We start from the raw sequence: 576,716 nt of genomic DNA on the forward strand, positions 1-576,716 counted from the left end.
TGCTGACATGAACTAATAATTGCTCTTTGACCGTAGCAAAGTCATCACTTCAAGAGGCATCTTTAGCATCTGTTTTTAGCAGTTCAAGATAAAAAAAGAGCGGTTTGGAAGGCAAGACAGGAAACATGTCATATCTGCACGACATTCCACACTGCTGCACCCCAGCTTCCCACAGAGAGGTGTGACGAGAATAATGAATTTGCTGAAAGGGCTATGATATGCTTACAGCTTCATCCTTGTGTTATTCTGTTGAAAGAGGTGGATAATAGTTTACAGAGACGAATTGAGCCACTTGTAGATGAGACAAGGTTTTGTAGCTTTTATACGGGAGAGATGTCTTAAGGTTGAAGGTGAGACACAGAAGAATACCACAGGTACTACTAAAGTTGGAAACACAACTGCAGCATGCTGAGGAGAAAAGTGTTAGGCGTCAGAAGGATACACTTTTTGAGCTGCATGTGAACTCTCATTCTCTCCAGGACAGATGTCTGTCCTAGAGCTCCATGTTTAAGTACTTCATGTTTAACCTCTTCTTAGGTTAAGCACTTCACAAAACTCACTTGTCTCAGAGTGATAGTGGGAGCCACTGTCTACATAATTGCTGCTAGTCCTTGACCTTGCTCAGGAAATGACATCTCTGGTCTGTAGCTCTCCTTCAGTTCCTTTTACTGCATTTCCTTCTACTCCACAGTAAATGCCTGCATTTACTGGTGTAAGAGTGGTGGAGCACCTTTCACTTCCCATGTTAGAGCTGTGCCAGTGAGCAGCCTAGACTGCCAGAGGCAGTTAGCAAGAGGAAGTCTGACATTGCTTGAATGGTCCACCACTACAGGGTAGGAGGGACAATTATGGATCTCTGCTTTGTGATGAATGGATAGATGCCAGAGTGCCACAAGTACACTGAATACAACAGAAGCACATGGGGAGTTTGTGAGTTTTACTGACTAGGAGCAGAAATGAGGCAGATATTGGTCACTTCCTTGCTCAGGTTGTGAAACTAGCGTGCATGTGCAGAAGTCTAAACATGGATACCTAACACTTCCACTGCCAAAATGTTAACGGGATGCTTCATTTTATGCAAAGATGTTTCTTAGGTAAACTGATTTTTGGGGCTTTTTTTTATTTTTTATAATCACAGCCTTGGCAGAGTAGTGACTTGGAACAAAGACTGCATCAAATTTACAAGTGTGCAGGTGTTTCAGGCACAGTGGGAGGCTGACTACATGGGAGACTTTCAATGTAGCCTTAACTGGTGGAACACAGTGCATCTCAGCGGCTAAGAACAAAACATAACCCAAAAGATTAATCCATGAAAGAAAAACAAACTCATAGCTCTGTGGCTCCAGTTTACAGCAGATCCAAGATCTGTACTGCTCTGACAGTCAGGCTGGCAAATATCAAAGCCAAGAATACCTCTTACAACTTGTACATTTGCACGAGTATGCAGACATCTTTTCAGATAGGTTATAAATGAAAAGGAAGGGAACTATTCATCCTTATCTTACAAACACATACATGTGCTACCATGCAAATCAAAATATATGTGTTTGGGGTTCGAAAAAAAATCATACCTGTATCTGAAGGTCTGATCCTGAATTAGCTGCTTACATTTAACTTTCTCAAGCTCGTTAACAGTTTTTAATGGTCCCAAGGACTTAGCACAAAGGATTTTGCATTGAATTCTTGCTGATTCTTAATTGTTCAGCATAGCTGAAAAATTGAGCACTTTGGGTAGCTGTCTCCTCTCCTCACCCAAAGCCTCAGGCTTATTCTGCTGTTAAAAGTGTGAAAAAGAATGTATCAACGGTTATTTTTAAAATGCTTCCAAGTGGAATTTGTACTCAGTTAATATTTAAGTACTGCCTACAATGCACATAATAAAATGGGAGCATGCTTTGGAAAGCCTTGATTGGATGCGCATGTCTGCTGGTGCTCTGCTAGCCTGATGCAATTTGATTTTGACATAATGTAATGGAGCACAGTGATGAAAAACAACAATTCTAATAAGGCCCCTCTTTTCACACCTTATTTATTTTTAGCCACTGAAGCACTGTGTCTCTCTAAACCTCTCTCTATTTCAGAGCACGTAATCTCAAAATAATTAGCTAAGATGACTTTTCTTTGTGTCATAATTAAATGAAATTTAAGTAACAGACTGTTACATTTATATTGCAAAACCACAGGGCCACATTTTCAACAAGTATGTACTGGAGCACAGAAGTAAGCTGAACAAAGGGAAAACCTATAACAGCAACAACTTTACTCATGGGAATCATTGGACCAATGGATCCTGACTGCCCTGTAGGTGCTCAGAAGAGAGCTGGATGTGTTCCATGCTGATTCAGTTGCCTGCTCTTTAGAAACTAGGCAGATCAGACTGTGCTGTGACTTGTATAAGGTGTGATAATGTTCAAAAGAAAATTGTATCAAGTTACCAAATTAATTTCTGCATGATTCCAGTTTTGAACACAGGTTTCTAGGGTGAAAGGCTAACACATTAATTCATCACATCAAGCACATCTCATTATGCAGAAGTTAATGTTAATACACTCAATTTCCTACATTTTTAAGGATCTGATGCTTTCGGGAACATTTTTTCTCTTCATGCTAATTGTACAATCTGCATCTTTTATCCCACATGTAGTTTGTGTCAAAAAATTCCTTTCAACAAAACGACCATTAGGCATTCATGAAATTACAGAACATCTGGGAAGCAGGGAAAGTAAGTTGTGGCAGAATAGAGGAGGATGCTACTCTCAGTCCCAGTGGGCAGCAAAGCTAAGCAAATGAGAGTTACCCACTGAATTGAGTGCATTCACTCTTGGAAGTAAAATGCTTTTTCACTTTAGATGTGGATGCAATTATCCTCTTTCTCTCCCAGCCACATGTGTACACGTCTGGCGATAATCCTGGCCTTTACAGGATGTTTTTATGTCACTGTGGGGAAAAAAAAAGTAAAGAAGAAAAGCTGTAAATGTTCTGAAAAGGCACTACTGGCATAAAAGTGCAAAGCCACCAGCACAGTGAGTAGCCTGTGACACTCTAGCCTCAAAGATTTTAAAGGATGTGTCCAAGGCCACATCTGAATTATATTGTGCTGAATCAACTAAGAGGGCTGGCAGCAATAACTTTACATCCTTCACAGGCATGTAGGATGAAGTGTTGGGAGCCCTGATGAAATCTGTTACTGATATTTAAATAAATTAATTATGTACTCTGTATACAAACAAGAGAAGCTGATGTTTCAGCAGTGATGGGCCTGATTAGTTTTTAATTATAATGAAGCCAGCACTTTAATGATTTGTGTTGAGATTTTTAAGTCAAACTTCCAGTAAGCCTGTTCATGTGGAAGCATATTGCTTTTACCAATATGTTCAGCTATGTGAAAGTATGTAGATACTGGTTAAATCTAAATTGTTTATCAAACACATACTCCTAATTGTCCCAACAGCAGACTTCATGCAGTTAATCTAGACATAGCCAATGCTATTTTCCTGTCTGCTGCACTTGCAGTGAAGAGTAGTTCCTGTTCTTCTGTGATGGTAGCTACGAGGCAACTGCTATTTTATGAGAGTAATTGTTGCAACATATTAAGAGAGCAATTTTAAGATGGATGTGTTACTGTTATTCTTTTTTGATTTATTGCTTTTATAGGTCTTAATATTGTCAATCTGAAAAAGAGTGGATACTTTTTGTGTATAGAAAAAAAAACTATTTCCATATAATAAAGGGAAAGTGGGAATGTTCAACTCTGTCTGGTAGATTCAAGAAACTCATTGAAATTCATATTATTTTATGATGCTGTGAAGATATGGTATTAGGAAAGCATTAGTCTTGATCAATACTACCAAGAATTGATTCACATGTAATTCCTAAGTGACTATTAAAATGCAGATAATTTGTCTGAGTTGGTGAAGTAATCTCAAGTGCTCAAAGGGAAGATGTTATGCCAAATAAGGGGACAGGTTTTAAGTTGCTCAAAAGCCAACAAAAACAGTAATGTTCTTTTACTTCCCTTGCCTTTCAAGTGTTGCTTGCAGCCCTCAGAGCTGGCACAGATACAAATAAATTAGATGGCCTATCATTAATCAGACAATCAGAAAGTCCTAGAATGGCTGGAAGGGACCTTAAAGATCATCTAGTTCCAAAACCTTGCCATCGGCAGGGGCACCTTCCACTAGACCAGGTAGCTCAGGGCCCCATCCAACTTGGCCTTGAACACTGCCAGGAATGGGGTATCCACAACTTCTCTGGGCAACCTGTTCCAGTGCCTCACAGTAAATAATTTCTTCCTAACGTCTAATGTAAATCTCTCTACTTTTAGTTTAAAACCATTCCACCTTGTCCTATCACTATCTGCCTGTGTAAAAAGTCGCCCTCCCTATTTTGTTTAAGCCCCCTTTAAGTACTGAAAGACTGCAGTGATGTCTCCCTGGAGCCTTCTTGTCTTCATGCTGAACAACCCCAGCTCACTCAGCCTGACAAATAATATTAATATACTATTTGTGTTTATTTTTATTAAACTGCAGGTGATAATGTGGGATTTTAGGGTGTTACTTCTATATTACAGAAAATAAAGGTTCTGTACCAGGAAAATTGCCAATTCACTTTCCTGTCTGGACGTAGGTCATAGATAATTTTTCTCTCCTACTTGAATAACAAAAATCACAAAATTGTTCCCATATCCCCAAAAATACATCTAAACACTCACATTAACACATGGTGATAGGGCAGAGACATGTTACAAGTCCACTCTGATCCACTCTAACTAAAAAGGTATCTATGCTTTTAACATACCTCTTTTCTTAAGCATAACATCCATGAATGCTGATGTAAGTTAAGGATGTGTGTCATACTTGGAGGCCACTCCCATAGGGCATTTTGGTTAGAACCTGAGACAATATGTGTTTTACATCTTGTGGGTAGTGAAATGTCCCCCTATTTCAAAGGCTGTGATAATACATGCCACCTTTAGAATTAGGAACTTGCATTTTGTCCAGCTCAGCCATGGATAGTTTTGTTTTACAAAACTCTAAAGTAGCAAGAGGTATGAAACCTGACTTCCTAAAGCTGTCTCTTGTGGCTGAATTTGCTGACACATAGTGTCAGTTCCAGCTGATGCTCTTTCCATTTGGAGTGCTTATAACATATAGACTCCCCTGAGCCTCGTAAGGGTAGAGCTCCTGTTACAGTGGGCGCTTCTTTTACAGGCTGCTCAAGTGGCCTCTTCTCTGCTCCCTGGAAACTGTGTAGGAGCATAATACACTAGAGTCAACTGCCTCTTCCAAATTTTGAATTGTTCAGACAACTTCTGCTAAAATCATCAGGCACAGATCATATAAACACAGAGAGGAAAAGCTGCTGCCATGCATGGCCCAGTAGGATTCTGACTTGACAGACCCAGTTCCATGTCCCTCCGATGAGCTGCAGGGCACCTCTGGTGCACTGGTACTGACAGTGGTTCCTGACACTACAGCAGTGCCATGAGACAGTTAATTACAGGAGGAGCAAGGCAAAAATGAAAAAAAAAAAAAGGGGGGGGAAAGAAGTATTGCTATATCTGTTTAGTACCCTTCCCCTTTTCCCTGTCTCTACCAGCAGAAGTGTTCACTGCCAGCTGACAGTCACTCGGTCTTGCTCTTAAACCCTGCAGGAGAAAACACTGGTGTTTTGAATGGTGTTAGCACCTTCTGTTCTTTCCCAGTGTATCATGCTACCTACACAGCCAAAAGAAGGATCCCTTTACTTCTTACATTAAGATACTAGGACATATTAATTTTTAAAATTAATATTGCATTTAAAATGCAATATGAATTTGAGTGGTTGCAGATTGCAGTACATTTAGTACATGGAGAGAATAGTACCTGTGCAAGTAAATCACAGATGTGGTGACAGGCACTTTTTAAGAGTATCAGGTAATACTGTATCGAAGTATTCTTCTTTTACAGTGCATTAAAAGAAATCTTACCCTGGAACTGCTGAGAAAATAATTTATCGTGATTTTTTTTAAAGCCTGATTCAGTCCTCTTAGCATAATTTCCTGAGCTTTGAACTCATTGAGTCTTCTAATAAAGTCCTTAAATGAGGGAAGGAGGTAATTTTCTCTCTTACTGCCTTTAGGGGATCATCAATCATGCATCACTCATAAGTGTTAGCATTGCACCATTCTGCCTTCTTTTTTTTTTTTTTTAAAGAAGCCTAATCATGCATGGAGAAAGTGTTGTAGTGTAAAAGTTTCCATTTATAAATTGCACACTCTTTGTGCAGAATTGCTGTACCTCCTGCAAGGCAATTTTTTTATAAACCCTGACAGTGATTCAAATCCCTAGTTACAATAATTTTTTTTATAACCTTTCCTCTGCCTGCTGCCACAACACATTTCTATAACAAGCAAATTTCATGGATGTTATCATGACAGATTTATAAATCAGTAGTACTGTGATAGTGTCACAGAAGAGGTGGTTATTAAGCCCAGGGATGATGCAAGTATTGAGCTATCTGAAAAGCCAAGCTACTTCTATTTAAATCCCTAGAAATAGGCACCAAGATATTAAGAACTGGTTTGACTGAGCACTTTTCCTCAAACATTTGCATATTCAGTTAATTTCAGTATTAAACCACTGTCAAATTAATATACTAGCCTTTTCCACTCAAAAAGTGGATTAGATCGCATAAAATGTGATGGTTTTCATCTGAGCCCTCAAGTGACTTTTCCCACATTACAAAAGTCAGTATTTGTTTGTCCAAAAAGAATTGCATTTGGCAATAGGTGATTAGGAGAACTGAAGTCTGAATACTAACTGTACCCAGTAGCAGTAAGTGTAAAGGAGGAAAACATGAAATAACTTCTGAATCTCACTGTTCTTTGAAAATGAAAAGCATTTCCATACTAGAAATCAGTTATTTCAGGAAAATAAATCAGAGATGGAACAAAATATTCCTGTTCATTTCTGCTTATTTACAAAGTTCTGTTTCCTAAAAACACTGTTGCACAGCAAGAGACATCTCTATTCACCATTCCAAGGCCCCATAGCACAATGTGCTTGTTCAGGATCACCCTCCCAAGGACTCTCCTCTTTCTTCTTCAATTATTTCCACATACATTTCCATTCAAACAACACCCTCTGAACTCCATTCATTACTGCCATAATATACATTTCTAAATGGCCTTACATGAACCTTTGCTGTAGGCAGTTGCATGTCCATCTTTAATCACAGGAGACTTTATTGTTTCAAAAAGATACTTGTTTCCAAGTGCTTGTGGAAAAGGAATACATCTTTTCCACTATGGTTTCATTACACTTTAAACCAGTCTTTCATGGGGTGTATATATAGTAGCAGCAGCAGGGAGCAGCCTACACTTGAAGCTAGCAGTCTCACAGAATTACTGTGCAACAAATACTTACTGCTTTCTCCTCTTTTGTGCAAGACTTGAGTAACTGGCATTGCCTCATGCCTGTCAAAAGACTGCTCTGTGAATCCATTCTGAGCAAAAAAAGGAAAAGTAAAATGCACATGTTCACCAAATCTGTTTTTTCACCTTTTGAACTCTAGAGCAGCTTTTTTAAGTAATCAGCCCTAAGAGGAAAAAATACCCTACTGCCACTTAGCCTCCTTTCCCAAGAAACCCATTTGCAAAGTATTATTTGTTTGTTTCTCTCATGACAGAAATAAGCATTAAACATGGGAACGTTACTACACTTCATACTGATAAACCAAGGGGTTAAATGAGCACAAAAACTTGCTGAGGCAAAGCAAATAATTTTAATACTCTAATAGGATTCCTTGCACGAATTTGAAACATATATGCACACAAAGCGCTGACCAGCACTGACTGCTGTTTCTATTGTCGTTAGGACTTTGCAAGTTGTCTCATTAATGAGCATTCAGTGCAGTGCTTTACCTATTGCTGTATCTTCAACATCCTCCCCTTTTTCTGAGGACCATCCCCTAATTAGTATAAAACTGCTGTGAAATAAGGTAATACTACACATAACAGAAAAAACCCAAAGATCTTCATATTGACAAGACAGTCCATCATAACACAGAGACACTCTGAGCTACCTGAATGGTCAGCAGCAATACAACATGATGACACTAATCTGGGGGGGAGTGTCGATCAGCTGGAAGGCAGAAGGGCTCTGCAGAGGGACCTGGATAGGTTGGAGAGTTGGGTTGATTCCAACAGGATGAGGTTCAACAAGGCCAAGTGCCGGGTCCTGCACTTTGGCCACAACAACTCCCTGCAGCACTACAGGCTGGGGACAGAGTGGCTGGACAGCAGCCAGGCAGAAAAGGACCTGGGAGTTTGGATTGACAGGAAGCTGAACATGAGCCAGCAGTGTGCCCGGGTGGCCAAGAAGATCAATGGCATCCTGGCTTGGATCAGAAACAGTGTGGCCAGCAGGTCCAAGGAAGTGATTCTTCCCCTGTACTCAGCACTGGTGAGGCCTCACCTTGAGTACTGTGTCCAGTTCTGGGCCCCTCAGTTCAGGAAGGATATTGAGGTGCTGGAGCAGGTCCAGAGAAGAGCAACAAGGCTGGTGAAGGGACTCGAGCACAAGTCCTATGAGGAGAGGCTGAGGGAGCTGGGGCTGTTCAGTCTGGAGAAGAGGAGGTTCAGGGGAGACCTCATCACTCTCTACAACTCCCTGAAAGGAGGTTGTAGCCAAGTGGTGGTTGGTCTCTTTTCCCAGGCAACCATCAGCAAGACAAGAGGGCATGGTCTCAAGTTGTGCCAGGGGAGGTTTAGGTTAGATATTACAATGAATTTCTTTACAGAGAGAGTAATCAGACATTGGAATGGGCTGCCCAGGGAAGTAGGGGATTCTCCATCCCTGAAGGTTTTTAAGAAGAGACTGGATGTGCACTTAATGCCTTGGTCTAGCAACCGCAGCGGTAGGGGATCAAGGGTTGGACTTGATGATCTCGGAGGTCCCTTCCAGCCCAGCTGATTCTATGATTCTATGATTCTATGACTCTGTGGGCCAGGCATGGTACCTCCCCAGGCAAAGAAGGGAGAAATTGAATTACCCCTGCCAGGATTACATAAAAAGACTCACTCCAGAGAGACAGAAAACAAAAGAAGTGAAGAATTACTGTTTTTAAGCATGCAAATATTTGGTGTTCTTTTCCTTTGCAGTCAGCCACCCAAATATGCACATGGAGAGCACACATAACAATTTTTCTCTTTGCAGGAGGGAATGGAGAAGATACATCAGTCACTGTACCAGACTAGTGCTGTGAAAGCACTTAGCCTGTCCAAGAGAGGAAGTAAAGAGGAGTCAGCAAACACTTTTTGTTTCTGTAAACAGATGCCACAAAATTAAGTGTACACAGAGTAAACCTAATTTAAAGATTAGATGAAGAAGTGCTGCCGCAGATTTTGCTTCCCACTTAATTCTTGATGATTCAACTTAATTCCTAGGGTCCCTGAGGACAGTACAATTCCCATAGTTGTGTCTTTTCTCATCCCAGAGGCATGTATTATGCAAAACAGTATGCATGAACAGTCAGGGCTGGACTGTGCTTTCAGAGGTCTTTTTATCTCCTGTAGTGCTGTCAACCTCCCACAGGGTGTTCCGTGCCACTGGCACTATTAATGCACTCCTTTGCCCAACTATGTGTCACTTCCATCTGAGAGCACAAGTTAGAGAGCTTTCCTGAAAATGCTGGTGCATCTCAAGGAGACTTGTATGCCTGATCCCATAGAGGGAAGCAACCTACTGCAGCACACAGACACGATGGACTCATTATCATGTATGCCTTCTTAGGCCCACGTGATTTTTTCATGGAACTTTCTCAGTACTTCAAATCAAGACACTGTAATTGACCCCACCAGTCAGAACTGTGATACTTCAGGTTTCTTTCTTGTATCTTCAGCTTTTGTTTGGCTCCAAATTTATCTGTCATGCAAACGAGGATGAAAAGAAAAATAATCTGAGCTGCTTAGCAGGAAACTTTATCCATTTAAATCAAATCTTCAGACAGTTATTAAAATGCAATCTTAGCTTTTCTTTCCTTCTGTTGCAGAGGAGCAGCCTCAGTGAAACAGTCACTATTGCCTATTTACAGAGCAGGTTTTTTCATTCTAATGTTTGTTTGCTGTTTCAAATGCAGCATATAATCACTGAGCAGTCACATTTTGTGCCCTCTGATAGAGAGCTCTTAAGTGTTGAAATCCCACAGCATGTTCACTGCTAAGCAGCATACAGTTTCCAGCCTCTACCCCAACTCTGATAATCTTTGTTTTCCACATCCATATTCTCCATCATACATCTCTTTGAAGTTGTCTATACATATAAATGCTGATTGACAACTGCCTCACCCAAAACTCATGCACAATGTCAATGCAAGGCTTCCACTGACCAAACAGATCAGAACTTTGATGTACAGAAAAGTTCTCATTCACCTGAAGAGAAAAACTCTCCCTGTTTAAGTTAAGTTAAATGAACCTACTAGCTAATTTTACTGAAAAGCTCAAAATGTGAAGGATGATAGGTTTATGGATCTATTTTTTAGCCACTACTTTAACAAGGTGTCAGGCTGAGAGAGGTCATAACTACTCATCTGCCAATCTACAAACCAATTCTCCTAAGAAAATAAAACAATTAAAAAAGGTTGACTGCATACCTAACCAGGTTTTGCAGATAAAGGAACCATAAAAGCATGAATATTTATTATGGGAACCTGAACAATGGGGTACTTTTACCATTGCGTAATGTGATAGAAGAACTATTTTTGCTCTATCTACTAGTTTACAGGCAAACAGAGACTGCTGGCAATAGTAGAAACTATGAAACAGATTTGATTTATTAGTTTTTTGCTTCTGGGAGTTACGAAAAGTTTGCAAATAGAAGTTGTTTTTCTACCTTCCTTCTTGCCACGAGGCCCTAGCATAGGGGAAACCTGCAGTTCTCAGAAACAACACGTGCCAATGGCACAGTTTTATTCTTCTGACTTTTGCATGGGAATCTCCTTTTATTGGAATCAGGAAGACCACTGCTGAAAAATATTCTAATTAATATATGTTACAATAACCCTTCTCTTTTTTATGTGTTCACTGCAATTTAGGAAAAAATACTCCGAAATTCAGTAATAAATGTTTTCTAAATATAAAATTTCAATAACTGTTGAAAAAAAAAAAAGGTTGAAAAAAGTGCTCCAAATGAGATCTTTAAGGACAAAAAAGACAAATTAGGATCAATCTAGGAGTTGTGCTCATGTAGAGCCTCATTCCATTATGAATTAAGGGGTTTTGACTTCCAGAGAGAACATGGCGTAAATGACTTTTTCTCACATGTCTACTTTTGTTTACTGGTAATTGACTGACTGGCTGACTGGTTCTGCTTGACCTCCCTTACTCCATTAAAATTTTAACTACTTATTATTTGAGCTCATTTGGTTTTAACTAGCGGTATCTTTCTGGAAATGTACACAAGTAGCATACACATACTATATTTCAACATTTTATTCAAAGACACAGTACTAACATCCAGAAATAACACACTTCTACAGAAATCTGTTCCAGTCCACATGGCTATGCTAGCAAGAATTTTCTGTTCACTTTTTTTTTCTTTTTAACACAGATCGAGTAATTCTTTTTGAAAAGAATCATAACCTTCTGAGTTAAAGTTTCATAAATACAAAGATAGGTACAAACAGAACATTTTCAAGTAACATTAATTCCTTTAATGCCCTGCAGAAGTCAACATTTGCAAGTATATTAACTGCCTAAAAATACAGTGAATCTCTGCCTTGTTGGATTTGGGGGTGCTGGTGGATGAGAAGCTGGACATGAGTTAGCAATGTGCATTTCCAGCCCAGAAAGCCAATTGTTTCCTGGGCTGCAACAAAAGCAGTGTGACCAGCAGGTTGAGGGAGGTGGTTGAGGGAAGTGATTCTGCCCCTCTACTCCGCTCTCACGAGACCCACCTGGAATACTGCATCCATCTCTGTGATTTCCAGCACAGGAAGGACATTGACCTCTTGGAGTGAGTTCAGAGAAGGAACACCAAATTGTTTAGAGGGATGGAGCATCTCTACTATGAAGAAAGGTGAAGAGAGCTGGGGTTGATCAGCCTGGAGAATAGAAAGCTTCAGGTTGACTTAATTGCAGCCTTCCGGTACCTGAAGAGAGCCTACAAGAAAGATGGTGAGATTTACAAAAGCATGTAGTGACACGACATACAAGGAGGAATGGCTTCAAACTGAAAGAGAGTAGGTTTATATTAGATATAAGGAAGAAATTATTCACTGCAAGAACAATGAGGCATACCCCATCCCTGGAAGTATCCAAGGCCAGGCTTGATGGGGCATTGAGTAACCTGGTCTAGTGGAAGGTGTCCCTGCTCATGACAGGGGGTTTGGAACTAGGTGATCTCTAAGGTCTCTTTCAATCCAAACCATTCTAAAATTCTATGATCATGGCATGACTTGCTGTGGTGTATAACTACCATGCTAACTTGTTGAAGAGAGCTTTCGCTTCCTTAGTGAACGAGCCTGAATCTTGCAATCTACCACCTTCTTCTTCCAGATATCCTGCCTCTGAACTCTAGTCATTTCCTGGGTGACATTCTAAGAGACAAAAAATATATCACTTCACCCATCCAGATGTTCATTCAGGCACTTCACTGCATCAGTGGAGAAGGAGTGTTCCACCGCATGCTACAAGTGCAGCATGAAATGCAAGGAAGGACAGAGCACAATGGGAGAGCAGGGCTCTGCCTACAGCATGGCTGCAAGCTACCTACAGCCTGGTTACTACTGACAGAAAATTTCACTTTAGATACAGTGAATAAGTTATGACTAAGTGAATATGCTGGTCAACTTCCCCTGCCAGGATGTTTCTCAGCAATAAGAATATACTCTACTCAGTTCCTTTCGTGGTTAAAAAGATATTTGAGAGGACAGACTATGCAGCCTTTTGCTGTTGATAAGCAATAGCAAAGCACATGATAGAATTCAATTTCCAGAGAACAAACCTGTGTATCATTGCCCCACAAGCACACTTTTGAATGACAGCTCTTCTGCAATAGCCTCTTTACAGTCTTATCCCCATCTTCTCTTGTTGTCTTCACTACTACTTTGATTCTTCAAGTCTGGCTCAGCTCAGCTTTCAATGCAGCACATGATCCAGCCAGACACTTTCTCTTGCTCTTGCTTTCCAAACCCACGGACTTTCTCTCATTCAACACATTTCTCTTCCCTCTTCTGTTTCTTTTGCAGCTTAGAGCCAGGCTTCTTTCTGTGCCTTCACACTTACTGCGCTTGCTGTAAACACCTTCTCATCTGTAACCTGCCATCTGAAACAGATTGCCTCTTTCTCTCTGCTTCATCAATTCATTCTCTCTTTTCAAATCTCAATCAAAAGCATAGATTTTCTCCTTGTGCTATATCTTTTAATTTTTTTTCTTTGTGTTAGTGGCTTTATGCCTGAATGCCTTAATTAGCTCACTGTAGAACGTCTTTACACAAAGACTTTCTGTAATTCATAGTCTTCTGTATCTGTGAGGGGCATTTCAGGGTGTATTATTTATGACATTTTCTATAAAACAGAGCACAGTAGTAATCCTGTGGTCTGCCAATAAATCACTTACCTACGACACAGTTATGACCCAGAAAGAAAGACTGTATATCATGACTGTCCATAGAATTAATGAATCAGTTGCTTTAAAGCACATGAAACTAGCTTTTCTTTTTTCAAATATTTGGATCATCTGAAGGGTAGAACTAATTTCAGGTAAAAGCGAGGTATTCTGACCAAGTTAAATCAGTAAAACTTGCTTAAGTTATGAGGAGAGCTACTGGTATGCATTGGCAACTGCATGCACCTGCCCCAGCATTTTAAATTTACTGCAGGTGAAACTCCAATTCCTACTGAACACTGACAGCCTCACAAGTGGTGTCTTTGTAGAGACAATCAAAGGACAAAAAGCAAATGACAACCCAATGCTAATATGGAAAAGATCAGCTGTGTCCTTTGGGGACCCACTGGTTCTTGCTGCACACTGACAATTGCATGGTCAGCCCCATTACATCACTAAGATGCACAGACTATGAAAGTATCATCCCAGAAAAAGTATTGTTAACAGATGAGGGATATAGAGATGTTCACACTGCTTTTGCCCACACTCAGCTTGACATGGGAATAGAATTTTACTCACTAGTTTCTGAATTAATTAATCCAATTTAATTTTTTCATAGAAAGCTTCAGAATTACAAAAATTTTGGACAATTGCATTTATATTTTACTGGATTTAATCATGCCTGTAGCATAGTAACTGATAAACTAAGTACTATTCTAGGTCATACTCCCTGGCAATAATCTTTCAAGAACATATTCTCAGGAAGAGAAGCAGGAGAGAGAAGATAAGAAAATCAGAGCAGCAAAAAGAAAGAAACCAGGCCACAGCATTCTTAATGGAGACAATAAGGTCAGGTGGCTGGGAAAAAAATGCAGGGGAAAGAAAAAGTAGACATCAGTGTATGTGCAGTGTGGAGAAAAGATAGTATAGCATGTAGCAGGAGAATAAAACCTATTAGGTCCTGAAGACTACTGTTAATGTTTCTCAAATGGAAAAAAACATAATCCCTACTCATCTTGCTTTAGATAAATGAGATAGATATGTTTTAGATAACGCTTTTAGACAACCTTTTAAGAAATGCTTTAAATAAAAGAGACAAATGTATTTATTTATGTTCTAGGTCTTAGTTTACCACGTCACCCATTTATGTGCTTGACATATGGTTGACATGAGTCTGTGACAGAAAATATCTTCTCTATTAGCACGTGATTGATAACCTGAAAATGTGAGAGGCCCTGCTTTATAAATACATTTCTATACACCTCCTTTCTGTTTACTGGAAAACAATGATGTCTTTCTTATAATGCAAAGATTTTAAAAGAATTTTTAAAAAGTGGTCTGCTCCCCAGTTTACTCAGGTAACAGAGAGTCATAGAATCACAGAATGGGTTGGGCTGGAAGGGACCTTAAAGACCATCTAGTTCCAACTCCCTGCCATGGGTAGGTACACCTTCCACTAGACCAAGCTGCTCAGCAATACATACAATGTTTGAGTTTCTATGAAATATATAACACATATTGCCAGCATGTAAAGTCTGTCTTTACATGTTATGTTCTTTCCAGGTAGACAATAACTAAGCATTTAGCAGTGTTTTGTAATACGTAACTCAAAGCATACAGCAAAGACACCCACAGTGGTGTCTGGGCTGTCAGAAACTGTGCCTATGACTCTGGGGAAAATCTCTTTGGCAACTGACAAAAACTTGTCTTAACTTGTTTTGCTCATTTTATTTTAAAGACAATATTTATTGTCATAGAAACACAGAAGAATTATGTTTCTACAAGCTGCAAGCGAACAAGCCTTGGGGAAAGAGGGAGAGGAGCATGGCTTGCACAGCATGACAAGGCAGCTCCCTGTCTTCAGGAGCTCACAGGAGGAGAGCAAGGCAAGTTTGAAGGCTCCCAAAGAACAGGAGCTGTTCCAGCCAGTGCCTTGCAAGGCAACTGACCTGCTTAGTTAGGAACCACAGCCCTGTCCTTCTCATGAAATTTGAGTACGCTTTTTCCTGCTCATTAGAGAAAAGAACAATGTCCACAGGCATGAATCACTGAACAGTGGTAAATACATAAAAGTGGGGAAACTCTGTTCAGCAAAAAGTGGAACTCTGTCTCTCCATTGTCTTCCTGAGCAGTTAGTTATTCATCAGGATCCAATATCTTCTCTAAAAGGCCTTTTAATTCCTACATTTTCTGTCCTTAAATCAGGTAGCTTCTCTGACCCTTCCTCACAGCTTTCTGTCATGGTGATTCTTGGCCATCAACCTACCTAAAATATGAACTTCAAAAACTGTTTTCCCTGTAGCAATAGCTTGTATTTTGTCTACTCTTGTCTGAATAATTAATCTTCAAGGCTTAACAAACAGCCACTGATGGCTTTCTGCAAGGCACAAAAATTTATCCTGGCATTCCCAGCCTACTTCAGTAAAGGTGAAGCTGTAATATACTCAATTAATGCTTAGAATACAAAATGGAGTTTGTAATTTAATACAGATTCAAATAGCAAAGAAAATTCACATTTGCAGGTTGGGAGTTTCTGAGATGTCACAGAAACTTTGAGGTAAATTTATACAGCTTTGCCACAAAGTCCATATCAAAAATGTACATAGAATCTAAATCATGTGATTTCACTTTCATTTTTTTATTTTCATAGGAATTATGTATATTCACCAGGCCTATCTTTACTCTGAAGTCTTCTCTTTTATGCGGTAATGACTAAGATATTGATAAGAGTTTAACAAGGATCTGTGCATGTTTGCATACATAATTACATTAAGAAAAAGTCTTCTAGATGAGGATTCTGTATTAGCACTTGCAAAATGTCCACACCGTGTTTCAGTGCTTGTGTTTGGTTCTAGTTTAGAGCTGTCTTAATTCAGTCACATCAATTAACATGTGTTCAAAATAATAATTTTTGCTTGCCATTTCCATTCTATGCTCCCATCTACTGCCACCCCCTCTCCCAGAGACACATCCCTGCTGGAGGAGGTGTGGCTCATGGAGAGCATCGACCAGCATGGCATTGTGGACACTGACAAATGAACTGTTTGGAGGCTGGAAGAGCTCAACAGAGAGAGAGAGATTTCACTGTGCAGGATAATATCTACTGCAGACCTAGTAGGTTCACTTTTTATCGTTCACACTATCATGTGTTTTTCCTCTGCTTGCAATTCTACCGTATCATAACACAGTACATCATATGCCAGCAGGCAATTCAGGGTAGCTTGGTTTATTCAGATGAAATACATGTTTATGAAGAGAGCTGGAATTCTTTAGAAAGGAACTTGTTTTTCCTGGCTGTGTTTCCAGGAGACAAAACAATTAAGTGATTGTTGAATTTTCTGCAGGCAGCCAGCTATGTATTGTTGACTTTCCCAGCCTTTGGTACCATAAAAATCCAATGGCCAGAGAGGTTGAAAAATGGTGAGACACTCTTCTCTCACTTTTCATACTTCAGAATGGTTTCAAATATATTTTAGATTAGGGAAAGTTGTTGGTTATGGACTCCTTTTGAAAACACTCTCTTCGCCTTGTCTAATGACCCTTCTGACTTCTATGTTGTGAATGGCAAGTGAGATGTAAGCTTTCTCTCCACCTCCTTATGGCAAGCACTAGAACAGGATATAAGAATAGGAAAGCAAGCATACGAACAGAGATGGTAGGGATTTTCCATGTGGGAAAACAAAACATGCTAGAGGACATCAGCCCTTGGTCCTCCAAATAACCACCCATCAACACAGTCAGGAAGTCAAAAACAGTGAATGCAAACAGTCTCATAATATTCAGACCAGAAGGTACTTTTGAAAAGTGTTGCACTTCTTCAGATCTTTTATTGGCTGAGAATTTCCTACTTCATTATTTCTAACTATTCATACTTGGGTCATGGGAATGAGTGAGTGCAGAACAGATGGATGCATTAAACCACACTCCTAACAGAATGGGGAAGAAAGCGATGAAACAACAGCAAGCAGAAGTAAGAATACCATGATCTTAGTCCTATAACAAGGGGTCATACCAAGTGAATGTATTTATGCATGTTATACAATCACAAGCTCCTAGACACTGGAGAACATTTTGGAGATTCCTTAATACTCTTTCAAAATGGTACAGTATCCCATCTCTTTAGTGCAGACCTTCAGACTATCCATCTCAGCGTGACCGTTCCTCAGAAACAGAGAGGAGGGGTGGAAACAGTCTGCAGCACAAAAGCTAAATTCTGGAAGTAGTACTATTACTGAGATAAAGGGATGGAAATATAACGTAAACAAACAATTTGTAAGAGTTTTTAAAGCAAGTTCCCATCTGTTCTGGGCACACGAAAATGCTACAGAAGGGACTATCATTTACAGCATAAATGTTAACCTCTATTTAACAAGAGAAGGAAAGCTGCTATACATGCCAAACACCATAGCATTATATAAATAATCCTCACAGAGCAGAAAAATCGAGACAGAGAAATAAGCTGGTATGAGTTGTTCCACAAGGAAACCAGGGGCAGAAGCCCATACACAGGTATTCCAGATACATTTTGTCAGACTGAAACATACTCTGCTGTAAATAAACAATAATAATTCCCCAAATTCTTCACATATTCTAGGGGAAAAAAAAATAAGACCTTTCAAATATCTGAAAATGATTCTGTCAATAATCCATAATCACTCCATAGCAGCTGCTGTGATTCACTGAATTTCACTCACACAGAATGGCAAATACAGCTTTTTGGGAACACAGGTCCCCTCTAGCAGGGTTGGGTGAGCAGTATGGTATTTGTAACTGCACTTAGATGATTTGGGAGCACAAGTCCTCCTCAAAGTCATGGCACAGACAAAAGAATTTAATCCACCATCACAGATGCAGGATTCCTTTTCTAAGTGGATTGGTGATGACAGTCGCTGGAATTATAGACATCAGAAAGAATTAGTCTGTTCTGCTAGTTGACAGGAAAGAACATTTTCCAGTTCTTCAGCAGAAACACACTTGCTGAAGTCATTAGGATGAAATAGGTCTTACCCTTAGGAAACTACACTGACTACAAGGATGTGCATTTGGCCTGTCTCATAGAGGCCTATTTTCCTGCAATTACCTGGGAAGGGGAAAGAAAGGGAGGCTTTGATGTACTAGGTAGAACTACAAATATTATAGACTGATTTGCTGAATAAAGGTTCATATTATACCTAAGAAAAGAAAAAATTCTTTCTTTATAAAACAATTATTTTTGTCTTAATGCAATTGTTGCAATTTTCCCTTTCCTTGTGTTACTGTTAAATTTAACAGGTTTGCCCAAAGAATATTCCTTGGCAGGCTACACAAAAACCTTCAGAAAGCATAAAAGGCATTTGTACATTTGCATAAGGGGAAAAATTGGAAACACACTGCAGCTAGAATACAATACTTGCCCATCAATGACAAGCAAAGGTTTTGCAGCAATATGGCTCATCTGGTAGGACTGAGGTTTAAAGTGGTACCCTCTCCACACTGCCAAAAATTACAAGTTAAAGCTACTTTAAAAAGAGAAATTTTCTCCCGTTTCAGGCAAGCATTTGGAAGTGTTTCCACAGAGTTGGGAATGCTTTTGTGTTTAAAAGATTTTTTTTTTCTTACATGATATCCTTCTTGTGACAGTCTCCACCACGTGCTAGAATCTGGCAATATTGTTGACCTGCATCAGCATACAGGGCTCTGCAGCCTGCCTGAGACAGTCTCAAATACATTTTAGATGCCATGAAGAATCATGTAGAAATTCATCCAAAAATTGGGAGCAAAATGTTTGGAGAAAAAAAGATTAATTTACAAATCAGTTTCTTATGTTTGGAGTGTATATTATGAAACAACACAGTTGCTCAGGTCTCCTTTTCCCCCATATCCCTGACCTTACAGGAACATCTTTCTAGCAATGAGAGATCCTGCTCCAAGAGGGTGCTAATCAGTGGAACAAAATACAGCTAGAGGTCACTAATTAGCAGTGTACCCCAGAGGTCGATACTGGGTTCAGCTCTCTTTAACACCATTCATTAATAATCTGGATGATGGGGCAGAGTGTACCCACAGCAAGATTGCCGATGACACCAAACTCGAGAAGTGGGTCATAACAACAGAGGGTCGTGTTGCCATCCAGAGGGACCTCTACAGGCTAGAGGAATGAGCTAAAAGCAATCTCGTGAAGTTCAACAAGGGGAAGTGACAAGACCTGCACCTAGGAAGGAACGACTTTGTGCACCAGTATCTACTGGAGGACAATCAGCTGGAGAGCAGCTTGGCAGAAAAAGATCTGGGGGTCCTGATGGACACCAAGTTGGATGTGAGGCAGCAGCATGCCCTTATGGTAAAGAAGGCTGGTGGTATCCTGGGATGCATTAGGCAAAGTATGGCCAGCAAGTCAAGAAAGGTGATCTTTCCCCTCTCTTTAACACTAGGGAGGCCACATCTGGAATGCTGTGTCAGGTTTCTGGCTCAGCCGTAGAAGATGTGGGAAAAAGTTGAACGAAGAGCCACAAAGACGATTAAGGAACTGGAGCATTTCTCCTATGAGAAAAGGCTGAGAGAGCTGGACTGTTCAGACTGGAGAAGAGGAGGCTCAGTGGGTATCTTATAAAGACATGGTACTGAACTGAAGGGAGGGTGTGAAGAAAACAACCAGGCTCTTTTCAGTGGTGCCCAGTGACAGGACCAGATGTGATGGGCACAAACAGAACTACAGGAGGTTCCCTCTGAACATCAGGAAACACTTTTTCACTGTGAGGGTGAACAAGCACTGGCACAGGTTGCCAAGGAAGTTGTTGAACTCTCCCTCCTTGGAGATGTTCAAAAGCCACATGGACATGGTCCTGGGCAAGCAGCTCTATGTGGCCCTGGTTGAGCGGAGGTGTGGGACCAAATGGACTCCAGATTCCCCTAATCTCAACCATTCTGTGATTCTGTATTTATTGCTTGCCAGAAAAGGTTGGTACTAGCTTTGTTTCCACAGATGATTTTCATTCACACCAGAAGACTCTTAGTCTTACTATGACAGTGCCATATACAAGACTTCCAACTTCTAAATAATTTCAGTTTCCATGTTTACTGTCAGTAAAGAAGAGCACACACAAATCTTTGGCTTTATCAGTAAATTGACAATGTACTTTCAGAACCTTACATATTTTAACACGTGTTGCTTCTAATCCTAATGTGCAAGAATTTTTTGAAAAACAAATGCTGCTGGAGTTTCATCTTAAATTATGTTGCTTTACAGAGACACCTAGCATCCCAATGAACAATAAAAGACGTGGCTGTTTTGGCTAAGTACCAGTCATCCGATAAATACAAATTCCTAGAGGATGTTTTCACCATAACAAACCTTTTGTTGTTTAACAGTAGATTATCACTGACAGTAACAGGCTGCTGATAGCTCCCCATTAAATCTGTTGACATACAGGATATAGACACAGGTGCTGAATGCCGAACAACTTCAAGTGTGACATCTAATTCCTGGAAGTTACTGAAGGAGATGTTTCTGCCACAACATATATACATGCAGACTGTGCTGAGGATAGGAAGATGCCTGAGATAACTCACTATATGAGACCAAACTTCACATCAGGCTTAAAAAGATGCTTGCAAAAGCTTACTGGATGTTTTGTTTCATGGTTTACAGGGGTCAGAGAAAACAGGTGGGGAAACTGGCTTATGAAAACTGGTGATGCATAGGGGAAAGCATTGGGAATGACCAAGGGGTGGTAGTACTGTGGAAGCCAGCTGACTCCTGTTCTGAGCAAGGAGGGTGGGGAAGGGTCCTGGATTAGCTTCCGTTCATAGGACAGATACAGGATGTTGGGAAGAAGAGGTATGAAAAGACATGGCTTCAAGCTCCAATAGAGGTGTCAGCAAAGGAGCCAAAAGCTGCCCAAAGTAACCACTGGCAGCCTTGCAAATGGAAACTGGTGCATTCACAAGGTGCAGCACTTGTCCTAAAGACTACTCCATATTACCAAGAAATGTAGGAGTTTCTGAAAGATATTCCTGTGCTGCAGAAGCTATATCAAGTAATGCAGACCAGATACTCTTTTCCATACAAGATGCCACTTCTGCCAAACATCTTGACAATGATAAATAATCACCTGACTGTGAAATAGCCAGTGCTGTCCTAGTGCTTTCTTATCAGCACCGGGAATCAGCTAGATAAGAAAAAAACTAATTTAGAGAGACAGTGATATCAAGGAGTCCAAACAGTAGTTAGAGAAAAGACCAGTGAAAATTAGGTGCAGATATTTCTATAACATTCCTTTCTTTTAAGAACAAAACAAGCTAAGTTCTTTAGTAGAAGACATGTAAGGCTTTATTTTAATAAGCCACAGTGATGACATCAACAATGTGTATTACTACAACTATTTTATGTGTATAAGAGTCACTACACCTGCACAGACCAGAATTTGAGTCCTCCAATATTTATATGCATCTACATAAACAAAGGCTGAGCCCACTACCATGCAATCCACTTACGGGAGGGAGACAGGCTCACAGATCCTGTCAATGCAATTAAGAAGAGCAATACACATTTTGGTCAAGAAATAGATTTTTTAGATCATTCTCACTGAAAATGTAAAAATTGTTTTATCACAAACAAAAAGTAGAGGTAAAATAAAAACATATGGACATGATTACTCTGCATTGCAGTTCTATCCTAAAACTTCAGCACTTTAGTGCATGATTTACTATATGTCTTTTATGGTTTACGCAACATAAAGCCACAGTATTTGAAAGCAGTGCCTAGCTTCAAGACGTGATTCTCTGCTCTGTGAAATTAGGAGTACTCAGTTGAAAGAAAAATTAGTCACATAAAACCTAAATCTAAATTATATTGAAACCTTGGAGCTATGCTCTTGGCTCCCCTAAAGTGAACATAGAAATGCATGCTCAGATTCCTGAAAGCATATCAGGAATACTATTTAGGTTACATGGCAAACAAATTACACTGAAGATAAGATCCTCAAGATCCTGGAAATTTTATTGTTGCAGAGATTAGCATTTCGGGGAAAAAAAAGAAAAAAAAAAGGAAGAACTCTACTAACACATACTTAAAAAAATAAACACAGTATTTTATGCTGGGTGTGTGGAAAAGGAAGTAAAGCTGATAGTGTGAAAAAATAAGTACAATATCTCATAGCAAGGGAGTTTCTTATTATTACAGCCAGCAGAAATAGGCTACTATGTGTGGATATTTAGGATACAGGCAAGCACAGCATTAGAGGGAGATCATATGGCAAGATTATTGTGATATTACCCTCAAGGAACTTCACAACACAATCTGCCACCATAACAAAAGGATTCAATAAATTGTTTGATCACAGAAAATAATAGAAGAACCTGCGTCTGGACAAAATAATCCATGTCATAATTCAGAAAAACAGCAGCTAGGAATAAATCAAGCAAATTGGAAAAAAAAATGCAGTTAGGTTTTTGCATTCCCTTCAGCCAGTTCATGGGGTTTTTTTGATACAGTTCTACTGGCAATGTAATACTGGGAAGCTCCAGAGTGTGGTATGAAGCGGCTAATACCTGACATATTAGCAAATAGTGAGGTGCAGCAGGAGCAAATGGTGGGTGCTGAGACCTGACACCCTGCAGTAGGGGTATCTGGGGACTACTGCTCTGCTTTCTCTGTAATCTGTTTCCAAGGACCAATGCTCATTGGTGGCTGGAAGGCACTAGGTGCATTCCTAGAGTTTATCTTTGGGCTTCCCTACTTACCATTTATTTCTGGAGTTTCTTCACATAACTGAAATCCCGAACTCCCCATAGAGATACAATTCATCCTTAACAATAAGGGTACCTTCATAAAGTGCAACTTGCTGCCATGGATACTCAAGCTATTTCTGAATTAACTAGCTCAGGTACCAGATACTCAGGCCCTTGTCTGGATATGCAACGAGTAAATAGGAAGGTGTCTTTCATTATCTGATTAATTCTTGCACAGGGTCCAAGGGAAATCTCTTGTCTTAAGAGTGCTGGAAGGATGACAGCTTCTTCCCTCACGACCCACCAAAGCTGTTTACCTTCTTTGATGGGAGAGAGAGCAGGAGAGTGGAAAGGTAAGATTAAGGAAAGTTTGGCATTCAGAAGACACAGGCTAAGATGCAAAGCTGTCTTCTGTTCTGTTTGACTTTACTATAACTATGGGGAATTATTTTTCTTCATTATTTTGTTGTAAAGTATATCATTGGAGCTATTTTTGACATCAGATATCACTAATAATTGGGAAACCTGAAGGAAGTAAGATTCAAAAAGGGGTCTGTTAGGTGGGTTTGGGCAGCTTTTCTGTACCCATGATGAGAATGTTTGAAGTCTGAATAGTGACTTCAGTAATTTGAAAATGAGGCTCTACAGGAAAAGTTGGAGTTGTTCAACTTAGTTCCATTCCACTGAAATTGTAATAAATAGATTTTTAAGTTAAATAATCCCGTTACTAAGAGATCAGTCAGCTAGCAGGATCTACAGTGTGGAACACCTAAAAGTATAAGAACCATAGGCATTCTGAGAACTTGTGATGCCAACACATAATAGTGGTTAATAAAGCTGAAAGAGAAATCTGTGCTGCTCTACTATCACACAGCCTATACCACTGCAAAATAGCTCCCTGCCCACCTATAAATAGCTTGCAATCTTTATGTAGGATCTCAAATTTGACCCAGAAAGCACAGATAGGATTTGGGTTTCATCTCCATTAATCCCAGTCAATATGGAAAAGTTCTGTAGTTCTGCTTCTTTCTTGATAAGGTCAGAAAACGATCAGACCAAATGGAACATCCAAACCACCACAGAGATAATGAAGGAATTATTGTGCATTGCAATATATCTTTGTTCCCAGAGTTTTACCAAACAAGTATACTTGTTTTACCAAACAAGTATACAGAAACAAACATAAACAATTATTGCATAATAACCTCTCAGTCAAACAGGCCAATTTAATGCCATTATCCTCTCTGGAATGAAGAGTGATACTGTGTTATGCTACTTAGTTTAGGAAAATATATACTTAATATCCTTCAGGAAGGCATACAACCTTGTGATGTTTGATCGTGGTAATATGGTGATACTTTGTGATGCTACGAAGATTTTTACTTATGCATTTATGAGATCTCTCTATTCCTGTCAGCAAGGAGATACCAAATACCTTACTTAAAAATTCATTTTCTAGTTGGTGAACGTGCCTCAAGTTGGCCTAATTATCCTTAATTAAATCTTGTCTTGGTTATGCTGTTAAAGAGAGTGGGTATTTGCAGAAACTTTATTTTGTGCCGATTTTAAGGAGAGGGAACAAAAAACATTAGAAAGACTTTAAAATAAGTGTTCCAGCATAGAAACATAATTTCTGGTTATTCTGGGAATTCATCATTTTAGCATCTAATGTTTGATGTTTCACTAAGTAAAGAAGATCTTGTTCAGTCTTTAGGCAAAACTCTACTCTTGTCATTGACACCTAAAGAGAACTTCAGAACTGGGTCATTAATACATTTCCACATTAAGTCATTTCCACAACTGTGGGGAAACCACATACACATTTTCTTCTGCAACACAAAGCCAAACCTGGAAAAAGCTGCCCTAGCAGGCACTTCTGTAAAGGCCTCTATGTGACACTTTGCTTTTCCTTCATTTTTTGGTGGTTCAGAGGGACTGAGACATACAGTGTTTGAAGATGATTATACACCAGGTGGGAAACATTTTCTAGAACCCAAAGCCAGTTTATCGATTTAAAGATATAATTCTTATATACTGAGATTTGTTTGTGTTTTCCAATTATAATGGGCAGAATAAAAAAATCATTCTATCTATAAAATATTAACCACATTAAAGTTCTTCAGGCAAGAACACTGTAATAACTGGGATTTCATTTTTGTAGATTGTTATATTACTAATGTCTTCCAGTCATTTTGCTCTAAGTTGAGACCATCCCCTTGTTATTAACTCACAGTTAGCATTCAAATTACCATTTGCATAAACTTTGCCTGCCTCTGGCAAAAAGGCAGGAGAAATGCCTTTTTTGAAATCATCAAACAAGTACTTTTCCAAAAACAAATTGAAGATTGCAGCCATTTTTTAGTTTCTGAAATAAATGAAGCTTTCAGCCAATGAATCAAATCAGTGTATGTAGGGAAAACCTCAAAGAGAGCAAACTGCATTATAAATACAGTACTTGTTAAATTGTTGTTAAAGGGCATTTGAATTGGCATGTTAAACTGAATTAAAATGCAACAGCATCCGGACATAGGAATAATTCTTGTAAAGGTATTCTCTAAGAACTGATGTAGGAAGTAAGCCAATGAAATTGCTGATCATGATATTGCATTTTATTCTATCTCAATTTTTTGCTTCTTGGTAAATATGTTTTATTACCAGATGGATCTCATTCTTAAAATGATGGCTTTCACTGAGGAAAAAGGAAAGTAAAATTACATTAAAACACTGCTTCAGTGTACATACACTGATAAAAGAACTTCGCAAAATAAATACATAGATGTGACCTCATAATTTCTTCCCCATACTACCCCTATATAATACTTTGTACATTATTCTACACCTCTAAAAAACCAGTGACATTTCTTTCCATTTCTCTTCTTGTTTACCTATTACTTTTTAACAACAAGAAGTGCCTTCCACATAGTAATAATAGTAAAAGCCCTTACTACTGAACTAAAATTAAACATTACAGAGCCTCTAGATTATGGAATATTTTCATAGGCAAGTGTCTAAACTGAAAAAAATATACATTTCTCTGGATTTACACTGATATCATTAAGATAGGAATCAGATGCTGTTCTGCAACTAAAAGCCCAATTATGTCAATCAAATGTATCTTCAGGAAGCTAGAAAGTTACATAAAACTTGATCATCCTGCTACTACTGATATATAATTACTTAATAAGCCCCTACAGAGGGGAAGTAATTTAAAAAATTGTAGTGCTCACTGTATTGCATTTTAAAGACTAGCATAACTTACAAAAAGGTGCACCTAACCGGGGCTTTTTGAATTTACATTTCACTACCACTTTATTTTGTAGCAAACTTAGTAATTAATTTAGGATCTCTAAAAAGACAAGTTCAGAGAGAGAAATCACAAGCCCATTATGTATATGAAGTCATTTGTCATCATGGATATTTTATGAGAATTTTATGAAGCTGTAACAGATGGTGAAACTTTTACTTGGGCTAAAGAGAATTTATGTTTCAAAAAGTATCTCTATTTGATTTCATCAAATACATTTTCCTCACATGAAGAGATTACAAAACATCTTTAGTCTCTTGACTTTTGAAAGCTCTTTGACATGTAATATTTTGTCAGAAAATTTTGACACAAAGCCAGCTAAGTTGAATCAGCTTATGCAGAAAATGATGCATGGACTCTTAGTCTATAAGGAAATCTTGATGATTTTGTAAATTGTAATAAAATAAAAGATGGGGAAAAACCATGGAAATTAGGATTTGTATCTTATTACAACAGAAATTTATTTTTCTTGTAAGAAAGAGAATAACCAGTTCTCAGCGAACACTTTCAAGCTTCAGATGTAGTACAGTATCCCTGGTAATATGGATATTAACATAACATGATTTAGCTCAATCAGTGTAGCTGATATTCTGCAGCGTATTCTTTAAAGATGGTTGTGTGCATTCACGAGCTTCCACCAATAAAAATTCTCTTCTCTAAAGAATCGTTTCAGGAGGTTTGAACCATTTTTTTCCTGTGATGCTGTGTTTGTTTGAAGAACTTTGCCCATACTTTCTCCAGCTGTAATCTCATCACTCTCTACTACTCCCAGAAAGGAGGTTGTAGCCAGGTGGGGGTCGGTCTCTTCTCCCAGGCAACCAGCAGTAGGACAAAAGAGCATGGTCTTAAGGTGTGCCAGGGGAGGTTTAGGTTGAATATTAAGAAGAAATTTTTTACAGAGAGAGTAATCAGACATTGGAATGGGCTGCCCAGGGAGGTTGTGGATTCACCATCCCTGGAGGTTTTTAAGATGAGACTGGATGTGGCACTGAGTGCCATGGTCTAGCAACCACGGCAGTGTTGGATCAAGGGTTGGACTTGATCTTGGAGGTCTTTTCCAACCCGGTTGATTCTATGATTCTATGATTCTAATAGTTGATAGAATGGCTGGTGAAACAGATATTAAACGGGAGACTAAGAAGTACCAAAATCATCTAATATCATTTCCCAAACTGGTTCTACCATGGGCAGACTTCTTCACATTTACTGCTCTCTAAAAGATGTGCTATGATTTTCCTCCTCCTTTTTATGCCAAACACCTTGCAGTTTTGAAGACACACAGAATTTTTCATGTTAAAGGCTTCAGCATTAGGTTTAACAACTGCTCCTAGTGATGAAACCGGGATAAATAAATGCACCTCCTAGAAAGAAATTAATTAAAACTAGGTCAAAATAATTGAAGGAAAAAATTGGATTGAAAACTGAAGTAGGGAGGAAGAGGCAGATAAAATAAAAGGAAAAAACCCCTAATACAGTAGCAACAGCTACTTCTTCTCCTCCAAAGCAGTTATAATATTGATTTGTGGCACAAATAGTCCACTGGTGTGAAGCTACTCAAGGGTCATTTCCTTGGTGCATGACGTACAGAAAAGGTAAAACCTGACCTAGCTCAAAATACTGTTATATATACAAAGTAACCCTGAAACTTCTGAACTTTGCAAATGGGAGAATAACTTTGTGACTATCAAGTTCTAGAAACTTTAGCATGCATATTTTTAGTAGAATGATAAAAAGATGGGGTTTTTTTCCCTAAAACAAGCCTTTGTCCTCACTGTTTTAGCTTCTTGGAATGCAATGTAGCAATTAAATCAAAACACAAACATTGACCTGGAAAACATGAATTAAAATCAACCTGATTGCACATGTTCTTACTACTTGCCCCAACAGAAAAAGCAGTATAGAAAAAGTACTTTCCTTAGGATTTGTGTGCACACAATATAATGTTATGGCAGAGAGAGATAACCAATTTAGAGGTGAAAGTAACCACACTACAGCCTTTTGAATGCCCAGTTCCACCCAGGCCAATGCACAGTAGGAATGTTCCCACTGTTCTCTGCCTGTACTCTGAGGGAACACAGCAGCTGCTCAGAGCCAGGTCAGGTACTTCTGCCTCATGTTGTGCTGTGCAGGATAGGTCTTTCACTATCTTAGAAGTTTGTTTAAAGCTCTTCTTCCTGATTGTTACTGTCACAGCCTCTTTGCAATGGAATTCAGCAGGACATCATATTTCTAATCTCTTTGTGAAACAGTTCAGCATGACGTCATATTTCTAACCCTTCTGTTTTGCAGGGCTAAAAGGTCTAAAGAATTATATTTAGCTCAGCTCAGTTCTCTTATAGCCATGTAAACCTACACAGCTTGGAATTCTGCATTGCAGCTCACATATCCAGTGAAACACAACAAGCATTGAAGCATTTCCATGAACTTTACTTCCTGTTCCTTTTCCAGTAAAAATTGGTAAGAGATAGTGAAAACTTGCAAGAGAAAGAGACCTGATTCCCACCCTGGTAGATTAAAATGCATCCAGATGTCATTTCAAAACTTCTAAAATCACACTTTTTTCAGATATTTTAATTTTTTTTCTTTTTTTCTATTGTTATTAAATAACAGTGTCTTTTTTACAATAGTCTTATAAAACTGTTTTCCTTTACAACTGCTCTAGGGTAGAGCAAAACATTAGTAGCCTAGATTAAACAAGTTGATGGTATCCATGTCTCCACAAACATTTGAAAAAATATTATTGGTCATTGGGAATTGGGAAAATTGAGGAAAGTATGAGTTAGAAAAAACTCCATATTAAAAGGCTAGGATAGAAAAAAAGAATGCATCACTGTCTTGCCTATTCTTGCAAAAATAGACTCGTCGAACTTTCTAAAAGAACATACATGTGGGTAAAATTATTCACCCTGTAAAGTGTTCACAGCTTCTAGGACTTTTTATTTTATGAAATCTGGAGTGTTAAAGGTAAGGTCGTGTTTTCTGTTTACCCTTGGTAGCAGCTCTCTTTCTGTGACTCCAACAAAGCAAGGAGAGAAAAAATACATGATACAGAACATGAGTCTAAAGAGCACTATCTACAGCGAGATATGAAGAAAAGTGAACTAGCCAGACCTGCACACTTTCTTGCAATGCCTAAATTTCAAGTTGGCAAACTCTCTGTGAAGTTTACTCTCTAAGTATAATGGCCAAGATTTTGGAATACTGCCATACTTGCCCTTAAATCATGTTTATTAATGAGTTCAGAAAGGATGCCTCCTGCAAAGAAAAACTAAACATCTATTTAGATGCTCTTCCAATCCCCACATGAAGTTCTTTTTCCGATCTTCTCCTAGTTTAGCAGCATTTATTTTGTCTGTGCCTAGTATTTACTTTATATCTGTGGATTTTCAAGTGTGTCATCCAGGAGTTGGACTTTGATGATCCTTGTGGGTCTCTTCCAACTCAGGATATTCTTTGATTCTAATCAGAGATGCAATCATACTGCAGCCTTTGCCTCTGCATGGCACTAACAGAAAACCATGATAATAACCTTGTGAAATCTTTATGCCTTTGTTAATCTTATCTGAAATAGAAAGTTTTATATTATTTTGCTTCTTATTCCTCTAATTGCTTATGGGACTGAGCCTTTCCTTTTGCTTTGTTTTATGAATGTATTAATGCTTCTGGATCATGCTCATGTTCTCTTTTCTGATCTTATCCTCTCTCACACTCAGCTGTACAAACTCCTCCTCATATACAAATAGGAAACACCCTCAGGAGATGTTGAGGTAAGGAATTCCAAAAGCCATGTTCTTCACTAGAGTTTCTGTTCTGGATATTGTTGTTCCTGTATACTGCTGAATGGTTTGAAGAAGATCTTTTATTTTTAAGATCCTTAATTCACATACTTTATCTTCTTCCCCCCGACTCCTAATCCTGGTCTCACTCTTCACTCTCATCTTCCTTCTTACAACACTCCTAGGATAATCTAACCTGAATGTTTAATTTAAAAATCCCCTCTGTATTTCAAAAATATGATGTCATCTGCAGCCACACCTTGGCTTGTAATAAATGTACTACTTCCTTCTCATCTTTTCTGGTTTCTGTTTAGAGTGTAAAATCATCAGTTAAAAAGTCTACTATGTCACCTTTGTACAATGTCTGACACAGTGTGGCCCTGCTCTGAACTGTCCACACTAATTGATCCTTCAGTATCTACCTGCTAAGCCCACAGGAATAAATAGCCATATTGTTAACATACTTGAAACAGGAAAGTACTTTATCTTGTGCCTTTAGAATGGAGAGAGGCAATGTCCCAGATATTCTCTTCTTTTTCACCAATTCCCGAGTTTGCTCAGTTTGAGGCTGCTTTCTTGAAAATACCTAAGCAATCTTAACTTTAACAGATAGTCACAGATAAAACATGGAAGTGCTTTATATTTCTGTTCTCTCTTATCTGCTACCCTGAGACACAATCTTACCTAGTAGGGTCTGGTGTCATTAACCTTTCCTCAACCTGGGGCTGACAATCTTTCAAAATTCTGCTTATTGAGGAGTCCACTGATTGTGGAGTTTCACATGCTGTGTACTTGGCATCTTCTACTACGTAAGTACAGCCATCTGTTTTAGTTCGTCATCATACCAGTCAGCCCTTCAAAACTCCATGGACAACTTTTTTTAACATTAAAATGCAAAGACCTCCACACAGCAATAAGGAGGAAGAGGGAATAAATTAGGCAATGCTCAGAATAGGAAAGACAGCAACCCTCAGCTAAGCTATAGATACTACATTCTCATTTGAATGTTAGCACGCTGCTAAGGAGATGGGCAGGAAGAGAATTTGCAAGGGGTATTTACCTTAAAGAGCAGGGTGAGAGAAGCAGGTTGTCAGCTTCCCATCAGTTAGACTTCAGTGTAGAACTGAGGACAACTCCTACTATACAAGATGTTGCTCTTTATCCCAATCCTCAGCTCAAAGCATCTGGGACACATTCTGGGAATCCTAAGTGAGAGAGGCTGAAGATCTGTAACAATCTCAATTTTATACACCAAGAAATTAATTCAGATAGAAATGAAAAATTTGTTTCAGGTCACTCACTCAACCAGGAGATGGAGCAATGCCTCTCTTTTCAGAACAAGCCACTATATCGAAACAGTTGCAGGATATTGCCCACAGGTTGCAGCCATGGAAGCAGAGTTGTTCCACAGGTATTCCACAGAGAGTCTCTTTTACTAGATTGTGATACTTCTGCTAGAGACAGAAATTAATACCAAAAATAAGGCAAATAGCAGCTACAATAAAAGCTGCTGAGTATTCCAAACTAATTTAATCTCTCGAAACACAATTCCTTCCAAATAAAGATGTTTAGAAACAACAGTTTAGCAGTTCTAAGCATGCTAGTGCCATCACCAGAGAACTCCATCCTCTGCTGAATTAGAAATACTTATCTATGCTCCCCCATCATAATCAGCCAACCTTGTTATGCCTTCCTGCTTTATAATTATAGAGCTTATTAACAAAGATGAATTTCATGAAAAATAGGCATTACAAATTGCACAGTTTTCAAAAGAAGAGGAAATCACTCAGTTTTGGATGCCAGTGAGAATGTTTCTTCATTTAGTTGGAAAGTTTAGGTATAGTTAATCACCACCTGCCTAGCCTTAAATTCCTTTTCAACTGTTCTTTTTGTGTTAAGCAGGACAAGCAAGATGTCAACTATGACATGAGGATGCCTGGATGACCAGAGCATGTGGCCTATTGGGTGCCACCACTGCAATGGCACATCAAACAGCTCATTTGTGCCCAGAAAGCCCACAGCATTTTCCTGTAACCTGGGAAATTTGGAAGTACATAAACTCCCACTGCATGTACAAAACCAGGATATGATTAGTGTCCAACAGCAAGGTGGGTGGAGGGAACAAGCACAGTTTATCAAGTCTATGAGAAGGAGGTGTTGGTCTGATGTTTTTTTGTTGTCATAGTTCTCGTTGAAGATAGTGACAGCTATGACTGTGACTGTGAAAGTATAATCTCCCTGAACTCCTTAAAGAATTCTCCATTTGAGTCTGTGGGATGGAAAGGGATCATTTACATAGTGACAAATCAGTTGGTATTGAACTTCATAAGGAAATGAACTGGTAGAGCTGGGAACTGACCACAGCTTGTGGTTGGGTTCCATATTTTAATAGGAATCTCATACGAAGTCTTTATCCAAGTGAAAGAGAGAACAGAAACTGGGAATTCTCTTTATGTCAGTTCTGAGTGACTACTTTTAATGGTAAAAATTGAGTCTTGGCAATACCTCGTACAATACTGAGATTATTCTGATACACCGTTACTATGCTTACATACTGTTACAACTATTGGTATTTTAGTATTAGAGGGAAGAAAACAATAAGAAACTGTATTTGGTGTAAATGCAGGGCTTTGGTAGCATGGGGAGTTGCAGGGGTTGTCTCCGTTGGGAGTCAGAGGCTGCCCTGTGCTCGATGCAGCCAGATGGCTCAATAACAGATTCACAAGTCAAAGCTGCACCCATCAGCAAAGTTGTTTGTGGTGCCTCTGTGAAAACACACTTAAGAAAGTGCAAAAAAAAAACCCAAAAAAGCTGGATAGACACAGGAAGGGGGAACAGAAAGAGTGAGAAACAGCAGAAGAAATGCCAAGGTCAGAGAAGGAGGAAGAAGAGGTGCTCCATGGTGCTGGAGCCTGGGGAAAAGCCCATGTCAGAGATTTCCCTGGCAAAAAGTGCAGTCTGTGAAGAACTCATAGCAGGTCAGAAAAAAGGGCAGAAGGAAGGAATTAAGGGGTGTGGCTCTGAGAAGGTGATGTGGTCAACAGCCCAGCTGAAGTACCTCTACACAAATGCACAGAGCATGGGCAACAAACAGGAGGAGCTGGAAGCTGCCATGCTGCTAGCAAGCTACGACCTAGTTGCCATTACCGAAACTTGGTGGGATGAATGGTACATATCTGGTGGAGTGTGGCTATCAATGGCTACAGGTTGTTCAGAAGAGACAGGCAGAAAACGAGGGATGGAGCGGTTGCCCTTTATATGAAGCAATGGATAGTGTGTGAAGAACTGTCTATGAAGAACAGCCCTGTGCAGGTTGAAAGCTTATGGGTAAGAATCAGAGACTGAGGTAATGAAGGCAGTCTTGTGGTCAGTGTCGACTACAGGCCACCTGATCAAGGGGAGCTTTACTGACAAAGCCTTCTTGCTCCATCTAGGAGAAGCATCACGCTCCAGGCTCTTATCCTAGTGGGGAGCTTCGACCACCCTGACATCTGCTGGAAAAGTAGCATGGCAAGCTCTAGGCAATCCAAGAGACTCCTGGAATGTATGGAGGATAAGTTCATAAGCCAGATATTAGACAGCCCTACCAGAGGGGGATGTGATACTGGACCTGATGGTCACCAACATAAGGGAACTAATCAGTGATGTTAAGACTGGAGGCAGCCTGAGCTGCAGTGACTGGTGGAGTTCACAGTCCTGAGGGATACGAGCCAGGCAAAGAGTAAAATCAGGCCCCTGAATTTCAGGAAAGTAAACTTCCAGTTGTTCAAGGACTATTAGTCAATAGGACCCCCTGGGGAACTGCCCTCTGGGACAAGGATGCTTTCCATAGAGCACACAAGAGCCCAGTTGTAAGAAATTGGGTATGGAAGGCAAGAACTGGTACAGCTGAGTCAATACCTGCTGGTCAAAATAAAGGGCAAGAAAGAAATGCACAGGCAGTGGAAGTAGGCACAGATATCCTGTGAAGAGCACAGGGATGCAGTTTGGTAGTGTAGGGATGGGGTCAGGGAGGTGTGGATGAAGTTGAACTTGGAAATGGATGCAAGAAATAACAAGAGGGGCTTCTACACATATATCAGCCAAAAAGAAAAGTCAAAGAAAGTGAGCACACACACACCCTTACCAGTGCCCCTCCAGGACAAGGCAGAGGAGTTGGGTATAAAGGACTGAAAGTGAGCATGGAAAACCAGGGAGAAAAGACGTTGTAACATTTATCCTCGTTTCTCGATGCCCAAATATATTTTAATTGGCAATAAATTAAATCAATTTTCACCAAGCTGAGTCTATTTTGTCCACACCAGTAACTGGTAAGTAATCTTCCTGTCTTTATCTTGACCCATGAACTTTCCTGTGCCTGTTGCTCTTCCTATTTTCTACTTCTGTCCTGCTGAGGAGTGGGGAGTAAGAGAGTGGCTGGGTACGAGTTTGATCCTTAGCTACAGTTATTTCACCACAGAAACACATGATTAAACCTCTTTAATCCCAGAAATCAGCAGGCATCTGTTACTTCAGCTCCAATGTGTCTCTGAAAAGCTTTTGTAATAGTTAGTGCACCTTAAACTCAAGATTGCTTTGATGAAAGCAGTCTTTAGGTAAGACAAAGTATAATTTTCCTACTATCAACAGGGACTCCTGTTTCAGTATACCACAGAAAACTGCTACAGTTTATAGTCAATAAAGTGATTTTGTTGATTTATGAATACTGTTTCTTATATCAAATAACTTTAACAAATAATAAATGGAATTAAGCAAGCTGTAAGCTGCATGAGAAGGAGAAAATGAAAAATTCATTTCTTAAAAGAAGGCACTACAACAAATAAGCAAACCAAGGAATATTAATATTCACCTCCACTCTTTTTCTTGTTTGCAAGAGCTGGCTGGAAAAATTCTTGAAATACATGTTTCAAACGATAAATGCCAATTTGAAAGAATATAATTGATGGAAGAATGCACCTATTCACTGAAATTGCTCAGCAGGAACCTTGTTCACCTGTCAGACTATACTGGCTGATGAATCTCTGTTTGACGGCTCCCATGCTCCAGGGAAGATGTCTGAAGCCTGCGAGCTTTGGACTTCCAAGTCACTGAGGCAGTGAGAAATCCTTCTGCAATGTCTGGAATGTAGCCCCTCAAAATCACTTAACACAGATGCTGCACTGTGAAAATAATAATCATGCCTTAGGGACACAAAGGCATTTTAGATGCAAGCTGGCCTTGTGTACTGTTTTGACATTTCAGGTCTAAATGGCATCCTTAACGAAAAGAATTCTGTTAAGAAAAATGGGACGATCTGCCTTTCGCCTTTATATCAGCAGATCTGACCATCCACCACCTATGTTTTTAACCTCATGAAACTGCAAAGGTCCTTGAAGAGATATAGCTGCCATTTTATAGTTTAAGCATTTTGCTTTGCTGTAGCAAGATTCATCTTTCACTTGATCTGCAAAAGACAGCATAATAGTATTTTAAAATTGTAAAGTATTCCATTAAGTTGCACTCAAGTAACCTCACTAACTTTAATAGGTACCAAAACTAGTGGTTCTCCCATTTCTCTAATGACACTACAAAATTAAAAGACATTCTGTTACCCTGAGTAATTTAAGTTAGATTTAATAGTTCTGATAATTTTATTAACTTTGAGATCCTTTTTTTCTGAGATGTGAGTATTATATGACAGTAACTTTGAACCTGTTTTTCCAAGGAAGTGAAGAAGGAAGCTCACAAGGAGCTATACTGCAAACTTCTGAAAGATACACAGCTCTCAAAGACAGCAAATTCCCATGTATCTTCTGAAAACTCATTGCTAGAGATGGATCAAAATTAGTGCTACCACTAAGGAAAAACCAACTGCAGTTCAGCCAGTTGGCCAATCACCATGGATATAATGAACAAGCAATCGGCACACGCTTATTTCAGCAATGGCATATGTTGCCAGATTCTCAGCCAAACTGGCAAAAGACATGAGAAGGAGCTGGAAGCACTTGAGCACTGAGAATGGGAAGGACTGAGGAATGTGGGAGACAAAATAATTTTAAAAACTTAATCAGTTCCACTGTTCACAGAACAACTTACTTTGGTATTTTAAAACTGCAGATTTTGCCTTGAATAAAGGAATGTATGAATTCTCTTATGGAGAAGATGTATATGTATTTTAACACAAATGATTTCTGTTTTTCAGTCTATATTTCTGTAAGTAATGATTTATTTATAATAAGATGCATTTTACTGGAGTCTATGTTTCATTTGTGTATAGAATGAAAATCAAGTTGTTCTTTATAGTACAAAGAAATGTAAAGTGAGAGCTGTTAAAAGGATTTTCAAACAAGAGAATGAATGGAAGTAGGTGATGCACTCTTATTCTGATAATGACAGAATGGACTATAGGCATCATAAATACATGTATGTAAAACCAATTCATATGAACTCAGTAAATCACTAAATTTTAGTAAATACAGCTAGATTGTTTTTCATTTTTCAATGTCTGTTCTTCAGCCTATCAGACAATTTGAAGAAACTGAATGGTCTATTTAAAATCAAATAACTTTCTGTAATAAATCTGATACAAATCAGATATCTAAGATTTTCCTGTGCTACTGCAAAAATTCAAGTATTACCGCCATTACATTAATTCATACATGCACACACATATACCTACATACATAAATTATTATATATATTACATTATTCTTTTTTTCTTAGTCATATTTAGGCTTGTCATAGTAAAAAAAAAGCATGGAATCTTGTGATGAAATAAATCTCTGGACTAACATAAATATTTAAGGCTGAGAATCTTGATGAGACCTGATTTCTAGTTATACAACAATTACATCAGTAACTGCTGAATATTTAAAACCTTGTATGTTTGTATGTATCTGAATCTTCATTTACTGATATTCAGAAAGCATTTTCAGAACTCTCAGTATCAAACGAGCTAATTTCAGATTACTGAATTACTCCTAAAGACTGATGATTAATTGGAAGCAAAAAAACAGCACTGTCTGATTAAAGCAATACAGTAAAGGTATTACAGCAAGAACCATTTTAGCTCAGTCTTCCACATAAAATCTAGGGCAATCTCTAGTTTTAAAGATCTATGTCTTCAGTATACAGGCTATTTCTAAAAGCCTTATGTATGAGTAAAAAGGAAGTACGAATGAAGCAATAAATGGTCATAAGCTGAGAACTTAATATGTTATTCCAAGAAAATAAGATTATACAGACATCAGTGGATCATAGAAGGGTTGATTTTGGCAGGTACCTTTGGAGTCCATCTGGCCCAACCCCTTTGCCCAAGCAGAGTCACCTAGAGCCAGCTGCCAGGACCAAGGATGGCTCTTGAATATCTCCAAGGAGGGAGAGCTCAACACCTCTTCGGGCAACCTGTGCCAGTTTTTGGTCACTCTCACAGTGAAAAAGTGTCTCAGCTTGTGCCTGTTGTCTGGTCCTGTCACCGGGTACCACTGAAAAGAGCCTGCCTCTTTTCACTTTCCCCTCAGGTATTTGATACCTGATACAATCTTGAAAAGATCTCCCATGAGCCTTACCTTCTCTAGGTGAAACAGTTCCAGCTCTCCCAGCCTTTTTTCACTGGAAAGATTCCCTATTTCCTTTACCATCTCTTTGGCCCTTCACTGGACTCTCTCCACTATGTCCATATCTTCCTCGTACTAGAGAGCCCAGAACTGGACACAGCACTCCAGGGACTATCTTAGAAAAGTATACATACTAGGAAAGTTTTCTAGCTGTGAATAGTATTTAGAACTCTTCGGAGAACACAAATAATATTCTCAAGTGTTACCTAATTCCCTTACTCTGCCACAAATGTTGTTTATCTCTGCTACTGGGAAAAAACAAGGTTTCAGATGCATCTCTAAAGGCAATGTATTTCCTCAGTTTACTACACATATTTATTTTCTCAGTTTACTACACATATTTTGCCAAAGGCTCTTTAATGCTCCTCCCATGCCTCCCCCTCCATGTCAGAGTCTGAAGAACAGTAACCGCACACCCTCATCCTAGAAAATCCATACCATGAAGACTTTCTACAGAAGCAAATACTACATCTTACAGGAGTATACCATCAACAGACAGGTCCAATCCAGTTTTTTCATTTTGTGTGCCAGGATACAGGTCAGAATGATAAAACAGTATCTTAAATTTGGGGCTGAAATGTTTTTCTTTTCAGATGTTGCAGAATGGGCACATCCCACTTCTAGGGATCTCAAAAGCCCATGCCATAACTTCAGGCACCTAAATATTAGCTTTTTACCTCTCTCTCTCAGTCTTTTTCATATGAACAATATTTGTCTATGCAGTGGACCTTGACATTCAGCAATGATAGCTACTTTTCAAATGAAAAACATACCAAAAAAAAAAAAAAAACCAACAAGAAAAAGAAAACTGAAAGAGAGCCAGCAGACAACACTTTAAATCAAAACTCACTTGTGCAATTCTCAGGTCCAGCCTGAAGCTATGTAATTTGAAATATGGAGTACTTTCCAGAAGGATGAGATACTTTTACAGTAGCTAGTAAAGCAACTCCGGGTTGTCACAACAACTGTAAATAGACAGATAAAATAAATCAAACTGACAAAATGTACTGTGATAAAGTTCTGCAGAAGTACAAGAACCATTATGACTTTCATTTCATTTAAACTGAATTATGCTCAATAAATAAAATACATGAAGATAAAAAAAAAAAAAGCTCTGTCTCCAGACTACTTACAGCATAAATGGATTAGATTTGATGCATAATGGACTAGTAAACAGCAGACCCATATAAACTGAGGAAATAGAATTTGATTTCAAATGCTGAAACAGTAAAAAGTTAACAACTGCACAGAGTTATTAGCCAAATGCTAGGCAGTCAGCCAGAAGGCTTCAACAAAAATTGCCTTAAGCAAGAGCAGCAACCAAGGGGAGGAGTTAATGGGAATAAAGAAAAAGAAAAGGAAAAAAATCCATTAAATTCACTCATGGGGTGATATTTGTCACCAGGAAGGCCAGAATGACAGACGATTAAGATCTTGTTGATGGAAAAAAAATCCAAAAATCAAAAGCAGATTTAATGTAAGAGGAAGTTAGTGAAATCAGCAATACATTACCAAATAAAAATCTAGAAAACTCCTCCATTAACAGCAAAGGGACAGCCATTTTATTCTGTTAATCTGTTGTAATTCCCTTTAGAGTTCACTTGGATAATGAGTGATTAATGTCTGTGTGCCTAAAACTAAAACTGTGTCCTAATTGGGTTTGGCCGAGCTAATTGCCTCTGATCAATAAAACTGACACATAGTATGCTTGTCCTTCAAGAATCTCACCCTGGGTACCATTCCACTTTCCTCAAACCATGCTCCTGATATCCAGGGTAGCAGAAATTGATCACGTTAATAGAAAATTGGAAGTAACGCAGAACTTAAACAAAGCAGTAAGCACTGGGGAAGTGTGTATTTTATTTGACTAAAAGCCCCTTGTGCTTCATCCCACCCACTCGCAGCAGTTTCCTATATGTCTGCAGTCCCTTCTCTGCAAACAGCATTTCTGTGCTTCTCTTACACCAGCACAGAGACTTCAGTAGAGCCTCCTAGTGCAGACATAGCACACGGCAGTAGAAGGCAGGGCCCCTTCGGGAACACCTTCACGAGACACAGGCTGTGCTAAAGTTCTCCCACACCCCCGCACCCCTGTAAGTGTAGCTACAGTCACAGCAGCATATTCTGGCACTGCAGAGCCATGGGAAACACACGAGTTTTTCCTCAAACCAACCAATTACACTTTATAGCCTAGGGGAACATCTAATCATGTGATATAATGCCTACTCTAGTAAAATTACACACAAGTACAACAAAAATAGCAGATGCAGACACAACATAACTACTCCAAATATGTATGGCATTCATCCATATGTAATACATCTTTTTAATTTCCTTGAGATCAAGGTTAGTTATGCAAGCTATGCAATCTATACAAGCATGTTTTCTAATTAACAGGCTAATCCTGCCTGGTACCAGCAGCTGCTCTCTGTAAGGCCGTGGGATACTCCTATGGCTTCTTTTGGAACAAGTTGTTAAAAAAGTGCATCTCCTCAGATCATTTAAACAGAGGTAACAAGGTAAGAGTCATTGGAAATGGTGTAACCTAGTATTCTGCCAGGAGGGGGGGACATGACCCTCTTGCCCCTGTTTTTTTCCTGATGATCATCTACATTGTCCATAAAATTACAAATGAAACAGTGTAACACAGATCTCCCCACCCTGCTTAAGTAGCAGAAAGGAGCTTATGAAAGCAACACTGTGACCATTTCAAACACCAGGTGGCCACCACGCACTGAGCTTGATGCCATTCAAACCAGTAAGGGTTTTTAAGGTGTCCTTCTGAGATGAAATAAGCCATGAATTGTACTTAATACATTATCAGCAATATTTTGCTCATTTAAGATACATGCACTTCCAGAGAAACGCATACGAGCACATCTCTATTTCGTTTTTCTATACACAGTCGTGCCCTCTAGTGGAACCGGCTGATTCATTGCGGTTTTTGTCCTTTACTCAAAATCGACACACTCGGAACTACACTCAGTAGCTGGAGTTATGATCCTCACTTTCTTTTAGGAAGCTGATGTAGAAGAATTTAATTGCACAGAAGTTTCAAGATACTGAGAGAATCCAAACTGTAAAGTTCTAAATAATGTCCTCATTTTTGAGGTATCCTTCCTATTAGCTGTTATTTTGATAGGAAAACAAAACAAAACAAACCAAAAACACCCCAACCCAAATCCAACTTTCTCTATTGAGATAAAATGATATTCTATATTCATATAACATAAAAGCTTTGTGTCAGCTGCAGAGACTAAATTCCCAAGAGTTAGTACAGGTAAGAGCACAAATTAACTCTTATTACAAAGCTATAAAGGTTAATTTGGAAAAGGAAGCTCCTAAAAGCTGCCAGAAATGGTAATGGGGCCTCAGGATAAGTGAGACTATGACAAATAGTACTTATGATGTAATGCTTAAATTTAGTTTCCACTTATGTCACCTAACCCTGCTGAACTTTTATAACTCTTTGATAGATAGTAACCTTTATTTTCAGCATGCAATACATTTCCTTCAAGAAATGCTGAATCAGACCTTAATGCACACTTTCATTTTAGCCTTTATCAATTAAAATGGTAGTAGCAGATTTCTAGAATTAAAGTTTATCTCAGGTATTTCTAACAACATTAAGGTTTTATATCAGTACAGAACTAGCTAGATAAACAAGATATATATAGAATCGAAGAGTGATAATGCCCAGTCGTCAACCTTTAATCATATTATTAAAAATAAAAATCTTAAATTTTCACCCAAAATATAAAGATTGTTAAATCATGCTTATCATTTAACCATAAGCCATCCCTCCTATATTTTCAGTTCTCCCCATCTGTCCCACTGCATGTGTGACAACGATGTTACAAGACTGAAGCAAGTACTGGATCTTTTGACACAAATTGTTTCTAGGGAACACCATTGACCAACACTTCAGTAAACTTCCCCTGCCCTGTGTCAGAGACCTGGGGTCATCTAATGGCCCTCTCTAACCTCACTTCAGGCTTCCATCCACAGCTTCTAATTATGGGCCCAGGAACCCACTCCTAGGCTTAGACCTGGGCCTCCAGTCTCTGCTTGAGCTTTGTTTTAGAGGTGCTTCAGCAGTGTGCTCACCTGACACCTGAAGCCATTTACAATTGCAAAACATTGTCATGAGCTTTTGATGTAGGAAGTGAAACTTGGATTCAAATTCCTGACACATATTTCTGAAAAAGAAGCAGTTTCTTGTTTCTGACACAGAAAATCCGAGAGTTTTGCTGCCTGCTTTAACTGAATGGCTATCATGTGTATTTTTCCACCACTTGCATTATTTTGAAAGAAACTGAAATCTGGAGCAAGAATGAGAGTAAAACATTTAATGAGCACAGAAATCTGTTTCACTGGACTTTGGTTTATCTTCCAAGTTAAAGGAGGTCTGATATAGCACCTCTACTTCAAGCATTCCAAAATTATACGAAGGCCAAAACAGTTTCTTACCAGCAAGAGCCCTGAGGAGAAGTGGACAAAATTGCTTCCATAAACCTGAGAAATTCTGAAGGGCTGAGAGTTTTGGTTACTATTTCTAGTCTGTTTGAGAATGTCATATTGCACTCTTAAGCAAAAATCAAGACACAAAACAGATACCTAAACAAACTACATTTCACATCAGATCATCAGAATGGGAAAGTATTTAAAACCGTCTTTCACTGAAGAGCTAAAAGGGGATGAGCCTGGCCTCTTTGCAGTATTACTCTCTCAGAGCAGTCTTAATGTAAAGTCAATCTAATTACAGGTCACTAAAGCCTAGGAAAAGGTGGAATCATGCAAAGTAAGGACAAGGGATGACCTGGGTCAGCTTAAGCTGTTTCAGAAATGTAGCCTAACATGCTTTTAAGGGGTTCTGATCTAGAAAAGAAATCTTCATTTGCCACTAGGGTTATGCAGTCAAGTACATTTCTGTGCTTTTTGCTTTAAATATTGATCACTACGACTGATATCACTGTTCTTTGCAGATGTGCAAAGCACAGAATGTTTGTGCATTTGTTGCAGAGACCAGTATAGCCACTTACAGAACACTTGCACAAGATTTTGTGTGTGCTAGTGTCAGAGAAGCAGAAGAATAAACTAGGAAGTCCTGACTCAAATTCAGGTCATAATTAATATCAAATAACCAGCTGTGAACTACTTAATTACTAAATGAGCAGAACAGGTCATTGATATTAAAAAGGTATTCTGCATTAATTTTATCTCTAGAAAACTTGACCAAAGCCCCTGGCAGAATTTTACATGTCACTCTGTTGAATTAATACCTGAAGGATCTGTTCCTGTCTGTCATGGTTTGAGATAGCCCCAAAATCCAATTCCCTAGCTCCATTCCCCCTCCCACATCTCAACCCAATGTGAGATGGGTTTTTCCAGACAAAATACAACCAGACTCAGAATGGGGGAAAGGGAATATATTACAATGACTGTACAAATAAATACTATAACACATTATACACACGATCACAACTATCTCTACCATGACATAAGTATTTACAATGGATCAGATCTCTTCTCCCCTCCAAATAAAAGTCCAGGAGGGAAGAAGAACAGACCCCTTCCAGTCTCAAAAGCAGGAGTCTCTTCTAAGGCAGCAGGTCTCCTCATCCCATGCATGCAGCAGCTGTGGCTGGATTTCTGCCAACACTCACGAGGGAGGTATCCAAGCTCCCTCGGCCCCCTTGACGCAGGCAAAGGGGTCTTCCTCTGTGGGCTATGTCACCCCAGACAGAGGTCGTTCCACCACGGTCATATCACGAGACGCAGGGGGGGGTCTTTGTGACGGTCTGGTATCTCCAGGAGATTCAAGCTCCTTGCAGGGCCTCTGTGCCCTGTCTCAGGCTGCGAGCTTCTTCGTAGCTTGCAGCAAGGGAGGGCCCCCAAGGCCAACCTCCCACACCGTCCTGGCTCAGCTCTCAGGACGACTGAGCTTCTAGCTCCTCTCTGCAAGTGTTGTAGCACTCCAAGGCTCCTCTCCTTAGTAGGAGTCCATGTCCCTCCTTTCCAAGAGGGGTTTCTAAGGGTTTTTGGGGGGTTTGGTACAGTTCTTACCCCAAAAACTCTGTAGCTCTGCTGATAGCTTCTGCTGCTTCTCCGGTTCAGTTCTTATCTGTCCTGGCTCTTAGCCAGAGTCTCCGGACGCTGTGTCTGCCGCTACTCCTGCCCACGATGGAGAGAAAAACATCTCCCAGCATAACTACAGACACTTAGTCCAGTCTAACACTGTTCCAAGTCTCTGCAGTCCCCAACTGGGGCTGGGGGGGGCAGAGGCCTCCCCCTAGAGGGCTCCTGCCCTCTCCTTGTGGCTCCTACAACATGGCCACTTCTCCTACAACCCAAACTACAACTCTTCCGGTGCTTGTGATATGTTTACATTCTTTGCAGGAGTGCCCATTGGACAGAACTTCAAAACTTCCAGGGGTTTCCACCCCTTGGGGGTTACCACTTTTCTTAGCCTCTGGGGGAAAACAAGATTCAAACCACTACACTGTCTCAGTCCTGTTTGTTAAATTAATTGCTGTCGTACATGAATATTAATTAATTAGTATAAACACATAACTTGTGTAGGGCTCAAAAGGAAGCCATGTAATTCAGCTTCAGTGATGGAAATGCTATGGCTCTGCATTTTCTGGACAAACTGGAGAATGTCTAGATCAGAACAACAAGTATAAGAAGTAAGAAGTTTGGAAAATGACTACAAGGAAAAAAAGAAACTGGGCTTACTCCAGAAACAAAAAGAGAAGATCAAGCTAAACATGCGAACTGATAACTTAAGCAGCTTGGAGAATCTCCTTAATTTCACATTGCTAAGAACCAGTTAAACAAAACTCTACATCATGTATTTATAATGCCCCTAAAGCACAGCATGTGCTTTTAGAAGTCTCTTCCACTCTGGTATTTCTAGAATTACTGTGACTGTTAATACTATCTCAACACATTTCTTTTCCCAAATTCTACACAGAGATGGAAATGAAATTCAAACACAGCAGTCTTTGAGTAGTTTCTTTTTAACCGCAAAAGCCAAAATAAGAGTGTTTATTCTCTAGGAATTATTAGAGCCAGCACTGACAAGAACCATTCATAAGAAAATTGAAAATATGTAACACAGGAGAAAGTCATATGACTTCTCAAAGAAAGGGCAAAAATTTAAGGTTACAAAACAGCTGCCTTATTTTCTGAAAACTTTAATTCCCATAACATATATATTACCTAAGGCCAGATTGCACAGCTTCTGTCAGCATTTGTAATGTATTCCTATGAATACAGCAGAAAAAAACTTGATTCGAGGCCTTCCCCTCCTAGTTTGGAGTGCCAACAATCCAGGGAAGTGAGAAGTCTTTTCAGATATTGTTGTTAGATAAGCAAGAGAAAAATATGGTCTAAATGTCATACATCCTTTTACAGAACTTCATATGCAGTCTGCCATGAAAATTGTCTTTCTGACATCAAGACAAAGTGAGCCACATCAGTTTCAATTCTTGGAAGAATCAACCCCAATCATTATTATTCTTTTAGCAGGAATTTAGCTTTTAACTTGCATTAAGGCCACAGAGCAATGCTGGGTTTTTAAACCACATCAGAAGCAACCTATAGCTCCCATGCTCTTCTAAAAGCACACAAGTTGTGCTGGGATTATGGTATCAGTTTTGCAGTTTACTGAATGTACCTCAAACACTCTTGAGTATAGTTCTGCAGTATTAAGTGACACACCCAAGAGACACCCTCTGCATACATTCTCTTTGTTACAAATTATTTCAGTGCTCGACTTTTTTTTTGAACTTTCAACCAAAATTGAATTGGTTAACAAATAAAATGCTTCGACTTTAAAATCTCAGCTGCTTTTTGTAAAAATTGAAGTCTCAATTAAATGTAAGTCTAAGATTTCCCAGATCCATCTAAATCCTTAGTCCATATTCCTCAGATATGAACTGAAAACGCACAAGGTGTGAGACTGTCTTCCTGCTACTGTGACTGTAAAATACAGCCATCCAGAAAGACTGGCCAATTGTTCTGAAAAGGACTGATTCCCCTTAGAACTGTTTAAAGATTTCCTGACTGACTTATGACAGTTATGATTGGAACAGATTGTACCTAGAAGCTTAATTAAAACTTTTCACTGCATTATTTACTATTTGTAAGAATAGTCTTTTTTTTTTTTTTTTTTTTTTTTTTTAGTTCATTAGGAATCATTAGTACCCATACAAGTCCAGCAGCCTCCAATGAAAACAGTGGTGGGCCACATAGACAAATAAGTCAACTACCTGCTTTGCAAGGATTTTGAAAGGTTGTCATCTATCCCTTACCCCAAGAACCCGGCAACCACAGGGAGTGGTTTCGCTTTCCATACTTTTAAGATTTGATTGCAAAGCCCAATTCCCTGAGTTCACAGAATCACAGAATGGGTCAGGTTGGAAGGTACCACAGTGGGTTGTCTGGTCCAAGCTCCCTGCTCGAACAGGGTCATCCTAGAGCACATGGCACAGGATTGCATCCAGATGTTTCTTGAATATCCCAAGTGAGGACTGCCTCTCTGGACAATCGGTTCCAGTGCACTGTCACCTGTACAGTAAAGAAGTTCTTCCTCATATTCAGATGGAACATCCTGTGCATCAGTTTCTGTCCATTGCCACTTGTCCTATCACTTGGCATCACCAAAAAGAGCCTGGCTCCATCCCCTTGACACCCTCCCTTCAGACACTTATAGATATTGATGAGGTCCCCTCTCAGTTGTCTCGAGGCTGAACAGGCCCTGCTCCCTCAGCTGTTCCTCGTAAGAGAGATGCTCCAGTCCCCGGATCAACTTCGTAGCTCTAAGGAGTTCACTCCTACGCTGCTATAGCTGATGTCAAAATCATTCAGGTCAAGGTCCCAACCTGTCAAGGGACTTGGCTGCGGTCTTTAAAAAAAAACCTCCAGAAAGCTGCAACTTCAGGGATCCATACGCTTCTCAAGGTCAAACCCCCTCGCACAACGGGGGACGCAGAACAAGGGGCTCAGCTCTCCTCAGCAATAACCAACCCCGCTCGCAACTTCGCGAGGAAACACACGAAGTCGGAAAAGGCGGAAGAGAGGGGGCGGCCTGGAGAGGAGGCGGACTCGGAGCCGAGCCCCGCCCGCGCCCCTCCCTCCCGGCGCTGGCCTCCGCAGCCGGGGAAGGCCGGGACGATGCTGGAGACGCTGCGGGAGCGGCTGCTGAGCGTCCAGCAGGACCTCACCGCCGGGTGAGTATCGCCCTCGGCCCCCAGCACCGCGGGGCTGGAGGGGGGGAAACGGGAGAGGGACCCGCGTCCCGCAGCCGGGCGGGGAGGGGGAAGCAGGTGACCGGGGGTCGGGGGAGGCGGGGACTGGCCCAGGGAGGGAGGAAGAGGAGGAGATTGCGCAGGCGGGACCCTCGGCCTGGGCTGGTCTGTCAGCCGGGGTACCCTCTGCGGTGCGGGGACGGGCTGGAAACGCGGCTCCAGGGTCTCATTGCGGGCCGTGTTCCCGCCTGTGTTGAGCGGCTGATGGCGGGCTGGCGAGCCCTGCAGCTGCGGTGGGGACAGGAGGGGAGGAGGTGCCTCTGTGCTCGGGAGGCAGCTGCGGTCAGGGGAAGGAGAGAGAGACAGACAGAGCCTACTGTTCTGAGAGGAGATGTGGCTGGAGTCAATTAACGCGCTTGAATTTTTCATGAAGTGACTGACCTTCAGGGTTTTATGGATCATCGTAATTGTTTAAAGAGCATCACTGCGCGCCGCTCGGCGTATGGGGAAGCTTGTCTTTCCTTGGAGGATGAGTTACTGTCACTTGGGGGGAAAGAAGCGCAGGATAAGTGCATGGAGCAGCCCCTCGCTTGTGTTAAAAAGTAGAAAGATATTCCTCCTACGTTGCCTCGCAAGGTTTATTTAGATAGGCCCTGTGTCGATGTTATTTTTAGTTACAAGCAGGTGGCCCAAATGAGTGTTACTGGAAGTCAGTGAGATCAAGGTCATGTCTGTGCTGCAGAACTGCTGGCTCGTAATGAGTCACAGGAGAATATGGTGTTGTAATCAATTGCTTTTAAAAACTGTGTGATCTTTGGCAACTTAACGGCTGCCTTATGATACCCCTATGGTAAATATTTTCATATAGTGGTGAATGTCTGTATACTCCAGAAACTTATATACTTTATGGTGACATATTTACACCAGTATATGATGGTCAAGAGAAATTGATAGAATAGGCTTCAAATCAACCAGATAAATTGCTTACATGTTATCTCTCCTCTTACCTGATGCTAATAGAATATTAAAATGTCTTAAGAATACAGACAATGGCATGGCATTACTTTATTGCTGTCTGTCTTTCTGTTTTGCTGTTATTTTTACCTTCTCAGAGGGGTTGATACCTTAGTACAGTGTAAGGTTCCTTTGAAAAGGGTGCTTTTCACATAATGAAAGTGGACAACAGAAAGATCATAACATGCTGTATCCAATGATCATTTAATTCTGTATTTCCATGTATTGCAGCAGTTGAGTCAGTATGTTTCCATGTAGTCTCTAATTTGCCTTCTTACTTGTGTTGCAGTGTTCTGTTTTGAGAACAGTCCCCGATTTCATCATTTCCATCTTTGTGTTTTGGCAGCTCCATTAATGTGCCCTTATTCCAGAGTCCCATGTCTAAGTGGTATTTTCATCTGTTGTGTAATCTCTTTTGCAATTGGAGACCTGTATCTCAGAGCCACTGAGGCTTTTTTTTTTTTCTTTAGTGTCCCCACAGAGGCCAGAACACAGTTTGTCCTGTTTTACCCCCTTTCCCTTCCTGGACAATGCAACCTCAACGCCTTAGTGTTCTAGGTTAGCCCATTCTGTACCCCACCGGAGTGATAAGAGAAGTCATTTTGAGCTGTTAAGACTTGACCTTAAAATTGTCAAAACCCAAAGAAAGTATTAGAAAGTATTTCTGGTGTAAAGTTGTTGCCAACTTCTTAACTATGCCTGAGTGCTTTCAAACTGGAACAGTTGGATTTCTTGAAGCGTCACGAGGGGGAAGCTTTTCAGGGCTTCTAACAAAATAGTACCACTTCCAAAGGAATTGTTTATGTATGGCTGGAAAAGATTAAATCTGGGATGTGTGGTCTAAAGTGAGCAGTTTAGAGTTACTAGCCATCTCTGTGAACAAAGAAATGGAGTTACTGAAGTTTAAAGTTATTAGCCATTTCTGTGCCCTCTTGCCCTGCTCAGCTGTGTTTACTGTCTACTTCTGTGTATCCCGTGAGCAAGGTATCTAAATTTTGACCCATTTAGCTGTTAGCAATCTTTTGCAGGAGGAAGAAAAACAACCAAAATGGAACAGTGAGCTGCGTTCGTCTGGGCTCAGGCAGTAATTGTGCTTCTGCCAGCTTGAGTGATGTGGCTCACACTGCCTTACACTTTGTACAGGGAACGCTGCTGAAAGGAAGTCAGTACTTTGCAGTCTAGTGATAAATCCTTTAACCTTTACTTCCAACTGCCTGGCAGATATTCTAGTATGAGAACTGATAGTGGTAACCCAGCATTTCCTTCTATCCCTATATGCAGAGGAGTGCTGCTGTTCCAGGTTGGGGTGCATACTGGGGAATATGACAGAGGAGGAGGACAGAGATGTTCTTCCTCAGTGTGCTGTGGTTGTTTCTACTTGGCTTGGCTATTATAAGCAGCTCTCTAACAGGGAGTGGAGGCATGCCTTAACATGTCTTTTCTCAAATTGTCAACTGCCTATTTTGCTGTAAATTTTGAAGTTTCTTTGAGTTTCTGGAAACTTGGTGGTGGTTAACAGTGCGGGAGTGATTTGACTCACCCTTGAAGCAGCCCAAATATCTGTATATTAGGTTGTTTCTCAATCCCTGGGTCACTCAGGATTACATATCTCTGTCATGTCTGGAGGATATCTTTGGTACTCAAAACTCATTTCCATCTTGCTCATGTCTGTGTCCTATATTTCTTCCTAACTCTTACTGTCCTGGACAGCTGTGACTCCAAAGGGCCTAGTAGAGACTGTGGACAGCCATCATCTTGGTGATCAGAGAATAGCCAGAGGTTTTGGTTCTCACTCTACTTTGTCAACTTTATCATATACAGGTTGACTGAAAAAGAGGAAGGAGTGGAAAGAGTTGGCGGGGTGTGGAGAGGGGGAAGGGGAATTGTTTGTTGTTGGTTGGGATTTTGGTTGTTTGGTTGGTTTAGGGGTTTTTGTGCTTTTTAAGAACAGGGTACCGGTCAGTTTGAAATTGAGCGTGGGTGAAACAAGCCTCAGATATGCTCAGTAGCAAGGCACTGTGGTGATGCTGCTGGAGATTCTCATAATTTAGAAGCACTGTTGGTGGAAATAAATGAAATTTCACTTAATTTTGTGGAGACCATCATATGAATTTATTTGTGAAATAAACTGAAAGAAAATGACTGTAATAAACTGGAATTAACACGTTATGTGCTCCAACAGTTTATTCTCTGGTTTTGGTTTTGGAAATGTCTGATGATTCTGTGTTTTGATTTATAGGTTGAAGACTTTGGGCGACAAATCAAGAGATGCAAAAAAAAGGCAGAGGTACTTCAGAATGTCTTAATGTATAGCATTGATCTAGGATGCTCTTGTTAAAGAAAAATTTGAAATGGCTCATATATATGAGCCAGTTACAAGAACATTTGCATGTAATTTTACAAAATACTGTTCTGACAACAGAAAAGCTTAGCTCTACTATTGAGCAAATGCTTTGCTCCATAGAACATTCATTGATAGGCCTAAATAATTTCTGATGGCTGTTGATCATTTAAATTAAACGAATATTCAGTGTTATTGTAGTACTAAATGGAAGCTTCAGGTTGTACTACACTGAAATGTAATTGATTACAATCTTTGTGAATTTAATGTATTAAAATTATAATTTAGGGGGGGTTTTAACTGTAAAACAGAAATAGGAGCCTTTTTATTGTGGAAAATATATTGGTGATGAATTACTTCAATTATCTGTTTCAAGAAGTTTTGAGATTTGTGGTGGTTTGTGGTTTTGTTTGTTTTGTTGTTTGTTTTTTAATCGCCTGCATTTTAGTACATTGCTCATTCTTTCAACCTGTATAAGCTGTAAGGAAAGACTACTTTATGTCTGTGAGTGTTGCTTCTTCAGATAAGCTCAGATATGCTTTTTTAAAGTATCTTCTTACTAAAACACAGTATGTAGACACAAATTAATTTAAAAACAAGCCCAGCATTAAAAATAAAGCATCTGAAATAAACTGTCTTAAGTTCTGAATCTTGATGTTTTGGATATAAAGTCTTTTTAAGAGAAGACTGGCTGTATTGACAAGGCACAGGGACTAAACTAAGAATGGGTAAAGGCTTGAATGAAACTATTTTAGGCAACTACCTTCTCTGCATGTTTCCAGTCCATAATATTTTGGTTCTTCTAATGTACTGTAAATATCCATCACTTTGAGAAAATACTGGGTGAACCAATTGAATCGTCAGAAACAGGGGAATTCCAGGGTGACTTCAGCTTTGCTAGTAAAGTTCTGGGACAAACAGAGCTTACCTTGACTCAGCTTACCTTGAGGGCATATGGGTGAGGAGCAGAGAAGAGACCAGTAAGGGCGGTGTCGCAGTGGGAGTTTTTCACTGACCATCTGATCAGGGAGAGAATGATGTGTTCTCTAAACAACTTGAGGAATTCTCTGTGTCATTAAAACCCCATTCTTATAAGGGCCTTTAGCTTCCACCTGCTGAAAGGACAACACATCAGTATGCATTCAAGAAGTGTTCTGGAGGGTGTCGGGATAACTTCTTGATGCCTCTTCATAACCTCTTTGGCATGCTGGAATAGACTTAGGAAAGCCAGAGCTCACCTGAAATTGATATTTACAAGAGATATCAAGGACAAGAAGAAGAGCTGCTAGCCCTGCATTGATAATAAAAGGCTGAACAAAGAAAACATGGGATTGTTGATGAATGGAATGAGTGACAGCAAATGTAGATGTTGTTGAGGTATTTAATGCCTTTATTGCTTCAGTCCCTTGTGCTTAGTGAAATAAAGTAGTGAATGAAGATAAATTGGGTGAACTCAATCCATAAAAGGCCGTAAGAATGTATATCCCAAGAGGTACTTCATGAAATTTAAGAGGTACAAATCCAGTGTTTCACTGGAAAGGTAGTATACTCCACAATACAGACTGGGGCTGACAGACCAGCTGGGCAGTAGGTTTGCTGAAAAGACCCTGGGGGCCTTGACAGACAACAGGCTGAATGTGAGCCTGTGAAATTTCTGTCCTCAGAGGTTTTCAAGTTGCAACTGAACAAAGACCTGAGGAAGTTGCTCTGAGTTCCTAGCTGGTCCTGGTTTTAACAGGAGGTTGCAATAGAAACTACCTGAGGTCCCTTTCCACCTCACTGATTCTGCCACTTTTCCCTTGGCTTAAGGAAAAAGGGTTTCATTTGTGGTGTTTTTCCATTCAAATTGTGTGGATGACAGTGCAAAACAGTTTATTCTGGTCATCTTCCAGGAGACAAATCTTGGATGATATCAAAATCTTCACATCCCTTAAAATGCTGCACATTGGTAATTTTCTGTAACTTATAACTTAGATGGACTCCTCAATTCAGGAGGGATGTTGAGGTGCTGGAATAAGTCCAGAGAATGGCAATGAAGCTGGTGAATGGTCTGGAGCACAAGTCTGAGGAAGAGCAGCTGAGGGAGCTGGAGTTGTTTAGCCTAGAAAAAAGGGAGGCTCAGAGGGGACCTTATCACTCTCCACAACTCCCTAAAAGGAGGTTGTAGCCAGGTGGGATCAGCCTCTTCTCCCAGGAAACTAGCAACAGGATGAGAGGGCATACTCTTAAGTTGCACTAGGGAAGGTTTGGACATGAGAAGGAATTTCTTCATAGAAAGGGTGATTAATTACTGGAATGGGCTGCCCAGGGAGGTGGTGGACTCACCGTCTCTGCAGGTGTTTAAAGAAAGACTGGACATGGCGCTCAGTGCTGTGGTCTAGTTGACAAGGTGCTGTTAGGTCATAGATTGGACTTTATGATCTCAGAGGTCTTTTGCAACCTAATTGGTTATGTGATTCTGTTATAATAAGTTTTCTCTATATTTCAAGTTGTTACTAATGGAAATGTACCCATCCAATATGAAATCATTAGAGCATTAAATTGGCAAAGATTCTTTAGCTTAGTGTTTCTTTTTGATGCAGAATATATTAAGTGCAACATCTCTATTGAGGGGCATAAAGAACTTGTGTAGTAGTCCTATTTTCAGGATGTTTCTGTGCCTCGTTTTAAGTTAAAACAATGTCCTTCTTGTCTCTTTCCTTACAGTACTAAGAAATTATTTCATAAAAATTGTTTTCAATGGACATAGTCAAAAAGAAGAAAGAATGGGCTGTCATAAAATAACAAAAGAAAAAAAAGCAATCCTAGCTTTGAAATATTCTTGTAAGATCCACTATGTAATGAATCTTAAACCAGAGTTGGCAAAATGCTTGTGAAACTGAACAGTAGGGAACATTTCTGCTCAGCCTCTGTCAAGTGCAGGTGTGTGTGCACTCATTTTTTATAATAGACTTCTATTCTTTAAAAATTTTGTATATTTACAATTTGTTTTATAGAACTATTCAGTGTTTGCCAGAGTTTTCTGCTGGACTGGAATTACTCAGCAGGTATGACCTTCCTGTTCTTTCTTAGTGTCTGCTTCCTATAGTTTCAGAAATAACTTCATTAGATTAAGATAATTAGAAGAAAACCAAAGTGTTGGTAATAGGTTTTTGAATATTCTGCAGTTAGGAGTGTGAGAGTGGTTACCAAATGACAATTATGTTTAAAGCTTGCCCCGTACTCAAGTGCTGTCGTGCTAATGCAACAGAGGTTCTGGAGGAAAAGCCACGTTTGAGAGATGACTTTAGTTCATGTTCTAATGCACAGATATGAAGGAGACCAGCACTGAGTCCTAGTCTGTGGTTTCGATTTGATGTTTCCTAACTTAGATGTATTTGATATAATTTCCCTCTGTAACAGTAGAGACAATATGCCTGTCATTGCCTTGAAAAGACAGTGTGTTCCATATGTATTTAATCACATCTTTTCTGAATAACAGAAGCTATCTGCATTATAAGTTTTCTTTATATCTTAAAAAATCTATTCTCTTTCTTTTTGGGGGGGGGGGGGGGGGGCGGTGCGTGTGTGATTACAATATTGTTTGTGGTTTTTTTCGTTTTCTTAATGAAATTGTGTTCCAAGTAATGCTTAAGGCAGTGTATAGTCCTGATATTGCTGGGTCCATTTCACTTTTAATGTAAGCTAGCAGGTTAAAAAACATGAATCACTTTTTCTTTAAAAGATATTATTTCTTACTGTATATTTGTCTCAGTAGAACAGTAAATACTGAAAAGAATTGTACAGCTTTTTAAGCTGCAATTTCTGGTAGTGCTTGTAAATATAAGCACAGTAATATCTATAAAATCTTCCTCTGTAAGGGGAGCACAGTAAGAATAGTAATTTATTTTCTCTTCAGATATGAAGATGCATGGGCTGCCCTTCACAAAGGAGCCAAAGATTGTGCAAAAGCTGGAGAGGTGAGAAAAAATAACAATGCCATACTTGAAATCTTTTAAAATGTGTAAATAATTTTAAACTAAAATTTTTGGTACCAGGTAAGCACCCATGCAGCCTTGTTCACTCACACAGTAATGGAAACAGGAGTGTAATGCAAACATGAAATAATGCGATGCAATGTAAACAGTTGCAAAAATGATGTTGCATGTTACTGCTATAGCTCTTTAAAAGCAGTGGGGGGACTGGGAAAGTATAGAATATATTTGAGGTTGAGACATGTTGATGGTTACTATCAGGGTAGGGCTACTGCACTGATAATGTTTGCTGCCCACTCCTGGCGGACAAGAAATGGCAAGATTTGATTGTCTGACTGAAAAGATTAGGGAAGTGTCTGCTTTCTCCTAATTTTGTTCAGTGTTCCTGCCTTGCAAGCAAAATGACAAGTTGTGCGGTTTATTTGTGGAATAAGGGAAAGGAAACTTCCAGTAAGTGTTACCAATGCATTACTCTGCACCAGACTTTCCATTTTGAGCCATGTTTAAGGGGCAGACAGTATAGTCTGAGCAGGACTGAGCTGTAGGGTTCTCTGTCCTGGCTGAAACCTTCACTTTGGCTGGGTGCAACCTCCCTGGCTCTTCTGTTTTATTTACGAGACTTCTGTGTATCTTTGTCCGATGGAAAAATAACTCACTGTGTATTTACAGTAATAAGGAAGATATCTTGTGTTCTTTCTCTTGCCTAATAGTATGGCCCACCTTTTCCACAAGTTCCAGTGAAAACTTCCAGTTATTGGAGATGAAGTTCTCTCTGTCAGTTTTGCATGGTTTACTGCTCACGAGGATCTTTTGTAGATCTCTTAAATGACTTGATCACAATTTTATAATACTTGCTGCTTGCTATAGTTTTGCTTTAAAAATTGTAGTTCTGAAAACGATGTGAGGTTTCATATGTACTAAACCAATATAACCTTAATCTCACATGTTACAGCTGCTTGGGAAAATGAGAATGAAAAACTTCCAAAAAGACTGAAATTTGCAATGAAATTCAAATATTCGCTTTTGGGACAATCATATATATATATATATGTTGCTCATGGGGTTTTGTTTGTTTCTTTTTATATAAAGTAGAAAATAAAATAAAAATTGTGTAAACACACAAGGTTGACTGTACTGTATAACACCTGAAGATCCACTTGTCCAGTATGCCATTTCTTGTACTGGCCAATAGCAGATAAACTGCTCTGCTGCCTTATTTATAAATGTTGAATAGAGAAAGGAAAGTGACAATTTTAAGCTTTAATTGCAACCTACAGTCTTAACAGTCTTACCATGTGAAATGGTTGATGTTAACTACCAATTCCACGTACAAAATTGTTCTAAAGGTACTGCTTTTAGACGATTGTAGTTTAAGCTGCATTGTTATCTCTGGGCTGAAATGTTTGTCTGGTGTTTGACCCCATCTCATGGTGGCTTGTTTGGGGTTTTTTTTTGTTTACTTTACTGTTTAACTGATATAAATCCTACCTCATTCTCAAAAATAGACTTGGCTTTATTTCAATAAGGATGTTGGTATTCTGAGGTGTTCCATTACTTGCTGGGCTTTGGAATAAGTTTTCAAAACTTTTCTAGTAAAACAGGATGTCTTTTTGACAGGGATAGGTAGCTAGAGGAATTTGGAAATGGGAGAAGTTATTCTTTTAATAGAATCAGTCTGAAGTGGGTAGAATTATAAATCTGAGCACTTGTTTGCTCATTGCTTAGATTTTTTCAGTTTCTGCAACTAAATACTATAAAAACTGAGGAATTCAGAATGCAGATACAGGCACAAGCTGCAGTCGTGTGCAAGAGGAAGGATGGATAATGGAGTTAAGAGCAGGAAAACGATAATTGAATCATCTCAATTATATATAAAGGAAACATTTGTTATGTAAGATCTCTTGATCTTGTTGTTTTTCATAGAATATGACCCATATAAGTACATTATACTATTATATAATAAAATGAAGATGCATTAATTCTAAAAATAAGCCAAGATGCTCATAAATACATAAATTTGCAAGTAAATTAAATACCTGTTTGTTTCAGCTGGTCGATAGTGAAGTTGTGATGCTTTCTGCACACTGGGAGAAGAAAAGGAACAGTCTGCTGGAACTACAGGATCAGCTCCAACAAATACCTGGGTTTTTAGCAGATCTGGAATGCCTCACAGCAAGCCTAGGTAAGGTTTTATAGATATAATAAGCATTCAAGTCAGTACAGAGGATTAGACTGAAGTTCAGGTGTTGTGAATGTTGTGATTATAAGATTTAATTTTGTTTTCCAAATACATCCTTTCTATTGTAAAACAGTAGTTCTTATACTGTTGGAGATTTTTGGGGTTTTTTTTAAAGATCAGCAGTTGTAGTGGTTGCTCTCTCAGCAGTTAAAATTTTGTATGTGTTGTTATTTGGAAAATGAAATTGTGATAACTGCACATCTTGTATGAACAGCAGAAAAATACTATTCTTGAAGTCTTATGAAATTTTTAAGATTTGTGAGTAGTGTGAACACTCGTATATAAGTTGCTTCTCTGTGATTGAGTCTATATCATTTTATATAATAATGTTTTAACTCATCATTTGGGTGGGACAGGGGAGAAATTTACCTGGCTAGGGACACTTTCAAGGCAGAAACCTTTGGGGTTGAGTAATTCCAAGGCTGGCTTCAATTATTTACATTAATGTGCAGGGTTAAGGTATTCTGAACTGATGCCCAGCTTTTTTTGTGGGTGAAACTAGCAATGCTACATATTAAGATTACCAAATACTTTATATTTGTTAGACGGGTTTCAATTTTTATAACTTTACCAAATGCTAGCCTGTTGATTTAATTTAAAAGATGATAAATGCTTTAGTGGACTACTTCTGGAAACCTCTCATACAAAGCAGTTGATACACTGTTCAGAATTAAATTAGGAAAAAGGTGTTCTGGCCTCTTACTCTCTGAAAATCTCCAATATTGCTGAGTGAGCCTTGGAATGGGAATGCAGCATTTGACAAGTAGCAAGCCTGTCTTTCCACAGTAAGCCTCCTGCTGGCTCAGTGGAAATCTATACAAGGTGGATGAAATTAAAGTTTCGAAAAACTGCCGTCTGCACATGATTTTAGTAGTTGAGTTCCCCAGGGACTCAGCCTGCATTCCTCTTTCTTACAGCAGCTGGGAAAGAGGCAGAAATTCCTCATGTAATTGCAACTCTTGTTTTTTTGTGGGATGGGCTGGATTTATGTGCTGACATCTGATGTGAAGAAAAGGAGGGTTCGTTTCTGTCTTCAAAGCCTAATTTCTCATTTCTCCTATGGTCAGTGGACATGCACAAATCAACTTTTGTTCCTAGGTAGGCTGGTAATAACTTTGCTATTTATTTCTGAACCAAAGAATGTATTTCATGTTTTATTACCATTTTCTTATACCACCTTATTTAATAAGGCTTTGTCATGTGTGCTAAGCCTTTAATATTGGCTTTTGAAAAAAAATTTTCTGAGGAAATATAAATTCAAATAATGATTTATTAAAATATTGGGTTTAATATCATCATGCACAAAGTGATGCAGCCCACTGGTAGACCAAAGATAAACAATATATTAAAAAGCTAATGGAATTTTCTTCATAGTTCATAACAGCAAATGCTATAAATCCTGATGAATTGGGGTTACTTTCCAATTCCTAATGTAGTTTTATGAACCAGAATTCATCTCACTCTGACTGTAGAATAACTAGGAGAAGGTTTGTCTCTAGAATATTTTTGATTCTGCACAAGTAGGATTTAAGGAAGCATTAAGTGACCTGTTTGGGGAAGCTAATGAATTTTGAAGTATACTGCTAAGATTGTGAGATGTGAACCAAATCTTCTAGCTTCACCTTGTATGTCAGATTTCAAGTAGTTTATCTAGAGTTATTTATTAGTTCCTCTTAACGACTGAGTTTTTTGGAATTTTTTTTTTATGGTAAGTTTTAGGGAGTCTATTTGAAGAGGTAGGTATAATTTATGGCAAATTCAACATCTACCCTTCTAGAAGGGATTTAATAGAAATTTACTATGATATTCTGCTCGCTGTTTTTAGTTTTTATAACTCTGAACTATCTGCTTCTTAGAAATATAAACTGTATTCAATTTTCCAAGAGATGACTATTACTCTGACTATGAATTTTAAATAGAAGTGAAACATTCTGTAAAAAAATATGAAAATAGAATTACAAAGTGCTGTGTCCTGGGTTGTACATTCAAGATGTAATTTGGCTAGTCTTCATCATTTGAACATAGTTCTGACTTGTAATATGATGTGCTTCTAATAAATCTATTAATGCTTTCATTTTGAAAGTAAATAGTGGACCCTGGCTGCTTTTGGTAAAAGAAATTTCGAATAACGGAAGCGAACCTTTTTACTGACCTATTAAGGCTGGTATGAGTCATGTACAGATTCCTCAGCCTTTGCTCTGTATTACAACACACATTTTCATTAGCAATTTTATAGAGTCCTTTAACTTAGGTGTTCATGTTATTAGTCATCCCTCACTTGAAGTAAAAAGTCAAATGTGTCTCCATTTGATAAATTTATTGTATTATGCAATGTCTTGTAACTGCCACTGAGAACTTTGAAGAAAAAATTACTCTCACATAAAAGTGAAAAGGACAGTTATTGTCCTTTCAAAGTTCAAAATTGGAATCATCACTTAAGCTGGTTTTTGTTTGAGATGTTGTAGAAAATATCTGCTTGTTGATATCTGTCATACTTGTCTTAATATGAAATATGCTTCATGTTTGAACCGTGGCATTTTGCTCAGACATCTGTTTTGATTTCAGTAAATCAATACACACAAATCTTGATCCAAATCCAATTTTCTCTCCTCTCTCTCTTTTTTTTTTTAAGATCAAGTGTTAAACATTAACTTGATACTGGTTTCAGAAAGGCTATTCATATACATAAGTGACAGACCCAACATAGGTTGAAAATACTTAGACTGGGACTGAGAATAAAATAAGGCTGGGAATATAGTCAGAGATAAAAGCCATTGCCTCCTAATCTTTAATATTTTTTTCTGAAGTATGAGTTAGCTGAATGTGAAAATCCATTAGGGCAACAGAACTTTTTGCACTGTTTAGGGGGAGTATCATTGTTTATATCCTCAGCAGAAGGTCATGCTTTATTTTCAGATTGTGTATCAAGTTTGAAAGTTGCCATTTGCTAGCTTTGCAAAATTCAATCCAATTTGTTCAGAATTTGCATTTTTAAAGAAATTAATGGCCATGCTCACTTTCTTTAAGCTGTGGGATAATTAATGACTTCTTACGGCTTCTTCAGACATTAAGGAAATATACTAAAACTGAACTAAAAGATTACAGTAATTATAGTATCTCTTTCATTGAATGCAATATTTTGGTTTTGGTAACATTGGAGCTACTTTAAGAATGTAATACCCCATATTTTGGGTATTGTTTTGCACCCAAAAAAAGGGTGTGTTTTAATGAAATATATTTTTTTTTTAATTTCTTGATAAAAATGGCAAAGATTTTTCCAGTTCGAAAAGTGTAGTATACTTCCAGCAACATCTTGTATTTTAAGCTTATAGAATTTTATTTTTGTTCATTTCATCAGTTTGTAGACTACCTCTGCAGCAGTACTTTTAGGAGGAAAAGGTGTAGTGAATAATAGCCCGTAGATTAGTCTCTTTCAGGAAGACATGAGTGTCTTTGGGGAAGACAAGTCATTAGTTCACTATTACCTATTTATTAATTGTGGCTTATGTAGGGATTTAGATATTAGCAGGTATTGGTCGAGTAAAAGTGAATTTAAGACTAGACAATTTATTAATCAAGATTTTTCATAGAGCTGGTATGTGAACTTCTGACTTGTGTTTGGTTACTTAAATGACAGTTTCCTTTTAGTTTAGCATTTAGCAGCAGATAACTCTTGAAAAAGAACTGGATAAAGGTTTTGTGATGCAGAAATTTAGAATATATTTCATTATACTCCAGGTTTTTAGTGATTTCTTTATGATTTTAAAATTATTTTGAAAGTTGGGAGAGCTGTGAAAACTTTTACTGAAAATGAGCAACGACTTGCGGTTGGGAAAATGTCTAAAAAAAATAATAATTTATTGTTAATTAAAACAGTCTATCTAGTTCTTTAAAAACTGCTGTTACTCTTCTTGCTTACATGAGTTGCATTGTCTGAAATAAAACTGTATTTATCTTTTACTGAGAAACCCAGGGAAAATATTGGGAAGATATATGTAAAACCAGGCAGTTTGAATAATACAGTCTAATGATACCTGTGTTCAACAGGGTGTTTTTCTCTTTCATAAGCTCCAGGGCACAACGCTTCAGCAGAGAGGGTTATTGTATTAGGTAGAGATATATATGTATAAAAGACATATAGTTTGGTGCTGTAAACTTGGAAGTGTCTGGGGATTGAATACAGAAGGAAAAGTTTCTAGTGTACTTGATATGTAGTTTCTGCAAAGAAACTGCTTTACCTGCATGTAAATGGTATGATATTAGCTGGGTTTAAGATATTTTCTTTTAAAAAAGATGAAAATTGAGCACTAGTAGAACTGTAATTATGTAAAGTTTTTTCTTTTCTTTTTTTTTTTTTTTCAGTGAATGGAGCTCTTCCTGTTTATGTATGTCTTTCACTGCTTTTAGTAATCACTGTCCCTGAATGGCCTAGAGATAGAGAATATCTTTGATGTAATTGCTTCCATCCATTCTGTTTTCTGGTTTTTTTGCCTTTTATTCAGAAAATGAATGAACTTTATAGAAATGTCTTTAATACTCCTTTGTGGTTTCTGTTGTTTCAGTGGCTAGGAGAGTGCAGGAAAGTGACACTTAAAGTTAGGGTAGGAAAAATGGAAAACTAGTATTTTCTGATATACAGCTGCGGTTTCGCTTTTCTAACAATTTTTGTACTCGCAGGGAACTACAGGTAACATAGGTTTCAATTTAAAAAATTATGTGGTAAATTTAAATTAGGTAAACTAATTGAAATAAAGTGTTTTCAGGTAAAAAAATTTATTTTGTGGTTGTTGAGTTCTAAGTAAATACTTTAATACCTGCTTATCTGGTAAACTAAGAAAAACAGTGTATGATGATGGAAGATAATTCAATCTAATGTCATCTGATCAAACAGTAACATACTTTAAAAATTAAAACTAAGAACTAAAACTTCAAATAGTGTTGTTATACCTGTGGTAGTGTAAGATATATAGGCCAAACTGATATAACTGAAATGATGTGACCTAAAGAACAAGTTATTTTTTCAGCTATCTAATAAAAAGTATTATTTCTGCCAAGTGTGGCATATTTACTATACAGGAAAATTCTTAATCTAAAGGTAGACTGTATTCTTTAAATCTTAAAAAAATTTAAAGGAGATGTTTTTCACCTTCATAGCAATGCCTGTTTAGAGTGAGATGGTGATTGTTGCCTGACACCTTGGTTGTGGGATTTCTTTGAGCTGAACAAGAAGTAGTAACCTTGCAGATGTTCTTTAGAACATAAGCTGGCTTTCTGGGGCATATTTGTTCTAAGCGCCATGTAAACTTGAAAGGAGTTTCTAGATTTCATATTTTTGCTAAATAACATCTTTAAATTATGAGCTTATTATCTGTGAATATAGATAAGAGCTGATCATAGACTAAGGGCTTAAGTTTCAAATTGATTAAATACGTAGTTTTGTTTGGAATCCTCTTTGTCTGCACAGTGCATATATTCTCATTTGGATAAGAGAGAGGTTAATTCACAACTGTAGCTGGTGCTATTGCAATGGAGCTAGTTTTCAGCTTTTTTTGTGAAAATTAAGTTTTCTTTCACTTTAGAAAGAAAACTTCTGAAACCTGTGTTGCAGTAAAGCAGGACTGTTGCCTCCTGAGGAGTTCATTCCTGTTCTTCAGGAGCACAGTGTTTTCTGCAATTCCCACTAGAGGCCGCTCAAATGCTAGTGCTAGGAATCAGTTGCTCTCTAGAATTCACTTCATTCTTTTTTTTTTCCCCTGTTCTTTGTTAGTCTTTTAATATTATTTCAATAGCTAATACAGCAAAGCGGGTGGGGGATGGTATCTGGAAAAAACAGGGGTTGATAGGTACCTTACTAAATTATCTTCAGCCCTGCTGTGTTTGTGAATTTTGCAAATTAATAAGCAAGCAATCATTCTGAAAAGCAAGTTAGCATAATACAGACATTTGGATTTCAATGCACTCAAGAAAATCCTTTTCTTAAGCAAAAAGGGACTACCAATCATAATTGCAATAAATGATATTACTCTTTGAATGCATCTGGATTTTGTGAGAGAAAATTGAGTATGTGGTAAACAACAAATTTCCACATCACAATATGTAGAACTGAAAAATTTTTTTTTCCTCAGAATTGTACCTGCATTAATTGTCAACTGCCTATTTTTATTTTTTTTTTACCATCTCCCTCTCCCCTCAGAGATCTGTATACAGATAAATAATTCAAGGAAATATTAGCTGATTATATAATCCATGTTTCCCTTTCTGACTGTTGTGGAGCTTACTTGTTAGGGACTAAAAAAATCGTTTTAAGTAATTGAAGCTGAACATATGAATATGCATCCTAGGAAATTTGTTTGAGGTCTTAACTTTTGCTTTTCTAGGGTGACCACAAGGATGGCTATAATTGAGTAATGGCTAAGAAAGTTGAAATTACGTATACTGCAAGATAGGCTCCAAGTAGAATGGTCAAACCAAAACTGAAGATTTAACTGATGCATCCAGCTTACTATTTTCTTCTTTTGAGCATCCAAAACACATTAACTTTAAATCACTTTTTTCTACCTTGAACTTAATAATTATTCTCTTGCTTTTTGAAGGTTGCTTCTGTCTGTTACAGGCAAAGGTGAAACACAACCATTTGCCAAAACTCAGTTGCTTTACATTTTTTGCTTTCATTCCATTATCTGTGTAGTTCTTTGCATCAACAGTGAGGTTCATATCCTGCAGCAGATCAGTGTATATGTCTCTGGACCGCAAACTCCCTTCTGTTCTTTGGCTGCTATTTTGTTTGCAAAAGTGTGATTTATCTTTCCTCCTGCAATTTACCTTCCCTCTGGTTATAGGAAAAGTCCTGGCACAAGGATGAATAATAGTCCTGTAATTCACACAGTTCCATCTCAGAGTGGCTCACTGGTTAGAGTTTGGGAAAATAGTTTTTCCATTTTGGGATCCTGAGGAGAGACATGGAGTTTAGCATTAATCACTGGCAGGGAGAGTGATCCTTTGATACAAGATTAACATGGGATAATTGAGGTCAGAAGGGACCTCAGGAATTCTTTGGTCCCGATTTCTAGTCAAAACAGTGTGAGCTATGAGATGATTTTGGAGGACTTTTCATAGGATTGATCTATTTTATGTTGAGACAGAGCAACTGTGGTTAAAGAGGAGATTAAGACATTTCACATGTTTTTAAGTGCATGAGTATGTAAAATAGCTAAATCTAGAGATTTACCTATCAGTAAAGGATCTGTCTTCAGAGACAAAAATATGTGTTCTTTTATATTACCATGAGATCATGTGAAAGTTAAAATTCTCCTAGTATGCTTTGCTTTTGCTTCATTTGAATAAATTAAGATCAGTACTGGTTTTGGTCAGAGCTTTACAACTCACACTGGTACCATATAGGAAGGGCTAAACTGAGAGTCTGCATAAGAAGTAAAATTATGAGTCCTGAATCTTCTTTTCCTGATGTACACACACAAGCCTCTGAGACCAAAGTGCTGGGGCAAATAGAGTAGTTCAACATCTTACTACAAGGGAACCTCAGATAGATCTACGTTAACATGACTCTGCTGCCACTCTTCGCTGTGTGATATGGGCTAAGATTTGTTTATCTTTCTGAGCCATTTATATATGTGTAATGATTACTATGTTAATTGTGTACCTTTAAAAAATCCTATTTCTGTTCAGGTGAGTTGTCCATCTGTTGATGCAATTTGATATTCATGTAAGTATTTCTTATAGCCCAACTAGAGGCAAACTTTGAGGAAATGGAGAATCATCTGTTGTGTCTTGAGGACCTATGTGAACAGTGTGAGTTGGAAAGATACAAGTGTATGCAGACATTGCAGCTGGAAAACTACAAGAAAACAAAAAGGTAAATAAAACAATAATTATAAATTAGCATAAAAGATACACCTTTTGTAATTACCCCCCATATGTAATATGATCCCTTTTATTTTCATCTTTTTAAGAAACAATAATCTTTGACAGGATGTTGCAAATTTGTAGTAGATTCACTGAATGTCTAACTCTTAGTGATAAATAAAAAGTGTGTGTATTCAGAAAAAATTGTCACTACATAGTTGTTAAGATGAAACCATGCTTATTATTTTCTGCAAACAACTGGATTAAGGGCTGTCGTTAACAAGCACTGATATATGGTTGTTTCTTTTAATCCCTTGCCCTGTTTTTTTGATTTCTTCTTTTTCTCCCATGTACCTGTCAAATTAGGAACAGTATTTTCCTCAATCTTCCTTTCAGTTCTGTCATATCCTATCCTATAAGTACCTTTCACTCTGTATGAAAGGTATTAATCTCCTACCATTCTCTTACTTGCAAAAATGGGACATTAGTTCTTGGAATCAAAGTTCAACTTAGACTAAGCAGTATGTGTGAAAATTCAGAACTTCCAAATTATGAGCTTCATGTTTACCTAAGAGATAAAATAGCAAGAGAAAAATATTGAACTTAAATAAACTGTTAACTGTCTTGATTTTGTTACTGACGGTGCCAAAAATAACCCAACAGAAGAAGATAAAAACAGTATTATGTCCATTATATAAATGAGGAAATGAGTTGAAGCAATTTGTCAAAGATAGTGTCTGACAGCCTATGTTAGGGAGTGATGGGTAGATGCAGATGTTGACTAACATGGGGATAACCAAGTTCCTTGGTCTGTCCAGCCAGGTGACCTCCTGTTAGCCAGGGAAAGCACCTTGACACCCTCCTTGCTTCTCTTGATTGTGGAAGCAAGTTTGATTGATGTGATATGGTCAGAACAACTGGTTTGGTTTACAGTTCTAATGGGGCTGTGATGATCAAGGGCAGGACTGCTCCAGACAGCATTGGTCGTATTGTGTACATCTTATCTGGTTTCCTCTTTCTTGACCTTCCTTTTGCCATTCTTGTAGGTTGTCTGTTTTTTGGGTTTTCTTTTGTTTTCTTTTTAATCTCTGTTTCTTCCCAAATAATCAATTCACCCCTGATTACTTTTTTCCCTCTTGGTCCTCATTTATTATGTAGGGAATCTTAGCTTCTATGACATTACAGATCCAGTTACTGAAGTAGTGCTGGTGTTGCAAGTTCTGCATCCCAAAAAGTCTCAGAAACCTTAAAGTTCCCTCTTAAGTTTTCTGTGGAATTTGGCTGTTTCTCACCCAACTCTCCTTTAAACACCTGTGAAATCCAGTCATCCCTCATGGTGCTATTTGTAGCTTTTGTCAGCATCTTGTTATGTTATCTGTCACATCTAGCAACTTCTCATGTCATGTCCTTTAGTTTTTCACATCCTGTTCAGTTAGCTTAACCTAGACCAGGGCCTTGGCAGTGGTCTGTAATTTTCCTGAAGCCTGGATTTTCCCTTTCCCAAGTCAGGGCAACACCATATTCTCTCTCCAGGAAAAGTTTCACGAGCAGTTAGTATGTCTGAATATTCATATTCACTTGTTCAAACCTACTTAAGTAATTAAATATTTAATATTAATAACTTCAAAAATATAAATATATTCTATATAAATTATATATGTGTGTTTCTATAGATATGTATCTATATAAATATCTAAATATTTAATCAAATGACACAAATTTTAAATGCGTGTAAAGCAACAGCTTTGTATCTCTAAAATAATATTTCTGAAGTTTTCTGAGGGTTTTTTGTTTTCTCTGCCATCTTTGCTCCCTCTCCCCCAGCCTCTGCTTTCAACATCAAAATAAAGTGTTAAACTATTGCCTGCTCTGCTTAGCAGCGTCTAATCAGTTTTATAAATAGAATGCTAAACAAGCTACTTACTTAGTGTAATTATAAGCTGATTACATTTGGTCAGATCTAGACAAAACAGGAAAAATACAGGTAATTTCTGGTTGATCATTACCCCTGTATTTATTTAGGTAAGAAATTAACTGCTAGCTCATTACTAGAAGGACACTTGCTAATGTAGATACTTGAAGAACCAACAGCCAGTTAACGTGAGTGTGATGTGTTATTGTGTCTTTGGAACTCATATCCTGTCTTCCTCTCCTTGATGCTTGGGTTTTTACTATGATACCAGCTGAAATAATCAACGAGGTGGGTTCAGGAGTCTATGCTCTTTCTTTAGCACAAGAGTTATTTTCAGGGAGTGAGTGGTTTTGTGCTTTAAAAAAAGTATTTAATGTGTTTTGACAATATAGGGATGAAAACTGTGATGAATATGAACTCTAGAACCTGTGGTTATTTTAAGCATGTAATAGAAAGTAATTTTATTATGAAGTCATTGTAGAGCTTAGACTAAAAGCTTGTGTATTTTAAGTCTTTTGAAAAAATTCTATGTGAAAGGTTTAGAAAAAGGTGCTTTAGGTCGACATTAAACCTATGAAACACAGCTTGTGGTAACTATGGGAACTTATTTTCAGAAACAGGTCTCCCTGTAAAACAGAGCAACTTTATTTCAGTTCAGACAGATCACTTTTTTCCCTTTGTCATTGTGTTGAGTACGAGTTTCAAAGTACATTCATCAATCCAACTTGTATTAAAGCCTGGTGTTTGTGGGCGTTAGTTGTTTCTTGTGTGCTTGTCTCTGGATTTTTAATATTCTCTTTTTTGTGTGTTTAAATCCATTGATCAGGGTACCAGTACTGTTATATGAAGTCTGTATTCCACTCTTGTTTTCTCTGGTTTGTCTTGCAGCAATTCTTTGCATGCATGATAACATTAAACCATGTTGTTTTGTTTCCTGTCTTAAGCACAATTCTTCTTCCTTTTCCTTCATTCTCCTACTGAGGATATTCTGTTTCTGGTTGCAGAAAACTCTCTGTTTCCTTTCAGTCCCCTGTGGCAATTCTTGCTTTCCCAAGTGCACTATTGGAAGCTCACTTCTGTGTCATTTTTTCATGTGCACCTATAATATGCACCTGTAATGCAGCCCATAATGGCAGGCTTATGGTGTAAGATGAAATGTTTCTGTCTTGAAGCTCTTATTAACATTGATATCCATTTCAGAGGGATCACAGTTTTTTTGAAAAGTAGAAACTCCAACTACAGCATTTTGTAGGACTACTTTGGGAATAGCAAGAAGTCCTTGTCACTGGAAACGAGTGAATAAATTTTACTGTGTGTCATTTGGCTTAAAACATAGTTGTCTGAATGTTAATTTCTTTCAGATGTCTTGTTTAAGAAGCCGTTCTTTTCAGTATTTGTCAGCTTTGAGAACTGACGTAGAAGGAAAATAAATGTAGAAATCTAAAATCCAGAGTCTGAAATATACCCTGATACTAGAGCATACTTCAAGAGATGAATGTTTAGTAATATTGCAAACCCTACTGGGACTATTATTTTTTCTTTCTGGTGAGATCTAAAGAAATGCTTTACTTGAAGAGAAAATGTGTTCTTAAAACATGTATTTATTTCTAATTTTTTTATTTTAAAGGCTTATTTGTTGTCAAATAATGTATAACCCCACGCTTTGGTAATTAATGCAGTAGGTGAGGAGTTGGACAGATTGTCATAATTCTTGTAAGGTACCATCACTGCCATGCCATGACGATGCTTTAATGCTTCAGGGGAGAAGAATGTTTGATTTACTTTCTCATTCAGAAGGGTATAAAATTTATGGCACATTAAAGATGTGTGTGAGAAAATGTCTTAGTTACTGTTGTTTTCTTCTATAGATTTTATCCCTCTTTTTAATTGCTTTATAAATAAAAGGGAAATAAAGGTTGTTGGACTGAGATATGATGCCTTGTCTTAGACCTAACTGAAATAAATTTGAAAAATAAATGCCAAAAACTTCTTCAGACACTTTAGACTGCTCTGCTTCCTTGGGACAATTAATGGTTATTTGCTCACTAACACACCAAAATGTATTTTGGTTTTTTAAGAGGGGGTTTTTGCTTTCAGATATTATCTTTACCTCTGTACCTCTGCACAAAGCTATCTTCTGACATTAAATGTACTGTGAATTATTTCTAAGACCCCAGCTACATGTTTCATAGTTCTCATGAAAATTTTCATCCAAGTAAGGTTTCATACCGTATTCTTTTTGATCACTCTTGTACTGGTATAGATTTTCAGCTACGATATCTCTGTGTACCTTGGTACCTAAATAATAATTTTTGCAAGGTTGGGTGCAGAACTTTCGTTATCTTCAGGACAGTTAGTTGTGCATTGGATGACTGGCTTTGAGTTTTCATTAGGCATGCTATAAGTTTCTGTGCTCGAAGCAGAGTTCACATTGCAGAGATCTTTTCCATTCTCCTGTTCATGAGTTTGCATACAGCACAACCAGGAGCAAGTGCTTTCATGGTGATAACTGGCTGGAATTAATTTTATATCCATCAGTTGTTGCATCTATTTAGGCAAACACATGGAATGAGAGTTCTTATTGATCCTGACGAGATAGACTTGCACAAGCTTTAGAAAACTTTCCTGGATAATTTTGCTCCCTTTGTGTAGTTTTAGGGCCGTGAACTTTCTTTTGCTTGCAAGAACTCTTGCATCACAGTATTCTGCATACATCAAATCCAAAGGAGTATGCTGTTTCACTATATAGTGAAATTTGCTCCCATCACTGCTTCAAGTATTTGAAAACATTGGCCAAGACTGAACACGTAGCAGATTTGAAGATTGTAGGGGTTTTGTCAGTTTTTTTATCTTATTTGCCAAGTGTGAATGTACAGTATAATTTCTGTCGCTTTGAAGTTATTTTAATTTTACCCTTCTTCTTTGTTGGTCTTTTCTTGATGCTGAGAGACAATGACATTGTTGCAAAGAGATTTGATGCATAACTTCTCCTTACAGTTTTCTTTTGAATAGGAAGGAATATAAAAGATTTTTTCTTCGGCTTTTGTGACCTGTGATTAAAGACTGAATGTTTGTGTTGGATCCTCTGTATCTTACAGCACCTTTTAATAATGTTATCTAGAAACAGTTAAAACATTATGTCAGTCCTGCATAATTTATCTCTACCTTTATGTAGTGCTTGTTAGTGAGCATAATCTGCAAATCCTGTCAAGCTGTTAATACCAGGCATTCTTTGTCCAGACTTACTGTACCAATAATAGGAACAGATGGTTTAGGACTGCCTTAATCATCATTTTGTACCCTCCCTCACCTCAAAACTGCATTATTTACGTAAGTAATTAATTAATTGTGGCTAGAGGCAGAAGAACAGGGCATAGGTGCTTGTCATTACCACAGTAAAATTCATCCTCTGCTTTTAAGCATGGTGTTATGCCTCCTGATAAATTCTTTCTTTGCTAAGAATTATTTCCTGAGATCTTTAATAATTCCTTTCCACTTACATCAAGAAACAATTTATTTAAAAATTGTTAAAAAATATATTAAATGCATTTATTGACTATGCTTCTATGAGGGAAGTCAAAGTAATGTGTTGAGGATGTCTGAAGAGGTACAAGTTCCAACTTCTTTCTGGAACAGTTGCATTTGTGCTGCGTGGAATCACATCCAGCATTTTAAGTAAAGAGTGCATATGGGGTTACAGGCTCTTTTTAGTTATTTGTTTTTGTGGACTTGTGTTGTATGATATGTCACTTAGTGAATAAAACTTGGCCAGTTTTTAAATACTGTAATTTTTCTTCTTTTTAATGCTTGGAAATTGATGGCCAAGTTAAGAGGTGGTCTGCATTTTGTTGTGTGGATGTTTACCAAAAACAGGTTTTCAGGAACCCTTTTTCTTTCTAGGAAACATAGGTGGAGTTGATGGCAGAGGTAGCTTTTGATGGTGGAATTGTTTGTACCTTCTCTTAAACTTCAGCTTCTCCTACATTCTTTGTAGTTTCTCAGATTTTTTGGTAGCTTGTAGTTGTTTATAGTTTGTCCCAGATGTCTTTTCTCAAATTTCAACTTAAACTTTGATTCCTAAAATTTTGGTTGTATGATAAAAATAAATAAACTGTGTTGATACATTTATCTTTTAGTGATCCAGTGGCATTGCAAACTAAAACATTAAAAAAATTAAATTTAAAAACTGTCCTTTTTTTTTTGATAGCAAGAGGATGAAAGCAAAAACATAAAAACTGGCTCCTCTGCAAAATCTTAGATCTGAAGGTATAAGCTTTTAGAGGGAGCTAAGCATTAATTCCATGGAGTGGTTCCAATGCTAGATGACCTGTATCAGTCTCTTAGCAGAGGATGAAACTTGCATTTAATGATTTCACTTCTACCATTTTCTTCTGGTTTTAATAACATCTCCCTCATTTTTACTGTTCTTTTGAATGATAGTGCCTGAAAGATGACCCCCAATGTTCTTCATCAATATAAATATTTGTTTCTTTTTTCATGAAACATCCAAAGAAAAATGCTTTCAATCTACCCTGAAACTACTGAGTATATTAGAGTACTATTTGGTTTTAGTTGTATTTATTAGCTTGCTTGCCAGCTGCTAATGGTTGCAATTTCTGTTACTAAAATTTGCTGTGATCCATTCTATCTTCTGGATTGAAGTTGATGTGGAAGTTTTGCTGGAAGACCTGGAAAGACTTCAGCTGCATTTGTATCTGTGCAGGGCCAGGAGTTGGACTTGATGCTTGTGGGTTTATCCAACTCAGCATGTTCTGAATACTGTGATTCTGTATCTACATGAATATGGAAGCAAAACAATCTCCACTGCAACATCATTTAAAGCTCTTTACTCTTTTTTACTGGATAAAATTTCACAGTTGATGGTGAAGAATCCTGACCTGTCTTCAGTGTTTCTTCAGATTAATAGAAACCTTTGCCTGCTGGTTAATTCCAACAGTCTTTTAGTAGTAGTTTTAGTTTTTATTGATTTTTCAGTACTTAAAGGCTTTCCATTGCTTCAATCTCAAATGTATTTCAAAGTAGTAGTTGACCTCAATATCTGAAAAGGGTGCTTGAGGAATCTTGTGTGGAAGGAAAACAGTTTTGTATCATTGTCACGAGTGCTAATACGAAATATAAAAAACCCCAGTACTTGAATTATTTCTGTGTACCATGCAAGTGACGTAAGTTTTGAGTTCTGAGGTTTTTGACTTTTACCTCTGCTGACATCCAGAGGAAAGTCCCAGAGGAAAGATCTCATGGCTTTTTAGCTTACTAAAGCTTGAGTCAGGCAGTGGAAGGAATTTATTTTTCTTTGTTATATCATTTTGAAGGCTTAACTGTACCAGACAAGCAGGTGAAATGCAACATTTCTCATGTTTTATTTTGGATCTTGTTAGGTGCCATAAATATTTTTCAATTAATTTGTACACGAGCATCTATACTTTCTTTAAATGTATTTTTTGTAAATAGTATTTACAACTCAACATTTATTAACATGTTTTATTGCAAAATCTTTCAAATTTAGTCCTCAATTTTTACCATTCATATTGAGATTGTCTTTTCTTTATGTATGAGTCTAGTAGTTAGAATTTATTGACTGTTACTTTTAGAGGCAGTGTTATAAAATTGTTCCTGACATTCATTTATTACTTTGTTGCTTTCTTATCTGCCTACTCTCTTCTTGAATATAAAATACAAAACTGTCAATTCTGACTACTGGCATCTGTGTAAAGAATGTGGTGTTTCTGTGGTCTTCTAGGTATTTAACTGAAAACCCTGATGTTTTGTTACATTTAGGAAATTGATCTTAGTGCTACAGCAAGATACAGTAGAACCTGAGAATGTGTTCTTACTTTTGTTGAACAAACTAAATTCCCATTGATTTCAGTAACTAAAAGCAGGATGGTTTTGCCTCTTCTCCTCCCATATTCTTCTTACTGGATTTGTTTTTGTACATCAATGATAACCAGTATAGTCTTCCTAGTGTCCATTTCTTCTGCTCAGGATGAGCAAAGTTGTTCCAACACTGCAATGAAAAGCCTGAGGGGAATGGGAGGGTAACTGGAAATTTGTATTTCCCCTCTAACTTTTCTAACTGGTCATGCCAGTTGCTCTGTGGGACTACTTATATATTGTAAACACTTTGTTTTACCTGTTGTCTCCAAAATTATATTTTCTCACCACAAACCCTGAATCTCAACTTTTTTATAAATGAAGAAGTTGAGACTACTGTCAGCATGATCATCAGAACATTCCAGGTAACTTAAAAACTGGTAACTGAGTTTGAGTGGTATAGAATTTCACGGAGTATGTGTGCTCCCCTCCCCCCTTTATTTTATGAAAACAAGCAACTGGAAAGGCAGAAGATTAAAATTATTACCTATATGTGTAGCCATAGGGTTTTCATGGACAAAAGTTCAGTGTCAGTGGAGCCTGTATTGCCTCTTACCTGACAGGAAAGAAGCTGGAATTCATAAGTTGCACTGCGTACAGAGCAAGATTACTTTTGAAGTGCCTTCATGCCTTTATAGTCTGATTATTTTAGATTTTAGCCAGTTATTTTAGCCTTTTTTCTTGTTCAGAGACACTGAACTTAATCTTTCAATGACAAGAACTACTTAAATTATAATAAGACTATTAATTCAATCCTTTCTTCTCAAAGCTTACTGTTAACTGTAAAAAAGTAAAATGTATTCTTATTTGTGTAACTATCCGGATTTGTTGTCACTAACCTAAAATTTAGTAGCTGAAGTAAAAGAGCATATAGTCAGATGCCAAGTAGTAGGTTGTATTGATTAGTGTTAGACTCAGCATGGGAACTCCTTTAATCCTGGACAGATGCTGAGAAGCCCACACTGGGCTTCAAGAGTCTTCATGTGTAACCAGGCCAGGGGCAAGGCAGGCATGTGTCTTTTTTCTAATAATAATGCAAAGAATTATCTCATCTGTCTCTGAAGTGCCTGAATTTTTATTTTTTTTATTTTTTTTTTTTGGATGAAAATTCTGTAAAATCCAGGAGCATTTCTCTATGGAAAGTTTTCAATTGCCTTAATCTAGTTGACCAGTGGAGTAGAGGGAAAAAGTAGCCTTTTACTGTCGAAAAAATGTATAGAGTAATGCACCTGTGAGCTGAAGCAGTTGACAGAAGTCTTCTGCTGTGATGATTCATTGTTCTGCAGTTTTGTCTTCTAGTACAATGTTGTTAGTAAGCTATCCATCAAAGGTTGAGCTCTGCTGATGTAACTCTTGTATGAAGCTGATGTGAAAAATTATCTCAAAGAATGAACAATTTAAAGTAAAAGAGCAGCAAATACAAAAAAAAATGTGCAGTATATAGCATCAAAACTGGTGATTTAATGTGGCAAGATCTAAAATACTAAGAGACAGCAGTCCTAGCTAATCATCCAGGCTACTTCCAATGCACGTTTTCCCTCCTGCTTGCCTTTTAACCTCACTGAAGGTGACTTTTCCAGAACTGTTTTCAGTTTAATCTTTTTCGTTTTAATTACTCAGATTAACTGCTGTTTCTTTACATTGTCTGTGTTCCAAATATGTAGTTTGCTTCTTAATGTGTTTGATGTATTCTGCAAATGATTTTTTGTCTCTAGACTCTTAGAGAAGACATAGAAGGTATCTTCTTTCTGACAGTTTATCAATAAATTTAAAAAAAATTATTTACTTATAATGGGGAGAAGTGTAATACTTTGTAATACATTTTTTCTGTACATCTGTCTAGAACTTCTTACACATCTAGAAAATGTACTGATATACTATTAAGCCATTTGTTTTTCCAATGTCATTATGAGTCATAGTTTCCTTTGCATTTTTGAGTTTAGTGTCATGTTCTTACCCAAGGTGATGATAAATAAGATTTTAGGATTAAAATTTTAAAACTTCAAGCTTTGGGTAACTCGACTTAATAAATTTAAAAAAGAAATCCTCCATGTTGCTGATTCAGAATATATTTTCAATAAGCGTGTATTTTAGTATATATTTCTAAACGTATGTTTTATTAAAAATATTATGAGAAACTGCAAGATGTGATTGATTCAATTCATACTGCCCAAAATATAGACTTATCAGTCTTTGGGTCTGAATTGGTATGAGGATACTAGGAAACACAGATCCTTAAATTTCAAATATGTGTTTTTACTGCATGCTAATCCATAGATATTTTAAATTTTGCAGAGGTATGTGTTGGAAAAAAAAAATTGCCAGATATTCATTTCCAACTTTCTTAATGAATGGCAGTTATATATATGGATATAGGGACAGCATCTTAATGCATCAACCCTAAAAATATTGATGGATTTTGAAAAGGAAAGTTCTGGGGGTTTAGGCAAAATCAGTAACTGTCACTACCGTCTTGTTTGCTAGCCTATTTGAACACACAGTAATTGTTTTGTCTTCCCTTTTGTAGACAAGTGACATAAGACCTACTGATTTTAAGTGCAAGTAGTGTAGTTTTTTTCCCCTCTTACTTTTACAAGATGTTTCCTCAGTATGGTTTTGTTTCAGTCTGTGGAAAACAACCATTTCCTATGATTGTTGTTTTCTCAACTACTATACCATTACTAAAAAATAAGGAATGCAACTTGTGAGAATATATAGGAATTTTGTAATTGAAGTATACAGGGTAGGAAAAATTCATTAGGGTAATGAATTCACAATGTTAATTGTGAATTCATGTTAATTCATTCAGTGTTAATTCACCTGCAAATCACTAAGTATTGTGAAGTAGGTTTTCTTTTTCTGGTAGAAAAAGGAAAAACTAGCTTGGGAAAGGGATGCAGGAGAAGCAGGAAAGGAAATAGATACCCACAGGAAGTTGCAACTAATAGACTTCTCTACAGTGAATCACACTCTAACTTATTTCCTGGTAGAACATGCATTCTCTCAAAAACCTGTATTTGACATTTGGTGACAAAAGTGGGATGTTCACTGAAAATGTGGAGGTAAATTCATTCTCTTACTTCTTTTAGAATACTTTGTCCTGCTTAGAAAATAAATTGTTTCAGGTTTGAAACAGTTTTGTCTGTTCTTGATGCAAGAATAAATGCAGAATTGCATCATCTGTTAGGGAGGAGAATTTATGGTATAGCATATGTGTTGTCAAATAGTGTCTCTGGTAAGTGACTCAGTAATAACTGAAGCATGCTTTAGTCTTTGGATAGTGAATAGAATCATTTATCAGGGCAACTGTTAGTTCAGTCTTTAATTTATTTTTCTTACAGTCACTTTTGCTTCCAAATTCAGAATTTAACTGGACATTCTGCAAGGCACAGACTGAAAAGGTGTTTGATGTAAATTAGTGTAAGGGAAAGACCAGCATTCTGCCTTAGCTAAGCTATTACCTTGATTCTTCTTCAGCCTCTAGATTCATGATAAATCACTACCTTTTAGCTATGGCAAATGGAACATTTTGCAATTTCTTGAAAGTAAGAGAAAATATTTCTCTTAGTTTTACAGCTTTTGCGTTCAGAATTGCATAACTACTAAAAGTAGTATGAAGGCAAAAAAGATACTGTTATTGTTGACTTCATTTTTTAACTTTCTGGTATGTGTGTACTGTAGGCTATCTGTCATATTCTGTACTTTAAAATCCTCTCCTCTGAGGAATATCACTGTATGTCTCTATTGCCTTTAAAGTGTGTTGTAACTGAGTGAGTGATATTGTCAAATTTTTCTCCTTCATTGTTGCCAAAATGTTTTTGAATAGCATTGATGAAAATGGGACACTAATCATTATTCACTGTGCTTTAAATTGGCAAAGCTCTGCTAAGCAAAGGATGTTTTAATACCTACAACCTTGAAAAGTCTTTGTTATTTTTGAAGCAGTGTATCTAGAAATTATGTGGCTAGATATAAATATGCAATATTTCTATAATTGTGCATGGTTTTAATAGGTGGTAGCCTAATTTCTGAACGGGTTGATTTTATTTGCTTTAGATAAACTCATGTAGTAATAGAACCCTTATATGTAATGATAATCAAATTCTTTGGGTTTCATCTTTTAATGAGTATTAGAGATTGTAAAATAAATTCTGTAGTAGTTCTAATTTTTTAATTACTATTATTCTGCTCTTCTCCATCAGGAAGGAACTGGAGACCTTCAAAGGTAAATTCTGATTTTATTTTCTACTTCAATGTTTGAAAGTTATTACAGTAATTCTTGTATTAAGTGAAACTAGTAAGGAACTGTTGCACTTCTACATCTTACAGTGTTAATTTTATGTGAACCCAACAGGCTGTTTATTTTTCAGTTTATCTGTTCTTATTGCTGTTTTCTTTGGAAGAGTCATAAGTGTAGGAAGAACACAGATAGTTTGCTGCCTTATCTAGGTTTCAGAGATTGTCTGCCTAATTCAAGCCTTTCCTATAGTGTTCAGTTTTGGAAACTAAGGGCCTTGTCTTCAACTAGTTGATGTCTTTTCTAGCATGAATATATTTTTGACACATGCCACAGCCTGTTACTTTTTTGATTTTTATCTGGCTATTTCTAGGGCACTTTCACAGTATTGTGTTATCAGACAAATATAATTTTTGTAGTTCAACATGATGATATATACAAATATTTGTCCAAAATATGATGTAATCGCTGGCAACTGTCATGTATTATTGCTTTGTCTGTGGTACATAGATGGAACATATTACCGTTTGCAGTAAATCTTAAATTCAGGTTTACTCTACCTACTAATGTTAATGTTTGATCAGCTTGAGAATTGCCCTCATCTTTTACTTTGGTTAGGATGTGACTAACTTTGTGACTAATCTTTATGCGAATGAAGTCAGGTACATTGATGTATGTCAATTAGTTGCCTTTTGAAATTGAAAGAAGGAGTGGAAATTTCTTCCAGCTACATCTTTACCTTTTCAGTTCATTACTGTCTCATCTTCGTGATGCTAAAAAAGGAAAATAATAAAGCTACATTAACAGATAAGCAACACAGATTATGAAAAATGTCACTTTATCTGTAGCTTACCATAACAATGCTTTTCTTGATTGGTTTGACAACTTTCAACACCGATTAGCTCAATGTAAAACCAAAGATAATGTGAAGCTCATTCTGTTCCAAAGCAAGACAACTACTTTGTTGCTTGTGAGACCTGATGCTTGTGAGAATAGTGAATCCTGGGAGTTTTGTTTGTATTGATTAGGTGTTCTAAGTGATTTTTTTTTTTGGAAGCCAGGAGAACAGTTTCCAATGTTATTTGTCTCTTGGCTTCTTGTTATTTTAGTGGAGATTTTAACTTTATTTGACAGTAAGTATTTTACAAAGATAAGTCTTTTGATGGAAGAGGAAGGTGTTAGTTATGTGCCGACCTTGAAATTTATACCAAACTAAGCAGCTGGTTCTGTAATGGGTACAGAAGCGTACAGATTTCCAATACTATTATGGAAGACTTGTCTTGGTAGCCAAGGGAAGGCTAGAAAAGCACAGACAGAGTGACAGATGTTTGAAAAGGGGTATTAAACATCTGTCAGCATATTTTCTGTGGGTTTTTGTACAATGGACAAGCTTGTATCTGACAGAAGAGAGAGGAGTAATAGCTAAGAAAATTTGAAGAATGGTCTTGTCGAACAAGTCTAAATTCTTTCTGTAAGATGATAACAAGAAGATTTAAAATAAACAATAGATTTGGTGTTTTGACTTTGGCAACAACTTTCACTGTCTTGCCTGACATTTCCCACAAAATTGAGATTAAACTACTAAAAACCAGGTGCGTGGTTGATTGAAGATGCATACTTGCCGGAGATGGTTTTGTGTTTCTGGCTTAGTAAGTTGTTCCTTCTCAGATCTGATGCTACTTGGAATTTTTGTTACCTGGATTGAACTAGAAGTGTTCATTAGATTGTTTTCAGTCAGGTTTTTTTGGCCTTTTGGACCTTACATCAATGTCTGAGTATCTAGCATCAGCTCATTGGAAACAGAGAGAGTAGGAGATTCTTAATCATGAAGGATTCATGATTACATAGTGACAGATGCTTGGGTTCTACAGCAGCTTTGCCTAATCTAACTGGTGGCTCCTTCTTGTGTTTTCTGTTTTGCGCTTGGGCACTTGATTTGCTTTAGTTTTGGTTGATGAAGCACGCTAGAATAACTTGGTATATGTCTGTAGAAGTCCTGTCACAGAGGAAGGAAAAGGCAGCAGCAAGGTCAGGCAGTGTGTCTAAGTTTAAAATTTAACACAGTAATCTAAAAAGCAAAAGCTTCTGGGGGTATATTACCTAACTCATTTGAAGGTTGTGGTGAGGAAGTTTTAGTGCCATTATATGAAGCTTTTATGGTAAGAACTTATCTTGCTCACAACTCTGGTTTGTTGTATACAGGAAAAGTTGGTTCCAACTGAAATATGTTAAGTAGTTCAGTAGATGGTTCTTTACATTTTTGTATTGCAAGTATAGACTACATCCTCAACTGATTTATCTTTGCACAACTGTCCATAGTGTTGTCTTCATCAACATTCCGTTCATTAAATACCGAGCTAGGAGTCTAGGAAGGAAGAACTGTTTAAAATACCTTTATATACACTTGCATCTTTCAATGCATGTGCACTTGGAAGCACTGTGCATTAAATTATGTTCTAATGGAAAAAACCAGAAATGCCATTTTTTATAATAGTAACTTGTTATTTGGAAATCTGAATACCATATGCTAAAAAGTAATGGCATCCATATTAAGGGTGGTAAATGTCTTGCATAAAAATATACTTCATAAAGATACAAGTTCATTCTATGTGAATATGCAGAAATTAAAATACCACAAAAACATTCCTTAAATATGTTTGCTCTAGAGGTTAAAAGAGGGTTGTATGCACACTTTTCAGTGTCCAGATATAACTCTTCACATTCACCAATGCTGAGTTCTTATGCCTTGCTCAGGGTAGAAAGTGAGTTTTACTGGAATGAAGAAATTGAATGGTCTAGTCTAAGGTTCAAAATAGCACAGCACTAAAAACTTGAATTCAGTGATACATCCCATCAATTGCAGAATGAATACAGAAAAAGTGCTAATTAGATGTCGCGACTGACAATGAAAATACAGATCTGGCTCACAAGACAGGTGGGCAGCTTCACAGGCCTCTCAGATCTGTTTTAAAATCTTATTTCCCTGGAGTTTTGTGTATGTATAAATATAAACAGATATAGATACAGAGGTGTAGTCTGTAAACTTGTGAAGTCTTCAAATGTCTATAACGTTATAAACATTTTCATTACCTTGTATTTACTTATCTTAATATTGAAATAAAATCACCTTTCGCATAACCAAGAAACAGAATTGTTTCTGGTTTCATTTCGAACTTCCCACTCTTGTGTGCTAAGGTACAAAGTGGTAATTCATTGACCTTATGAGTATATTCTTTGGGGATACCAGACGTCATCAAGAAAGGACTCTAGCAAAGGTTGTATATACCTGTTTGCAACACTGAAAAGTATTGGGAATCCTCTAACATGTGTTGGTGTTACTACCTTTAAGGAACATGAAAGAAGTATATAATACTATTCTAAGAAATGATTAATTATTTTTGTATTTGTCAGTGGAGATATTCTTTTAGAATTTGTTCATGTCATTTTCACGTTGGTATTTTAGGTACCAATTGGCTTTCATTGTGAGAAGTAAATTTTACTTTTCTTCCTCTTGCTTTAAGACTTATTTTTTGGAGACGTTCTCCTTTGTTGTTTGCTGTACCCACATTATACAGGGGCAGGACAGACCTCTCCAGTCACTCTTCTTTCAACTGCAGTGGTTTTCTGTTACAATGTAATTGCAGTTGATTATTACTTAGTAATCTGTGATGCTGAGAAAGTGAAGGTTCTTTTTTCTATTTTACTTTCTTTTCCTTTCTTTCTATTGAACATCTCTCTCTTAAGAAGGCGGGGAATGAGTATGTCATATTATTGTTGATGCTGCTTCAGCATTTGTGTACCTGAAGTGTGAGTGTACACCAGGACAGAACATCTGTTTGTGCAGTCCATTTATTTTATTTTTTTTTTTAGTACTTTATCTTTCAGAGATCTTTGCTGTAAAAGATGATGGGTTTATGAATGGGAACATTGGTATGCCATATGGAGTAGCCTGCAAGTCTCTTCCTAGTGCGTATCAGTTTCAGTCTTTGGAGAACTGTTTGCAGGAGCAGGCTTATGCCTGTCCTGTCCTGTCTGAGACTTACAGAGTTGCTAAAAAAAGGGGTTCTGTTGTGGATCTTGTTCTTGCAATATGAATTTTTATTGATATTTTTGTAAGTATGTGTTTGACTTTAGTATTTGATAAATTGTACTCTTGCGTGGTTTAGAAAGGGTGTGTATCACTTTCATTTTACAGCTGAGAAACTAGAAATTAGTTAGCGAATGTGTGGTTATTTTCTCCTGATACTTGAAACCTAGTGCATTTATGACTGCACTGAGATTTGAAATCATTCCACCATCTTTCTAGACACATGGTACCATTTTTTAATTTAATTTTTTTTTTTTAGTTAACCTTACTTTTGTTCCAGTGCAGCCAGGATTGTTTAGGAAATAGTTACATGATACTGTTAATCTCATTAGAAGATGGAAGGGTGAAGCAGATAATGAGGTAGGTAATCAGCAGTGAGATTGTGAGGGGAAAAAAATAAAAGTTATAAAAGTAGTAGAATTACACAGTGGTAATAACATATGCTCTTGAGTTTACTTCAGAAATAGAAGTTTACTTCTAGTTTCTCTAAATGGGAACTGTATACATGATAGATTTAAAAATTGCTTCTAAAAGTCCCTTTTTATTAAAAGTTTAGGATGCAGTGTTTGAATTAATTTCTAGAAAGAAAACTAAAGCACTAGAGGCCGTTTAGAAATCATCAGCACAGCACTTTTGAACAATGAAAGGTGGCAGAAACTTTGTAAGGGCAAATATGCACATGGCTTTGGCTACTGAGTCATGCATATTTCTAAGCTTTAACAGGATTAGTTTCATTCAAGCTCAGGGAAACAGGTCATATGACCATTTTCAGCACTTCTGTTTACAATTCAACAGAATATGTTCTCAGCCTTTTGAATCAGAGATCTCTCCCAAACAAGTCCTGATAAGTTTTAAGAGCTTTATGAAAATACTCTTTGAAAAGGTGACCACTGAAGTAAAGAGATGTTTTTTCTTGCTTTTCCCTTCAAGGTTAAGTCATTGGGTCATATTTGATATACAGAACTTCTGTCATCCCTGTTCATGCATCTAAGAAGCTTCTGTTGAAATTGCAATTTTCCAGTCCTTTTCTCAGGAGCTTAAATGTGTTCATATCTAGACTTTAATTTCCTGACTTTCACTGTTCCCTTTAAGAGCACGCAGTATTTGGAGCAGTCTGTTGGCTCCGTTTCTTTGTTCTCCGTTTTTTGAAACCTATTCGCTTCAACAAATGGTATGTCAAACTGATTTATTTTTTTCTTCCAGTGTAGGGATCCTCTTTATTGTGCTGTATTCTGATGGCTGTCAAAATAAAAAACTTCTTTCTGCTTTTCATATTGCCTTCCAGATGCGTGGGTAATATGCAACGGAGATCTTTACAGCTCGTGGTTGACAAAGCTCATACGTTCAGTGATGGAGCTGTTCTTAAAGTTGAGCTGTAATTTTGAGCACATAATCCTCTATGTTTGTTCTGAGCAAGAGTAAGATGACATTGTGGTAGAAATTTGTAACAGCTACATGGAGTTTGTTTACTTTAACATTTCTAAATATACTATACCCCAGAGCCTGTAACTTAGGAACATCCAAGGAGTTTCATTACTGTGAAGAATTTTTTTTTGGCAAGTTGTGTCCATGATCAAGTTGTTTAACAATTCTAATTTAATTGTCCTATTTTGTGATTTTTGCATTTCAATGGCTCATTTGAATAGGGGAGGGAGGGTGTCTTTGGTTGTTTGGGTGTGTCTTCCAAAACATGCTGTGGGAGGTAGGCAGTGTTTTTGCAAGGAGTGTTTCCTGATAGTTTTAGAATTTATTTAGGTGACCGTGTTCCAAAACTTCAGTGTTTAAACCTATAGCACAAACAACTCTTATTTTGGCATACCAGAAAAAAGTTGGGAAACAATTACTTAATTCTGTTGTAATAAAACTAAGATGGAATTAAAATTTCAGGTTTATATTCTGATTTCAGGGATTTTCATAATTATTTTGCTATGAGCTGCAAATATTCTGATAGATTTTTATTTAATAATGTGTTTTACTAGCTTCTTTCCCATTCAGGCTATGGAAGGAGAACCTCACAGCTTTGGATGTTCTGTACTGTCTGTGCCAAGAATTGACCAAGACTCCATATATGATAACCATTCTCTTGAGAATGGAAAGATTTGAAACTTGGGCACTTCTAGTCAAACTTAGAGTGAAATGCAAATAAGTTTAACTGCTTAAGTCTTCAATTATAGTGTAATAGGATGAGACAGACGGAGAAGGAAACCAAAGTGTCCTTATAGCTACCTTGCTTTTGATTTTGCTTTTTGTACTTTCAAGTTTGTAGACTCTTGCATCTGTTTAACTCTCAGGACACGTTTTTGAAGTTTCTAGATTTATATCTAGCTATTTATAACTTCTCTTTTTCCTCGAAGTAGATATGGCCTTCAAGTCAAACCTTTAAAAAAAAAAAAAATTTTAAATCCTTGAAACAGAGTAATTTAAGAAACGTTCAGTCTTGGCCTTGCTGGTTTCAGTCTTCCACAGTAATTATTGAATCTTTGTAAATCTGGGTGGATATTACCAGCACTGAGATGTATAAACTTTCAAATTTACATTTCTGTAGCCCACAGGTAGATGGTGCTGATTTGAACACATCTGGTTCTATTTGGCAGAGTTATCAGACTTAATTACGAACTTTCAGAACTTGTTCCATGTGTGAATACATACCCAAGAACAGTGTAAGTTTTCAGTTTTCTGTGTAGGCAGAGACTGCACGGGATAAGGCACAAAAGCAATTGCTTGCCTCTTGCTGACTCTGTAAAGAGGACTTCTTTCTCAATTGGCAACACTATTGCATTGAGCACTAGGTGTTGTTGAAAATTTATTAGCTGCCTTTGACAAGACAACAAAACATTTGCTGGATTAAGTATTATGACTGGGAGTGAAACAAACTACAATGGATAGCATCTTGTGTATGCATTTATTTTGCAGATGACTTAAATTTGTTACCTAACTGGTTGATGTTGACAAGCATCAACTCTTCAGGACAGGCTATTTTTTATACAAGAAGTAGAATGTACATTTCAATGGAAGAAGAAAAAAAGGGGGGTTTAAGTGTATCTCAGCTGTAGAAATAAAATTATCTACAATTCTGTCTTAAATCACTTCATCAGAAAGGCATTTTCCATTATGCTTTGCCAAAAGGAGGGCTGCATTGTCAACTAACTTAGTCATAGAATGGTTTGGCTTGGAAGAGATGTTAAGAATCATCTAGTTCCAAACCCCCTGCCACGGTCGGAATGCCACTCACTAGACCAGGTTGCTCAGGGCCGCATCCAACCTGGCCTTGAACACTTCGAGCAATGGGGCATCCTCAACTTCTCTAGGTGGCCTGTTCCAGTACCTCACCACCCTCAGAGTGAAAAAAATCTTCCTAACATCTAAACTAAACCTGCTCTCTTGCAGTGTAAATCCATGCCCTCTTGTTCTGTCACTATGTGCCTGTATAAAAAGTCACTCTCCCTCCATTTTGTAAACCCCTTTAAGGTACTGGAATGCTGCAATGAGGTCTCCCTGTAGCCTTTTCTTCCCCATGCTGAACAACCCCAACTCTTAATAATCTGATATGATGGAGAATTATTTTCCCTTTGCTCATTTTTTATTAGTTTTCAACTGGTGAGGGAAAACCAGCTTTTGTGGTAGTGGCTGTACAGGCTTGGGTGGATCTTAGTGATAAAATGGCATCTGTTACTAAGGTGGTTATATATTGGAAGCAGGTCTGAATTTTCAAAACTGTAAATAAAGGAAGTCTGAAGTTTAGAAAAGGATGCTATAGAGATACCGGTATTTATGGACAAACTAGATAATCAGATTTCCTTGGAATAAATATTGTGTGCCCTTGTAACTCGGCTGATCAAAGATAGGTTTGGCTTTTGTAACATCTCCTACCCCAAACTACTTCTGGTTTAATTATTTAAATGTGCTTTTTTATTATTTTTGTTTGTTGGCTATATGTTACCTTGGCTATAATGTTACTTTGACTATAATGTTACTTTATATGTTACAGATTCAATAGTGCTGTTTGTAATCTCTTTGCTCAACTAGATTTCAGGATATTTTTATGATGGTTATCACCTGAAAGTGCTATTCAGACAATGAGTTATTATAACCCATAGAATGCTGATGTTACTGATACTTCTGAAACCTTGTGTTTGTCAGGTTTTTGTAATACTAGGTCTGACTGTAAAAGTAGAAGGTAGGAACACTTTTTTAATTCTGATTTATCTACATGTATTTTTAGTGTTTTTTTTAGTGTGGCACCCTTATAGTGTTTCATCTTGTCTTATGTTGCTTTGCATTTTGAGGAAGCTAGTTTATCCTCCCAACAAATTTTAATATTCATGCATTTATGTAGTTTTATCTTTTTTTCCTTTAGTCCTACTCTTTCTGCATTCTAGTATGGCACTAAGTCAAAAGACCTTTCAGAGGTCAGATGTACTTAAAATAAGATGCCTGGATATATCTTAAAATAAGATACATGGATGTGCAGGTACAGCTCCTGTTGGCTGTGATGGAAGTTTGCCCTGTGCTGGAGTCAACCTTGCAGAATCCCGGTTTTGTAAGGAGTGGAGGAGGCCAGGGTAACAATAGAGGTTTTCTCTGACCAGGGTGAATAGCAAACTGTGGAGATAATAGGAAACAATTTCATGGGAACATAAGTCCTGTCATACCTAGTTTATGTAGAAAAGAAAACATTTGAAGGTGTAATATTTTAATTGTCTCTAATACTTAAGTGAATGATGTGGAAAAAAATAGAAGCGTATTTTGTCTGCAGCTCTAACTTGAATTCATCCTTTAATTACTGAAGTCCAGACTGAAGGCAGGATTATCTCATGATTATTATTATTCTTTTAATCTTTCACGTGGATATTTTTGGTGTTATTTTCACCAGTTAAATAAAACCAAGTTTTGTAGCCCCATATATTCTTTGTATTTTTACTTTTAATTATGTCGATTGGAGAAGTACTTGTTATATAATTGCCTTTTGTCTGTACTCTCTATTTTGATAACTGTCACAGAGAAGGTTTTCGAAATGTGATTTTCTTTAAGTGAAAGAAAGGAATTGCTATGGCTTCTGGCAGCACTACGCACCCTCCTAAGCTGAAGAGGCAATGTGTGCCAGTGTTCCCAATTCTGAGGAACACCTTACAGTTTTAGAAACATAAATACACTGTTGTGTAACTGCAGCATCACCATAACCAAAGATTCTAAGTCATATGCCCTTTCTGTATTTTTTTTTTTAGCTGCAGAACAGGGTTTTTTTAAGTTTTTGATGAAAATGCAGCCTGGATGTGTAATACAAAAAATTCAGCTTTCAGCAGAGAATAGTGTTCCTAATTTATTTAAAAACCACATCTAAGGCTTTTAATATTTTATGTGTGAAGTAAGAATAATATGTAATCTGGTTTATGGGGTATCTGAGCTAAGCCACGTTAAGGAAAAGCACTTTGAGGGGAGAGCCTTGTGAATATCACCTAATAAAAAAGGAAGAATTCAGAACCCTTCTGTACATTTTCCTTTGCTCCTAAATCATTTTCAGACGCTGCCAGCTCTCAGCCAAATAAACACATGCTGTAACTGCATGTCATCCGATTATATCCTGCTGGGAAGATTTCTCTCTCTCCAGCACCCCTTGATTCAGCAGCATGTGGTACCTTCCTAAATACATGCATGCATTTCTGGTGTAGCCCAGCTGCTGGCAGCTTGTGCTCAGGTTCTGGAAAGGCGCTGAGTTGAAGTATCCATGTGTATTCATCTGCGTGCGAGTGACCCATCGAAAACTGCTTTGAAAAAGCAGCCTTCTGGCATCGGTCTTTGTTCTACATCAGTGAAGATGCACATCAGTGTAGCTGCCTGGTAACTGGAGCTTTCACTTGACCAGTGCTGGGTTTCTTTTTACTTGCTTATTTCTTACTGCCATGTCATCTCCGGGAGGCACTGAGAATACTCAGAAGAATTCATGTAGGTGTAACTTTATTATCATCTTTATTATTTGTCAGCTTAATTTGCTGAGCTCATGTAAAATGCAAAATGCAATTAAAGTTGTCTTAATTAATTTCCTCAGTTACCTACATTGCCTGATTTGCAAAGGGTGTGCTATAAATTGAGAGGTTAATTATCAACTTGATTTAACAAATTTGAAAGAAATAGCGACTTAATGTCTTTTTCGTCAGGGCTTTTGTTTATTGCTTTGCTTTTGTACGTCGCTTTACATTATTGTCAAGGTAATATTAATCGGAATTAGTAAAAGAATACAAATACACAGATATCTTGTTAGCTAAAATTCAAGCAAGCTTGTCAAAGGGTGGGGTGATACCACAGGATGAGAGGAGACAGAGAATTATTATCTGAAGATGAAACCAAGAATAAAAAAAGAGAACAGTGAATATATTAGTGTAGATGCAGTCATGCTAATTCTCAGTGTCCTTTAGATAAATAAAATAATAAGTAAATTTTAAAGTTATATTTTTAAATGAAGCAGTCAATGCTATTTACATCTGTATGAGCCACCTGTATCATATAAAACAATGTTCTTAATGCAATCAATAACAGTTTTATGCTGTTAATTTGTAACTAATGATGTTTAGAACTGTGCATTACTTGAAGTAGAATAAAGTCTGTATTTCTACTCTGCATCTTTTTATGTTTTTTTATATAACCACTGGAAGAGGTTTTTTTTCTGTTACCATTCACGTGGCTTTTTTTTCAGTTGATGTCCAGGACCAAAAGATAAGAGTAGATTGAACAATTTGTTATTTTAATAACCTGTTGGAACATACCTTTACCAAGGTTCTACCTATGAGCTATAATTCTGACCACTAAATTAGGTATTCATATTAAAGACTAATGTAAAGGTGAACATTTTGTTTTAAACAATTCATCTGATATGGGAGAACTCCTTACATTTGTGTTGATTAGGAATACTTCTTTTGTAAATACAGTTGTTTTCAATAAATCTAGTCAGATCAATTGACTGTTTACTTAAAGATGGCAAAATTTATCCTCTGTTATGCTAAATGTGGTGTGACCACTTATCGCTCAAAATTGTCAGTGTTGTAAGCAATATATATACTACTGGTATAATCCATTTTGTATCCTTAACTACTTTGTACATATTGTCAAAAGTTGTCCTTTACTTGTTCTTGTTTCCTGATATTGAAATGGAAGTGTGGAGAATTCAGGGTGCAGCTGCAAATATTTTTTTTTTCCTTATTTACAATCATATCTTGGACAGTAGAACAGCTCTTTTGTGTGTGGGGTGGGGAACAACCTTGAAATTATACTTGTGTAAGGATTAGAATATGAAATTGGAGAATAGTTCTGAAATATGAGCCTTAGCAATATCACTCCAGCTACTGCTAGGAAGAGGTAGCAGTAAGTAGAAGCTTTAGTATGAACATTAATATTGGAAAGATTAACACGTCTATGGTAACCACAATTACTCTAATGTGATTAAAAAAAATTATCTTCTATAACTTGGTGACAGAAAAAAAGCAATGAAAAACTTATGCAAAGAGATTTTATATATATATATATATATATACCACCAATGTAAGATGAGGTTAATGACAAATTAAGAAATACTCATACATCTACTTTTAAAAAGATTGCTTCTCTCTAGCAAGATCAGTTCTAGTAGTACTTTTTGGGGTGCTGAAAGACCAAATGGTATAGACTCTTACTGCCTGTGATTTTATCTTGGTGCAAATGAATTTTTGAACAGTTTTATAATGACAGTATTCTTTTTGTTGTTGTTGTTGCATGCTACTTCTATTTTATGTTAAAAATGTAACTATAAGTGCAGACATTTCATCAGTTTGATTTGTAACCAAATAAATGTACAGTAATGGATTGTACACTTTCTATATTTCTCCACATGGCACTGTTTCTTTCTGTTGTGGGACTCTAGATAATGATGTTATTCTGTTCAGTGTTCAAAAATAGTGGAATTTTTTTAAAAGCTGCAGTAGAAATAATTTATTCCTTCCTTATACCATGTCCTTACATAAATCTCAGCCCCACCTTTCACAGCAGTGAAAGCAGTTATTAAACTGCTTGTTCTGCTCAGGTTTTAATGATGTACATGGCCAAGGTGTGCACGTGAGCATATAAGAATTCTGAATGCTTCTCTACTCCTTGTCACTAAATGGAACAAAAATGTGGATACTCTGGTAAACAATTCTGCCCATTTTATTTAGGAGTGTTACGTATGCCATGTGAAATTGTATCAAGGCATTGGAGCTGAAAGTGTAGAAACACAAGTCTTCAGTATTTTAGCTAGTGTGGCGTCCTTTTTGTGAAATTATATTCCTTTGGAAAATGGCATTGAATAATAATGAAATACTTAAAAAGTGAGCTATTTTAAAAAATCAGTAAAACACTTTTGTATGTATGTAACGTTTCTAAATTGCATATTTCTAATAGAGTATGTGAGTTAAGGCCGAAAGAGGTTAAGAGGCAGTTCTGACTAACTGAGTACGTTGTTTCATTTTTAATCACTTGAGTTACTCTGTGGATTAGGGTGAAATAAGAATCTTGTGGAGATGTCATTCAGCCCTTTTTTCCCTTTTATGTAGAAGGCAGCTAGTGCTATTTTGCTGTTGCATAAATGAGACTTGATCAAAACGTAGTTGGCTGTGTCTCATTTTAAATCAAACAGGAATGGTGCCATTTATAGGAATAAGTTTCTGGCTTAATTAGACGATTATGTAATCACTCCAGACCCTGCGCACCAGCATTTCCACTGGCTCAGGAGGGTTTTCCCTTGATCATAATCTTAAATCCTCATAGATTTATTCTCTCTTCTGTGGTTATTGTACATTAAACTGAAAACCCACGCTTTGTGGAGAAAACACACTGAAAACCATCTGATGTGTTTTCAGTTATCTTGTGCGTTCACATGGGTAGGAAATAAAACTGGTGGTACTTGATAAGCCCGGGTTTTGTGGCTCACCAGTGATGTGGGAATTGCTGTTTTGCAGACAAAACTGTCCTAAGACTTAATCATAGGTGTAATGTAATTTTTTTTTCCACAGTCTGTTTAACCACACAATGGAGTTAGAAGGGTGGGGTTCTTGCCTTTGTCTTAAAGAGCACCAGTTACTTGTCCATGCAGTTATTCTCAGGTGCCAGGGTAGTTTCTGAGCCTTGCTGGAGAGCAGGGTCCTCAGGAGGGGCCTGCAGGTTCAGCTTCTGTCTCCATAAACCTGTGTGACTGGAAGAAGTCTCTCCACATTACAGGTTTGGATGACATATGTATTTTCCCTTTTTGCTTGTTGGAAGCAAGGTCAAGTGACATGGGAAGAATTCAGAGATGCTGCTTGCTGCTATAGGGAGAAAATTTGTGTGGCCAAAGCTCAACTAGAGTTGAAATAAGGGGGACAATAGGAAGAGTTTTTTCAAATACATTAATGGCAATAGGCAACATAGAAATATCATTGGCCTGTTACAGGATGGGGATGGTAACATCACAACCAGAGGTAGAGACAAAGCAGAGGTGTTTAACACTTTCTTTGCCTCTGTTTTCAACACGGATGACCCACCGAGGGTGTCTCAGTGCCCTGAGCTGCAGGACCATGACTGCCAGAATGATCAACTCCCAGGCAACTCTGAAATTGTGCAGGATCTGCTGCTCCAGCTGGATCCCTACAAATCTATGGGGCCTGATGGGATTCATCCAGAATCCTCAAAGAGCTGGCTGATGTCATCACAAAACCTCTCCTGATGATTTTTGAGCGGTCTTGAGAATCTGGAGAGGTCCCAGCTGACTGGAAGATAGAGAATGTTGTCCTGATTTTCAAGAAGGGCAAAAAGGAGGACCCAGGAAACTACAGGCCTGTCAGTCTCACTTCAGTGCCTGTTAAAGTAACAGGGAAGATTATTCTGGGAGGTATTGAAAAACACCTGAAAGACAATGCCGACAGTGTACAGCTTCATGAGGGGAAAGTCCTGCTTGTCAAACCTGATTTCCTTTTATGACAAGGTAACCCACCAAGTTGATCAAGGAGAGCCAGTGGATGTAATCTTTTTGGATTTCAGTAAAACTTTTAACACTGTCTCTCACAGGAGCCTTCTGGACAAAATGTCCAGCACACAACTAGATACACACATCATGTGGTGGGTGAGCAATTGGCTCACGGATTGAGCACAGAGGGTAACAGTGAATGGGGTAACATCAAACTGGCAACCTGTCACTAGTGGGGTTCTGCAGGGCTCCATCTTAGGCCCAGTGCTCTTCAACATCTTCATAAAGATTACAAGATGCTAGGAGAACTTGGCTTGCTTGATGGAGCAGGGGACATGGAGACTTCTACTTGTAAGCATATTGAAGGAATGAGTATCAAGAAAAAAATTTCTGAAAGGCCAGTGTGTGTTGGGCTGGGGTGGCTTGGGGGGGTTGTTTTGTAGTAATTAATATACCTCCAACTAAGTGTTAATTGTGTTAAACTGTCCTAGTATTAATTCAGCAAAGAGGCTTTCTTAAATCCTGTAAGCACAGAAAATACTGGCTGCCTATGTTGTGATGGTGCTCAATTTTTTGTTTTGTCTACCACCAGTTGTTTTCTGCCCTATCGTAGTCATCAAATTACTTGGGAAGAGGAACATAGGAGTATTTGAACAACACATCTGGCGTGCTGGGTCCAGTTCTGGGCTCCTCAGTACAAAAAAGACAAGGAGCTACTGGAGAGGGTTCAGCGGAGGTCGCAAAGATGATGAGGGGTCCGAAGCATCTCTCTTATGAGGAGACACTGCAGGAGCTGGGCCTGTTTAGTCTGGAGAAGAGAGGACTGAGAGGGGATCTCATCAATACATATAAATACCTCCAAGGCAGGTGCCAAGAGGATAGTGCCAGACTCTTTTCAGTGGTGCCCAGTGACAGGACGAAAAACAATGGCCATAAACTAAAACACAAGAAGTTTTGCTTCAATGGGAGGAAGAACTTCCTTACATTGAGGGTGACAGAGCACTGGAACAGGCTGCCCAGGGGGGTCATGGAGTCTTCCTATCTGGAGACATTCCAAACCCATCTGGTTGTATTCCTGCTCTAGGTGACCCTGCCCTGACAATGGAGTTGGACTGGATAATCTCCAGAGGTCTCTTCCAACTGTAACAATTCTGTGATTCTGCTGAAGTCTGTTGGGCAGAAAAGTTTCTTTCATAAGCTGTTGGTTTTCTGATTCTTGGAATCTGCTGCTCTTCTGTCTACAGAGGGTGAGATTTAATAACTCTGTGGTATAAATTTAGTCATCGATGACTAACCTACAACTTCGTTATATAAATGTCAATTTTGCCATATTCCGTTAATTGAATCCCTGTTCCAGTGATGTCCTCACTCATCATTCTTGGTTGCTATTTTGATATAGAAGGCAATATGGCATCTGTCTGCTAGCAAAGGCTTCTGTAAAGAGTTCTGTATAAAGCCACAAGATTGTATGTAATCGTTAACTTTGTTAAAAAGGACAAGTGTGAGAAAAGTGTGGGAAAGGTTTTGATTTTATCATTGCCAGAAGACTTAACCACATCTCAAGTACTAAACCCAATTTAGATTCCTTCACAGAAGACAAAAACTCCACATACCACTTACTAACTTTAAAATGCACTGACCTCAAACTTATCTGGTCATTTCTGTGATGAAGATGCATGATGCCCTTTCATGTTCTAAGCATAGGGAACAGGATAAAATTTATTAAAAATGTGTTTGATTTTTTCTTTTCCTGTAAAACTTCCATTTAAAACATCATTGCTTGCTAGGATTGCCTATTTGCCATGGGCAAAAATATACTGGTTTACCCTTGGTTTTCAGTTCCATGTTGTACATGATACTTTCTCAGTTTTCTGTTTTACTGAGCTCTTTGGAAAGTGGTAGATAACTTGTGTAAACATGAAGTTTCTGTACAAAGCAGCATTGTTTTTAGAAGCACCTTATTTTTTCTTTAAGTACAAGTTACTGACTTCCCTCTGCATTTGTAAATGGAGCATTAGTGGCCATCAGTGTGATCTCTTATGTCATGACCTAAAAAGAAAATTTCAAAAGCTGCATTCCCTTCCTTCCAAAGTCCTGGATGATTGCCAGAACTTTGCATTAAAGCCCACAAGCAGTGGTACTGGGACAGTTTTTGCCTTAAAAGATAGGTGGAGTTACATGCGGATCACCGAGCTAGCATCTCTAGTGGGATGGAGACAGATTTGCTCTGACAATATAATGCGCTTTGCAAGCTTCTATTTTAAGAATTCTTTGCTCTGTGACTTTTTTAAGACTATATTGAACAAGTATTTTGTTTCTCTTAAGAGTCTTACACTTCAGGAGGCTCCAAGTTCATACTGACATTGTTAAATTCTGCAAGTCAAAAAGTGCGTACACCTAGAGAAGTATTTTTGAGTACTCCTAAACATAGTTCTTCCATATTTTATTGCTCAGCTACTTCACAGTGTTCTTTTGCACTGTTACCACTTGGCTAAGTGTAATCCAGTCTCCAAAACCTCTGAGAACTGATTTATGGAAGAACTTCCTGTTTTATCATGCTACAAAAGTCTTGGAGTGATCTGTGAAGTCTTGAGTTCTGCATTCACCTTCAGGATGAGTGCAGGAGGGGCAGTGCAAGTGCAAGTGGCACGTCTCTGTGCTGCCTTACTTGATAAGCCTCGGATCTGACCTCCAGACTTCTTCTTGAATGAGAAGTTAGCTCAGTTTCTGGGCTCTGACAGTTATTCTCCAAGCACTGAGACAAAGATATCATTTGTAATGACTGAGCAGTTGAGCAGTTTGTATTTTGGGAGGCAGGGAAGGAGTGGTATTAATGTGCTGTGTCAGTTTATATAACCTTGGTGACTCAGTGGATGCACATTATGCTTCCAGTATTGCTGATTTAACTAGTTGACTGCTGCCTTTCTCTCAAATCTGTCAAGTCTGTTCCTATAGGTTAACAGAGATGAAGGCTAAAATCTGTTTAACTATCTTGGACTTTTAAAGAATATTTAAAATGAAAGTAAATGTGCAATTTAAATGAAATATTGAAGTCTCACTTGAAATGTGAGCAAAACTCACTATCTCCTGATCTGATCATGAGTGGATTTCCAAATAGAGCATCATCAGATGTGACCTATATTATTATAGGCTACTTCACTGTAAATATACGTTCTTCTTTTTAGCTTGTGGGTTTCAGAAGAACATAGCTTGTTTTAATTTCTAGATACATTACTATACATGCCTATAAAATGAAATCTCTTTCAGGCTTCTTTATTATATTTTTCCCCCTAGGCTGAGTATCATCATTCAATTTACTATTTAGAAAGCATTAGACTGATATTAGAAAAAGCCAGCCATCAGTCTTTAATAGCTGCTGATGTGATTACAGTTTTCACTTTAAAAAATGGATTATGATAGCAGTATGCAAATATATAATTTCTGACCTATTTTGAATGGTAAATGGAAATTGCTACCTTGCAAACTTCTTCAACAAAATGCAATTCATGCTGGCCCTCTAATACTTATGGTGTTCCTATGTGAAATTATTTTGTAATACAACAAGTACAATGTATTTGTAATGAACTGTGCACTTATGCATTTATCTTTATTAAAATTTAATTGAGGAGTTGCATGTCTATAAAGGTTTTAATATCTCAAATTAATACCTAGTAATAAGCTAATGATATGTATATACATGTATATTTTAGTTAAACCAGATAAATGCTGTAAAAAATCCTTTGTTTTAAATTTATACAGACAAATGAGCATTTTACAGGGAACCTGATAGTTTGAATTTTTGATCGAAAGACCAAAATTAATGCATGTTTCATGAAAATCTATAACCTTATATATATTTTATGATTGGTTGTGAAGAACTTATTACTTTCCTGGATAATGCACCATGTTCACAAGCAGTGCATATAACACACTATCAGAAATAAAGGACCAGAGAAGTGATTGTCCCTTGGCACTGGTAAGGCTACTCCTTGAATTCTGTGTTCAGTTCTGAGCCTCTCACTACAACAAAGACAGCAAGGTGCTGGAGCGTGTCCAGAGAAGGGAAACAGCTGGTGAAGGGTCTGGAGTACAAGTCCTGTAAGGAGCAGCTGAGGAAGCTGGGAGTGTTTAGTCTGGAGAAAAGGAGGCTCACGGGAGACCTTATTGCTCTCTACAACTACCTGAAAGGAGGTTGTGGTGAGTTGGGGGTCAGTCTGTACTCTCAGGTAACAAGTGATAGGACAAGAGGAAATGGCCTCAAGTTACCCCAGAGATGGTTTAGGTTGGTTATTAGGAAAAATTTCTTCATGGAATGGGTTACCAAGCATTGGGACAGATAGCCCAGGCAAGTGGTGGAGTCATCATCCACACATTTATGAATGAATCCCTCAAAGTGTTCAAAAATGTGTGGACAAGGATGGGTTTTAGTGGTGAACATGGTGGTGGTGCTGGGTTGATGGTTGGGCTTGATGACCTTAGAGGTCTTTTTCAACCTTAATGATTTTATGATTCTATATTTACCAATTTTATTTTGAAAATACAGTATTGGCATATTATCAAATCTCAGTGCTTTTTTTCCTTCCTTCTTGACGAAGATTTTAGGCACTTTGTGGTTAGATCTGTCTTGGTGTGATGCAGCCACTGTTTGATGTTGATACTCTATTTACTGCATATATAAACACATGTATTGTCAAGGGAACTTGTTTAATAAATAAGGCACAGATGAAAAATATTTTAAAAGGAATAATATCAGCAAGCATGTTTCAAAATAGGAGGCTTGTTGACCAAATGTCTACAGTTTTCTAGAGCATGAAATTATAATAATGATGTTACTTTGATTCCTTATGCATGCTTCAGTTCTCATTAGCCTTGGATAGTCACTATTATAAACAGATTTAATAGTTTATAAGAGAATCACAATAGGTTGAAGTTCAGCACTTGCTGAACACCTTGGTATAGCATTCACTCAAGCCTGGAGAGAAAATACTTGTACCAACAGAACAGGAACGTTCCCACAGTTTCTTAGTTGATTCCCACCCCCACCTCAAGCTTTGTTCATAATTTCAAGTACGTTCAGGAACTGATATTGAGGATGATGCATTTACCAGATGCTGTCCCTGGTATGTTTGTCTTGGAAGACCTTATGTCGTAATGTTTGTCATATTCCACAGGTTGTGTTGTTGCCAAAGCCCCAGGATAGATTAGATTGTTTGTGTTAGTCTTGCGAGGACTTTTTTGGTTAAATGCTCTTTGCTTATCCCACTTTGCCTGTCTCCTTTCTGTTTTGAAAGGCATCATGAAGTCTGAACATCAAATGTTTAGATCCTTTAATATCGTTTGTAACCCACTTCCATTAAATTTAATCTTTTATTTAAAAACAAATTTTGGTCTTCATGATTATGAACGACATCTTCCCTTACATGAAACCAGTGAAATCAAATAGGTATCCTCTGTTAGAGTCTACAGCAGCCGCAAAGAGATGAGAAATATTCTACCTAAATATCTGCTGAAAGCTTAAATCTTAAACATCATAATTTTATTTCTGTGTTAGTAACAAATAAAAATACTTTTGGTTGCTCTAAAAGGAGGCAACAAATCTCTTTGCCCACGGAAACTGGATGCTGTTGGAGCTGACGAAGCAGATGTATGATGATGGGAAGAAAGAGAAGGAAACAGGGCAGATATAATGGTGGCCTGAAGGCAATGTTTTCCCACTGTCATGCCAAATGTGTTGTGAACAAATAATTCATATTTAATAAAGGTCATATTGTATTCTAATGATATTTTCCTCTAAAATTAGTTGATGCTCAGGTTTTGAGAGGCATGTTATTCAAGTTTAGATATGAAAGAAGAAAAATGGGACACTGAGTAGGATCAGTACACTTCTGCTTATAGTTTATCTTAATGATTCAAAACTTAGCAGTTCCACTTTCTTTTTCAGAATCACTATGCAGTTCTGTAGGGCTCTTTGAATTGGTCCAAGTGCAGGTGGCTATACCTGTTCTAGAGATACAGTACATGATTTTCATTGCTATAGTAAGTAATATCTAGTACAGAGAGGTGCTATTTCAAGAAATAGAGTAATAGTTAGGAAATTTAATTTTTTCAGAGATTAACCGTGTGTTTACCCTATTCAGGCAATGTGCATGCATTTTATGAGGTTTAAACTACTCATTACTAATTACTGCTAAAATATTCTGAAGAATAAAATTAAAAATTAGGTTAACAAGGCCTTATACATATTCAGGAGTTAAGGACAATACTATAAATTAAGTATTCTATATTTTTAGTTGGCCTAAAGGTGAATGGTTTTTAAAGTGCATACAAATGGCAGAAGTTGATTGATACAGATGTTGGGGGAATTAATTCCTCATTTTATACTGTGTTGTAGCACAGGCACAAGTAAGTGCTTGCTGTCCTAAGATGTGTCAGGAGATATTGAAGATTTGCGTGGCATCCGTGCACTGAAAAAAAGAAGGTGGGGGGAAAGGGTGAGAGAGGCATTTCATATAGCTGTGTATGTTGAAAGGAATGATCTCATAGGAAGTGTTTTTTTGGGTTTCATAGTCCTAATTATAGTGACTTCCCTCTTCAGCCAGCCCCCTTCTTTGTTCTCTTCCCCCTTGTAAATGCTTTTATCAGCTTCCTGAATTTCTGCTTCTTATTCACTCCTCACTGTCACTTTGATGTCTGTGCATCCTTTAGGTGGATTTTCTTTGTTTGCTGGAATAAGATACTGTATCCTAGGTGTCATCTGTCAGTTTGTTTTTACAGTAAGCACAGTGTTTAGTCATTGATGGTCACGCAGTATGTGCTTTCTCACTCAAATGCAATTGTTCCTTCAGGCTCTTGGGGTCTTGTCTGTCAGAGTAGCTTCAGTAGGGCCTATTTCTTTTGTAACAGACAATTTTATTGTTGTGGCTTTGTTCTTGGAGTTTGGTTCCAATATTGCAATGCATTCTCTGCCTCTCTTTTAAATTTCTTTCTCCCGATTGGTATTATTTTTCTCCCCACAACTTGTTTAATCTCTACCAGACTGGAGAAATCCAGAATGAAGGGTCATAGCTCATTTATTATTTCTTTTTGGCACTCTGAGTGTCAGTTGCCCTTCCCCTCTGCCCCTGCCCCATATTAATTTCTCTTCCTTTGTATCTCCTTTCCTTTCATATTTCTCTCTTGTTTAGTGTTCCTCTGATGCATTAGTAACATCACACATCTGCTCCACCCTCTCCCTAGTTTGCTGCATGGGTGCCTCTCCTTTTTTTATATATACTCATTGAGAACATCAAATAAGGAAAATGTCTTAGCTATTAATTACACTCTTTTTATAAAGACATAGGTGAGCTCGTTAGTTATGTTAACCAGTGAAACTTGTCTAGTTGTATTTAATCCCAATAAATTAATCTATTAATATCAACTATTTAAAGTAATCTATTAATCTAAAGATAATAGAATCTTAGATCTTGCACGCATGAGAAGGTCTGCTAGTTTTTATACAATATCTTTAAACCAGGCTACTGCAGTATTTGAAAAATGTGGTCACTTAAATCAGTTTGATTTGAATAGTGAACTTTAGAAATCAGTTTACCTGTTATTGCAAGCTAAACCAATACGAGCACATGCTTAAAATTACACTATTTCACGCCTAATGCTGACATTGATTAATTAATGGCTAAATAGCAAAAATAGTTTTGAGTGAACACAGTTGCCGTTATGACTTTAGCTGGACCTGACAGTATGGTGGCTGTTGGTTTTACACCTGATGTCAATTCTGTGCCAGCTTCAGGAGGACAGGTGATCCTCTGTAAAAATAAAATAAAATAAAAAAAAAAAAAACAAAAAACAAAAAACAAAAAACAAAAACAAAAAACAAAAACAAAAAAACAAACAAAAAACACAAAAAACAAACAAAAAAAACAACAACAAAAAAACCCCAACCAAACAAACAAAAAAACCCAACAAAACAAACAAACAAATAAACAAAAACTTCAGAAGGGGTTCTTCTTCAGAACTGTTTGGTCTAGAAAAATTATTTTTCTTCCCAGCCACCAGTGCTTCTTTGGTGTGGCAATGCCAGTTTGATCTAGTACAGTAATATCAGGTTTATTATTGCGTTGAGTGAGTTGTCTTTGCCAACAGTGATGCATAGTTTATTCTGGTTGTCTTTAAAGACAAAGCATGGTAAAACTTGCATGTTAGAGGAAAAATTGGCAAACTACTGATATGTTGTGATCTGTTAGCTTCCCTTCTTATTAGTAGCAAATATTGGCTACTGTATGAAAACCTTGAAAATGTAAAGCATGAGACTTCCCTCAGGGTTGAACTAAACAAGAAAGTGAACTCAGCCACACACACTCCTGTCATAGTTTACAAAAGACTGTAAGGAAGGTAGGGGTTTGGTTTTCTTCCTATCTGCCTGTGTTGTGTGGATTGCTCCTCAAGGTCTGCCCTTAAATCCTTTAAAAACCAGACATGTCAAAGTTGTAGAAACTGTTCTGAATTAGCAGTACAATTATGGACACTATATGTAAAGATGACCTTTATTCTACCTTCAGTGTTGCATGTTCGAACAGTTCAGAACAATTCTGCTAGAAGACAGCACGGAAATAAGTCAGCAAACCAGTGGGAGCAGATCATCTTTCAAGGCTCTTTTTTTCTTCAAGAAGATTTATCTCAAATATTTTTCTAGTTTATCAAAAGAATTTTATTCTTACAATTGAGCTATTGAAAGACAGCTAGTATTTTGCAAATTGGAAGTTCTGTCAGGGCTGCTTTTTTTGTTACGGTCTGTTATTTCTGAGCTATAGAGCATTTAATATTCTATTGAAATATAAAGAAGCAAGTGGAATGGCATTGAGTATATGAAAACTAGATGCATGGAACAAAGCTTAAAAGGTTTCATTAAAAATTTAAAACTGAATATCCTTTCATTAAAACTGACATACTGAATATTGCCCTACCTCTGAATCACAATCCGTGTCCTAACTAAACTGTTTTTCACATAAGCCATTTTATTTTTAAAAATAAAAATGTTCAGTGGAAAAAACACACTCTTTTATATTTCTGCACTTTTCAGATGTCCTGTTTCTTGCTATACAATGCCTTTCCATAATAAAAAATGAGGAATTTTAACTGTAAAAGTATAATCATGTATTCTGAAAATATTGCTTTAGTTCAGCTACATTGTTCTGTTTGAAATATAGTAGAATTTTTATTTTGGTTGTCTTCCTTTTATTGTGTCTGTATAGTTGTTACTGTCCAATTGGCTGAATTTAAAAGCAACTCATTAATTGAAAACCACTATTTTATAAGAGACTATTATAATGTAACTTGAAAAGATCTGTCTTACGGTATTGTAGAAAGTATGGAAAAAGCATGCTATTGCTAGTGTTGCAAATTAGCTTTACTAGCAAATAGCACTGGTACACATTCCTTTTTTAAAAAAGAATGATAGCATCTTCGTTTTGCATTTGAGAATAAATATGGATTTTAAAAATAGGCTGGTCTGTCATAACTGATACTCCGTGTGTAATGAATGTGCAGGGCTGCATGTATTTTAAAATTCCTCAGCTGATAACACATCTCTAATAGCTGTCTGTTAGCAAATCAGTCCCCTCATGTTTGGATGCTCCTGGAGGCTGGTTTGTTAGAGTGAATGGTATTACAGATCTTGTCTCGCTAATCATATCAAACAAAAGTGTTTACTCATGACTAGGATTTCTAAAGATTGTCTGTAGAGTGATTCATCTGGGACATTAACTGAGCAGTGTTAAACTGGACTAGATTTGTAATTTAATGGTTCTTTTTCTTAAATTCTAAGAAATAAACCCAGCAGTAATAGAATGAATGAAAAGCAATTTTTTTTTGCTTGCATCAGAGAAGTTGTTTTGACAGAAATGAAAGAGGAAATAGACTAAGTTGTCAAGAAAAAAAGAAATACTTCAAGTGTTCTGTGTGTACTACTGATATAATGATTTGCTTATGGTCTTTTAAAAATATTGCTACGTATGAAATTTTGATGTTGTAGATGAAGAAAGCTTCCACTTGAGGAGGAGTTATTTCGCTGGCAGTGCTGCAGTTCTGACTATGTGAATATTAAGTTTTCATTTGTACAATTTCTCGTGTGTTATAATTAGCTAAAAATAGAAAGAAATTGCAAGTTGCAAGACCTCTTGGAGCAAGTCCAGAGGAGGACCACCAAGATTAGAGGCATGGAACACCTCCCCTATGATGGAAGGCAGAGAAAATTGCGCTTGTTCAGCCTGGATAAGAGAAGGCTTTAGTGTAACCTAATTGCAGCCTTCCAGTACCTGAAGGTAGCCTACAAGAAAGATGAGAGGGCACATAGTGACAGGACAAGGGAGAATAGCTTCAAACTGAGAGTAGGTTTAGATTAGATATTAGGAAAAAATTCTTTACTGTGAGGATGGTGAGGCACTGGAACGGGTTGCCCAGGGAAGTTGTGGAATCCCCATTCCTGGAAGTGTTCAATGCCTGGTTGGATGGGACTCTGAGCAACCTGGTCTAGTGGAAGGTCATGGGCCGGGGGTTAGAATTAGATGATTTTTAAGGTCTCCTCCGGCTCAATCATTCTATCTAAAATCATTCTGTGATTCTGTGATACGATTCTATGATCTGTTACCAAATATAGTTTGCTTAATAAATACTGAATGCTTTACCAAGCATGTGAAAAAATCAAATTCTCTTTTAACTGGTTGCACGATTGTTCTCTGAAATGTAGGGGTTTTTCTTTCTTTCTTTTGTGTGTGTGTGTTCTGAGCAATCACAGGTTATGTTAACCCAAGATTTGTATTAAAGTATGTCTTCCAAATAAACCAAAACCCTCCTCAGGTCTAAAATATGTCACTATCAATGTAAAGTAAGTCAGATTAGACTGAACTGTACTGAGACTGTGAATCTGTGGCTCATTCCTTTTGGCTCTGAAGCCTGTAGGACTGTTTGACAGGCTCTACCCCTCCCTCCCTCTGAAGAGAGAGGTGTAAACTGCATGTTCAGTCAGAAAACTGGTTATTCTGAAAACATGTATATGGCGTAAACCTCTCGTTTTGTTTTAATTATTAGGTAAGAAGACAATAATTTGTTCACCTTCATTTTTTGAGGCAAGATGTAGTTAAGCATTCAGTGGTATTGTTCTTTGTATCTGAAGATGGTTATACTATGGGTGAAGAACAGTTTCACTGCAGCAAGAGTTCAAAGCTCAGTGTTATTCTTAGGGGCAAGTAAAAGCTGATGCGTGCCAACTGATTTGCCATGTTGTGGAACCCATGTTTTCAACATGTGCAGAATGCGTTGTGACAGCAAAACAGTATCTCATAATTAATTTACATGTTTACACATGCACATAATTTGATCTAGAAGGCAAATAGCTCAGAGTTGTGCAAAGATTAGCACTATTCTTGTAGTAACAGAAGCCGTTTGCCTGTCTTTGAAAGCCTTCTAATTCCAAAGCAAAAGCGGTTATCTTTTTGGAATGGAAAATAGTCATTAAATTGTTCGATAGACCGATTTGTACTCAGATGATGGGATGTTATTAATCTTATTTGGGACAGTTTCATGGACCTTTGGAGACCTGAATAGAATACTGCAGTGCTGTGGTTTCTATTTTAAGTACTTTGGGTTTAGATTTGCTATTGACTAGTTTTTCCATTTAAAAATTAGTATTTTTGAAGTAGGACAGAAAAAACAGTAGTTGGAGCACTTATGCACCAAGTACTGCATTTCATGAGAGTAGAATACTGCTGAGTCATTTGAACTGTTTTCAGGTACAACTTCTGTAACAGTGGGATTTTTCAATAGTGTGTGGCTAAATTTTAAAGCCAGATTTTCTTCAAAAATGGACTTATATGTACTGAAGATTATACGTGACATTGTCAGGTTTATTTATAGTGGAAATACATACTTTGCATCTCACTAACTGAATTATTGTTCTTACATACTGTAAGTGGTGGATTTATAGGGAGACAGGAAACAAGCATGTGAGCAAGGTGCTTGACATTTTGGGTTTGACTTTCTATGCTAGGGAGGTTCAGCTTAATGTTACCCTTCCCTTGTCACCTTTTATTCTGTTTCAGTTGGATAGAAATCTGACTAAATGAGGAACTGGGGAGTTAGAAGACCCTTTTCCTAACTGAGCCTGTCCTGGTGCAAGTCAAGGACAGTTTGTGATATTCACATCCAACTGAAGTCACGTTGCTAAATCCTGTCTTCTAGAAAGATAGATATTGTCATTAGTGGTTTTGGGACCATAAATTGAACCAGAGAAATGTAAAATGGTGGATCGTAGATTTGTTAAACCAGAAGGTATGGGCCTGAAGGAGATAATTCACCCCCAAAGTTTTTGCTGTAATGTTACCATGATTTACAAGGCATGCATTTGCACAGCTGAAGGTAGGGAAATAGTGAAGCAAGTATGGAAAAAAACCCACCCCTAAAGTACTGTAGAACAGTATCTCCATGGTGATTTTGATGATAGCTAAAACCAGCTAAAATTATTCTAAAGTTGTTCCTGTTTCCCACATTTGCAGGCATGAAAATGTCTGCTCTTAATTTAAAAAGAATTGAGAAATGGGCAAATACACTCAGTTTTGGTAAGTTTTTAATGAGAAATAAAACGGCCAAAAGCGTTGTTACTGTTTCTGAACCACAAGTATACGTAGTTCTAAAACAGAACTCCATTATGGTGCTGTGCACCACCCTCCAGAGCTGTCCCTCAGCCTGGTGATTTTAAGCTTGCAGAGAACAGAGAAAGGTGAAAGCAATTTGAAGATTATAATGTGCTGTAGAGCTGCTATGCAGGATGCTTGCTTTGTTCTCTTGCAAGAAAGTGCAGTTGGGCAAGGCAGGGTTTAAGCTTTTATATGTAACTTTGGATGCTCTGGGCTTGTCTGAACTCCTAAAATTAGTTACAATGTGGGCTGTACTAAACTGTTAAAAAATTCAATTAAACCCAAACTGGGTCCAGTCTGTCTGTAGCTCAGGTGTATTTTCATCTGCAGTGGCAAGCCAGTGATCTGCCTTAGAATGGTCGTCATACTTTGCAGGGCTTTAAAAAGTAGAAGATAGCTGAAGAAAACTGTGAAAGTAAAATCAGTGTAAACGCAGTAACCTTTTGTTACCCAACCTATAAGATCCTAATTCTGTCAGGCTCTACCAGTTTTTTCATACACTGTGAAGCATATGATTAGTTGTGTAATTTTATTTATTTTTTTTTAATTCTAGATATATTTACATTTTTAGAACTCCATTTATGCATTTGCTCTTTGGTGGAGCGTATTTTTAGTATCTGTTAATTATGATGATTTCCTGGTAGCCAGATAAAGTTTGGAGTTATGAAAAAACCTTTTCCCAAGCTATGTTTCCTGTCACATTGGTCGGAAGCTGCCTCTTCCTCCAGGTGCTGCTTTAGTAACTGGAATCTTGGAGTACACAGACAGCTATTGTCTGTGGTTTATTCTGATATTTATTTAAGCTTATTCTTTACTTTCCAAGGATATCAAGTAAGCAATTTGTTTGTTTAGAGAGAATTTCCAAGGTAAGCCAACTTGTTGAAACTGCTTATTGGGCAACTTTAAAAATAATTTCTCTACATTGGTGAAATTTCTGCTTTTCCTCTTGACTAGATTATTTTTGGGCTAATTAAAGTTTTCATATTCTGATAAAATCTATGAAAACACTAGTTAGATATAAAGAAATACATACATTTTTAATGACTGTTAATCTTAATTTTAGTAAAATATACCTTCATGAAAATGCAGGCTTTTGAGAGTTGTCAGACAGTAAATTTCATTTGGAACAGTGTATATTTTTTACAACAAAGGTGATCCTTCTGTCACTGAGTGAAATCCTGACTTTCCATTCTAGTAAATCAGGACTTAATTTTATTGTTTGTAATTATTCGAATATACCTTTAGTAAAAACAAATTGCTTTGTAAAGAAACTCTTATTTAAAAGTTTTAAACCAGCTAGGTCTTGTGGCTCTTACTTGTTTTCTTTTCACTCTAATGTGGAAGAAAGACTGTGTGCACCTAGGTTGCTTATTCTACTTCTTGTTTTCACGTTTTGCCAACACTCTCTCACAACTTGTCTGCACAGTGTAGTGCAGGAGTGCTCTGAACTTCATCCCTCGTCATATGAAAATGTACTCTAAATTCTGTCAAGTACAATTTAAACATTTTTGAGGAAAACTGCATTCCTTGAAGCACACTCTGGCATCTTGTCTTGCTTTGATATTTTTGCTTGAAAGGGTCTATAATGAGGCAGTTGCAAGTATAAGTTGCTAAGTCATAATGCACTTGAAAAGCTGTCTTCCATTGCCTGTTTTTATGATATTGTTTTTCTGATTTTGAAGGGTTTTGGTTGTTTAGTGAATAGCCATGTTACTGATACGTTTTGCCAACCTCACACAGTATTGTTGTAGCCAAGTTATGATGGTACAGTCTAGATGGATGGGCAATAGGATGGATAAATAACCAGTTGTGTTGGAGAGTGGTAGTTTATGGGTCATGCCCTTTGTAGAGGCTGGTGACAAGCAAACACGCTGCTCTGTCCTGGAGGAAGTGATGGACACCTGGCAGCAAGGAAGGCCACAGCACCCTGGGCTGTGTGAATGGGAACAGGGCCAGGAGATGAAGGGAAGGGATTATCCTCCCCTGCTCAACATGTCTTTGTGTCTTGTCCAGTTTCAAGTCCCTCAGCACAGAAGGAACATCAAAAACCAGGAGTGAGTTCAGTGAAGGGCTGCTTGAAACTTTGATATCTGTAGCAAAAGCAAAAAAAGGCCGCAAAGAATGCTTGCGTGCATTTTATGGTCTGATCGGATGAGTCTAGAAAAAGCAAATGAACTACAGAGGGAGGGAGACAAAGGGCATTTTTTGCATTACTCTGTGTCTTTCTCTCTTTAGAACAGATATAGGTTCTACTTCACATGAGAACTATAAAGTTATGTAATAAGTTAATTGAAGGGAAGTAAACCGATTGCGTAACAGTATGGAAGCACTAAAAAGCAATCCATTTGGACAACTTGACATCTTTCATATTAGGCCTAAAGGTTGTGTTAGCCATGTAAACAACCAGTGTTTTCAGTTGCTGATTTTTTTTTTTTTGGTAGTCATTCTTCTAATTTGTTTTATTTGTAGCCACACTTTTCTCAGGAAAATTGTGCATAGCTGGAAAATTTTTTATATTAAAGTATAAAATGGTAATTTTGTTGGTTGGATAGAAACTTTATTTACTGTGGCAGAATTTTAATTTGTAAAAAGTGTCAGCCAGGCCTAGGAATGATATCAGAAAATGGTGTCCCCTATACTTGATTTATATGGTAATAAACTATTTTAATTTATTCCTTTGGAGTTTGGATTTTTCTGGTGTCTAGTTCAAACATTTCAGATACAAGGCGGGGGAGTTTTACCCAGAAATGGAGTTAATTTATAAATCACAATATTTTATAAAGTCATTAAGAAATAACTTGTCCTGAGGTCCTGGCTTTAATAAATTAATCTTGTCATAGGAATACAGCGTCTGGTTAGCACAGCTCCTGTCTGCAGAAAGATATCAAAAATGCAAATTGAGATGTGGAAACATGGACCAAATAATATTGTGCTTGCAGTCTTGCCTTGATTCCTAAGTCTTTGACCTATTTGTACATCTGTATGGTGATTTTTTTTTCCCAGGAAAAAAGCTGAGGGGAGGAAGCGCCTATAGGGAAAATCAGTCCTTTAAGAACTACACTCTAGACTCTGTTTTTGGTTTGTTTTTGTTTTTTTTTCATTGACCTCTGAGAGCACAGGGCAGTCCTTTTAATGGCTGGAATTAACTGGTACAGCTTTCCAGCCTCATTAGGTGGTACTAGGCACGATCCACAGGGACAGAAGCAGATGATGACTATAACTTTTTCTCATGCTGAGGTGTTTGGAGAAGTAGGGTCATGCCCTGACACTTCCTGATAAATCCTCACCTGGCCAGAGGAGGCGAGGGCAGTGCAGCATCTCAGTAGGGGTGCACACGCCCAGGGGCAACTTCAGACTGGGATGACTCATCCCAGGGTCAAGAGACTTCTGTGCTCCAGCACCTGCACAGGGAGGGTGAGGAAGAGCTGTGTTGGAGGAAATGAGGTTTTGTAGCACATGAAGCTCTGTGGGTGAGTGCCGCCTCTGCATGGGGGAGTTGGGCTGTGGGTTGTACCTTGACTGCAAGGGAGAGGAGCCAGGGATTGGCCATGGGGCTGTTCCTGAGGATAGTACAGAAGGCTGTATGTCAGCCTTGAATTTTCAATTTTTAAGAAATGTTTTACCTGCTTTTAGTTTCTGTTCTGTTAAAGATCATCTGGTGGAGAATTAAAGTCACCTTTTATTTGGGTTATCGTGACAATTCCTGCATGTCTGCATCTAATTGTGCATTTTCTGTGTAGTTTGTCTTTTTTTTCTTTTCTGTGCACAGCAGTGTGATTGAGACATAGGTGCAGTTAGTAATTGAAAGGTACAATTTTATGGCAAAAGGAAAAATGCAATAGTATTTTAAGTGTGACAGGTCTCAGTTTGCATCCTGGGAAGAATTCATATGAGCAGGGTGTGATGGTATATGGATGATTCTCTTTCTTAGAACTCCTTTGGTACTGTCTCTATTCAGTGTTTTATAAACTACACTTGGCTTATGGAAAACGTAATTCTGAATAGCTTTGTAAAAGAAGCAATACATCCGTTTTCCATGGTTTCACGTTTGACTGTTGGCTTTGTCTAGCCATCCTTAGCATTTCTGATAACAAACAGAAACTCCGAATGCAGCAGTTGGATTCTGCTTAGCCAAGCAACTATTATTACACCCAGCAGAGCATGAAATCGTGCAGCAAGGTTCTTGATGTTAACTCTGTAACAGACTTTGGAGAACAAACCTGTGACAACTCTTCAAGATTGTGTATCTAGAGTTTCTGTGGAACACATCAGCACTGCAGGCAGCTGTTGCCATTTAGCTTTGGCTGGGGACAACTTCAGTTTAACAGAACATTTTAGGCAGAAGTTAAAAACAGAGTACTCAATGTTAAGAAAGAGATTGCATTAGTCTCATATCTTACTTGGATGCCATCTCTGTTTTGGGGTTAAAAATATCCTGAACTACCAATATAGAGTGCAAAACTGTCAGAATGTATCATGAGAAAGACAGGAAATTTCTGTTGTCAGTGAGAGCCTCTGGCTTTTATTATTACAATTGAATAGCATTTCTGCATCATAGACAATGTTATTAATAATTGCTCATCATTCAGGCCTGTATTAAAGGAATTGCTCCAGGGGACACAAAGTCATCATACACCACAGTGTAATTGATAATAAAGACATGTTGCCTTCAGGGAAAATGCTTTCCTTTTTATACACTGATGTTTTACTTCTGAAATCTGCTTTAAGAAAAAGATTTCAGCTTATTTACTGATGTTTTAATGAATATTTGGTGTGGCAGACAGCCCAGTTTTCTGGCTTCTTTTGGAATCTCTCACAGCTCAGTTGCTTCTGTGTATGATCTGTGACCTTGATGCAGGCAACAGAGTGAAGTACTGCTCTCTGATGCTTTTGCCTGGTTTAATAAAACATGCTCTGAATTTGGGTAATAATCTCTATAATGGTAAATGCATTTGATGAGTGTCCGTGTTGTAAAATACTATTAACATAACATTTTTCCTGGAAGACTGACACAATGTTTGTCCTAAAAAGCCTTAACTCTCTTCCAGCATTTATCCATATGGATGTCATATTCTAGCTGTGTCTTTCTGGTGTGTGAAAGCTTGGACATTTTTCACCCAGTGGTATTTGTTGGACCTTCTTCTAATGGGTAGAACAGAACAGACCAGCAGCTCTTCATGCTGCCTCCATCCCTTCCATCAGCAGCTCAGCTGTAGAAAAGTCTTGTTTTATTGTAAGCAGAGTGCTCATGAGACTGGTTCAGGAAAGTGAGCAGAGAACTCTGGGAGGAAGAGTTCCCATTTACATATTCCTTCTAATAAGCAATTTTTCTGAAGCATAGTCTAATAGTGGTCTGGCTGCAGTTGGAATTTCAATAGCAGCCACATCTTTTTATTTTGAAGATGTTATTCTTCACTAAACAGCACGATTCTTTTCTTTGTATATCCTCTGGCCAGTCACTGACTCCTGTAGAGCAAAACAAGGGAAGGAGTTCTAATGATATTCCACCTAATGCTTCCTTTGCTGCAGGAGGAAAGAGGAGCTGCCAGAGACCCGGCATAGCTACGTCTAAGCAAATTCAGTTGTCACTGTGTGTCTGTACAAGCTATACGAGGTGGCCCTTTCTGTTTGGTGTTGTATTAGTAATTCATGGTAGTTGGCTTTGCGTTTATGGTGTTGGTATCATCATGGTCCTCTCTGCTGCTGTATATTTATTAATGCCTGTGTGGTGATGTTTTAAAAACAGCACTGATTACCTACCTCCTGTCAACTCAGGCTACCTTCACAGTTTCTGTGAATACATTCCTGTGCTACATGTAGGATATCCTTTAAAGGATTTTTCCATTGTGTCTGAAGGCTGACAAAGCCAGAATCTCAGACACATGTGCACACACACACACATATGTATGTATGTGTATTTATGTGTATGTACACATAGGTATATATGTATCTTTCCAGTTGCTTTGTAGTGGAAATGTGCTGCAATGTTCAAATTAAAGGCGTTACTCTGTGTGCATGAGGTACATATGACTGCAGAAGCATCATTATCTGAGCTTTTTTTGACGGGCTTCTAAAATCCCTGTTGTTGATGGACTGGGGCTTTCAGGTATTCCTGTTTATACAGCTCAGGAAATTTGCATCTTGCCTCAAGATAAATAGTTATGACATCACTTTAATGTGAAGGTTATGCTGCCTAATATAGTATTCTTATCCTGTTCTAAAATGTAGTTGCAAAGCCCAGAAGCCTTCTTTCATAACAGCCTGTAGTAACAATCTGCCAGTATTGAACTGGTTCCGTAGCTTTTAAATTCTGAAAGTCAGGGGGATATACATGCAATATTTTCCTTATTTGTTTGTTTTATGCTCAGCTGAACTAGATGCTGAACATGCACAGAAGGTTTTGGACATGGAGCACACCCAGCAGATGAAGCTAAAGGAACGTCAGAAGTTCTTTGAAGAAGCCTTCCAGCAAGACATGGAGCAATACCTTTCCACAGGATATCTGCAGATAGCAGAGAGGCGAGGCAAGTTTTAAAATACATTCCGTGTAATACACAAACAACTTGGAGAACATTGTTGAGGGGTCAGAGTCAGCAGCGGTTTTAACACATTGCAGTGTCCAAATTCTTCCTCAGAGGAACTGGAACTTCAGATAGGCCAATGAAACAAACTTCGTGTCCCAGGGGAGCTAGATACCTTAGGAGATTAGTCAGACTCTGTTCCTTGTCTGAGGAAATGCAAAGCGCAGAAGTGCATCTGGAACAGCACTTTTCTCTGCAGCTGAAGAGTGCATCTATGTCTATAAAGATATGGATGGAGGCAGCTGCTTCTGTCCACTGGAGTTCCAAAGCCTGGGATTGTCACCTGGCAAGGAGGTGCCTCAGAAAAAATTGAAAAGTGCAGAGGAAAGCTCAGGGTTGCGTTTCAAAACACTTCCCAGGTGGTAGCTATTTCCATTGTGTGTGTAACATGCAGGGTGTGTGATTAGCACAGGGGAGGTCAGATAAAGTGCTCTCCTTATTATGAGATGACACAAGTCTGGCATCTCTGGACTAGTTAAAGCACAAGAAAGGCATAGACTACAGGTACTTCTGTGTGGGAGGTTTCCATCTGTTGGGCCAAAATGCAGGGATTGTTGGACCAGTAAGGAAGCAAGTGGGAAATTATGCATTCGTGCAGCAGGAAAAAACGTAGAGATTCTGTCCCTGTTCCAAGACCAGTTCTGCTATCATTTGTAATGTCAGAGCAGTGAATGCAATCCAAGATTTCCATTTCTCTGCTTCAGTGCTATAAATACTCATCTGCAAGATGCTCTAGATGGGTAGCTAGGGAGAGGTGGGATATGTAAGTCTAAATTTGTGGTCCAGTAAGGAACTGAGTTTGGGTCTTCTGCTTTCTGTAATATACAGTCCATTAGACTAAAAGTGGATGTTGTCATGGGCTAGTACTGGACACAGCTAGGTTTGAGTGTTAGGCTACCTAACATTTGAAACTACAGCTTTTTAGTATAATGTGGAACACATGTGTATCAAAGAAACTGTTTTAATGAAAGATTTGGTCTTGCAGTATATGTAAAACTACGGAGCTGTAGTATATTTGGAAAAAAACCAATCAAATAGAAGGATTTCATCTCAGTTCACCTATGAATGCTTTTAAGAGTGTAATTTTAAGTTTACATAAACCAATAAACTGCTCATTTTAATATTTGATGTTACACATGCAGCAACTAGACTTAAATCTGGACACCCCTGAACTTAGTTGTTTTGTGTTTGCATGTCTTGTTGTTCAAGGAAGAAGATGCTTATCCAAGTATTTGATTCCCTTGCAAATTGTCAGTATTATATTGACAGTAATAAGTGATTTGCTTGAGTAATTAATAATGTGCAATCCCCATGCTGGGCATGAGCCTAGGTTTTGCATACTACTACCATTTCTTAGATTAGCTGAGAGGAAGAATGGCTGCTCTCTGTTAACATTAATCCTTATTTCTGAATTTCCACATCCCTTGTGTATTGACATTTAGCGACTGTGTGCTTAAATGTGTTTGTTTTTCTCTAAAAAGACTTTTGGTTGAGAGAATTGGAGTGTTCCAAAATGGAAAGTTTCAATCTTTGCCCCTGAGCCCCATCCTATCATATTTCTGACAATGCTATTGCTATAAATACTGTTTCTAAAAATGTTTGGGTTTACAAAAACAGTAATGGATGTTAGTTTCACAACAAAGTTCCACAGAGTGCTCTTGGATTTGGGCTGAAATTGGTGCTGAGCAGCTTCTCTGGATGTGTTCCTCCCTTTCCTAGTTTAATTATTGCTAATGCACACAATAATAGCAGCTATTGAAGCCTGGGTATGTGATAACATCATGTAACTGATTGTCCGTTTGCTGATTGCACTGTTTTTACTGCAGAACCGATTGGAAGTATGTCTTCCATGGAAGTGAATGTGGACATGCTGGAACAGATGGACCTAATGGACATGTCTGACCAAGAAGCACTTGATGTCTTTTTAAACTCAGGAGGCGAAGACAATAATGTGCTTTCTCCCATGCTGGGTATGGTATTAGTAATGACAGCGTACTTTGAGACACAGTGATAAATCACCAGAATTGCTCTCATTTGTAATGGATGATGTTATCTCATAAAACATTTTGCTTTATGTAGATGGAATATTCTTTATCAGTGCTTTTCAAAACATTAACATTTAGTTTCTGTACAAGGGAACTTGATGCAAAAGTATGTGATATTTCTGGACTGTCTGTTTTTTCATCTAGTTACTTCAGCTTCCTGCTGTATTCATCACAGTATGGATGGGTGATATGTTACACATGGTTTTAAGGTGCATTTTTCTCAGTATAGGATTAACAGAGGACTTTTTAACAAACATCAGCGGAAAGTCCAGAATGTTGCTTGGTAAATTTGGACCAGTTGTATACTGTAAGATCTTCAGTGAGAGATACTCAGAGAAGTGGCTCAACCCAGCAGTTCACACACGCACACACACACAGACACACACATATAAAACATAACAGGGTACTAGAAGCTTCTGAATAGTGATTCTGATAGCGCAACTCCTTCATATAGCCTTCCTTCTGCTAGTAATGTCAGTTAAATTGGATTATGTTAATTCAAAATTTTGTTTATATGTTCTGATGGACAAAACCATATTTGAATTCTGCCAAGCTGCAGCACGATGAGGGATCTGCATAAAGGTAGGGAATTAGTGTCTGGGTACTGGATCTTTTAACTACCAGGGAAGTATGTTTTCTCAATTAAAAACTTCTGTACTAAAATACCTTTTCTCAGAAGAGCTGAAACGATTTTTGTTGGGGGAGATGATGAAGCTCCTTTAAAGGTACTTTTGATTTCTTCGGAAAATACAGATTGAAATATTTTTATAAAAGTACTTATAGTACTCCCTATGTACAGGTGATAAACACCTACTGTGAATGTGAAAAAAAACTTACAATAAGTAGTCAAGGCACAATTGACTACTGAAGGTTTTTGTGTTTCATTGCAAAAACTGAATTCAGGTTGCTGGTTTTGGATAGGCATCCAATTCATGCATTATTAAAGTTGATCATCCTTTGAGCATGCCAGTAATTACACAGAATCTAGGACTGTTTTCTGTTTGCTGGGTCTTTGGCAGATGTTGGACCAAGAAGCTTTATGTCTTAACAGCAAACAATCTAACTGGATGATCTAAGGAAGTGCAGAAACTACTAGGTGGTTTTGGTTATGGAGGGTTTTTTTTTCTCCTAAATAGATGTAAAATTTATTAACCTTTGAAAAAAACTTGTGTGATTTATTTTGTGCTGTAATGTGTTACAGTGTGTATGTATAGATAGTATATATATATGCACATACACTAATATAATGTACCCGTGCTTTGATGTTCCAGCACTGCAGCTTTACTGCAGAGTTTGGCTGGACTTGCAGCAAGATTTACTCCTTGACAGCTATTCCTACTGCAGTGTAACAGTCTTGTGAACCTTGCTGTTGTGGTTCCAGATGATTCATTTCCCTCTGAATAAGGGATTTTTGTGCTTGGAACCTGGTCCCCTAGTATCAAACTAAATATGCAATAGTCTTAATTCTCAGAAAGATGAGATGACTTAAAGGTAACTCTTCATTTTGCTGTCAGTGGAGAAATGGGTGGTCAGGGCAAGCAATATATTTCACAATTGTGCTGAACACCACAGAATGCAGGTAAGTTATTTCAGTAACAGGTAAAAATGAGAATCAGCTCAAGACATTAACATTTTTTCAAATATTTCTTACTATAAAAATTGCCAGCTTATGGGCATTGGTTTTGCAACATTTCATGATAGTAAATTGAACTGAAAAATTTACTTAACTCTGTCCCTTCTGAAAATTCCTCCTCATACTAGTGTACACAACATAAAAGCAGGTGTCTCTAAAATTTCTAGTGATGCCTCATGATTCCTAATATCATTTGCAGTCAATATAAATTCATGTACTGCCTCAAGAAGCAACTCAGTGGAGACCTACCAGACATCCTGGGGTGACACAGCCAGGATGTTCTCTGCCCAGGCAGGTTGGTCAGCTGTCAAAATTGTGAATGTACCAGTTGTTTATCAACTCGTGTTGGAATTGGAGTCCTGCCAAGGACTCGCTTCCCCATAGAGTTCCTGGGTCCCAGAGAAGCTACTACAATGTCACATAAAGTTGTTGTCCAAGTTTAGGACCAGAATTTAAGATTGCAACTAGTTAGGGAAAGAAATGTGCCAGAGCAACAGTATTTAGTACAAGAAGCTTCTCTTACCTCCAGATGCTGTTGTGACTTTTTCCTTATTAAAATTTAACTTGGTAAGACTATGGGGACCAGTCATAGGGCAGTGTAGTTTGAACTGCTCTGCCAATAGCCTGAGCTGAGCTAAGGTGTAACGATCAGCTCATATCCATCTGACCCTTCTGAAACAATTTTAAAACAAAATCCCACAGGATTTTTAAGAGTATTTTCTCACTAAAGTTACTCAGTGCTGAAGGCAGGTGAGCTGACTATGGAGAAACACTTGTATAGTAGAGAAGGAAAAAAGGGCTTTATTTGGCAGAGCACATAGACAGTGTTTACATGTCGCCTCATTTTAACTTCTGACTGTCAGGAACTGTCCAGGGAAGAGGATCTAATTTTGAAACTTGAACTCTCAAACTGCAAGCAAACACTGTTAAACTGAACTTGCTTAGAAGTCTTTTTTGCACAGGGTATCGAGGAAGCATAGTCTTAAAATCCCATTCCTGTGGACTTGAGCTATGGTACAGCTGCACCAGAGGAATGTTTTTGTGCCGAGGGCAAGAATTTGTTTTGCTTTTGCATCTTCATTTTTAGTCAAAACTGGAGATGACTATTAGTGCCTGTCTTCTAGTTGGTTTGGTTTGGGTTTTTTATTTCCTCAGGGTTTGTGTTGGACAGTTTTGTTGGGAGGATTTTCCTCTTGGTGACGATTCTCAGCACATGCTGACGTCTGAGTGGACGTTTATTAAAGTCAGTTAGGAGGATTAAGTGGTCTTTGCTAACAGGCAAACAGGGCATCAGCTATGTCTCTTAACAGTCAGGACTTAATGCTCCTGCCATCTTACCTTATTTATCTCAAGCATTAGCGATTCCAGAATGAACGAGAGCCATACGCACCATCAGAAACAGATTAAATCCAGCCTGTGGCTTGTATGAGAGATCTGTTTCAGAAAAGCCAAAAGCAGCTTTGTGTTTTGTAGGGATTTTTAATGGTGTTTTGTAAAAGGAGGAAAACAGCCTGAATGTGACTCACTAACCAATGCTAAGCTAATGTTAATGTACTGACTTACCAATTCCCTTGACAAGCCAATGCTTGATTTTTTTTGTTGTTCTTTTTCCAACTATAAGGGCCTGACACCAACACCTGCGTGAATGAGATAAGTCTTCAGGTCCCGAGCCAGTCTGAGTTACGACAAAAACTGTCTTCACTGTCATCAACCTGCACTGATTCTGCCAGCCAAGATGCAAGTGAAGGAGAGTCTCCAGTTGTTCAGTCTGACGAAGAGGAAGTTCAAGTGGACACTGCCCTTGCTGCTGTAACTGAAAGAAAGTGTGCTTCAGATGCTAGTGATGAAAGTGACTCTCAAACTATTTGAATCTTAAAACCATATCCTTTAAGAATGACTTCTGAATGAATGAACAAGTGAATGAAGAGCTTGCCTGTGTAACAATTTGCTAACCAAGCATAACAGCCAGATCTTTTTACTTAAATACTGCCTTTTTACAAATTGCCAGTCATATGGAGGTTGGTTTTTAAAGAAAAAAAATATGCCTAAAGCACACACACTTTAACAGTAGTCTTGGGGCTCAGGGGAGCAGTAAAACTGTTGTATATACTATGTATAAGAGAATTAAAGGGGAAAGATAGAAGTTACTTTGACCACTAACCTTTAAACGGCTGATTGGAAATACTTAAGAGTTGATGTGTAATACTGAACCCAAATTGTTCCTTGCATGTTTTCAGCTGCTGCAACTGAAGATTTAGGATCCAAACCAAAATGAAAAGTTATTTTCTACTCTTTACTACCTACTGTCTGCCTCCTGCCTTTGTCTACGAATGCAGCAGTGTTTACTGTTCTCACACTTCCTATTCAGGACCAACTTAGTTATTGTAGGTGTTAAGGAAAAAATAAGAACCTGAAAAGGAGGAGAGATGCGTATTGAAATGTTACACTCCTTGTGGAGCAGGTATCTTAGCATTGTGTAAACTCCTCTTTCAAGATAAAATAAAGTATTTCTATCCCAACCCTGTCTTTTACTTGACTACCCAAGTATTTTATCCATGACAGTGAACAGAGGAGCCTAATTCAGAAAAAAAAAATGGTTATTAGGAGCACCAGGGTAATGTGCTTTTCCATGGTAACATCTGTTTGACTACACTGATGCAGGCCAGCAGTGCAAGGGAAATAAACCTGAATTAATTATAAATTAAGTGCATATATTTTATAAACCTTAGGACCTATAGGCATCATCTTATTGCCATTTTTTCTGCAGTCATTTTTCTCTCTAAACTCGAGGTCTGAACATGTCTAACACCTGTTGCTTGTCAAGTCTCATGCTCTATTTGCAGGGATCTGCTCTCCTTTGAGAAGGCTCCTGGCTCCTGCTCTTCATGCACGGAGGGAAGGAATGTAATCAGAAACAGCGTAAGTAAAAAGGATGAGCTGTGATGTAGATCCCTTCCAAAGACTTGCCCTGACAAACCAAGGGAACGAGGCATCTCCTGCTGCTCGCCAGCTGGGAAGTGGCCAGTTTCCTTAAGGATTCACTGTTAGCTGACAAAGTGTTTCCTGACTCCTGTCTGGGAAATGAAGGCTAGAAGCTCAGTCTTTACAATAAGAGATTTACTATTCAACAAGGCATCTGTTGAAAGAAACTTTTCTTGAAGGAGCTTCCTTTACTCTCTCGCTTTCCAGAAGACAGACAAAATGTCCAAAAAAGTTTTGTTTTTTTTATTAAACCTTGTAGTACAAACCTGGAAAGTAAACAAAAAACTGGCAATAAACAACATGAAGTCTTTCCTTACAAGGAAAGAGAGCAGAGCAGCGCTAATAAATTAAATGTCAAACTGTAAGCCATAGTCAGAAGTTTACTGTCAAGAGGGAAAAGTACACAGCAAGGCCATAAAAACCAGACAACCACATTTGAAAACACTTGACTCTGTTTATGTTATTGTTAAATATTCCAAAACAGTTCAGTCTTCTGCAACAACAACCAACAAATTGTATTATAGGACTTTCCTGACAGTCACCACTGGCAAGCTCAGTGCAATATGGGTAGCTACGGTATTGTTGAATTCAATTACGAAACAAAACAGTTTGTGAAAACATTTTCCCTTTTTTATTCCACACATACTGTACACACAACCAGAAAAGGGCAACAGCTACTCCATTATTATTTTTTGTTGTTGTTCAGTGATGTAAGCAGCACTTATAAATGTTACAAGAAAAACCCTGTAAGCATCCAATCCAACCGATGAAGAAAGTGAAACGTAAGGCTTTTCTTCATCTTGTCTCTTTGCCATCCCTCCCCCCACCCCAAGAAAAGGCTCAAGTATTTAAAAAAATTTACAGGCATATGTACAAAAGGTGTGATTTTTTTTTTTGTTACAACATGAAGAGAAAAAATAGACAAGATGAAAGCAAATGCATTTTCACATTCAAAAGAAATATGCAGACCTGCTAGTGGCTCTAAATGTGAATCATATAATGAAACAAATTCAAAACAAAAATTAATGCTTGACTGTGTAAAGGTGTGAAAAACAGCAGTGGAATGGAAATGGAATGTTAGAAAGATTGCACGTCTATGACAAAAGAAGCACTTATGGCTTCAATCACTTTTTTTCTTTTTTTTTCTTTTTTTTTTCTTTTTAAAGGATGCTATTGAAGGGTTTTTGATAAAGTAGCCAACAGCACCAAAAAATAACAGAATGGATTTCCTAATGAAATCAGGCACAGTTTTCCCTCACATGACTCCTCAAGGCAGGCAGTCTTTTTTTCCTCTTTATTTTTTTTTTTTTAATTTTTTATTTTTTCCCCTCAAAACAGATGCATAGTGATGTGCTGGTAAAAGAGAACATACTCCAAATCTCCTCCTTTTGCCTACAGTTAGGAAACAAAGTCCATCTTCAGCTGCCATAACCTCCCAAAGAAAGTGTGTATTCACCAATTTAAAAAATTACAAAACTCATCTTGCTGTGACAGAATAAAAGACAGCCAAAGTAAAGCAATTTCTTTCAAGTTTTTGTCTCCTATCCCTTTTCTCTCTAGAAAAATCTGCTCACATGACTGGAGAACAAATTATAAAACACATCAAACTTTAACCTATCCAAAAAATGGGTTAAAAGCCTTTTTTCACAGTTACCAAAAAGGCTTTTTATTTTTTTCAGCCATAGGGACAATACAAATTAATATTTTATCAGCCCCTTGCCGGTTTTAAAACAGTGAACATACGGCAGTTTAAAAAAATCAGACTGCTGTATCTATCTATTCTAAGTACAAAAAAAAAAAAAAATTCAACAGTTTAATGCTAAAACAAAATTAGTTCTCTAAAACCAGAAGAAAATCTTCTTTAGAGCTAGTGCAAAGACAGCTTGTATTCTACAGCAAGTACTCCAAACTATGGTATAATAATTACAAAAAATATATATAAATTGACAAAATGAGAGTGTTGGCATCTTCAGGATTAACTTGAAGCACTTTTGGATGAACTGGAGGATGAAAGCCTAGATGATGGCACGTCAACTGTCGCTCTCTTACGAGGTCCTCTTTTTGGTGTAGGCTTGCTGATACAGTTCTCAATGCTGCCATTTTTACCAGATACTTTTCCACAGATTTGATTGACAAGACTGATTATTTGTTCCTGTTCGGGAAGTAGGAAAAACAAAACACAAATTAGCAACTGCTCTTCAGTCACTTAAAAAGAACAGAGATACAGAGCTCAGAAACTGCTGAGTAGCCTATCTCAAAAAGGTGCTTGTACCAAGTGCTGCTCCCCAAAAGCTGATTTTGTAATTTTTCCCACTGCTTCGATATTTACCTTTCAGGCTAATGGTAAATTGTGCCCCACTCTCTATTCTGCCCCCATCTTCTCACACCCAAGGGAGAAATGGAGCCAGCTGGACAGGTGGAGACATGTAGCATTAGCCCAGAAACCAGGCACAGTCCTAAATCACCAACTTGAGTTCTGTGATTATCCATCATCACATGTGCTTGGAGCAATTAACTGGACCTCTCATCTACATGTGCTCTGCAAGTCTGCCTTAAAGAATGTTCAGCTGGACTGGAATAAGTCACCTGAACTTACAGTTACCAACAGAGAGAAGGTATCCTAAAGTACAGAAGTTACCAGTTAAAGCAAAGCCTCAGGTTTGACAGCATACCAAAGCATTAAATGGCTCCTCTCTTCTGTAACACATATTCATGCAGTTTATGCTTCAGGTTTCCCTTTGATCATTGTGTTTCCCTCTATTTCTTTACTTAGATCATAATAAAGTGCCTTTTTTGCACACCCAAAAAACCCAAAATAACAACAAACCCAAGACCAGTTTCCTGAGGTCCTGGTAGGACAGAGTTAAGCCTACCCCTAAGTTTTGGGTATCAAAGCCCCCCAGCATCACACAGCTGTGTCAGTACAGACCTCATCGTAACGGTACATCATTTTCAGTCCCCGACACGACTTCTGTTTTTCCACGTGCCGCAGGGCACACTCCAAGCAGAAGACAACATTTTCGTTCTCCTGTACAACCTGTATAAAAGAGCAGAGGTGGGGGTAAGAAGTGCAGTAAGCTCCAAATTGTAGCCGTGTTATGCACAGAGTATTGAACTACTGTCTGAATGACTAAACCTGGATTTTACTGCAAGCTAGTGGAAGGAGCCATAAACATTACACATTGTGAAATGATTCAGAATGTGTAGTAAGAAGAAAGAACATATCCCTTTTTAAGTGCTAATGTTGGCAAGTAGATGTAATTTGGAAAAAAAACAAAACAAAACACCAACAGTAATGAAGGCTAAATCCAAATGGTATATGCATTTATTGGCATCTTCTATGTCGTCTAAAGATCTGAAAGGAGTAGTTTCCCATTACTTAAAATGCTGTATTGAATAAGGATAAAATCAGCTTAACCACAGGATTCCTCAGCTACTGTCTTGTTCGGCAGAGGTCATATTTGCTTGGCTGGCTGCCTGCCAAGCCTGCACACTCAGCTTGGAATTTAACAACCAACTTGATTTTTTGTCCCCAGCTACTGTTAAAGAGTGGCAAAGAAAAATCCCTCCCACAATTACACTTACTCCAGAGCAAATTGCCCAGAATTAAGAGGTTCTGGTTGGTGTTTTGTTTTGTTTGTTTTCTTTTTTAACAAACTCATTTTAAAGTTACTTCAAACTAGTGCTGCTTCAACAGTGGTATAAAGGCATGTATAAAGACAGCATATTCTATCCTAGGGAAGGAAATGGCTACATCTGATCATTTACAGTTATATTTCATTTCCATTAAAAGCCTAACATCTATAACCAAAAAAACTGCCGAAAGATGGGAGGGGAGGGGAAGGGCCTAAATATGGGCTCCAATGCACTGTATTATGTTTATTTAAATATCTGTTCTTGGAATTAAATGGTACATAAGGTTGTGGGAGGGGCTTTTGGTATTTTTAATGAAATTGCTGTATTTGTAGGTGTTCTGCATACAGCTAAAAACATTGAAATGTCACCATAGTGGTTAGCACACCTTCAAAAGCCAGTAGGCAATTACTTCTAAAAAGAGAGAGAAAGTTTATGGGCGTGACTGCTGGTTTTGAACAGACAGTTTGGCAAACAGCTTGACAGATGGGATACATCTACCCTGCAATTTGGCTTGCAGGGAAATTGTCGCAGCATGGGCTGTAGCTGCATGCCTGAGACTCGGGGCATGTATTTGAGCTGCCAGCTCATCCTGAGACCTGTTCTGCCATGACTTACTACTACTGGCAACCTGCAGGTATCTCTGTTACCCCCTCCTAGTGCAATGCAAACACGCTCACAGGTGTCCAGGAGTGGCTGAGTGACTGGTTTATCCCTTCCTGACAGGGGAGAGAAGTTAGCTGACACTAACTCTTGTCTTCTGTCACCATTGGCCAAGGTGATAAATGTTCTGGCACAACTAAATCAACATCTCTGTGTCTTGCAAGGAGTGCATGAGATGACTCTGTGGTCATGTGCTGCCTCTCAAATACTTATAGTTCAACAGAATTTTAGAACAGGGGGACAGGACCCCAGCGGCAGCAGAGGACTTTACCCACCATGGAAAGATAGCACAGGTGCTGACAAATCTGGCATCTCCTCTCTGACGTTTCTAACTGCAACCACTTTCGAGGCTTTTTCTTTCCATCCATCCCTGTGCTGCTGCTGTCATGGCTGCCGTAGCGTGCTGAAGAGTGGAGACCCGCCTCGTACAGCTGCCGCCGCTGCCTCAGCTCCGTGTCCCTGTGAATGGTGTGTGCAATTAGACGCTGGCATCACCTCATGCCACCAACAAAGCCACATATGATCACCCTTTTACCACCATCATCACTGAAACCTTAGCTCCACACAGCACAGCCCTGAGTGTTGTCGGAGGTTGGTGCCATTCCCTAAGCATGGCGAGAGACAGCCAGCACCACAGAAGCGCTGCCTGATTTTAACAGCGACCACCGTATCAAGCCAATGGTTCTCAAACTGCTCCACAGAGAACTGGGGACTGCCGAGTACTTCCTGGAGGTTGATGGTTGCTCAGGGCCATGTGGAGAGTCGGGAGCTGTGGCTAACATGACTGTCATTCCTGAAGTTGCCAAAAGCCACCTTGAGGAAGAGGAGCCGTTGCTGTCAGGAGTAACAGCCACGTTCATCAGGAGGCAGAGATGAACCAAGGACCTGCTGCCATGAGGTGCTTCAGGCAGGAAAGGGGGAGCAGGGCAAGTGATTGTGCCAAAAGACGAAGATCTTGCTGTACACCCAGGGGAAAAAGAAGGAGATGTCAATCAAGAATAACAACCAAGCCCTCCAGCCGCCCTTCACCCACAGCGTCTGTAAGGCGGACAATATCTCCTATGCTGAACTCTAAAGCAGTAGGAGAGCAGGTTGGGTTGGAGCTGACTGGAAGACAGCAAGTGTGGAGTGAGCTGAGCAGATGGAAGGGGAGAATAAAAAAGAGCACCACCAGACACAGCTGAATATGGGTGGAGAGCCAAGCTAAGCAAATGGCACGGGCAAACTGAGCAACCAAGGCAGATCAGGAGAGAGGCAGCAAAAGACACATAACAAACAAGCAAAACAAAGGAGAGGAAAAAAATATGGTACAGTGTTCCACTTAGCATGGGGTTGGTTTTTTTCAGATTTTGTTTGGGATTTTGTTTCATATAAGGAGCCACAGGAAAGACTGATATCCTCCAGTGAATTCCAACCTATGCATTAGAACAAGTTTGAGAACCACTCTGATAGAGGTCGATGTGATGGTCTAGGAGCAAGCACCAACATTTCTCTTTCGCCTTTTGCACTTGCAGACTTTTTCTCTTCAAGGGGGAAAAAAGAAAGGCACTTGAGCGTGATTATTCCCACAGGGAAACCAGCTGAAGGTAAAGCAGTCAGCACACCTCTTTGCATTTCTTTCTGAACACTAAAACAACACATGTGCTGTTTTCCCCTTCAATATGTCACTGGAAATTTTCCAAATGAACATGCTATTTAGTTAAATACAGTTTGTAGACTCCATTCATCAAAACTTTCTTGACATCTCGAGTATCAGTTGTCACAAACTTGAAAGATAGGTAGCAACTACATGGTAGGGAACAAAAGAGAAGATCATTATACAGGAAGCCAGGCAACATTATATTTTCTTTTCTCGCCTATCTTAAGAGAAACCCTAAATATGTTTCCTTAATACTGGAGAGAAAAAGGAGCGTGAATTTTTTATTTAAAATGTTCAAGTTCTAATGCAAGATGCGTTAGCATGCATGCATAAGCTGCTCACTTATTCACTTTTAAATCAAGACAACTTTCTGTATACAAAGTACCTTCTACAACTGTAATATAACAATCTTGATGCTGAAGACAAGGGTTCCTGGTGCAAAACCCACTACAGACATGCATTGACAGTGGCTACTGATGCCAAGAGGTTGAAAAACTCAAGAAAGATGTTTAACCACTTGGCACCAAGTCATTCACATAATGCATCGGGAAATCTTGACTCTCAGCACCAAGAATTAGCAAAATAAAAACCTAATGTAAACTGTAGCTTTAATTCTTTGATGGTGCCCGAAATAGGGAATTCTTAGAGTAAGACATCGCAACCACGGGCAATCTCACATCAGCTACAGCCAAGGAAACTGCTCCTTCCATGTGTGGCTGTCTTCAAATATGTTTGCTGGGCTTTTGCTTGGTTAAGTAGGGGCAAGACATGTCAGAAAGGGTTACTTACGTCATCCACCTCTGGAGTCTGTCAAGGAAAACAAATAGGTACAATAGGCCCCCAATTCGTTACCTGAGCTCTCCAAGAAGTGATGATATTGTACTCAGAGTCGGTCCGTTTTCTTTTTTTGCTTCTGCCGTTGCAATCTGATAAAGCAACTTTTCCATTGAAAATGGTTTGGCTATACGTCGTCTCTTCATTTCCTGGGACAGGAAATGAAAGAAATTGACAGATGAGTTCCTGAGCAAATCTGAAAGTAAAATCTTATCAAGAATTTAATTCAAAATTATTAATTTTATTAATATTTAAAAGACAATAATTAAAGCAAAACGTAGCCTTTTAAAACAACCAAGAGTTAAATTTTTCCAAGTATTTATGTTCCGGCTTACATCCAGCACTAAGTACACACTGAAATGAATGCTAGCTAGAAATTGGTCCTTTCAAGTGGAAATGCTTTGCTGAATTGGGTCTTCCTGTTGCAAGATTTTCTGCACATGCTTTACGTGAACCAGTGCCACACAAAAACATGTCAAAACCCCAAACAAAACACGTGCTACCCAGTCATAATCAACTGCTTCCTCAGAGAACAAACACCCTAATGCCTGTTACATCTAACACTGTGTTTTCAGTCACCAGTAGAGAGCAAAAAAGCATGTGTCTGCAATGCATGATGCCATATATGCTAAGAAATCAATCAGTATGCTGGGGTTTTTTAATATGCTTTACTGTGAAATTTAATGCAAAGATAGGCAAATTCTGCATATACAAAGAGAATGAAGTAAAATGCAAGTACACTGGTGTCACCACATTTCAGGTGTACCTTTTTTTTTTAAAGAAGAAATTTAAACTTCATTAGTGGAAAAGACAAGAATAGGAGAGATGTCACGAAAAGGAGAAAAATAGAAAGAAGGATGCCCAGGCATAGACTCATGCAGTTCACTGAAGTGGAGGAACCAACAAACACCTCAAAATTCTCTCCCTAAACATTAATTTTTCCTGTGGAGGAGCAATGCAATCACTTACGCTGAATAATATTGGATGGCTCAGACTCCAAATAGTGTAAGATCTACACATATGACCTGCTTGAAGGCCAGGACTGGTCTTATTTTGCATCTTTTAAAACATAAAAAAGGACAAACTAGCAAAACTAGCAAAAAACAGGCAGATGCCAGGGAAAGAGACAAGAGGCAAAAGAAGGAGGGTTCAGTTCTGTTCAGTTCTGCCTTTTGCTGGTTCCTGTCTGTGAAAGCTTTTGAAGTTACATCTTTCTGGTCAATACAAACTGAGTGATTTTGGTAGCTGAAACCCTTTCAAGAATTCTTGTGTAGGCAAATTCCTTATTTACTATGCAGTTGGAAAAAGTGCAGTGTTTTCTCAGTATCTGAAGAGGTTTATGTTTTTGTTTATGTAGAGTCAGAGCATTCAAATGACGCTAACACTGGAGTGTAATGTGAAGGAGACATTTTTGGTTAGTGGTTAAGCCTGCCAAATACCTACTCAGCACACACAAATCCAAGGATTAATTTTTAATCTTAATTTTTTTCACTCTCTTTTGTAACCCTAATTACATGCTCTGGTTATTTCTTTTATCAGAACCAATTATATGCACCAGTTGCATGTGTTAACTAATATATCTATCACATAAAATGGAATTTGCTGAGCAAAAAAGAGTTCAAAAGATGTTCACAGGTAAAAAGAGTGTTCTTCAGAAGCTATTTGCTCTGCTAGCCCCTGCATGGTGTTGGAAGAGCTGCACTGTTAGGAGTGTTATGGGAAGGCTTTTCCATGTTAGAGTGTCTGTTCTTATGCAGCCTCAGACAATATGTGAAGCAAATCTAAGTCCTGACAAAAGCCCACATGGGCAATACACACAGCCAGGATAAAAGCCCACAGTGAGTGGCTGGAGGAAAAAAAGCAAGGTCTGCTCCTGCTGGGTGATAGCTCAGGGAAATTCCGAGCCCAAGTCTGTACTGGGCTTAGCACAACTTGCTCGATCTCTGCATTTATCTGAATTTCTGAATCTATTCCATACTGTACTGAAATACACAGGTAAGTATTTTAAAACTGACTTTTGTCTGCTTTCGTACTGCTGCCTATTTGTTTTAATGACACATTTTTCAATGTCATGGAAGTTACCCAACATTCATAACTGTCATCACCCTGGCACTTGTGATTTGGTCTTGCTATCATACACATCTCTTGGTCATTCATTTTCCAGACTGAGTAGTTCTCTTGTATTTAATACAGAAGATAACTCATAACTTTAACCATATATCTCTGCTGTGCCTTTTCTAGTTCCTCTATAATCCTTTTGCAATTAGGGACTCAGAACTGCACAAGCCACCAGGACCCTCACAGTGCCACATAGTGGTGTTTCTGCTTTGCTATCTATTGTGTATTCTGTCTATTTGGTATCTATTGTTATTCTTAACATTCAATATATTTTTGTTAAGCCTCTCCAAAGCACTTCGCTGACAGCTCCATAGGAATCCAAAGACCTCTTTTCTCAGTAGCAAGAGCTCATCAGAGCCTATTTCTCTGTCAAATTAGGATTATTTTTTTAAATTCAAATTTAGCATTTATCAACACTGAATTTCATCTACCATTTACTCACTTGGATCACTCAGTATCATGAAATCTTTCTGTAACACCTCATAGGTTTAATTTTTGCTGTTGTTACCATTAACATCCTCAGTGTAAAGGATTAGTTTTGCTATTCACTTCCCTTTCTAGGTTATTTATGGATACATTAAACTGTACTGAGTAATGCACAGAGACCTCTGCCCCTCAGTGACAAAAACTGACCATTTGTTCCCATCCTCTGCTTCTCTTTAAATCAGTTATTTTTTTTGGTGTGTGAAGTTCATCTCTCAGTCCATGGCAGATTAATTTCTTTAAGAGCCTTTTCTGAGGAACCTTGCCAAAAGTCTTCCTGAAATATTCACAGACTCTGTCAACTGCAACTCTTGTCCATACATACTTCCAAAAGTTTTGAGGCCTGGAGACCATGACCTTGCTGCAAAAGCCCTGTTCTCATTCTTTTGTACATTTATTTTTTTCCTTTTGGCCTTGAGGAAGTTGTTCTTTGAAATCTCTTTTTGGTCTTCATTTTTACGTATTTACATGTCTTGCTACAGAGGTTATTTTACTTGCATTTTCATCTTCTGGACACCAAAGGAGTTTTTTGGTCTCATTTCAAACAGACTCCTTTCTCCTGGTGTTTAGCCATGCTATATTTAGTGGAGGTTTGCCTTCTGAAATTGTTCTCTTCTTTTGCTAAGCAATGTGCATGTGTTGTGAGCCTCTGACACATCTTTAAGCAATTTCTATGTTGCATGCAAACACTTAACCCTTCTTTTTGCATTCTGAATTTAACAAGCTTCCCTGGTTTTATGCGAGGTTTTTGAAATGAAACACCACAGTAGTGGATATTTTGCATTTTACTGTGTTCCAAGGTTCTTGATCTCTGCTCTCCATCACAGCACAGCTCTTGCTAGTGGGGACATCAGGTGCACTTCTGGAGGGCCTCCTCCCCTTTGGTTTCATCTGAAAGCAACCCAGTGGGCTCAGGCTAGGACAGCTCTGTGACAGGAACCAAGGAGTGGTAATTGTGTGGCGTTTTAAAGGCACAGTCCTTGCCCAAAATAAAACCAGGGGTGGAAGGAAATACGTGTACAGCCCCTGCCAGCATCTTGGCTAGACAGTCAGGAATACAGTACTAATGCCATGCTTTTCCTATTTAGGGCAAGAAGATCGGCACATAGGGATTCTGTCACTGGTGACAGAGTTAAACCTGGCTTATTGGACCGTAAGTTCTCTTCTGTGTGCAGCAATGGTGCTCCAACCAGAAGACTAACTCCATCTTTCTTATGTACTTCTTCCTCTTGTATTACATTACCAGCTGAGCCTCTTTCCACCAAATTTCTGGTAGGCCCTATACCACCAAAGGCCCTCCTTCAAAACCAGACATTCCTTCTCATTTCCAAACCTCTAGCCCAGAGTGCATGAATTTCATTCAGTATTCTGTATTCCTAAATTTCTATTTCCTAAATGAGTTTTACTGACTTTGCCCAATGCTTTATTGTCACTCCAAACACATGTTCTTCCACCACAACTCGAAATTTTAAACTAAGGATGAGAAGAAAGTTTAAAGAGCTCTTAGGGTGTTTTTTAAAAGCCCCCCAGTCTGATTCCATGTGTGGTCTAGGTGAACCTGACTGTCCCTTTACACAGGCTTTATACAAATTCTTTTATTCCAACCATTATCCCCAACTCCTTGTAAACTGAAATCAATGCAATTTCAGATGCAGAATTTCATTTTTCTGTGTATTACAGGAGGCTGAGCAGTTATTCAATACAGAAATGAAACAACATCATTTAGTAATATAAAGAGAGTCACTATAAAAAAATCAGGTCACAGTATCACAGAATGAAAACAAAGTTAATGTATCAAAGGGCTAAAAACTGTCAGTATTGCTGTGGAGAACAGACAGGTGGGAAGGTACAGTTGTTTATCGAGAGTTCATTTAACAGTCCAAAAGGGGAATCTTGCTCATCACACAGAGCATCTCACCACCTCTGAAAAGCACAATCCCAACCAGCCTTTGAAGATGGCAAAGAGCCTTGTCAAAGTGAAGAAACCATAGAATAATTATCAAAATTTAAGGGATTTAAGAACATAAGACAGTTTGAGGAGAGAAGGAGAAGGGGGGGGGGGGAATGAAAAGAAGGAAAAGAACAATGCAGTAGGTGTTTCCAGAGGTTTTTTGATATAAACATGTTATCTGTGGTTCTTGTAAAGTTTGTGAGAGCTGTGACTTCAATATCCAAGGTAGGTTATCATAGATTGGAATCTGCTGGATTTTCAGTCAGCTTGTATTTACCCAGTGCAAAGCTCTTAAAAATTAATCAAAAGAAACTGTTCTTCAAAATTTGAGGCACCAAGAGCTTTTTAATTGCTGCATAGTGATTTCTGTCTCTTACAGGAGTAGCATTTCCACGATATCAAACAAGTGTTCAGTAGAGCAATAAATACAGCATTTGGAATTAATATAATTGTGTATGTTCAGACAGAAAAGGTTAGCTCAGGATTCTTATGCCTTACTTTATATATATACACAATTCCCACCTTCCCCCAAAATAAATATGTAATAAAATAACCTTTTATTTCAAACTAAGTTAATATACAATTAGTATAACCAGGATGGAAGAATTCCATTAACCCTAAAGAACCAAACCTTACTGTGGACATATCACCTTTAATTACTTAGTAACCACTTGGTCTGCAGCTGTAAATGATCATTAACTGGTGACTTAGCTATAAAACACTACCAAAATAGTGTCTGTAACCCATAGTGTATTTGAGTAGGTTGGGAACCCAATTAGTGACATATATTCTTTGTCCAAGAACACAGAAATATTGTCAGAATCAGGATGACTGGACAATTCACCTGTTTCTGCAGGCATCTTGCCCCTGTTAGTTATGTGAACAGGGAATGGGAAGGTTATTTATTTACATCTAGTATTGGATGGGCTGGTCAGTGAACCTAAGGATTTTCAAGTCGATTGAAATTGAAATTGCCCTGATCAACAGCTTTTCCTGAATGAAGGGGCAGAGAAAAACAAGCAATAAAGCTGTGAGTATTAACTGACTCTGCCTATCATAGGAGCTAACAAGCACAGTTATTCAGATATTTGCACCTGAGATTCTAAAGGTTCTAGAAAACATCATGTAAAAAAAATTAGTAAGCATATTACAGTGTAACATCATTAGCTCTGAAGGGATTTTTGAAAAGCTTGCTTGCAAACTGGTCTGCAGGCATAACAATCTTCTGAATTTTTTCATACATACAGAAGTCTGTAGCTGTCAGTTAACAACTCACTTTTTTGAAAACATTGGATCGTCTTATGCCTTGCAGAATTTTTTTTTTTTCATTTTTTTATTTATTTAATAGTCCAGAAAAATAGACGTAGTTGTACTAGTCTCACAATGCTATCAATCCTGGAATGTCTGCTTTGCTGTCCTTTTAGATGGTAGGGCCGTGAATCCATTTTAACTCCTTTGCTCAACTTACCTTGGCTGTTTTAAAGCCCATACTTGTCCACTGGGTGGTAGCAAAGTGCACCGATTCGGAAACACTATAGCCACAACACACTTTGGACACAAAGGATCCAGGAAAACAGACAACAAACTGCCCGCTCTGCTGTACAGTACGGTGCACCCTGATCCCCTCTTTACACAAGATTTCCGGGGAGATCTAGAAAGACATTAAAAAAAAAAAAAAAAAAAGGAAAGAAAAACAATCAATCAGAACTTTATTTTGTAGTTAGATCCCCTTCCTTTCTGGGTACTGCCACATGCTACTGCTTGTGGAGCAAACTGCTCTGTTCACTTTCTCTCATCCCTTCTGCACATACCAAAGCTCAGCAGTGAGGATTGAGGATTACAGAAGTGGCTCTTCTGGAACTAACATTTTAAACTTATACTTGCCAAATGATCTCAAACACGAAGCCTCAAAAAACCACTGTCTACTACTACAGAAAGTAATGCAGGCCATTCAGTTTTCCATCTAGGTCTTTTCCAACTTGGCACTGAATCCACCTTGCTACAACACTTCTGTTAGATGTTAACACAGATAGCTGAGGGAGGGTTTTTTTTTCTTATGGGCTCCCAAATTTATACTTAAATACACTACATGGAAATCGTTATCCACAAAATAAAGAAAGGAGTTAAAAATACTTGAAGTATTAGGCTTCTCCTATCCATGCTGGCATCATAAAATGTCAATCACAGATTAATTGATTAAAAACCACTCCCTTTGTGAGGTTAAATACATTATGGATAGTATTAAAAATAGACATTTTGCACTGTCACATTTATTTTTATGTGAGCCTTGTTAGAAAAATGCCATGTTGGTAAACATTGCAAATAGGAAGTAGCCAAATTTTAACAACACCCTCTGCATCACCGTAGTGTAATAAAAAACCTAAAAAAAAAATCCCCAACCAACCAGCTTCATGATTAGCCTTGGGTTCTTAAGTGGGAACACCTCTCCCAGTGTTAACTTACCATTACATTACTTTCAAGCATTTCCAGCCCTGGAGTGCCATTGGCTTGCAGCAGGGTATGTACCACATCATCAAGTTTGTTCTCCTCCGCAGCAGGAATGCAATACCTGTTGTTTTGTCAGAGGAAAAGAGAAAGATTTACTGTGGAGTAAATAATGGTCCACAGCTATACAGTAACAGGCAATTCAGACCAGGACATTGATTAAAAAAAAGAAATTAAACAGAGGCTTTCCCACACAGTTCTTTTTGGTAAAACACTGAGGACTGAAGGAAAGCTGTTTATTTAGACTCAGTCTGATGGTGTTCACTAGGTATCAAAGGACACAAAATCCCCAAAACAGAAATGTGAAAACTCAGTGCTCTGTAGAATCAGAGGATAGAAACCAACAAGAAACCGACATTCATCTTGACAGCACCAAACCAGGTAACTACAGGCAGAATTTTGCATCTCATGAGCACCAATATATATTCTGCTATCTTTATAATAAATGGTTGTATTTATTACCTGTGCATCAACCAAAAAGATCTTCACATTTAATAACGTTTTCTGTTTGTAACAGTCAAGAAACCGCAAATCCTTTCTACTCTTAGGACACAAACTTACCGAAGACCTTCTTGCCTTGCCTACTAAAAAAATCTCACATCCCTCCTCTCCCTTGCAACAAAAGACCTGACTAAGAGCAGCCAAAGCATCAAGAGAGATTTAAAACTCTGCTGGGTATATGCCAAGTTGCACATCCTCCTCTCCTTCAGAAGCCAAGGAAGCAGCTGTCCTCTCTCTACTCACTGCCAGCAGTGCTCCCTAAGCAGAAGTGACAAGAAATAACATAGGAGTCATGGGTCTTGGTTTCATCACATCCAGAGAACTGCTATTTTTCTGGCTGCAGGGAGGTGATATGGCGACAATTAGTCACTGCTCTTGCCTGCACCCAGTCAGAGTGGTAATGGTTTATGTCCACCCTGAAGATACCTGTTTCCAAGATCTGGTAGTTGGTACTTGATGACTGTGAACTGCGTAGCACAGCTTGGTGGGAAACAGTGCAAATCCTGGGATTCCCAAACCTGCCTTGAGTTGCTGCCATGCTATGCTTTATCTCTGTGACATTATTTTATTTGGGTTTGTTATGCTAAGGCAAGTAAAAGGCATCTCCAGCTTTATCATGACTTATGAGTTCACTTTAAGGAACGAGACCTCAACCTGGAGTCCATTTCCCGCATACCAGATACACACACGGAGCCATTTTCCCAAACTTGAAACAAGAGAATAAAGGTGGAAAGATTTGGAGGAAAGCGTGCAGTTTTCATGCCATTCATCTGGTCTCTCCAGCAACTTCATAAAGTGTTCTGCTGGCCTTACAGACTTTATTAGGATATTTGCTTATAACATGCACTAACATTAACTCCATGTGTGCCATACAGAATTATCCTGACTGATGAGTGTGTAGGAGGCTGTACTTCCTATGATTTGAACTTCCTGTTACTGTTCACTGTACTGATGATGACTTTGATTTGTCCTTGTTGATTTTCAAGCCAAGAGCCAGAAGATATGACATTATCTACTCCTACAGTTAATTGTAACCACAGTAAGAGCTCAAATGAGCTGTACACAGATTGCCCAACTGTTCACAGATTGACTCCTTATATATATTTTGAAAATGATCAGGATCTAGCTAAGAAATCCTAGGGTTAGAGAGAGGTGAAGTGGAAGAACTTCATCTTAATAAGGATCAAGTTCCAACAGCAATTTTAAATGCATGCCATGTATCAAGTACTATGCAGTACCTGTGTTGCTAACACTACAGCTTTAAAACACCTCCACACGTATAGTGTATTACTCTAGTTACACTACAATAACAGATTTGAAACAGTGATGAAATTTAAATTTGAACCCAGAATGTGGCAGAACGCAATCCTTTCTTTTAGAGTCAGAAAACATGGCTGGAATAGACAAAAGATTCAAGCATGCAGTCCCTCATAATGTGGGGCAAGAAAAAGGCATGGAAAGGATGTGTGAAGAGGAGGGGCAGTACACAAGTGCATGGAACTAGCTGAGTCCTAGGGCAGGACTGAGAGGAATGAAGATCCTTTGCAACTGGTCTATGCTGCAATTTCACTCATTTACAATTCCTGATGTACCTATAAAAATGGGAAGTGAGCCACCGGTATAGACTTTGGAATGTCTTGGGCAGAACAAGATTTTCTTCTCTCTTTTAATGGGCACTGAGGATCCCTCCAGTATAAAAAGCTTAGGTCACTGACCTCTGCCCTGCATGCAAATTGAGTTCTCCCCCGTTTACTCTCCAGGAGGTAAAACCTGAGAGATTAGAGTGAGGTGAGCAATCTGAAGGTAAATGAAGCACCACAGGTTTTAGTACCACAGGGGTCTGTCCTCAGAAGGTAAGATTCCTAGATGGTGGGTGGACTTTGCAAGACAGAGGAGAGCTTTGGTGCCCAGTGGCCTGCTTTGTTATCCCTGAAGCAGCCATTGAAAGCAATGCTGTCAGGGTACTCCAAATATTATGCCAGACCTAGAGTTATTAAATTAATCTTTTCCTCAATAAAGCTGGGTACTTTATTGCACTGTTAAAAGTTGTAATGAGCTAATGAATATTAGCCTGACACTTCAATCTGGCAGCCTTGCTGAAGAATAGCCTTTACAAAGGAGTTTCTCTTCCTTCTTATGAGTTATTTGTGCTTATTATCCCTGTTTCATCAAGGCAATCATCATAAACACACCTTAAAGTATGTACTTGTGTATAAATAAGTCCATCAAGAGAAAGCAAATGGCTTCTTTACTTCTATTCCTCCTGGCTTGGAAAACCAGAAAAAGTAGCCTTTCCTAAAATTTGGACTGTCTGCATTCAAGTCTATTCAATCCCAAAAGGCAAATGTTTTGACACACACAGTATGAAGCGTGGCCTCAGAACTCAATTAGGGGATTCTTGAATGCCTTCTGTTTGGAATTTGCTGTCATTTAATACTAGATTAATGTTACAGAGAAAAACAGACTCACCTAAGTTTCAGGACAACATAGCTTGTTCAGCAATTTGTCCTGATAGTATATTATTATAAAAGATTACAGATTCATGATTCACAGAAGAGGGAGAGGAGCCATGAAATGCCTGTGACAGAAAGCGACAAACTCCCACGTCTGCAGCATAATCCAGCATTTACCTTTACCCTTTCATATGATTGCATACAGAACATTTATTCAACTTAAAATATTTAGAGAGAGGAGATTCCCGCCTTAATAGTTTTCTCCAGATTTCAAATCCTTTTTTCTGGGCCATGTGCTGTCCCCGTGACAGCTGGATCAGCACATCAGCAGCATCTGAGAAATGTGGGAGTTCACACTTTGCAGGTGAATAAATAGCAGTTGACAGTGATGCCACTGCCACTATGGGGACTTCTGGATGCAAAGGGGACCCTGCAGACCTCCTTCTGTCACACCACATGAGGAGTTCGAAGGCTCTCAGAGTTCCAAGTTCCAGAGGGGAACCACTGGAACTGCTGAAATGGAACCAGCTTCTCACCTTTGCAAGGAGGCACCACTGAAATAACTTCTCTGTTTATTGCATTTTCTCTAATTAAGAAACACAGTCACATAACTTATCGTTCATTGTTTTCACTGATGATGCTCTTGGGTAATAACACCAATATCACAGAAGCCTGGCTGAAAGGCACATGACATGACAGCAGCACCTGCTTTCTCCATCATGCCTCCATCATCTTTCATTGCAAACTGAATCATCATGATCTGCAGTACTACACATGCACTGAATTCAGGAAGGGATGTTTCATCTCAGTAAGTTTATACCACATTTTCCCATTAAAACTGGACCTTCTAGGTGAGATTCACTCATGCAAAAGATACTACACAAACTCCTGTTAATACAAGCCTACAGAGAGTGACTGCATTCAATATGAAGAAAACAAAACACAGGAATACCTACCAAATGCAATCAGCACCAGTGTGTAAGTAGTCAATGTATGGAAGGTGATTTTGGTCTCGAGACCAGCATGAGGTAGAAAAGACCATGCCAATATTTAGCCAAGGAATTGTCACTCCTAAAACAGAGATTGAAAAATGAGTTTTGAGTAACGGCAGTTTGTAATTAAAAGACAGTTTGAGGGGGTATTTAAGTTGAAAATCTTATTCTACCTGTGAGCTGACCCTTGAAGTTTTAAGAGTTCCTATCAGAGCAAATAATTCACAGGGAATAATTTAACAAACTCAGCATTTTCCACTAAGAAAATATCTACTGACCAATTACAGTGCCCTTGAACATACTTGTTTTCTAACAGTTGTATAAAATTTTTATTTTTTTGAGAATTTACAAATACCCATAGTTCAAGCTCAATGCCATTGATCAGAGGAGGTTGCTTCATGTTGTCAAGCATCCATGTAACTGTTAAACAGGTATCCTGTTTCCCAAGTGATTTATTCAGGCTCAACACCTGCACAAGAGATTCTATTTTACTCTCAGCTAATGTTTCTACCAGTAAATTACAATGGTGTATATGCAGCTGGAGCACTCATGACAATTCATTTAGAAAATGTGTGTGCTGCTTTGCCCAGTGCTACAGGCTGCATTTTGCAAGCCAGGAAGTTGCATGGCTCTGTCCTTCATCACCCTGACACAAAAGAACAACACTGATACACTGGCAACAAGGGATACTGCAAGTACAACAAGTTCCTCGCAGGAATGCGGTCTCAACTATTCATCAATTCTTTATCTGCACGCCTGCCTTCATTCCTTTACATACCACCTGCTACATACAACTGGATGTCTACTCAACCAGCTGGTGAACAGAGGGGCCAGAAAGAGGGAGAAGCCTTTGGTGACTACATCACCACATTCAGAGGACAGTTCCACCAGCTGAAAACATAAGAAAGAAACTTGCTTACCAGGCACAGCACCAAGATGTCGCAGGATGGATCCTGTATTATTAGGAAGGACTGTGAGGTTCCACCCATGCCTGTTTGAGGGGTGATACAGAGGCAGACATGTCAGTGCACATTCCCAGTGCCAACACCCCCAGTGCCAAGCTGCCCTGGTGGCCTCGTGCCCCCACTTCCGCTCAGCACTACAGGGCAACTGGAATAAGTGGACAAAACAGATGGATTTGGTGATCGTACCTTGAAAATGGTTCAGACTTTCCCACAGGAAAACCACTCCCATGGGTGTTGGTATCTACTTTTCCACAATGCACTGCTACATGGCAATCTTTCTGTTCCACTATCCGCCAGTATTCTTGCTGTGGTAAGAGAAAGCAGTAATGCATTTTTAATTCACTGAACAAGATATCTCTCACTAAAATATAAGCCCCAGAAATTTACAGGGCTTTCGTGACCTCAATGTAATTCAACATAAAACACTGCTTAAAAATAAGAATATAAATTATTAAAAGTAACGATGAATTGAGAAGACAGAATTTATATCCTCTTGGCTCCTGTGCTTCAGTACATGTCAGATTAAGAATTCTTTCTCTTCCTCAGTTCATCAACACCTTTATTAAAAATGTTCAAAAAATTAAAAAGGAAGAATCAGCACCATGTCTACCTAACCACTTCTTTTTCTCCCAAACTAGACAGCCTTACACTGATTACGGTAATGCTTGATGGTCAAATATACTGAGTTCCCATACTCAATGCCCTGAAATAAAAACTTTTACCATCCCTTGAGATGGCCTCACCTCTACTTCAGCTACTGTAGGCTCCTTCGTGAAACACATGTTCATGATGTTTCTTGCTGTTCGGTAGAAGGTTGTTAAAGAAACAGACCTACCCTGTGGAAAAACAAAATTAAAAGTGAAAATAAAAAAAAGTCTCCATTCCCCTTGTCCTCATTCTTTTCCTTACAGGCTCAGTCCCAGGTGACAACAAAGGGAAAAAGGACAATGTCTCCAGAAGAGATGTAGGTCTAAAGCTCATTTTATATCTGAGGGAAAATACATCAGAAGATAGAGAAATTTAATGACATCAACTCACCAAACCAATCACCCAAAAGGCCAACTGAATGTTCCCAGAAGGAACACTGCTTTTGTCCAGCACAACGTTCAGTATTTGATAATACAGAAGATGGACACAGCCCAGCTTCCTATGACAGGTTGCAAAAGACCCAATAGGCAGTCAACCTGCACTTTACAATCAAATTAAATACGTGATCCAAGGACCATGTGGCTACACACTTTATATAGAGAAACAGTTGAAAAAGACTTCGAAAATTCACAGAAATGTTCAGCATTAAACTAGTATTGTATCTAGTGGAAAGTGGTCACAAAAAGTAGAGTTTACCAAGATGATTGTAATCACCTGCTTAAAAAAAACTAATTATGCTTAATTCAATAAAAGCAGTTCCAATGCAAGGAACCAGGACCTGTTATTACAAGGCTGAGAAAAGGAAAACACAGTAAAATTGCTGAATGAGTGCACTCTTTGTTGGCACTGCTGCTCTATGAGAAGAGGATCCGATTTGGTTTTCTGCTTGAGCTATAACAAAGTTTCCAGACACCTGCTTTCATGCATACCTACAACACCAGATGCTCTAGGAAGCATTGTCTGACAGCTTTGAAGGCAAGAGCACCAGAAGCCACTTGCTCCTTTCAGCCCAGACATACTGGTGTGCCCAGACAGTAACACCTCTAGTGTCTTCTCTGCCCCAGGGCAGAAGAAATACCCTGGGAAGCCATGAGAGGTGGCAAGCACCACAACAGGTGCTGTGGCCATACTGGTTTGAGGGCATCCCTGCAGGCACAGACCAGAATTGCTCTGCAAATGTGGAGTAGAATATATCTTTGCCAGATCTACTGCTCCTTCCTCTAACTCCCATTGTACCCACCAGCTGCCCATCTGAGCAACCACAGACTTAAAAACTCTGCATAAATGAACACTTTATTACTCGGACTATTACCTTTCTAGGTTTTCAATTATGTAACAGATCTGCCAAACCACCTCATTCTTTTCTTGTGTTTAATTTATTTAATAACTATATCCAAGAGTAAACTAGAAAGAACTATACAAGCAGCTTTTCCCCCAGGGGCCAAATCTATCACTCTGCCATACTCATATGGTTGTAACATTGTCATTTTTTTTAATTGAATGCAGCATAATTAGGTTTAACAAAAAAGTCTGTGAAATGCCCAGGGCCTGGGGCACTCTGATTCCCATAAACTTCAGAGCTGGATTCTCTGTGATCCAATAAGCAATTTCCTTCTTCTTTTAATGCCCTCATGAATCGTTTATTGAGGCAGCCTTTTACAACAAAACTGCTTGTAAAATGCAGGGCCCGCACCGAGTCATCACACGTGGACACAGACTTCACCACTCGCAAACCAACACATGCTCTGCAGCAGCTTCCTCATTTCACTAACTTGCCCTTCTCTCATCTTATACAGAAAAGTAAACAAACAAAAAAGACTGATCTTCCAAGACTAACCATGTTCATTTTTTTAGATATACAGCAAGCAAGAAAAAAGTGGAAAAACTAAACACTTCAAATGTTTAAAATTGCATATATCGATTTTTTCCCTATCAAGAATTTGATATCTTTTTAGTCTCCTAAAAACTGTAACATAAATTAAATGGTTGAGGGGGTTTTGTTGTCTGTTTATGTTTTTTGGTTGTTTTTTTTTTTTAATCTGAGGGATCTTGTAAAATTTTCTAATGCCAATTCAGAAAATGATTTAAAATGCAGTAATGGAGCATTTTAACCAGAACAGGAAATGAATTGCTGAAAATACCCTTTCCAACACCCTGAAAGATATCTCAGCAGTTCAACAACTGTCCTGGAAGCTTCAAGCTACAGAGCAGAGTCTCTGTTGCTGTGACAATAAGACAGAGGAAGAAACTCCTGTTTCCCCTCCTGATTCTTCTCATATCTGTTGCAGAGGCTGTGAAAGCCAACCCAGGAAGAGCATCACCACCACCAAGCCTGGAGCCTGGAGGCACAGAGAAGGACACTGCAACACTATGAATGTTAAAGACATTAAAGCAAGCATAGATACGAGCAGAAACCAGAGATTTCACAACAATCACAGGTGGAAAGGAATGACTCCTGGAGTCTGAAAATGCTGAGTCCCTCTTGAAGAGACCTCAGCATAGGATTTCCAGGACAGTTTGGGGTGAGGGGTGGCAAAACTTGTGCTGGTGATTTCTTCTGTGTCCCCCTCTAACGGGTCTGCTAATAAGCCTTCATATTGCTCTGTATGGAAACAACTGCTGCTTTCAGTCGGCTCCAGTACAGATTTTCAAAATATTTTCAGAGCTAAAATTGGGGAAAGAAGAGAAGAGTGAAAAATCTTGCATCATATCCTTCTTTGATGTCGGCTTACTTCACACACTTAGAAATTATGGCATTTTATTAGTCAGGCAGAAAAGCCATATATTTAGGAGTAAAGCGAGCAAGTGCAGCAGCCTGCAGCACACACCTAAAAGCACAGCAGGTCTTACAGCCTGGAAAGGAGAGACACTGAAAATAATTTGGAAGCCCTGGCAGAAAGTCAGCCAAACACAGAGATTTACTCTAACCTTGACATGTGATATGGTGGTAACTGCTCCTGGAAGACTGGATGTCTCTTTCTAAAAACAGCTCAAGCACGTGCTGAGTGCAGAAATCACTGTGTGAAATCTCTTCATAGTCTGAAGCATAGACTTTATGGCCTAAACTGGACTACAGCCATATGATTATGATGTTCTCCTCCAGTCCTCAAACTATTGGTCTAGGTATTTATCAAAGGCATGGGATTTATTTTTTGGGTTTGTGTGTGGTTTTCACTTTTAAATAGAATTAGCAATGTGCTTTAGAAAGGAACCATTACAATCCCATCATTTCTGGAAACTGTAACATCAGGGCATGGTCTGTTAATCAAATTTAAAATTTTCTCAGAAACATGTTAATAGGTAAAAAACACTCTCCCCCTCACAGACACGGGATTAAAAGGTTTGTTTCATTAAATGCCATGAAACATCCTCTGCTTACATCTGGTGCCAGCACCACCTTTCCTCAGTCTTACTAAAAAGCCTAGTAGTGAACTATAGTAACTTTACGTCTTGTGGGTTGCTCTGGTACATCAAGACTGCTGCATAATTTCTATGTCTTAAGGTTTTAAGTGACATAACCAATCCTTCCACAGTGCTTTCCCTTGAGTGCTGTTAAAATGAAAATCCATTCCTCTCTCTGCACTGAGGTCCCGCAGGGTGCTTCACAACAGGGCTCTCTCCAGAAAACCACCTGCTTCCTCCTGTTTTCTCCCCAGTCCATCACCTATGACAGCAGTCCCCAGCCTCTGCACTGCAGATGAACGTGGGATAGGATCAAAACAGGCAAGCCTCAGTGTCTGGGAAGCCACTGGTACCACAGTGGACAACTCAAGGTGTTTTTCGAGCATGCAGCAGCTGCTTTGGTGGGTGGGGAGAGCGCTGGCCCACAGGCACAGCGATGGTCTTCTCTAACACCTTCTATACTCAGAACAAAAGTACTTCTATCAGGTATTGTCAGACTTATACAGCGTTTGCTGCTGTCAGTACTGCCCGTGCTTTTTGGGTGGCAGCAGCAATTCTGGGAGCTCTCAGCCTTTTGGGATAAACGCCTGGTGCTCAGCAGACTCAGGCTGCTTATACCAGCTGCATTTTGCTCACTTGCTTTTTTTATATGTTCTAAGTCCGATCAGGACGCTTCTCAGAAATCCCAATCTTGCTTTTTGATTGACTTTGTATCTTCTAAACTTTAAAATGGGACTTGCACTGGAAACGAAGAAGGAGGCATTTCCCTAGGAAGTTTGAGGTTGTTCATACAGCAGTCAGGGTAAGTTGTATCACATTTTTCATTTAACTGTCATTAAGCACAGGATATTAAGCACAGAAATGCCACTTCATTATTCACAAAAGCTGCTGTCATTAGATAAGCTTCTCTCCAAGGGCAGCATGGCAAAGAGATTGCTTTTTAAAGGTGGGATTGAGACCAGAGTCCCCAAGTAAAATAATTTTTGTGCTGACAAATCCTAACAGGCTGCAAAAGAAACCCGAAGCAAGCTCTTAAAGCTCAAGTCATGAGCTCATGCAGTCCCTAAATAGCTTAACAATAAGTCATTTTGGGCTATCTGGCTTCATTTCCTGGTGATGGAAGCAAGATTGGAAGGGGAAGAACAGTGTATTCCTTTACTGGGCACAGACACTCAATGCTATATTTCTCTCAGAGCACGGCTACACAATTCAACTTAACTCAAAATTGCACTGCGAGTTGCAGTGCCAAGTCCTGCTCCAGAGTAGCAGACTGCCAAATAAAATACAGTGAAAGAGTCAGCATTCCTTTGTAAATGGATGTACTTGATATGTGGAGGACTAAGTGTCCATGTGACTGTTAGTGCTGAGCAAAATCTGGCACTGTGGATGAAAATATTGTTTGTATTTCAACTTGCCCTTTCTAAATGTAGTAGTATTTCTAGTGATGTTAGTTTTGATGTGGAGCACTACTTCACTCAACAAGAGATTTGCAAGAAGCAGGAATGAGAAAGCAGAACGTTACTTTAAATGTCACTAGAAAATGAAAATAAAATCTGTGTTTGGAAGGGTAATTGGGCAGAGATATTCAGGGAACCTCTTACAAGGAGATGAAGGGGGGCAGAGCCCAGTGTATCTTGTTATGACAATAATGCCTCTGAGCTTTCCCAGACATCCTGGAAGAGGCCAGGCAGATCAGGATAAAGCCACCAGACCACCTGGTCGTGATAACCGTGATAACAACTGCCTTTGAGGTGGCACTGCAACCCATTAGCTCCTCTGAGCCAGCAGGTTTGCACCCAGATGACAGCACCATGGGTTCTACAAAACAAAACAGGCAGAGCCTGCCCCATTACCTTGTATATACACTTGTGTAAGTCGCTAAGAACTCCCTCCTCATCCTCCTCGTCCTCCTTCGTGGTCTCCTTTTCCTGAGCGAAGAGCCGCCGCCTGCCCGTCTTCAGTGGGACGTCGACCTCTTTTAACTTGTTGCGGAAGCCATTTTTGTGAACCACGCCATTGATGAGTCCGTTTTTGGGCTCAAACCGGGGCAAGGAATGGAACTTGTAGGCATTCTCCGAATGTCCCTCCAAAGGTCCTTTCCTCTTCTCCAGGATTTCCTTTTCCAGCAAGACCTCCTTCTCCAGTTTCTTGTGCTCCTCAGGGGAGAGGGAGTCATAGGAGAGCAAGTACTGGCAGTAGGCTTCTTGCAGCTTGGCCAGCCTGTCCTGTGCAGTTTTGGGGATGCGCAGCATGTCTGCCAGCTTGTTCCATTTCTTGAGGTCAGTCACTTGCTGCATCCCCCCCATCTCATTGATCAGCTGGACAAAGCAGGCCAGGTCGAGCTCACAGCCTCCTGGGGTCCACATGTGCCAGGCAGCAGAGGAAGGGAAAGGGAAACACAGGAGTAGATTAGAAAAGCTGTGGGCAGCTCGCTTCATGTGTGCTACCAGGCTGGGCACACGTGGGACACGCCCCCCATACAGCTCCAGTCACCTAGGCACCGGAGCAGAATTGTCCCTATCCTGCTAAAGCCAGGCATATGCTCCTGTTGTGCTAAATTAATTCATTTGGCAGGCCATATTTTGCTACTTGCAACAGCCCTGCCTACGATTAAATTTGCATTTCTCCTTGATTTTCCTTCCCTTCTCTTCTCAGAGAACCCCAAGCTATTTCCTGACTTGCATCTTTCCCCTGGTCATTACCCAGCAGCGGGGGAGATGAGAGTTGCCTAGCTCTTTAAAAGCCCACACGCCCACCATGCCATCACCCACCACCAGTCCCACAACTGGTTTATACCAGGAAGAAACAAAACAAGTGTCAAGCTGGGTACTGGCCATCAAAAAAGATAGTGCCTACCCTTTCTGGAAGCAGAACATCAATTATCTACTGTTTGCATCACACCCTGAATAAAATTATTATTTAAAAGGAGTACAGTAACATCATTAATTTCAGTATGGGTAGAAAATTCCTTATAAAAACCCAAGGGAGGCAGCAGGTTGTTTGGGGCTGGAGCCTGCAACTGCTTAAAAAAGTTCCAGACACATTATTCTTCCAGTCTGAGGCCATCCATATTTTATAGTCCATTCTGGTTTTGTATGTTTTAAGATGACTAGCACATTTCACACTGTAGTCAAAAAATAAAAATGGAGGATTATACAAACTGCAGCATAAAAAGCAGCCAAATGGACAAAGAACAATAAAAGAAACATCATAAATACTCTCAAAGCACAGAAATAAATCATCACTGGAAAGAGTGAAGAAATGGACCACCTACAATTCAGTAAGGAAAAAAGAGAATTAATACAAAATTCACGTCAACATCTCTGCTGCCACATTGTCTCTCCTTTGCCTTTTTCTTCCAGAAAAGTAAAAAACCATCATGCCATAGCCTTTTCAGAGCACTCAAATGCTATTGCACAATAGAGAAGGGCAAGAAGCAGCATTATGGTAAATATTTACTGATGGATGCACAGCTACAGCATCTTCAGGGCCAGTCATATCATCTTACTTGCTAGTGCAAGCAGCACTACTTTTTTCAAACTACCTTGAGCTGCACCACAGATGCTTCATTGCTGATTCCAGTTTTCCTTCTTCCCTCTGCTTTCCCCTCTTCCACCACTTGTGCCAATCCAGTGAGAAAGCAGGCTCAGCAGTGGAAATCCACGTGCAATGCTCTGGGATGGCAATGTTTGAGATGGAGGCAGAGCAGCACCAAAGGCTGCTCACATTAATGCTGCCCACACAGCACTAGGCAAAGGTGTGAAGAGGGAGGAAAGGATTTTGGCTGCAGCCAAAACCAAGGATAAGGCTTTCAGTAGCATTATGATAAGGGTAGAGGCAGGGCCATGAGGCAGCAGATTTATCCTATTCAGTAAATTTGGGGGTGGTGCTAAAGAGGTTTAAGTCTTGAAGCTGAGAAAAGGTAAACACCATTGTAGAAAAAAAAAAAACCAAAATGGGTTTGAAAAGTTTTCTTTGTTTCCTCTTTAATCTTCCAAACATAACATAAGCATAACTTTCAAGCTGGCCTCTACGTTTTTGGTCTAGTGTTTTATATGTGCAGGTCACAAATAAGATGAAGGCATAATTCAAGAGAGCTTTCCATCCCAAAAGATTCAGCAACATACATAAAGTTGAATAACATATTCCTAACTCGGAAAGAAGTGTGGTCCAGATTTAACATTATATGCACTCTCCAGTGGGACAAACAGCACACACCCATCTTAAGGTCCTAGTTTCAACACTGTTTATGACCTATTTAAGAAATTCGATTTTCTCCTGCATCATGGAACGATCACTCATAATCACTCTGCAGTATTAGAGCTCGAGTAGCACATTATTCAACCAGAGCCTACAGCTAAGGTTTACAAAATGGCCTCAATTATAATTCCATTTCACATAGTCATAACTTTTGGAAGCATTTATATCTCACACTGATGTTTTCCAGGACTGACCTAAGCATGCTGCTTAAACTTTCCTTGAAAGACCGAAGCAGGGAAAAAAGAGAAGGGAAAAAATCCCAACAACAACAAAAAAGGAGGTCTAACTTCATTTGCACCTATAGCAAAATGGCTTAAATAGGAGATCTGGCATATGTTATGCAGAAATAGTGTCTGACATTATTTTGTTTTTAATGACCTTAATTTATTTAAGTTAGGACTATTTTTAAATTGCTTAGTGAGCAAGCTCATTTTAAAAATCTTAGATCTTCAGGTATGCATTTAATACCAAATGCTGGCGCTACACAAGCCGTTGGCAAAACTCCCACTTACTTCAAGGGAAATGTGATTTGGCCCTACAAGAATGGATATGTATGCGTGTCTACTTAAGTAAGAGTGCATTTATCACCACAGATTATTTTATATGTTTCCTGCTGGAACCAACACACTTTTTCCTCTGTACACCGATGATCTCCAGCTTCTTTTCTCCATTTTGCTTTTGATTTTAAACACAGGATAGGTAGAAAATTAACTACAGAAAGGATACACAGAATGAAAATTTTAAAAGACACCACTATTTGCTGTGGTTATATGGCACCCAGCAGAATAGAATCCTTGCCTATTCATTAGGCTCTTAGGTGCTTAAATAATACAAATAATTAACAGTAATGCCATGTTAATGCCAAGTTAAGGTATTTCATTAAAAAGTTAACATTGTTCCAGGAGCGTTAATCGAGCTGTCTTGCACATTTTCTTCTCTCTCTTGCCAATGTAAATTTAATTCATTATTCTTTGCTATTAGCATACAACTATTGCATACGTTAGGCATATAAAATGTTCGCTTATTGCTGCTTGAGTGATTTTAATTTTCAGATTTCTGTGAATGTTTTTGCACGGCTATTGCAACAAAGTGCTAACTGTTGTTCCTCCCTCTTAAATTCTGTTATTTCTCTGTTGTTCCTTGTCTTGGTTCCCATAAGGTCTGCAATCTCTTTGTGTGCTTTCATGCATTTTCACTCACTTACCATATGTGATATAAAATAAAGTTTGAAAACCGGGGCAGGGGGAGGAAGTGTTGTGAATAGTTTAAACAGAAAAGTGTGTTCTTTAACTCAACTAGTGTTGATAGCTGCCTCTGATCAGATAATGCCTCAAAGGCAAAACTCTAGCCTCAAATTGCAACATGCAGATCCTGTGAGCTCTGACTCAAAACACTTCAAAAACAAAGGGAAGAGCTAACAAAAATTGAAAACACAAGTTTCTTACTATGTCATGGCTGCAAAGGCATTAGAGATGGAGGTAGCAAATTCAATAGTTCATTTGTATGCTGCTGTTGTCATGTTTTTACAAACTATTGTCACATTTTTGTCACGTGTCATATCTGACAGCAGACCATAAACCAAGAATTCTGTTAAATAAGTGATTCTCACTCAGGCATTAGCCCTGGCAGACACCTGCTGGGAGAAATAATGAAACCTCCATTTTGCAATCAACTACATTTTACTGCCTATTCTTGACACTTAATGGTTGTTAAATGTCAGCAGGTCACTGCAAATTTGTGATTTTAAGTGTCTGAGTACCCAAACAGAAGTCAGTTCTGAGATATTTTCTTTCCCCTTTGGTTAAATGCTTTTAAAGGAGGAGGGGGAGAAAAATGTATTAGAGCTTGGCAGCACTGCAACCTGTTTGGAAAACATGTTTGGAAAGGTCCAAAAAATATTCTGAGGTAATGTTTAAAACAAAGCTATCAATATCCATAGTTGTACTACCTATAAAAATAACCAGCACGGAAAGGAAAGATCCTGAAATCTGGAGAACAAAATAATACCACGCAGCATTTTTTTTTCCCCGGGTTAGACAGGAGGAAAATGGCAATATAAAGTCTCCCCAGAAAGCTCTCCGACAACCTACCTGCATCATGCCTGACCAATGGATAAAGAGAGAGATCTAGAGCTCTGCAGTGTGAATTGAACAGAGGTTTGGTTAAGCATAAAGGCAAACAGAGCATAAAGCTGCATACGGACATTAACAAGCAGCGGCAAAAGGCCAAGGAAACCACAGCCCTTACCTATGAGTGGGAGTTCATCCATGGTAATGCCCTGAGATTTGAGGTGCTTCTTGATACAGGCCAGCCGCTGCACGTTGGGTCCCCAGCGCCTGCCTAGCTTGTGTATGTGCTGAATCTGTGTCACAAACCGCATTTCATCGTTTAGCTTGCACTCAGGTCTCCAGTCTGGAGGAGGAATCACCCTGCACATCCCATACTTCTCTACCTGAGCTCGGACTGACTCAATGTATATCAGTGGGTCATGAAATTCCTTGGTGGAGGGCCTAAGGATGGGAATCTCCCCCAGCATCCCCCACCCAGACTTACTACTACCCTTTTCGTGCTTTCCCATTGAGTCTTGTGGCTTGTGCAAGGACTCCGCTTGAGAGGTAGAACGATTTTCACAGGAGGCATTTTCAGTTTTGCCATGTGCTTGTTTCCCTGGCGTACTCTTTCCAGCAGTGGCTCTTTTCGGCCTATTTCTTTCCAAACTCTTCTCTGGCACTTCCTTTTTAAGGTGTCCATTCAGCAAAGGCTTTTCTCCTGCTGCCTTTTTGCTGGCAGCTTCTGCCAAGTTGACGGCCCCTTTCATTCTCTTGGTGGGCGACTGTATCTTGTCTATGTGATTCGTCTCTTCCAGCCTCCTCTTTGAATTGCGCAGCCCCTCCCTTAACTGTCTCCCCACCTCCTTAGTGCATGTCTTTTGGTTCAACTTGCCATTGACTTTTACACCATTAACAGCGGTATTGTTAGACTTGGATGCTCCAAGGGATAGCACCTGTTTGCGGGTTTTTGCATTGCTACTTTCTATTTTCCCTGAGATTGTGTGGTTGACAGGTGAACTGGGTTTGTGGTGATTTAGTTTGGTTTCCTTGACCAGTTCTTTCTTGGCTTTGGTGTATGTGACAGTTCCCTTTGTCACTGTTGCAGTGTACTTCACAGTTTTGGACGGTGAAGGTCTGACTTCTCTCATCTTTTTGGCACTGGCTGCATTTGCACTCGGAGATGACATTCGAGTGATCCCGTTGACTTTAGAAACCTGCAATGCCAGAAGTGTTGCAGGAGGAGCAGAAGGAAGGAAACAGAAAACAGAAAAGTAAATTAATAATGTTTCCACTCAACCCCAGTGTCCCATATTCTGCAGTCCTGACTCCTGGCCCTTTTGTACAATCTTCATATAATGGTTTTCATGCAGGCAAGACAGGGCACTAGGCATTTATAATAACTAAATAAAATAGAATCCTTTTTTTAAAATTAACAAAAAAGCCTTTGGCAGTAATAAGGGTGAGGTCCCTTGCTTGCACCACTCTCTTTCTTGCCTACCAGAATGCCTATTATCATATTACAAAACACAGTCAGCATGATCTACAAACTAACACCGTCATTATCTCCTTTTCTGGCCCTCAGACACCCTCTCTCTCTCCCTCTCCCACCCAACTTCCTTTAAGTGCACACACATTTCACTGCTTCTTAGCAGACAAAGCAGCCACTGTATACTCTCTACTCTAACTGGAATGCACACATTTTGCAAAAAACACACACTGAGATTCAAACCAACCTCCTGTCTATACATGCATACATATAAAGAGAGATATGGAACACATTATTGCATCCAACAGATCAGGATGGCCATGAAGGATCCAGTCTGTCATACACATTAAATCTTGACAGGCATGTCATTGCCAAAGTTGATAATTTGAAATGAAAATGTATACAGCAGTCCAATGAATTTTTTTTATTTTTAAGTTTGATATCTGGGCAATTTTGATGATACACATTCTATTAGATCATATTGTGTCAATGCAACTTAAAATTGCTGGACTCCACTGTTTTCTGTTAGACAGTTAAGCCCAGTTATGAAACTAAAATTTATATTTTAACTATAAGATGTGTTAAGCACCGAAAGCAAACCTCAACTATGAAGGGAATTGACACAGCTCAACACTGCCAAAGCTAAACCCCACTACTAAGACAACAAAGTTCAAGTTCAAACCTCAAACAAATTTTGGCATTTAAACAACTTTAAACATTGTCTTCTCATCTCCTTAAACAACTGTTAGTGCAGAAAAACACATCCAAAAATCAAGAAAAACTGACAAAACTGCTCAAAGTGAAAGCACAGAATACAATCACCGTTCATCAGCACTCAGGTGAGTAACACCATTCCTGCAGAGTTATAATACTTTCTCCTGCAGGATTTCAAAATCCTTGCCGAATCAGTAAGCATGGCAGCTTCTCTCAAATAAATGCAAGAACTGTAGTCACTTACAAAAAGTAGGGATGCTATAAAATAGGGATCAAATAGAGACTATGTGACTTATGAAAAAGGAATTGGAACCTGGAGATTATGCACACACAGACACACGTCTCTCTGTGTGTGTATTTACTGTGTGTATTTTATCCTCTGTGTTCCAGAAGCTGCAGCAGGAGTAATGCCCTTTTAAAAACCATCCATATTCTTGTCCTTCCGGTGCTTGTGAGGTAGAAACACTTAAGGAAAATCCAGTTAACTGATGATACACATTTTTACCTTGAGTTTTTCAAAGATACATGAGATATCATCTGGAAAGCAAACACTTGCAAACAGAAAGGCATTTACCCATCTCCCTTGAAATTTAGGCAGTACACTGTATTTGAAATGGAAGCCTGGCTTTAACTTTCACAGCACTTTTTCATGCTGCAGAACACTCATGGGTAGAGAGCTGGTGAGAGACTGCAAGACTGCCTTTTGCCTGCAGCAGTCACAACAAGCGTTGAACACCTCTGGCTTTATAAACAGCCGGGAACATTGATTACAGATTTCATCTAGACTAATAGAGAAGAATTGATTGAGAACTAGAAGGGGAAGGTAATCTGGGTGACAGTGATCATGAAATGAGTTTTTATTTCTAAGATGTAACAACAGTAAAGAAAGGACAACAGAGTTAAAAAGAATCCACACAAAACCAAAACAAAACAAAAGAAAAATCCACCTGCAAAAAATCCAAACCAAACAAAGCACAGGCCATTATGGTAGTTCACAAGTTCTCTAACGACTGGAAAATCAGAAAATAATCACAGTAAAAAGTGGAAACACAATTATGTTACTAAGGGCAATTATATAGAAACAGCAAAAGCATGCTTTAAAATCAGAAAGGCCACAGAGCTAAAGAAACTTTACTTAGCAAGAGATATAAAACAAAACAGAAAACAAAATTAAAAATACTTTAAAAACAGAAGACAACAAACAATGGAAGAGATCAAGTACCACAAAACAAGTGGAAATAAGTTGGTGGCAAACAGAGAGTCTCCCTAACTTCAAATCCTAAAATAATTCAAGAACAAATCATCAAACAGCTACTTTGTAAACACACAAATGATAACAAAATAATGTTAAACTCAAAACGAAATGACTAGCACACAACAACAAAAACAAACCCAGACTCACCCATAGTTTTGCCAAAATAGCACATCAAGCAAATATAATCATCTTCTGACAGACACCTGCCTGAGCAGGTAAAGACACACCTCTGCTTCAGCAGGACTCCAGTCACTGTCCCATGGGACATTCCATCAAACTCCTGAGATTCATCCTAGACATAATTACTCTAACGTAGCTACACAAGGGATTAAAGTCATTCTTAAGAGAAGTTTTTGTTGCTACAGTTCACTCCTACAGTGGGAGAGCATTTCATGTGTCATTCTGCAGGGACTTGTTGTAGCTTTGGTTCTATCAAGTGTTTCCAGTATCGTAAAATTTGACAGTGAAACACACCTGGAAGGGGCTGTAACCACTCTGGAGACAAGATCAAAATCAAAGGCAATCTTTAAGAACTTATTTCAGAACATTTCTACAATAAGAGGAAGTGTTCCTTTTAGGAATGACATGTAGGGTAGGAATAACATTTGGAGACCACAGTGAGCTGCAAAATGCAATGGTAGAACGAAGCATGCAAATCACTTTGAGACAGGGATGGGAGCACAGGCTTCCTTCAGTAGAGCTGGACCCAGAATTGGACTCACATCGTGAGAAAAATTCGGACAGAGGAGCAAATCTGTAAGAGCACAAAGTGCTTGGGTATTTGGAAAACAAGATTGCTGTTGAAAAGCCAAGGGAGCTGGGCTTAATTACTCTGGAAGAGATCACTATGGGACAACTCTGTAACAGTCTTCTGATGCATAAGGAGCCCCTCTGAAAAGAGACAGTAAATGCTCTTTCCATGTTCACTGAGAGAAGTGAGAGGTCAAAAAAGCCCTTTAATTGTCTACAACAATGATCTGAGGCACAACTAGAAAAGCTTGTTTATTAGTAGAAAAGGAAAACACAGGAAAAAGCTGTCAATGGATGTTGTGGAGCCTCCTCTACAGGAGGTTTTCAGAAGGTTTCAGGAGGCTATAGCTATATTACTGTGCTGTCAGGTACATTCAAGACAACACCCCAATTCAGACTGTGTGGAGGCACCTTGTCACTCCAGCCTGCCTATGATCTTTCCTGAAGAAGTCTGAAGGGCCACCCAGTGCACCCCTTCAGAAAAGGGTGGTGACACCGGGCCTGAGAACAAAACAAGTGTTCATGGAGAAAGGCAAGATTCTCACAGCTTCTCCTATTCAAAGGAAAACATGCCATCAGCATCATAAGCTTTAGGCAAGAACTAAAACTGCCAAGATACAAACCAAATTCAACAAAAAACCAGCAACTGTTTAGTGGTTAGAATATCTCCACACAACAAACGCTTATATCTCTAAAGGCCAAATCTTGAACTGAACAGGTACATAAGCTTCAGCTATCTAACCTCCAATCCTAGATGGTAAGCTCAATATTTTGAGTTTTTATTCAAACTTGGTGAAGTTATCAATGATGAGCAGGTCCTGAAATAGAGAACACTTGGTTTTGAGAGTACCATATGGAATGCGCTTAATACTTTCTCGTTGCTAATCAAGGAGACCCCACAAGGATGAAACACTGCTGGAAACTTCCTCAGAACTATAATCTTTCTACAGCAGACACAACACAATGGTTTTCAAACGCTTCTCCCTCCTCCCTCACCAAATACCCAGAGGCATTTTTGACTTTTTTTTCAGAGAGGAAGACATAATGCTTAAGATACAGTCGTACTGTATAGACCAGAACAGAAAACACTTCAAAGTGGAACTAGCTACAACAAATGTCTTCCAGTTGGAAAAAAAAAAGTGGAAAAAACAACATGGCCATAGCCCATCATTGAAGCAACAGGTGGATTTAGGATTTCACATTGACCAATATGAAATTCTGGCTGGTCAGTTATTATTCTGGCTAGTATGCTGTGGGAGATGGTGTCAATAGCTTTACTGAAGTTCAGGTAGACATCATCCACAGCCCTTCCTTCACTCACTAGCTGTGTCACCTTGTAGTAATAAAGTGATTGATGTTAGGCTCACATGACTCAAAGTCTTGAGCTAAAGGTGAAATTAGGGATATGAATAATGTTATCTTTGCTTTCAGTTGTGTTTTCAGTTTTGATGACATATATTTGTCTTCAGACCACTCTTTTCTCTGCTTTACTGAACACTTGCCCTGCAGTAAAACATGGATTTTAAATTTTGTTGTCTTTTAAAAGACAAAGGGGACCAGCACATAGTCTTGCAGCAATTGGTTTGTTGGGTTTAAACTAGTCTACGTACACACCTCTGCATTGCACCCAGGATTCAGCCTCCAAAAGCATACACAAAAAAATAAAACCAACAAACAATCTGCTAGATAAAATCCACAGTGATAAGAGTAACTTTAGCAACACTAACAACAGTTTTGGTCCCAAAGAAATTCAAGTTATGCAACCAATCTCAAATTCATTCATAAAAATAGTTCTGTGCTGATAAGTTTTGCAGAGCTAAATTACCATATTAGGCCAAGAGAGGGCCCCATTGAACTACATTTCCTTTGCCCACAACCCTTTTGAAGTACAGGATTTGGAAAGATGGCAAAGGATGAAGAAAGAGAGATAAGGAACACGTGACAACTGCAAGGGTTCACCAGGAAAAGAAAGGCAGAAAAACAGAAAAAGAGAGGGGTAAATAAATAAAATCTCTGGTAATTTCTAGTATTCTGCCTTTATTTTCTATAAGACCAAACACACACAAAACAAACACACACACAGATAAATCATGTAAAAGTAGCCATCAAAGAGCAAAAGCATAGTGGAAGAAGGAGGAACATGTGACTGGCACCCCAGGCAAACAAGTCTCCTTTGGGAAAATACTGAAAAAGTCAAAGTTTCAGGACAACAGCAGGAAATTTACCAACATCACATAACGGGTAAATCTAAGGTTTTGGACAAAACTAAGTCTTTCTGTCAGGCAAAATGTATATTCCACCTTTAATTAGTTAGAGCCACATTTTCATTTAAATTGGTAAGAAAGTACTTATGCTACTGTGGGTTACAGCAGAAAAATTAGCTGCCTAACCTTCTTTTAGGAAAAAAAAGAAAAAAAATCATCATCTCAGCTTACAACCCTCTTATTTTCTGAAGCTTGAGGACCGCCCTTTGCGAGGTGTGTGTGTGGTGTGACTGTTGGTTGTACTGCATTGCTTTAAAATTTTTCTCCGTTTTGCGTAGCACAATTGAAAACATCTAATACTCTACAAAGCAAAACCACTTGGATGGTGGACAAATTGTGCTACATCTGTCTTTTTCCTTTCAGAACTACCTTCACAAGTGACAGCAGTTGACTTTCACAACAATCTTAACCATTCGGACTTTGATGATACGACTTTAAAGTATTTCACACAAGTGTTCCAGTAAGTTAAAAGAATTAAGATGTGCATCTTTACATTTTGGGAAACTTGTTCAACACAAAGACCTCATGACAGAGCATGTCACAGCAAGGACTATACGATGCTGGCAAACACAAAAAAGAAATCCAAAAGGATGCAAAAGAAGACAGACATTCAAGCTGATGACTAGATAAGGGAAAATTGCCATGGTGCATAAAGAACCAGGCAAGGTCAGCCTACTTAGAAAAAAACCTTTAGATGCCAGCAAATAAAGGCTGTCTCTAATTGGCCCACTGAGAATTAACCAAATAAACCAAAAAAACTTAAAAGGAGTAAGTGCAGCAAGCTTTCTGTACTGCATCGCAGTAGAGCAGGTATTCTGCTAACCCAGCCCCAGACTGAATAAGGACACTAACTGGGGATTTTGAAAGTCTTTTTGTAAAACCTTATTTGACAGCTGCTATTTTAGGAGCCCTTTGACCCAATCATCAAAAATAGATGAAGACAAATCCTGTCCAAATGCCAGTCACAAGCGCTGAAAGACTGGTCTGCTGAACTTCCAGACCAGAATTCAAGTTGGGCTGAAACAAATCTCTTGCTGATTTTTTTTTGCTAGCTTTCAACCTAGGAACATGAACCAAAAAATTTCTCCCACCTGGTATATCCACTGTGAAAGAGGCAATATTCTGGAGCAACTTCTTTATGCATTGGGCAAAATGTTTTTTCCCAGACTCCAACGTTTGTGCTGCCCATATGCAAGACAAAGCACCCAAGTGCAATATGAGGTTCTCTTACAATGCCGGTGAGCCTCCGAGATAACCCAAGCAGACCAGCTGTACACAAAAGCAGTTTGCTCTCCCACGTGCTGCCAGCCTTGGCACTGTCAGCATGGAGGCCAGCAAGAGTACCAGTCAGAGAGATTTCATAAATAATGATGTGAACTTTACTCTTTCATATGTATATAGTGGATAACGTAAAGACAGGGTTGTAAAGCATGCTTTATAATACTGACTTCCCACATACGTATACTTTTCTTTTTTCCTTCTTTCTCTCTCTTTCACTGAAAACTAACTCTCTGATGTCTCCAGAGCATGCTTTTAAGGATTCCCATGCTCAATCTAGACAAAGCAGTGGAAAAAGGAGTTTAGAACCTTAAAAGCCTGTGTTTCCCATGTGTTCACAGTAGAGTACAATTCATTACCTGTTTCCTTAAGTCCTGAGCCGATCTATGAAGAGTGTGGTGGTTGTTAGCAGTGAGCCCTTTCGTAGAGGAGCCAGTGTTTGTAGTAGGATGGTGATTAGCAGCAGCCTGGTCTTTTCGACTCTCAGCCTTATGTTCACTGTTCCTCTCCTTCCCTGGTGTGGCCTCTTTGCTTTTGTGTTTCTGAGCAGGTTCTTTCTCCTTCGATGATTTGCTGGACCCATTGAAAACTGAGAAGAGAGAAAATCAGGTTACTGGGGAAAAAAAAGAAAACAAAAAAATACACAAGACCAAACACCTCATTCAAAACATCCCAACTTTCTCTGCTCTCAGTGTTGGATATTTAGTAAATGTCTTCTTATATTTAAAGTTAAATCAGTAATCTAAGCACTATTTTGCATATTTCTTTACATGAACAGATTTACTAAATAATTTCCCTTGCTTGTTAACACACATTATCTTCAATAGCCAAATTAAAACATACAACGTATATTATTGTTTTGATTGACCTAAATTTAGAATTATGAGTTTTATTTTTATTTATGACAGTTTTATCTTTTTTTGCTATCGCAGTGAGTGAATTCTAAATATAACCTAAACAGAAAAAAGATTTATTTTTACACCAGTGTAGAGGAAAGGAAACGTTCCATGAAAAAGCATGTTTTGTTTTCATCAATATCCAAACTGCTGAATCAAACTGACAGCAGTTTGCCTATAGCAGAAAACTGCAAATAGGAAAAGGTACTTCTGCAAAGAAAGGAGAATACTAAAACCATTTTGGAATGTGTCATATTAAGTAATGCTGGGACCTAAGCTGAGCACTGTAGCATTCTAATGAAGTGAAGAGATAAGAAAGCACGGAACAGAAACCATTATTTTTTGTACCATAAATATTATGTGAATGTATACAAGCAAGTTTTTTTCCTGTCCCTCTGTTGAATTTATTTAAGAATAGTCACTGCTCTTTTGTTGTCAGGGAAGATGAAACACTGAGGTTAAAAAACCCCCACATCACATTTATCTGTTTGTTAATCAAAAATGTGAGAAATTCATGTGAGTGATGCCCCCTCTCAGTGAAGCACTTGACAGACGTCCACAAGGCTTATGATCCAACACCCACAATGGCAGGTGCCCTCCTGTCTTCTACTCATCTACTCTTGATTTCTGCCTCTGCTTTTTTTTTTTTGCCATGGTTTAGGAAAGGATGTAAATAAGATTCATAAATACTTAACAGCACAAGTATGTAAAAATCTTTTTTATTACACGCAACACGCACCATCTGTTTGGGAATAGTAAATAAATGAATTAAGTTACTGTTTTCCTGTGAAACAAAAGCCTTCTTTTGTCACTAAACATGACAATAATATACCTTCTTATCTCATTTTGTAAATGAGTAGTAGCAGCAGTAACAGTAGTAATAAAACAACTGTCCTGATGGACAGAAGAGGGGCAGCTAAGCTGCTTCTAAGTAGACACCTACCTCCAAATCCTCCCAACCAGCTATCTAGCTTCCCACAGCACCTCCAAAAGCTGAAACTCCAGCAAACTATTGACAAATTCGATTTTCAGGTCGCTTATTCAGTCAGTCACAAGTGTTGAAGCAGATTATGTAAAAAAGAAAAAAATTGCAATTGCTTTTCTTCCTCTCTTCCTTCCCCACTGCATAAACAGAGTAAGAATGAGAAAAAAGCTGTCGGCAGTGAAGTCACTATAAATTTCCCCATGGCTCTGTCACTCATGAGCTCAGGAACAACTGGCGCTGCCCCAGCCAGGCAAGGATTTCTCGGGGATTTCAATGAAAGTCGCGTAACCCTTCGTGTCTCATTTCTAGTGATGGAACTGATAATAATTGCCAACTCCTATCAGGAAGTACATGACAATACATTTATCCTCCTTTGTAAGGAGTTCTCACATCAGATGGAAGGCACGACAGATGCACAAAGCACAACTATTTATTTTTAATAAGACATAGCACAAACAACCAATGGCAGCTTTGTTAATATGTATTTTATCATTGCGAGTGATATCTTCCTTTGGAGGGAACACATTGTATATACTGATCTGCTCCTACGGAAACATTAAGTCAGAGAGATTAGTTTTCTGTAATCAGTTGCCACTTTATAAACCTGAGATTACTAAAACAGAAAACGCAGCCAAAAAGCCAAATTATGCACTTCTATGGTTCACACACACACAAAAAAGTGAACATGAGACAAGGTATATTTTATATGCAACAGCTCATTAATTTTAAGTGTCGTGGGAACCCTGCCAGTTTTACCCTCTGAGTAATTATCTTTTGTCTTAATTTGTAAGATTCTTGAAAGGGAGAAGAGAGAAACAGGAGAGAAAAAATGTTCAGTCTCACAAGAAAAGCTCAAAAAAGCTTAAAGTCTGAAAACACAATAAAAGGAGATGTAGATGCAAAACAGTTCTAGCCCAGCTGTCTCTAGTTAAACAGTAGATGGTATCAGTTTCTATAAAAATCAGTGTTTGTTTCTTCCAACACCTACATAACCGCTATATCCAGATAGATGGGTATAAAACCTTTCTGCAATAGTAAGTTCTGAAAAATTCACAAACATATTATGTGAACAAGTATCAAAATGTTCACTTGGGTAATTACAAAACACTACCACAAGCCAAGCATTTAAGGGAGGGGGAACCCCCAAGACTATGATTTTGTTCTCATCTGACTAAAAATGTTGAAGCAAGTTATTTTGACGATAAGATATTTAGTACAATACAGAAAGTAAGATGGTTCAGTGAAAAGATGAAACCATCACGAAAGCCCAAAAATCCCCCCCAAGAAATCTCATTGTTGAAGAGTAACTGATGATAAAACAAACACACACTTCTCAAGAGAAACAGTAAACCCCCAAGCCTCTGCAATAAATAAAATAAAACTCTGAGACCAAATCTGATTAAACAATGAAATTATTACTAATTCTTTTGTGTCTTCTTATGCATCAAATTGCATTCTCCTTCACATCTGACAGCTTTTAAATATTTCTGAAGCACTCTGAAAATTAGAAAATATGTAACCTTATGCTTTACTAACCCCAGATGCATGTATGTCCCAGCTACAATCTCCCATGTTAGTGATAACTCTGACAGGCGCAATATCCAATGTTCTGCTCCCTTTATTTCCTTGCTAGAGTGCAGTTGACAAAGGTTTCATCCTTGAAGCAATAATTTCATTAAAAAATAAACAGAAAAAAAAGTCTAACCCACATGAGTGGTGAAACTAACATTCCTGAAGCAGAAATCCTTTGTACTCTTGAATTATGATTGTTTTATGCTACCTTAACCAACTCTATATTTCCAGAACAGCTTTTAGTTAAAGGTAAGAGCACTACTAACACATAATTAAAAGCGCAAGTAAATTATTAGTGTTCTGACACTCCAAATAGAATAAATCCATCTGAAAGCTTATTCTCAAAATGCTCCTCCTCCAAAGCAATTACTATTATTATTAAGCTGAAACAGTAAGAGTCCCGGAGTGAAATATTTGTGGACCTTTTGGTTAGCAGTGATGATCAAACGCAAAGAAACTGAACCACTACATTCACAACTCACAAGCACTGGGGGTTTTTAAACCACTGATATAATTTATGGTAGCACAGGAAAACCTTATGGCAGGCGTGATCCCCATGGATGCATCACAGTGCTCTCTGCATCAGGGGAACTAGACCCCTGGCACCAATATTCACGCAGGATCCTATACAGGGACTTCGGGGTATCTCATTTGAAACCGTGATAAAGAATCTCTACAAAAACCAATGCAAACTGCAAATCTTGTGTGGACTAGGTGCAGCTATAACAATGTCTAAAAAAATTTTTGGTCCAGGAAAGCCACAGATGTGCTCAATTACTACAGATTAACTAAGCATTTACTACAGGAATTGACACTGTAGCGAGCGATAAACATAACATGTTTTCAGCAATTTTCAGAAGTATTCCTACAAATTAATTTGCACACAAACATTTTACAGGATACAGCCAGCCAGCCTTTCAGAAGCTAATTTATAATACGTGCAGTAATCAGGCTTTCACTGTGTAAGCAGCAGAATTACTTACTGGACTAGGTTCAGACAACTGTTGACTCCATGGGCAAAGCTTTCTTTCCCAAGCCCTCCTGGAGATTATTCCTGCACTTGATATGCTTTATACTTACGATAACTGGGGAAGTTTAACATGGACAGAAGAGTACTGAACCCTTCTGCTGTATGCCAGTGTCTGGAAGACAAAGGCATGTGAACCACCCATGTACACATACGCTGCATGTTGCAGATCTAGTGCTCCATAAAGCAAGTGATTGCGCATTCATAAAACCATCCAAAACAGAGAGGGAAGATAAGAGTGAAAGGGAGAAGTTTTGTTTTTAGAAGGCGAAAAGGGAGCCTTGCCAATATTGTGAACCCGAGCCAGCTATTCCAATGCAAACCTCATGTTGTTACATAGATCGTGTTTGGGAAAGAGATGTAATATTAATCAACTTTCTGGCATTAAGTATCCGTTACTGTACAAAAACATTCTTGCTCTGGCTTTAATTCAGTTTTAAGTCACTGTGAAAACATTTATGTGGCTCTCAAACTGAGTTAAAGGACCCAGGCAATAATTCTTTTCCCCTCCCAAAGGAACTAAAACAATCATCTACTTCCATAAAACACAGTATTTTAATACTGCCAACTGTTTTCCTTAAATGTTGGGTATGTTCGGACTTCTATACACCATTTCCAGAGAAAGAAGCTGTCTTCTGGAGCCCCTCAACCCACTCAGAGTCAGGAGCAAAGGCATACTTCAGAAGAAAAGGCCAACACAACATCATATGAGAACATGTGGTACTGCTCCTTCTGCACTTCTCCGGAAGTCCTAATGCAACACAATGCAATTTCTCAGCGGACAACACCGCGACAAAATTTCCATAGCTGCATGCTAACAGAAGGCAAACAGGAGAACCATGGTAGGCAGGTAACACTGAATTTCTTTTTGACACCATCAATAACACAGTTGAAACCCTACACTCACAGGAATACATTAGGCCAGTGGGAGCAGAGCTATTGGTATGAGACACCACGCCACTGTTTGCAAAAATTCAATACCAAGTGTCTCGTCTCAGCACAAATTCATTACTCTCACCTAACCATTACGACACAAACAACATCAAAAGGGTCACTCACTAAGCAGCAAGTCCATACAAGAAGTGTCTGTCTGTTACCACGAGTCTCACACCAGGATAACAATTCAATTTTTTTCTGAGCAACTTCCAGCTCCCCTATTCTTCTCCACAGGTCATACATCTAGCTACTGAAAATCCACAAATCCCCAAATGTGTTGTGCCTGATTTGCATATTTAAATATGTAAATTACAGCAAACTGGGTAATTTTCGTGTTACATATTTTTGCAGAAAAATTAAATGTGAAAAAATGTTTATTGCAACAATTACTGGTTCCATGGTATTTCAACAAAAGGCTGTAAATCATCAAAATAATTGCCTACCCATTAACTATTGTAGCATTCTGCCTGAAATTTTCTCATTCTGCATTTTAGCTGGATGCAAAAAATATTTTTCTTATAAATGTTTACCTCTTCAGGATTTATTTCACTAAAAAATATGTGTAAGCCTAAGCCTCTGCCTTATGTACCCACCCACAAATACCAAATTTAGTTAAAAACAAAACTAAATAAAGAATTGCAACCACAAATTAAAATTTTCTCACAACACACTCAAACAGTAATGTATGTAAAATATATGCCATTTAAGCCCAAAAAATACAAACACTGCATTGAACTCTATCTTGAAATAAGAAAAATGCTATCCTGCATCTTCTTTGTACTACTACACATGTAAGGAAATTACTCTGCTAAATTATCCATTGCAAATTGAGAAGTGAAACATTCTTCTGTGTTTCTAGTGAGTAAGACAGCGCTAAAGCAGAGTATAGTATTTCTAGCAATGCCTGCTTACTATGTGCTACTGCCAGATCTTGTTTTGAAATTTGAGCCCCAAGAGGGAAAATAAAAAAGGCCTATACAATTTTCTCCCCTGCTCATTTCAGCCAAAAGTCATGCAGAGAAGTTTTTATCTCACCATGTTCACAAAACACAGCATGAACCAGTAACCATTTCTGACCCATAGGTTTTCTGGCACACTGGAGTTGGTTTGTTCCAGTTAAGGAGACCAGATTTGCCCTCATGCAGAAGTCTGGTTACAAATGACGATGGCTAATTGTGTTTTCCTAGATGTAAATTAGAACTTAATTGTCTGTGTCAGGCATCCAAAGACAAACAGGACTTTCCCAGGTATGCTGGCCCAGATGCGCCTTCTCTCCACCTTTGAGCTGCTGTGCTGGTGTGAGAAACATCTAATTCTGCAATCATTCTTCTTGAGAGAATTAGCCAACCATTATAGAGGAACTGTAGCCTCCTGCATGCAATTTCAAAGTTGTCTATGCAACTGTATCTGTGTACACTGCTCCTCCTGAGGCACTTTTCCGATCCACAACCCTTTTAAGAGTAATGCCCATCCTCTTTTGCTCTTGTGATGGGACCGATAACCCACCAACTCCCTAACTGCATCTTCCAGCTCTCTAACGCAGCCTGCCTAGAAAAACATTTGGCACCTGCAAATATTTTTCTTCAGGAGCCTGAAGAGAAAACCTTCCATTGTGCCACAGAATGAAATCAAACTAGGATTTATTTAGTTGTGAGGAATTCAAAGAATTAGTTTTAAAGGAACAGAGATCCAAGCCTACCCTCTTACCTACAACTTGGAATTTCCTCTGAGCAGCAGGGATATGTAATTTAGACTTAGTACCTCCCTGGAAAGACTTGCACATTGTTACATATCCTTTTACACACTCCCATGAATGCAGGGGAAAACACTTCTCCTGCCAAACATTTTACTTTGCTCTTTAACAGCTGGATATGTGTGCAGCAAATCAGAAGTACTATGAAAAGAGGATGAAAAGGCACAGGTAACAATTCAGTGCTTTAAATATATCTATGTAAGCAGTAAGGTTGGAAGGCAACAAGTCAGTTGAGCTAATTACATCTTGTGCAGCAAGCTATGCCACGTGTTATACGTGCTTCCCATTCATACTTGGGCGTTCTCGATTGAGTTAGCTGCCCAAAAGGTGTCTCAACAGGCTTGGTTATAACAAACAGTTTGGTGTGCAACCTTAATAATGCCCTATATTGGGATCAGAAGAGGATATTGACAAATGACTTCGCCCAGAAAAGTTGTTCTGGCCCCCATTTAGTAGAAAGCAATCATCTGACACTGTCTAATAACATTAATCAAACTCTGGACCTTTGTTGTTGTATGTCATAGCAAATGCTTAGCATTTTCAGGTCCAAAGTGCTTGACTACACATTGTATATTAAAAACAAAAGACTTTAATTCATTAAAAATAGACTCTCACGCTAGATTAAGTTCATTTGCTGCACCCGTCCCTGGTCTGCCTTTGTGTGTGGTCTCATTTAAAACAGACACACATGAACCAGAACCTACTTTATTCACATGAAACAAAAAATACTATTGGCTGTCAACCAACATAACAGACACTGAAAAATGGGAACACCCCTGGGTAAGGAAATTTTAATTAAAAAAAAAAGAGAGAGAAGAAGAAAAAAAGAAATTACAATGATGAAGAAGCAGCAGCTGCCTTCTCTGGGAATTCCTGTTTCGTCACCTTTGTCAAAACATCTCACATTGTCTCCTATGTATTTTATAAAGGTCTTTTGCAGCTCTATTAAAGTAGCAGCTTCATTCACTCTCACTCTGATCTATATTGATAAAGATTATGAAGCCATTAGATGGCTCATTATGTTTGCCTTTACTTACCCCCAATTAAGATTTCAGGTGTCTCCAGTTTTGAGCTAATTTCAAAGTGTCTGCCATCTGGGACATTCTCAAGGAACATGATGAGCTCCTTTTGTAATGATATATCACATTTAAAACTCTAAGGGAGCAGTTCTGTTACATGCAATCTCATTTTCCATATGTAGAGTTTCGTGCCTGTTATTCTGGGGGGCTTATTTAGAAATCAATCCTAAGTGCCAAGTTTTGATCTATGGCTAGTACAGCATTAAAGCTCCTGGTCACAGCTGACAGCTGAAATGCTATTAGACATAACATCCGCACGCAATTCTCCAAAAATTGTTCACAAAAAGTGAGTTTTTGAGCTTGGGTGTGCAATAAAACCAGATTCAGACACAGTCATGAAAAAAAATTCTGCCGTATGTAACAAAGGCACCCTTTAATAGAAAACTCCCTTTTGAAAAGTGGAGATGAGGATTAGCACAGTGAAGTAATTGGGATCTACTAATCTCTTCTTCAGAGCAGAGTAGCATGAACGAACAAAAAAAAAGCAAGCACAGGTCACAATCATCCCTCAAAAAGTGCACTGTAGAGAGACCTTCCTCTCAGTCCTCCTACTAAAAGGGGATGAGCTGAAGGGGCAATCCCTAGAAAGAAAGATTTTCATGGTAAACTAATACCAAAAAAGGGAACAGAGAGCGCAGGCTACATTTTGAAATTATGTCAAGCAGAGATGGCAAAGAGTTATTATAATACAAGACCTCTTGCTGGAGAGAGAACCACAACACACGGGACGTTGGCATTACAGTGGAGCATTACAGCATGCTTAAAATTTTCAGCATGGTTTTTAGGTCTTCCATTCTATGCTAGGTGATGTTGCAATACACACAGATCCATTTTTCAAGGTATGGCACAAGGACATGACACACTGTGTAATGAATGCAGCTGTTACTGATTTGCAAAGAAATAACTGACTTGAAAAAGTTTTTTCCATAAAATCTTTCAGTCAAGAACATGAATGTAATATCTTAACTGAGTGCAACTGTGGTCTCAATACTGCATGGGAAAAATTAAGTGTTGCCAGTGACATGCATTTTGATATCACTTATGGAGGCTTGTATTTTATTTAGCTTTGATAAAATAAAATTATTTGAAATTAAATGGTGGACACAAAAAAGCCAGAGAGGGTGACTGTGTGTCTATACATATATGTGGATGTGTGTATAACTCCAGTATATGTCTATGTATGCATATATATCTATCTGTCTATCTAACTATCTCACAGAATCACAGGATTGCTTAGGCTGGAAAACACCTTTAAGATCCTCGAGTCCAACTGTAAACCTAACACAGCCAAGTTCACCACTAAACCATGTCCCCAGGTGTCATATCTACATGACTTTTAAATACCTCCAGGGACAGTGACTCAACCACTTCCTTGGGCAGCCTTGACAACCCTTTCAGTGAAGAAATTCTTCCTAATATCCAGTCTAAACCCTGCCTGGCACAACTTGAGGCCATTTCCTCTGGTCCTATCGCTTGTTACACGGACAAGAGACCCCCACATTTACATATGTGTGTGTGTGTGTGTGTGTGTGTGTAAAATTCCAGCCCTGCAGTTATAGTTCTGCTATAGAGTTCAGACTGTCAGAAGAAACAGGTTAAGGCACACGATGCTAACACTACATCTCACTCCATCACTTTCTCACTCAGATACAGAGGAACAGAGAAGGATTGAGCACATTCAGCTCATGTATGTCTTTACTAGGGGTGTAGGAGAACAGCACTATTTAGGACCTACCTTGCCCATTTGGTACTTGTTTATGCGTTTTTCCTTTCCTAGGGGTTGACTGGCATGATGATGAAGCATTGTTTGTGGCTGTTTTTGTGTCTTCTGTCTCCTCCTCCTCCTCTTCTTCATCCTCATCATCCTGAGAGCTTCCAAAATATACCATGTTGCTGGGCAGGGCTGGAGAACCTGATCATTATAAAGAAATGGCCCATCAGCATCATTACATTCACTTACTGATCTAACCATATTGATCATAACCTACTTTAGTGTCATGCATAGCAAGGGAAGAGAGGGACTCAGAGATGGAAGGTCAAACTAGTGCATGACTAACTAGAGGGTTTTTATTTATTAGTTTTTACCAACAGGATACGCATGTGAAAAGCGGGGTTCTCCCCCCCTCAAGCACATTCTATTCATACTTCAGACAATCAAACAGTCTTGCTATAAGCCCTAATTAATAGCTTTGTGTATTCAGGAAAAGGACTAATGCACATGCTTAATTTCAAATGCGTGCTCAAGTGCCTTACTGAAGTCTTAACACACAACTAGAAGCTTACAGCTTTTCCAAAAAAGAAGAAAAAGGAAAAAAAAAAAATCTGCACCATGGCAATATTTTTAGGTTATCATTACAATAAAGCATTAGCATTTAAACTTCACAATGCTTTGAAGACCTCTACAGCACTGCACACAATATTTTGCAGCATTCTGCAGTGTGAAACAAAGAGAAAAACCAAGACACTGAGATGCTTATTTGCCTAGCAGATTCCTGGCAAAGGAGAAAAAAGAGCAAAGGGCTCCTGATTCCCTGTGTGCTCCTCTTGAGGATGTTGCTTCTCTTGATTACTTCCCATGATACTCCCATGATTTTTAAATGTACAAATACTGCTGACAACTAATGGACACTTTCCCTTGTGCCCAATATCATTCTATTGAAAATGAGTCTCTGTCTATCCCCTGGAGGGACACGTGTCCTAGGAGCCTTCTACTTACTCCCAAGGAAAGAATTTTTGGTAAAGAAAGGGAAAAAATAGAGTCAACAGATGTGGATAATGGCAACTCATCGCTTCAGTTAGTTATTTTCCTGTAGTTAAATAAAACAAAAAGACAAAGAGAACTGGGTTACAGACCAACAACACAAGGTAGTGGCTATTTGGCTGGTGCTTCCTTAGGAAGCACTTCTGGCTTCAAGCTCTTCAGAACTGCAATTCTGTGTTTTGTTTGGTTTTGAGCTGTTGGTGTTGCCATTGCCAACAACTAACTAAAGCTTTTTTGGAGGGTGCGTATTTTTTGCTCCCACCAGCTTTGTACAAAATACTTGTAACTATAAAAATTACATTTTAATGAATGGATACCTAAATATGGCACAAAAACTGGGATGGGTTGTTTCTGTGATGAATCATCCTTTCCTAACTATACTGGTTTTGATAGGGATGGAGTTAATTTTCCTCACAGTAGCTGGAATGGGGCTATGTTTTGGATTTGTGCTGGAAACAGGGTTGATAACAATGGGATGTTTTTGCCCATTGCTGAGCAGTGCTTGCACAGCGTCGAGGCACTTTTTGCCCCTATTTTTCATGCTGCTCTGCCAGCAAGCAGCTGGGGTGCGCAAGAATTTGGGAGGGGACACAGCCAGGACATCTGAGCCCAACCGGCCAAACAGATATTCCAAAGCATATGACATCACTCTCAGCAATAAAAGCTGGGGAAAGAAGGATGAAGGAGGGGGGGACATTCAGAGTAACAGCGTTTGTCTTTCCAAGCAACCATTAATATGTGATGGAGCCCCGCTTTCCTGGGCATGGTTGAACACCTGCCTGCCAATGGTAAGTAGCGAATTCCTTGTTGGGCTTTGCTTGCAGCTTTTGCTTTATGTATTAAACTGTTTTTATCTCAACCCATGAGTTTTCTTAGATTTGTCCTTCCAACTCTCTCCTCCATCCTGCTGAGGGGGAAGTGAATGAGTGGCTCCGTGGGGCTTAACCCCCACCTGTAAAGACCTTTGCTCTTGGCCTCTATAAGAGCCCCTTTGGAACTGTGGCTGCCTCTGGGAAAAGCAGAGAGAAACTCCTCACCAGAATCCTGTGCTGTGCATGAGTGGTGGCCCTTGGACAGCTACGAGAAACACTACAGCAGCACCGAGGGTATGATGATTCTTCCCCCCCAAAACAGTGTACATATTAATCCATCCAACCTAGTCATAAACGTATGGACACATATGGCTATCCTAGGGGGAAAGGCTTTTGCATGCCACAACCTACATATTTATATAGACTAATGACCAAATTAAGAATGCTGACATATTTCATGGCATGGAAGCTGTAGCAACTTACAGAAACAAAAAATCTTTCACATTTTTTATGCAAGTGTAGAACTTTTTGGCACACTCAGAGCAATTAACCATAGCAGGTAAAAGGTGGTGAAAGGCACAGGCACATTAATTCTTCTGCTCAGAGGGGAGTTTTAAGTCTCAACAGCAACTAACTAGAAGACTCTAAAACAGTTACTCTAAGATAGTGCTACCTAAAAAATAAATTGGTTTTTTCTTCCATCTAGGTACCCTATGTGTAGTACGGATTCAGAAGCTGGACACAAGAGCATCAGTTCTTAGCAGAATCTGAAGTCTGACATCATCAGTGCATTGACAAATGATGGCATAAAAGAAACTCCCTGTTAGGAACCCTCAAAATTAGATTCAAACACAGACTGAAATCTCCCTATTATAATTAGAGAAACAGTCAGAAAATTTATCCTTCTGAGACACTAAAATAGGAGACTAGATACAGTGTCTGATCTCTAAGCTTCATCTTCCCTACAATCTAAAGCTTTTTTGGCAGTAGCTTTCAACAGCTACCAGCAAAAAAAGTATCATCTGCAATGCAAATGTTGTTATTACAATAGCAATCTTTTTTTTTCCTTCCTTTTTATTAAAGCACAGAATAAAATATAGTGCTCTGCCATTCTGCTTAGAAAGGAGGGAAAGTCCTACCAAGTCTGAGAGCAGGCACAAAGTTCACCTAACTCCTGGTATTCAATTGTTGTAATCCCAGTGCATAAATCTTCTGTCAGAATGACATTTTTTAATTCTTTCCCATCAAGAACTATGAACAACAATGGTTAAACTGAATTCCTGGGACAGCTGGGACTGCTCGGGAAGTATATTTCCAGAGAAATTAGACTAGCAACATCCAATAACACAGGAGAGTCCTGCTAACCCTCTTTTTATTGATCTAAGTGCTCTGCAATATGAGACCTTGGAGAAAAGCTGGCGTTTAGTCTGGGTCTCCTCCCCTCCTTCTCATCAGCTTTTCCTACATATTTATTAAACTTGACTTGCCAAACAGAAGGAAAGAAAAAAAGTCTGGACTTGCACATTTTTGTTCTATTTAAGCATTGTTATGGATGGAAGACGCTGAAAAAAATCTAAAAGCTCTGAGTTTTCTTGCTTATATTTTATATTAAAACTATTTTTATCATCATCTTTTATAATATGATTTCAGTTCTGGAACAGCCTCAAATAATTTGTTCACAGCTATGTGTTAAACTGGTTAAAACCATTTTCACTTTAAGGCTATGTATCTAAACATGTCCAAAAGGCTGAGAAAACACTGATTTAAAATATTGAAACAGGCTGTTCAAGCTCAAGATACTACAAATTCCCTTTATGAGTAAACTGAAGGGAAGACAAGGCTGTAAGTATACTGTGATTTCATTCAAACTAAAAGAAAGACAATTATGTTTATTAGACAACACCTAACTTGTGGGTGGTTTATGTGCATTGCTGCTTTACACCAAGATAAGAGCTAAGAACCCTCACTCAAAACTCCTCTTATGGAAATAATACTCTGACCTAATGACTGAAGAACTAATGAAACTCATACGAGCAAAGCTGCACTGTAAAGAACGTAAACTATGTGATCACTCACCTTCTTTATTATAATAATGATTCTGTCCTAAATATGCCTCATCCTCTCTGAGACCAGACAGGATGTGCATATGATGCCACAGCCTATCTCTACAGGGGACCCTATTTGCTACTCAAAACTAATATAAACAATACTAAGTACTGTTACTGTAGTCATGAACGGTCAAGACCACTGGAGATGCGAAGAATGTGTGCTCAAGAGTTGGTTTGTTTTTTCCAACTGTATCAGTTGGTCAAATAAAATATATTGCCCTTCCTCGTAAATCTTGTCTATCTTCATCACAAGTTAAGAACATAGTGGTTTTCCTTACAGTTCAGAGTTGTTGCTCTCAGGTTTCTCCATGTATAACAGATATTTATCATGAAAATGATGTATGTTTTACAATGAAAATTATGTATGACAGCCCTCCAAAATGGTATGAGAATAAGGAAAAATGCAGGTTCGCCAGATGCATACATACACACACATGAACAGAACATACAGTTGTAGGCATTTCCTTGATATTTTAACTTTACAGAACACTATTCTGCATGGTTTTGTCTTTGCCTGGATGCACTCAGCAATAGAAACCCACAGGGCAGCTATGCTGGGTCCTTCTTGCACATATTTGCCAGCCAGGCAGTAAAAGTGAAGTATTATTCCTCCTCTTCTTCTTGCCCTCACTAGCACCAAAGTATGATTCTCAAAGCCTACCGAGGGCAACCTAAAGAGTGACATTAGAATTTAATCAATAACCAACAGCAAAAGAGAAGAGCTGCAGTGCTCCAGACAGAGGGCAACATCTGGGCCTGGGAGGTGGTGCCTGCCAGGTCTCAGTACTCTAGGTATATAATTCCCCATTTCCTCGCTTTCCATCCCCAAGAAAACAGCAGAAAAATCTGTGAAAGGGTTATGAGAGCCTGTGGCTGTATTGGATTTTATAAGTCTCCTTCTGTGCTGGGAGCCCCCAAGTTGTGCAGGCAGCTGCTACCATGGGCATTGCAGTGGATGAAGGGGGAGAGCAGAGGAGGAGCCCTGCAGCACCTAGGGAAAGCACATGAGCAACCCTCCACATAGAGGAACCCACCCTGCCATGTACCCGATCAGCAGGTGCCTGAAAAGCCCGCTCACTCAGCAAATCTGATGGCAACTAGAAATTATATTTGACTTCTCACCACTTATTTAGGAGACATTTCATACAAGGAACCATCTAGACTGTTAGTAGCTGTGTGGACATTTTTCTTGGCATCAGAAACAGTCTGCAGAACATCTACCTCCATCTGGCCTCTTGTTCTTATTCCGGTGCCACCACCTCAACTGTGGCAGTATAATTTTTTTGTGAGGCCATGTGGTGAATTGGATCAGGGAACTGATTCAGATTAAAATCCCAGACTAAGGAAATTAAAGTCCATTAATAAAGCTGTAACTGTAATGTAATGTTACAAGCTCTCAAGAATAGATTTGGAAAATTTCTATGCACACTTTTTCTTATTGAATGTGTAGCATAATATATCACTTTATGTTATGAAACAAAACATTAAATGCAGTATGTTTCCACTCGTGTAGAAGCTGCACGTTTTACATTCTGTCCTGATGATGTCTAGGCACACAATTCCTAAATGCTTTTCTTTTCCCCTCAAGACAGCTGATTTGTTTTGCATCAGTATTTGCACAAAAGCATGTGCCATCAGCAAAGATCTGGATAGGCAATTGAAAAATGTTGGGAAGGAAGGAGAAGCCATGGCAGAAGCAGTAAGCTGTAAGAAAGAGCATACAGCAGCAGCAGAGCAGAAGAAGGGAGGGGCTCAGATGGGCTGGGGCTGCAGAAAGAGGCAAGTGGTAAGAAGTACATAGCAGATGGACACAAGATGCAGGAGCAAAGGGAGAAGGAAGATACTGAAAGAATTACTGACATTCAATAGTAACAAATACAGCAAAGCAGGAAGGACAGTCCTGTTAAAGCTGCTCAATACAAGGTATCTATCTGACAGTGCTGTCGACCTGCTGCCCTCATCTGGACATGTGCCACTCACCCTTTCTTGTTCAACAAGTCTCACAGTAGAGAGCAGAAAAGCTATGCCAAAGCCAGGTAGAAACCTGGAGGGAACTTCCCAGCCCTCTTCCCCTCCTCCCAGTCACTGGGGAAAGGCCAAATTACCAAAGCTGGCCCTCATAGTGCTATTTTGAACAATTTTTTATGGCTTTTTGAACAATTTTTAAACAAAGTTCCATGGCTGACTAAGGGATTGCAAGCCATACAGAAAGCCTGGACAGCTGACAGAACCCCAGCTACCCTCTCCTCACTAGAGAGCAGGAATTACTGCTCCTATGATAAGATACCACTGTGTGTGGTAAATATTGAGAAAATCATTAATGGTGAGTTGTCCTTTTTAGAATCACTCATCATGGTTACAATGAGCTATGAATTATTACAAAAAGGGAGGACAGTTGGCTCTTTAAAAAAATTAGATTTTAAGTATGTTTGGCAACTGTTTCCATCAGAATCTACAGTTTCATTATTGAAATTCTCTCTTGAGTATTTTTGTCTTCCCTCCTATTGTGAGACCACACAAAAGAAAACCTAACTATGTAGGAAAAATGATTACCACAACTACACACAAAGTGTGGTATAATGCATATGAAAGGATGACAAATGTATTTCATGTCCTCCGTTATAATAATTTGATGCTTATAGAACAGTAAGTACAAAGTAAAATACTTTTTTTTAAGTCATGGTGCTGCTTTTAGCAGTTTTCCTGGAAATATACTACCCTTTCCATATGAAAAATTCAGGCTTTCTACTACCAGTAGGCAGAACTGATGCTTACACAGCCTGTACACACAGATGCATTGACCTCAGCAGCAAGTGCCTGATTAACAGAATAAACTATACTCTTTTTCAGCCATTTTATTTGACTAATGATGTTATTAAGGGGTTTTTTTATTATTGTTTGATGAATGTGTAGTTTTCCCTCCTAAATTACGATATGTTTTGTTTCTCATTAAATTACATTAACTTTTGTCTTGGACTAGCTAAACGCATTAAAAAAACCTCTGAATTTGGATCTGAAGAGTGGAATCAGAAGTATGGAACGTGCATGTGCTTTGCCAAAAATACTATTTCATTACTCTTCAGAATTAGCTGGCAGTGTTTCTGCAATATTTACTGAAGTACAAACCAAATGTTTTCATCTGGACAGGATTCAAGCCCTGGTATGTTACAAACACAACAAAAATCATCTCAATCCAAGAGCCTTCTCTGTAATTTGGGCTGTGGTTTCTGCAAAATTGGAGGATTCTTCTCCATGAATTATTTACGCCAACTCCCCCTCTAGCTCCTCTCTTTTTTTTCCTCCTAACAATTAAACATAACCCAGATGTGCTTTGGAAAAATCCTAAAACAATTTAAGACATCAGAATGATTTAAGCACAAGGTAGGTCAAGGTATGTGGGACTTAAGCCTGCCCCAATAAATACATGGCATGCCAAGCCCTACAACAAGCCACGTCCAGAGGTTTGGCTTCTCCAACACGCAGCCTCATTTTGTGGCTGTATGCAGGTGGAAAAACCTTGCCTCTCAAATGCTCCTGACTGTGCTGGCATCTCAACGCTTAAAATTTAGGGGTCTGCTTCTCATTTGTTGTATGTCCTACTTATTACATTTTGGCAGGACAACGCCAAGTCCCTGAAGTGTAAACAAATGTCATTTATGCCCACACTTTGTGGTTGTTTTACCAAGCAAGGCTAAAGGAGAACAAACTGCATAAACTCTAAAGGAAAGAGCAATTGTACTTCACTTGTGAGGAACAACCCCAGAGGGAGCTCCCTGGTGCCTGAGCGAGTGGGAGGAAAAGGCCATCCCAAATACAGAAACAAAACAGAGCTCAAACACAGTGATGCCCAAACTCTTCCCTCCCCTGTCATTGCACGAATCACAAGGTGCCTAGTGTTATGGCTAACTTATCAACTAGTGTAGCAACATAAAGCCCATTTTCTTCTCGGTCTGTTCTTTGAAGAGTAGTAGAGCTAAAACCAAAAAGCCAAAGAAAATTTTTCCTTTTCAAGGGAAATGGAGTAAGGGTGGGGAAATGCATGAAACTCTGGTCGGAAAAAAAAAAGGTTCACTTTTATAAATTTAACAAAACACACACACCAGACTAATAGAGTACTCAATATTTAAAAAATCAGGAGTGCTTCTCAGATCTACGATTCATATCCAACAATCTCAAGGCAATTTACCTCCACTAACCTGACTAGATTTTACAGTGTACCTCAAAACCAACCCCTTCCACATACACTTCAATCCCCAACTTTACATTCCCCTCCAGCGTTCCCAAAAAGCTACTGTTTTATATCTAAGAGATCCTGGGCCCCATTCCTAGCACAAAATAAGTCTTTTGGAGAAACAGTGAACCTATGGTATATTCACAGGTTACAGAAGGAGGCTTACAGTTTTCTGGTTGGCATGAAGAGCAGGAATTGCCTTTGCCAGAATACTTTACACTGCCTACCTGGGCAGCGAGGTTTTGAACTGCTGCTGCCATTGCAGCACTCAGATTTTATGCCAGTAGCTCATCCATAATCACCATCCCGCTAGGTTGATTTTACACAGACTTAAATATTTATCCTCATTTTACAAAAAACTAAGCAGCTTGCTGAGGGACTCAGAGTGAGTCTGTGGCAAATACAAAGACTAAACCTCAAGATTAGTCTCCCATTTCAGTCAGTTAACTTCATCCTGTGGCTTTTTGCAGAGGTAGATATTGGAATCATTAACATCAGAAAGGCACCCAAAAACTGGAAGAGCAAGAAAAAACTTCGATTCAGCTGTAGTACTACACACAGGATACTCTATCTTGCTTCAGCACCTCTTAAATATCCCAGTGGACACACAGTGATATGAAGTAACATTTTCATGTGCCTAGAGGTCTGGCCCTCCAGCAGCACTCTATTCCCCTGGGAAGGAATAATGCCGTGGTGGTGGTCACTAGGCTCTCTCTGTGTACTTTACACATCTTGCTCACTGTGAACCTGCATAATCACTTCTTCCTGCCAACAGTGATTAAATTACTCTTGTCCTAAACCACCATGAGAGTTACTTACTAGTTCAGAGCAGGATATTCCACAGGTGGCCTAAATGGTTGCACATGAGAAATATCCTATATTCTATACTTCGATATTACTCCTAACTTTAAAAAATAACTTAAAAATTGTGAGATTACAGTTACAAAATGCAAAGTTATTTTTATTAAATGGTTTGTGCAATTCAGATTTAACAACCTGAAGTTTATTCTTCTCTTTTCAATCCATTCTAAAATTTTAATTTCAAATACTAAATGATTGAACAGCAAAATCAATAAAAACTCTTCTTCCAACAAACTATTGTACATCTGCATGTTGTAATACTATTTTTGAGTTACAGAAACTAACCCAGACTGCAAAAAAGCTCTTTTTTTTTTTTTTGGACAGCATCAGCATTTCATTGCTTTGCTTCCAGCTGAATAAACTTCTTGAGCTATTGAATCTGCTTACTCTGATGTGGTGAGCATGTCTCCACGGTGGCAATGTGCTCCCTGGGAAGGCTGGTGCTTCAAGAATGTGACTGATGCAGTCAGCAGCTCTCAAAGTACAGTGTACCTATTGACAATGAACTAGCAGGCAAACATATCTTCTGCCTTGTTAAAAGATACAGTTGTTTTCTAACATGCCCAAACTCAAGAGCCTGCAAGTTTTGGTTTTGGGGTCTCTCCAGTTGTAAAGGAAAATCTTTGCAGGTATCAACTGACATCTATTCAACCTCTCCTATCAAGACTCCAAGAAGAAGACTGGGATCAAAGCTCCTTGAGCCTACCACCCAAACACAGGTGTTTAAAAGAATAAAATGTCTATTTAAAAGCAAACTGTGAGAAGACTGGAGCACTGGGAGTTAAAAGTTACTGAAGTTCAGACAAACATGCTATAGTGAAATTTTTTATTTTGATTTTGCCCTATTGTAATAAATCATCAGATCATTAACTCAGCACAGTACTCAAATAAAAAGAACAATCACACTTTTTGCAGAATAGAAGAACCTGAAAACTCAATTTCTGAGATCTCAATTAAACCATCTTTATTTAGGAATCCCTGAAATTCTCTAGCATGTAAGTCCCAGAGGCTCAGTTTAATTAGAAAATTGATCATGGGAAAACTTCTTAAAATGTAGTCTCCTAATCACAGCCTTCCTGTTATCAACTTTTGCCAAAGATCTATTGCTCCCAGGGAGTTGTTTCTCCTTCCTCCTTTAACCCGTTATTATTTGACTCGCGATATTTTAACCCGTAAATAATTACAGAGTGCAAAGGTAGCTTAAATGCACTGTAACAGAAGCTATTAAGAAAAATATGATCAGAGGCAGAAAATACAGTAAAAGTGAAAGCTGTTGTACAACCACACAGAGATGACACACTTGTATCTACACGTTGCTGAAAGATACTAATTATGCCTCTGGTAAAGGGCATCCGGGCTCCTTCAAAGAAGCTATTTAAAGATAAGAACACTGCAGACAAACACTTCAGAGATATCTGTGCTATTCCCTTCCTTCTTCTGGAAATTCTAGGTCACAATTTAATAAAATAAAAAAACTCCACACTTTTTAAAAAGAAGGATTTTAAAATAATAGAAGGCAGGGCAGCCTTGCCAAGTCTGGTCAATTAGATGTGTTCCAGGGTGCTCAGGTATCCATCAACTGTTACAGCTTTTTCACTCTGCTCCAATTACCTTTCAAGAAGTAATTAGTACATTGTATTATCGAATCAAGAGTTTAAAAAACAAACTAATTAAAAATATGTCTACAGCCTAAGTATTCTGAATAATGAAACCAAGCAGGTCATCTTGGTTAAATTATTTCCCTTTGAAATTAGGGGGGCAGGTACATAAAAATTATTTGAATCATTAGATTTTCTTACATGTAGCAGGACAGCTAAATGGGACTTCTTCTCCTTAGTATGGGACCTTACACATGTCAAGGGCCTTTCTTCCACACTGTTGCATGATAATATTGCTCCATCACTGATCGAATGCAGCCGCTCCCACTTAAAATAAACCCCACAAGAACAATGAAGACTGAACTTGTAGTGGTGATGGGATTTTTAAATTTCTCTATTTAAAAACAGAAAATGAAAGTACATGCTGACATGGTGGTATTTAGTCAAAGGTTGGACTTGGCTATCGTGAGGGTCTTTTCTAACTTTAAGGATTCATGATTCTGTGAATCAGTGTAAATTCTGACAAGTTTACACTGTGCTTCTGACACTGCTGCTGGGTGTGATGGGACAAGGAGAGAGACATGACCACAGAGCTGCTTTACCACCAGTCTTGGAGAAGACCCCCCTGCTGGAAAAAAGCTTTCATTGTGAATGCAGTGACTATATCACCCGAACATTTTGAAGGACTAGGACCTAAGATAGTTCTAACTTAATGGGTTTTTTCCTTAAATTAAGCAAATACAGGGATTTACTGTCCTGGATCTTATCACTTCAACCCTGTCATTGAGCTCATATTTCCATGCAATTGCATGTCACATTCCATTGTGAAAGTGCCAGGGCTGGACAGACGCATCTGGACAGAAGTCAAAACAACCACATGTCCCACCATGCAAAGAATTCTGAATCCCTCGACACTTCAATAAATAATAGCACAGAGGTTCCATATCAAAACAAACCCCTTCCAAAAACATCACAAGTCTTCCCCGTGCAGGGTTTAAATAAGCTGCTGTCCTTTCCCTCTCCAAGCTCACTAGGTACCACCAGAAGAACAGCACCAAACTAAGCCTGCCAGTGCCCTGGAAAACCATTTGTGGGACCTTTATGGAGCTGGATGTACCATCTTCCACTTCCTTTTTTTTTTCACAGGGCACATCAAAAGAGAGAACCACCTGGAGCTAAACCTCTCAAGAGGCCAAATGGGCACAACCTCACACAACCAGGACCTTCTGAAGGACACAGCATTCCAGGCACAGAAGCCAGAACCATGTTAATACCAGTCGGAACAACCCCACTCCTACTTCCTCCAAGCCACAGCACTTTCCTGCTCCTCCACAGAGGAGCATCTATGTAGCAGATGTCCAAGAAGATTCCCCAATCTCTTTTTAGGCTTTTTACCGGGGTGATGGAGCAATAAGCTTGTGGCGGTGCTGAAACAAAGCCAACAGCTTCCCTTTTCTGCTTTTCTTCAGGCTGTTTAAGCAGACCATGTACGTGCCATGTGTGGCACTCAGAGCAGATTTTCTCTTGTGGCTTTTAATATAATAGTAATTGTGATCTTGCTATCTGAATGCATGTGCTGTCTGAAACATGCGAGTACTCCTGCATACTGAAGAAATTAGGAATGAATTGTAAGTTCTTAATTGACAGTACAAAACATCAATTATGCCACAGATGAATAACAAAGAAGAAAATTACAGGTGCAAGAGCCAAACAGCCATTGACTATAATAAAAAAAAAATAAAAACAACAACATGAAGCATTGGAATAGGACAAAAGTACTCGTGCTTCCCATTTGCGTTGTTAAACCAGAATGCTAAGAGACTAGGAAATAAAAATGGAGATAAGTGACACCCCCATACAGGTTTCCTTTCTATAAGTGCAAGTGCCTTCAGAGCTATAAATAACTCGTGCTTAGTTAGCAAGCAGTAGAAACAAGTGTGTGAATGCAGCCATGTGTGCTCACACACACACACACACACACACACACACAACCCCCATCTGAATCTTCCCACCAACAACTGTGGCAGTTGGCCCAGATCACAGCAGTGACATGCTGCTAACAGACTGATCAACCTCACCACACACTAAATTAGAAATACATTTACACAGATTAAATTTCAGAGGACCGTGATGCCGCTTTAAACTCCATTAGATTCTGCTCCTCGCAATCCTCTAAAAAACCACAAAAGCTCGCAAATCACCCCCCTCTATCCCCTCCACCCACCCGCTTTACCAGAAGTCCCAACAGGATGGAGGCTCCGTAACAGATGTGAATCAAGATGGATAAATTATCAAGCAGTCCAAAGGTACCACTAGCGTAAAATCTCACAGAAGACAAGTAAAAAGAAATCAAACCGCACTTCATTAAGGTAAGAAAGCCTCAGCAGGAAGCTATGGGTTGTGTTGATCACTGTTACTCACAGATGAGACAGAGACCTCAGCACCAGAAACTTTCAAACACAAACTTTGAAAGTTTGCTTTCAAACACAAACTTTGAAAGATTTAACCCACTAGGTAAGACTTTGGCAGACAAACCCTATCTGGAACAAATTCACACCCTTTCAGCAGGTAAGGGGACAAAACAACAGCAAGAGGCATCATTCCAGCACATCAAGGATGGAGCAGTGACTAAAAGGAGGGGGCGCACCTGCCAGAAGACAAACATACCACAAGAGCTAATATGACAACTGGGAAATTAAACTGAAAGATGCTATCTTCAGTAGATGACCTGGCACACAGGGCCATGGACAGCACTAACTCAGGTAAGGTCTCCTTCTTTAGCTTAATCCAGACAGTCCACTGTAGCTCATGCTCAGGTCCCCAGGTCTGACGTGCAGGCTTGCAGACACTCACCAGCCAGGCTCAAACACCTGTTACTATGAGCTAATTCAGGCATCTCTCTCTACAATTTCAGATGCCTCGTTTGTACTTGAGTTGCAGTGTGGAGGAGCTCACCTGTTTTAATTATCACCACAGGAACAATCTGGCTCCTGAGGCAGTCAAGAACAATGGCAACCCCTCCACCCATATCACATGAAAAGCCTCGCTCAGAGTGAACAACAAAGGACAGTGAGTAGGTAGAGAAGGGGAATTTCCAACCAGATTTCTCCTCTTGCAGGAACAAGTACTCAGGCAAGTTAAGCACTCATTCAATTTATAGTCAGACAAAACAAGGAGGATGGGGAGGACTTAAGAGAGCTAGACAATAATCCATTCAGGATAACAGAGAGCCAAGCATAAAAGAAATTTCTTTTTGCACTATTACCAGCCTCATTTTACGGATCTTTAGAACCATGAACTCAAATGCTCCTGCTGCAGATACAGTCAAATTGCTGAGAGTTGAAATGCACACAGTGTATTCAAGTGTAGCACCAGTACATTTGTCGAGCTGCTGGTCGGTGTGCGGTGCTATGGCTGGTTCTGTGAATGAGACTGTCCCCCAAGGCTGCTGCGAGACACCTACCTCGAAGACAGAGGAAAGTGAGAAAATCTTCTGTCTTGGGCTTCCTTTTGGAGAGGTCAGAAATCTGAGTGGCAGGAGGGGGTAACAACGGCTCCACTACCTTTATTGGAGTTGTGCTGGGACTGTTTGGCTGGGACTGAGCAAACTTCCTTTGTGCTTGCAGCCTTGGCCTGTGGAAACAAGAGCACATCAAAAGCTTGTTAGGCTCACAGGATGAGTGAAAACATAAAAATTCACCATTAAAAAAAAAAAAAAGAGAGAGAGAGATCTGAATCCATCTCCCACCAATATATCCTAGTTGGGTCAATTATGAAGACAGTATTTTATTTGTTTTACTCTTTGGTATCTTCTGCTACAATTTGGAAAAACAGAAAGGGAACATCTTGACTGTAAAATCTGTGACTACTGTTTCATATGTTCTGAGAGGTTTTTTGCACATGATACAATTACAGTTTACCATTCACTTACCATTTGGAAATTAGATCTGTATTTTGCACCATGAAAATTTCTTTCTTTTTTTGTTAAGTGTTAGGGTTCATTGCTTCTTGTTTTTAATTATTTTACAAACTAGGTTTATATTGGCCTCATTAAGGTTTTAGTTTATCCCAATCTGCTAGAATATTATTTCCATGGTAAAATATATATTAATAGATAAGGTATATATGTTAGCATTCAGCTCTACAAAAAACAAATCAAAACCTGTAGGAAAAAGTATTTTTGACAAGGAAAACATCCAGTCAGAGCCATTAGATTTTCGTTTGCTTGGCCACAGCCTAAAAGGACAGTAAGCAAGAAGGTCTGGAGTGGGGTTAAGTAAATTTTTAAGAATGAAAGACATGCATGGAGTGAATTTCTTCAGTCCTGACTGACACCCTCTGATTAGTTTTAGAGCATGCCTGGGTATGGCTGCAGGAAATGAATGGCTGCAGGTGGTTTTGGCACCCAGGCTACAAATCATTTCAAGCCTTTCTGAAGGCTCTGATTAACTGCTAGGTAGCAATGAATGTGATTTTCTTTAATATGTCTAGAATGCAAATTGGTATGAGGGAAAGCAGTTTGGGGCAGGACAGATACCTGGAGGGGGTCTCGCTGGGAACCTGGCTCAGCTCAGCATTTAAGAACATGCTAATTTCTCACTTAAGCAAGTGGGATTCTAATTATGATCTTTATTACAGCTTCAAAAAAAGAGAGAAGCTACAGAAAGAACTTAAAACCTTGTTGAGAAAGGATGCAATTTTATGTCATTTTCTTCCCTAATAGCAGAGTATTTACATAATGTCAATCTGAAACATATCAAATAATGCTGAAGGAAAACCCAGGTCTTGTCACTCCACCGCAGGCTTGACTGTTGTGACTTAAGGAAAGCACAGTTATTGTTCAGTACAGATGAAACACATAATTGTCAAACCTTTTCTTTTTCATGGCTATTAACCTTGAATAGCTGGGTAAGAAGAGGTTTGTTACTATAGTTTTAAACTTTCACAATTTTGTGGCTAAAGTAGAAAAAAAAAATTGAAAATCCCAGCAGTGTAGGTATGTATATACACACAACCTTTAATGACAACAGAGAAAAAAAGTAACATTCAGCAATTTTCTCCCTGAATTCTGCATAAAATTGTCCATGTTCTCATTATCCAACCCCCACCTCCCAAAACAACAGAACACACCAGCCATTCTTACTGCTTGTTTTCATTTCTTTGATGGCAAAAATAACATACTTTTTATAATTTTTTTTTTATCACGGTGCTTATAAATTGTGAACTGGAACTAAAAGACTATTGAACACATATATTTCCTCGTATCCAGGAACAATTATCTTTCCAGAATGAAGGTCTTGTATAGATCTGCTTGTATCTCCTCAAAATTATTCAGACTGCTTTGCAAAGCCCCATTCTTTCACGCAGACTGAGGAGTCCCATGCAGGATGAATGGGATTTTAATTTCAGTCATATACATTTCTATCACCAAAACTATACATGCAGCCAGAGAAAGACGCTTTGTGTTGGCTTCTGTTCTGCACAAAACATATGCTCTCTCAGCAAAAAACAGACTATAAAGGTTAGGAAGCAACCCTGCTTTCTGCACAGCAATTTTTCTCCATTGGTGTGCTTCATGAGCTGGGCTGTTAAAAACATACACCCACCCACTCTCTGCATCTCTGTACTTGCTCAAATCTCATGTGATTAATGATAAGCAGTGAGGAAGACCACTACCCCAAAAAAGTAAAGGTTAAGCCTGTTTCACAGTTCAAAATTAACCCTTTGCAGCAAGAGTCACCCATGCCGTTTTGCAGAATCCCTATTATCAGTCCCCAGAGCACTGAAAAGGGATTAGGGAATGACTTGTTTCACATAGATGTGAAATGAATAAGTGAACTGAAAGTACTTTTGGTCTATCTGTACTTTGAAAGTACACTCTGCTAGCATTCTTCTCTGGTACAAATAAATGCCTGTGGGGCACAGAGCCTGGCTTGGCAGCATCACCAGCTCTTCATTACTCACCCAGCTCTTCACTACCACTACTCTTCGTTACCCATGGGGGCCCTTTATTTCACCAAGGACAGTGAAAATGCCAGGTCTTTCCTCCACACAACCTCAAGCTATGACCATGAACTTTTGCCACTTCCCCAGAGAGGCTGCAGAGACTTGTTGCTATATGGTCAGATGTGTCCGAGATGCTTCTCCTCTCAAACCAATGATGAAGGTTGCTGTACTTCCACCTGCTTGGTTTGAGATCACCAGAGCCACAAAAACTGGACTCCTTATGAAATATCCATCTTTTATTAAAACCTTGAGCAGTTACAGGGTGTAGGAACCAGTAGTGATTACTGGTTCAATTTATGAACACTAGTAAATGAAGGTGTTCTTTTGTGACTGCAGCATCCTCTAGATTTCTGCACCAACTACTGTTCTTTACATGGATAGGCATGTGCTCCACAGGCTTCTAGTATAATGTCTGAGGGTGTACAGAGAGTGAGCTGTGAGCAAGAAACAAGCTATTCTGTAGCTACAACATATTGGGATGAAGAATCAAGGTTAGTAAACAAAAGACAAGCTCTTAAGCAGCCTTTGCTCCACCTTTGTTTCAAAGGTGTGCCAGCAAAGGAAAACCACACATATTTCAAAACATGGGCAAAAAAATCTGTTTCCTTGTGAGGGCATGTGTACCTCTTAATAAACCCGTATATCCCCATGAAAACCTCTAGCAGCATAAAACCAATTATTTCGGGTATGGTTTCACATTACACTTAATCCAATCTAAGTGTGAAGCTGCTGCCAAAGAAGGATTGTACCCTTCCTCTTCACTACAGTTACATCAGACGAAGGACAGTAACTTGTTGTACTCACACACCAATTCTGATTAGGGAAGAATAGCTAAGTAATAAAAGTGCTCAGAAAGGCAGTTTGCAAGCAGGTTGTTGCCAACTTAAAATTTAGAGAGAAGCAGTGTGGTCTGCAGGAGTAGGGAAATGATCGTCCCCCTGTACTCGGCACTGATGAGGCCACACTCCAAATCCTGTGTTCAGTTTTAAGCCCTCAACACAAGAAAGACATTGAGGTGCTGGAGCATGTCCAGAGAAGGGAAACAGAGCTGGGGAAGGGTCTGGAGCACAAGTCTGATGAGGAGTGGCTGAGGGAGCTCGGTTGTTTAGCCTGGAGAAAAAGAGGCTCAGGGGGACCTTATTGCTCTCTACAACTACCTGAAAGGAGGTGTAGCCAGGTGGGGGTCAGTCTCTTCTCCCAGGTAACAAGCAACAGGATAGGGGGAAATGGCCTGAAGTTGCGCCAGGGGAGGCTTAGATTGGATATTAGGAAAACTTTCTTCACTGAAAGGGTTGTCAAGCATTGAAACAGGCTGCCCAGCAAAGTGGCTGAGTCACCACCCCTGAAGGTATTCAAAAGATGTATGGATGTGGCACTTAAGAACATGGTTAGCAGTGGACTTGGCAGTGCTGGGTTCATGGTTGGACTTAAAGGTCTTTTCCAAACTAAACAATTTCATGATTGTTTAAGCACATACCACCAGCAGCATGGCTTTGCTCTTTGCTTCTTAACGCAATGATTTCTGCTGGAATGACCTATTTAGCATCCATTTGGCAAGAGGAGACAGATTGGCACGAGTGGCAGAAAGAACAACAAAAATCCTGTTTCCATCCTCAAAACAAATTGCTCACTCTGTCCTCATTGAAAGGGCATACACTACGTAAGGCTTGCAAATACGCAAACAGAAAAAACTTTTCAAGAAGGAAAAGGATGAGGAAAGAACTCAATACCACATCTAAACGTCATGCGAACACCCAACATGCAGCCAGAAATATCTAGACTATTTAAAAATAAATAGTAAACCACCTCCTCTTGCCAGAATATTATTTTCCTTCCACTGCTTTTGAGAGATTTTAAACATTTACCTATCACATGGAGTTAAAAAAAGCTTCAGCCCGAGGAAGTCTCACCTCCTTTTGATTCACTTCTCTTCTACCGCTTTTAGGTCTAAGCAAATTACAGCCAGAGACTCCACAACAAGAACACCCTGATTGTAAAAACCCAGACTAGGCTACAAAACATTTCTCTCCCATCACAAAATATACTTTTTGAAGCTTTTCTAGACTAGAATTTATTTTTAGTTGAATATTTTAAGGAAATTGCGTTCTTAAATCAAAACACTACAATTTGTATGGGCTAAAAATACTTCAGAATGTCTTTTAAATATCCTAGCACCATTAGAATATCCTAGAATATCCTTTAGCTTGTAAAAAAGTTCACATTTAGGAAAAAAAGACTTACTATACAAAGGCCATCCTTTCTTTGCAAAGCAAAGCTCAGGCTAGTGGTACCAGTCTGTGTTAAATTTGGTAAACATTAATACTCTACAAAACAGAATCAAGTATTAAACTATCACTATGTAAGATTTAGTTATATATCAGTACAAAACCCTGACTCTTTTCAGTTTATTACCCCCTAACTCCTAAGCAAAAGCAAAGCATAAGGACTATAAAACATACACAAAACCCAATATGCACAATCAGATTTGTAATACATGTGTATTCATACTAACCTATTTACAGAAAATTCTGATGAGAGGCTGTTCTCATTCCTAAGTATCTCAACTGGAAGGAGATTTGCAAAACAAACTTTTTCAAACATTCTCTAAACTCCAGTAATCTGCAGGTTTTCACAAAACTTCCTGCTTAATATGCACGACAATATGTTCTTGCTGCTTGGTCTCATTACCTTCCACTTACTACTTGAACTCCACTGTTGCTTTTGTCTTTTCCTGCTTTTCTGTAGACTGATGTCTATGTCCTTTTTCTTTATAACAGCACCACTAGAGTTAGATTTCCAAATGCTACAGGAACCATAGCTTAAGTAGGTGCTTGAGTGGTAGAGTTTTGTGGCTAATTCCTATTTCACTTTCTGAGCTGCTGGTGAGCAGCTGGCAAGCTAAAAAGAAGGAATCTACACTTCTTGTCTTTCCAAAAGCAGTGTCGTATTTGGGTATTTTGTTTTTTCTGTTTCTCCTCCTGAGAAACTGCAGGGGAAGTATTTGTGGATATTTACTTTACTACTAATGAGCTGAGCTGAGCTGATATTAATTGACACCAAACACTGCATAGCTAGTTAGGAATACAGACTCGCTTACTGCCTGATCTAAGGCTAGCTGTTGAGGGAACATCCTCTATCAAAACACATCTTTGAACAGGGGAAATTTTGGGTTCTTGTTATTGCTAAGGCTTTACAGTTCCCAGATCTCCTTCAGTATTACACCCCACAATATGAACAGCAGAAATTCAGCACACTATGTATCTACTTTTTTCCATTCAAGGGTTTGTCCTCGCATGGACACAGCTGAGCTTACATTCTGTGGGACTATTCCCACACTGCTGTCTCAGCCTGATTGTCCCATACAGCTACACACAGTCACAGTCAAGCATTACAGCTGTCTTTCCATCAGTCATTAGTAACCATTAAGGTTACTGGCACAGACAGGCACTCTTCCTCACAGGTTTTGTCCTGATCATTCTTTGCTAGTACCATTATAGTTCCTTCTCTGCTGTGTACCTGGGTTATTTATTTCCTTGCTGGCTCAGTGAAATACTTATCTCTGATGTTTACTTGGCCCTACACCCCTGATCTAGATCAGGTTTGAAGCACACCATCTTTTGGGCTCATCAGAGCTGACAGAACAAACATGTAAATTGTGTAACTGTGCTGTACAACATGACACTGTCTAAAGCGCACAACATGCCTGTATGCAAAGATTCATTTGTGTGCAGCTTTGTTTATTACGGTAAGCTCACCTGAAAATGACAGGCTGTAGATGTGTTCTGACCTCATTTAAACTAAAAAAAAAATTTAAAAAGTAATTTAGGCTTTAATAGCCAGGTGTCTGCTGGAAATCAGATAATTATCAAGTGTGTAATTTCCACCTCAAACAAAATCTACCCTGTGATGGGCGTTGCTAGGCAAGCCAAGATGAGCATGCAAAACTTGCTGCTGGACATCTCATTCTTCATGGGACAAACAGGAAATATTTATTACTATCACATGTGCCAGCAGGAAGCATGGCTAAGCTACATTTCACCATTTCAATCCTAAGAACAAGTCCAAGACATTCCCTCCAACAGGAACCTTCTAGAGGATCACCAGTTCATGTAAACAGGGCTCCAGACTTCAAACCAACAAATTGTCTACATCAACACCGCCAAAACTTATATGAAACATGTTTTTTCTCCCCCAGTTGTGAGGGTCAACATTACTTGGGAAAGCAAAAAAAGGGGGTGGGGAAAAAAATTCCCTCAGAATACAAGTCTTTGTTGACTCTCCCTGGAGCATACCTGATTGCAAGTGTTGGCTCAGGTAGTACTAGGCACTGCTTCTATCTGTATGCATTCACATACCACTGCAACCACCGTGTCCCACGTCACACTGTCAGGTGGATAAACAGTATCACACCAAGAGCAAGAAAGCAGGCATCTGAAGGAGTCCTTTGAACTGCATTCCCTCTCCCACATGCCCATAAGCTACTGGGATAGTATTTTCTGCTTGCATCAGTGGTATCTGTTGCCCATTTAATAATACACCACTTCTGTCGCTACTGCCAGCAGGTTTGAGGCAGTGGAAACTGAGATTCAGCATCTGTGTCTCCACACCTGTTTGAACCAGGAAAGAATATGGAGTTAAGAGACCTTGTTGCTCCCACCCATGCAGTATCAAGTTCAGGTCTCTGGTGCGAAGCATGTGGTCACTCTTAGATGTGGTTCTTTCACAATAATTTGCAAAGTTATGTAATCCAAGACACAATCCAGACCTGTATTACCAGGTTGGAGTATAATTCTTAATCCTGTCATATGATTAAAATAATCTGGGCTACTTTTCAGTAAATTAACAATTCCAGTAAGGTTGAATGCAACAATTTTCAGAAGTTATTTTTACTAAGACCTTTATTCACTCAATCTTCTTTGCCTTCTGCAGTCCAATAAATCAAAATTGGGCCTAAATTAACAACAGGATTTTAAACCAGCTTTGAATTCTCAAGTGAACAAATGGAAGTAAAATAGTAAGCCCATCTTCATTCAGTCCTTGATTGTTGAACCTAACAGGGCACGTTTTCATAAATAACACTTCTTGCTTTAAAACTTTAGCCACAATGAATGGATGCACATTTTCCTTTGGATTTTTCTGTTGTATTTGTTTCAAATGGTAAACAGTTGGTTTCTGAGACCTCCTCTCCTGCTAACAATGGAAAGGTGCATGGAAATGGCATTTAATGAATGGTAATTGAGCTAACCCATCTGCTTATAGACTAGTTCAAAGTACAGCTGGACACAAAGTTTTTTTGCTAAAAACTGCTCAAATTATCATTAATTCTGGAATCGCCTGTTTTTCCTAACCATTCTCACTGATCACAAAAAGATACTTACAGTCTCCAAACCCACCTCATTTCATGCAGTTCAGCAGAGCCTCTTACACCTACTAAATTAAATATGTGGTAGTTCAAACTACATACAAGATCACGTTGGGCAAAGTGGGAGTTCTTAAATGCCGCTGGACACTGTTTACAACCCACCACCACAGTAACTATGAAGGAACTGTACAACTTCAGCCACCATTCATGAGCCTCATACATATCTCCACATGGCATACACAAGCAGCCACAATGACATAGGTATGGAGACTTTGCCTGCTAGACTAACCCATACTACACAGTTCATGGAAGAAGTTGTAGAAAATTAACACTGTGTTCAGATGTCAGCTATGTATCCTGGAAGTTTGGGTGTCTCAGTGGTCTAGATAACCTTGAGAGGGACGTATCACACTGGGTACTAAATGCTCTGGCTTTTTGTCCTGAAATATCCATGGCAGGCAGGGAATTTTGACACTTTCAGCAGTAGGGTTTCCAAGTGTGAACTTGAGTACCCTCCACAGACTTCAGGACACACAAAAGCAAAGATGAACAGGAACCAATCCAAAAAACCAAAAGCATAAATAGTCAAACTTGCAGCCCTTCTCCAGGAGCATGAGTCTCCTCTTATCCTACTGCTGCAACTGGTTTTAATTGGACTTGATGCAAGAGCAGTCCATGCTTATCGACCTTCAAGTATCCCAACAATGGGATGCTTCCAGCTCAGACTCCAGCAGCTGAAGAAAGATTGATTTAAATTACATTAATGACCATCAAATACTCAAGCACTTCCACCCATCTCACTTGCCAGTGGCTGTGGCAAGTGCAGGAAGGTTTATCAGCTGCTGCCCAGGGAGAAGCAGCAGCAGGAGTGTGACCCAAATGACAATGTGGCATCTGAACGAAGCTCCCAAGAAGCTGTTTTCTTACAGTTGGCTGCTTTTGTCATCAGATCAATCACAACTGTCCTACAGACTGCCCATAAATCCAGGACCAAAGCCTTATTCCTCTATAAGTAAGACTAGGATCTGGACAATCAGGAAGACAATGAGTCTTTCAAAACTACATTCTCCAGGGCTGTACCACCTGAAATTGGATAAGAATTCTTCCTCCTCCGTGCAGGCATGTGGTGAGCTGTACATGGCAATAGATGGCAGAAGAGATCCTTCTGAAGACAGGTGGTGCCACCCTTCCTTTGTCCTGCAACAGTTCTTTAAAATTCCCATTTTTGGAGCAGCTTCATTTCTAGTCTAAGAACATAAGCACTGGTACTTCAACCTTTGACTGCTAAGAGCTCTACTCCAGCTGTGTCTACATTGCAACCACACTGCATGTTGCATAAAGCCACCCAGGCTGAGCCTTCGAATTCATCAGTCCACATGGGAATCTAACAGCAATGCTGCAGACACTTCACTGTGAGTCCTACAAACCCTCCTCCCAAGGTCCTCGTTATTGCTGACACCCTCACCACCACAGCCAACACTATTCAGCTGGGCTAGCTCAGATATGCTCACACAAGCTATAAAGGTACATGGTGATGCAAAAGCAGCTTCACTGAGAAGGAACAACAAACAGGAATGCATTGCAGCAGTCCGTTTTGGAGGGAGCTGTGTCTTGGATATATCTCTTTCCTCGCTGTTCTTTGGGCTATGCATGCTGCAGGGACTGTTCACTAGAGATGGCTTATGATACTAGAAAAGACAAGTTGACTCTTTGGGACTAAGCTACAGTGGGAGTCATTGCATTTGTGTGAATCAGTACAAAGTATTTCAGCAGTACCGTAAAAGGTACAACAGCTTCTGACTCCTCCTCAACGCTCCCCCCTGTGCACAGCTTGATTCTACTCCTGCAGCCATTCTCTGGAGCCATGCTTCTTCTGCAGCTTTTCTCATCTCTGGCTGCTACTTGCTTCTCTTCACCAGAGCGCTCCACAAGCTGCTTTCCAAGCACAGCTGAGCACAGTTACCTACAAAAGCACTTGGCAAATCAACACCTGAGTTACCAGTTCCTGATTCCAGAAACAAGGGCTCCCTCACTTTTATAGCAGCATGACCCAAGACTCCTGAATTTCAGCTTGAGCCAAACCCACCACCCCATACCAGCAAGTATGAAGTAAGGAATCACATCACCAAGGAGTGAGTTTAGGCCAGGCCTGCCATTTTATTCCGTGCTGCTACACAGAGAAGAGCATCACCACATGCCAGAAAGCTAAAGTGCAAAACCACAGCAGCAGAAAAAAGAATTAAGGAACTTATTTACATTTGCTTGTTTTTTAATAATCACTAGCAGATGTCTGAGTGTGTGCTATGTCCACAAACTGTTCTTCAAGGAGAAAACCACAAGAACAAAGTTAGTTTTTCACATTAAACCCTGTCCTGTGTGCTGGAAGGAAATAAGGTTGAACTCCACACTAACAGACACCTTCCCCACTGGAAGGAGGATGCAATTTCCAGTTCACTTGCACGGTCTCCATCTACTGGCAAGGACCTGTCAAGGTCCTGCTGTCAGCACTCGCTGCAAGTGGAAGAGCTATGCAACCCTCATAGTTTTCTGCTATTCAGGTAAAGTCAGTGTGGGGAAGCCTGTGGACACAAAATGGTCTCCCCTTCCACTTCACTGCTCTGCAACACCATTCTTCTGTCTGTGCTGAATTACAGGTAGCTTTGGTAACTTTGTAATCTACTTTTTTTTTTTTTCAAAAGCCTTTTTGGCCCTACAAAAATACTTCCTACTCTGTGGAAGAGAGCCTATAGAATATTAAAACCTGCCCATTTTCAGAAAACTTGAGCACTGCCCCCTTTTTAATTACACAGAGGTCAAACCTATTTCTAGCACAACACACTGTGCAGCTTCAATATTCTTCTCTTATCATTTTCAGTGTTCTCGGACATCTGCAAAACCTGTTTGCTTCCCAGTTCCCACCTACGAGACATTAAACAAAACCAGCACGGTCCAGATGACAGAGCTTCCTACTTCCTTACTCATGCAATGCCCTCTGGCACTACCTGAAACCCCAGTCTTTGATAAATTCAGTGCTGTTCTTTGTTCTCTATTCCTCTTCAAAACAGTTGCAGATTCAGACTGAATGGTTGAATGATATGCCAAATAATACCAAACATATCAGCAGCTCCTCCCCTAGTCAACTGACCAACTGTTAAAAGAGGATGCAAGATCAGAACCATACAACTGAAGGAAAATTCTCTTTTCACTTTGAGTGGCCTTTACTCTGCAATGGTGCTTTAAAAAGAAAAAAAAAACACGGACCATTCATTCTTGTTTTCCAATCTCAGAAAGCCATGTGTACCTCGACTCTTGCAATTGTTCATTTTTGCCCTAAAAGCAACTTGCACTAGCCAGAAAGCCAGAGATTACTTCTGGCAAAAATGTTGGAAGTAACAGTGTATGGATCACTTTAGCCATCATCTGAATGGCTGAAAAACTTCCTGTTCAATTAAGTCCTGCATTAATCCCTACCATTTGAATAAAATTTTCCATCTGCTAGCAGGAAGTGATAAAAGTCACACGGTCATTAGGTTGTGGGCATTTTAACCTCTTGCAGAGGTTGCAGCTTGCAATTTAACCACACCTGAAATGAGATATCTGCACTTCCCATGGGGACAGCCTTTCAAAGGCTCCTCTACCATCTGGCTATTACCAGGGACTCAACATTTCTCCTGTAAAACTACAACATTTAGACACACAATGAGGGAGGGAAGAAATAAAGAAGAGTCACAAGACATCCTGTATCTGCTGCACAGACTTTACTCTGAAAAGCAGCAAAGTGATCACTTTTGCATAAAACACCTATCAATCACATTCACCGTCTTGCCAAAAAGGATTACTAAACAGAAACACACCTATGAGCTGCCAAGGGAAGAAAATAAAATAAAAATCAATATATTCCATTATGTTAAACCTACACTATTCTTATATAATTCTGAAGGCAAAATACAAACTTTAGCAGGTGCTATTTCTATATTTTAGTCTCTTTTCCTACACCATTTTAATTTTTTGCACTGAGTGTCTCCTGGAAGCAAACCACGACCCTCTCCAGGCTTCCTCCCCAGGAGTCAAACAGCCCATTCTTGCAAGTCAATCAGGCAGATGCAGTCAATTGTCCCAGTAACGCTGTTCATGCCTTCTTTCAAGCCATGCCACATCCTGCTACCAGTCAAACTGGCCTGAAAAGGAAAGGGGCCATTCACCTCGAACTTCTTCTTTACAAGCAACACTAAATCCTACGAGAGGGGGCTGGCTGGACTGCCAGAGCACAGTCTTTCTCTTCCTCCTGAATGCCAAAAAAAGTAGTTGGGAACTAATGATATGAATGGAAACTATGGCAACAATTCCTGTGCCACTGCAATCTATAGCTTTCCCTGCAGACTTTCTTTCTTTACCTGTAGTAAAGAAAGTAAAATAGTAAGTATTCAATACTCCTTGTCACATGTGTTGCGTCCCCCTGCTCCTGGAGACTCTAGTAAAAAATATGGTGCATATCTAACTCCTTTTGGTACCAGGTAATCATAGTTAAAAACTCACACAGACACACACTAACTGTGCGTTCCCTAACACCCTCCTTAGTTTTACTTTTAGGATATATGGTGGTATGTGAGCAGCAGGACACCTGATATTTAATGGTACAGCCCAGAAAAACTGAGATCTTGCTAATGGTGGAAGAAGAAAGTCCTGTTCCTTTTAGTTCAGCATCCCATTGCGGACTCTGACCAGGAAGGGATGGGAAGGCACTGTCCAAGCAGAAGTAGAACAAAGGGAGTGGGACCACACCTTTCTGGAGCAGCAACTGCTGCATTGCCTCACCCTCATCTTTCTGCTCTAAATGAGTGGGTTCACTTTGGTTTAAACCAATCTCAGCAAGGGCTGATGCAGGAAAAAGGCATGGTATATGTTCTTCCCTTCACCTCCAGCCACACGTTCCTGCTTATGCCAGCACTAGAGCTCCTGAGACACCATAATCAGCTGGCTAAGGAAGTCAGTCTAGCTGAAAATTAATTTATAGGTTGGGGTTTTTTCTTTGCCGGGTTGGGTTTCATAAGCACAGAAGTGCTGGTGTTGGCACAAAAGAGGTGGCAAGAACTCACAAGAGGGAAGAACAGGTCTGCCTTTTCCAACAGCAACTCACATTAAGATCAACTTAAGCTGACTGAGAAACACATTAGTCACTGAACTGTAAAATTTTAAAGGAAGAAGTGCCCGGTAGCAATGTCAGCGTAGTCCCCTTCGCTGTCAACCCTTTTGCAACAACCAAGGAGCCTGGTCTCCATGAAGACAAGCAAGGAAGACAAAATTGGGTGGGTTGGATTGAGGTTTTTTTGCTTGATAACCTTAGGGCAATGAAAAGATCTGACTTCCTGCACTTCTGCCCCCACGAGCAGATTACCCACTACTTTTCCCTGTACCATGTCAAGCAAAGCCCCAGCTTACAAACGTTTGAAACAGAACGGAGAGGATGGCACTCCAGATGCTGTCTACGCTGACAGTGACACTGCATAGAAGCTGAGCACTTTCTAGGTGCCCCATGGGCGAAGCATCCTACTTGGCAATGGCCAGCCTGCTGACTGGCACTGTGCTCCTCTGAAAGTGTCCCCTGAGGCATGGCTGCAAGGCCGTGCCACTGATCAGCTGTGTCCAGTCAGCACCTCATGCCAGTGCCCAGCCTGAGGAGACATCTAACAGCAAGAGTAGAGGAACGGCCCTGAGAGCAGACCACTTGTAATTTCAAGGAACACATGCTTGCAGCAACCCTAGGGTCATGTTCAGTAGATGTTTCTGTTAGTCTAAACAAGCTCTAATAATTAATTTCACAGTTCAAGAGGAGACCAGCTTCAGCCATTTTAACCTGCTGGTAACGTGCTCTGTGACGGGCAGCAAAGTGCCTTCCTCTTACCGCATTATGTTACAAACCCAACCTGACACTGAAGTACTTTCTGCTTTATATGTAGATACACATCAGCCTGCTCTACACCTTTGACATCCAGTCTCAGATGTGAAACACAACAATGGGCCTCAAATGTGATAGTCCCAGCACACATCTTGCTCCTCGCTGCACTTTTAGTTTAGTTGCAGCCTGATCCTCCATAACAGACTGAATGCCTACGCTTAAACTTCTTTCCAGATCTACATTTTTCACAGTGTCTCCGTGCAAGAGAGAGGTTCCTGTCCATCACTACAGCTGGCTGTATCCATCCCTCAAACCCCCACACTGAAGTCAAAAAGGCCTCTGTCACAGCCCATCAGTAGCATCCACTCAGTCGTGTCACCTGTGGCTCTGGCTCTGGGGGACAGGAGACCAAGGAAACCTCACATCACTAAGCACAGTCTTGTAAATCTGTAAAAAAAATCCCAACTCTGGGATGCTTCTCGACGCTGCCTCTCTTCCTCAAAAGCATTAAGCCAACATTTGGTCACTGATTTACTGGCAGTCCTCAGGCAAATCACTTGTCTGTCACTTTTTCAGGCCGAAATTAGACATTGACCAAAAGAAGGCTAGGTATAAGGATTAAAATCCTATGAAAAACAGTGTGTGCATGCTTGTTTAAATGAGATGAGGCCTGAGGTCAGTTTGTCACATGGCCGTACAATAGGTCATGGCAGAGTGCTCCCACACAGGAGCGGCAAGAAATTGGCAATTACTTCAGCTGGGACCACCGGTGAACATTTGATGAACTTGAAACTGGTTCATTTAATTCTCAAAAGCCATGCATTTGAAAGGCAATTGGTGAAAATGCCAAACTACCTCCCCAGAAAGAATGAAAGAAGTGATATTGGAAAGAACACTTGAGCAGTAAGAGAAAGCAGGCAATAAGGCCAGGAGCAATAAAGGAAGCAAAACATTGTGAGGGAATGCAAAGAGCTGTTGGTATGTTCAGGAAAGTGGAAGTTACCTGAAAATAAAATGGAAAACTTGTGAGGACCAGATGACTAAGGAGAGAATGGCAATGTAGCTGACATGCCTGATTAGAAAACTGCAGAAATCCGACAAAATATGCAATCCTTTTCATACCTAGCCAACCACTGAGCCACAGGTAAAGAAATATGTGGAGGATTTCACAAAGCCCTCGAGTATTTTCTTTGTTTAAAATTGTATTAAATATGGGTTCAAGTAGCTATGGATACTGTTCAAAATAACAAACAAATGCAATCACAACGGGTTGTGTGAGTGACTGCCCTTAGCACTAAAGGAAATCTAAATAGCTTGAAGGTGAGAATTAAGTCAACAAAGTCAACAAATAAAATAAATGCATCTTTTATCACACCATTACCAAGGGAAGACAATGCCAAAAGGCAGAACTAGAGATGCTTCTCCTGAGGCCTTGCTGGCAACACAAGACTGCCCCAATTTAATTTAAGTTTTTTTAAATCAGTTCAAATCCATGTGGACTTTTATGGGTTAAGAGCAGGTTAAACCAGAGCCTTGTTGACAGATAAATCAAAAAGACAGCCTGTCCATACAACCTCTTGTGCCAGTTTAACTTCATTAATTTAAAAGCCACATCTTAATTTAACTTAACATAAGTCATCTCAAAATCTCAGCAAAGCACCACCACTAAGACTTGAATGATTCTGAATCAGTAAATCCAAAATCCCCTCTAAAGGTATAAGCAGACTCCATCCCACCTACCCCATGACCTGCTATTTTCTGTTATGATTTTCTACTGCAGACAGAGGCAGATTTTGTCTTTAGAAGAAATTTAAGCTGCAATTTGATCTCTAAATATTCAAATTCTATTATTTGGAAAAAGGTACTGATTCCAACTTCCCATTTTGAATCTATATGGGCAATATTAAAAACACACCAAATGGTTTCATATATAGGGTTCAAAATCCTAGTAGGAGTTTTGCTGAATGTGCTAATCTATATTTTTGTGCATTCACCAGGGCTCTCCATACCCACAAGGATTCCTCACAGCCAGGCAGCTTTAAAAGTGTTCCAGCTCTTCCATGCATCACTGTTATATAATTCTGCAAGATCAGAAGCTATACTAGAAATAACTGGGTCACTAACAATGTCCCTTTCACAGCCATTGTGTGACCTTAGCCAGCCTGACATGACTGATGTGGTTCACAATGCTTTAAGCTGAATAAAATTAAACTATATAGGTAAGTTTTATTTATTCAATGTTTCATACATGCATATACATGCACACACACATGCGCATATACATATGTATATTACCTGCAATGAAAAGGAATGATTGCAGACAAGGATCAGAAATATGAATAGCTGATTTTTAGATTACTGTAATAAGCTTTGCAGAAGGTACTTCATAATTTAATAAGATAATCAACCATCATAATTAACTGCATTTTACATACCTTTCCCCTTCCCCAGGGGGAAAGAAAAGCTTTTAAAACAATCAAAAACCAAAACTCAACACTCTTTCAGACTTAGTAAGGAACCTATCCTACCAAAATTGGTAATCCAGACACCTTAATACCTGCAAAACATGCCTCTGAGTGAACCGAGAGCTTATGAACATTTCCAGCTCTAGCCCTTTAAAGGTTTTCTAAATCCAAATGAAACCAATGGAGTGCAAACACCCTCGAAGTGCAGATGCAAAGCAAAGCAGCTGTTGTCGCTCACATCTTCACCCAGCACTGTAGTGTCAAATTAATCACTACTCAGTTTTGCTGATTAGTTCCTTTAGAAGGATTTAGCAGCCAATTATTACATATCATCGTTTCCCTGAAGAAAGGATAGTGAGCTATGTCATCTTCTACAAGCCAAAAGAAACTTAGAAGGAGATCTGTGGTGTGAATCCCCATCACAGTGGCTGAGGTTCCCTGCGTCATAGGGGACAAGCAATATGTCAGGGCAGCTCTTCCTCTACACCCCTCTCTCAGCACATAGCAGGGAACTCTCTACAAGTATTTCTTGGCAAGGTTTCCATGCTCCACATTCCATTTAGCGAAGGAAAATCATGCTCAAAGCAGAGTCTTTGGATCAGCTATAGCTGACCCAGAACATCAATCTCCCCCATCTAGACAGACACTATGAAAAGTGAGACATGTCAAAAGTTAGGGTTCATCATTATTTAAATGAATCATTTGAACATTACTATAGAGCAATGTGGTACTCTCCCCTTCCTCAAGTTGTACACTTCTAGACAAGGAATAGAAATAAAAACTATGGCACCCATATACAGAATCTCAGAAACAACTCCCAGGGGGAAAAAAGCCCTATCAGTCTACAAATACTGTATAAGTAGCAGTATAAATTGGAAAATTTAAGTAATCGGCTTCATAACACAGCAGGGTTACAGCAGCTACAGGAAAAACATGTAGCTAAACCCAAGTTTCCTCATGCTAAGTAAGAGCAATTCGATACAGAAGCACAGATACTGAAGTGAATCTGCTCATGAAGCAGAGGACGTTCATAACCTGTGGAAACAAGTCATTACTGCTTGAGGTGGTGGGATGCAGGCACAGAGCAGGGACTCTTCAGAAGCAGAGAGAGTCTACAGCATATGAAATGCTATTCCAGAGCAGTACAGATAAGACTGTAGTTGTTATCAATGAAGACTTTAGAAGGCTAAAATAATCAGCTGTCTGAAAGAAATATCTATGGTTTTTGATACCATCTCCAAGGAAACAGCACCAATTCCCTAATTCTTATTTATATTTTTATCACATTTATCTTATTTATATTTTATTTATATTTCTTATTACATAAGAAATATAAATCTTCAAGGAAAAAATAAAGCCCCTTACAGAGGGTTTACAAACAAATCAAAACCGTTCAAAACCTGAAACTGTCACAATGGGAACTTCAGCAATTTTGCCTAACACATGGCATGGGAGGGCTCTGGGATGCCACCAGTTAAGGGCTGGTTCCTGCAGATGTCAGCAAGCAGTTTGTTTTCATCAATAACACAAGATGCCTGTAGCATCATCAGTTTTACTATGTTCATTGTTTATTAGAAAACACAACTGTCTTATCTTTTATTAGCTGGCATTTCTCAAGGCTCCCTGCCTTTATTTTTCTCTCCCTAGTATAAATGAGTACATTGGCCAATAATACAAATAATACAGTCTAAGGAGAAAATGAAGCTCACACTGTGGGATGTTCATTGTGTGAGGTCAGAATATTTAAGGCAATGATAAATGTGTTAAGTTATGTTTCACGTATCATTAAGTAATGCTGAGTTCTATCCTTAAAACACCCTACTTGATAATGCAGTCCTCCTAACAGAGGGGTGATCTCCCAGCAGACATGGCAAAGTGCCATGCTGCATTATATAACAACATTTTCCAGAGGAATGAGCAGAGCACTTTCTCTGATGCACAGGGAGCGTACAAGCTGTCACTGTGCACTCAGCAGTCTCTTCTACAGGGACTGCATAGCAGAACCAAGTCACTTGTGGGTGTGTGTACTAAAAGGAAGAATAAATGATATTCAAGTAACATCCATGTTTTGAAATGCAAATAGTGCCTAGCATCAGCGCATCACCAAATTAAAAGCCACAGGAACTCAGAGCAACACCCATCCAGAGGTAAAGGACTCTCACATATGCACCTCAGATACTACCTTTGCCTACCTACTGAGCTGGTAGAGTGCAGCTCTGCACTGCGACACCCGCTTTCTGCACCAGCTAAACACCACTGATTTATATGTGCTACCGTACACACAGGGAGAGAAGAGGAGAGGAGAGGAGAGCAGAGGGGGAAAAACAAAGAAACACAAAAAACCGTCTTATATCTCATCCCACTGAAGAACTTTCAAGGGCTTGTCAGCTGATGAGGTGTGCTGCTGGCATTGAGTATTGCCAGGGCTCAGACGTTCTTGCTCTCTGTTTCATATACCCCAGCAAAGTAGCTGAAAATCTTCAAAAATCCTCCCTCTTATATTCAACCTGGAAAATAACCACTGTGACACAATGCTTTGGAGCTTTTCATTTCTACACTCATTAAAATAATTAAGGAACTGAGACTGACATTATTTTTTTTTGTGGGGTTTTCCACGTCCTCATTAAGAGGTTCCATGGCCGACATGACTCAGAAATTTAGAGCTCATTATACAGAACCACTGAAATTAGCATTCCGTTCATGGGCTTAATAGGTATTTAAGCAATGTAAGAGACAGGTTTTGTTTTGTTCTTTTTTAATTGATAGAATAAACTGTATTCAAATGTTCAGAAAGTCTCACTTGTCTGCGAAGAAGAGAGAGCTGAATGAGCCAAGCACAAACAGTCCTAGAGCCCTTTGTTGCCAGTAAGTGGGCTTCCTCCTCCATCTTCAAACCCTTCATAATTAAAGATAGCAGCTCACCTAATGCTCAGGAAATGCCGTAAACATTTGTTTTCATTAAGCCGCGTATTGGGAAACCATGAGGATTCTGTTGAATAAAACCTAGCAGAAAAACACTTCAGTAGAAAAGGTTGGAATGGTCCAAAGAAACAGTAGAGTAAGGAGTAGACAAGGAAGAAAACAAAGCAGAAACGTCAACAACTAATTCATGCATCCTAGACTGACTAACAATCACTACAAAATACAGAGAGAAGCACAAACAGAAGATGGATTTCTGTTTTAAGGACTACAGGATTCAGTGCTTTTCATATAAAATTACAGAAAACCCCCAGAGGAGCAAAATATTCTTTATACCATGTTAAAAAAAAAAAGAACCTGAGTGGAAAAAGCAAAAGAGATTCTGCTACCCTTATTAATTAATGGGGGGGGGGGGGTGTCCAGGAAAGCAAAAGATGACTTTTTTCTTCCTATGTTTTATTTGGGCTCATGAATAACACTATCTTTAACACCTGCCTTCTTGATCTACTTCCTCAAAGCATGTTGCTAGAATGCTTCCCATAATTCCCACTCCCCTCTGCTCAAAAAAAGATGTCTAACTCAACACGATATTCTTAGAAAAAAATATTCCTGAATGTGTGTGCATCCTCCACACTCCACTAAGGAAGTTTTTGTCAGTTTGCTTTTTAAGTTGGGAACGTCAAGCTCTAAAAGACATGTCTCCTGAGCAAGTCTTGGAGAAAAAGAACACCCAGACCAAAGGACAGATCAGAACAAGTGCATAGTATCAGGGTTGGGAAATCTGCCCAGATACTGAAATACTGTTGTCTGTCCTCATGTCAAACACTACTTCAGACCAAAGGGCTTGTAAAAACTGTTATATGAATAAATGGTATATGAAGATTATACTCACACTTCCTTTTAAAAGACAGAGTAACAAAAACTTGTTACAAATTCCCTTTCAACTTGCCTTTTTCATGTTAAAAATTAGAAATAATGATGTGACAGAGTTGCATTTCTAACATCAGAGGTTCGTCTCAGGAAAAGGATCTTCATCTTCAAGAGATGAGAAGAAACAAGAAAGAGCAACAGGCCCAGATCCTGCCTTTCTCACTCCATCCCAGCCCAGAAACCTCCTTCCTCCATGGCAAGTAGACCATGTATTTGGGCAGTGACCTGTCAGTATTTTGTAGAAACTGGGAAATTAGCATACAGCTGCATCCCCAGGCTGACAGAGGGCTTTGAATGGCGTGTAAAAACCTGATGGAGAAGCAAATCAATCTGAAGCCTTGAACTGAAGATAGCAGGTAACATCACAGAACGAGACAGACACAACAAACAGCTAAAGCAGTTAAGTTTCCTGAAACTTGACAGTTTCTAAGTAGGGGGCAGAGAACCAGGGCTCAAGAAGATGCGGCTAAGAAGCTGAAAATAATAACCATAATTTGGAGTAAAGTTCCATATTGGGAAGTTTCTGTGACTGAAATAAAAAGGAACACAGTTATGGGTTAGAATACATGTGGTACTTTCATTATCTGAGCTATTTTCATTGAATTACAACATAACACTGAAAAAAACGTAAAGGAGCAATTAGTCCATTTTTACTTTGAATGGCATACACTCTTTGTAGTCCCACTGGATTAGTAACCCTGCAGATAAACTACAGCTTCAGGGCAAATGATGCAACGTAGAACCTCCAACACATACTCTGCGCAAAAGGCTTTGAACGAAGAATCCTGTGGGTGAAAAGGACATCTTTCTCTGCCACTAAAATAATCAAGTACCCAGCAAGTATGAAACTCAGATCAGCAGCCATCCAGTCAATAAACAATTTCTCAGAGTTCACACTGCTCACCTTGCACGGAGGCAGCAACCTGACACAAGCCAGGTATGAGCCTGGGGAAATACATGGCATCACTTTCTGATGGCTCATTCTGTGGTGTAAAACTCCAGCAGGCATACACAGATTAAGATAATTGAAAAGGAAAATAAACAAGATTCTTTGAAGGGCTACTCCAAGCACAGTCAAAACCAGGGGCACTTAATTTACAGCACTCTTCAGCCTGTAGACATCTTAGGAAAATGTCCAATCCACTGAAATCAATAATAAATAAGCACTGTATTTCAGTGGATTCAGGAATTAACTCTTGCTATTTGAATGCAGTTGTGCTGATAAAGCACTCTCAAAATCCTCCTTCAGGGAGATGATTTGTTTTTTTGTTTATTTATGAATATTTATGTTGATTTAATATCAGAAAAGGGAAGAGATAAAAATAGATAAAGCCAAAAATAGACACATATATAAAAATAAAACAGATACAAATAAATTGTATAATTTACTTATACTTTACCCTTGAAAACAATAAACAACTACCAGTCCAATTTTCAATTGCTCAAATCTCTGGCAAATAATTTTGAAGATGGAAAAGACATACAATGATTAAGTGCCGTGGAAGGCCACACAGTATGGCAAGAATCTGAACACTAGGCTACCTTGTACCTACAGTACTAAGCTACTAGGAGATACTGTTTGTTGTATTGCCTGAAGAGGAACAAGTGTTTGAATTCATGTTTTGGTAGGGTCCTGTAACTGTAAGCTTCAAGGAAAAAAAATAAACTTTTTTCATGTGTTTTTTTTTTTCTGAATTACTCCAATTGATTCTTCTGATAAGAATAGCATGACCTTACTTGAATGCTATCTCCCCTCTTTTTCCATTTCTCATCTGATTCACCTTTAAAGCTTATTTTGCAGTCTGTCTGGAAACTGGAAGCAACTAAATACTCCTAAAGTGGTATGACATATAGCACATGTATCAAGACCGAATTTAAAAACAAGGTTTCTATGTAATAGAAATGAAATAAAACCGATAACAATCAAACCTTCACTGCACAGTAACATTTGCCTAGGTATTGCTCAATACATAAAATCTATTTTCAGGTAATGAGAGGATTTCATAGACCTAAAGACATAAAAGCAAGGTTCTCAGATATTGTGCCACACATAGTTTGCCCTCTTGTTCTGTTACAAATTCACCAGGTGGGACGATCTAGATTTCAAGAAAAATCAATATCAGTCAATTTTTCTAGTGTAAGACAAATACAAAAAGTCCAAGATATTGCAATTAGTGGGCCAGCTTGGTTTCAGGCTTCTGACCTGGATTGGAGGGCTGAAAGATTTCTCAACCTCTGTTAAGAAAAATTTCATGATTTTCAATGTACATGTGTAAACAAGATGACACCAAAAATAGAAGTAATCAAAAAAGTCCCAGCTGCTCACTTTAACAGCAAACTAGACATATGCAAAAGAAAAACACAAGACTCTCTTCTAAAAAAAGAATTTATTAAAATTTTAGAGCTATTTATTTTTAAATGCACATTTTCCTTGACAACTTGCAGAACCAATTGTCACAGGGCCAGGAATAATATAAGGCATAACAGAAGAGCACAGAAGACAAACAGTAAAGGTCTTTGGAGTCTCTTCCTCACCTCACTAGGAAGAGAAACCACCAGAAGAGATGGTGTTGTTTGCTTGCTTAGAATAAAAACGAGAGCAATGTTATCCTGGAAGGCTGAGTTAATCAAGGAAAGCTGCCACCACCTAGAGGGACGGATGTTGCTCCTCTTCATCTTTCTCCCCATGGCCACCTCTGCTGAGCTCACTGTGGTGCCCAGGGGATCTGTGTGAGATCAGTTCCACTAACCCAGCAAAAAAACATCCACCTTTGCTTTGACAAGGTGATAAACCATGCCAGAGCCAGCACAAATGGGGTCAGAGGAAGCACATGCCTCCTTATCGTGCATCACCTCACTCCATAGCGGGCTATAAGGCTGCAAGTTCAACCCAACACTCTCAACAGGAGGCAAAATGATTTGCATTATCTGACCAACAGCCCAAAGTAGGGTATTTATGCAGTTGTAAAACAGAGGGTCTTCTCAGTAGGCTCCTGACTGTGGAAATCCACAGATGACAGTGCACAGTGCTCAGCAGGCCAAAGGAGAACACTGCAATCCACAATCACCTAGGGCAAGATCTCTCTAAGGAAAGAGGGAAAACCTCTCAAGATACAGCTACCATAAGAAGCATATGTTCATCAAAACACCAGTGCAGCTACACTGGCTTTCTGTGTGGGATGTCTCCTCAAACAGGTAGTTGTGGTAGAACTTCTTGGTTGGAGAGCCCATTTCAAATCTCTTTCTAAGCAGTGACATCAAACCACTGGCACCAAGTGAAAAAAACGCTTCCTCAAGACAAGGGGTTTAGAAATACAACAGAACACATGCAAAGGAAAATATCCCGTCTGTTGCAGAATAGCTGACTACCCAAACATCCATGTTTCTTATTAAAGTTGGAATAGACAAAGCTGTATATAAAGAGCTATCAAAATTAGAATGAGGTGCAAAGAAAAGTCTCTCAGACTTAAAAGGCTAATGATGTGTTGTCTCAAGTTTTCATTTCTTCATCCGAGAAATTTTAACTTGCACCAGAATATGTTTATATTGAATTCCAAAAGCTGTCATTTAAAATAAATAAATTCTAAAAGCTGTCCTTGACACTCAGCATACATACACACACGTTACCAGTTAATTAATTTTGCACAACTATTACTTTAATGAACCCCTCTTCAACTGTGAAGAAAGATCAAATCAGATAATAGCTCCAGCAGTGAGCCTTTTAACTAGGAATCTCCTCACTCTTTACCCATACCCCAAATTTTTCATTCAGAAAAATTAATATCTATAGGATTTCACGAAAGTGAAAGCATTACAGGCAAATGACGTGTTGCAATAGAAGAGATATTAGAAACGAGGTCTGTACAAAATCTACTTACTTTATTGAAAAGATAAATAACAGCTGTAAGAGCTCCAGGAAAGGAGGAAGGCAAGGGAGGAGAAGAGGAAGAGTGGACAGTCATCTCCATAGTAACTACAACTATGAAACTCAGGGGAGAACTTGCCTGAAAGCTGAAAGAAGAATGCTACCAGAGGAAATAGACTGTAATATAACTGGAAAAAAGAAGAAACTTGCAAATAATTTGCCACATGGTCGAGGATCCCTTAAGCTTTAGTTTACTTAATCAGAGCCAAGAGCAAATACCGAGAGAAAAGCAAAGGGAAAAAAGGCATAAAATCAAAACATAATGATGACATGGCCATTACTGTACAAATTATTTAACAATAAACATACCGTTAAAATAGTAAAAATACCAATATTCAGGTTAAGAAGAAAAAAAAAACAACTATCTTCCCTCAGGAAATTCTGTGCTACTGGATTTAACAACGGAAGAAGAAAAAGGAAAAGCACTATATCAGCATAAGCTAGGCCATATATCTAAAATTCCTGTGAATTTTAAACCCCAAATTTAGCATCAACACAAGTGATCTGAGAAAATTCTAGAGAAGACACTGACAGTACAGAGATCTATATTTTCAAGTTCAGTTCAGAGCCAGAGAACTCTTAAAATCCCAAACTTTGATGCTGGTGACATAGACTGACCTATTTCTGACCAGTGCTCACACCATCCCAAGCCTCTCTCATCTGTCCGGGAGTCTTAAGACCCACACCCTACTTGGGACAATATCTGCTTTGAGCTGACCCCATAACAACATCAACACCTGCACTGTGGTCAGTTTTGGTGAATCAGTAGCAGCCCACATTCACAGTGCCATTTGCAAGAAACATGTCAAAAATATATTCCCACCACTCACACATTGTCCAGATCAGCCACAGGAATAAATACAGAATAGGATTTTATATAGTTCGGTGTATGTTAAACCAGCATACAATGTGAATACCATCTTCAAATACTTATAAAAATACCAAAAAACAAACCCAAATCCACAATAAAACCCAAATCAAAATAAATAAATAAATAAATAAATAAATAAAAACAAAAAAAACCCTCTAACACTCAATGTTAGGATACACTGACACCCTTCCACTTTAAAATATTGGAATGGCACTCTCTTTTTTTAATATAATTATTTTTGCACAGCATACAGGACAACCCTGGCTGGCTTTTAATTCAGCACACATACAAAACACTCGGGTCAGAATTATAGCAGAAATTATGTTCTATGCAAATAGTCCATGGCAAATCTCCTCTAAATGTCCATACAAAAGAAACTGGATGCTTCCATCACCGCTTCAGTTAAATAATAGTTAAAACACAAACTAGGTCTTACAGCACTTAGCAGCAAGACCTTCGGTGTCTTGTATGGAGACTGGAGAAGCTACAGGAAGTAATGCAGTCTAATAAATCACGTCCACCCTACCACAACAAAATGAAAAATTTCCTCTGGCCAATCAGCCTTACATTACAAATGTTAGACTGAAAAGATTAGGACTCCACTACTACTACGAAGTAGAAAACACCAAGAATCTACAGACTGTACATCTTTTCCCATGTCCTTTGTTTCCTAATCCTTTGAAAGACCACTAAAAAGTGGCCATACTTTATGAAACTGTTACTAAGTTTAGTCCCAGCAAAGTGCATACTGCCAAATATCACAGCATTTTACATCTTTATTTCAGGAACAGGTTTCTGCTTTTTCATTCTTGGCCTTTTATTCTTGCTACAAATATTTTTATCTGTTGACATCTTTTTAAGCTCACATTTTAATTTTATGCAAGAAACGTAAGCTGTTCATTCAATTCTGAAAGCTTACCCATACTTGACTGTGCTGAATATTTTCTCATTATGTAATCTTTTCCAAAAGAGTGAGACCACTGCAAAATGCTAGGATGGCTAACATCTAGGACTCAAAATTTTAAATTAGAATCCCTTCTTTAAAACAACCTAATAGAAAAAAAAAAGTCATGGATTGCCATGATCTTCAAAAGACAATTATATGCCTTTTTTTCCCTCCATGTCTTTGATTTTAAATTCATTTAGGGGGAATTATGAATGGAGGAATAAGTGTAAAGACACTCATTTGTAGTACATGTGAATGTTTGGGTTGTTTCCCTTTTTCCCCCACTTCTATTGCTGTGGGTCATGTAAATTGATTAACACAGGGAGAGTAGACAAAGCTGTGGGATATCTAACATGCCTCAATGTTTCTTTGGTGAGGATGGTTGCATATTTTACCAACAGAGTAATACAACCCAAAGGAAAAACATACCTATTTCAAATTTTCCACATTTCCACTATTCAGGATGAGCTGGCCTGCTTTCGAAATAGCAGCAACAGCCAGAAATACCTAAGGGCACAGCATCAAGTCCACCTCTGCTGACATGACAAAAATCTGGGAATGTCAGCCACATGTAACATTTCTTCTGATACAGCATGGGGCTTTGGGAGGAAAAAAATCCTGGACTACCTGGCTGTCCAGACACAGTCCTTGATGAAAAACGTTTTTAATACCAACCTGCCTTTTTGAAATGCCACCTAAGTAGATTGCCCATAAATGTCTTACTCTCTGGACAAGAGAGTAATAGAAAGATAATTTTCAGAGAAGAACAGAGCCAAGAAGGTTCTAAAAAAGGATCAAATCAGGACCAGACAGGTAGTGCCTCTCCCTTGATCCCAGAGGCAGCAGCCTGGGCACTGGGCTGAGCCATCATTCAGTAGGTGAACTGTAATATAAGGGTATTAGATGACTGAGCATCGATGCACATGGAAAGTTACAGAATAAACCAGAAGTAGCATAGGGCTATGTTAATGCAAACATCAGGCTAGAGTATTATACAGACAATGGCTTGTATGCATTAAAAAAGCCTCTTTCACACTGACAAACAGATTTGCTTGAAAAAAAATGTCTTTCAATATAGAACCAACTATTTCCTACATGAGTTTAGGGCAACTGCTCCCTGGTATCAAAGCAGTCAACATTTGGCCTTTCATAAACAGGGGTGAGACATGAATGATGTGAATCACAGAAGGGATGGGTTATCAAGCAGCTGAAAGAGTGTTTGCCATACACAGGACCACAGAACCAACTGCACTCATCCCATCTGGCTTTAGAAATGTCCTTAGTCCTTCAGATGATGAGCCCAAACTCAAGGTCATGAAGACCCTTCCCTGTAACTCTGACTTCCTTGAAGAGAGAGTGGCAGAAGAGAGCAAGTGAGTTTGAATCGGACACTGCTCAACAATTCTCAGCTTGCTGTAAATCATACCTTTACAGTTATTAAACCACTACTCAAACAAGTTGTTTACATAGCTGTCTATCCACAAAGTTCAAGTGTTCCCAGATTATTGTACGTTATTATATCTTTGCATGTCGGATAGAAGAATCCGTGTCACAACTTCTGTTTGTTCCTTATGAAAATACTGAAAGAACATTAATCACCTGATTTCTTCCTTTTCAAACTACATACAATACTCTTCTTGACTTGCATTACAAAGCAGGTAATCTGTCTTTTTACTATTCCTGTGCAAATCCACTCCAATGGACTATTATTGCTTTGTTTATAAGGCTTGTTATTTAAATATAAATGTGTGGCACTAAAAATATATTCCACTCATATCAGTATTTTCAGAAAGGGGGGGGATTGGGGGCAGAGGGGGCAGGGGGTTAAAAAAAATAAATCAAAATTATTACACATAAATCTTATTGCCATTTTGGTTTTATTGTGGATTAATGTAGTTCTTCATAAGCAAACAACTAGTGCAGATTTGCACAGCCTACTGAAATAAGAAAAAAATAATAGAAGCACCTGGTTGATAAGTGAGCTTACATTGTGTTGTAGTAGGCAACAGCTGAACACAAATACATTATATAGTGTTCCAATTAGTGAAAAGACTATTCACTGAAAAGGTCCTGGAAAAACACTTTGATATTGCGAGCAGTCTCCTGCTTTCACACCCGAGTCATAATACACTGCTCTCTCCATCACCTACAATACCAAGTAGAAATCCCTCACAAATTTACATATGTGGGAACAGGATTGACCTTGTTTTACATCTTGCATGGAAGGTGCTAAGTCTAGTGCTAAATAGACTGTTCATTATTAGCTATAAAAACAATGTGACAAAAAGAGAAGTAAAAAAAAGAAACCAACCCCAAGTCCCCTCAACCTTTTGACAGCTCTACTGCAAGAAAGTCTTTTGCAGCTCAAGTTGAAAAGGATATATCACTAAAAGAAACCACTTAAATTAGCAGCTTGACTAATATGCAAAAGCTTGCCTACCCTTGACTGGCTTTTTTTTGTGCTGAGGGTGCAAAACAGCTCTGCCAGCCTAGCAGCTGTGCAGTCACCAGCCAAAGGAGATCAGCATGCTTATCTCCCTCCCCTTGGCCATATATTCCCACCTTTTCATTTGACAAATCTTAACACTCATCTTGCCCCACAATAAGCCAGTTCAGGGAGCTAAACTGGCATCTAAAAATAAAACTAAAAAAAGAGAAACAGGAAAATGGAGCAGGCAGCAGGGAGCCAGCACAAGGCAAGGAGCAGGAGTACATCCCCTGCGTTGGCCTTGCTGTATCACACAATCACACTTCCGATTGTCACATGCTTGAGACTGTTAGCAGAAAGCTGCTGTATTAATTAAAGGCCCCAGAAGGTTCCTAATAAGCAATTTCTGGCCAGTCTAGCTGTGGCAGCTTAAAACGCTACTGCTCCCCAGTGGGTTGTTCCTTTCTCCTGCAGCCAACAACTTTCCCTGTAGCAGAACTGGACAAAGTGTCCTCTCCAAGGAGCTATGCACACCCTTGACCCAGGGGACAATGTCCATCCACTCTGCTGCTCCTGCAAGGGGTGAAATTCCTCCAACCTTATTTTGCACCTAAACTAAACCAATGTCTTTTTTCTCCCTTAGTGGAGAGAATATTCTAATATTAAATTAAAACCCCACAAATTTAAAGCTTAACAGTTCCTAAAATCAATCAGCCTCCTTCCACTTCTCACAGCCTTCTATTAACACAACTTTACATTAAAAAAATTGTGCATTTGGCAATTCCCTGTGTGCATTTCTGGGAAGGGGCCCATGTAAATAAGTAGCCACCTGATTAGTCACAGGAAGCAAGCAATAGCCTATTATCACCAAAGATCAACATACTGTCACACCAAGTCTGCTCTGCACATGCCCCTTCTTGTGTAGTGTGGGCAACTTGGAGCTAGAAAACATATATCTGTCTCTGCACACGGCTATTAATTGCCAGTGCTTGTAGTTTAAAGAGTTGCCCATAAAAATGCACAAGCATGCAGCAGAGTGACCAAACACATCTGGCCAGTTACCTATTGATCTTCTCAACTGCGAATCACAGCTGGAAACTGGAGATTTGCAACAAAAACATGCAGCTACACGGAAGTTACACTTCTCCTTCAGCAACTACCTTTTTTTTATAAGTTTTGAAAATGTACTGTCTATACATGATGAAGACCACCCAACCTGACAGTTTACCAAGCCTGTATACCAACACTTTTGTTCTTCTCTCCCTAAAGCATTGAAAAAACTAGCGATGGCTCTCACTTACATGGCAACCAGACAACAACCCATTGCACAACAGATTCAGAGTAAGATCTGAATGCTTAGCTTTTGCTAAATGTTACAATAATGCCAACACCTTTCACCTTTACTGGTTGAAAGCTGTACAACTCAGGATTAACCCACTGCTTCCCCTCAGACCTGATCACTAGTAATACACACAGCTCAGATCAAAGCAAGTATTTTTCATCCTTCAAGTGTAAACTCAAACAAATCTAAGTATTTTGAAGTACTGAGCTTGCCACTACTGCCACTGCCAATCCTCCCCAAATCCCACTTACTCTGTAAGTAGGGCTTATATTTCTTGGATTTATCTGGAGACTGTGCAGAGGCAAAGCTATACACATACTCCTTTTCCTCCTTACCACCACCAACAGCTGAAACCTGCAGCACCTCAGAAGGCAGGTTGCATACCTTTAGAACTGTTCCAGATTACTATTGCAACATAAAACAATACACTTCAGAAAATGGAGATGGAACTTTCCACATGGGCTGCAAAACTGGCTGTGTAGGAAACTTCCTCCAGTCCCCAGAGAGCAAAGGTGTTAATTCCTGACTACCCACAAACTAGGTGAAACCACTTGAAGCCTAACAGTGTCAGGCCACTGCATTCAAAAGCCTAGTCCATCAAATAAAGTATCTAAGTGAGTTTCTGAACAAAACCTGCAGTATATATTAAATCTGTATACTTTCACCAAAACAGCAATCTCTTTCCTTCCACCACGATGCCCTCTTTATGGCATGTGTAGCTCTTCAGTCCTGTTACTACAAAAGGCATTGGAACTGGAAAAAAATAGATGTGATAAACCTTAAGCTGTGTTTGGTTGGGGGTTCTACTGTTGTGTTATTCTGTTTGGTATACATATGTGAAATAAGGAATACCTGTCAGTAATCTCTTCACTGGTCAACAGGCGGGCTGGAAGGGATTTACCTCCCCCCACAGATGCCTATCAGCATCTACCTACCTACAGCTAAGTTCTCTGATCAGTAACTCACTGGGAGCGTCCACTGCCTAGTTTTGACCCAAGGAAAATCTACACCAGAGATGGCTGGCACACTGACACCACAAGGCCATGCTAACTGCTAGCAAATTCACTCTCCACTCGGTTTGCTCCAAGAATTGGCACTTGCTGGTCATGCAGGCTCTCATGCAAATTGTCTCTGAAACTGGAGGAGTTTGGATCAACTATAAATGGAAATTAAAAACACACACATGCTGCACACATGCATGAATCTATCTCCCTATTCCCTTTATATAATGTGACCTGCTCTAGGCAGGGGGAGGAAATGCTGCCAGATCAGTCCACTGAACTGACGGACCTGGGGCCAAAAGACTTCCAGACACAACAAATGGGAAGAGGTGGGAAGAAGAAACTGGGAAGAGATTGTTTGCCTCCACAGTACCAGCCCTCCACTACACTGAAGAACTGAAAGGTCAAACCAGAGCCTTAAACTACCAAACAAAATGGAGTCCCTTGAAACAGACTCCCATATTTACTGTGCTTAGTTTCTTAGTTTCTTTCTCTTCTTGTTCCCATCACTAGTGTGAAATATAGGTGACCCGTTCCTCTAGAAAATGACATATTCAAGCATCCAAAAGACTGCCCCTGCCATGCACCAAAAACCCTCAAAAGCCATAAAGAACTAAATAGTAACTTATATATAATGGTCGGTTCAGAGTACATGCTAAAGCTACAGTCTTTAAATGTGTATTTTAGTACAAGAGTGTCATTACTTGTACACACAGCTGAACAGACAATTGAAAAGTCTGATTTTGAGAAAGCCTGGGGAAAAGAGAAGAAGGGCACACTTCTCAAAACTTCATAAGCTGAGACAGTGAACCCATAAATTCCATTTCAGTCCTATTCAGCCCTCCCCGCTGCCCCCCCCCCCCGCCAAGTCTTCCTGCATGTCCTTTGTTCACCCAATATTCCTGACACAACTCTTTCTGGGATCCCAAAATGACATGGACTGAAGAAATATTACATATTCAGATAAACAAAACAAAAAGCCTAAAAGGAAACAAGAAGACGGTATCAAAACACTCAGCGTGCTTCAGTACAGCTTAAGAGAAGGAACCCAGAAAAGGTCTGTCTGCAAAGAGGAAGCTGAGGGAGGAAAAAAGTAGATAAAAGTCTGTGTTGGGTGTAAATAGAAACAAAACAAGAACATTCTCCTTCACAGCAACTGCAGTAACAACTGTAATATTACTTCAACAGATCACAACGCATGAAGTAGTAGTGAAATGATACCTTGCCTTCCACAAAAGCCAGAAAAATAGTTTTCATCTTGAGTTCTGTGTTGGGGCTGATTTTTTCTGGTTTTTTTGGTTTTAAGCTGAAAAGTACCAAAGGCACTGACTTTCCTATTATTATATGCCTGAACCGCCAGGCTGTTTCTCAAGAGTATGAATTCCCTCAGCCCAAACCTAGCAAATACTCCTCCAAAATATTTCATCCAGAATATTCAAATGCAGTTTCTGGAGACTGGTGAAGTAACAATACCACTCATTTCTGAAGCTGGACTGTGCAGCGCACCAGAAGCAGGCACAGCATAAGGGACAAGCCCTCCTGCCCCTTGCCAGTCCCAAGAGAGGAAGGGGATGTTCCCCTGGTTGCACTGGCAGCTGCTCCTACAACCATAACATCAACAAGAGATAAAAGCCTCACGCAGGTTAACAATAAAGAACCCTGGCAAAAAGCCTCAATTCATCTTCTCTTGCTATTATTTTTAATCCTAACCAGTTCCTTGAACCTACTCATGGTATGACCCTGCATGCCATTCTGTCAGCACAGCTGAGGAACAAGGGGACAAAGCAAGCGTAGAGGGCACCAAAAGTTCCCGAAGATAATGTGCAAGCAACAAACAGTGGTCATGAAATAATGACCACTCTCTCCTAGGATCACACCTACAGTCAATGTCACCTAAATAGCTCAGCAGAAATAATTTTCAATCCTCCACTGTATCTCATAAAGCCCAGAATAAACACATAAAATCTTTTGACCTGACCAGCAGCAGGATGCAATAAGCCTTACAAAATTTCTACTGGTGTGGAAGACAACACAAATTTTACTCTGATACACCAAATGAGCTAAGATAAGATGGGCATATTAACTAGATTTTGAGTTTGTTGCTTGGACAGATAGAAAAGGTTGTGTGGACCAGAGGTGGGGAACACTGGAAGAGGAACAGGAGGGTGTCCAGGAAAATACCAGTGTCCTCACCCCCTTGGGCTTTTCAGTGGAATCATAAGGTCATACACAAAGCAGGAATACTTCATTTTTTTGAAATAGAACTTTAGTTGATGACTTGGGCCTAGGATGTGAGGAATGTGGAGGAAAAAGGTTGAGAAAGCATTTCTGTTTCTCTCTTTTAAATGGCATTTTTCAGACAGCCTGTTTTCATTCTTACTTCATCCAGAGGACAACTCTCAGCCTCCTGCATTCTCAGCATATTTTCTATAATAAATTGGCATGATTCCTCTGATTTTAACCCATATTTTACACATTCAGTCACTTCTAGGAAAGAGGAGGCAGTTTGCTGCAGCAGTATCTCAAAGTCGTCCTTTGCAACTGATACCCACCACACCACCTTACTACATAGTTTCTCTTCTCAGAAGCATCTCTTTTATTCTTTTCTTCTTTCTTAACTTTACATGGTTTCATTCACCAAAAATTAAAAATAACAACAGTAACACTTACTACTTTAGCAATGCTTTCCTTGAAATTATACACACATATGTATTGACATGACCCGAGAGGTCAAAGCCAGGGGAGGAGGAGTGAGGGCGGGAGGGGAGAGAGTCCTAAGACATTTAAATTAGCATTCATCTATTCCAAAATAACAACTGCTTTTCCATGCTTTTCAAAACTACAACAAGAACCATCTATACCACTGGGTGAACTAAAGTTTGCTACATCCTCACCGTTACTAGAAGGCATCCACACTGGAAAATCTGTTTATGGAAGGGCAGTATGTGCAACCATACCCTACTAATAACATAATCACAACACTGTAAGACAAAATGGACAAGGCAGAAAAGCTGTACTTTAATCATAATGCACTACTAACCTTTTCCTCGAGGGCCCTTCCTCAAAATCTGAAGAACTAACATCGTTGCTCGTTGAGGACACTTGCGATGCATCGTCCTTCTCATTCTCCAGCTGTTCTGATCCTGGTCCTAATCCTTTAGATTGGCCATTAGTGAGAAGTCCTGCAAATGTGACAAAGTAGTACACAATATTAAAAGCTTGTGCTACCAGTGCCAAATGGATTTTATAAAAATTCAGGCGTGACACTAACAATAAAGAGCTGACGCCCAAAGCAACCGTCTTGCAAAGATATATACAGGTAACATTGACTTTGCACAGAGGTAGTTCAGTAAAAACCTGCCTGATTGCTTGTTTCTGATTTGATTAACTGTAAGACCCCAACCTCAAATAACCATACTGTGGGTGCAGTGGTATTTATAATCTTGTCACATTCAATAAAAGGGACACAGCTTAGTCAAACTTACCCTTGTTTTCCAGAACTCCTATTGATTGGCATAGATAGAGTCTTTTGCATTTATCTGTGGATTTATATAAAATTAAACCATTTGGTCCAAGTTGTCATCATCTTGCTCTTCATTCTGCTGATTCCAACTACTGCAATTTATGATTCTTTAAAAAAATCCTAAATCCAAACGGGAGAACATCAAACATCTGTTTCTTCACTCCAATTCTTCTGGCCAATTGTCACTCATCTACAAGAACTCCAGACTGCCAGAAAAAGTACACAGGGCAGCAAAGGTACACAAGCCACAGCTGCCTCCCCTTTTGCACCTTTTCTCTCCCAAAGCAATATAGATGGAAGACAGCATTGGACCTATACAAGCATAATGTCTAACAAATTTTGAGTATTTTACTCAACCAGGTAACTACAATATAATATGACTCTTACAAATAACAGAAGACAGAAATGAAACCACTTATACTTAGGGAAGAATTAAAATAGCAACATATTCTTCAGCAGGCTTTGGGTTGAGAGAGAGGAAACAATTTTATCAGCTCACTATCTACTAGATGTTTTAAGAGCTTATTACCAGAGGAGCTGCAATTTTATCCAGGAGAATGCTTTCCCACCTCTCCACCCAAATAGTTTTGCAAATGGCATAACAAAGCTTTGTTTCACAGCTTTATTTCCTCAGAGAAATGCTGGTAAGACCTCCCTCCCTCCCTTAGCCATTTCAGTCTCCCTTTCTATAATTGCACCTTAGAAAAGAAAACGGGGGGGGGTGGGCTACCCCTTCCAAGATGAGCCAGGTAGTAAAGCCTGTAATAGTACTAAACTGAAAATGCTTACTAAGTAGTTCAAGAATTTACATCAGCACTACATCAGTGCTATACAATTTCAGACCTCTGTTTTCAGGAAAATCACTGTTCAGCACCATCAGTGCACTTACTCATTGCATAACCAAGCATCCAACCAAGCTCAGCTCCCAGAGACACTGAGCAAGACACCTCCAGTGAGCTGCTGTACCAGAACCTCAGGCACAGCCACAGCCAAATGTTCCTTTCCAGCAAGGCTATTTATTCCCTGTTCACTTGGGCATTACAATTGCAAGTGGTACATCCCCTGCCGGCAGGCTCCAAACCTTTCAGCACTTACCCATTCCAACCCAACAGTTCTGATGACCCATCTTTAAACAGCCTAATTGCAAAGTCTGCATTGTATCACCACATCATATCTCTCTTTTCTTTTTCTAATCAAAGTTTGCTCATATTCATTCTTGAACTACACCGAATTTCTCTTGATTTGGAGTCAGAAGCAGCTATATGGTGACCACATGCTGTAGATTTTGTATGCTGTTTTAAAAATATCACCTACAAAGGAGAAACATGGCTTACTTTTTTTGTGGGGAAGAGTTGGTGAATTAGTAAATCATTTTTTTTCCCTAATATGGAGCCCACAGAGCAAAAGTTGAAACTATGCTCCAATTTTTGGATTGTCTCTTCTTGCCAGCCTAAGACCTTCAGTTAGAAGTCAAATGACCCAATTTACATTTTCTCTCCTCTTTTGTTAAATTCCTTGTGATACTTCATTTCCATTAAAGGGATCTCTAACCATGACCCTACAAATAATACAAATTTCAGTATCAGCACATGACACTACAACAGGGCTTGTAATGTAGCAACACAATTATATGACATGGGGTGACAGCACCCCTTCAAACCATTCCTGAGGAAATGAAGGCGACCTTTTAAAAAACACAGAATAGATTATATTTCTATGCTGAATTCACTCTGTCAAGAAGTCCTAGCATCCAAGTTTGTTCTTAAGAAAGTTTCAACTTTTGATTTGCATTTTTCCATGAAACCACTGCTGATAAAATTTACAATTTTTGAACTCCAGAGAAGGCTAAATCAAGCATATCATTTGAGGCCTGACACTCAGTAACTTAACTCTTATGGCAGAATTTGATTAGGTTTTCCAAAAGCAATATTTGTTCTGGAGACTTGCCATATGTAAAACCCAGCAACCTGAAGTATATGAGTCAAGAAAATCACCTTCCGGGCTGTCAACTTGCACGCACTTGGAAAGCAATTTTTATTCATCCTTTCACCCTGCCAAACCATCAGCTCACTTGGGAGACAAGCATGATTTGTGTCCCTTAAGGAAAAAAAATATCGGTTTGCCTAATATTATTCATCATAACCAGCACCGTTCCAAAACACAGTAATATTGCTGATAACTGATGTTAGCTATCGTCCGCTGGAACGGACTAAAACAAGAGCCCTAAAAGAGAGGCATAAAACTACAAATGAGAGATACTGATAAATACTGGGAATGGGTATCATGTTCTACAGGTTTTCAGGGCTAGCATAATTGCAAAATCTACTCTGAAGTGATGAAAGACATAGACAGCCACACTCCAAAGCCTCCTTTCAAGCACTGGAGAGAAAGCACATGCTGAAGCAGGCTGTTATAAAGTTTATTGCCACTCAATCATTTTTATATCAAATGCGTTCAGTTTGCCCCCAGATATCTTTTCCTTCAAATGCCATTTCTGCTCTCTCTAACTGCAATAAAACTGTGCTCTTTTCTGCTGTGCCTCAGCTGGGAGATAGAAAAGGTCTGAAGGCCCCAAGATGGGATGGGAACCCCACAGTTTTGCCAAGTGACTGACGCTCAGGCACTCCCATCACCACTGGTTGGCACCAGTGTAGTTGATAGGACATACAGGTCTGCTGGTGCACTGCAGGAATAGAGTCTGGTGCACATCCATGTGGGTTTGACTCTCTAAGGTCAACCAAGCTACAAAGAGAAAAGCAACTGAGCAAGAAAACACTCTTTTGCATAGTCCAGAAAGCTGAACCACTCTAATCAGCAAAAGTCAAGGAATCAGGAAGCCCTCAAGAGCCAAATCAAATCAAAGGGACAAACAGTTCCTCTACTGTTTTTCCATGGCTGTGCCCTTCAACCTCTTAAATCATGACGCCAGCAAGCCCTGGCTCATGTCAAAGCCCATGACACTCTCAGCTGCCAGAGAGCTGGCAGCTCTGGCAGAGGCTGCCTGCCCCTTGCCCACTAGGCTCATCTCAGCCCTAGCTCTCACTGCCTTCTCCCCTGGCAGCTGGACTCATGACCAACCACAAGACCTGGATAACTAGGCAGAATAAATCAGGGTTGATAAAAATAAGACTTTATTCCTCTAATAAAAAGTATTTGTTTTGAAAGTCAAATTAGATTTTTTAAAAAACTAAACCTCATTAAAATTAAATTTGGAAGTATAGCAACTTGCATTGTAAGTCAGTGTAGGATTTCATATATTAAAATTACTTACATGAAATCATAATTTATATATACAGAGAAGCAGTGTATATTTGCTGCCAAAGTTTAAATGGAACTGAAACACTGAACGGCTCAAAGTCACTGAATAAACACTTCTTTAATTAAGTCAGTAATAATGAATTATTTAATTAAGTCACAATACAGGAACTTGCATATCAAATGACATCTGTGATCCCTTAAATACACTGTTCTTGCTCTAACTGATCGAGACTAGACACTTTAAGAGAAAGGCCAATTACTAATTCGTAATAATTACAAAGAGTAGTTTAAAACTGAACCACGGAGACCTTAACATCCTCACCAAAATGTATATCAATCACATAAATGTCAACTTTCACAGTTTTGCTGAATTCCTTTTTAAACTTCCATGAACACTGCAATACCAACCTGCAGTTTTAGATACATGCTGCTTAAAAAGGCACACACACACAAAATCCACTTATCAGCATTGAGAAAAAGCAGCAGATGTCACTACTACATCCCCTCTGTTACAAGCAAGAGAAAGCATGAAAGCCATTTCTGCACCCTAGTCATTATTAAAGAGACTTCTATCACCTATTTATTTGCCTTCCACACGGAATGTTTTCAAATCTGTCTGTGGCTACAAGTTTGTTTGGTTTTTCACATGCAGGAAGGGCTCCACTATGAGAGCTGGACTGTACCCTCTAGGACGATCCACACAGAATACAGATATTATGGCTTTACAGCCTTTGCAGAGCATGCTACCTCTTGTCCCACTGCATCTATCCCCTTTGCTTCTTGGCTGTAGTTGTTAACAGAGCAGAGATCTTGCTGAGCCTACTCCAGCAATGGGAATGTCCCTCTCACCAATAAGAGTGTGTGTAAAAACAGTTAAATCTGGTTAAATGAGCTTGCTACAGGGGGCTTGTGCTGACTCAAGTGGATCACTTCTCATAAGAGCCTGGTAAGTAAGACTTAACTATTTCAGTGCAGGCAGGGTTTAATTTATGCTGGTACACATTTGCTAGCCTTACTGGTTTTGGTGATACACACCCACTTTTAGCAACAATCTACAATTCTATTCTCAAGTCATCTTCTGTTCTCAAGACCTAACTTATTTTTGGACATCTGGATAGATGACTGACAGGCACACACAGGACAGGTCTTGGGAGCAGCTAAAGATGTGATGCAAAATCGCAGTATCTGGGAATGCACCATACAATAAAACATGGTGTAACTATAAATACATAAAAGGAAAACTGAGGAGGAAGAGAGAAGAAGAGAGCAGCAACATATGAGAAGACAGAAAAAATGCAATGGAGGGTTTGGGGTTAGCTGTTTTTAAAAATAGATGCGATTACAATCACTGGTATGTTCTTCATTATTAAACTTACTGAATAATCAGGAAACCAAAGGGGAGCATCTGAAAAAATCTCAGCATCATGTGGTTAGTTAACTAAGTGGTTGGGTGAAGGGACTTTCACAATGTTTCCAAAACACTGTTTCTACATCACTTACTCCAATGCCAACAAGGCATCTAAGCACGAACATTTTCATGTTCTTACAATAAAGCAACACCTATTTTAGCTCACTGTTTCCCAGTCCTGAGGCAGCCTAGGGAGAAAATACATTCAATTGTATTTCCAGTCAGTTCTCACAGTCAGAGGCAACCCGCAAAGCCATTATGTTAGAAAAATCAGCAGTCAACACCACACAAACACAAGCCAAAGATATCAAAAGCATTAACTGACCTAAACAAGGACAATTTCAACATGACCACATTCACGGCCTTCTATACAGTATGAACAAATAATGTCAGCAGGTCCACAGTGCAGGGGAGCAATACTGCACATCTCAACAACAGGTGAAATATATAACTCTGCTCCTGAGTGCCTTTTGACTACAGAGGGACACTCTCTTCCTACTGCCAAGAGATACTGGGTTTGTCTCTCCCCTGGCAGCCCTCTCACTTCATTCCTGCCCAATTCCTGCAAGCTGAACCGCTCTGGACTGGTTGAAAAGCCCAGTTTCCAGGGCAATCAGCAAAACAAACACAAGTTACAAGAAGTTAAAAAAAGGGATTTATTCAAGGCAGCATTCTCATCATGCTAGGATGACAATGTTCCTTATGAGAGCATGTCATAAACAGCACAGACTGTAGTTACATAGGCATGGAGCTAAAGCTTTGTTCAATTACAGAGGGAGTAACATGTCTGTCCAAACTTCAGCTATGCAGTTTTGGGAGACGTACAGGAAAGCTTTGTTCAAAAATATTAATGATTTTCTTCTTTTTGCATCATCCCACTTAGGAGAGCTGATACAAATGTTAGAAAGCAAAGGATTTTATTGCAGTGTTAGAAAGTCAGAGGTTAGCCATCCCACACCATGGTCTGAAAGGTTTGTACCACCTGAACATGGACAAACTCCTGGACATAAGCACACTGTGGAAGACCACCAACATGAGTTCTATGCCTAAAATACAGTGGGAAAAATCTGCTACTCTCAGCTCTTTAAATATTTACTCTGGCCCTTAGTTTTACACAGGTAACATTCTGTATGAAAATCAACACCAGTAATAAGCTGGTGGCTCTACACCTCTTGGTCTCCAGCCTTGTAGATATTGTCCACCTAGACTTTAGTAAAGTCTTGGACGCCATTTCTCACAGTTTTCTGCTGGAGAAACTTACTGCTCATAGCTTGGATAGGTACACTGTCAGCAGGGTTAAAAAATGGCTGGATGGCTGGGCCCAGAGAGAGGTGGTAAATGGAGTTAAATCCAGTTAGTAATCTGTCACCAGTGGTGTTCCCCAGGGCTCAGTGTTGGGGGCCAGTCCTGCTCAGTATCTTTATTGACAGCCTGGACATGGTGATCGAGGGCACCCTCAGTAAGTTCACAGGTGACACCAAGTTGGGCAGGAGCACTGATCTACCTGAGCATAGGAAAGCTCTACAGAGGTACCTGGGCAGGCTGGAAAACTGCCCAGTGGAAAAGGACCTGGGGGTGCCGGTCAACACCTGGCTGAACAGGAGTCAGCCGTGTGACCAGGTGGCCAAGGTGGTCAATGGCATCCAGGCCTGCATCAGCAATACTGTGGCCAGCAGGACCAGGGAAGTGACATTCTCCCTGTACTCAGCACTGGTGAGGCTGCACCTCGAATCCTGTGTTCAGTTTTAGGCACCTCACTACAACAAAGACATCAAGGGGCTGGAGTGTGTCCAGAGAAGGGAAACAAAGCTAAGGAAGGGTCTGGAGCACAAGTCTGACGAGTACTAGTTGAGGGAACCGGGGTTGTTTAGCCTGGAGAAAAGGAAGCTCAGTGGGGACCATATCACTCTCTACAACTACCTGAAAGGAGGTTGTAGTGAGGCAGGAGTCAGTCTCTTCTCCAAAGTAACAAGCAATATGACAAGAGGAAACGGACTCAAGTTGCGCCAGGGGAGGTTTAGATTGGATATTAGGAAAATTTTTTCATGGAAAGGGTGGTGAAGTACTAGAACAGGCTGCCCAGGGAGTGGTTGAGTCAGCAGTCCTGTAGGTCTATAAAAGATGTGTAGAAGTAGCATTTTGGGACATGGTTTAGCGGTAGACTTGGCTGTTCTGGGTTAACAGTTCGACTTGATTATCTTAGAGGTCATTTCCAACCTAAACAATTCTATGATTCTTAACTACAGGTCTTTACAGTTTATTATGAGCTATATAGCTTTATATACAAGTTTACTTGCATAGTATCATTAATGAACAGTCCTCATCCATTTTTCGTAAGTAATAGACAAACATCTGCAATGCAATACAAATCTACTTTGCGTTGTCTGTAATCCTAAATTTGTCTTCTACCAAAAATGCCCTTTACATGCTAGACTACATGCTGAAACACTACCAGAATCTTGGTAGGCATGTTTAATAAAACCATTAATCATTTGATGCAAAGTTTAAACACATCAGTATCTCTAAAACATCTGCAGTCTACATTAATCAGCATACTGTACAGAGCTACTGTATTTAGCTGTTGTATAGCTATGCACAAAAGATAATTTAGTTTTATAGTGCAAATGCCATCTGTCACATTGTCACAGCATGACAAGGTATCACATTACATATTAAACAGACAACATGCTTCAAAAATAAGGCCTATTTTCATGCCCTGGTTGTCTTAGAGATTAAAGAACTGGGGTTTCATGATAGTAACATAATTTAAAAACAAAACAAACCACAACCATTTTCTCTGGGATAAGAGATATAAACTCCCTGTCCACTTTTTTAACTATAATTGTCATAAAGGCTATTTTCCTCTCATTTGGTAATGCAAAACCACACAGTTTTCTGTTTCTAAATAAAAAAATCACAGCATGAAACCATCATCATTTATACCACATGATGCTCTGTGTTGCCACCATGATGGTAATTAACAGTACGTGGGCTTTTCAGATGACAAGCCACTGGACATTAGGTTGATTGTGGTACATAACGGAGCATATGCATAAAGCAGTACCATTATGCCAAAAACTGTTAGTGAATAGCTTGTACAATCTTCATAAATGACCAGAAGAGTGCTTTTATATGTAGACATACATCATTATTATGAAAGCCAAGCACAAATGACATTACAGCATAAGATGTGTTTGTCAGCCTGTCAAGAGACAAGATCACCAAAGAGAACTGATTAAATTATATAGGTTGAAAGAAGCTCCTTACTTCCATTACATCTCCATCCAAAACCACTATTAAGCAACCAAAGACATTTTGTGACTTGGTTTCCTGCATTAATCCATTACCCAAACGCAGTGTCAATTAAAATTAGATTGCTCTGGTGTTTCAACACAACACTTCCAAGGCTGTTCTGTTTTCATTTGGGGGAGTTGACATGGGGCTAAGGCGGGGTATTAAACTCATAGAAACAAAACTATAACACTCAAAAATGAACCCAATGTAATTTTACCCCAGGCCATATGACATACTTTAAGCCTCGGTTTGACTTATGAAATATGCATCTGAAAGAAATTTAAAACAAAAGAAACCAAAAAAGCCCCCCCAAAATGTCTGCCAATGCCTGTAGCATATATACACACAGGAAAACCTCACCTGAAGCCTGTTCATACTTCTATTATTTTAGGTTCATTTTTTTTAAAAAAAGTATTCAAAGAGACACGCCTCTCTGCTTAAAGACATTCCTCTGCTTCTAAGGACACAACGAAAACTCCAAACCCTGACTGCCCCAGGGAATCACATGGCACCTTATTCTTCATCAGGCAGAATGGAGGCCATTGGCCAGGCTTCACAATGGTGTGGCCTCGATGAGGCAGGGAACAGGAGAACCCAACAGGATGAGCAGCAAAAGGTAGGTGTTCATCCACAGGTGAAGGAGAGAGCAGCAGTAATACTGACTCAAAAAAAGCTAAGGAAACAAACAGATACCTCTTAAATCCCCTCCCTATAAATGCAGAGAGCTAAGTAGCAGCTTAAAATCATAATTACAAACTCTTGAATTTTTCCAACTTTTTTGGGGGGTAGGGGGAGGAAACCTGAAGAGTGAGTGCCCCAAAACCTAAAAACTAGGGCTGTCCTGAATGAAGCAGCACAGAGAGAAGGAAAGAGAGCTGAGGTACACCATCCAACCAGCTGCTGATTATCTGTTGTACTGTACCATCGTGCTATCGAGCTCCTACCAGTTGCCCCTGAAGCTGTATGACAAGGGGAGAGCAGTAGCTTTTCCAGTAAGTACCAGGCTGTGTAAAGATCATTAAGTTTTGACAAACACAGTCAATTTTATGGTACCGTAAGCATTCCCTTTTAGCACCAGGGAATACAACAACTTGCATCCACCTCTGCCCCCCAACCTCCTTTGACCGCAGTCAGAAAGCTTCAAAGGAACAAGAGGACTCCAAATGCAAGCTATAGACCTTTGCTGATCAGAGAGATGTGGGAGGAAGAGGACATGAAGCCTTTAGCACAAGCATGGGAACACCATCACCAGGAAGAGAACCTAGTTAGGATGCAGGGACCTGGACTCTGTCCAGATGCAGCCACTGCCAAGCAGGTGCCCCCTCCAGGCTCCTCAGCTCACCCACTTATAAAATAAAGGTAGGAAGATCAGTCTCCACAGTGAGGAGCGGGTAGAGGTACAGACAGTAAGTATGACACGAGACACAAGGTTGTTACTATTAAAATCCCTCAGTGGTGTGTGCCTTGTGTTGATTTTGGCATTGGACAGGGTGGCTTTATTTCTTCCTGAAGAGAAAAGTGCCCTTTGATTTGCAGCTATGCCAGGAACATCTGTCCTACAGGACACTTTCTCTGATTTGATAGTAACATATGCAATCTGGAAACAAGAGTTAAACATGCATTTTATTTGAAATTACAGACACAAGCAGGTCCACAAACGTGTAATTTGTCTCCATTTACTTCAAGGCTATCAGTAAATGAAATATCAGCATAACTACTAAGAGAGAAAAGTTTAAGTTCTCAGGTATTAACAAAATTATCGGTGACATACAAATAAATTGCTCTTCTATGCCAAAACCATCATGCCTTGTTTATCCTGCCTTTCCTGGGGAATTTTACAGCTGAATGGAAAACCAGTGGGGTAACATCCCACGGGAGGAGAGAGTAAAGAAAACCTGCAATATGCCTATGAAACAAATAATTTCATTTTAAAATGCTCTGTTCTTTTTCTTTTTGTTCTACCTTTTTTTTTGTTTTATCTCTTTGATAAGTGAAAAGTTACTGACTCTTTGTCACCTATATGTCACCAAGCGAGGGCAATTCCTCCATCTCCTGACGCACTTTTACAGAGGCATCCTAACTGTAATGCAACAGTAGCAGTCCCATTTTTCAGTCAGTTATTTCCCCCACCTCAGCATCACGTACCTCATATCCATGACATACCTCACTCACCCTGTTTCAGAGTTAAGCTTCCACTAGGTACAGACGGACAAAGGAACAATAAATCCACACTTGAAAAATACCCATACCTCAGCACCGAGGGACCAGGCAGATCAGTAAAAATGGAAAAAGAAAATTAAAAAAAGACATTCTGGTATTTTAAGTAACATGAGAAAGAAAGCTATGCCAAGAGCATTTCTCTAGACAACAGCTATTCTACATTAGAAAGTAAAAATTAGCAATTGCGTCTCCACGGAGTATAAACTAAGGAGGAAAAAAGAAGGTGAAGGCAAACAGTCAAGCAAGGAAGAGCCTGCTAATTGGAAGAAAATACAACATATGAATGTGCAAATAAAACAACAAGGGAAAAAAAAACGCCTGCAATGTCTCACGGCTTACAATGAATACTTGTGAGCCTGAAAAGAGAGAAACGTGCAGCTAAAACCCAGAGGCTTAACAAGGCTTGGCCATATTTGTTATGATTTCTAGGAAACCCTTACAGACTGTATGATTTGAAAACTGCCTATCTGCATGAAACCAGATACGATAGCAAAACAGCATCTTGACAAACACTTGCTACATGCTTTTCCTCTAATGCAGCACAGTTCCAAGCGATCTGTGGTGAGGGATCGCACAAACAGGCTGGGTTTATGATCTTGTCAGACAGAGGTGAAGAAAAGCCCATTTCTGGAACCGGTGTCCTTGACAGCCAGCATCAGGAAGCCTGAGTTATTTCTTTCTCAAATAAACCAAATTAAACAAAATTATCAGAGACATAAATGCAGGACTTGCCTTCTACATACACCTCAAAAGTAAGCAAAGCAGTGGACTCAAAGAGAAGGAGCGTTCTAGCACACCAATGTGCTCTAGGAAAAAAGATGGGGAAAACACAAGAGAAGTGCCAGAAAGCCCTTTTGGGGAGGTTATCCTCTGCTTAATTGTCTCTAATTCTGCCCCTCTGTGACAAAAGCTATGAAAGGCAAATGCTGAATGACATTCTTCTAATTGCATAGTCCCATTTGATATTTCAATGCATGTCATTGAGGATTTGCCTTTCATGACTTTTGCCAGGAGCATGGGCAGCCCTCCAGACAGATAGCACAAATTTCCCTCCCCCCCTCCCCCGACGTGACACAAGCGATGAAGATCCTGTTTGCTGCGACACAGCAACAGTGATTGTCCCATGCAGCCAGCAGATATGGGTATGGATTCAGCCCTCTCTTCACTGGAGATGCTCTGAGCTTTCTATCAAAGAAAAGGAGGGGAAAAGTCCTTGTCCTGTCCTGGGAAAAATTAACTGAGCTAAATGCTAGGTGTTCTACAAGAACTCAAGTTACATATGACAGATATTTGAATTAAATCACTTTAATTACTTTCGCTCCACTTTTTCAATAACTTTTAGTGAACATGCCCTCCCTAACTCTGAGATCATCCATCAGCCAGCTCCAGGAGTCAAGCTGTCAACCTCTTTTGCTGACAAGGATTCTTTTTTTTCTCTGGCATGTCACCTCCTTCTACTAAGCACTTGAATTATGATCTCTGAATTTAGAGCAATTAAATATCCATCGATTTGAAAAAAAAATAGATCCCAGTTACTTCTAACTTAACACCCTAGCCTCTTCAGCAACATGCCAAACAGGCCTCCCCTGCCCAGGAGGTCAAGGCAGTCTGGATGGACTGCAGGCAGGGAGGCAGGCTGCCTCCTGCAACACCAGGGATGCACCAGCACTGCCTGAAGCCAGACCCCAAATTCCCTGCCAGCCTGAGCACTCACATATCTGTTGAGAGCCTTAATGCAGGCTTGACAACCAGGCCAGCATTAAGGCCCTGTGACATCCCAAGAAGAGGGAGGGAAGAGAGCTGTCTGAGCAATTCTCAAACACCTCTTTTTAAGCCATTGGTTTCACCGGCTTTTGTCCGTAACCCTAAATTTCATCCATGAAGCTCAGTGCCTCACTGCTAGTCAGGAAAGGCAACTCTCTTCAGGGTAAAACCAGAGCTGCTTTTCCTTGGGGACAGCCCTTCTCCCTGACACCATCTACCCAGCATACCATTTATTTCCTCTCTTTCAGAGAAAGCATCTACAAGGCATCATAAAACAACACAGAAATTCGACCACCTGGAAAGGTCCAAAAACTCAGCCTTTGATCTTTTGGGATGCCTTCCTCCTTGCCACTGTTTTTTCATCAAGCTTGCTAAATTGATTATAAAGACATATTCTTTAAAATACTTGACATGGTTTGAGTGCATGAAACAGCAATGTGGCCATAAAAAGATTTTTTTACCATACAGTAAGCAAACGCATTTCAAACATATTTTCAGAAACAGATTGCTTAAAAAAGCCAATACAAATAAAAAAAAAATCCACCTGTCTTTCTGTGAAATCTGTTGCAGAACTGTATTCTCCCCTTCTCAGGGAACAGACCTTTTTTTGGATGCTTTGAGTTTGTTTGTTTGGTTTGTGGTTGTTTGTTTTTTTTTTTGTAGGGGCAGACAAGTGAGTAGTATCATATCCTCACTTAAATTAAAGGTCAGAGGAGTACACTCCATGCTCAGGATGAAGAACTGCTCTGTTGTTGCGACTCAGCTCCCTCTAATCCATTTGTAGAGTTACGGTCAGAGGAGAGGAGGCTCGTGACAGTGAAGTGTTTAGGCCACGTGCTGCGAACTGAAATCACAAGCGCAATATGAAAGCCCGACGTGAATGAACAATCTGTTCACAAAGGTGTGCACGGGAGCTATGACATTTCACCTCTATTCGAGCACTAAGCCTTTGCCTAAGGTAAGGATTCTAGCCCATCTCCTATGTCACACTGATAGCAGTGACAGAAGCTGGTGGATGTCTCTCAGCCATCTTCCTGCTGTGCATGTGCAAGGGGAAAATAAATCGGTAGCTGGAAGACGCTTAGGAGAAATCTCTGCCCTCCCAGACCAGCTCCAGCACTGCAGCAACTGGAGAGCAGGTGAGGGGGTAAAGCAGGAGGATCTTATGCTCATCCATCAGCTGACCTCTGAGGATCTCGCTGCAGGAATGGTGCACAGGCCAAAGCAAGAGTGACACAACCTCAGAAGCACTGGATAACATAAACTTCAGCCACCTGCCAGACTGTATGCAGTATCTGGTAAGATTCAGTTGTCCCATTTCAACTGAAGGGACAACGGATTCTTGCCAGCATTAATGCAATCCTCTGAAGCATCGACATATGAAATGTCAGTGCTGTAGCAGCCTTTAAAAGGAAACGCTCCTCATAAGCCAAGCAATTTCCATCTCTATTTCTAGCTCTTGAGACCAGCAGCTTAACCTTACTTTCACCTCCCTTTTGTGAGCTCTACAGGCGAACCACAGGGGGAAGAGATGAGAGCTGGGGTAGGGGGCCAGCCACTTGAAAACCTGATGCTGGAGAGAGGGCTTCTGAAATGTTAAGGAGACTTCCTGACACGCCACTCCCCGGAGGAGTTAAAGAAATTCCACCACCATGAAACGTTCTGCTGCTATTAAACAGCTTTTTTTGCTCACGTTTCAGGTCATCAGAAGAGGAAGTGAAACAACATTAGCTGCTTCCTGACTTAATAGAAACCTCAGAACAACCATCCACACACACACAATCAAGACTATACACTGATGTGCATTTAATGATTTCATCTTTCCGAAGAAGCAAATGAGATAAAGTATTATCCTGCAATTTTTAAAGAATACTGGGTTTTACCCCCCCTAAAACAAGAAGTCGTTACACAGAATTTTCCGTTCATGCATTCATGTAATTGAAGGCAAACACCCATTAGCATACTTCTTGTTTTAAGTACAGCATCAAAGAAATGGGAGCAAGGGGGTGGGAGGTATATGCAATGGAACAGCACAGAAATATGATAAAGAAGTAAGTGAGCTTTCAAAATATACCCAAGAGGCTGTGTGTATGCTGAAGTTCACCATTGTATTACTACAGACAACCCCCACCCTCACCCCTTATTTAGGGCCAAAAGTATGCAATGTTTTGACTTTCAATAATATAACTCTATTTCAATATGATGTGACCATACCAGAGGCGGAGGGGAAAGGACAACTGGAATCCCTCTGTACATTCACAGTACCCTATAAAAAGCTGAAGAGACATATTAAACTGAAACAGTTCAGACAATAAAGTCTTCCTGGAGTTGGAACATTCCCTCCCTACACTGTTTCTCAGGCTACAAAGACTATTAAAGTAGTATTAATGTTTAGCACGCATTTAGCACTTTATGTGTTTAGAGTGCTGACAGAGACACATACACCAGTCCCCCAAAAAACACCAAAACACCCCACACTCAACAAATGGTAGAACAATTCTACCTGTTCCCACACAGGGCAAGGCTATATTTTCCAGTGGGAGAAGACAGGACATCCCATGTGGTGGGATGAAGCAGAGAGGATGGCATCAAGCATACCTCCCAACAGGAGAGGATGGACTAATCTAATGGGAAAGCAGCACTGACAAACTTCGCATGTTCAGGCCACCCACATTAAAGTTCAGTTCCCGTGTACAACTATTTATTAGTAACACCAAACAGCTACATAGTAAAGGCCAGAATGAATGTGAAAAAAACCAGAATTTTAAACATAACGCAACCAAACCCCCTCCCCCCAAAAAAAAAAAAAAAAAAAACAAAACACAAAAAACAACACAACAACAAACCATCCCATTTAATCATTAAAAAAAAAGCATATCACTAGCTGCAAGTGGTCAGCAGGATGGAAGAAGAAATCAAAGTCCAGGGTTTTTTTCCTACTGCCTTGTAAAATGAGGAAAGGCTTTGGCAGAACCTAGACTGATAAAAGTGGGCCACTTGTAAAAGAACAGGTTGAACTTTTTACATTCAATTTCTTTCTGAAGCTAAAATCGGCCTCAAAGATATTATGAAAAACACTTTAAAGTATTTAAAACAAAAAAAAAGTCATTGAGGACATGAAGGCCTCATTGTTTTCCCCAAACTTTATATGTCAACACATACACATGCACTAAAAAAACCCTTACCTCCCTTCCGAGACATTAAATCCACACAATGTTTCTTGGAGAGGGTAAAAAGAAAATGTAGGTCAAGATGTTGAGATAGGGATTGCTTCTGAAAGATGAAAGCATAAGAGGACTAAGCTTTCATTCCTTATGTTTCTTTGAGATTTCAAACAGAGTGTTATTTGATAATGGTTCCTTTCAGAAAATTGGAATTTAATATAGCTAATTATAAGTTAGAGAATTAATGTACAGTCAGTACTCCAACAGAGCTAGTATACCATGCTGATGCTTTTTACCAGCATGTCCCCAGTGCTTATTATAGATCTTTTCTCCAAATACTAAGGCCAATCTGTTCTCACATTAGGCTGGATGGCCCAGGAGTTGGGGCGGGGGGAAAGGAAAAAAAGAAATCTATGATCTCTATGGCTGTGACACTGAGCCTGCAGCAAGCAGGCTGGAGTTGTCCTCGCGGCATGGCATGGCACAGGAAAAGACTCTCCCGCTTCAAAGGGAACACATAAAATAAGAGGACAAAGAATAAAAAACCACAAGTAGCTGGAGAGGAAAAGTACACTGAGAAACAGGAAAACACATTTTCCTCCTTCCTATTAAAAGTGAGGAAAAAGGACAACAACAAAGGATGAAGAGCTCAGGCAAACAGAAAGAGGGGGAATACTCCTAATTGCTCAGTATTGTTAGTACTGGAATTATCCGAGAATTATTTGCCCTATGAGCAATCATAAGCTAAAAATCCTGACCTACATTTCACAGAGAGCAAGCAGTACACATAGGAATATCCCTCACGACAGGAATCGGCAGTAGACGCTGCTAGATTTGGACCGGGAACACTTTCTCTGCAATTCCTAAGGAAGCTACCCATCAGTGTTTCAGAGACCCATGCAGACTTGTGATGCTCTGTTTCTAGAGATGGCATAAAATGTGTTCAGCAACATCTGCTGCAAATCGCTGGTTAGTAACTAAAGTAAAACTGTGGCTAGCGTAGTCTGAAACATAGATCGTACTTAAGTGAATTTTGAGGGGAAAATGTGCATTGTGGGAAGCTCTTGCAATCTGAGAGGTTCCAGCAGCTTTCCCTTTGTTTTACACTGTAGTTTCTGACTAAATACTAAGACAGCCTATTTCTTTTAGGTTTTCAGATGTGTGAACTCACTGGTCATTGACCAAGCCACAAGCTCTGTTTTGAGGTCTCAGTCAGAAGGGCCATACCCCATTTTTTCCTCAAAACAGTACCTATAGTCAGTTGAGTTGTAAGTTTCAGGGTCAGGGGGCATGGGGGAATGGGGCATGTTTTTGAAATAAGCAGAAGTTTCTTACATGTTAGCAAATTAATTCCTCTGAAGTCGTATTTTCATTTGGCATGTCCCCGCCTGGGTTAGAGCAGGACCCATGTAAATACTCTTCTGCTCTTGAAAGGCCATGTCAGGACAAAATCTGGCCCCTATAGAAGGAACCTCCCGCCTCTTCATACTGTAAGAATTCCCCAAATCCTGCTATATTGCCACTGCCACCTGCTCCCAAACCTTGGGGTTGAGAACTTCTTCCTTCCAGTTGCAGAACAGCATTCAATTTTAAAGCATACAAACACATCAAACAGTTTAGTGAGGTCCTTCCTATCGTGCTTAGCACTTGAGGGAACTGAAGTCTTCTGGTGACAAGAGGACACCAAACTAGTACTTTTTGTTTTCATTGGCTTCAACCTGAGTAAAAGGAAACAGAGATGGCATGAAAAACATCATCTCCTTCAGTCTACTCTCTGGTCAACAAAGGCCAGGAGGGACAGCAGTCACGAAACAAAAGCTGAAAGCTATTTTCCTAAAACCTTGGTAAAATTTCTGAGTCCTTTGTATGTACTGGTAGAATCTCTCCTGGAAGTAGGAAAGCACAGACTGAAGAGCAGACTCTCTTTCTCTCAAGAGTGTCCCTTTCTAAGTTTCCCTGCTAATTTAGTTTTCATGAGACTATTCCCACTGAGTCCAAAATTATTTGAGAGTCTTTAAATTACCTAGCAGTTACAATTTTGATCCAGCCAGATGGTAATTCAGCAGCATCTCGATATCCAACTATGCCAGGGAAATTGAAAGACTGCAAAACTACCCTCCCCATAAACCCCGACATTCAAGTTCGCAGAAAGCCTTTTAAACTCATTTTTCCAATCAGTCAACTATTTCTAAAAATTCTGCTTTCCAGGCTATTAATGGCAGAAGCCTGGACCCACAACAGAAAGAAAAGTGGTTTTCTGTGCTAAGCAATGCCTTAACTAACGGCCCATTTATTCTATTTTATGAGCAGAGTACTTGTATATAACCCTGTGTTATGCTGTGAACGTTAATCAACCTTCATGACTTTGCATGCCAGTTTTATTGGAGCGCCTTCCACGCTGGCATAAAGGGGACTTTGTACCAGTCTTCCTGCAGCCTAGGAGAGATCAACATCAGCTTGCAGCTCTAAAACCTCTTTTTCACAAAGAACATTTACTCTTCAATTCTGGTCTGTTGCTAATGAGACTTTGAATATTCAAGGATGGAGCCATACTGTGAAAAGGTAATCTATGAAAGAGTGCATTTAAATCTACAATTGCAAATGGGCTGTGTTTATCTACTTAGATAAGACAGCCTTGTTCATTTCAATTAGAGAAGGTCATTTCCAGGCAAATGTAAACTGGCATTTGAAGCTCGTCCCTGCAGGACAATGAGATGAGGTAAAGCTTCTGGGACAGGTTTCCATCTAAATAAAACCTGACAACTACTCCCTAACCACAGACCTCATTGTTGCACAAAAGGCCATCTTCAATTGATTTTGGGGAGGGGGAGAAGTAGCAAAAACTATGTTTCAAGAAGATTTGGAATTCAAGCCACATTCTGGTAACTTCTATCCCTTATTCATGACTTCCATCTAAAGGTAATTGCTGCTGACCTCCTGAGATGTAAAGAGGCAGAACAACTGCTCTAGAAAGCACCAGATTACCTTGGCAAAACAAAGTTATTTGCTTACTGCCCAGTTGAGTATATTGTCACATTAAAGAGAATAGTTGAGACTCTTCTCCTTCGCACAGAAACAGCATGTTTCTAGACAGATGCACCACAGGAACCAAAAGAAGCGAAGGCAAATCAAGCCCTGCATGCAGACTGTAACAGGAAGATGCCTCTCACCAACCCCAGCCCACTCCTGTAAGATGCCTCAGGTTTGTGGCTCTGTGCATCACTTCCTTCTGGCACGTGGAGCCAGAGAGTGAGAGGGAGCCTGGGGCTCTGAAACAAGATCTCAACATTGCAGCAAGGGAGCAGGGGTCAGGAAAAAACAGAAGGGGATGAAATTCTTCTTCCACCCTCTCCATCCAACACACCCACGTCTGTATTGCGCCAGTATAATCCAGATGCCTTTTCTCAATGTTTTATATGAGATGGCATGCTTCTATCATTGCTGTAGCACCCCCTTGCTAACATTGTGACAGCATTTCCACCCAGAATAGAAAGAAAATTCCCACGTTGTGAAGAAGGGAAAAAACTGTACTCCCTCTGTGCCATTTTCACCACTTTTAAGCTTTTTTCACTCTCCGCATACACAGCAGGCATAACATGAAAACACTGAGATGCTCTGCAGAGCATCTTTAAAAACAGTTGGCCATAAAATACTTCCACCTTTCACAGCACCAGAGATGGCAACCACTGTCTGAGGGAGGTATTTTACAAAGAACCTGCTTTTGAGACAACCTAGCTGAAACAGAGCATGTCAAGGTGTGATTTACCTCTAACATGTCTGTTCACACACACACACACATACACACACAGAGACTAGGAAGAGGCTGAACTGAAATATTTTTTAAGGTCAACCACTACTGAAGCTAAGTGAGGGATGAGAGGAGGAGAAAAATAAAATTAAATGATGATGTGGTCGTGGTCTTTGGGCATTACTCGGAAGGGCTGGCTGAGGCTGCCAAACCTTTTGCAGGAAAAGTGGCTTATCTCCTGGCTTCCCAAACTGTACCAGAGGTCAGCTGATGAGGTTTCAGGAGTTTGCCAGCTCTATCCCTCTGTGGGATCTTTGGCAGGTTGCTCCAGCTGGGCTCCTTCCAGCTCTTCCCTTTTTTCCATTTTAGCATATAGCTTGAATAAAGAAAACAAGATGAAGGCTTTCAAAGATAACGCAGTCTTTCACAAACAGATGCAGAACAAAGCACAGGAAATTCTGAGCAAAGTAAAAAATGAATGTTGTCTGTTGAAGGCTTATCTGGAATGAGTTAGCCTCTTTGTGGACACATCTGAAACATCACACGGTCCTGACTGCAATTTCAACGCTCACTAACAGTCTCATAAGGGGAGAAAACAGGATGGATAAGGGTGGAAATTCAGCAATTTTTAGCTCTCAGGAAGGGAAACTCCTTCAGATGTACCAGAAACAGTATCTGTGAGTTACACTTGTCAATGTCATCCCTTGTCACCCTAAGCACAAGGCTTCTATATCTACACCTTAGACTGGACCTTGCCCCTTAACAGTATTAAATTCATTTAAATTAGGAAATAAAGGGCATCAAAGGCAGGTTATTGAAAACATGTATTCAACTGATTCTGAATACAATATCACATTAACTGCATGTAATAAATCTGTGCTGGTCAGACACACAAACAGAAAAGATTAAAAAATGCATGCACATTTATTACTATGCAGAGCAATCTGCTATGACTTAACAGTATACGTGTTAAGCTATATTTATTTTTTACAAAACATACACCCACAAGCTCTGGAAAGTATCTACTATGCGATGAATCTATCAATCATCATCATCAGTAACTTAAAGAATGAAGTTATTTCAGAATGGTTCCTTGGAGATTTTAAATCAAAAATATCCAAATGAAACCAAACTGAAATGTGGAGGCACGAGCCCAGAGCACAGACCAATCTCCCAGACCATTACAAGACATGAACAAATGTGACTAATTCCTGAAGAGTTTTCATTGCTCAAAAAGGTGACTGACTTCCTTGCTTTTCACATCAGAAATTTACATTCAAATGGGGTCGATGACACCTAAAATAATGTGATACCAATCTCCTGAAATTTTCAGTTTACTCCACATCACTGTGAGGATCCCCTAATCCATGTCATTTGGCAACCCATATTCTTAATAAGTCAAAGCCTAAACTCACAGATAATGTAGGGTATTTGAGGTGAAGAGCACAGTATGTTGGCAGCTGTGTCAGGCAACTTGCTGAAGTTGCCACTGTGCCTATCAGCAGTTTCAGAATCTCTGCTTTTTCTTTTAAAACCACTTTACTGCCAGGGTTGACACAATAAGGCTTACAGCACACATGACACCTGCCCCAGTTAAACACAGCCTAATGGCCTTAGAAATGCCCTGCTGAACTAAATAGTTCTCAAACTCTTTCACATAGCAACTTGTTTCTAAAATGTCCCCATGCCAAGGAAAAACTGCTGTGGAGGTTCTAAGACACAAGACAGCCCCTTGAAGACCGAAAACATATTCTAATATTCTGAAAGTACTATACAAATGTAGTCTTGCACTAAGAGCTCAAAGCTGTAAAAATAATTAGCAAAAGCCTTACTCAAAGCCAAGCAGAGACAGTTTCAGAAAATACAGTTCCCTAGGACTGACTACAGTAAACTATTACATAGTCTGTGTGTATGACTGAAACTTCTCTCTTCATTTACTTGTGATACTCATTTTATTTCCCATTACATTCCTATTTTCCTAATAAAACAGAATATGCTATTTCAATGACTGATTTAGGGGTATGTCTTACTCTCATTTCTAAAGTAAGCAAACTAGAATTGCCAAAATGTACAATTTTTGACAGAGCTAGCAATCCTCTGAGGTAAAACCACCATTCTTTTGGCTGTACATACCATGCCCCTCTGCTTCCCCTCGTGAGGATGTTTTAAGACTGCAATGAGGTCTCCCCTCAGTCTCCTCCAGGCTGAAGAAGTCAAGTGACCTCAACCACTCCTCCTATGGCTTCCTCTCCAGACCCTTCATCATCTTCATAGCCCTCCTCTGGACTCTCTCTAATAGATTTATATATTTCTTACATTGTGGAGCCCAAAACTGCACCCAGGGCTCGAGGTGAGGGTGCGGCAGCGCAGAGTGGAGCGGGACAACCACCTCCCTTGACCAGCTGGCAACGGGTTGATTTTTGGTTTGTTTGTTTTTAAGAGAAACGTAAGTCTAAAACCTACAGTTGTGAAGTACTTTTCAGTGAACTTTTAAGCTGCATCTTTTTCTGCTCCTATTCCTGGCAACTGTTGTCCCTTCTAGCATCTGAGGCTGTGGTTAGACAAGATGACTGTGCCAATCCTAAGACTGTGGTTAGACAAGATGACTGTGCCAAACCAAGCAGCTTGCTACTATCAAAAAGGATGAGTCCGGTCTCCTCCTCTTCCAGCTTTCAGTCAAAGTACTCCGGTCTCCCATTTCCAACAAAAGAGCACAAGGTGCTCATTTGACCTCTTCATGAACCTGTGTATTACATTGAACTAGAAGAAAATTATCTCCTTTTTTTAAAATTATTGCCTTTCTGGGCTAGTTTTCTGTCACATTATTACATTGAACTGGCTGCACTGCATAGGCAGACAAATGGCAGAGCCAGCGCACAAGACATGAGGTGAAAGGTTGCTGCCAAAGTCTTTCCCACCTTTCCTCATCTTATTTATTTTAGACTTACAATAACTCAGTCTGCTACAGATTGTGCAGAGCCTCTGCAGACCCTTCATTGCCGTTTTCATTTTCCATTACCTACAATTAGCAATATGCAGGGAAGCAGGAGGCAAGGTTATTTTTAGAATTAGTTTGACTACAAATGCACTCAGGAGCAACAGAAACTCTTTTTTAGATAGTCATGAAGTTTTAAGAAAATTAATTATATAATTCCTCTGTTTCACAGGTTAAAAAAATATCCATCTCTCTTATACTTGAGAGAAAAAGGAATATGGGTGTCCTGTGAGAGAAAATTTTCTGGCAGTCTTGCCAAACACTGAAATTATATTAAGACAGAAGCACCGTTTGGACATCATCAAACTGGGTAACATCAGTGAGGGTGTAATTTGACCTGCAAATTTTATTATAAATGGTGATGATGGAAAATGCAAAAAAGAACCTGTGCCAGTCGATGAACAAGCAAGTCCCTGGCAGGCTCAAAAATTAATTCTATTCTAGCAAACAAAGAAAGGAAAAGAGATTTGGAAATTTTCAATGGAGCCCAACCCCAACATCCTGTTATTTATTTGTTAATCTTTAAATTCACTTGACAGCAAGCACCGAAGTGAAAGTGATGTTGAGTGCCATGACAAATCTGCTCAAATGCATATTTTCTGAACCTTTTAGTTGAAAACATCTATATTTAATCACAGTTTTAAACTAGCCAAAAAGGCTGTTTACTCTGAACGTAAAGGGAAAATATTACAAAGTTGAAAGAGCTATTTCTGTTTCTGTAAATGCATTTTTAAAATCCACTTACAGACAAGGGTCCTTGGCACACTTACAATCTTCTACTAAAGCTTAGGAGACTGACAGACATTACCCACTGTCAACAAACGCAATCTAACATCACTGATGGAGTGAAAAGCTCCCTAGACAAATGTTAGCATAAAACCTTCTTGCAGTATTTAATTGCAGCCTTCAGAAATAAGAGAGATGAAGTTATCAGTATATCTGAACCACCACAGTGAATGAAGAGGGCTGCTTTCTCGTTCAAAATAAAGCCTGAGTAGTGGTCCAGCCTACGCGTCTGCACCAGGAAGGAAGGAGACGCACGTTGCTCTGGGCACAGAGAGGCACAGCTGAAACAACAGCACTTCCCCAAGGGCTGCTGTGTTTTCATCTGCGTGAGTGGGAAGAGAAGAGACATGGTCTAAGTCCAGAGAAGACATGGCTGCCCCACTGGCAGCTGCTGCCACCCCCTGCCTTTTGGCAGATAACGCATGGGCACTGAGCTGAAGCACCCGGCTTAGGGGTCTTTAGGCATTTCTAGCACATCTGTTGCTATTTTCATGCCATGTCTGGAGTGCCATCTACATGGCCAGGGGAAAGTTTAAGTCAGATGAAGCCAGCTCCATGCCACCCTATCACTGGGCACCTTCATTTCAATATAGCTCACTGGGGAGCATCAACAGAAAACCTCATGCAATGAGCAGAAAATACTTGAAAATCTGTGCAACAATGACAAAACCAGCTATTTTCAGATAGCACTGCTGCCTGCCCCAGCTTGCCTGAACAGCCAGCGTGGAAGCCAAGGGATGGGCAGATCCAGGCATCAGAGGAGGCTGCTGCCACTAGGTCTGGCATCATGGTCCCACCAGGAGCTCTCAGAGGCTCCTGCCTCTCACTCAGTGCAGAGTTATTTAATCTGTGGAAAAAGCAACTCTCCAACAAAAGTCACATTAGTTTTTGTGTGGGAATGGCTGAGGGCAGAAGCAGACCAGCACAAGGGTGGAGTCATCATCCCTGAAGGTGTTCAAGGAACAACTGGACATGTCATTTAGTGCCATGGTCTAACTGACAAGGTGGTGCTTGGTCATAGGTTGGACTCAATGATCTTGGAGGTCTTTTCCAATTGAAACAATTCTGTGAAGGGGGGAAGGGGCACCACAGTCATGTATGGTCCAACCACCACCTCCATCAAAGTGCTGACACCGTTCCTTCTCTGTTTAAACAATATACATAATGACTTCAACAAGCCTAAATGTAAGGTGAAATCTCTCAGGATAGCAAAATTACTTATTTTTACTCATCTCTTTATTTACTTAATGAACAAGACTTCCAACTTCTGCCTTGAACCAAAGCATTCCCTCATGCACATTTGATTTCTCAACCAGAAAGCCTGCCATGAGCTTAACCAGGCTGACATGTTTGGAAACTGCCATGACACCTTTCTAGGACAAAGTATAGCTGGTGAAAATACACTATCTGCTTGAATAATTCTAACGTCTGCTTTGTCATCTCTGTAGATTACCCAACCACCTCAAACAAATAAGCCAACTTAGTCACTTTTTCCATTTAAGAAACGTACTTCCATATAACAAATTTCTTCTTTATCGCAAGTTTTGAAAAACAGAATTTAAAATCTTAGGTCATAAAAGTTTGCTTTATGATATACTCTTTTGAGGGTACTGGATATACTCTCATCAACAGAATGCAAGCAATAATTACATCTTTCATTGCCTTTTTAATAGCCTTATCTCACATTCTAAGCTACACAAGAAGAAAACAATTTCCTAAGAGAATTAGTTTTCCTTTTAGACGAGGATCTCTGAAAATTGGTATCACTATTCCAAACACCAATCCCTATTCTGCAAATCCTAATGCAAATGACAGGCAGCAGTAATCAAAGTCACTAAAGGGATCCCTCTGGGTTTTTCCAGCACACGACCTTGTTTCCATAATCAGAGTTCCAGTATCCCATTTAGGGCTGCAGAGGGTTTCTTCACAACCACCAGAAGCACCTCCTTCAGATTTTATATTCCCACATAATGGAGAGGAACATGTAGGAAACAAAGGGATACTGTAGGGTGTCATTCTATACTCTGCAAATACCCAGAGTCAACATAAACACCCATGCAATATAACCACTGATACGACAACCATAATATACCCACTTGCCTTTCTCTTTAATTGCAACCACTTAAGTAACACGGTTTCAGACACAAATTGAAAATGGCAGGATTATTGTCAGGATAACAAGTATCTTTAATAGTGAGGCAGAGACAGCCAAGGTATTATAACCCATATAATCACCAAAACTAATTTGAATTTTTATTTATTTCAAATTTTATTTTTATTATTCAGAGAGGCATCGAAGTTAATTGTCTCTGTGCCACGATCAGCACATCTCAGAGCTTGCAGAAACTTTAGTACTGAAAAGACTCCGGTTAATAGGTTCATCTCTCACATTTAAAATTAATTTGCTTTTCACACTATCAGTCAAAGAGGCACCATTATTCCAGCTACCAAATCATTAATGATAGTATTGTACTCACCAGATGAAACACCATTGACAATCATTTTCATACAAGTTTAGTTGTAGCTTCACAAACATTGGCAAAGCAACTTTTGTAGTGTGTCTGTCTATGAAACTTCAACCACTGCAAATCCCTACAAGCTTCTTAAAGACACCTTCACCTTCTTGCAAGGCACTGGTGCATCTTTTACCTTCCTCTATTGCTACAAATAAGTACTTTCTACTAAAACAAATTACAGGTTGCAAGTCTATGAATAAATAAATTTAAGGGATGACAGTTATAAAACCAGAACAAATAAATTCTCTCTGCATGACAGATGGTGGCACCAAGATCAAATCCTGCTACCTAGTTGTTTGTGGTCCCTTCGGCTATGAGAAGGACACAGGACCAAAAAACAAGGGTGGTGGCCTGAATGTTGGAATGACAGACACATACAAGGAAACATTTTTTGTTCCCAAAAGCATGAAATCACGGATCTAAGACTCACCCTTAAAACATTCGATTTCTCTGAAATCAAAATAGCTCAGTAGTTTCTTAGGATGACCTGCTTTTTTTCTCAGTCCATAGAGACACATGGATTTGAAAATACATGACTACATTTTTTTTAATGAAATGAGCAAATTACATGTTTAAATTGATTTTCTTGATGTCACAGCACAATATCAACCCTCCTCCCTTTTGCAAATCTTTCTTCTCTGCATAACAAAACATTTCAAACATCAATGGCTAAAAAAAAAAGCTTTTGGACAGTGGTATTGACATAGAGCAGTGCTGAGACAGGACATTTTAATAATCATTTCGCAAACAGAAGGAGCAACATGGACTATCATTCTGGTTCAGTTAAAAAAACTCAAGCCCCAAATAACTGATCACCTACTTCTAAAAGAAAAAAGCTCTGAAGGTGCAAGTTGTGCTGCTGCCGGAGGAAGCCAATGGCATACTCCACATCTGGTACCTGCATTGACACAGCATTCCCAGCCAACTCAGTTCTTATCTAAGCTGCCTTTGGAGAAACTAGACACCATAAAAACCTCAGTCATCCTGTAACCTGGCACATCATCAAAGCCTCCTAACACACAATTACTGTGCTTCATGCCTTTAGACTTTTTTCCTTTGATTAAACAAAACCCCCACAATAGAATAAGAAACTTTCCAAGAGAAATTGTGTTTGACAGAAGATCAATGATGCAGAGGTGTTGGAGGGAAAAAAGCCAGCACTGTTTTGTGTACACCTCCAAGCTTATTAATGGATTGCTCTTAAAGCTAGATGCCCCTTCCCATCAGATCAGTATTTGATATTATTACTGAACTCGGAAGTCTGAGGTCTTCTTTAATCACATTAAGGAGTTTGCAATTGCTTATGCAATACAGTAACTCTATCATACTGCCTGTAATCATCTAGCCATTCCTCTAAGTTTTTGCATTGTCGGCAGTAACACTCAGTGAAATCTGACTCACCACATCAACAACACAAGCTACATATAAATATGAATAACCTACCAAGTAAGCACCCAGCTGCTGCTTTAATGCATTAGCACATGTATAGTTATGCACATGCCTAAAAGGAACTGCCATAAACCTCCCTAAGGAAACAAATAAGCTCTTGTGAGTGAAGAGAAAACTGTAAGCTTGCCCAGAAATCTGAATCCTGCTAGTCATCACTTTCAAGGCTCAAGCCAGCATGACAAAGCCTTTTCAAGTAAGGGTCTAAGTGAATCTGAAAGAGACACACTTTATATTCACCTCTCAGGACACCACCGCTTTTTTAAGCAAGCTGTAAGGGAAAGGGAAGCAACAGACAATAACTGGGTAAAGCATTAAAGAAATAAAATTAAACTCCTTTCTAGCTCCTGTCATCTAAGCTTGTCTGCATCTCCTTTTAATACCTTTAAACAATTGCTCTGTGAACTGCTAAACCAGGAGAGTCCAACATCAAAGCGTTTGTGTTGTTTCAGCCCTTTAAATCTTGATGTAGATCATATGCTACTTCACCTGAGGACTTAGATGACTCCAGAGACAGACGCTAGTAAGCCAGTTTCTTGCACCTAAATGAGAGTACATCAATTCTGTCCAAGAGTACTTCCCCAAGGTAACTGGAGTCAATCACCTTTAAATGCTTACCTCCTCTGGGGACACACTTGACAGATCAGGGAGCAGGCTGATCTGAGGGGCCTCCTTTTCTACTGTCCTCCCACCTGGCACCTACCCTCCACCTTGATCCCTATCTCAATCAATTAGCCAGGAAACAAAACATATGGATTGTTCAAACTGGGCATTTCAAGCAACTCAGAAACAAGTTCTTCTGTGCAGATCAAAAGGGCACATTGTACCTGCCAAAAGACCAGGTACACTGGTCTCCTTCCCTGCTACAGAAGAACCCCATGGAAAAAGGACTGAGTCCTTCCAGCAGTACCACAGAGGCATCTCACCGTTCACTGCCTTGAGGCTCCCGCTAATGCCATCGCCGTGCTGCCGCTTCTGTGCGTTCTTGAACTCCTTCAGAGATAAATAAAGGACCTTCCGCACCACCCTCTCCTCTGACCAGGGAATCCCATCGCTGTCATCCTAAAGAAGATGGAAACAGAAAGGAGACATTAGTTGCATGTTTCTGAAATAAAAACAAAACTCCAAAGGCTAGGGCTACACAGCTTATTTATAATTTAAAAAAAAAAAAGAGAGAGAGAAACTTAAGAAAAATACTCTGTAAGAAAATGTAACCTGATCGCCTCTAACAGACAACAGAAACATAACTATTATCATCAAATCAGAGCATTAGTCCCTCTAATCCTTTACCCTACAAACAGCAGTAGCCATGTACTAGGTGTTAGACAGGAAGTGAAACTTAATTGTTAAAATCCTTATAATGAATCCCTCACAGAGAAATTTATCACAGCCAGGAAGTGCTCCCAGATAATTAGGAGGAGAGGGAAAAAAAAACCACTAAAACAAATGTTGCAGAAATTTAAGAGGCAAGTTTCGTGAACTAACTTCTCTTGTTGCCATTTTGGCCTTGTTTTGTGCCTCCTGGCTCAGGTTATTTTTCCCTCTGGTTTTGTGATTTGCATTTAGTGCAGTGTTACAATTAAGTTGTACATTGATAACAATGAAGTTATTCTGAATTAATATCAGTGTAAAGCCAAGTGGAATTTGGCTCACAGGGCAGATGTTTTCTACTTTATTTTGAGGAGACAAATGTTACATTGTCAAAAGGAATACTAGTGTATGTCATATTTAGAACTCACTTTAGCTAAAAGATTAATTCCCTGGAAAAGCAACTCCCTAAAGTCTTTAGCATTCAAATAAATTAAGTTAGTGAACTGATATAAAGACGTGAGATAGGTAAGTCATCATATTTTCATAAGCCCTATAATTGTCTCAGGGTCTTTGGAAATCAGTCTTTGAGCATTCTTGCCCTTGAACTCCTCAAGGGCTACATCACTGCCACACAAAAGATTAATATTTCTAGGCAGACCTTAAGTGGTAAGTCTAAGTGTACAGCAGCATATTGTCACATTACACTGGAAATCCCTAAAGCCCCATCAGTGATCCCCACCAGGAGGCAGGACAGCTTAGACCATCCCATGTGCCAAAGTAATGCTGGGCACCACCAACTCAAAAAAAAAAAAAAAGCATAGCTTAGGGTGGCCAGTCATAGCTTTTTCTTTGCTCCTCTAGTGACATATAGGCATTCAGCCAATTCAGTGATCAAAACCATTTCCAACTCCCACCCCTAAAAAAAATTTCTATGACAAATTACTTGGCGGGGGTTAAAAAACAAACAAACAAACAAAAAAAGGCAACAAAATGAGTGCAGTGAAAGCAGCCAGCGCTTTGGCAGCAGGATGTGCATTTTGCACAGGGACAAGCTCCTACATTTTGAAGAAGGCTGAGCCATACCCAAGGAGCTTTAGACCACAGGCAGCTCTGGGCCAAGAAAGCAAACTTTGTAACGCAACACCCAGAGCAACCAAAAAAAAAGAAAAAAAACCTCCAGGCAAGCACTTTAAAAGGACTAGTACATCCAGTTATTTTGTCAACAAAGGTTTATACCAACAGCTATGGCTTACCCTTTTGCTGCCAAACACAACTTCAGCCCTAAGCAGAAGCAACACTTAACACTTGAGAGATGCAGCCTGCTCGATTTCAACAAAGCTTGCCCAATGATGGCCCATTCCCAAACCCAAGGGCCCAGGGGGACGTCACGCATTTCTGTTTTCACAGAAATTACTTAATAAATCCTTAAAGGAATCATGCTCAGTTAGGAAACAGTCATAAGCACCTTCATCACCTGCTCATGTTATGGACACAAGCCTGGGGACACCACTCGCTCCTTTCACTGGCATTTGTACAAATCCCTAATATAATGGTCAGGAAGAGGAAGAGGATGAAGAGCCCTCCAGCCAGGCACATTGCTTCTGACTCGGAAGCCTAAATGAGTTACACAGAAACCCTAACAAGGGACAACCAAACCATCACCCCGTATTTTTGCATAATTTAAGCGAGGCATACAGAAGCCTTGTGTAACAATTGACCCCAGTTAACATCAGGCATACTCAGAGACGCCACTTTCCTTAGCCCTCATCCGCCCAAGGCCTCTCTCCCATCAGACACCATGCCCGGTCTGAGGCCCGAACAAACTCCTTCCTCCACCAGACCACACAGCTCCCGTGGAGCTTGTAGCTGCACAAAAATACTCATCATTTCCTGATCCCACTGGCCCACTTAATCCTGACAAAAACACAGAAAAATAATTTAAACAAACAAACAAACAAACAAAAATATATTCCCTATTAAATCCACTTTGTCAAGACCGCTCACTGCAAGGAGCTGCTTCAGTAGTGACAGGGTGAAACCTGCTGACAGGATTGATCTTTAAATCAGCATGTGCTGACCACGTGGCCACTGAAGCAGGTACAGCCACTGCAGCAGACTGCTGGCAGGTACAGCCCATGCCCTGACACATGTCAGCGACAGTCCCGCCTGTGGGAGCTCATCACCACACACCAGAGGCCTCTGGTCTAGGCCACCCTCCCCAAGTACTCCTGTGAACAGTCTGAAGTCATCTCCCTCTCCCCAGACAATGTGCTGGACATGCAAAAGGATGGTTTGCAACCTGGCACCCAATTTTCCAAGGGACAAGGCAACCAAGATGTCTTCCTGGTGCCAGCTGGAGGCTCCAGCACCACTGCAGGGAGACACTCCCGCCCTCCCACCAGCCTGAGGGTTGCGTAGGCATTAGTGCCACCAGTGAAGAGATGGGTCCCAGAAGACAGGAACAGAGATCTCTCTCAGCAACCTCTGAAGCAACACAGTAACATTTCACATCACTGGAGCAGTAAAACTTGAGATGAACCATATTGGCTTCATTTGACCTCTGAAACAGCAGTGCTGCCAATAGAAATGCACATGGGAGAGTCTCTCCACACCAGAGCTCCCATCAGCCCAGTTGTGTTGAGACTGCAGCCACTGTCCTGCCTACACTGTTCTTCTGTGGGCTTTCCCCACACCCTCTGTGTGGCTTGAAAAAAGGTCCTCAAGTTCCCCAACACCATGTGTACCCAAGGTCAGCAAAATAAGGGGCTAAAGCCACTGCCAACACCTGCATTCACATGGCTCCATATGCAGGGGCAATAAAAAGGTTTCACAACGGTCGAACACATCTTCCCCAGAGCCTACAGCACAAAAGCAGCCGCAAGCCAGAGAGCAGCTGACTCAGAGACCAGCTGAGCTGCTGCTCCACCGGCTGCAGCTCCAGCTCCCAACACATTTAACCATAATTACATGGGTCAGATCGCCTCTGCCTCATCACCCCAGTGTAGGGAGAGCCGTCATGTGCCCGGTCTGCATTCACACTGCTAACAACTGGAGGAGTTATCTCACTTTAGCAAAACAACGTACACATGCCCAGAACAGTTTAGAAGTATGGTCAAGTGAAAGCCTTGAGGAATTTAATCTATGTAACTTCTCAACACCACCCCACCCCCCCAAAACCCAACCTCAAAGGGACTGACTCGACTGTTGCCTTTAAATACTTCCACAGGGAGTAGAGATTTGTTAATAGATGGCTCTTGAGGCTGGCAGAGAGGGGTATAATAACATCCAACAGCTGGAACTCGATTCAGAAAAATGCAAGACAGAATTAAAAAACAGTTTCTGCAACTGTGCAAGTAATTAGCCATTGAAACGACTTGTGGGGAACTAATGGATTGTCCATTATTGACTCAAACCCAAAAAAGGACTGAATAACATCTTAAACTGTAGGTTCATCACCACAAGCCCTTAACCTTCACTGTGCAGGTCAGCTAAGATGATTTCTGCCTCCTAATCTGACAATAAGATTATTTTTAAACTCAGTACAAAAGGAACAGATACAAACAACTTGGGAAGCCCCAGGGTAGAATAAGGAAACACAACTGCATCATTTCCTTCAAACTGCTAAAAAAAATAATCATGCCACCTTCTTTGTTGTGCCGTTTTAGGGAACCTCATATTGTACACTTATATCTGAACATCTATCAGGACAGCCAAGCAACAGTTTGGCAAGTTCAGTCCAAGGGGACAGGGAAGAGGAGCATCACCTCCATTTACTTACATGGTACATTCCTACACAGGATGCTACCTCATAGATTCGAGAACAGCTTTCTCTCTTGCTGTATGGCTGGCAGCTTGCTTCAGCTTTATAGTTCTGGAGGTGATGTTCGCAGGCTGCACACAGCCTTCCTATTTCAAAAATTATACTCAAATCCTTATTAAAACAAAGGCAAAGCAAGCAGAAGTGAAGGGCAAGCTTTACACCACCTCCTGGGCAGGTGAAATGTCAGCCTGAAGTCATGGGAGCTGCTGCACTCCTCGACCAGCAGCAGAAACATGACTGAAGCTTCTGCGTTCATTCAGCGCAGATACAACATTTTTCAGCCTGGCCCTGGCCTTGCCTTAAGCAAACAGGAGTCATAGTTCATAGGATAAAAGAAAGTTGGAACAAGGGAGAATCCATGAGGCACTTCATGCTATTTGTTTTATGTAAATACTTTAACAGCAGTGATGGTTTTATTTAAAAAGTCAGGACTTTGTAAGGTACAAAGATCCTTATAAGCATGTGTGTTATGACTCAGTGAGGCTGGCGTGTTTCCAGCTCTCTCTTTGGGTCTTTCCCAAGCACGCATCTCCTGACCTCATTCTTCATGCCAGGTTGCAAAAAGCAAAACAACAAAACACAAACTCCCTCTTTTTTCTTTTTCCAGTGCTGCAGCCAACACTCGGTTAAAATCACTGTGGCACCCAATGCCCTAAATGAATATGCTTTCATGGTTCAACAGCCCCCAGAGAGTCTTTCCCACAGATGCAAGAAGGTCATTTTGAAGCAATGGGAAAACTAAACCACAAGTTTCTACTCTTTCCTCAAGGATATTTTTGAAGGAGAACTATTTCAAAGGGTGGTTTTTACTGTGTTTAGTTAGAAACATAACAAAAATCTGTCTTTTGCATGAAAAACATATTTTCAGAGATCATATAAATTACTTTTCAGCTGAAGGACCAAGATGGAAACATTTGTTTACTGGACTCAAGACCTTCAACAGAGTTTTGCCTTTTGGCTGTATATTATCAATGGAAGACAGTTATACCTGTTTTTCTCTAGAAGTCAGACCTAAGAGAAATTGGAGCAAAACCTAGATACGCCATCCGAGGCGGAGAGTGATCCTTCTGTGCAGGCTTGGGCGAGTTAGCACTACTAAGTGCAATTAGCAGGCTTATTCATTTACACAGCCCACTTTTTCAGTATAAGTATGGCACGGCAGGAACCTCATGTGAAAGCGCGAAGTGTTACTGCTGTTATCAACACGTGTACTTCCCCTGCTGCATTAGCAGAGGACTCCATTGGATTACACAGTCCCACCAACCTTCTAAACCACACTGTCCTCACAGGGGGAAACCCTGCTATTGGCCCATCGGTGTAAACTCCATCTCTACATAACTTGCAGGAGCACATGGGCTGTTCCTCGACCAGACAGCAGAGGCTCTTCTCAGCAGATACTCTTAGTAAAAGTCTGAGCTCCCAGGGTACTGATATGAAACTCTAATATATTCAACTGAAGCTCTATAAATAAAGATTTTTGGCTCCTTCTGTCAGCTATCATGCTGCTTGGACTTCTTACAGCCAAGCAGAGCATGGTGAAAACTAGTTATACCCATATATATACCCACAGTAATATCCTTGTAGTCTTTCACTTACTATCAAGGTCCCTCTACTCCCTTCTCCTCTCAGAATAAAGTTCACACTTATTTAATATTTAACCTTTTAATCAAGTTTAACTATCCAGAGAGGATGTAGCAGTTTCTCATTTAAAACAAACTGCTTATATTCAGTGAGAAAAAATAAAATCTCATGAATGGCTTAAGTTGATGAAGATTGATACAGCTTGGAGACTTAATAGTACAGTGACTCATGCCTTCTGGAAAATGTAATCTGTTCTGTCTAGTTTAGGAAAATAGGTCATGTTTTTAAAATGTGCTAACTAACATGAAGAAAGGGGAAATTTCCTTTATTAATGGTTCTGTTTTAGCATTTTAAGCGTATCTGGTAATTATAGCGACTTTTTCCCTTCGTACTTGCAGAAAACTTCCCCAAAGAACTCACATTACGTTACAGCTCCTGACTAGCAGAACCAATGTTAACACAGAAAAGAAACACTGGAGGAAAATAAAAATCTCTCCCTGCTTTAGCACTTCTCCCACAGCTTTCATTGCCTGCAATCTCCCTTTGGTTTGCACTCTTTCACCGCCTCCTACTGCACCAGGGATTGCATTTCCTCCTTTCAGATGAATTCTGAAGAGCAGCACGGGAGAGAAATGCTGTGTTTTTTGGGTCACTAAAGGCCTCAGGCCCTTTTGAGCCCAGTGAGCTTTAACCTGCTCTTGCAAAAATACATTAGGGTAGAAGAGTTACACTCAGAATCTTCAAATACAAGTGTCTTCATACAGGCTCCCAGAACTGAGGTGCAAAAAATAGTTCCTAAATTTATCTTCGGCCTCATAATGAAATATTGAAAAATAGTCAGTTCATGTGTTGTGTTGTTTCTTTTACATAAACTCAGAGGCCTCGTTGATGGTTCTGCACCTCTAGAAAACTACTACTCAATATGAAACTAGTGAAAGCTTACAAGACATCAACTGTTTCCCGTGTTGGTCCGCCAAGATAAACACACAAAAAAAAAAAAAAAAAAAGGTTAAGACAAAACAAATTCAGAGTAAAGACAGCTCTAAATTTTCCTAATTTATCAGCTTGCAGCAGGACTTCAACTTAAACCAACTCTCACCAATAGCCATGACTTCACAGTTACGACTTTCTTAGGCCAGACCAGGAATATAATCAACCATTTTGTAACGAGAGTGTCTGAGGTTTTTTGGGCTCTGACAAGAGCCTGCAGCAGAGAGAAGCCAGGGGTGGTGGAGTGCTGCAAGAAAGAGGTGTAAAGGTATAAGATAATTACTCAGACTGGGGGAGAGGTTTTCATAACCAGATTAATTCACCTGACACTACTTGGGATGCAACCTGCTCCAAGTCCAATGCCAGCACCAGCCCCTACGTGGCCACTTGACCAGCTTTATTGGGGAAAAGAATCAAAATCTCCCCCCCAAGACAAGAAAAATTACTGTCTTCATCCAGATCAGCTCCCTCATTAGTAACCACATAACCAGACAGCAACCACTGCTGGGGCAGAGAGAAAAGTGGGATTGTCCCTTTGAGCAGCAACTCACACTTAGAGGGATGCAAGCCCACCTCAGCACCAAACCATGACAATGACCGTGAGGAAGGGAGGGCACCACAGACAGTATTCAGGAATTGAAAACCACTTTGCTGTAATGTCAATACTGTAAACCCCAAACATCTCACTGCATTCAGATGAACCATACCCACTTTTTCCAAAATTATTTAGAGGAGTGAAAGGGAAATATAAGAGGATGAGGAGTGTTATCTGTTACAGGGACAGGGCCTGCAACGATTTGGATAGGTGACTGACAAGGTAGAATTTTCTGTTTGACCATCACCTGTAGCCAATTTATGCCTGAGCAAAAGCTCTGACTTGATAAATAGGTTCCTTACCTGGTGCTCTGTTCAAAACAAGGGAACATCTCCTAAAATGCACACTGAGTTATCTTTGAAAGGGCATGCTGTATACATACCTCCCGAGCAGAAACCAAAATAATCTAAGCATCATTTCCTGTGTAGGTGAACAGGTCTAAATCTTTCTTAAAAGAAAAACAAACCAACCAACCTGATGGGGGATGCTTACACTGCATGTCTTCACTTCTCTGAAACCCATGAAATGATATATATTTATCTTTGATTACACAGTACTAAAAAACTACAGCTGAAATTGGATTAGAAACTTCTGCTGAAAAACAATTTATTGCATAACACAACTCTGACAGCCAGGGTTTCTGACCACCAACTGAGCTTTTATAAAAATCTGCTGGGTAGCTGCCAAATCATTTCTTTGAGTCTTGGCATGTCCGACATCTGAGACAGTAGTCAAGGCAGCCACATGTCCTGTGCCATCCACAGCCCTGCACTTTTACATTTAAATGTTACCGTCAAAGAACAGAGTAGTATGAGCCATTAAACACACAAAGGTAAAAAAAAATCTCCTGCAGCTGCAGATCTGACAACTCTGATCATGCTGCAGAAGCCCAAGAGCCACAACAGGATTTTTTTCTTTTTCAGGATCTGGTATTAATTTGAACATAAAAGTAGCTTATTAAGAAGAGGGGAAAAAAGAGAAGTGAGAAATGGTAGCAACCTCCAAAAAAGGTCTATACTCCTAGCTGAAAATCACTGCCATTTATAAATTTCATTCAAATATTCTTACTCTGTCTCCAGTTCTAATTAAAACTCTCCACCAAGTACACTTCAGATAGACACATAAAACCCAGTATGCACAAAGAGTATTCAGCGGCTCAAGTTAATTAAATCCAAATATATTCTTTCTAATTAATTTCATTTTGATCCAGTTCATATTTTTATAAGGTGTTCAAGCTCCAGTATGCAGCCATACAAATACAGTCCACTAAAAAAATATTTTCTGCAGTTTAAATGTCTGCTAACAAGACCTACAGATATGTATGGCTAATCCAATCCTTCTGTATATTAGCCTGATCCTCAACTTGAAAAACACTAACAACTTTTACAGGCCAAAATAGTGCCAAGGTAGTAGAGAAGAGAGAAAGATAAAATTGGTGTGTTATAAATTTGCCTTCAGTATTTCTATGGGAACTTAAAGAGATCTGATTTTTTGCATTTCACAGTGTCTGAATGGTTGGTCAGTGGCGTCAATACTTTAGAGAAGCCAGAGAACTGTTGATGTGTTTAGCATCTATCCTCACAAGTACAACAGGAAGCCAGTGTTTTTCTTTGGTAGGACTTTGGTACCAGGATGCTGAAGCCTGTAATAAGAAAAGATCTGCTCATCTATCTGCTTTCTAGGAGTACAGTCGTATGTGTATATATATATATAAAAATATGCATCTGCCAATATAAAACTTACATTGCTCTCCCAGTGAAATAAATACATTAGCCCAAAGCCTATATAGTTCAGCTATGTAGTTCGATATAGCTGTGCCCATCAGTAACTCTGAGGCATGAACCTGGGAAGGTCACCATATCCCTGCTGGATAACTCTCGACCAAGCAGAGACGCTGTACTCACCCCCATTTAAACCTTTCCAGTACAAACGGGTTGCACTGGTTTAAAGTCATCAGAGAGGAGGTTTTGGCTCACCTGACTCACTTTGATGGCACTGCAGTAGCTCATGATTGCATGACTAGCTCCATCACCAAAGCCCTGCAGGAGGACCATGGCCCGCAGTGAGGAGAGTAGCACTGTCAAAGCTGGGGCACGGTAAACTCTACCCACAGAGTAACTCACACAGCTTTGGACCTGCAAATTTGCGTAAATCTGACCCAAAGAAGGTCTGGGTGATGCAAGGAGTCCCCTTCCCTAGCTTGGAAATGTTTAACTTGGTTTCCTCCTCTTTCACATCAGTCTACGGGATGTCTCTTGTTCAGACAATCATCAGATTAAAAAAAGATTTAAAGAAAAAGAGAAAAAACAATCTGGTCAGTCTTTAAACTCAGGGAGGGGTAATGACAGCCAAATGTGCTGAACCTATTGCTGGGAAATGTCAGGATACTGGGGCCTGAATCAATTTTACTGAGCTGGATGGGGAACTAAATCAGTTGTATTGAAACAGGCTTCTGGGATGGACACACTGATACTGTGCTAAAAGCATGATGTTGATTTGTCTCGATGTAGTACCAAAAAAAAAGGGAGATTTCTATCAGAATTTTTTGTCCTTGTTTACATTCCCAACTGACAGAATATTCTTTAAAGTTGGGAGGGAAGCATCCATTGAAGCTGGGAGACATAAACAAAATCTGTACTGCTCGCTTTAATTTTAATTGACTTTAATTGTAAGTCAATTAAACCAAACATATAAGGTGACTATAAAGCTACTCTAAACGTATTTTCAGGTCAGTTTAGTTATACCAGTAAATTTTCTGCACGAAGACAAGATATATAAGCAGTGAAAACCTATGCTCTAAAGCTTTACCAAGCTCACTCTTCAGTATGAAATACATTTGACTTCCAAAATACTACCCAGCAAACAAATGATGGTTTTGTAGTAGCACAGGGAAGCAAATAATAAAACCAGCATTTGCTCTGTGAGGCAATTGCTCAGTAATAAATCAGATGAATTCATCTAAGTAACTTCCCAGAAAGCCTGCAAAATATTTTTTCAAATAATCAGTGCCAGAGGAGAGTAAAGACCATAACTTGGAACTGAAGCTGTGGCAGATCGCTAAGGTACCCAGGTCAAGAACTGCAGACCAAGTTAGGCTGAAGTGCTGCTCTGCCACATACAGGCTTCACTTCTTACCACTATTTAAAACACGAGGGAGGAGAATAGCTAATGGTCACTGGCAACTCTAATATCTGGGCTGATTTGTGAAGACACTGTATCTCTCCTGAGTAGATAAATTCAGAAGATGACAAGCAGCTGGGAGGTTTTGTGGGGAAAAGGTGTTTTTAAAAAAAAAAAGCTCTTTCTTATGGAGATAGTAGGCTTTCCTAATTACACAGAATGATTTTTAACAGGTAGGTGTTTCACAACAACCAGATCTGTGTCAAATCAATAAAGAAAAAACATAATCAAGTTTTGAACTTTTCACAATTTTTTCCTTTTTCTTTTTTTTTAAACCAACAAGTCTGTGTTCAAAATAATGCTACAATGATTTTTTCCTTTGCTTTTGCAGGTTTTTCAGCAGGCAGTGCTGGGTTGGTGCCTGGTGGCTCAGCACTAGGGCAGGGGTGATGCACAGTTACCCTGACTCTGTGGGGGCACAGCTCATGCAACGGGGGTCTGCAGAGGAAACGCCTCCCCCACCAACCAGAGATCTGTTTGGGTTGGCATTCAATTCCCTTATCCCTCCTCCACTTCCTGATCAATGGCAACATTCAAACTTTACTGATGATATTAGAAGCACATCAAAGACAACCATTAAGCTTTTAAGTGCACTAATTGACATTTTAGCACTTACAAATCCATCTGTGTGTTCTATCACTCAATTTAAGAGACCTGCTTCCCTGCCTGGTAAGAGTTCCCCATGTTTATAGCGGGTAGAGGGGGATTTTCAAAGCTTTTTTTTTTTTCTCAGACAGGATTTTAGAGAATTCAAATTACAAATATAATGCACTTCAAAAAGTAACACATTTCACAAATTTAAGAGCTCTTCCATAAAAGCTGTAAATGGCATCACAGCTATAACTCACAGGCTTCTAAGCTCCAATGAATTCTGCAGCTGTTGCAGCACGTCAAAGTCAAATCATTGTTACCTTCACACCACCACAACTGAAAACCCCAGCTATGATATTACTAACTGCATGGTGCTACATGAAAAAGAGGAGGGAAAAAAGGAACCCCTGTGTGATTTTGCAGTTCCTTCTTTCTTCCTTTGCAAAGCCAGCATAAAACAGATGCTAAAACTGTGAGGGACTGCTTCAGGTTTTCCTAGAGTGGCTATCCCACAAGAGGATCCAAGGAACCATTCCAGAACAACCGCTTCCATGGATGCTGTAGCATCAGAGGATATAGCACTCCCCCCCAGGTACAATGACTTAAAGAAGACAAGCCGCTACCCAATGGCCAAGCCCAGCCTCTGATTGCAGAAGAGCAGCTCAGTGACAGCAGGTCTCGACCCTTCTATTACTGTCACATATCAACATGTTCACCTTCTGTTCTGTTAGAGAAATCCTCATTCAGTCCCAATATTTAAGGCAACAAGAAAGATCAAATTAAACTCTCAGCATTTTAAGCCGTTCAGTTCATTGCCATATCTATTTTAGGGTCTGAGGCCACCAGCCACCCCCACAGAATCTGCGCGGTAAACAAGGCTTTTGACAGGCTTGTTTATACCTTCTGCAGCAATCGAAGGCAAAACATTACAAATCAAAGAACCAGGAGACAAATACAGGAGTGTGCATAGCAGAAACCTCAAAAAGCTAGCCAGCAGCAAACCTGCGGGCTCACCGAGCCCGGTAGAGCAATGCAAGATAACACAGGAAAACAGAAATGGATAGTTAAGTAAGAACAGGCTTGTGCTGTACATATGCAAACATCTGCAGGCAGGACCTCTGAAGCACGTATCTCTCAAAATAAGCGGATGCAGAATCAGAAGACAGGGGGCAGGAAAAAAAGTATATTTTTTTCCAAAAGGACCATGGGGAAAGGTCATAATTTAGGAACTCCAGTTTAAAGATTGCAGGGAACCTTAGATTTTTACCGATACCAGAAAAACAACCAAAAAATACCAAGCAGACATGGGCAATACACCATATTTCTGAGCCTGGGATTTAAATGGAAACACAAAGGCTGCATTTTGGGGCCTAGGTGGCTACACCACACAAGGCAGTTACCTCCAGTCTATGTCCATCCTTAGAAAAGCAAAAATCACATTTTCTGTTCAATTCTTCCCTCTGTGGAACACTCGATATGGATGGAGTCAGTTTTACTCAGTGACACGTGCACTGTGAACTGCATCATCCATACTTTAGCAAACCCACCACATCAGGAAAGCATCTAAGCCATACGTTAAAATTACACCCAGAAATTCAGTGGTACACCTTTGCTACTGTGTTCCTTTAAACCTTTCACCTCTTAAACTGCAAGTTCAATGTCAGATTATAAACATCATAAAAGCTCATAAAACCCAATCATAAACCTGCCAGCTCATTTCAAGATTATTTGCTCTTAGCCTTGCAAAAACATCATGAACAGTATGAGAATTGCATCATTTCTCTGCAAACTCCAATCCCTCTTCATCTGCAAGCTAAGGTCACTGCAATCATCCTGTTCCTATAATTGGGATGGGCAGGTGTTACAGCCTTACCTTAGAGACAGATTTGTGCAGGCAAGCTTCACACCACACCCACGTGCTAAACTATCCTCAGCAATATCCCCAACATCAGCTTCTGATGGCATCATCTGCTACTTCACCTTTCTCTTGCAAAATCTAGCTTTGCATGTTACCACCATAACTGACTGAGATCTGAAAACCTCCCGCAACTGCAGCAGGAGTGAATGCCAAGTTAGGATTTTGTGGCATCTCTGTGGGCCCCATACAGCGATGCCTACCTCCAACCCTTCCAAAGGCTGAGCCAGGCAGCACGGCAGCTGCCTACAGAGTGGGTAGAAGCACAGGCTGCTAGATACCTCCCCACACACCATCAGCATCAGGTGCTGGTTGTTTCCATTAGCCTGCAGTAGGAAAAGAGGTGGCACTTTATTATGTGGGCTGGGTTTCCTGCATGACCAGCCACATCATAGGGAAAAGACTGTAGGCTGGACAAAAGCTGTCTGTTAGCTCCTCTGTGGAAAACAATGGTTTTAGTGAAATGAAATTGTCACAGGGGTCTAGACAGAGCAGAGCTTATCAACAACAGGTTTATGGCAAAACATTTCAGGAACTGGTTATATCATATCTAGCAACATCACAGTGAAGTGATGGTTTTGAAGGCAGACTGTGATCGAGGCTGTGATTTTTAGGATAGATCATATCCACACCACCTACAATAAACTCAACCTGACCTTCACACTTCAAGCACAGAACTAACCACTCTGGTTTTCAGCTTTGTTGTATGCTTGCAGAAGGCAAAACAGAGTAGCCAGAAAAGGGGGGGGGGAAGAAGACTGTACAGCAGCAGTACATTTTTAGGCATGGATAAGCTCTTGCAGTCTCTTGGCAAATGAGGTGGCAGCAGAGAATCATCCAAGCAAGTTTAGGAGCTGTGTTTCTGTTTATTTTAATTTGCAGTCTATTGATTCTACTGTTTTGTTAGCTCATTCATGAGTAACACTGGAACTAGAGGCTGAATGTAGTGATGGACTAGGCAAGGCAGAAATATCCACCCAAAGAGAGCATCTCCCCTGCCACCAGCCTCTGCTCCCAGCAAAATAAGCAGACCAGTTAGAGTCCAGCACCATTCCTTTGACGCTGTGGGCAGACAAAAGATTAACAATCCATCATTTCAGTCCACTGCAATTTCTTGTAAAATGGCCATGACAGATACAAGGAGGAGGGACAGACTAGTAAGGATTACACGCCATGTTGTGGGCAGGCACAAACTCAGTATCTCAATTTTGCTACTGGAGCACTCTTAAGATGCACTGGGCACGTGATCACATCCAGTCACGTTACATGAATGCAACAGCTTCTGAGAGCAGCGGCTCCAACAGGATGCAGGGATAGAGCTATATTTACGTTGGGAGAGCAGATCGTGCTGAATCCTAATTAAACTGGGGGGGTAAAAAAAGGGTGGCTTGTTAAAATGCCTTTGCATTGCTGGGTGACCTACTCCTCCCCGTGATTCCTGCATCCCAGACATTGCAAGTTGCTGCATACAGATGTAGCAGCAATGGTACGGCTTAATCAGTCAATGTTTTCACAACACATATTTCAAATATTAAGCACTTATTGAAGACTTAGAAGTTACTGTGTAAATATTTGTATTATATTACACTGCTAACGCTTCCTTGCCAACTGTGGAATTTTAAATCTATCTCTGATAAAGCTTTATTTACATATCACACTGTTCTTGATACTCAACAAAGTGAACTGACTAAATTTACACCAACTCCATTCAAGGAGTACATGTCAGGAAAGAGCAATTCAATGATTTTTCGTCTCTGGTATGTGACCAAACGAAACCACAGGCAGTCAGAAGGCTTGTTTTGGGTTGACGTTAACTGTTTTCGCTAGGTGTCAATGTTCACAGGGAAAGCATTGTGCAAATGCACCTTGCTCTTAAAATACCACGCAACCAGCACGGTTTACACTGAGAGCTACAGTACTCCCAACACGGAGTCTTATACTGAGTCTCTGCTCAAAATCTGGCAAGCTGGTAGTGCCCACAGACCTTACATCCACAGTGCTGCTGCCGTCTGCTTTAGTCCTCTGAAGTGCTCCCAGGATGCTGCAATGCTCTCAGGCACCGAAACAGCCCCAGGGGTACAGAGTTATTTCCAGAGGGGAGAGGCAGGACTCTAGCCACCAGTTAGACATGGAGGCAAGTAGAGTTTGTTACTTACTTATTTGGGTCAGATTATCACCTCCTGCTATTTTACAGGAGGGGAAGGCTGTGAGAAGCTGCTAATGTTCACACAAGCAGTTAATACCTGGCAAAACATGATCAAGACCGGACCAGCAGAAAACGAAAACACCTTTATTAGTCCCTAAGTACCTTATGTGGAAAAAATAACAGCCACCAAAAAATGTGGTGAAGTTTTTTCCTATTTCTGAAAAAGACGACAGATTTAAATGGGCTTTAGAAAATACTCACTGTGCAAACCCCTTATCCTGTCCCTACTCTTCCCCTCCACAAAAAACTCTAAAAAGCAAAAGAAGACTTATGGGACTTTGTATTGACTCCAACAGTTGACACCAAGTTGATCATCATATCTTTTTAAAAAAATGTGTGTGTAAAGCACCTGCATTATTGAAGAAAATTCTCTAGTATGATAAAAATCTGTTTACTCACTGAATCCAGCTTGCAGACCTATTCTTTATTTTACATACTGAAGGAATATTTACTCTCTGATGAATTTGGTGAGACTTGCACAATCATATGTTGAAAAGGGAAAAAAATGGAGTTGAAGTCGCATGCTACCTTTCGACAGCTCTGCCAGCTGGAAATATGCCATCAATTGTCTGTTCCGAACGTGACTTGAAAGCAGAGGAGTCTGCTTAATAGAAATTCACTCAATTTCACCATGTTTACTTCAGGTTTAAGAAAATGGCCATGAAGAAGATAGATTAAATATTCTTCCTTTTATGAATATCCTCCTGTCTTACTTCATAACAAGCTTTTAGCTTCATACCAAATTTATGATATTTCTAATTTAAAATGCTGTGGAAATTGGAACAGAGTAAAAATGGATATATTAGAAGAATTTTCCTTAGTTTCAAAATCTGAACAGTAAGAAAAAAAGTACCTCCAAGCATTCTGTATGTGTTACTACTAAGCTATGCATTCATTCAATATCATATGCTTTCCTGTTCCAGAGAAATATGTTTTGCTTCCACAGGCACATACAAACAAAAAGCAGAAAGCAACAGTTTTTTTGGTCAACCAATTTATTCAAGAAAAACTAAATTCAGTATGTGGCACTTATGCACAAGTCTTTCCCCTACCTTTTACTATGCATGGGAAAGGACAGACAGACATACACACAAAGAAATACGTGGCACATATTGCCCATGAGTCGCAGCGTTTCAAGCTTCAGGCAGCTGAGCTCAAGCTGACTATCACTCACAGCCCCCTGACAGTGGGCCAATTTAGCCCCAGCCTACTACAGATAAATAAACAAGGAGCACATTGTACACAGACATCTGTCTTATTTTTTTTCCACATTACCACTCAAGAAATGCTACTAATACAACAATTACTTAACCATATAAATCTGAGGTTAATAAAAAGACTGTGCTTTGAGTGACAATATCTACTTTGCCATCGCAGAACTAAGTCTTTTTTCCCTATAAATAAATGTTATTATCCGGAAATTGAACCCTAAGTGGTGAACTAGTAGCTTGCTTTCTTAGAGGCTTCAATACATTAAGTGCTTTGCATTATGGACAGATCAACTGCCCATTCAATAAGAAAGGTTACCAAAGTGATGCTGTAATCTCATTCAGCTCCCCCAGTGTTTACCTTCTACAGCCAGTCTTGGATAGCAAGGGGGAGAAAAACAACATGCAAGAATAAACCTGGGATATTCAAATTTGGAAAGAGAACAGAAAATATTTATTTCTCAGGCTAGATATCCTTTTGTTCCAGCTACCTCACCAAAAAGGTATAGTGTCAGAACCATGAGAAGGTAGAGATTTATAGATTGTAAATGTTTTGAAACGTAGATTAAAAAAAAAAGGCAAATCAAGGTGCTGTGGAAGTTACTTAACTGTTAAACAATCTAGTGCATTTAACAGAAAATTTCATTGGGTAAAAATTTGGATTCATGACCAAAAATACACACATAAGACCAAGGCAATGAAAAGGACGATAAAAAGGCATAAACCACAAAGTTTGAAAGCCTTTTTTCTCTGATTCTGCCCTGTAACATTTGCCAGGGATGGCAATCTGGCAAGATTCTCACCAAAAAAACCTACTTCTTGTAATAATAAAACCCCTCATTCCTGTTGCAGAATGGGTTCTGACCAGAAAACTGCTGGAACTTGGAATACGGACAGAAAAAACAAAACTCTCAAAATTCATCTCCAGGACTGAGAAGGAGAGGGCAATAAAAAGAAAACAAACAAACAAACCAGACTACTGAGGCAAAAGGAATGTATTTTGCCTCAGCCAGGTAAGAAATATAAAATATTAATTAAAAATGTGAAGAGAAATAGGACAAAAAAACTGGCAGTGAGAGAAGGCTGAGCCTTCGCTTTAGGCAAAACACCAACCTGAGGAACAATTTTCACCTCTTGACAATAACCAGCCTTTGGTGCACTGTGTGCTGCAAGTGGAGACCCATGTAGAGGGGAATAGAGGGAGAGCGGCATTGGCGGAAAGGTGAAGAGTTCAGGATACAGACTAGCAAAGCAGGAGGTAGTTGGCCTGGGTGCTCATGCTTACACTGTAGAGCTGCCATGGCTACCAAACTGTCCCCAAGACTGGGTACAGAGAGTGGTGAGGCTGTAGCCAAAGTAGTGGTAGGGCTAGTGGCTCTGGACCAGGATCAGGGAGACATCAAGAATGTAGGGATTTTGAGAAGAAAGAGACCTATGTAGTTGTAGAGAAGGTTCTCACCATTTTCACACAGAGCGCATCTCAAAAACGTCAAACGGGTTAATTCCCTCAAATTTATTCTGTGACATTTCACTGACATGAAAGAGAAAAAAAGGCAAAACGTATTTTTGCTTGAGCAGAAACTCAAGGTGCCAAACCACCTTGGGACCAGGTCAGTGAAATTTCACTTCTCAGGAACAGAGACTTGCTCATCCCCTCACACAAATGTGCGCCTTCACACAAATTTCACAGCATGCCACAAGGTCCAAGGGCCACCATGTCCCAAAGGTCACTGTGCCTGAGCTCTAGAAACCAATCCCAGTACCCAATCCCAATGCTGCTCTGCTCTCGAGGCCACTCGCATGGGGCAAGGAAGAGACAGGAGGCAGGGCACCCATCCTACTGAGGCACATGTTATCTGGGAGGGAGGCTAGCACAAACCTGCCCTACACACAGATAAGCCTGCCTGCAGGGAAGTCCAAACTGGCACAAAGGGAATCAGTCTGGAAAGGAGGAGACAAAATGCCTTCACTTGATTTTTGTTTTGTTTTCCCCCCTCTCCCTCTTATGTCTATTGCTATAGCTGAAAATAAAGGAAGTTCAAAAGTAAAATCAATTAGTAAATGGAATGAACATCTCTCCATTTTAGACAAGCATCCTACAAGGTCCAGCTGCTGCATTTGAGCAATAAAGGCAGGGTTGTTTATTTAGTTACTTGTTTATCAGAATCAGGTTTGGGCGCTGCTCTGGAAACACGAGCACTCTCCCATCCACTAGCAGGGAAGAGGCAGGATGATGATCTCAGAGCAGGTTCCCCAGCTCTGCCACACCAAGTGAAACACAAGTAAAGAATTTATCTTGCACACCATGTTCACAGACATACATTTGAGTTAATCAAAACAAGTTGCTTTATGAGCTGCTGAATTAATGAGATCTGACTGTGTGTGGACCCATGTGCTCAGCTTCCCCAGCACTCTGCTCCCTGCTGGTCAGAACGCAGCACCTGGTGGCCAGGAAGGGCCTTCAGCTTTCCTCCTGCTCCTCAGTTCAGCCACGCCACTTGCAGGAATTACCTTTGAGAATCCTACCCCTCTTTGCAATTTCCTTGAAATCTGCCAATAGATTATGAACCTCCTGGTGATGGGAAGGATCATGGAAGCATACTAGTCTACTCTTCATGCTTGATGCCCTCTTCCCTTTACTGTATCCTTGCCTTGCTCCTCCATGCAATCTCATGGCCATCAGCTCCCAGTCCCCTCCACCAGCTTTCCTCTCTTTAACAGAGGACACTGGATTTCTGCTCGTGCACTTCCAGTCTCCACCAACATTCAAGATGTCTGTGAAGCAGCTTACACTTCATTGTATTTTTCCAAATTTTCTTCCAACAGCTTGGCAGGCATCTATTAGTACACTCCCAGGAAGAAGGGGAAAACAGAGGAAGAGGGGAAGAGCATACAATTGTTAGAAAACTCACAAAACCTGTGAAATTACATCAGCTCATCTAGTTCATACTTGGCATTATCTCATTCCTACAGCACATACTCCTGGTCCAGCTCAAAATACTCCAATAGCAGAAGCACAAACAAAACCTGCAGCTGTGCACCCTTGCAAATATTTGCAAACTAAATCAGAGATGTTATAGCTTTATGAATAGAGCCCACAAATTTCCAATAAATTTACCTTCTTTTTGGTGTATATTTCTCTAAATGCAATATATGGATATCGCTTTTTCACTTTCAGATTGTCTAGGGTCCAGTATTCTTTTCCTTCTCAATGGAAAGGGAGAATACAATGTCTGAAATACTACACCATGTTTATAAGCAAGGTGAGCAAATCTTACAAATTGAGCACTTAAAAGCAGGTGCTCCTTTATCATATGTTTCCTGCATATTCTGATATTGTCTGCCTCCCCTTTAGGGACCAAGTGCAAGCGCTACAGACATCTTAGTCCATCTAAGATGGCATTTGCTTAGGACTATCCTTAATAAACTGAACACACGAAAAATCCATCACAACGATGATATCCACTTTAAAATGCGTCATGGTTCTGAGGTCAGAGAAACAGGTAAATTATAAAGAAGGGGCTCTGCAGTTTATTCTAGGAACTGGGTAGAACTGCAAATTAAATCAAAATACCATAACATTGTGGGGTTCATAAATACTATACATAAGGGGAATGGTATCCATTATGTCCTGCAACCACTATCACAGTCAAATTATTTCTCATATACTTTTGTTTAAGGTTTCAAAGCTATTGTGACAAGACAGTTTCTGAACAGGATTACCTAAGAAAGTCAACTAACACAAAACTGAGCAATGTGCGTGTGGCACACATGAAAAAAATGTATGGAAGAAAATATAAAATAACTGTGGTCTCCAAAAGGGAAGCTACATGAGGTTGCTTTCAGCACACTGATCAGAAGAGTGACAAGTGATATCAGAATTGGTGTGCAGAGCTTATTACCTGCTTTCCAGCACCTACCACAATTCAACTGCATATACAGGAAGTTTCACTTCCCATATGCACTATGGAAATTCTGAAGGCCTTTGTAACAAACGCAGGATTCATCTTTCAGTTATGACAGGTCTAAACAGACTTCATTTCTGCAACATTGGAACCATAAGAGGCACATCTCAAGCAGTCATACTAGCAATTTGACATTCAACAACAAACACTGCAAATTCACCAGAAATGATTTACTAAAAACTCAAGGAAACAAACAGCTAGCTACCGAAAAATAAGTATTTTCCATTCTGTTAAAATTTTGTTGTTTTCAAAGGTACACCGTAAGTATATGAAAAAGATCTTTAAAATTACTGCATGAGAATTTAAATCAAGAACCACCATGTCTAGTGTCATTCACTGAAGTGTAAGGTTTTATTTCTGTAAATCAGAAGTCTTTACCCAATCCTTTTAGCAAGAATAAATTATTCAAATCGTCTTAAAAATGGGGGAGTTTTGCAACTTAGCTTTACAGGTAAATAGCACAGCTTAGGCATTAACAGTCTTGAGCCACATTAATAGTTGGATAGCAAGATCAGGAATCAACTGGGTAGTGTGACTGGGGAGAGAAGTCAAAAATCTGGGGAAATGGGGCATCTGTCAAGGCCAGAGAGAAGACTTTAACTATAACTTATTTCAAGTTTCCTTTTCTTCTGTCCCCAGTTCCCAACACTGCTTCAGCTGCTCCTAAACAGCAACTGTGGGATTTTTCTTTTTTGTTTTTTTTTTATCAAATAAGGAGGTACTATAATCCATTTAATGCTGCTACTCCTGGAGCTCAGAAAAGTTCAAGGCAACTTTTTTTCCCTTCCACGTTGGAAAGTACTTGACTTGTAAGAAAATGCAGACCATCATTCCAATCTAACCTGAGGAGTGAGTCCTGCATTGACACAGATGCCAAGGCACTTGAGGGGCTGAGAGCTGAGCAGATTTCTCCTTTACACACAGAACAAGCTCCCTTCAGATCCAGACCCAGTTTTATGGAAAACATCTTCTCTTACTCACTGCAAGCAACCAGCAACTAGTCTCTCATGCTCTTAGCTAAAGGAACCTTTGAGACAGATCTTCACATATGTCTGTCTGATTTTGTAAAGGCTTTTAACTAATTTAAGTAAAAGTGGCAATAAGGCTGTGGAAGCACAGCCTCAGCTACCAAACCACCACCACATGTTTTGGGCATACCCAGAAGGCTCATATTCCAGTTGTTCACCCAGGCTTAAACTCTTGCTACTGCATCCTCACACATTTTATTTTCTTTCACATATTTACACTTCTGCTTCGAGGCTGAAGCCAGCCAGAGCAGGCAACACCTACCTGTGTTGAAATCACACCTTCTCGTTATTACACAGAAACACGTCATTACAAATGCAATCAAATCAGGAAATGCAGGTATAACAGCCCAACCTCTCAGGTAAGAGAACTCTAAATCAGCCTTGTGGTTCCAGCCCTGGCATGATGGCTTCAGCATGGAGGTTGCTTCTTGCAAGTGGGTGAAAACCAGACGGGCTATGGAGCTGCTCGGGATGGGCCAAGGTACACAAGAGAGGAGCTGGAGCCACAAGAGTGGCAAGAAGAATGAAGGTGGGTAGGCACACATCCACAAATTATGATTAATGTTCCTGCTCCAGTGAATAGCAATGCAAAGAGATTTCTCACTGTGGAAACAATGTCGTTAAAAACAAAGGAGGAGCCTGGGAAGTTGAGAACCAATTTATCGACTCTGCAGTGTGGTTTTGACAGTCCTCTACTACCTTACTGCTGAATGCTCATCGGTACTGCTAGAATAGACAAACAGATAGAACCAGAAATCTGTAAGTAGAGTGCAATGAATTCTGTGTTGTTACATTTCAAATCACCTGCAAATCCTTACGCATGGTATAAAATTAAAAAACTCACAGACACGCCAAATACCACACACACGTTAATCACTTTAACAGCTGGGGGGGAAAGATGTTTTCCACTTCTCTAAAATCCTAAAATCGAAGGCATACACATCCAAAAAGATGCATAGTATCAAATTATAGACTCTTTGCAAGTCAAAGGCAGATGTCAAAGAGATTTTCATCTCTTGGGGATTTCACTGGGAAGCATAAATAATACTGCCACGATGTCAGGGAAAACAGATACAGTGGTTACACTTAAGTAGTTCAGCAGCAAGTCAGGCTGAAAAGAAACAAGGAAAGTTAAAAATTATACTCCTCTTACTATCCACTTGCTACTCAGAAGTATAAAGTTGAGTATTAAAAAATAGGTAATAATGAATTAAGAGGATATCAAATGCATTTTATCTGCCCAGTAACCGAACTGGGCAGGAAACAGCATGTTACAAATGCTGCATTCAGAAAAAGTTGTTGCAGAAAGAAGACCGCCTGGCCAGCCATTTCCTCAGCCAGGCTGCTCCAAGGGATCTGCACACCTGCATATGTGCAGCCCATGCAGGATGGCCCACTGATTGCTCCACACTGCACCACAATGACCCCTGAGGGTGTCCATCACATGGCTGTACAGCGCTCACATCCCAGAGCAGCATTTCCTTAGGTCTGCAGGGGAATTAAGAGGGGCACAGGGGAGTTCAGCTCAGGCAAAGCTGTTAAAGCTTTTTTTGTCCCGGTGAGTATGACTTCATCAAGCCAACTTTGCTACATATGATTATTGCCACTGGAAATCCCGTGTGCTTTAGCACTTGTAGGCCTCTAGTTGTTGGCAGGGAAACACAGAAGGATGCACAAGATTAAAACCAGAGCTGGAAGTTGAATATTGCTTTTTGAGTCTCTTGCATATTTTTTCCCCTTTTGTTTAGCTGATCCAGAGCTGCATTCTGCATGGGGAAAAAAAAAAAAAAGTGTTGGCATTTTCTTCTCAGGCCTAATTTCCCTTTATGGTATCTTTCCTTTCATTCAGATGTTCCACAGGAGTTACTCTTAGGTCTGACAAGCCAAGACCTATAAACTTGGTCCAAAACTACACTTCTAAAGCCTATTGGTGCCAGAATCCAGCTTTATTTCTATGACAACTTTACTCTTATTACTTCCGCCTGTCCCTCTCCCCCCCCCACTCCCCAAAAGTCTAGCCTTTACATCAGACTACCTGCTGGAAATAAAAAGTATTTCCAAAAATGATACATTTCATCTCAAGGCCTTTCTTCAACAATCCACCAAATTAGGTAATTTATTATGAGGAATTAACCAGAAAAGCATGGTCAGCTAGAGGTCTGGGTTAAAAGGAAAGACATCTGGAATCCATCTGATTCTTCCAGAAATATTCTGAATTTCCCCTTAGGTTCCAGTACCTCTAGACACTGCTTTATTAAAAATAGTACAAATCAATCCTTAAATGTCTTTACCTTCCACAGGAGTTTTCTGTAATGGCATAATGCCACAAGAAGGTTCCCAGGAAGTCCCACTCAAAATGCTTCTGTCAGCAAATCAGAGGGGCCAGTAACTGTGTAGGACATATGCATCAGAGATCCCAACAGGCAGGATGGGAAGCAGTGGCACTACTACACGTTACAGCAAGGAGGCTGAAACTCATAAATTGACAGTGTAGCTGTCCCCCAAGCCAGACTACAACATGTAATGGGGAAAATCCCATTAAAGATCGTATTTCCTCTGTAAAGATTGGCTAGTCTTGATTTTTACAAATATTTTCATAACTTATCTGTGAAATAGAAAATATAGAAAAAAGTTCTTTTTTTTTTTTTGTAGAAGAATATTTAGCTGTGTACGGGAGCATTTAAAAAAATCCTGCAGTATTTGCAAACAACACATTGTATTTTTGACACCAGAAAGAACAAAATAATCTACCTAACATCACTGCCTAAATTAGCTGGAAAGAGAAAAGGTGATAAATAGATCTTAATTACAATCTAATTATTCACAGCTTACGGCCCCCAGCCAGATCCAGCCAACCAGAAAGGTTACTCATCTGGGGCACCATAGTATGTACCCTCTTTGACAAGGTTAGCTTTACTTAGCAGTCCATGAAACAAGCAGGACAAATACAATCAATTTATTACTAGAAAAACCTTGGGGATCACAAAATTGTAGAATATATCCAGTTGAAAGGAACCCAGAAGGATCATCAAACCTTAGGATCACACATGGTTTTTACGTTTTTAATTTTTTTGGTTTTTTTAAAAAAATTTGTTTCAAACATTCACAACATTTTATCTGTCCATGACACATATAATTGAGATTAATTTTCCATTACCAAAGAGATAAACTCTGTAGATGACTACTTTTCACTCAACCTGAAAGTGGTCAACTGTGTCTTTAAGTCCAAAAAAGCCCTTTCACCCCAAATAATGAAGCTAAACCTTTCCACTCAATTTTCCTTTCAGCACAGCTGCTTCTCTTATCACTGCAGCTTAATTTTCCTCTGAGCTGCAACATGATGCTCAGGTCTGGAAGAGCTTAGAAATATTTATTTTTTAACACAGGGGCTTAGTTTTTTTTCCAGTAGACATAAAAATACCAGACTGGAATGATCCTTTACATCTTTCTTCCAAAACACTAGTTCTAGATGAAATGCTGGTTGCTGAATAGCTCTTCGTAGAAGTTTATAGATTTTCAAGATAAAAATTTCTGCTTGAGGGGGTTAAAAGACTGCAGAACTTTGTCATGCAATTTTCATAGTCACCAAATAACAGTGAGCAGCTACAGGTAATTTTTTAAATTATTATCAATTTTATCAATTCTCAGTAAGCTTCTGTGATGGAAAATTCAGTACACAGTTAATGTTGCTAAAATGTACTTAGATTAAATACAGTCAAAAAACGACTACAGCTGAAAGAAATGCCTGAAAAAGTTGGGAAAACAGTCACAATTTCTAGTAGACTTCAGAAGCTGTGGGGCTCTTAGCATTTAAGTTGAGACAAATGTTTCAAGAATCCTAAGGAATACAGAACATAATGGCAGCAATTTACATCTTGGAATTAAAAGAAAGAAGGCATGCATGTTACACAGAGGGAAAACACAAAGAAAGAATTACTTCAATAGCTACGAAAATCCCTTGGGAAAATAGTATTTCAGTTTGAATGTGTTTCTTCCTATTTCTTTCCCTTCTGGAAAGCATTACTACTTTTTTTTTCTTTTTAACAAGTATACACATATACATGTATGAACTGCATTTAAAATTGTTCAATAAAATTACTACATTAAAGAAACCACACACATTTCTAAGAGAATCAAGAAAGACAGATAGACCCTGTTCTCACAAACCAGAAATACTGCCAGATACACAGGACTGCCCAAAGTCACAGAACAAAGAAAACTTACGCAGATGAGCAACATGTGGCAAACCTTTAATCAGTCTTTTTTTTTTTTTTCTATGCGTGCTAACACCAGCAAAAGCCCGCACCGAGAATGTCAATATTTCACAGGGCAGAACAAAACCAGCCCTGACAGCACAGGGGCATCTCAACAGTGCCAGCAAACCACAGCACTGCACAAGCCAAAGAAGAAACACCTTTGAAAATCAAAAACGTAAAGCATCTCGGATGATGTGTTCAGAGGATTTGGGATCTCAAAGAAAAAAAATCAGTTCTATCATAATTCAAATAAGAGAATGGCAGGCAGCCATCCCAGAGTGCCTACAGAAGATATTTAATGAGACACAGAGAGAGAGGTGGCTCACCAAAAGAAATTTTTTGGCTCTCCTTCTCCCAAAGGAGGGGGACACCAGGAGTCCCTCAAGCACAAAGAAGTGACAGGCTACAGGTAATTCATCCTCTTTCCCAAGGGTCTTGCCATCCGTCATCTGGGATGGGATGGCACACACAACCACAGTATGTGGAAGCCTGCATTTCCAGGCTAAGATCTGGAGACAAGTAAGGAGCAAGTGGGCAGCAGGGTCTCTTCTCCCAGCCTGTAGAGAGCCAGCCCAGCTCACAGCCCAATGACATGCTGGTCCTCCTCACTGGGGTCTCTCTGCGTACCCCCTCGGCACTTCAGTCATCTACACAACAGAGAGTAAGACACATGCTTCTTAATTCAGGTTATGCAGAGCAGTGGCTTTAGGAAGGACAAATTTTCCTGCCCCCACAAAGCTGACAGAAAAAGCAGGGGGTGGGGAAAGTACTTCGTAGATTTTAAAAGAAAATTACAGTGCAAGGGAGGGAGGTATTCGTAGCCAAACATGAGTCAAACTGGTCATGATGATAGAGAGAAATATTTCATAAAGCTGCTGCTGGAACTTTTATTGTACTTTAAAAAATTCTCCTAAGGGCAAGGCTTTGTTCAGTTTTTGCTCATTAGATTTCTACAGTTTCTACCCTATACTGGTCTATCTGACATTACAGGTTGCTCTAACCCACACAAGACACATCAGCCCCACATAAGAAACCTGAAAAGACCTGCAAGATCAACAGCCTAAATAATTTCTTGTGCTGCAGCTTTGTTCTCTTCTTTTACCTCTGATCCAATAAATAAAATTCTGTTTAACTTAAGAGTCGATACTGTCACTGATTTGCATGTACTTATTACAGACGCATATCTGGATTGCCTGAGATGAACATTTCTCAGAGTGATCTGATGAAGATTAAGGTAATTTACTTGATAAATGCATAAACATAAACTTTAAAAAATATTTTAAAGCATATTTTACTGTCGAAGCCTTCATATTATTTAGATTCTAATCTATGTATTTAAGCATTAAGTAGACCTGCATTTTCAGACTCTTAACATTTTCATCTTCCTCCTTTCCTATGCACACTCTCGGCCATGCTGAATTTCTCAGTGAGAGCTTCTGCTGCCCATTAACAGCTCAGCACATAAGATCTCAGTTATCACAGCCATTTTAGATGGCCCAAACCCCAAAAACAGAGCTTAAAAAAGACTTAAAATTCCAACAAAACAGGGAAGCTGATTAAGAAAAAATGGCTTAACATGCATTATGAGCTTTTGTTTGTCTATTTTAATGAACAGTGCATTGCAGGGGATGAAGGCTGGTCTATAAAGAGCCCTGGATGTTCCTGAATAGAAGGCAATCAGTTCCCAGTTTAATTATTCACCATAAAAACAGAATTCCCTTTAACAATTTTGAACATGGCCATTTCATTTGACTCAAATGCCTCCGTGCATTGCTTTTGCCCCTGCCCTGGTTAAAGGATCATGTTAGAAATCTTGCTGGAGCCACAAGAGAAGCAGGATGACCTATTGCACAGCAAGGTTAAAGACAGCAGCACTTCATTTACTTCTCTACAGCTTATTATGTTGCACACTTCTGCCATTTAATTTCTATCCATACGTAAGTGGCTTACGCATTCCTTCATTAAATCCACCTGCCTACACTTCGCAAGCATTTTACCTTTTCATCTCAATCGCTTCAATTCCACCTCCCCAACTACTTCAGAAAAAAAATAAAAATTCTGTCCCTCTATTCATTGCATGATTCATTTCCGGCCAGCTTTTTATTCCGTCAGTATTCTGAGATGAAAAAAATTAAACAGTTTTACAGTTGACGTCAGATCACCAAATTCTGTGAGAACAACAGAGAAGTTTCATAATTATAATTCATTCTGTTCTGCACCATTTTATTTTATTTCTTCCTGACTATCGTCACGCTGTAACAGAACATGAAAAGGTTTGTGAGAGCCAGGCTGGGTGATGCCTGTGTCTTTTTTCCTCAGTAGTTACGGTTAATTTATAACCCAGTAACGTTCATGTCTCATTCAGATTATTCCTTCCAACGTGCATTACTCAAAAATTAATTTTATCTTCCAGCAAGCTGCCCACGGAGCCTACCGGGGCTGTATATCACATACGAGAGGAAGGAAGACACTTATTTGGTCTCTGGGCTACAGATTGTAACTGCATGACCAAGGAATACAGCAATGGCACAGGCTGCCTGCAGATAAGAAGAAGAGCGGGGCGAGCTCCAAAGCCGCTCTGAAACAAGCGTGCTGTATGGCAGACAGTCCCTCCATGCCTTTTCGGTGCAACCAGGGAAGGAGGAAGGCAGACTGCATAGATGGAGCCACAGGCTGGCAGGAAACGCACAGATGAAGGAAGAGCCTCTGGCCAAAGGGGCCACAAGCTGTCAGGGGCTTGTGAATGTGATGCGATCCCAGCCCTGTTTATAACCTTAATCCCAAACAACTCTAAAGCAGGCGAGTTTGGTGTGCTGTTGTTTTTTTTTTTAAAGTAAATCTCTGTGTATGTACTTGCAAACCTCTATAAATAAAAAACATGTGCATTTATCTCCAATTAAACCCCTATGTAAATTTATATGCAAATTAAGTGCAACTCTCAGGCTGCTGGCAAGCTGCCAGTTCAGTTCAGCCCCTGGTATGGCAAAAGTTCCGCACTGTGGATGGGATGAGACCTGCCACTTCTGAGTTTAGCCAGGAGAAAGCATGGATGGTCCCATTCAGGGGAGAATGAAATCAGGAGGGGGTTGCAAGTTTCGGTATCTCTGAACAGGTTGTATTCACACCATCAGAAAAAGCACTCACGTCACTCAAATGCAAGGGAAAACGCCAATGAATGTGTCATTTTGTGACGAGCAGATTTCTTTCAAGCTCTTCTCCTCCCCTCCCCCTAGCTCTTCAACATTTCACCCAAGACTGCACAGTAGGAGCCAAAACCTTTTTGTAGGGCCTGTATACAGGTGCAGTAGCAACACTCCCCTCCCAAATTAAACCCTAGGAAGACAAGCAGGCAATATAGGGGAAGAAAAAAAAAAACAACCCAGATTTGAAAAGCACATTAATCTGCTTGACAAGCCATGAACCACATCGCCGGTTTAATTAGAAGCAGAATCTGTGGAAGCAGAGGGAACACAGAGGTGCAAGCATTTATAACAAAAAAGGGACTTGTGATTTAATGACCTCCTCTGCTAGTTTAAAAATTAATGGGGCCAAATCAGATTAAAGCATTTTTAATACAAACCAGTCTGACATTTATCACTGGTGTTAACTGTAAGGTGGTTCCCCCATCATCTGAGCAGAATAAGAAATTCTATACTTTTTCAACCAGGCTGGCTCCAAAATTAATTCTTAAAGCTGCCTTGTATTTAAGGTGTTTCTGCTGTGGTTCAGTGTGTACTGCTGACTTTCAGTCTCAAACCCCAGTTATTTAGGATGACTCTTTCCTGTCTCGCTGCTCCAGGCACAGCCTGTGAAGGGAGACTGGGAAACCCCAGCCCACCTTCAGACTGTGCAAGCAGTGGAGCTAGCTTTATGTAAACCTGCAGGGCAAGAGGTTTTTTTCCTCCTCCTCGCCCCAACGACCACCATGACTACTTCTTGTTCTGAGGGGCTTTTTTTTTTTTTTTTTAATGCTTATTTTTAACCAAGGCCAATGCAATGTTCCATTTCACGGAGTGGCCCAAGAAGTAACCGTGCAGACACAAGCAGCAGACTCTGGGCTGCATGGACGTGGATGGATGGATGGATGGACAGATGTCGCCAATCCAGCCTCAGGGAGACACCAAAGCCCCTTGCACACCACTGGGCACTTCCTTGCATCAAAACCTGCCTTTGATTTAGAGTTTGCGATTTACCACTAGGGAGAAAGGGAGGAAGCATAGCAAGCAATATCCTCCCAACAGAAAAAAAAAAGTCTTTTTGAACGTGGCATTTCTGCAGTGCTTTGAAGGCAGAGTCAGCCTAGAGAAATGCACGTGCCAAGAGCGTGAGTTTCCACATTTAACCTTCCGGGGGGGTGTGGGGGGAAAACCCAACAACAAACCCATCTTGAAAACACCAGTGGATGGCAAGGTGATGGAAGAGCCACAGTGGCAGCCCACTGGTGCTCTTACTCTTCCTCCTCCTGCCCTGTCGCTTTGGTTTGGTTTCAGGGAGAAAAGATATGAAAGCTATCATCTGAACCTCATCTCATCTTCGCAAAAAATTATGCCTTATTCCTCAGAAAAGCAATTGACTAAATTGGGTGCACAAAATTCTGGGACAGTCAGTTAAAACACTGAAGAAGTCAGCCAACTGCAAACAAAAGTTAATTTCCTTTGGACAGGTATATAAAACCCCTATGTTTTAAAGGCTTATGTCACAACTAAAACAAGTTACCAAAATTGTAGAAAGAAACCTCATTTATAAACTCAGGTGATTTATTTCTCCAGTGCATGAGATCTACATTTGCTCGCTTAAAGCTGAGGATCAAATTTTCTTGAGGCATACGAGCCATTTACAGAGAAATATTCCTAATTTTAAGTGTAGCACAACTGGAGCTTTGCTTCTTACAGATGCACAGTGCCCAACAAAAAAACAAGTAGTACAGAGGAGGTTTGAGCCACTGAATGAAAAACAGATTAGATCAATCCAGCACATTCCTGGGGTGTACAAAGTCACTGATGAGAAACATGAATGAACTCAACCCCAAATCTGGTATTTTGCTCTCTCTCCCACTCAAGTATTGTTACTGTCAAGCCAGGAAAGAACCTTCTCTTCCTGCTGTGGCACAGTGTGTGGGGGGACTCTGCTTCTGGCAACTGACCTAAACCCACCCACTCCCAGCACACCTGGACACCTCTGTGCAACTGCCTGGGCTTCATCTGTAAAGCACCAAAATTAAACCTACAAAAGCCTATTAAACAGCAGCAAGTAGTTAAGCTGCAGAGAAACAGCCCATTACACCACTTCACTTAGCAGGTAAACAGTCTTATCTCTTCCATTGCTTCCTTGGAAAAACATGCAAAGCTGGGAGAGGAGAAAAAAGCACAGGGAGAGCAATTTTTGGCAGTGACAACTGTCAGAGGGAGCTCAGTCTGAAAAGAAATATGAAAAGCTTTTCCTCACTTGGACCTTAATGGCAAGGAGGGTGTTTCATGTTATGTATTAAAGCAACATCTATTTTTAAAAACCTAAGAATATAGTATCACTGCACAGCGCCTCAGGGTTTACAACAATTTCCTGCTTATTAATTAATTGGCTTGTTAATACAACAATTTGCCGGCCTGTACAGCCTAGCGAGCTCAAGGAGCCTGTGTTCTCCCTGCCAAGATCAATGTGCATTAGTCTAAACTCTCTGATGTTGAGCAGACTCTGCTTCTGTCAGAGATAACTGAGAAGCGACATTAACTCTTAGAAACATCTGCTCAATATTGGAGGGACAAACAAAAAACTAGGCATAAAGTTTAACTCCCAAATGCCATCGTTTAAAAGGTCGGATAAAACATCCCTTGCAAGACCAGTAAAAAAAAAAAAAAAAAAAGAAAAAAAAAACAACAAACCCCAAAACAACTTACTTTGCCAGCAATGCTATCAATGAAATGTAAAAACGAGAGATCTATAACCATCTTGCAGGCCATGAAAATACAAAAACCCCTATAACTCCTGCATTTTCTACAGTCTGGACCTCTAGATAACATGAATCTCACTTTACTGAAGTGTATCAGTAGAAAACACTCACCTGCCTGCAATGTGAATACAAATAAACCATCTTTGAGGCACTTCCCCAACACACCAGCTTTGTTCTTTGGGTCGTATTAACATTAGCCCAGTTAAGTCCTTTCACTGAGCACACATCAATTCCCAAATACTCATGGATAAATGTAAGAGGCGTCAGGATGCAGCATATTTATTCACTGTTTGCCTCTCTGTTTTACAAGGTCTCAGGAAATGAAGACTAAAATGAAAAATTTAACTCTGAAGCCTTATCTAGTATAAAATGGAACTGCCTGCTAAGAGCAGTAAGGTGCTTTGGCAGCATGTGGACCTCATGGTCCTTGCATTTCACCAGCTTTCCACTTTATCCCTCCATTCAAATTTCAGTGCTGGGCCAATGCTGAGGCTTCGTGCTTCAAGCCCTGAACACACGCTGGAAATTTCCCACCTCCTTCCTTAACTCACCCATTAGGCTTGACTCCAAAAAAACCCCCAGCTCTGCACTCACAAGCACAGTGCCCAGTATCCTCCACACAACAACCTCGTGGCTGCCACAAAGCCGAGGCACAGTATTTCCAGAAGGCTTCTGCTTTCCAAGCAATTTTCAAAACTGAATGGGTGGTCTGAAGAGACACGTATCTGAATATGATCCTTCCTACATATACAAAAGTATGATCACAGGGGTAATGGGCAGAGTATCAACACTGCCCTGTTTCTACTTGCATCATTTTTCCAGCTCATTCCAGTAATGTACAATTAGCATAACTTTCACTACATTGTGATATCGTATATGTTGTCTGAAAGTAAAACCATTATCACTTCCCTATCTCCTTCAAAAGATACAAACATTTAAATCAGCACTTATGCCATTTAAATGAAAGGAAATACTTTACTAAAGTGAAGCAAGATGTTAATGAAAAGGTCTCTATTTAATACAAACAGGATGCAATCAACTCTCATGCTAAAGCAACTCTTGTTTGGGTGTTCGGGGGTTTTTTTGGGGGGGGGGGGGGGGGGGGGGGTTTTTTTTTTTTTGTTTGAGGGTTTTTTTTCCCTTCGAATTTGAGCTCCAGAGATGGCTCCCACATGGCATGGCTAAAAAGTTGAGTGTCCTTAGCTCTTATCAAGTCCTCTCTATCGATTCAAACTAGCCACCCCTACTGGTGAATAAAAAAAAAATACCCAATAGCCTTCCAGAAATCAATATGCTAAAACTTCACTTGTGTCCAATTGTTGCTTGCAAGCTGGTTTTTTCCCACTAATTCATTCCTTTACATAAACACCTTTGGAAGGAAAGCTTCCAATGATGATAAAACTTACGGGTATGGTTTCATGCTTCGCTTAAACTGACCTAAAAGGAGGCTGCTGCTGACAGGGCCACTCCTGCGCTCCGCTGAATTATTCCTACATTTATCTGTAGCCAAATGCTGACTGTAACACAGGAAGGAGAGACAAGCTGCCAGTGAGGAAGGGAGAAGCAGATCTAAGGCTCGCTTATATCAATTGGGACGTCACATCCCAAATCCTGCAACACAATCCTTGCACCTTTTCCCTCTGGTCCCCCCCAATCTGTGCACCAATCAGCATGAAACTCCTAAAAACTCATACAGCACCTCTGTGCTGCCTCTGCTTATTTTATCTCCAGCATTAGCCAGATGTTTTCTAGGTCAAATCCCCAATACCAAACTGCCGAAAACGCAACAGTATTTTTCTCAAGGCCTTGGCTTCCATAAGCTGCAAATGTGCAGGGAAAGAAGCTTGCAGGTAAATGCAGAGCTGGAGTACATAAGGCAGGTGGCCTTCCTCTGTCTGACCCATCCTCCAGCGGCACCCTGTCGAGAGGAACAAATTTGGGAGGCTGGATATGGGTGGCAGAACCACGTAACTATTGAGAAAAATCTGGCAAACAAGAAGCACGTGCATGTATGTCTTTAAACATTCTCTATAGACACCTATATATACACAGTTATCTGCTCAAAAGGCTCATTTTCAGATAATGGGGAAAAATAACAACTGCAGCCTGCTATCAACATTTTCATCAACATCAGAGCAGGAATTAAAGTATCGGTTATCTACCAGTCATCCAGATTTTAAACCCAAACTTCTACTCTGGACACACACAAAAAAAGCAGAGTTCTTTGCCATGAGAATCAAAACGGTAACTCCTAATTTTGAAATGACTCAGTGGTGAATAAATTCCTTCTGTGTTTCAAACTTTGGTTTCCAAACGGTAATTTTATGGATGAGGCCAAAAATAATTTCTAATAAGAATGTCAAAGGATATCACTGCAAAAATCAATTATGAAGTCAATGCACAGAAGCAGACATGTTATTTTTATAATATTTCTGTTACCTTCCTCTATATTAAAACACAGCACACTTGAAAAACTGTGTAGATTGTCCCGGCTTTCATTCTCTCTAGGCCACTGCTCCACTAGAAAGTGCAGGGACCAAACAGAGTAGTTGTTTTACTTTTGTAGTACAAGAAGATGAGATGCAGGAGCTCTTTCACTGCCTAACTGGAAGAAGGCATGGCACAAGCCACCTGCCCTGCAACACAAACTTCATGTGATGACTCCTTGGAGAAGGACAGCAAAATGAAGCGGCATTGCAGCCCATCTAAAATAAAACACTTGAGGGAAACTGAGCTGTATGAATTGGGTACTGACCCCAAAGACAATATTATTCTTCAGCATGGACTTGTTGCACTCAGAGGAATGAAGCTCCTTGGGTTTTACCCAGTTGGGGGGAGTAAAGCACCATGCCTGGCCAGCTCCTCTTCCCCATCCATCACCACCTCTGATCGGAGCAGTTAACACCACCGCTTATTAACCGATAAAACCCAGACCTCTAACACAAAAACTATATCCTGAACAGGACATGGTAATGCAACTGGAGACAAATGCTAAACTCCAAGTCACAAAAAAGATGGAAAGAAAAACCATGCTGGCAGATGCAACTCCTGCAGAGGTAGGTGAGAAAGGGACAGAAGAAAGAAGCCACATCATTTTGCAGTCAGAAGTAATATACCTGTAGGTAAATACTAAGATGTGAACTGATGCAGGGATTGCTTCAAGAATGTAAAACCTACCAAAAGTCACCTGGGTTTCTACAGTAAGGATTACTAGTAAGGTAAACTGCTTGGCTAAGTAAGAAGGCAAAATAAAGGAAAGTGAAAAATAGGAAACACTGAAAACGTCAAATGGCAGATATTACCAAATGCTCTGACAAACTTACTTTTGCAATCAGTTGGAGACAGTTCTTGCACGACCTGCCCTCTCCAGCACGTACCACCTTGCAATTCCTTTTCCCCCACACCATAAACTAGGAGGGGGAAAAAATCACTGTAGTTGACTATTGTATCTCAAACAGAGAAACCCAGTGGATTTGTGAAGCAAGCCAAGCTGTCCTTCAAGCATGAAGTGAAGTTTTAATCAAATACAAGGTGTGCCAGCTTAGTGGAAGCCACTCTTCAGAGAGATTACGTAAACTTTTTAAAACTCGCATAGGAAAACACCTCAGAAGATTTAGAGGATTTGTAAGTTGAATGCCTGATGATACTCGGAAGGGAAGGAGGACTTAAAGATAAGATGTGGGTTTGACCTTATCCAAAGGCATCCTCCAGTAGTACAAAAAGCACCATATTTGAGGGACAGCAAAGGCAACAGTACCCCCAACATTCTGCCATCAACTGTGATGAGTATCATCAAGAATTCATTCTCCTTGTGTATTTATAGCACAGAGAAATACAGGCATGTTAATTCACTCACATCCAATAAAGAGTGAAAGACATCACCTTAGCTGTCCTGGGAATGAGCCCTTGTTTAACTTTTGCTCTTAATTAAGCAAATTGCCCTACCCATGCCTCCACACTTTGCGACGCAGGAGCTGCCAGAGAAGTGCAGGAGTCCCTTCCGTGGAGACTGCCACAGCCAAACCATCTCCCAACCTGCCTCCCAGACAGTATTTATAACCAGAACACAGCATCTTAATGAAACGTTTTACCTTTCAAAACATGTAATATTTTCTCAACAGAGATGAACTCAAGTGTCAGGTGTTTTAGTGTCTAGTCTCCTGCCAAGACTAATTTGCAAATGCTCTCCCTACTTATTGAAGAGGCTCCAAAAAAAAAACCCAACTCTTTCAGGGCTGTCTTACTATACATCCAAATTCTCTTTAAACAAGGCAAAACCAACAGTCCTCATGTCAAATCTTAGACAATGTCTCCATGTTTTCCTTAAAAGAAAGCCTCAGTAAAAGTAGAAGTGTGCACAGATTCAAGAGTCACAAAGGGTCAACCTTCAAGCAAGCTAAGCAAAGCTGTATTTACAAAGTTACATGGAAGCCAGAGATTTTAAACACTAGAGCAGATTGACCACAAGTATTAATAAATTATGTCGTGCCAACATTCCCCTTATAAAACTTGTATTTTCGGGGCTATGTTCCATGTTGAGCACATCGTTCACAATTTCAGACTGCAACAACACATTCAGCTTCAGGGTAGCAAGAAATAAATATTTCCCAGTCTAAAAAATAATTAATAACCCTTAATTACTTTGTCTAAATCCCAAAGTAACTTTAGCTACAGTTGTTACAATATTTTCAGAACTGGTTCAGGGCAAAGTTGACCTCAAAATTAAGGTTTAAGAAAAACAAAATGTTTACTTTTGAAATGTAAAGATTTTCACTGGAGTATAAACCTGCAGATCAGCTGTTGTGATACTAAACTACTGGGCCAGCAGTGAAATGTTGAAAAGGCAAAATAATGTTTTTAGTCTATCTGGAAAGATATGTGAGAAGAAATCAGCAACATTCCAAGAAATAATAAATGTCTTCCAGTATAATACGATGAGATAATTCTTGCTGTTTTCATAATTTTCTTTTTAAATACCTTAAAAGTGAAAACATTTGCCATGTTCTGGCAAACCAGCACACAGGATTATACTGTCAGATGTATCAAATAAATTAATTTTTAAAGAGGTATTTAGCAAGGACACAAAATTTTCCCATTTATATCTTATTTAGCACCATACATAAAAACATTTCTGAACTACTCAAAGGTATTCTTTCCAAGTACTTCTCTTTTCAGTCAGCAAACACAGCTATTGAAGTCAGAGAGCTGGAGCCTACATACAAAGACATTAACAAGTTGTAGTAGTCCTTTCAAACTGAGACATCCCAGTACTTTTAAACCTGGCCTATGCTTTTCTTATATATTTTGCACTCTCTTCAAAGAAAAAAGGAAAAATTAAAAACTAAGTTGATGAGAGAAAATTGGAGAAATAATGGCCGATGATAAAATGGCTTTGAAGGGAAATGGCTGGAAGTAGCTTCTGCTGAATTCAATGAAACATTTCAGAGCAGGAAGCACTCATTCAAGATGAAATATTTAAACACACCCAAAAAGCCAAAACAACTAAAAAAACCCTAAAACCAACCCCAAGCAAAAGAATGTACCAACAAACAAAACCACACTTGAGGACCCTTAACATAAGCATATGTACATGACCTATACCAACTCAAGAAATGCCACGATAAACCCTTTTTATCCAAAACCACGCCTGAATTATACTGTGGGAAATAACAATTATTCATGAACCTGTGAGTTCCGACCTCCCTACACATCCTTCCCCCCCAGGCACAGTCCCTCTCTCTCCCCCAGCTGTGACCTGTTTCTGAGCGAGGTGGTGCACACATGGACAGAAAGAATATTAATTCATCAAAACCTGGTTTGCATCACAGGGATCTGCAGAGGCGGTGTGAGGGAACTCAGAAACCACAAACACTTTTGGATGGGTGGGGTTTTTTTCTAAAATGCATGCTGAAGCCTACACTAAACCTCCTCGTTAATTTACTGAGAACATGTTTTGGAGTTTCCTTGTAACACAGATTTGTGCATTACACCATGCACTCAGTTCTCACAGAACTAGCTGTGTATTAGCTCACTGTGCAGCCCAGGCTGCCTAACTCAAATGCAGAAGTCTGAATTTCCTTCATGTCCCACCATCAACCAAAAATGTCCAAGGGCTCTACAACATGCTGATGAAGTGGAGAACACTCTTTTTTACGTGCAAAGATGTTGCATTCTTTTCACTTCTTTTTTTCCTCTTCCACATTTCTGAAAATGGAGCATATGAACAGCTTACTTGAGAGGAACTCTGCTATTCAATAAAAAATAGAAGAAAACATAAAAATTTAAGGTCTCTTCATTAAAGAAGCCCCAGGAATTTGAGCTATTTAGCTTCCTGAGAGATAAAAAGAAATCTCCACCACTTCAAATTGCAATTTGACAATACTGAACTCTCACAGACATATCCAGAGGATTTATTCCTTTTGAAAGGCCTTCGCTAAACGCACCATCTAAACAGTGACACTCAGAAACCCTGCAGCAAGCTGGAGGCATGTCGGCTTAATCCTGCGAAAACGTGAGTGGCTATTCTTGCTCTCAAGGTGCAACAAGTCCTTTCATGATCCCAAGCACAAAAGCAAGGAGGTGCCTCTGCTGCAGCCACAACTGGAGTTAAGAGACAGCTTCGAAAGTCCCAGCCAAAATTCACTGCACAGTGTCCCTAATTACCACTGCTTTCCTCCAGCTATATCCCCTTAGGGTTTGTTTTCCTGAAATCAAGAGAGACAATGGGAACCAGGTTGAAAGAAAACTCTGTCCGTTCCATGTTTCTGCACCTTACCAAGACACTGCGTGAAGTATGTATTGGTCATTAGATGGCAATGGTATTTTTGAAGCTGCCACTTACATTGTTTAGATTTGGAGAGGCAGGAGTTTGCCTGTGATTGTCTTACGTGTTGCCTTTATCACAGGCCTCCAGGAAGGAATTATGAACTTAAAATTCACGTAGAACGTCTTGCAGAGGCATTTCCAGCTTCAATGTTTCAGTTGCAATTGTTTGGTTTGTGTGTTCAAGTGAAAAATGATCCCTTGTCCCACAAGCTGACAAAACTATTTTTCTTATTTGTAGCTTTTGCTCTCCTCTCCCATCAAGTTTTGCACCTTTTCTTAAGCCTGCTGGGTTTTACAGAGAAAGACTTCCCCAGGATTCCTCCAAATCAGAAAAGAGGCTCTTTAATAAATACAATTTATAAACCTAAATGACCCAAATTTACTTCTGGATGATGGAATTTTTATGTGTATATTTTTAGCGAGACTTCAGTCCTAGGATTAAGTTTAAATTTATGTAGGTAATTACCGTCACTGAAGAAAAATACAGCATAATCCACATATAACAGCTTCCTCTTATAATTGTAAATACCGGCCACTGTGTCATATCAGGAGCCGGCCACACAAGTGGATAACTTATCCATTCCTGTACTCGCGCAGGATGTGCGCAAGGTGGTATTAATGAGAGCAAGAGCCTGAAGTAGAGCTCACCAGACCAAATAACCTCCTGACCACACAAGTAGAAAATAATGAAAACAACGCACCGCTCTTATTCGGTTTTTGAGACCAGATGGCAGATGCTCAGGCAGCCAGTGGGCGAGAGAGCAGCGATGCTGTGACAGGGGAGGGAAGAGGAAAGGTAGCCTAGTCCAGGCTAGGCATATTTAAATATGGATAGGTTGAAGGAAGCAGTGTCTTCCTGAGCACAAGACCTTGGAGCAGGAAGCTATTTCAGGGCAATCCGTTTCATTCAGACATGCCAGACGGGAGTTGGCTGCCTGTTAAAGTCAAGACACAATGTCTTAAGTGGGGAAGCACATGTCCTACTTCTGAATTGGTGCCTTTAGAGCTGAGTATTCAATGTCATACAGGTAAGTACAATGAAGGGGCCGGGGATGGTTTTGAGGAAAAAAAAAAAGCTCATTCTGAACAGCCACTTAGAGCAGAACAGCATCCCTAGAGCAGAGCAGGGGGAGCAGAGTCAGTCTCAGCCTTTGCATTGTCCTTCCATACCTGCTGCTGCAGGAGCTAAAAACAAGGGGAGAGGAAATCAAAATGGTAGGGTGACCTTCACAGGCTATAGACAGCTTGAATGCAGTTTAACCCCAGCATTAAGGATGAAAGCCTCTGCTCATGAAAGGCAGGCATTAACTAATCTGCTTACCCATACGAAAAGAGGAAAGAAAAAAAAGCCACGTACACACCGAAAAGCACACTGTGGTTTACGGTAAGCCTGCCAAGAATGTAGCAGCATAATCATAACAGAGTTTATTTCAACACATCATCACAACCATGCTTAAACATTGTTCTTTGTACTGGAGCAGGGATGCTGTCAGTCATCCCTCTAACACTGATCTGCAGAGGCACCAAGGCTCCGGCAGCTACCACACTCCATCCTGTGCTTCACAAAGTCTGGCCAGAGCCAGCCACCGTGCCCCCCTCTCAGGGCCTGTCATGCAGTATCAATCAGAGGTTGGAGTCACATATGACAGAAAGCTGGGAGTGGGGAGGAGGAATTACCAAAACAAAAATTAAAGAGCATTTGCTTGCCCACATCTGCCAGCCCAGTCAACTGAAGGAGCACGAGGAAAACAAGGCACGACAGGAGAGAGATAATTATTCTTCCCCCCTTTCTGCAACTGTTTTCCTTCCCATATCGACCGTGTTCCTTCCTTGCCTTCCTACTCCTTTGCATCCTACATTCCTGACAAGTACACCCCAACTGAAACCCAGTTCTACCGAAAGATTTTGGCATAGAAGCATTTCGACTACAGACATGGTATAAACATATTAAATAATGTTTCCTTATCTTTCTCACATAGAAATCCCTCACCCTCAGTCTCTTCAGTCTCTAAATGAATTTGCTTTCGTCTATTCAGCAGTGCTTTTTGGCTCGAGTTTAATTAAAATTTCTACCAGTCTATATGAGGGAGATGGTATCTTTCCTTTCAGACAGAAGACAATATCCTCTAAGTATTTCATATCCTCATTTCTTAAAATCAGCTCATCAGAAAACCACACTCCTCAGCAACAAGTGTTAGATTATCTTTAGCCACCAGCATCAGCATACTGAAAGACGCCTCGCTGAGATATTACTGTACACTTCTCTTCTCTGGTGGATTTCTCTGCCTTTCTTTTTTCAGTGTTATTTCATTACACCAGTTCCGTCTGTTAAAAGGGTTCTTTAAGTATGCACAAGGTTCCCAAACTAATACTGTATCTCTGGATTTCCTCAAGACTGAAAAACTGAAAATATTCTGGACTCTGCTCCATGTGTGGCGTGTGTGTGTGGTGGTGTTTTTTTAACCTTTTTGTTCAGTCACAGAGTTGACATTTTCCAAACTTCCCTCTATAAGCACAAGATCTAGAAATATTGATCTCAAAATGAAATCTGATTTTCTCATGCAAGTGAATAGTTTTGGAATGCAGAAGATTCTAAAAATGTCCACACAAATACCACACAAACAGTTAAAACTCTATTTCCACAAACTGATTTTGCTTCTTTCCTCAGCTCTGTCCAGAAATACCTTGATAGGGTGCACCAAGGTGCAAGGGCGAGTGCCAGGTTTGAGGAACACTCTCAGCTAAGCCCTAAGAGAAGGATTAAGAAGAAGGGCAACCCTTCTTTGCTACCTTTTCCTGCATCCCAGGGCACATCTCTTGCACTGAAGAGAAACTCCAGGATCATCTCCCAAGCTCCTGCGGCAGGGCACATCTCTCTTTGGGAAGTGAAGGAATAAAGGACAATAAAACCATTGGCACAATCTGACTGGACCTCCAGTGGGAATGTACCAATTTACAGGATATGCTAGAGGCCAAATCCAAATGCCTGTCTCCAGCTACATTTAGAGAAGACAGGGACAGAGCTTAGGAGAGAGCTCTGATGAATATGTCCCAGCTCCCGAAAGAACCACACAACTGAAAACAGACCCTCTGACTTCTAAAGGAAAAAAAAAAACAAACCCACAAACCACTTTTGTCATTAAATGCACTTAAACCTGAGGGAGAAGGACACAACAGATGGACTCACTCAAGTTTGATCAGGATTTTCTACAAAACCCAAACCAAACCAAAAAACCTCAACAAACCCAATTATTTGTAGGAATAGTCATGAAATTCACTGTTTACTATCACATAACGTATTTGAATATTATTTTTAAATAGAACTATTTCCTCACTTGATGAGGCAACTTAATTATACTGCATAGCAGAAACTGTATGACAGGTCACAGGGTTAAAGCTGCTGTATCAATAGATCATTATCAAATACACAATTTTCTCATTTCTACCGTTTATTCTAGAGAGCTGAAAGTCAATGCATAATGCCACTACTAAAATTGAACAAATGCATTTGCCAAAGATAACAGTGGCTCATTCATCTGACCAGGATCCCTCATCAGGACACAGGCTGGCACTGTGGGAACTCCTAAAGACACTTCAAGGGAATATTCTACACACAAATTCACAATTAGGACTACAATCCTAAATAATTTTCTTTTGATTTATAGATGTATTGTAGTGGAAATTCATCATAACATAGAGGAAAAAAGCCTTATATCTGTATATTTGCACACAGATGTGGAGGCACTGCTTTCAAGGTATTAATTTTTTAATCGACACTGAAGCAGTTTTCCTTAAAATGGTGCAGTAAAAATGAAGTTGAATTTCAGGTGGTTTGTATTTTAACCTTAATTTTAAAGTTGACAGGCCTCACACTTATGCAAGTCTTGTTCTTTTACCACCATCATCACAAGCTTCTGAAAGCTATTAATATTTATCTTAAGGTAGAGCAATACAGCCAAACTGCTGTTTTCCTCAGAGGCCTCAAAGTCATTTGTCTGCCTTTCCTACCCCTCCCTGCAAGGTTCTAGACTGCATCTCTCGGCTCCTGTTGGGACAGAGACGTGCAGGATGGAGATGTTCGCAATTACCATCTGCTGCCGCTTCTGAGAAAGACCTCATGCAGGAAGCTCATGCCGTTGACCTCATTTGATCCAGACGAAAAGTAATAATGGAGCTCCTGTGGCTAATTGCCAAGAGAGAAACACTTAAAGGACTTATTTCCGACATCCTCGTCTCCTCTGATGAAGATCTAAACCAGCAGCTCGAGACAGGCTTCTGATTAGATCAAAGTAGGACACATTTCATGTTATTAGCCACATAGTTTTGTCTTGTTTATGAACCGCACCATAATGGACCCCAGACGAGTTAAAATACAGTAGAGCTTGCAAAAACCATGATTATTATTAAAATGTGATAATTCACATCCAATATGTATCTTTCTAGTAAATGCTTGAAAATATTTTCTGTCCCCAACTGCATTGGCATTTAGTGCAGATTAGCATCGGGTTTTCCAGTTTATGACCTCACTGATATTTGAAAAGATTGCTTCTGTAAATAACCAGGAATGTTTAAGAAACCAGTTTACTATATTTGCTATAAAGGCGTAATACTATCTCAACAGGAAGAGATAATTTTTCATAAACTAATTCCCCCATATCCAGTAGTCTAAATAATGCAGGAAATCTCTTGCATACAAAAAACATCCAAGCAACTAATTGTCCAACTACCAGCACCCACATTGTGCTGTATAAGGCAAGAGACAGCAGTTTTAATTAATAAGAATTAAAGGCACCTTTGAGCGATCACAGCACTGCATTTCGAGAAGCCACTTGCCCCCAGCAGAAGCTGATTTATGCAAACCAGGCTGCCTTTGCACCTCAAAGGAGGCACAGTCAGCCAGCAGTGGTTTCAAACTGCTGTAACATAAAGGCAAGGTAACCATGAGGCAGCGTAGCCTGCAAGTCCTCATGTTTACTGATGGTGCAAATCAAAGCACTCTCCCCTCCAGTGGGACAGGAGGCTGGAGAAGCAAGGACTGGCCCACAAGAGCAGGGAAGCTGCAGTTTCTACATAGGGCATGACTATGGATGTGGGTGGCATTAGAAAGCCGTTTCTGCCTCCCCAGTGCACAGCAGGCAGCAGCAGTATGCTGAGACAGGGTGCTCTTTGTTCACCACTAAATTTCTTCAGCAAAAGCCAGAGATGACTCTCTCTCAGGCTTCAGCCTAATTTGAAATATTGCCTCCATTCAAACCTTTATTAAAAAAAAAAAAGCAAATTGAAACTATTTATTTTAAAAAATAACCCTATGCATGTATTGGTTTATATTTTGTTATCATTTCCATATATATATGTAAATATGCACACATATACACAGAGTTCCCTGCTTCAGCTGTGCGAGGTCTTTATGCAAGTTATTTTCTTCTCTGCACAACATATGGGCAATCTTCCAATATCACCTTTTCATTCAGGTTCTCCAGTTATGCAGGAGCTTTCATCTCTTCTTTCCTTCCTAAGCAACAGCCTGATGTTACACCTAATGAGAGCCAGTAGCCAGCCTGAGCAGGCAGCGAGCAACAACGGGCTGCCATAAAACATCTGAACAGACCAGAAACAAACACACTTTCTAACTCTTGAGTAGCAACAAGACCCTAAAGGGAAGCCTTGTCTGAGCTGCTTCCTTACACCTCCTTAATAACACCAGCCCTAAGCCAAGTAACAGCAGTGGAAAACAGGATGGAAGGTGGGTGATTTCTTGCCACTTGCTTCCAACATCCTTTGGTCAAAGCAAAGGCATCTCCGCGACCCTTCACAAGATCAAAAGGCAGCAGCTCTATTTACAACATCCTGAGCAATTTAGGTATCCCACTCGACATTGTTTCCTACCTCCCGCCCAGTTTCCTTTTAAATTGGATGGTTTCTAAATGAAACCTCTACCCTTTATGAGTTTATAGCCATGGTGAGCCAAGGAGTCCTGCACAGACAATTTTAAAAGAAATTAGGAAAAATTTCTCTGTCTTAACCTTGCTGCACACAAAATGGTAGCGCGTGAAAAGGAAAAAAACCAATTGCCTGGCATTTTTTAATTACTAAGTTGAAGGATTTATGCTGCTGTGCATTTTATGATCTGTCTTCATTTCCCAGTAATGCGCACAGTACTTGGGAGTGTGCAGCTTCTAAAGTAGTTCCTCTTGCTCTAAGGCATCTTAGCATTTTAAGAGTAAGAAAAAACACCTTAAATGAAAGTGTTGGGTAAATGCACAGGATGTTGCAAGCATCTACTTTCTTTGCACTTTCTTTTCCCCCCTCCTTTTTTTAGTGTTTTTTGTTTGTTTTTAATTTCATTTGGTTTTTATACAACCCATACTCACAAATTTAGGGCCATTGTTATGCCAGTCAGCAAGTGGCAGGACCAGTAAGAGAAGGAAGGAGGACATGTACACCCTAAGTAGTCCCCTAGAAGAAACCCCAGAACAAATTTCCCAAAATATGGCACGCAGGTGTTAACAAGCCACATGCACACCACCTTCCTCTCCCAGCAAAAACAGGGGCTCCCAAGCCCAAGGACACAAACCTGCTCAAAGCCAGGGCCAGCCCAGCACAGGCTCCTGGCCAAGGGCCAGGACATGGGCACTGAGGGCCAAAGCCACTGACCCCACCCACTCCTGACCTGTGATCCCCTGCACTGCAGCTACTGAAGGTATTTAAGAGCTAGATCCTCATCTGTCCCCTTTTAACCTGAATGCATTAGGCAGAGAGGATAAGCAACTTCCCTGTGGTCCTTCAGAAACATATTTTCCTTATTTTAAGTCGCATCCGTTGTAAGCAGTGGACACTTTTTAAAGACTTTTTACCAAGGGTAATTTCTTTTTCTCATCTCCTTTTCTACCTTAACTGGTAATTTAATGTGCTTCATATATTGTCAAATAAGATGTGTCTGAGTGTATAAAAGCAAAGAGAATTAAAAATCACAAAGTAATTTAATTTACATAAGAAAAAGTTATGATTACAGTGTCTTATAAAACTTCTAATTTCATCAACTTATTATACGTCATTCTTCAATGGAGAGAGCACTCACAGTATGAAGAGTGCTTAAATCAAAAACACACTGTTGGGGAACAATCTTCATTTTAATGATGCTCAATAACTGGGATTAAAATATTTTATGAGTCACAGTTTCCATTTAAAAAAAAAAAGTAAAACAAAAAAAGGAGAATGGTGATGATTTTGTTCAAAGTATGGGACTTGTTCATTAAACACAAAAAAAGAAAGTGTTGGGAGAAAGGGATCAGGTATCTGAAAACATCTATAATGCATTGTACTTTAAAGCACTAACTACTTTTCCCTTAATTGGCTTCCCCAGATCCCAAGGAATCTGCAAACCCACCAGCTCCACAGCACAAGCAGCCGCTGTCCCAGCTGCTCCAGACAGGGGATGAAAGAGCCCTTCAATCTACAGATCTATTTATATTCCTTCACATGGTGACTATAAAAAGGTTTCCTTTCAGGCTGAGGTTTCTCAGCATTAAAGTTAGCAACTGTTCGAACATGAAAAATTCTGTGTACACAGATTTTTAAAACGGAGGTGACGCCTTTGTGTTTGAGTAAATTCAGTATGAAGCAGCAAGGACAGAATCTCGCACATCTTTAAACTTCCTGCATAGTGCCTTTGCAAAAAGAAAACGGGACCCAAACCAACCTGAAATTATGCATTAAATAAATTATTCTGAACAATAAAATTCTTCACCAAATACTCTCTATCCCAGTCATCTTTGCATTCCCCCCTGCCTCCCAACCAAGGCAGCCAGGCCAGTACAACACAATGAGTCATTCCCAAGGACCAGAGAGGGGCATTGGGTGCTGGTGTTTCTCATTTGAGCCTGCCCTGGGTTTCCTGACCAGCCTCACACAGAATGGCTCTGTGCTTCCACTTCCTCCTATGTAAACACCAATAATTATATTTCCATACCTCACAGTGTGTAGAAAGGAATGACAGCTCATACCTTTCCACAAAAAAAGTCTCCCAATCTGCCAAGGAGGCTGCTCCAGAAAGAGACTTCTGTGAAAACAAATTGCTTAAAAATTAAAAGGCATACAATAGAAACTTGAAGCCAATTGCTACAAATCCAGCTCTACCATGGGAAAGGAAAGCACCCCTTTTAAAAGTCAGCAGAGACAGAAGAAGCACTGTATCTGGCTAATGTGCATGGTCCTGGTCTTCTTTTCAATTTGCTTTAACAATTTATTCTTTCCATTAGTTCAAGAACAACAAGCCTGAAAGGCTGATTATTGAGAGTCAGTATTGCAAATTTAAAATAAAAAGTTTTAAGATTGATACTGTAAGGCAACTCCAGCTCTCAAACCCACGCACTTCTTCCTCAAATTCACCTCACCAGTAAGAGCCCAGGCTTCCTAAAAGCAAATGAAAGTATAGCTCTGCCTTGGGGAGATCATGACAACATCTTGGGATGATAATTACTTTTTTTTCCCCTCATTCACAAGGCAGTGAAAAGAAACCAGTTTGAAAAGGTCCATGGCTTCTGCACACAAAGCTCTCCATGACAATATTGCATGATGGCACTCCTGCTCTGCCCCACCACCACCTCTACGGCCACTCCACACCATGCCCTGCATCCACCAGTGGACTACCTACCACTTTTAATTAACACCAGTACCACAGGGTAGCTTTGCCTGGGGCAATTACTGCCACCCCAGTGACTAGGGCCTGCATGAGGAGTAAACATCAAAGCTGACAGTGTAAGATGTTATTATGGCCACAGATGTGGTTTTCCCAAAAGATACATATTTTCTAGTTTGGGTGGTAGAGTAAGAGTGGGCTGGCTGGTCAGTCAGACAGCCAAGCAATAGTCAATCCATCCTATTGCAAAGGGATTTTTAAAGGAATATGTTTCCAGATAGTTCAGGTTGGCACAACTAGAAATAGAGGAAGGAAGGGGAGAAAAAGTGCATCCTGATCACATTATTCATACCAGAAGAATAACAGGTTAACTCCTTAATGTCCATACAGTTTCTCCTAATAGCAAAAGATGGTTTCTCTATTAGTAGAGCACTAGTTAACAGAAATTCAAAATCATACAGAAACTGGCAACGTTACTTGCAAAGAAGCAAATCCCCTGTTATCACAGTGCAGTCTCCCTTTCCAACAATCATTAGTGTAAGAAATCACGACTCAGAGGACAGAATTTAAAACCTTTTTCAACCCTCCCATAGTTGCTTCCCTGCTTTTGCACATCCTACCCACTGCCGTCTTTAACAGGAGCAGCAAGTAACAAGGAGTCATGATAAACAGGCCTTTTGCACCAACCAGAAACAGAAATTATTACAGGGTTTTAAATACATACCCTGTTCCAAGAGCTCTTTTATTAGTTATGCATATTTTAAATCAAATTCTGTGGAAAGTAGCTTAAAGGACATTGCAATCAAGCGCTGTGCTGGCCCAATAAGGCACATCAATCTCCCATATTCAGTGAATAAATGGCAGGTAACAGCTGTTACACTGTACAAAATTCTTCTCTGACCTATACTGAACATGCATTCGATCAAATTGTCTCCAATAATGCCAGGAGCACTGCCAACCAAAAGATTAAATATTCTGATTTCATTTAAAAAAAAAAATGAGATGCGACGAATATTTTTAGCTCTGAAAGAGACGAAAGAATATTCTGTTATTCCTGTTCTTTGGAGTTACATTTGAAAAAACTGACATCTGTCCTAATATCCAGATTATGTAAATCCTGCTCTGCAAAGACACTATGCTTGCCCAGAACTGAAGAAATAGAAACGGAAGAAATGTTCTGGGTCAGTCTGAACCATCACGTTACCTACAGGGACAAATTAAATAAGCCAGTTTTGCATTTTGTCCTGAAGCAACAGAAAAACCTCTTTCTCCTGATGGGTTCTTCTAATGACAGAGATGGCCAGACAGAAAGAAATCCACTTTACCAGAGCCCTGGTGTGCATCAAAAGCAGCGTCAGAAAAGCAGGTTTTGTCAGAACTTGTAAATCGATGGAAAGGTTCACTGACTCACACTGATTGATGCCAAAAATGCCTTCCCTCTAAATCTGCCTTTAAGGTAGCATGTGTAGGAAAAGAAAATTGGCAGCATATATAGAAAAATTAAATTGTGTCCCTTGTTTCTTTGCAATACACAAAGAAACCTTGTAAAGAAAATCTGAGGGTGGATTGGTTGGGTTTTGCTCTGTGTTTAAGTACACACAAAATGTGAGGTCTCCTTCTCCCTGAAGGGCTTCTGGTGATTACAGAGTGCAGAACGGCAGCCTATCCTGTGGGACTAAAGCTGCAGGAACTTCTTTTTCCCCCTCCACTGGCGACTGATGAAGGTGTAGGAGTATGAATGCCTTTGCTGAAGGCTCCATATCCCTCCCACTACCGTAAAAGTTTTGAGAGGTTTCCATAGACATTAAGTTCCTCCCACAATTTTCTGAAGCAAAACTAATGAAGAATCTGTTTGACTTGATGTTTGGGAGATTATTTTTTGTTACTGTTCATTTGCTCTTTTTCCCTATGAAAAACAAAAAGAAAAAGCCAAATATGACTCCCTTAACATCAGACATTAGGGAGAATGGCATGTAGAAGATCAAAATAATCTTCCTACATAAGGCATATGGGACAAGTTTTAATAGCCTATGTATGTGGACCACAAGACTCAGCCTTTCTGAATTCTTCAGAGCATTTTTAAAATAAAAGCTTTCTTGGACTTCAAAGGGAAATCTTTGAAGATTCACAAGCAACAGGGGACAACCATAGAAGAGAACTATGAATACAGAAAGATCTGGTGTTACAGATAAATTCCCTTATCAGGCAATGGGATAGGTGTCTTAAAAGCAAGAAAAGAAAAAGAACAGCAAATTACTAGCGCTTGGTACACTCCAAATCTCCCTGCTAACTCTGATAGTAACATGGGGAAGAATCACATTTCTGTCTCCAGCCTTTCTGCAGGGAGGATGAATCAATCCATCAGGCTGACGGATGTCTGAAAACTGGCAGCAGAAAATTTTAGCTGCTAAGGTATTAAGCAATGATGTAATTCAGCTCCTGTTGAAACCTCCATCAAGACAAAGTTTAGCACCCCCTGGATGGGGAGCCTGGGAAAGGTAGGACCATGCATGTGCCCTCTTCCCATCCTCCACTCCCAGGCTCCAGCCTGAGGTGTTCTACGGAGAAAATGAGGCACGCAGAGTCCTTCCAGGAACAGCATCTCCAACACTGCCTTTGCCCAATACTCACTGAACAAGCACTGGGAAGACACAGCTGGGGATGAGGGAGAATGGCCTTAGGAAGCTAGTGGTAAAAAGCACAGCAAGGAAGAAGAAAACTGTAAGCAAAACTGAGCACAGTACCCAACGACCTCCGAAGATCCAGAGTACTTTTCCCTGTTTCTCTGCCAACACACACTTCATTCACACATACCCTCCCCTCCTTCTAAAGCAGGCTGGACAGGCCATTGGGCTGCTGCAAGATAGGGCTGGCTGGCCAAGGGGGCAACAGGCTCCCCAGCTCTTCACAGGACATTTTGCCTGCCTGCCACACCCTTGGAAAAACCACATGCTCGGTTGCACAGTTGGTTGCCAGGTAGGCCCCACAGTTACTCCTGCACACATGACAAGAGCCAACCCTTAGCCTGAGAACTGGAAGTGACGGAGCATCAGAGCAACCCAAGAGCACAATGCTCCTCCAACAGCACAATGAAAGTCATTTCTACAGATGCTTTTTGCTAAACCAACGACACCATGCTGATGCTATGGAATGGCTGGTCTTTATGGAAAAGGATCAGATGGAGAGGACAAATTTGAACTAAAAGAACGATCTTTAGACAAATTCAGCAGGACTATGCAAATTGTACACAGACAATATAAACTCTTAATATACCTAATATACCAGAGCAATGGTCCTAAGCAAGAAAAAGGTACACTCTGTGCTGAATAACAGTTACTTTGTCTGTTCTCTTCCATGTTAAACCACCCAGTTTTGCACATTCTTAACATGATTATCTAATAACAGTCCCTGCCTATATGCTTGGCTACATATTTTACATATACCACTGCAGAACAGAGAGGTACTGAGGGGGGAAAAAAAAGGTATAAATGTGTGAAGCTAAATTATACATATTTAAGCAATCAAATGCCTACCTGAAAATCTCGCACTGTGTTCAAATTCATGTTTTGTAGGAAAGGCCTGGTGATATTTGGTCTGCTTAAATAAATATTTATTAATCTCAATATAAAAGATCAGACACCAAATTTATATGAGCTGAGCACAGTTCAGGCAGAAGCCAATAATAGCTGCTTTCAGACTTCGCAGCGTTGGAGTTTGCCAAATGGAAGTGACAAGTCTGGACCACTAAGAAAAATGAAGCCATTTGGTAAGTTATATGCTGCGTAATAAACAGTCTGTCAGTTTGCTTCTAATCCCCCCTTTTCCACAAGGGTGTTTTTTTCTTTTTTTTTCCCCCCTCCTCCTTTTTCCTGATGCACTCTGCAGAGCACGTACATATTATAAATTAAACAGAAGCTACTTTAGCTCCGTGGACCACACACCGTGGACAACTTAGACAGGTCATTGTTACCTTAACAGAATTTGGGTTTTTGTTTGCATTGTACATTTCCTTTCTGTTTTGACAGCAGGTTTTAAAAAGAGGATGTTACCCTCTTTAGAGCTTTGAATCATTTACAGAAAAGAGAAAAAGAAGAAGTTCTGCGACAATAGCACAAAAGTAAAGCCTTGCAATTTTTCGTTTCTTCCCATGACATCTGTGGGTAGTCCTGTTCATAACGCCTTTGTTCAAGGCTGATTTACCGCAGTTTGAGACAAGACACCATTCAGAGACTATTCCAGGAACCATGGAGGAAGTAGAAGGAGGATGCATCTAATTTGTTAGCTAACGTGACATTGCTGCTTATGATTAACACAAGGCATTGAGTGAGCAGAATGTATTTCCTCCAAGTGTCCTCCATCTCAGCCCCTTTCTGTACATGCTGAAGAAGGTGGGGATAGCAAGACTGCCATGACAGCTCTGCTACTTGCAACATGGTTTGCCAACTGTGCAAGGAAGGAAAACACCTTGTATTTCAAAAGCTAGCACACCCAGCCAGCTCGCTCTGCCAGACTCTGACTCCACAGAACAGGACTCTACTGGAGTAAGTGGGACAGCCAAGAGGGACTCCTGGAGGAGAATGTCCTGCAGTAAAAACCCAAGAGCAAGGAGCAGGTCTGGGAAAAGTTCTTTGCCTTGTTTGCATGCAACAGTGACTCCCAGCAAGTCACTGCACTTGCTGCACTCCTTATTTACAGAAACATGGTTGCACTCCCTCCTGCCTGACAATATTTGTAGGAGAAGGAATTAGTGTCTGCAAAATCCTTGAAGATCTTTTCAGTGCATCCACAAAGTATTGAACACTTTGAAGGGAGAGCAGGCAGAAACCATTCAGTTCAAAATGCTAAACCAAACAAGAAATCCCCAGCTAATCCTTACCTCTCCCCAGTCCTCCCTCTGGCAGGCCATGAGTCCTTATTCTGGTGATAAGGTAGGCCACCCAGCTTGCCCTGCCCACCCACCCCACCAAACCTACATGTGTGGATGTGCTGGAAGCATCACCTAGTTGGCACACAAACCACAGGAGTTTTGCTTGCAGCACACACAAAGGTACCAGAATAAGTTCCCACCTACTTACAGATCCCTTGGGGTACCAGCCAGCCAAGGGAAGGTCATGCTGCCAGAATAACTCAGTCTCCTACTTTTTGGCTACTCTCTTGCCCCAGGGTATCTATTGTAAAGGCCTAGGTGCAGGTTGCAAGTCAGCCATTTGCTGTGGCAGTGGGAGCCTGTTACTGGCACCCACCTTTCGCAGACAGCCTGGCCTGTTATGTGACCACATTCACAATATGGCACAGCATTAGCCAAAAAGCCCTCCAAGAGAGCTGGAGTAAACTGCTGTCTCCATACATCTCATCTGTCAAGATCCACTCCTGCTGGGCTCTCAGCACCAAAGTGCAGGTGGCTCACAGACTCAGGCTCACCTGAATTATTCTGCAATTTCCATCTACTCTTGCCGATCGTCCCCAATAAGCAATGTCCCTGCTACAAATACCAACCTCAGGCTGCCCAGCAGGTGGTTCTGCCTCCTGTAAAATGGGCACCAGAACACTTACAGTGGGTTTATACCAGGTCTCAGAAGCAATGCAACCTTTGTAACATTAAAAAAAAAAAAAAAAAATTGCAGAATAAAGTTTCTAGAAGTTCCTCAACATAATCTGAATGGAGTAGAACTTTCTTCTTTAATTTTTCCTGTTTTCCTCTTTTTCATGCAGTTACTGCTTCCAGGAGCTTATCAAGAAAATAAGCCTGCTCACATTGGCAAAATCCCAGTTCACTCATTTTCTTCAGTAGTGTGTTATCAAAACGAACCGACACAAGCTGTACTTTCTGGATACAAAGGAAGCCCTTATAACAGCTACAGTAACACCACATTTGCAACCGGTTAGGTCAGTCCAGCAGCCTTCTCTTAGCCTCTTCCTTAGTCTGTACTTAGGTCAACCAACTCTTGACAGTGAGAGGCTGTCAAAGACTCAACAGCACTTTCTCAGGCTCACGACCGATCAGCTCAGTGGATGGCCCTGCCTAGTCCTATTTACTGTCACTGAACATAACCCTTGTCAAAATACTCTCTAGGAAACAACACAAATTGTTGTTTTTTTTTTTCAGGGTGAACATACATTAGTCTTCAGACTTTGGCATTATTTCTGTAATATAAAACATTCCAGTTTCAATGGGAAATATACAACTATGAATCGTGTAATAAATTACATTCTCTACTACATCACATTGTTACATTCTCTACTACATACCTCTCACCTTCGAATATCTAAAGAGCAATGACTAGTTGGGGCAGATTTCACCTTCACACCTTGGCTCATTCAGGATGCTGGGTACAATACCCAGTCCATGAAGCTGCAACGCAGCCATGGCTTGTAAAAAGGGGCTGGAAAGGAAAGTTGTGTAAAATCACGTTTGCGTGCACAGCCGTGCATCAGTGTCATGGGAAGGCAGAGGTTTTACTGTGGCGTTCTCTGCCATGAGTCAGCTGTGAGCCCACTGCTTCTCAGGAAGGCTCTGCTGCCTTTCCAATGAAAGGCCAAGGGATGATTTCTGGCAGCCAGAGAGCCCATGGTTGTCCAAGGGTGTGGTCACAAGACAATGTGATTGAGCAAGCTCACTCCTCTCACCAGCCTGCCCCAACGCCCTCCTCTTCATCCCCACTCCTCCCTCATTGCTAGTTTTTGAATTGGGTGTCTAACAAATCAACAGATTGATCATGTCTGCTGTGCAAACACATGAAGGGGCCAAGGTGATACAAAGGGCAGAGCAGAAGCCTGCAACTGGAAGCTGACGAGGGAGGAGGAGGGAGCAAGACTCACCCCCTTTAGACAGAAACAAGCTACCAGTCTGGCTCAGACCATAGCACTTAACTTCAAAAAGTGTATTCCATGTTCTAGTTAACATCTTAATACATGGGGTTTGTCTATTTAATTTCCAGTTACTAACTCTTTGGAGTTACTAATACGGTATGTACCCCAGAAGACCGAACTGCTTTAGGCACACGTGTTGTTCCCTGATCTAAGTGACAGCAGCCACATATTCACAACATTTGCGAGCAACTACTCCAGAAGCGGCTGCCAAGCAGGGTAGGCACTACAGGACCCTTTTACAACAAAGCAGGAAAACCAGTGCCCCACAAAAATCCTCTGAGGTTCTCTTGGTGCTCCCGTGGCAGATGGGGAAGGACTGTGCTCGGCATTACTTTTTTCCTGCACATTGCAACACTGAAGCATTTCCTGGCACAACTGAGAACAACTGATGGGACAGGCTGCATTACTCCGAGGCTGAGATGTGGCTGAAGGCATGGGAGATCAGCATACCCTACCAGGTCACAGATCGACATCGAGAGCACAAAGTGCCGCCTGTTAAATGTTTATAAAAACTGCCACCTTCTCAGTACACACACAACCACAACTCACAGTGAAACAACCTTCAGACAAAGCTCTTCCTTTCCCCTCATCAGTGATGCACCAGAGCCCTTCCTCCCACCACCCTCCCTCCCCTGGGGCTCCACCACAGCCCAGCCTCTCTGACTCAACCAGCCCTCTTTTACACAGCTGGCACCTTTGACAATTTCCGAGACATCAGCATTTTCCTAAAATAGTCTCGATCTTATGTAAAGTGACTGATATTTCAACTGTACCTTTGTTTTCAATCCCACCGACCACCACATCTGAATAAAGTCCGGTTGAAGTTTAACGGGGAGGTGCGGGGGGGGGGGGGGGGGCGAGCACAGAAAGTGCAACATGAGGTGGGGGTGCTGGGCGGGAAGAGTGGAGCTGTCCCCTGGCTGCACGGCCTTTGCTCCCAAAGCTCCTCTGGCTGCAGTGATGCTGCCTCCCTCCATTCCTGCCAGCTCTCCCAGCCGCTGGGCAGGACGCACGGACACACTGCAACACGGAGACAGCTGCTGAGCTTTGCCTGGCTTTCTGCTCCCAAGGCCACCAGTCTGGGACCTCTTTAGCTCACTTCCAGGATAAATAAAAACAGAAAAGGCAAATTATTCAAAATACTCCTAATCCTCTTCTAGTTAGGAACTGGAATACAAGTTCAAAAGCTTTTTTGAGCAGGATGACTGAGACAAAGCCACTGTACATGCCTTGTTTTCCTCAGAAATCAGGCTTCCCCACCCTCAGTGCATCAGCCTGGACTGCTGGAACCTACATCTGGGGGGGGGGGGGGGGGGGGGGGGAGAGAAAGGCTTTACTATACTAAACATTCTACTGTACTAACAGCATACAAAAAAAAAAAGAGGTCTAAGGGGAACCTTTGTCATATCCCAAAGTAAACAAACTTTATGTTTAAACTCATTCCAGATCACCAATACAGCCCCAAGTAGCGACTCTGCAGCTCTGCTCATCCCTGCCAAGAAAGTTCATCCATTTGGATGGAATAAGCGCTCAATTCCAATGGGAGGGGAAAAAAAAAATAAAAAAAGGAGAGAAACACAGTCACATTTGAGAGCACAAGAGGTGGAAATTAATGCAAAATAAAAAAAGACCAAACCAGGCAGCAAGTTATAAACACCAAATATTGAAATTCCAAAGCTGACCTGCAAATTTCACGGTTAATACGATGCAGATCCCTTTTCTGCAGTTGGGTTAAAAGTGCACAGCCCTCTCCTAGGCAAATCTCCAAGAAATTTTAAAGCTTGAATGAAAATACTAATTACAATGTACTAAAAACAGAGTGAGGAAGTGTGCGAGATGACTTTCGAACACTGTAAGGAAGAGAGGAGGAGACAGTTTGGTCACTGCTGAAGCTGGAGACACCAGTAAGAGCAGCCTGCAACGACATTAACTCCTTCCTAATGAGACCTGGTAACTTGCAAAGGATTCAAGTGCTTGTAAAGCTTTGTTGGAGTACCTGTTATGGTGAAGCTCCTGCACTTACACAGTTAAGAAATGCATCCTTAAGAAGAGTGGCTATCCATCCCCAATATTTGGCACAATCAGCACAGCTATCCTTTTTCATAATTACAGGAAGACTGTATCTCAGCAGCTGGTTTTGCAGGGGAAAAAAAGCAGATATTTATCCCTCACAAGGCTAACTAATACTGTAAACTGAATTCCATGTTAAATTATCCCCTGTATGCCAAAGCCACAACATCTAGTACTCGTTATTACTCTTTCAAAAGAAACAGTCCAGAGTTTACACACACGTATGTTCTGAGAATATTTTATAAACCCCACAAAAACATTTACACAAAATAACTCAATTTAGGCCAGCAGAGCAAATCTCTCACATACAAAATGTCAGCCAATTAAGCTTTTAGCAGAGCACCAGGGAGACCGATTTTAGAAAGCTAAGCAGGTTTCTCAGTCTAGGAATGCCTGAAATCTGTTTATTCTCAGTCAACAATGACTTTCTGCCTTCTGCCAATTACTAAAGTGGTGGGGGGAAAATGGATTTACTCTCTGCTTTTACAGATCAGTTGGCTTAGCAAAATCTAAACTCGTACACAGGCGCCTCACAACTCCTCTCATTAATGCGAGCAGGCGACAACAAAAAATTTGCTCTACTTCCCCTCCCCTCCCCAATCTGCTTATCCTTTCTTGCCGACAACTGAAAGTGGCTAGTGCTCCCATGGCATCCTTCCCCCTCTGGCCCCCTGGCTCTAGGGTGTAGCAAGAATTTCAGTAATCAAGCAGAAACCAAGACCAGTAAGCACCCTCAAATTAGGGGACCTGACAAGTCATACCACAGACTCCAGGCTTGGAAAAAGCCCTAAAATGAAGCTCCTCAAGGCCATAACACCCTGCTGCCAAACTGGGAGGTTCACTCCTCCACTTGCCCTCACCCTTCTCCTCCCTTTGCTTCCCCCTTCCTCTGAGCCTCAGATTCACCCCACACATCACGCCTCCCCTTCTCCATCTGGCTCTGGTCTCATCAGACATCTCCATGGGCCAAAGCAATTGATTAATCTGACCCACAGCACCCATCTTTAAGGCAGCAAAATACATCAAATCGTCACATCTTCCCCAACAGCAGCCAAACTCTCCCTCCGTGGCTCCTACCCTCATCTGCTTCAGCACATTCATCCAGCAAAAAACCTACTGGTCTCATGCGGTCCTTCAACGGAGCCAAAACCGCCAAATACTGCTGTTGGGGTTGGGATAGTTCATTTACTGATGAACTCGGAGCAGTACTTTGCAGGCATCTTGTACTCATTAAAATGATATTCTTCTTGTCTGTTTCTTTCCAGACTGAAGAAAAGGTTTGACCATAACCTTGTTCTGGAACGAGTCCCAAATAAATTTCCATTTCCCAAAAGACGGGTTTTCTCAAAGGCAAGTAGTGGAAATTTGCAACAGTTTATTAAAAAGAGGCAGCTTTACCTCTGGCCAATATCATGTATTATCTGGATGTCATCAGAGGTCCTGGAAAGTAGCTTATTCCTAAAAGCCTGGAGGCTCTACAGCACATATGATGCTTAACAAATATTCCAAAATGTGGTAACTTATTTAACTTTCACTTAATAACATAAGCTTTTGGAATTTAAAAAAAAACCAAACCCAAACTTACGATACTTCATCTTCTCGTCATAACACATTTAGAAAACCCAAGTGCTAAAAAAGCAAACAAACAGGTGCGCACGTACCAGTCCTTTCCTTTCCTTCAGAGAACACTGCAAAGATGATGCTTGAACAGCTACAACTGTGTCTTTGTGTTAGTTTTTCCACCTTCAGTTACTATAGGTATCCTTCCCTAGGAGCATTTTTCTGACCAACAGCATCCCCTAAGACTACCTAGACCCACAGGAGAAAAACACTTGACTACAGAAGTTATCAGCAACTACCAAGCAAAATGTGGCAAACAAACTCAGGCTGTTATTCGCCCTAGTCAAGTACTGGCAGAGGAGAAAATGAAAGTTTCTCTGCATGTTCTCCACATGTAACACAGAGCACTACCATGCCACTGTGATGCTGCTGCTGAAATAATAACAAAGATGCCCCAGCTGGTGAGGATCTCCATCACTAATGATGAGAAACTAACTCTTCCCCATTGTGAGCCCAATTTAGTGGGCTTATGAAATGCAATCAAGACACTTCTACATAGGTGATATATCATGAATGAGCAAAACAATAAATCATTCTGTTAAAGAATGTAACAAAGAACTTCAGCAAAAATCAATCTAAAATTCATAGATTTCTATGCAAAATTTTTTTTTTTTCAAATAGCGAGAGGAGTTTAGTTCATAATAAGAAGATAGGGAACTAAACCCATCATCTCAGCTCAAGAGGAAGTACACTGTTATGCTGGGTTTAGGGGACAGTTCAGTCTCAGAGCACCTTGGAATAAGGTCAAGATAAACATGGTGCTTGGTGCCTCCAGTTCCATGCTTAAGACGGATGAGGTTGTGGCAATTAAGAGTGTGCTTGCAGGTATTTGCATGGCAGAAGGGACAGCCAGGACCGACAAGAAGATGACTGGCCTACAGTATTTATATTAAATATAAGTGAAGATATTATGAGGCACTGTGCGTGCTGGGTAGGTTACAGATACCTGGCATTTTTCCACTTGAACTACTCAGCAGCATGAAAACAATTCATCCTATGGAAATTATTCAGCATTTATGAAATGCTGTAAAAACCAAAAGGAAGATCCAGTTAGTCATTTGTCAATCCTCCTGTTGTGAAAACATCACAATTTACATACTGAGGGGTTGCTTTTAAAAAAAAAAAAAAAATCACACCATAAATTTCTTCATTTTCTGAATGAAGACAGTTCTCAGTAAACTCCATCTTGGTGAAGATAAAAGGCCTCAGTTCGAAGGAAATGATCTCATGAAGAAACAGCAATACATTTCTATACAAGGGTTTGCCATCCGGATATGATAATTTCTCGAAACCTCAAACAAAATACCACAGCATGCTAATCTGCTCTTTCACAGCAGGTAACCTCAGACATCCTATAACTCTATGGCGTGTTCATTCTTGCCTTGTTTAAAGGCCCTGACGAGTGCAGAAACCAGCCCCAGCCCTTCCTCCTGCTTACCAACCCCATGCTTTAGCATTGACTTTATTTCATATTCCAGATTTCCAAAGTTACTCCATTTCTTCCGGTAAGGTGCACAGTACTCCTTAATCTCCTGAGGTTTTATTTCATTTCTAAATAAGAAATACCATTTAAAAAAAAAGGAAAAAAAACAAAGAAAAGGGTTGTTTCGAGAGGGATTTTAAATTGCACTGGAGTCAGGAAATTAACAAGTGTTCCCCAAGCAACAAAGTTCTGCCTGGTCGCTACCACAGCAGGCAGCACTGTCACCCCTTTCATCACCAGCTTGAATGATATCATGCAGCTCAACTTCATGCTGCAACCCATCCCTCTCCCTGCCAAATCCATGGCTGCCCGAGGAGCAACCCAATTCAGGGCCATGGGATTTTCCTCATCCTTCTCCAAATAAAGGAGAAGGTTCTTACCACCGTGGTAGTCAGCACTTATCATTTCCCCTCTCCTTTCTACAGATGAACTTTTGCCTTCCAAGACAAGAGGAGGAAGATGGAGACAGTGGCCATGTAGACACTAGTGTACATCACAGAAACATGTTACGGAAACAGAGGGCATTGGAACAATGCTTATCCTTCCAGAGCAGGACTCTCGGTATTTCACAACACTAAGTAATAGCTCTGTTAAACTATTCACTGCAGTTGAGTCAGAAACCCCAGATCTCAGTAAAGGAAATTAAAAAAACCACTCCTCTTTAAGTGACTGATAGAAAGACTTTCCCAGAATGATATTATCCTGGCTCTTACTGCTCAAATATAAAGCCCATGCTTGCTCTAAAAGAGAAATTGAAATGCTGCTTCGGATTGGGGCAAAGAAGCCAGAGTTTATGTTTACAGACTCTAATCTAATTTCACGCCTTCCTCTTACTTTCACTACCCTGTCTTAAAACTTCATGTTTTATTAGATTCATGAAACAGCTATGGCTCATAATGAGATAAGTCAGCTGATACTGTCCATGGGGTGTTTTGTACCAAACATCAACGGTAATTATATAAATCTTCCACCACACTTTGTTTGTTGAACCTGTGCACTTAAGCTGCTTGCTGTATTACTGCAAGAAGTTCATTAGCAATAAGTTTGCAGGCCTGGGCGGCATTAACCTTTCCTCAAAATTGTCCGAAGCTGAGAATGTGGACCTTGTGCTGCTAATTGCAGGAGGCACTGCCAGACTCCTGGGCGCTGACATGATGCTGGGGCAGCACCTCTGCAAACGAGAGCTAGGAGAGCCTCGCACCTTCAACACCATCCCTCTGAGCCCCAGCAGAGACAGGGACAGGCAGGCTACTCCATCCTGTATCTGATCCATAAATTTTGTCCATAACTTAAAAGGGGAAGGTGTCCAACTGAGCTATCTGTATTTTAAATGCTGTCATCACTTTTCTGACTGCATGCAATTAAGGAGAGCATCACGCAGGGTCTCCTGATTGGGAGAGTTTATGGTTCCACGCAGGGTAAATGCAGTCACCGCCTCTTCAAACTAGGTTGTTCAAAGGCAGGATTCCTAGATCAGTCACAAATTAATCAATGATGCAAGTGTGCACAGTCTTTGTTTTCAACATGCTATGCACACCCTCTTCACACACTCTCTCTGTTCTGCAGGTTGGGAATAAACTCACACCATAAGCAGTGAATATGTTAAAATAATTTTTAAAGTAACTGCAGTTCTAGATTTTGTCTTCAAATTGCTTTACATGTACAAAAAAGAGATGGTAGATGAGAAGTAAGTGTGTGATAAAACATTTGCTTACTGTCTCACAACACACACAAAAAACAGCTTGTTCAGACAATCAAAAGACAGACCCAAATACAAAACAGTAAGCATTTCTGACCATACAGCTATCTTCATGGAGTAGAGAAAAGAAATGCATTAACAACAGCAACAACAATAACAAAAAGAGACCAAAAAAATCCAACCCAATAAATTGCAAAGTTTCATTGATATTCTCTGTGGCTTTAACTAATGCGAAGAATGCTAAAAAAAATATTCATAAAATACAGAAACAGTATTATTCTTAAGCTCTCTATACAATTATAGCAAGCCTAGAAGCAGTGAGAAATCTGCAAATTTAAACCCACCACGAAGATACTGAATTTTAACAGATTTTGTCACATACACACCAGTCCGAACAGGAATAAGCACGTGGGGAACAGAGAGGGAAGCCCAAGGCAGAGCAGAGCTGGGCCAGGCATGCTTTGTTAGCAGCGGGCAGCAGGGGAATTCACTTTGCTGATAATAAAAGAGAAGTATTTTAATCTCTTTCACAAGCATAATCACGGAAACAACTGAAAACCATGACGGACCAATTGACGGTTCGTTACAGGGAACAATGCTTTTTGTTTTCTAAAGCCTGCTTTCTCAGATCTTCCAAATAAAGGGAGACACATCACAGATTTGAAAGGCAAGGGAGCTGTTTAAAATTAATTTCAGTTCCAGTTGTTGCAGCAAAGGAAGAAAACCCATCTTCTCCTATTCGGCCATTTGCTTCCTTGGGTCCACACGAGTTTGTCCACAGACACTGCGTTGCCCATATCTAGAGCAGTTTTGTTATTAGTATGCTTTAACCTCAGGCAAGACTTCAGGAAGACAGATACACTACCCTCTAAGCACACGTTTCAAGAAACCATATCCAGCTATTTAGCTGTGCACAAACAGCTATTTTGTCTTTCAAGATCAAAACACAAGCAAACAAATAAACAGAAGGCGATCCAACTGGAAAGATATTTTTGATGGGAGGAAAAGACTTTGCTAACCAACTATTAGAGAATGCCAAACTGTCTAACACAATACTAGTATGATACAATAACATGGTAACTTAAAATGAATATACATGCACTTTATTCACTGATTTTAAATAGTTCAGCACATCTATTCTGCAAAGGTTTAGCCAATACCACTCCAACAACATTCATTTTCCTGGCAGGGCTGTCAAAAACATCCTCTATATATCCTCAAGGGATGTTATCCATAATCGAAAATGTGTGTGAGAGATGTATGTTTGTTCAGCAAATGCCAGCCCCACCGGGCACCAACACATGAACACTCACAGTTCAAAAAATTCCCACAGTCCTGTCTCAGAAGACATGGGCCATCTCTCCAGACCCCACTGAGTCTGGGGAACAATCCTGAGGACCACAGAGTACTTATTAAGAAGGCAGCACACCACCAACAGCTTGTAGTAGCACTAAGGTGATGCTAACCAAACCTGCACCTCTGCAGAATAAATCAGCTGAGTGCAAATGCTCTTAGTCACGCTCCCAGCACACCACAGATCACCCATTTCGACTTCTGATGCAAGGCGATGAATGCAGACCTCCTAAAAAATTCCGTCTGAAATGCACCGGTGCTTTCGTGTTTCCCTATTTATCATTTAGCATTCCTTTGCAAAAGATTTGTTCGTGGTTTTCTTGACAAATAACAACATAATCGTAAATTGCAATATTATAACAGAGTTTATGGACTGAGACCTTCCAGGATATTTATCGTGCTGCTGCATGGGGAGGGTAGTTTCCGTTTTCACGTGCCCTTGTAGGAATGAGGTCAAAAGCAGACCCCAGTGCTACGCTAAGGACAGTCCATCCAATGGGGAACAGCAGGACTGATGCAAAGGCACAGCCAAGATGTGTTTCTTCATCCTAGAGAGTTAGGGTGCATTGACTCACCCCCACTGATGCCAACAGGTTGTGACTACTGCCTTGATTACATTTATAAGGAATGTGCTAGCCTGTGACACAAAACTGAACTTTCTCAGGGCATTTTGAGGCACCCTGCTGTGTCTGAGAACACCCAACATTTTGTAGGGCTCAAAACTTACAAGGTGCATTCCAAACTCAGGACAGTGGGAAAGTATCCCTTCGCAGAATTCAAGACAAAGATAAAAGCATGAAATGAGATAGAAGAGGGGGAAAAAAACCCTATAACAAAACCCATGAATGCCTGTAGGAATGCCTATTGCCTAATTATTTTTTTAGTGACATAAAATTTTTTAACATATAAATGCTCTACATACACTTTTCTCGTTGCCCTTATAAACCCAAATCCACCACTTTTTTTTTAATTCCTCTAAGCCTCAGAGAAACTTTAAAATTTTGCATATAAAGATGAGAAATTTGTCTATCTGGTTTCCATTTTATTCTTCCCTCAGAAACAGTTTTGCAAAGCATATTTCCAAAAATTTGAGAAACTAGGACCATGATCAGCACCCTTTTAACCCCAGGCATCCTTCGTTCCAGACGGAACTGGAATACCCAGACTGGAAGGTTCACTTACAGGGTTATTTAGCTCAATTTAGCTCATGTGGTAGCAGTAGCTTTCACAAAAGCTTTTATACAGTGCTCCCTATGGCTCACTCTTTCCAAAATCATCCCACCAAAAAGTCAAAAATGTGAATGATGTGGCTCTACCAAGACTGGCATTTATGTCAAAGTACAAATTAAAACTTCTAAGGATCACAAAGACCTTGTACATTTTAGCACAGAAAAAGAGACAATAATGGTTAGCTGGCTACTTTCTGTTTCTCTGTCATCCCCATTATTAAACCATGGAACAAAACCTTCTATAGAGGAGGACCTAATGATCACTAAATATACCTTCAGTCTTTAATTTAAGCAAAAACTCTGACTAAGTGCATAGAATTAGCTGAAAATAGCAATACAGCTGGCCACCTTTGGCAGATTCACAACCAATATGCTTCATCTATTTGCAGTCACTTCCTTTTTACTGCACCACCTTCATTTAGCTGCCAAGTTGGAAAGAAGAGCAAATGTTGTGCTTCTTTGTAGAGACTGAGAGGAATTAATTCTTTGTATTTTAAGATCAAAAGGCCTGTGTTTAAAAGTGCATTGTGTTTTAGTCTCTTAAATCTACCCATTATTTGCTTAAGAAACTTTCTAGACTGAATTTACCGGCTATGACATCAAACAAAATTTCCTCCAAGACAGGGTTGCACCCAAAGTTGGTCTATGTTTCACTGTATAGGGAGAAACAAAATGTGGATGAACAATAGGAAAGGACTGGTTTTTTAATCCAGCTGTTATAATGAAGTATATTTTCCTTTTAAACATTCTGTCTTTAAATTGAAGTAGAGTGTTAGCAAAGTCATTGTAACACAGCTTTTTTTACGCAAATACGATTTTACAAGTGCAACATCCATGAACTGCCATTCTCTGAGATCTTTAGGTACAAACCCTGCAGGGATGGTACCCAGAGTCCTGTCAGTAAGGTGGCAGATACTCAGCAGTGCAAGGTGACAATGGGAAGTTTTGTTAAGACAGGAGTCTCACAGAAAGAAATGTCCCAATTAATGCTCAATTTCATCCACAGAAAGTCAACCCAAACAGTTAATGCACACAGCAAATGTCAATATAACTTTTCTCACAACTCCAGCTGGCTAGTTTTGGCAATTTTTTGTGCTATTTTGTCGCTGTTCTCCCTTTCAACACTTACACAAATGAAAAGTCACATAACATACTCAGCAAAAATAAATGAGCTGTCTTTACCCCATACCAGCTCATGATGCACATGGTCAAAAACCAAAACCACTTCCAAAGGAATCTGCAACCAATTTTAAGACATTCAACAGGTCTGTCAAGTGATGCATGTAACCAGTCATCCCTGTTCATAAATACAAGGAGGGACAGAACAACGTAATAAATACTTTGCAAAATACCATTAAAAGAGAAACACCACATTTGACAGTCCAGCCCAGTTAGGGAGAGTCCATCAACCAAGAGGCCTCATAGTCATTGAGAAAAGAGGTAAAGTTACTGTGGTTCAGGTATCGCTGCCACTACATTTCTTTTGGAAACCTGAGACAGACACCACTCACTACAGCCTGCCAGAGCAAGGAATTGGGTTAGAGGGGCAGCCCCAGCGCTGCAGTGCTACACAAGTTATTTCTGGCAGTCATGCCCACGGGAAATTAAAGATGCAGTCACACTTTCCTGCAAGACTCAGAAAGAACAAACAGATCACATGCTGTTCCGAATTCACAGAAAAAAAATCCTCCTGCCTTTACATGCCACAAAACCAAGTAAACAATTTGTGCCAAGCCATGACACTTGTCATGTCTCACTGCACAGCACGTGGTGGAATTCTTCCTAAAGCCTCTATTCTACCCATTGCAGAGCCAGGCAATAGTAGCTGTTTAGAAATATTGGTTGTTATTTTTCCGAGACAGAGGCTTATATCTTAGACACAGCCAGGACCAACTTTAACTCCATCTGGCCACTATAAGCAACATGAATTTCAGCACTCCTACCACAGCAAATCACAGATAATAGAACATATGCTCTCAAATCCTCTATTTAATCATACATCAATTGATAACACACTAGCACCTACATATACGTAATTTCTGACTGGTTGTAGAAACAACACAATCAAATACGATTCTGTCTCAATGACCCACCATTTCGTCCAAAAAACAGGCCAGTCTTCAGTCCTTCTACACCCTTCAGCCTCAAGATGCACAATTGCAAATTTACAAAATTTTAAAGCAACATTTCCTGCTAAATTGGGCCTAAGTGAAGTTGTGGCTAAGGTAAACCAATTTTGCCATAATTACCAGAAGATAGAGGGCAGGAAAAGTAACACTACAAACTTTCATTGCAGTCACTGGGGAGGGGGAGAGAAAGAAAGAAAGAAAGAAAGAAAAAAAAAAGATTGCTGTTTGCAGTTGAAGTATTGCAGAATCGTTTTAACATGCAAAATACATAGAAAGAAAAATTATAATAGATACTAGAACAATTTGTCTCCTCTTCTGTCCTGAGAAAGGCAAATCTGAGAAAGAAAATGACATAAAAGTAAGGGGAAAAAAAATTTTTTTTAAACCCAACTCATTCAGTGTCTTCCTTACAGCACAGCAATAATTTTCTGGACATAATCACGTCCAGCTTCACTCCACACAGGATCCAACATTCCCTGAAACTGCTTCTGGCACAGGAATGCATTTATTATAAAGCTGCATGTGACTTGCACCACATAATACACAGCATCTCTTTCAGGCTATACAGCTCCTCTGGCACACTGTCCAAGAGGAGAACCGCTGAAGACCAAGAATCAGATTCTGTGTGCTCGTCCCTGGGTCACTGCATTGTGGGGTTTTTTGCAGCTGTAAGAAAGGAAGGTGGAGCAGAGAAAACTAGAAAATTAGACTTTACGCAAAATGCTGGACAACCAGATAGGATTTAACATATCGCGCAGCTGAAGAAAGCGTTTCACTCAAGTCTTTGATACCTACCTACCCATCTCTCTATATATCAAGGAAGAAACGCAGCCGAGCAACAAGGCTATGCAAACATTTCCAGGTTCTAAAAAGATCGAGGCAGTCAAGCTTCCCCCTTGTGGTTTGCATGTCGTCATCAGCATTGCTTCGTGTTTATATAGCCTTATAGCTCAAATATGTTTTATATGTCTTTGGAGGATGAGTGCACATATTTATGAGTTACAGTGATTGCTTCTTTGTGAGCAGTGCACAGACATGTGCAAAACAGAGGTTCCCAAGACTGTAATCCTGTCTCTGACTAGAACACTGTAAGAAAAAGAGAGAGGCAGGAAACCAAACCAATATACAATGGTACTGACACGTTTTATTAGGAAAGAGCATATATAAATTAAACAATACCACAACAGCACAACCCCAACAAATCCTTTCAGCTACAATTAATTCTTAAACAGCAACATTCTATAATGCTAAGGCAAATGATCTAATTTTCTATATTTATTTAGTATCCTTCATCTTAAAAGATCTCACAATATGTTTGTTTTTTTTTTTAATGCATGTGTATCTCTCAGCTGCTCCTTCCATCCTCATTCTTCTCCTCCCTCCCCATCAAAATTAAGTTGTAGCATTGAGTATACTAGCTGGTAGAGGGGATTAAAAGCGAAGAATCCCATGAGGAGGAATGTACTCAACAGAGATCCATTAAAATTCAATTTCCAGTTTCTACCAAACCAAGATGTCACCTTCCAATTAACTGAAATTTGAGTGGCATTAAGATAGAAAGGTGCACTGAAACTAAATGGAGCAGGACTACCACAACACCTGTGGTTCTTGATGCTTCCCTATGCTTAGATATTAGGAAATCACAGTCCTAATTTTCAAATATGGATGCACAGACCCAAGACCAATGGCATCTTTAGACTTTATGCTGGTATTTTATTTCAAGCCCACGCAACATCTCCGGGTCTATCCTTAGAAGGCCTGTTACAATTTTTGTTTATTTCTAATCAAAAGTTTGGGTTTGTAACAGGTTTATTTCCAAGGTGTCTTTTGGTTTCTCAGCACAATTAAATAGAGGCAACCAGAGCATTTGTTATAACAATCACAATATTTAGTACAAAACCAAACAGTCTCATGTTTACCATCACATCTGATAGCCTCTTGAGGAAAGTTTCTCCGCTCAACTACACCCTCCTCTACTTAATACCTATGATCTAGGAAAACTAGCGCTAAACATTTTTAAGACTAGCCCAGCATCTCTCCTTTGGCAACCAGCTTAAAGCAATGGAAAAGCAGCAGCAAACCTCCAGTGGCAGTAAGAATATCTTTCCGCAGACTCTGAAGCTCTTTGCCTTCATTAGACATTTCTCTCCCTCTGATCCCAAAAGATTTAAGATTTTAACTCACACTATATGCATTTCAAGTAAAGAATTCTAAAAATGGTCTTTTCCCCATGTATTTCAGAAGCCCTCTATAAACAATTCCTCTATTCATATAGGCCTAAAAGCAGGAGAGTGTCTTAGCTGCAAGACCAGATGAAAGCTGAACTCATGTCCACAAACTCAGAAGAAAAGCCAAAGTCAGGTACCAAAGAATCAGACATCATTCTTCAAACCATGTATTTTTTTTAATTAAAATTACTGTTTTACCATGCTACTGGTAAGCTCCACATTTGAGTGCAAAATCAATCCTGCTCAGATATGACTTATTTCCTCCAGTGTCATGCACAATATAAACCCTATTGCTGCCAATGAGTTTGATAAAGAGCCCTGAACTGACTCAGCTGAGCTGAGACCAGGGGAGGAATGAAGAGGACAGGGGAACCATGGATCCTGCAGCGCCCTGGAAGCAGCAAAGCCAGCACTACACAGAAACTCATTTCTCAGCTTGCCCCACTCTCATTAAACTCAAACGGATTTAGAAAAAAGCTACATTACCACAGTTGCTTCTGAGCCAACATTTATTCTGGCAGGCTATCATCAGAGCTATTGAAGTTTTTCTCTCTCTTTTTATCCTACTGAAGTGTTATAATAGGAGCAATAATACATTTACATTCACTTTATTCTTCCTTAGCATACAGTTCAAAATTCTATAAATGACACTCAAGTAGGTAGCAGAGGCATTTTGGCTGTACTGCTTACATCCTCCAGGCACTCAACCTCTCCACTGTAGGCTACAGCAAGGACTAAACCTGCCACTTCATACCAGCTATTGACATTCTGAATAAACAAAGCTGCCTGCAGAATGGATTCTCCTCAAAATATCTGCATGACTCCGATCCACATCGATGGCTTCAGGATCAGCGAGAGATCATGAATTACGCCATGAAATAAACACATTTGCAACCCGGATCAGTATATCAGTCACAACAACCAGTTTAGAATCAATGGGCAACCCATAAGAGCTTTGGGAGTTCTGGCAGACAGTGTAAAACAAATAGCTCTAACACATCAAAATGCATTAACTCCGGGGCTAAGAATTCCCCAAGTCTTTTCCAAAAATCTGGAGACCCATTTTTTACATTGGAGCCATAGAAGAGAATTTCTGTGGAAGGGTGTGGGCAGAAGACGAAAGGAAGGAGACTTGAGAAGCAGAAGGAAAGATGCAGCTTATTATTCTGAAGAATCAAATGCTTAACATGTTTACTTATACAATCCTGAACTAAGATTTATGATCAGACATGCAGCACTGCTTACAACCTCTTCTTGTCATATATATGAGATGGCCACTGTATAGCCCAGCAATCTAATACACCTGGGATCCCGTAATCCCTTATTGCTACCACACAAACTGAATGATACACGTACAGGAGAAGAGTAAGAGAATATTGTGGACAGAGAAAGAAGGGGAAAAGCCATGTAAACTAATATGAAACAAGGAGAAGGAAAGACAGACAGAAAAAACCTTGCAGCAGTTGCCTTCCCGAAGAGCCTCTCCTGTATCAACCTGCAGGAGGTCTCCCACTGGACTCTCTAACTATTAGAAATCTCAGACTCTCACCTGATTCACACACACATATACATACACACAAATACTCTATTAGTAACAGAAATAGGGAAAAGGAAAGGCTGACCAGATAAGATGCATTCTTTCCAGCACAGCTAACTCCAAATTTATGCTGCTCAACTGAAAGATGCTATGTAATCATCTTGACCAACACATGGCAATTACTGAAGTGGCTGATGAGTGGTGCTAACCAAGAGCACTTGACTGCGTGCTGGCAAGCCAATCAACGATAGCACCCACCACATGTAAGCCAACAGCTCACATATAAAGGGATCTCAGATTAAAACCAACATAAAAATGGTCACTGAGATGTGTCTGTTTACAACAACAAACATGCTATTTTCTTGTGTCCCTGAAGATGTTGCCTGTATAATTTCAAAACATTTACTTTTTGTAGTCAAAATGAAGACAGATGTTTTAAGAGTTGACAATCTCTTCCCCTTACTGTTGCAGAGATTCATAACAGAACCAGCCCCCACCTTTTCCGCACACAACTGCATGAACAGTTTTGTAAAACGCTGCAACTTGCTGACTGACTAACCATCACTCAAAATACAATATGGCTATCAAGTGTTTCACACCCCTCTGCAGGCACTAGTGTTCATATCAGGGACAAATCTTGCCAATTCTTCCTGCAAAATGTCACAGAGACACAAATCTTCCTCAGTGCCAAAACGCTTTGTGAAAGACTCTCACTCTTTTCTTTCCCCATTACTGCAACATTCTTCTATTCCACATTGATGAATCCCATCAGAATATTTCACAGAAATCACTTTTATAACTACTGCATTGGCTCAGCCACTTTTCTCTTTGCATTTCTCGACTGATTCCCTTTTCTCTGCTCTTTCACACTTTAAAGCCCTCCACAATCTATCTCCATCTTCCCTGTCGTCTTTGCATGAACAGTCCAGATGTTGAATCGCACCTCTGATTAATCTACCGCCTATTTTTCAAGTCATAAAGCAAGCAAATAGGCCCAATTAGCTTTATTCCTTTTTTAAGCTACATCAACTCTACTCCTAAATTTTAAATTCCACTAAAAAGAAAAAGAGGGTTAAGGCAGCACATCTTCTTAAGGTACGTTTATACTCCAAAGGAAGCTTTGGCAGCAACGTGAAGTCCATGTTTGCCAGCTCTCCATGGCTCCTCATATCAAAACACAAAATGATTTTTCTGCAGCTCTGCAGATTGCAAATAGAACTGGTTTTCCTGCAACAAAAACTCCATGATTCATGCTTATTCAACATTTAAATGAGCACTAGTCAAAAATTAATTCTACTCCTTTCCATCTCATCTGTACAGGAAAATACTGGTATATTTTAATAAATGGACAAGGAACTGTATCCAAAAGTAGGTACAGAATCATACTTAAGCTAACGTCACACTTTTCCTTGATGCAGATATGCCCTTACTCATACATGTACCAAAGCAGTAGCTACGTGTAGTTTCTGCAGAAGGTGGAAGTTGCACGACGTTAAGAAAAAAACAGCTAATAAAATTTAGCTGTGTTAATGCAGTAAGAGACTTCACACACACACAGATTTAGCCAAGTGACATATTTCACCAAGATTTAACTGCTGAGTCCTACAGGGCTATTTTACATTGCCACTTTTTTGATGAAACTGAGAGTCCCGGCTGTAGCAGCTAATGAGGCGTGCCTTTGCGAAGCACTATTCTCATTATAATTAAACCACTGCAGGACCATCATGGTAAAAATTGTCAAATCCAAAAGTAAACTACAGGTACTTCAGAAATCAAAAAGACAAAGCATTGTCCTGACACTTACCAACTCAAATGGCAGGGGAAGAAGGTTTTACACATAAGGAAAAAGGCTGTGTTTCAGACCCATTTTCAGGTGAGTGCTGATGAATTCTGGGCTGGGCATTCTGTATTTCCCCACATCCACCTTGGAAACAAAACCCAGCTTCAGGGCAGCTGCCCTGAAAAAGTAATTTTGGAGAACAGCATCTAAAATGTGCTGTTAGGGCTGAGATATCACACACACAAAGATGGCAATCCAGAAGTAAAATAATTTTCTATGAAGTTTGTGGACAGAGGAGTCAGAAAAGAAAGTTTCAGTCTGGTCACATCTGGTAGCATAGGTGTTTTTTAAATTGCTGAAGATGTTTTTTGCCCTATCAGAAGACAGAAAGATTAGGGGGAGAGGGGAAAAAAAAAAAAGGAAAAAAAAAGGAAATACTAAATAAAACTGTGACAGAGAAAGCAACCAACCAGACCAAAGTGGAACAATAAGCACCAAGAACTGAATAAAGCTGAAAATCTGTATCACTCATTTTTCCACCATGGTTAAATATACTCAGTCCCAGTTCTGACAGGAAAGCAGAGGAGGGGACCACTGAGAGAGGCTTCTGTCCCCTTAGCTCCTGTTTCCTAATGGTTTAATACTGACTGCACTTAGTTTTAAATCAGCTTCCTTGGATTTTCAGAACAGTGCTTCCCTTCTTCATAATCCTCTTATTCATAAAAGGAAAAAATATTTCGTATAATACTTAAGACTTCATCAGAAAAAACAGTTTCTTCTCCAAAACTTAAAACTTCACACTGTAATGCATAGAAGTGCATTAGATTTCACCCATGATGGGATGAAAAACTGGATAAATACAGAGGAAAGAAGGGAATTTATATTACCCTCAAACATAATTGCCAAAACTCCTAAATATGCTCAGTTCCTGATGGATTTTTTCTGCATGATCTCATCCTTACAGCATCTGGATTTGGAAGAGGTTCATTCAAAAAAATTCAGCTTTGTTAGTCTACAGACTTACTCTAGTTACTAATTTTTTTATTTTTTTAAACTCCTGACCTGAGACAATTTTCTCCTTGCCTGTGTGTGCAACACAGACTGAGTGCTAACAAGACAAGCTCCCACACCTGTAGGAAGTGGAGAATTTAGCCTAAAAATTCTGACTGGCATTTGACTTCACAGGGTAATACTTCTCTGGGGGAGGGGAGTTTCCTATAGCTGCATTAATTCAGGCTAAAAATACCCATGCTGACATGCTGTCATGCGAGAATCTCTTTGATTCCAAGAGTTTATTCAGAGCCTTCGTGTTACTTTGAACTTTTTTGTTGTTTAATATGATCATCGCTCCATTTGTCATCATATGACAAGAGCAGACAATTACACAAGCTGAAGATATGTCTGCCAGTCATAGCATGCCATCTTGCTGCTGTCAAGCAAAGAGATGTGCCTCTACACACCTCGAGATTGAGTTCATTAAACCAGCCTGCAGGATATCCCTCGGTAATGACACAGATGAAAGACCAAATTAAAATTGCTTAATTCAGATACACAGTCTCTAGCATTTCCCACCTTGCAGTCTAACTGGTTAAGCTGCATGTTGGAATAAGCTCTCCTAACACAGAAGCAGCTCTAATTCTCCACTTCCGCCACTTTTAATTAAAACATCTAAAATATTTTCAGAATTTGTTTTGTACTTCCCTCAGTCTTGAACATCAGCTATGTTATTTAAAAGAAAAGCAAGCCGGGCAGCCACAGCCACATTTTAACATGTCTTCTCTCAACTGAAGCACGGAAAGCAGCTCTCTCCTATGTTACAATTGCCACAGGAAGAGGTGAGCACACTGGCGATGGTGGGTATCAAGCAAGAAGCTGTTTGTCACCTCAGAGAGCTGCGTTGGTGGCTTTTCAACACTTACTGCTGCTTTCCCAAGGCATATTTGTTGCCTCCAAAGCCTTGGTGCTTCATTAGTAACAGCACATTACCTTCCATGTTCCTCATCTAAAATCCAACTTCCCAGCAGAGCATTCTGAAGTACTATTTTTTAACCATGTGCTTCTTGAAGTTTTTTTCATTTCCAAATATACAATACAAAGTTCTTACTACACAGTTGTCTTTTTCTCATAAAACCAGATAGAAGAAGTAGTAAACTTAAAAAGAAAATATCCAGGAGTTTTGCATTAACATTGCGAAAGAAAAGTCCATGGGGAAGTAGCACCTACCTCAGTTAGTAGATTGAGCCATGTTTTCAAACAAAGCCTAATTAAAATAAGCTCTTCTGAATCTGAATCAAGAGCCAATTCACCAGCAAGGAGACAATTGCTTCACACAGAAAAATACTTTCACAAAATACTTTCCTGACACTGGCACAGCAAACATTCACGTTAATACTGACAAGACTATTTCCAAAGCCATCGCACTTACAAGTCTAAATAAAAACCTGGAATTCCAGTTTCCATTACTTCCTCATTAGTGGCTAAACACATCAGAGTAGGGGGAGAAATCTTAATAAGAACAATAAAAATGCTTATTACATCTACAACATTACTACTGCATTTTTCAGGACAGCTAAATGTATCCAAGTTTTTATGTAACTACTAAAGTGTTTTCTTTACCAACATGATTTGGCATGTTATTGGTGACCCAAAGGGCAACAGGAAACAACAAAGCTGATTTGGCTCAAAATTTTAGTTTTCCTAAAGCCTGATTCTACAACAGTGCCTGGTTTTAAAAAAGAAAAATATATATATACACTGTACATAATTTGGTTTTATTTTTAAAATATTCCCATGAAGCAGCTCTAATTCTAAGCTTGAATTCAAGGGTCAGACAGGGCTCTCAGCTGAAACAAGAATGCTGCGGTGGGCAGGGATGCAGCAACAGCCACCCCTGGAACAGGCAGCTAACCAGCCTGCCCTGGGGGAAGGGGAAAAAGTCACATTCCCTTTCTGCTCCTTCTACCTTTTGGATGTAATAACTGTTTCTTTCTTTCTGCCATACAACCTACAGAACAGCAGAGAGCCAGAGGAAAACAGGAGGGGAGGAAGACCTCAGGAGACCATTTGCCTGCTTCCCATCCCCTCAGGGAGTATTCATGGCTTTCAGGACAGAATCTGGCCTCTTATTAGGGTCCCCCACAGCACAGAAGTCTCATCCCTGATCGACTTGGGTCCGCTCAGTGCAGGGACAAGGCATGGGAGCAGCCAGCGTGCCGGGAGCAGCCAGCGTGCCGGGAGCAGCCAGCGTGCCGGGAGCAGCCACATCAGAGGCACAAACCTTACCTCCTGGCACTCGGGCACCCATTTTCTGCCTGAGAGCACTCCCTGTCCCTCACAAAAGCATGTTTCCACTGCTGGGGGATTAGTGTAGCTGCCCATCCACCACACCATGCGCACACCAAAACCAGCAGCTTCCCAGCTCAGCCTCTCCTGTGCAGGCATCACCAAAGACTACTCTTAACTGCACCACGCCCCCAAAATACAAATGCCCCATGATGGGCTCAAACACTATTTCTGTCCGCATTTCAAAGCCAAACTACTGCACCATGAGGCAGCTGAGCAAGGCCTCAACATTAAAAAATGGACACAACTTTGCCAAAGAGGTTTCGCTTTTTCTTAAAACAACCTCTTTAGAAAACATTCAGCACATTTCCATCTCTGTCAAGAGAAAGTGCTATGCTGCAGTTCCATCAGCTGCAGTTAAAAGCCCACTGTCTTTCTTCCCCCAACCTATAGACTATAGACTGTAGAGATGGACCCAGGGCTGCTGGTATAGCTCCTCCAGGTATTGCCTAAGTGCTTGCTGCCGCTACATCCCAGCTCAGCATCCTGGAGGCAGCCCTCCCACACTGCTGCCAGCCCTGCAGCAAACAGCAAATAATAAAATAAAGACTCCAAGGGAAATAAATGGTAGTGCTTACAGCGAGTGTAAATGAGGTGCGGGAAAGGGAGGGACGAAGGGCATCGGCTGCCAGGGATTTTCTTTAGGCTGCCACTGCTTCTCTAGCTACAAAGCACTGACAGAGGGAATGCTGCACGCAACTTGCTCCCTGGAACAGCACAAGAAGAGGAGGCTGTTTGTCTTTTGAGCCTGAGCTGAGAGAGAATAGAGGCCATGAGAGCAGCAACAAGTGCAGGGAGGAGGTGACTCTTTCTCTCAAGTCTGCTGGGTTACAGCAGCTCATGTGCCTCAGTGAAGCAACAAATCTGGAAAAGAAGCTGAATTCCCTGCCTTCCCACTTCACCTGGCAGGACTCGAAAGTATCCTTGTCACACATCACATCTAGAGAAGTGCTGCTTTAGCCACAGGCCAGTGATTTAGCCAACAAACATGGATACCACCAGTCGTTCAATGGGCTAAACATCATTTGCTCCAGCATAAGAATGTGTCTGCATTATAGCAGAAGAGCTTAAGCAAGAACATAGCTTTGCCTGGCCATGTCGACCAGCCGGAATAAACCTCATAATCTAATTTGTATACGACTATGCCTAAGCTATCCTACAGTCACGTTGTTCAACTCACCCATGCCCAGCATGCCAGCAGCAAGCATCCTTCCAGACAGGCAACCCTCCCTACAAACCAAACTTGGCCCCTGCAGTGACAACATCGCACCCCCAACCAGGAAAGCGAAGGCTGCCAGAACTTTAAGCAGCAGCCTACGCTGACACCATTTAGCTGATTTCATTTCCAAATGCAAAAGACAGGTCTCCGATATACAGACAACAAATCCCCACTAGCCCATTCTTACATTCAATTTGCATAACAGATCACTCTACAGCATTAGTGAAATTCCACGCTGCAAGCACATTTAATAAAATCATAGCGACAACGGCTTAAACAGCACATTAGTTAAAATTCCTGCAATGCCTATTATCGGTGGAGTTACATGATATGGGAAGGGTGGTATGCCCTAATGAAACCTCACGCACACAGCCAACAGACTGCAACAAAGACTGAAAGATGACACGAGCGCTCCTACAGAAAAACAATTTAAGGCCTGAACCCCACCACCCCCACTCCCAAAAGCCAGTCTGGCATCATGGAAGCAAAAGCCCTACTCCATGTTACATTCCGGGAGCCACAAGCAAAGGAAAGGAGAATTGGTAGAGGAACTGTGTGCTCGGCCCCAGCACCGAGGCATGCTTTGCATTCTTAAGCAGCCCCCTCTGAAACCAATCATAGTTACTCACTAATTGGCTGGAAGGAACCTCGCTCAAGCCTTGACAGCCAAAAGAAGTACTCTGACTTCTGGTGACCGTAGGAGACAGCACAACTCCTCCAGCTGACAGTTAAGGGGGGGGTGGTGGTGGTGGTGGTGCAGAAATCTGCATTAAAGCTGTGCAATTATTTAATTGTGACTGCTTATGATAATCAAAGTACTAGCAAAAAAGATGCACAAGACAGGAGCACTGAATTATTCGTGACTGAGGCAGGTACGGCACAGTAATTCAGATGCGCATTTACACAAGTCAGGGCAAACGCTGTTAGAAGAGGGGGCAAAATTGTAGAGCATCTTTAAACCATCTTAGTCCTAAAATATTTTGCTCTAAGGTAAAACACACACCATGTATTTTAAAGCATTAAGACACTAATTCTGTAAACAATAATGCCTCCAGCATGCACACCGCGTGCTGGAATGGATTCCTCAACTTGGCCTCATCACTTATGCATCTGATGAAACAAACACTGACAGCTTTTTTGCATTTGTAAAGGCCCCACAGCAGCTGTGGTGATCCCACCATAGAGCAATGAATTAAGCCTGAAACCCAGCTGGGTCTGCACAGAAGCCTTTTTTGCACAATACAGCAAGACTATCATTGTTAACCTAGGCATTATTGTAAAATATTCTGCATTACATTAAGAACGGAGATAGAGATGCCCTGGAAAATTAGCTTTAATAGGCAATTTATAACATTTAAAAATATGGATACCACATTGATTGCTAATTGACAACAAATTTCATCGTTTCATTTACACACAACCGCAGTGAATCAGGTAATTACAGAATACCACTTAAGCAGGAAACAAGACAAAATTAAGAAATAATCCACATTAAAGTTATAAAACATATGACAAACTTTTGTCATATGTATGAATTTAAAATAACTATCAAAATTATCAGTCTTGCGATCAGAAGGAATTTGAGACAGTCTTAGAGGAAATGGATGTATGCACACTTTCATCACTGTTAGAATTTCTCGGGAACTAAAGCAAGCAGCTTTAAGGCATTTCATAGTAATACTTAGGTACTGATTGTATTATTTTTCCACTTTACAAATACATAAATATGTACTGAAAAAAGAGTCAAGAATTACTCGAGGAAAAAAAAGTTGAAAGTTATTAACTGGAATAGAGTCTTCATGGACAGAATCCATTGTTTCAAAATTGAAACTATATTCTTCCATTGCATTTATCATTGTATTTAAGAGGCCAGAGAAATCAAAATAACATTGTGTACTTTATAAAATAGACTATTCAGCTCATCTTGCTTACTTATTAAGGACATTTCTTTAAGACTGAACCACAAAAACATCTCTTTTTCCAGGAATGCAGAGACATGCAAAAAATGAAGCTAGGTTGTGTAAAACACTTAGAAGAATTCAAGGTGCTATCCTACTGACATGAAAAAAATTTAAGCCTGTCCTCACAACTTCTCAATGTGAGGAAATCACTTCTCTCAGTCCCACACCAGAAATACACTTTCTGACTTCAAGTAGTACATTGGCAGATATTATGTGTGGTTTCTCTTCCCCCTATTTCTTCTTTATCTATGGGATTAGTCAGCTGTGTACATAGAATTCCCAACACCAATTCTGCACAGGCTTCCCAGTGATGCCTTTCCAAGTAAAGGTACCAAAAGATAAGTAGAGAGCAATGATGAAGCAGGAGAAGGAAAAGAGTCACGGGGAAGCAAACTGGAAATAAGCAGCTAACTTAGAGGCAGGAGTATGGTTAGCAAAAATAGCAAGATGAAAAATATCTTCCATTTACCATTTTTAAAATGCATGCAAATCTCCGCAACGCAGAACTGATCTAACCAGAGAAACTAAACTCTTATTAAGAGAAACCAAAATTACAGGCAGCAACAACAAAAAACCTAATTCCTTTTATTTGTGGCATTGCCTCTGTTCCCAGACCTTTTTTATTTTCAGCAGGAGGAACTGAGGGGAAAGGAAGTGGAAGGAAGGGAGACAGAGCAGAAAGTTAAAACGTTAAGGGGGTGAAAAAAAAAAAGGGCTGGGGGATATTAGGGACAAAATGTACTTCAGACTCTGTGCCACATTTGGCTAAACTGAAGTAAGATCCAATTGGCAGCTTTTGAACATATGACCCTCCAAAGGCAAGCTGTCAGCTTGGTAACAGTCGAAGGAAATAAATGAACAGCTCTGTACTGTTCTGAAACTCCTGCGTAATGAAGTTACAGTTTCATCCTGGAAGGTGGCCAAAAAACACAAATCAATGAGCAACCAACCTCCCATCATTTTTATCACAACAGTAATACTCATCCAAAGGTAGGCTGTTATTAAGCCCTAGTAATATTTGCATTGGTCCTCCACACCAGAAAGTCCAACCGACAATAACAAGAAGACTCACTGTACTGAGAAAATGTGGGCAGAGGTACTTTTCAGAAGTGACAATAAAGCAGCTCTACAACCTAGTCCAAGATGAGCCAGACACATGAATCTTCTACAGAAAGAACTGTGAGATTACCAATGCTGCCAACACAGAACAGCTGAGCAAGTTTACTTAGATAGGCATTAGACATGCCAGGCACTGCAAAATATCATGAAATGAGGCTGTATAGTGTTACACTTTGCTCCAGAGAACTTTCTCATGCTGAAATATGTTAGTGTAAAAAACAACTAAAGTTTTGCAACAGGTAACCCTGAGAGCAGACACTTGCACCCTCAAGAACCTAAAGGCCATGTCATTGTGGAAATTCTTTTGGTTTCTCTCTAGGGACTTCCTGCACGAACAATCAACCAAACCAATTAAAAAAAAAAAAAAAAAGGGCATGCGAATGACAGCAACCTGGGAGACACAGATTTAAAACTCTGGTTTTGACAGTTTTATACTCTCTTATCTGTCACAGGATTAGGAGCCCTGATAACCAGTTCTCTATAACCGAGATTTCCTTTACTAGATGTTGTCCTACTTTATAAGCTAAACAGTAGATCAATCAGCCTGTATTAGAATTGTTCTTATAGTCTCTGTCTCAAATAATGACAGCTATTCAATCTTCCTTCTTACGTAGTTAAAAATTTATAAGATATTACTTCTTTTTTCAGAGGGTTGCCTCAAGGGACCACCTATTATTCTGTTCTCCTTAACTAGACTAGTTTATGCATGGGCTTAACATTATTCACGTGTGTTGAAATTAAACTATGTATTAACTCCCTCAGATCAACTGCAGATCCTTGCTTTTATTGAAAATGATCTAATCACCGAGAAAGTCAGTGGATTGGAAATTTGTAAACCAGCTGAACTATCTTTAATGGCATTCCTCCACAGAGGAATGAGTTTTCAAAGCTGAAATGCTATATACTGTGTTGCTTCAGCTTTGTAACACGTGGGTACACGACTAAAATACTGGGTCTTCTCTGGTGGGGAAAAAATACTTGGACATTTGGAGAGCATGGAATTAAGGAAGAAGCAGTGCAACAGAACAAAGTCTTTTAAGGAGAAAGGATAACCTTTCAGCCCAGATGCTATTTACTGCTCCATGAGAACAGAAGAACAGTGATAAATCACCTATACAGAGGATAGTTGGGAACAATTTCAGAACACCTTCAAAAGCATGCCTGAACAGACATCTTCAAAGTCTTTTTCCAAAGGCAACAGCATAGTTTGCTCATATATATTCTTCGTTAAAGATGAAGAAGCATTTCCCTCCTAAGCTATCATGTCCATCAGACAAGCTGTAGCTGACCTTCTGAAGGCATGACCACAACAGAGTGCCGGGGGAGCACACACAAGTAAAAGCAGCAAAAATACTCCTAGGATGGGTAAAGACAGGGACAGTGGCAGAACCTTATGAGGAACTCGGGGCAAGCCTCCTTCACGTGAGCAGGACTCCAACCATGGATAAATATCCTGGCTGTTTTTCTCACATTATACTAACCTTGGTTTCACAAACTGTGCTGGAGGGCAGGTTAGCTCTCCAGAGCTGAGCATACTCCTACTTCCTGGACAAAGCCCCAGATGCAGCTGCAGTCACGCTTGTAGTGTGCAGGCGATAAACTGACAAAGATTTGAAACACCTCTGAAAAGAGCTCATGTGAAGGAGACAGATTCTGAGACTGCTGATAACCAGACAGTCCCTGAGCCAATACCACCTACTCATGGTTATGCAAAGTGAACTGGAACAGAAAAAAGGAGAGAAAGAAAAGTATGGCAAAGGCATATCCAGAAAAAAATCTTTCAAAAAGCTAAAAAACCTCTGACCACTTTGCCAGGGAATCCCTGTGGTGAGCTCAATGCTATTCCAGAGGGGAAAGCAGGACACATACAGATAGGTGTGCATGCATGAATGCTGCTCCTGGTCTTATTTGGGTGAGGAGGCAGAGCCTAGCAGGAACAGCTTGACTAGTCACCAGGCATGAGGAGACCAGTGAGAGATGGGCAGTTTGCAAGGGGGAAAAAATGACAGGCTCACCACTGGCAGGATCTGAGAAAAGTCAGCGACAAAAAGGAAGTAACAATTTACTCATTCACTTTCCTCCTCCAAATTAGAGAACAAGTAATTTCCAAAATGCCTACTGGGAATTAATTTCACGGCATCCTTGACTGCAACAGTAACAGGCATAAAATGACACTAAGAAAGGAAGAAGAATCAACAAGAATGTAAGAAGATATGCTTATGGTGGGGGGACACACAAAACTATCTACATCATAAACACATTTCCTTCTTCTGCATGATACACAACCAGCTTTCATAGGAGCCAGCTGAAGTGGTATTATAATGAAATACTAAGTATGAGATAAAGAAATTGTATTACCCAGAAGACTTAAAGAGACCACACTTTTCTTAACATATTTATGCTGAAAATTGTATTCCTGATCTCCAAAGCAACAGTGTCCAGAAATCGTTACACCTGGTTTGTCACCCAGGCTTGAAGAAATCTGACTATTGATAGCTATTTTGGAAAGTCATACTCAAATGAAGATTGCAGGGCTTCTTTCAATAATGGAAGCTATGCAGTGGTTTTTATGACTGGTCAGTCGTGTCACAAAAAGCTGCTCTTGACTAAAAGAGCATGAATATTAATGGCTTATAAATAAAAGCCTTTAATGTATGTGAAATATGAAATTAGCTTTTCCTGAATGCTCACATCAGCAGGATTTGATTTCCCAAAAGTTCATAAAAGGACTGTAAAAAGGAATGGTCAGGGCCACGTTCTACTTTTCCTCCACAGTATTTGCACATTAACAGTTTGCTGAGCCTTGCAAAACCAAAGTACACAGCCGGTATTTTCTACAACCAACACTCAAATTCTGCACACAGGCTGAGAGGCAAGTAGCAACAGTACAATCCATCCCCTTCCAAAGTATTTCCTATGAACCTGGCCCCCCAAATGAGCTTCATGAACCTCTCCTCGTGTCCCTGTTTGGCCTTCAGGAAATGGAAACAATACCGTTACAACAGTTCATTCTGCTTTCTTACAAAGAGAGATGGCCGTAACTTTACGAGAGCTACTTTCATCACATAGGGACAAAGTGGATAGAGGAGCTCAATCAGAGAAATACACAGAAAAGAGAGGGAGAAAAGCACAGCACTGGAAGAAAAGAAGAGAGGGGGGAGTGAACTGTAAAAATGCCAGTACTATGCACACATACACACTTATAATGAAGAGTAAGGAAAGAAAAATAACAATTATTACATTTAAATAAAATATTAAGAGGCTAAGAAGCAAAAAGAAAAGGAAACATTTCAGGGGAAAACAAAAAACAGGCAGCACTACATTTAGTAAAGCCATTAAAACCATTAAATGGCTATCATCCTCTTAGAAAACTAACATTCCTGCCTGCAAATACTTGCACACACTCTTACACAGGAACGGCAAAATCTCAAGCCCTGAAAAGCACTTTGGCATGTGCTTAACTCTCAAGCTCCAAGTACTTCAGCTGACGTCAGTAAGAGTATTCATACATTGGAGACAGGCACGTGCTCTAGCAGCTTGCTGGATCGAAACTGAGGGTGCAGTTCCACAGGTTTTTTTAATCCACAGCAGAGGCAAAGAGGTCCTTGGGCCCCACTGCTCCCTTTACTGTGCCATTAAAAAGTCTTTGCAGGCTTGCACTGAAACCATGCCATTTAAAGATGAGAAGGTGTAGGAAAAAAAGCAGAGCATTGGCAGAAGTGACAATTTCAGTGACCCTATTTCACATGCAGCTCTTTGGTTGTATTGATATGGCCAAAGCACTATACCACGAATGAATGAGTCATGGAGTCACCACTGCTGACTTCGATGGTGAGAAAAAGGCATGTGATGCCACATCCTGCTCTTTCTATAATTACAGGAAACCTTGGGTTTTGTAGCTTCTTGATCTGACATGGTTTGCCCTTCTCACACTACTTGGAAACCTGAGGCAAAAATACATCAGCACTTCAGTTCACTTGTACATTCAATAGACACTAGTAGTTTTAACAAAAGAAGCAGCTATCTGAACTGTAGTACAAAATAAGACAAATAAAGCCAAGGGAAATTTCTGAATGAACTCCCTCCTGTAAGCAGGTCCTTATGCTAAGATGTAGAAAATAGAACAATACACTTGGCTTCACTTCCACAGTGGAGCTCTTGTATTGTGGGGTGAGTGTGTGGCTGTTGAATTAAAAAAAAAGTAGTAGTTCTTTTACCACATTTAGCAGTGGAACTTAGCCTCCAGTAGCACAGTTATCTTAATTTTATTTTCTTCCCCTTTTTTCTTCTCTTGTTTAAGTATAAAATTGTCCAAATCCTACTTAAGCAAGCATAACACATAACAGTGGTACATTTGTAATCCTCTTCTAACATATTTTAGCACTTTGGAAATTATTATGGCATTACCATGACCACAGGCACCAATACCTTCAGCTTCGTTTTCACCTGAGAGGCCTAACTTCATTTCAACGTTATTTAATATTCACCATGCTTCCAGCAGTAACACAGTACAGCAAAATCTAACCTGAACAACCCTTAGAATGGACAAGGACAGCTAATTTTGCTTGGTACAAAATAAAACATGTATCTTGACTCCTATTTAGTCATAATTTCACAGCCCACTGAAACTTACTCTATTGCTAACAGACGCAATCCTAGCCCTCCCTTGCCACTTCCTTGTGTGCCCCTGCAACACCTTCCCCAGATCAAGTATTTTTCCAGCTACATCACAAATGGCAATATTAAATGAATCCACATTAAAAAAATCAACTGCATTTTGTTAGTTCACTTTTAACCTGGAAAGTCCCCAATCTGTGGTGGGAATTATCCCCCAGTTACACATGTTGGCCTTCAGAAGACAGGGGGAACAGGCAGCCAGAGGGAATATTACACCACTCAGGAAGCAAGTCTGCAAGATGGCAATAGGCCATGAGAATTTTCAACATTATCACTACACTTCAAGAGGGGGTAAAAAAGTGACTATGAATCAGAAAACCACATCTCAGGCACCCATCTAGGTCATCCTTATGTGAAACACACTCACATTAAGGCCGGTCATTTGGAACACCACCCAAAACCAAACCACGTACAACACCAGGCTAGTTATCAGTCAACTTAAAAAACAATAATAGAAATCCTTCTTTTCACTTGGCTTTGAGTTTTATAAACTCAAATGTCTGGACCAAGTTTTGTAGGGCTCAAACCAAAACAGAAGCAGTTCTTTTTTTTTTTTCTTCCAGCTCAAGTTGAGTTAAGAAGTTAATCGATCTGGAACACGTGCAGGGTTGGAAATTCGTCTTGAAGGGGGTTTTATATGCACGCTGCAGCTGAGAGGTTTGGCTTACAACTTTGATGTATCAAAAAGAACTCTGTGGGACAAAATGGTTGAAAGTAATATCCATGATATAAAAAGGCAAGAAAGAAGGAAAGATATCCCTTCTCTAAATCACCCTTTGCCCGCCTGAAAGGTACCTCATAGAAAGAAAAAAACCTATAAACATATGGTGGTAGACTACATCACCTTAAAAGTCTAAATGCAATTTCTAGGCTATGTACTTTTTGGGCATAAAGATTCCCAGTTTCAGAACATCACAGAAAATTATATGCTAAATATAACAACTCATAAAAATAATGATAAGCATCTCAAAAGAGTGAGACACTGAACAGACTCTTGTCCAAGACTCATGGCTTCTGTCCACTTTAATAGTAGCAACCTCAAAAAATATTTGTACATTGCAATTGACTGGACCCACATGCTTTACATCTACAAGTTTGCCTTTGTATTTCTTAAAAATGCAGGCCATTCAAAAATGTAGCTAGAAAATCATTATTTAGCTGTTTAAATGGAGTTGTCAGGGTCCAGGGAAAACTGAATTCCTGTTACTGAGGAGCCTCAAAAGCTTACTCTTTTGGTTGGACCCCCCATAAAATGCAGCGTGACTAGCAGGATGCCTAGCACAAGACTGAAGTTTGCCCAAAGCAAAGATTTTTTTTATTCAGAAAAAAAATAAAGCATAATCCCTAAAGAGAAAAGAAAGTCCATCCTGTAGCATACAAAGGCAGGAAAGGACATAGAAGACCATCCTGTTCTTGTGGGCAGTGAAGGAAAAAACCGTCACATCAAAATGCCAGTACACAACACATCCAGAAATATTGTGAAGCATGTATCTCTACCCACTCACATAGATCTGTTTTAAAAATAGGCATGGAGTATGCATATAGCTGGTAATTTCTCCAAATTCACTCCCATCGTTCTTAATTTAAAAACACTAATCTGCAAGCAAAGCTAAAAATGAATTGCTTGCAATATACAGTTATCCTGACTTGGCTCAGACAACACAGTATCAAAGTGCAAAACTAAGATTAGTAGATTATGTCAGAATGAGCTCCCATGGTTTATTTTTTAACTTTATAAATATCGTTAGCCAGTCATCATAGTGTGTGTGTGCCAAAACACGCTAATCTCCCGCAACCATCACGTCATCCAAAAGATGTCAGACAAGCAAGGCAAGATTAAAGAACTGACAGCAGAGCACAGGGTCTTGAATACCACAAACCCTCCTGGAGCACAGCAGCAGGCCACAGTTTCTCAACTTGATTCTTATTTTTTGCATTTCTCCTCTAGCCTTTAGAAAGTAAAAGAAATACAGTAACAGTCACAGGTCCAAAGCCACCTTTTTGCAGAGCAAATCAAGAGAAGAACCTGGCACAAAAGGCCACAAGAAGCCATGCAGCAAAGATGAAGCAGATTACATAGGGGATACATTTAGAAAGGATTTAAGTCATGCCCCTCAAGTGATGTAATTACGAACTCTTCTGCGGGCATCATCACATTTCTGCTGAACTGATTTTAGCAGTGTCAAAATGTCTGAATGCAACTATAGCAATCCTTCAAGCACTAAACTGAACCTGACCAGAAACTACTCCGGCTCCATAGGCTTGGCCTAGATGCAGAAAGCATATGAAAACCCTAGTTTAGGCTCCTCATTTTGTTTTCAATGCATGTTTTTAACCACAGAATCCCATTTTTAGGCACAATTAAAGCAGGGTTTTATCCTCCAAATAAAAGTAAGGGATATTCCTTATGACACATTAGTCCGGGTGGGACAAGACATTTGCTGCAGAAGTGCTGAAGCAGCTTCACATGCCACTCTTCCTCTCGTGTACCAGTGAAATGATCATTTCCACCTGGGCCTTTTTTTTATCTTGCTTCCACACTCAGCCAAGCAGGTCACTCCAAAAGGCTTTCTGCAGCAGCATAAATTAAGCCAATAAACTTGGCACGGGAGCAGATGGGGGGGCACTCACAGCATCCGTCTGCTCGCAGACCAGGGAGCCGTGATCCCCAGCCGAGAGCCTCGAGACACGGCATTCAGCGAGGCCCTGGTCTCAGCCACCGCTCAGCTTTGCAGCTGATCATGGCCACGCTTGCAGAGCAGTGTTTTACAGCTTCAGACCCTTCATCTGCATAGGGAAGGGATGGACAAAAATAAAGGCCACGCGAAGGGGAAAAGAGCTAGCAAATTTTCAAACAAGACCTCACTGCTATAATTAAAGGGTTTATTCCTTTCCCACAGCCCACCACTGGAAATACCAGGCCTCTGTCGGATTACTGAAGGAACAACATCAGAACAGGATGTCATTACACGAGGGAAAGTGTGAAACCCGAGCAAGTGAAATGGCAAACAGTTTTAAACCTTCTACCTACTGATTCATTGAGGAAATGTTTTTGTGACTGACTGAAATAAACCCACCCCTCCAAATGAAAACCAAGAGTTCCCAAATAAAACCCGCCCATTAAAAAACCAAGAAGGATCACATCCAATATTCCCAGAAGTAATAAGCCAGCAAAACAACCAACCTATCCAAGATCTAAGAGAACACCAAATACATTTTGGCAAACATATTATTTCCTCTATCTGAAATTCAGCACCAAGTAATCCTCACAAGCTAGACCTGAATTTTACAAGTGATTTGCAGCTTTCAAGTTTCCTGGTGGCTTCCCAGCACTTAAAAATGCTTTAAATAAAAAACAGTAGTTAAGTATAAAAAGTATATGTGTACCATACTCCATCACTTACTTGGACATGAAACTCCAGGTACAATTTACCCTTTTCTCTAAAGACCTAACAAAAGGTTATAAAAACTATCAACTGAAGTTTTGGCCTGTAGTGCAGGGACATTTAGGGCCATCAGCATCAGGAAACACTTAAGGGAAGTTCAGGTTTGGCAACACTGAAATTTGCATTATTAGACTTGAATGTTAATGTCCTGTTAATCTTACACAGAGGCAGTCAAATCCATCAGCACTATTGTTTTCAGACTGTCTGCCCACTAAGGCAAACAATGCATCATTTACACTTGGTTTACATTTATAGTTGGGAAGAAAGCCACGCAAAGGACTAAGGGGGAAAACCAGAATGTTTTAAATGCAAATTTGGATTTAGAAGAAGCATGTATTCCTCTGCAAATTCCACATCTGCTAGATCACACAAAAGCTGGGTGTTTGCAATAAAAAATAATAAACGTGTTTCTGCTTTTTTTTTTCTACTTAAAAATTACCTTTAAAGCCTCCCTTTCATTTGACTGCTGCAAACTGGAAACTTTAGAAACGAATGCAGCTGGTCTTTCCCCTCTGTCAAGTTCAAGTTGATTGAATTCAGTCACTATACAATAAAAATGGCCAAAATCAACCCCTATATCAACCCCAAAAAAACAATTTCCTTCCTCCTCAAGAACTTTCGGATATGTTCAAACCAGGAAGTAACAGTAACGTGTAAAAACAAAATACAAACTTTAATCGTGGAGTCTCTTTAGCTTCTAACTATGAGATTTAAAAATTGACCTACTTTATGTAATACTCACACAGCTGAGTCATCACAGTATCAACTGGTCTCTATCAGCTGCAGAGTATGATGATCACTGAAAAGAAGCATCCATAATGAAATGCCTCTTTTATTTTATTATTATGCTAAAAATGAAATGATAATCTAACAGTCCAGACCATAACTGAGGAGGGGAAAAATTTTTAAGAAAGCTGGAACTGCAAAAAGTGGTCCCTGTAATGCAGATGCCGTGCCTTGTAGTAAAAGCCTGTAAGCTACAGGACAGAATATTGGACAAGGCAGCAGAAATACAGATTAGTTCCAACTCTGCCGCTGTTATAGCATGTAGCTTCAGGCAAGTAATTTAGACTTCTTTGTTTTTCATCAAACAATAAAATGGAGGGAATGCTACTGCCTTACAGAATCAGCTGACGTTTATACCACACTTTAGCATATGCATAACATTAACTGGTACTTTATATCTACAGAAAACGAAAGGGTAATATGTTTTTAATGCTGGCTTAGTAGGCCTCATAAGAGAAGGTGGAAGTGCTTAATGAACATTAGAAACTCTTCACAGGAGCCTTGATTCATTGTAATTCACTCTGGACAGCATATTACACAGACTCCTGGCTTGCAGTCCATCAGAGTGAGCAGGAGTCCATTAGTATCTCAGGGCAAAGCATCTGTTGATAGAAAATATTCATTTAAAGAAAAAAAAGTATTTTAATTACTAGTTTCTACTTATGCACTACCCTATAGCTACTTACAACGTAATGTTGTAGTCTCTCAAGAGATCAGGAGGAGGTTAAGAATCCTTAAGTTTTACATAAAGGGGAGAAAAAAAAGACTTGAGTGTGCTATGCTGCTGGAATTGTTACTGCAAGCCTATAAGAAAGCCCCAGAAGGTGATGTGAAATAAGATGCAATGTACCACCTCTGCTGCCTACAACATATTTACATTATTTCTTGTAGAAAGTAGTCAGACTTAAAGCCTGCTGTCAGTTGTGGGGCTGCAGGAGAGAAATGAGGAAACTCCCACAGAAAAAAAGAAAAAAAAAAGCAGGGTAGGAGAGTCCGGCTGAAGCCCTGGAGTGCCCAGCGTCAGGCCCCTGCACAAATACCCCTGACGCAGAAGGAGGTGGTGGTGCTGCACGGTCACCATCACCCCAAAACTCCCTGAGCCTGCTCCAAGCACAAAGGCTGCAGCACTCACAGGAGCTCTTCTCAGATGTCTGCAGCATGCTAATCCTAGCAGGGCCTTGCGGGCCCTCTGTCTGAGGGGCTTACCAGGCCATTGGTAGGTGAAGCATGTCACCTCATGGCAGACTACAGGAGTTTTACTTCTACAAGGACAAGGAAACGAATCACACGAGGCAACAGAACCGACATTACTTCTTAATTATATTTTACCATCTGCTACCGTGGCAGAACCATGCAGGTATTTCAAGGCAGTAAACCAGGTCTGATACCCTGAGACCTAAGCCAGCAAAAACAGAAGATTTGCTATTCAGAATCACAAAACCAGGCAGAAAAACACACCTGTGAAATTACGCTTAAGACTTCAAAGCTTTTCATTTAAGAACTATTAATTCCAAGCGCATACTGAACGCAGTCTGGCTTCTCGGCGGATGCTTTACAAAGCTGTCAGTTTTCTGAGGCTTGAGCCAAAAGGCAATATTTGATATGTAAAGATGTTTGAGAAGGAGGAGGGTAAAGTGAGAAGAAAGAGTTGTATGAGTCAGCCATGGTTCTTTTAAAAATTAAGTGATAGCGTTTTTAAATCACAGGAAAAAAAGATGCATACACGGATTTCCTCATTCCTGGGTTACCAGTCACGAAAGATAACACTCCCAAAGTTTAAGAGAACTTTCAATTGTGACCACTTACGGAGTGGGGAGCAGAGCCCGCGATGGCAGCCCACAACACACAGGCTTTACTCCATTGTTCTCACCACCTTCTTGTTTTCGGAATTCATTTTGCGAATGCCGAAAAGAAGAAAGGGCAGCAGCAGCCTGAACAGGCTCTGCTCCCGATACCACAAGACCAGGTTAAAGCCAGGTTGGACGGGCTCTGAGAAACACGGTCTAGTCGAAGGTGTCCCTGCCCACCGCAGGCAGCTTGGAACTGGATATTCTTTAAGGTACACCCTTCCACCCCAAACCGATCTGCGACTCTGATTCTATGACAACCCGCAGCGGTATGAGAGGAGCGGGGCCACAAAGCACCACTTGGTGCCTGTGCGGCTGGGGGCGGGCAGGCAGCTCCTCACGGCGGGGCATCACCTCCGCGCTGGGGACACCAGGGACCCGGGGCGGCCAGCAGGGCCCGACACCGGGACCATTGTTCCGGGAACAGGCGAAGCCTTTGCTGACACGGGCGAGGAGGAGGAGGAGGAGGAGGAGGAGGAGGAGGAGGAGGAGGAGGCGGCGGCGGCCGTACTCCGCCGGGCTGCCGTAGCGCCCGAAGGTCAGGGGCAGGAGGCGACGTGCCACCACGCGTGTCGCCACGGGGGCGACGTGACCGGCGCTCTCCTCCCACCTCGCAGCCCGAAGCGGGCAGGGCGGCCCCGCACCTGCTCACCTGGCCCGGGCCGCCCCCTCCCTGCCCCCCTCCTTCCCCCCCCCCGCGGAGGCGCCGAGAGCTGCCCCGGGGGGCCCCTCCCCCCCCCCCCCCCCTGGCTCGGACGTCACGGGGGGGGGGGGGGGGGGGGGCCGGGGGGCGGGGGGGGGGGGGGCGCCGAGGATTGCGCGGCGCGCAGGCCCGTCCCTTTGTGACGTCACGGGGAGCGGGGCGAACCTGGCCGGGCGGCGGCGTGGCCGGCGGCCCGCGGGCTCCGCCACAGCCACCACAACCTGTTGCTGCTGCTGCTGCTGCCGCCACCGCCAGCGCGCCCCGCCGGCACCGCCGCCCCCTGCCAGAAATGAAAACGGGGAGGGGGGCGGAGGGAAAAGAGAGCGGGGTGGGGGGGGGGGGAGAAGGGTTAAATGAAAGCGCCGCCGCGAAGTTGTGACCGCGGGAGCACCACGGCACATTGTCCGCCCCCGTCCCTCCTGCCTTCCTCCCCCGAGAGCCGCGCTCGCACCCCCTGCCCCACGGTGCGGGAGCGGCGCCGCATTGTTCGCCTCGGCGAGCCCGTGGAGAGCCGGGGTTTGGGGCGATCTCTCCCTTTTCCTCTCCCCCAGCTTTAATTATTAACACCGCGGTTTCCTCCCCCCCACACGTCCCCCCCCCCGCCCCGCTTTTGTCTGCCTGCCTGGGAAACGTGGACGCCTCGCGTGTTTCGCCACACTTTCCACCCGCCGTTCCCGTTTCGATGCCATAGTTTAAACTCGCCGGCCCCGGGCTCCCCTCTCCTCTGCAATGCGGATGTATTTTAATTCGGAAATTTAGGGGGTGCAGGAGCGGGGGGGGGGGGGGGGGGGGAGGGGGGGGGGGGGGGGCTCTGAAAAAACCCGCCCCCCCCCCCCCCCCCCCCAACACACATACATCGTTCCACCACCACCACCCCCGGGCAGCGTTTCAGCGGGGCGGGCAATCGATAGCGGGCAGTCAGCTGGAGTCAACTGCAGTTTTTACCAAATCTATATAATAGCGAGGGAAAGTGTCCCGAAGGTCACCCTCCCTGCCAAGGAACAACCCCTCTCTGAAAGAAATCGGCGCAGGCGACAAGACACGATATAACCTACAACTTTTAAAGCCTCGCATCAAACATACCCAGAAGCGAGGATTCCTAATTTTGGGGGAGGCAGAGGGGGGGACAATATACATATATATACGTACAATTTTTAACGTTCACATAAAAATAATTATTCGTTCTACTGCATATATGGATAATCCCCTTCGTTTTTCCAAACGAAAAGAAAAACTGCCCCGTGCCAATCAAAACGTAACTGGAGCACGAACAAAAATCTAACTACCCATCCACATTTATATGTTTAAAGGATTAGACAATTACAAGGGATTGGTTAAGCGGCTGAATAAAGAGAGGCAGAAATACAGCCCGGGCTGCGCTGGATTAGCCCAAATTTTCGAGCCATCATAATGAATTATTTTTAAAACTGTACCGAGCCATTTTCCTCATTATTCCGGTCAATCCCTAGGAACGCGTTGCCCGTAAGGCGATCCCCAGCTGCTCCGGCGTCTATCGCAAGGCAGAGCAGCCGAGGATCACACACAGGAGATGGGATGTGGTACTGCGAGAAACCAGCTCGCCATAACCAGACACTCGGTTTCAACTTAAAGGGCTTCCAACAACCACCGCCGCCGCTTCACGAGACGGGGATAGACACACGTAGATCATTTAAAAAAAAAAAAAAAACAACACAACCAAAACCCGACCAAAAAAAACCCCCAAACAAATCTCTCTTCGCATGCAAAAGCGCAGAATTAATAAAACCACTTGAAAATGCAGTTCGGTGACATTATCGCAGCAGCCCCCCGCGTTTCATCTAAAACTAGATTATGATTGTGTCATTTGAGGTCAATACATTTATTCACCGGAGGAATCGCTACACAAATCTGGTTTTATAACCAAACTGGATAGGCTTGCCCGTTAAAAGGGGCCTCTGAAACTCCCCCACCACACCACAGAAAAAATCAAATTCAGCATCACATTTGTTCCCAAAGCCTTAGAGCTGCAGGATTAGCTATAAACTTGACATTCACTGCCATTTCCTAAAACTGGGAGTCAAACGATATATGTTATGACCACTTACGTATTTCTTTTGAATTATATTCCTCTTGGGTCTTTCTTTGCTCATTCTGGTATCCAAATTCTGATTGCAAAAGGGGACAATTGCTTCATGAATTAAAGCCGCGACAATTAAAAAAAAAAAAAAAAAAAATACCGAAAAAATCCAGGGGGGAGGGGGTTGTTTGTAGTGGTATCTTGTAATCCGACTTTCTTTCCTCACAATGTGATTCTCCTAGCAATAAATCCGAGAAATGGGGGACGGAAAAAAAAAAAAAGACGAATGCGAAGGAAACAAAAAAAAAAAAATTCACTTTAGTGAAGCATTATAATGGAAAATATCCCCCAAACACAAAAAAAACCGACGCCCTTGATATCCCCTTTTCTCTTTCTCAAGCCGCCTAAGCGATCTGCAGGTCCTTAGTGTCAGAGCTGTAGTTACATCTTGGAGGAGGAGAGGGGCCGGGAGGAGAAGATAAATAATCGGGACGTTGGAAGTCACGTTTGTGCCGCTGCAGCAGGGAAAGCAGCAGGGACAACTCCAGCAGCGGCGGCGGCTCCGGCGGCAGCAGCGGCGGCGGCGGCGGCAGCGAGGGCTGCACGCACCGTGTGTGTCTCCGCTCCTCCAGCTCCCCCCCTAACCAATGAGAACAGCTCTCCGCCAGCAACTTTAAATGGACCTGGCTCTCTTTTTTTTTTTTTTTTTTTAATATATATGTCTGCGTGTGTATGTGTGCGCGCGCGCGTGTATGTATGTATATATATATATAAATATATATATATATATATATATACACGGACACACGCACACACACACACATACATACATACACGGCTTAGGGCTCGCCCTCAATTCCCAACCAGGGCAGGAGCCGCAGCGCCGCGCTCAGCGCATGCAACAGGCCTCGCTGAACACTCCATGCGGGTCAAGCGTCACGCGCTTCCCTCTCCCACCCCCTGCCCCTCCTCCCACCTCCTTTCTTTTGGCATTTAAGCGCGGCCACCTGGCAGCCAAGGTCGCCGCGAGCTGTGCGCCGCAGCCCCAGCGCGGAGTTTTCCGACGGTCCCTCAGTGCGCAGCACGCTCGGTCGCCCTGCCCTGCCCCCTCCCCGCCCCGCAGCAGCCTCCCGCCTGCCAAGGGCTCTCCCTTCCGCTCCATCCTTGCGCCCGCCGCGCCTCCCCCGGGCTTGGGCACGCACCGGGGGCCCGCTGCGCTGGCAGCACCTGGAAGTCACGTTTGGCCGCGCAGGGCCCAAGAATTATCCTTGCTCGCGAGGAAAGTTGTAGTTCCCTCGCCACAAAATGGCGAACGGCGGAGAACTACACCTCCCGGCGTGCCCCGCGCGCCCGCCCGGCGATTGGCTGCGGGACGAGGAACCCCCTTCGCCACGCTCGTCCTTCTCCCCTCCCCCGCCTCTCTGCGTTGGTTTCCCCCTCCTGCTTGTTTCCCCCCCAGCCTCTACCACTGAGCGCCGCAGGGGGGGGGGGCTTGGGGGGGTCCGGGGGGGTTGCACGGCAGGAGGAGGAGAGCGAAGGGAAAGTTTATTGGGAATCGCTGACAGGGAGTGGGGAGGCAGGCAGGCGCCGCGGGAGGCTGCCGCGAGAGCACGGGGATTAATGTGTCTGGGTTGGGCTGGGAAGTGGCGGCACGAAAACTTTGTGTCTGTGGGCTGCGCCCGCCGAGGAGGCGGCGGTCTGGGTCTGCCGGACAGGCGGACAGACAGACCGCCGGCTGGACAGAGAGACCGCCTGCCGGGCGGGCGGGCGGTGTCAGCTCGGGACAGGCTGCCGGGCTGTGCTCTGCGAGGCTCGCCCCGTGTGTCTCCAAGGTGTCCTGAGGTCGCGCCTCCTCTGCTGCCGGCGCCGCCGCGCTGGGGCTGCCCCGCGGGACCTGGCCCGGTGGTCCGGCGCTCCCGAGAATAACCTCTCTGTGTGGATGGATGTGTGCTTTCAAATCCCGCCGGAAGCTCGGCGGTTTCCCAGGAGCAGCGGCCCGTCCGCGCCGAGAGCTGGTGCCGAGGCCGGGCAGCGCCGCCCTGCCCCATCCCCGGCGGGATCTGCGACGGGACCCGCCGGGCGGCACCTGGAAACCCGGTGTCAGTGAGAAATCCTGACATTCGATTAAATTATTTTTTTCCCCCTTAAGTTAAAACAAAAAATAGTAGGAAACTGGGTGCGAAGTGGAAGGTGCATCTTCAGTGAAAACCCAGCAGTTCTTTAATGGCGGATTAAGATGTTGGAGGAAATCCAGAGGAGGGTCAGGGAGTTGATAAGAGAACTGGAGCACCTCCCCTTCAAAGACATGCTGAGAAAGTTGGGGCTGTTCAGCATGGGGAAGAGGAGGTTGCGTGGAGACCTCACAGCAACCTTTCAGTATCTGCAGAGGACCTACATGGAAGCTGGAGAGGACCTCGTCGTCAGGAAATGCAGTGATAGAACAGGGAATAATGGGTACAAATTGAAAGGGGAAATTTAGGTTAGATATTAGAAAGACATTTTTTACTGTGAGAGTGGTAAGACGCTGGAACAGATTGCGCAGGGAGGTTGTGGATGCCCCAACTCTGGCACTGTTCAAAGCCAGGTTGGGTAAGACCTTGAGCAACATGGTCTAGTGGGGTGTCCCTGCCCATGGCAGAGGATTTGAGACTAGATGATCTTTAAGGTCCATTCCAGCCTCTTAACATTCTATGATTACATTTACTCCAGGGACAGGGAAGAAAGAGAGTCATTGATGATCTCCCTGGTGAGGTATCACCATACCCAGTGGCCATTTGTACTTTTCTGTACAACTCTGGGATAAACTCTGAGGTGAGGTACCTCTATGCTAATGCTTATATATTTATATAGTTATGTATTTAGGTAACACTAGGGACTTCATGCTGTCTTCCACATGCGGTTTTTATGTTCAGATCCTTTCTGGAGAGTATTTTCTTTGCTGTGTAGGGGTGAAAATTTCTGTGCAAGGCTCTTGAGTGGCAATGCTCAGGCAATGCTTGAGTGGCAAAACTCAGGAAAGCAGGAGACACAGAACTTGCCAGAACCTCATTCACTGATTCCTAGTCTTCTGTCTTCACTGTGAGGCCATCCTTCCTCACTTGTGTAGATAAGCTAGCATTTTGTTCTCCCTTTACCTTAGAAATATGCAAATCATGTTTAAGACACTAAATAGAAAAAATAAGCTATGTCATGATTTCTTAGTTTTTCCTTCACTTCTTCATGCTTACTGCTAATTATTTTGGGACATTTTTCCTAGTCTTGTGTAATAATAAAATGGCGTACAAAATGATCTCTGTGTGCTTGGCCTCATCCAAAATCAAGCTTTTATGGTAATACTACTTGTGATCAAGTTAGTCTTTTACAGCCTTTTCTTTAGGCCTTCTGTAGGAAAATATACATTATTTCTAAGTGCAAGTCTGAGGAGAGTATTTTGTTCCTTTAAATTGGAAATATGCACACTTCTTGGATTGTTTAACTTTCTACCCTCACTTATTTTTATTAAGGTGTTTATGTAGCATGAAGGTCTAGGACATAATTGGAAGAAAATGCTTTTGTCTTAGGTGCTCTTTGATTAACAATGGTGAGTCTGTGATTTTCCAAGAGACATTTTGGAAAGCCCAAAGAGACAAAGATTCATGTATTTCTGGGTCAAGAATTGAGCAGAATGGTTCTTGTAGAAAACCTACCTGGCTTTTCTCAAATAAAATGAGGTAGCAAAACCAACTATTCCCCTCCTTACTTTGAAGATTACTTCCTGAATGTCCTTAAAGTCTCGGTGTGTTGCTATGTTTGCTGCTGGCTTTTGTGCCATGTGTTGAACAAGAGCTTCCTGTCAGTGCAAACTAATGAATTTTCTTCTTGAGGCTGCGTGGCAGAAACCTTTCCCTTAGATCCGTGACTCTATTTATATTTGTGTTCTGTTATACAGAGCGTTGTATTATGCACATGCTGAGTATCATGTATCCGTGGTGGTTCTTGCCTTTCAGTTCTAGCTTATGTGCATTTTGGTGACTGACCTTTTAAATATTCAAGCTGAACTGGTTTACTGTACTCGTTTACATTTTTAATTAAATGCTGTTACAATAGTACTTAGTATCACAGGTTAACTGCTACTGATATCAGTGTTTGCCATTACATTTGATCACTTTCTTTCTTTTTTTTTCTAATTTGATAGCAAGTTTCATCCTGGTCACTTCCAGCTATAACTGTACCTTGAAGATGTTTGAGAGGTGACTAACATTAGAATGGTAGAGTTTCCTTGTTTTCATCTCATTCATTTCTTCGTTGTAAGAAATCCTTTTACAGGAATTACACACGTTTATAAAGGAGTCTCCAAACTGGGTTTATATGATCTATAGTTAGTTTTTAATCACTGTCCAGTGTCAACCTTTCCAATAACTTGCAAAGCCAGAACGGGTACATTGATGATACTATTGTTCAAAAAGATTTGGGTTTTTTTGGGGGGTGGGGACTTTTTGGGGTTTTTGGGAGGGCAGTGATGATATTGTGGATTTGTTCTTTGCATGAGCATAACACATTTTATGCATTGTGCATTTGGACTTGTGCATACTAAGCATCTTAGGTGTGGTTATCTCTGAGCAAGAGGTGAAATATGGTCATCTTCTAGCATATAAGATAATCTTCTAGCATGCAGTTCAGTGAAAAGTGAGAGGAAATTTCATTAAGAAGGAACCTTGGTGATACCTCTCCAGCTACTACAACTTTCATAATACTTGTCTAGTTCACATCTCAATGAAGATCAAATCCCTTTGAGGTTATAGGAAAAGAACATTCATCCTGTCTGACTTACATATGACTGCACTTTTTTTTTTCTTTTTTTTTTTTTTTCAATCAGGGACTACTGCTTTTGACACTTTCAAACTTAAAGAGAAGGTGTGTATGCAGATTGGATTGGGGTGTACTCAGAGTTCTGGTGCAAGATTTTTAGTAAACTATTGTGAAAGGTCCTGGTATGGGTGCTGGTCAAAACAAATAAAGAAGAATATTTAGTTCTTCAGGAAAATGAGGATTTACTAAAAATCAAAGCACAACCATTTAAGTTTTTCTTTTCTTATTTCTTCTTTTTGGTCAAACAGATAAAACAATAGGCACAAGCAGTACAGGGAAGGCAGAAAGAACATGGGGTGAATTCAAGAGCCATAATTCAACAGTCAGCAAACAAAGGGCATGATGCCAGACAAGTTCAGCCATAAAGGAGCCTTGTCTTGGGGGCAGGCTGTGATTGTTTGTGGACAGATGGCTGCTTACCAGTTAATAAAAATAACTTCTGGATACCCTTTCTTCAACTGTGTTGTGTTTACCTGAATTATGCCTGCCTCAGAAAAGATAAGATTAAGTTTTCTAGTGCTGAATAGGTTTTCTGCATCTGAAAGGGATACAGATTTGAATTCCAAGATCTTATCTCTTGTGTGGAAAAAAAGCAAAATGTTTTGTACACCGAGAAGTGTTAGGGTGGGAGAGGGTCGATAGTTTTGCCCTGCTGGATACAGAACATGCTTTTAGCCCTAGAATCAGGTTGGCCATCTGCAGAGATGCAATAATGCATGGGGGATTCTTGGACTTTTCTGAGGTTTGAATAGCTTCTGGAAGCTTGATAGAGTAGGTAAAGAGACTTTAAAAATGGACCCCCAGGTTTGTAAAATTGAGGTATGTTCCTATAGATTAGCTTTTTCTGCCATTAATGATGACATCATTTATGTGTAGCACATTTTGTTTTGTGTTTGAGAAGACGGAACTTTACCACACGCACATGACTCTTTCCTGTAGCAGGTGGAAGCACATGGAGACCATCAAAGGCCTCTGCCAATAGATAACTTGCCACTGGCTTGAGTTGCTGTCTAGACCTGACATTCCAGTTTCCACACCTTCCAGTTGGGGTTCCCTTCCACTTTCTGTCATGCTTTACATCCTATCTGTCCTGTACTCATATTCTGCTTTACTGTTTTGCTTTGGTCTTAAAAGCCCCATAGCATGTTAAAGCAATATTGGAGTGGAATATTAAAGATATCGTTGCAATACATATCTAAGAGAAAAACAGCTACTTCTGTGAGTGGTTCCCTTGGGGAAGAGGGAAGTGGAACTTCCTTTTATTTCTTCCCATGGGGAAATAGAGATGTGAGTAGCTGATTGCTAGCTATCAGTTTGGCCACTTCCCCACAGCTTTTTTCACATGTTAAATATATGCATAAATGAACACATTTTTGTTAAACATACACATAAAATGCAAACATAATGACCATGCAACATAGTAAGCCAGTGTACATGCAAGGTAGTGTGGGTCGAAGGGTTTCCCAACAGCAGCTTCCATCATGCAGTTAAGCTCTACTTGTGTAGTGGATTCTGTATGCACAGAGAGGCCGGATTCATGCACTGCAGATTTATGCACGTGATTTAAAGTCCTCTGAGTAATTGAGACGTGGTGCCTAGCATCTCCAGGATCCTCAAAGCAGCCGTACATACACGTGCAGACAGACACTATGCAGATGGTCAGAGTGAAAGGATATTAAAGTGGCTAAGTTAAGCACTGAAAAGTTACCAAATGCCAGAATTGGGGAAATGCTTATGCAATCTTAATTCTATCCATACATCTATATATTGCTTTGTAATAATCTTAAAATAGACTACATACCTTTCCCCCCACCTCCATAGGATCATTGGGTTTTATTCAGTGTGTTAAGCAAGTCTGCTCTGGGGATGAATTAGAGTACATGCTGAAGGAGAGAGAGCATTGTCTGTTGAACTCTTACCCTCCTATGTTCCCGTGAATGTAAGAAGGGAAGACATAATCTCATTGTTAAGGCAGCTGAATGTTGCTTTGGAGAAGTTGATCCTCTGCCAAGGAGTGTGATGCTGGGTAAGCCATTTACATCAATCTTTTAATAGTGGCCAGGTCAGCACTACTAATTTGTACATAAATAGCTACAGTTGTGAGGTAAGTGATGAGTTGTGACTTGTGACCATCATAGCTCTTTGATCTGAATGTCCTAATGTGCAGGATACTTTGTTCTCCCACTTGAAAACGTAGAAGAGGAGATGGGGAAATAAATATGTCTGTGGTTGCTAAAGTGTTCCTGTTGTAGCTCTTGCATTGTGTTCCTCATTTTATAGGTTCTGTTAGGACTACACATGTGCATCTGCACCAAAGGCTGGTAGAAGCCTTTGAACACTCAAAGAAAATGCTTTCCTTAGTACTAGCAAGACCTGGGTTTTAGGTACTTCGAGACTCTTCAGATCTTAATTTCTGACTGCCTCAGCTTACAGTCTGTAAAATGGAACTAATATATTCCTTTAGCACTCAAAACTGACGGAAACATATTGCTTGTGGACTGTCATGATGTTCTCAGTGCAAGCACATCAGAAAAAGCACCACAAATCTCTTCATTTGGCTCTTTGTCTGCCTTTTCTCTATTGAATTTAGTACTATATTAGCCTTTCTTTCCTTTGAATTTTATTTCACTCCTTTTTACAACTGGCAATGTAAGGTTGCTTGTCCTTGCCACATTGTTCAGCATATACTGCAGTTTGCTCAGTTGCCCTGCATCTGTTGAGACATAGGACTGTGGGACAGTAAGCCTTGAGACACACAAGCTTGAACCAAATCCTCATAAGTACACAAGCTTGAACAAAAAATGTGAAATGGGTATGAACTTCTGATTTTGATTTGGTACAAGTTCCTGCACAAACTGTAATTTTGCTTAAATGTGAACAATTTTAGTTGAGTTAGTAATTTTAACAATTTCATTACACTGAAGTAAGATGCTTTTATGGAAATAAGAGCTCTATGAGGAAGAAGGGGAACAGCAGTGTCTTAATGGATTGAAGAGGGAGTGTAGAGAAATACTCCATCCTTCTTCCTCCTTCTCTTCTTTTTCCATCTCTTCAATGTGCTCATTCAAAAGTCTGTCTGTCTTCCTCGCTTCTCTCCCCCTAGCCTTATGAAGAGTATCATGCTTACTTTGAGCCACAGGGAAGATAAAGCTCATGTGACCAGTGCAGTCATGGTTGTGATCAAAAGACAGTGTTGGATCGATGGGCAAGGGGAGGCTCTTTTCTGTGGCCAAAAGAATCATGGGACAGTGCTGGAGCAGGGGAGGAAAAGATGACTACCTTGTCAGCATTTCATTGTTGGCAAGTGGCATGGGAAATGCAGGAGCAATTGAGAGGGGAGGGTGGAGGGTAGGACTGGAGTGAGTGCAGAACCAGGTAGGTTGTGAGAAGGGAGGACTGGAGAAAGGGGCAGGGAATAGGTAGATGGAAAGGAGCAAGGGCTAGCTTTGCTGTAGAAGTTGAGTCTGGTGATTTTGGAGGAGGAAGGTAAGAGGCAGCACAGGTTTTGGTGCTCCAGGGTGGGCCAGAGGCTCTAGAGATTCTCAGGTCAGCTAACACACCCCACAAACCTGATATTTACATGTCTCCCTTTCCTGTCTGCACATCAGCTGTCTGGGCAGAGCCTGTCTTCCAGGGCCATTTGCTTTAGCAGCAGGCAACATCAAGGCCTTTCTAGGAAAGAAATAAGGTTGTCTTATTTGAGGTGGCTTAATTTGCAAAGAGAGAGTACATATAGCTCTTGAGATGAGATGTAGCAAGCTGAAGCCCATCCTTATAGGCAGTAATAATGCTCCTCTTAAGCAGAGGACACACTCAGGTTTCCTGTTGGAAAAAAAAAGTCTCAGTTGCCCAGAGCTGGTTCCAGCTGATGAGTAGTGTGGAAAAGTAGTGAATCAGGCCTCAAGTTTGGCTACTAGTGCTGGCAGGGTCAGTACTGCTGGCGTCCAATTTACTAGCCAAAGTTTAGCCATAATTTTTCCTTCTAACTGACCATAAATTTCACACATTTGAAACATCATTTGTATTACAGCCAAGTAGAATTAATTTTGAGTACAGAGGAAGCTGTGTTTTTAATAAAAGGCCATCTTATAACTAATCAAGTAGCACAAACATAGTGGTATCTTCTGCTGAAAGAACAGAAGCAGCAAATTACTATTGTAGTCATAAGGAAGGTTATCAGACAATTTTGTATTTAATAACAGTATAGAAAAGGCCTGATCCTGTAGGGTGCTGTATGCTCTCCACTAGTTTCAATTTTTTTACCAGTTTTTGAGGTACCCTCACCACTACACAGAGTCAACACCTTGAAATCATTAGGCAAAAAGCAGAGTATAGGAAATAAAGCATGAGAACAGCTTGCTTGTTTGTAAGAATAGCTTTTGTGGCCCAAAAACTTGGATATGTTTATTCTTTTTTTGTGATAGTTATTATTTTAACTCCAGTAGTGGTCTCTGTTTTTATTGAATTTGTAATATGTGCTGACTTTGGATGCACAGTTTCAAAGTCTTCTGCTGTTGTGAGATGAAATTTGTGCTCTCTTTGGTTCATGCTATGTCTTCTGTCACTGCAGTGCCTGTATAAACACGGTTGATGGTATGTAGTAGCATGGTGTGAGATAAAACCCCAGCTGTTTCAGAAGATATCGCCTGCTGCTATCAAGAGGTTCAGGTTAGCAATTTTAAGTGTTACAAGGACTTATGTTTTTGAACTGCCTTCCTGAAGAGAAGGTGGAAATATATATGCCTGGCTATTTTAGGAATCATTCTTTCTTGAGTGTGCTTATACTTTATGAAATGTGAGCTCAGGGAATATGGATAATAAAGCTGAATTATCATCCTTGAGTGTTTGTAGATTAAGGATACTGTGTATGAGTGAGTCATGGTAAAAGCTGAATTAGGTTTAAAATACCAGCAGGAACAACAACAGAGGATAACCCAAGCAGGTGTCAGTCACATCATTGTAATTCTTAAGGGATTTGGGTACAGTTTAAGATTTGCCTTCACTGATGTGGACACAACACACCACCAGCCAGCCAGCTTCCATGATCCCTCCTGCTGACCAGTCCATGAAGAAATAGCTATCTGCCAAACAAGCTGTTTGTTTTACTTCAAAGCCCCAGTGGGCCCAGCCCTTCCTGCCTAGCAGCTGCAGCAGGCTCTGTTCCTGCTCAGTGCCTGGCCTGGGAAGAGATTGCTCACTGGCCCAGGAGAGTGGTTCTCTTTAATTGGCTTGTGAGGAATGCTGTGTGAGAGGATTTGGCCTTTTTTTTAAATTGTTTGTTTTATTAAAGTTTGTTTATTAAAGTGAATATCTAGTCACAATGGAGACATGTTTTTTTGAAGCCTGTGTGTTGCCAGGAGAGCAGCGTAGAGCACTGATCAGGTTATTGCTTCCCCAGGATCAAAAGTACACGTGCATCTCTGGAGGCCCTGTGGGCAGCATCCCAGTGCCTTTTCTCTTCCCTCTTCTAGTTGAATTCTGCCAGATTTGTTGTAGTCATCGCTCCCTGCATCTCTACAGGGGAGACACTAATGTGGGAGTCGCTCTACCTGTGGCATTTCTGATAAACAGAGTTTAGATCTGTATTGCAGATTGCAGGGGTTGAAGCTAGCTTTGAAGAAGCTAATCTGAGTGGCTCTGGCAGTCTAGCTGATGAAGTAGAGGGGTCTGGATATGCTCATTTATCCCACTGAAAAGTATGATTGTTCACCCTTAGATAGTAAATTAATAAAGAAAGCCAAGTCTGCCTCTAGTACCCAAGGCAGTTTATCCAGCTTTGCAGCATATATGTACCCAGTCAGTTCTGTTCATTAATTAAAAAGTTTTGAAACTGCCAGTACGTTAAAAATATGTTTGTCATATTGAGTTCCTATACCATTCTCCCATCAGTTGACAGGAGAACATGACGCCTGCAGCTGTCACATAAAGTGTGGGCAACAGCCCTAGTAGCCCCTTCTAATAAGTGCATGCCTTACATATGGTTACATAAACTGTAATATGTCATCTTGCCTATCTGGGCCATGAGATGGCTCATCTCGTGAACCTGGGAAGATGAGTTTTAAAACCAAGATAATCTTGTTTAGAATTTATGGCTTTTGGAACTGGAGCGTCTCATCACTGTATGATTATATGTTTGTATGTTGTAGTTTCTCCACATGGAGCATAACACAAATAATCTCAGGCTTTTTTAGCAAACAGTTCAGGATAAGAGAACTGTCTGGATGAGGGAACGGCGTGGGAACACGCTTACTGACCAATGAGTCAAGCAGACTGGGATTCTCTCTGTAAACCAGTAAAACTGTCTGGTGAGTTAAGTGCTCAGAGCTGCAGTGGTTTGGATGTTGACACACTTCTCAGTGAGACTGGTATTATTCAGTCTCATGGCTAGGACTGACTTTGGACAGCTGAGTGAAACAAATGTTCCTAGGGAGAAGCATGAACTGAAGGCTTGAGGTTAAAGCAAAATATCCTTTGCTGGCCTTGGAAGAGAATAGCAAGAATGGTGATTTTTAAATCCTGCCTATGAGATCAGTATTGCAAGCCTTGAGCAATGTGGTTAGGTCTGCGTCTACAGGGACAAGTGTGTGTAGGTGTCAGTATCCTTGTAGTCATAGCAGGAATTTCTGGATGATTTGTGATGGCTCAGTCTTGAAATGGACACCCTTTGAAACTGGTCTTTCTTCTGTAGCTGTCTGTATTCTGCCCTTATGGGAGACCTAGACTTGGCACCCCACTGGGATCCAGTAACCCAACTCAATGAACTGAAATTTTGGAGAGGAGGGTTTAGGATGGGCTTCTCTACTGAGGAGAATTCATCAGTGTCCTGTTGCTCATTGTCCTGTATGCTACAGGTTGCTGTGCTGCAGAAACCTTCTCGCAGGGCTCTTCCACTGGCAATCCTTAGACCGCAGGTGGAGATCCCCACCAGCAGCCACGGACTTCGTAGTGCCCACAGCCCAAGTGTTTCCTCCTCAGCCATTTATGTTGCCAGTGGGGAGAGCATTTCTTACCTCTTCTGTGGCAGACTCCTTCTGGGACAGTAAGGATGTGCAAGATAAACAAGACGGGTTGCTAAGCAATTCCAAGTTGGGTGATTGTCACCACATCAGCTGACCCAGAGAATGCCGGTGGCAGAAGCCTGCTAGCTGTCACCACCTGCCCTTAGCCACCCATGCATTTCTGGTTTGCCTTCTCCTATCTTGCTTCCAGTCTGCCCACTTCAAAAAGAAAAAAAGCTATCTGAAGAGACCTGCACTACTGGTTATTTGATGTAGATTTTGCTAAAATGTACTGACACATACGTACAGTTCTGGCTGGTGGTAGCTGTGCATGAATAAACATAACTACCCGTGGCTGTGATGTGGTATCAAGCTACTGTAGATGCAAAGCATGAATTTAATAACTCTGTATGGTGAAATGGTTATAAATGCACGACTGTGCGGTGTAGACAGAGGCTGATATATCACTCATTTGTACATTTGTAATTAATTGTAGAAACAAGATTGTTCTTTGCATGTGTTCTTTCTCTGCTGCCAAGCACGACAGAGAACTATAACGATCTTATACCTTAAGCTTGTAATAAAATATTGTCGGTAGCCTAGCAAAGAAATTTCTTAATTAAGTTTGGTACACAAAATCCCATAATGCTTTTTAAGATTTCTTTTTTTCTAGGACTCTTTAATGACATTTACCTCTGAATATAATCAAAACAAAAATTTCTGATGTTTAAGAAACATTTCTACATATTTTTTCCATCTGGATATAATGGAGCATAATTTAAGACTATGGGCAGAAGAGGGGGTAAATGATGCATGTAATGATTGTTTTAACATTTACAAGAAAATAATTTATTTAAATTGGATTAAGCCTTAATATTATCACACTTTTCTACCTGATTTAACATGGGGGGGAGAGTGGGGGAAAGGGAAGGAAATGATTTCATGGTAAAGTGTTTTAAGTATTTAATATTTTCTTTGCTTTTTGATCATCCAGGCATCCCGCCCCACAGCCATGTAAATTTTCCTACATACAAATGTTCATTGCCATCTTTTACATTCCTCTGCTGACAGTGAACAGATCATGCTAAATCAAACTGATGGAGAAACTGGACATCATCTTTACCCAGGATGCCCAGATTAATTCTGCCAGAACAGAGGTGGGGGAACAGCAAAAAATAATTTGCTTTTGTATATTACTGCTTTTAAGAACTCAGTTAACCATATTGCTAACTCTGGTACACATACTCAGAGTGAGACAAAGAAATAAGTAATTGCTTAGGTAGACTTGAGACCTCAGGGGCTTGTGGCTTTTTTCTGTCCCCAGCAGTTTTCCTACCAGCCTAATTATTTTTGCTGAGAATGGGTCTCCAATTCCAAGTACAAACTTTATCATCTTAATCTAATTCTTTTCCCCGCTCCAGGAGAGGAATCAGTTTAGATAAATTCTGTATCCATATGCTACTCAAGCTTTGAGTCTGCTGATTGAAGTGTTTTGTTTATAATGTATGCTGTTTTGACCAGGAAAAAAAGCCGCCTACAGTCAAAGCAGCTCCATTAGTAGCAGAACCAGCAAAGCCTGGTTTTCCATAGGTCGGTGTCTCATGGTTTCATAGTGAATTACGATTGTCTCTTCTTTCCTACAGTTTGGATCATTTGTTAGGTCTCTCTCCCATGTGGATTCTTTACTGCTTCTTAAGGTATAAATTCATGTTACGGTGCTTTTTTTTTTCAGCTAGGACACTTTTAGAATCTCTTTCTTCTCCTAACTATTTATTTTTTACAAAGAGTGTGGGAATTTAAGACCTCTGTATCTCTACTGCATTTTATTGAAATTTTTAAAAAAAGCCTGGAAACTCAGTGTGTGACTACACAAATTTCAGTGCCATAGCAGGCCAAGCAAAAATGGTAGTTTCTTGCTAAGTACATTGCCCAATTTGAGTCTGTATTTGAGTTCATACCTTCTGAGAGAAAGTAACTTGGGATTACTAGGTACTCCTGTTCATCCAGTAGAGCTACTGTCATGAATGGAAGATGTTCTGGCTTTATGAAGCATCAAATAATGATTATGTAAATTCCTGTTAAAATGACAAATTTCCTTCCAGTCCCATCTCCATTAGAGTAAAGTTGCTCATTGCCTTCAAGAGGAACTAGATTTCTTTTACAACTGTAAAAGAACTGTAAAAGAGTTTGGGGCAGGCTTATTTTCACCAAGATACTATTAATCACTTATATGTAAACCAGAAAAGATTTCTTCCCAAATCCAGTTTCAGTACACAAAGATGGGGGGTGTGCTTTGTGAAATCTCATATTTGTAAACTGAATAATTTTTGTTCAATTTGTATTGTGGTGGTATAATACGTTTGGAATTCCATTATACTTTTTTTTCCATGAGAGATTCACTTTTAATACTTAAAAGTACACTTTGAATAAATGGAAAGTTAAATCCTATTGACGCACGCATTCTTTGTGTGTGCCATGAACTTCTGTTTACTTGGGAAATATAATATCAGTAGAGTACTTCTCACTTTAAAGTTTATTAATTTCTTTCTTCTCCTTTCTTTGAGGTGTCAGTACTGAGAAAGATGAATCATTTATTAGTGGGAGGCCTGACACATGATGAAATCACTATCTGACACTTCAATGACTTCCAGTGTTGTTCTGTGAACATTCAGCAAAGTGCAGATGATGTGACGTTGCAGTTCTGGGGGTAGGGGTTTTTTCTATTTTTTTTGCAAGTGGATGAAATGCTTTATCATCACTTAGTGTGTGAGAACTTCCCCATTTGGGATGAATACCCTTTGCTTATTATGAAGAGTGATTCAGAAGCTCTGATGTAGGGAAAAAATAGAACACATCTGCAACTGGCAGAGAAGATCTTTATATTTCTCCTGAGAATCAGTGAAAAAGCAGAACTTGGAGTTTTTTTGAGGGGGTGAGGGAGGGGGACAAATAACATTCTTGGCTGAGTGTAGCTAGAGTTTGGAGCTTCCCCTTATGACAGAGTATGCAAATCTCAATTGTGTTACAAATGAAGTGCACCTAAGGGACACTTCTCTGCTGGCCACAGAATTACCTCCTGAACAGAGCAGTAATCTCAACCCAAAGACATATAAGGTATAAAGTGGCATCTGACAATAAAGCAATTGGCAATTAACAACTGGGTGTTTGACAATAAGCTGAACAGTTTTACTTATTAAAAACCCAGTAATTTTAGTTCTAGTGTCTTCAGTAAACAGTTCTGCAAGCATATAGGTTAGAATTTTTGCCTTACTGAACTTACCTTCTTTCACTTCTCAGTATAAATGTTTTCTATGCACTTCCCTCCCCACCCCACCCCCAGCAAGCATTGCAGTAGTTTTGGGCTATTATGGTGTTTTCCTACGTCACACAATTTGAAATCTGAGCAATGATACTCCTGCTCCTTTCCTAGGGCACATCACTCGACCATTCAGATGCACTGAAGTGAAATGTCACAGGCTGGGAACTGGTAGGTATAGACTTGCTTCCCAGCATGAAGTCTGGCATCTAAAAGGTATCTTCAGGGTTTTCTTCTAACTTAACCAGTTTTTCCCTTTGTTTCCTTGGAATCTCAAGGTCTTCTCCCTCTTGCTGAATTTATGTAGTCCTCATCGCTCTGCTGTCTGAGCATCTCTGGTTCCTACTGCGTCTATCATCACGATACTTTGCAAAATGTACTCTTCACAGATGTATGTGGGCACAGCAGAACTAAATACTCATGAAACTGTGGTGATGAGGGAAGACCATGGAAGAGTTGGCAATTAAACTCACCTTTCAAGTGAAGACACAAGTTATATCTTGTGGGATAGACACCCTCTCTACTGGCTAATTTGTGTATCCTTGATTTTGCCCTCTAGAGTTTTGGCTCTAAACTATTCCACAGCTACTGCTGTAAAGAAGCAGGTGACATTCAGAGATAGTAAAACTGTCTTAATTACATGCTTGCTGTTTACTATTACATCTTCCTCCCCATCTCTGTGGCGTAGACACATCAGACATGATGATATGTGCAAACAAGTCAGCCAGTACCAAACCACTTTGCTTACTGCCTTACAACTCAGGATCTGATAAAAAACCTGCTAATCTTCAGAAAGAGGAAGAAATTATTTCAATTTCCAGTCCAGAGAGACTTTGATGTGTCCCTTCCTTTACCATCTTTCCTTGTTATCTCCTTACATTCAAATAATCTGTCACGTTAGGCTTGGGTCCTGGTAGTTCATCATAGCTTCTCAGAGTACCCTGGCTGTTTGGATGCTTGGGAGCTTCACTTTGACCTTGATAGGAGCTTCTCCTGACTTAACTCAGAGGACTGCTCATCAATGCCTGTCCTGTCACAGGAATGCAGGAACTCCCTGTAGTCTTCACGGATCACACAAGGCCATTTCTGCAAAATTCTATGTGCAGGCGTGTCTGAGGAAAGGGCTACTGATTAGCAAGGGCAGGCTGCCCACCCCTTTTGATCTAATGAAGAAGCTCTTTTTAGAACTACTTCCAAACTTGGGCCAGGCAGAAAGAACTGGATCATCACCAGCAGTGTAAATTGTAGCTCAGCCTGGAGTGTGGTTCCAAGATGGTTTAAGCTGATCCAAACTAGAGCTTTTGCAGCCTGTCTTTGACTCATGTACACCCCTGTCCCACCTCTTCCACCAGTGCTGGTGCTTGTTTGACTCCACAAGGAGCTGAACTAACAGGTAAGTGTTATGATTTTTCAAGTTAATTCTGTCTTTTCTGAACCAGTTTTGTGTGAGACCGGACAAGCATTCTTGCTAGCACAGGAAAGGGCAGCAGCTGGGGAAGGAGGAACTGTGGCAGCCCCATCTTAGATCAGATCAGACTGTCATGGAACCGTGGCTACATTTGGAGAAGGCACATGAGCATCTCTGGGTGATTTGAGAGGACAATACCCCCAGGCAGGAGGAGGGGCATTGCGATAGTAATCCCTCCCAGTAGGGCAGCTGATCTAGAGAGAATATTTGTCTACAGTATAAAATAAATTACAAAAGAACTCTCCAAACACATTTAAAAGACCTAAAATTTTGCTGTCAGTGTTCTGTAAAGCAAGTTAATTCAACAGAGACGTAAAAGATGTTTGTTTTGCTTCCATCCCTCTCCCTGGCAGCCCGCCCCATCCTCATTTTGCAAGGCGTAAGATATCCTCCTGCCCTGGCCCTCTTAGGTCATGGTATGATGGGCATTCTGCCAAACGAGGCTGATCTTATAAGCTGCTACTGCCCTGGTTGTTGCTGGGACTGTTTGCATGATTTTAATTTACTTCTGTGGTGCCCTCATTTTTTCTCCAGCCCGAGATTGAAGTGGGAGTGTGCTTAGTTAGCTGTGAACTACACTGCTGCACATTCATGGTCTATTAGCACCTTTTCAAAGCTCCTCTTTCTGTTCTCTGAAGGATTAGAACACAGCAAAAAAAAAAAAAAAATCACTTAAGACTATTGCGCAGTGTCATTGTTTCAGGCTTTGTTTTTAAAATTATTGCTAAGATAGGTTTGTGTGCTTCCTTGATTTCCCCATACTGTATTTAGATTTGAAAACAACAGCATCGGTAATAAGATGCTGATGAACCCAAGGTAGATGTGACAGCATAATGTGGATAGTTCGTGTAGAATTTGTCAAAGCAGGCAAAATAACCCCACCTTGGGCAATTTTCAAAAGAAGTACACTACAGTACTTGTCAGGTCTGGGTGACTACTACATAAACGTATTACCTCCTGGCATACAAATATCACTTTGTGTAAGGCAGTCACAGCGTAAAAGAAAAGGGAGAGGCAGGGCAAAGACCCTGATCTTGGGGAGTCTTTCAACGAGCCAAGATCTCAGACAGAAAAATGCTAAAACAAAAATTGGCCTGCTTCTGGCATAACTAAATTTATCTCTAGATTATCCACACATTTCATTTATATTTCTATTTTAATAAAATAAACTATGTTTTAATATTTATCAGTGTATTTTGGACAATACATCTACCATCATCAGCAAGGATACAAAATTAGGCTAGAAATAGACTTTTTCCCATTAACAGATTCTAAAAATTGCAGAATTACTTCCACAATTGGGATACACACTTTGGCAGGAATATCTTGCAGTATGAAATGCCTAAGAACTTCACAATCAAAATCCCCAGTTACCACACAATATCACTGCAGGCATATTTTTTCTTAAATATTTATATTTTTCTTTTCAAGATACATCCAAGCATATCTTAATTTGTCTTTCATTGAAACAAGTAACAATGGAGTGATAGGAAGCAGCTGAATTGTGCTAAGATGTTCACAGTGTTGAACCATATATGTACGTATATTTTTTCTTTCCTAGGATGTGAAAAAGAAAATAATTACTTTCATAATGTACTCATTAAAACAGTATGACAGCTTTCAACACAACCTTTGAGCGTTCGTAATACCAATTTACACATATATTCGTGTACAGAGATATGAAAATCATATCTTGGAAATCAAAGAGGGCAGGTGGAATCAAAATTATTGAAATCATAGCCAAAGCACGGAGTAAACTGCAAGCCACAGTTTCTTTACCTCTGCAATCTTAAGTAGTCTTCTTTCTTTTCTGTTTCACTGATAGGTCCCAGGTACATGGGTGTGCTCAGATCATGAGTGCACCACCTCTGTCATTTACACTGCAGAAGTCTTCCTTTTACTACAGAAAGCAGAATCACCTACTGAAGTGTGGTAGTAATGTAGCAACACCTTAAGTCGACCTAGATGTTGTATGTTGATTTTAAGAATATGTTGATTTAACTTGATTGAGGCCTCCTGGAAGAGGAGCCATCCATACAGCTAACTCTCCCAAGGGAACGGTGACTTAAGATAAGGCATTCATTTGTCACCTGAGAGTTGTTAGCACGATGGCAGTGCTTGACCATGAGCACCTCGCCTTTGTGTCCTGCTGAGCCTTTGAGACTCCCTTAGCCAGAGGGATGAAAGTCCAGGAAGTTACAAAGACAATTGATTTTGACAGGATTGGAAATGTCCCCCTTCAAAATGTGAAATTATTTGTTTAATTTCCAGTTGTTCCAATGAAGCTTTTCTTTTGAGAAGGCTCTGCATTGGTGTATACTATAAGTAAGAAAAAGGAAAAGCTTGACTTTGGGAAAGGTTTTCTATTTGAGTTGGGGAAAAACACACTCTGGAATAACTTTGTTTATTGTACATTCTGTAACAGAGCAACTACTAAATACAGAACCATTTCTACACCTGGCATACCTCATAATTTTAATATATGAAATACAGTCTCCAATTGCCCACCTGGCAAGCTGTAGAGCCAGAAGAACCAGGAAGCCTGTCATCCTTAGTCTCTGTCTAGAGTGTTTTGATGAGAAGCCACTCTGTTAGAAAATTTCTCTCAATGCTTCTGGTTATAGAATCCAGAAACAGGCCTGTAAACTGACCAGTCAAGTTTGCTTTCTTCTCCTTCTTTTCATGGATATACCTGCTTCTGAAAAGTTTATGTACCTTTTTCCTCACTTCTGATCAATTTCTGGGGCCAAATTATGGTATGCAAAGGCATATAGAGAATAATAGAAATTAGTAAGAGAAATTCCCATCACTTTTGTTCAGACTTAAAAAGAAGATTTTTTTTTTTTTCCTTAATAGCTTCTTATGTTCGTATTCTGGAAGTTGTGGTTCAAAAAAAGGTACAGAGGCTCATACTACAAACAGGAATCCTCCAGCGTGTTCCCATCTTCCCACATTCTGGTCTCTGCCTCCTTCACCGTCAGCTAGAAATTTCTAATAGATCAATAATCCCTGAAAGAGAACATCCACTAAAATAAAGACTCTCTGCCATTAAACACTTGCTTTTCTCTGTAAAACAAAAGCAAAGAGCTCTCTAAACAAAGTGACTTCCAGTTGCCAAAGAGGAGTACTTCCATGTCTACCACAATGTTGAAACATGCCATTAAAACAAAGAGATGTGGTTGATATCCCCAGAAAATATTTATAGTTACAGAGATAGGTAAGAGTCAAGGTCTTTCAGTTTAGGTTCTGCAAGCTGTCGGTCATAAATATGCTGTTTATTCCAGAAGGGTACAGTGAAAATCTGTCCTGTGACACTTCCTCTATGTGGGCAGAAGTAATTTCTGAGAACTCTTTAGAAAGCTTAGGGATCAATGGTACATACCATAAGCATAATGTGTTACAGAAGGCAACAAAGAAGGTCAGGGTGATGAATAAGTTTCTTCACTAGCCAAAGCTCAATAAAATTTTCCAGATGGTCTCAGACAGCAGGTTGTTCTGTGCCACAGAGGAAGGAAAAAGGGATTGTGGGTTGTGGCAGTCTAAGGTGAGGTATAATTCTCTGGTGATCCCAAGAGGATATGAATGCTCTCCTACACAAGTTATTTTTTGTATGTGTGTCTGCATCTTCACTGGCCAGGAAAATCATAGAAGAGTTTGGGTTGGAAGGGAAATTTAAGGGTTATCTAGTCCAAGCCCTCTGCAATGAGCAGGGATATCTTCAACTAGATCAGGTTGCTCAGAGCCCCATCTAACCTGGTCTTGAATGTTTCCAGCGATGGGGCATCTGCCACCTCTCTGGGTAACTTGTTCCAGTGTTTCACCACCCTCATTGTAAAAAAAAATTTTTTTTGGATTTCTAATCTAAATTGGCCCTCTTTTAGTTTAAAACCATCACCCCCTGTCCTATTGCAACAGACCTGGCTAAAAAGTTTTTTCCCCTCTTTCCTATGGGCCTCCTTTAGGTACTAAAAGACCACAATAAGGTCTCCCTGGAGACTTCTCTTCTCCTGGCTGAACAACTCCACCTGTCTCAGCCTTTCCTCATAGGGGAGGTGTTCCAACCCCCTGATCATCTGTGTGGCCTTCCTCCGTATTACACTCCTTTTTTGATGGGGGCAGAGGAGTGGATATGTTTCTTGAGAAAGATGATCTGTGATCAGATTTACTGATGCCAATGCCTATATGAGGATAGCAATATACTCATTGACAACAATTTTGGAAAATGAGGAGATACCGGAGAGATATGCAGACAAGAAGTTCTTGTTCTAAAAGACAAAATTTTACACACAGGAAGTAAGTAAATTACTGGATGCAAAGCCTAAGCACAAAGCCATACTTGTCACTTTAAATTAAGTGGATTTTCATTTAATGTCTTCGATCTGACTATTGCTGGGCTCCATACAGAATGCAGGCAGGATTTGGAATGTTGATCAAGTTGGAGGATAAAGTGACAAAGAAAATGTCCATCAGTTTAAATGCCATAGTTCAAATAATTGTCAAAGAAATGCCCTTTGTCTAAAACCTTCTGCCATGGTGATTAGCAGCTGTCTGTCCTTTGCTTCTATATGACAGATAATTGATTGTAGTCACAGGATAATAGTCACGATTCACTAGCATTGTGTTGGTATCAAGAAAAAGTGCAAAGTAATTTGAGGTCTCTTGAATCAAAGTGCTCTGGAAAATTGGAATGCTTTTTAAGTTTCTAGGATATTATTTCTTTTTAATATATGACAACAAGATTTCTAACAAAAGTTTGCTTCCATAAGGCATCAACACTTGCACAACCTTATTGACAGATACGAGGATTCATTTAATCCTCAGTTCCAGTGGCTTCAATGCATTTTCCTTGGGAAAAAAATCAACTCCAGGACAAAATGAATTTGCCTCCTAAACAATAAAATAGCTCAATCCAGGTCCTGGCTAATGTAATTCCATTTAGCAGTTTACAGTCCGTTGAATGTTGGGTTGTAAATTTACTAAGAACCAGGAAGTGATTGGCTTGTAAACCTTAATAAAACAATAAAACCTGGCTTTCTGCTAATGTGAGTTTAAAATTCTGCTCAGCTAACCTTAGGACAAACCTAAATGGGAAAGTAATTGACACAGCTATTCTGAGACAAACTACTTTACAAAACAGTCTCCTGTATGGATGCTTTATTTCAGAATAAAGATTTTCTTTAAATCCTATAACAGATACTCTGTTTTATGAAGTGAGTAGTGATCCCAGAAAAAATGCATTTTCAAAGAAACTGTAGAAGAATTTGGTAACGCCAGTCAGAGAACAGATTATATCCTGTGAGAAAGCTTGAGCAGAGTTCAGGGTAACTTTCAGTAATGCATAATGTAAATGAGATTAAACCCAAAACCTTAAAAAAACACCAAAACAGATATAGTAAAAAGTTGTCTTTATCTTGCATGATTTTTAGCAAGATAAGCCTTTGTGCACTTCCAATTATAGTTTCATGGGAGTTTCCTATGTGCATCAAAGGAATAATATCCTTTTGAATGTTTACTATTGATTTACATGCAGAAGCCCAATTGATTGTTTTTGTGGGAGTTCCCTATGTAAATCAATGAGAGTATCAAGTTAACAAATAATTCACTTTAAAAAACTGCATTAAGATAATGCTAAAGGTTTGCAAAAATCCTGTAAAGGAAGGATTTCTCACATTCCTAACTAACGACTTGGAGTCAGGTTTAACTTGATGAAAGTGAATGGAGCTCCAGAAACATTGCTGCATCATTTTCAAAAAAACCCTACACACTTATTTCCTGTTAACTTCTCAGTGAGGTAGCTTAGTAGGTCTTAAGATTTTATTTTCTTCTTCTTCTTTTTTTTTTTTTTAATATTTTCATGGTTGGAAGATTGAGGCTGGAAGTGATCTCTAGTAGTCATCTTGTCTAAACTGTCTGTTCAAGCAGGGTCACCTAGAGCAGGTTGCCCAGGATTATGTCCACATGTCTTTTAATCTTCTTTGCCCCGGAAATGGATACACATAACTTGGCACTGATCTGCTAGCAAGAAAACTTTAACACATCGATATTGGAAGCGTATGTCCACTGCTCCCATTTTAATAGAGGAGTGTTTGAGCGTTGCATAGATTTCTGGAGTATGCTCTTTCGTAACACTCCTCTGTCCTCCCAGGTTATGGCTCTTAAAAGTCTTGGCAGATGCTATCGCATCTGAGTACAGCTTTGGTGCTGTATATTGACATTGATAAAAACTTCTCATTTTGCTTGCTGATTGTCTCCCCTTTCACAGACTTCAGAAGAAAATGAGTTGGGGAGTTAATCTGGATGCATTTTACCTCTTAACCAGAATATCCTTGGGGATTAATTTGAGTACTGAAGCCCTTAAATTATGTCTTTTTCTTGTATCCTGTTGGTATGTTAGAACTTTTTGAGAGATAAACACTTTTCTGAAGACCAAATACTTCTAAAGAATAAGCCATCATTTATATTATATTAACTAAGACTTTCCAGATGAACTAGTTGTAAGTTTTATGCCTGAAATCTGTATGCAGAATTTACCCCTTTACAGCCTGATGACCATATATATAAAATTTATTTAAACTCTCTAGAAATAGAAAAAGATAAAATACTGCTAACCTATCTAGGAGACTAACTCTGTTGCTTCACTTAATCCACTCTAGCCTTGGACAATCATGTAAGTGACACGTAAATGACTGTCTCCTCAGGACCTTAAGCAAGGCTCAGTGCTTTGTATTTAACTTATTAAAAGCTTTTAATGACTTCTATGAAGTCACATCACAGGACAGAGCCAAAGATATATAGTAACATATTCCAAAGACTCTATTAAAGGCCTTTTCAGCTTTGCTGTGAATTTACAATTTGAGAATTTCCAAGAGAGTAAATTTTCTGAGACAAATTTCATTGCCTTAGGATAATTGTAATTTTTTTCTTTGATGTGATTTGTCATGGTAGAACCTAGACATTTTCCGTGTGGGTTTACTCAGTGCATTCTGTGGCCTGCAAGGAATTAGTTTTAATTAATATGACTGGCAAATGCATTGTTGAAATAGTCGTTGTGGCAGGCACGCCTTTGTGTTAACAGTTGGGTTAAACAGCCCCTTCATCAGAGCTATTAGCACCTAATATTACTGTCTGATTAAAGATCACTCAGCGGATTAGCCAGTCCCAATGCTTCCACAGACCCCCAGACAGGTGCTCAAACAAGAAACTATGTTAAGTAAATTAGCACTAGTAGTGCATCGTTCACGGCTTAGTCTTGGCTGCAGAAAAGGAATTGTTATGGAATGAAAGTTATTGGCCTGGAGTTTTTTTGTTTTGGGTTTCGGTTTTTTGGTTTGCATTTTTTTGTCTCTCTTAAGCATCAGGTTACCTGTTACAACCCTTGAAGATTTACAGTGCAAAAAAAGCCAGATCAGCACTAAGGCATTTGTCTGTAGTTGACCTGACCTTCCTGTCTCATCAAGAAGTACTCTACCTTCCCTCCACACAGGTTCGTTAGGAGGATAGGTGTGCTTTTACACTAAATAATTATATTTCTGTGGGGTTTTTTGACAGTGGAAGCATCATGTGATGTAGACAGACTATCCTGTGTCTGTAGAAATGCATTTATTTTAAATTCATGCATTTAGACAGGACTCTAGGTAAACTGGAAATGCGTAACTTAAGAAGGCAGGAAATCCCACAAGAGTTCACAGAGCCTAGCTTAGCTGACAGTTCACTTTTTAATGGGTGAAATGAAGCCTTGACATTAATAAGCACAGGCCCCCTGACTTCAGTGGAATTTTGCATCTTTATACAAGTCAGATTTCAGGCTCAATTGTCTCAGATGGCAATTTATAGTACCTTTCATGTCCCCCTGAAAAGCTGTGTGTCCTGTGTAGCCTGGGGACTGTTTCTGACAACAAGGCTGCAGAGCAGAAAATAGTGGGCTGATGACAGACAAGACCCCAAAGTTTTTGTGAACCTTGAAACATGAGCAGTGTGTCTTGTACCTGTTGATTTTTGTTAACTTTGAAAGGGCCAAGATTTTAATATAAGTAGCTAGAATGCAAAGTAGCCCATAGCTAGGGTTAGTATTACTGTAAGAACTATCAAAGCAGTGCTCCTAGTATAATAAGGATTTCTCTTGAGCTTCTATGAAAGAAACAGAATAAAATAAGCACTATTTATTGTTGATGTTATTCTTTTTTTGCTGCTCTCTTTGGAGAGGGTGTCAAAAGGACATGCTGGTGTCAAGTGGATTTGGACCTGTGCTGCCTCACATTGCTTAAAAATGTGTGCTAAAAAAAAGCTCAGGCTGTGTCTGGTTAGATGGAGGTGAGGTGAGTGCCTAAGATACCTACGGACTCTGACAAAAAAAAAAAAAAAGAGGTAGCTTGGAGCTTCTAGTTCAGTCTTGCTCAAAATAGACTGCCTCTTAGGTTAGAAGGTGGTGACATGTAAAGGGAACTTTAGAGATGCAGCACAACATTATGAGACAAATGCCTTCTTCCTCCCCCCACGAAACCCCTGAAGCATCACACTGTAAAAGATGCATTAGATTTATCAATAGACCTTTCTTTACTCAACTGTGCTGCAATTCCTTTTGGGAAAAATTGGGTTTTCATCAAAGACACAGAAGAATATAAAATTGGAAGCAGATGTGAAGTTGGATTGGATAGCTATATGGCTGTTTCTTTTGTGGAAGCACTTTTGAACAAACTCAGCCTTATGTGCTCCTTGCTATCTTGCCCCATGTAACTCTCTTGCCTGCTTTTTACATTTTCCAGAGAATCATGAGGTGCAGTGTGACTAACAGATCTAAATGTAAACTTCTTCCCTACCACATCATCCATTTGTTGATTATCCAATGGTTTCTGTATTCTTCGGAAGGTCTGTTTAAACAATAACCTCAATATTTTGTATTGTTAACAAAATACAAAGCAATACAGGCAGTGCTCTGCACATAGGAGCTGAATTTAGTCATGGTTAATGGCACTTTTACTGGCCTTGATGAAGTTTATAGCTGGCCCCTATATGATACCTTAATTTATTGTCATGCTTTAATTTGTTGAAAACAAGCTAAGATCTCATTTACTTAAAGAAAGCTCTATCTTCTAGGTATTGAGGGTGTTATTAGTGTAATTGATTAACTGGGAGGAGTACAATTTTCAAGATTATTATCCTTTTTTTTGGTGCATTTTTATTCAGTGACTTTGGTGCCACATGCAATGTGCTGCAATGAGAAGAGGAGCCAAACAACAGGATTTATGATATTGTTTATCTTTTGGTGATATTTCCTCAATATTGATTTACAGCAGAAATGAGCCTGGGCTCAGTGAAGTACAGTTAGAAATCCACAGCTTGCCCAGAATTCACGAGGGCTTACCCATCCTGATCCAAGACTACATAATGCTTAGCTCCACATTTTGTACTTGCTGTATGTGGACATGCAGTGTCTTAGGAGTTAATTCTTTTCCCAGAGCAGGGGTGGTACCTCCTAAAGAGAGCCCCAGGTGCTATTGCATTTACTCCCAAGGGCAGCCTGGTAGCTGTTCCATTTCCAGCCTTCGCTGCACTGATAAATTGATGCTGAAATGCTATCCTTTTGCAGGACAGAGGGAACAGCCACAAGCCTGGAGGACTGGTCTGTGTCACTTAATGGTTAGCACAGGGCAGGTTCTCTGCTTTAGAGCTCCAAGAACGGGTATTTCAACTCATCCTTCATCCACTTTGGCTTCCCACTACACAGCTATGCATACTTCCTCTTCTTAGGTCTTCACCCCATAGTGCCCATTACATACTCCCTCCCAGCTGTCTTCCACTCATCAAAAGCTTGCTCAACCCCCACCCCAGCTCAATCCACCTATTCTCTATGTGCTGTGCTTACCTCTTCTGTGTCTTTTATAAGCTCCACTTCTTTCACAGGGTCGGCCTTCAGTTTGGCTCACTTCTGGTGCTAAGCAGAGATGATGAGACTGGAAAAAAGTGGCACTCACTGCTGAATCTGAACATCTCTCCTGCTAAGCTTGGAGTGGCACTGCAGTTATTTTAAACAAGAGAAGTAATTAACATGCCTTTTTTAACCGTAAAGTGGCCTGTTGGAGATATCAAAGTGAGTAGTCCAGACCCTGAGATTTAACTATGGAAGATCACAGGTGGGAGAGTGAAACTGCAAGTTTTCAATAAAAAAGTTACTTAAAATATTCCTTATGCAAAGGCAAATCAGTATTTTCCTGGAATAGGCACACATGAAATGTGTATGTTTTGTGAAAAGTAATGGTGTCAAACTAGGATATCAGAATTCAGCCATTGCAATGGAAAAGAGAAGAGATCCAGTTCAACAGATGGATGAAGCTGCTTCTGTAAGGCTTGAGACCACCATTGAAAAGTACACAGTTCAAACCAGATCTTCCCAAATGTGAAGTCACTTCTTGAATATCCACAGCTCACCATATGTAGTACATATCCCAAAATTTTGTAGAACAAATCAGGATGTATATTCTGTTCTCAACCAGACCTGCAGTTTCTGTCTCATAAAACATAAAAATTGGGGTGTAGATGTACTTTTCCAGAAATACAGGGTTACCATGAATCTCTGGCTGTTTTCTGAATGATTAACAGTGAATCACTGTTTTTTTACAAGTCTCAATGCACTCACCATATGCCAGGTGTCGCAAGAACATGAGAACATCTCCCAATTTGAAACTGGCTAAACAGCTTCACACTGGCATCTCTGGTTTGTAGTAGGAGTCTTGAGAAGGAACTACTTGAGTTTAGCATTCCTAGTAGGGAGGATCAGATACTGTCATCTTCTTGAGCATAATTATCCACCCCCACCATCTCATCCTTTCTATATTTCCCAGTAGGAGGATCAAAAGAAAGTTAGTTAAGTGCAGCATTCATCAGATAATCCAAAGGAGACATTAATCAGGAAGACAGTATTGCCAAATAATTAAATCAGGGGTTAATTCCATACTTATTTATCTGATTTTCTTATGATTGTGAGTGTGGCTTTCTCAGCCTAAATCCTAGTACAAAAGACTCCCTGATAGAGGAGAGTGGTTCTGGGGGGAACAAAGAGAGAGGAAGGACATGTGTGTCTTCTTCAGGACACTTGCTAGCTACTGATAAGTTTTAATGGAAATTATTATTCTTAACATTAAGATAATAGTTGGTGAGTTGCTAAAAAAACAGTAAGCAGAAAACTACCCTAATTATGTATGTACATGTATAGTTACTTAAGAAAGACTTGCACTTCCTTGCTGTGTAATTATTAAATTTGTCTGCTATTCCTTATGTCATCTCCATCATTCGTTTGTCCCAGGTGACCTCTGATAGGTCAGTAGGAAACAATCTGTCTTTTCATCAGTGCACTGATGAAAGTTGTTCTGCTTTGACAGTATCAGTGCTATCTGTGGGTACATGCAAAATGCAAACAGACCATATAGGGGAGAATCACCATGGAAAGAAGTCAATCTGTGAGTAGTATGACTAATAAAATGTGGTTTCTGTTGACATGGTGTCCTTTGTCCCTTCCCCGTCACAGTGCACTACGTTGACCTTTCTCCATCTCTTTAATGACATGCTGTTCGTTCCCAGTACTAGCTGGGCAAATGGTTGCTGCCAATTGTAGCAGCTGAGCTTTGCCTACTTCTCCCTTGGAGTAATCACTGATTTGGGTTGGCCAAGAGCTCTGAAAGTTTTCTGTGAGGGAAGTTGGGGGAGAGGGAGGGAGTGGGAAGAGGTAAACAGATGGAAACAGGCAGATAACACAATCATTTAAGCCTCATTATGTACAAAACTAAGCTGAAGATGGCTGCTGGTGATTACCATTAATGAAAGTTTATCCAGAATGCAACAATGAGATGTCAAAGGTGCAACAATACCAGCGATGCATTTGATGGCTGTGGCAGTGGCCTCTTCCTCCCACCCCCACACTTTGATTACAATTCCAGTAACTTTCGTTTTGTCAACAATTGAAATTTTTGGCTAAGCTGGGTTCACCATCTAAAGTCCATTTAATTCCTTGCAGGAGGCTGAGATTGATGTGTGTTGAATCCTAGCTCTCTTTCTGCATCTTTACAAACATGGGCATCATATACTTTCCCTGGAAGTGCTTCTTTCTCACAGACTTCCACAACCTATCCACCCTGCCTGGGAGATAGTTGTAGTAAGAGATGGCGTAATAGTTGTACTCTGTTAGCCAGTTTCTGAACATTTTTCAACTGACAGTTTTATGTTTAAAAGTATACCCTTTTTTTTTTTTTTAATAAAAAATGATAAGGATATGTCTTATTTTGTATTTGGTATCTCAGTGCTCTATACAGGTTGGAGATACACACATTTGAGTATGTATGCTGAAAGTTGTGGTACGGATTTAAGTGTCTAGAAAGAAAAGGGTGCTTCATGACCCCTGGGAACCTTAGCCCAGAATTACATTTTATTTACATTTTGTTGTGATCTATGTTGAAATCTAAGCTGGGATATACTGTGCAGTACAATGGAAGATACTGCGTAAAGAAGGAGAAATTTTTTTCTGAAAGAGGGTCAGCATTTTTAAATTAGGCTGATAAATCATAGTCTTCTGGGCAACTGAGTACCTGACAGTCACTTGAAGTCAGTTGGATCTGCAGATGCTGCTCCCAGAGGAAGGTTGGCCAATGGTAGTTACTGGTGTGAAAATAACTTTAAGCACCTAAGTTTGAAAATGTTTATTAATATTTTTATCCTTTAGCTTGATATTGTTGTAGTCCAATATATAGATTCAGGAGTTTTGCAAAGTTTATTTGAACTTTTATTTAAGTTTGAAGAAGTGGATTCTGAATGGTGTGGTGGAGACACATTTGTAGAGACATGTCAAATGAAATATTGTATGTTTGCAAGTGTTAGTCAAACCCCTAGTGACCTTTAGCTCACATAATAAGGTTGCTATCCAAGTGTCTCTGCTGAAGAGAACTCAGTATTTAAATGTCCATTTAAAAATTGATTTGGTTGAATAATGCTGTTCATCTTCTCTGGGGCCCAACGTGTCCTAGAGGAGAGTAGAAGGAGTGTTTGCCTTCTAAGTGTTGTCAAACCAGAAAGAATGATTGTTCCTCAGTTTTGCATGTCAGCATAATAGAAGCTTAGTCATGCAAATCCTTATTACTTGGCAGTTCTGCAGCAGGATAAAACAGAGCATTACCATATTTTATCTGTGTTTGTAGTTAAAAGTATGCCTTTTATTGTGCTTTTTTAAGAACAGATGTCAAGACAATCTTGAAAACATAAATAAGTGCTAAAAATATTTTTCTGATTTAAAAAAGGGGGAAGCCCCCCTAGTTAGTTGAACATATTAGTCTTCATTTATATAGAAAGATATGAACTGTTTATGCTTCATTCCACTTCCACCGGGGGTGGGGAGGAATAAAATAATTATTCAGTTAATGGCAGATTTTATTTTATTATTATTTAGTGATTCTGCTAAGTGCAGAGTTTCAAATGATCAAGGATTTCTTAGCCCTTTATGGGACTACAATACATTGCAGTATGTTGAGTAAATGAGCTGTGGTAGAGCAATGATTTACTCATGTAGCCCATAGACACACATAAAAACCAAGCTTGAGAAAAGCTGGTTTTAGAAACGTTAGCAGAGTAAGACAAAGGGGGATGCAGATGTCAGTCACATTCTAAGGTGCTCTTTACAATGACACATACTTAAGTTTATTAAGCACAAGGCCTTTTCCATTCTTGTCTTTTCCTTTATGGAATAGTGTCAACCATGAGAAGACATGTCTGGTAATTACTGCTGGCTGTATCAGGATAGATCTAGCTGTGAACTCACCAGGGTAAGAACTGACTGGGTCAAAGTCACAGATTTCTTCCGAGCTAGCTAGAGCTGGTTTGTTTGCAAGTGAAGTTTTTCTTTCTGGCTTCCTTTATGCAGTAATAATTCACCAACTTACTGGTTTGTATGTAGGAATGTCAGAAGGGGCTTTAGATCCTCATTTGTGCTTCTGTGCTGTATTCAGGTACTCTGCTGAGGTTGTGAACACTGATCGTGTGGTATAAATCATTTGATGCCTGTTTGTTTCAGATGAATGAGACCTCTTAACACAGCCTCGGTCTTTTGTGTAGGTATGCAGAGAGTTGTTGGGCTGCCTGCTTCATCTGGATTACCAGCAGACTCATTTTAAGAGATATTAATTGTAGGTGAAGCTCTGAATGCCACCTTTAGTTAAGCTTGCTTGACACTTTTCATCACAAGACCCTGTTTTCAGTGGTTTATGAAATTGTCAAATGTGTATTATTTGCACTGAAAATGTACAGACTGAGAGACTGCATCTGGAGGAATATCTAATGTTTCAGAAAAAATGGCTTTTTTTTTTTTTCCCCTGAGAACAAGTTAAAGAGAAATGTATTGCTTTCCTGCTTGTCCTAAAAATAATTGTATATCCAATGGTCTGGAGAAAGAATTCAATACTTGGGAGGTAGAAGCAATGTGTCCCAATGTTTCCAGAGTCCAGGCTATAGAAATGTTCTAGTGCATATGCAAGACAAACTCAAGAACAGTTAAAACATAAAAGGGACGTGGTGGGAAGTTATTTAATTGTGGACATTTAAGTGAAGCTACTTAATAACTAATATTTTCCAGGTAATCATTGTATGATCTTTTAATCTGCAGAAATTATGGGAAGCTCATCCCATTCACAGAATCTTGCTTGCAAAACACTTGAGTAGTACAAGGATGGCATGACAGAAAAGTCAACACACATTCATAAACCTGTCTTCATAGCAAGTCTTGAGTATGGGCCAGTAAATAAGATCTGATGCTTCAAAGAAAGCAGTAAGAATTAAAAAAAAAAAGTTGCACATTTATGTATATAATAATTAGCATCTAGTCTGTTCACTGAATGAGGAAATGGCTTTAGGAAAAAACAGTCACGTCATCCATAGTCCTTCATGCAATGTGTATGCCAAGGGGCCTGAAACACAATTGTCTGGGAAATCTTGTAAGGTTGTAGGTTTTGAGCGATTGACTTTGTATCTGTAATGTTATTTTAATATGATTATTGGCTTATTTGCTACGTGGTAGTATCTGTAGCTCAAACAGTAGAGGAGGTACACAAATGCAAGAAAATCAAGTAATTCTACACTGAAGGAAAGAATCAGAAAATTCTTTTCTTAAAACCTTGGATAACTTCTGTTTGGTCTGCAAAATAATATTTTTACCTTGGAAAAAGGTGTTAGACATAGCAATTTCGCCTGGATAGAAACACCATCACATACATAGCCTTCTGTGAATGACATTTTATGCAGTTTAATTAATATCCTGCCAGAAATAAAACCCAGAAAAAAATCTCTTGAAAAACAGTTGTAAATTCAATGCATCGCTTAATTGGAGATATGCTGGAATTTACTCATAGATACATATTACTTATAGAAGAGTGAGAAAATAAACCTTGCTTTATTCTAACTTCATAACTATTCATATACCAATATTAATTACCTGTTGATGAAATATTTGAATGATGCCTTTTTTGTTGTTACCTAGGTAAGGAGTAGTGGATCTATATTCTTAACAACACATATCATGCACAAACACAGAGCACTTCTCACTCATATTTCAAAGAACTCTACAAAACTTTCACTATTTTGTAGGTGGGAAAATAGTAGAGAAAGGTGAGGAGCTTGTCTAGAGCATCACAGCATGTCTAACATACTGTATTCTGCCCGGAGCCTGGTGCTTCCCAATATCACTGCATCAGAGCTAAATTTTCTGTATCCTTCGATAGTGTATCCTTAGATGTGTCACATATGTCTGCAGGATGCCCTCACACAGTGAAATAACATGGATTTTTATTGTTGTTTCAAAGAGCATGGACTTCGTGGAAAAGTGATTTGAAAGCTAATCAAAGCAGAAAGACAGAGAAAGAAACAGGACTGTAGCTAGCTAGCACATTTAACACAATTGTCAGTTTTTAATTAGGAGGCATTTAAGGTTAAATATACAAGCATGACATTGGGGATTTGATCTCTGGTGCTACACAAAAAGGTGAGAAAAGCTTCTGCCCTGACAAGAAGTTGTGAAAACTTGCAGTCTTGTGAACAGTGGAATTTTAAAGGTACAGACAGGCACGAACTCTTTCAGCAACTGTGCTAGTTAGCTTAAACTGTCTAAATAGTAATGCCACTCACTTTAACTTCAAGTGGCTCCGGGAGTGTTTCTATAAGCAAGCTCCGCCAACAAATGTGAGGGGGCAGTAACCTCTGCAAAGAAGTGATGATCTGCAGCTGGGGCTCTAACCTTCCCCTAGCATGTCTGTATCCAGCAGGGAACATCTGTCCAAAGCCTAACTTCCAGTATTAACAGAACAAAGGTATAGTTTGTTTAACAAAATTGCTCATATTAGCTAAATAATGGAATGTGCTTTGATTCTGCTGGTGCCAGAACCACCCAACTTTTACTTTCCTTGCTTAATTAGGATTAATTTATTCAGAAAGATCAAGATTTGGGTTTTCGGTTTGTTTGTTTAAATAGAGAAAATAGATCATAGGTTAAGTAAGACTTTCTCAGCGTAGGAAAAAAACCTTTTATGTTGGTCGGTTTTTTGTTGTTTTTTGTTTGTTTGTTTGTTTGTTTTTGTCAAGCTGTGTAAGGATTAAGATGATGTGTCCAAAACATTTAATGATACAATTCTACCAAAGCATGTAACAATTTATTTGGTATTCATTTCACTATGCCAAGCAGATGAGAGTGTACGCTGCTCCCATTAAGTCTTTGAGGTTTAAACACATGCTCTTGAAAAATGAGCAGTGGTAGAGAAAGTTGGTTCCTACACTTCAGGTCTTACTGGGTACTGATATCCATTAACTTCTTTATTCACATCATGATCATGAACTTCAGATAGAGAGATTGGTCTTTAGATTTAAGAATGACCAAACCAGCATCCAGAACATGCACTATACCATAAGAAAGTTTAGTGTATCATGGTTCTTTATGTCACTAATTTGAATTCAAATGCTGTTTTGTACTTATATTCATAAATAAACAGGATCTGAGTTTGTAAAGTTAGGGTAAATGATCCATGAAAATAAGTTCCTTCTTTTTTGTTTTTTTTTGTTTGTTTCCTTGAGAGTTGTTCTAGCCATATTTGTGTCTGTAAAATACAGCACCTGCCAAAGAAAGATAAGGTCAAGTTGAGTGTTGATTTCTACACTTACTTCTGGGCATTCCTTGGTTAAATTGTGCATTTGTTAACCATAGAATAAGTCTGCATTGAACAATTCTTATAATAGCCTGAACCTTGAGTAAGAGCATTTTATTATACAAAGACAGGCAGAAGAGCTCTTGTAAATATATTGTCTACTGCCAGAACACAAATATGTAATTTGACAGTATGTTTTTGTGAACAAGAAGAACAAAAGTTGTTTTAAACTTCTCTCTCTTTTCCTCCTGCTTTTGAGATTATAGCTGTAATGAAATACCCCAATTGTCATTTCTTTCTCTCTGCTCTGTTTCCAATATGAGTCTCTAAAGCAACAAGCAACATCTCTTGTGGAAAAAAAGGTATCTGAAAACTATTCTGAGTATTGCAAATGGTGAAATAAGAAAGAGTAAAAGAAGTATGATAAATGGTGTCTACCAAGAAAACTCCCATGGAACTGCTGAGTGAGGATCTCTGATGCTCAGTCATGTAATTATGAAACTTAGTAAAGACGAGCTGTCGAGAGATCTCAGCCAACCCTGACAGATAATGTTTCCTACGTGCACTACTAAGGGGTGTTACATCAGAGACGTTGTTGTGTTGTTCCAGTGAAACAGCTGGCCAAGAAAATATATGGATGGATAAAAATACATGGAAAGCTTTTTGGGCTGGGTCTGCTTGTCCGTGATCTATCCAATTCTAGGTTATACAGCACAGATGTAAAGAACAAGACAATCTTGTATTGTCTGAAAAGCTGAGAGGTGGGTAGATAGATACCCACTAGATAGGGGTTTCATCACAGTTTCCATTTGCCTTGATTCTGCCATTTGGAAGATGATAAAATTAACACCTCGTCCTAACTGCTCTTCTTTGCACACATCACAGAAATGAGAGTGAAAAATACTCTTCACTATTTGTAAGTTACTGTTTTTAAAGCATCTCCTTTTGCACTTGGGGCAGCAAGTTGTGTTGTTTTGTAGAAGAATTCTCTATTTACTTTGCATGTAGCTTTTCTTTTAGAGAATTATTTTTTATACTGGGAGGTGTTAGTGGCTGCCATCAGATGGTTCTTACATCTATAGGAAGTCTCAGTTCTGGGTAAAGATGTTAAATGTGCTAAACAGTTTTCCTTCAGGCTAAATGATAGGAATACTTAAACATGTTTTAGCTGCTTATAGGAAGGCAATAATCAAGCAAAGTAAAGGCTGAGCAGAATTTGGCTGCTCAGTTTGAGAGACCTGTTCCAAAAGCAGCAGAAGAAATATGTCAGGTAAGAAGCTGAAAGCATGGCTTAAGAGTAAGTGGAGAGTGTCAAGACCCTTAGGGTCTTATGGCTCACTGGCCAGGGAGGCTTGGGCATGTTGAGCAATGAAAATGGCTGTTGTTGTTTGATATTTTTTACTTTGTGTGGTTATATACTTTGCAAACAGCATTGCATACAATACAGCTGCAATGAACACCTGTCCATATCATCAGCTGCTTCATTCTCAGGGATGTAGCCCATGGCTAGTGCTGCACGTACAGCTGGGAAGGAAACATATCTGACACCAGGTCATAGCAAACCTGATTTCAAGCGATGAAATATTCTGCTTCTGAAAGAATTTGAGATGCAATGGCCAGAGAAGCAACACCAATAACTTTATTATTCTTGGCACAGAAACGAAAATTATAGAGGCCTCTCTTCATTCTTTAAAGAAACAGTTGGGCACTGCTTTAAGGAACCATGTTTATTACTTAGGAAAATAACCAGACAGCCTGAAGATAAAGTATATGGAGAATGGAGCAGCATTTACACTTCTAAAGACTGTCTAAGTAGACAAGACATCCCTTCACATTGCTTTCTTGTGCTTTCTTCTTCACAATTCTTTCCAGGTATTTACTTGAGAAGTAGTTTGTGCAGTACTAAAGCCCAATGACTCAGCTGCAAACAGGATCTGTTGAAAATGTATGATCCGGCAAAATTCAGGGTAGGTGCACTCAAAAAATGAGAGCTGCTTGTGAGCTTGGACCAGTAACTACTCATGGGGAAGTAAAGAAGGAAAAATGCTGAGCAGAACATGAGTGCTAATAATCTTATCAAAACACACCTAGAGAAAACAGTGTTCTTTTATAATTATTTTATTATTAATAATATTGATCTTTTTTTTTAATTACAGCTGGAATAATACCTGAGAGTTACAGAGATGTTTGTGAGAGCTGTGCATGAATCTGAGGTGTGATGCTAGTATCTTAAATTAAAAATGCACTGTATTGCAACAACAGGGAACATCATGAATACAGAAATAAAAACCAGTGGCAAGCTGTAACCCGTCTGCATCAAAATCGGTGAGGAAAAGGCATGTTGTACCCTGTATTATTTGTAAAGTAGAACATGATCATACAATTGAAGGTTTGTGTTATAGTGGATACATATAGGGAAAGCATTGCAACCTTGATATTCTCTTCACATACTAGGCACAATGAGCTACTATTTTTTTTTGTGTTTGTGTGTCTTGCTGTGCTAGCAGCCCAATTGAAATTATGAAATTAAATGGGTAGGCATGGTATGATCTGTTTTTTTAATAATTGCAAAACACTCTAGGATCTTCAGAAGAAGGATGCTCAAGAACTGTGAAATAGCTTTTATTAGGCGGGGGGAGTGGGGTGGTGAGGGGATGGAGAATGATACTATGGGCCCTGGTTCAGACGGTGCTTGTTTAAATCTATCACATCTGAGTGGGGCACTTACAGGCGTGTTTAATGCCAAATGTATGAAACCTTGTTGAATAAGTTAAGCATCAGCTGAGTCAGGTGTATGCTTGTGTGCAGCTTGCCTTCTTCTCGGCTCTGTTACTCTACAGTCTGGGAGACTTAACTGTGAACAGAGAAAACTTGGCAATGAACCTGGTTTCTTACCCTGATAAGTTGTAACAGACACATGGGTGATACTGCCAGTTAATTTAGAAGGCATTTAACACTTAATCATGCTTGTCTAGTACAAGCCAGGAAGGACACTACTTTCTGCAGCCTGTAATTGGGTGCCATCAGTAATATAAGCCTAAAATTGTCCCAGTCAGCAACTGTATTGCCTAATCAGCATGAGCGTGTGCCCATTGGGGATCAGACATAGATAAGCGGGAGAGAGGAAGAGAGAGATCTGAATATATCTACAAGATGAGTGGCATGTCAGGAGCATAGAGGATGTCTAGATTTATGTGCTTTTTGGCAGCGCTAGTGAGCTATTAATCATTTCTCATGAATAGGGCTCTTGTAAATCAGAGGTAGGAAACACTTTTCGTGGATAATCATGGCAAAAATGTCAGCTTTGCTATTTGGTCATATGCTGATAGGATGCTTAGCACTGGAGCAGACTCAATCTCATGCATAAAATCAAAATAGTGCTCTCTTTACATGATGAGTGGGAAGGAGGGAGACTGTAGAGAGGTGAACTTTCCATCAGTATTTGAAAAGCAGGAAGCTAATGAGTAATAACAGAAAGGGAAACCTATAGTTTAGTTTTTTTAAGGTGAAGCTTTACTGAGGGAGCCAGGGCTGAGTTCTAGTCAGCATCTGGATATAACACAACACATTTAATAAGGCACACTTGGCATCATTTTAACAGCTGGCTGATCAGTTCATGGTTTTCCTTTACTTTTATTGCCCTGCAATTTACTGTATATGGCCCTTATGTGCAAATACCTCATTAGTCACAGGGTTGCATATTTCATGAAGCATACTGAATGTGCTGTCAAAATTAAATACTGTCGGAATAACAAGCTAGGGTGGAGTTTTTCAGCTTTATCACTGAAGGCACCGTTCAGGGGGAATAGAAAAGAAGCTGGAAAGCAAAACACAGAAGGTCTCCCTTCAAACTGTGCAAGGCAACTGGCTCTGGTGTATAAAAGCCATCGCTCAAGGACTGACATTTAAAGAGCTTTTGGAAGTGAGTACTGTGTGAGGGGGGTGAGTGAGAAAGCCTCACCCAGGGCTTTCCAGTGCATTACTTACTGTAACCAGTTGGAGCTGAAAATCTCAGTGGCTAAATCAGGATTAATGCAAAACACTTCTTAGGTTAAAAATAATGGTGTCCTCAATGTGCTTTTGGCTTAAGAAATTTCCTAATGTTCATTCCCTTAAGAGAACATTGTTTCTGCACCCCCAGTTTGTTCCATTGGCCTCCAGTCCTATCCTGTTTCTCTATAAATTAGCAACATACAGAAATGGAAATTACACATAACTGTTGTCCAAGTTAATGCTGGTTGCATCCACGTTGGGGAATAGCTTTCTATGGAGACTGCCAGGTGACTGTTCCACACTGCCTGTCCAAACCCGCTGGAGTTACGACCTGTGGGAGACTCTTAACTGCATTTCCTGGGAGTTGTGGGAAGAAAGTTCAGGCTTTTGAAACTCCCTGGGAAACATCCATAAATCCCCATGAATCACAACCATTTTAAAATCCCCTTTCAAATTAGAAGTCATGGGTTTTGCTCAGGAAAAAAAAAATTAAATTAGTGTTTTGAAAAGCACTCATAAATTAGCCTGTAAACAAAAGTATCCTGATAGTGACAGGTGCCAGTGTTTTTCTGTATTTGGATCAGCCCAAGACAAATTGAGTCAGAGCTGGGCTTGAGATGGGGATGTGCTATATCTACAGGCATCTCTGCATTTGGTGTTGTTGGTGTGTTTAACACTGCAGACTCACCCCAAGATTTCCCATCTTTTGTCTTAAACATCAACTGAATTATACTAGACTATTCCATGTGGCTAGAATATTGGCTTGTGTTTTTTTGGGGATCTTATTACTACTTTAATTCTTGCCATTTTCAGGGTAGTGAAGCTCAGGGTAACTGCATTTTAGCTATGGGGAGGAATTTGTCCTCAGTTAACTTTATTCACCAGAAGAGGTGATTTCAGCATGCTTGGATTCTCAAGCAGTTTTAATTTGCTATTGTTTGGAAGCGGAGAATCATCAGCAAGTGTGTGAGTCCCCTCTCCTTCTCCCTTACCTATTTCTCTTACCTGAAATTCAACATGTCCTGTCTGCACTTCTTCAGGTTTACAGTGTTCCTGTGGAGGCTGCAATTCAAGACAATTCAAAAAACATAAACCAGAGAACATACTTCTTCCAAACAGGTATTTCGGCATCTTTTTTCCTTTCTAGGTTTTCTGTTGTTCCCCCTCCCAGCCCCCTGCCACCCCTAAAACTTTCCCAATAAGTGTTACTTCATACATTGTTGTGAAATTTGTTGTCTGTTTAATATACCCAGACCTCAGTAACCGTTCTAGAAGTTCTGTGGTTTCTGTTATTGCTGTCCCAGGATTGACATCTAAATACCAATGAATTTCTAGAGATGTTGAGAAAGGAGTGGGGTGAGAGTCAAGCTGCTACATATATAAAATATATATAATGTACTATGCACAGTGTATTATGTATATAAAAATACACTATGCTGAACTATTTTCCTTTTTTTTTCCTTTTTTTTTTTTTTCCTTAAATGCAGGCTAGCACATTTCATCTGTCCTGTCCTTTCGCTAATTTAAGAAACCTGATGCCTTTCAGATGTGGTTCCATGAAGCAGATTGCTCCCTGTTGCCACAATTCAGTCCTGCTTCTCCTTTTTCTGCTCCTGGCTTCACAGTCCCACCTTCTTTGCGTTGTCATCCTTCTTACTTGTTGTATGAGGCTCTGTTAAAGTCTTTGCTTTTGCCGAGTTGTTCTTTCAGCCTGTTCAGTGAGTTGAAGTGGTGCTGGGCTGTCACAGAGGGAGCAGCAAGAGCACACGGTTAGAAGAAGGGGCTGGGGGAGGGAGAGGAGGAGAGGAGTAGGGAGGGGAGAAACAGAGCTGCCTGTTTAATTGTAATAATCTAAACTGCCCTTGACAATAGGTTTGTACAAAGCCAGCCGAAAGGATTTGCTGCATTTGCCATAGGGACATGAGAAGGAGGCAAAGTCTGTTCGTCAGTCCCTGTGGGCCAGTGCTGCAGCACCCTGATGGTGGTACCCTCCTCCTTCTGTGGCTGAGGAGTCTTGCCCCACCGTGGCAAAGGCACTGGATCTGCACGGGAATCAACCGCCAAGCCCTTACGTCTTGGAGCAATGATCAGCACGGTCCTGATTAGCCATGAAAGCAAAAGCCGCTGCTTTTTGTTTCAGTTTCATGTGCCTCGGGAAGGCGCGTGTCTGCTTTCTCAGACCCATTACCTTTAGAAAATATCACTCCACAGCACTTTTAAAACTGATTCAGATACTTCTAATGACTTGTAACTTGGGTGCCAAATAGAATAGGTAGAGCAGGATATTTTTCATCAAGTTCTTGTTAAAAAGAATGTAAAAAACATTAATTGATACGAAGTCATAAAGATCTGGGCCTCCAGTTATTCTCAGAGCCCTTAGGGTGAAATTAACCCTCAAGTAGAGGCTTTTTTAAGGCTTTTACAGCATGCAAGTCCCATGGGAGCCTGAATAAAGATGTATTATGGAACAATTTTGCTGTATAATTTTCAAGTTCACTATCTGCCTGGATCTTTTCAGTGTTTAGCTGACTTATGATCCTGCAGCACATATATTGATCCCTAATCTTAGACATATCAAGAGTTTCAATATAAAGCCAAATTAATAAATTTGCCAACTTGATAGAAACCTGACCCACAATAAAGGAACTTGAAGTTGAGTATATATAGTCTATAAATGTTTATTATCTACTTATTATATATGAGCTTTAGACTAATCTGGTAGCTATATGTGATAAAATATAATTATACATATATACACATCATATTATGTGTATATGTGTGAATATATATTATTTTTACCTATTGTTAAGAAAAGTCAGAGGACAGAATGGGGTTGTGAATGCCCCCAGTTTTACTTTCTCATACGCTAAATAAACCATACTTCCAGTCCAGACTAAAGAAAATATTGCCATGAATGAATATGACATTTCTAACTGAAGAATGTAACTTCAGAACAAGAGTAACTGGTTGTACTTTCTTATAATGCTCCCTGTGATTTGATGCAGCTTTTCCTCTGTATGTTTTCTTATATTTTTATGTTTTATGTGAAAGCTGAACACACTGAATTTGTTTGTAATTTGGAATTTAAAGCAAGGCTCTTTGTTAAAAGCCCAGAGGAAGTTTCCATATGACTTATGGGCCATTTGGGCTCAATTGAATTTAATGGGTTTCAGCTGCACCTCCGCAATGGCTTTGAAGGAAGTGAAGGGAGATCTATAGGTCTTAATTGCTCAAGACTGGCTTGTTTCTCTTGAAAAGGCTGTTTGCAAGAAGCAGGTTGGGAGTATTAAAGTATATATGCTGATAGGGGTGAAGGAATTGCCTTTTGACAAGTGGCTAGGGTGAAAATAGCTTTAAGACATTACTCAGGAGCTAAACTAGTCAATCTGAGCTGGTCCATGCTAAGTTCTTGTTTGTTTGCTTAAAAATAATCAAATAATTGGAGGGCATGGCTAAGCCAAACTTCCTTTATAGTCCTTTCAAGAACGGAATGGAGATCTCGGAACTGACAAGATAAATTAGCTAAGACCAAAAGAGAAACCCAAACAGATAGTCCCCTTGGCTTCTCTCATGCTGGCTGACAGACACGAGTGTTTGAGTCAGCAGGTGAACCATGACTTCTAAGAGCAGTGGTTTGTTTATGCTTCCACTGTACAAAGCTTTTCAGTGGAACAGAACAAACCTGACTGGGCAAATTTCCATTTCAGTTTTACATTTCCTTTGTATGTGCAGCGCCAACTGGCCTTATACATTGTTGTTACTAAATTTGTTAGGATTATCCCTGGGTTCACATTAAGAGTTGTCTGACCCATAAGAATCTCTTACAACCCTGTTTTCCAGGCAGGCAGGAGAACATGTGAAATGCAAAGTTAAGAATATAAAGGAACTATTGTCTTACTCCAGATAAGCCAAGAGACCATATTACAGGAAGTTAACCTTTGGTGTACTCTGTCATTTTGGCCGGCATCATACAGACAAGTAGGAAGGGGACATTCTCCTGAGGTACCCGGCAGATGAATGCCAGATGGTACTGTCATAATACACAAAAAATAGCTAAATACCTGCCGGTTCTGTTCAGTACAAAAGGAACATTTTTCTTTTTCCGAATCCTGCAGGGCAGAACTCAGACAAGCATCTTAATGACAAGCATCTTAATGCAAACATCGGAGTAACTGCAATGTGAAGCTCGAAATCCAAAGAATTCTCCAAAAGCCCTAAGTAGCTTTTTAGGCTTTATTCATGTTGGGCCTAATGGATCCTCAAAGGGGAGAATGATTTATCAAAGACAAGTATTTTAAGTACCGCATGTTTATGTGGTAGGTAAATGGGCGTTTGTTACATCTGAATTGTTTCTGAATATGCAGAGAAAAATATCAGGCCACCACCGTCATCACCAGCACAGTGATGCAGCAGTGCCTAGCTGGGGGGAAAAGTATTTTCTTTTCCCAGGTTAAAATACGTTCGTTTTAATTTCCATGTAAAATTATAAGAACAAAAATATGCTGCCCTTTTGGGAAATGGCATTTGGCTAAATATCACGCATTGCTACAAACCTTAGATGTGAAGGGCCACATGCAAACATTTACATAGAAGAACTTCGTGGATGTGGAGCTGTGTCTCAGTCCTATGGAAAAATGTATTTCTGACTGCCTGACTCTTTCAGGTTATGAAATTTATTGCCTGCAGATAGAGGCCGAGTAGGTAGGTGTGATGCTGTGACAAAAACTGAATGACTGAATGGTTAGCTCTGCCCTTCATTTCTTGTCCTTAAATCCTCTTCACCAGGCTTTATATAGCTGTTTCCTAATAGCTGAGTTTGCTAAAACAATGCACTTGCATATGCATGCCTCAGTCATTATTGTCCTGCATTCAGGCCTATTCAAGATTAGAGAAGTCTTCCTCAAAGCTTCGCAGAAATGTTGCTAACGTTTGTCTGTTAGTTGTCTTTGGTGGTTGCATCTTCTTGCATTAACTAGGGTAGCTGGTGTTGAAAACCAAACAGAAGGTAATGACAGACCACAGCAAGCTGTCTGTTGCTGCAGATGGAGGATACCTCTAGGATTTGGGTCAGAAAACACTTGGCAAGCGTCCCTCTGAATTCTTCTTGTCACATGTTGAGGAAGCCTGCTTAGTGGCAGGGGTAAAGAAGGAAGCTGAAATCTTAAAATGGCTGCAATGCGATTTTTTTTTGTTTTATTTTTGTTTAACATCAAAGCTATTTATAGCTTATCTTGCCAATTTATTCATACTGTTGCTGTCATGAGTATTTCCTGATTCTCTGTTTTCAGATCAGGAAAAATTCTGATCCCATTTAAGTTTGCAATGGCAGGAAAAACGAGACTTACTAATACCCCTTTTACAATTGGACCTTGCCGAGGTACTATGAGAAGCCATTGGTTTTCTTCAAACGCAGTTCATCTTCACACAGGCATGTACACACACACGGCTGGCTTCCACTTGAAATTCCTCATCCTATCCAAACAGCTCTCAGCCATGACTGTGGAGCTGTGAAGGGGCTCCCCCCACCCCATGTCTCCCCACGCGTGGGGTGCTCCGGGCCGGGGAGGGCAGCGCACACAAAGTTCGCACTCGTTCGCTCGCTTGCAGATACTCCTTCAAAAGCTTTGATCCCCTCCTTTCTGTGCTGCTTGTCAAAAGGAGCAGAGTGATATTTGAGGGAATCCTTCGTTACTTTGGAGACTCTTGTCACGCGCTCCGCCAGCAGCAAGAGTCGCTGTACTTAGAGACGTCAATCGGGTGGATACGCGTGGCCTGGAGGGGAAATGGAATTGCACCATTACGCTGTCTGTAGCATCCTCGCTACTCTGTCTGTGTAAACTAACACAAAGTATTGTTTATAGTTCTTCAGTATAGCCTTTTAAATAAATGCCTCTTTTTTCCCCTCTTCTAGAGCACAAGTGAGTTATATAAGATTCTGAATAGATGGATGGTGGCAGAGCTGTTGGAGCCTACTGCACAGCTGCAACTATTGCCTTGCAGCTTCTTCTGTCCAGGCAGTCCCTTCTTCCTAGGAAGAGTTAGAAACTGCCCATCCGCCAACACCCTCCTTTCCCAAGAAATAATCCCTTGGTAGAACTGAAGCTGCTGTGGCTGCAGGTGGAGGAAAAGGATGCCGCAGGCATGAGGCTATCTTGGGAGGAATGACTGTAGAGGTGGGAGGAATGACTGTAGAGGTGGGAGAATATATTTTATTCCAGGTCTTGGAGATGCCGAGATTGTATTGCCTCGGCTCTGTCACATTCCTTTATCTTTATGAGGACCTGCAAATCCACTTTATCAATCACAATGCAGTACACCAGCAGCTTTTTTTTTTTTTTTTTTATTTAACCAGTAGGAATTATTTTGCAGATATATCTCCTTTGTCTGCATATCATCTGGAGAAGTACTTAGTGCATATATACATGTTGACCAGACTTCTTTTTTATATTGCCATACCAGTTGTGTTGCTTATTGATCCACAGGCTTACATTAGGCTCTATAGAGATACAAAATCATAACATTTTAGAGACACACATTTAAATATCCATTTCTTTATTAGAGAGGGAAGGAAGTTATTTTCTTTCATGTTTTCAATAATGTATATTAATTTTTGAGACTCAAAACCATGCAAAAGGAACAAAACCAACCACAACAATCATAACAAATGAAAAGACACGAAGACTTTTGTCCAAGAAGCTCACAAATTAAATTTAGACTGAGTTGATGAGTTAGGTTAAAAAAACAGAAATGGGGCAATAGATTAAGGAAGGACAAGGGTTGCAGAAATAAGATTAGATTCAGTCCATGCATTACACCCTGATACGCTTCCTTATGCGCTGCTATAGCCCCAGATGCTTCAGGGAAACCAAAGATTAGCTCTCAGGAGCAAGGAACTGTTTTTGTGGTGTTTGCTTTTCTAGAACCTAGTTCAATGGGGCACCACTCCCCATTTGGAGTCCCAGAGTGCTACAGCATTACAAATAATAAGCACAAAGCAGTAGCAATCAGATCCCTTGGCCCAGCTCTTTTCTGAGTGCTGTATCTGAGCCTAACCTAAGAAAAGGGAAGGGTTGTGCAACTTTGTTGGGATGTAGCCATTTCTTTGGGTGTTTTTTCTTACCTTTTGAAATTTGCTCATTCCTTTCAGAAAGGATCTTTTGACCTGCGACTAAATTTGATGCTAACCCTGGCCTTCTCCCTGTTTGATACTTGGTGACATCTGAAATGTTGGGTCTGGCTATGTAGAGCTAGGAATATCAAAAAAGAGGACCATATGTTATCTGGTCATAGTTTGGAGCCCAACTCCTCATAAGGAAGTGAGAACAGAATGGATGATTTTTTTTGATAAGATGACAGTAGTTCCCAAGAAAAAATTCCCAGAAACTCCAATGCTTGCAAAAGAGGCATCAGGAAACACTCGTACCTGACTAAAGGATTTTGCTTCTGATTGCTGAAGTGAAGACCACTGTTTCCTGGCCTGCTGAGCCCCATTAGGCCCAGCAAAGTTTGCTAGAGCTGAGAAGGTCAATAGCCTCGTGAGCTATGAAATGTATGGTCTGCTCCATCAGGATTAGTGTGTGCAATTGGCTCCAATACGATGGTTTCTGGAATTTAAGAATAACCTGGAAAAGCCAACCTGTATTTAGAGCTTAGTTTTACATGTGATCTGAGCCAGCATTCATGCCTCAGACATGCTTCTAACATATTTTGGCTGCAGTGTGAGGTGTTAAATTTTAGCTGGAAGAGTTTAAATGCTGCTGCTTGCCTGGTTTGGGCCCCACAGTGGCCATCGTTCTCCACTCCTTTACCTGTTATTCCACCCTTTAAGTCCAACTCCCTCCAGAAACATGAACTCTCACACAGCTGGTAATTCTTATATGTCCAAGTAATGTGGATTTGGAAGAAGAAGACATGGTCAGAGTTTGTCTAATTATCTTCCTGCCACTATAGCCAAGGCAGAAATTTAAGGTACATTAACTCATTTTATAGTCACTCTATCTGGCACTGAATATAGATTGGAAAAATTCTTTGCTTGAGCAAGATGTGTGGTAATATTGTTATGCTATATTAAAGTGCTCTTTAAAAATAAATTAGATTCTCATGAGTGTAAGAGACCAGTATCCCCTACCACAGCCAGACCTGACACAGGCAAGTCTCCTCCTTACCCAGGACTTCTAAGTGGAAGAGGAAAACCAGCCAAAGAGTTGTATCCCAGTCTTTTTTTTTTAATTACCCCTAAAGGATTTGCTGTTGGGTCTTCAGAAAGACTAGATAAAACATCAGCTGTGGGTAGAAGATCACATCAGGAACCACAGCAAGTTCATCAGGTCTGTGCATGCACATCTCCCAGTGCTAAACCAAGCTCCCAAATATTTAGGGCAGTAATGTTCCCTCCACTTGTAAGTGCTGTTTTTCTTCTCGGTTTTCCTCTCAGCTTCCAAAAGCTGCCCCTTAAATGCCACTTGTGAATGGAGAAAATTATGCACTTTCAAATTCTCTCCCAGGGAATGAGGGCTCATATCTCTCCCTCTCACACTGATACTATAATTTCACACTTTTTTTTTCTCCAGCAATTGAGCCTTTCCTTGTTATATATGACATGCATGTTTCATTTTCATTAGGGCTTTTATAGTTTGAGAGGCCTGATGAGCAAGGCAAGGGAAGTGGCTGAGTGGGAGTGCTGCAACCTGAAGGGAAACAGCCAGGGGAGGTGGAGGGCTCTCCTGTGTCCCAAATAGTGCTACTTTTGTCCTCTGCACTCCTGCCCTCCCTCAGATAATGCAGGGTTTTGCTGACATTGAAGCCTTCAGTGAGACCACAGCCTTTACCACTGCTATTGCCAAGCAATAAGTACACACAGAGGGACAAAACAGCTTAAACAAACAAACAAACAATGGTACTGGTACTGGTTGGATGTAAACTAAGCTAATTTAGATAGGGGTCAGGCTTTCGGATAGCTTACAATTTGCAGCAGCTAGGAGCTAGTCTATTGTATGTATCTGAATAATGTTATGTCCCAACTGTGGTTAATTGCCACCCAATTATCGAAACTTTCTGGGCTGATCATCATCAAAGAGCTCACACATTATTGTCTTTCACCAGCAGAAGGGCAAAACTTGGAATCCTTTGTGGGAGAGAAGACAGGAATGCTACTCATTGCATTTTGTAGTTTGACTTAACATGGCTGAACATTTAACTTGTTGAAGAAGAATTGACAACTGCATGGAAGGTACTTCTTCCCATGCCCGCTGATGGGGAGAGCTCTCAGGCACTTGTATAATTGCTACTGGCTGCTGGTGCTAAACTATCGCCTTAAAGAGGCTTGCACAATCTGAATCTGATACTTGGGCACGGCCATGGGACTTCAGCTTTTGTGCCTTAATTGCTTAGGGAACTGGCCCTACATAGGAAGAAAACTGAATTGAAATAATTTACCTGTAAAGGTAATTTTTTTTTTTAATTAAAAGCCACCTCAGACCTATAAGGTTGTTATAAAGCAAAATTCAGCTTTATGATAATATGATAAGCATATACAGCTTAGGTTTTGAATACCCAGAGGATACTTTCCTCTGGATGTCTCTTACTGGTAACAGAGCAGCAATAGAGGTATTAAATGGATTCTCTGAGCACAACGAAAACTGATAGCTGTAGTGATGTCCTATAAACTCTGTGTTTCCTGAAATACAGTCCACACTGTGGCAATGCTATCAAAACTTCCTTTATATGAAACCTTCATGTAGTCTCCCAGTTCTTTGCTTTCTTCATTCCCACCTTCCTGCCCCTTGGCATTCATTCACACTGACTTATTATTAGAATTGACTCTGAAGCTGGCCCAAGGAGTCGTACATATTATTTACACCACAACAGAACCTGGGGGCATCAGACAGGGGCAGGATCTGTTGTGCCAGCTACTATTCAGCCTTTAAGTACAAAGATAGTGTCTGGCACAAAGAGATTTCTATCTTGAATTTTAACAGGTAGAGGAGAGGGAGATGATTGTTTCCCTGATGCCTCGGACTCTAAATTAGGTTGCTGTGAGTTGCAGTCTTTAGGAAAACCTCCTCCTCTTTTGCAGGGGTATCACACAAAGCTGACAAACGGAGATATCCTGAGCGATATTATCGCTAGCTGGTGGTGCAGAAACCACAGCAGTCAACCAGTGGTGTGTAACGCACACCGGGCAGAAGTAAAGTGAACATGAAGATTTCAGGAATTTATTGCGAGTCCACTCTAATGCTCTTATTCAGAGTATGTGTGTATTTGCACCTCAAAAGAAGATAAAACAATTCCTGCAAGTCCCACAGATTCTACCAAAACTTTAAAAGCTTTTCACTGGGAAAAAAAACCAAACAAAACCAAAACCAAATCAAAACCAAAAACCTTTAAACCATTTAAAGCCACGTTAGAAAGTCAGCCTGTAATACAAAACACTGGAGACCATCATATGCTAATCTGAGCTTAACAAAACACATAGCATTACCAAGTGTAATTATACAGTCCGGCTATTAGTAGCTTTACCTCTGGCTGTTCTCCATCCTGCTTTCAAGCTACATCCTTTCCTTTCATCTTATTCTACACCACATGAAACAGGTGAGCTGTTCCCTTTATATAGCTCAGGGCTCCAGTCACATGGCTCTCAAAGCTTGGTATCTTCATTTAATCAGTTAAAAGAATCAAAATAATCAGAGATCTTTCATGAACTCCATGCCAAAATTTAATTCTGTTAGGCATTCAAAGCTTACCAAGTTCAAAAAAAAAAAAGAAGAAAAAAATTAATTAATTTTTCCTAGGAATATCTACTTTGAAAAGATGCCCTGGAGGGTACATTTGTAATTTAGGAGAATATCTTTCACAAATCACCCATACATCACTGCTAGCAAGTTCCACAAAAGGAGATCTCCAATGCTTTTTATTGTCAAGGCAACACTGTGGTTTCTCCATCCATTTGTTCATGCATAGATAGCAGCAGCATCCACTTATTATCTGATCCATTTGAATTTTTATCTTGACTTAAACTGGTACTGATTTGTTACAGGAAAGTACAAATTGTTTAGGGTTATCTTCACCAGTAACAACTTCTGACAGCAAAGAGATGGTGATACTTGCCCTAAAGTCTGTATTTGTTACCTCAGCACTGGATCAGATGACAGTGCAGACGACTTAAACTGGGTAGAGCAGTAATTTTCAATTTTGGGGTCCTTGAATGCATGGGTGAGACTAGCAAATTATTTTTAAGGAGTCTATGAAAAGCAACTCAGATAAGGCAGGCGCATGACAATGGGCTTAAATTGGCTTGAAAGGAGCTTGAAGTGCTCCTGAAAAGTGCTGTGAGGATTGCAAATGGGAAAAGTTTAGATCCCTGGGGCTACGCTATCTGCTCTAAGAGCTTGGGTCCTTGATATCTATTGTGCCATTCGTTCTACAGTACAAGATTAACTCCACATTTTTGCATATGGGTCCTCTTTCCACCTAGAGCATCTGACCCCAGAGAGTGGAGGTATTGCCCCGACAGACAACAGTTCTGTTTCTCTCCGCCATATGCTTTTCTTTACAGTATCAGCTGATCTGTTGCTATTGGGTTACTGTCAGGACACATCAAAAGTCCCAGGATTAGGCCTCTGAGAAGCTGCAACAGTACCTTGGAGGTAAGTAAAAAGGGAGATATGTTATTGAGTCTCTTTCAAGATCTGTGCTGCTTTTAGCAGTAGAGGAGTATTAAGATGTGTGTTATTATGAAAAGAAATAAAATGTGTGTGTCTGAGTTTTATTGTAGGTCAAAGAACTGTATTTTCCGAACAGAGATGTACGTGGTGATAATTCTGCTGTGAGTTCATCTGCTTTGTGAAGTCACCCTCCTGGCATGGAGGTCACTGTTTTGTGTGTTTACTAAAGACCTTTGAAGATCATCTGGTCCAACCTCTTGCTCCAGACAGGATAGACTTTAAAGTTAGGTCACATTGCTCAAGGCTGTGTCCAGTCAAGCTCTGGAGATTCCACCCTCTGTACAACCTTCGCAATGGTGAAAATTTTTACTCTCATGGTATTTTTCTCCCCTTATATCTCAACAAGATTTCTCTGGCAACAGCTTGTGCCTGTCATCTCCTGTCCTCTCACTGTGCACCTCCAAGCAGAGCCTGGCCCTGCCTTCCCCATATTCTCCCATTTGGTAGTTGCACCCTGCATTACGATCGCCCTTCATGGATCTCTTTTTCAGGGTGAACAAGCCCAGCTCTCTCTGCCTTCCCTCCTCTATCCTGTCCTCCAGCCCCCTCATCATCTTGGTGGCCCTCCACTGAACTCACTCCACAATGTTCGTGCCTGTCTTGTACCAAGGAGCCAAGGTGGGCCACAGCAGTCCTAATTCAAGCTCATAAGCACTGAATATGGAGGAATAATCACTTCCCTCAACCTGCTGGCTTCATGCTTGCTGCAACAGCCCAGCATTTGGGGTTGAGTCACAAGGAGGAGGTGAAGGTAAGCATGGGTTAAGGATGGATGTGCTTTAGGGCACTGAGGTAACACTGCTGCACACACTCCCATCACAAGTAGGATGACATGGTTTCAGCAAACAGGGTGTCTGCTCACAGCTTTCTGCCCCACCCTGCTGCTCAGACAGACAAATGCTCGTGAATCACTGTAATTCAAAAAGAGCATAGTTTGCCTTCAATTGCCACAGCTGTGAGCTGCAGCACTCATACAGATGATTCACAAAGGATTCAGCCTCCCAGGCCCAGGGGCTGGGGAGGCCACTGGTTGCAATGCCAGACATTGCAACCTTGTCTGTGCATCGTGACGGGGGTGGGCTGTGGTGGTGTGTGGGGGTGGGAGTGTCTTACATGCACCATGGGATTTGGTGGGATTTAAATTAAAACCTCAATGGTTATTTCTTTCTCTCCCTTTCTTATGTTCCTCTACATTAACTATGGAAGCTGTCAGGGAGTGGATTAACTGATTTGTTTGCTATTTTGCTATTGGATTTGGCTGGAGAACTGTTGTGGGGAATTATGTGGAGGAGAGTTCTCCCTCTTCTCTTAGTTCAGCATAGGAAATGTGGCAAGGTCACCAAGAGTGGGCAAATTTCTTTGTCAAGACGTAGACAGATTTCATATGGGTCATGACAGGAACTCCAACCTTAATGCTACCACCAGCAGCAGTCTTACAAGAGCTGTGAACTATTTGGCAGAAAACTGTCAGTTTTGTAACCAAAACCCAATTTTGCAGGAAAGTTAGCTTTGTGCCTTTTTTTGGATACTGTTTTGCTGTTGTGAAAAGCAATACATATGGAGGCCCATTAAAGCCTAAGGCTATTGTTGATGCAGTCTTGACTCATTCTTGGCATTCCCTTACCTTCCTTTGATAGCTCAGCTGGTAGAGCAGAGTACTGTAGGCTGTCTCTAGAAAGTAATCCTAAGGCCGCTGGTTCAACTCTGGCTCAAAGAAAAGATTTTTGGATTCTGTTTTGGTTTTTGTCTTTCACTTATTTCTGGAGTTTACAACTTTGCAGAACTGCCCCTTCCAACTACTTTATACCCTGTGAGAAATTTAGTCTATTTGAAAGATACCACTTCCAAGGATTTCATTTTCATTCCCCTCCTTGTCTGCTTGAGCTGGTTCTTACAGCTCTGGTGCTTTGAACATTGCCACCTCTTTACCTAATCAACTGATGCCCATCATAAGAGCTTCTGTTCTGCAGGGGCTCAACAGCTTCCACAGACCCTTCATAGCTAGAGCACACAGTGCAGAGCTTGCAGAGCCCCTTTTAGCTGAGTTGGGTGTGATAAACTGGGACACGTCCAGTTATTTGGGCACCTCTGTTGCTGGTTTCACCCCTTTTCCTACCTCATTCTTTCATCTTGAAGTTGTGAGATTTTTGAGTGGGGCAGCGGGACGCTAAGAGAGACGGGGAAGAAAAATGTTTTTGTGAAGACAGGAACAGAACACCATGTTCATTCAAGTATTGATACCTGATAGCGACTACACGTAGCAATAATCACTGGCCTCCTGAAAGGGTTGTGAATACTACTGTGCATACTGTCCTGAGGTATATAATTTTCATGCACTGTCCATTTCAATGAAAAATTGTAAAGATTGGGGCTGGTTACAAAGGGAACGGGTAAGAAAGGACACCAGAAGCCAGGTTAAGGAGGCATTTTAAGGACTCATTCATACAGAAACCAACATCAGAAACTTTCAGAGAATAGAAAACAGGGCACTGCGACCTGTTAACATTTTGTTTCACACAGGAAACTGACTCACTTTCATAAGACACAATCAGTTCTGAGATGTCTGTAAGAAGCTTTATTGAAGAAAAGATTAGAGGGTTTTAGATGTTTACATTAGACGAGATGACATTAGGGATCCAAATCCCAAAGCTCATGCAAAGCTTCTCATGCAAAGCATCTCCTCGTGCAAAGTGCAGTGCTAAGCTGAACAAAGGTAGGAAAAAGAGGTGGCAATTTTGTTCAGTTGCTTATTTTTCGTTGTGCTTAAGAAGAAATATTTGCTAGTAGTTGGAGTCAAATACAATGAAAAACATGTACTAAGCTAGAATGACTAATCAAATGATGATATAGAATTCCAATATTTTAAAAGATATATATTTTTTTACTAATTAGCATTAGATCAATGGCCATTGATCATAGTACAACACCAGGTTTCTTTGTCCTTCCAAACCCAGCTGCATTAATTTCTCTCCAGCCTGTGTAGCAGTACAGAGTTACAGCCTCATAACCATAATGAGTTTTTGGCACAGGGAGGCACAGGACAGGAGGAAGCAGTTCTGCCTCTCTTCTCAACAACACAACCTGCTCTCAAGGCCCTGGAGGTGGAGTGGGCAGGTCATGCATTTATTCCTCTGTATGTCCTCACACAGTGGTTGTAAAAGTAAAGGGTGGGAGAGGCAAGCAATTTCTTTGTAGTCCTACTAGGACTCATAGGGAGGAGGATGTACAGCAGCATCGTCTTCAGTGGGAATCTACCAGTCACTTTAGATGAGGAGGCAGGGAGTGGTATGAGCCTGGGTGACATCACAGGAGGAACTCAGGTGTATTTTTAACTAGCCTGGGTTCAAAATCTGTCCCAAGGCACCTGGGACAGATTCCCTCCTTGTAATATGCCTTTTACGGTCTTGTTGAGCAATAAGGCAAAGCAGGAACGTTTCCAAATGAGTGAATACAGGATTGCTGCGTTTAATTGCTACAATAAGCCTGAAGCTTTTGATTCAAAAAATTCCAGTAGTCATGACAAGTAAATCCTTTTACTTGTGTCAGGGAAGGGGCCAATGCTTTGCCTAATACTGGCAAATGGTGGTGACTGATGAGCAGACTGTCTGCCTTGTAGGTATTTTGTTGATGTGCAGATCTTTTCTGACTTAATATTTCAGTCTGGGTTGCACAAAGTATGACTGAAACAAGAATGAAGGGAGAAAGGATTAATTAAAAATAGTTTCTCATCGCAAGTGGTGATTTGTTTGTGGTTAAAGAGGGTGAGTTGTTACAGCATGGATTCACCCTCATATTACTGCACACCGGTGGGTAACTGGGTCCTGGTGGAGAATACCACCTTATGTTGTTACCTTCTTATCCCATGGCTGTTCCACTGCATGCTATTTCAGTTACCAGGACTGCCTCATACTGACGCAGTGGTGACACTGACTCTGTGTCTTCAATGACATCTACACAAAGTAATTTTGTAAAATAAATTCCAGCAAATGTAGCCATCAAGCCAGAAACATGAATTTAAATAACGTTCTGGTGTTTGTCTCACACGTGAAGTAGGAAGCATTTAAAATTTTGTTGTCTTCTGTAAATAGGAGCTTCAACCTTTTCCTTAATCTTGAACAAGCTTCCCCTCATAGCCAAACATCTCTGACTCACTGGACATTGAGAAGGTCACTGTGTCCTTATCTGAGGAATGACACACTATAGAACAAACCTCTGAAACAAAGATGTAACCAGCTGGGGACACAATAGACCAGCAGTAGTACACTCCTATTAAACAAGAAAATGTTTGTTATCAGTGGGATGAGTGGGATTTTCCTTCCCTTCCCTAAATACTTTTTCTTTGGTCTTCCTGTCTCACCTCTTGTCCCAAATCAAACCTTTAACCTATCACCTAGCTTAGAAGCAGCATACTGCATGGTGAAGAAATTGAAGCTCACAGAGATGGTGTAAGCATGTTGCAAAACATCTGTAGTTTCTTCCCAAAGGAAAGAGCAGTGCCTGTGTTCCCATAGGACAGCTTGGTGAATTGCATCCAGTTGCCTGTGCCAATAATGCTTCTTACATGGTTATTTTGCACCTTCACTAAGGAGCAAGTGTTCCGTGGTTTGCGCATGGTCTCCTCTGCGCTCATTCCGAAAGTAACTTTTTGTTAAAAATTAAAAGTGCAGTTTTGTCCCTGGCATAACTCTGAGTTCTCAGTTATACTTGCTCTGAATGACTTTGAAAATCTTGAGTTTTGTTTTGATTTTCCAGTCTAAATGAATCCCAGCTTCGTTCTAGGCACCTGATTTCACCTGCTTGCATCAAAGCCATGTCGCAGGGAATGCTTATTCTGACACAATGTGAAACAACTGAGCAAAGCAGGATCTGCCTAGGGAAATTTGATTAACCTTAAAGAAACTTCAGAAAAGCTGGGTCATCTCCAAATTTTGGATGATGTGAGCTGCATGCTCTGGTATCAGGTTTCAGCCCAGAAATGTAGTGCTGCATCAGTGATAGGACCAAAGCTCTAACTTTGTACTGAGCCCACTGCTTTTTGAGCACTATAAAATTTTTCTGCTGTCAATACTTTCTCGCAGCCACCTGTTGCTTCTGGTCATGCAGATTTAGATAAAGCTTTCTGAGCAGGGTCATATCTTTATAAAGTTTTTCACTATGACAAGGAAAACATGGTCCTGATTCCTGTCTGGAGTAGTAATATAAATCAATAGTAACAACTGCATGGTTGCCTTACAGCTCTAGAGGTAGAATCATGGCAATTAAAATAATGTGCAATTAAGGAGAGCTTGAAAAAGCTTTTAAATCCAGGAAGCAAGTCAAGATGCTTTGCTGATGATTTGCTAGTTTGTAGAAATTGCAAGTGGTTGCAAATTGGTTTGCTTTTACCATGAAGCAAAACTGTTCTCCAGCGTGTGTTTAGCTGAATTTATGAAAAGCATCTCAGCATGGCTGGAAATGACCAACAGTAATTGCTGCTCCTACTTGCAACCACCAGACCAGGTAGTTTTACACCGAACTAAGCAACTGCTTTGCACGTTTCTTCAGGCCTGCTTAACCACCTTCTACCAAAAATTTTTTCTTCTCCTACTGCCATTGTTATAATCAGGCCTTGATAAGAATTGCTGCCAGAGACACCCAATCACTCCTATGTTATCATCTGGATATGATTAGAGTTCTCAGGAGAGATTGAAGCCATTTGATAGCATAGATTAGTTCCTTATTTCAGGTTGTGCCATTTCATCATTCACTGTTATAAAATTCTTGCCTCATTTAAGAGGATACATTTTTTTTATATTGTAAATAACACAATCTATTTTGTTGTGTGAATCCAAATAAACTTTGAAGTTTGTGGCTTTGTAATTTGAAAGCCATCTGGAGAGTGTATGCTCTCTTGTCATCTTTAATCAATGCACAATAATCAATTATCATATCAAAGTGTTCAATTACTCCTTAGTGCTGAGGTGCTGTAGCTGTTTAGCTTAATTTCCTGGAAGATTCTCAGCAGTCTCACTGTAGCATTGGGGTTACATATCTGACTGCTTAAAGATGTCTGCTGTGAAAATGAAGCTGGTACTATTTCAACACCAGTCTCCTCACAGAAAGCAGTGCCAGACGCTTCTTCAGCACTGCAAACCACTTCTTTCTATCCAGTTTGTGAGTTGGTTGTACTATATTGCTGCCAGTTCCTAAGAAGAGAGTCTTTGTCTGTCTATCTGTGCTTTTGTTCTTAGGAAGGATGCTAAGAATCCTGGCTCTTCTTTTTTTTGCTGAGTCTGGGGAGGTTTCAACATTCTCTTTGCATGCAGTGCACTATCCTTCCATTTCCCAGGATTTATGGGAGGAAAGTTACTGCTGACTGTTGGGTCAGCAGTAAAGCATTTCATGTTTATTTGAAAGCTGAGAAAAACAAATGTGAACTGGTGAAGCATGATTGCTACTTAAGTCCCCCAAACTTTATAGAGGTCTGAGAAGGTCTTTATTTTTGAATTAATGGTCTCTCCAAATTGACAGTTGAGGTGTTGGTACTCAATATTGCCTTTTTAGAGTATGTGGACCTAAAAAAAATCCTGATAATTTTGTGTCAATGTAAGGCTTTTCTGGGATAACTATGTTTTGAACTCTGCACAGTTTTTAGTGTATCCATCCTCACATCCCTGTGACATGGAGAAGTACCTATGTCCCTCTTTCACATAACATTGTTAGTCCACAGGAGTGCTACAGCTGAGTGATGGGTCCTAAGCAGCTGCAGTAGAGCAGAAAAAGTCACAAGAATTTTCTGAGGCTTTGACTGCTGTGTGTCCTGACCTCTCCTTGCTTCTGAAGTTCCTCACTTTTGGTAAACCATTGACTTAACCCTCCAAGAAACCAGCAACAAGTCTTCCCATGACTTCAGTTTGCAACAGCTTTGTAGGCAGAATGATCTCCTTGGTTCCTTCTCCCAGAAAAATATCAAATTACCAGTGAATGAAACTCTAGGAGTCTATTGCTGTATTAAATCTTGGAGCATAGTCACAACCAATTTTCCAGCATTGACTCCATGCCGGGGGAGCTGAGTGGTGGAAGGGAATGCTCCTTCTGCTGTGATCTAATGGGGAAGGAGGAGAGGGGTGGCAGTCAAGTAGGGCTGCTTGTGCAGGAGCCCTCCTTGGAGGTTCACCCATTTATCCGTCCGTCTATCCATCCACCCACCCATCCATCCATCCATCCATCCACACATCCATCCATCCTCTGAGGCCGTTGCTTTCTTGCTGAAAGCCACATGCATGTGAATGGGCCAGTGCTCAGTCCTTCATGAGAAATGAAACAGAACATGTACCTGGGAAAGGACAGTGAAAAAAGCAGAGAGGACACAAAGCTGAGTTTGAGCCGGTTTTCATCAGGCTGAAGGAAGGAGAGCATGAGTGCCTTGGTGGTGAGAAGGTCCATAAAAACACAGCAATTATCCTCATCTCAGCTTGCCTTTTGAGAAATAATCAAACTTGTGATGAGTCTTGTGACCTGCCAGACCTCTCAACTGAACGGCAGCTGAAGAGATTCACTGTAAAAGGGAAAAGACTGCTTCTTATTGTTGGTTTTTAACCATTAGAGTTCCTAAGGGAAACAGCATATAGTAATAACATTTAATGGTCTTCTGATGAGCATCTGGTACTGGGTGGTTTTTTCTTTTAAATTGCATTAAAATTAAAAGTGCAGTATTGCACTAAGTCCTCATTTCCTGTTAGGAGGCGAATTATGATGCTCTATTGATTGGCAAAGCTGTTTCCCATCCTGCATAAATTTGGTTAGTGGACAGAACTTCTCTCACAGACACAGACGTGGCCTACCACCCCCTCAGTTCTGAAAGTTTTTCCCTCTAAATTATTCATAGTGAAACCACTGATCCTCAAAATTTAAAACAGAGGAGAGAAGGTATAAAATACTCTCATGGATGCCTTTGTATTAATTTATGTGCTATCACATTGAATAAAAGGAAATAGCAAGTTAAGCATGTTCAAGAAGCCACATGATGAGTATAATTGATGCATTCAGCCTATAGAACATACATATAATAGTCTATTGTAGTTATGGGTTGGGCCAGCCAATATTTTTGCCTTGGAGATCATTACTTAAGCAGATGACTTTTGACCCTTTTCTTTTAGTGCTTCAAGAAGTTTGCCAGAAAGTACCCTTTTGTGCCAATCAGCCTTTAATATATCTCCCTCTGAGCAGCCTCAATTTTTCATTTAACTTACTACTGAATGTTAATCTGCTTTTTATCCCAAGGATCTTTATGAGAAATAAATTGGAGCCTTTTCAGAAATGCAATTGTAAAAGCTTCTTCCTTACTATTTAAAAGCTGGCCACAATGTAGCAGCAATGTATGTGCTCTAAAATGCTGTAAAATTTAACAAAAAAAAAAAAATCAAAAATAAAAAAGCAACGGTGCAATATTGGAGAGACATGCTGGGTGTTTCTGTATGGAAACTCGCTGACCTGAGCATTCCATGGAAGCGCAGGAAATGGCGCCTGATAGAGGACCAAAGACACTTATACTCGGAAAGATGAAGATCCATTTTGATGTAACTTTGCAGTTATCATTGGTCCTCATCCCCCTCAAGGTGGCCGACGGGCAGAATAAAGAGAAAGGTTCACAGCCTAAATGGCAAATAGGTTCTGGCTCAGGAAAGAAGAATGCTGCTTGAGATCCTGAAGATGAGTAGTGTGTAAAACTGGGTGGTTCCTTTTCAAACTTGTTGGGGGAAAAAAGCAAAGGAGATACCAGTGAAGAGAGTGGTCTCCACTGGGAAGATGGATGCTGCCCCTGAGCGCAGTTGTCATCTGAATGTTTCTTGGTGCCCACGTCTCCCCCATGAGATGTACTTGTGTATACAGGGACTGGAACAAAAGTCTAGGTTTTAATCTGAGTTGCATTGCTCTTTCAGATGTACAATGAAAGGTTTTATCTCATCAACTGCCCTCTTACAATGGGGAGTGCAGGTAGACCTCTGCAATGAATTATAAGGAAATCCCATATCCTCCTATTAAACAATAAAAAAGCCCAACATCAAGGTGAATGATAAGGGATCATTGCGATTTGAGAATGAATGTAACTTGGAGCTCTTTTCCCACACCACAGTAATTACTGGTGAGAAACCCTCTGAAATATGGCTTCTCTGAAGCCAAGGTGCCAACAGGTTCCTTCCCGTTTGTTTTCTTTGTGATGAGGCCTCTCTGTGCTCAGTGCACATGATGATACCCACTTTATTAAAAAAACCTACACAACTGATGGCTGCTTTTTCGTTGCTAGGAAAGACAGACCTTGGCAAATAATTACTTCTTGTTCTTACTCCTAACATATGTATGACTTATTATTTATAGAGACTTGCAATAAAAATGGGAATGATTTTCTTGACCTGGTAATTTACAGCTTCAACCAATAAAAGAACAAAGGGGGGCACATAAGAAGAGGACATAAGAAAGGCTGTTGTTTAAAGAGTCACATGCATGGCTAATAGATGTAGCCAGAGAAAAGAGATAAAATACCCAGGATTAATAACTATGACTTTCTGCTGGCTTATTGCTTTCTAAAAGCTTTACCCTCTGCGGACACAGAGCTGTATAAAAGATGAAGTAGTTGCACTTCACATTTTAGTCATCCCAGTAAGGATGGCAACATCTCTGTTAACAAACTCGTGTTCTCCAAGGAAAGCAATAATCTCTCTAGTATTTCCAGGGGAAAAATTAATCGTGTTCACTTCTCCGTGTTGCCTCTATACTTGCTCCTCCATTCTTTGCTTCTCACTGCTTGACCTTTGTTGAATTAGTCATGTAAAGCAACAAAATGCTGACATAAATCTTGGCCCTCCTGCTTCCTGTGAACAGGTCCAGCTGAGAAAATGAAGAAGAAACCTGTCAGGATGCCATAACAAGCACCGTATATTAGAAACCCACTGGACATAAAGCCTAGCTCAAACACTAACTTTGTTTTTGCAAAGCAAGAAACATTGCTTAAATTCATATAGTAAATATTTGTTTGTGTATCACAGGGAGCTTTCATGTAAGCTCGGATTAGCTGGAAGTCAGGACAAGGCCTGAAGTTTGCTCCCTCATTGCTATGAAAGCAATTGTCTGCAGTATTTTTCAAGGAAGCCCCTCAGCTTTTGAGCTAGGCAGAAATGTATTGCAATTGACCTCAATACTGTGTTCTTCAATGACTGGAGAGAAAGACTTTTAGGATGATATTTAAAAACTAGGAAGTGTCCCACAAGGAGAGAGAGAGAGGGAGAGAGATGGGCGAAGACCCATAAGTGGAGAGAAGCAGCAAAGGAAAAAGGTCACACATATGGGAGAGGAGAAGAGGACAAGGATGTGAGCGGTGCTTATTTCATAGGGGAGAAATCAGCATGCGGAACTGTAGGTTAAAAGAAACCTACAAAAGTTTTTTTAACTGTAGAGAAGCTCAAAACTACTGTAAAATTAGTTGATTTTCCCTCTTTCTCTTGCTTTATACCAGTTCCAGAAATTACCATTTGGCACTCATGGAAAGACAAGAATTCAAGGGAGTCACAGAGCCCTGATGTGTGCCATCCTTAGCCCTGATATCTCTGAGGGCTGAGGAGCTCAAAGAAGGTAGGGGTAGTCTTGCCATAATCACTTGGGTAGATACAGGGGAATGTACTACTTATGGCTTTTTCCAGGGCCCTGCATCACAACACTCCTCCCAAATATTTTGTAAGTGTATAGAACGATCTTTCTTCGCAATAACCTCGTGTGGGGTTGTGTTGTCTCCCCTCTTCCCCCTGCCACATACCTGGCAGCTCTGCCAGGACCTAGAGCCTGGGGTGGTAAATGTATTACAAGTGTGGCAGATTGCTTCAGCCAACAAGTCTGGCAATCTTGTGCTTTTATGAACACTGTGCTCACCTTGGATATTGAAAGAAAGAAATGCATTATCTGGTAAGTGTGTTGGGTTTCTTCCAAGGTACACCAGTGTGTTGCTCTGCATACCAGCATGGAAACAATTTGCAGGCTGCAGAGCCAGTAAGCTCTCTTTCAAGGAGCTGTGCCACATGCTCTTCTCTCCCTTCACCTTTGGAGTCATTCTTTATTCAACCTCTTTTGCTTCAATTTCACCATCTGAGCTTAAACGTGGCCTTCTGACATGAAGAATCTGGGTGAGTAGAGCCACATTAGCTGTAAAATCCCTAGCCAATCTTATTTTTTGGCATGAAGGTGGCTGTTACAGCATTGTTTTTATTATTCATCAAAAGGAAACTTTTCAAAGTAAATACATCAAATACCGCATAACATAAGCTCTTCCCAACCACTGCTTCCTCTCCCTTTTTCTCTTCTCCTACCTCCTATTTTTATAAGTAATCAAGTTGTTACTCTAGAGTCAATGCCAGGTCATCTTTCATTTGCTCAGAATATATCCTTATTGGCAAGCTATTTTCCCATTATTCAGGAACACACATATTGTTTTACTTACAGCTGTGTGCTGTATTTTATGTTCTCATATAAATGTTATGCCTGGATTATCATAACTAGAGCAAACTGGTTTTAGGGTTTGTTGTTGTTGTTATTTTTAGGTTCCTCACCCTGCATCCAAAGCAGAAAAGACGTATTATTGTATCTATTTTTCATTGTCTTTTTTAGTTCTTGAAGTCACTCGACTTTCCAAATTTCTCTCTAGTAACACAGATTTCCCCTCAGCTGTATAAGTTTTCCTACTTTGGAGAATGATGATAGCTGAGGTTTGGGGAAGATTAACCAATAAGTAGCATTGGTTCCATCCCAGGAAGGGCAGGAAAGAAGACAAAGCAGGGAGAGATTCCAGAACTTCATTACCTGCTGTGTAAAAAAATAAGTTTGTCTTCTCTCTTTTAAGCTTTGCTAGTTTCAAGAGCATTCCTGTTTATAGTGTAGTGAGATCTGGTGAGTTCTGCATTCACTTATTTTTTTGATATTGGGACCTGATCAAATCAAAGCTTATATTTATGCCTTGAGGGCCCAGTGAGGGAAAGCACTTAAGTCCCATTGTGTTCAGGATGTTCATAAATATTTGCTGAAGTGCTTAAGTTGCTTGAAGTCTTGCTGCAAAAGAATGCATTTGTAGTAACAAATACATGTTGTTATTATTAATCTTATCACTGTATTTCATGCCTGTGCATGCTAATACTTGATGCACTGTAAAGACAGATAGTATGCATAAGAGATGGATTTCCTTCTGCATGGATGAAAAAAGACAAAACAGAATTTTTCCTCTTATTTTTAGCATGTCTGTGACAGTGGAAGACCCTGGACTAAAGTGTGCTGCTGCATTCCCTGCAGCCTTGTGGTTTGGGTTTGTTTTTTTTAATGGTCTTCTAATGCAGAAAGGCAGGGTTCTGCTCCCCTACCCCTCTTAAGCTACTCAGTTTATTCATGCTCTGTGCTTGTTAACTTGTGAATGACTTGAAGGCACTCAGAGCATTAAAAGAAGGCTCCTCCCAGAGTTTTTTAAAAGAGAATCTCCCAGATTTTTTGATGTAGAGATATTTTTTTTTCTGAGTAAATGTGTGCTAAATTCCAATGCTTACATTAAAACTGGGTGTATTATAGTAGGTATAATGTTCAACTGGCACGCAAGATTCAAGAATAGAGATGATACATGAACATTTGAGCCCCATTAGGTGAATTGTTAAAAAAATTCTGGTCTCTTTCATTATTTTAACCTCCAAAGAAGGAATTCCCTGTAAGATAAATGTTTAAATATTGAAGCAAATGAACAAACAAACCAATCTTATATCACCGTTGGTGGGAAAAGTATGTGTTATACTTTGCATGACTCATGAAGAACAGCAGGCAGAGTTCTGGTTGCAAGTAATGTTCTGGTTATTTGACGTTTTCAGGAGAAGAGAGAAGAGTTTGTAGCTGAATGGTTTCTATGGCAGCTTCCTGTCTTGAACTTCAGGATGAATGTCAAGTGAAATGACAGAGTGAATGACACTGACCAGGACATGTTTGTGTGTCAGTTCTTTCCCCCAGACTAATTTAGTTACGCCCTGCTCCACAACAGTTCACAAGTTGTTCTTGAAGGAGTAGGGGATCCCACAGTAACTGGGTTTGCTCTTTGCCTACCTTGGCCTATTCACCTTCCCCATTGCCCTGGGAGCCTTCACTGCTGTACCAATTACAGCCACGATCAGGGCTGTTTTGAGTGGATATTGATACCCGAACAAACCAACCAAGAGTCTGGTCTTGATTCCTGACGTCTTTACAATTTGATTTTCCATGGCGTGTTTGTACAGATGTAATGGTTGGTATGCCCCTGCTTTTAAATAAGCATGACCATATTGGAGGGTGGGAGGACAGAACTGATTTACTGTGAGTTTGCCACAGGAACTCACACCCCACTCCTGTGGCTGTACTTCTGTTCAAGCCTTGCTGCCTAACCCCCTGCTTGGGATGGTTGCTTCTGTTTCCATCTGTCCCCTTCAGAAGGGGCTTGTGATCCCTCACTCTGAGCCTAGGAGAGTTGTCATTACAGCGACTACTGCCATATAGTTGCATCTTGTCTGCAAATTGAATGAGTGTTGAACGGCACACACAAAACACCTCAAAGGACAAGGACAATGCAGAGAGCATGAATAAATGACCACAATCTCAGTGGATCCTTTGTACAGGATACATGGATATCCCTCGTTTCCTGAAGACTATGTTCTTTTTATCCTGCTGAGCACTTGCTGCTGTATTTGTCCAGAGCTGGTGCAGTATAGCTCAGCCATTGCCCCTCTGAGCTGCACCAGAGGAGCAGCAAAAAAGCAGCTCCAAGTCAAAGGAGCTGGAGACAGGTTTGGGCTCTTTTGTCACCCCCCTGTGTGCTATATCATAGACAATGATTTGGGTCATGCCTTGATGCCTGCTAGACTGAGCTGTGCTAGTTATGTAAAACAAGTTGCTTTACAGTCAAATGATACCATGAGTTCCCCTATCACTCCATCCTTTCTGTGCCAGGCAAATGCTCTCACTCTTATTTCAAGGTCTTTTTCCCTACATGTGTTTGACATGTTCAGGGGTGGAGTTGGGAACGTTTAGATCTTCTCTTGTTTTGTGGCCAGGAGGACTGGAGGAACAGCCTGCTCCAAGCAGAGCTTCCCCTCAGACTACTTGCAGTTGTTTCCAAATGGTAGTGGGGTAAAAAAAGGTTGATTGTATGCTCTCCAATTTTCTCTATTAGGAAGATCAAAAGAATTGCTGCCTTTACTGGCAAATCTCAAGGATGAATTGTGGCAGCCAGACCAGTACTGGTCTATGTTGAACTGTAGTCACCCAGAATAAATCAGCACTAATTGCAGTCTAGGGCTGTAATTCCAGAGGGGCTGCTGAAGCACCACACAGTGACCCCAACCACCTGGTTGTTAAAGCCAGCGGCAAAACTCCCAAGGACATCAGGAGACACAGGGCTGAGGCTGAACCCTTGCCTGCTTTAAAGCCAAATACCTTTTTGCCTCTCTGAGGAAACAAAATGGATAAAGTGATAGCACTGTGATGCCACCTTTGGCAATGCATAGCTGCCCCAGTATTGTGGGATCCAGAGGGCAAGGCAATACCTTGGCTTTCTGTACACAGCAGATCTCCACAAAGTTCCTCTGATGGCCTTGGAGAAGATGGAATTGATGCCTGAAGCTGGTTCAGGTACTCATTCTTTCCCAGCTTTATCTGTGGCAAGATCTGCCACCCACTCTGATGGGTGGCATAGGCCCATCTCCTGGCCCCACGGTTGGCTGTGGCACCAGCCAGACCAACTATTTCCATCATGGCCAAGTAAATTTTTCTGTTGTTGCTCTCACCTGTGGCAATTCCTCTTCTCCTTCTCCACCTCCCTCCAGAGGTAGTGGTTGCTGTCATATGGAATGGAGAAGGATCAGCAAAACACAGTGTCCACAGTGCAAAAAGATTTCTATTATATTGAGTTTTATTTTAATTTCATTCTCACTGAAACTATATTTGAAACTAATGCAGTTTTAAATATAAATAAAATGTGGATAGTATAAATTTCAGATTTTCCTTATAAAGGACAGGCAGAAAAAGGAATTCAAGTCAGTTTAAAAGCCTGACTAGCCTGATTGTTGGACAATTTTGAAGAATGCTTTTTAGCTGCTGTAAAGGGGATAACTTTTTCTTTGGAAAAACAGGGCAAAGATTGGGAAGAACATTGGTGCAAAGGCACAAATGTGGCCTGCACGAACGCAAAGGGAATGGCCCACCTTCCTGCTACTTGTCTCTGGGGAAAATGCTAACGAGAACTGCAGGCATGAATTGAACTGAAATGGCTGTGGTGGGTACATGGCTTGAGCCGTGGGAGGTGATGAGGACTGAAGAGGGCAAGCCAAGTGCTCCTTCCCCTGTGCACACCAGCCCCGTCAGGTTCAGGGGGAAAGACATCCCTCTGCGTTAAATTAAGGGGCTGGAAGGCTGAGCAAGCCTGGGCAGGGCGTGAGGTGAGGGGCACTGGGGCTGAGCTGGAAGTGGGTGTTCTCTGCTGGGGCTGTGTTGCCTCTTCTCAAGATCTGTCAAAGACCAGGCGGTGCCTCCTGCACTGTAAGGGATGGCAGCACAGGGCCAAGCTTTGCCCTTGTGAGCTGAAGGCTGGGTGCTGGGTACTGGGTGCCATTTGCTCTGTTATTGAAAGGAATTAAAAGCAACCCTTTGTCAGATGTTAAACCTGATACTGAGAAGCTGACACCAATCACTCCTACACTTGAACCCTTCAGAGTGATTTATAAACACTGGCTAACTAATCCTCCCTGTGTGGTTGAGGGAAGGAACAGGCAGGGATTTTTTCTGTCATCTCTCGTACCTCCATTTTGTATAGATTTGATGGGAGATAGGGTCCTGTGCCTATTTTCTCCAGGTGACAGCAGCCAGGAGTGGGCCTGGCTGTGTCTGTGTGATGGCATGGCATGGGATGAGGCAACACGGCCAAGAAGGACACAGGTGAGGACCACAGCCTTGGCTCCGGAGAGAGATTTATAAGTAGCACACCACATTGCTCTTCTTTTTATAAACAATCGGAAATGTCTTGACGCCAGATGCTCAGCTGGTGTAAATCAGCAGAGCACCACAGATTTATACCAGCTGGAGATCTGGCCCTTGTGCCCCAGTGGGAAAGAGATGGGGGAAAGGGAGAGAGGCTCTTTCTGTTAACCGCTCCACCGACCTTCCTTCTGGGTAAATATCTCCATATGTTAACAAATGCTAATTAAAACCAAAAGCACAGAGGAGCTCTCAGGATGTGTGTGTAACAGGAGCACCCCAGGATCCTTCACTGCTGTAATCTTTCTCCTCTCACTGGATCTCACCTTTTATTTGGTGTTGCACCTCCCTGACTGATATTTAACCTTGCTCCTGGTGCTCTTTGTTGGAGTTTTGCCATGCATATAATAGTGCTCTGATGGGTGTAGGACCTGGTGTCTACAGACACCTGGGGGTAAGCCCAGATGTTTCACTGGTCAAGGGGGAAAATATGTTTTGTTGCAGCATGCCTTGCAGTCATGTAAGTAACTGTGCTCATCAATCAGAAACTTTATGGGAAGGTACTCTGGAAATGTCACATCTTTTTTGGCCTTCAGGTGACTGCCACCTTCTCTGTGGACTGGGATAGCTCTGAGTATAATTTTTTCTAGGAGACAAAGGCAAAAAAAAGCATGACTTATCTGAGATGCTCTAAAGATAATAATAAATAAACACAAGTTTGCCTTGAGGTGAAGAGGAAGTTTCCAAAGGGGATGTTCAAAATATCTGTACAAGGGCTACAGTATCTCCAAGGGTGGCTGTGCGTTGGAGCTGTCATGCTGGTATTAGACTGACATTTTCAAAGTGACAGATATGATTTAGTATCAGATTCTTGCACTGCCAATAATGGCAGTTGCCCCGTTACAAGGTGTAGAGGTAAATATATATTACATATTCTCAACATGTCATATCATAGCCAAAACTTCGGGGGAAAATTCAAGTGTACATGACGAGTTTCACAAGGGAGTCCATGCACTGATTAGCAAATCACTGATGTGCTCTCCTTTTACTTGAAAGCCTAAGGATTTATTAGGATTTTTTAATTGTCATTGTTTGCATTTGATAGAGCTGGCTTAAGTGTTCGTATTAGAAATAGACCCAAGAGACTTACAGCAATTTACACTGGCAGAGTAACAGAGGTACAGGTGTCCAAATATGACACATCTCTTTATTTCTCAGTAAGAGCGTGTTGCCACTGTCTTTAAGTCAGTGGCAAAAATCTTGTTCATTTCTTGTGGGTCAGAGTTGGGTACAAAGTCCTGTTTCCCCACCACATCAAGTCAGATGAATATTTTTACAGTAGTAGAAAGGCGATGTATACAAGAAAATAGGGGTGAGTTGTAAAGCACCAGTCTAGCGTTGGATCTGTACACAAAATGAAGGTAATCTAGGTACCCCAAAAAATGAGAAGATCCTGCATATACCTCAACTCACCCAGAAATGCCCAAAAGATGATACTATAACTTGTGTGTGTTTTCTCATCAGTTTTCACAGCCTTCATGTTGATGAAGTATTTGGTTTCGATACAATTATGGAGATTGCAGTCTATTACTTCAGGTCTAGCTTTTGTCTCAAGTGACACTTATGGTGAGCAAATTAGCACTGAAGCCAAATTTGTTTTGTTGTGATGTCTCTGCAGCAGGTACAGCTTTTGTAAACAGATGCTGCAAGAGAGGTAGGTTTTTTGCATCACTCCAAATCTCTTGAGAACTAAAGTGTTCAGGTGAATAACTGGTTGAGAGACAAAAGAAAGACCTGTTAACTGAGAAGTATTCTCAGGCTGTCTCTCCTTAGAAATTCATTACTGCCACTCTTCTAGAATTTTTGGCTGAAAGAATACCACAGTAATTCCTTTTCTTTATGCTTTGTTGAAATCCATTTCATCCACACCATGTGTAACTCAAGTGGCTAACAGATACCGCACAACCAACTTTAGAATTTTTATATTCATAGACAAGTGTCAGTCAAATTTGAAAAAATATATTTTGATTGTTTGTTTATTTCTCATGCCCTTCATCTAACTATTTGGTAGTGTTGCTTCATTTTTCAAAATAATATACACCTGACCTGTGGTCCTGCCAAAACCTTTCTAGGAGATGCAGACCTGTTGAAGGTGCATGCGTGCTGGAGCTTCCTTACACTCCCACATGAGCAGCACAACCCTGTTTCTTTTGTGTGTCTAACCTTTCCTCTGCTGCTGAAGGGTTGTCTAGTCTCTTTCATCACCTGCTGCTAGGTGTTTCGTAATACGGGTGTTCATTTTCAAATCTCTGTGAAATACAATGATCCATGAGTGCTGTAACCTAACTTTTTTGGCCTGTTGTATATAGACTCTCTCCTGATGTGTGCTGGATACTTTATCAGCACACACATATTACTTCCTTGGGCTGGTTGAAGCCTACAAGAATTGTATTTTACTCTACAGCATCTCACTTTGCCGTGAACATTAGTTTTTCCTGTCACATTTTTTTTGCTGTGGCAGGTCACAGGGCTGTGGATCAGCCCTCTGCCAGGAATCAGTGAAATCTGTGGGTGTATTATTCCATACCCCAACCATACTGTTTCCACCTAGACCTCAATGAATAGGATGGAGAACAGCATCACTGTAAGACGGACTGAGGTTTGACAGTAGGCCGTTTGTACCTTGGTTTGGATTCTGTCCAGTTTTGTTGGCCTCATGTTCCTAGGGCTGAAGGAGCTGATGTTGCCCATCCAGCTGAAACACGTTACTGGTTTTTTGCTGTAGTTGCTCTGGAGGCCTGGAAAAGAGTGATGTTGGCAAAGGGGAAACATTGACATCACAGACACTCTCAGGCTGTACAAGGCTAAGCACCTAGGACTTAAAAACACACCTACAAACACAGTGGAAGTGGTGCTGACATCAAACCAGTCATGGGTACTATACCAGCTCTGGGCTGGCACCGACTGCACCACCCACCCACGTTTCTGTGGTCTCTTGTATGGGGGAAGAATTCACCACCGAACTGTGTTCTCCATATTACTACAAGGTGTTGTGCTCGTAGGAGATAAGCAATCTCCAACACATACCATGAGATGTGCAGCAGCACAGTCTTCTTGGGCCTCATCTCAGCATTGATGATGCTGCATCAGTGTTGAAATACCGACAAAGCAAACATATGCATTCTTTCCATACTGTGTCTCTCCAGGTTGTGTGCCAGGTCCTGTTTTGGGATCCCACCAGCTTCTGATTGCTTCAACTGCCGCAGTGCTGGCACAAGTGATGAAGAAAGGGGATTATTTGAAGCAAATCACCTAAACCTAATCTGTGGACAAAATCTTCTTACTACATTGAGCTGTGACTGATGGAAACAGGCAACAAATGGTGATTTAGTGTTTGTCAACAGAACTTTGGTGGACAAGTGGTAATGGACTTCACCCTTGGCTTGCATCCTAAGCCAACTGCTGTGCAGATAAAAGCAGCCCTTTCAAGCTGTTCCATTGGGTTTAAAAGCAAAACCAAGAAGGCTTCACTAGGGAACTTGATCTCTTGTAGTGTTTATTCTCACTAACCAAGAGCAGCAATTAATATCGCTTTCAGATGGTGAGAATCTCTTTCAGATGGTGAGAATAAACTGTCTTGTAGACATGCAGAGGAAATGGAAATGACAGACAAATTTTTAATTAACCTAATTCTCCTTGGCTTTGCTGCATAGTGCCAAAATATGGCTATACAGATCCTTCAGTTATGTACGTTGGCATCTTTCTGAGCTGCTGGCTTTAGCTGAAAGCAGGTGAGTTTCGCATGTGTACCTGAGATCCATGTGTTTCTTGTGGGTTGATTACCAGGAAGGTGTCTGAAACCTTGGTGCTTTTGCTCCATCTGCATATACCTTGATATTTTGAACATACTCCTATTTTTAAACACAACCATATGATTAAGAAATCTCTAAATGACATAATCTATTGTGATAATGCTGACCATTGCTTTCATTACAGTCTCAAGCCGTGCTTGGTCTTCCTTGGATGCTTCATGTGTGTTGATATAAAACAGTATGGCAGAAAATCTGATGTCTTCTGCAACTGCCAAGCCGTATTTCAAAGGAGAAGACATTAACCCTTTCTAGAAAAATCTGTCCTGTTAAGGACAGATGACCTGTTGGTTGGACAGCGTACTCATACTAATTATTTACATCTGTATCTGCTTGCCAACTCCACTTCTCATTGAGGTAAACTGGCACTGCTCCATGGAAGTTGGAGAAGCTGTAATGCTCACTGCTGGAAGCACATAATTTCGACCCCTTTTCTTGGACTGTGCTTTATTTCATCAGCTTCATGTTCTCTGACATCTGGTCCCATGAAAGTGTTGAACCACAGTGATGGGATTCTATAAATATATTTCTCCCATAAGGAGATTGACAGCATTCAAGTTGCAAAGTGTTTCGGAGCCATGTGGGAGGAGGAAGGAACAAGGTGAGGGGGGAGGCAATGTGTCTTATTTCCCCTCTCACCTCCTTCATCTCAAGTCCTGATGTCCTCCAGGATGTGATTTTAGTGTTAATGGTAAAGGTGCTCCAAAGTGGTGGTAAATGTGGGCCCCAGATGTGCTAATTCAGTCTGAGCCAGGCAGGAGAATGCACATATTATCTCACTCACCAGGATGTAGCTCCGACAGCTCTAGTTTAGGCTAAATCTCTGCTCCTGTATTTCTGCCCTCACCCACATCCACTGTCCCTGGCTGGGCATCCCCCCTCTGGTGCTTTGGCACGGGCACAGCTGGCCCCTTGCAGCTCTGAGCTGGGGGAGCATCTCTGGCTCATCTGACCCCTGAGCACTCCAAACAGCCTTGAGCCAGGTCTGAATGCTGCTGCTGCAAGGACAGGAGTCAGGGCAGCTGTAATGTAAAACAAGAAAGCACACTAGTGTAGGCAGCCGTTCAGAAATGATGGGTCCTGCCTTTAACCTGCTTGGAAGGTTGTGTAATTTGAAGCAAAAAATTGCTCTCCCTTTCCATATACCCCTTACTGTGTAGACAGATGGCCTCACGGGTGATTAGAGGTACCAAAAATGTCACTGTGAGAAAGGTGTAGGTGTATATATAACACATATCACTGTCATAAAAGGTGAGGAGGTTGTCCTTTCTTTTGTTCCGCAAAATACAGCCCTTGTGATCTGCAGCATGTGCTACCGTACTATTGATTTACTGCTTGATTATAATGACATTTCATAACACAAGTGTTATTAAATACTTGTTAATCTTCCTTAAGGATCATATTCCTCAAAATGTTTGAGCAAAATGCTTTTCGTTTATCTTTAAGTACCTATTTAAATAAACTCAAATGACTTGCTGTATCAAGGTTCTAATTACCAGTTGTTCTCCTTAGTGCAGGACTTGTGGCTTCTTTCACATCCTTACAGGATTTCTGAAGTTTTACCCAAGCCCTACTATACTTCCAGTATTTCTGTCTCATCTTTTCCCTCTGTATGTCCCTTTCAATCCCAATGCAAAGGGGACAAATAGTTTCTGAAGGATGCCTGACTCAAAGCGAAGTGGATTTTGCTGAGGTTTGTAAGGGATGGCAGATTAACAGCTGTCCTTGCAAATTAGTGCAGAAAATATTTTTTAGTATATGGGACATAGATGAATGAGTGCTGTGTGCACCAGGTATGTGATCCTTGTTATTAAACATCTACATCATGCCAGTGTCTAGAGGAGGCAAGAAGCTTGTAGTCCTGTTGTCTAGGGGACTTTGGCAACATCAAGAACATCCGTCCCCAGTCCAGAGCAGACATTAAATCGTCAGCAGCATTACCTATTAAACTTTTCGTGTTGCCACTATTTACTTGGCATGCACTGGGGGTCTTGTTTTTAAGTGACAATGCACCTTGAGATACTTAATGAGGATGTAAAATTATTTCTGCTATTACCATCTATGGATGCTTACTTGCAGAACGAGGTGCATAGCTCAGGTTTTCTACCTGTAACTGACTGTGAGCAGGAATGAGTTTTAACAGCCCTATTCAAAATTCTTTGATGTGAATAGAAAGTCTTCTACAACCTAGTGCCATAGGATGCTGAGGCCTTGGGAGTGTATTTAATCTTTGCAGTTTAACTTAGTGCAAAAACTGATTTTGACCCAAGTATAAACAGCCTTGTAAGTGATCTTTTCTGTTAAATCTAGTCCTATGCTTAGACAAAATTTGTAACAGTCCAGACACAGGAGTGGAAGAACAGGTTGCCCAGAGAAGTGGTGGAGTCACCATCCCTCAAGATACTTGAAAGACATGTTGGTGTGGTGCTTAAGGACACGGTTTAGTGGTGGACTTGGCAGTGCTGGGTTAATGGTTGGATTTGATGATCTTAAAGGTCTTTTCCAACCTAAATGATTCTATCATTCTACAAAGCACATATCTTTTAACTGTGACTTTACCATTTTTAAGATCTGTAGAAAATGGAATGAGAAACTCTGAAAAAGGCTGTCCTCTCCTAAAAATGTTTGAAATGGGCTTTCTGTCTTTCTTGAAAAATCGTTTCATGTCAGGATCACATACAGAATATTAGTGAAAGTTAAGGAAAACTACTTGGTGAAAGGCATACAAGCATCTCTTTGCATGGCTCTCTATTTCTTATGATGGTTAAAGAGAAATTGGTTTTTCAGGGTCTTTAGGCAGCTTGTTTGTCTGTTTTACCCTGGAGAGGTGAAAGACAGTGGAAGTAGGAAAAACTACCTAACGTCTACCAGGGTGAGAGCCTACACACCATCCACTACTGCAGCGCAGCTGATGTGCTCTACATTTATAGCTTTGTGTCAAAATTTCACAAGCTGTTTTGTGGCATCTTGTTTGTTTCTGTCCATAACGTGACATGGATTTTTCTTTGAAATTATTTTTCATTTTAGTTATAGTGGCATGAAAATGTATGTTCATTTTTCTTTTTTTCCTATGGTTGTGGGGAGCTGGTTCTATTATATCAGAACAAACCTGTTGGCTGTACATACACAGGATTGCCTGAAACCTGATGGTGGACTGATTTAACCTTCAATGTAGGATTTCTCAGGCTTAGTTAGGCTGGAGCAGCTTTATGAACAGAAACCCTGGCTGCCTCAAACCTACCATAGGCAAGTTTGGCTGTGTAAAGGTGCTGTGATTCTCTTTACAGTGGGCCAGTAATGCCACCTCAGTGGCTTCCACAGACTTAGAGCAAAGCGGTCCAATTAAACTGGGACTAGTCAATGGAAAAGGCCTGGGAAAGAGAGGAGAACCATGAGGAGGGCAAAAGACTATTCATGGTGCTAAAATGTTTTGCACTCAGCTGTAACTTGTGAAGCCAGAAGTGGGTACCAGAGAACTTGCAGGTGCTGGCAGTGGCAACTCACATCACTGTGTTTTATTAGTACTCTTAACTCACCATTCATTTAGCAGGGCAGTCAGAATAACCACAGGGGGTTTTTACTGCTTCTGGGTAGAAGAGGTATGAACATCTGTCATATTTAAGTGAGGGAATTCTTCCTGTTACCTTCCACTGGTGGAAACTACCTGCTTTTCTCTGAGTTTTTTCTGTCTCACAGTGCCAACATTGAATATTTTATTTCCCACCACAGGGTGTCTTTTGATGTTGTCGTTGATGATTGTTTTCATTTTTGGTGTTTTCTTTTATGGTTTTGAGTCAGCTGTCTTAAAAGAGGAAGGTTTGACCATCTGGTTCTGGGAACACTCAGCATCTAACAGGCATGGCTGATTTGCACATCATCCTGGGTCTGGTTAAAATAAACACAACCATCGTTCTTAGAAAATAAGATGCACCAGGTGTTAAACAACCTCTGTGAGCTCCAGGAAGAGAGGGTGAAATTTATGCAGCACTTGAGAGAGATCTAGGGATTAATGGAGGGGTGTTATAAAATGAAATTCTAGTTTCCTTTGTGTCTGATGCCGTATCTTGAAAGGGGAAGGGGGAAGAAATAAAATCCAACTAAGAACTCAAGGGATAACAGTACCCTGAAAGTTGCAGGCTCCTCATCAGAGGAACTTTCTTTCTTTCTTCTTTTTTTTTTTTAATATAACTTTTTCCCCAGTATGTTGACTCTGTAGATGTGGTATACTAATCACCCCTCTGACAAGGAATGAGGACATTCTCAGAGCTGGTCATGAATTGCCATACACAAGAAAATGTAATTAGAGGGAGCCATCAGAAAGACCCAGAAAGACCTGCACAGCCCCTTTCTGCGGGGGCGCAAGGGCAGGAATGCTATGCTTTCAGTCGGCATTGTTCCCCTCGCCATTCAACTGGAGTGGTAGACTGTTAAAATTTCCCCTGTCCCCAGCTTGCTGGTGCTGCTCATTCCTGCTCTGTGGGAGGATGTAGTTTTGTTTCTGCTTTCTTTTTTATATACTTTTTTTAAGGTCATTATATCTCCCAGAGATATCGCCTGTGAACCTGTGGGCTCATGTACTTCATCTTTTTTTCTTTCTCTCTTCCTTTCTTTCACAAACTTTAACCCTTCTTTTTACCCTCTCTCCTTCCAAGTAGCCTTTGCCCTGCTTGTATGAGCAGCTGACAAAGAGAATAAGTAATTTCTTAGCCGTTCAGTGTTGAACTACTTCTGTTTTTGTGAGTGGCCTTTGCACCTGTTGTGATAAGCAGAGCTCCCTTCATAGCAGCACTGAAAGGGTGGCAATCTCTCCTTTTTTTCCTCCTTCCTTTAAACTTACTCTTTCTTTCTGTGAATACCAATAATTAAGGAAAGCGCTTGAGTCTGCCCTGGATTCTTTAGCCTGACAAAACCTAGTATTTATGTAGACTAAAATGAACAGGGAGACCAAGGCACCTTTCTCATCAGCTTGGTGAGAACCATCTGGAGCACGCTTGGTGCGTGAACAAAACAGGATGACCAGTTCACTTAACTAAATTTGGCTTTACCCCACCCAGCCTTGTCTGTCCTGTTTATACCTTCAAACCGTGTTCTTGTGTGAACTTGCCTCGTCATGTGCGACAAAGCGTACAAAACAATGTGTACCATCGAGAAAAATCACTGCTATTTAGCATTTTTAAAAAATGTACATTTTGATGTGCTTTTTGATATGTTTCTTACTGCTTTAATTTGTGAAATACTTGTACCTGTGCAGCTTTATTTGCTGAGGTTCAGTCTGCTGGGTGCTTCACTCACATGCTTTGGGCTTCCCCCTCTCTCTGTAGCTGCTGTGCCAGCTCCAAGCCAAGGGGACCCTTAACATTTGTGAAAGGGCGATGAGTGTCTTCAGTGACTGACCCTCAGCACAGGTCTCAAAAAAGGGCACCGTGGACCAAAAAAAAAAAAGAGAGTGCAAAGGCTACCCAGCTGCTCACACAATACGAGAGAAGGCCTTGGCTGCTGTTCAAAGCTGCTCTGAGTGAGTGTTTCAATTTAATTCTAAATTAAAAGCAGCCAGTGTTGTATAGCACAGGGAAAAGATTATGTATTAATGCTTTTTCCCCCTGACATAATCCTAATGATCGCACTAAAATAAATAAAAGTTAAGCCTTCTTCCTCTCTTTCCCCCCGTTGCTATATTATGCTGTGGCGAGCAGCCAGGTTTTCATAGGTGAAAAGAAGACAAGAGAGGTCCCAAAACTGCCAGACTGAGAGAGGCATTGTGCACCACCAAGCTACACTTTAACCTCCTCCCTCCTTCTTCGCCATTGACACACTTTGCTTCAGGCTGCCTTTGAACAATAAGCAAGAGAAGAAGCCCTTTAGCAAAAAGTCTGAGTAAAATTGTAGTTGCCAACAGAAGAAAGCAGAGGGTGGTGAGTTGGTCACTTACTAATGTGTGTGTGGGGAGATGTGCCTGATGGCTCCTCCGGAAACCCTGGTGTTTGTTCCTGTGGGAGCAGGGGAGTGATGCTCCACTGCACTCTTGTTGTAAAGTGTCTGTCTTCTTAAGAGCCGGAAGTGATAACTGATACTTCTTGGGATGCTCTGTGGTCACATTTCAGCATGCTGAGGGGAACTGTCCTCTTTGGTGGAGGGGTAATGAGATCAGAATGCAGCAGGCTGCAGAGCAGGGCAGGCAGCCCTCACTAGGCCCTGCTGAGGGGGGTTATGGAGTGTGCCATGTCAGCTTTCCATCAGCCCACATAGTACCCAAAAAACAATGAAAACACCCATGCACTGCAAATCCATGCTCCAGGTGCAGTGTCATTTAGGATGTGGAAGTCAGGAGAAGTAAGTCAGAGATTAGATACCACAGGGCTATGGTTTATCGCTTGTCAAGTGTTTGACTGTACTTCCTTGTTGTGTGCCTACAGTATCTCAAACTCCCATGACTCCCACCTAACACGCCGAGTCCCTCTCTTGATGGCCACATAGAAATAGCTCAGCACGGGGAACCTGCCCAGCCTGGGAGGTCCCCACTGACAGAGCTGAGTGCTTGCCGGGGTGCTGGGGGTGAGGAATGCTCCTCTCTGCTTTGGCAACCCCAGTGGTGCTTCTGGTGGAGGCTCCTCAGCTGCTGTTAAGGTGGAACACTGGACATCAGCGCACAGCTTAAGAGGACCTGAGGCAGCAGGGAATTGGGAAAGATTGCACTTAAGCTCATGCTTGGGTTGTGTCCTTCTTGTTCTTCTTGCAGAGTCATAAATAGGGAGAAGAATTTAACTATTTCACAAATTTCTGTTTACCCTCCTCTTCCCCCTTTTCTGTTTTGATGTGTCAGGGCTCAACACTGTAGCCTTGTCCATCTGTGCCTGCCCTGCCCTTTTCTTGGAAAACAGGATATCTGATGGAATTATTTGAATTGACAAATGCTTTGTTCAAATAGTACCTGTGGTGGAAACGTCTGTGGAAAGGAAGTACTCCACATGTTCCCTCTGCCAGCCCCATACTCTTCTGGACACCCAATCCCTGTCCCAAACTGCAGCTCCATATAGGTCCCACCTTGCACGTCTGAGCACCTCCTCCCTGCCACCTCTCAGCTCAGCTGGCAGTATTTTTCTGGAATAACTGGAATATACTGAAATATGAGTCATGCCAGGAAGGTTATGGCAGAAGCAGAAAATTGTATTTCCTAGCTCCTGATATTACCCTGCAAATCATAAACTTTCACTCTTTTATGAATTGCTCGTGCATTTGCTGCCTATGGCTCAAGGAGAAATAATACTAGGTGCTGACTGTGGAGACACCAGGTTAGAAGCATTTTATTTGGTAGGAACTTCCTGCCAGGCCAAATGCAGGGTGAATCCTGCAAAGAAAATGATGTGCACAACCATGCTTGCCTGAATGTATGGGAAAGGGGTGTCCAACTATGCAGCTCTCTTTGGAGGATCCAGACCTTAAAATAGAAACTTTATCCTAGAAAACTTAATGAGGATACATAAAACCTGGGTATATATTTAGAAAATGTAGTGAACTTGCCTTCAGCTTGAAGCGAGGAGATAACATATAAACCCCAGAATATTTCTGCAGCTTGTACTAGAATGAGAAAACGAGGGCCAAAATGACACAAAAGAGGAAAAACGCTTGTATTGCAGATGAGGCTATTCTTGGCAGGTCTGAGGACTGGTGGTTCTGCTTTCTGTCACACAGGACTCTCTGTGATGTGCATTTGATTAAAGCTCATCGAGTGTTTACACACAGAGCCCAATGAGCATATTTCTGAGGCTACTGAGCCTTGATCAGTGTTGAGTGAAAAACACTGCAGAATCAGAGTAAGCAGGATCCTAAATTCCTGGGGAAGCTTCTAAAGAGAACTGCCACAGTGGCATAGTGAAGCATGGGAAGGTGACCACTTTGGGTGAGAGTGGAGAGAAGACAGACTCTAATTCTGACAAAGGAGATGTGGACACATGCAAACAGATTTAGTTTGATGGGGGGAGGGAGAGGAAGGAGGGAATAAATTCCATTCCTTCCTTCCTGCCCACCTTATCTTTAATTTAAGGCTGATGGATTGATTACCATTTGTTATGGTAAGTCCATATGTGTACAGATCCAACTGGTAGGATTAGGTTCCTCCTCCTTTGTTATTCGAAGTCAATCGCAGTTCATTAAATCTCCCTCATCAGTTCCACCACCTGCTCCTCTTCCTTCCCTGACCCGAAGTCACATGCCCATTTACCCTCTTCCCTTTGTTTTCTGTTTGTTTCTCTTTTAATTACATCTCTTGATCTTTTCCCCATCAATTATTTCGAGGAGAGAACTGGTCAGGAAACATCAATGCAAATGAAATTGTGGTTAAGAATAGAAACAAAAAAAATGTTCAAGGGACCTTTCGTTTTCATTTTCTAAACAGCTCTGGACTTGTGCTTGAGATCCTGGCATACCCTTTTCCCAGGGCATGAAGCAGGGCATCTGCAGCACAGGAACAGGGCCCATCCTTCCTTAATCACCCCTGCATGTGTTGAAGTGAAGGGTTTAACAGGCTTTTTCAGGGCTTGGTGGAAGTTTTCATCTTCTCCTGTAATCCTGACAAATCTCACACTTGGCCATGTCAGACCATGGCAACATGCAGGTGGAAAACCCATGATGACCAGTAGCAAATTCAATATAGATGAAGACCCAGTTCTCTCCTTGGCTTTGTGTGTATGGCCAGGCAGGCAGACTGCAGAAAAGAGCTGGTTGCTGGACAGCCCTCGCCCCTGCTTGTACCTTAGTGAAATAGCTAGATGGATTTAATCAACAGGGTTTATGATTAATAGGTGTTGCAGTCTCTTCTCGGGACCCCAGCCAAGATGAAGGCAGTGGTGTGTTGGCGCTGTGCCGAGAGGGGCTCAACAACCCCACCGCAGGTTGCACTGTGATGGGTCAGCAGTGTGTACAGGCCCAGGGGGATGGGAGTAGCCAGCAACAGCTGAGAAAAAAGGAGTGATAACACATTAAAAGCATTTGAGCACTCAACTGACTAGACCCCTACATCTATCTCCAAAACTGATGTCTATAAACACACTGCTTTTTCACTCAGATGAAGAGACAAGTCTTGGTCTTGCTGCATGGAGCAGCTTACAGCCTGTTGGGGTTGGGGAAACAGTGCAAAAACAAAGGCAGAAGGGAAGGTGCTTTTTCTGCTGTGGGTAGACAAGCCTCAGAACAGTCTTAAACTGTGCTCTGAAGTTTCACCAGCTGTTTGGCAGGCCTGGACTCATCCCTGTATTTCTTTTCCCCTGGGTCACTAGAAATCCTCTTTCTCACACCCATCTCCTTGCTTTGCAACTGTCTGTGCTGCCTATTTTCAACAGAAAAATACATGCACATGGGTTTAGATGTTGTTTAATCCATAAATGGAAAAATAATCTCAGAAACCAGGTGGCAACTTTCAAGTTTTATACCCGTTCTCTGGGGTCAAGATATAAAGAAATCCATATGTTCATGCTCATAGGTGCATATGGGCAAGTAAACCTTGTGTTCACTAACTATCCACTTCCACTTCTCTTAAGTGCCGTCCCTGACTTGTCAAAGGGCTGTAACCCATCCGTGTGCTGGGGTCACCATAGTGTCTTGATCTGTGTGTTTTTGTTATGTTTTAAAAAGTGTTTTGAAAGGTTCACACTGCATTGCAGTGCTATCAGAAGGGTTGATGCTATTTGAGGTATTTCAGATGCTGACAGGGCTTCACCTAGGCAGCGCAGAGGGATTAGTTGCCTCTTAAATGGACAAAAGTCCAGCAACTGAGTTCATTTTGGACAAGCAGTAGTTGGCCTGCATACTTCAGCTGAATTTTATTCAAACCTCATAAATGTGCACATGGCTGGGAAGCCAGAAGGAAGCCTGTTTTCCAGAGGCCTTGGTGTGTGTCGTCTTTCCCTGATGTGTCATGTAGGATCAGCTTTCTCCTGCCATTTCAGTGTTCTTGATTTTGTCCCTGATGGCAGCTTGGCAGCAGCTTATCAGGCCAAGGGAAGCAGGCTTGAAGACCAAGCTTGCACTCTATCCAGAGGGGAGGAGGGAAGGAGAGGAGGTGCAGGTCTGACAGCCTGTTTTCCCACACCAACCAAAATATAAAGGTGGGCAAGATAGAAGGGGACTGGTAGACTTGTTTTTTCTAAACAGATCCTTGAAAAACAGTTGATGATGGAGGAAGAGAGCTCAGTGGTTCTACACTGATGAATCTCTGAAAGATCATCCTCTTTCTGGGCTTAACTGCTGGGGCAGGGTAATGCTTCTTTGCTGTACAGCCGGCTGCATCAGATCATTTATAAACAACTTTTTGTTCTTTTCCTTTTCAGTTTGAGTCTTGAAACACATTTGTGATCCTTGCCACGAGTGGAGTTGTTGGGCTTGTTTCCAAAGCACCCATCTTCAGTGCAACAGCAAATGGCTGCAAAGGGTGCAACAGCTGAAAGTTGATGGGATTTGTCTGTGGTGTGACCTCTGCTGTGGAAACAGAACCAGGAGAGGGCTTTGCACCCCTGTCCCAACACCAGAGCTCTCCTGAACTTCATGTGCTGGAAAGTTTTCACCTCCTGTCATGGCTTGTGATTTAGTGATGCTCAAAGTTCCTAGTCCAGTAGAGTTCCCCAAAAGCCACATGGCTGTCCTTCTGCTTGGGCCAGGCTGTGATCAGCTTTAATGCCTCCTGGTCATGGCTTTAATGCCTCCCAGTCACAGATTAGGTGTAATTGTGCAATATGTTGTGCTTTTATACTATGCTAATAATTTTGTAGGTTTTACTTTAAAAGGTCTGTTTGTTTCCAGAAACTCATATTTGGTTTTCTTTTGCCCAAAGATGGGAGAGAGGCTTTTTCAGGGGTCCACAAAGTAGTAAATAAGGATGTGTGCATAAAATGACCAGAGAGTCTTGCTGGCTGAGCTCAGAGCCTTCCTGTATTCCCTGCTCTGGGAAAACTAGAAAAATAACTTCATTCAGCTCCAGAGGCATTGCAAAGTGACAAGTTTTGTTTAGGGTTGGTGTTTTTCATGGGATTCCTAGTGGCCCAAATGCCCTCTCCTTTTGTCTGTGCTGTGGTTATAGCTGCAATGTTTTAAATGTGTCTCCTTAAATGAATTCAAATCTTCAAATCCCAAGATCCACTGGTGCCTTTTTCCTCCTGCGTGACTGTTTTGGCTATTCTAGATGAGTAGCAATGTGTTGCACCGGGTGCCAGGATGACAATGCACCTGAGACAAGTCTGCCTGTCGGCTCAAGATCTGAATCCAAACTTGAAAAGCTGGTTTTATGACAGAGTAAGATCTTCATCTCCCAGTCTAGCTTTGGGTCAGGTTTGTCTCTTGCTGGAGCCAAGCAAAATGTCCACATGAACATGTAAATGTGTCAGTGGGGAACAGGATGTTCTCAGCCTGTAAGACACCAGTGCAGTAGCATTTTACACGTGTATCAGTTTGAAGGAAGCATATGACTGTGGCAAGTATTGCAGGTAATATAAAAAAAAAAAAAAAAGAAACATTTGGGCAATCCCCCTCATGCCTGAAATATGCCACATTTTTAAAGTGAGTCATGAATTCTTGAAAAAAAAATCCCCCCTTGAAACTCTTAATCGATCTCAGGAAACCACACTGAGATATAGGCTGGCAAAAAAGCAATATATCTTTCAGCCTCTGACAAAACACAGACTCTTACTTCTTTCCATCCCTGGCCAAGCATAACTGCCACAATGGCGTTCTTGTAGTTTCTTTAAATCCTAGGTGAAGGTTTCAATGCACAAAATAAATGTGAAGGAGTTTTAAGACTTTTCTTCCCCCCACTATTAATTCCATCAAAATCCCAGAAGAGGAATACAGAAGGGGGAAAAAAATTACTTTTGTACAATAGGAACCCAGACTTGCCTGCTTTGGGTACATGAATAGAGGCACTGAACATAATGAGATTATTCATGTGCATAAGGGTTGTCGGATCAAAGCCTATCTTTGTAAAATATTTAATTACATACCATCAGAATCATGTCAGCTATGAAAAAGCAATAAAAATACTAAAGTGTGTCAGTGAGCAGTAGTAGTAACTGTAGTGATACAAATCCATTAAGCTTTTACGTATAGCTCACATACACTGAGGGCAGCAAGTCAATGCTGGTTAATAATTTGCAAACAATACATCAGCAACATAGTGCACGTTCAAGAAAATTATTAAGCCTGTTTTGCCAATTAGTACTCAAATTATGTTATGTGATGCCTTACTCCATACTTTGGATGGGGAAGAGAAGCCACAGGCCCATCATCTTCCACTTGGCTCTCCAGTCGATGCTCAGGTGTTGTCTTCCTTGCTATGAGGGTGAAGGTTTTATTCCTTTATTGATTGATGGATAAGACACAGAAACAATCCTGATGGTTTAAACAGGACCAAGGCAATGCACTTCAGTTTGACTGTGAAGTCACACGTGTGATGAAGGAAAAGCACATTGTCTGTGCAATGCTTTTACCTGGGAACAGTTAGAGACAGGGTACAGACAGAGCTTTCCGAAGCCTGGGATGAGTTACATCAGGTTTTGTGTTGGCACGCAAAGGCGAAAGCAAGAGTCAAGCTGAGAGCAAGCAGGGCATCCCATCCCACACACTCTGGGGGAGTAATCGCAGCTCTCAGGTGGGGTTGCATCAGTGTTTGTTACGGCACTTTCCAGAGTTGCATCAGCCTGTACCTATTTTGTTTGTGTTGTTGGTAGAGACTGGAGTATTAATAACTGGTTCCATGGGGAGGGTCAAGGCAACCCACAGTGGAAAGCAGATACTGAGATAGGAAATACCCAGATCATCTTGGAGCAAATGTAAATCATTGTGAGAGGAGGTGTCAAAAAGTGTGACTCCTTGCCCATCTGTAGCTGGCTTTGCCTGTGTGGGTGGGGTGAAGTGGTTGCAGAGTAGGTTGTGATTTTACTCGAGGTCTGTAAATACAGAGTGAATAGGAACAGATAGCTAGAGCAGTACTTCCTGCATCTGAGCAGTGATACTGCACGTGGGAGCAGCCGGCAATCAGAGGTCATGATTGAGTTGCATTACCATAGCAGGTTTATCTTGTGCTGCTCTTCTACATAGCCCATGTTTAGGCTCTATGCAACTGGTCAAAAGCAAAATATGATTTTCTATGCATGTGTGCACAAACATGTTGCACTGCCAGTTCCTTATTTGAATCTTGGTTCAGCACACCATGCTGGCCTTCAATTGCTTTGCTGCTCTTTTTTTTTTTAATACTTCTTGTTCCCTTTTTTACCTCCCTTCAGCTGAGTGACTGTAATCTGTACCTAGTACATGCTGTAAATAACATAGATTATATTTGGTGGACAGCAGGGTGCAGGACTCAAGAGGCATTTCAAGAACCAGCAAAAGTGCCATGGTTGGCTTTATAGCTCTTAGGTTGTATCATCTCCTCCTTCTCCCCTATCCCTTCCCCCATGATCTTCTGATGGCTGCTTTTAAATGGATTTTTATCAGGGGTGAAAAGCACTGATGCAAAGTGGATGACAGCAGATGTGTTCCCTTAACAGGGTCTTTCCCTGAATGGCTCTGCTAATCATTATGTTTTGCTCCATAGGACTTTTTATTCATTTAACAGGTTTATTTCCAGATTACATATTTGTTTTTATACTGTTCCCTCATAAATACAGGCACTGTAGAAAAAGCTGGCCCCACCATATTTCTTGCAGTATTTGTTTATAGTAAGTGGGCCTCACTGAACCTACATATACAATAAATACCCTTTCAGGATTCCTAGGCAGGAGTGGAGGGAACAGATGGCAAAACAGACCCAGGATTCCTGTTTACAAGGGGATCTTCAAATAACACAGGAGGAATGATAGCCATTAAAAAGCCTGCCTTCCAGTGCCTTAATATTTGGCCAGAAAAATTGGATGCCTTAGTTGCTTTTTATTACTTTTTTTTTTTTTGGTGTTTTATTAATTTTTTTAGACTCAATAATAGGCTTTCAAAGATTTGAAGTAAACCAAGGTGCAGGCACCTCTTCTATCAAGGTCATCTGTTTGATCCATCTTTTTTTCCCTTACCCTTTTTCATAGCAAGTCAGGGTGCAGAGCTAACTGACATGACTCAAATCCATGTCTCAGACCCACGATCTCTGAGAGAAGCTTGAAACATGAATCTCGGTCCAGGGGGAAACTTTGCAAACAGCTGCTAAAGCTCATACCCCGGTGGCAGGGCTGTGCCTCATGGATATCGGAGGGTTGGGAGAAACACTTTGCACTGGGGATTTCTCTCTCCAATTCTTTGGTGAGGGAGACTGATTTGTAAATTTTTATTTTGCTTTTAAGCATCAATGGTGAGAATAAGAGAAGGCTGTTCACATGTTGTTCTTCTGTGCTGTGAGAAGATTGTGTCTGAGTGTATCAAGTGGAGAAAGAAGTACAAGAGAGCTGCAAGTCAGGATATTTCTACAGTACAGGACTCTTGTCTTAGGGTTTAAACTCTGCCTGGTTATTTGGCAGTGCCTCTGCTTATACCTTCTAAGACACATAATCTGCCTGCTTCATCGGTGCTCCTGCTAGGTGAGTTTTGACCTCCTCTCTTTGCAGAGAAAGTGCCTCATTAGTGAAGATTCTGAGTGGGTGTTTTGAGGGACCTTCAGGACACCTCACAGATCTCCCCATCCAGGACCCCCTGCTTCTCACCAGCTCTTGGTCAGGGAAAGGGAATTACTAGCATAGATACACTGCTTGGCCTGGTTGAGGAGATGCAGGAGATACCAGACCCACATCCTGCTCTCCACTCGAACCCCCCACTTGTGCAGAATCTTTGTGCACTATATTCAGCTGTGCACAGAGCAAGGAGAACAGCATTGGGAAAGGTGATTGCAGTCTGAAATGGGAGTGTTTGTTTGTTTGTTTTTAAATAAAAGCCTTGAAAAAGCCAATAGGCATGGGGTAAGGTGGCTGGCTGCCATGTTAATGCAGTGCATTATAAACTAATTAGGGCATTTCCAGTAACAAAAGATGGCATCCACAAGCCTGGAAACCCGCCAGCTGCTCGGACTCCATGGGTGGCCATGCACGCTTCCACTGTGTTGGTTAGGGTGTCCTAAAATCACAGGCAAAAATAAAGTTGAGGGCATTGGAAGAGACTGCAACGGCTGGAAGAGGAACAAACTCCTACGCACACAAGAGCACTGGCATGAAGATTTTTACAAAAGCCCCCAGGCCAGGTGATGAAGGAAACGTTGGGTTCATATGTCAAACCTGGACTGGCATGGCTTGGGCGAGAGGCTTGGGCTGAGCCTGGGAACACAGCAGGAATCAAGTCACACGTGGCTAAATGGTGGCTGTCATCTTTTGTTATGTGGAAAATTGTAGCTTAAGTTGACTAGGACCTACTCAAGAATTATTTTAGAAGCTCAGGCAGGGAGATGGCCATGATTTGAGTGCAGCTTGGTAGTATGAAAAGCACCAACAAGGCACCCCTTGCAACACAGGCACGCTTTGTGGTATATTCTGTTGTACACCTTGGTCTGTGAGTCCTGTGATCCTCTTCTTCTCAGTAACCTAGCATCTGCATACCCACTGATGTCAGGATCCCTCTTCTCATAGGTAGAAGCCTATTTCTTCTTCAAATTGCATCAGCCAAGTGCTTCACAGCCAGGGGTTTTCCCTCAAAGTCTCAAATCCCGTTCCAGCTAAACATAGCCATCAGCCTCTTTCTTAGCTGTTGTCTCGTTTGTGTTTTTTTTTTTTTTTAAAGTGTTTTAGTTGGAGGGAGGAGGTGGGAGAGGTGATGATAAAGTGAACTCTCCATACTAGACTATTACATTTCTGGATTCTGACTAGCCTGTTTGTAGGTGTGGTTTTGGGTCTTTACCAAAGCACAGAAATTTTGCTGATCTGGTTTGCTGGGACTTAATACATGCTGCTTTGGAAGGACAGAGTCCTATGCAAGGGGAAAAACAAGGCAAGAGCTATCTAAGGCAATAAGACCAGTGCTACTTGAGGCCACACTGAAGGTGAGCAGGAGAGCACTGCAGAGCAGGGTCCCTGCTGGAGCTGGGGATATGGAATTCACACTTCCTCACCCTGCCAAGCTGAGTGCCTTGGCAGCCTCCTGGGAAATATGGATTTAGAGTTCCTTGCGTCTTCAATATATTGTCAGCAGAGCACTTGCTCTTTTGTTTCCAAATGGCTTCAACTAAGGTATTTTCAGAAGAGCAGAAAATGCTCCAAGGGCAGAGGCTGCAGCTTTCCTTAGCCATTGACTTTATGCTCTGCTGGCAAAGGCGCTAATTCTGAAATGAAAAATAATGGGCCTACAGGGGCAGGAGTGGGAAGACAACCAAGGAGCATATTCAGATATGTCCTTATGCCTAAACAAATCTGATGCCTCTCTCCTCTCCCCTCCCTCTCTCTCCCCTCCCCCACCACCCAGCAATATTTAAGCTCAATTTGCATCAAACGTGCATTCTGTACAGACAGATGATGCCAAGCTTTATCATCCCCTGACTCCTGCCTGGGGGGGCAGCGGTTGGCAGGGTGAATCCTCTAAGACTGCACAGGATGGCAGTGAGCATTGAAGTTCACTCTGTAGGTCCCAGTCAGGGAAATGCACCTAAATGCATGCAACTGTTGTTGTATGAGCTGAGCTTTCCCAGCACAAAACAGTGTGATTTACACTTCCCGGATCATCGGAATTTATTGCAGGAAGGTGACAGCGTGCTCTGAGCTGCTGTGGTTGCAGTTCCCATCAGTGGGGTTTATAAAGGTGGTTATACTGGCAAGTGAAGTGGGCAACGTATGAATAGATTCATGAAGGTCTCTACAGAATAAGGAAAGGTTTTTCCAGCCTGCTGTTTCCTGATCTAGCCAATTTGACATGGCCCCTCATCATGGCAGATCTGAGCAATGCTCAGCATTTGAAAATAGAAATAGCAACAAACCTCTTCCTTTTCTTCCTGCTCAGTTCACAGGAAAAATATTTTGACTGGTTTGAAGGCTGGGATTTTTATTTTTTTTCCATGTCTGTTTAGATAAGTGAATGAATGAGTGTGTGTGTATGAGAGAGAGGAACAGAATTTGCTGAAAGTTGATTTGAAGAAATTAGTCTTGCATTTGCTTCATTCATTTGAGGCTGAATTCTATTATTAGAAGTTTTAACAAGTTTAACATACAACTTTTCCACTGTTTTCAATGAAACATGTATGTTCAGCCTGGAAGTCCAAGGCTGTAACCACTGCTTTTAATGAAAACAATATTTTTTTAATGTAAACATCTTGCATTGGAAATTCAAGACAAGCCACTCAAGTTGCCAGGCCTTTGCCTCACTGGCCACCAGCTACACTATGTGCTGTAGTTTGATTCAATAGATGGGATACACCTGCAGCAGGCTGCCCTCATGCCAAAACCTTCTGGATGGTACATGGTTGATGAAAAGAGAGACTTTGCATCACAAGAAGTGGGGTGTGCTGGCTGTTGCCATGAAGTCTGGTTATTCTGGAGACTTAAAGTTGTATATATGACTGCTGTACCTTTCATTAGACCTATTATCCACCTAGAGGCTATTTTCACTTTGAAGTGGCATTTGTTCCATAATAAGTAACATCTCAAAATGCTGTTAATTAAAGTTTTGTCTGTTTAGAGGATTTTTTTTCTTCTTCCCCCTCTCTTTTCTTTTCAGAAGTTAGTAATTAGTCAAATAATGTGGAGACATTGTTACTGCAGCTCATTAAATTTGGCAATGCTCACTTGGACCTTTGAGTGCTAGCGATGTCAAGTTGACCTGAAATGCAAGGATTCCATCTGTCGGGAATTACTGATGAACTGGCAATTAAATATAAATATATATATATATTTAACTCATTACTTGTGCTGGATTGACAGTCCTGCAAGCGCTATCATTTTAAGTTCATTGACAGACTAATAAAGCTTCCCCTGGGCTCTCTTCCTCACGTGGAGGGACTGGTGGCAGAGATGAGAGGAAAATCAGATGCCGAAGGGATTTAATTTTTGTTCTCTCTGTAGACTACATTGATGAGAGTGTCAGTTTGGGCTGGGGTGAAGTGAATATCTGAGCTAACAGAGGTTACTGATGCCATGTGGATAACCAGGGAGCCCTGACATGATGCTGGTTCTCAGCTGTTATTGCCTCTTGTTGAACTGGTGGCCAAGAAATGGATCTCTATCCTTCTTCCCAGCAGCATGCAGTCATGGACAGGAGAATTTATGTAAATTTATTCACCAATGCTTAAGATTGTATTATCTTCCAGCAGAAAGTGGAGAGAAGCAGCTATCCCTTATGTTAGAGAAGTGGCATCCAGGAAGTAATGAAGAGGTGAGGAGCACAGGATCTCTCAGTCCTGGATTACACTACCAGAGTATCACTGAAGTACCAAAACATCATTCATTGGTGATCACAGGATCACAGAATAATTTAGGTTGGAAAAGACCTCTGAAATGATCAAGATCAGACTTTGATCAGCACCTCATCAACTAGACTGTGGCATTAAATGCCATGTCCAGTTCATGAACACCTCCAGGGATGATGACTCCACCACCTCCCTGGGCAGTCCATTCCAATATTTAGCAACCTTTTCCATGAAGAAATTCCTCCTGATGTCCAGCCTAAACCTTCCTTGGTGCAATGTAAGGCTATGTCCTCTTGCCCTGTCACTGGTTGCCTGTGACAAGAGACCACCTCCCACCTGGCTACAACCTTCTTTCAGGCAGCTGTAGAGAGTGATAAGGTCACCTCAAGCCTCCTTTTCACAAGGCTAAACAACTCCAGCTCCCTCAGCCACTCCTCATAGGACTTATGCTCCAGACCCTTCACCTGTTTGGTTTCCCTTCTCTGGACTCACTCCAGCACCTCAATGTCCTTCTTGTAGTGAGGGGCCCAAAACTGAACACAGGACTTGAGGTGTGACCCCATCAGTTCTGAGTACAGGGGGGCAATCACTGCCCTGGTCCTGCTGGCCACACTATTGCTGATACACACATGCTGCACATAGGCATGCTGTTGAGATGTATCATCACACTGCTGGTTGGGTGAGTTGCTGCAGCAGCAGGGAAGACTTTAGTACATGTTGACTCCCACAGGCATCAGGTAAATTTGGGATCTCAGCGTCAGTGCCTCCACCTATATCCTCAGCAAGTGCCAGGCCTCAGTGTGGTGGAGCATGAACCCTACATGTTGGCATACATTGGCCTGAGGGCAAGGCTACCCAATGGCTCAAAATGAAAAGGTTTGGCTTGTACCAATAGCTTACATTCAGCAGCATCAGTAATTTGTTATGGCAAGAGGCATCTGAGGAAAACAAAAGAAAAAAACCAAAACTGTCAAGAGAGAAAGAAATAACTGAGTGTGCAACTCAAAAGCTGTCCAAGCTGCTCCTCAGAGAGCTGGGAGCACAAAGCCACCAAAGTGTAGGATCACTCCAAAGTGTTTTCTCCTCAGATGGTGTCCTCTTGCCACATCTTTTGCAGACTTGGTCACTTTATCCACCAGCCAAATAGGGTCTTTCTGCCCCAGAGAGAGGTATCTCTGGACAGGCCACCCCTTAAAGGCAGAGCTACAAGGTTTGCCAAAAGCAGTCTCTAAATCCTGCATCTCCAGATCCTTGTGGTTTTGTCAAAGCCCAGCTGAGTATCGGGGCTTAGATTCACCTTTAGAAGCAGGAATTACTGGATCCAGGCATAAGGAGGCACAACAAAGCAGATGAAATGGCTAAATATTTAATAATAAAGATTGTTCACACATTTCCAGCTTAATGTTACTGGCCAAGGTAAGCTGGATGTTTCATATCAGGTTAGCAGGATATTGCAATATTTTGGCTGCTTATCTGAAGTGGAATGAATGGAACTGCCAAAGCTTTTGAAGTTCACTCATGAGATAATATTTTATTAATTTTCTGAGCTGAGGGCACTTTAGCATCTCCTGTGAGTCTTCTGAATATTAAATGCATGAAGCTCTATAGGCAGGACTCTTTCAACATTTGCTCATTCACTGTTTAAAAGCACCAGCTTCCCATAAATTGAGAGCAGTCTCCTTGGTTTTCTGAGAGTTATCTTCTCTCCAATAAATTAGAAAGTATATCAATTTCCTACTTACGCCCTTTGAATTCAAAGCAGGAGCTTCTCAAGTGCAAGAGAAGACACAGTCTGTGTTTTCCTTGTTTGTCTCTCTGTTCCACAGAAAATGCAGTTTAAGTCAGAATGAGCTACTGTGCTTCAACTCCAGCTGTGAAAATAATTTTATTTCATGAAAGCACCCAGTCTTTTAGTCTTGCTCCAAGCTACTCTGGCCTTCAGCTAGAGTGCAGCGCAGAGCAGAGGAGGGAAGTGTAAGACCTGGCCTCTGCTGTGTGTGGTACTAGCAGGATCAGCCAGCCTGGTCACTGCCCAGCTCTTATGCCTGCTAAGCTGAGACTTGGCTCCTCCAGCTCAGAACCCACAGCAAGACATCTGCCCACCTAGTTGCATCTCCCTGGGGAGAGACACAGGTACCTGCAGGATTTCTTTTATATTTGGATGCATCTGTTTAAAATTGAAAAGTGCTAACTCAGATAGTGGAGATGCTGAGTTCTCATCAGCTGTGGTTTCCTACCCCTGGCCACAGCTGCATGAAAGCAGGGGAACTCAGGAGAATGTGTGCCATCCAGAAAAGTACTTGCTGTATTAGACTCAGAAAACCCTCTCAAGTGTGCAGGGCTAGGCAGAGCTGCAAGCATTGACTTCTGCATCAAAAAGGACAGAGAGTTCCTCGATCTAGCGTCTGGTATTTTATAAATAGTGTTAGATGAGAGGGAAAAGCAAAAAGAGTACCAAAAAAGAAAGAAAATGACAGCCTTTGTCCAAAAATATGCTAACTGCATTGTTTCTTTTCCCCAAAAAAGAAAAAAAGGAAAAAAAGGTTGCTTTTTCTGCATTAAGCTTGTCATAGCTGGATGATTATAGTAACACCATGAGAAGAGCCAGCCAGGATGTGACACTTTAGCTTTCAAAATAGCTCTTCCTAAAATAAACCCTTCCCTAACAGACTGCTACTGTGATACTTATGGGAAAATGTGAACAGACCACTCGTTCTCCCATCTTTCCTCTGAGATTGAGGAACTTTCCATCAGTTTGTGTGCTCTAAAATCCTGTCCCTCAGACAGGGAGGCCAAAACCACAGGAAAATGGGGGGAGCATAATTTAATATGTTTCACCAATTTGCCTTAATGGCACTTCGGAAGCCTCCTGGTTTAATTAGATTTACTCTGTGCCCACAGAGGATAAACAGATATATCTGCCATTTCCATAAAGATCGTGCTGTTAGCAGGGAGTCTGTAATGCGAAGCAGGACTGAGCAGACCCTGCTGCAGTAAGGCAGCCCTGTGGCCTTGAGCACTCACTGACTCCAAGCACTTGCACCAAACTTATGCATCAAACCAGGCTGCATGAGCTGTGGGCAACTGTCCTCTTTGGGTGCTGTGGAGGCTGCGTTGCCCACCCACACCACTCTGTTCAGCCTGTTCTTTCTCCCATGCAGAACTTACCCCTCTTGGTTCAAGTGTGCTGACTCCCTGAAAGCACATAAGACAGAATCAGCTGGGTTGGTAAAAACCTCCCTCTGGGAAGGAATCCTAGCCTTTTTGGTCAGCGTGGCTGGACCAGGATGAAGCTACAACCCCATGGCTTCAGATGTACAAGGCTCATGCTGACTTTCTATGCTAAGGGGAACATCAGGCAAATGACTGATATGCTGGGCCATGCACACATGACAGCTCACATGGCACGGCTGGTATTGCTGAAACATTTATTTCCTTAATTTAATCTTTTTATAAATTTGCAGATGGTTCCCCCCATCTTGGCAGTAAAGGGGAAGCAGTGATAGCTGAGTTCCCACACACACTGCATGGGAGCTTGGCTTAAGAAGGAAGAAAGATGTGAGTCCCCATGAGGTGGGGACATTCCAGTTCAGATGAGAAAAATGTGCCTTCTGCTTTGTTGTTTTTCTGTACTGTGAGCTCTCCAAATGAAACCAGCAAAGAGCAGGGTCTGGTCAGGTTCTACCAATGTTTACTTATTCTTCCAGTAATGAAGTTTAGTGACATGTGGAAATTATTATACCAGCTACTCCCCTCAAGTTATCATGTTGAGGGACCACAAGGAGTGTTTTCCAATTCCCCCTTGCTGTCTTGGTAGGTGATTTCTTGCTCCACTATCCATCACATCCCTGCAAAATGAAATGTATCACCAGTGCTGGTTTGTCACATTTCCCTTCTCCTAGCTACACACATAATACTGAAACTGAGTAAGTGGGCATATTGGTAAGATAGAGCTTCTTGAAAGGAGGGTAAAACAAAGCTACTAATAGAAAGACCGAAATAATACGGAGGAAGTTTTAACTTGGGCTAGACCGCCTTTCTCCTCATTGAAGCAAGTAAAAGTTTATTTTTTTAATCAGGAAATAAATCTGATGATCTCTGAACTGGGGGAATTTAGGTTTCAAGTCGCTCCCTACAGACTGATTTATTGTGAGTGAAATCTACAGGAATGGACTGTACTTGTGCCATGCAGCAGAGCATCCCAACCATGACACTTGCAATTTGGGATAAATTGGTAAGCATCCATATCTGATGAGATTATATGGCTTTACATTCTCATGAGTGCTTTGTCTTGTCAGGACAGGAGAGAAGATTCTTCTGTTCTCTTCCACATTCCAAGAAAACAAGCCTCATGTTTCCAGAGGTTTAGTACAGTCTAGATGTCCTGAATATATGTATACTACAGAAGGAAGAGTTCATGTACACACATTTTTTTGCTTGCTCTTTTAGCCAGCAACACTCTCCCCTCCTTGAACAGCTATGATGCAGCCATAGTGCTCTGGAGCCTAATCCTTCTCACAGGATGGCAGCACACCCCTCTGCTGCTCTGTGTGTCAAAAGTGGCCTAGAGGGTAAAAGTCAGGTTGATCTCAGCCTGAGGGATATCAGGCATGGTATGCAATCTGTGGCAGGGAGATAGTTAACATCCTCCCCTTCTGTGAGGAGAGGCTGCAGCTGCCTATCCAGCCTGCCAAACTGAAAAGGGATCCAGCCCTCAGGGAAATGTGTCTGGAGTTATTTAATCCCAAAAGGATTATAAAGAGAGTGTGCCCTAGGGAATCTCTCAAGGCCTATCCCTGCTACAGAAGAATAAAACCAAACCCCCAAACCAACTACCCCTTTCCCCTTCAAGGTTTGTAACAATAGATACCCCTGAACTTTCACCGAAAAACGTGCCCCAGTTGAGACAGTCAGGGCTGCTCCTCTGGAAACCTTATTCTGCTTTGGCTTCCATGGGACTATCATTTCCTGCCTCTCCTCCTACCTCTTTAATCTCCTTCAGCACATCCTTTGGAGGACCTTCTTATCTTTCTCCAACTTTCATTGGGCTGTCTCTTTTATCCTCACTTCTTCCTCCACTGTATCTTATCCCTGGTTAATCTCAGACGTGCTCCCTACTCCGTCTGTTCATCTGTTCTCGTTTTGACTTGTGTTTAGACTGTAAACTCCTTGAAATAGGGCCTGTCTTTTTATTTTATACTTTTACAGTACCTCCAGGAACATGAAATTGCAGACTGGATTTATGTCATCAAATAGAATTAAAACATTAAAAGAAAGTCTAAAAGGTTGCATGGAAATATCTTCCTCATTTTCAGCAGCAGTCCACGGCAGTGAAGCTTTCGTTTGTAAAAACACATGAGCATCAATCTCCTATGCAGCACAGTGGGATTGAGTAAACTACTAGTTCACCCTCTAGCAAGTCACCCATTGCCTTGACAACAGCAGGCATCAATTTACTGGTGAGGAGGAAGAAGTCGTCTTGTTCCTTCAATGAACAGCACCAAGAAGACTTGGTTTCCTGGGCTGCATGGGAGATCAGTGTGGTTATGATGATGTTCAACTGCCGCCATGTCCACCACAGCTGGCTCACAGCATGCAAGGGATGTTTTTTGAGGAGCTATGGCAGCAGGGTTTTTTTGTCCATTTTTTTTCTGCTTTCTTTGGAGGCTCCTAGGAAGCACTAAATGTTATGTGAAAGCAGAACAATCTGGGTGTCTTGAATAGCACACCTTTTATATGTCAGTGGGCTCTGGTCAGCACTTTTTTCTTGAGTCCATTGAGACCTTCAGTGAAGCTTCTTGTTCATGGGCAGATATCTTTTCCTGCCTACTTTACATGGTCTCATTCAGCAGACAAAACAAAGTTTTGATTTTTTTTGGTTTTTTGTTTTTTTAAGAGATTCCATCCTTTTCTACAACCTCTTGTCTGAAGAACTATAGAACTTAATAACTGCCTTGTTAATTTAAAACAGGCACAACCATGTAACCACTCATCTCTGACGGCCACAATTAACCTCCAGTCAGCATGTGCTTGCTTTGGTGATTGGCTCTTTGATTATTGTGGTGTTTCCCAATGATGCAGGAAGGCGCCAGGACCTTCATGGAGTCCAGTCACGCCATACAGGTGTCCTCCTCCTCCCTCACCTCTCAGCAGCCTGCAGAACCTACATGGCAGGCATCTGCCAGAGCTATCCCAAGTTTTGAATACTTCTGACCCTAGGTGGTAACTCAACCTTACTTACTTACTTACTCTACTTCTCAGACCTTCAACTGTAAGTAGTTGTCTTTGTGGTCTTTGCCACGGATGAGGGAATCTGACCCTCTAGGCACCTCTAAAGCTTTTCCCATGACATATATGAGGAAGTAGCAGACGATTTATTAAGATCGAGTAAACCATTAATTCACTCATTCAGAACCCAGTTAATTCTGTTTGCTGCACCTTTTATTGAGCCACCTCTGCTCTATTGGTGAGAAGATTACCTGTTTCTAATAGTAACTGCAAATTACCAATCACTCAATATTTTCATGAAGAAAGACAAATGATAAATGGATCAATAGAAGAAAAGTACTTTTAGGGTGAATGACACGATTGTGTTTGTACAGGAAATATCTACAGAAAGGCAGCAAACTGAATGGGAAATACTGGACCAGAACCTCTGGTCTGGTATGGAGCTGTGTGGCTCTACTCATTGCACACTCTTAGCAAATTTGTCTTGATGCCTCTTGATGTTGCACTTCAGGGCCACTTCCGCTACTTACCGATGGCAGTAAAATAGTTTCTATGATAGTGATAACAATAGTGGCTGATCATTAAAATCCTGAAATAATAATGTATATGGATAATTTTTGTAAGCCTTGTGTCCACTAGGACTGGAAACGTGCCATCAATTCTTTGAAGTGCAATCTTGGAGGTTGGGTAAGGCTCTTTTTCCCTTTCTTTATCTTTCCAAAACTCAGTTTCCCCTTTTGTAGAAAAGTGGGAATTGTTTTGCAGCAAAATAAATTAGAGAATTAACCAGAATATGGGTTGATTGGCCTATAACAGGCCTGTTGTGGGGGAATGTATGGACACTTAGGTATGGACTACTGAGAATTAGGAAATGGAGTTCCACCTTGCCCTTTATTTCCTGTTTTCTTCTGTGTGAGTTTTTCCTCACTCTGTTAGTGATGCAGTTAAATAAAGCTATGAGTAGTGACTTTATTTTTATTGATCTGAGCCATGTTGACTATGCAAAAGTAGGGCAAAGTGTCATGAAGAGCTCTGACAGTTCATGGTGCTGTGACATAAGGGACTCTGAAGCACAGGAAATTTTTATATTGCTCCTCCAGGTCAAAACGAAAGAGTTTGAAAGGGCTGGTTGAATCCGCTGAATCAACAAATGGTTACGGGACTGGTGCCACAGCCAGGGGTTTGCCACTTAGACCATGGGACTACTAGGGTCTGTCAGAGAAGGGGAAGAGCAGCTTTGGCCATAGGCTTGCCAAGCTGGTGAGGAGGGCTTTAACTAAAGTTTTCAGGGTAGGGGAACCTTAATCCATCCCATCTCTACCAGTTCAATACCAGTGCCAGCAAAAGATGCCCAGAGCCTGGAGAGGAATTACAGGTCAGCAGAAGAGCGCCTGAAGATCAGCACAAAGGAATTCCAGAGAAATTGTCGAAGCAGCCAGAGACCAGGTTAGGAAAGCTAAAGCCTGATAGAATTAATTCTGTCCAGGGACTCTTTTTCGAGCTTTGCATGTGGTGCAATCCCTTCTCAGGACACCCACCTTTATGCCTTTGGTATTTAATATTGAAAGATGACATTAAACGTCTCGCATCTTCAGCAGCAGATCGAACTCTGAGCCTGGTATGTCTTGTTCAGTTTAGAAGTAATGATAATGTTAGCAATTATTAGAATAGATAGCTGTCTATTTGATTAGTTTGTTCTGTATTAGCTTGTTCTGAAGCAAGCCTCTATGAGGGCTCAATTTAAACTGATACATGCTTCATTTTAGATCAGTTAGCAGATATTTGTGATAAAATTTAAGAGTTAATTTAAACTGATTTTGCTAAAATCTGAGTTTCTCTAATACACACCACCTATATTTTCCATTTGCCTCTCTTAGGGAAGGAGATTTAAGGCTGATTTTGCTTAACTGAGGAAACAGAACTAATACAATAAGTTTCTTAAGATTTCTGTAAATCGGAAACATTCACTAGGATATCTCAAACATTAAAACTATTTCAGCACACTGTTCTTCATTGCCGTTATCATAATTGCATTTGTGTTTTAATGGGATGCATTTTGAAATGTTGTGTCTGTACAGCATCAGGCTACTAGAGGAGAAAGCATCCCATCTTTTTGTGAGATGCCCCTCTAACCTGCACCCACCCCCCCGCACTGTAGCCTGGAGATGATGTGCCTGGTGTTCCTGGCTGCCGAAAGCCCTTTTTCTGGAAATGAAGCCGTGCTGTAAATCACTCTCACATGTTACTGAGAAGTGTATTTTCACACCAATGATTACAGTTGTGCCTTTAGTTGAGGAGGTTGTTTTTGGGCAGTAAATTGTGCTGTGTGTTATCTCCACCTCCCTCCCTCTCTAGCTCTCTTTTTCTTGCGGGAGTAGGAAATGGCTGTTCTGAACGGCAGAGCCCCAGTAGCCTCCTGGGCTTTGCAATCATCTTTTGTTTCCTTTTTTGTGGGTAAAGTATCTGAAAGGGGGACTGAGAGGAGCTGGCTCTTTGTATTAGAAGTACATAAATTATTACATCCCAGGTTGTCATCAGAGCTCTGCTTCTCACAGATGAAGCTAAAGCAGGGGCCTTTAAACAGGACATTAGGTTGGACAATGTGAGAACTATCAGCCTTTTGACCTGGTGGTGCATAAATCTCCCCTCTGTTCCCATCCCTTTTGCATTTGTCATTTCCTCCAGTGCCATGTCCAGCCCGATGTGAGGGTATAAACACCTCCTGGTACTGCACTTGGCATCTCACCCGGAGCACTTTACCCACCATGGCCCCCATGACAGCGTTGTTTGATCTAGATGATCTTTAAGGTCCCTTCCAATCCAAATCTTTCAGTGATTCTATGAAAGCCTTTGTGGAGGCTGGCCTTCACATCTGGAATACCACCCTGGATGCTGGTGCAAAGTAGTTCTTACATAAATGGCCATGCTTTACATGAGGGGTAGGCTTTAAAAACACAGTCAGCTAGACCCATGGTTAGTACAGGGTAAACAGATGGGTTAGTGTATGGTTAGTGTATGATTACTGTAGAGGACAGAAGGTCAATGGGTTTCTCTGAATTTCTATAACACCTATGTGCAGATGAGCATTTATACTACATAATATTCATATCTATAGCAAATCTGTTGTACGTCTTGGTCATTTATTATTTCTTTATAAATGTTCCCTTAAGGCAAGTTGTAAGTTAGTAGACGATGGTTAGAGCTACTCAAAAACTTTGCTTTTTCTCTATCAATCAGAGAATGAAAAATCAATTAATTATGGATTTCAGTTAAAAATAAAACACAACAGAATGAAAAGTTTGCGATGTAGTCCAGAAATTCCTTACAGACCTTGTCAGACTGGACAATTCTGGGTCTTATTTAACTAAAACATCACTGAAATTGTTATTTTGCATGCTCTGTGACCCAGCATAATCTCTTATGTAGCAGATATCCAAACCAAAAAAGCATGTTTTGATGTTGCTGGAAAACAAGGTTTTCATTGATCCAAACTGAGCTTTGCAGTTTTTTGAATTTTCATTTTGCAGAAGATTAAAAAATAAAATCTTAGTTTTCATTCTCATTCTGTTTAGGAACACAACTAAGTGGGGAAAAATTGGAATTCCCTTAGCAGCTAGCAAGTCTAGTGTTTCTGCATGCTTCTCTGAAAAATAAATAGGATTACTTTGTTTAAAAACTGCTTTTAACAACCTCTGTTAGAGCCCTAAAATGCACAGGAGGGCATGATCCTTCCTCCTTTGAAGTCCCTGGCACAGTATCCATTGACTTCACAGGGAGTGGGATTGACTGAATAATTGTATTTCAGTTTGAATGTCTACCCTGACACTGCACAAAGTCATGCTGAAAGCCACTTGATGTCATTGTAATCCTGCCTCCTCACAGTGGTGTGCTGGAGAACAGGGTTGGGTTTTTTTCCCCCCCTCCATATTTATTATTTGCAGAAGGAACTAGTTAACAAATAGAAAGGACAAAGCTGAACGAGCGTGTCATTAATCTCCGAAGTAACTTATTCTGCTGCTGAAGTGATCAACTGCTCCATGCAGCAAGTGCTAACAAGGGGTTTTTAGCCGGTGGGGCTTTAATGTGCTAGGAAGAAACCCTTTAGCTGAAGGTATTACCCAGGTCATGCAGCTGAGCCTTGGAATGCCAGCCCTGTGAGGGTGGCAGGAGCCCGGTGGTCATGAGGGTTTGATCAGAAACTCCCCACAGCGCTTTGCATCTGAGCAATCAGAAGAACAAATACCTGCCGGGGGTGGGGGGAGGCAGGCATCAATGCTGGCAATGCTGATGCCTTCACCCGCTGGATCCCTGATATGGGATTGCCAAAACCAGCTTTCACCCAGTAGCTCGTCCCCGCTGGACAAACCACAGAGGTGTTCCAGCATGGCTGCATCTGTGCACTGGGAGACCTCTGCTGCTGGTGAGATCATTGCTGGCTGTGACTAAGGCAGAAGCCCAGGATAGAAGAGGCCCTTATGGATTTTCTCCTGGGAATAATTACAGCTAAACTGTGACACTTAGCCACAGCCTTTTGTCTTCAGTAGTGCCCTCAGGAAGGCCTGGGAAGCAAGCTGCCTGGAATGCAGTGGTAATGTGCTCCTCCTCAGCTTGGCAAGGAGAGAAGGATGAAATCCCACCTCTCCTCCACCAAGAACCCTGAGGGAGGGCAATGCTGGCACATCCTTGTGAGTGCTGCCCTGAGGGTGTAAATAGGGGAAGATGGAGAGTCACTACCCAGGGAACCTCTGAAAGTGCCAGGTTTTCCCAGGAATGTTGGCTCTGCCAATATCATGCAGGCATTTTGCCCTTCACTGGACCACTCAAACATACCAGGTATAAAGGTTTAGAAAGATAACATTGCTACAGTGGGAAACATGGGAATAATTTATTTCATACTGATCCCAGAAAATGGGTCCTTTGTTTGTACCTTGGCAAGGAGCAGAAAAGCCCTGTGCAACCCTTTTTAACAAACACATGTTGGCAACCCTGCTGCAGGCTGGGAGAAGACTGTAAAACAGAGGAAGAAGCTGCCTGTGTTAGATATCATGAATATCACAGAGACAGAAGGACTGGAGACTGATTTATGGTCAAACCTCTGTGAGGAACAAAACAGCAAAAGTGGCTTTAAAGCTTTCCTTATTTCCAGTGTGAAGGCATGTCCTGCTTCTGCAGCCCACCAGAACAGCTCAGAAATGTAGGTCTCTGCCCAAGGTAGGCAGCCAACATCCCCTCTGACTCCACCTCAGGCACAAGGCAACTCCCGTGCAAAGACTGTGCTGGAGAAGACAAGGCTCATCCACACAGTGGTTCTGGTATAGCTTCCGGCTGGCTTGCTCTTTCCAAGCTGTTCACAGCTCCTGTGTCCTCCAGGGAATATCTAGGGATGGTGAGGGAGACATTTGCTGAACTTCTGGTTGCTTTTCTACACAGTCTGAATGCCTCTACCTTATTAAGCTCCTCTGTCACCGAGTAAACTAGGGGATGCCAAATTTCTCTCTGTCTTATATACCTGAAAGTGAAAGATGCCAAACTGACAAAATACAGGTTGGTGGCAATGGGACGAAGTCAAGTGCCACTCTAGCATTGTTTTAATGTCCAGCTGTACCAGAACACAGAAGATGTCCAGTCAAGTCCTGGGCTTTTATTTCTTTGATGGCTAATTTGATTTGGCTAGGGTAGGGTTGTCAGATGCTCAAAATGGCGTGTTTGACCATCTAAAGGGTAAAGTTTCAAGAAGTCAGTTGTGAAAAGAAGTACTTAGCCTGTAGCTTTACTGATGTATGTTAAGTAGGACTTGCTTTTGCTCTAAAACACACCAGAAGGTTGTAGCACATCACATTTCACTTTAAGCTGGCTGAGAGTAAGCTTTGAGAAACCAAAACCCCTGATGTACTCCTGTTAATCATTGATACAGCCTTTGATCTCAGTTCTGTGTGGCTGATTGACTCATCCACTTTTTTATCAGCTTTCCATTTGTGCCTTTTTTCTCAATGTATCTGTTCTCCACCACGGTTTGAGAAAGCAGGAGAAGCCATAATAGCAAGGGTATTTTTATAGTATTTCTGGTCAAATGGTAAATGTATCTTTGTGCGAAATTCCTAGTACCATTCCAAAGGTCAAAAAAGATTTGAGATAATATCTGAGCTGCCCAAACTCCCCTTCTCCGCAGTTATTTCCAGCTCCTCTGTGACACAGATCACATTTGCAGGAGAAGCCTCTTACAGCTCCCCGAAATGGGATTCCTCAAACAGAAAGGCTGGCAAAAAAGCACCATGGCTTCAGGGCTGAAAGTGAACATGCTTCAGGCACAAATTCCTCCCTCCATTCCACCACAGATCTTTCATCCAAGTCTGCTTGGATTGTTCTGTGGACCCTCAATCATGGTGCAATAAGCAGGGGCTCCAGAAGATGTCTATGAGAAGGATACCTGAAGATGATGTAAGAAGATTTGGGGTGGCTGTAGATGTTTGCTGCCCTGTTCAATAGTCTCTGAGGGCAGTGGCAAGGGTGTCAGCTCCTGTGAAACCCAGCTTGTGAAAACATGCAAAAATGCATCACATCTTAGTTTTACTGGTGGTTCTTGTGATGGTCTCAATTGTCCACCCTAGGCCCAATTTCTCAGATTTTTTCATAAAACTCAGAAGTAGCTTTTGGTTTGTACTGAATGGGTACTAACTGGCTAGTTACCATGCCATCATACTCTCTGTCTTTTCATTACCTTGGCATTGCAGACTGTCCCCACATACTCTGCTGCGTCCCTTAGCTGTGGGACTTCAGATGAATTATACCACCCCATTCCCTGCTTGACTGCATGGGTGTGTGTACACCTCTTTGGCCCTGTACTCTGCTCTCATACAGGCTTTCCACAAACTTTTCTGTTTGATGAAACATGTTTAAGTGCAGGGGATGGCAAATTAATATAAAAGTTGGTACAAAGAAATTCAAAGCAAATAACTGGGTAAAACATTCCCTCCTAGGCCATGCTTCTTGCTCACTTCTGACACCATGCCACAAAGATGGATAATGAGTGAAACTTCTGCTGCCTCAAGATTAGCTGTTTTGCTATTTGCTGTATAAGCAAGCAGGAATACAAGTTAGTGGTTCAGGTTCTGTCACCATTTATGTGGAGGGCAGTCAAAAGACTAGACAAACCTCAGCATGGAAAGAGCATCACAGAGACTGAGCAGTCAGTGTCTTTAAATATCCTAAATTCACATCAAATTCTCTGTGGCTGCAGCTGAAGTGAGAAATGGCTGTTAGAGGTACTTTTACATTCCCTGATAAAGCAAATGTTTACCAGATACAGGAACCAGTCTTCCTCTTGTCCTCTTTAGATTAAATTGCCTGATAGAGCAGAAGACAGAGTTAACTCTTTGTGCTACGACTGGGACAGAAAGCTCAACAAAATTAAATTACTGAATTCACTCCTGAGAAAACTGCTTGATCATTTCATGTGTATGAGAGACACAAATCTCAGATTGCATGTTTGGCAACATATGAGGGCTACATACATACATAGTCAGTTGATGTTGTTATTTCCATTAAATGAGGTCTCTTCTTTTTCTCTATTTTTGATGCAGTTCTCCAGGGAGATTAATTTGTATGAAAGTAGAGCACTAATTGCACAAAACAAGCTGGGGTACCGCAGGAGCATAATTAAATTTAAAAAAATGTGGTGTTAATACAATTGTGGTGCTAATTAAATAAAATTGGTGACAAGTGTCTAAGGCAGACCAAGTGTAAGGAGAAAAACTGACAAAATGATCCATTTAAAAATTCTCGCAGATATAATAGTTCACTGGTAACTGAGCTGAATTAAAAGTAATTGTACATGAAGTGCTGCGCGAGCGCCTGATCTTGCTCTCAGCAAAGTGGGACTTTTGCCAATTCAGACTCTAATGTTCCATAAATTGCTGATAGGAAAGCGATAGGCTCATTTTATTTCTGCATGTGTTTAAGTGGGGACTAATTCAGGACTGGTCAGACAGACTCAGGCAACAGCTTCCTCAGCACAACATTTGCAGTTGTGCCTGCAGTAGACTGACTGGTCCCTGCATCAATAGGAATTGCTGGCGGTACATATGCTGGGGAGACCTGAAGAAAGCATGGAGTAGGCTGTGCCAGTGGCACACTATGGCTTCGACCTCATCAGCAGCCAGCTTTCTAGACCTGCACAGACCAAGGGTGCATCCTTAGAGTCCCTCCTCCACCCTCCGTGGAGCAGGGGGCTCTTAATCAGCATCTCGGCTCAACTCCCTTCCCCTTTTGCCATTTATTAATGGCTCAGATGAATTGCACAATGTCTACTGCAGCCCTGGCTTCCTCTCCAAGCTTGGCTGTCCCCCAGCATTTTCCTGTTCAGTGTCCTCTGATCTAGTTCCCACCTTCTCCAGAAGGTTGTTCCCACCACTCAGCTGCCCTAGGGACACTCTGCCAGCTGCACCTGCCACCATGGAACCCTGGTTTCCAGCCTTGGTGCCTGTGGGGAGCCCTGGCAAGAGCTTTGATGGCCTCCCACTGTCCTGTGGCACCAGAAAGCTGCTTCTTGTGAACTCTGAGTTTCCTCACAATTTGTGTCAATGGAGGAAACCTCCCACTCCTCCTTCCACCCACAAACCAACAACTCCAAGCCCTTTCTAGCCTGTGTGGTCCTGAAACAAATAAAAAAGTCCTTTCAGATGAGAAACAAGGTGGCCCTGTCTTCCTGAGTTAGCAGCCTAAAACAATAGCCGTGAGCACTCACCTCAAAGCAATTTCTACCCTCTCTGGGGGTCATGTTATAATACAGTAGACCCCCAGCTGTGGTTTTTAAAATGCATTGGCTTGTTTTGGGAAGCTGACTCTTAACTGAGCTTGCAGGAAATTAGCTGTGATCCTTTACACAGTGGGAATTTTGCCTTTGACTTTGCTGGGAGCAAGATCAGGACCTTAATGCCTGTAGAAGAATTGCCAACTCTGTTGCTTGCTGGAGCAGAGGCAGCTGGGGAGATAAGTGATTTTGATGTGTAGGTGTCTCAGCCAAGAAAAAAGCAGAAAGGAAAATAGTTCCCTTTTGGGTCAGCTCATATTTTGTGGCTGGGACTGCTGTTCACTGCCCTGTGGTATTGCTGGCCAGAATGAAAATCTGAATGCATGAATTGCTGTCCTGATTTTTATTGTTTTTACATTTTATTGACGATAAGCCTCAGAGAGAGCTCTCAATCTATGATATGATGTCTCTGCCCTTTCTTGAGAGAGTTTGCCTTAAGTAGGGTCTGTGGGGCTCCACCACCCATTGCAGATCCTTACTTTGATGATGAATAATTCTGCCCTGCTGTCTGTTCTCCACACAACAGCACTGGGCTGCAGAGGGGGTGTCATTCATTATAAGCATATTTTTAATCCCAATTTTGGTTTCAGAATAAACTAGAGTAAAATTGCTCCTGTTATTCCAGCATTATGCTTTTTATTCACTTTCCTGAGTCTGAGTTCGTCATCCTTCCTGTCTTCATTAATGTGACTCTCTCTTCTCTCTGTGGTCTCTGCATAATAGCCAGCCTGTTTCCTCACCTTCATCTCAAAAGCAGAGCTCAATGCTGGGTGATAATTACCACTGGGTTCTGCTCACCTCAGTCCTCAGCATACAGAAAGGCAAGATATGACTGAAGGAAAAAAAAAACCAACAAAAGAAAAATAGGAATTAGCACAAAGTTGTCATCTTCCTAAGAATACTTGTCTCAATGATGATATCAACCACAAGAGCATGTGTTATTCCTTCACAGGAACAGTGTTGGCTTTGTCTGGCTTAGTTTACAGCAAGATTAAAGACTTTTCTTTGCTGTTTTCTTCCCTTAGGATGTGTTGTGTCCATTAATTGCCACAAGGCAGAACATACCTAAGATTATCCATCTAAGATTGGGCCTGGGAGCAATACCTAGCCTCAAAGTGTCAGGGACAGATGCTCTCTAAACATGATTTTGAGGCTTGCCCCTGTAGCACAGGAACACATTCAGAGAGTATACCTGGGCTCAGCTTGTCCACATGAGATGTAGGCAAATGCAGCCCTGGAACAGCCTCTGTAGGTGGAATGATCTGTCTAAGTCAGAAACAATATCCACAGACATCCGTTTTCACTGTCATTGTGCAGAGCAACCATAAACACGTGGGATGCAGGTTGTGCCTTAGACTATGGGTGCAAATTTACCACAGGGGAAGCTTTTCATCAGGGTCCTGGTCTGCACATCATGCTCAGCGTGACCCTTGCACATGCCATGTGATGGAAACGCAATTGCCTGATCCCTGCCCAAATTCTGGGCTTGAAAAGGAGGGATTTTGGTAGTGCTGGTGCCACAGCAGCCCAGTACAGTTAGGGAGCAGGGTGGGTGTCATGAGGTGATAGATGCTGGCGAAAAAGGTGGGTGACCAGGGCTGGGGTCTGATGTGGTAGGTGAAGTCATGCCAACAGATAGGGGATGCCAGATGAGGATGTGTTGGTCCTGCATTGATTTTACTGATTCTAAGGCAAGCTCTGGGCTCAGCCAGTGTCCTGGGTGCTATGGGCTACTTCTGTAGAGAGAAAACTTCCAACCTTCTTCTTGTTCAGATCTTTGACCACTAAATTTCTGAGCACTCAAGGCAAGAACAAGCGTAAGAGCTGAAACATCAGACAGAAATCTGAGTGGGAGACACTGCAAAAGATAAGGTGACATGAGTCTGAAGTTTACTTTACTTGAATCTCTACTGAAAAAACATATTAACTCTCACTGTTACCAGAGCAAGGTTTCTTTGAGGAGTAGTCTTCCAGGACTGCTAGGGAAGAAGCTGCAGAAAAAAGTGGCCTGCATAATTATAAAAAAGCACTAGCTGTCCTCTGTAGCAAAAATTTGCTGCTTAAGGCCCTCAGTTCCAGTATTTTCACATACCAGTGTTCATTTGATATTTTTTTCTTAAATATACAGTTTTCTAAATAGTGAGGTAAATCAAGCTGCCAGCAGTTCAACAGATGTTAGGTAATCATTTTCTGGGGATTTTTTACCATACAAACAAATACTTCCCTGAGACTGATCACTGATGCATTGCTTTCATTACTCCAGTGACTAAACTCACTAGATGTTGAGTAGGGTGGCAGCAGCTTTTCCATCAGTATGCCTTAGGCCTGGTTGAGGCGAATCAACTAGAGTGAAAAAGGAGAATATTTATGGTGTCCTTTCCAATTAAATCCTCAGTGTCTCTGCTAAGATGGCCAGGGTTGCCCATTGTATTTTTAATACTGTGAACAGCTGCTACCTAAAAAGCCTGATTACCAACTCATGGTCATGAAATAAGTGCCATGCAGTGAATACACTTGCTAAGGTTCAGATTCAAAATCATAACTTTGCCACTGAAAGGCTCTCCAGGCTATTTCCACCTTTATACCTCTGTATACCTCTTTCCTGAGTTGTCTCGTGCTGTCTTTGCTCCTGCTCCCCCATCAGGGAGGATACTGTATCTTTCAGCACAAGTTGACTGATAAATGATATTCAGTACCTGTGTCTTTCCCCTTGGGGGCAGGAGGGGAAGCAGGAGCTTTTGCTTGTGATGCTGATGTTCTGGGGCTGTCTAGTCTGCAATTCGCTTCCGTCCACTGGGTAGAAAATGCACATCTGTACAAAACGCTGCCAGGTCTCTTTAGTCTGGGCTGTGGTGAGTGTGTGACTGCGGAGGCTCCTTGTTGCCCAGATGAGCACTGAGTGGGCTGGTCTGTGTGTGCTGTCAGCGTGGAGCTACTGGGGCAGCTGCAGGGAGTGTTTCCTATTGCTTAGCGTGATGTAATGGTCAGTCTCCAGCGTGGGAACATGCTGTTTCCTGCCTTTCAGGGTTATTGCAAATGACTAGTCGGAAGAAGATCCTGTTCAGAAATGGGACAGGCAAGTAAATAAGTAGCTAAACTACCTAACTAAATAACTAACTAAATAAATTTATATAAAAGCACTGGCACTGTGCCTGCTGTCAAATCAAAAAACTGCTCTATACATCTCTAACATAGCCTGTATGCGCCACATGGGCTCTTTCCAAATGCTGCAGTGTTAAATATGCTCAGCAGTGACTCAAAAGAAAGCTATCTGGCAGGTCTATTCTCCATGGTCCTTCCCATCCCTGGCCTCTCTGCTCAGCCTGCCAGCCCCCAAGTCAGCAGGGGAGGGACCATGCCAACAGCCCAGGGCTGCGTCTTAAATTTGACTGACTTTACTTCATAAAACATCCCAATGGCCGATGCAAATCCTAAAACCCCCAAATGTGCCTAATCCTGCTGGGCAATGAGATGTCCTGTGAGAGAGCTGGTGGTTTGAAGCAAAGGGAAGTTTCCTGGATCGCGCACACACATACACACACGCATGTGCACGCACAGAGTTGTGTCATTCCCTTGCTTTTCTCACTTGGATGAAACTTTATTTCAAAGCTCAGGTCAGGCCCTAAATTTGGAGATCTAATGTCTTGAGTCTCTCTTTTGTCTTCACAAGACATGAACTGTCTCAAAAGAGCTTTAATAAATTGCCCCAGCCAGTCCTTAGTGTCATGCATCCACACTATCCTCCTGCCAGCAGACAGAGGTTCCAGGAGCTGCATCCCTGGCCACCTCAGGGGAGATGGTGGCACAGTGCAGCAGGAACGTGTGTGCAGGGGCACGCCCTCCCCTGTCTCGTGCTGGCAGGACTGGGCCCCTGGAAGAACTATGAAGTTCCCCTGCTTCCCAGGGCTCCCAGGGGATAAGACACCTGCCTGGAACAAGAGCAGACTGGAAAAATACTGGCTGAAATCCCTCCTTCCTCACTGAGAGCGGCAGTCCACCTAGCTCAACGTCCAGTCTCTGCACAGCTAGCGCAGGTGCAGCAGGAGGACTTGGGGAGCAGATCATGTCACTTGTGCACAGCTTTTGTTCAGTGGCCAGCTATTTGTGACTTGAGGACTGCCTGACCAAGGATCAACAAAGTTGTAGCTATTAGCCCCCCATGTATGTCTTTCCTATGAATTTCCCTGGTTGCCTTTTGAACTCATGCCAACCCCTGGTGCTCACAGCATCCCCTGACAAGGAGCTTCCCTGCTCCAACATCAATGGATGTCTGCATGCCCTGTATTGCCCAAAGTGTGTTAGTGCTACATCCATCCTCTGGAGAAAGACCCAAGCATCCAAAATAATGCTGCAGAGGAGACAGGGGAGACAATCTCCCACCCAAGTCAACGGATGCCAAACAAAACACCTTGCTACTGTGCATCTGCAGGAAAACATACAGATAGATTCTGGGTACAGAAGAGTTGCATAACACAAGAGCAGAAAGCGGGACAGTGTTTGGGCTTCATTTCTGTTCAGAACATGTGAAGGCATCTCAGCCTTGGGAGCTCTAGGAGGTGTCCGGTCATGTCAGGAGTGACTTGGCTCACTTTATGCCATGTATCATGAAGTCTGCTTCCCCAAAAATGAAAAAGGAAAAAAAAAAAAGGAGAGAATAATGAGAATATTGGTTGTAAGAATCCACTCTGAGTTGATGAGTGGCCCTTTGATGTTGGCATGCCCATACCATGCTACAGCCAGTGCTACATGTTGCATTCCAACAAAAGAAGGGGTCTTCTTCCCAGAGGGGCTTGCTTTGCCACTCCAGCCCTGCTTTGTTTCCCTTTGTGCTTGCCACAAGCTTACCACTGTTTGCTGCTCCCGCTGAGTGACAGACAGCACTGATGGCAGCAGCTTCTGTGGCAGCGGGACACGCCCAGTGTGGCATTCTAGCACAGAGAGTTTTGCGAGGCAGCAGACAACCAAGGGCATGGGATCTGCTGAGCAGAGATACTGCATTTTGAAAGCCAGAGCCCTGTCTCATAATGAGGATGATAGAAAGAGAACTGAGGAAAGGCGTGTTATGGCCACAGGGGCTGTTTTGTGTAAGGACAAGGAGAAGGAACTCAAAACCAGGAGAATTATATTCCTTCCATCATTTTATTCCTGGCCCAGCTGTGCCACGGACTCACCATGTGTCCTTGGCTGAGCTGCCTGACCCTTCGTGCCCCACTCTCCCTGCCCATATTGGTCTGTCCTCTGGCAGGCATTGTGCACGCAGGCGTGGACTTAACTGGCTCAGTGGCCTCCATTCATCCCTGTCTCTTTCTCTCCTGCTGCGGTGCTGACAACTCATATATTCCCAGCACTGTTCTGTGGTTTCTCTCTGGCTTTGGGAGCTCATGTGCCAAATACTGCTGATCAGCCTGCTGACCAGCTGCATCTGGTGTATCCAAAGCCAGCTAGAGGCTGTGGAGCGTATGCCCCTTGGTGACGGTTGCCTGTCGCTTCTTGCAGTACACAGGTTGGGCTGGTGATGCAGGGGCATGGCAGAAACTCGCTCCATGTTCACATCCCGCATCACATCCTGGGCCCAGTGAGCAAACTGACCCTGATGTGCAGATTAGCCCATAAATGGAGGGGTTTACACTGCTCTCTGTCCACCCTAGCACAGCAAAGGCTCCCTAAAATGGGAGGGTATAGGTAGAGCCTCCTTTGCAGACTTCTGGTTTGTTCTGAATGCAGTGTGGCAAATTGGGGAATTTCTCTGGGGAGGTTGCTATTGAGCTGGGCGTATCCATGTCAGATTACAAAACCAGGGTTAAGCTAAAGCCTTCTTTGCCTTCTCTCTTTGCTTTTTGACTCTATGCTGATATAAACCCTGTAGCAAACAACAGGAGAAATTCCTGCACCTGTCCTGAAGCCCACAATGATGGTCATGATGTTTTGATGGTCACACACCCGGCAGAGCATGCTGGGGCAAAGGAATGGCATCCTAACCTGTTTTCCTAACCTGAGCTGGTGGTAATTAAGCAATAGATGATGTGCCTGGGACTTTGATCACCTGTTAATGCCAATCATGTGGGTCAGCTGAAACAGAGGTGGTAATGTTTTGAAAAAGGCTCCTCGGGGGTTGTTTTAGGAAAGGTAGTGTGGTGACTGGGTTGGCATTACACTGAGTTAGTAGGATGATTGGACCTGTGTGGTGGAGAAAAGGTCTCCAGTGCTGTGGAAGGCTGATGTTAGCCTCAGAAGCATTTCAGTGTCATGAAAGAATGGAAACAGAGAAATAGGTACTGCATATTGTTGCTGTTTAGATAGATGTATGTCTTGATCTGCTGAAAGCCAAGAGTGTCAGCTGCTTCAGTCTTCCTGTGTTTCTGAGACCAGCTGTAATCCTCTGTGTGTGTAATGTCAAAATTCTGGGGGAAAAACCTGCTTAAGCAACTGGAGGGTTAGTACTTTTACTGGGAGCACAGGACAGCTAAGCAGTCCCCTTTCTGTGAAAGGGTCTGCAGGCAGTGAGCCTGCCCCTTGGGTGTGTTTGAGAGGGTTTCAGGAAAGACACCATATGAGAGGTTGTCCTGGGAAGCCAGAGACACATGGACATGTCTAAATGCAGCAGCCCTGCTCCTCCAGTGCTCTGGAGAATGTAAATCATGTCAGTGGCAGTAAGGCCACCCCTGCTCATGTGCATGCTGTTCCTTATGTACGTAGGCTCTTGGCATGCATCTGAAGGAACATTTTTTTTTTTATGTGTTGACTTTCTGGAGAGTTGTACCTTGAGTTGAGCAGAAGAAAAATTGAGGAAATAGCATATTCCTCTTCATACCTCAGAGTCCTGCACTCCTTAGCCCAACAACCCACAGGTTTGCCAGATTTAGTTACTAGCAAATGAAGAAGGCAGAGCAGCTGCAGTGAATTCATTAGTAACTTCCTAATAAGCTATGTTATTAGCTGTAAAGCCTTAGAATAATCCCACACAGCTCTGTGAGCACAAGGAGACCAGTGTTATCTGTTGCAAAGGGGAAAGCTGGCACAGATGCCTGGACTGCTCTTTCTGCAGCTCTTGAAGATGAAGAGGAGGGAAAATGTCCTGATGAGATGGCTCTCACTGCTACCTTGGGGTTCTGTGGGGACTTGCAGCCTTCTGGCATGGGGGCAGTGGGATGCAGCTGCCCGAAGGTGAGTTGACCTGCGCTGGAGCTGCTGAAACCCTGCCTTGCCTTGGGGGGTTACAGTTACTTGTATGCTCCTCAAATTCTTACTGTTGTCAATATTAGCTTCTGGCACTTAAAAACTGGTGTCAGTCCAGTTTGGAGGGTCACCTTCCATAGCCAGCTATGACTGTACTGCATTAGAAGTGCAATAGGAGCATTGATTTAAAAAAAAACCCAACCTTACAAAACCCCCCCAACCCTGTAAATAAGGATTATTTGGTGGAAGTGTTGTTAATTGTTAAACTTCTGATTGATCTTACAGAACCAGAGTAACATCTGGAGATGATTCCCTTTCCTCTCATATGTAACATAGAACTGTGCACACTTCATCAAATGTAGATATATCAGCTATTCATGTGTCAGTAATACTGAGAAAGCCTGGGAAGAAAGAGAGTAAGTGAAGTACCTGATAAACTTGCCTGGCAATTGTAATACATTTCTTTAAATATGGCCAATAAAGGGATTTATCCTCACTTCTAAGTATCTTAAGATATGTCTGACAGTTTACAGGACCCTTATCAGTCAATGAGACTTGGGAGCTTAAACCCCTTAAGATCTCTTGATGGCTTCTCATATTTTCCTCATAAACTGCTAATGCAAAAAATAATTTTGGAAGGGTTTGGAGACTCTTACATACGCTCTTTGGTTTCATTTTTTGGAGCCACAGTTCCTACTTTGGCCTGCACTGCTACTTAGTTTTCTGTGTGAAGTCACAACCTAGCTCTGGAATGGGCTGGAACTCATTAAATCTGAGCAGGATGTACAGTTGTGTAGATTTCATTTGAAAGTCAGTTGGTGTTTCTTATATAATATTACAAATTTACAGTTGTCCCCCGTTGACAATTATGTTCTAAGTCTGTCCCTCAAATTAATCTGAGTGCATACTTTGAGCAGTTCTGCCATGGCTTTGGTTTAAGTAAATTACTTACAGGAATGACACATTTGTTACTAATCCTCCAGCCTCTTATAGCCAAATTCTGTAATTCTCTTCCAGACTGGTAATTCTTTCTTATGCAAGCAGACCTACTGACTTCACATTTATTCACCCAGTTCAGACCACCACTTAAGCACATGGTTAATTGTAAACACGTGTTTAGGTCCCATTGACTTCCGTGAGGCTTAAGTGCTGTCTTGAATAGGCATTCTTTTCCAAATGGGAGCCGGAAAATTAAATTTGTCCCCCTGTATAAAAGATCAATTCAACTGTTATACCTTCAATAGAAAGCTGAAAGTTCTGTTGGATTAAGGCAGGATATGCACTTAAAGTGTAATAACTGTTGCTGAATACCTTGTCAAGTAAACTCTTATTCTGGAAGGAGCACTCATATTCAGAGATATTAAGGGATAGCTATTTTTGCTGCTGTCTATATATAGATACAAAATGCATCTTAACTATATCTGGAAGGTAATAATTTTGATTTGTGTTTTTTTTTTTAGTGAAAAAACAGAGGTGACATGTAACCAGGACCACACCAAGGAATGTATAGAATTTGAAACTTAAAGCTAGCAGAACCAATGTTTTTATTAAGTAAAATAAAATGATTGAGTGTTTTATTTGGAGTGAGTCACTGCTAAACGTTATCAATTCCTGCTGCAAACCACCTTGACTGAGCCACTGACCTGTCAATTTTCATTAAAAGAAGGGATAGAAAGAGGACTGAGTTCTGGCTGCCCATTTGCATGAACATATGCCACAGATTCAAAGGGACCAGCATGGTTTTCCTTTCACTTTCCTCTACTGAGGCCTGACACAGGAAGCAGAGGTGGGCAAAGAGGAATGAGAGCAAGATTACTTCCAACCTGCCTTTGCATCCATCCCTCCATGTACATCTTGGGCAAGACAAGCGGGCTACAAGCAATATCAGAGGGTAACCAGGTGGAGGGCAGTTGTCAGGCCAGCACATGTCCCATCTACTTTTCAAGCATGCTCATGTTAGAGTCAAACAGTGCAAGACACACCTGCTTGTGGTTCAACTTAACATCACGTCAGTAGCTTCAGCAAACAGCATTCCCATGGTATGAACAAGAGTGACTACACCCCATGTATGCCAGCAGCCCTGGCTATTAGGGACCCTTTGGGGCTCAGTGTGAACTGCACAGCTCTCAGTGGCTTTGCAATAGACAATGCATGCTCAGTGAAGAGAACAGGTCTTGCTGATGTGTTGCTGTGTTTGGGCTGCTGGATAGACAGATTTATATCAATGTATAAAATGGGAATGAGGAACTTTAAGTAGGAAAACGGCTTCACTGCAAGCAGTAAGTCCAAGGGATCATACTTCTGGAACAAAAGAAGTGGGAAGGAAATCTTACCAAGTCTCTTTACAGTTTTTCAGAAGGAGTAAAAGAAAAGGTTAACCTTTAAAAACATTTTCACCAATTACTTGGCTTTCCCATGACTTCAGTCCTCTCAATTTCTATAGTCCTTTGAAGAACAACATTACTAACCTTGTCTTTTATATAATCCTGAATTTTCCTTTGAGCCCTCAAGGAAAATGACAATTTCCCTTGTGCAAAGCTTCGCTTTGAATTTGGACTCTGAAATTTTATATTTAGGACATTGTGAAGGAGTCCTGGGAGAGCAAAAAATGTTTGCAAAACATTTGGCATTAGTTATATGATAGCATTTTAATTGTTCAACAGCATTGCAGATCTATCCACACATCTGATACATATCATGGGCACAATGTATGGGATACACCTAAGTATTCAGATGTATTATTTTTAATGCACAAGGAAAAAGCATACATTTAGGCTGTATGACAGATTCCCATAGTTCCAAGATGCTGAGATAAATGATGTCTATACACACATTTGCTCTTTTTCCAGCAGTGTCCTTTTTGATGTCAGTCATATTAACTCACTTTTACAGCATCCAGAGGTTTAAGAATACTTCCAGGAATAGCTGCAAAATGTTGTTACACTGTGCAGGAGTAACCTTGGTTAAGAGAGGAGGGGCCACGTCTGTAGAAGGACATCACACTCCTTACTTATGAATAGGCTTGGATCTGCTGGTATCCAGTAAATGCCAAGATGTAGATAATGATTAGACTTCGAGCATCCAGGATTTCTTTAAATGTACCTGAAAGAAAGTCCTAATCATGTGAACACCAGCTGTAGTACTTCTATAGGCCCTAAGGGCTGGCTTGTCACAGCAGTGGCCTGTAGGGATGTAAGGAGAGGTTAGCTATTTCTTTAGATCATCCACAATCTTCCTTGCCAATCCATTTGACATGCTCTATATACCCTGAACACAGGAAAGATACTGAACAAACGTGGTTGCATATCCCTTGGATCTGTGTTCTCCTTTTTTTTTAATCCTAGCAGTTTGTCTTTTTTGCTTGTTTGATTTTTTTTTTTTATTTTTCTATCGTGGCTTGATTTTTTTTTCCCTGTGTGCACTTTGAGGCTTCTGCTTAATGCTCTCAAAGACCAAACAAAGGAGTTGAATGCACTTGCTGATGTTCCCCATTTCATGGCCTGTTGATAACTACACGATAACACTCTTCACTGGATTCTTCATTTTATAAAAAAGTAAGAGGAGAAAAAAAGAGACTTTGTCAGTCTCGATAGCACTATTCACTATTTTACCAACAAGTTCCAGTGAGAACATCAGCTTCCGGTCCTTTCATTGAAGCCCATTGATCTTTCTCCCTAGTAAACAGAGCTGCTGTAGCTTTTGTTTGACTTGTGCTCCCCATTTGTTTGGTGCATTTCAAGGATGAAAAGTGCTGTTGTGGCTGTTCTGCAGAACGACAACTGGGACAATGGCAGTGGGACAATGAGTGAGATGTGTGGTGGCTGTTAGAGAGGGAGTCTGGGTGGTTGGGCCATGACCATAAACACGTTGGTCTCTGTGGAAAGGTTGTGGCCAAGCAGCTTGTTACTAAGCAGCAATGGCACTTCAGGCTGGGTATTGCTCACCTCCCCTCTAAATGAGCCCTGTGCAGGGCAAGGGCGATTGGTGGATGAATGGTCAGAGGTGCTTGTTCTAATGAGAAACAAACCCCCTCAGCTGTGGCCAGGAGGTAGGAAGGGTGTGGCAACAGATCCGAAATCTCACTCTGACTTTGTTGCTTGTTCAATTACCAGGTAATTACAACACAAATGATTGCAATTAAGAGAAGGTCTCCCAGCTGGGGAAGTGTGCTGGAACTGCAGGACCAGTTATGGTCACCTAGACTAGTGATGTCCCTCTGCTGTAGGAAGCTGAATATTGGGGAAGACCTGTCTGGGAAAATAAGATACCAACCATGAGGGAGGATTGAGGATGAACTGGCAGAGCTTGTGTCAGCTGAGTATGCAGCTGGGGCAGTGGGGTGAGAACTCTGCAAAGAAATAAGCCTCCCCCCCCCCTTGTTTTTCTTCCAGTCACTAAAGTGAGCAATGCTTTAGAAAACAGAGCAGACATCTAGAGAGCTGGAGTTTCCTTTGATAGTAGTAAGAGGGTCCGAAGAGGTGTGAGTACTGGCAGAAAGCAAATGTATACTTTGTCTGATCTGAAGTAGCAAGAAGCAAAAAGTTTGCTTGTCCTCTCCTGCCTTTCAAGCCTCATTTAAGCAAGGAAACTTTTCCTTGTTGACTTGCATTGTATGCAGGTATTTTTCTTGGCCATATTGTCCCTGGAATTCGGTAAACTGAAGTAAAAGAGAAATAATATAGCAAGTCACAGGGAAATACTTCCTGTGAAATCTCAAATCCACTGAAATGGAGATTTGTTAATTTTTCTTTTCTTGTTTTGTTTCAATAGCAAAACTTGATTTCAGTGGGATTCTGGCCTTTCTGGATTGCTATTTACCTATCTTGCAGCGATGTAAAGGACACCTGGTTACCAAACAGATTTTTATGATGCCAGGCACTTGGCACCTGCGTGACAAAAACTATGAGTACGTTTTTATGGCTGTTCACATTTAGACTTTCCAGTTTGATGTTTTTTACTAATGGCCAAGCAGAAACACTCTTTAGCAGTTGAGCTCTGAGTGTGGGTTTTACTACTTTTTCTTCAGAAATGTGTGAAAAAACTGACGTAGATGCAAAGGTGCATCTTTACTGATATTGGTATCTCTGCAGATACTGCTGAGCTGCATTAATGGATTAGGGTAATTCTTGTTACCATAAAAACTGTGAGCAGAACTTTGCAGTGGTGTGAGTTTGAACAACTTATTTTTCTTTTTTTTTTCTGTTTTGTAGCTGTTGATGAAATTCTTGCTTCTCAGGCATAGGATTTAACTGTGATTGGCCAATACATTCTCCCTGAAACTTGTGGCAGGAAACCTGCAATATTATTGATCTAGACTTCTTCAGAGTACCATAACTCGTTTTTGTGCAGAGCATGCAAAATGTGGGAAATTTCAGAACAGATTTGAATAAAACTGGATTGTTTGTCATCTACAGTTCCAGAGTTAAAATGTTATGTTGACTAAAAATCTGCTGTCATAATAATTTTTCAAAAAGTAAAATCTGAAATCTTCAGAGATTTGACACAGTTCTGTGACAGGGTAACCTTCTCTTTATTGTTTTTATTGTAGATAAATCTACAGAGATGTAGCTTTCGTTATGGACAGTGTCCAGTTGATAAAGATAGTTTTTGTGAGAAGCTTTATGAGGCTTGGGCTCTTGTAAACAGTTATGTTACAGCAAAAGATTTTAAAATCAGAGACTGTGCAACTGTGACAATACATAGTTGTCCATACATTAAAATGCGTAAATTTCTATTTAATAGTATTTTAAAAATATGCTTAATGTGCATCTATTAGTGAAAACAAACTTGAAGAATTTTGTACAGAGCATATAAATCTCTCTGCTTCTACTGAGGTAATTTGATTGGTCATTTAATGCAGTATGCACCTCTTGTCCTTGTTTTCAGTTCCTCCATTGAAGCTGCACAGTTGACATTTGTGGACCCGTGAGTGCTTAGTTTTGACTTGTATGAGTTGCCCCACTGATTTCACAGGGTAAATCAATGTTGAAAAATTTTGACACAGGCAAAAGTCTCTGAAACAGGACCTAAGGAAAGGGGAGACCTAGAGGAATGCTGATAATTTATTTCAACAGGTTCTAGGTGTTGTTGATCTTAGTGTTTTGCTTGCATTGTGTCAGTCCAGGTGTAAGGTATGCTGACAGAATAGCAATGTAACTATGGTACACTTCCAAGTGCGGAGGCTTAGTACCACAGTGCAGGTAAAGCTTAAAGAATATCAATACTACAGAGATGTTGGGCTAGCCAAGTGACACAAACCCTTTTTATGACTTAAAAAAACTTTTAAGCTTTTCTCTGTTATGGAAAAGGTCAGAGCCTTATGGTGTCAAACTCCAAAGCCATAAAGACAAGCAGTCTTCCAGCCTTTGGGGATTTTGCAAGGCATGTAGAAGACTTCTGGAGATGTATGATCTGAAAATGCTCTTTTTTCCCCCAGCAAATACTAAGACAGGCCCATTGCCCTGGGAGGCAGCGTGGGTTGATTCTGAAACCTGGATGGAACAGTACCGCTCAGTTGTCACCCAATTGCTTCTCACTTTTGGGATTCTTTCTTTGCTTGCAGGTGCGCTGGTAATTTCAAGAATAGCCACAAAGCTGTTGGTCAATTCAGGATGTTTTCTTTGCCCCCAGGGTACACCTGAGGTGATGGGGAAGGTGATGCTGTTGCTGACCACCTCTGTTCCCTGGGCCAGGCAGAGTGGTGAGTGGCATCTACTGCTAAAGGCAGGGAGGAGGGGCTCAGGAGTGCTTATTCTGCTGTATATTATTAATCAAAGCAGATTTTGGCCAGGGTGAAAGGGTAAATACCCTTCCTCCTCTTCAGAACATGCTGCAGGAGGCTTCCAGCCCACAGAAAGTAGGCTCTCAACTCTGTGTCCCCTGTGAAAGGCAGGAGACAGCACAGCAGCACAAAACCCTGCTCCTGGATGGTGAAGCATTGTTCACCAAGACAAAATCAGGAAGGGAAAGAGAAGAAGAAGGGGTCACCGACATTCACCACAAATCCTCTGGTAGTGCTGAACCTCAAAGCATATCCCAGTGCCCTGGCAGGTGATGGGTGAAGGTTTGGGAGACAGTGTGCTGCTGGGGAGCTTCCTCATGAGCTCCAGTCTGTCACTGCAACTTCTCCTGCCCATCCCTCTCTTCTTCCTTTTATTTGTAGACCCTAAGCTGGAAGCTCCTGGTAGACATCACAGGCTGGATTTGGCATGGGTAGATCCTCACCTTTTACAATGGCACTGTGTTCTATTTTTGATCGCTTTTGCGTAGCCTGGAGTCCCCTCTTCTTTTGTTCTTCCTCTGTCTGGCTCTATTTTTTTATTAATTTTTCTAATTGTATGATTAAAAATGGGCACGCTTTGCCAAGGCTTATTAAAAAAATGCTTCTTGCTATCAAGAGGCTTGCACTGGAATTAGGAAAGGAGGGCTATAATTTTTTTTCTTAGTGGAAAGAAAATGAGGCTGAGGGATGGGGTAGGGATTAAGTAAAGGAAAAGAATGACAGGTGGTCTATATCCAGCCATGAGTACTCCTCTTCAAAGGCAGGCTATTTTCTAGGTGCTTATATTTTCCTGCAGAATTTGGGGGATTAGCACAAATTGTGACCTAATGATGCAATGAAGCTTTTCATGTTGCTGTTCTCCTCTTGGGCAGTTTGTGCTGTAGCCCTTAGGTATGCTCCAGGCTAAGACACTGTCAGGTGGAGCAGAGGGTGATGGAGGGAAGCCGGAACTCCCCTGTCTGCCTTGCCATCCTGCACACACAGTGTGTGTTCACAAGCAATTTGATTGCATTGAAATTTGCTGGTTTGGTGGTTTTTTTTTTTTTTTTTTTTTTTTAATTTTCCCTTGTCTCTGTTGTTAAAAACTCTGGGAAGAAAGCGGGGGTGACCACTGTTCCTAATGCATGACTTGGTGCTTTGGGAGGTCAAATCTGAGAGGCCTTCTTTTTTACGTTGATGTGTCTTCCAGTACCTTGCTTTTAAAGGTATCTGTTGCAAAATTGGACTGGAAAGACAATGCTTGTTGAATGGATAGATTGCAGGGAAGAGGTATATGCTTTAGAGGGTTTGGTGGGAGGGAAGTTGCCAGCAGGTTGATAGAGCTGGGAGAGAATTATGATGCATGCAATGGCAAAAAGCCTCTGAATATTTATTAGGACTGCAGCCCTCCTTCTACAGAAAGCCAGGCCTGCTCTGAAAGGAAAAATTCACACAATCACAAAGTAGGACCTCAGCAGAATTTCCTGAAAATATCACAGGTTGGGGATTATAATGCCTTTGTTTTAAAACTATTCTGTAGTAGAGAACAGATCTTCCACTTAGTTAACCTGGCTGTGGGCTTATACTGACATAAGTGCATAAAGCTTGGCTCAATAAGTAAGTTCCTGTGTGCATGCAAATCCATGATGAAATGCAAGCTTTTCAGTTTTCCTTTTTCTTTTTCACAGGAATCTAGTACAGGAGTGCTCTGGTCCAATATACTGTCTTTGCGGTAGCCTGTAACTGTAATGAAAATAATCAGTATGCAAGGACTTGCACTGGTATAGAAATGCATGCAACTTACTGCACTAGGCTAAATTGTTTTGATTAGACTTGAAAACCAATTCAATTCTTTTTTCCCTGTGAGGGGTTTAATTCAGAGTCACTACAGCAATTCTGAACCTATTTAAAGACATCTCTGTTCAAAATGATTTCTTGGGAAAGATATGGTGGTTGAAGCTGGTTACAGATTGCTAAAAAGTAACTTTTAAAAACATAATTTTATTTAAACTGAAACTTTTAATGCGAAACCGGGCTTCTATTTCTTGATAATGGCACCGCTCCTTTCAGGTCTCTTTTCCATACTGTTTTTCTGCATGGAAGTCTTCTCAGGAGGAGAAGTTTATACAAAACAAGTTCAAAATAAAGTCAGCTTCTAATAACCACTTGAAAAACTACATAATTTTTCTTGACACTAGATATATAAAATATTTGCTTTTCACTAATCAATCTTTACTGCATTGCCTCATTGGTCTCTGCTGTTGGTATTGAGGAAGCAAAGAGTTTTCATCATTTATGCTGAAAGTTTTAGGAAAAGTGTCCTGTTTTAGAGCTGTGTACCATGGAGATAAAAATGCTAGTGGGTAGCCTATCTTAGTGCTGTGGATTGTGAAGGAATGGCAACAGATCTCCTTGTACTGGTGTCAGAAAGAAGGCTTCCGAGTGGTATAAGGAGAGATGTTCCTTAGGCAAAGTTGATTTATTTTCCTCTTGAAGATTTTGTAAAGTGAACTGATGCTTCCTGAAGAAGCACAGGTCTGAGTTCAGGTCGCTTTATGCTTTGTATACTTAAAAACCCCCAACAACCCAAACTTAAGATTTTAAAAGACAGAAGGCTCGTGTGTAATGTGTATGTAGAGATATATACATCTTGACATCTTTACCATTGAGCTGGTCCTGTGATGCTTGCAGTGGAATGAAGTGCAGACACTGATAAGGCTGCGATTATATTTAACAGTAGTGCAGTGGGAAGGAGCGGCTGCTTGGACTCAGCGACAGAATCGAAGCCAGCTGTAGCAGTGAAAGTCTCACAGGGTTAACCACAAAGTTTGCCTGCAGCTGCTGCAGCTCAATACCCAGCATTCACATGCGGCCTCACCAAACTGCCTTGAGACATTTTTGATTCATGTCAGGGACAGAGTACCATTGTTGGGGGGAAAAAAACTGTTTTATAAAATGTTCTGCAGGCTTTCAGTCATTTCAGTCCTCTGTGCCACTCTTTAGGTTGGAAAAGGGTTCTTGCTTTGCTATTCCACTCACTGCTTTAAGAAAAAGTGTTTCTGGCTTGGTTTCTGTTATTATAGAGCAAGAGCTTCTCCTTAGTGCTCAGGAAGAGATTAACAGTGGTCCCTATTCTGACTTTGTCATGTTGCTGTGACCCTTAGGGTTTGAGGGAGCTGTGCCTCTTGAAGGTGTGACTAGCAGGAGAAGCAACAGCATGCTTTTGCCAGCAGGAAGGATACTGGGGTTCAGGGGGAAGGGCCTCCCCTTTTGTAGCAGGCAACTGGGAAGGATTTCTTGAGTGATTGCTCTTTGCTGTAAGAACAGGGCTGCCTGCTGCAGGTCTGCTGTCAGACCATCAGCTTGATTGCTCTGATCACGCCAGTGCAGTGGGCTCTGGGGATGCAGGCTCTGCTTCCTTACTCTTTTCAGTGCAGAGATAAAAAGCCTCTTTGTTTTTCAGATTTATGGAAAAGTTTTAAATTGTTTGTCGTTCATTGCCCTGAGTAACCCCATACTGTGCTGCTAGTTGGAGCTCCAGCGTTGAACACCTAGGGCTGGCTGGGACAATGGGACAGTATGAAAGGGGCCTTTCCTATTCTCATTCCTCCGAAGGAAGTGCTACTGAAGGGTCTGAATGCATTTTCTCAGCTTTAATGCCTCATTTGCTTCAAGCACATACCAGTACAAGGATTTGCAGTTCAAGAAAACAAATTAAATTAATGCTGTTTCTTTCTTTATTATTCAGCTTCTTTCTAAAGGTGTCATTCCCCCACACCCATGTTATGACAGATGCTCAGATGGAGACATCTTGAAAAAATGTCCTAGTGGAAGGATAGATTTTTGTTTGTTTGTTTGTTTGTTTTAAAAAAAGGTTGGTGCCAAGGTGACCCTGAGTACAATTTCCCTGAAGGCAAGGTGTGCTGTTAGCGGGGAGGATCATTTCATCCCTTCATTCTGTGCATTCAGGACTTCAGGCAGAAAGACCTCCAAAGAAAGACCATGAGGCTGAGTAGGTTCCCAGACACAGCAACTGCAGCTCTGTTTCAGGCCTGATTTGAACATTGAATTCAGACCCTGTATCAGCACAGATCTGATTTTTGGCACTCAGTTTTAACACAGACTGCAGCAAAAGCCACTCAGGGCACAGGTAATGGCCAGCTCAGCAGCTGTAGCTATTTAATTTCTGCTCTGGACACCCTAGATGGTGACTAAGTTACTGTGCACTCTGCAGTGCAGACAGACACACCAAGCTGGGTGGAGTGTGAGGGTCTGAGCTTGGTGGGCTCATGCTCCTCCCTCCCTCTGCCTGAATAACGAGCCCTCCTGGGACAAACAGCCCTCGGGAAGTCACTGGTCTGGACCCCTGATCTGCTTGCAGCACCTGGGGGGCCTGAGGTGGTGATGGGTGCCTATGTGCCGTGTTCCCCTGGTTCTCCTGGTTCTGCTGTATCCAGGTCAGCTCCACAGAGAGCCGGTTCAGGCCTGACAAAGCTTATTAACTCAGGCTCTGTGCTGTTTGAAACAGGCTAAACTGCTCCAGGACTAGGAGGAGCAGGATAGCAGTGTACGTGCAGCATTGCACCCATACAGAGCTGGCCTAGGAGTTTCTGCATTATGCCAGACTCCATCCACAACCTGGATAAAGCACCTGCAGGTAATTGGGAGCTGGCTGTGCCTGACCGGAGGGCAGTGTCAGGTTAATTAGACATCTGCAGGCTGTTCTTAAACCCTTTTTCTTTTTTCTTTGCAGTCCCAAAATGGAGAACTGTTTAATTTAAAAGAAAAAAAAAAAGACCTTTTTCCCAGATTGGCATAGAACACAATTTTTACTTAATTGAAGACTGGTGCGGACTGATTTAATCTCTTAATAATTTCCCTTTCTCAGGTACTAAAACCTGTGGCTCAGCATGGCTTTTCTGATTTTCCTGTTCTTTGGTTTACTTTCCATATTTTGCATTCATGTATTTTCTTCCCTGATTTCTAATGTGCTTAGCCTGTTAAGATGAATATAAGATCTTTATAGTAGCATCTGAGATCATAATCTGTCTATATCAAAGGCCAGAATTATTCCCTGTTGTTTGTAAAGGAATTATTTAATAACTAATCCTTGTAAGTGTCAACATTACACATGAGATGACATAACACTTGGGGAAAGTAAGGACTAAGCCAATATTCCCACACCAGCTTCAAAGCTAAATATGCTTTCACATACAGATGCTTCCTATTTCTCATCTATGGCTTCTATTTCCTCCTAATTGAAGTTGACATTGGAAGTACCAGTTCTCCTTTTCCTCCTCCTGGATGTTTTGATTGGAATGTTAATACTATCCTCCTTCATTACCAGGCTCCACAAAGCGTTGTGCGGCGTTGTTTAAGGTATAGGACTGGTTTTCCTGTAGAAGCTTAGCATGCTACAATGTCAGAGGAGTGTTAATTCACAGCTGGCTACTAGCTGCACAGCAGTCTGAGACCTCGGGTGCCTGAACTTTTGGGAGCGATTGAAATCTGGACCCAGGTTTTGGTTTTCTGGCCTATCCTACCTAAAACCAAACTTTGCATCAAATGGGCACAGAAAGAATCAGACTGTTCTGCAAAAAAAGTAGTGAAATCATGGATGCTGAAAACACACACATGCACAGTATTTTTCCCTCAGAGTGTTTTTACATGTTGAAAGCATCAGTCTCTACAAAAATCTAGAGTATTGGCCCCTGGGTGGCAAATAACTCCTCCAAGGCTAGAGAAGCCTTCTCTTCCCTGCAAAACCCCTCCCCATCCTTGCCTTGTGCATCCCTCCCAGACAAATTCAACCTCCCAAGAAAAATTAATAAATTTCTGTGGTGTGAATTCAAAACATCAAAATGTCACGGAGAGTTAATCCTTTCTATTAACAAGGCAAGTCTGATCAAAACGTCCTTAATCTTTGGCTTACCAAAGCAACCTCTGAGGCGGGGCAGCAAGGAAAAGAGGAAAAACCAGGGAAACGCGTTGTGCCAGTGTAGGCACTCCTGTCCCAGCTGGGGGTCTGCCGGTCTCAGGGTGCCTGCAGCCTCCTTGCAAGTTGTGTAGCTGCCAGGAAGCTGTACTGATTTCTTGAGAGCTTACGAACATGCATTATCTCTTCTCTGAAATCACTGTGAAGAGGTTTTAAACCACTGGCTGCCAAATGTGTTTATCCCAAGGGAAAAGATTTCAGATTTCCCTGCAAAGATGTGTCTAGCAGTCCATTAGGGTTGGATGTGAAGCCACCCATCATGCTGCTGAGTCCCAGAGTATAAGCGAGCACCTCTGTACCCCGGGTCCCGCTGAGTCCAACTGCTTGGTGTTTGGCTAGGACCTGATTCCTTGCCTGTGGGCTCCCTGTGTGGGTAAAAGCAGCCTTTCATCTGCTTGCAAAAGTAATGCCCAAATGCAAATCCTCAGAGGTGATCATCGCACCCAGCTCAAAAAACTGATGTCCTCTGCTGAGGGGCTGTTGGTGTATTTGCAGGGCTTTTGGGTCAACGGCTCCGTTTCCTGCTGCTGTACTTGCACAGCTGATGAGGCTGAGTCTCTGTTGTCATGTGGCACTGCAAATAACCTAATAAAGTAGCAATGCCTGAATCCAGGGGGGCTGTAGGTATCTTTCCCCTACAAGAGTATGTAATGTTATAGTGACACATGGATCTCTGCTTCCCCAGTGCTGACTTGCCAAATATGAAACTCTGCCTTGTTCCTTGTACTTATTTTCAGGCCGCTGTCAGCATCTCTCCCTAGGCATGTCCAGGTGCCATAAAACCTAGACAGTAACAGAGCTGTTTTGTAATGTTGCTGCACAAGTAATAACTCTATGAAATCTTAGCTCTCGCACAAAAGAGAGCTAAGTGGAAAAGAGTGATCCATTATGGAACGCTGAAAAGGATCCTGAGGATCTCTTGCGTGGTGTCTGTCCCGTTTTCCACATAGGAGGTGCATAGGTGCCTTGGGGCCTCTTGTGACAAGGAGGAGTGGGAAACACACTTTTCTTGACCCTACGTGAGGCAAGGCAAGTGCCTTCAACACTGCTTTACCTGGAAAGCCTGGCTATGCTCTGAGCCCTCCATGCCCTTGCAGTTGTCCTTAATGAAACCTTCCTGTCTCCTGGCAAGTGCTAGGTGGGTATAAAAGGCCAAGGTGTCTCACAGGGCCAGGACTCTGTTAGCATAATAAGAGGAGAGCAGCAGTTATCTTGAGACAAAGCAGTTCTTCATCTGTTTTTCACTTTTCTTACTGGGTTCATGGGCACTCCAGCTTTTTTTGACATTTGAACCCTTGATGCAAGAGGTATTGAAGCAAAATGGTTGCTCTAAGTGTTCATTTCAGCTAGAGTGAATGACTCAGGTCTAATTTTCAACTTTATTATTTAGGTTTCAGGCTTGTAAAATGGCTATTTTTAGAAAGTAGTGAGGAATCCTATATACATTGCAGTGCCTTCTCTCAATTCCTTGTTACAGTTGAATGACTTTTACTTTGGTGGAAATAAGGGAGAGGCAGCTAGCACAGGCATAGGAGGCTTTATGCAAGCTTTCTTCACATCCCCAAGCTTAATATGAAACTGTGTGAAGTCTCCTGTGGTCCAGACCTGTGCTTGCCTTTAATAGACACTGTAGTGCTAATTGTGTTACTGCTTTGCACAAAGAACAAGTGTTCCCCAGGGACCGAGATGACTCCATCAAAATAAATTCCAGCATTGATCTAAGTGGCATTTGATCTAAGTATATTTTTTAGAGGGGAAAATACAATGGCATTAACCCAGAAACCTTGGGACAGACACCATCTTCCAACATGTTTGTATGCTAGCTTTTGTTTCTATAGCACTACTGCAATATGAATGTGCCAGCTACCTCTTCCAAATTTCCTGGTTGTTTCTGTTATCACAGTGTTCTTTCTGGAAATCCATGCAAAATATCATGAAGCTGTATCAAGCCTTTTACCTTGTCTTCAATTCCTAAGTACTCAACAGCAGTTTCCTAGAAAAGTGATACTCCTTATTTATTTGTAAAGTCCGACCATATATCACAAGACATTCCTGGAAATTCCCATCAGCCATGACAAACGTATCTTGTAGACCTATGTAGCGATTTTGATGGCTTTACAAACCTGTTTGTTTTGTTCTGAACTAAATTAATAACATTGTAATGGCACCCACTCTAGCACTGAACTTCTGAAACTCCCATAATATACTAATCAGCGTGTCAGTAGAATACTCTTTCTGGATAGAGACAAGCTTGGTGAAACGGATTAGACATTCACATGGCATTGCATAATTCAGAGAGCAGGCATGGTGCATATGATTTGCATTAATGGCCTCTACTGCAGCAGCTTCTCACAGGCCTCTCTCATTAGATCATATGTGGAAGTTTCCATACTGTCAATCAATTACAGTAATTTCCTTTTCCATATTTATTCCATCATGATCATTGACAGTTACCATTAAGTGACATTAATACAATACAGTACCTTGCAGTTTCCAGTGCTCCTCTTATAGGATACCTAATGCATATAAGGCTGAGAGGCTCTGTTATATATGGAAAAAGTGTCTGCTCTCCCTAGCTCAGTGTAGCGTGGTTCCTTTGTGATGGGGAGGAGGATGGAGCACCTTATGTCATGGTGTCTAGCAAGCCCTCTGGGCTGCTCAGGAGTGGGGTCTACTGGCTTGGGGTGGAGGTGGCTCCTGCCAAATGGTGCCATGAGAGGTTGGGAGACTCTATCAGGAAAGATTTAACTGCTACAGCTCAGTGCAGCTTGTGTGGCATGTTTAGGTACCTCAGCCTGGACATTTTAGTATGGTTGTGTTTACAGATGCCTTGTCTGGTTTGATGCCCTTGGACCTTCCCAGTGGACTAATATGAGCCAAGTTTTCAGATGTAGCAGCTAACACTTAGGCATTCTTGTTAGAGAAGCAGAGCTCTTTTCTTCCTTCTCTCCCTGCCCTTCCTGTCTCACTGACTGCTTAAGACCTCCTGCCATAGGTAAGCAAGGTTCAGAATTACTGAATCCCAGTAGCAGTAGCATTCCCTATTGAATAGGCACAGGCCCAGCAGCACGAAAACAGGAGAGTCTTAATCCACTTTAAAAATAGCAAAGTGTTGTTGTGGACATGCAGTATCTAATGGCCTGATGGCAGCTGAATGGTTCCTCCTGGCTCCTCCTCTGCAAAGCATGTTACAGAACCTATGGTGAAAATGAGACTGGTGGTCTTGGCCCTCCTGTTTGAGATCCGTCTTCTGAGGATCACCTTGACATTACTCTGAGGGGACAAACACTGGATGTGAAACCTGTTGGCAAATGTTATCTGAGAAATATGTGTGTTACTTCAGCAAACACTGCATGGTGGGTCAGCTGGAGCATTGCATATGCTTCTAGCTATTGCTAGGCTTTGTTAGGTTATGTTTGCCAAGACTTTTCCTGTGGAGTTAGTAAGGCTTTTAGACACAGTGCATAAGTTTTCTTAGGTCCTCTTATTCCTTAGATCTCTGATGTCCTCCCTAACTAAACATTTAGAGGCTTAAATTTAGAAGGTGATCTTTGGGGTGGGTGGGAGGAGAAACATATCTTTTGCAGATCAGGAAAAACGCAATTGGTTCTGTATCCTCTAAGGACTCTGCTGCAGCACCCCCTCTCAGTCACATTCCCTATACTGTACTAAATGTGCTGTCCTAAGAATGCATTAAGCATCTTTTTCATTTTTGCTACCTTTGTACTAGGGACTGCTGCTACCCCTTTTCAGTCTTGAGGTGCTTTTCCCAGCTTGCTGAGCTGACATGATGCGATTCTTTCACCACTCATCACTAAACACTTCATCAGCAATTCTGCACATGCCCAAGGGTTTTTCCTCTTTCTTTGCTGAATTTTCTGGTGCTTCTTTCTTCTTCATCTCTCCTCCTAGGCTGGACAATTTTCCACTTACCCCCATCTCCCTCCTCTTTGATACATGTCAGAGACTAACCACGATCTGCTGCCACTGTGTCCCCATTCAAGACCCTCCTAAAGCTATTGCTGCCAAATGTGCTGGATGTCTTCATTCTCACAGTGCTTCACTTCCATCCTTGTCATTCATGGGTAACAGTTCAATGATCTTTCCCCTTCTCTGTCCACTGAGCTCATTTAAAATCCAAACAGTTTCAGGCTGTCAAGCTCTCCTGTTTGTGACTTCTACTCTGTTTACTTCTCTCTTCAAAATCTTTCCTGTCACCTCTCATCTTCAGAATTGTCAGTGCCTAAGACATTCATTTCATTGTCCCTCTTTTGTTCTCATCCATGGCTTCTTATTCCTGCCCATGAGTCTGCCCAAGAGGGTCCCGCAGTTTGTTGTGCTGCCACCATGTTATTTTAGGTTGCTTAAGTTTTCCCCAGGATTGGAGTGGTCTGGGCTTCTAGTATTCACTGCTCAGGCTGTACCTCAAAGTTCTGCTTTGTTGTTCTGTAATCAGTTCTGTAGCTGCATGAATTTCACACAATGCCTTTCCACAGTTTTATGATCCTTTCTCACAATTATAAAGAAATTTTCCTCTAGATGGGGATGGTCTGAAATCTGAATTTCCCTTCAGTTTCAGTTGTTACGTCCAGATTTTAGGATTCTGACTTACATAAGTGTGTGCTAGGCGTGAATTTTGGATGCACTGCCAGACTTTTCCCAAAAGTTTGGGTGACAATCATATCACAGTTCTTGCTTTAGCCCAAACTGCTTTTCTCCCAAGATAGATAATGTTCTCAAATTGAGTGCTGGCTAAATAATACTTAGGCATCTATTCAAATGTGAGTTAATTTTTACAGCTAACAAAATTATTTACTTGGGAGTTTTGAGCACTTCCCATTAAGTTTTATTGAGTTATCTTTGCTAACTAGTTATAGTTAATGATGTGCATATTTTTTCCAGTTGTGCAGTTATTTGAGAATTTGGCAGTGTATGTTCAAAATCCAATCAGCATAGTATTTTTTTCTCTACAGAATGGATCATACTGCTTTCTGATATTTGTTGTTTTAAGAAATGTTTCAGTGAATTTTAGTATTTGTACCAGAATTGTGTACTTGTAGCAGCATTTTGTGTACTTCTGATCATTTAATATAGATATTAATAGGTTAAGCTTAATGTCTTAAAAGTGATTTTGGAGATGAAAAGTATTAAAATACTATATTAAGAGTAGTATGTTATTATTACTATTATCTGCTTTTGCCAAGCTTGATCTAATGATGCTGCAACCTGGGGTAGATTTGTGTTAATTGATGGAAAAGATCACAAAACAACCCCTCAAGAGTTAACTGGTGTGCCACCTCCTGAAAGCAGATTTATACTGAAGACCTTTAAATGGCATGGGGAATGCATGCACTGAGTGAAGTCCCACGGAATGATAACAGGGAGTGGGATGCATGGAGCAGCTGGGTGAGAGCTTTCACATTCTCTCAGAGAAATTGTGTAATGAGATATATGGGAGGGCTTGGCAATTTCTTAATGACTTGAGTACTGCTTCAGGAGGACATTTGTGTAAACTGTGGAACAATGCGTAGTATTTGTTTGTGATTAATGAGAATTTGTCATCTGAAATACAGTCAGCACAGTGCCTTCGTAGCTGTGTGCCTCAAACTCTCAGAGCCAACCCACGGTGGAATATTAGGGGAATTACTCAGCAGATTACTTCCATGTTGTTTTTGTCAGCTTATTCATCTCAATGCCCATTTGATAAAAGGAGGGGGGTGTGAGAGTTTGTGTTATGCGTTTTTGTTAGCATCTAACTTGTGGCTCTTCAAAAGGTCATGAGTACTTGAAGCTGTTTCAGGCTGGTCAGACCACGGCTATTAGTCACGGAGCATTATTCACCCAGTTCCTTTCTTTCTTTCCTCTTCCCCGTCCTTTTAGCTGAAGAAGTGATCTTTGGAAAGGAAACAATAGCTGAAGGAAACTTTTTTTCCCCCGGATGTTGAGTTTTTCCTCTGGAATTTAATTGAAATTATTGGCATGCTGTTGGCTACAGGATGACCTGACCTCCCCTGTGACAGTTCATCAGAGTTGGGTGCAGGAGTCGTCTTAGTAATTTTATCTGCTTGTTTTCCTGTCATGTCAAGTCCAGTGATTTTGCTGTACTCCTGGTCCTTACTGGGAGACCTTCCAGGGTTTAACTGTTTTATGTTATAGGCAGATTGTTCTGTAAGAATTAAACACCATTCCTCAAAGTTTCCCTTTGAGTTACTTTTGGATAACATAGGGTTTTTTTGATAAATGTTTTTTATAAAAAAATGGGTTTTTTTAAAGAATAAGTGAATACCTGGCAATGTTTCCCTGGATGAGGACCCCAAGTGATACTTGTTAGTGTGACATATCTACGTTTTGTATGTGACAACTGGTGGAGGCTTAGTCGGTTAGCTGTTCATATTGCAGTAGAGGCTGGTGAATCCACCTGCCTTGAACCTCTGTTTTCCTTCATTCTGTATGGATATTAAACAGTGTTCCTTGCCCCAAGAGTAAGTCTAAGTAACAGACAACTGAGTGGAACTGAGAAGTGTCAAAAAACCAGGATATTTTAGGAAACTATTTCCTGTGCATAATTCTTAGTCAATCAGCAGCTGTAATGCTTATGTAAGCCATTTGATATATGAGTGAGAGAACTGGCAAAAAAAGAAGGAAGTATACTTTCACCAGTGGAAAAAAAAGGAAACTATTTTAAATTATAAACTGTTATGGTCCAAGATGCAATGGTAGAACTGTGACCTGTAGGTTTTTGGAATATGCCTCAAAACAAATGAAAGCCATATTTCTATTCAGGTGATGACATGAATGGAAGGACATTTAGACAGTAGACTGGATATAAATTCTTGCTATATTAATGTTTTATTTAGGTTAGCATCTAAATTTTAAACATCTAGAATCCAAAGCTTATTTGATTCATGTCTTAGTACTTATTTTTATGTGTCCACGAACAGTAACATGTAAATCACAGACTATCCAGCAGCAGATAGGTACTGTGATCTGATCAGCTCTTGATGTACAGAATGGCTCCAATAACATACTGTAATTATACAAACTAAAGTTTTAAATAGTTTCCAGCTCAGTTAATGTTTTTGTGGGAAGTACTAGTTTTGTTGATTTCACAGGAAGGCTACAGCAATTTTGTTGTTGAAATATTTTTTTTGTGGGGGGTGGACCTGTGTTTTCAGTATCTGCATAAGTTACAGTGCAGAACACTTGCTTTCTGCATACAGTTTCAATGTGCCATTAAAATATCACCTGCCAGAAAATCAGAGCTTTCCCTGGATGAGTCAGGCTGTGGGGATATCTGTGGCTGGAGACCTGCATGGACAAGACCCCAAATCTTGTCCAAGGTCTGGGTCACAGCCAGGTGCTGCCTCCACTGTTCGCCCCAGCCGCCCACAGAAGAGATCTTGGCTGGGAGATGTAACTCACAGGGAAATGTGAGGGATGTGAAAAGCTGTTGATGATGGATCCTAAATAAGCATTTTTATTCCTTAGGTATCTTCTACGCTTTTTACTTTTCTTGGTGGTTGTGTGTCTTAATGTGCTGGTCAAGCTTTGCAGAAGGGCCTGAAACTTGAACTTTACTAGAGTTTAAGGTAGTCATGGTTCAGGATTTTCAATACTTTGTCTCCCTAAGTGCAGTCTTTACTGATTTCACAATCGACTAAGTAGTTCTAGTAGTAACGTTGTTGGGATGGATGTTAGACCATAAATGAGCAAGGTTTATATTGAGTCATGTTCTTGCAAGTGAAGGCTTTATCGATGTGCAGATGGCCAGGTGTGCTCTGGAGCCCATGGGCACTTCTCTGGGCATGGAGGAGACAGAGCAAACTACTAGTAGGAGAGAGCAAAGTCCCCTGCAGCTTTAGTTACAGCAATGCATAGAATCATAGAATCATTTAGATTAGAAAAGACCTCCAAGACCATTGAGTCCAACCATTAACTCAGCACTGTCCGCCATAAACCATGTCCCTAAACACCACATCTGCACATCTTTTAAATACCTCCAGCACTTCTTTGGACAGCCTATTCCAGTGCCTGATAGCCCTTTTAGTGAAGAAATTGTTCCTAACACCCAATCTAAACCTCCCCTGGAATTCTCATTTTTCTGTTAAGAGAGGTGGTTAAGTGTGGTTTGTCAGCCATGGTATTCTGACGTCTCCCTGTAATTCCCTCCTCACTACTGAAGCTGTATATCACTCTGTTTTAGCAGATGCTGACCCTGCTGGCAGGCAGGACTCATACTGCAGCTGCTGGTACAGTGAGGCTGGGATAAGTTTGTGTCACTTGAGCACACTGGGGTATCAACTACCCCTAAACGCTTCTGTGCTTGGGTGGAGAATTGGGACTGTCACAAACGGGCGTCTGTACCCAGGGCCCAGCAGTGCTGGCTGCCCACAGGGACCCAAGCAGCAACTCCTCCTCGCCACAGGGTGTAAATTACTCCCTTTGCATCAGAGGCTGAGTGCTCACCAGGGGTGGACCCTCACAGAAAGCTGCGCCTGAGCACAGCATTCCCTACCCCCATGGCAAATAAATGACAGAAACAGTAATAAAAGGAAAATGCAGGTGTTCTAATGCAGCCCTTATGGCTGCCATAAGGGAACAGGCATGCTGCTGCCTGGCCCAGGTGTCCTCCTATACTCAGGGGGATGGCTGCTCCATGCCGAACTCTCCTTGTCCCCCCTCATGCAAGCATTACACATTCCTCTTCCCCTTTTCAGACACCTCATTGAGGGTTGGATGAGCTCTGGGTGGCAGGCCTTGCCTGTTCTCCCTATGCAAAGGCAGCTTACAAGGTGCCCACTGCCTCTCCACCAGGCTCAGGCTCCCCCCATGGCTGGTTTTTGATGACCTAAAGTCACTGCAGGGCCATGTCTTCTCATTGGAAGCTTTGCTGCAATAAAGGGACAGCCAAAATTGGAAGAAGGACCTCATAGCATCACTATCACATCCTCATTATGGTGGTTTTTTGTGCCTCCTTGCTCCACTTTAATGCATCAGGGACTAGTATCTCACAGGGTTTCATGTCCTTGACTATGTCTGGTTTTGCAGGGGTTAGTTGCCCTGATGCGGGCTGGTCCCTCAGTTTTAGGTTTCAGCTGTGTGGTCCTCACTGTGTTTCATGCTGCTGGTGCTCTGTGCCACCATCTGTAGATGCAGGTCCCAAAATAACCTTGACGCTTGCTGGCTTGGTGGGGAGCAGATGTGTTGGCAGCATGGTGCACTTGGCTACAGAAGAGGGGGATATTCTGGCTCCACTTTCCTTGGAGTGTGTCTCTTCCAGCTAGTCTCTTATGTGATGTTAATGGCAGCCTAAATATATGGGCAGGGGTACAAAGATCAAGCAGTGGCCCATGCGTGTCTGTCCACAGGGAAAGGACATAAAGCAGAAGGACTAGGTGGAAAAACGACTGGGTGGAAAACCTGAGATGGACCAGATCTTATGTGATTGAAGGGAGTTACTTCTTTTAAGTCATCTTTGGTTTAGGGAGTTTCCATTCTCTTGGCTACAAACTTGCTGTTGTATAATGCCAGCTTTGTACATAACCATAAGTGTATGCATAATTTTGATATGATCTCCAGAAGTGTTAGAACCTCTGAAAGAAAAATTACCAAGGGGCATTACATAGTTAAACCTCAAAAATACAGAAATCATATGACTGTTTAAAGCAAAATCCTGAAAACCTGGTAAGTTTCATTCAGCAAAGATTATTAAAATAGTTGATAGGAAAACCAGATTATCCAAGAGCAAGAAAAGGGACATAGTGCAAGCTATGTTAGCTGGTTGCTTCCTCACCACACCATGAGAGTTGGTTGCTTTAGTGCTCTCTACGAGATTTCAAGACCCAGTGGCTCCTGTAAATCTGCTGTTTGCTTGTTATCTGGCTATCTGCATTTTTGCTTCTCTTGAACTTATGATAGATAGAGAATCATCATTCTATCTACAGGCAGGACCGTACAGCCAGGTGTTATCTGAACTTTGGATGCAGATATCTGCCAAGCACCTGAGTCGTGATTTGCAGCAACTCGTACTGCACCTCTACAGAGAATCTTCCCACTGTGCCAAATTGGAAAGGATGGATTTGGGGATGGAAATTCAAATGAACTGTGTGCCAGGCTTCTTTCACTCAAAGCTGTAAGAAGAGAGAAGTGTTAACTCATAAGAGGTGAAGGGTAAAGCAATACTCATTTTAGCTTACCTTTACTCTCTTGGCATGATAATAATTGGTGGGTTCTGGCAGAAAATATTTTTTCTTGACTCATGGATAGTATCCATAAAATACTCACAGATGTAGCAAGCAGCTGCATTGATGCTGTTCATAGAAAATGATGTAATGCAGCAATAATCACTTCTGAATTGTTACTGATTTATGAATTGAGAATGTTTGCAAATTATGGGTAAACTTAGCTAGCTCAAATGAAATGCATATCAGCTTGGTCAGATGGTAATTCTGGGATTGTTGGCTGGTGCCCCAGCTGGGGCTTTTGCTCCATTAGCACGGTCTTTTTTCAGTGGCTTTTCAGAAGCAGCTCTGTTTTGGTGGGCTGTCATGGAGGAAATACGGAAGGAAAGGCAAAATGTTGACAGGTCTGGTGTGTTGTGCTGGCAGTATTTGGAGCTGTTGGTGGAAGAATGACTTGACGCCATGCATCCATTGTTTTAGACGTGTTTCAGCTGTTGGGACTTCTGAAGAATGAGGGAGAGATGAAACATTAGGAGATGAAACATTAAGAGATGAAACACTTAGGATCCACAAAACCAAGATGCTGGTTCTGAAAGGAGCCCCTTGTTCTCTGCATTACTATTTGCTGTGTGGTCAAAGATTCCTCCCCTGTCCCCCCTTTCCCCAGGCTCCAGTTAATTTCCTGATATCTCTGGAAGGCAATGGGCAGCTTAGAACAGGAAGCTGGTAGAATTCAGTTTTAAATTCATGCTGTCAGTGATGAGCTGTTAGTAGATGGATACATAATTAAAGTAATAATAATATATAACATTTACCTTGCATCTTTTCTTAATCTTCAAAGGCCTCAGCTGATTTCAAGATAGAGCACAACACACCGATTGTGGGTAATAATGTCACAGAATGGTTTGAAAGGAGGGGAGGAATGTCTGGTCCACGGAAACTGCAAGAGGACATAGTAGAATTACAGCTATTTCAATGAGTCAGAAGAAAGCTTCAGAAAGGAGAAACTGCCCTTCTGACAGGGTGCCTGAAGAGAGAGCCACAGATGATGACTGCTATACAAGACCTGGTCTTTGTAATTGCAGGAAGTTTTTTGCTGTATAGACCCAAACTGAATCTCTCTAGCCTTGATTTAGCAGATGTATCTGCTGGATGTGTTTATAGCAACAAAAAAAGGCAAGATATAATTACTTTTTCTTTCTATTTTTAAGTAGTCTTGTTTGTTTTTAATGAGATGGTTGGGTCCTGAATTGTTTTGAGGCTGGATCATCCTGGTATATTTTGGGAAGAATGACCTTTTGTCATAGAGGCTCTGGAAAAACTAGAAAACATTCAGGCTCATGCCAGGTTAAAGCAGTCTTATAGATCGTGCTGTAGAAATATTGACTGTGATCGACAGGGGTACAGGGAAGCCAACTGATTATGAGTACCAGCTGAAAAAAGAAACTGCAGATGGAGGATAACCACTTTCCCAGAACATCCGTGGTAAAGGTTTTCTGGAAGTTAGCAGTGGGTGCACGAATGTATGCCTTCGTGTAGGATTAGACTTCCTTGCGTGACTGGGTACAGATCCAAGTTTTGAGAAGTGGGGTGTTGCGCTCTGGAGGCCCCCTAGCTGATTGGTTTGTTACAGAATACTCTGCAGTCTGGGAGGATTAACTAAAATCAAGAACAAACCATCCTAAAGGAGTTGGCTTTTCTGCATCTGGAATCACGCCACAGTCATTCAATATGAAAGAATCAGCCCTGTAGTCATGAAGGGAATTTTTTCAAGATCTCTTGTTCCCAGCATAGCTATTGTGCTCAGTTGATGGCCATTAAACCAGAGACTTATTTCATTTTTATAAGAATTTTCTTGCTTGAAAAAAACAGAAGTTATGAGCTGAGTGCCCTATATTTGCTACTCCCTAAGTGGAATACAGAGATGAAGGAGGGAATTTTGGTGATAGCCAACTGCTGATTGAGTGAATTGCTTTTAGCAGCACGGGAAAAAAAAGTGTGAGAACACCGTGAGCTATTATTTTACAATTATCCTATTTTTGCCACTGTGGGCCTCTTCAGGGATCAGACTCTGGGTAAAATACCATTTTTTTGTTCCTGTAGCTGCTGGATATAAATACGCACACTCTCTCATTCTTTTCCAAAATGTGGCTTTTCCTGTGTAGACAATCAAGAGGAGGGTGTTAATCTCTGATTTTGCTTGCACCTTTGTTATATTTTGGGGAGAAATATGACGCTGTTTTGACTTCCTTGGTAGGTGAGATTGTGCCATTTCATAATTTGTTTAAACTGCCCCTGAGATTTATAGGTGATAGACCCTCTTTGACCTTTGATAGTACATGATTTTCACCAACCCTTGCTAGATCTACCTTACCAATGGTGTAACAGCCAAAGGACTTCTTGTGGAAATGTAGCAGTCTTACTGCTACCTTCTATTGAGCAGTTGTCTGCCATTGTACTGGGATAACTTTTTGTAAGAAGAGAAGAGAGAGTGTTTTTGCCATGTGATGCCCTTATTTTTGAAACAAACAATGCCACCACATAGTAAAGCTGAGCCATCACATCGGTCAAGGTTGTGGGGTCTGTGCTCAAAAACATTAGAGAGTTTGTAATCAGAAAAAAAAAAGTTAATTTATATGTCTAAAAATTCAACTAATGTATCAAAATCCATCTTCTTGCTCTGTTTTTATGGCTGTGTTTGGAATCAGAAATACCAAAATACCACAAGGGAGTCTGCTCTCATGTTAACTTCTTGCCAAGCCAGGGTTGGAAATACTCAAACTTTCTTGAGAAAGGGCTTTCTCTGGGGAGTTCAGTCCATTTGTGCAGACTTGAGTGGTGCTCAGATGGTTTGAATTGTTTAGATAAGGATCAAATCTTTCAGATTTTTGACTGTTTCCCAAATCTGAACCTGTTTAAAGGGTGGATCCTCAATTTGTGGTCTTCCTAAAATTGCATACCAAATTTATCTATACTGTTATGTACCTCAAACCCAGTGCTGCTCATAGCAGAGATAACTAAAAGCACTTTGAGCCTTGAAAGAATTGGAAGAGGACCCTTTGAGACTGTGAGGATCTGTAACCATCCTGGTTGTACCTGCTATGCTGATTCTTCAACTTGTGTTTGGCTAGTGGCGCGTTTGCCTTCAGCTAGGCTGACACAGATCTGGAAGCATATGCAATGACTGCTACTTCATGGAGTATTTGAGTCAGGCCAGCATCCATCTGTTGTGGGAACAAATGAAAAGCAAGTACAAAATCTCTTCTCAGTTTGTGTCACGCTCTGTGGTATTTTCTGCCTCCAGCTGATCCTGAGAACACGTGCTTTACCTCTTTCCTCTAAACACTTTATTTTCCCAGGTACTGAAGTATTCTTCTGTTCCTCCTCTTCCTTCACTGAAACAATTCACAAAACCTAAAATCAGGAAGGAAAAGAAAGAGTTGTGGTTGGCAGGAAATGGAAGCAGCACCATAATGTTTCTAGATGTGTCAAGCATATGTTATGTTGTGCTGGCACAGAAATGTGCAAACGCAATGCTCAGTTTCTGAGTCTTTCAGATTTTAGGAAATACTTGAAGTGGAAATGAATGGTACTGTGACTTGTGAACCTGATTCCTCTGTTAGGACCTGCTTCTTGAAGCAGATGCCCATGCAAGCTCCACCAAAAGGAGTTCTCTATGTCTGCTCCCTGGCATGAAGCTCAAAGCTTCTGTAAACACAGCCTCCACAACCAGTCCAATTCCAATTTTAGAGTACATCATGGAGGGGAAGCAGGTTGGTTTCTTTTGAATTAGGGCTTATCAGGACATTCATAGTGACAGCAACAAATAAAATGAGGATCTTCCCTCAAGTTTATCTGCTACTTTCAGATGTTGTATGGCTTTAATGATTGTTCACCTTTTGGGAAAAAAATCAGGTGTTTATACTCTTTCTAAGCTGGTGTGATATTTCCACTGTATTTGTGCAGAGTGGAGTTTCTCCAGCTGCAGGAGCGTCCCTGTCTTTTACAGCAGCTTGCTCACCACAGTTCTGGTACCAAACAGATCAACAGCAGAAGAGATTTACCCAATAAGGTAAGGCCAGTTGCCTTTGCCATCATTGTCAGTCATCTGGATTCAAGGTGTCTGTGAGAACAAACAAGTGGCTCAGAGCTTCTTTCCCTCATTTCCAAAATCTTGGTCTTAAAAACAGTAAATTCCTTGAAATGTAAGCTTGATAGAAATAGCATCAAACAAAAGAACTAAATTGAACCTTTCCAGCATACAGTAGGGGCATAATGACTATCTTCCTTGCAGACCTTTAACTCATTGATCTGATTTACTGGACAAACCTCTGGACAAACAAGTCCTCCAGGACTCAGTTCCTTCACTCTCAGGATCATACGTCTGTTGCAGTTTACCTTCTTTGCACTTTAATTTTGCTTTTGGTTATGCACTCCAATTTAAGGGTAACACTTCAACTGACAGTAAAACAAATTCTTGCCTATGTTTTATTAAGGTCAGTGAAACTTAAGCATATGTTGTGCTTAAGAATTAAACATGCTTGATCGAGACTTTTTAGTAAGAACTGAAGGGGGAAAAAAGGCTCGAAAAAAATTCTTTTTACAAGCTCCTGATTATCGTCAGTATTGACACACACATTAGAAATTAACAATTGGGCAGTTATGATTTTCTTCTGGCTGTTGTTTTAAAGATAGTGCTAGCACTTCTGTTTATCCTTCCTGGTGGAAGATAAAATATTTAAATTTGAAGTAATTTTATAAAGCAGCTTCATCAGAGATTATTTGTTTATTACAGTGTTCATGATTGTTGTGTAAATAAGATGAGGAAGCTATTTTTGGCTTCTGCCTGCTTGTCCTCAGAAGGAGTCATAAGATGTGTGCACCAAGATGGTTACTGAGTGCAGCTGGAGCACCTGATAGGTCGCATTTCATGTGAGCTGTAGGAGGGGATAATTACCAAGAATAGGGTCAAAGATGAGACCTCTCACAGAGTGACGGAGCAAAATGACGTGCTGCTGATTGCAGCAGCCAGCTCTGCGATAAAGTGATGAAAACTGCCTCATCCTTTTCAGTTGCATTGATCACTGAGGTGCTCCTCTGTCAGCCTTACTAGGGCCTCTGCTTTTTTCCCTCCTTTATTTTTCTATAGCCTAGAAAGGAGAAGCTACTCTGAGGCAGGCTCTTTGCTCTTAATCAAGACACACAGGATGTATCTTTTTTTTTATTAACCCCAAGGTAACTGGTGCATATGGCCTGTCCTGTGGCAGAGGGACAACAAAGCTCTCTAGGTTTACACTGAGGTCAGTGCTGCCTGTCTACAGCTGACCTAAATGAACTGACTGCACTGAAAACGAAGCAAAATGAGTCCTGTGGTTCTGGGGTAACAAATGCAATCAGGTGAGAGCCCTCTGCTCTGAGCAAATGTGGATGTTGCTGAAGGCCTCAGTTTACCATTCTGCTTTGTACATTCAGATCAGGATAACACAAGTGTGTTACCTTGAGGTAACAAAAAATGTATACATCTGTTTTCTAGAAAGGAAGGAAGTACAGAACTGCAAATATGGTGAGCTTTGGTAGAACAGTTGCTAGATAGAGGGTACAGGTGAGTTTTAGGTGGGTTTGCACTCTACTTTGCTCAGGTCATCAATTTTCTAAGTGCCTAATAAGAAGACCAAATGGAGGAAAAATTACTCCTGAGAGCTATATTCTACTCATATTAGCCCTGAGTCAAACACCTTGATTTTGTTAGCTGTAGTTCTTAACTTTGCGCTCTAAGTTGAATGTGATCACAGCTCTTTAGATACCTCAGCATGGCCATGAAGTTGTATTCTTTGCTAAAGTTATCCTTGCAGTGGGGAAGCAGGAAGGGAGAGGTGGACCAGCTTTGGTGCTTGTAGGCAAAATCAGCTACGGAAATGGTACTTATTTTGTTGCACTAGCTCTGTGAGTCCAGAGCAGTGGAGATGCTGATGTCCTGTGGTTCTGGGGTAACAAATGTAACCAGGTGGGAGCCCTCTGCTAGAGACACTGCTGTGTGCATGTTGCCGAAGGCCTTGGCTTTCACTTTTCCTTTTGTGCAGTTGATGTTGGTTGCCTGTTCCAGATGAACCTTGAAATCAACGCTTCAGGTTTATTTTCCTGACTCCAAGGATGTTAACAGACTATTTTGTTAATGATATGAATGTTACATGCTGCATGGGCACGGCTGACTAATGTAGGCAGTAAAAATCAAGAAAAAAGGGAGACTAAAAATGTATCACTTCCTCTTTCTGTCCAAACCCTTTCTTTTTGAGGACTGAAACACTCCAGAATAGTTGAGGGAGCAGAGCCCTTCTTTGTAATAGAAGGTTTACATGAGCGCAGATCTGTGGAAAAGACAGACCTTTCCTGTAAGGGCAGATGCTCTGCTGCTAAGAGAAACCAGTAAGCAGTAAGGAAAGATTTTATGAGTTGATCTGTGCAGATATTAAGCTTGTGATAGCAGTGGCATAACTAACTCTCTTCTATCTGTTCCTAAGTTTAACCTTTTTGCTGATAGTAGAAATACTTGGAAGGGGCGGTAACCATCAGTTATTTTCACTATATTACCTTCAATATTCCTATTTTGTCCGTATCTTTCCTGTCTCCACTTAAAGCCGTTTACTTCCCAATAAGAAGTACATTTTTTAGATCATGTGGGGGCTAAATTTCTTTCATTTTCTCTGCACCTACAGGGGAAATAATAGCTGCAAATATCCACAAACATTCCTGTTTCATTTTTATTTTGATGATGAGACACTGCTACCAAAATTGATTAAATATTAAAGAATGGTATCTTTTTTGCAGCATTTAAAAAATATTTTACTGAAAAATCAAGGCCTCTGTACCCAAAGTGCCCTTCTGAGTTCTGTGTTTTCAGTATTAACTTCATGGGATTTGTCCCATGCTTCCCTTGCAGCCAAGGTGATTCAGGGACTTGGTGAGCCAGGATTCCTCTGGGCTGCACCAAGGGAAGGGACCAGACACCACACAAATTCTCTGTTTTCTGAGGCAGGCACAGCCAGTCAACTGGGTAGGTTAGTTGAATACATAAATAAGTGTTGGGTTGGAGAAAGGAAATAAAACAGACTTCTGTTTTGACTCCAGTAGCAGTGACAGATGTATCATTGTAAGCCTCCTGTTAACTTGGCAGGGCTTCCTAACTTACCTGTTGAAGGAAGGTGATAAAGGCGATTGTAATATGTGTAGTCATCCAATCTTTAAGTTTTTATTTCCCATCTTAAGTACCTTAATTGAAGGATAAGAGAAATTAGAAGTCTTAAATGATCTGTGAACAAAGTATGGTTGGTGGGGATCGAAGAGAAAACATAATCGAGACAAAACTACAGATACAAAAACTTTCAAGTGAAATGCTAAACACAGTTCTGTTCATGTGATCCCTTGTTTGTGACAGGATGGTAATCTATCCCAAATTTCTTACTGAGAAAAAAAATCTTGCACAAAGAGTTCGTTGGTAGAGTGGGTGAAGGGAAAGTAAAACAAGCATTTGGGATGTAGGAGTATGTTCAGTGTCTCTGTCTTGTCAGTCTTCCACTGTGATACTGGAAATAAGTCATCTCAGGGCATTTGACTTGTCATGGGGTGTAAGAGCAAATTCATTACTCGGGGATACCATTTCATCTTGGACTTTTCTTCCTGGAGGTTGACTGTCCTCATCAGAACAGTCACTGTCTTTTGACGTTGTCCCAGATAATCTAGGACATCCATTTGCTCTCTGCATGTAGATATCTCCCACTCCTTTTCAAAACTTTTGGAGACACAAAGGAATAACCCACTTTCTAAATGAACTCACACCAACTTATTTAAAGTTAGCTTGATAGAGCTGCTAGGCACTCTGTTCCTATCTTTTAAGTTCAAGGAATGTTTTAAAACAGTTTTTGTAGCTCTAATACCCGAAAGATGCTTTGTTTCTCAAGTATTATTGCATTCTGAATGGGATGCCCTTCTGTTCTTCTGATCCAGATTCAAACCCGAAGTTTTTTCCCCGGAGGTTTTTCCCTCATGGTGACCTAGACTTGGGAAGTTGGCTACATCTGAGGCTGCTTATACAACTAAAGTCAGCTGGTAAGAGCTCTGTTTTGGGAAATCCTTGGTATAGACTCCAATTTTTTTTCCTTTTCAATAAGAGATTTATGTCTGCTGAAGAGCCCAAACTCTCTCCTCACCTACTCTGCTGTAACTCCCATGCTCCAAGGAGGAATAAACCCTCCACTCTGCCCTATTCAAACCTAAGGGCTGCCTTTGTGCTGCAGCTTTCAGATTCCAAAGGCATTTTTGGTTAACAGCTCTGCTGGATGCACAAAGGGTCAGTGCACTAATAGGATACAGCACTGGGAAAGGACTGGGCTTTAAGGGACTCTTTGGAGATTTGATGCCCTGTGTGAAAGAGGTCAGCAATACTGCAGCAACAATTTTAATTTACTTGTGGGAAAAAAAAAAATGGGCACCATAAAAAGGGGAAGGACACTGGAAATAATGGACTCTCTAAATCCTTCTGTCCTGATGATCCTTACCCCAAATCCGTCCATTGCTGATAAACCTAACCAATTGCCTTTATAGGACTTAACAACATGGAATAAATGTCCTCCTCCCTTTCCCCACCCCCTACCAATGCATAGCAGCTCCTTACTGTGTGCGTTTACTTTAGAGATGTTGGGGTGTGGTGATATCTTCTTTACAAGAGACATTGGCCTGCACCTGCTCAAGGGCTGCTCATGTTAATGCTCTACATAGCAGAAAACAAGGCAACCCTTTGCAGAGAGCTATAACAACAATTTTCTGGCACATTGATGGTTTGTGCTGCCCTAAAGAGAAAAAGAAACTGATGACAGGTACACACAGAGGCTGAGCAGCCACCAAAATTCCTGTAGGATTTTGGGAAATCCTCTCTCCCCAAGTTCTTGTCACAAGGATTGTTCAGCTCTGTAAGAGTATTGCTGATGCTTGGGAATTAGGGAAATGCTGATCATCTGTGCTAGGGTGAATGACACTGGTGCTGTGGGAAACTAAAGTGAGCTATTTTGACTCTCGCTTTGTCAATGTGTGTATGGTTGAAAGCTGTGAGGTACTGGAATCTGTATCCAAACATAACTTGCACATCTGCAATAGATATCAACAGTGCTTACATGACTTCGTGCAGGAAACAAGTTTGAAATGTTCTTGGTCCATTTTCTTTCTTCTCAGCATATCAAAAAGCAAAGGACAATACCGAACATCATGCTTCAGTGACAAGGAAAGTCTTTGGGGGGAGTCTATTTCTGAGTGGATGCTTTGATTTATTTATTCATTAAACAACTTTTTTTTTTTTTATTAGGAAATATCTTTTTTCAGTTATATAAAACGTGACCTCAGAGTCCTATTGACTCTACTGCAGAACTACCTCCTTCTGGAATAACAACTGAAGTATTGACCAGCTAACTTCTAGCTTAACACCCACATTATTTTTCCTGTAATTGCAGAATGGGCTGCTTCAGGGAGCAGAGTTTGCTACTGGTGGTAGCAAACCACCTTGCCAAGTAAGTGGATAACTCGCAGCACTGGTGAAGGAGAAAGGGGGAATGCAGAAGCAGGAAGAGGGCTGGCATGCCACAAGCCTGGCTTAGACTGATTCAGGTCTCCATGGACCTGCAGGCTCAGTTCCCACCATTATGTAGTGCTCCAGGAATGCTGTACACCCTTGCAGGGCAGGAGGAGTAGACTAGCCCTTCTAGCTATGAAACTAGAGTTGGAATAAAAGACAAACAAATCAAATTATAATGAAGTACCAGGAATGATGTGAAACTGATTTGCCTCTGGTCTTGTGAAAATACTATCTTTAAATACAACACCATCATAAGCACTGCAATTCCAATGCCAGTGCTGTGGCATTTTCTGAATGAAGAGATGGTAAGGATAATGTAAAGTTCTCTCTCCACCTTGGAAGTCTTGGTAACTTTGATTCAAAATCAGATGTAAATGCATTTATTTATCTCCTGTCCTATTTTCTTAAATCCTTTGGATATCTAGTGATACCATATCCAATTTATTTATTGACAGTCTCTTACGGTCACGGTAAGACTCTTTCAAAATGTAAGAATGTCAGTGCTGTGTTCTTTCTAAGCTTTCAAAGTTCCCAGTCCCTTTGGTAATATGGCTATAGTGTTAAGCAAAGTTGTATTTTTGTTGCAACTGTCTTAGAATTGAAAAAGAATGAAGGACTTTTCCTGTCCATGTGCTCCCCTCTCTATGTCATACCTTGTAGTTAAGATAAATTATTTTGTTCTGTCCATATTCTCCAAACCATGCACTTTGCTCTACCCTACATCCATTGCCTGGTATGAATTTTTGGTCTCTGGACTACAGCAATAAAGTCCTTGTTCATTGCCACAAAATTTCAGTTTCTATTGTGTTTGATAGAGATTCCACTCTGCTTTTTCACCCACACTCAACAAAAAGCAACAGGCATGGTGTTGTCTGCTCCCCAGCAAAACCATGCAAAACCATGGCACAGTGTCAGCTTAGCAAACTCAGCTTCCTTCCAGCATTACGGGTATGGAGCCTGTACCTTCTTTTCTGATGTAAGATGCAAATTTGGTTCAGGGAAGGCTGGAATTGGACATACACTTTAGTATTTGCACTGGGAAAGGTCCAGTTAGAAGTCAGCTCAGCAAAGACAGGGCTGTTACAAGTATCTGACTTGGAGAGAAGCAGAAATCCAGCATTTGGTAGTGTAGGCTTTGTGAACAAGAGCTCCTTAAACCTCCATGAAGATGGCTACAGCTTGAAAATCATATGTTTCTCTTATGATAAACTGTCTTTGGCAAATGTTTTCAAGCCCTTTGAGCTCTCCTTCTGTGGGCTTGGAATACACCCATGAGCTCTGCTTGGCTCCTTTGGTTTGGCTTTGCTTTGAAGCCTAGGCCCTTTGTGGATGGGCTCAGATGACCTGCGTTGGGGTTCAGATTCTTGAAGGCAATGAAGAAGTGGTGGATGCGTGGCCTATTCACTGATGGTGCCAAAATGAGCTATGACTCATGCTAATCACACAGACTTTCCTAATCCATCCCTTCCCACTCTTTCTTGCGTGTTTTGCTGAGCTGTATGTTAACAATAGTGACATTTAAAGTTTTAGCATCTGAGTGAATCATCTTGAGATGAGAACAGCAGTTCATAGCTCACAGAGGTTTGGTTTCTGAGTGCGTCTTTGATGCAGCTGGATGTGCTGATACATGTCATACTATCACTAGCAACAGAACAACAAATTTGTGAGATTTTTGGTACCACAGGGCTCAGTACTGCTATGGTTTCACCTCCTTAAGTTGCATGCCTCCCTCCCTTCTCCTGTATGCCAGGAAGCTGTTGTCCTTGTTCAGGTGGTGAAGAGGTGGGAAGGCTAATGGCTCATTGATTTCCTGCTGGGGAGAGTTGGTCCTCTCCAAGCTGAGCTGTTCTGTAGGAGGAAAGGCTGCTGATCCTGGAGGTGGAAGATGGAGTGAGATGGCTGGTAGGATGCTGTACCTTTGGGGGCCATCAGTCCCAGTAGCACCTCCTGCTACTGCTCTACCATGAGATGAACTCCTGTGGAAATAGGTTACACCTCACTGCCAAGTGAGGTCCCATGGGGGTCTTTCAAGGGAAGAGCTTCTCCATGCGGCAGTCACCTTCATTGGCTGCATAATATCCTTGGCTTTTCCCAACAATGGCAGGAATTGATCTCTCTTCTGGGGAGCCACAGTGGCAAGATATTGCTGGATTTTTATTCTGTTTCAGTTTTTCAGTGGTGAGGAAAAAGAAAATGAGTTCAAGCACTAGTTTAAATACAGCAAGCCTGCAGTAGTCTTGTGGTAGGTTGTGAGAGGAGATTCTAAAGGTGCTTTTTGGGGCTGCCTGCATCTCAGCTCTCTAGCGTGGGCATTTTTGGTTTTGGTTTTTTTCAGTTTGTGTTTTTTGTAGTTGTTGGTTTGGTTGTTTTTTTTTTTTTCCCTGGTTGTGTTTTGTTCTGCTTCTTTAAATTATTATTTCTTAAGGATCTAATAGTTGAGATAGATTGCCAGTCTGTGCAATGTCCATTGGGCATTTGTTATTGTTGGGGAGGTTTTCTTATGAATCATCTGTCTGCTTTGCGTGTTTTTTCATTAAAACAGTGTCACAATAAAGACTGAGAACCAATTCTGTAGAAGTATCTGTACAGGCAGAAGGGGATGGAAGGGATCACTCAGTAGTAGATACATATCCTTGGGGGCTTTTGGTCACTCCAGCTCACCCTGTAGTCGAAACACAGGTGTGGGGACTGCACTGTGTGCCCCAGGGCTGCCTGGGGCTATGCTGATGTGGTAACATGCAGCCTCTCCTCTTTTCTCCTCCTGCCCCCAAATATATTTCTTGGAAAACAGCATGATTGAAATTTCTGGAGAAGCTCTAGAGGGAAAAGAATCCCACCCAAATGCACAGTTAGTTAAGGTTTGTTCTTTAAATATCTTGTGTTTATGCTAGAACCGTTACCACAAAGCAGGCAACATGTTTTGTCTACAGACTGACCCATGCACCAAGTTTAGTATTAGCTGTCTTTCATTCCTTTTAGATAAACTGTTACTGCTATTAATAGAAACTTATGCAGGTTTCCTGGTGTCCAAAATTGCCTGGAGATAACAAGAGGTTTTGTCTTCGTGTGTGAAGCTTTTTGGCTATGTATTTTTGGCCACTGTGCTGGAAACAGCAGAGCAGGGGCCTTTGCAGTGGTCGAAGACTTGTTCTGTTGGATGAAGCTGCTGGAAACCTCCAACGGAAGAGCCCCCTCCTTTCAAGTCTTCCTGAAATGGGACCCACCACTGAGCTCCTTGCTGCCCCCAAACCCAGCCTGCTCCCCCAGCTTGCTCCAGATCACAGCCTCATCAACCTGTCCACCTCACAGCTGCCCTTGTCCCACTCCTGGCCATATGACCTCAGTTAGCTGAAGCATTTCTAATAGTGGTATTTTTCAACCTGGCTTGTACGAACACAGCTGGCCGAGAGGGTGATTGCATGTGAAGCTGCTCTGTCAGATATGAGGTAGGGTAAATTTTGACAGGAAGGTGTTGACAAGCTAGGGGAGAGCTGGGGGGAGGGATTCACTTAGCCTGCATCAGCTGCAGCCAGCACAGCATGTCTAACTGCAGCCAGAGCAGTTTGGCAACGCTTGCAAACTCTGCTAGTGAGGCTGACCACTAATAGAGCTTATAAAGTCAGTCATATTTTTGGCAAGCTTTCAGACCACTGTGTTCCTGATGGAGCTCTTAAATGTCTCTTAAAAAAGTATCCAGCATTACCAGAAAGAGCCCTATTCTCTAGAGCTGGGCCAGGACCTATGAATGAAACAAAGCAGACAGCTCTGAACTGCAGCAGCTTAGTGGGGAGGAAGGGGGAAAGATTCACACACACACACATACACACACACAAAGCAGGACTTCAAGAAATAGAATATATTTCTCTGTTTTGAAGTCTCTCATCACAGAAGCGATGTTTCCTGCCTACCTCAACGTACTTCTGGTAACGTGTTCTATGAATAAACCTTCAAAAGGGAAGTGTGTTTTTTTTCTGATGAAGTTGTTCGCCAGGGTTGTCTTTTAGTTTTGAAACATTCATAAACTCAGGAGGGATGAGTCCCTAAGTATTTTTCATTCCTGAGGATTTACATTTGTTGAGATATGGAAAGAATAACGACAAGAAGATCCAAGTGGTAAAATACAGAGGAGAATCCATGTGTCATGGTCCCAGGCCTCTGAGATAATCACAGCAATAGTTTTATATGACAGGGCTGTATTCTACAAGGAAAAGTGATCTTTTCAGCATTTTCCCTTATGTGACAAGTCCAGTCCATTGCATATGATACATGCATGGTGCCTGCTGACAAACTGAGAAGCTGTTTTGATGACCTGTTGTGCAAAGAAAAATGGGAGATCTTGGCACGGCTGCATGCAGCCTGTCTGCAGGGAAATGGCATAAAAAGGGCTGGAATAAATCAGTTCCAGTGCAAGCTCACTTGGGATAACTAACAGGGAAGCAGTTGAATGCTAGTGCACATTTTCATGGGTGCAGGAAGATGTAAAAGTTGAGTACAGTTAGCACGTGAAGGAGCAATATAACCTCTGCTGGTGAGAAATAAGCAGTTAAGAGAAAACATTAACCAGAGGGATTTTAGATCTATGTGTGTCTTCTATCCTTTGGTGTTAGCACAGAGCATTACTGGCAGTCCGTCACTGCAGTTTAAATACAATGTAGGTGCTGGTTGATTGCTTGAGTGAAAATATTTTACTTTCATTTTTTTTGGCAGCTACAAAAAATCTTGAAGCCAAAAACCTTAAAGGATTGCACAGTATTTAAGCATTTTATTTGTGCATTTGTGTGTTTCCCCCCACTTTCCCCTGGTCTGTTTATGTGAAATACTGGCAGAAAAGAGTAAATAGAGAAAAATATATATATATTCTTTTTATTAATTATTGGCAGGCTGCTTACAGTATAGAGCACTTTTGAGGTGAATTTAGATGAGTATGTACATATAAACAGTGTCTCAATAAATTCTGGAAGTCCAGCTCTGATTTTGTAAGAGCACATAATCATTTCTTGTGCCTTTGTCTCTTTCATTACATACATTTATTGCAAATCCTATTTTCCTTTCTTTCTTTAAGGCATGTCTGCAGGAAATTTGTGCCTTAATGTTGATGCCATTACCTGTCACTTTTTGTGTTTTAACAATTTCTATAATCACCTTATGTTTCTCAATATAATATCCAGGGCAAGATATGACTTACTTCTGGACTCAGAGAGTAAAATTGCCAATGTGCAAAAATTGCCAATTGTGCAAAAATTGCCAATTGTGGAAAGTGCTCAAACAGCACTGATTACTTACTGTGCTCAAGGTGAAGAGTTTGTTTTTGTTTAAGGCCCTGAGTGCAGGGTTTTATTACAGACATGAGAGTGATGGCCACATATCCCTGCAAGGAATAAGGGAATGTCAGTGGCTTTCAAGCCAGGAAAAAACTTCATCAAGGGGAAGAGCAGCAAAGAATATCTAACTGTAATTACATCCTAAATACACCTCCATTTTGCTGCTGTGATAAACTCCTCTAATTTCAGCAGCCTTCTTGCTCGTCTTTGACTCTCAGACATTATTATTGTAAAATAATTAATGACTTGTCCCAGATTCAGAAAGTGGGTATAGTAGGACTTCTGAAGTGCTCTTTTTCCTCCTCCCAGCATGAAGCTCAGACCCTGTAGACTGGGAGGCAGCTTGCCCAAGGCAAAGCACAGCGCTGCTGCTGAGAAATAGCATTTCCCTTTACAGGGAGGATGGGGTCTGGAGTGGGAAGGTACCTCTGCCCAGTGCAGGGCAGCACTGCAAGCTCTTCTGCATGGAAAGCTCACAAGCTGCAGTCTTCCCTCTTACCTGAAGCACCACAGTCTCCCACTGCTGTGGAAGGCCAATGCTTCAGTACTGACCTGAGGGAATAAGGCATGTCTGTCCCGAAGATGGGATGGTGGAGCCAGAGAAGCCCAGGGCCTGGCTCCAAGTATTGATGCCCCGGGCCCTGCTAGCCCTGCATGGGGCTGAGCAATGAACCCAGGGTAGTACCTCACTCATGCTGATGGAGCAGCATGTGTCACTGCTTATCAGGCACTCCAGCAGGGAGGAACTTACATTTGATCCGTTTCTGTCAGGCAGAGTTATGTGCGTATTACAGACGGACTAACTTTCAGTGTTTGGTGTTTTGGGCGTTTAGCCTAGATCCTGCAGCAGTGAGTGCTTGTGGCAGACATACAAAGTTCTCTTGGAATTTCAGTATTTCTACTGACTTCTGTGTGAAAGATGCTTAGCAACTTCAGGTGGATAAAAAAAAATAAAAATCAAATATTCCCTTCTCCAACCCCAGTGAAATCATAAAAATGGAGTTTTGACTTCAAACTCCCTGCTATGATCTTTGCTATTCACTTTTTCTGGTGTGCAGACATCTTCCTTCTGAAACAGTAAATCTCACTGTGTAGGAGGTGTATTTAAACAGTATTCCTTAGAATATAAATATTATTATTACTTAAACTAACCCTGCTGCAGAGAAGTTCGCAAACTTGTGCTAGATGGTGGGTGCCTGCTGTCTATAGGAAGTGTCAAATGCTTTCAAACATGGGCTTTCTAGGGTTATTTGTGCAATGGGAGTCAGGGTTATGGCTCAGCTTTCTGTAAGGAGGCTGTATGCCACCTTGATACCTGTGAATTACAATAGCCTTCAAGAACTCTGCGCCTTAGAGGCTCAAGCCATTACAATATTGGGTTAATAATTAGTTTTTAAATACCACTGTAACTTTCATTTGTGATAGAGATAATTTGCAATCATATGCTGCTTTGGATAGGATGGAGCTTAAATTGAATCTGAAATGAGGAACATCACTCAAAACAGACTGAAGGAGCTAATTATTTTAATAAAAATACAGCTGCGTTTTCTGTTTTAATAACCTTAACAGATCAAGGCGTATATGCATAGGGAGGCCTTTAACTAGAACTTGTATTACCATGAGACTATAGCCTTTGATGTGTTATTTCTAGTTTATCAAATGCCTTGCTACTACTGCTCAGTTTATTTAATGCCTTGTTTGCTGGCAGTTGATTAGGAAGTCAATAATTGATAAACGGGTGGTAAAATTAAGTTTAGAGTTAAGAAAATGTGTTTGACAAGGTAAGATACAAGTAACGGGGCTCTGCAGAACCTTGTTTGGTTCTTCCTTGTTCAGCCCGCCCTGCTAAAGCAGGGGGACTAATTTGAGTGGTTCACACCAAATTTGAATTCTTGAATACCCACCAGCTTACTGGGTACTCTGGGTGGGATCATTTAAGGTGGTTCAGGCTCTGAGGCAGAGGAGGGAGCTGGAGGTGGGTTTCCTGCCTCCTGGGAGATTGCTTGAGTCACCGGACTGTGGGATGAGAGGCACGATATCACTCCAGTTTCTCTCATGTGCTTTCCACCCCTCTTTATCCTCAGAAAGAAGGCTGGGGGTGTGTGGGGTAGGGAATCCAGAAGGAGCTGTTCTTCAAGCAGAGAAGCTCTCAAGTGAACTGAAACTGCATCTTTTGGATTACTTTACTAGTGCCCAAAATTTAAAGGAATGTGCCTGGTATTAGTAAACCATGCAGGCGTCTAGGTTACAGTGAGGCACTGTGACTAATGTGCGTGTGCATACTTCGCATACAAACAGTGAAGTGTTAGCAACAGAGCTGCCTTACTGCTGGGTGTGTTTTTGTTAACCATGCCAACACGCTCGAGACCGAAATGCTACAGGCTGAAATCAGCTCAGGAATCACAACTTGTCCTTTGAAACATGAATAAACTCTCCAGAGAGCAGTCCTCCTATAAGGACATAAGATGGAAAATATCAACAAGTCCAGCTGGTCTATTGTCTTTTTGTAGTATTTCTGTAAAATATGAACCGACTCTATTTAGTGAACTGCATTAAATAGAATAAAATACAGGCCCAAGCTGCAAATGCAGAGCGAGCAAGGTACTCTGAAAAACGTTGGCTGCTTCTCAAACACTACATCTCATATTTGCCTTTGTGGTACCTTTTTCCAGGCAAGGTCAGGACCTGAAAGCAGAGCTGTACTTGAAGAAGTTGAACAAGTAATGTAGAGTTCCCAGGTTTGAAGAAATGTCATGAGATGGAAGTTTTTCACCACATTTTGAGTGTTTCTGACATCTGCCAGTCCTGAAAAAGCAGTATTAGCCTTATTTGTGGTATTCTGTCATCTGTGATTCCAGAGGCTAATAAATAATGTGTTTAAATGGATCCAAGGTGCTGCATGAGAGGCAGTAAGGGACTGCAGGTTTTGTCAAAGGCCTTGGCCCTTGGGGGTGTTTCAGTATGACTCCCAAACCCATGAAGCTGGGCTAACAGCATTTGAAACATCTAGTGCAGCTTCAGTGCCCCTCCAAACCATTTTACTGTTCTCTGTGTTCATCTTTTGCCAGGGATAGTACAATGTGAGAACTAGGAAACTACTTCATCAAGGATTGCAACTCCTTTAAGGACATATTTGGCACTACTGAGGGATTTTGCAAACATAGAGTTTTGAAAGTTGACTGGGATTTCTAATTTGTGCAGCAGCGGAGATTTTAAATAATGAGCAAGGGATGCTCCGTCTTCCTTTGGGATTGAGGCAAATGCAACTTTAACTCTGGGAAAAATCTATGAGAGCAATTGAGTTTCCCTGATGCATCTATCCCAGTAATTGATGTGACACCCTGCACTAATGGCTAAACGGATTGTCTTTGTATTTCTGCAAAGAGAATGTGTCACATATTGAGTAGTGACATTGATATTCTTATCAGATGTAAGAGTTAATGCTTCTTTTGGGTAAATGGAGTAGTTTGACCTCAGAGAGCTATTATCTTCCAGGTTTGCAGGTAACTTGTCACAACATCTTTCTTTGCTGTATTTATTTTGAAAGTTTCACTGTAACTGTATAAGCTGGAGAGTTACCTTTCTTACATGTAATCCAAGATAGGAAGATTTATTCATCATTTAAAAGTGGACTATCAGTGTGGCTGGAAATTTGTCACACCATCGTTCTGGCTGCATAACTGTGTCATGCTAAAAGCTTCTGATGTTCTTTAGAAGGGCCCCCATGTGCTCGCTTCTCTAGGGAGCAGGAGGACAACTGTTCTGCTGAGGTTAACATTTAAATGGATGAACTAGACAACATACAAGAGGAAAAGGGACAGACACAGGAGTAAATCCCTCCAATTCTCTTTTGCTGGGCCATGTTGCCTTTCTTGTGTCTGTTACTTCTAAATTAAAGGATATCTAATGTTAGCAGTTGTGGTCCCCTCCCAATAATCACTGTCACAAACACTGCTGGGGTCTTGCAAGGTGTTTATGACTCTCCTGGGAAAAACCAAGGAGAATTACGAAGCCACTGTGGAATGTTGTGATAACAAAAATTCTGGATACAGCCTGCATTCAGAAAAAAGAAAAAGAAAATTCAAAAGTAGCATACTGCTAGTAGTGACCTCTCCTTCCTTTTAAGCAAGAAAAAACACACTGAAGAACTCTGGTTAAAAAAAACAAGGGTTCTCGGTCCTACTATGACCCTATGCTGAAAGTTGTGGTTTCTGTTTTGATTTATTGGCTGTGATTTAACTATCAGCTGAAACAAATGTTTCAGCTGATTGGGTCCTGTATAGCTTTGCCAGGACAGGACAGTGGCCAGGAAGGTGTAGTCTGTGGTAACCCATCTTATTTCTCAGACAGAGCAGATGTGTGAGGCTGAGACCAATTCCAAGAATAAAATTTGGGCCCATCCCCAAAGATGGTGTGTCAGATGCTTTGTAGAGAAAGAGAAACAATCTGAGAAGGATTTAGCACTAATCCACTTTCCCAAAGGGATCCTGGAGAGTGGTGTGCTTTGCTCCTACACTAAGCATAGAGTGGTTCTGTGATGGATGGGTCCAGTGTTGCAAGCTCATAGGGTGTGCCACACATTGTACCATTAACTGTAGGGTACATGTGTGCACTCATGCATGCATAAAAGAATAATATGTAAATATCCATCAAGGTGGTTAGTAGAGTGAGACAAATCATAGACTATGTAGGGAACTGCTGTTGCCCCTAGGACCTGCCATTCAGGGACAGTGCCATCTCTGGCTTTTGCTTGAGTCATTCCCCTTTGTGCCTGTTTTGGAGGAAATTCTCAAGTAGATCCAGGATGATGAAAACATGTTATTTGACGTAGTAGCTAATAAAAAAATATTCCTATCATCCGAATAGGGAATAGGAGTCAATTCTTGAGGTATAGTCACTGTAACACACTTTAAGCAAGCTATTGGTAAAAACACACCTTTTCTTTTTTCCTTTGGAAAAAAAAATACATATGCATGCCCAGCTTCTTATATTGCCTTGCAAGAGGCAAGCTCAAGATCCATGGTGCTTCTCAAAACAAAAAGGCAGAGAATAACCTGTTTGCCCTGCCCATCAGCTTTTCAATAAAATTGATTCTAGATGTGCGAGGTTGTCTGTGCACTATTGCTAAGTGCGTAATAGCTGTAGTATGCCAACTCATTATTCTGTAAAGTGCTGTGAAAGGCTGCGATTACGAAAGATGCTACATAAAAACAGCTTCCAATATAGTCAAGTGATGATCAGGTGGCCAGACGGGCTGCTGTAGTACAGCTACATGGTCTGCAGTCCAGTAGTTTTATGGCTACGAACGTCCCTTAGATTTGTTTGCACGTGCCAGAAATTATAAGTGCCCTTTCAGGGTTTTTTCATGTTGTCTCCTTTTGATTCCCCTCTTTGTGTTTTGGGGCACTGAAATTTCAGATGTTTCCTGCTCTGTCCATGTGTGTGCCTATTGCTTTTCAGTGAGGGTCAGTTACTATGTAATTTATTTTGTAAAGCACTCTGGCTATTGGCCACTGCGTAACCAAAGGTGAAAAGGAGCAAATGAAAAGCAGATTAGAAAGGATGTTGTGGACTGGGAGAAGGGAGGCTCTAGTGTGAGGGAAAGTGAATAGGCACAGTTCAGAGAAACAAAAACTGAAAAAATAAGGCATGCACATGTAGCTCAAAGGACTTCATTACAGCTAATTTAGGAAGATAACAAAGGAGTGATGTCAACAAGATCTAAATGGGGAGAAGCACAATGGAAAGAACAGAGAGAACAAGAACAAATAAGAGTCATAAAATGGACAAATGTCTTCAAGCCTTTAGAGAGTATGTTTTAGTGCCTCTTCCCCTCCTTTCCTGTTCTCCAGGAAATGTCTTACCAATAAGAGAACCAAAAGGGTTGGCAAGTTTAATAATGCCCTTAAGGTGATGAAATGTTGGTGCTTGACAGAACAAAAACTTGGCCATCCAGTTCTCCAGCTTTGCTTAACTGTGAGCCACTCTTTCTTTTTAGTGTCATATCAAATCTAGTGACTCACACAGAGTATTCATTGTGCACAAGATAAGATATCATAAATTCACCATTAGGAATGTAATTGCACTGAGTGCTCAGAGGAAAGAAAGGGTCCCTTCCCCATCCCCACCTCCTTTTTTTCCCTGGGAGACTTCCGTTGTAGAAAAGCAAATATTGCAGCTGGGCTTCTGCCCTTTACTCTAGAGAGTCCATTTAAGATGGTGATGATTAACATGTGCATGTTTGTCGTGCTAGTCGAGAGACTGGACAGCTTTCAGCAAGAGGAAGCTGTGGCGTGATGGCAGCAGGACAGGGGACTGACAATTAACTCTCACACAAAGATGAGACCCATTATGACCCTCCAAAGCTCTAAATACTGAGCTTTTTTTTCCAATTATGTCATCTTGTCTGATGCATTGCCTCAAACCAGACTGCTAACTTGGGCTTTTTCCCCCATCACATCAAGGCATGCACAACCTCAAATATATATTTACGAATTTAACCTGTAGGAAGTGGAGACACAAAAATGCTAAAATGACCTATGGAGATATGCCACAGTGAGTTGTGGTGTTTGTCATCTCCTGACCTTCTCGAGTGGGGACCTGGTTAAGTCATGCTCTTGTGCTCCTTTTCCATGAAAACTGGAGAAGGGTAGGGGAGAGAGTGGCTACAACTGCATGGTGCTGTGGCATCAGCACAGAGCTTGAGGGTGCATCCCAGCATAACTAACATCCCAAACTCGTCTTTGTAGATCAGAGGAGTGTACAAAACTCTGAACTAACATCCTGAAGTTTTGGCTGCTCTTTTTATTGATGAGGTAGTTGCTTTGACAACCAAAATAAGCTATTATGAATTAGCAGAAACACTGATAACCTCTGATTAAACCTTAGTTCAGCAAACAGCAATATGACTGATGTCAAGGATGGGCTTTTCACTGGTCTAGAGCAGCATCCTTCCTCTGATTTTGGCAATGAAATGTTGATTTAAGGTGGGCTGGAGTCTCCTGCCCTTTGCGTGTATGTTCAGAGAGCCAGTGATGCAGCTGGGAGGAACTTCCTTGTCTTGGTGAACCTGAGTGCCTCGTCGATGTCTATGATACCCTATGCAAGAGCGCTTAATAGTGGATGAGTGTTGGAAAGATTGTGGATTACTTTGTTAAGCAAGCATGGCTTGTAAGTAATGTGGAGCTGACCCTCTGTGACACTTGCATGACCCAGAAACAAAGCAGCAGGCAGGAGAGCCCTGCAGTAAATGAACAGTGTTTTGATATTTTCTAATAATAAAACCTATGAAGTTAACCTTTGGGAAGTATAGTTAAACTTAATTTATTTTCAAATGTGCAATGTTTTCAGTATGTTTGTTTGCACTGTAACCTAATTTTCCACTTCCTTTCCCTTGTCATACAATTTTTAGGCCAGGAATGCGGTAATGAATAGAGAGAAGAATGTCAGTTTAGACTGTAAAAAGCTTCAGTGAAAAAAGCCTGGTACAATTAAATAGGGAATGATCGTCTGTCTGTAGGATTTCAAAGCCTGTGTCTCCTCTGGTTTAAAGCCACAGGATCACTAATAAAGAATCATTTCATACATGTGGCCTACTGTGCTCTGTGGCTGAGTGTAAGTTGAATAATGCCATTTTTTTTTCTTTCTTTTCTTTTTTTTTTTTTTTTTTTTAGTTCTGCATTGAGGTCTTTGCATATGTAGGGCCATTACACTACTGGGATGCAGGCAGCCTGACCCTGAGGTTTTTGTGCAAACAGATCTTCTTCCTCACTAGGATCCTTGCTGGGTTGAAACTGGGTCCAAATTAATGTACTGGACTATGTTACCTCCAAAATAGGAACAAGTATTAAGTGGCCAACTGGATCAGCATCAGAATTTGGCAGGGGACCTCTTTATTTCTTTTGAGTTGGACCTCACTGCTGAGTCTGCTTGTATGTAACTCTTGAGTGGATTTAGAACTCATGCCTAGTGGCCAAGGCTTGTGGTCTTTCATACATTTAGTATTATTTTACTGTTGTCTGTAAAGTCAATACACATGTATGATTACCAAAGTGGAAACCTTGGAGGCTGGCTCTGCCATGGCGTTTTATCCCCTGTGTTAAGTGGACCCACTCTAGCTGAGCGGAGTGGAAGGGCACGAGCAGTGCTGGGCCCTTTGCTGGCTGTGGATGGGTAGGCATACACTGGAGATGAATCGGGGTCAGTACACTGTGATATGTTAATTTGCCAATAATCATTATAAGTAATAGCTTTACTGATTCATGAGTTCCATAAATTGATTAGTCTCTCTGTTAATGAAGAGCTCTAATGCACTACATATGCAATAGATCATTTCTTTACTTTATGACTTTATCTGGCCCAGGGAACTTAAGCACACTGGCCTGTGCTGCTAGGTACCATCTCCATTTACCAATGTGTTACTGCACAAATGTGAGCATTGTGCACATTCCACAGTGGATTCTGCAAAGAATTAGCTGAGTAATTAATTCTTTGAGCTTTCTGATGCATCACACTGCAAAGTCAGCTTGGTTCCTATGGGATCATCTTCATAAAAAACTGGGCTGACTCTGCACTCAACTATGGAGACTCACACAAGACAAGGTTTTGCTTGTCAAGCAACAATCTCCATTTGGAAGAAGGGCCAGTAGGGTCATAAATCACTTCTCTACTCTTATGAACCCTCTCTTACAGTGCAGACACAGTGTCCCATGAGCTAACTTAGCTTGGAACTGGAATTGAGAACAAGCTGGGCTGCTTGTTTATGTGGGTGAAACTGGGACTCTTGCTGGTGAGGAGGAGTGGTGTCGCAGTGGGAGGAGTGGGTTGAATCCATATGGGCTCTGTTATTTGAAGGAGCAACCATCTTTCCCTCTAACACATGAACTACTTCAGTGTGTTAGGTTGAGGAATCCTCCAGGGTGCCTGAACAGTGGCAGTGCCCTTTTCAAAATGCCTTTATCTCCAGGGAGAAAAGGGTTACTTTTTCTTTTTCGAATGGACTTCTCTGCAGCTATCCGTGCCTTTGTCCCTTTGAGATGTCGTTGCCATAATACACTCTACATGGGGCTATACGTTGAGCCCACTCGGAAACTGAAGCTAATGCAGAATGCAGTGACCCGCTTATTAAGTAGCGTTTCATGCTGGGAATGCATCACACTGATGTGCCAGGATCTGCACAAGTTGCCAATACGTTTTTGGATGTTAGTGTTAACCTATAAAGCTATAAATGGTTTGGTACCTAGCCACTTGGGTCAGGAGAGAAGGCACAGTGTCTTTATTAATTATACAAGCCTCCAGCTGAGAATGAATCTGCTTAGGTTTCTGGAAACGATTCATAGTGGGCATGTTCAGAGGCTTAATGCAGCCATTAACATACCCTTACATTGCATCCTTTAATTTGCATAACAACTCCTAGGTTTGTAGCAGTACTTTCCCTTGTATCTACCTTTGATGTTGCTGCTGCCGTCTCTAAGGTCTTTGTAGACTTGGCAGTCTGAGCTCTGGGCTTGGATCCGAAGGACAGTTTTACTCATCTACTACCTCAGGAGAAAGCCCCTATGTGGGCCTAGCAGAAAGCTCATAAACTGGGACACATCAGTGTTTGCAGAACTAGTGAACAGGCAAGTAGATCATGCTTAGTCAGAGGTACTTTCTGAATATGTCTGAGTCTGGGGAAAAAGCTGCAAATTTAGTGTCGGTTTTGGATTTTGATCAAAGTGGTTTACTGTTTATGAAATGCCCTTCCTTTCCAGAGCAAAACAAGTAACCCACAATATTCAGCCATTACATCTGCAAATAGATCTGCAGCTACTTCCTGCATTTGTCCATGGTGTTTCTTGTTGGTAATTACAGTAATATTTATGTCTCTTTGCATTTTTATATGTCCTTTGTCAAGCTGATTAGAGGAGGCACAAAGCTGCCTTTCATAATAAAAAATTAAAAAAATAAAAGGAGGCCTCATTAGGAGGCTTGCTGACATTGACTAAATTGAGTTTCACCTCGCATCAGAATTTTAATAAATAAGCGCCAATGCTCAGTACATTTCTTTAACATGCACACTCCACTCACACAGCTTGCTGCATGCATTATACAATGCGGCTTTTTCCTTTTTAATGCAAAACAATACTAAGTGAGTCAAGGCAAGATGATATTTCATACTCAAACCTTTCTTTTTCCCTAGCAGACCTTAAAAAAATATAAAATATTTTGTCTGGTATCCAATCACTCTTTTTGGTTCTACTGTTGTACATATCACAGCCTTAAATCTAACATTTTCTTTTGCAGTGCTGCAAATGTGAGGTGTGATTTACATTTGTTTTTCTTGCAAATTAGAAAGAGCATAAAACACAGGCAGCTTTTCTTTCAGATGCCATAGGCTCTATATAAAATCAGGCTGGAAAGAGCCACAGGAGCAGTGAACAGGCAGGGAAAGAGTGTGACAGAGGATGTTTTGGTAGTGTAAAAGGCATCTTTATAGCCAATAGACCAAAAAACTCTTGTTCCAGTCTGCTTCTCACTCAAATATTTATGACAACAGTTTACACTCTTTTAACTTCTGATTTCTCTCTTAGAAATCCATATTTAGGTAGATAATTTTAAAAGCTTGCCCCTGCCAATTGCTTCTAAGTCTGTGCCAGGTCCGTGCTCTTGATCTCGGGCTATTTTGGTAACTAGCTTGGGGTTTTAAGGGGAACTGTAATTTGGTCAGTTTTTATAGATACTAGCAACAGCCAAGCAGCAATCAAAGTAGGCCAGGCAGGATGTCCCGGCAGGGCTGTGGGCACTGGGGGCCCCAACAGAAATAGGCGAGGGTTGGTGGCAGCACCCCAGCCACCAGTGACTGCTTCTGCCTTCTGCCACACCAGCAACAAGTGCTGCTCCCCATCAAATCCTTGTAGTGACTGCACTGCCTGGGAGCTTTCTTCCTGTCTGACAGTGCTGCTGTGCAGACCTGTGTCCTTGGTGCCACTGTGGATAGAATTTTTTTCTCAATTTATTTGTTTTGTGCCCATGGTTTTGAGTTAGTTGCTTAGGTTGTGTGAAAAGCATCTTCAAAACAGGTGAAGAGCAGAAACAGCCATCCTCTCCAGGTTTGTGGTGCTCACCTTGGATCCCAGATGAAGACTTGTCCGATCATGTGCTAGAACAAATGTAACAAAACAATACTGCCAGGCTGGAGGTGAGGCTGAGGTTTCATAACTCTGAGGAAACAGCAGCACTTCATCGCCATCTCTGGCTTTCTGCCTTGCAGGGCTGAGATAATCCCAATTGTCCAAACTTTCTGAGCCAAGCGGGCCCACTTAAGATCAAATCCTTATGAGCTTGTCTAATTGGCCCTCTCCGCTCCCTCTTTCTCAGTGTTTTTTATCACTACCCCTTTACAGTGGTGCTGGGACATGCTCCCTGTAGAAGCTGAGTGCAAAACCTGCTAGCAGCATTAGGGGGGTTCCAGCTGTAAGCTCGAGGTCTGAACAGATTTGCAGCTTCAAGCACTTGTGCCAAGAATTGGGTTGCTTTGATCAATTAAATTCCCTGGCAGTGAAAGAATGATAATAAAGGTTAGGGGTGTTGTGCTCTGAAGCTCCGTCTGCAGTAGAGTGTATCTTCCCACTGCCCCTGAATAGCACCAGCAGGCCCTCCTCTACCTCTTTTATGGATTTAATTCTCTTTGGGAAGCTAATCTCACCCCTGCTGCCCCAGCACAAAACCCAAAGTGGCAATCTTGTGAAGCACAGAAAAGCAACTGGGGGGAACCTAGCTTTTTATGGTAATACCCAGGGAAAGTGACTTGCACCACTGCTCTTAAGAATGCAAACATGGTCCCACACAAGCACGGGATAAACAGCACAGCTTGTACCTTTCAGCAAAACAGAAATGCACGACTGACAGGGCCAAGGGACTTTCTATGGGAAAAGTTTGCTTGCCTGCAAACATGGCTGTGGTTATACCCAAATACCTTGAGGTGTGGAGACAGTTTTGCTAGAGAGTAGGAGATGCTACAGAGGGGCAGGAGGAATGGAGAGGGAAATGTGAGCTCATAGTGTGTTTATGAAAGTGATGAGTCTGACCCTTGCCTCCTGCCCAGTGCTGAGGGTGGTTGTTCGTGGCATGGTGGGTGGATGTAACAGTCAGCTCACTTGAGTGGGAACCACCAGGTTGGCAACTCTCATTCTGAGTAGGCTTTGCTCTCAGATAGGGATTTGCCCATGTTCTGGCTCAGTTTCACTACCTATTTATACAAAAAAGGAAGAAGGTTAAGCCACTTCCAGATGAAAGGACGGTGTTCACGTTTCTGCCCTAGCCTCTGCACTACCCATGACAGCTGCACTGTGAGCAGATGATATCTCCAGTGGAAAGTCAAGGGGTCCGTTTTATGGTGCACATGCCTTCATCCAAGGGGGGGTCTGACCCCTCCCAGCCCCATCACTGTGTAGCTCTCCTGCTGTGTCCTTTACTTAGGGCCAAGTCACTTTTAGTGTCCTTGTAGGGTCAGTTTTCTGTGCTCCTTGACACAGTCTATGTAGAGTCAGAGGGACTCTGGTCCTAAGGACCTGTGCTGAGGAGAAGGTCATGGGGGAGAGAAGCAGACTGGTGGAGAGAATAGGGAGAAGGGTGTGCAGGACTGCCTTGTTCTACAGCAACTCTACCTGAGATGGGCATAACATATTGTGACACTGCATCCCAAGCTGCATCTGAGCAATGCAGCCCTTCCCAGAGGCTCCAAATATGGGAGGTGGGCATGGGCCTCAAGAGGGTGGTGAGCAGCAGGCAAGGCAGGATCCTTGTGAAGTTTCTGACTGATGTAGAGTGTGCAGGGTGGCTCCTGAGCCAAAGCTCATCTCCTTTCCCGGTTCTCCAACACAGAGTGGTCTCCTCACCCGAGGTAGCTGGATATCATTTCTGTGTAATGGCTGCCAGAATATCTTCAATTTAGTTTGGTCTATTAAATCACCTGCCTCAGTGCTCCTTGTCTGGAGATCAAATTTGGAAAGGCAGCAGCTGGAGGAAAATTAAAGCAGACAAATGCGTGTAAAAATGTTTCCCTCCAACTGCTTTCATCAGAGGCAATTCTTGACTAAATGATGAGGCTTAGGGCTATAAGTATCTCAGTCATTTCATCTGGAGTAAACTGAAACCAAGGTCAAGTCATAGCTGGTTTGTGTCCTTTGCCTTTCTAATCTTCTACATTTCAGTATGGTTATTTTATTTGAGTGTCTGCCACTTGCTATTTCAAGCTTCCAGTGGTATGCCTGCTCTGCAACCCTTTTTGCCAGCTAAAATGTTTCCACACCACCAGTGGACATGATTACATAATTTTAGATGCACTAAGGCCTGAAATTATTGGATTTTTTCCCTGGTACAAATGAATACATGTAAGTTGTTTATTTTTAACTTCCCCTCCTGCCTGTGAACTCCAGTAAAGGGAAATTAAATTTTCATGATAGATAGAGGAGAAGAAGGACAGGAGGAGAATAAAAGAAAAGCATCTGAGCATGAGGGCAGAAGAAAAAGAGGCATGCTAAGTTCCTGGGTGATAGTATGATGTTATTCCAACTGTTTCTTTAATTACTAGAAGTTGTTGAGCCTCATCAGCTACCTTCACAGCCCTGGGAGGAGAGGCAGTGCTGATGGGGTCCCAGATGTGAGGCTTTTTAGGTCTTGTGCCAAGACTGTGCACAGAGTCAGGATCCTCCCAGGATTATTCAACCACAAATGTACAGGTAATCCAAGCTCCAAACTTACTTTGAAGATCAGAAGTAACCCATGTGGCCTTCTCTAATCTACAAAACCCTTTCTCTGAATCATTGCTTCATGAGCAGAGTTTAGTGAATTCGTAGTGGTGCCTTGGTTTCCCGACATCTAGTAAATAGGTGTATTCAATACTGCAGTATAGAGGGATTAATTTGCTTCAGCCTCCTCTCCACCTCCCCTCCTCTCCTATTCCACAGGAATCCTGGATAACCTATATATTGTCTCCTATGCACCTAGTTAGCTCAACAAGGTTAGTTCCCCCAGAATGCTGTACAAGAAAACTAATTTACCAAAAGTAGTCCCTTGTATCTGCCCATGTTTGCATCCAGAGTAGAAATGTGTTTTCTCTGCAGTTTCTGTGGGGTGTTCAGAACTAAGGGCATCCAAGCCCTGGGTGTGGAGGTGTGTCTCTGAGCCTCCAGAACGGGATATAATTGAAAGGGCTCAGGTTTCCAGTTCCTGCTTTAGTCCAACTTCAGTGTTAATGCACAGGATGTGTAATGATGGCCCTCAGAAGACCTCTTTGCATTCACACTTATAATTTTTATGTCATATTAGTGCAGACTTTGCCCTGTATTTTATTTCATGCTTTCTTCATCGCAAACATTTCCAGCTGGTGGAAAACCAGCTGGGGTGTCTCTCTCTCTTTCCTCTTTAATAATTTCTAGTTTGGGACCACTGATCCTTCAACAACCTCTTCTCTTTTTGATGTGCCCTCTGTTTTCTCTTATTTACAGCAACTGCCATGCTTGGAATTCTCTCGTTCGTCCTCTCCCTCCTCTCAATTTCTCTGAACAAGCTGAAAATGAGATTTAATAGGCCTCCCACTGTTGTTGCTCTTTTGAGATTACTGGGATCAGATGTTCTTCTCTTGAGAACTACATCAAAGAAAATGAGAGAGGGTAAAGACCAGGATGCTCTGGAAGGTGATGTGGCACGGGGATAAGGCAGGAGAATAGCGGTTTTTAGCATGTAATGTTGTGGTGCAGGGCATTTGTGTCTTTGCTGGAACCTTTCCAGGGTTTTACAGAAGTGTCGGTGCCACTATGGTGTGAAAAGCTTAATAATTTTGTTACAAACCTTTCAGCAAGCCTAGTGCTACCTGAATGTTTGTATTTTTTATCATAATTTTTTTATGCTACTAGCTATAAACAACCCACTAATTTTGATGTGGGATTATTTGGCTGACCTATCCATCCACATGTTCCCAGAAATCCTCTCCATATTAATTGCATTTCACTGCTGGGGACACCTGTTAGCAAGGGCACATCTGAACAGGCTCTTAACACTTCCAAATATCTGATAATACTCCAGTTAAATCTCTCTTTCTTGCCTTTTTTCCCCCCTTTCTCCTTTTTGTTTATTTATTTGTTTGGTTGGGTTTTTTAATAAGAGAATGGGCAGTTGAACTTGCTCCTTAGCAGCAGACCGGAGTTAAATTTTCTGCTCCTCTCTCTAAAGTGAGGTGACTTTGCAGCAGAGGAGCTGATAGTTTTTCCTCCTCTTCTGCACTGATGGGGAAGGGTCATCAAGGGACTTGGATGATACTTGGAATTAAAAGGACTGGTTTAAATTCCCTGTGACACCATAGCTTCTGTATGACTATTTGCAAGCTGCATCCTTGCATCTGTGCAGTAAAATGCTGACACAGATCTCCAGGAGAGCCAGGGAAATGCTCAGGATTTTGGTTCCTCACAGGAACTGGTTCATGCAGTTTCACATGTCTCAGATGCCTGGTTCTGCCACCATGGGCAGTAACAGGACACAAGATGTAAGGAGGAGAAACCCCCCAATTGGCAGCAGATGGGCCAGTGGCTGGATGGCCTGCTCCAGCGGCAGTAGAGGAGAGGACTCAAGGAGACAGAAAAAAACTCTTAGTAGCTCAGGCTCCTGACACAGGAAGGTTGTGTTTTCGTTGGTAAAAAGAATTGACATGGTAGGTGCAGTTTTATTGTTGGTCACAAAGCTCAAAGAAAACAAATACAGTATGGCAAGGACTTTCTTGTTTTGTGTTGGTTTGTTTTGGGGTTTTTTTAAGTGCTTCATTTAATCCCCTTAGAAATGTGAGGAAAATTTCACGAAATTCAAAGTGTCTGAAGAAGGAGATAAGCCCTTCATGCTGTTCAGTTCTGCAACGTTTATTCCTTTTCCCCTCTATTTTCTTATCATTATCAGAGAGGGATGGAAAGCTTTCGTAAGAGTTCTCTTTTAAAGAGAGATAGTATTTGAATGTAAACAAGTATGTGCACATGGTGTGACCCAGGGAACTGAGCAGTATCTTCAGTTTCTGAATTTTCTGGCACTTGTGAATGGTGTCAGGATCTTAACACAACTCTTAAACTGCTCTGAGAACAGGATGGCTTCTATGGAAACCCACTAGACAAGTGATTAAAAAAACATCTTTTCAGAAAATTACTTCATCATATATGAGATTTCTTTTTAAAACTAACTGCATGGGAGTTCTTGGCAATGATGGTCTCTACATCTGATGGTCTAACTAGCATGAAATAGAGCTGCTGCTCTCATTTATATACATTACGCTATCTGGTTCCTCACTTGTGGTTTGGTAAAAGCATGAATTTTCAAGTTTTCCTCATGGGACTTCTTTGACTTCGTTCACTTTATCTTTCATTTTCTTCCCAGCTATGTAGAAATATGGGGTGATTACTAAATGGCTTTAGGAATTTTGCTGTAAAAGGCAAGAGAACATGCAGCATCATAATTTTTATTGCTATCATCATAGTTTCTTATTGTCTTTTCAGAAAAGCACAACAATAGTGAAGCTTTCCGGGGAAGATCATAACACACATGCAGTTTAGCTGGAAGAATTAAATATAGATATTTTTCTTGGTATAATATTTGTTAGACAAATCATAGAATACTCCTTATAAATACCTTTGCATATTCACAGTTATCAAGAGCTGCTTGATTCATGTGTCATTGCAAGACTATAATTTTGGGATAAAACCCCATGATAGATGTCCAGGCGCCTTACAGCATTGCAGTTGCAGGGAGGATGCAAGACTGGTGGGAGACGGGCTTGTGGTGATGGGGAAGTGGGGTATTGTGGGCACCAGCTGTGTTTTCTTCAGTATACTTGTTGCACAAAAGAGACCTCTTTGTCAGTCAGCTTCAGCCGAGCCCAGAAATTCCATCCCCCTTACTACGAGCCTGTTCGGTAAGGCTGATCAGAGCTACAGAGACTCCTTTTGCTGTCCCTGGCCCCCAGGACATGGAGTCAAATTACTACAGGCAGCAGAGCACAAGAGAAATTAGGGAGTGATCTGGAGAGGATTAGAGACAGTCAGGAAAGGGTGGAGGAAGGATGCTGTCCTGGACACAGAGACCAGGGAATGTGCCCATAGCCATGTTGCCATCGGTGTCACAGATGGGCGTAGAAAGCATGCTACCATGCCTACTATCGTGCCTGTTTCATCAGCACCCACTGGGCCTTTAGATAGCATTGTCACATGTACAAATGGGATCAAATAGCTTCTCACAAAACTGCAGCTCACCCTGCTGATGTCCCTCTCCACCAGAGCAAACACAGTTCAGCCTCATGTGCCTGGCCACAGCCACACTGGCCCCTTCCCAGCCCCTTGCCTGCCAACAAGGACAGGGCCTGAGGCACAACCTCAGTCCTTCTCTTGGAGATCAATGGGGAAGTTTGTAGTGGATACTGTTACTATCCATTTTATCTTGGTCTATTCAGGGTTGGATTTTAGTTAAAAACACCCAACTGGCTTTTTATATGAAAGTATATATGCCTTTCCTTCCTTCCACTTCTAATTATTAAGTGCCTAAACCATAATATGAGCTATTTGTTGTTATTCTGCGATATTTCTAGATCCAAGATAGTTTCTGAGGGCAGCAAGTGACTAAAAATATTTATAGGTTATAATCCAGTTTGGTAGGCTCATTTAATTTATTTAGTTGTAATGTGGGAGTTTAACTCTTGTCATCAGATTAGAAATAAGTTTACTACTTTGTATTCTGTTTCCTTTATATTTTAAAAGGTTTTTTTTTTTCCTGTTTCTATTTTCTTTTTTCAGTAGTAAATATATTATTTATGCTGTTTCTATGCTGAGATTTCATGCCCTCTGTGCTAAATAACCCTCCCCCATCTTCTTTTTCTAGTTGGGATTTATAATACACCTCAGAAAAAAATAGCTGCTGACTGTGCTGTGAAAAGTGCCCCTTCATTATGAAACAACCCTTGCAAACTTTTGGAAAATGGACCTACTGTGATAATAAATCTTCTCTCTTGACATACAGCACTGAATGTGGCTCTGACCACATAAACTGCACTCCCCATGATTCTGGGGCTGTTCACAATGCCAACCATTTATAAGCCGGTTGGCTTTACATTAATTAATTCCCAAATCATTCACAAATAGCAACAATCACCTCAAAGTGCAGGGCTAGGAAAGGGCTGGCATTTTTGAAAGGGAGATCTGTATATAAAAATTTACCATGCTCACAATAGGGAACAAACTCAGCCCTTGAAACAACAATGGCATTCTGCTTTTGAGCTCAGGGTCGCAGCTTCTTTTGGTTCAGCTCATGGTGGTTTATTTTCCATGGGTGCTTATTTCTGATGTTTGACTTCTTTTGTGGACAGCACTGGCTGGGCATCCTGCCCCAAGTGCAAGGTAGGGCTCCCTGCGTTATTACCTGCAGGACAAGGCAGGGGAAAAATCTATTGCCTTGGAGAGGAGCTCAAGGATCCCAGGAGTGCCAGGGGAAGATTTGGCTTGGTGACATCCTCTACCAGAATGCCAGCTACTTCTCACCTGGATTTCAGTGCTCGTAGCCTTCCCTTTCAGAGTTTTAGCATCAATAGGTAGAGTTTTATGGCTCTGATATTAATGAGAGTAATTTTAAACATCTTTACGGGGGGGTCTTGTTCTCCCTCCCTGTCATAGCTTTTGGGCCCTTAAGAGAATTTTTTTTCAGGCATGACTTAATTGCATACCTTATTTCCATGCAGTGAAATTCCCTATGGCTGCTGTTGGCTACTCCTTCTGCCAACTCCTTCCTCCAGCACTGGCCCACACAGCTGGTCCTTGTCTTTGCATCAGCTCCCCTTCCCCATGCCCCGCTGAGTTTCCCCGTTTGTGCCTCGGGGTTGCTGCTCTTGACTTTACCTCCTGGGGGCTCCCCACTGGCTAGGTGGGGTTACCACTCATCCCCTTCCATCTCCATTGCCTTATCTTGTCCCTTCCAGAGCTCCTTGTGTTTTGTGTGGTGGGTGTTTTGCATAGGCTGTGTAAGGATGATACACTTTACGTTGGAAGTCAACACGGAGAATTAAATCCTGTTGGAGATGGGAATGCTTTTTTTCATAGCTGGTCAACTAGTGCTGTGCACATGGACTTTCACGCACCTCCTTGCCAGTCCAAACTGTAACCACAGCCAGAGAGGAGCTGCCAGTGTGATTTGGCTGCCTTGTGGAGGTGTATTATGGTATAGACTTTAAGGACACAGTTACAAATGAGCGTCACAGGACAGTGCCTCATCCAGTCCCTGGGATTGACAGTCCTCATTCACTAAGCAGCTATTCAGTAGTTTTTCTTCATCATTTTTGAGCAGGGAAGGGAGAAGCTGATCCCTTAATTCCAACATCCTATTCAGATACTGCACTGAAGACAGAGTTATTAATTTCCTCAGAGGGTTTTTTGCTGTCATTCAGCATGACAGTATTCTGAATGCTTTAAAAATATTAATGGGTTTATTTTCATAGTAGAACCATAAGATGGAAGAGCATTGCTTTCACACTGTAGTTAAGAGCAACAGCAAAGGGTGCAGGATCAAGGTCAAAGCGAATGCAATGTTTAGACACCTAATATTATTTTTTTTTCCAGACTACATGCTGTTTATCACCTTAGTCCTAAGTCTGCATTTTATACAGCCTACTGACTTCCATTTTGGCTGCTATTGGTCAGCAAATGGTTCTGCCAAGTTCAGAGGTAGTACTCTGAGCTCTGCACTGGTGAAGTTCTATGAACCATTTGGTCTAAAGAAACTCCCCGGGTTCCACAGCAGGCAGATGTAGCTCCTCTGGCAAGTATTTGTCTGCTCTCCTTTCTTCTACTGTAATCTTCAGTCTCAGTACCCCCTTTTGCAACAGGCAAGACAGAAGTAATACGAGGAGCAGTCACCTTTACTGCCCCATCTTGATTCATGCTCAGTGCCTCCCAGCCAGCCGAGGCAGAAATCCTGTGGAGAGATCATGGTAGGTGTTCATAAAATTAGGAATATCTTGTTCTGCCCAACAAAATCCCAATTCAGTTCCTTTTTTTTGATCCTGTTCAGGCTTCTCCATAGCTGTGATCCACAAGCTCTTTGTGCAAACACATCTTTTGCCTGCTCCTTTTCTTTTCCCCATGCGGTTTCGAGTGCTAGCCTTCTGACCAGCAAACACTTCCATTTGAAGCAATGGCAACCTCAAGAAGTGGTAGTCCTTGTACCACATTTGATTAAAATATTGATATTCAACTCTATAGGTACTAGTCTGCTAATATATGAATTCATTACGTCACATAAAGGTTCCCTGCTTTTTATGTGGGTTGGTTAGGCACATGACATGACAGCTTATCACGGTAATGGTATTTCTGCTGGATTCAGCAAAGACAGTGCCATAAAAATAAAACACATTGAGATTCATAGAAATCTGTCTACATTCTGCTTCCAGTGAAGCTATTCGGGGCCAAATTTTCAAACATCAGCTTCTAGTTGCACCAACACGACAAGCCCATGCAAAATACAAATACGCACACTTAGGTTCTTACGCATGCGGGCAATGCCCATTCTTGCTGAAATGTGACATTCTGAGAACAGATGTTGCAAAATACTTGCACATATTTTGTGGGAGCAACAGTGACATCAATCTTGCTGGAAACATAGCTCCCATTTTTACTTTTCTTTGCTTGGTAGGCCGTTTATCTTGTTTCCTTTGGCGCTGGAAGTCTTTCTCATGCTGTTTTCTGTGTCTGGAAAATCTGCCCACCTTCTGCATGCCAATCACACTTCTTTTTCAAACCTTCCTTCAAACTTCTTCTAATCCCTTTTATGTTGATCTTCTTACTGTCATTTTCTTTCCAACTCAAGTCTGAACTGCCTCTTATGAGTTTTAAGTGCGTGTATTTATTTCTAAATTTGTGTAAGGCTGTTTAAGTCAGTGCCCCCTCCATTTTGAAGTGAGAAATTAATTTTATTTAATTACTAACTTAATCCATGCCTTCTTCTCCACAGTGCAGAGCCCTTTTTTTGAATAGTCCAATTTCTCTTTTAAAGCTGTTTGTTAAAATATAGAGATTAAACAGGCTGCCAAGGTCAAAGTTAGAAAGTAACAAATCCATGGGAAGAGCACAAGTCTCGTGGTGACCAGACTAGCAGTTTTAATGCTGAGTAATGTGCTATTGGCACGGCTTTGGCTTTTTCCTGCTGAAAAAATTAAAGACAGTAAATCAGTTTGGAAGGTATGGTTTATTTTGGCTTTCTGACACTACAAATGTTATTTCTGAAATAGCAATGGTTAATTGCTCAAACTGCTCAGCTGCACAGACAACGCTGAATGTTTCCATGTAACGTATGAGGAATGGGAGCTGGAGTGGGGCTGGATGGGGAGCTCTGGGAGGAGGCAGGGGAAGGTGGACACAGCCAGCAGAGGGATGGAGCCTGCTGGTGGGTTCTCTAAAGTCACTGCTGTGGGCAGGGAGCCATGGGGTGGTTCCACTGGCTGGGGGGCTGCCACCCTTCCACCTCCAGCCCCTCATCAGCCTCCTTGGCTCTGGGGTGCTAACACAGACAAAGAAGGATAGGTAACACTACTAGTCATTTTGCAGGCAGTTGCTTGCCTTGTCTAAGCCTCTTGCTAGTCCTGTCCAAAGTAGATTTGCATATGTATTTTTCCCCCTATATACTACTATTATTTAACATCCATGTAGCCTTTCATTTCTGTGGCTTAAGTTTATGAGCATATTATTTTTAATTTGCAGTTACTTTTTCAAACATAACATGAAATTGCATACATTTTCAGGCCTTCATTTGTAAAATTTTTCTGTTATTGTCATAATTTACTGCTCTTAATGATTTTTCTGACAGGTTTTAGTAGCAAGATTTACTAATTATTCCTTTTTTCTTAGATGCAGTTAGGTATATTATACAACATAGTATGGATAATATTATTAAGATCCCAGTAGTGTAATGTTCAGGCGAGTTTCCAATAGTCAGTGTTATCTGTCGTCTCAGGATATGCATCACTTGGAAATCCTTTCTATGGAAAGAGTGAGAAGAGATGCTCCTCCAGACAGCATTTGTCACGTTGTCCTGAGGTTTCTGGGAGCCCCTGCAGGGACCCAGAGGTGGCTGCCGTCTGCTTGTTTTGATGGGTTGCATGAGGATCTGGATCAGACTGTACTGGAGAAGAAAACCTCCAACAGTTACCGTGGCCCTGGCAAGGCACAGGCTGTGCTCTCTGCATGCTTTCTCCAGATGCTGGGCATATGGGCCTGTCCTGAGAGCTCCAGGATGGTTTGGCTTAGTTGGTTTGACTGAGGAGGCAGTTGGAGGAGAGAGTATGGAGAGAGACTTATTGCTCTTGCAGATAACAGCCTTGCTGAGTTTGATTGATGGATGCTGTCTCATCTGCCAGACATAAGCTAAAACTTAGGAAATGGAGCAGAAATATGCAGCTTGGGCAGAACATTTGTGTATAGCAGGGACACGCTCGGTGCTGGTTTGGGCAGTGCTTGTACTCAGTTGCCACCAGGCACCACAGGTTTCCTTGTGAGCACCACTGGGTGCCAAGCACTGCACCCACACGGACCAGCCATGCAGGGCCCAGAGCGACTGTGCCCCCACAGGCAGGGTGCCATACATACTCTGGCTCTGTGCACTGAGGAATGAGATTTCTTCCTTCTTTTTTTTTTCCCAGTCCTTTGCCTTTGCGATCCTATTGCTGCATCACAGGCCCTCCGTCTGGTTCTGAGAGCAAGCATTTCCCAACTGTGCCTCCAAACTGATGCCCAGGAGATCTGGGCTCTGCTACCTCTGGTTTTGCAGGCTAGCTCCATGACACTGGGCCTCACCCCACCTCCCTGGCCACCTCGGTTCCCTCTACCTGCCTTGGACATGCTGCACACTCATCATATGATCCCAGCCAGTTACTGGGTAGCAAGGCAGAACTGTGACACAGCTGCCTCAGTGATAATTGTGGCAGGCTCTAAAATGGAAATGGTTGTAGTAGTAAGGACTGCCTCTAGCTAGGGTAGTTTATCCTGTGCAGGAAACTGGCTGCAACTGGAACATTTTTTGCTAATGTGAACTGCATTTTTACTTTGCTGTAATTGCAAGTGTAAACAAGGCTGGAGTTGTACATTTTTTAGAAACAAGTTCTGCTTTCCCTATTGTTGTTTGCCAGTGTATGGAACCCCTGATACCCTGGTCTTTGTTATGTCCTTTGGGAGCTAACATTTAGCTAATAAAATTAGAAGAGGACAGAATTTTTTAAAACAAGCAGAATTTGACACATTTGGTTTCTGAGGAGGTCATGGAGATGGCATAATATTGCATGTACAAGGTATTCATCAAGTGTGTTCCAATTTGAGAGAACAGTTGGATATTTTTCTTCCTCTTAGAGGTGTTAATAGACTCAAAGGTGGAAGAGGAGACAAGGGCAGAATAGAAAACAAACCTGACAAGCTCAAGTGATGGCAAAAGAAGTGAGTTACACTAAAGAGAATCTCTTCTCTGCCACTCATTTTTTCTTACTCAGCACAGAGTGCATCTGGCTGCTCGTTATGGAGGAGCTGAAATGAGCCCTTGTGAGTGATCAATGCACATGCTGGGGGAAATCTTAGAAACACATGAAAAGCCTTCGATGATCTTCTCTCTGGAAAGAGATTGCTAGTGGAGTTTGAGATTTCCCCAAATTCAGTCTCTGGAGAGCAGACAGATGAACAGCATGTCTATAAACAAAATCTGAAGGTTTCCGTTAGAGAAAGAAGCATAGACTTGAAAAATGCATGCGTGCTAAGCTGAGTAACGTGCATGTGATGCAGCAAATGTTTCGTGTTTCCTCCTACCTTCTAGATTAAGTTTATGTTCAAATCCTTGTTTTGTACAAGCAGTGGATGAAATGATGTATTTTGCTGTTTGGTGTAAATGGTCACCTTCATTTTCTTCACAGTGGAGGTGTCTGCACCAACCTCCACAGTTAGTGTTGACTAGCACTCCAGTTGGCTTCAGAGCAGAGAAGCTTCCTGCTGAGGAGCCGGAGATAGCAGGATGGTCTTTGGATTTTAGGATTGGTCCTTTTGTGTGTAAATCAAAGGCTTCTAGACAAACAGCATCAGAAAGCTCTGGTTGCTTCTGCTCCTGCAGTAGCAACTCTCCTGAAAAGAGTTGTTTAGAGTGATAGGGAACAAAGCATACACAAGGCATCTAATGCATCCCATGTGCACAGGAGAGGAAGAAATTTGCCCTGTGCCTGTCAGGTCAGTGTGCTTTGGCATGCACAGAGGTGTGAAAAATTTTTGTTCTCAGAACTTCCATATTTTGTGCCTCATTTGATGTCCTCCAGACCAAATTCAACAGTTTCCTCAGTAATGGTGTGTTGTACTGTGAGTGCTAGTAAATCAAATATCCATAATGGGGGAAGCAGATGTAATTTACAATAAATTTGCCATTTTATGAAAGGGCAATGAAATGCTGGTATCCCATCTGAAAATTGTTTATTGAATATGATGAAGAAGAAACCAGTGGGGATGTATTGTAATTAAATAAGGGCTGTGAAAATCACTCTAAATTCTATAAGAGAGAGAATGATACAAACTTCCTTGTTGAACTTTGAAATTGCCCTGCGGAGTTTAATAGAGTTCCCTTGAAGAGTTCAGAATTTCTTTAGGTTGTTTTCAAACTTCTATACAGTGTCATCCTTGTTCTCCATTTAGTGGCTTGTTTTTTTTTTCCTTTTTTAATCTTTTAAAAACAGAATTATCCACTAGTATAGCAGCATAAAAGCAAGTGGATTAAGGAGGTATGATATCAAGTGAATTCTCATTTCTACTTGCACAGTAAAAATCTTCAGATTCTTAGAACCTTGTTCAGCCTAGGTGGAAGTAGGTGCAAATAATGAGTTTGATGTCAGCTTTATATTAAAACTTCTTTTGCCTTTTTTTTTTTTTTTTTACCGATGCATTTCTATTATCTCATTTTCACCTCAGTGCTGAATCAGGGTATGGCATCAGATGGCTGCTGTTCAGTTCAGGACAAGATTGCAAACCTGTGTATCCAATACCAAAACCCAGTGCCCTAACCAGTAGAATAACATATACAATTACTGCTAGGATAAAATCCCTGGTAAAATATCTATTGTCAGATCTGAAACACTTCAGCATCTAAAACAAGTATCTCAGTGATGTTGAGTCAAATTTGTATACGAAATTTTCTGAGGGTAACTGAATATCAGCTTTAGTCCCAAAAGAGATTCGGTATTGTATTCTGTATTGGCCGATTGGCATGCCTAGTTGAATCTCACATAGCCCAGCAATTATATCTTTGATCATTTCTTGTTCCTTTTCTGAGATTTGTACTCCAAGTTCCTGGATGTCAGATGTTTACATCCATCTTCATCAAGAGATGTGAGATGATGGCATTTGCCATTCTCTTGGATGACTACTGGAATTGGATTTTTGTAGGCTTGCTACCAGGAATTTCGGCTGGTCTCTACCTACAGTTACCCTCTCTTCAGTTGGGTTGCTAAGGAAAATCCTGTCCCTGAGGAGTCACACTGTCAGGGACCTCCCTTCTATATGTCAGCTAGCTTGATACAAACCAACTCAATTACCCCAGGCCAAACTAGGGACACTATAAAGTTTCAATCCAAAGCCATTCTTGAAGAACAACAGGAAAACATGTTTTCTAGGTGTTGTTTGCATTGGCATCATTTGGATACATCCTGAGCTTACTCAGGTCTTTGATGAAGAGCACTTCTAAAGTAGCAATAGCTGGAAAATCAAGCAGGTTGTCCTCTTCCAGACAGCACAGTATGGAACAAGCAGGTGTCTGTAGTCAAAGCACATATCCTGTGGTGGACCATTATGAAAACCAAAAATAATACTGGTCAATTCTGGGCCACAGCAGTGCCAGAAACTGGTTGTGTCTCAAAATGTGAACATTATGCTGTTATAGAATAAGTGTTCTACAGGACAGAAATTGGATATTCCCTTCATCTAAGGACTGATTTTTCTTTTTTTTTTTTTTTTTCCCACTTTCAAGGACTGCAAGAGGCTCTGAGGAACAGAGGAGAATTCCCACTGTTCCCAGGAGCCAGACTCTTTTTAAATAATAGGCACTTGAAAAGAAGCCTTGGGAACTGAAAGAGCCTGTTTTCCGGATGTTTCTTTGCTACCCTTCACACATTGCAGGGTAAGGGTCACACATCAATGCAAACTATCCCTGCCTATTTCAGTTGCATCTTATTTGAGGATTGTGAGGTTTTATTGCCAGTTCTAAGGAGCACCAGAAACCAGGTATGGTGTGCCCCTTAATCCCTGTCATTTGTCATGTCCCCAGTTTGCCCTAGCTTTTGCAGGTGTGTAAATCCGAGGGTGAAAGACTGGCAGTCCTGTATCACAGCTTCTGCTTTTCTTCTCTTGATATATGGCTCTATGCACTGCTCCCATGGTCTGTGGTTCACCATGATCCTCCTTATCCTGGAGAGCTTGAGTCTTTGTCTCCATACCACCCCTAACTGTGCTGTGGGAAGCTCAAGACAGCAAAACCAGGCACTGTTATTAACTCCAATCATTGTTTACTAGACAGAAAAAAACATGCCTAAGTGCATGCAAAGAGAGACCTTCATCTCCATCCTCTACCTACCCCTGGGGGATGTTCATCAGTCAAACACTGAACTCCTGGCAAGACATCAAGGGTGATAAATTTGAACTTCCACTCAGCAAAGTCAATCCATACCCCTTACCTTCTATGTTTCCCAGGAGAGTAAGCTTCTTGCATGGTATGGTATCAGTCACTGCCCCTGTCCAGAGGTTCATTCTGCATTATGCAAAGTAATGGCAAGGGGACTCTCACTCAGCTGAGGTACAGAAATGCTTTCAATTGGCCTGTTTTGACATGAAACAATTTCTCATTGTGCAGCAATGATATGTACAACAATATGTAATCCTGCCAGCCCTTGCTTGTCGTGCTGAACTAGCTAGAGACAGAGGTCTTCGCAAATGGGCTCTGCTGTTTTCAGTTGTATCTTTTTTGAGGTTATGAGTAAATAGTACCACCCTTGGCACCAACTGGCAGAACTTGCCCTTTCTGGAGAGAAGAAGGATTGATGATGGCTGTTCACTCTAAATAGATGAGCTATGCTTAAAGGCTTGCTCTGCTTGGTGTTGTACAAAAGCCACGAGCTTCTCATCCTCCAGGCATGTCTTATTGGCAACTCTAGAGGGCTGGAAACCAGTGGAAATCATGAAGGCTGGGTTTTAAAGGATGAGAGGGAAGAAGCACTATTAGTTGCAGAGCTAAGAAAATGTTGGTTACCCTGCCAAGGCTGTCGGGATCTGCAAATACCAGTGACCAAGGCCAAGAGACGCATATGTGAAGCTTTGTTGCATTGAAAGCAACTAAGCAGCATGCAAGGGTCAGGCACCAGGCAGTTTTTGGCTGCCTGAGTTCTCATGGGGCTGACTATCCATGGTTTCTCACCACGTTACTTAGCAGCACAATGACTTTGCTAATCTCCGTGGGTCCAGTGCCAGCGCGGAGGCATTTCTCTGTTCTCTTCCGTGCAACATCGATGGAGAGCTTGGATGGTCATGCGTCTTGCTAGGCCATCTAGAGATACTAATGGGTAGTTTACCGCTGCTACCTTTAAGAAGGGCAATGGAGGTTGTCTGTCAAGATTTGCTTCATCACTAGCAAAGAAGAGGGCAAAGCTGATGATAGGTGCACACATAATGGTTTTCACGAAATGGGTAATTCCTGTGAAAGTGATATTTGCTACTGTTTCTGTGGGCTGTGCATGGATCTACACTGCAACATCTCAGTGGTGGCTATTTTAGGGGCCCTGAGGGCACCACCATCTGTGACTGTCTCTGCCCAGCCCCCTCCCTGAGCTCTTCCCACCCTGCTGTAGTCCCAGGGAGAGGTGACAGGTATGGAAATATTCTTTGGCCAAGAAAGGGTCAGCTGGAGATGCTGTGCCTGGGGTGGGCCCAGCCTACTGTGTGGCACTGCCTGCAAATGGTGAGACGTGAAAGGAGAGGAGTGACAACACTGGGAAGGCAACTGCAGGTGGCTGGCAAGTGGCATCTCAGCAGTGATGGGGATTTTTTCCAGGGCTGAGGTGACAGTGGAGGAGAGAAGCAGTATGCAAGCAGCAGTGCTGTCCAGGGCGAGTACAGCTTCTCCCTGGCTCAGGACGTCCCTTGCTGCTGTACCATGTGCCCTGACTAGCCCTGCAAAGGCTGGCAGTCGTGTGCAGCCACTTCCCTGCTGGGTGGTTGGCGATGAGTGGTCCCACGTGGTTTAGATTTAGTGAGAATCCCCTTTTTGTATTCGGAAGGCCTTGTTTTCAGTCCCCAAGTGCCTCGCGAAATGAATTGTTGTTTTCTGGCCAGCCTGACTAGGAAACACGATTCATGCAGTTGCTGGGAACTGGCAGAAACATCCTGGTTTTCAGAGTGTAAATTATGAAAATGCATTCTTATTCTCATGGATTTTCCTTGAGAAAAAGCCAGCAGTGGGAGTGTGTTAGAGTGGTAAAATACAATTCATGACAACAATCCCACTGAGAGGAGTATTTTTTTTCAGTTCGGTTGCTTCTAATTGTGGCAAGGAGCAAACACATTCCTCTAATTTCCATTGGCAAAGTCTCCAGGACTCTGTAAGTGCCAATGCGTGTGCTGTGGTTGGTTTTGCATTTCCTCCTCTCTTCTCCCCCTCCTCCACCCCCTCCTTCATCTTGCTGGTATTGTGGCCAATCCCTCTGCAAATACCTCTTTCACAGCCAATGTAAGTGCTCTCCCTCTTGTTTTTCTTCCTTCAAAACTCAGCTCTATCTCTTTTGGCCAGCTGCAGGCTTCCTAGAGCATCTTCTACCTGACAAAAGAAGATACCTTTGATAGTCAGGCATGACTGTAAAGTTGAAACACATGCTTGGTTCAGATACCGATGAACTTTAATTTACCTCAATTCATTAGCAATTTTTAAAACCACAGTTAATGGAAGACAGTCTGTAAAATAATTGGAAGTAAATGCTGAAGGAGAAATACTGGGGGGAGGAAAGAAGGGAAGCGGCTTACAGCAGGAGTCTAAGCCAGTCTTTCATCTTCAGGCCAGTCCGGTTTTGAACCCTGATGGGAAAGGTCATGAATTTTAAAATGTGTCTCACAGCAGACAGCTCTAATCATAAAGCTAACACTATCCACAGTGCATGTCTGACCGTGTGAGACTCATGGATGACTGAAGAGGGAGACTGACTTTCAAGAGCAGGATGCTGCTTGGAGCAGGAGAGCGTGGGATAAGCAGAACCGATGCCATGTCTGTCAGTGCTGGCATGAAGCACCCGGCTTTCAGGGGGAACCATGCTGTTCCCAGCAGGGTCTCAGCAGGGCTCACTGCAGCAGAAGTACTAGATAGTTCAGTCTTTGTCTCTGACAGCTCTTCCAGGATCCACTGTTTCCCCTTCCTGCCTGTTGTTTAGGAAGTATAAAATTTTACTGCTTTAGCTTGCAATCCTCATTCTTGATTTTAACTGGATTTCTAAACGATTGTGCTCCAATGCTTGCACAAACTGGAGCACTTGGTGTCTTTCTGCCATTCTCCAGGCTATGCTTGAAATCAAGGGAGGCTAATGTTTTGGCAGCACCTTACAATGATCCTGACAGAGGAGTCGTGGTTGGTGCCTATCTCAGTCTTAATTGTTTTCTTAATTAGGTGCTGCTGAGGCTCAGACAGTTATTTGCAGGACATGAGAGAGCCCCTGATTCTCTCTCTGACTTCATGTGCATTTTCCAAAATTCTTCCATTGTAAGTCTATCACATCTTGGACTCTGCTCTTTCTAGCACATATGGAAGTGTGGTCTGCTGGTGTTAATCACCACGTGGAGTCTAGACATGCTGAAAACACTTAAGCAACTATGACATCTGTTTGGTTGGCCTATGTTGTTGGGAAACTTGACCTTATTTATGAACAATTTTCAAAACCAAGTTTCAACCATGATGTGATAATAAATGTGAAGCATCTTCACACACTGTGGCCACATCTTTGTAGCCAAATCCTCTTTGCGGAGAGGTGAGCTCACTCTGAAGGGTTAGAACTTGGGATACATGGGTTCAATTTTTAAGTCTGGCACACACTTCATGTCTGACCTTTGCTAAGTTGTATGCTTTCTTGGTGTCTGTAATAAAATGGCAATGTTAATACCTGGGATCAGACTGACTATTGGACTCTTCAGATTGTGGCAGCTAATTTGATCGTTACCTAAAAGTCCCCATGGTCTCAATGCAACTCAATGACCTATTTTATGGAGTTGGTGTGGTGTGAACAAGAGCAGGAGCCAAACTGGAATTTTTCTTCATTCTGCAGCGGCAGCAAACTCCAAATCAGGGATTACTTTTAGTGTGTCATGTTGCAATTGCTAGGCTTTTCGGTGCACAAGGTGAGCAGAATTTTCAAGATCATCTGGTTCTTGGCTGTTAAGTGTTTACATTGCCTTTGAATACGGAATTTAGGGCTCTGACAGAGGATCTTTGGTAGATTTAACTGTTTCAAACATTATCTCCTCTAGCACCTCTTCCAATAGTTGCTGCCTTGTAGCAGGGGCACAGAGAAAGAAGAAAGCATAATGATGAACAATGTCTCACTGTGAACCTGGTGGGAACAGTGCTGTGCTCTTCTTATTCGTGTGACCTCCAGCCATTTGTTGTCACTGTGGAAAAAATCTAGACATTTACTCAGGTGTTGTCCTTAAGCTGCTTCTGCTCCATGTCTTGTGAATATTTAGCCATGTGAGAGTGCTGGTGCTGTGTTTGTGGATAGGTCAGCTCTCCCACAGCTCTTTGTGAAAGAACTGGGCATCAGGAGCTGAGGAACCACTAGAGAGTATTTGGGAAGCACCAGCTGTGTGCTGGTGTAATACAAGGAAAAAGTCAGTTCTAGGGAGGCTCTGAGTGGGCCTAACCCTGATGCCCACAACTAAGACTAAGTTTACCTCTACATTTCCATTGTTGAACTGATAGTGAGTTTCCAAGAAGCTCTTGGATCTGAAGTGGCTGCCACAGGCTTAAGCGGCTCTGCTTGAATGGCATCTGACTTTCTGTGACCGTATCTTTTATGGAAATATCTCCAGAAATACAGAAGTATAACAAATTATTTATTTGCCAAGCCTTTTCTGTTGTATTTCAGCCTCTCCTCTCCCCCTTCCCCAGCTTATCACTGGTGGAAGCGGGTCTATAGTCCTTTGAACGAGGACATCAAAGGACAACTGCATCTCTGTTCTTTAACTAGGCTTATAAAGAGATTGTGATAAAGGCCAACAATACATGTCAGTGTTGCCCGGTTATTGTTCTGGGCTATGTAGTTTTATTAGGAAATAATTTCTCACCCTGTGTGGCTCCTGGTGAGTTTTGTTTTCTGTGCTGCTGGATTTGATCTGCCCAGTGAAAGACCTGCCACAGAACTGAGAGTTTCGCCAGCTGTGAGTTAAGAGGGAGACATGATTGAAAAAGTTCAAGCTCTGCTTCCTAGCAGCCAATTTACCATCTGTCTCACTCTCCCTTACTCCCCTTTTATAGCAAAAATGTAAACAATTTGTTTGACCTCTGCTGTATCTGTATGACTCTGGGCTTTTAAAGTGTTGCTCTAACAAATAAAAACCAAACATGACAGCAGCAACAACCCCAAATTCAAAACCAATAAACCAAGGTAGCAGCAAGGCCTGTCAACAGAGATTATAAGAAGGTATCAGAGGCTTTCTTCTTCATTAATGCATTCCTTTTTCTCTAATTCCTTTGCTCCACCTCTGGGAAAAACTACAGGTGAAGCTGAACCCTGTCTACCACAGTGTGTGGCTGAAAATTTATCCCTCCTCCTGTGTGACAGAGAGAGTAAAGCCCTCAAAGGTAATGCTTAGTGTGCAGAGGCAGGATGCTGTGGATAGGTAAATCCCAGCACTCTTCCACTTCTGACAGCATGTCCCCTCTCTGACCTTGCACCAGCTGTGGTACTCGCAAGGCACCGCTGTGAGCTGGTTCAGTCCACTGGTCCACCAGAACAAGGTGTGGTCCTCAGTGGAGCCAGTGAGCTGAACCCGCTCACAGAGGTATCTGGTGGGGGCTAGAGCTGATGTGAGAAGTTGGGGCAGAGAGGAGTCGAATCTCCCTTTTGGTGGTTGTAAATTACTAGCCTGGCTTGGCTGCGTGTGGAAACACAGACGGATGTTGCGTTATGACATTATTGCACAAATGGTGAGATTGCCAGCACTAGTAATAGTTCTATCTATCTCCCAAGGAGACTTCTTAGACGCATTGTTGACGCTGGTATAAATTGGCATGGCTCCAACCAATGTGTCATTTGTCTAGTAGACTATGAAATGTTCTGTAAAACTAGCCAGTGTCTCAAGGCTTTGTCTTGGTCATATTGACCCCAGTGGAAATCCAAGCCGCTAAATGACTCATTCTTACTATCTTTCACCCTCAAATAGGTACTTGTGCTCTCAATTCACATTATTGAATAACTGTTGAAAAAAAACAACACCACACTTCAGTTTTCCACGCTTCAAACAAAACCTATGAACTCCCAATTCCAGCCTGTGGAAGCAGCCTTTGATTTGCAAGCAAGTCTCTGTAGAAAGAGATTAGAACTGGGAAGAAAATCACCTCAGTGTTTGTGTGTTTTGCTGAAGTTGGAGGAGGGCACTGTGACATTCTTGCACAAAGCATTTTCTATTTCACTGTATCTTAAATAGCTCGAAATAAGAAAAGAAAGCCTTTTCTTGGGTTTACTGAAATCACAAAGATGTTACATAGCTGGGGATCATCCTGGACAAATAATGGGATGGCAGGGACCTGGGGGAGGAAGGGAGAAGAAACGAGTTTAGTGTGGAAAATGAAGCTCACAGCTAAAGATGGACTTAACCTGATAAAAAGTCTGAAACATGAGCGGAGATGCTGATCCCCTCAGGACAATTTTGAATCCTCCTTTTAGGGGTGTGGGATTGTCTTCATGCCTGCCTTGAGAACTTGGAAAAACCCTTTCTAAAAAACACCTAAAGGGAACTTTCCATTGTTGTAGCAGTAGCTTGATTATCGCAAGATGTTATTCTTTCCCGTGATGTGCTTTGACTTAAAAATTTTTGAATGAATATCACCAGTAAAGAATAATTAGGAAAAAAACCACAAAATAGAACAAAATCACACCAAGAGATGCTAGAAGCAAGGAGGAAAACAGATTTCTTGCTATGCCAGAAATAAGGAGGTAAGGCAGCTCTGTTGCAGAACAGCTGCCTGAAATGTGGGAGAGTTAAGGAGGAAGTTCTTTCACACTGGGTGGGTGGGGGCAGTAGGTAGGCTCGTACTGGAAGATACAGGGAGTGGGGATGAAGCAATCAAAAATCTCAGAGAGATCATGGGGTACTTACTTTAAAATGGCAGGGAAGGTCACGTCAAATGAAGACTTCTGATCGGCAGGAGGACAGTGAGGTTGCCTGGCAATGTAATCACTGCCCTAAATGGATGCTTGACCAAGGAAGTATACAGGGAAACTTGATGATGTCAAAAGTAGTTACAGCTGAATGGTCCTGTGCTGTGATAAATCCAGGTCCCTATCTTTGTTACAGATAGGACAGCATAGATGGGGAGGAAGGAGCTAAGGCCCCTGTGAGGCACCACTGGGGAGATACTACAAGCCATCTGTGAGAAGTTTTCAGAGACACGGATAACACAGTGTACTTTGTAGGGAAAAGGAGGGGGTGTGAACAGAACAATGAACTGGACAAGCTGGGTGTCTAGTTCATGGATATTTTTATCTTTTTTGATTCTATGTTCTCTACTGGGAGCATGATGCAAATTCCAACTCAGGCAGTATGAGCTCTGGAAGGGTCCTACTATCCAGCCCCACTTCTTGCTGTGCCACTGCCAAGGCCTATCCAGATACACAAATTTTCAGGATCAGCCTGAGCATTATTTTAATGAAAGCTTTTAATTTCTTTTCCTGAGCTTACATAGCAACTTTTGTTGTTTCTGGCAGTGAAATATTTGGGAAGCACCTGAAGGGATGGGGATTTGGTGTTGCCAGGCAGCTAGGCTTGCTTGAACCAACCAGGGTTGCAGGGTGGCTGTTTGGGTCAGAGAGCAGCACTGAGTAGGCAATCCAGCACAAACGCTTCCAGCCGCCCCCTGGCTCCCAGTGTGATGCCTGTGAGGCTGGAGAGTGATTGGGTTAGTTCTGGCCAGGCTCCAAGCAGATCCCTGAGGTCCCAGAGTGTTAGAGCTTCTGTGTAAATGTTAAGGCAATCCAAAGAGACAATATCCAACCCAAAGAGAAATATCACTATTCTCATCTTGCAGATGGAAACTGACACTCAGTGCTGAGATGACTTTCCCAAGGTGAGGAAGTGGCTGTACAGCAGCATCAGAAATCCCAAGTGACCTCAGTCCCACTTACAGTGTCAATTTCCCCGATTTTTTACATTTGGTGTACAAACTATATACATTGAAAGGCCATATGAGCAATCCACCAAGAACTTTCTCTGAGGTTTCACCTGACCCGTGAATTTCAATTCTTCTTTACTTTAACCAGGAACAACAAACCCATGGCTTGTATACTCTTCATAATCTGTGATGGAAATGAGGAGTGGTTCAAGAGGGGACCTTATTTTGTATGGAGAGCTGCTTTTTTTTTCTTTTTTTTTTTTTCTTTTTTTTTTTGCTTAATTACTTCATAAAATTTAGTTCCAGTTGCTACTTAGCTCTCAGTGACATTTCCATATCACAGAACCGTTGCTTCATTCCAGGTTTTCAACAACTGAAATATATAATGGGATTTTGTTGTAATGCAGGAAATTGCCTTCACATTAACAATCTGCCACTTCTGTAAACAAGAAATCCACTGATGTGACATGTCAGCGCTCAACAGGAGGAGTCCTGGCTACCTTAGCAAGATGATGCATTCCTCAATGAAAAACGTTGGTGCCGGGCATACCTGTGTAATGACACAATTGCTTTTGATTATTTTTAGAGCAGGGGCTAGGTGCCTGCTCAGGATAGTTGGAGGCAGAGGACATGCAGTGGAATCCCTCCAAGCATGCTCTTTAAGTGCACTTTGCTACCAAAGATTTCTGAGGCCATGGGGTTACATGTGGGGTTTTTTTCCCCTTCCCTTTAATAGTGTATTAATAGCTGTATGTGTATTGTAGATGATAATATATTTTTTTTAGCTAAGCCCACTCGTCTCTCACACAGGCCGCTTGTTCTCCCCTGCTAGCACGTCTGCTTTGACTATGTAATGACAGCTGTGTAGATATATGGACTGTGGCAATGGGCTGGCAGCCACTTCATTGTCAGCTCCCCTTTGTTCTCCCAGAAAAGAGAAGGCACAATAGGGAAGGCTTCATCCACATGTCAGACATATGAGGGACAAAGGAATGATGGGAACTGACTGAACTACACGATCCAAGTCACGCCGAGAAGCGCGCTCTTTCAGCTCAGTTTAGCAATGGTGTGGTGGCCAGCCGTCGAGCCGGCTGTAGTTACCCAGCAAGCAATTAAGCTACAGTAAAGCCTTTATGCTACCTTAGACCTTGCAAAAGGCCATTTCACATGGTGGGGTTTAGGGGACATATTAATCCTTTGCACCTGAGCCACCTCTTGCGTTGGTAGTGGATATTTAGCACAGAGCTGGGACCTTTCCTCAGGGCAGCTTGGTCCTCTCGGGAGAAAGCAGCAGTTCTCTGGCACACGAAAGTTTTTAATCAGGTCTAAAACAGAGAAGCAGCAGACATCAAAGTGAAATCCAGGTTGAGAACAATCGCTCTGAGATTAACTGGAAATGTTAATCAGCTAAACTGTCTGAGAGAAAATGTGGTTGGCACCTGTGGAGCAGAGGGGATACCATTAAAGAAAGCAGTGGTAAGGTGGCTCTTTCCTGTGGGAAAACTAGAGGGAAGAAGTAATTTCTATCCTGTGGCACAGATCAACGGGAGGAGAAAAATTAGAATCTTATAAAACTCAGTATTTCTATTGAGTCTGCACTTTTTAATATTTGGTAGACATATAAGCCTTGTTGCAGAGTCCTAGTTTGAAAATGTTACACTTCCTCTAGTGCACAGTATTTCCTGAGAGCTTTCACTTGCCACAGACAAATAAGAGAAACAAAAAAAAGAGGATGGCAAATGTGTCCAGGTTGGATTTTTTAGTAGTCTCATTTTTACTGCACTGTCTCTGCATAACTGTAGACTCTGAGAAAAGATAGATAGTAAACCCATGGAGAACATGAATAAAAATATTTAGCATATTGATTTTCATCAGAAAGTGCCTATTTGTTAGCTGAAACATTTTGGATGAAAGAGACAATAGAGAGGTTTAGAGTTTTTCAAGGAAGAACAAGTGTGTTTATAATTTTTAGATGAGAGGATGATGAGTGTGATTTTGCAATTGGATGTGAGTTGTGTAACAACTACCAGTGCAACCCCTCAAAATTAGGCAAATTTAAATTCCTGTCCGAACCAAACAGAATTCAGAATGTCCTATCACAGAAAATGTTTTGACAATGTGAAAAATTTCATAGCATGGGGAAACTGTTTCCTGATGTTTTCTACAAAAGTGAAACCCTAAAGTGGGGGTTTTTTTTGCTATCCTTTTAATTACTTGCTATGACTTAAAAAAGAAGTTATTTGGAATTTCAGAGCTTTGATCAGTTTTATCATGTATCTCCTACAGTTGTCAAAGAAAGGCATCTAGTGCCTGTACTGAATTAGAGAAATTCTATGTAGTTGTATTTCAAATCTATCAGATGGATTGTCAGTGGTTACAAGATGAGTGAGTTTATCTGTGTATTGCTGTCCTAGTATTTTGAGATATCACTGAGTTTAGTGCACAGAGTTTCTGTGAACTGAAGGTAAAAGATTTAGTTCACCAAAGTTCACAGTTTCCAAGTTTCAAGAAAGATCTCAAGCATTAGGTAGAAACTCCTGAGGCTGTGGCCTTCTACAAGGAAACAGTATATTTAGGAGAAGGTGGAAAGCCTGACTCAGTTGTCAGATCCAGAACCTTTGCTCTTAATTATGTATGTCTGGCTACTAAAAGACAAGGAAGTTCCTCTAACAAAGTGATTATTGTTATGCATATAGTGCTAAATGCTGAAGATTCTGCAGTAGGGAGTAAACCCTATGTGCCTATTATAAACGTATTATGTTTTCTGACCCTTGACATTAGGTTCTCTTTACCATTTCACTGGCAGCCACAGGGACCTCTGCAAACAGTTATCAAAAATACTGTCAGAAGCACCAATTTGTCATGTCCCCAGACTTTATTCAGGGTGGCATCCCAACAGTATGGGATCCCGGTTCAGCTTTTAAAAAAGGCAGTGGTTTTGTTAATCTTGGGCAGTGTGTTTCAAAAAGATATCCATTCTGCCTAACTTCAATAAGTGTGGAATACATCACATTATTGAGTACTTCAGTTTTTGGAAATAAAATTCTCCAAGAGCTCTGCTGTTAGGTATAATCCAGCCAAAGAAAAGGGCATAAATATAGTAATAATGACAGAACTATACTGTATTATTGCAGGAAGCTAAAATGAAACAAAAATGGAATATGCAGAAAAAGTGTTACTGGAGATATTGTTTTCTTATAGAAATGTAATTTTTTAATAAAATTACATTTCTGATGCCATTTATAGTGGTTTAATGCTAATGGCCTTACTCTACTCTGGCATGAGATTTCCTCCAGTCTGTACCAAATCCCTATGAGATGAGACGCATGTGAGGTGCCAAAGAGGGGCTCAACCATCTTGAAATTGGTATTTGCATTTGTGGGTTCAAAAGTATTTGCTGCTTTGTAAAGAAGAGAAAAAGTGCCATTGCAAATAGCTGAAAAGGTGCTGCAATCTAAAAGATGATATGAAGGGTGGAGGAATTGGAAAAATTAAATCCTAGTGAAAAAATTGTGTGTACCTAGATGCAGAGGATGGCCCAGCAGATGGGGAATGGCATGTGACAGGAGCACTAAGCTTCTTTCCCTGTCCTCCAGCCACCTCTGTGACTGAAAGTCCATCGCTTGGTTTGTGAAAGGTGAACCAACCTACGCAGTTGTTGTTTGTGCAAAGGTGTGGCAGCTCCCTGGCCCGCATGGTGGTGTACCTGTGGGAGAAAGGACTGCTGCATGCCTCATTATGATCTCAGAGACTGATCTGAAAAACCACTTTCAGTTTAAACAAAACATTTTTTCAATGTATTTTTCAAGCTAACAGTGACAGGCATCCTACATACTGGCAGCCATCCTCTTCTGCCTACCCAAACCGGCAAAGAATTGTAGCGAATTAGGAAATTTGTTGCCTGCCTGATTGTTTTTTCACACTTAAGCTATACATAGCAGTGTTAGCTTTGGGTCCTTTAAGGCTCCTTCATATTACTGGAATGTTTTGCTTTCCCAATATTCACAGGGGTGACAGTGCAACAGGGTTGTCTCTGCTCTTTTACACCAAGTCTTAAGATGCATTAGCAAATGTGTTGCTGTTGAACCCTAATCCAACCAGGGTAGAACAACAGCCCCTGGGCTTGGATCTAAATTTGATGAGAACAGCGACTCAAGTGGGACTCTGTCTTCTTTCCTTTTCTTTTACTCCTTCATCATCAAAGCCTGGTTAAATGGAGCATTTGAAATTGTACTTTAAAATTAACTACACTGTAGTTCAAATATTATAAGGATGTGCCTGAATCCAGGTAGTTTAAGAAAAATTTATTTGAATTGTTTGGTTAATTTAGACTGATTTTGCCAAATTGCACAATCTTAGAATTGGGTAGCTGGGTCCTACAAAGGGTTTTGTTTTCTTGTTTTATATTTTCCCTGACTAATATTAAATAAATACATAAATCCATGTTCTGTCGCTGTAGGAAAAACCCCTCTTTTTTGTGCATGCTTGCAATTTCTGTAATTCTACTTAGAAGATACAATTACATTTAGACATCTAAAATAAGATAACCTTTCTGTCTTTATAAGTTGTGGTTATTGTTGAGATTCAGAAAGACATTTTTCAACTGTATTATAGATGACATGCTCATCTCATGTTCATATTTAAGATGTTATGCTCATTTTCCTGCTGTACTTTAAATCACTCCTTAAGAACACTGTATTAAGAAAAAGATACTTCATTGCATGGAGAAATAATCCTTTCCAGAAATGAGAATTCCAATAATTCTCATTTGAGAGGAAACTCCTTTCAAGCAAAATATTCTATAGGTGAGTACTCAAGTAAAGCTACCCTGAAAATGTATTGTTCATATTTGAACATATTATCTAATTGCAATATAAGTTGAAGATATTAAGTAATACATTATATGGCCTGAAAATTACTGCATGAAGTAGGCATCAAAACAGACATTTACATACCAAATGTAGTAGCAGATTTTAAAAAGTAAATACAATTTAAATTAATATAAATAAATGGCTAATTGGCTGAAATGTTTTCATGGAATTATAACAGGTTCATTTCATATATCATTCTACAAATTTTAAATGCATCTTTTAAAAATATATGGCTGTAACTAAAATAATTCATTAAGAATAAGTAGACTCAAAATATACGGCTCTGATTTTTATGAAATTCATTAAAAAACCCTCTCAAATACTTCGCAAATTGTGTTAAATATCTAGAAGTACCCCTGACCTGACACAGAAATGCTCATCTCCCTGCGAATAAAAAACACCGTCGCTCTCTGCATTTATCCCAGTCTAGAAAAGCTTACCTTTACTTACAGAATTTCATTCCCTTTCTAATTCCAAAATGAGCCTGGTTGCAAACCAGGAGCAGACTTGGAATATTATGGATTTTTTCCACCTTGGTTGATCAACCTCATGCATTTTATTTGAATAATGTCTAAAAGCTCTAATTAGCAATGGCTAGTCTGCCCCCAGATGCTTGTTATTGATTTTGCCTGCAGTAAACTAATCTAATTGCCCTCCTTGTGAGAGATAGGGTGAGTATTGAAATAACCAGCTTGCTCACATGTCCGTGAGAGTCATCAGAGTAGCAGCGAGGAATGGGGTGACTCTGTGGGGCACTGGAAAGAAGCCAGGCTGTGGAGTTGGGTAAAGAGATGATTTACAGTGAGCTAGTGGGGAGGCAAGTCCTGGTGCAACAGCTCTGCTGTTGGAGAGAGCTTGGATGTCATCCTGCTCCCATAAGAAGAGCAGAGTCAAACTCAGAAGGGAGATGAGAGAGGCAATGTGTTGAGTTTCGTGCCAAGGGAGAAGAGGGGGCTTAGCCATCAACAGTTCACTGATTAAAATGCCTTTCAGGACTTTGTCTGGGTCTCAGGGGCTTTAGTGCCACCCCCAAAATGATAGTGTTCACCTAACTGTAAGATGACATCTATTATTGCTTCTTTTGATAGCATTGTGTTTATGGAAGGTTTGATATTGTCTATAAAAACTACTGCTCTACTGAAACTTGGCTGTTAAAAAGCAAAAAGCAAACTCTCAGCCTAAGTGTTTTCTTCAATAAAATGTGAAGGCCCCTTAGTTGTTTTGTTACTTATCTGTAAAAATATGTCAAAAGAGAAGTTCAAGCAGATTTATTTTGCATTCCAGTAGAGCAAAGATGTTGCTTTTTTTTTTTTAAACTACATTTCAGAAATAATTAGTCAATAATGTGGACTTTTTATGATATTTGAAATGAGATGTCAGCATGTGAGTTATAATGTGATGCACTGGTTTTTTGTTGATAACTTCACATGGATTGCAATTCCTAGTTTTATTTAAGTTGTACTAGGATATATTTATCTATTTAGTATCCCTATACAAATAATATCAATAAATTATCCTAAGTAGCTTAACCAGGTTTTTTTTCCACCAAATTGTCGCTTTGTTGGTTTTTCAGGGCAGTAATCTACCATGTTCTTCTCAGTACCTATTCTTTTTCTTGCAGCTTTCTTCACCGAGTATGTGTTTTGGAAACAAGCCAGCCTGATCCTACAAATCCTGTTTTTCTGTGTGATTTGTTTTACAAGAGCACTCACATGAGACAGTGCTGCAGAGGGAAGGGAGGGGGTCCTTTGCCTTTTTTTTCTGGTAAAGTCAATAAATGATTGGCAGAGCCTGACTCACTTTTTGCTGTGTATCCTTGGATTGCCATGCAGTTCAGTTGCCACAGTTACATCCAGCCAACATCACGAATACTCTAACACGTACCTCTTCCTCATCTTTTCTGTGTCTTCCAGCAAACTGCTTGGAAGAGAAAAAAAGGAGATTGGCTTTTTAGCATTACTCCTGACACAGTGTGATGTTCTCGCTGCATGGTGACTGTCTCCCTTGGGTTGGCGGTTAGTCCTCACCCAAAGGGATTCTGCTGTCTTTAGTCATGTCCATAGAGTAATCTTTCTTGGAGGCTCAGTTTTCAATGTGGTAAGAAATTGCTTTTCTGTCTGGCTTGTGGTAGGTTTGGGAAGGTGCCTCTGCCTTCTGTAGGCTTTGCTTTGTTGGGCAGGGCATCATTACTGCAATTTCTGTCAAGAAGTGCTGGTGGTAATAATGTGTTTAAGGAGTCAGATGTTCATTACCTCACTAGACACAGCAACAAGAAATCTGTGGGCCAAGACAATGAGATTGAAGATGCCAGGATGGAGCTAAGGAAAGGCTTGATAGGGACAGCTTACATGGACCAGATCAACTGATGTATTGGAGCACAACACAGGCAGGCCTTCAAGAAAAACTCAAACATGGAGACTTCTCATATTTGGAGACCTTGCAAAGCACAGTGCACTTCAATGATTGCCTGTCCAATAGCTGGTGTAGAAGGAATGCCAGGAGGCATAACTAAGAGAGGAATTGAAGGAAAATCTCCGCTAGAAAGGTTTAAATTTAGAAATCAGATATTTATGTTTGTTCAAACTACACGTGGGAAGTGAGCAGTGAAGTTCGATGAAGGTAATTTTAGTAGGGTCAAGTGAAACCATTTTGGGAGTGTTCTCTAGTCAGGACTGAAATATGGCAGTATATATGAAAGAGCCCCAAAGGTGCTTCAGAAGTAAGTTAGAAAAAATGAAAACCCAAATGAGAGACACATTTGTGAGTATGAAACCCAGAGGGTGGCTTTTAGATGAGGAGACTGAAGAAGCATCAGGGCTTGGAATACAGGCACACTTTGTGGAGAAAAAAAGAAGACTGAGCCAAAAAGTAGTTTGGAAGAAACTGGAGCAGGAGGGGTGGAATGAAGTAGGTAAGTGATAGCTGACGGGAAGATGTGTGATATAGAGGCAGGGCTGAGGATGGCGGACTATCATAGTGGCAAAAGGCTGTATGTATGAATCATCAGCCTAGAAAACAGTATGCAAACATCTGAGGGCAGGTGAGATTCACCAGAAAGGGAGGATGAAACAAGAAGAGCAAAAATCCTGGAAAGATATGCATGGTGAAAAGGGCAGATTTTCAGGAGCCAGCATCAAGGCATTTAGCAGTTAGGAAGAGGAGAACTTGATTGCTATCTCCTGTTCTGAGCATAAGGAGGATTGCTAATGAGTAAAATATTTCGAAATGGAAGAAAATGTTGAAAGCAACAAAGTCAGTCATATTCTGAGTGAAGCCAGGGAGTCTTGCCAGAGAAACGGAGGAGCCAATGCAGTGAGTTGTCTCCTTGGTTATTCTTCTCTCTCCTTGGCATTTTGTGTGCTGTTTGTGAAGGCTCCTTCCAGGCTGCTTGATTCACGAAAAGAGAGCAGGAGTCAAGACCTTTCTCTTGAATGTGAAACCTTGACAAGCTGGAAAATTATGCAAACCCTAGAAGAGCTATGGAGGCTGGAAGGGGCTGATAGTTGGTTGCAGCACTATGGAGTTGTTTAAGGCCTCTGATGGGTATTCTCCCTCTTTCTAGAGTTTATTAATAGCATAAACCTCCTTAGCTCTTTCAGGATCTCTGGAAATAGATGAGTAGTCAGTGTGTGTACTGACAGCATGTACACTGATTGAGTAGTGATTTTGTGTGTTATGCGTGTTTATTATTCAGCTTCCACCCTGTGATGCTGTGCCAGAAGAACAGAAAAAGCTGCCTCAGCTGGAGCAAAGGGGGAAGAAAGAGGGAGAATGAGATGGACAGGATGAAATGAGAGAGCACAAGGTACAGAGAGAACAGGTAGGTTTGGGTAGAAAGCAAAAAAAAGTCTGGAGAACCATCGGTGTAAGAAACATTAAAAGCCCAGCCAGTGGGAGCTAAGGGAATATAAATGGAAAGTATGAACTATGGGGGGGGGGGGGAAATATGTAATAGCACTGCAGAGAAAATTGAATTTATTGTTGCTTGGTGTGGAAGGCTATATTTCCCATCCCATTGTCTTCACTTGGATACAGTTCTTCTGAGTGATGAGGTGACCTCAGCTGATGAGGATAAATTCAAGACCTGTGGTATTGTTAGAGCCTGTTCTGGGAATGCATTTATTGTCTTGCTTTTGAGAATTAAGATAGTCGCTTTTAAATAATGAGAGTGGGATTTCACTATAAAATGCAGCTTTAAATAAACTACAACTTTGTGTAGCACACAGCTGTGGAATAACAGCCCAGGCAAGGAAAATGCTGTACAAGAGGAGAGGATAGCAAGGAGAGGGTGAAATTCTGAAAAGAAGCCTTTGTGTTTCTTTTCCTAAGCTAATAAATGTTTTACTGGTAACCATATTGCTTCTCTGTGTGGTCTACCATTTGTTTTCTCTTCACAAGCCATGCTGCAGGGAGCGCAAATTGAGCAGTGAAGTCAGTTCTGAATGGTGTAAGAAATGCATCTTGGCATGCCTCAGATATTTTCAAGGGCATTCTTATGTACCCTTTCGAGGCTAAAAGTTCTCTGGGGCATGAATTGCGGCTTTTTCCCTGTTTGTACTATTTTAAGTGATCTGTTTGTACTGTCCATAAGTAAAGATCTGTGATTCCTAGTTCTGCAGAGGAAAAGCAGGACACCTGGCATCTGGCAGTGAGTACCTTAACGTCTTGCCAGAACAGGCTGCAGCAGTTTTGGGCAGATCAGTGAGCACTTTCTTCTTCCTACTCTGAAGTAAACTCTAACTCTGTGAATTTCGGTCACATCATTGTGGACAGTGACACTCTGAGTCCTGCAATCCTTCATATTGATGCCTTCATTCTCTTCTTTGGCGTCCTCAATTTTCACATTCCCTCCACGTAAAATATCACATCAAAGATTTATCTTCTGAAATCTGCTCTGTTCCCATGTCAGTCTCCTCCTCAAATACCTCCACAGTTTATGTACTTCATCATGTCAGATTCAACTGTCCTTGCTACTTGTTCTTTATTTCACTGCCCTTTCTTAATTTATTGCTCTGATTTACCTTAATTTCTTAGAAAATAATGTCACTGCTATACATCTGTCTAAATTTTGAACCCACTTAATGATTTTAGCTGAATTTGACAGAACAGTGTGTGTCTTCAAGATCTGACGCTTCTATGGTTGTCGTATAAATAAGTGTCCAAGTGAAGTTGTACACCAGTGAATCTATGTGACAGCTCTTGCACTCAAGGCTTCCTCAGTTCTGCTGCCTGGTCTTTTTCTTTTTCTGAGGTCTGATACTCCCCAGTCACCTGCATCTTGCTTTCCCAAATTCCCAGGCAAAGCGTCTCATTGTGCCATTTTGTTGTATTCCATTGTAGAAGATGACTTTCCTGAGCTGATTTGTTCCATGCTCCTCCAAATTATTCATTGTTGCTGGGGTGCTATTCCAAGCAAAACATTTGTGGCAGGTGAGAGGAGGATGCAATGCACGTTTTGCTATCCCCTGCCTGCTTTTTCATGTCTTCTTTCAGGTTTCTTACTTCCCTGGCTTACTCCTTTGTTTTTGTGCTTTAAGTAAAGGTATATAGTAATTTGCATGCAGTGATGTATATTTTCAACAGATTAAATCCCTCAGTGTGGATGCAGTTATACTGAAACATGTTCAGCTGTAATAAGTCTCCTAGGCCAGGCCACAACAGGAGGACTTTGGCAGCATAGCTGTACACCTTTGCAGGCTTCACTTATTACTGTTTGCTCTTGCCCCAGTATTTCCAGCGTTATCCAGCTATCTATCTGTTTACACATTAAGTGCTTGCCAAGTTGTCTACATCTGCTTTGCTGTATGGCCATCTTGGTGAAAAACAGTAGCCTCAAATGAAGTAGTTTTACTATGGCAAATGCTGTCCTCTGGACCAGGTATGCTGCATCCATTTGGGAAAAGTGCTCGTGTATTGTTGAAGGAAGATTGTTCTCATGTTTCATATAAATATGACTAACCTCCCTGTACCCCAAACACAGAGATCAACTTCTGGCCAAGATGAACCTCCCTCTCTCCAGGTCTCCTGGAAAAATACTCCTGAAAGAAGGGTCTAGTATATTGACCTGACTCATGTGCCTCATTGTCTTGTGCACATTTATTCATTTCAGTAATAGATATAAAAGAAAGGAAAAACACATAGATAGCTACTGTGAAAATGAGTGTATTAAGCCCCTCAATTGAGAGGAACATATGGAGAAAAGAGATGAAACAGATCCCCCTCCAAAAGGCCATTATTTGGCTACACCTCAGAAAGAAATAGTGTGCCAGCTGCTGCTATAGCCCTGGAGGAAGAAACATTTTGCAGTTAGGTGGAGGCAGGGGGGAAGACTAATGGAGTCCCTTAATAAACATGGACTTGTCTGTAGCGAGGAGAGGAGAAATGGAGCACTGGATTGAAATAAAATCACTGCAGCGTGAGAGGCTTGTGATCTTGCTCTTTGCTTGACTCCTTAGTCCCGCAGCTGTAGGAGCTCAGTGAGCTGTGTGGTGGGTACTTATTGTTCAGCACAGGGAGCAGTCCTTGGCACTTATCCATGCTTAAGGAAAGCTCACAGCGCCTCTGGAAGCCCAGCAAGGTCCTTACCTCAGTTTTAGAAATAACTGAAGAGAATTGCTCAAGGTAATACAAAGCATAGCTGTGTTGCACAGCAGCTGTAGAAATATATGGCATATAGCTCAGAGCAATGCCATGTGAAGGTGGTAGCAGAGGTCCAGAAAGTAGCAAAGCCAAGCCTGAGTGCCCAGAGGGGCTACTCACCAATATGGCTGCACTGCCTCCAGTTCTGGGCACTTGCTTGGGCTTTTCTCCGTCATTTTGCAAGGGGAGATACACCCTGAGACCTGGTTAAAACCTGCAAAGCCTTTCCTTCAGCCACCAGACAGCAGCTGCCTGGAAAGAAGATGCTGCCATTGCCTGCTCGTATAGCCTCAGCACCAGGGGCATTGTGCCAGTGCCACTGGATGTGCAAAAAATGGGATATAAAGACATAATTTTCTCCTTTTTTTTGAGCAAGGTTGCTATTTCATAGGATCTTTGAGAGACGGAGATTAGATGGAATGAAACTCATTATCAGGGCAAGAAGGGGGAATCCTTCTGGTGATGAGAGGCTTTAGTGCATTCCCATCCCCACTGGGATAAGGTTATGTTTCAATGCTATTGTAGCAAGATGTCAGAGTGGCTGATAATATCCACTGCCAAGCAATTTTGCAAAGCTTTGGCTTGGGAAGAAATACTTGTTTTTCTACAGCAAATCCAGAGACAATAAATTCAAGAAGTTCCTTTAAAATTATAAAATGCCTAATGTAAATATGTTTTCAGCAAGAGTAAAAAAGCACCCTGATATTACAATGAAAAGTGAAATTCAACTTTTAAAGTGTTTCCTCAAATGTAATTTAATGGAATATATGCTTGTTTCTTCCAAAATGTCAGAGGTTTATATTTATGAAACAGAGTGCAGCAGATAATTCCCTAGGGGATAGTTAAAAAAAATATTAAAAAATCACAATAATTTTATGAATACTTTTATTAAAAAGATTAACAAATGCACCACAACCCCTAAAGCAAAGAGCCAAATAGTGTAGCATATGTTTGTGTGTCTGTGAAAGTGACAGTATTTTTCAGTTGTTATTAACTCTTTCAAATACTAAGTGGCAGCAACTCTTACGTTTCTTTTCTCCTTCATTCTTCGGTAAGTGCTACTGGGGCCTATTCCTCTGCCAGGAATGGAAATTCTCTTGGGAGAAAAACCACCACCACCAAACAAACAACAACAAAAACAACAACGAAAAAAACCAAAACAAAAATAATAAAAAACCTCCAAACCAAACAAAACCAAACAAAACCCACCAAAACCAACCAACCAAATCCCAAAAAACTTGACCAAAATATCTAGTGGAAAGTACAACTAATGCAGAGTATGCATTAGTTACTGTATTCGCAGTAAATACAATCAACCAGAATTTACCTAGAAAAGTCAGGCACTTACAAGTTAACACAAAGCTCTGCTAGCTTACAACAAGAAAAGGAAAATAGAAACAGAATGAGGCAGAGCAGAGGGTAAGAGAGACAAGAAATTCTACTTCCACTGCGTAAATTAATGTGTGGAGAGTGAAAGGATGATGTCCTTTCTTTTTTTTTTTTTTTTTACCCAAGAGGGCAGAGTTACTTTAAGATGATTTGTCAGGTGACAGCCTTGAAGGGAGTCTGATAAGTTTATAACTTATTCTCCTTGCTCGTAATTTCCATTAATATCTTTCTCACCTGGAGGCAAGTGGAGTGAAACTGTGTAGTTATTTGGTGTCATTCAGCTATGAAGGGTCTGTAATTGTCTTATTAGACCAACCTACTTTTTAAAAGATTTTCTTTTAATAGAAGAGAATTTTTTCTGCATAAATTACATATGTCTTTATTGGATGTGCTCTGCTATAATGTGTAAAGCTAAATAAGCCTCACCTCAACACAGACCGAGCAATTATTACTCTAAATCTGAAACTATCTGAATTTGCCTGGTGCAAATGTGTCAGCTGAAGCCAGCCCCTCTCTAATCAGCCTGCAATGTGGATTTAGGTGTATTCAAGAAAAACTGTGGGGCTGCAAAGCCCCTGAGATTAAAACTCTGGACATTTCACATTCGTGAAGCATTTAATGTGCTTCGACTTTTGTCACTTGGGACATAATGCACAAACTAAAGTCAGGGTGACCCCACGGGCCAGGTTCCTACGGAGACATTACAATGTATTTATTCTGTAACCCTCAAAACTAGGAGGGATTTATACAATAGACTAATGGCTTCAAAGAAGTCAGTTCAGCCTTCTGGGTGGAGATGTCCACTTTTTAACCCTTGCAGTGCTGGCTTCTTGATGGATGCACCCATCCAAGCAGTCAGTGAAGGCCTCCAGGCCTTGGTGGGGAGGACACACAAGGTTTGGTGTCCAGGGCGGAGATACTAAAGATAAGACGGGACCCAGGAGAAAATTGGGAGTGAGCATGTGCCTTCTTTGGGCACCCCCCCAGAGGTGAGTGAGCTAATTCCCAGCGCTCAGGATAACTCTCTAGAAATCAGAAACCTTCTCAGGTGCAGAACCCTGCATTTTCCCTTGTTATCCATCTCTCCAACCTATCAAGGTTTCTGAAGGGCTACACAGCCCTCTGAGGTAACAGCCACTCCTTCCAGTTTTGTATCATCAGCAAACTTGCTGAGTAGGCTCTCTACCCCCTCATCCAGGTGACTGATGAACTAGTTAAGAACACTGGGCCCAGTGTAGAACCCTGAGGGACATCATGAGTAACAGGCTGCCAACTAGACTGATCACAACCCTCTGGGATCTGCTACTTAGCCAGTTTTCAATCCATTCCACTGTCTAGTCATCTAACCCACACTTGAGTTTGCCTGTGAGGATTACATGAGAGACAATGTTGAAAGCCTTGTTGAAGTCAAGGTAGATAATATCCACTGCTCTCCATCCATCCATCCATCCATCCATCCATCCATCCATCCATCCATCCAGGTAGTTGTTTCATTGTAGAAGGCAATCAGGTTGGCCAAACATGATTTACTCTTAGTGCATCCATGCTGACTACTCCTGATCACATTCTTGTCTTCCATGTGGGTAGGGATGGCCTCCAGAATGAAGTTCTCCATTACCTTTCCAGGGATTGAGGTGAGGCTGACTTGCTGATAGTTCCCTGGGTCCTCCTTCTTGCCCTTTTTGAGGACTGGAGTGACACTTCCTTTCTTTGAGTCCTCAGGCAGCTCTCCTGATTTCCATGACCTCTCAAAGATGATTGTGAGTGGCCTTGCTGTGGTGTCTGCCAGCTTTCTCAGAACTCATGGCTGCATCCTGTCACCCACGGACTTGTGGATGTGCCTTTCCTAGGTAGATTTAATCATTATGAAACATGGGTTGGTACCTGAGAGACTGCTATCCTTTATTAATCTGCATAGCAGGTGCAGCATTGATGTAACTGGGAGAAAACATGTAATACAATTCTAATAATAAACTTCTGTGTCTTCCTAAAAAGTCTTCCTCCTCAGATGGACTTGCTTCACACTGTCCTTGGCTCTTTAAGAAGATACTCTGTGCATGAGGCATGCCAGATGCAACTAGACATTTAGCAGTATGGAGATCTTCCTCCGAAGTACCATTCCGAGACAAGAATGTGCACCCTTGTTTTACCGATACTGCTCCAGAAGCACTAGCTGTTGCTGAGTTCAAAAACCTCCTTTTGAAAGGTTCTATTCTTCAAGTTTTGTAGTGGCTGAAATAGATGATGTGTGGCCCAATAGACTGTTGTGTGACCCAAGTGAAATGAAAGGGTGTAATAGGAGCCATATGTATACTAGGAATACATGTTCCAGGATTGCCAATCTACTTATATAATAAAATCTTTTAAAAATCTTATTTTAAGAAAAGGTAAAGCAAAGGGAAATTTAAGTTTGAAATGCTGTTTGACTTCTGGGTCCTTTTTTCTTGCCCATGGGTCTTTTCACTCACAACTAGGGAGTTGCTTTTAGTGTGGACTCTTCTTTCATTAGAGCACTGTGTCCACTTTATTCTGCACGTTTTCCTAGCATGAAAAGAATTGATACCTCAAGTATCAAATATGTTGTGCAAAGACCATATCTGAAAGGGTTAACCAAGACACCCAGGAGAGGGTTACCTGCTTTACTGCTGACACTGGTTGGGTCCACACTTTGGATTGGTCCTAGGGCCTTCTTGGTTGTAATACCCAAGCAGCTGGAATAATTGCTGCTCAAGTTTTAATGTGCTTTGAGATAATGTTACATTCAATACTTCTGGTGTGAACTGACGCATTTGATTTTTAGCTTGAAGTCTGAGATTAAAGTGCCTCATCATGTAACCCATGCATTTTGCCAGTTTGGCTGCAGTGATCTAGTAGGTTGATCCTTCGTGCTTCTGCCCAGCACTGGTGGTTCACAGAAACACTGCTACCTGTGACAGGAGAATTGTCATATAACTGTTAAAAGAGGTGGGGTTTTGGTGTGAAGATATACTTTGGGCATAAACACTTCAGAAAGATACTGCACTGGGATGCCGTTTTCCATTTGATTCTGTTTAGTTGTAGTATAATAGTTATTGTTGGATTACTTATGGTTTTAGGCTACTCACAGTCAGATGTAACTAGGATGCAGCCTAGGACTGTGTTTATATTGACAATCAAGCCATAACACCGGATTAATTTACTTTACTGTAACTTTCGATAATGGACCAACATCCAGTACCATTGTATTGATGGTATGCATCCATACATTGTTTGAGATGCATATCTAAGGAAACGTGGTAACTTCTTTAACTGCACCTCCTGCCTTCATTAAAGACTGAGAAGCTTCAAGCATTTGGCAGCTTCTGAGATCTTTGTAAATACCTAATTAATGATTTATGAGGAAAGCTTTTTACCAAAGTGTGCACATCCCTCTAACAGCAGACGTATGTAATCTGTATAAGCAGTGCCTATAAAGTCTTGTCTACTTTTTTCATTGCTGTTATGATATTGCCTTAAATTGCTGTTATGATATTGCCTCCAAGACTGGAGCCTAGCTGAGTCTGGTGCAGACATGAAATAAAAAATGGTGTTTGTCTCAGGAAATGTACAGCCTAAAAGGTTAACTAAGAAAAGCATTGCCAGGAAAAAACAAACCCCTCAATTTCCAGGGGGAAGTTGAAGTATAGATCTGGTACAAAGCCACACAGGAAATCTTGTATGGAATTATAACATATTACTGTGCTACTTCAGGACTGCTCCTATTGTATGAAGAAAGAATTAATGACTGGTCTCAGGTTTGTGAGATTTGGCTGTAGTGGTATCTCTAGGTAGTCCAATAGATAAAATTATGGTTGGGCTTCTGCCATCTTTTGGCAAAAGAAGAAATGGCTCCATATGACATAGGAGATATATCAGAGTCATCTTTGAAGCCTGTAAGTGGTAGAGGTGTAAAATCTCTGACAACTGGGAAGATTATTGTCTGTATGTCAGAGCACCTCTCTGAAGCTGGCAGCCTGGGGAGCCAAAGGTTGTGTTTCCCACCTGAGCTGTGGACTGACCGCGGTGCTTGGCATTCCCATCTGTGGGCTCTCCTGGGAGCTGTCTGGCTACATGTCATTTTCTGTGTCCGCCAGCTACATCACAGATCCAAATGCAAAATCCACTACTCGGGGACATTATGTGGATTTGTGACACTACCCGTGGGACTTCGGATCCATAAACCAATGAATGGATTACAATGAGGCATAAATATAGTATTTTCATGGATGACATATAATCCTACTCAATTATTGTTCCTGTCATGTAAAGGGAAACTGTACCCATTTTTCTCATCCTAGCACACTGAAATTTTAAAAGAAAATAAATGCCCAATGCAAAAGATTCCATCTCCTAGCTCCCTGTCTTTTATGTATTAGTAATTTTAAAGCTTATGCTTTCCATTATTAGGTGTTTCCTATACTTAGTTCTTTGCGTCTCTAGAAGTTTATTATGAGAAATTCACTTGACAGAAGCATTTAGAGTTTCTGGACTGAGCAGACTGGTATGTTAGTCTCTGAAAGACGAAGTGCATGTCACATTATGTGCTCTCATTTATGTCTGGATTACTGTGCCTGGAAACAGCTCTGCCTTCTGTTTTGTTTCTATGAACTCTCTCTGGTTTTGAGAAACTGCTCCTACTGTCCTTTGCTTGAAACTTGGATATCCTAATTGTTTCAGGATCCAGCAAGATGTGAAATGTCTTGTGCATAAAGACTTAATCCTTTCTATCAGTACCAGGCAGTTTTATGGGCGTGGATGTTTCACAATAGGGGGAACAATACGGAAAATTGAGCTTGTGTTTTGTTTCCTTTTAAGACTGAAATGCTATCTTAACAGTCAATCAGTCTTTTTTTTTTTTTTTTTAAGATGTCCAGGCAGTAAAAACCCTTTTGATATATAAAGTTAAAAATATGGCTCAAAATAATGTTTTATTAGAGAATGGATATATGTGATGTTTGTCCAGCAGGCATTTCTAATGCAGTATATTAAAGCTTTCTTCATACTGCTATAGGTGCTGAAGAGGTGCTATAGACAAAACTCCTCTCCTGTAGCAAGAACTGTGATAGCTTCCCAACATTGTGTCCTGCATGTGTTTTATACTGCAGAAGCAGCTGTCCTATAACATTTGGCTGATTGTTTGTAATGGGCAGTGTTTTTTTCAGAATTCTTCCTTGTATTTGAAAGAAATCTTTCTGGTTATGCATGGAAATGTGAGTGTCTCAAGACAAATACAAATATATTGCCCATAGTCAACCCCACACAGGGATTTAATCAGTGCCCTTTCTTTCTGGTTAGAAAAGTTTAAGGGCACCTATGGTATGCTCTGAAACTAAAGCCAGTTTCCTTAGAGAAGCAAATGCAGCATTTACGTTCTCCTGTGCGGGCTGAGCTTTTTAGTTGAATGTTATCCACTGCTGGTTTTTTCCCCTCTTACCTCTGGATACCCTTGCCACAGCCACAGAATCTGCTCTGAGCTTTTTAAAGGGCAGGGTCAGACATGCACTGCTGTATTTATAACGCGGGGATTGCCACAGTTTTCAGCACCAGTGCTTTAATCATCCTTTCATCTAAAGGAGAAGCATCTGGTCCTAAATGTGTGCTTTTTTGTCCCTTCTGCTACAGTGCTACTCGGATGGTTGATTAAACCACCCCTCCTTTTTCCTGGCAGCAGGGATGCAATGGCTTGCTACCTTTGTTTCCACTTGGGGACTCTAAATGGGGTTGTATAAAGGAAATAGTAATAAGGAAGACCCAAGGTTTCTGTTGAACCTTCTCCCCAAATACAATCTGTGCCCAAACCCCACTGGCCAAGCTGCTCTTATGTACATTGCTAGGTTTAGAAAAAAATAAAATAAAGCAGCATGTGAATGAGATGATGCTGGAAATGCCAGCGGGGAAGCCAAATGCTAGATGCCCTTGTCTTACAACACCCAGAATAGTTTAAGACGAAAGTTGCAGACCCAACTGCAAAAGGAGCTTCTTTACCCTGTGGTTTAGCTTAAATTTACATAGATACAGACATTTGCTATTTGCTTTACACAGATACACGCATTTGCTATTTGCATTACACAGATACAGACATTTGCTATTTGATATTGCAAGTAGACCTATGCCAAGTAAGATCTTCCCTTTCCTCTTCCTCCTCAAAAAGTTTCAAAATCATTTCATAGCAGCTTTAGCATTTGGAAATTTAAAATTAAACGAAGTTGCATTTGGAAATGAAGTATCATTGCAATATGTGAAATATTGAAACATATGAATCTTGACACAGAATATATGAGTTAGTTTTACTTATAAATCGTGGTCAAAGCAATTCATCAGAAATGAGATGAAGCCATGAAGTAACCTACTCAATCTTTGAGTTTGTATGGTTGTGGCCTTAGTACTCTGCTTTTCATAGAATGATAGTATCGTAGAATCACAGAATGTTAAAAGGTTGGAGTAACCCTTAAATATCATCTAGTCTCAACCCCCCCTGCCATGGGCAGGAACACCTCCCACTAGACCACATTGCCCAAGGCCTTATCCAACCTGGCCTTAAACATTACCAGGACTGGGGCAACTCCAACCTCCCTGGGCAATCTGTTACAGTGTCTTACCACCCTCACAGCAAAAAATTTCTTCCTAATATCTAACCTGTATTTCCCCTCTTTCAATTTTCACCCATTACTCCCTGTCCTATCACTACAATTCCTGACAAAGAGTCCTTTTCCAGCTTCCCTGTAGGCCCTCTTTAGATACTGGAAGGTTGCTATGAGGTCTCCATGCAACCTTCTCTTCAAGCCCACACTAGAAAATTCTGTGGCATTGCTCTGTGAAAAAACCCTAACATAGACACACTATGCCAGAATAAATGTCCTTTTGCTAGCCTGGTTTATTTGGCTCTGGAAATCTTTGCAAGAGAAAAGTCAACTTCAGAAGGACTTTTTGGTCCTTCACAAGACTTGAGATTTAAGGCCAGCCTTTCTTATCCAATACAGACATAGCAAGTTGTGCTCAAGAGTGCTTCATTTGGGATGGCTCCCTCTTAATTTTCACTAGTTTAAAAACAAACCCATTGAGGCAGGGACAACTCTGCCTGAACAGTATCATAGCATTAAAAAAGGTGCCGCAGGGATGTGTAATTTGGTAGATCAGTCACAACAGGTTTCTAGATCTGGAAGATGTTTCTTAGGTTTGCCAGCACAAGTTAAGAGGATGCCTTCATGCCATTTTTGTAAATGCTGTACATACTGCATTCCTCCTTGTGTGGGGAACAAAACCAGAACAGGATGCAAACTGCTTCAGATCTCTCCCACTGCTGACCTTGCTGCCACTTGTGGGAAAATGAAAACAACAAATCCTTGGAAATCACCATGTGTGTGTTACAATTTTTAATTGAAACTTTTTAGCTGAGCTGAAAGGGGGTGGTGGTGGGGGGAGGGAGAGGGGAAAAAACAAAACAACACACTTCCTTCTGCTCCCAATGAAAAGAAGCTAGAGCTATTAGATTCACTTCACTTGCCTCACCTGACCTGAAATGAACTCCCTCCCTCAGGCCTGTAAGAAAATTCAATTAAAAGGTCCATCTGTGAGGCAGCAGCTGAAGGGGAATTACTGTAGGGAGGTCTGCATTTTCATAAAAAAAGAAGCCCCCCTACTTGCCTCCCCTCCTTCCTCCTCTCCTTCCTCCTCTATCCTCGATTAGGCCCATTCCTAACCACTAAACCTCAAGTCCCCCAATTAACCAAATCTGACCAAATAGCTATTATATGATCCATTCAGATGTAGAAACACTATAGATTTGGTACATCCCTTAAACATTGTGGGGTGGGAGAGTGGGAAAGGAGAAGAGGACAGAGGCTGGAAATCAGAATGGCTTGCCCCAATTAAGCTGGCTGATGCAGTGGATTAACGGCTGCTAATATGCAAAAGACTCTGCTGGCAGTGAAAAAAAATCACCATAAGGCAACAGCAGTGTACAGTGGCTTAAAAAATGCAGAGGTGACAGGGAGAAAAAAGCTGGCTCCAAGAACAATGTCTGGGAAGTCTTACCAGCTTGCTTGCAGCACTGCAGCCCTGGTTGTGCTCTTATGATCAGAAACTGGTCCTAGACGCTTGCCTAGTGTCCGGCATGTTTTGTGTACAGTGTCTTGTGTTACTCCTACTGAAGATACAACAGAGAGCCTGGGTGGGACTGGGGCAGTGTGCATGGGTGAGCCTCACATCCCCTGAAAGCGCATGTGCCTTCCCTGGATGGCAAGTGCTGGCTCTGGTCCTGCAGGCTGACAGTGACTCGGGGCCATGCCTCGTGTGGCCTCTCATCTCTGGGGCCACTTCTGTCCAAGGGGAGGACGATGAAGAATCAGGAGCCAACATGTCTTATTTTCTTAATAACACTTTTTCAGGTGCATTATACTGGGGTTTATAACAAATAACCGAGCATTTCCTTGAGCTCCTGTGTGTTTTACTTTATGCTAGCAGAAACCCTGACTTAACTGTGCCTGAGAATACAGGCACTCCCTATGCACCGACTTCATTTGTGCTTGCACAGTGCATAATCAATCACTTTAAAATATCTAGCTCCCAGTGCTTGCTTCCCTGGCGTGGTGTATATTGTATTGAGTTACATCAGTTCAGGAAGATTCGTTCAAATATCGACACTTTGTGCTCCCCTCAGGTAGTGCTCTCAGAGCAGAGCACAATTAAAATCTTCACACTACCCTGCTAAGATATGCATATATTGCTGTTTTCTTAGAAACAAATGGAACAAATCCTTCTAATGTAGTTTGGGATAATAAGGGGGAAAACATATCAACAATTCACAACACAAAATAGGTGTTAAACATGCTATTAGGTTTTCTTTTTTTGTTGAGCTTAAGGCTTAGTATAGAGAACCTGTGCATTTCCCTTGCAGATATTTGGCGTGTAAGATATTTCAGACTGAGTGGAACCGCTTGGCAAATTGGTCCTTTGGTGTCTTTATTGGCTTGTTTTCACTTTTTCCATTAAATATGTAAAATGAACCTTGTTTTAGTGCGGTATCAACTGAAACTCTATTTAAAAAATTATAGACAGTTCAGACAATAAAAGAACTTGTAAATCAACCAGAGATTGGTTATCTGCTCAACAAGATCATTAACTGCGCACAGAGGGAGACAGCTGAGGCAGGGCCGCTAGAGAGAAGATGCTAAAAATTAATTTCACAAGCAAAGTTAGCCCTGCCAAGTTTGATTTGTTTTAGGGACACTCCCTTACTCTTTATTATTCATCTTTCAGGGCAGCATTAGAAATCAGGCAGGCTTGTGATGAAGGGGTTGGAGTTTTTTGCAATGTGTATTTCAGTCAGAGACCCAAAATCTCACTCATACAAATTGTCACAGCTTGACAGACTTGGCATATTATAATGTTAAATCAAGTCCTAGTGCAGGTGCGTAGGGGAGTGTGAAATAGTGTCACTGGCTGCTCCTGCCCTGAATACTTTGCACTGGAAACGTTGAATATTATCTTCCATAACATGTTTATAACTAATATTGTGCATGGCACCCTCTATGCAGCTGCTCTGTATGTGTGTGGTGTATGGGGTTTTTTTTGCAAAGCTCTCCAGCTGCTTTCAAGCTGTTCCTTTGAATATGCCACAATATTCACGTCCTCCTCCCCCACCATGCTGAAGGACACTTGGCAATTTGTTTCTCATTGACTCTTTATAGCCCAGGTATCTCTCATGATTAATTGAGAGTCAAAACTGAATAGAGGTTGGGTGAAGAGAGAGGGGGGAGCAGGTCAGCCCTCAGTGGACCAAATCTGGAATAAAGGTCTCTCCAGAGAAAGGAGAGTCTTCATACATTAGCATCTTTTGCCTAGAGTTGTTCGGGAAACCTTGGCCAGAACGTTTAAAAACTTTCTGCCTCTCCTTTCTCCACAGATGAGGGACATGGAAGGGATGATCAGAAAGGATGATGGAAAGATCTCTCAGAACTGATGGGAGAATCATTTGCTGAGCATAATGAAGGGATTCAGATTCTTGAGGGGGAAGCAGTGTTACCAAACACTAAAAAATAGGAGCAGGTACAGGCAGCCTTATGTTACAAGGCTTAAAATAGGTAGTTGAATGATCTTTTTCACCTTTCTTATGACCTCCCCTTTGCTTTTTTTTTTTGTTTGTTTTTTGTTTTTTGTTTTTTTTTAAAGCCATGTATGTGTATAATCATCTCATAACTTGAAGTATTCTTCCTTTACCAATGATAAATTTGGGATGCATTCTTAATGCAAGGGATTAATGGAATATCCTTCAGCTACATGAGATGAGATCTTGAAGAACTGAGCGATAGAATGTAATGGCATGGGCAATCACTTAGGGGCTAATAAGAATTTATGTTAAAACTGGAATCCATCAACTGCAAATGACAGAGAAGGAGAAAGACAAGACTGGCCTATTAGTCAATCACAGAACGTCTGTGAACCTCAGAAGGGATGTGGCCACGAAAAAAAAGAACAGGCAAAAAGTGCAAAGATGTATCTGACAGATGATTTTGAGCAAAGAGGGAGAAAAGGGAAGTATTAGTCCACCGAGCTCTCCTTTAGAAGGCTTTATCTGGTTCTAGTCATCTCCACTGGCAAAAACTGAACTCAGACTGGAGCACAGACAGGCTACTTGGGCAACTGGGAAACAGGGAGTTTGTCTCCCAGGAGAAGATTAGAAGAGGTGGGCTAATTCAATCTAGGAAAAGAAAATTTAATGCTGCTTCTTGTCTATAAAGATACAGGGCTCAGCAGCAGGAATAAGAGTTAAAGGACAGTGCTGGCATGAGGATAAATGAGTGTTAACTGGACGGAGATGAAATTTCACACAGGCTTCCCAATCATCCCGGAGACAGGGTACAGTGCAGTTGTCCTGTTAGATGGGGCAAATGGCCTCTTTGACTTTAATATTGGCACCGAGTTGCTTAACCAAAGGTGGTTAATTATGTGAGGTGGTCACTTTGAGGTATCAGTGAACTGAAACACCTGTGATCCCTTTCGGGATCAGTTTTTCTGGGTAGAGTGCCAATAATTCACGTTAAGTACTCTCAGATGTGTATGTGCACACACACATCAGCCTCCATTTTCTCATTGTTGCCTCTCTTGGTTTGTAGTGCTCAAGGAGCTGCTGTTTTTCTGCTCCAGGCATTCTTCATGTTTAAAAAACAGAGGCCAAACTCCCCTGCATGCTTCTAGGGTTATTTTCCTGTTCCCATTGCAGGCCAAATGCAAGGTGCTTGGCCCACTATGCTGGATTATATCACTTTTATCGTTAACTTTCTTCCTCAATGAAGGCTTCTAAGGAAGACCCCACCTGGAGTTTTGGGCCAGAAGGAACTCCAAATAAGAATCTTCAGAGTCTCCTAGACTTTCCTCGTGTCAGTCTTTCACACTGAAACCCTCTTCCCTCCTTCCTGGAGCACCAGAAACTCTGCAAAGTGACTGAGTTTAGATGGCTGGTATGAGTGAGCACACTGAGGAGCCAAAAGTTTGTGTTGTTACCACCTATTTTGTTCCTCTGTTGTATTTAACCACATGTTTATTTGCTAAGCAGATCTTGATTACATGGACATAGAGTGCCAGTTATAACCTGAGCCCTATCTGCTAAGGGCCCCTCCAGGCACTATTGCAGAATGAATTATAAATGCTCTTTGCAAAGGACAGTGTCGCTTCCCTTTACAACAGTTGTGAGGGAAAAGAGGTTTAGACAGCAAGGCCAGCTCAGGTTTTCTGCCCCACTGGCCATTTCAGGAAGTGGTAACCATTTTGGAAAATGGGAATTTTCCATTCTCATGGAAGGGTATATTAGTAAGAATCTATTAAAACCCAAGCAAATACACAAATACCTTGCAATACATAATCACATAATGAGAGCTGGAAATGCTGCAGAAGGAATCACCTAAGAGCAAATCATTGATACTTGGATAGGGAAAGTTAATGTTATTTCATTAGGAAAGTAAATTTTCTCCTTTTCACTTCACAGAGTCTGATGATTAGCAGATAATTTAAGGATAGTTTTAAAATGTGGTTTTTATTAGAAAAGTTGTCTTTGAAGTCTATCAAGGTTCTTACGCATCTTGTTTTTTAATACCCTTCCTGAGAATTCAAGGGATCCGAGTTCACGTGAGAAAGAGCTGATAACCAGCCCTGAAAACATGGCTAGGTACCAGGTTTGGTTTAGCTTAACCCAAAGGTGAAGTATCAGAAATCACAAGTTAATTAAAAAAAAAATAGACCTTGATTTGGCATAATACAACTGGGGTAGGTGCTACACTAAAAAGTAATTATTGCTGTTGTATGTGGTCATCTAAATCAGACAGGGTTTTAGCATGCCCCTCCTCTTCCCCTTTGCACATCTGAGTAAAATATGCAGTGTTGTACTGTAGTGTGACAGTTTTCTGCTCAGAGGACTGATGGGCAATTAGTGTGAATTGTACTGTGTTATGGATCTGCAACTTCTGTCATCTTTTATGAATATTTTTGTGGCCATAACCATGTGTTTGCTTCTCTTTCCTTACCTGTAAAAGTGGGATTCCTGACTTGTCTGCTTACTGCACATGGTATTTGTGAGGCTTACCTCGTTATTGTTTGCAAAGCTTTTTGGATGTACAAAGCTCTATGCAAATATCAAGTTCCTCACTTACATGGATCCAATAATGTTGGAGCACTTTAGGCAGATAAGGTTTAATTAGAGATGTGGAATAGTGCAATAACAGTAGGATTTTATATATTCTAGTATATCACTGCCTGTGCTAGGTGTAAATTATGAATACAGAAATTACTATTGGAATTATCTAACATGGCTGCCTGAGTAGTAAGACATAGTACTGTTGCAACTTTTTTTCCTCCCCATTTATTTACCCTTGGAGAAGGTCTCTGTATAGGCACAGGAACAGATTTTAAACTCTCTGGTAATTGATTTGCTTTTCTCATTTATCTCTCACTAACCCCACAGAGTTCAGGGAGGTTTAAAACCATTTTGCTACAATGTGAAATTTAGAAGAATGCTTTGTCCTGATTTCCAAAGTAAACTTCTGCTGTTCAAACTAGTGAGTAGCTTTAATGTCAGCAAAATTTAACTCTGTATTTCTAGCAGAAAGGTTTAGAAAGAAGAATCCACACTTTCCAATGCCTGCATGGGTCTCTCACAATTATTCAAATTATGCTTAAAGCCAGACCTTTTTTCTTGGAGTTTATATATTTAATACAGACTTATCTTTTTCAGTTGTGCTTCTTGTGTTTTATTACTTGGATTGTATTTATTCAACTTTGGAGTAGATTCACGTGTGTATGAAGAGCTGCTGCAGATTTTGTATGCTATAAATCACAGGGTCAAATTCTTGCCCCACAGAAATCAATGACAAAACCTTCTATAGACTGGAAAGGACTTACTATTTCACCCATTACGTTAGCATGAAAGTGACATTAAAGTAATGCTAAAATAAACTGTGGAAGCTTTTGCCTGGTAATTTTGCCTATTTGTTTGGATTCGTGGTCCATTATTCAACTCTAATGACCGCTATTTATTTGTTCAGTCCAATAGTCTAAATTTTTTTTGGCACATCCTTATTTTCTTAATGTCTAAAGTCTGAAAAAAGGTGCGTGTGTGTGGTCTTTATTGCCTACATGCAGTTGTGTGGTCTTTTCACGCTTATACCAATTTATCTGTTTACTGGATTAAGCCTATCATAAATATTAGTATTGAGCTAACGAGCTTTCATTTGTCTAGGTAAAACCTCACTGATCTACAGACTATTTGGCATTTGGTGTTATCTGAACCCACCCACCAGTTGTGAGGTTCACAGAAAATGTCTGGGGTTTACCTTTTTTTCTAAGCAATTCTCCTTTATAAGAATTAGTATCAGGAGTAATAACAGCATGACAACTGTGGTTCCATGTCTTCTGCTGTGAAATACCAGCCTCAATAGCATCGCAGTCTAGTTCTGTGGTTCAGAATTTAAATGTTAAATGCTCAAGATCAGAGCAGTCCTAGTATTTTGAGCTTAATTACAGCTTCACTTTGAGCCCCTGGTGAGAAGCTGTGGATGAGAGCGCAATTTTAAGAGCTTGCTCCTGTTTTAGGAGTGTATGAGGTATTTCTGATAAATTCAGCAGGGTATCTTTTTGCCTCAATGTACCATATGAAGATGTAAAGGACAGTTTTTAGTCTTACATAAATATGATACTGCTGTATAAACTCGCACTCCCAATATGTGTGTTTATGCTTCCTTAGAACTGCAATAGCAGTGAGGAAAAATAAAACCTCTCTTGGTCCACTTTGACATAATCATCTGGTTTTTATTCCATTGTTCTTTCAGTGATACAATGATTTTTATTTTTATTTTATTTTATTTTATTTTATTTTATTTTATTCCTTGAGATAGCCTTTTTGTGTATGTGACAGCTACAGAAAAAGAATAATTAAATCAAATGGAGCAAAATATGGTCAGATCACACTTTCGTCAACCCTACTCTTTGGGTTAGCACTCCCAGTTTATGAACTGATCAGGAGCAAAAAATTTCATGCAAACAATTCAGGCTTGTTTTGCTTTGTTTTGTGTGTGTGGATAATTCCCTGCAATAAATCTTCCTGCACACCATCCCTTTCACTCTCTGATGTTAACAAGACTGAGATCTATGCGTATACATACACACATTGTCTGTCTTGAGCTGGCAACGTCTTGATAAGAGGTTCATTAAAATCCACCACTGTCAGAAGCAGTTCTGAAATGATCTGCAAGGTGAAACATCATGTATATATTGAGGATTTTTTTTTTTTAAATTAAATAGAAAAAGTGTCATGAAACTTTCTTCAAAGGTGCCAGGCAGCTGTTTCTTCTGAGGCATGTTGTTCTTTTCTTAGGCAGTGGATCTTTGATAACTGTCTCTCAGCACCCTCAGAAGTGTTTTCCAGGTTAGGAGGATGAGAGAGAGGAGATGGCAGTCATGATGCCACCAGCTGATAAAGCCAGAATGCAGACTAAGCCTTCAGATCAATAGGAATGCAGACGGCTGTAACACTAGACTGTCTGATGTCAGCTTTAATTTTGCTTCCTGCGCCAGCTGCACCCAACTTCCAGACCTTGGAGTTGAAGGAAACCTCCCTCTTATTGCCCATTGCACAAGCAAACCACTTGTAAGCACGAGAACGGCAGGGAGGCAGGAAAGCGTCAAGAATAACCAAAAAATACATGCAATTGTTTTCTTCCCTTTGGCCTTTACCCCAACGGTGCCTACAGATGCTTTTGCCCTCATGTCCACAGTTGCTCAGGTGTCCTAAGGCTTCCTCAAGGGCCTGTGCCCTGGCACAGGACACTGAGCTGCCTGGGCACCTGCCACCTAATGGTTTAGCACTCTCTCTACTGATGTTTTGTTCAGAATAAGATTTTACACCAGTGGATCTACTGTAACTTTTTCATGCGGGCAACTTGGCAGAGTAGCCTGGCCAGGTCAGCTGGTGGGACAGCAGAGCAAGGCAGACTGTCCTCAACACACAGATGTCTTGTTTTGGTGCCCTCATGCAGTCACAAGTTTTATGTTAAATTATTGTAACTCAGGTGATGCATGGAATAATATTTTGACTTCCCCTATGGCTGCAATGTTGAGTAAAGGTGAGGATGAAATGAAATTCCTTATTTCTCATGCAGAGCTTTATTTCTGCTCTTTATGAAGCTGTTGGACTTTCAAATCAATAATGTAACCTAAGACTTGGTTATAAAGTAGCTAAATACCAAAACGCAGTTACAGAAAAGGTGAGGAAAATGAAAAGAAGAAAGTCTTTCTTTGAAGCCCCAAAATTTCAGTTTTCAGAAATTCACAAAACACTTTATTTAACTGACTTTATTTACTGAGCACTAAGGAATGCCTGCAGGGAAAACATGCAAACTTGAACTTATAAAATTTAAATGCAAAAAACCAGAAGGAACTCCCCCAGATCTTCCTGGTTAAATGCTGGAAATAAATACAACTTATATGCCTTCATCTCATTTCTTCCAAATTCTAAGACAGTTCAGGTGTAAGCATTTTTAAAATGAATTCTAATCTTGCAACTGATGAGCCTGCTTGTAATCAGCTCAACAAAAGTCCAGCATTCAGGAATCATTCTCAAGACACTGGGAATTCTGAACCTGAGTGCAAAATTTGCAGTGTTAACAAATTTGCTTTTCCTCTTTCTGTTGTATTGGATTCCTGGAAATACTTTGATTTCATATTCATGTGTATATAAACAGACACAAACAGTATATATAAAATATTGAACAGTACCTTGAGGATTTAAAGCCTCTTCTTAGACTTACTGCATATTTTTTCATGTTCTCCAGCATATAAATTTTAATTTAAAAATCAAGTGCAGTACAAAAAAAAAAAAAAATATATATGTATGTGCTCTTGTATCTTGGACTCATCTGAACTAAAAAAAAAAGGTGCTTAAAGGTTGAGTTGGCTAATATGACAGAAGCATTCAGTTCACTAGCTATCACAGTGTGATAGCTAAGCTGCCTTATGAGGGTATTTGGTGTTGGAGGCAGCTGATCACACAAGAAGCTGATCCCTGTCATACATTGTGGTAGGTGTCTCAAGAGATACATTTCTCCTTATCCAAACTCACTGAGTCCACAGGCAGACAAAAAACAGCAGTAAGAGAAATGCGAAATTGTCTCATTTACTCGAATGGCTTTTAAAATGTAAAGTGTAGTTACAGGTATTTACAAGTCAATATTGTTAACTGTTTCATTGCTGTTTATTTTACTAGGAGCTTTCAACAAATATGCTTATTCATTTTGGCCCGTCTTCCCAAAGACTGTTTACTTTTCCAGTCTTGAGCCACAGAACTTGAACAGATAGAGTAATTCTTGCCAATAGTTTCTGATTTAGTAAACTGAAGTATTTGCAGTTGCTAATTAAACAGATTAAGGAATAGTTTTCTCTGCCATCACTACAAATTGTTGCTATAGCACAGGCTCTTTGATTTTTGTGGGCACTATATAAAACTTGGTCCAACAGGGGTGAGGGTAATTTAATTTAATAAGCTAATAAATATTTTTTAAATATGCTTCCTGCAGGTTATAAAAACAGAAGGGTAGAGCCACAACACAAGAAAAGGAAAAATTACGCGCATTAAAAAAATACTGATTTGGGAAAGAAATCCATCCTGATGTGACCAGAATTCACTAGGAATTTCTGTGAGCTAAAACAACATTTTCCCTTTTATCTGGTGACAAAGTGCCTTCTGCAGCAAGGTCCAGGAATCAGGTATCCACTACTACAGCAGATAATAAGCTGTGTGGCTTCATTTACTGAATGAACAGAGAAGGGAGCAAAACAAATGGTATGGCTTTCCTTGTTTAATTTGACACTAATTTTATGTTGCCTCTAACCTGGTGATTTCCAGTGGGCTGGCAAATAGATGTAGAAATAAATTTAAGTGTATCATGTAATGATGCCGAAGTCAGAAGTGGAAATTAGAAATTTTAGCAGCTGAAGATGGCTTGTCTGTCATCTAGGACCAAAGACAAAATGAGAGACACGCAGCCCCAAATTCCCAAGTCATAGAAGCTGGATGCTTCTGTTAAAATAACAGGCAGTGACATCATTAACAATGTTGACATTTAAATTGACATAATTAGCTTCTTGAAGTTAATAACCCATCTGTGCAAATACATGGGTGATGCTTACCTCTGACACTGTGATTCCATCCATAGTGCAGGCTTATGCTCAGCTCACATTTGAAGCTCTGCTTTGGGTATATGGAGTCCTTTAATTTCATCTAATAAAACCTGAGGAGCCGAACTGTGGTTCAGATGCTTTGGTTGGGATCCAAAGCTAATTCTTGGGTAAGAATATGATACGATGTACATAAGAGCCTGAGGATACATCCACTGTAAGAAGCACTTGGCTCTGGCTTTGAAAGAGCTCAGTTCCACTGATCTCTCACCTCTTCTTCTGTGTCTTTGTGAAGCCTTACTGCTCCTCCAAGCACAGGTCAAAGCTGAGGAGCTCAGGCATCAAAACCATAGCATTAGCAAAATCTGGAAGTTATTTGGTCAGAATACTGCTGTGCATGTTTTATTTGTATTTGTGAAAAGTTATACAGTTGTTGAAATTATTGCTTTTGGGTAAGGACACAATTAACAGTGGCAGCTTCATTTGGCAACAAGCTGTACCTTGAAATGTCTCTAACAGAGTAATTATTTGGAACAAATGTGTTTGAAGTAAGAGCACTGCTCTTGGCTGTCTCCATCTGATTTTGTCTGTCTGTCAGAAGGGACTGACATGCTGCGTTACTGATAGAGCAGAGAAGGGAAAGGAAGTCCTTTGACTCCTAATAATGACATAAAAATTTTAATTTCTTCTGTTTAAAATGAAATGTTTCCTACCTATATATTTGTTATATATTTAGAAATACAAATTTTTTTTTTCATTTTGAAGTCACCATTTTTATTGTAAAATAAGTACTTTTTTTAAAAAAAGAGTCAATTCAAAAAATATGGCAGAATTTGTTTAGTTTTGAGTGAAACTATTGAAGTCAAATGAACAGAGCTTTTTTCATTAATAAAAAGTTCAACTGTCTTCATGCTATTTTCAGCATTTTCTCCAAGTTTAAAAATATGTTCTTTACTAAGCTCTGCCAGTACCCTTCTCTGCATCCTGTAGGGTGAAATAGGTGCCATATCCTAGTATGCCCCACTTCTAGTTTTGGAAATGATCTTCCAATACTCTAGATTAAACTGTCTAGAAGAATCACTCAAACAGCCAGCATATTTAAATTTTTTATTTAAATTTTTTATTTGAGGTTTGGACGAGGCCTCTGTTTTAAACTGGTATGGGTCATTTTGGTGAACTTTTCATTCTGCTATCAACAGTTCATACTGACACAGGAATGACACGTCATCTTGATCTGACCTGAAATGTTATATGAAAAAAACTGTAAATGTTTGCTAATCAGATTTCTGGATGAAGTATTGAAATCTGCTTGATTTGAGGAATAGTCTATGACTAGCTGATTAGCAGAGAAGTTTTGCATGCATACCTGTGTTAGCACTCCCTTTCAAAAGAAACATGTCTATTGCAAGCTGGATCAAGTTTGGGAGATTGCACCTCAGGGGAGACTGTAGTAATAAGAGATACTTTTCAATATTTGCTTCATCTGGCAAATTGCTGGATTAATGACCACAAATACAGAAAACGAGTATTAAATAATTTCACTTTCTTTGCCTTTAGTTTAGCTGGAAACAAAGCTGAAATGCAACTGCTCTGCATGCATCTGTTCCAAGCATTGCTTTACCTGATAAAGAAATGCTATTATGTGAAATGCTCCTGTCTATTAGAAATTAATTAGGAAATAGCATTTTACAAGGATGAAGGCATTGCTTAATCCTGAAATCTTTTAACACATGGACTGTCAAAAGGGTCTGCTCTTCTTATCTCATTTGTTGAGAAGGCAGTTTCATATGGAATTAATATTTTCATTTGCTCTGGGTGTGGGTACATTTTTTTGTAAAACTCAGTGTCTATGTGATGACAGAATTTATTTCATTCATTTTTATTGCCATATATTGAAGCATTTTATTTAAATTCAGTAGGCTATTTTTGTTTCCATAAATTATCCAGTCTGTTTCTCACAGAAGTGATGGGACAGATGCCTCTGGTGTTAAGGAAGATAAAAAGGGAGAGAAAGATACACTTGAAATTACTTTTAGTGTCATGCAACTTACTACCTAGCAGTCTGAGAAGAGTTTACAGAAGCATCTGATAAATATGTTTAGATCAAGCCTGAACTAGCTGGGTAGACAGTGAAGTTGCACATCTAGATTTTGATTATACCCATTTTCCCAAAATGCAGATGAATCACTTAGGGCAGAAATCCATCCTTTCTTCATCAGTTTCTTAGTTTAATTTGTGTTCAGCAGACAAAAGGCACTCTATTATCTTTTCTGCGTCATGTTCATTGTCCCTGATCACAGCTTGTAGGTGTATCATTGGACTTGCTCCCTGTTTCGGCTACAAGTGGATGCATCCATTGCCTTTGTCCATACCATTGTGAACACAGGGTGTCACCCACATTAGATGAATTCATGAGTGGCAATAGACAAAGTCTGCAATTTTGTTTTGGTGGCATACATGGGCGAGGGACTGGAAAGATCTCTCTTTGAGAGGACCTCAGTGATGTGAGAAGGAGGGTTTGCACGTGCAAGACCTACAGAGTGTTTTGATGTCATTCTTCAGTAGAGAGTAGTGCAGGGAGGTTGTAGCCAGAGTGCTCTGAACCTGCCCTTCGGTACCTGAGACTGTGTCCCTGTGCCACCAGTTCAGAGTGGGTTATCATGAAAAACAAAATGAGTGCCCCTCCTGGAAAATGAAAGGGGGTATTGACAGGGTCAGAACTACCACGAAATTGGAAAGAGGCATAAACAGATGTTTTTTACAAGTTTTCCTCTTCTTCTGAATCCTGATACTAACCTAGTGCTTCCAGGCGCTGGAACATTTGGCCAACTCCAACTTAAAGTTAGTTTGACAACTACAAGTAAAGCATGAAACTTCTGAAGCATCTCCAGTGTTAGTTGGATCAGGTAAAACGTTTAAAATCCAGAACACTCTTGGGTTTTCAATTAGGACCGAAGAAGTCTCTACATCTGTAGTACAAACAGAACCTGAAACAGAAACTCTTACTAACAACATTTCTTACTTGGACTTGATGATCTCAGAGGTCTTTTCCAACATAATTGATTCTGTGATTCTGTGAAGATAATGCCTTTCTAAACCTTGGCTGTAACTTGTTGCTCTTGTTCTTTCTGAAATCCAGTCCCAAGCACAAACATATTGCCTGTTATTTCTTTCCTTGAATGTGTTGGCATTTTCTTCTTTGAAGAAAAGAGGAAGACAACTTTTCATTTGATTAAAGAAAAGAATCGAATCATTCAGCAGCCTTACGATGGATGAATGTTAGTGTAATTTCACCTGAAAGTACTTGTGAAACTAAGCTTTTCCATTCTGCTAAGGCATAGCTGTTGTTTGAGGGATTCTTTACTGTGTTTTTCAGACACAAGAACTGCATTGTGAATAGCAGGAGGTAATCTTACCAGTCAGGTAAAAGTAACATACTTTAGGGAGACAGGCACACCTGGTGGTACCTGGAGCAAACTGCATTAACAACCATGTAAACTAACTGTAAGAATTTGGTGTTTGTACATATGCATGAAAATCATATATTCTTCATTTGTTAAAGGGACATTGCCAAGACTGGTAGACCTAAAATTAGCTCTCCAGCTGTGTTTTGCTTTGCAGGCATGTGCATGTCAGTTCTGTTCCTGGAAGCAGCTGGGTGTTGAAATCCACAAGAAACCTGCTCTGTGTGAAATGCAAAAAGAATATGTGATTTTCCAAGGTTCCCTCCCTTTTGTTTGTTTTTCCTTACTTCTCCCATCTCTTTACGATGACGACCTTTTCTGGCTGGAGACCAGAAATCTCTTCAAAGTTTCTGAGCGTTTGTTTTGCTTTTGAGGCAAGAGCCTGAATGCTGAGGCCAAATTTTCACCCATCAGTCCAACAAACCAGCTACAGGATGTAAACTGCACATCCTCCTCCAAATGTACTCAGCATTAGTCTCCAGCTTGGATTCATACTTCTCCTTGGTAAATTCATGCCAGAATCTTCCAATTGAATGCCCAACTTGATACTGAGAAGGGAAGATGCAACTGAAAGAAGGAGGCATGTAGGTTTTATGCTTACAGAGGAACTTACCAGAAAGCTATTTTTATCTAGCCTACAGGTTTTCCTCAGAGACGAGACAAATAGATTTCTTATACTCAGAAGAACTGTTTTTTAACAGCATTTTTAGATGACTGCAAACTAATTCTTGGCTTCTCTATTTTGACTCCATAGTGTTTGAGCTGTTATGCTTTTACTCATATTGAGAAATAAGCAATTCCCTTTTCAGTGTGGAAAAATGATTTTCATATACTGTAAGCAGTATCCCAGCACTGTCTGTGTCGCCTGGGTGTGTACAACAGATGAGACCTCCATACATGCACATTAGTGAGGCTGAGTGCAGGTGGAGGGCAGTAACTGAGAGGGATGGATAAGTTCTGTCGCCTTGTGATGTATTTTCAATTCTTTGTATGTTCAAAAGGCACTTGGAAATGATCTTGAGTCTCAAAGTGTCGTATAAGACCCCAAGGCTCTCCTTGGAGCTAGTGTGAAGGGTTTTTCTTCTTTCTTAATTCCTCTCTAATGAAAATATCAGGGAAGTATCTAAGACATAGAAGGAAAAGATTTTTCTTTTAATGGTAGAAGTTATTCAGGCTTTGTTCATAATAGAGATGGGCCAGGCATGACTGTCACTGGACTTTGTAAAGTTAAGCATGATCCAGATTTTGGCTCTAATAGAACTAGCGAAAAGGTAGACAGCTCGAGGTAGTTTTTCCATAGATCTATTTGCCCTTTGTGTGTCCAAAGAAGAGCCAAACTGCACCCCTGACAGAATCTTATGAGCCACTGAATCACTAAGGAGCCAAATGCAAAGTTCAGTTACAACTTCATGGAGGAGAATAAACATTGCACACCTGTAGACAAAGTACATGAGAAGATTTATTTCTACAATACTCCTGAGTTCACTAAAAGCTTATCATCTGTTTGCTTAGCTGTTAGTTCAATTTAGGATAATATTTAACTCTCATAGAACCTAAACATTGATGAAAGTTTAACTTGAAAATCGACAATTCCTATTGCTTCCAGGCAAAAATGGAGCAAGATAGCCATCATATATTGCTCTTCAAGAGCTTTAGCAATAAATATCTTTTAGGAAAGGCTTGATAAAGTATCTGCTATTACCACTGTCAAGATGGAGAAAGTGAAGTCAGAGAAATGGTGAATAACCTACCCATATCTACAGCGAGGGTCAGTTTGTGCTTCTGCAATATTGTATGGTATCTACTACTAGATCAAAACCACAGAAGCTCTATGATAACAATTGCTGAACTGGGGTTTTTGTTTGTTCCTGGTTTAAATTTATTGAAAAGATCCTGAAGGAGGTAATTTTCCTCTGGACTTTGCGTAATGTATGCTCTCTTGTCACTGCTGTGTTGTCTCTGCTTGTCCTTCACTATGGACCTCCAACAGTCAGCTCAGTGGCCATGTCACCTGTCCATTCTTGCCTCCCTTTTCCTTCCACAGATTCAAAGAAAGATCTGTGTTCCTGGATGCCCCACATGTGCCATCTCCTTTATATTTCAGCTCGAGTCCCTGTGACAGTGCCTTTTTCACAAAAGTGCAAATCCTATGAGTATCCTACTTGGATTTTGCCTCATATGTCTAGGAATTTTAACAACCTGGTGTTGTTACAGAGCTGAGGAAACTCCAAGTCAGAGAGTATCTGAGAAGCGACTGGTTTCCCCTTGCCTTGTCTATCACAATCTGTACTGAGCCTGTCTGAAAATAAAAGACCTCATAGAAAATGGGTTTTGTGCAGCAGGTTTGAATTGTCAGTGCCTGAAGTCATGTGATTGATCATATTATTTCTGTGCAGACACCAGTGAGATTCATGACTGTTCAGAAGGAAGTAGAGAGCACTGGTGATGAGTCTGGGGCTGCTCCTCTCTGCCACAAGCTTCCCTGTACCCCAGGACAGCAGACAGGTGCCTTCTGAAAGGTGATCCTGCAGGCAAACATTCCCTTTGCTTGGACATGTTTTGCCACTTCCAGCACAGATGGGTGGTCTGAGGATGACAGCAGGGGCTTTTTGTGAGAGGTGTCCCATGAAGGGCTGAAAGCAGTGGGCAAGGGCAGGCTGAGACTAGGTGAGCAACATATATCTTAGATAGTGCTTTCTCTGTCTCCTTTCTAGGGTTTTTATCTTTTGTTTGGTTTGCTGTCAAGATATAATCACTTTCTCATAAAGCAGATCTAGCATCGCTGACTAGGAAGCATCCCCCACTAGCCCTTCCTGGGGCCCGAAATCTTGCAGTGCTCAGCCTCATTAGCTCTGACCAAGGCAAAGGACTCCTGCTCTACAGCCATGTCCCAGGCTGAGAACCACATTTCAGTCAGAAACATACGGATGCAGTTTCAGGAAAATAAATGCAGTTGCAGTAGCAAAGTAGAAGAGTAGTTGTCGCTTATTCTAAATTCATGAAGTAGCTTCAAGCTCAGAAGTTTTCCCTTGTCCTTTCAGTTTTCATCAGTTGAACCTTGGCTAGTGCATTTGTTACTGAGCTGCAGCTGAGAATGATGAATTGTCACCCACAGATATCGACAGGGATGGTGGGAATCTCTGCTGACCTGTCATAGTCTATTGCTCTTGTTCAGGACCTCAGTTTGTCCAAACACGCTGTGCAGTAGTACGGCCAGGCCATGTGGGCTTGGATGCCATGTTTTGAACTTGGAGGTATTTTGCAGACCTGGTGTGGCACAGATGTCATATGGAAGAGTCAGAGCAGTAGGCAGCGGGATTGTCAGCCTTGGCTGATCCACCTCCTGTTGCCTCTTTGGGGACTATGCCAGCACAGCTTGGCATTGCCTGTAACCAGCTTTTCTCCACTCTACCCTGAGTGGAGAAGCAAAGCAAAAGCTACTCATCTGGGGAACACTCTCTCCCAGGAGCTTGCATGTCAAACCTACCATCAATCTTCTGGACCAGGAGAGGGGAGAGGGGCTACTAACATGGCAAAGAGAAGTTACTTGTCTTCCTGAAAGGGCAAACAATAATCCATTTTGGATAGTCTTACTGAAGAAGGGTATCATTCTATTTTGAGGTGGATTACAGCAGAGAGAAGATGGCAATAGGAACTTGCTCCATCCAGGGTTGGGGACCATCTAGGGCCACCACAGAATGAAACCAGGAGGTATTTACTGAGCTCAGGTGTCACCTTCATTGACACAGCAACACTCAGGTAGAGCAGAAGGAACAGGAGCCAAGTGTGACTGGTAAGAGACCAGCACTCCTTCGCTAAGACCTACTTTACCTTGACAATTATGGGAAAAAATCCTGCCCTTTACACACCTCCACACCTTCCCGAGTTTTGAAGTGGCACATGTGGTTGTCTTGTTGTATTTTAATAATGTGGCCCTTTCAGGGGCAACTGCATTTTACATTGTATTCAGCAGATAAACAGCCATTATGATTTCTAGAACTTTCAATGTAGTGCTTCAGGCTGCCACAGCTCTGGGGCTGCCAGAAGGAGAGGCACACCTCCCTGACCACAAGAGAGGCAAAACTAAAGAAAATAAGAGATCAGAGCAAGAGATGCAAAGAAGATGTTTTGTTGCTTTTGAGCCAACACATGTACAATTTCACAGTACAGCAAGGAGGAATCAAGGCTTTTGCATTAAATCCTCTCCCAGGGATGCCCCCTGCGCTCTGTCCTCATGGGCAAACAAACTGAAGCTGTCACAAGCAGTGGCTGTAATTCAGCTTGGGCTCCCGCTCCAGCCCAGCACCATCTGCTTCCTCTGGCCTTGCAAACAGCCTGCAAGGCACAGCTAGGTCTTCACCAGGGAAGGGGGGCTGGGTGTCCACCTGAGAGAGAGGACCTGTGGTTTCCATGATTCAGGTACCCATGCCACTTGTATGCTCCACAGCCAAGCGGCAGCTGCTTGGGTGGTAAGTGAAACAGATGGTTGGCATTGATGGTGAATGGCTCTGAGAGAGAGCATCAGCATATGCTGCTCACCAAAGTACAGCAGTGGCAGGGTAATTTTGCTGCTTGTACAGGGCCAGCCCCAGAAGGTCCTGGCCAGCACAGGCAACATCTATCAGGCCTGCATGTCCCACGTCATGCTGGCTCTGATGCCTGTGGTTATCCTCTGAAAGGCCCCAGAGATCCAGGGCTTCTTGTTGATTATGTACCACTCCTCACTGGGGAGGAGAAAGTAGGGAAATATTTTCCATCCATTGCGGTGACACACCAGGGAAACCCCACGGAAACAAAGCCTACTCTGACCTTCTGAATCTCACTGGGGAAGGTCTGCATGTGCCAAACACCTCCTGAGCCATCCCATGTGAGGCTGACTTCCTAATCCTAAACTCATTATTTGCAACTCAGGGGTGGAGGCTACAAGCTCCCAAATGACTGGTTCAGCCCACCTGGGACTCTGATCCTCTTGAGGTGAATTGCATCTTCCGCCCCAAGAAAGGAGTGAGCTCACCATGGATAGGGCTGAGTGTGCCTCCCTCCCTCCCTTGGCAGTCCTCCCAGATTACAGCATGACCCTCGGCTATGAGTCACCTCTTTTCTCACAAACCCAGATGCTGTACTGAGCAGGCGGTTGTTCATCTGCACCAATGCTGAGAATTTACTGCGGCAAAGTGAGTTTGGCCTGCAGTGACTCCTTCTCTGTGTGTGACCTTTCTGACTTTTGCTGGCCCTCCCATGTAGAGCATCTTTGTGCAAATGCTTCCCCAAGCATGGACTGGCAGCACTGCTTGGGAGAAGAGAGGAAAAATCCCATGGGGCTCTTGCAGGACCAAGGAACAAGTGACAGCCAGGTGCTGGCTGTGCAGTGGGGCTTTCCATGGACTCATTTCTGGGACAATGCCTGGCATCCTGCTCCTGCCCTCCTGGCATGATACTTTATATTGGATAGTGATATTGTTGTTGTGAATACTCACTCCATGCGTCAGCATGGATAAGGAGGATCATCATAACCAGTGACCACTGCCCCGATCATCCCAGTAGAGCCTGCTGGGGAGCATTCAGGCTTGGGGTGAAGGCAGCTAGGCTGTTGAGTGGGTCACAAACTTCTTACCCTCCCATCAGACACTTGTGGGAACTCCAAGCCTGCTGGTTCCCAGGTGCAAGCCAGAGAATCTAATTTTGAGAGTAGTGCCACTACTGCCTTCGGTACCAGTTTTGCTGTATCAATCCAGATGCCTACTCCAGGGCTGGAGGGGTGGGCAGTGCATGGCCAGGGCGATGCCAGGTGCAGGCAGGGTCTCAGGGGCACCATGCAGCCACAGGGCTGAGACACGGCTCCTGCTGCCTCTGACAGCCAGGATGCACAGCCAGACAAGTGAATCAGTCCCACTGTGACGCACAGTCACGAGAGTGCTGACTCCTCTTCAGAAGGCTATGAGGATGCCGTTTTCAGGGAAAGGCAACTTCAAAGTTCCACTTCTGCTCTCTGTTTGTTTCTGTACCTATGTGCTTCCAGTGCTTTCAAAGGATGCAGAACTAGCCCAAAACTCTGCGTTTTCTTTGGTTTGTTTGTTTCCTCTCTTCCGGAGCTATGCTCCTCCTGTGTTGTCTGGTTCAGCATTTTGCCAGCTTGGCTAAGTATCTTGTAAGGAAATCATTTATAATAAAGCTAGTATGCTGGGGTTTATCATTTATAAGTGTGGGTCAGGGTTTAGTTCACTGTGTTAAACTCTCCATGCTGCATGTGATTTTTCAAGCTTTGTCAGGAACAAAAAGTTCTGGGGATGTGCAAAGCATGACTGCATGGTTTCCATGGAGACTCTGCTAGTTAGGCTGTGGAAATCCTGAAAAGGCCAGAAGATGACTGACAATACAAGGTCTTAGCGGCTGATCTGAAGAGCCAGACTGAATTAATGAGATTTTTCACAGAGAGTTATTAGCAAGGCTAGCACAGTATGGCACTTAGGCCTCTTTCGTTTTCTCAGCTGCAGTCTTGGAAAACAGAAATGGAAATATTTAATTGCTGTTTTTTAAGCCCTTTTAAGATTATTTCAACCTATAACATTTTAAGGATGTAATGAAAAGCAGGTTTGTTTGCTTTTTTATCATTCAGTTACTGTTATTACTGTGTTTTTTGGTGGCAGTTGCCCTTTATCTGTACAGAGATGGGAAATTCAATAATACTTATTACATTGAGCAGTTAATTCCCACATACTGTGAACACATTACTGTTCAAAGTAGGTTATCTTGAGTTCCATTTAGAGCCAAGCACGAGATACCATGGCTTTATATCTCCTAGGGCTATATTAATTATTTATTACTGACTGCTAATACAAACTGTTAACTCTGGCTAGTAATAGTTTGTTCATTTATCCATCACTTACTGCTGCTTTCCTGTGTTTCTGCCCACCCCCTTCTGACAGTCTGCTCAGGCTATGAATTCATGTATATTTTTGGAGCCAATTAAAACAACCCCAGAACTGCTATCAGTCTGAGATGCTGAGTTTTGATCAGGACTCAACTTTCCTAAAAGTTTTGTAGTGTCTGAACTGCAGGATTTCACTGGACGATTAACAGGTGGATGGTCAATAGTTAGAGGGAGATGTCTAGTTGGATGCATCTGCCTGTTTCTGGTAGAAGTAGTTTGTTTCCTGCTCATTTTCAACCAATACAACAATAGACTGAATACTCTCCTTTCCCTGGAAAATACCATATCTGCTGAAATCAGCACAGCCAGTTACAGCAAAGCAGCGTGTTGGGGACTGCTATTTCTTGTTGGTTTGCACAAGTGCACATGCCCACATGTTTCTGGGAGATGTAAAACCATAATGTTGCTGCTGAGTAATCCACAACAAAAGCACATGAGGGCTGCATTCCTTGGATTCCTGTACAGTAGACTAATCCACTTAATCTCACTGTTCGTTTCTCTGGTTGGAATTTCACAGTCCCTTTTGATTTACTGGTTTGTAAATCTCTGATTAAGTGCTTGGGGGATGGGGGGCACGGGGAGGATATCATCTCCAGAGCCCCCTCTTTCCTCTCAAATGGTTTTATGGGAAGGGAATGTGAAAGCTGAAGTGGGGGGTTAGCTGGTCTTATTTGGTCATTATTTTGTCATCATAGTATGATTTTTAAAAAATGTTTATTAATAGTTTTCTCTGTTCTCAGCTGTTCAGTGCATGGGTAATATCTTTTCACCACATGGCATCATTTCCACTCCCCAAGCTTTACAATTTTCTTAGTATTTCTTTTCTTTTCTAGTTGTGTTTTCAAACAAAAATGCTAATCGAGATGTCCGGAAGTTTTCTTTTCTGTTGGTGCACAAACAGTGATTGACAAGCACAGAACACAGGAGCTAGATGTTGGTTGTGAAGCAAATTGCCAAAAACCAGCTGTTTTGGAGGAGGAATACATATAGCATGTGTATGAATACAAGATAAATGCCTATCTAAGCAGGCAGATAAATGAGAGAGCTTGGCCTCAGAAAGTGCTCAGCTGATACAAATATCAATTCAGGACCTGCCCTTGAAATATAAAAGTATAAGAAAATAATAGAGGTGGCTCGCCTGACTTAGTGAGTCATAAAGAATGGGAAATCAAACCCTGAGCTCCCAAAATAAACCCTTCATTTAAAATAATAAATTACCACAACTCGGTTCATCCTCACTCAGCCACCACGAGTGCCGCGCTTTTGTGAGTGCTGTGACGGTGCGTGGCTGTGAGCAAGGCTGACCTCAGGCAGGCTCAGGCTCACACACACACGCAAGGGTCCTGCGTAAAGCTCAGCAGCTGCTCCGCTCTGCACAGCTCTGACTCAAAGCCAGTCCTCCCCCTGCGTGGTGCACGTTGCTGAGATGACTCCATACCAAGGCATGGGGACACTTTCCAGCTCATCAGAAAATTCCTCCGCAGCCCCACGCTGTCTTTGACAGCCTTGAAGGGGGAAGAGCTTTAGGTCATTGCCTTCCTCCCCCTCCTGCAGTCATGCATCCCACGGAGCAGCTTACACATGTCCCCAAACAGTGCTGCTGGTGGGAAGGATCTGTCACTGAAGCCAGACGTAACCATCCATCAAGAAATTAATCAGAATGAGTCTGAGGAAGTGAGCAGGCAAATAAACAAACATATGGGCTACCTGACAACACAGTGTTTGGAGTAGCTTTTCTCAGGCAGAAAGAATAAAGTCTCCCACGCTCTTCAGGGCTGTCCAGAGACACTCACAATTAGATCCAAACTGGGTTTAGGCAACAGATTTAAGTCTGAGTTGAATTGCCTAGACTTGGGTCCGAAGATGCCAATTCCCGTGAACTAACTTCTGCCCAAAGTGATGAGAACTGCACAAGAACAGCCTCTCTCACAGCGCTCCTGCCATTTGGGCTGGTGCCAGGTCCCAGGGCGTGGAGACACAGCCTGCTCCCAGGATGGACCATGCTGGTGGGATTTCAGCTGCATCTGAATGGGAAGTGGAAAACAGATTTCTCTAAGCTTTGGCTGTAAACCAGAGCTAAAGCCACTGGGGCAGAGTCAGGCTCTTGGGTATCAAGCTGATTTAATTTGAAAGCTTGGAAGTTTTTGTTCCAATATTTTGGCTTTAGCATGCCTGAAATACTCAGAGGAAGCACTGGGAGTGCTGTGAATCTCACCACCCATGCTGTTAACCTTCTACAGCCAACACAACCACAGTCATCCTTTTGAAAGGGCTTCCTGGTAGGATAGCTGCAGCTGAAAGTCACATAAGAAGAAATGGGCAGTCAGTGGAAAGAAATAGGATCTCATCAGGATATTCCTGCAGTGAACTGGTAAGAAGGGTGATAGCTAAATGCCACCTGAACTTTGGGTTCAAGATGTAGAGAAGATAAGTGAACCACAGTGACTCAAAAGCAATAAGTCTCCTGTTCCAGACAAAATTAATCCAAGGCTGTCACAAGAGGCTAGAGAGGAAATTTAGAAACCCCTTCAGAGTGAATGTCTGCCAAAATGGAAAGATATACATTATGCTATGACCTGTCAGCCTGCATGAGCCCATGCTGCTGGGGTGCAAGCCAGGCCCTTTAGCTTTTTGTCCCTCACTGTGCAGACAGTGCTGCTAAGAAGGGATAATGTAAGAGCTCACAGAAAATTTTTCCTATCCAGACATGTGGCTACTTTTAAATAAGCTTAGGTACAAGTGGGCAAGAGAGAAAATACACAACAGCAGGCTTAGTGTGATGCCAGCTGGTTTAATCAAACCCTCTCTCAGGTGTGCCCACACTGAGAAATGAGCGCTTGCCTTCACAGGGCTAAGGCTGACCTGTGCTAGCAAACTATCATGCTGTTTCTGCGAGCGTTTTACAGCATCCTGGCTTGCTGTCCATCTGGTGGCCTCTCCTGTTAGGATTAGACAAGTCTTTGAGCTGTTTTCATATCAAGGCAGCTGAATGGTTTGATGCCATTCTTTCATGACACGCTATGCTTGGTGGCACTGTGGGCTCGGCTGGTCCCTGCAGTGTGACCCACTGGGTCTTGAGGAGATTGTGAGTGGTTGTCTGCAGACTGTAACTAGCTCCCTGCACCTCCTCTAATTTCTCTGTCTGCCCAGCTGCACCCACCCCTGTGTGGCTGGGAGGTGGCTCAGGGCGGGAAGGTTATCTTTGCCACTATCACGACTAGAGGCTGTGTTTATTTTTAGATTACTTTCTAAAGTCTGGACAGAGAGATGAAAAGAGCCAGCCTAAAGGGGCCTGTGCATGCCAGACTGTCTTGCTTGTTCTCTGACTCTGGAAACACAGGACAGGGAAAATATGAAGGAGTGGGCTCGATCTAGCCAGATTGATTAAAGACAATGTTTTGAGTGATAGTTGTAATACCGGGGTGAATTCTGATTCATTTTGGTGCAAAGGCAGCAAGGCTCTGGCAAATCCCCTGCTTGAGCCAAGCCTGCGGATGTTGTGCTGAAGAAGGTGAGACCCCCCCAGCACAGCCTGTTGTTCTGGCAGCTCCTCTTAGAGGGAAATGATTTCTACCAGGGAAGTGCTAAAAACACCTTGTGAGATGTTCAGGTTATCTTGAAGTGCCCTTCGTTGGTGGTGGTGGGGAGCTGCAAAATGGAGGTGGGCCTGAGCCCTGGTCTATCTAATGAACTCTTTTTCACCATCCTGTGTTACACATTACAGGGAATATTTTAAAAGTGTGTCGTTCATTGTCATTCAAAGGCCAAATTTAAAAGTGATCTGGAAAGATTGTTGCTGTCTGCCAGGCTCTGGCATTTCAGAGCTCATTGGGGATGACGAGAGGGAGCCTGTTAGCTCTGAGCCCTTTTGGTCCTGCCTGGAAGCATAAAAAAGTGCAGCACAGAGAGGCAAGAAAAGCCCCCCTCAATACCATACCCTCAGGTGTGGCAACAGCAGCTCTGTCAGTGAATTTTCTCACTGCTAACGAAGTGGAGGGAGATGTGGCTTTCAGTGACATCCATGCAGAAATGTATGTGTGAAAACCGCTGGCTATTTTTGGAGAATTCTGCCCTGCCTCCTCCGCCCCCCCCAGATTTAAGCATCATCCTGAGTGAGACTTTTTTTTTATGACTATATATGGTTGTTGTTGTTTTTTCACAGCAGTGAAGTTAATAAAGATGGATATCAGCAACAAACTGTCAAGTCCAGAGCTGGAGAGATTTTTCACTGAGTGAAATAAACCAGCGAAAATAAATAATCCAAGAAGTGGTAGAGCTTGTAAATATTGACATGTACAAGCAAGGAAAGAGAAGTTGGGCAAAATAAAAAATGGGTTGGGGATTGCTATTTTTCAGGTTATTGCTTGGAAAAAAAAAAATCTACATTTATCCGGCACCCTGTCTGGGGAAGAGGTAATATTTTTCAGTTAGAATAGAAGGTTTTAAGTGTTTGATAGGGTGTGCTGTTGTTTCCCAAAGCCAGCATCTCTATTTGAGGGTCAGTCTTCCTTCCCAGCCTTTGGGACCACAGTCAACAATAGTCCTTTGTCCCTGTGATGTCTCTAGGAATACGCATGGCAGAGAAGATTAAGGAAGGAGGAAAGAAGTGCAAGGTGAGAAGCAGAAGATATCAGAGGAAGAACACTCTTCAGAAAAGGAATCATTTTGAGATCTCCACAAGAATACCTTTTCTCCTCAGCTAGGGTCCAGGCCTCTTGCTCAGTCACTTTGCCAGTGCTTTGCTTGGTCCCAGCTCACACAGAGGGAGGTGTGGAGCTTCACAGGTCCCACTAGCTGTTGTTCCCTCTCCAGTACACGTGACAGTTCTGGCTCCCTGAGGTCTGCCACCATGACACATGGTTGCCACACACGAGCTAGCTAGCTAAAAACATCTTTAAAACGCTTCTTGCTTTGTTTTGTTTTTATCTACCTCCTTGAAAGCACTGAGAAGTCTACTAGGTTTAGCGCCTGTAGTTCACCCATCCACTGGTTGATTGATAGTTTAATTGGTTGATTGCCCACGTTCCTCCTTCTCTCATCTTTGTTGACTGGAGAAGAGTTTGCATTGCAGCCCTGCCTGTAGGCACTCTAGAAAGGGTCCAGACCTTTGAGTGTTGCAATCATATGAAGAGCAAGACAATGATGTAACCTCAAAGAGGAGTTTTTGCAGGCTTTTTGAGATGGGAAATCTTGTTGTTCCACCCTGTTGTAACATAACAGAGTGCCAGTGAGTGTAAATGGCAGTGGTGCAGTAGCCAGTAGTGTTACAGCCTCTCATGATACCTTAGTGGTCAAGACGCTATAATTATGGTGGGTGGAAACGAGGTTATTGAGGATGGTGTTCTTACAAGGCAGGCATAAAATTCTAAATAAAAAAAGTGTTTCCAGATAATGAAATTAATGAAAGGCAAAGAATAGTGGACTTTAATTATTTCAGACCCAGACAGTTAAGGCAGATGTACATCATCAGTCTTCTAAGAATGTCCTGGGGACATAGCCAAGACAGTATTTTTTTTTCCTCCTATCATTGCTGATTTAATATCTGCAAGTGCACATGCAAGAGGATGATACAAAACTTGTGCTTTTCAGTTCAAGTCCCTGTAAATGACACCCCCTTGGAGACTATTAGAAATTGAATGGGGTTATTGTAGCACATGGGAATCAGTACTTCAGTGCATGTGCCAGGAAGGCAAAGGTGGGTTGACCCTGTCTGTTAAGTCAGGGAAACTATGGAGTTGAGCTGAGCAGCTAGTGGAAATAAAAAGAAAAACTAATTCCAAACAGGCCCCAGTGAGCATGTTTTTATCCAAAAAGCAATCAGAGAGAGGAATATGACCTACCAGATGGAATTGCTGAGGCAGAGGTGAAAGTTAGAAACAACAATAACGAAACCCGATCAAGTATAATTTTGACAGAATGAAGACATTAGATAGGAAAGGCCCCAGCAGGCAAGTTTGGCTCATCCTGAGCCCAGTATTTCATCCTCTTTCACAAGGCCCCTGGAGAAAGCCATAAGATGTTGAGGCTGAACCAGACTGAATGTTGCAGTGCCTGCAGCCACGTGGTGGGGCTGAGGTTTAGTGGTAGCAACCTTCTGGACTGTTGGGCCAGGCAGTGGGAAGGGCTGCTGTGCCTCTCCTCCTTACCAAGGCCTCTGAAAAGAGGGGCTGGGTACTAGGATCTGAGTCCCACTCCAGTTTTCCCTGTTACAGTGTTCCTCCAGCATTGCCCATATTAGCTATTGGGAAATTCTGTGAAGGTACACCAGACACAGACTTAACTCTCAACTCTCCTTTTGCTTTAAAAAGGATTTTGTGTGCCAAGTGAAATTTAGCCCCACTTCAAGACTCTCAATGCTTCCCAACAGAAATAAGAGAGCCTTAATGTGAAAGAGAATCAGGCCCTCTGTCTGATTCGGTCTGTCACTCAGAGGCATTAATAAATCTAGGAAATCTAGAGAAACAAACTGGAAAGTGTGCTGGAAATAGAGGAGCAAGTTTTTAAAATTTAGCAAATGTTTGGTTTGCCGTTTTGCACTGGCTATGGGTGCCTGGGTTGGCTGCTGGTAAGGCTACAGGAGCACAGAGGGGGAGTGAGGAAGTGTTGGCTGTGCTGGAGGAGGTGGCAGGAAGGGGAAGGGTGAAGCCACAGCAATGTGCAGAGCTCTGTCGACTCCTGTAATAACGGGGTTGTCTGCTTGGGCTTGGCTAGATACCAAGTCAAGCTTTTATGGTGTGAGTTCATCTGCTGGCTTTTCCCTTTACGTGATGTAATGCTCTCTGTGAGAGTGATATTTATTACGCCCAGCTCTGTAGCGGGTACGTGTAGTCATAGCCAGCCTCAGAAAGTTTGGAAGCAGCTTCTCAATCTTATTTGCATCCTTTTGGCTGACCTATGACATAGTCGGTCGACAGTGTGGCTCCCTCCTTTGCACTCACCCCTTGCCCCCTCCCTCCTCCTCCCTCTCCCAACAGTTTGTCAAACTGTCTTGCCTTTATCTCCTCTTACAGGCTTCTCAACAAGTCACAGGATGATTTATGCCCTGATAACTTCTGCTTTTAAATGCTGGGCTAAGAAAAGCAGCTTTTGCAAAAACAACTTTTGCGGAGGTGTGGTGAAACCCACCCATCATCGCACTCAGTGGTGAAAGCACCATCTCAGCAGAGATGCCAGAGAGCAGGGCTGAGGGACACTTCCCTCTTCATCTTCATCTGGCACCCAAAGGGATGTGGTGGTGGGAGGATGGGTGGGAGGAAGGCATCATTGAGCTTGGGCTGGCAAGTCCCAGCTGGTGAAGGAGCACAGGGTGTGCATTGCCCATTTCCCTTCTATCTCTGTCCTGATACCTCCTGCTCAGCATCCTGCAGAGCTGGAAGCTGATGTGCACCTCAGTGGCAGGGGAGGGGACCAGGGCTGCATGTTTAGGCTATTGGTTGTAAGGTCTGTGCTTTGCTAAAGGAGGAGGATATTTTGTGATGATGATACTGCTTTCAACATTTTATCTACAAGCTTCCTCAGTGCTGGGGCTACAAGGAGGCCAGGGATGAGAAAGGCAGCTAGAGCTGTGATCCTGATGCACTGGCCACAGCATTGGGCATGCCAGAGCTGCAAACACACGTGGCTCCCTGCCCTTCATTAATTTCTGGCTGTGAGGTTTACCACAGACCTCCCCAAAGGCACTGCAGCTGCACCAGGGAGGCAGGCAGCAACCTGCCCACATGCACCAGGGCCAGCAGCATAGTGGGGCTGCACCTCTGGTGTGCTGGGGGCATTTGTGCTGGCATTACGGACCTGCCCGGTTAAATGCTGCTGGAACTTCAGCCTAATTGCAATCCACCCTGGAAGTTCAGATGTGGGCACAGACTGTGTTTTGTGTTTTAAGCACCATGAAGTTAAATCTTTGAAGCAATTCCTACTTCAAAGCGCTCACATTGTAATTACAAGACCAGAAGGATGAGGTGGACACTGGCAAACACAGAAAGCATAGGAATATGTTTGCAAGATCTAACATATTTTAATTGTTCTTATGAGTTGATTTTATAATTTTATTTTTGTTTTGCAACAAGGAGAGAGAAGATTTTCCCCTGACTGCTTGATTAACATTGTCTGAAACCATTGTGCCTTACTGAACAAAAGCGAGAAAGCCGTGCCAGGACTAAGACCAGCCCACTGAGTTTCCTCAGGGGGAAAAGTCACTAACAAATAAAAATTAGGTATTGAAAGGAAAGCGGAATCCTTACCTTAACTGAAACTTTCAAAAGCAATACAATGAACACAGAGCAGGGTACAATTTAGATTTAGGTAAAGATTTTTTGTAATTACTTTTTGTGTGGTATATCTGATTTCTCAGAACAGTTTGTTTGTTTTTGTTTTTTTTTACTCCTGAAGAACACGGTTGTACTTGCCTAAACTCCTAAACAAACTAGTTAAACCTGAGAAAAATGTTCACAGCAAAATCTGAAATTAGTTGAAACTTGTTTGGCTTCAGGTTTCTTTACAAGCTCTTAGCTCAGCCGTGGTTCACTGAGAGGTTTGCAAAAGACCATGAACTTTTAGAGGGAACATGGACTGATTTATGAGTCTACATGAAAACCCATGTGAAATTTGCCTTTTCACATGACCACGATGCAAAAATATCTCCTCTCCCCCCAACCCCTTCCTGTGGTAGTGGATAAACACTGATGTGTTTTATCTGCTGTTTCTGCATTGTGTCTGCCCAGCACAAGCAACATCTTGCTTGTTTCCTTATAAATCACCAGTGGTGCTAACAACGAAATGTTCACGGCTCTGGGTTTAGTAATTGTTAGTTTGTTGCTGCTACCATGAGCCAGGCAAGATGAAAATGATGCTGATTTTGATTTATTTTAACTTGACATGAATGCTGTTGTGCACATTTTACTCTGGATTACAACAGCTGAAGGCAGACTGGGGCTACATAAAGGCCTCTCAACATCTTGTGACACATGCCAGGTTGTAAGAGGGCATGTTGCATCTGCTTACGTGCTTGGGAAAGTACCATGGGATGGAAATGGCCAGCCATGTGGCCCCACTGGGATGCTTGTCACAGTGCAGACCCATGGTCCACTGCAACGACAACTGTGGCACATCCAATGCGTGGAGCATCTGAGAAGGGTCTAAGTGGGAAAGAGCCACTGGTGGCATGCTCTTTAGGTTACTTTTGCAGTTAATGCCTGCCACAGGAGCAGGTCTCTCTATGCTCTCACTGCTCTCATAGTGCAATCTTTTGCTAGGAATAAGGGATTCCCCAGCCTTTCTTGTCTCCTACACACATGCAAAAGGTTGGATATTGACTTCTCATCTGTATGTCTTGCTTCTCTGTGTCCAAACTGTGTGAAAGACTTTTTCAGTCATCTGCAGGCACCAAGACCTACCCTGGTCTCAGGACAGTCTGTCCTCTTTCATGCAAAAGGCAGTTCTTCCCTTCTCTGTCCACACAAGCTGCTCCATATGGAAATCTTTGCAAATGCAACCACTTTTTAGGTTGGAGGAATACCTGTGTAGTGGCCATGTAGCTGTATTGGGATTTGACACCAATCTGCAGTGCCAGCCACAAGAGCTCATTTTTAGAATGGCGTAGATGTCGTAGAAAGTTCCCATCTGGTCTATGTTGCCAGACAGTAAAGGGCAAGATGCTGCAAATGAAGGGACAGCAGACTACAATGGCTTCAAGACCTCTTGAAAGGTATTTTACATTGAAAATTCATCCTGCTTACATGAAAAGGCCAAGTTTATACCAAATACACACCTGAATTCCCTTATCATAGGGATTGAATTCCCCTTACTGTAGGGAAAACACTAGATTAAAAAAAAAAGTTGTTGTAGATTTTTTTTTTAATCACCACATGCCTCTTTTAAAAACTAAGTTGAAAATTACTACTCCAACTTGGACACGCCTTTCCATTTCACATTCCAAATTAATTTACAGTAAAACAAATGTGTCCATTTGTAATACTTAAGGGGAAACACTTGGAAATGTCCCAAGCATTTTAATTCAGCAGATCTGACTTACCTCTTTCCCTTTTTCCCATCCTCAAATTTTTGCTTGTTGATTTGGTTTTTTCCATTCCTTTATGAGGTGGGATAAATATTAAATACGACAGCAATTCCAGTGGGACTAACAAAATGATTGTCACTCAGCTCTGCTCAGTGGCTACTCCTCCAGCTCATATATCAGCCAGAAGGATCACTGCAGAATTGCCTGGCTCATTTTCCTCTGTGGTTTGCCTGTGCAGATGATGTGGACTCAAGAAAACGGAGCTGATCCTAGGCCCATCCTCCACTTCTGAAGAACACAGATGTGCGGAGCTTATAGGCCAGCTCACAGGTCATTTCCCTTATTGAGGATCTTTCGTTAGGCTGGTCTTACTCTTGATATATAGTATTTCTTCTGCTTCAGAGTATCTTATATTATTTCACTGTTTATCACTTTGTGGTTTTATTTTATATTATCCCTGCTCATGATGACTTATCAGGCTGTGAACACATATAACGAAACTTGAGCTGAATTTTTTCTGGCAGAGCTGCAAATAGAACTCAGTTCATGAAATTTCCTGTGTGCTTCATAAAGATGTGAGTCAATAATTTAAACGAACAACTCACTTGCTCTTGTTGTCAGATGAAGTTAAAAATCCACAAAAAAAGTTCACAGCAACTATAGGTTGGTCTTGAAACCATGACAACTGGGTACCAGAGAAATGGAGCAGGGAAGCGTCTCCAGGAACAGAATATTGTAAATCCTTATCTAATTGACAACTAATTGTTCAAATAGATTCAAGCAGAATTTGTAATAGAGTATAAGGTTAAATAATAACCTGGTGATAGCTGATAGACGAAAATATAGCCTAGAGTTACCTTAGATGATTATAACGCTAAAAAAGACACTTCCATAGAAATTTGTATATGTTAATTATAATATAATGAACTGGACCAAGATCAGCACATGCACATTAGGAATTTCCTCACACTGAGCAAAAGAACCTTGCTTTAGGGACAACACTCTGAAAGTACAATTGCTTTGAGGGCAAATTGGGCTTCAGAAATAAAGGCTTGTAAGATTGCAGAAAAAAAAGAGCAATTTCAGGCTAGGGTAAGCTGTTGTCTACCCAAAATATGGCAATGTTTTATGTCAGAGGAACTTTTCCCAGTGGAAATGAATGAGAAAATCTAATGGATAATAAATGCTGGGGGTCAGGAGGTTTCAGAGTTCTTTTACAGTGTGAACTGGCTTTGAATGATGCACAGCCCCTTAGCCTTTTTGTTCCAGAGAGCATGCATCACCTTCCTACTATATCATAAATGAAGTCCAGAGGCAGAGCATTCAGGATAAGATTCAGAGGGTCTAAACTCGAGGTTAAAGTCTTGCCTTTGACTCTAGATGAAGACCTGGAGATGATCTGGCTGCTTGTAGGTGTCTGGTTGTTTGGATTGGAAGTCTAAGGGCCTGGCAGAGTTGTGGACTGAGTATGCCATAAATCCTGCCTGTCTGAGTAGCTCACTGGCTTAGGAGAACTCTTCATCTTTAACACACAGATCTCCTCTAGCTGTCACAGCTGTTGCTTGCTGTAAGAACACAAGAAGGAATTTTGAGAACAGTATTTTCAGCCACTCTCATGGGAGTTTTGATGTGGGAGCAAGGTGGGACATCCTAACTTGTGCAATCCTTCAGGCCTTCTACAGTGTCCGGCAAGGTCCCTGATGGAGACCTCTGTAAAGCTGTAAGCTGCAGTTTGGGAATGCTTGTCCTACAGCATTGTGTCATATATCTTTCCCACCAATCTCAGCGTTTGCTGCAGTGCCTTGTGAGACCCACAGCCATGATGACCTTCCCTTACACCAGCTGAAATAAAATTCTCCTGGGTGGATCCCTACACATATCCAAGGAAGCTCCAAGGGACTAGGGGATGATGGATAGTTTTTGGCCATGTCCATTTCCCTCATGAAGGTCAGAGAGTGAGTGACCATGAGGGAGCCCAGGTAGATGTGTCTCCTGTCTGCCTTGGATGTGATCCTTTCCTTTTCCCTTCCCTTTTCCCTTGCCTTTGGGTGAGAACCATAATAGGACAGCTGGCTGAAGCCAGATCCTCAGAAATGGAGATGACCAAAATAAATAGTCACAAAAATAATTTAAAAATAAAGAGCACAATCTGATCTTTTGCTTCCTCCAGCTCCTAACTGTTAAGTGAGGATAATAAGTGCTTTCTCATTTTATAGAGCAATAGGACACTAAAAATATTTTCAAAGGTGTCTCATGGAACAAGGATGACTGCCACAGGGAGGAGAAGAAAAAGGCTCCCTTCACCAGTTTATATCTCCTTTTTGTAAACTCCCTTAACAGCTACTGGGAAAGAGCCATCACTTCACACACCAGCTATCAAATAAGAGGAAGAGGAACCCACTCCTCTCCAGGGATTCAAGTGTGTGCCCTGACCTTGCTCCCTGCCTTACCTCTCTCTGGGACCAGCAGTGACTCAGCAGGGCCTACCCCCCCAAGATTTGAGAGGAGATCAGTCCCCAGCTCTATGATCCTTTTGAGTGGGGGCATGGGTTAAATAGGTCATCTCTTAGTTGACTTCTGGTTCCTCCCACATTGCATAAGGCTGGGTAGGTCTTTCTGTAGTTTTGAGGAGGGCTCTGACAGCAGCATACTGAGCACAGAAGCCTACAGGGTAACAGAAAATAGATCCCTCCCTTGGCATCAGATGAGTATTTGTTGAATCTGCACTTAGTTTTTCCTCTTATGGACAAGTGCTCAGGCTCACTCTCCTTTCTGTAGGTGCAAAAGCCTCTCACCTCAGTGGGGTGGTGCCGGGTGGGTGGGTGATACCAGGTGGGCAGCAGGCATGGGGGTAGCCTGTGCCTGATTCAGCCAAACGCGTGTGAACAACCTCGCTTCCTCTCACACGGCCTCAATGTGCACGAGGGAGGAAAGGGGGAGTAGTGCTGGGATGGTGATGTCTTACTAACTGCTATTTTCTTCATCAGATGGCCTGGTGAGCCATCTTCCAGGGCTGCAAATTCAAATCAAGAGAAAGTTGCTATATCAAGGAAGGAAAAAGTAATGAAATAGCCCTTGGTGTTTCCCTGTGCAGTGTTGGCAATCACAGATCTTGAAGCATCCCAATGCTGCAGAGGCAGGAGATAGTAATTAGCCTTGTTTAAGAGAGGATCTAATAAAGGCAGGGGGAGATGTGCTTCTGCCATCACTGTAGGTGTCACTTGGAGATAGCAGAGGTGCAGAGAAGGCTGGACAAGATGTGGCAGCAGCCTTCTGCCTGCAATTGCAGTTGGGGAACACCTTTGTCCCGAAACAGTGATGTTCTGTTGTGCAGATAACCTTGTGGGCTGCATGAAAGGGCAAAGGCTGGTGTGCTTGTGGTGGGTCAGAGAAAGGGATGAGAACCTCTGTGCGCACTGCAGCCTCCTGAAAGTGCTGTTTGGTGCAGCATGGCTATGCCAAGAGACCCAAATTACCATACCACACATACCACGGGTCTTGCTGCTCAGAGCTGACAAGAGTTGGGACTCCCGCTGCAGCAGACTAAGGAGAGGCGCCCCAAATAAGGGCAAACAACCCAATTCAAGACACTGCCCTTTGAAAACCTGCTTCTGCCGCCACTCATTTTCATAGTCCTTTCCTCTATGATAGTATAAACAAGCTGTCATCTATTTTTCAATGAAAAATACTTTTACTTGGCTTGGTTTCACATCGCACTGTTACTATTTATTGTTGCGGAAGCTGCTGCAGCTATAAATAACACTACCACAAACTCCTCTTATCTGTAAGCTCGAGCACTCACTTCAGAAGAGGCAGACAAGATTAGGATCTTGTTTTGAAGGGTCAAGTCTCTTGGTAGAGTTGATGAGTGGGTGCCGTAACTGGGGTGCTTGCACCCCATGTACCTGAACCTCTGCCTGACTTCCTGGCAGAGAGTGCAGGGTCCAGACACCTAAAAACACCTTGCTTGTTACATGGGAGGTGATGTTCATGCAGAGAGCAAAGAATGAGGACAGCGAACAGCAATGCCTCTCTTCCATGTCCCGTGGATGGAAGCAGGGCAATACTGCTGTCCATGGCCCTCCTGTTCTTGTCAGATCCCCTTCCTCTGAAAGGGCCTCTAGCATCTTCCGCACTGCTTGGGGGAAACATCCCAAGAAGGCCACAGCTCCACTGTCTCTGGGCATTGGCTGCCCCAGAGTTGGTGATATGGCCCCCTCTAGCCCCAGCTGGGATGCAGCAACCAGTAGGGAGGTAAGAGCATGTACATGTGCCCTGACTAGCAGGCAAGAACCGAAGGCTCAACCTGTCAGAAAACTGCTCATTTCTTGGTTTTTTTTTGTCTTGGTTTTCTTTCAGATTGCCAAGTCAGACTGGCTCAGATGCAAGTGTCAAATGAACCCTAAGTCTGGCAAAAGGAGAGAAGGAAGGGCAGACCCCTACTTTGGGGTGGAATGGTACAAGAGTGACATCTTTCCCACATACACTTGCATCTCACTGGATGATTGCAGAGCCTCCAGCCTTCTGAGAAACCATGCAGCAATCGCAGGCTTGTGCTTCACAGATGGTGTGCTCAACCTCTGGTGCCAACCAAGCATGAGACACACCAGACATGTTTCATATGCTCCCCTCTTCCTGCAAGTGTTTTCTTTGTTGTCCATGGCTGTTGTTTTCTCCACCTGTTCTGTTCGCTCTGCAGTCCTGCCTCAGCCTCCTTTGTGATGACAGCTGCATCCTCCCCGGAGTGCCACCACTCATGGTAAATGTGTGCCGTGGGCAGGGGCCATCGTGTGACTTGCCCCAAGGTGGAGGGATGCGCTTACGCTCATCCTGATTATTGCCCACGCCAGAGTAAGTGCTCTGAGCTGATGATGCCCTAGATTGAGCTGAGAGTGAACTTCAGAAAGGAGGGCTGGTTTTGGTACTGTAGGCTGAATGAGTACAGTGACTCATCTCAGTTCCTAAAAGCAGAAAAGTATTTGTTTCCATACAACACGAAGATGCTTTAACTTAACATTCAAGGTGTCTGGCTGTGGTTTCACATAAATAGCTGGTTGCCACTGAGTAGGATTGGTCCCCCTCTCTCTCCTGTCCCCAGCCTTGCAAAGTCCTGCCCCTGCACTCGTACATGTCCGACCACCACAGGAAACTGACATAGTGAACTTGACCAGGCAAAAATTATCCCCTTTCTCTTTATTTTCCAGAGTCTTAGTTTTCTGTAGGTTTAGCTCTGATATCAGGTGCGGTAAAGGGGAGCAAGGCCTGTCCTGGGTGGCAGACAGCTTTTGATTGGCTTAGCCATAACATGTAGTCACTGTCCTGAACACTGAACCCGCACCACGTCACTACCGCTTGCCCCTGCATGGTGTACACAATGTGGGCAAAGCTGGCTGAAAGCACTGCTCCTGCACTGCCCAGGGCTTGGGCACAAGACCAGAAAGAAACGGGCCTGTAGATTTATTCCTGAGTCCTTTTGTTTTTGTGATACTTAACTTTCCCAGCCAGACAGGATGAGAAACAAATACCACCAAAATACTATGAGAGAGGCTATTCTTGAAGTGTTTACAGCCCAGCCTCTCTGGAGAATGTTTGGCCTCCTCCCAAACCAGCCAATTCTCACTGTGTTTCCAGGCCAGTTTCTGAACTTTCGGGCACTTACCCAAAGAGAATCTGGACTTTTCTGAAGTTTGCTTATCTCTGTTTACAAGGGCCTCCTGCGAGGGTGAGTCAGAGAAGGGCAGCCGAGGTCAGAGGAGGGAGGAGTGAGCAGAGCAGGGAAGTTCTGATGACCTTTGCATGTACCACACATGAGAGTGGTACCTCCGTGTACTCTGAACGCCCGGCTCTGCTCTGCCTGAGTCAGTGGTCAGCCTTACTATGTCTAGCAGAGCTGTTAATTGAAAAAGGTTTTAAAAAACCCTTAAGTTCCTCAAGCATTTTTAATTTATGAAAATGAAAGTCAAACTTATGGGGTTTGTGTGCCTGATAGGATGTGCGTGCCTGATTGAATGAGTAGGGGACGATCAGAGCTGGAGCTTCAGACCAGCACTCTCCTGCAAATACAAAGGTGTTAAATGCGAGCTGTCAGTTCTTGCACACTTCTGCAAAATACTGGTTGGCCTCAGCCTGCTTAAGAAAAGCAGCCACTTGCTCCTACCTCTCTCTCTCCTTTACCAGACAATCAACTGTTACCTATTAATTCTGAGGAGATTCTGCCTCATTAGTGCTGGAGAATAGCAAGTGTTTGCTAAATTCTCCTGGTTTTCTTTTTACTTGCTTCCTGTGATGGTATCTTGGGATTTCTCTATTTGCTTACAGATACGGTGTGTAAGAGCCGTATCAGTTTTGAAGAAATAAAATCCAAGCCAAAACGGGTGAGAAATGAGCTGAGTGTTTTAGTGAATGGTCATGAATTTGCAGTCTGCAGAAGTACTTTAAAACAATAGTAACTGAAAGCTTGGTTTGCATGTTTAAGGTGAAATACAAACCAGTCAGGATAGGATTAAATGAAATATATGCTACTATTGATAAAATTTGGATATATTAAAAGGTTAATTGCTTGCAACTCTCCAGTATCCTCAGATGCCACTCTTAATTATTGACATTATTAGTCTAGCATTATTGTAATCAAAATGTAATAAAATATTTCCCTTAGTTTGGGAGCAACATAATCATGGAGAAAAAAAGATGTTTGATAATGGATTGAGTGATCAGGGGAACACAGGGATTTTATTTTATTAATTGGCTATTAGGGCAAACTTCAACATTTTCTAAGTAGCAAGTGATGTCAATGCTACATTTGTTTAAACTTATTACTGTTTGAACTGACTAAGCAACAATAATAAAACCCTTTGGTTTTAGATAAACACTTTCTATTTCTCTTACGGGGAGCTCATTTTGTTTAACATGTGCCATGAACAAAATTCACTGTGTTGATCCTAGTAAAGCATGTCTGTTTAAATTAAGTAAATTAAATGTAATTCCTGAGATTAAAGAGAAAGCTGTATTTTCATTTGGAGAAGTTTATTTTTTCTAGTTGATTTTGTTACAGTTTTTCAATGTTATGTAAACAAATAGTTTAATCAGGAACAATAGGGGAGGGAATCTTAACTTTCCTTTTTCCTCTACCGGTGAAAATAAATAACATATATAATAAAGATACTGTAATTATGCAACAATACTGTGCAAAAGATAACACGGTGATTATTTTCAGTTTTAGAAATGTGACATGAGCCACAAAGTTCAGAAGCAAGGTTGTTATTTCGCAAAGACTTAAGTGTGGTAACTGGCCCCACTGAAGTCAGAACAGTTATAAAGAGGCACACAGGCTTCCTCCATGCAAAAAACTCCAGTTAAGTCCTTGACATGGTTGAGAAATCACAACTGACATTACAGTCTGCTCCCTACTTTTCTGCTCCCTACTAATCTCTCTCATAAGCAGCATTGGTTAACTACACCCAGGCATGAGTGCGAGTGCGTGCACACACACACGTAGTCCAAAATGAAAGTCTCCTATGAGCACTTCTACCTCAGGGAAAAGATGATGAGAGTAGATATGTGACTGATGTTAATCATATTGCTTAATACACTGGTGGGAGGCAACAAGATGCTGCTCAGATAAATGCCACGCAGGAACCCATGGATCTGAGCAATCCCTCAAGTTTTGCTCTCAATGTTTTGCATGAACCTTTCAAGAAGTTTTAGTCAGTGCAGTCACTTGTGACGGTGGGAATAGAGACTGATTGTGCTGAAACTCTTTAAACATCTGAAGCCTGTAACCCAGTTCCTGCCTAAATTTGGCATGATGCATTGTGTGACAAGACACTGACTCAGAGGAGTTACTCATGTACTTAAATCTTTGTGAAGTTGGTACCTTTCTGGTGACCTTCCAAACTGTTGCCTTAAAAGCCACCTATTGTTAATTTGTGTGTGTAGATTTTCTGAGAAAGTTTTGCTGAAAGAAATTTGAATAGAAAGTGCTTTTAACATTCTCATGCCCAGCCCTAATACAAAATTTCTGAGTATACTTCATTGCCACTTAAGCACTGTGACTAACTCGTAGTTTTATCTACAAGTCCTTGAATAAGTCAACTCCTAAATTAAGTAACCTTTTCTTACAATGTCTTGAATGGGGGTGGGGGGAAATATTGAGCTTTTTTAAACCTTCTGTATAAGGCAAGCAGGGCCTGTAACTTTGCATATACTCCAAAACAAACAAAAAAAACGAAAAAAAATATTCGTGGAGACCGGAGTAAAGATTTTTTCCCCAAGTTTTCTTGTATTTTATTTAAACTTTTAAAATGTGTTATTGATTCTGATGTCCTGTGGTTTTTGCATTAAGACTTCAGAAGTGAGCTCCAGGGTTTTTTGTCTCATAATCAAATGAAGTGCTAATTCTCTTATGTGGATGTTTTTGTGGATAGGTGTTTTCCTAAACAAGTTAAATTGTAAACAAAGATGGAGGATGATGAAAAATTACTTTCCCTCTGACTCTCATGGTACAACCTGTTCTCCAACCATCCATAGAGTCTTCTGGGAAATCAGAAAATCTGGTTTGCAAAGCAATAAAAAAGCAGCATATCCATTTTTTTTCTTTTTTTCTGGCCTGTCAAATCTCTGAAAGAAGTAAGAATTTGGATTTTCTTTAATGCAATGAGCAAGATGTTTTGTTTTCCAGATTGTTATGTTTTATTCAAGTTGAAAGTTTCCCTTTAACTGAGGTGTGCTCAAACAAATTGAAGCACCCTGTGTCCAGGGTAGCCCAGGGCGTCAGACCTCCCTTGCTGGAAGGCACTGCAGAATTTGAATAGCATTTGTTTTGACTTGTATGCATTAACTCTGCCTTTGAAAGACATAGGCCATGTCAGCACTCTACTATTGACTTCCATCAATTATTTTAGAGATTAATCTTCCCTTTTGACAAAGGCAATTTCTAAACTTCAGAGTCAGGCAAACCCTTTGTGCTAGGATGAGATGCAGAGGATGTGAGCTGACATCAAGTAGCAGTGGCTCCAAGGAGTCGCCGCTGGTGCCCAGGGGACAGGAGAGAAGAGTGGCTCAGCAATAGCCAAAACACTGGTGTGTTATCAACACCCTTTCTAGCTACCAATGCTAAGCACAGCACTGTGAGGGCTACTGTGGGGAAATGAACACCATCTCAGCCAGACTCAGTACATCCAGGCACAGCAGAGCTGCCACAGACCCCCTTGGCAAGGGAAGCCAGGAGGCAGCCAGCTCAGAGGGTCTAAGTGGAGCTAAGCCGCCGGCTGACTGGAGAGCAGAAGGAAATGTGCTTGCAAAAATGCCCAACTCCTGCTTGAAGCTGCATTTTCACCACGGAGAAATGATGGGCTTGTTTCCCTCAGGACCCTGGCTGATTGGTTTTGTTTAAAAAGAATAAAAAGCAAAGTGCTGACAGGGTATTGTTGGCTGGCGTAATCTGGTTTTAAATATGTTTTAAATCAGCTAACGGAGCGACATAAATGCTAGGTTCATTCCTTTCCACTTTGTGTGCCCAGGGAAGGACGGAAAGATAAACAGCAGAGCCAAACTTACTGATAGATTTTAATCCTTCCTGGAGTTACTATCAGCTAGGCTCCTGCTTCTGTTTACTCAAATGAGGGGTCTTTAAATGGGTGTCTCCATTTGCAAGGATCTCTTCCCATTGTGAGTAAGGCAATGACTAGACAATGAGGCTGTTACAGAAGAAAGATGAGCTGGCTGCAGCCAACAAATCTTGCACTCTCCATTTACAGGGCTATAATTATCCAAAGTTTTAAAACACAATGCTATCTGCTGAAAGGGACCATCTGGGTGAAGACCAAGACATCCCAATTAAGTGATTGATAAGCAGCTCATGTACTGGAGGAGCACACACCACCCATACAGTGCAGTTCTAAAAATGCCATTTGCATTAACAAACGTCTTTAAGGAGTTTGAATGTAGCTGCACTGTGGGAGGGAGGAGATCAAGTGTGTTTCTGTGATTCAAAGTAAGGCAGAATAAATAAGATCAGCCTCTGGAGCACGGTGGAAAGTGCTCTTAGAGCGCTGAGGTGCAGTGGTAGAGCAGAGCTCACCTGTGCTTTGCAGTCTCATGTGTGAGGGCAGTGTTGCTGTCCTGGGGGATGTTGTGAGGAAGTATTAGCATCAGAGAGGGGAGGAAGGACAAACCTGTGTTCGTGGGAGGCCTTTGCTTGCTAAGCCTGAGAGGAAGTTGTCCATCAGCCTACAGTAGCTGATGAGTGTAATCATGAGGCTGGGACAGGAAAGAAATCTGTGCTGGTTTCCTCCATCCACCACACACTTTGCCTTCAGCCTTGGCCTGCAGTTCTGTTTTCCATCTGCAAAGATAGGAAGTCCATCTGTCCTCCTATTCTTGCCCCACATGTCTTTTTTAACTTGTAAGTCCAGCTCAGCTCATGCAGAATACATGCATGATGCCTGACTTATTAGGGTCAGGGTCTTGTTTGGCACTTTGTCATACCACAGCAACAGAAAATTAAATTTTTACCCATAACACTTTCCCAGTGCATATCCAGTGAGCAAGCTTGTGTGGTGTAACACTCTACAAGACAGTGCTCTAGGACTATTCTCAGTATGTATAGAGATTGTATGGATGAGGTTGTGCAGGGTCGGCTCCCTCTGTTCCACATGTCTTTCAGTGCCTTACATCTGGGGGGTCTTGCACCTTAAAACTTTGCTCTGACATGCCTTCATGCCACACTGACATGTATGCAGCACACAACCACGCTGTAAAAATGCTGCTCTGTGAGGCAGAAACACTCCCAGCACTGCCAACGCTTTTTAAGCAATCCTGCTCCTCATACACACATCACAGAGTAATTGCGTCCCAGTGTCAGAGAGGGTCCACAAGGTGTCTAGAAGCCCATGAGGCCAGTTCAGTCATGCAGGTCCCTAGCCTGTGCATATGTACCAGCAGAGGTGATAGCTGCTATAGCAGTTAATGAAGTTTAGAAAAGGAAAGTTCTTTGGCAGCCATGTCCCAAATCACTTAGGAGCTTATATGTCAATGTGCTGGATGCCATTTTACCCTAGGAGCTGCCAGAAACCTGGTCTTAGACCATGACTGTACAATATGCTCCTTGTGTGAAACAAGGCCCCATGTCAGCACCAGGTGCTAAAAGATGTTTCTGAAGGATGACTGAATTTAACAGCCTTTTACAATGCATTGCACTAGCTTAATCTGCAGGTGACAAAGGCATTGATGAAGTGTCACGAGACCAATAAAAAAAAGACCATGCCTTCTTGTGAAGCCAAGTGTAAAAGCACAACCTCATCCAGAGCTGAGGCTTCAATGTCTGAATCAGATTTAGGAAAACCCCTGTGTCACAGTCTTAAAAATAAGTTCTTCACTCAAGTAAATACACAGGACCGCTGTAGTGTCTCCTAGAAGCTGCTTTCTCCAACTACAGATATATGCAAGATACAGCTGTTCCTGTCCTCCCGCATCTCTTTCCTCTCAGCCTTGCTGAGCTGGAAGGATGTCAAGATGATGAGTTCCTCAAATGATGGAGTAGGTAGGAGCTGCTTCGCACCCACTTCATCCTCAGGTCTGTATATCTTCATAGGAGATATGCTGTAGCCAGGTCCAGATTACTTTGCTCTTTAGGAAGACACAGGGTGGTACTTTATGGCACTTCTGTTACAGGAAGTGAGGCTTGATTTTCTTCATCCCTGAAACTCCTATGCCTCTCAAAAAGACAGCAAAAAAACAACTGTAAAGTCAAATAAAATGCCAGCTATACCTCACTGAAATATTAACGCCTTTGCTTCCCGCTTGATCTAAAATAAACTTAATTTTCTTGATTTAATACCAGAAGTAGAATGGTTGATCCGATTGACTTATGCTGTTATGGAAGAAAATAGTATTTTTCATGTTGATTCAATTGTTGGACCTCTCTGTCTTCCAGTGGTGGAAGCATTTGAAAACAGAATTT

General features: G+C 41.0%; 3 protein-coding genes and 1 long non-coding RNA gene across 11 annotated transcripts; 2 read left to right on the plus strand and 2 right to left on the minus strand.

Moving 5' to 3' along the window:
- Nucleotides 1-8,786: 8,786 nt before the first annotated feature.
- Nucleotides 8,787-17,037, minus strand: LOC113952307. The gene is made up of 3 exons (XR_003529507.1): nt 17,027-17,037; nt 13,465-13,466; nt 8,787-8,972 (listed from the first exon to the last, which is right to left on the minus strand). It is a non-coding gene; the product is annotated as an uncharacterized LOC113952307 (long non-coding RNA).
- A 30,066-nt stretch (nt 17,038-47,103) lies between these two features.
- DTNBP1 (dystrobrevin binding protein 1) lies at nt 47,104-118,178 on the plus strand. 2 transcript variants are annotated; one of them, XM_027654204.1, is made up of 10 exons: nt 47,104-47,205; nt 50,477-50,524; nt 53,575-53,625; nt 54,477-54,537; nt 56,602-56,734; nt 64,532-64,664; nt 76,664-76,686; nt 109,786-109,941; nt 111,825-111,968; nt 115,298-118,178. In XM_027654204.1, the coding sequence occupies exons 1-10, from the start codon at nt 47,150-47,152 to the stop codon at nt 115,543-115,545; spliced, it is 1,053 nt and encodes a 350-aa protein (XP_027510005.1). In that variant the 5' UTR covers nt 47,104-47,149; the 3' UTR covers nt 115,546-118,178. The 2 variants fall into 2 exon arrangements, with proteins under 2 accessions (XP_027510005.1, XP_027510008.1); XM_027654207.1 differs by lacking the exons at nt 64,532-64,664; nt 76,664-76,686.
- JARID2 (jumonji and AT-rich interaction domain containing 2) lies at nt 116,887-332,853 on the minus strand. Of its 4 annotated transcripts, none has more exons than XM_027654200.1 (18): nt 241,946-242,049; nt 239,262-239,397; nt 211,254-211,395; nt 177,586-177,755; nt 163,487-163,663; nt 153,863-154,092; nt 145,953-146,970; nt 141,299-141,798; nt 136,139-136,231; nt 135,582-135,700; nt 135,351-135,421; nt 134,395-134,509; nt 130,443-130,548; nt 129,448-129,630; nt 123,446-123,576; nt 121,230-121,413; nt 119,588-119,695; nt 116,887-118,810 (listed from the first exon to the last, which is right to left on the minus strand). In XM_027654200.1, the coding sequence occupies exons 5-18, from the start codon at nt 163,638-163,640 to the stop codon at nt 118,634-118,636; spliced, it is 3,189 nt and encodes a 1,062-aa protein (XP_027510001.1). In that variant the 5' UTR covers nt 163,641-163,663; nt 177,586-177,755; nt 211,254-211,395; nt 239,262-239,397; nt 241,946-242,049; the 3' UTR covers nt 116,887-118,633. The 4 variants fall into 4 exon arrangements, with proteins under 4 accessions (XP_027510001.1, XP_027510003.1, XP_027510002.1 ...); XM_027654202.1 differs by lacking the exon at nt 241,946-242,049 and adding an exon at nt 332,748-332,853 and having other exon boundaries at nt 117,816-118,810; XM_027654201.1 differs by lacking the exon at nt 241,946-242,049 and adding an exon at nt 331,574-332,189 and having other exon boundaries at nt 117,816-118,810.
- On the plus strand, nt 332,828-336,800 carry LOC113952302. Of its 4 annotated transcripts, XR_003529504.1 has the most exons (4): nt 332,947-333,999; nt 334,255-334,356; nt 335,720-335,774; nt 336,642-336,800. XR_003529504.1 is itself a non-coding variant. In XM_027654208.1 (2 exons), the coding sequence occupies exon 1, from the start codon at nt 332,851-332,853 to the stop codon at nt 333,469-333,471; it is 621 nt and encodes a 206-aa protein (XP_027510009.1). In that variant the 5' UTR covers nt 332,828-332,850; the 3' UTR covers nt 333,472-334,061; nt 335,720-335,732. The 4 variants fall into 4 exon arrangements, 1 of the variants encoding a protein (XP_027510009.1); XR_003529505.1 differs by lacking the exon at nt 332,947-333,999 and having other exon boundaries at nt 334,196-334,356; nt 335,720-335,792; XR_003529503.1 differs by lacking the exon at nt 332,947-333,999 and having other exon boundaries at nt 334,196-334,356.
- Nucleotides 336,801-576,716: the final 239,916 nt, after the last annotated feature.

Source organism: Corapipo altera, unplaced genomic scaffold (assembly GCF_003945725.1).
Source record: "Corapipo altera isolate COAL_440 unplaced genomic scaffold, ASM394572v1 60, whole genome shotgun sequence".
In the NCBI taxonomy this organism is placed as follows: domain Eukaryota; kingdom Metazoa; phylum Chordata; class Aves; order Passeriformes; family Pipridae; genus Corapipo; species Corapipo altera.

Excerpts from the sequence above, each read along its gene's own strand:
- LOC113952302 (XM_027654208.1), top strand. The coding sequence starts at position 332,851 with ATGGCGAACGGCGGAGAACTACACCTCCCGGCGTGCCCCGCGCGCCCG.
- JARID2 (XM_027654201.1), bottom strand. The coding sequence starts at position 331,618 with ATGAGCAAAGAAAGACCCAAGAGGAATATAATTCAAAAGAAATAC. Across the intron at positions 239,398-331,573 it reads ATATAATTCAAAAGAAATAC|GATGACAGCGATGGGATTCC; the intron begins GTAAGTGGTCAT and ends CATCTTCTTTAG. Across the intron at positions 135,422-135,581 it reads AAGTCTGAACCATTTTCAAG|GCATGGGTGGAACCTCACAG; the intron begins GTACGATCACCA and ends CCCCTCAAACAG.
- DTNBP1 (XM_027654204.1), top strand. The coding sequence starts at position 47,150 with ATGCTGGAGACGCTGCGGGAGCGGCTGCTGAGCGTCCAGCAGGACCTC. Across the intron at positions 56,735-64,531 it reads ATGCCTCACAGCAAGCCTAG|CCCAACTAGAGGCAAACTTT; the intron begins GTAAGGTTTTAT and ends TATTTCTTATAG. Across the intron at positions 76,687-109,785 it reads GGAACTGGAGACCTTCAAAG|CTGAACTAGATGCTGAACAT; the intron begins GTAAATTCTGAT and ends TTTTATGCTCAG.